The following is a 508087-nucleotide window of genomic DNA, read 5'->3' on the forward strand; positions in this document are numbered from 1 at the left end:
TAGTTAAATCGCTTTAGGACCTCTTTAGGATTATAAGGTACTATCCCAGTCGCGTGAAAGCCGCTCTGAGCGTTCTAAATAGTAAAGACCTTATCGCGAGCTTCAGGATAGGCCTTTAGGAAGTCATGTTTGTTGATATAGTAGAAGCCTAGGCGCATCTTCGCTTCAATTAGGCCTCTATAAGCTCGCTTTAATGGCCCGAAGCAACCAACATCTAGCGGTTAAAGCAGGTGCGATGAATGTGAAGGCATATAAATATAGATAATCCTATTTTCTCTACAAAGCTTGTTAAATTAAGGGGTTAAATAACTCCCATGGCCATCTAGAATAAGTAGTTAATGACTTCCAATTATGCACTTAGTTATATAAGGAATAAAGTAGTTCCAAAGCCACTAGAAAGTTATCTAATTAGTAGTCCATCCATTCACGCTTAATTTAATCCTCTAGTTACCTAGGAGACCTAGTTCTTTAAACTATCCTTTAATATAGACCTTCCCTTTAAAGATTATAATTAGTAGAATAATATATCCCTTTAAACCAACATATTTAATTATGGTGACCCATTCGTGCTGGCCTAGCTAAATAAGGTAAGGCTTCCTAAGTATCTTAGCCCTTATAACCACCCATGAGGTTGTAATTAGGCCTATAGTAAAGCTAGTTTCATTAAAGTTATAGATATCTTTATCCTATATACTATTCTCCTTGCGCAAGGCCTCTAAGGTCTTAAACCACTACTTTAAGACCTTAGGATCCTTATAGAGGGCGTGCTAGTAGTTATACTTATACATGAATCAACTTTTAATACTTTCATGGCGTTAAATAAACTTAGTGACCTAGTTTTTTCCCAGCAGCTTTAGGGGGGTTATTAAATCTACTTAGAAGAGAAGATATACCATTTCCTATACATACGAGACCCTAGGAGCGACTCCTTATTAATCTCTAGATAATATCTATTCAACTAGTGCCTCTTCCTAAGTTTTAGAGAGTTAGAATACGCGGTTATAATATTCTACTTGAAATTCATGTCCCTTAATACGATCGCGGAGTGTTATATAAGGCATATTAAAAACCTCTATAGCTTGATAAATACTTAGAATTTCACCTTTTTCTAAAGTATTAATTATAAGTTAAATCCTCCCCTCTTACTCAGCTAAATTTTAATAAGATTAACACGGTTTCCATGGCATGGTTAATAGTTAAATAACTACATATTAAACGGTGATAATTTTTTGGTAGGTAATTAGACTAGCTAGGGTGATTAGACCACTAGTGAATTATATTATAATTAGTATATTACTAGAGGACTAATAGGCTTTTAAGTAAAGAAGTTTACTTATAAAGACTAGAGCTAGCCTAGTAATAGAAGTAGAAATAAATAAAAAGATAAAAAAAGAAAATAAAGATTTATTATAGCTATTAATATACTAATAAAGATATAAAAGGAAGCTAATTATAATTTATATTTTATACTTATTAAGCTATTACTTTTTTACTAGCTATAATATTTATATTATACTAAAGAATTTCTTTTAGCTATTTTAAAAGGATTAGCTTATAATCTAATAAACTATTACTAATATTTTAATAATATAATAGTACAAGGGTACTCTTTATATAAAAGAAAACATAATAGTAATAGTATTAATAAAGGTTTTATAACTATAAAATAAAGTTTTCTTTAAAAAAATAACTATTAAGCTATTACTATTAGATGAAAAGTATTATTTTTTATAGTTAAACTTTATTATTATTATTTTAAAGTCTTTATTAATACTATATATACTCTTACTATTCTTATTATTCTATTATTATTATACTTTAAATAGTCTTCTTTTTTATAATACTTCTATTTTAGGATTAGTATAATCTAGAATAGATTATTATTATAAAAAATAGCTATAGTAAATACCTTAAATAGCTTTAATAAAGTGTTATATAACTACTACTTAAAGTCTCACTTAATTAGGCCTAACCCCTTTAAACTAAATCCTAAATAACTCTTTTAGTATTATTATATATAAAAGATCTTTAGAAATTACTAGTCTCCCTAATCCCTAGTAATTTATTTTTAAATTAATTAGTATATATCTTCTCCTTCTACTTTTATATATCCTTTATAGCTTAACATCTTATTACTTACTAGGTAGGATATTACTATAGGTGAAGACTAACTAGCCTAGACTACTATAATATAAATAATATTTATTTTATAAGAGAATATCTTTAGGGTCTCTTATATATCTATAAGTTTCTTTTTTAGAATTTCTACAGCTTTATAGGTCTCTAGGATAATAATATTTTTTTATTCTTAATAATATATACTAGTCTACCTTTAGGCTTATAAAGATCTATTAATATTATAATAATACTTATATAGAAGTATATAAACTAGTAGTACTAGTTTATAAATCCTAAGAAAATAATATTAGACTATCTCTAGTATTAACTAGTTATTAATAATAACTACTTATAATAGCTTTATTTTAACTCTTTAAAGTATTACTATATACCCTAGAAAGTTAATCTATTATATTATAGAAGTATATATATTTTACTTATAATAAAGGGCTGCCTCTTATAGCCTTTTTAATATCTTATAGATATAGCCCTAGTATAATCTTATTTTATAAGAATATAATAATATTATTTAAGTAGACTACTATAGTAATATCTAATAAATTATAAAATACCTAGTTTATATATACTTAGAATATTATAAGTATATTAGTAAGTCTAAATAGTATTACTAAGTATTTAAATAGTCTATACTTTATATAGAAGGCTATTTTCTACTTATAACCCTTTATAATATATATTCTATAATAAGTAATATAAAGGTTAAGCTATATAAAGATCTTAGTACTACTTAGATAAGTAATTATCTTATTAATTAAAAAGAGAGGGTAGTAATTCTTAAGAAATATTATATTTAATCTATAATAGTTAATATATATATAGATTCCCTTATCCTTCTTAGATATATATAGTAGAGGTATATTTATAAAGGATTTTAAAGACCTCATCTACTACTTTATAAGTATAATTTAGATATAAATTATAGCTAATTTCTATAGAGAGTAATAATAAAGAGGTCTAAATAAACTCTCTCTAATTTAAGATTAATCTTTGTTTAGTTTTTTATAATAAAAAAAGCTTACTAGTTTCTTTTTTAAAAAAAACTTATAAGATCTTAATACTATATTAATATATTTTTATTTATAATTATCTTTTTTATATTTATTATACTAATCTAGAATACCTAGTTAGGATTTTTATTAATATTATTTAGAAAATTCTTAATAAATATACTTTCTATCCTTAAAGAATCTTTATAAAAGATATACTTTTTTTAATCTAATAAATCTTAAAATTATAAATCTTTAGTTATAATATCCTAAGAATTACTTATAAGATATTTAAAAATATTATTATAAGTATCTTAAACTCCTTTTAAGTATCTTATAAATCTTAAAATTAGAAAATTATCTTTATAATTTCTTTATTATATAACTATTCTTTATTTATAATCTATATAAAGATTTAATAGGTTTTATTTTATTTATTTTATAAGTAAAAAGAGAACTATATTAACTTTACTTCTATTATAAATACTTTATAATCTATAATAGTTTTACTAGGTAGGGTTATTTTTATAGAAAGAAAAAATCTCTCTATAATAAACTACTCTCTATTAGTAAGAGTTAGTTATATAAATAGTTATTATAATTATAAGTATCTTATATTAGTTCTAGTTCTTACTATTATTCTTTATAGGATCTAGGTAATTAGGCTTATAATAACCTAGTTTCCTATAATAGAAATATTTTTATAGAAGATTACTATTATCTTATTATAATAAGTATTTAACTTAGTATTAGCTTTTTTTATAATTAAAGTAATCCCTATTATAATCTTTATAAAATAGAGGTAATCTAGAATATCTTTCTAGTAGTTTTATAGTTAGTTTTAAAATACTTAGTTATAATCTTATAATTAATATAATAAGATCTTTAAGAGTAATTAGAAACTTTAGTTATAACTTTCTACTTATATTCTAGAGAAATAATATAAAGAATATTTATAAAAAAATACTAATTTTCTTTATTTAATTCTAACTACTATTTATATTATTATTATAAGTAGATATAATTATTTTTATTATCTAGGCTCTATATATAAAGGGCCTTACTATATATAATATATAGATATTCTATAAGGTTTCTTAGCTATTTAAGAAAAAAATTTATAAAGATTATTCTAGATTAAGAAGTAGATTATAGATAACTTTATATTCTAGAATTTTTAAAGTATTAAATTAGAGTATAAGACTATAAGATATAGTAGATTATTCTTTATATAACTATTAATATTTCTAAAGGCTTATATCTTTTATATAAATTTTAGGACCTACTAAAATAAGCACCTATTTAGTCAAAATAACCACCCCTAAACCCTTTTTGGCATAGCTGTAGGAGGCAGCCAGGACTATTCCTAAAGTAGTTTAGTAGCCAGGTAGAATCACTCCATAGAGCTCACTACCACCTCACTAAAAATATATAATTAATTAATTAATTACTTAATAAAGTAAATATATATAATTTATTAATTTCTATACTTTAAATAAACTAGTAGCTCCTTCCTATAATAGAATAGTATAATATAGGTAATTAATCTAGTAAAATAAAGAGTATACCTTATAATTCTATTACTAAATAATCTAATTTCTCCCTTACTTCGCGCATAACCTGTTCCTAACCACGTTAACTAAGAAGCTATTTAGTTCGCTTAAAGGTTAAAGGTTCTTAATAATTAGCTATGCCATGAGGCCATTCACGTCCCTATATAACTATAGGATCTAATATAAGTAGGTGGGGGTTAATTACTTTAGGTATAGGCACCACACTAGTTATATCTAGGCGCTATTAGGGGTGGAAGTCTCCTAGGATAAGTAACTACTAGAGGTTATATTTATACTTAATATTATAAATATAGGGTAATCCTAGTAAGATTACTATATAGTTAGTAATTAAGTAAGTCCCTAGGATAGGCTTCTTTTAATAGCTAGTATTCTTAGGTAGATAGGCTTTAAAGATACCTAGGACCTTCTTAAGCACGTAATATAATATCTTACCTTTTATATTAGTAAGGAGGGGGATATTAACTATTTTAGGAAGCTATAAAGTATCCTTAATAGTATCCTACTTAATCTCTACGTGTATATAGGTTAGTATATATTTAATTAACCTTATAATATAAAGAAGGTCTCCCTATAAGGTCTCTAGCTCGCGCTTAAGCTAATAGTAAGCTCCTTCTAAGTAAGAGGTTATAAGCTAGCTAAAATAAATAAAATAATATATATATATATATAAGACCCTCACGAATATACATAGATACTTATAACCCATTATCCTTAGTTAGCCCACGGGCTGACTAAGCCCGCAGGGAACTTCCTCTACTCATAAGGGGCCAGTTCCAACCTCTAGTATTAATCTACTATAAGATCCTTATTCTTGGAATTAATCTATTATAATAAACTATCTACTCTTATTACTACCTTTCATACTACTCACAAACCTCTAAAAGGCCAAGGACCTTTATAATATATATATATAGGAAGTATTCTATAGCTTTAGAAAATACCTACTCTATCTCTATATAGTTAATTAGTAATATAAAAACTAGCTACTTATAGATATCCTTAAAGTAGTACTATTTATAGTAGAATAAAGCTTCTATATAAACCTAGATAACCTAGTACTACTCACCTAATATTATCTTCTAAGTATTATTAATTTTATTATTATATTCTAGATTATTAGGGGTTAGGGTAAGGTATTATATAATTACCTTCTTCACGCGTGTGAGGATGCGTTTATTAATATACTAGATATATAAGAGTCATGATAAGGTAGGGAAGTAGAGGGTAATTAAGTAGATTAAAGCTTTCTCCTTATTAGTTATAGTAGCTAATAGGGCTTTAAAACTAAGTTCTATATAAAGCGCTTTTAAATAGGAGAGAATAAAGGAATATAAAGCTTCTTTTTATTATATATAAAGCTAAAGGTAGTATAGAAGGAGTTATTTATTATAATAACCCTAATAATATATAGAAGTAGCATCTTAAACCTATTTATCTTATATATATAGTCAAGCTTAAGCACGTGAGGATTCTACTTTAGAAAGGACATACTAGTCTTATAGGTCATAAAAATTATACTTACCTAGCCCTTAGTATCCATGTTATATTAAATAATCTAGTCTCCTTCCTCTAGAATATAAGCAAGTAGTACCTAGGTTAGTATATATCCTTATAGGAACTCCTTTTAATTTTTAAGTAGTAGTTATAGATATCCTAAACTATTAATAGATAATTAGAGTTATTAGATCATAGAGTAGTAAGAATATAAGATAGGATAGCTACTTACTTAATACAGCGCTTAATCTTATTAATATAGTAAGCTAGGTAGTTATAATAGTAAGTAGGATAACATAAGATACCTATAGAGGAAGAAATAGAGCTATTAGTAGAGTTTCTAGTAATAAATAAGTAATTTAAACCTAATAAAGATCCATGATTATATTAGCTATTAGAAAGGTAGATTATTTACTATCTAAAGGTTCAACGAAGGTTAAAATGACTTTAAATTAATAGCTAATATATTAAGAATAGCCCTAGTACTCTACCCCTTCTTTATCTACTATAGATTGTACTATAGAATTAGGGATTCAACCCTAGTCATATTCTAGGTACACGTAAGTAGTGTAGGTGCCCTTTTTATTCTTTTAGGACCGCCTGTTAATCATAGTAAAGCTATAATTACTTATAAATACTTATATAAAGTCGCGAGTAGCTTCCTAGCTTAGATACTAACTATTAGTTAGTAGAGGGGGGATATTATTAAGTTCCATAGGGATCTTAATAGCTTTAGAGTTAGAAATCTCTAATTTATATAGGCTTATTAGAGTTAAAAGTAGAGCTATTATTAGCATGGAAATTATTAATAGCTAGGATATTATTAGAAGAAATATCTATATTAATAATAATCCTAGTAGTAGTAGTAGTAAGGTTAGTATTATATTATAATATAATAAGATACGTAATTATTTTAGTGGGGGAACTATAAAGAAAATTTAAAGTAGTAAGAGTTCTCACTAGCTACTAAACTACTTTAGGAATAGTCCCAACTGGTTCCCACAGCTATGCCGAAAAGGGTTTAGGGGCGGTCATTTTGACCAAATGGGCAGTCATTTTAGTAGGTCCCTAAATTAATAATAATTTATATATATATAATAATATAGTACTACTTATTCTTTATAAATAATTATAAAAGTAGAGATCTCTTTAAAGACAAAGTATAAGATAATAACTTTATATAAATATACTTATAAAAAAAAAGTACTATAGTAGTTTATTCTTAAAGAATTATAATATATTCTATATATTATATTTTCTTAACTTAATATTATAATTCTTTAGTAGGCTTATAAGGTCTTTAATTTTATTTTAATTATTCGTATAGGAGATTTATTAACTAGATATCTTAAAAATTACTTCTAAATTAATAGATATAAAAATAGATATTTATAAAGGCTTTAAGTCTTTATTAATTAAGAAGATTATCTCTTTTTAAAAGATATAAATTATATTCTAGATTCTAGAGGGGCCTAGTGTAATTACTATTATAAAATATCTTATTATAAGAGTTCTAGCTATATTATAACTCTACTTATATATTTATTATTATTACTCCTAATAGACGACTTATAATAGTAAGTATTAAAATTATAAAGGTCCTTAGCCTTTCTAAGGTTTATAAGTTGTATAAAAGGTAGCAATAAAGATAAATAACTTATTATAATAGCTTAATCTTAAGAATAAGAATCTAATAGTAAATTAATACTAAAGATTAGAATAAACCTCTTATAAGTAAAGGAAGTTCTCTATAGGCTTAGTTAACCTATAGGCTAACCAAGGACTATAGGTTGCAAGTGTCTAAGTATATTCGTGAGGGCCTTACACTAAATTAAGAGCTACATACTATTATAAAGTTATCTGAGATATAGTATTACTACCTTAAAAAAGTACTAATAATAATTTATATATAAAGTAATTAATTATACGAACCTAATGTACTTTTATTTAAAAAATGATAAAGCTTAATATTAGATAAGTGTACTAGGTCTCTCAGAGCTATTAGTTATATATAACTCTAAGATATCTTAATCTAGTAGATAAGTATTACTATTATACCAATAGAATTATAAAATAGTCTAAGTAAGATATTAAGATATTACATACTCTAAAAAAAGGCTTATAAGTATTTAAAATAGTTAGTAATATTAATAATAATTTATTAAAGATTTTAATAATCTAGATAAAAGATCTAGAGCTTTTAACTTAGAAATAATAGTCTATAAAATACCTACTATAGAAATTATAATAGACCTAATATTATAGCCCCTTTAACATATAATCCTTTATAAGTAATAGAGATCTCAGATGCCTTTATTACTTAATATTATAATAGTAATAAAGGAAAAAAAGTAATAAAATTAGTAATATTAATCCTATAATAGTAATTAAGTAGTAGACTGGTATATATATAATAAAATATTATATTATAAAGATATAGTCTATATACTTACTTATATTATATTAAGATAAGAGATTCTATATATATGTTATAATCCTTAGGCTAGTTATTTTAGTTAAAATAAAATATTTAATTTTATTAATTAGAAGTTTTGTTAGCCCTAAATAAAACTAATATAAAAGAATATATTAAAAACTATTTAATCTATTAAAAAATAAAGATATTTTATTAGCTACTTAACAAAAGCACTAGTAGTACCTTTCCTAGTTCCTAAAGATACTTAGTAGGACCTAGTATATAATAATTTATTACCTATACTTATAACCTATAGGTTAGCCTACTACTAGAGAGGAGGCCTTATAAGGGCTAAACTCTAAATATTATCCTCTCTAGGGATTAAATCTATAACCTTTATATATATAATACTAACTAGATTAGGTAACTATATCCTATAATTTAATTATAAAGGTTCTATACCAGGTCACATGTCCTTCTAAAGTCTTACTAAAAGACTAATATAAATCATGAGATACCTCATGATTCCCCTGGAACCCATTAAGTAGCGCACTAGGACCTTGTAAGCCTGAGATCAACCACTACCACGTGGGATCTTCCAAGGCCTTACACACACGACCTCGCCTTTAACGCTAGTGCCTCAGGCCGCCATGTCAACATCAAGCATTTCCCCTTGATATTAATCTACTATTCTATCCTTATTCTTAGAATTAGACTATTATAACAAGGTCTTTTATCCTATTACTACCTTCCACACTACTTGCAAGCCTCCCAAAGGCCAAGGGCCTTTATACCTTAGTCACTAGCGCGGCAACACTTTTGGTGGTAAGCAGGCTTATCTCACGCTGCCAAAGATGCCCCACTTTCTTGGTATCAGATTAGTCATCGTATAAATTATTTGCGCAAACTTCCAGGCAAGCACGGATCAAAGCTATCAACTCACAACGCCTGGAAAAGAAGAGATGCCGTTGCTCCATAATGCTGGCGATGTTTTCTCGCTACCACTCGCAAAGCGGCAGAAGACCATACTCGACGATGCCAGTCAACGGGAATCAAGGGGTGCTGGGTCAAGGATTTTCTCTCCCTTCCGCGTAAGTGCCTGCTAACAGAAATTGTCCGCCCTCCTTTCTGACCATTGTTGCTAGACAATGGGATTGGTCTCCCCTACGTCTGTCCCATTTACATGCGCTCGACTAGGCAAAGCCACTTTTCAAGTAACGACATCCGTTGGGCGCTGTTTACACACGTACGACGTACGGCAAGGGCTGAAACTGGTTTTCATCAGCCGCCCACAGACGCCGGAAGACATCACTGCGAGCTTTTCATGGCAGGATAAAACATTCGCAGCCTGGGGTGCACCCGGTGCAGGATCACATGGCGGTATCTGGGTATTCAAGCGCGGCAAAAAGCTTGCGCATCTCTCGCAGGGCGTTGGGTCTCCCGAACCAATTGAACGGCTTCTTGTGTTCGGCTCATGGATCGTGGGCTGTTGCGCAAATTCCATCAAGATTTGGAAAAATGGATCCTACGAATATTACACGACACTCACCTCTGCGGGTAGCGCGGTCACCCAAGTCTGCAACATGCCAACCCACCTCAATAAGATCTTCGTTGGCAAGTCCGACGGAATCGTGGAAATTTGGAACGTAAAGACAGGCAGACTTGTTCACACCATTCTTCCGGCATACCCCAATGCCGGCGCTGTGATTGTGCTTCAGCCGAGTCCTGTTCTGTCAGTCATCGCAGTTGCCTACAAAAATGGGACAGTCTCCATTCAAAACGTCGAGACCAGCCAGTCGATCTTTTCATTCACACAAAAGCAAGCTATAACGTCCATAGCTTTCCGGAGTGATGGCCTCGGTGGTGGGGAAGACGGTCGACAGCCGGGCGCGATGGCGACTGCAAGTGTGGATAGTGGTGACATTACACTTTGGGACTTGAATCGCGGTGGCCGGACTGTGGGTGTACTCCGTGGAGCTCACAGAGTTCATCGAGATGATTCTGGATCCGGAATCAACCACATAGAATTCCTCGATGCGCAACCAGTGATCGTATCTAGTGGAAAAGACAACTCGCTTCGCACCTGGATATTTGATGAGACCCCGTTTTCCCCAATCCCCAGACCCCTGCACGCTAGACGAGGTCATGCGGATACCATAACTACTGTTTCGTTTTTGCCCTCGGCCTCTGACGGATCTGAATCTACAGCTAAATGGTTACTCAGTGCAAGCAAGGACTGCAGTCTCTGGGGATTTAGTCTGCGAAAGGATAGCCAAAGTACCGAGATATCCCAATCCTCGGGCAAAAAGAAAGGTGATGCGATGGGGAGCAATCCTTCAGCGAATCTCAAAACACCGGAAGTGACATGTATCGCATGCTCTCTAAACAGGGACGGTGGAATGGGAAGCACGACCTCCGGGCCAATATGGTCGAATCCCAGAGCAACTGACACGAGCACATCGAACAAGACGGGGTGGGAGAGTATAGTGACTGGACATCGTGGAGATAAATATGCTCGGACCTGGTTTTGGGGGAAGAAGAAGGCTGGGCGCTGGGTTTTTGAGACGGGCGATGGCACGGACGTCAAGGTAAGGCTTGCCTCAGAAACTCGCCCCGAAATATCTAACATGGAGCATTTACTAGAGTGTCGCTATTTCACAATGTGGGACTTTTGCCTTAGTTGGGTCGGCGGGGGGTACTATTGGCGTCTTCAACATGCAGTCTGGTCAACATCGACTAAGCCTGCCTTTGCAAAACACAAAGATCAAACCGGGCCGTGGTAGCGAAGCTTTACAAAGAGGTCATAAACATACAAAAGCGGTCACTGGTCTGGCACTTGATGCATTGAATCGGACCGCCGTTAGTTGTGGATTGGATGGTAAAGTCAAGGTGCGATATTGAATGCTTGTGCGATGATATTGGGATTCCAGGCTAATATGATGTGCTGTAGTTTTGGGATTTCCGGACTGGTCTGCTTTCCACAGAGCTTGACTGGCATCCAATGACAGCAATTACAGCACTCCGACACCACAACACTAGCGATCTTGTCGCTTTTAGCTGCGATGATCTTTCGATACGGGTCGTTGATATGGAAACAAAGAAGGTTGTTCGCGAACTATGGGGATGCGCAGGGCAGATCAATGACTTTACTTTTTCCAACGACGGTAGGTGGGTGATTGCTGCTTCAATGGACTCTGTGATTCGAGTCTGGGACTTGCCAACTGGTCATCTCATCGACCTGTTTCGTGTCTCCAGCACATGCACTTCACTTGCAATGTCTCCAACGGGGGATTTTCTCGCCACAGCTCATGCAGATGGCGTGGGCATAGGCCTCTGGTCGAACAAGAGCCTGTTCATTCCGGTGTCGACACGGAACCTGAATATAGAAAATATTCTGGACTCGACTCTCCCAAGCTCTTCTGGCGAGGGGGGTGTTGGAGTTCTCGATGCTGCGTTCACGCAGGACGATGAACACAGCGATAGTGAGGGCCCTATCTTGCCAACCAAGCAGCTCAGCCAAGGTATGTTGACGCTCAGTCTTGTTCCTAAGAACAAGTGGCAGACTCTGGTCCACATGGAACTCATCAAGGTACGAATCACCCTCAAATTGGCAGCTTATCCCGATTCTAACTTTAATATAGGAGCGAAACATGCCAAAGGAGCCACCGAAAGCGCCGGAGAAGGCCCCGTTCTTCCTCCCTACGCCTTCGTCCAACGACGAACATATAAAATCAACGCTCGAAGATAAAACACCTACCGAGTTATCCCGTGTTGGTAAGGTACAGTTTTCCGCGAGTCACATCGCAGGCTCTCGGTTCACAACACTGTTGAACGCAGGTTGCCTGTCTGGAGATTTTGACTCATTCTTTGATGAGGTAAAGCTTATGAACCCATCAAGATTGGAGCTTGAGATTAGGTCTTTGGACCCGAAAGTCCAAGGGGTCCAATCTGAAATGTCAGCGTTTGTTCTGGCGTTATCGAGTCGCCTCGCATCGGGAAGGGATTTTGAGCTTGTCAATGCTTGGATGGCAGTATTTTTACGAATTCACTCCGACGTTGTTTCCGAGTGCTCGGCGTCAAGTCTGGATGCAGACGGCAAGTTGCGAAACTCCCTTTACAGTTGGAGTCGCGTACAGCAGCGGGAGGTACAGCGTCTTGCGAGCCTTGTAGGTTATTGCCGAGGTGTTGTTGGGTTCCTAAGGTCTCCACGCTAGAAATATACAAGGACAATTGTTGCGTTAACTTGCATGCCATGCTCATCGTCGTCTCTGCTGTAGGCTACCTGTTTCATTGCTCATCGAGAATTTCATACATGTTGATTGATAGATTGCGTGGACGGACATTCGCCTTTTGGGTAATAGATCGCTGTGACCCTTGTATAGTCGAGACATGTCGGCTCTCTAACGGATGATGCCGGCTTCTTACCATACTTCCTAGAATGGTAGACAATTCGATGCGTGCACCATGGTCTGCGCATTCACCTCGATGTGAGGACTCTATCATAAGGTGTAGCGGTGGAAGCTGTTCAAGTGTGGCCATCAACTTCAGGGACACATCATCATCAGAGCTGGATAGTTCAAGAAGTTGCTTCAAAACCCGCAAAGAATACAGGATAGCCTGGATCTGCGCAGTGAGATGAATGTCCGCCCACTCAAGCTGCTCACCCATATAGCCAAGTTCAAGAAACTCTTCCAATTTCTGGACATCACGTTGGGTGAGTTTGATATCTAGACCGTACGACTCTAGCAATGCGAATATCTTCCAGAATTCCCGCGGGCTACTACCCGCTCGTTCAAAGCCGGCCCGCAGAGAGTCCACGCGAGCGCAGAGTGACTCCATTTCGGCCGAAACGGAATTGTGGTCCTGAAGTGGTATCCTATCGTCCGTGATCCGCTGGCCGCGCCGGACAAATTCAGTTGTATACCAGTACCTTTCACTGGTGGGCCGGGAAAGGTTCAGGATGGAGTACCCAATACTCCTATATGAGCGGCCCTTGGCCCATGCGCATCGCTTCGTATGGTCCTCCAAGAGGACCGGAAGATAAACTTGCGGGTTATCTCGATCTGCATATTCTCCTCGCATCACATATTGCCAATATAACTCTGAAATCCTGGTATCGAGGACTTTGAAGAGCTGTGGTTGCAAACGGCAAGGATCATTTGTATAGTCTGCAGCGAATTTGTCGTACGTTTCCCCTTCATGGCCGTATTTCGTCCTTTGCAGAAGCTCTACCAATCCAGTATCTGGTTGGTTCTTCAATTCGTATGCTAATGGTAGTAGGTCGGTTATTCCCAGCCGACGCGCAACTCGAGAGGGGTACAGTACGGCGGCCCTTATTTCATATTCCAATGGTTCGATCGAGTCCCACTTGCTTAGTTCGACCGAGTCTAGAAAGATGACAGAACCGGACTCTCCGAGGTTGTGCAGAATAAGATCCGAGTCATTTGTAAGTACGCTGCTGCCCGTAAGGTTTGCTGTATGGGCACAGTAAGTGTCAGCTTCTCCAGGGACCATGGTCGTTATATCTGCCCAGAGAAAGACATCGCTATTGGGCGACAATAACGGCAGGGCTTCACCAAGAGCAGTTGCAATATTTTGGCCACTCCAGCGGCATTTTAGGTCCTCAAATACCGTGGGGACGATAAATGGATTGATAGGAACATTACTACATCTAGAAGGCAAGGGTCGGCTGCATAAAACGGTTTCCGGGCCTATGCTCCGAGGGGAGCTGAAAGATGTGCGTTCGTGAAATCCGTAGTTGGTTGCTGCGCAAAAGATCTCTAGCTTCCGCCTCTGGCCCTCAAGTCGACTGAGGCGGGTCTCGCGCTTACTTGCCGGCAAAGCGCCATCGAAATAAATGGCTTGACTAAGATCTGTCAGCTCAATTGATCTTAGGTCTGTGATTGCCTTGTGCGCGTACATTTCAACACCGAGGATTTTCAGATGCAGCAAATATACCATAACCCCACGACTTACTTCATCACAGGTCGGCAATGCATACAGAGTGCAGGGATTGGAGACTGAAAACCAGGACAATAACCTTGAGTAGATATTGTAGACGAGACTGGGTCCGTCGATTACAACGGAGTGTACGCATTGCAAGCCATCCTCATCATCAGAAACTCGGACTTTCCGAAGTACTATAGTCTCGGAAAAAGGAAGCAGGTGATGTCTCAGCCGTGGAATACCCATTTCGTTGTCGACCCAGGGCTAGGTAACCAAGCTTCTTCTTGCTTATCGTCAACAAAAAAAAAAATGTGACGATCAGGGAGTCCACCAATTGGACTTATATAGAATGAGTGACTGCGAGAGCCAGAATTTTTTTTTAATTTTTTTTTTGGATGAGATTTGTCGGACTTGATCCCGTTGGTCAGTCAGTCAGCCTAAGCTAGGGCGTCGGGTCGGCAGTTATCCGATCGACTGTCTCCGTCGCCCCGAGAGATGATCTAGGTACGATTCTCCTAAACCTGAGAGTACAAAGTTACCTAGGTAAGACCACGTTTGATTCAAGAAATTAACCTAAAGTGACCACAATCAAATACCCTCGAGCTCGTTAAGAAGCTTCTTTACAGCTGACAGCTCATTTTCATCGTACTCGCGAAGATGTGGCTCTTTGGAGTTATTCGTTGAAAGGGTCTGCTCGAGCCTTCTCCTTGCCAGGGCATGCAGATTGCCAAGAGTATCTTTCCCCACAGGGCTCCCCAAGTATGTCAGTTCCAAAGTCCCATTTACAAGAGAAAATGAGGTCGCCTAATTTGTCATATCAGCCAAACTCTCTTCAATCTGAGTGATCAAAGCATATACCAAGGCCAGGCCATAGAAGCCCCTTAAGTAGTCGTCGCAGAGCTCAACACTCCTACAGAAATGGCGGATGGATAGTTGTAATTGCTTGCGCATAGCATCACCTTCTAGTGAACGGGCGTAAGTGTATAGAATCTCGCCTAAGCGAGCATGAACCTGTACCGGATGTCAATAATTTCCCAAAGAGGAGCGAGGGTGCGCGCACGTTCCAAGCATGTGGTACAATCAACAATGCTTCCTCGAGGCTGAAGATTGCTTGTGGGCACATCCCCTGTGATTGATATAATTCTGCGAGCTCGCACCAGGCTTCCACATCTGTAGGTGTCGCGTCAAGGAGCTGTACTAAACTAGATATGGCATCCGAAGTTTTCGATAATGACCGAAGAAGGGCAATGCGGCGCTTAATGATCGGCTACGACAGGCCGGTCAGCTATCGGTCTCCAGTGAAGATATGCGGACGAACCAGGTTGACAGGGTCTTGCGAAAGTATGTCTTCATATCTTTTCAAAGACAGCTCTAGGCCAGCTTGATTTTCCGCAGTCGCCTCGTCGTATAGGCCGCGCAACGCCATAACCCTCTCATTGGATGAGCCAAAGCGTTGTGTCAAGCGCTCGAGACATAGCAAAGCAGACTCGTCGTCGGTGGACTGAATGCATGAGAAGAACAGCTTCTCTAGAGCATCGAAATCATCAGAACCTCCCTGGGATGACGAATGCAGCCGAGCAAGTAATCCGCCAGAGGATTGTTGACCTAATATGACTGGCGCTTGCTGCGAGCGATGAAAAGAGGTCTTGAAATTGGACCTGTGGCTGACACCAGGTTGGCCAATACTGGCAGCCATTGCAAGACCGATAATGTAATTGATGATATGCGACGCTAATCTGAGAGATTATTGGGTAGGTCGACAACAGTACTGGTGATCTTGAAGCAAGCTTCAAATGCGTAACTATTTGAGTTACGGCCCGCGGCACAGTACATAGTTCCCGTGACTTTTGTTTCGTGACTAGCCTGACGTAATCTACCGGGCTGCTTTGACTGCTCCGCAAAACCTCCGAACCCATTGTCCAGAGCAATGAGACCTCGAACCAGCAAATTGCTCCAATATTCTAAGAGTAAGTGCTGAAAGTATCTGTAACCCCAAGCCTGCTTTCTGATGGTGAAACATTATCTAGGCCTCCAATGACCTTTCCCTCAATCATCTGCCGCAAAAGAGGGGTATCGCTCGGCAACTGGGCGATCTGGGACCGATAATGTTCGTTATATACCTGCCAGGACCATTTCGGACAGTGTTTGACCCTAAATAGGTTCGAAAAGTCGTTGTATGACCTTATAAAAGGTCTAAGAAATCACAAAGGTGCTGAGGAGGACTATATCCAAGGCAGTCTTCGAGAATGCAGGACTGAAATCCGATCCCCGGACATGGGTGCGTTAAGATTCTAGACATTCAGACTATTCGGGATATAGCTCTGAACTAATATAATCTAGACAAAAAGGCGACGGCTCTTTTGAAACTGATCTATCTTGAAATGTTCGGCTATGATATGTCCTGGGCATCGTTTCATGTCCTGGAAGTCATGTCGTCGTCCAAATTCCTTCAAAAAAGAGCTGGGTACCTTGCCGCCTTGCAAAGCTTCAGGCCCGAAACAGAGGTTCTCATGCTTGCGACAAACCTACTCAAAAAGGTCGACCAACCCAGAACGATTGGCTGCTATTGTGCTGATACTGTGTATAGGATCTCGTTTGTCCCAATCTACAACTCATTTCTCTTCCTCTGATAACGCTTCCAAACATTATAACGCCTTCTCTGGCCATGTCATTACTTCCGGATGTTTTATCTAGAATCTCCCACTCCAATCCGTCCATTCGGAAAAAGGCTGTGGTCTGCTTATACAGGCTTGCGTTGGTCTACCCCGATGCTTTAAGATTGGCATGGCCCAAGTTGAAAGACCGCTTGATGGATGACGAAGAGGACAGTAGTGTTACTACGGCTGTGCTCAATGTCGTATGCGAGCTTGGGTGGCGGAGGCCCCATGATTTTCTCCCGCTTGCACCGAGGTTCTTTGAGCTCTTAGTGGAAGGTGGTAATAATTGGATGGCGATAAAAATCATAAAGCTTGTGTGTTCAAAATTACTGTTATACTGAAATAGCGGACCTGCTGACCCGTTCTAGTTCGCAACCTTGACCCCCCTGGAGCCACGATTAGTTCGCAAGCTTATCCGACCACTTATTAACATAATCCAGACCACCACCGCCATGTCCCTGCTCTACGAATGCATCAATGGCATAATCCAAGGCGGAATTCTGGATGGAGAAGGGTCGCTTGAGGAAACACATGAGATCGCCGATATCTGTGTTGGGAAGCTACGAGGCATGGTGGTGACAGATTTTGATCCCAACCGTGAGTGTTTGCTCCTCCTTTAACAAGTACAACGCTGATAGGCGACCCAAAAAAATAGTCAAGTACGTGGCGTTGCTCGCATTCAGTAGGATCGCGGTGTTCTATCCCCATCTGGTTTTGATGCACCAGGACGCCATAATGAATTGCCTAGAGGATGCGGATATCTCAATCCGCCTCCAGGCACTTGAGCTTGCGGCGCGGATGGTTACAGAAGACAACTTACAGCTCGTCGTGGATAGGCTCATTGGCCAACTTGAGACACTTGATCACACCAAGGTAGATGTCGAATATGCCATGGAGTCGGGCGAGTATGTGGGACCAAAACAAGCCCGAAATGACAAAGCGTCAATCTCGGTCTCCGAGGAGTATCGCGTCGAGGTTTTGCATCGAATTTTAGATATCTGTTCTTACGACAACTATTCTAGGCTGGATGATTTTGAATGGTATGTCGGCACCTTGATACGACTGGTGAAGCATCTTCCTACGGGTCCCGAAAAGCACACTGCGTACCAGAATGACGGAATGGAGAACGCGGCAAGCAGGATTGGTCTCGAACTGCGAAATATTGCTGTTCGTGTCAGAAATGTTCGAATGGAAGCGACAAGGGCCGCCGAATACTTATTGTTAATCGACAACAGGCACTCGCTATTTGCCCACGCAGACAGCGGTATACTAGGTCCGTTAGCCTGGGCTGTTGGGGAATACGCCGAATATCTGTCTTCTCCAGGCCAAACGCTTCAGTCGTTGATTGATGTGTCCAACACGTCCTCTACCCCAAGGACCCTTTCTCTTTTCATTCAGGCTGCACCGAAAATCTTAACCCGCATCATTCGTGACAACGGCGAAGCTTGGAGCGCGGCGCAGAAAAGTGAAATCTCGCTGTACTTGGCACGAACCGTGGAATTCCTCGAGCATTTGGCTGCCCACCCTGACCTGGACGTGCAGGAAAGGGCAATCGAGTTCTTGGAGATTATGCGGCTGGCCGCAGATGTAGTGCGGACAGGGACACAGGAGGCCCAAATACCCTACTTACTGTCTTCGGTCATTCCGAGCCTATTTTTTGGGCTGGAACTCAACCCAGTAGCACCGAATGCCCAGAAGAAAGTCCCCATACCTGATCAACTGTCTCTGGACATTCCGCTCAACAGCAACGTTCGCGTCTTGTTCGAGTACAGCCAAGAAGGCTCAATCGCTCCGCCCAACGAGTTTTACTACGCCCAGGAATCTCACTCGCCGAGCAAGCATCAGAGCGAAGTTGGCACAAGTGGGATAACCTCGAGTCTTTTATATCAAACACACGACGCCGCGGCCGACACTGCAGGAGCGTCACTGGCGCAGAAAGTGGAATGGAGACAACGCAATAGAGAAGATCCATTTTACATCGGCACGGATGGGCAGGACAATGCGGCTGCCATCCATAGCGGTGGGAATCTAGACCTCGACTCGATACCTATCGTTGATTTGAAAATAAGCAGTCTGGAGAGTAATAATACGCCTTTCACGCTACCCCACAACAGTGATGGCAAGCAGCCTAAGAAATATGAAGTTATTCCCGACGAGGTGATTGGGCTCGAGGAAACATTGAGTGTTACCGAGGAGCCTGTTAGGGCCAAAAGGACCCTCCTGCAGGTTGATTCAAGTGGCCTCAGAGATTTTACATTGGTTGGTGAAAATCAGACCCTCACTGGGTCTGATAAGGTTGAGTCTAAAAGGGTTGAAGACGACATGGAGATGGCCACAGCAATGAAGGAAGTTGAGAGGATACGTTTGGAGATGCAAAGAGCGTCCGAGCGTGTACACCTCGAGGGAACCCCATCCGATGGAACATTGGTCAAGAGAAAGAAAAAGACTAAGAAGAGTGGCCATAAGACTCGAGGAGCTGATTCTGGAAGGCTAGAAGAACAGCAGTCATCTTCAGGCCAGAAAAAGTCTAGGAAAAAAAGACAAGGCACTTGAAGGATTATTTCGAAGAGGCTCGAACTAATTAGTTTTTCTTGGAACATGAATATACACCTTCCCTCCCGTTCAACGGGCGCACTCTTTCCAGTACACATGCCTTGATGCTTCCATCGACCCGACCAGCCAACCTGACTGGTCTTGCTTTAGGCGTAGCAGATAATGGGCGAACATCTTGTGATAGGATATCGTATCATTATAGCCGTTGGTGATGATCGTAGTGGTGGTGCTGGAACAGCTTGGTTTATCGAAGGAAAAGTGGATTGTGAGAAGCTCGAAGGTAAAACGGACCGCTCTATGACAGCAATCGGTTGAAGACGGAGACTATCGCAGACCAAAGTTCGGGGACAACTCTCAATAGCTCAAAGATGAGCCCGCCGCAGACCACGAAGGCGAGAAGAGCTATTGAAAAAGTTTTAGTCGCGCATGTCGCCTCAACTGCTCGACATTGATGTGGACATACCGACCCAGCCCGTTGACAAGGTGGGCTTTGAGCTGTTGTTCTTGCTTGTGGTGGCTTTCGACTTTCCACGCTTCGCAGCTTCGTGCTTTGCGTATTTCTCATTTGCCCTCCTCTGCTGTGGTGTTTGAGCCTAAGCATGAGGGTGAGCAAGCATCCACTGTTACCCGGAGCAGGGCAGGATAAATACCATTATTGTGTGATTTTCAGGAAATATGTAGTTGGGATGAGATAGCGACTAATGCGTTGACGGTTATATATGCGCTCAGATTCTCTGTTCGGCCCGCGTGTTGTGAGGACGTTGGAAATTGGTGGTTGTTGTAATTGGGTTGGAGAGGCCACGTTGTAGCCAAGGGGTAAATGGCTATTTACCACCACTCGAAATGAGGCCGAAGCACAGGCTTCGCTGTGTGTTCAATTCGGAGCTCATTGTAGCAGGTTTTCCGTTGCTCTCAACTGTTCCTACAGACTGCCTTTGCTTTAGCTAACTGTTGTTAAAGGATAATCAACTATTCGCAAGATGACGTATCTCTACTTGAAATATACTACCACCACTACTAGTAGCAGAATCACACATGTACGCAGGCAGCATGTGCTATGCAAGGCTTTCATGCCTTTTACGGTGTGTTGTTATAAGCCTAAGCGACTCTATTAGCTATGAAGCTCTTGGGTTGAAGGGAAAAGCTTCCTCAAGTCTCTGTATAGGAGTGGTGTACATAGATATGTAGCTCTAAGGGAGCTTGTGGTATCTTATCACAGGTGCCCAAAGCTTTCAGTTTGATGCTTATTATTGGATGATGAGCTCACCGCTCACTGTGACGGAGGGGAGATAATCCGCGCACATACACCCACGTGACTGTCCTTTCTTCAACCCTTGAAAATGAGTGGGAAAACCAAGTGAATAATAGACCTTTATACTAGTAATGATGGGAATCTCCTGGAAATTACAGCGCATGGCTAAATCAACTGGCTGCCTTTGAAATAAGTTGCGTTGCAGCCTCAATTTTTTGTTGTTTCCAGTCAAATGATAACTCAGATACCGTTATACCTGATAGTTTCTATTGGGCTATTCTTAATCGCCGCCAGTCGTCATAAATAATGGTTCCAAGCAAGCATACTCTCCTAAGTGTCTGAAAAGTGCCTTACGACGGCCCAGGTATAATCAGATCGAATGACAACAAATAGAATATAAAGAATGCAGCGCATTTCAACCGTAGAATTCCCGAGAAATGTCTCTGGGGCGTCATGAGCGGTGATTGGGCATTGGGCAGCAGATTTAGGTAGTACTTTAGGTACTCTTCTGCATTCTCGACCCTGCCTCCCTTCGGCTGCACAACAATCACAGCGCAAAAAAGGTGGTGGCCAGCGCAGCCTAGCCTGACGATTCCATCACCGTCGCCGATAGGGCTTCCTCCTACTGGTAAGCCCATGCCCAAACCCTGTTCCTAGGCCCAATAGTGAATCATCAGGCCGTCAACTCCCCTCCTTACGTACCCCCCTCCCCCTCATATATTTTTTTTTCGGTGATCCCAGACTTCCTCGTGATTGAATTCTTCTCGTTAGCAAGTTTGTATCTGCTATTACCATCGTTCCGGTGCGCTCGTCGTTTCGCATTAAGGTTTACCGTAAATCTTTGTCCGACTTCGTGGAGGTTTCGACCAAGCACGTTTCCGACTATGAGTCCAGGTTCGAAGACAGAAAAACTTCTGATAACCTAAAAGCCTATATTCGCCTTCACTATATATCACACTTTTGACGCGGTTTATACCTAGAGCAACCAGAACCTCGAATCCTGGAACCGTTCAACATTCGACCAACAACACCGGGTAAAAAACAAAGCAGAGCACAGTCAGCCACCAGGGATACCTAGGTAATATCAATGACGTGCGTCACGATGTACCTCATCAGCATCCGCTTGATACTCACGACTCGGCAGGTTCAACATCACGATTGATCCGAACTCGGACGACTCCTCTTACTCCGACGAGGAGGACTCCTCTGGAGTGCAAGTCTCGCCGCCTTCTGGATCGGAAGGCCATGGGCATTATGAGCTATATGATGAATGGACAAATCTACCTTATCCTGATGAACTGAAGCCGTCTGACTCAGCCTCTCGAAACCGAATATCGTATCGCGCCCGGACTCGCAACCCCGTCCATCCCCCATCCACGTCTACAAGCCGCCGTCGCTCAAGCCGCCACCACTCGGGAAGGCGTCAAATCGAGTCCTCTCGCCGCTCTCGCCGCAATCCCTCACCCGAATCACCCGAGAGTATGGATTCAGCAGACGAGTTTGGGGACGTCTATCGTCATAGGTCTCAAGAGCGGTATTGGCCGTCAGTCGCCCACAATCCGGGCTACGCCCACAGCCCTTCACCAGGACCCTCATATGTTTATCCGCATGGTGCTGCTGCTCATGCCCCGTTTGCTCCTCCCGCTGGCCAACATACCCCATCAGACCAATTGGTCAGAGTAGGTCCTCACAGTCAGGTCGGCCCGCCGAACCCTTACGGCCACCCACTTTACGGGTACAATCAACAATTGCAACAACAACAACAACCCCACCCTCAGTACTACCAAGATCATCTTGGACATCCGGTTCCTGGGGGTGCCCATAGGCCTGACGGACACAACCACCCGCCACAGCATCATCCCTTTCCCGCCCCCGGGCCTTCTCATGCTGCCTTGCCATTTGGTGGGCCCCAAATGAACCCGCACGAACTTGTCCCTTACGGCTCGCAGCCATACTATCCGTTTCGGGAGCCGTACGGAATGGTTCCAGCGGGGATGATGTCGCCTTATTTCGCCCCTTATCCACGCCCACCGTCTCCTCCAAGCCAAGTTGAATCAGCTGGAGCACCGGCCTCACCAGATCCTGCTCCGGCACCTGCGCCCGCGCCCGCGCCCGCGCCCCCACCTGCAGATCCCGCCAAGGATGAAGCAATTGCAAGACTTGAAAAGCTGATCTTGGAGGAAAGAACCGAACGTGAGGCTCGTGAGGCTCGCGAAGCTGCCCGTGAAGCTGCGCTACAAGCAGAGGCTGCTGCTGCTGCCGCCAAAAAAGAGCGCGCTGCCCATGAGAAGAAAATCGTCGAGGAAGCTGCCGCCAAAGCCAAGGAGGAGGCGGAGAAAAAGGCTGCTGATGAAGCTGCCGCAGCGAAGAAGGAGGCGGAAGAAGCCGCGGCGAAAGCTGCCGAAGAGGCAGCAAAGGCTGCTGAAGCCGCCGCAGCGGAAGCTACCGAGAAAGCCAAGGCAGATGTCGAGGAAAAGATCGCAGCAGCTGTAGCGGCCACCAAGCCTCCAGACAAAAAGAAGCCTATCAAATTCAAGGACGCTCTTGGTAGAAAGTTCAGTTTTCCTTTTGATTTATGCTGTACCTGGAAGGTGAGTCTTTGACAACTAGCAGGTGATGATCCTTCTGACTTTTACTAGGGAATGGAGGAGCTTATTAAGCAAGCCTTTCTTCATATCGAGGTCATCGGACCGCATGTTGCCGAAGGACACTATGACCTGATTGGCCCTAATGGGGATATCATACTTCCTCAAGTCTGGGAGACTGTCCTTGAGCCCGATTGGAACATTACGATGCACATGTGGCCGATTCCAGAAAAGCCAAAGGATGAAGCTGCTGCGGCTGCGGCTCCCGAAGCACCTGCTGGCGACGCGGGAGCGCCTCCTGCCGAGCCGCCAAAGAAGCAAAGTGGGTTTCATGCACTCAGTCCAAAATATATCATGGTGCTAATATTACTCATAGACCCTAAAAAACCGCGGAAGAAGGGTGATCCTAGCCCGTTTGCCATGTGGGTTGTGGGAGGCCCAAACAGATTCGGAAACAAGGCTTTAAAAGCGGGAAAAAAGCCTAAAGCAGCCCAGCATGCCGCACTGGCCCGTGTTGTTTAACGGGATGTGGGAGCTCGTACTCCGGTCTGATCCTTGTTGTCCCAGATATCTTGTCTTGATAGGCAAATCGGATCTCTCGGCCTGGAACCGTTGTTCGTAGGGGCGCCATCGCGATTCGCGACTTTTATAGTCTTCGAATGTCACTTCGGAAAGCTCCTCGGCGATTGGTAGCGGACACCGGATTTTGGGCTTACCCTGTGCAGCTCTGCTTTAGTGGGACATGGCTTTTCCTCTCGTATACACGGGATTGGTTTCTCATGTCTCGGGGAGGTTGGTTTTTTTTTCATATTCTGCACCTTTGTGAGCATCAAAAAAAAAAAAAAAACTTTTACTGGAGTTGGAGAGATGTTCTGGGGGTTTCAGATTATGTATCCGACATGTGTCATGACTTGCTGATATACCCATAGAGCTTTGGAAGCGACTTTCTGTTTGGAACTGCATCGATGTATATATATCATGTTCTTTAATTTTATCTATATAATACAAATTGTGTCTTAGCCAGATGACACCAAGCCTCTTCAGTTTCTTCGACTTATCTCGTGGGCATCAGCTCGCTCATGATTACCACGTTCACCAAGTCGTTGCGAGTTTTGTTTTGGTCGTATAAAGGTCTATCGGGTGAGCCAGTCTGGTTGGTCGAGAGGTAGGCTATTATTGAGGAACAAGGGGCTTCCAGCTAATTTCCTCACCGAAACTATCATCGAGCAGGCCTTGAGCAACCGGTCTCATCGGCTGCTTCACCTCATCGTCGTTGAAAGGCAAAGCAAATCCGCGTCGGTCACTGTTTCGCCGCTTTGGTGAAGACGAATGTTCACCCAATACAGAAGAGACTCTCGGGCTCGTTGATAACGAGCCAGGAGAGCCTCTATAAGAGGATATGTCTGGCGTATTTGGATATGTGCGCCTCGCTGAGGGACCCTTGTTCAGACCGAGTGAGCTGGGCTTTGGAGGAACCGGGGGAGCGGGTTTATGCCCGCCAACTTGTTCCGTTTGTGACGCATGGAGTACCAGGCTTTTGAGGGATGGTTTCCCAGAGATGACTGTAGCAGTTTCTTTTTGAATCGCGGCAATGGAGACCCAGCTGGGGCTCTCTCTAGCGGAGAAGGGATTTGATGTACGGTGGACATCCAGCGTGTAATCCTTGGTGGGAGGGCGTATAGATGATTTCACGGGGGCACCTAATCAAATGGTCAGCGAAACGAAAAGCGAAACGATGCGTGGACAGTGTAGGATAAGCTGCAGTATCCCGCATGATCTCAGACAAACGTACCATTATCGAGCCACCATTTACGCTGGTCCGAACTGGGAGGGGGAAGCCCCGTGGCGATTGGTTCAATGGAGATGAGATCCCCGCTTCCATTATTTATACGCACTGGCTGTGTCGATGCCTCGAGAACATGGGCAGCACCCCTTTGTTGAGCATAAAGGTCCTGTCGGAGCGTTTCTTTTTGAATTTCGTCGACAACGCTAATCGTACACTTAAAGCTAGCCCACACTGGGCGGTGGTCTGAAAGCCGCAGGTTTGCAACATTGTAATTGAGCTGTCGAAGGTCTGGTCCTTTCCACAAGATCCTGTCGCACCATGCAGGGATACGCGCTTTTTCTCTTCACAATCATTAGTATTAGTATAGCTCATATGAAAAGATGTAGCAACATACGATGTGTCATAGGTGTCCTTGCCAACGTCATATTTGTACGTCGGTGGAAACACCACGACGCCCTCATTATAAAACTGAAATGCCCTGCCTGCGAGCATTTGAAGGTTGAGCTAGACGGGATATCATTAGGTGTGTAATAGTAGACGGGATGAGAACTGACTGACCTGGTCATTGGCATAAAGCTTTTGATACTTTACTTGTTGCACAAGATCTCTAACAGTCTGGTTGGGAAGGCCGATTCGATAATTGAAATCTCCCATCCATATGATAGCATCATGATCTTCAATGGACCGGTTCCTCTGAAAGCGGAGTCCTCGATAAATTGTCTCATAGTCATTATTCCGTTCATCGTAATTTGCAAACCCGGCAGCCAAATGAGCTGTCACGAAGCATATCCTGGTGTTTGAATATTCGAAACGAATAGCACATCCTCCTTTATTACCGGCAATTCCAGAAAGTCCAGTCTTGCAAATTATTAGCGAGAGCGATATGATAGTTTTGATTGGTGCTCACCTTTTTCACACTACCCTCCACATTCTTGATGTCTTTGAGGGCATCTTCACGCACGTAGATCATTAATGCAGCCCCAACAAGTTGGCCAGACCGCAAAAGGACATATTTTGGAACTGCTCGCGAAGCCGAACGTTTATTCAAACAGTCTAGCACAGCCATCTCCCATGACTTGCGGGTTGTAGGATCTGTGGACATGATTTGTTGAGGGCTTAATGCAACAATCTCTTGAAAACCGACAGCGAAGATGGTTGGTTCGGCGTGTTGCTCACTAGCCTCTGGGAACAGCCAAGGGTCGAGGTCAACGTCAGATCCCTGAATACGGCCGTTTACATTGAATGTCCCAGTCCAGATATTGGTCGTCTTCTTGGAGGTATATTCCGATGCCCTTTGCATCAATTCACTCGAGACCAGGTCATTGATTGGATCATACAGGTGTACCGGCGCTTGATCTGGCAGGCGACCTAATAAGAGATCTATTGTCCTCTGGCGAGCCTTGTCGGAGAAATTGTTGATGTACAGCCTGGCCGCAGTTTTGCGTGCGTCAGCCAACGCGCCAGCCAAGGACATCTTGCCATGCCGTGTATACGAGCTTCTTAGAGCACCAGTACCGGCATAGATCTTGGATAGAGCGTCGCCATTATCGGCCCAGAGAGTAGAATGGCGTAGATGGATGTCTGAGCCCGGCGCCCCATTATTCTGCTGCAGCAAAAACGATTCAAGCGCCATTGAGCTTATGATGGTCTGGACCAGATTGGTACGGTCAAGACAATCCAGGCAATTGGTACGAAAGACACCCTCCTGCTGTAGAATAACAGATGTGCCACGCCTAGAAGGCGCACTTTCAGATAAAAAGTATGCAAAGCCATTGAGTGAGTGCAACAGCTCATGTTTAATTTCACCTCCAGCCCCATACCCCAAGGGACCCCGAGCTTCGGCGTGAAAATCAAACTCTGTCGCCCTTAGCAAAGCATGGTCTGAGTCTGCTTTCTGATTCAAGAGATTCCTTTGTATGTGTTGACGGAACCTCGTAGATATCTCTACTTCACCTGGTCTGAGTTCACTTAGAAGGTTGACCACATGAACGGCGCCATATTCTAGCTCGAGCGACTCGATATGCTTATCGAAGGCATGTTGTGTAGCCTCAATCGAGCGCGTTACATCGATCTTTTGTTGTCCGGGTAGGAATCCAGTGGCTTGCTCCCAGAATATTGGGACAGAGCCACGGACCTGGACATAGGAAAAGGCGATGCCGGGTGGTACCCAGAGGATGGTTTCAGTCTCTACGTAATTCGCCACATTGCCATCATCATCTATGCCACGAGCATTGAATCGCGTGCCTGCGCGTCGAGAAGACAGACGGGAGATCAATGTCAACATGGAAGGCATGTTTGTCCGCACCGAAGATATAATGCTGACGGAGGCAGGAATAGTCAAAGTTCCACAGAAGCCTCGTATAACACACGTCAGAATCTGAGAAGAATCAAGAAGCTGCTTGTCGTGCGGCGATAGGTGGGACCGAAAGACAAGAAGAGGTTCAATCATATATGCGTTCCATAGCACATCCCTATCAAGAGACGTAATGTCAAAGGCCGTAGATTTGTCGGAACTATCGAATCATTAGTTGTTATTATCAACGTTTGCCCTTGAGGTAACTCACCGATCCTGTAGGCGATCCGTCAGGTTGAAATCAAGGCTGTAGTAAAAGCTGCCATCGTTCAAGAGCTTTTTGAGCGCTAGAAAAGGATGGTCTGTTAGCCCTGGCCGACCTTCGAGACCAGAGTCTTCGCTTGCATCCCCATCATAGTAGAGGCTGGATTCATATTCCGAGCGGTTTAGGCAATCTTCTTAGGTTAGATACGGCACGAGATTTCTTAGAAGAAAAAAAAGAGGAGGTCTTACAGAATTCTACGTCTTCAATTCTCAAGACGGTTTCTCCAGGCCTGACACTGGCGGCTTGGACGGACCGTGTGACCACACAAAGAAAGACGTCGTGGTCTAAAGTGACCAAACCAAGGGTGCCGTAGCCAAATCCCAAGGCGCGATAGCCTGTCAGATCTATAGAAGATAGGCCAGCGAATTCAACCAGACATCGTTGTGTATCATTACTGGCGGGTAAAGCACCGGTCCTGGACTCGCCTAAGGTATGTCTGAAGATCATTGCATCTTCGGAAGTGGCCAATATTAGACTGCGGACAGGGTGGTCCCGGCTCAAGACCCGTATACTAGGCATTATTGTTCAGTTGTTCGGATTCGCAGATTGCAGCATCAACCATAGCAAGTGTAGACCGTTTAGTTAATCAGTAACTAGTGGTTGGCACGCCTTGAGTAGTTGTGTGTAGGCAAAACAAATACGTGACGAGCGAGTTATAAAAGTGCAATACGGATAAAGGTGCCGATAGAATAATGCAATGAGTGATTGTTGGGAAACGTATGCTTTGTTGATTATCACCGGTGGCTGTTCGGGATTAGAACGAGGACGCCGCTCGACATCCATGAATGAAGGCAAGTAGGGCAAAAGGGTGGTCGTTTCAGCCCCGCTTGTTTGATCCGTCGTAGAGTCATGTGAAGACATCAACTATCTGCATCGATATTCGAGCTGGACGGGAAAAGAGCCGCAAGTCTCGCATGCGACACAGTATCACAGAAGGCTGATGGAACCCAATTTGTCCTGCTCTGCTGAATGCGGGTACCAGTTTAGAAAACGCTAGCTAGTAGTACTAGGTAGCGAGGTGCTTCGGCCAGCTTGAGTTCCTTGGCTTCATACTTGCGAATAATAGTAAAATAGCAGGCTAAGGCGCTTTTATCGTGTACTTTTGGGAAGATCCAGCGCCGTGATAATCACGTGAGTGGTTATCTTCCCTCAGAAGGCGGTCACCCATATCTACTCTATTTTTTTTTTCTCTGCCTAGAAACATTATTTTGAAGAAGCGGTTCAAGGTTTTCGAGGGTGTCTCATCGTTTCTCTCTTTTTGCTCTCTCTGACTTTCGTTTTATCCGATCGCTCACTGGCGCCCAGCCTTGTACCTTTGTTACTGCGTGATTTTCTCTGGAGATGGGTTTGGCAGCGCCCCGCAAGTGAGTGATTTCTTGCTCATCCTTGATTGAATGCTGACGAGGGCTCTTTTAGGAGGACGAAGATTTCCCATGATCCGAACAATACAAATTGGTCGCGGTCGACAACGGGCTTTGGACACAAGATTCTCAGTTCACAGGGATGGACACCTGGAACATATCTTGGAGCCCGCGATGCTGCGCATGCTGATATGTTCACCGCCGCCAGCGCGTCACATATCAGAGTCATAATGAAAGACGATACCCTCGGCCTCGGTGCACGATCTAAGCGTGACGCTCTTGACGAACCCACTGGACTTGACGCTTTCAAGGGCCTGCTCGGAAGATTGAATGGGAAATCCGACGCCGAACTGCAAGTTGATCAACGAAAGCGGGATGATGTAAAACTTGCCCGATATGCTGCCAACAAGTGGCAAACGGTTCGGTTTATAAGCGCAGGTCTTTTGACCCAAGAGAAGGACGAAGAGTCCCAAAAGCCTCCAGCGGATACGAGGAGCTCATCCCCTCGCACGTCGAAAGAGGACGAAGATCGCAAACAGTCTGCAACCGAGGAGACAGGAACAAGCAACGAAACCGAAGGTTCCGAATCGCGTAAGCGAGGAGACAAGAAGAGCAAAAAGGAGAAGAAGGATAAAAGGGAGAAGAAAGACAAGAAGGAAAAGAGGGAGAAGAGAGATAAAAAGAGAAAGCGCGCGGAGCGGCAAGAAGGCGCCGAGAGCTCGCAAGAGTCGTCATCTACCGAACTCGATATAGGTGCTAATAAGACTGAGCTGGCATTGAAAGTACACACCGCGAGGGAATGCCGGCCGCTCGGGAGACATATGATTCGAGGTCGACACATTGCCCAGAAAAGGAAAGCGTTGATGGATGAAAAGTCTTTGAACGAGGTAAATCCATTCCCTAGGCGCTTTATTTCCGAGCGACTATGACTGACCAAGCCAGATTTTCATGATAAAATCGTAACCTTGGTTTCTGGCACGCTGATGTATACCCTGCCGATTTTGATGCGATTCAGACCGTGTCCATACTAGTACATGTAGATTAGCGAGGCGTTATACTGCATAAATGGGATGATTGATCTAGTAACTGTATGTACTGTACATGCACTTTATGCTGGCAATCAGCTGAGAGTGGGCCTTGCTAGCCGTTGTGCTTCGGAATGCGGAGGTTAGAGGTATGACCTCACTTGTCCTCAACCTCTCTTCCTTGCTCTTCCTTGCACTCGCTCCCATGCCGACTAGAATCTATCTGCCGGCCATACGTTCTCAGTATATGACCAAATCCGTGCTTATTCCATACTCACCCATACAGTTCGCTTTCTGAGCGCTCAGTTTGCGATGGACGCCGCAGCTTCTAACAAGGAGAATGCGGCACAACATATTGCCCCAGAAACAGGCCCCGCACATCAGTCATTGAGTACAAACCATGATATAACCGAGCTCCCACAGCGTGAACATGGAGTGCTCAAGAAAGGCAGTGGGAATGTTGTGAACGGGGTCCGAAGGACCCCAGACCTTGTACACGGGACAGCGAAACAGCGTGGTGATCCTGAGAGATCCTCCAAAGGCTATGAGAAATATGGGTATGTCGCTCCTTGTCATCAGCTGGACGTTCTGACCCTCAAAGCATACACTGGGCGCCGTTGAACATCCGCCTTGAACGACGGTTACAGACTTTTGTGGTCTTGTGTCATACCTTGACAATCGCCATCTGCCTCACGGTCTTCTTTTTCACCTGCGCCATCCCTCTTTCATGGCCTCTCTTGCTACCCTACCTGATATACATTTCGCTATTCTCGAATGTGGCCACATCTGGTTCGTTGAAATATCGAAATGACTTTTTACGTTCGCTCCCTGTCTGGTCGCTCTACGCCTCCTACTTTCCGGCCCGTCTACATCGGTCAGAGCCTCTCCTACCAACTCGGAAATATATATTTGGATATCATCCACACGGCATCATTTCGCTTGGCGCTTTTGCAGCATTCTGTACGGAGGCGCTTGGCTTTTCCAAGCTCTTTCCCGGTATAACCAACACACTACTCACGCTAGACTCTAATTTTCGCATTCCCCTATACCGAGAATATGCACTCTCAATGGGACTTGCTAGTGTCTCACGGGAATCATGTGAAAACCTCCTCACCAAAGGTGGGACGGATGGCGAAGGTATGGGCCGTGCCATAACAATTGTCATAGGTGGTGCGCGCGAGTCCCTCAATGCATCTCCAGGCTCACTACGTCTGGTTCTCAAACGCCGCAAAGGATTTATCAAGCTAGCTATCCGTACGGGAGCCGACCTTGTACCGGTGTTGGCCTTTGGTGAGAACGATCTCTATGAACAAGTCCGCTCGGACAGCCACCCCCTCATCCACAAGTTCCAAATGCTCGTCAAGCGGACACTAGGATTTACCATTCCGCTTTTTCACGCCCGTGGTGTCTTTAATTATGATGTTGGCTTGATGCCATACCGTCGCCCATTGAATATTGTCGTTGGCCGTCCAATACCCGTTGTTCAACAGCAGGACAGAAACAAAATCGGCGACGACTATATCAACCAACTCCACTCTGAATACGTGCAAGAACTCGAAAGATTATGGGAAGAGTACAAAGATATCTATGCCAACAACAAGGTTTCTGATATCGAGGTTGTCGCCTAATGGATATAGTGTATTTTCTTGTCTGATAACCCCACACACATGCACAAATTTCAGCAGTTTCAGCTACCCTTTGTATATCTAGTGCTATGCATATAAAAGGTGCTGGCAATACACAGCCAATAGCACACCGTATCAGAAGTAATGTCAAAGCCTACATGTTTCGACTGAACCTAAGTCATAGCGCCTATAGACGAGACGTAAGTAGCTACATTCAATCCACCTTGGAATACCTGAATAATAGAGCTGGATGGATAACGATAAATATGTGGTCATTGTATTCATATGTATACACTCATCTTCATCTTTCATCACTAGCAAGCTCGCAACATGGAAATGGCCATCAGAAACATAGTAGTATCAGAATAGAAAAAACACCCATCAAAAGCCACTAACCCAAGGAAACAAAGTCAAGACAAGACAATCTGGGTATCTGAGAAGAAAGCGCAAATTTACAAACACAAAGATGAACATTGGACAGGGCCAGAGAAATATTCGTCACGAACCAGGAAACGGCAACTAGGCCATCATCTGGAATCCATAGCCGATTTTACAGGACCAGCGACGTGGAATGGCGGAAAGGGTTTAGACGTCCAGACTCTGACGTGGATGAACCGGAGGAGGAGGGGGAAGAGGATGAGAAGGGGGAGGTGATGCGCATGCCGTTACCGCGCTGAGACCAGGAACGGTTGGATTTGATTCTGACGTTCGTCGGCTTTCTGGCGCTACTCGGACACTTCCGCGTGAGCCCTTGATCAAATGTCCGCTTTCCACTCGATCCTGGATCATCTCGTCGAGAATGCGCGATACCTCGTCCATGCTCCTCCTTTTCACAGTCGTTTCTATCTCTGCAGGGCCAGCAGATACTTTGGGAGCCGCACCCGGGGAAGCATTGCCCGCCGACTGTTGAGTTTGAGCTGGGGTTTGTGTAGGAGGCACCGGAGTTTGGGTAGGTGATGGAGTCTGTGTGTCGATGGAGAGCTGGGCTAGGTCCCGGTGACGAGCAGCAGAACGAAGCGCTGTCAGCATCCGATCCTTGTCGTCAAGCTGAAGCCGAAGTTCGTTAATTTCCATATCCTTTTCTCGTAGCTGGGCCATGAGCTCAGAATTATCCTGGGACCCGCCCGACTTGATGCCCATGGACATGCGCGAGTGGCTGGATCGTCGGGCTTGAAGTAGGCGTCTTTCCAATGTTGCGATATAACGATTTTTGTCATTGAGGTCCGCCTGAAGAGCCGAGATTTGTCTCTGAGCGCTTGCTTTCCCATCTGCAAATTCGCCCATCATATCCTCGTCGTCCTCATTACCAAGAGGTAAATTCATGTCCTGGCTGTTGACGGAGAGGAAGGAAACCGGTCGATGAATGTTGAGCGTGGATTGACTGACCGAAGAACGTAGGGAGCGAGAACCGGGGTCGAGTATGGAAGACATCCTCGATAACCGACCAAGGGCAGAAATAGTGCCTTGAGTATTGACACCTGTGGACTTTGAGCATAAAATAAGGCGATTCAGATGCTCTATACGTTCCTTTAGAGCAGTTCGAGCTAGCTGCATTTCCAGCATCTGCTCTTCGTGTCGTTCGTGAGCTTCCTGCTCGAGCTTTTGCTCTTCTAATTTCATCTCCTTTTCGGCCTGAACCTTTGTTTGACTCTCGAGCTGGCCGCGCAGAGCTTGTATCTCCATCCGATAGCGCTCAAGCAGGACACGGCTGCCCGCGTCACCACCACCTCCGCCAAACGCTTCATCTGCTCGTTTGGCGTGGCTGACAATATTGTTCTTGGCTCGGGCGGCAAACTTTAGGGTATTTAGGGTTTCTCCAGAGTTTGAATTGACCGAACTGCCCAATTGGACAGTACAAAGAATACTGACAAGCGAATTACCGGACAATGCGGGCTGCAGCAATCTCGTGAGCTTGCTGTCACGATAAGGCAAGTGTTTGTCCTTTGTCTCTGAGGGACTGTCCTTTGTCTCCGAGAGTCTGGAGATGATGTTTCCCAAGGTAAGAAGACTCTTGTTGATATGTGCACCTTCGGTGCGTCGCTCCTTGTCATCAGCGGCTCGCTCTGACCCTGCAAGATCGATCAGGCTTAGAGTCGATACTCGGACTCCACCGGGGGCTAGACCGGATCTCCTGTCCTGCGTTGTCCCTGTAGGAACTCGCTCTCGACTCTCGACCACTATTTGAACCACTGCGTGACTTCGGGAGCTGCGAGCGTTGAATTGAGTACTACCCGTCCTCCTCGCATGGTCACCTCTTGCAATAACGCGGAGAAGCTGTGTTGGGCTTTGCACAATTTCTTCCTTTAGAGGGGTTGCGTAAACGCCCCGTTTACTGTCCTCTCGCAGCTTGATTTCCTCTTGCGGGCCATTAGTGGGTCCGATAGACGCCGAAAGAAGGTCGTGAATCTTTTCGTTGTAGATCTCCAGGTAGCTGACGCGAAGTAGGAATTCTCGATGAGGGGTTTCTCTGATAAAGGAGAATATATCGGTAATGGCCAGAGGTATTACTCCGGGAGACGTCGCAGTACCTTGCATAGAAAAGGTTTTGCCAGTTCCCGTCATACCATACGCAAAAACAGTACCATGGTACCCTTCCATTACCCTTCTTACCAGGCGTTTGGCAGCAGAATCATATACCCGGGCATTGTTTTCGTGAGCCGAGAAGAGGTTATCTGCGACGTTAGCTAAATCTTCAATAAAAAAAAAAGGTGTGGTACCGTAATAGTAATCGCCGCCTTCCTTCCCATTATAAGCAAGTAGACCTCGGCGAGCATCTACAACCCACTCGGAATTGGCTGAACCTTCACCATTGACGTTTGGACGTACCCTGACGCTTACGATGACGTTGCCCTTTATCTCTTTGGATTTCGCATTTGATTTCGATCCGGCTGAATCATCGCCATCTTCGAAGGTGGTGGCACTTGTTGAATATGAACCTTCAGCCGAGGAACTTCTGCTTTGGGAGGGCGAACCCTCCAAATCGGCGTGTGAGATCGATTTAGCGTCACCACCAGCACTGAGCAAAGAGTGCGTCTTTGAACTTCTTTGGCTGATGGCCCCCATGCTTGGTCTGGAACCCCTCTTCGACTTGACGCTTCCAGACGACTGTAGACCCGGGCCGTTCATTGAGGACGCGGTACCAGGGCGGCTTCCGGGCCGTGGAGGTTGCGGAAACGCAGCGATGCTGATCGTTCTTCGTAGGGACTTGTCTGGACTACTGGGCACCCTGGCCCCCGACGCTGATCTGGTGGAGCTAATATTGGTGGTAGAGTTGGAGAGCGGTGATTTGAGTGAAGGTCTTGGACTAGAGGGAGTGCGCAACTTGTGTGGAGAGACCGCCCGTGAGGAGTCTGATGAGGCAGGCATACTCTTTCGCGATTTCGGGGCAGGCAATTGGGGAAGCGCCCCGATGGGCGGGCCAGCGGCGGGCCTGGACGGTTGTGGTAGTGTAGACATGGCAGTCGTCTCTCAAACAAAGATCACAGGCTGACTGGAGTGGGCAGTGTGACGGATAGTATGCGTTTGACGACAAAGAAGGGTTGTGGCCAAAGACATGGACCGTGTATTTCACCGCAACAAGCTACAAGAGGCGCAATGTTAGCTGGACGGAGAAGATCAAAAAAGGACAGCTTGTGCCATGTGCCGATACTGTAACTGCATTGGATGCATCTTGCCGATACACTGCGTAATGCAACTGCAATGTATTTTGAAATAGGATGGTAGAAGAGAGTTCAGGGTCCCGACATTTTGTTACACTCACCCAAAAGGCAAACGCGACTGACAAAGTCAACCAAATACACCAAACATGCGCAGCATGTATCCGAATGCAGCCTATTTCAAAACAACGTTGTCGATCGGCTATGCGCTACTGTCGGCAGTCGGTCTCTAGGCTTTTGCGCTGCGGTACTGATGACTCGAGAAAACAAACGAGGGCGGGAAGCGAGGAGAGTGAGGGGTGGGTGCCCGAATAATGTATGATATTGGCGACAGGAGACGATGATGTTTGCTCAAGCAATGAAAGTAGAACTTCTCCTGTGACTGGTAGAAGGAGGTGCGATCTCCTCGTCTCGCGCAATTTCGCGAGTGGGATAAGAGGGCGCCCCTGGCCAAGGGTAGCAGAGCGAAATCTCTAGGGGGATTCGCGTCAAGCTCGCAGGGCAATGGATGAAGAGTTGAAGGGAGAGGAAAACAGAAGCAAGTTGATTGACAAGTCTGCTGGCATCGCTGTGAGATGTCCAGAAAAGAGATGTGCTTGTCACCCCACACTCGATGGGCCGTCGACGAGCTGGAGAGGTCGGCCCCAATGATTTGTTGAATTGAGATTGTTTCCCCTGAAGTCTGTAAGATTTGTTATGCTACGAACTAACTTAATTTTACACGCAGTGCCTATTAGCCTTGTTTAGGTATGGAGCGCGTCCTTTAAATGAGAAGTATTTCTCCATAAATTTGATCGCAGTTCACTACAACTGCGGACAAGCTTCTTTCCCATCACAGGCACGACTTGGTAAGATTTCGGTCATGAAACTCCGGTCGTCGCCCCAGGACAAGCTGCAACTTGATTCTCCATCCCTAGGATCTGTTCGACTCGCCGATGCCGCTCCTTGCTATGTACATATCGCTGATGCCTGAGCAAGATCTCCGACCAGTAATCATTTGATCTTGGTTCCAACTCACAGTAATCTGGTTCGCACATGGGCCTGGGCTCGGTGAACCACTTGAAAGGTTCGAAGTTCATTCGTGTCTCGCTGAACTCTTGAAGTGGAAAGCGGTGGACAATCACACAAACTTTGTGGGTTCGAGTCCGTCTGGTTCCGTTCATCCTGGCGTCTTGGAAGTTGCACGGTGCCTGAACCATTGAGATCATTCATTGTCTTGTCCTGAAGGAGTACTAGTCGTAGCTTTGTTGATCACATTATGTTTTCACAAAGTTTTTCTTCCTGCCCAGGCCAATGGGAGCGTCAATCTGCGGCGATAAGCCCAATTTTACCCCTGGGAAGAGAGAAAAGGGGGCCAATCATTGCGCTCCCCCTGTGAATGAGCCTCCCGCCGAACCCCCCAGGCCCGACAACGCTCGGGGAGCAGTTGCAGCGTAGCACCCGAGAAGCTTGGGCGTCATGATCGGATATGAGATAATTCCCTTTCGCAGAAAACTGCAAGGGTCAGAACTTTGCTGGATTCTAAAGATGGCGGATTCGTTCTGACTCCGGACCACATTCATCTCGTGTTCCGCAGGCGGCGCGAGGGGTCTTGTACAAGTTCATACAAGGATGTTTAGAGTAAGATGACTCTCTCGATCTTCCTTGGGGTGCAACAGCAGATTCACTAGAGGCAGTGATGCTAGCCATTGACGCAACGATTGGTTCTGACGATTATGTGGCGACGCCGGCTTTTCGAGGGAGGTTGCGCCTGAGACACTGCTCTCGAGTCAATATACACATTGCAATCTTATGCCTTCATCGCAGAAAAGTCCAACTGCCGAGCAGCATTCTTGAATTGGTCGTCAAGCTCGCCCCCCCGCCGAGTCAAGTCGTCGCCCATTTTCTTGGTGCCGCCGGCTTTTCGAGGGAGGTCTTGTTTGTTTGTCGGCCTAGGCTCGGTAGTCCACCAACTGTGCCGGAGCGCTTGGTATGCCGTACTTCGTTTTCTTGGATCCAGCGTACACATTGACATTAATAAGTCTGCGCCGACCGGACCAGCAGTTGGAAACTGCCGGAGAAAAAAGTCTCGGCTTTGCACGGGAACGAGATGACTTGCGTCTGCTGGGATGTAATTTGGCAACTTTGATACACCTGGCCAGTTGTCTTCGGTTGGTGTCCCAAAGGCTTCGCAAATTCTGGTAATTTGGTCAAGATCCGAGTTCCCTGCGACAAACGGGACCCGCAGAAGAAGTTCAGCAAACACCATTGCGACAGACCAGATGTCAACGGCACCAGAATACTGGCGCGCACCATAGAGAAGTTCAGGCGGCCGGTACCATCGTGTGATAACCTGATGCGTCATGTTCAGATACGGGTCCGCGAAGGACCTAGCCAGACCGAAATCTGCTAGTTTGACCTCCCCATCGGAGGCAATGAGCAAATTGTTTGGTTTTATATCTCGATGCAAGACAAAGTTCTCATGACAAAACCAGACTCCTCGGATAAGCATGCCCATCCATGCCTTGATGTCGGCCAAACCGTAATGTATATTGCTGTCCTTGATGAGCATTTCTAGATCGCCGCGTGGTAGATACTCGAGAACCAAGTTGAGATTTTGATCCTTGGATGAGAATACATCATGAAGCGCGATGATATTTGGGTGAGAGAGCTCTTGCAAATACTTCACTTCGCGGATAGCGTCCATCGACAGTCCGTCTTTATATTCCGTGTTGACCTTGATTTTCTTGATGGCCACGAACGAGGAAGGATCGGTTCGAAGGTGGCCGAGAAAGACGACAGCATAGGTACCCTCACCTAGTTTCTTAGCTACAGATATGTTAGTCTACTGTCTGCTATCGAGCGGGACTCTGGGTATACCTTTGATGTACTTGTGTCTCACTTCATCATTCAGCTGTTCTGTGATCTCGCGATCCGCACCGCCCTGTAGCTGAGGGAAATACTCGTTCTCCTGCACGGGAGGCGCGGGCCCAGAAGCTATACTCTTTTTCAAAGGAGCTGTTGCTGAAGGTGACGGGGCGGCACCCAGTGGCGAGAATGCCATTGCTCCTCCTGCTCAAATGAGCCAAACTGGCTGTTGACTGTAAAGCTGATTTCACTTTGGAAATGGTAATATGCACAGAAATAATTGCGAGGATGTGATCACAGAGGTCAAAGCACGTAGATGTGGGTGTTGTTGCTCCTGGATGCTGATGCGGAACAGCGTCGGAGTTTTGTTAATCCTGAAAGATCGTGAGCCTCGCCGAAATTTCCCTGCGCATTATGATAGTATTCAGGAACAGCAAAACGGCCCGAGTCCGTCCCTCACCTACTGGCGCTAAGAGCTCTGCCAACATCGCTCGCGCCTTAAATATCTCCGAACCTTGCTTTCACCTTACTCGCCAACCTTGGAGCTGATCAAAGATTTGCCTCTCATCCGCGAGCAGGGAATTCGACAATAGACATCCGTCGTCATGGCGTTTGGAAACCCTTTTTCGATCACACGGGCAATCAAGTCATTCCAATTAACCCGACAATGCCTCCGCACAGTGCATCAAAAGTCCGCTGCGCCCTCTGTCCCATCACCAACGCCCTTCGTCCCGGACGTTGAAACCTTCCTCAAACTCATCGGCCGCGACATGTCAAAGCATGCCAGCAAGCTACCCTCTTGGGAGCAAATGTTCACTCTTAGTTCGCCCGAACTCCGAGATCTGGGCATTGAACCCGCACGTCAACGGCGCTACCTGCTCCGGAAACGAGAGAAATTTAGGCATGGCATCTACGGAGTTGGCGGAGACCTCGAGCACGTCGTGGACGGCGCTGCGCAATTGCGTGTGGCCGAAGTTCCTATTACGACAAAATCAAAATCATCTGCGAACGGTGAAAAGAACTTTTCAGTTAACCTGTCCCCCGGCATGCGACGGGTCATTGTGAACCTCCCGCCCAATGCTACGGAATACACGCACAACCCGTCGAAGCCGCTGAAGAAGTTTGCGCAGATGAAGATTCACCGTGGGATGCTGATTAAGGGGCCATACTTGGAATATATCAAGGGTACGAATGGGAGTGCAGCAATCATCAAGGTTCAGGAGGGGATGTGGGAAGACAAGCTGGGACACAAGGTTGATGGTGGTGAGAGACGACAGGCTGAGGTTCGGGCTAAGAAGAGGGCCGAAGAAAGGAGGAAGCAGGCATAAACTATGCTGTTCCTACGTCAGGCTGTATAGCCGGAGTATCCTTTATCTGTATTATAGCTTTCTGGTGTATTTGGTAGTGCATTAATGTAGATTTTACATTCATCGATTTGTAACTCTGGCGCCACTGGAGCAGTTAAAACACTGTAGCGCATGAATGTCTATAGTAACTACTATAAGGATATGACTCGTAAACATGGCATTAGAAACTATATTCGGCAGAATTAATATGTATAACCTAGAAATGCAGGTAGCATAATTTACACTGAAAGAAGGTTTCTGCCGTTCAAACACGTGAACAAAAGAACCAGCTTCGCCGACTGTTTTATCACAAAGCTTTCTTCAGCCGAGGGCGATAGCATAATCACTCGGTTTCAGAATCCCGCTTTTCATATTTCACGAATGATTTACCGAGAGGCCTGGAGAACAAGGACTGCAAATTCAAGTTAGTCGAGTTGACTCTTGCGCTGTTTTCCAATAAACTTACCGAGTAATCTGTGTCTGGGACAGATGATGCTTCAGAGTCAGTGACGGTGTTGAACTTGAACAATCTCACGAGGCCAGCCGTGATTGTCGCGAGCTGGACATACGCAAACTGCTCGCCGATACACCTATGCCGTCCAGCACCAAACGGCAGATAAGGGCTGTTGGTGCCCTTGCTGACGAGACCGTATCCATAATCAATCTTTTCCTCATCCTCAGCAGACTCAGTATTGGGCACCGCATCTCCATCCCAACGGTGGGGATCCCACTTTAACGGGTCCGGGAAGAATTCCTCGGAGCGAGCGGTAACACCAGGAGATGATAGAACATTGTGGGAAGCGGGAATGACATATGAGGTACCAGGAACGGGCATCGGATTCTTGACGGCACGAATGATCGAATGAATAGGCGCATGAATTCGCAGTGTCTCCTTGATGACCTTGTTGTGAAGGTCGAGCTTTTGCAAATTCTCATACGTTAGATGCATATCAGGGCCGAGAACATCAAGTTGCTCCTGGTATAGCTCCTTGATGATTTCGGGGTTGCGCGCGAGACGAAGGAGAATCCACGAGAGCGTCGAGGAGGATGAGTGCTGGCCAGCCATCAAAAGCGCAATCATCATGTGGGCGATCTCTAGGTCGGGAAGTGGGACGCCGTTCTTGTACACGCATGACATGAGGTTCCAAACCATATCTTCATCCCCAGAAGCCTTTTCTCCACCAGCCTTGCGACGTTCTTGAATGATTTCCAAGTAGGTTTCGGCCATTTTTCTTTGAGCGGCGTCCCGTTTGCGGTTGTGAGGAAGAGGAGCGTGAGGTAGCATAAAGTTGATCGGAGCGAAACCCATATCGAGATCATGGTACAGCTCGGCAAATGTAGAGTCGAATCTCTCGCGAACTTCCTTCCCTTGTAGCGAGCGCGAGGCCGTGTAAATGGTGATTTCGGCAACGGTTTTCGAAACATCGAATACACCTTGTGAGTCCTTGAAAACCGGAGACTTGCGAGCGAAATCTTCTACCTCGGCCGTAATCAAGCGGACATAGGAGCGTAGCGCATCGCTGGTAAGACCGTATTTCACGAACTAGATAGTCAGTATACAACCTGTGCTATACAAGCTAACTGGAGCTTACCTTCTTTTGCTCCATGAGCTTCGCGTTAGGACAGTCATAAACGACATGGCGCCCAAAGACAGGGGTCGTGAGAGGAGAATAAACCTCTTCAGCACAAACGTCCTTGAGTTTCCCATTCAGAATAAAGTCGTTGCCTTTGGTACCAAGGTATACAGTGGTCTTTTTTCCGAGAAGGATAAAGGTAAAGATGTCCCCGTACTGCAACGGAACGTGCAGGTCAGCCTAGAGCCAGCAGGAAGATCAGGAAACAGAACGACATACCTTAGCGCGACAGTTGAAGAAGAACTTGTAAGGATCAATTCCGTAGCTAATGGTGCTACCGACAAAGGGGAACCAGTGGAACACAACAGGGGGCTCATTGGGGTTCTTGAAGAGGATCTGTCGCAGAACATTCCCAACCACAGCGATAACAATTAAGGAGAGTAGACCAATTCCAGCGAGCGCCCCGTTCGACAGGGTCGAGCAACGTTCGCAAACGCTCTCGAGGACGTTCGCGACTAGGCCCATGGCTGGAGGAGGGAGATAACAGGGGCACGGCTGAGAGCAGGTCGGAGACGTGTAGCGGAATGGACAACACTGCAGAGTCTCTCAAAAAGAGGCACCTCGCCTTGCTGGATCCTCGAGACGTGAATGACAATACCAGCAAAGGACGACGTCGGGTAAAGGTAGTTGTTGGCAGAGGGAGCTTCATGTGGGAAAAAAAGTGTCTCCAAGAATGAATGGGTCCGCCGCCACACATGCTCGGGTGCCCCTGGGCCCGGCGGCCGCCGCCTCCTCAATACCAAGGGGCTCGAACCACTTCGCGGAGAGTGTTTTACTAATAAAAATTCCACAGGCACAAACACCTCTATTTACTAGTTATGGACATTACGTTGTATGACATATACCAAGGGTTAGTTAATTAGTATCGTGTTTTGTTACTTTCAAACTCCTTAATCCTTGATAACCCGGGAGATGAGTAGCTGGTCTCCCTGCTTTCCCAATTTACACAAATTCCAGACAATCACCAGTGCTCAAGAAGCACGCGCAAAGTACTACAAACTGTCAAATACAAGTTCTCCAACCTCTAATTGTAGCGGCTTGTCCGGTCTTCTTCAAAGAGCACTGGGTCGCCGCGCTCTCCAAGATTGACAAAGTCTTTCGGACCGCTATTGTCGTTGGGCGAGTTCTCGTGGTTCCGAGTCTTCTTTTTGTTGTGCATGCGCTGACCAGGAGTGTTCTTGTGAAAGACCTTGACTGGAGCTCCACCTCCTGGCTTCTCCTGGCTGTATTGCACATCATTGATACTGCTGAGGAGTGTGCGCTCCCGAGCAAGCTTCCGTTTTGAAAAGTCCAGTCTTCCCAACGCCCCTGTAAGACCGTCTGTGCTATCGGCAACGCTTGGGTATTTTCCTGTGAGCCAAGGGTGTTCTAGGCATTCTTCCACCGTGATGCGCTTATCAAAATCAACTGTAAGCATCCGGTCAATAAGATCCAGAGCTGGATCGCCCACAGAATCCCAATAAGGTGATGGGTAGTCAAAACGACCCATTTTGATTTGTTGTGCCAAGGTATAAGGGTTTTCGGGCGTATAAAGCTCGTCAGAAAACGGCGGGAAGCCGCAAAGACATATGTAGAGGACCACACCAAGCGACCAGATGTCTACAGCTTTGGTATATTTGCGGCGACGGGTCTCCTGCAGTATTTCTGGGGCGACATCTAGGACAATGAGCACAAAAGTCAACGACAAGGAGGGTCTACTTACAACTTGGCGTACCACAACTGTCGCCAGCGATATTTGGTCAGTTACAGCCGGAAATCATGAGGATTGCAACATACAGGGTGGTAGTGAATGAATCTTCGCCAATTATCTTCGCCAGGCCAAAGTCACCAAGCTTTACATTTAGCTTGTTATCAGTGACGAGAATATTCTCAGGCTTGATGTCTCGGTGGACAATTCCACGGTCGTGCTGTAGCATGTTTAGTAGAAAAAAAAGCAAAGTGTGGCTGCGACATACCAAGTACTTGAGGCCTTCGAAGAGTTGGAGGAAAATATGGCGAGTTTCATTTTCTGTGAATTTTTGTTTGCTTATAATCATGTTGAAGAGCTCGCCTTCTGGAGCAAGCTCCAACACAAGATAGACGCCATCGCTTTCATCAAAGGTGTCCTTGAGACACAGCAGATTCCTGTGACTGACACTCATCAAGAGACCAACCTCTTGCATAAGAGATTCATTCTGAGACTTTTGTGAATCACCGAGCCGCTTTTCAAACATCTTCACGGCGTATTGCGTCCCTGTAGCGCGTTCCACGCAGAGATAAACGGTTGCAAAATGGCCTTTTCCAAGCTGCTGCAAAACTCGGTACTGTTGCCGGAATCCATTTATATTCTTCGTTCGAGGATATCTGTAAACGAATCGCGCTTCGTCGAGAATAGTCACCTCGTCACCGTCTTCAAGCTCACGATGTTTGTTTCGGCCAACAATTGCATCATTAACAAAGGTACCATTACTCGACAGATCCTCTAGAATCGCCACGGTGTCACCCCTTTTATTCTCTGGGAACACCAGAAAGTGGCGGTTAGACACGGTGGGAATAGTAAGAACCAGGTCTGACATGTTAGCATATTCACCACATACTGCAAAAATAAAACTTACCACATTCCGGGTGTCGCCCGACTAGATAACCCCCAGGACGCCGGCTACGCTTCACAGAAGCGTCTTGCTGCTTCTGGGAGCCTTTTTTGGTACTGGATTTAGGACCGGATGTGCCATCTTCACAGACACCTCGCTTTCTAAGGACAAGCGTGTCCCGCACCTTATCATCGAGGGGAATGAGATAGCCCCAGACTCCTTCCGCAGATTCATCTTCAACATCGTCGGCAAAGGCTCTAGGTGGGTAAACAAACTGAGAGAAGGCTTGTGTGTCACCGGGAGGGGAAGAGAGCGGTTGGTATATGTCAGAGTTCGAGGGCGAGCGTAGGTGAGCTTGACTTGGAGGGGTGGCCGTTACATCTTTTCGAACATCCGTAGCTGTAGAGTCATGATGCGTGAGCGGAGTGGGCAGATAGTTTTGTATGACAGGCGTTTGTGACTGCTGCTGTGAGCTTATTCTTTGGGACCGGCGAGGCTTCTTCTGGTCTTGCAGATCGTGGTCTGAGGTAACCTGCTTGGATGAAGTTTTGTTAGTAACTCAAAAGACAGATTGGGATTGGAAGATCATACCCTGCTGCGCTTCAAAGAGCTTTGCTCAGTGCGTGGTACCATTGTCCCACTATTCGGATTCTAAGGCTGCTGGAACAGAACAGGTCAGGTTAATCGGCGTAGAGCGGAATTGAATTAGAAATTAGGAAAGACAAGGAGCAAAACAACAAGACAAAAGACGCCGCTGGGAAGATAAAATCAATCCAGAGAAGTGAAAGGAATGAAAACAAATTCCAAACGGGGCAAGAGCCAAAACTCTTGAGGTGCTGGCCAATCTCAAAGGTGCGAGCGGCCGGGGATTTGGACGAAGCGCGCTACCGCGACGAGGCTCAATCTCTCAAGGAACAAGGTTCAAGCCTGGACCCATGGCCTGTTTTTGCTATAGTCGACCGACCAGGAGGATTCGCGAATAGACCACGGAAATAGAAATGATTCTGTTGGAGCTAGCATTATAGACACTAAATCTTGATCCAGCATTTCAACCTCTTCGTAACTTTATTTCATGGTTAGTTATCAATTTCCCTTCCTCAAGTTCCAACTGTGACGTAGTCCGCAGGTTCCTCACAGGGGCGCTGTTCGTTGACCTGCGTTGACGAAAGATCCAAGAGGCGGGAGAATAACAACAACAGCAACGATAATTATGTATAGCCTTTGAGAGATCTTGTCTGTTTAAGATTGAGCTCGATCTCACATGTTCATCTACCACTGAGATGCAACAGGAGTCGGGGCTTGATATCTTATTCTCCTGACCGAGGACCTAGGCCGTGAACGCCCCACGTGGATCTCACACCAGCATATCAGTCTGGAATTCCTCCTCAATCAAACTTTAAGGGGTGCCAAGATACCCAACTTGAACCACTTCATCGATACGGCACCTACATCATGGACGAGTGTGTGATCCAGCTTACATTATTTCATGTTGCTGACCGATAAATAGATTCAGTCCAAGGATTCGGACATCCGCCTTGGAGAAACTCGCGAAGTTGGCTGTAGATGCGCCGGAGAACAATGGCGACTTGGAGATCAATCAGCTTACTCGCCAATGCCAACATCTATCAAAGCAGTCAAATGGCTTGCTCAATGGGGTTTTAAACAATCAGTGTCCGGTGTCCCGGGTGCCTATGGTTCGTCCCTGATTCTCCGCACTAGCAGAGCACGACTGACCTTTTGCAGGATATTCGAGAGCTCAGCGTTCTCGTCGCGCTATGCAAAGCCGCCCCTTCGGTTGCCAAAGTCGAGCATGCATCACGGTTGATTTCGCAATTGTCGCAATACCTCCCGGAATCCCATGGCCAGCTCTTCCGCCCATCGCCGTTCTTGCACGATATCAAACCGTCCCCGTGGGAAGCACTCTCCTATAACCTCACATTTGCTCTTCTGAGCCTGGGGACCAAACACATCTCGTTGCGCGACGACGCTCTCAGTGCGATCAACGAATACCTCTCCAACTGTGTCGAGGCTATAGATATCCTGATATCTACTCACAGAGCTAGCTCGGGAGAGAGCACGCTGGGTACTGCCCACGAGTCGGTCAATATATTGGCTATTGGCGTCTCGATCGTTGGATTTCTCGAGGCAGCGGCGAAATTCAGCTCGTTTTGGTCTGCCAAGGAGAAATTGCGCATGGTTGATAGCCTGCGGCCAATACTTTCAGAGAACTTTATGGTGGCTATTGAGACCGCTTCGTCTACGGTGCGCAGTGCGAGTACCTTGGACGGAACGCTCCGCAATTGGAGGAGGTACGCGCGCCGTTATACCAACGACGGGCGTCCGCTAGGAGCAATGCTTTTACAAGAAGGTTATATGCGTTTCATCAAATCATGCGTCACCTCTCTTATTGGAGCGCAGCACATGTCAGATGACGAACTCTTGGACGACTATGTGGATGGCGTAGGTATCGCAAGAAGCCATGATGAGGCTGAAATTGCCCTTGTTGATCGCTTGACCGGAATCATCGCCGAAGAGATTCAACTTGTCGAGGACGGCTCCGATTACTTGCAAGTTGGCTCACCCTGGCAGCAACGGATTGCCTTTTCAGTCAAGTCTCTAGCCCTAGTAGGCTATCTTAATTGCATTATTCTCAGCCAGGATACAACAAATACCGACGAGTTCCTGTCATGGCTGGAGGACACACTTGTGGACCCAAATCAGATGTCCTCGGTCGAACTTGCGACGGTCACGTTAAAGTGTATAACAATTGTTTCGAGAATGTCCATCAACAGTGCATCCCATGGAACCCGTTCGCTCCTTCGATTCATCGTCGAGGGTGGAATACCTGCAGGAAGCATAGGCTCGGTTGCTGCGCGATGCCTGTCACGGGTTCTCGGTGTTCTCTCCCAGGACTCTATCATCACAACTCTCTATTCCTTGGGAAATGTCCTAAGCCCTGGATCTGGTACCGACAAATCGTACCCAGGGCAGCCCATTGGAGAGCCGACTGCACTTACGTCCACCCCATTTCAACAAGCCAAGGACGATAGCATACCCTCTCTTGCAGTCAGTGAGACGGAGGACAATACGCCATATCGAAGCGTAGTCCATGCTATCGTCACGATTGCAGCGAGTTGTCATGATGAACAGATTAGCGCGCTAGCGCAGTCGATGCTGCTACAAAAAATAGGAAAGCTGAATACTATGGTGGATGCCTGTATAATCAAGGAGGCAGCAGCACTCTCTCTGACTACTGGCCAAGCTGAATTTCACCTGCTGCTCAAGTTCTATGACCGTGTCTTCCGAGACGGCATCGCCAAAGGGTATAGCAATGTTGTGAAAGCAGTCCTGAGCGCCATGGCATTCCTCTCGGTCTCTCTACAAAGGGAATCCCCTCTGTACAGGCTTTACTTGGTCCATCTGTTGGAAAGCATCGTGAACAAAGGAGATGCAACAGACATTGAGTATGAAAGACACAAGGATATTACCTTTGCACCAGAAGATATCAGCCCACTTTTGAAACCGTTGGCATTGTTAGTCTCCTCTGAAGGGGGCTCCAAGACTCTTGGAGATTTACTGTACTATGATCAGGACGTGTCTACTCTTTTCCGCGATGCCTGGTTCAACATTGCAGTCCATGGAATCTCACTCGGCTCAGTCGTTGGACGGAATCACCTGGCAGAGTTGCGCCTGCTTGCCAAATATTCTCCCACCCTTGTTTCCGAAGACCGCATGGATTCGGTCGAGAGCGATGTAGAGCTCAATACGGTTCTCAGACGTGGCTCGGGGCCTCAACGCCTCGTAGAGCAAAAGAGGATTTTGATCAACGAAATACCCCACCGAGAATCTGAGATTAAGCGTTTGAGTTATTGCAAGGTCGTTTTCCTCAACGCTGCGCTACTGGTTGAGAATCTTCGTGCATTCTCAGGAAGCTGCACCAAGTCATTGAGTTACTTTCGAGATCCCGCCCTGGCTGCTAGCGAGATGGCCAGTTGTATGACTGCTATCACGGAAAAGGTCGTTGACTGTTACCTTGCCTTTACTCTCTCTGGAAGGCATGAGAGATTTTCGGTTCCTTATCTATCAGAAGAATTGGCGGGATTCTTCGTGGCCTGCTGCCACCGCATAGAAAGAGTTCAGAAAGTGGCCATCCTCTGCGCGAATCGGATTATACAAGAATGCCCATCAGCTCTCTGCGAGAAACACTCTCTATTCGCTCTGCTTGAACTTTTAACGGTTGTGTGGAATTCTTGTCTCGAAGAAGAGCTCGATGAATTTGAATGGAAACCTTCATTCACTTCTCCTATAGGCATTGTCAAGGTTGATCTGCCCGATAGCTATGGCTTCAGAAGGAAAACTCTAGACTCACTAGCGGAACGAGCAAGGGCTTGGGTGATGGCAGCCATGGAAATTGCTCCTCTCGATATCAAGGGTCTGCTTCAGGTATGCATCTTAAACAGCTTTTTCTGGAGGTATCAGGCTGATTGGAAGTAGACATATCTGTCCGCGTCGAATGATAGCGCCGCAAACGGGGATATCTCAATGGGTCGTTCGTTTGCGCTCGAAATGGGATCTCTTATCCCGCAAAGCGATCACCGACTAGGTAGCCCCAAGGCTTTTCTCCATCATGTCAGAGCACTTCTAACGTCAAAACTTGATTAGGGTCCATTGAAAGCTACGGGGCGCCCAAGATCAATATTGCATCGGACTTTATCGCCCAACATACTACCCGTCAAATTTATCGTCGCGCCGACGATGATCATACATCAGCTCTGTCATTGCATGAATCGAGCAAGAGAGTGGAGAGCCTGCTACTAAACATTGACAAGGCCATCAGATCCGGAACTCATGTCACTCTGCCAGAGGTACGCGATGCCTTGCAGCGCGCTGCGAGTCTACTCTGCAGCAGAAACGCACCCCATACCGCCATCTCTCACCATTTGGTCTCTTTACCCTTTCGAATCTTTACTAGAGAGTCTATCAATATCGGTGTGTCCCTTTGGCTGGGTGTGATCCATGAGAATCCGAAGTTGGAGCCCAGAATCCTATTCGAGGTGGTCGAAGAATGGGAAAGCACAATTCTACGTCGACAGGGGCTATTTAATCCTTCGTTCAAGTAAGTAACTTGCAACCGATCGTTTCTATTCGAAATTGACGAGTGCCAGTCATGTCGACCCAATGTATGCCAAGATCGAGCTTCTACCAACCGACAAGGATCTCATGCTTCAACAACAACGGTCAGCGCAGAATATCCTTGCGCCACACTTGAAGATCATCCAGTTCTTTGAAAGCCATTTCAACGCAGTCAGACTTGGCAACGTTCAAACCCAACGTCTATTTTGCCGTTTTGTTGATCGTACGACGGCCGGCCTTTTGTTCGCTAGCAATCATCCTCTAGCACGAGAACTGCATTTCCGCATTGTTTCGTTCTGTCTGAGAGTCCTCAGGCATTGCACCTCACTTGATAATGTCACGCTGTGGAGGCTCAAGCATCAGATACTATCTGCAGCTCTAAGCTGGTTCAATGAAGCCCCTCGGTGGTCATTTGGAGGCAATCGGCTACAACTGAAAGCCGAAGACAAGATACTAAGCGACGTTATAGCTGCCCTGAACAAAGTATCTCATGTGGGCTGCAACACCCGGTGGCCATACACATCTTTACAGGCGAAACAGGACCTTCTTCAGGTTCTTTTAGAAAACGAGAGATCTCGTCTCAAGGTCTGGCTGTTCCCACTGGAACCCGATCGGAAACACAGTGCATCCCAATCCCCTCTCAGCAAGCATCTCACAGAGGTAAGTTTCGGGAAGTCTTGCTCGACCGAGACGAAGCTCTAACTTTTTTTTTTTTTTTTTGGTAGGAGAATATGCTACGGATCGCTTGGGCAGAGAGTCCAGGGTTAGCTATCCAACTTTCGACTCGGTTCTCGTCTGGAAAGCTTAGCAATGACGTTCGAAAGCTACTCCTCAGCTTTCCTGAAAAGGCCATCAATGAGCCTAGCAGCCTTGAGATTCTGTTTGGCTCTGCGCTGCCGGCCGATGTTTCTTCTCAGTTAAAGGTTGGTTTACGAGTCCACCCGCACTTTTCTGGTCATCGCTAACTGTTTTCTCAAGTATTTGCTCTACTGGGCTCCTGTCAATCCCATTGAAGCATTGACCTATTTCTTGCCCGCATATGGCAACCACCCATTCATTTTGCAATATGCGATGAAGGCTTTGGAAAGCCATTCCCTTGACGTCCGGTTTTATTTTGTTCCACAATTGGTGCAAGCTCTCCGATACGATGCTCTTGGCTACGTCGAGCGGTATATCTTAGAGACTGCAAAACAGTCCCAGCTGTTTTCGCATCAAGTGATATGGAACATGAAGGCTAATTCTTACAAAGACGAGGATTCTCAAGTGGTAAGTAAACACTTTTCCATTTGCGGTTGCACTGGCTGACTTGATATCAGCCGGACCCTCTTAAGCCGACTTTGGATCGCTTCATGGATACCTTGGTTACGAGCTTCAGCGACGACGAGCGCGACTTTTACCAACGGGAATTCTCATTTTTCAACGAAATCACCGGCATTTCGGGGAAGCTCCGCCCATACATCAAAAAGAGCAAGCCGGAAAAGAAGGAAAAGATTGAAGAAGAGCTCCGCAAAATCAAGGTCGAGGTTGGCGTATATCTTCCAAGTAACCCTGACGGTGTCGTGGTTGGGATCGATCGCAAATCTGGAAAGCCTCTACAGAGTCACGCAAAGGCGCCTTACATGGCAACTTTTAGGATCCAAAAGACTCGTACCCGCTACGATGACGATGATGCGACCAATGGCATGAACCATACCCGCTACGATAACGAGCTAATCAAGTCATCGCAAAACCGCCACTCCAACTCGCATCAAGAAACTTACGAGGTCTGGCAGTCGGCCATTTTCAAGGTTGGTGATGACTGCCGCCAAGACATGTTGGCATTGCAGATGATTGCTGCGTTTCGGAGTATTTTCTCCAGCATCGGCCTTGATGTGTGGGTGTTTCCGTACCGGGTGACTTCCACGGCGCCTGGGTGTGGCGTCATTGATGTTCTGCCCAATTCAATTTCCCGGGATATGCTCGGCCGTGAAGCCGTCAATGGACTGTACGATTATTTCGTCAGCAAGTACGGTGGAGAGGATTCAATTCAATACCAGGAAGCCCGGACCAACTTTGTCAAGAGTATGGCGGCGTATTCCGTCATCTCCTACCTGTTGCAGTTCAAGGACCGACATAACGGTAACATCATGCTTGACGATGCTGGCCATATCATTCATATCGACTTTGGATTTTGTTTCGATATCGCACCTGGTGGTGTGCGCTTCGAGCGCGCCCCTTTCAAGCTCACATCGGAGATGGTAGCTGTGATGAGCGGCACCCCGCACTCGCACGGCGGCAACCACGGGAGCTCGAGCGGCGGAATCTTACCCGGAGGGTCTCATAACCCGACTCAGACGCAGGCATATCGCTGGTTTGAGTCACTGGTCGTCAAGGCATTCCTCGCGTCTCGACCGTATTGCACCAAGCTAACCCACATTGTATCCTTGATGCTGGACAGTGGGCTGCCATGCTTCAAGCCGGAGACACTCAAGCACTTCCGTGACCGGTTTGTGCTGGACAAGAATGAGAGGGAGGCGGCAGAGTATATGCGCGAGCTGACTCGCAAGTCCTACATGAGCATGTCTACCAAGGGATACGATCAGTTCCAGCTCTTTACGAACGGCATCCCCTACTAGAAAGAGTGGAAATAGTTTTAGAATCAGAATGGATAAAATTGCCGAGAACGGCATCCCTGGAACTCATTTTGACGTCACGACTTGGACTCGTGCTGCAACAGCCAGTGTACAAACCACAACCACGAATCAACACGAGAGCACACGTATTGGCCTCCGTCATCGCAGGCACACACGCCCGCCTCTTCAAAAATGACATAAATACTTTTTGGTGAAATCTCCTGCTGTGGATTGTAGTTGTAGAAAATAATAACCATCATCGAGAATGAAGCGACTCTCAGCCTATCTCCCTCACAACCGGTTCGATGCGGAGCAAAGCCGCACCAGCCATTCCTCGGATCTAACCGATCGAGAGAAACAGCATGGCTACACCGACTCTCCCGTCCCTTTTGTGACCTGGCGGTCTCTGGCACTGGGAGCCTTTGTCTCTATCGGTGGACTCATCTTTGGTTACGACACTGGCCAGATTTCGGGGTTCCTAGAGATGGAGAACTTTCAGCGGCGGTTTGGCCAGCTTCAGGATGACGGATCGTATAAGTTTAGCAACGTGAGGTCTGGCTTGATCGTTGCTATGGTATGCAAACTGTCTTGGCTATGCATCATTCCGATTCTTATACTGTTATAGTTGTCTATCGGTACTCTTCTGGGAGCCCTAATGGCCGGTCCGTTGGCAGACCGCATTGGCCGCAAATGGTCCATCTCGTTCTGGTGCATTATCCTTCATGTTGGGCTTATAATTCAAATCTCCTCGCCTCATCCCAAATGGTACCAGTTCATGATGGGTCGTTTTGTTACGGGTTTCGGTGTCGGCGCGTGCTCACTCTTGGGTAAGCCCAAAATTCACCACCACAACTGCGTGAGCTAACGTTCAAAAGTGCCATTGTACCAGGGTGAGACGTCCCCAAGGCAGATCCGTGGTGCCATGGTCTGGTGAGTCAAGTCGCAGACGTATTTATTCCCCACCTGACAGCAACCAGTTCATATCAATTATTCGTTACACTTGGTATCTTCGTTGCATACTGCGTTGGTCTATCCTCCCTCTGGCAAGGACATGGCTGATCCTTTTGGTAGATAAACTTCGGAACAGAAAGCATGAGCAGCTCTGCTTCATGGCGTATCACACTCGGAATCACATTCCTCTGGGGTTTGCTCCTCGGTATTGGAATCATATTCTTCCCAGAAAGCCCCCGATACGATTACCGCCATGGGCGTATCGACAAGGCCAAAAGCACCATGGCAAAGCTTTATGGCGTGCCTCAGACACACCGAGTCGTCGTTCAAGAATTGGCGGAGATTAAAGACCAGCTAGAGGCCGAGGGCGCGGCCAAGCGAGGCATCCATGGGCTCATTGAGATGTTCCAGGGGCCTCGCATGCGGTACCGAATCATTCTAGGCGTTACCCTTCAGGCTCTTCAACAGCTGACTGGCGCAAACTACTTCTTTTATTACGGTACGTGTCGCGGAAAGCCCTGAGTCGGATAGATATACTCATAAACATGCCTAGGCACCGTCATTTTCCGCGGGGCCGGAATCAGCAATTCATTTGTCACTCAAATGATTCTTGGTGGCGTTAATTTTGGTACGACATTTGGCGGTCTGTACATCGTCGAGCACTTTGGCCGGCGCAAGTCCCTCATCACAGGCGGAATATGGATGTTTTGCTGTTTCATGGTATTTGCGAGCATTGGACACTTCTCTCTAAATATTGATGATCCCCCTGCTACTCCAGGGGCTGGAAAGGCGATGGTAGTCTTTGCATGCTTGTTCATCACCGGTTCGTCGACCCCTCCCCGGCCCACCACGCCCCAGGAACCAACCCCTCTATACTCCATGAAACCAGAAGCTCACGTATCAAGGATTTGCAACCACATGGGGCCCGATGATATGGGCGCTAATAGCTGAAATTTATCCAAGTTTTTACTCCCTGATCAACATATTTGGTTGGATGCTGACCTTCTTTTCAGCTAGATACCGTGCAAAGGGAATGGCGCTGGCTACAGCCTCGAACTGGCTGTGGAACTTCCTTCTAAGCTTCTTCACCCCCTTTATTACCGGGGCCATTGACTTTGCATATGGCTACGTGTTCGCGGGCTGCCTCTTCGTCGCGGTCCTGGTGGTATACTTCTTCGTGCTCGAAGGCAAAGGCAAAACGCTCGAAGAGATAGACATGATGTACGTCATGCATGTACCGCCCTGGGAAAGCAGCAAATGGGTTCCACCTCCTCCAGAAGAGCGTGTTACAACGGCGAATGTACTGGATCAGAGGGCAGCGAGGAATATGGCGGATGAGGAGGAGCAGGGTAAGCGGGGACAGTATGGGCCGGGACATCAGCATATTGATCAGGATGGAGCTGGCCCGTCAGTATCAGGAACAGTGTAACTGTATGGAGTGTACATTCGTGTGGTTGTTCTGTCTATACCAGTGAGTTTCGCGATGCCTAACCCTAACAAGCTGTCTAGAATGGGCATCTAGGGTTTTCGGGGGCGATTGTCTGCCATCGGCTTTAGAAAGGTCTGATGCTATGCGGATATGTATTATACTTGTATATTTTCTCTTCGATGAATTCATTGTTCTTCTATATCTCGCCTTCATTGTCCTCCCATAGATGGGAATGGCCAGCCGTGAGGATGTCGTGAGGTGGGCCTGAGAACCCGTGCACTGCTGGGTCCTGTCCGATTTAGTCCAAGTCTGACAACACTCAGACTCTCAGCCTTGCTACACCTCACCTTGTCAGCACCTTTCGCTCTTGGGGGCGATCAATATCAGGCATGACTTGCAGCACCCTCACATGATGTCCCGCAATGGCTTTCCTGGCAATTGACAAATGGGGTTTCTCTCGGTGGAAAGAAAAACACTGGGCACATTCGCCCCTGGGGACCCATCCTGAGCCATACCACCCTGCATTTTCGGCTCGGCTATCATTGGTACTGGACCTTGATGAACTCACTTTCTTGGGCACTGCTGAGCGGTACTCGGATATCTTTCTTGCTCGGGGGTTTATGTCACGTACGACTATACCTGCCAATCGATAACATTGATCTCCAGCAAAAACAGTCTGGAGGACGGTTCTCTTTCTTTCCCTTGGATTTCTTGTGTCAACCACAGCTTTTGGAAGGGGTAGCTTCATTTGAGAAAGGCCATCTAATCTCCTGTTCACTTCTTTGCTTCTCTGTCTTTTTCGAAAAATATATCTCTCCAACTTTAGCCCATTGGGCAGTGGGTTTTACCTTCCCTCGCTCTCTCTAACCTACACGCTTATCTTGTCATATCCTGCCTCGCTTAGGCACTCTCTGCCGATATCCGGCTCATCACGCCTTAGAGGCCGCTCTACTTACGAACGACACAAAGATTCTGCTTGGATATAGCAAGATGCGTTGTTTCAGTACTTCAAGTGACGATTGAGCAGCTGTCCCACATGAGCAGCAGGGTGACTGACAAGAAACCAGGCCCGATATACACCATATCTTGCTTATGAATGCGAGTTCTTTGTCCGGTATAGAACTGATGGTTTCGATAGACTTGCCTTCTGCGGAATACAAGCTGATTTGCTCAAGCCTTTGAATTTGCCCATGTAATCAAGGCAACAGATATAATTATGTACACAAGTCCAACCATATCTGGCCTTTTCTTTCAAAATTGGCTAACGCGGCTCCCCCAGCTGAGCAATATACTATGCTTCAGATATAATGGCAGCCCAGATCGATTGTGGGATACCCAAGGACAACGGCCTCTACTAGAAAGTCTGCGAAACCCCTTACATACCACAATCTAATCGTATTTCTCTCACTTGCGCCTCATTATTCCTTCACTCTTACTTGATATTGGCTTCATGATGTTCCCACTTCTCCTCATATTGACCCTTTTCTATCTGCACCTTTGTCCTTATTCTCTCTACTAGTACCACCTGCCGCGTTTCGTTGATGGGCAATCGATAATAATTTAGGACCATGGCGTTCTATGCTAGCAATCCCCAAATTCGGGAGCGCTCCGGTATATACCCCTAATGTTCCAGCATTCCGGGGCTAGGTCACTGCGATGCAATGAGACCCACACATCTACCTCTAAAGTGAATAGCCTATATGCCCCTCTGAAGGAATCGCAGGCTCGCACGCGTTGCGACGGGTTGATGCGCCTCACAGAAGGAAGAGCTGAGACGGGGCCTTCTTAATTGGAATGAGTTAACTATACTGCCTGTCTCTATGAATCTTAGTTCTCTGAAGTCATAAGGATTAAGAAAGGGATGTATGTTAACGAGACTGTATGATTTCTGCGCGTCCGGCTCAGAAACCTAGCCCTAAGGTGTCCACTCATATCACTTCATTAGTAAAGACGCCTAGAAACTCAGTCTACACAACCTGCGCTCGAACATCTATTTAGGGTTTTGTAGTGGCAACAGATATCGTTCGCTCGCAAAGCAATACCATGCAAATATGTATTATGTTCACTTATTTCCAGCTAGCTTTGGCCCATATTGATGAGAACCATATTCATGAAGGAAAAAATACCACAGCAGAACCCATCCCTGACCGATCTGGTTGGCAATTTGGTGGGATGAAAAGCAAGAACCCATTCCATAAACGACCGACATCATCATCATCATCAGCGCCAACCAAGCCCAGTAGATCAATAGATAAAACACAAAGGTGAAGGAAAGCAATATGCCTGTCATGCGTGACTTGTTTCTTCTGTCCAGCAGCAATATTTGTTACAAGTCGGAGATATAGATAGCGAGTAAAATCAAAGTAGAGTCATCACAAAGGGATCGGTGGAAAGAAAAACGCACGCGCTGGGAAAGAAATGGAGTTTCCCAGCTCGAAAAGTCATAAATAGTAAGGCGAACAGTTGAGTTCGCGTCGTACTGCATGATGGCATGGAAAAAGACGCCATCTGCTATGTTTGGGATTCATCGAGGAAAGCAGCGGGCATTCGGTGAACGCGCTTGAATATCATGGCAGGATGACTAATCCATAAAATCACCCCTGAGAATCTTCTCCTGGAAGAAATCGGGCTTATTATCCTGTTTAGGTTGCTTGGGCATCTCCTTGACGGGCGGCTCCATGGACGCAATGGATGCTGCGCGTCGATGGTGCCCCTGGCCCTGGCTCTGGCCCTGACCCTGCAAGGACTGGGCGGAGCCCGGAGAGATAGGACCGCGTTCGGCCCTTGTCCGAAGAGCTTCAGACCAGTTGAAACCCTCGCCTATTGGTCGCCGAGACGTGTCAGATCTATTGTTCTGGGGGAAACCTTTATTTGTACTTGCAGATAAAGATAATGATGGTCCTGAATAGCCAGTATTGGCCAGGAAGCCGGCGGACGATGCAGTCCGGCGCTTCCCTGCCGCTGGCGATGGTGGTGACACGGGAGGAGAAAGGTGATATCTACCATTGCCAATGCTTCCACCGCGCGCGTCTCGCAGAGCCTGCGCGCCAAAGGAGAGACGGCGAGCAAAGGGCGATCGAGGCATGCCGCTGCCGCCGGGAGGGGAATTCTCAAGATCCTCTGCGACGGCTTCCTCGGTGTTGCCTGGGCTGCTGGACCCCACTGAGCTGGAGATGCTGCTCTGCCGGAAGTTGCGGCTGCCAAATGGCAGGGGTTGGGTTGGCGAGCCGGAGAGGCCCAGGGTTGTGATGGAGAGCCGGCGCCTGTGGTTCGATTGAGCATTGGCCATTGCGCTTGCCATGGAGCCGCCGGTCGCAGGGTTATTCAGGCTCTGGCTTCCTGGCTTGTTCTCGGGGAAGGAAAGTCCTGAGGCTATGGATGCTCGACGCTGGCGCGAGGAGGTGGGCGGGACTGAGATGGGAGGGGTTGAACTGTGGTTTGACATGATGACTGAAGGAGAAAGGAGAAATGACTGAATTGCTTGAGTAGACAAAGAGATAGAGATACTGATGCTAGGCCCAGGTCGGTTGGTTCAAGAGGGCATCAAGAATCGACGTCGACCCAGGCAGTGAGTTTTGGGATTCGAGGGGTAGAGAGAAATGGTCGGAATTGAAAGCAGGGAGTTTGTGTGGTGAGGTCAAGAGTAGCTGGGTCAGTGGGCGGCAGTTAGCTGGATTGACTTGGTTAGGTGCGTGGCGTGATGTGACACAGAATGTCAATCAATACAAGGGTAAGGGAGGGGGAATGCAGGAGCGGGGGAGGGTGCTGATCAGAGAACAAAGGGAGTTGAAATGAGACACGACGGGGGAGGCGAATTGAGATAATAGGCTATGGATGAGTGATACTTAGGAAAGTGATTGGCTTACGGTAGCTTCTGTCCCAGGGGATCAGGAGCTCGGGAGCTCCGGACCAGCAGATGAGGAATCAGGATGGATCAAGTTGAATGGAGCGAGCTGAGAGATGAGAATTAGAGAAAAATGGTTTATTGAAGAAGAGAAGAGGACAGACGAGAGCAGCAGCACCAAGAGGGGGTGAGGTAACGTTGAATGAAAGCTAGAGTCACGGACTTTTTACCCCACAAAAGAAGCGTGAAGATCAGAGCTGACCGTGGGCCAGAACGGGGCTAGTCTTGGTTGAGTTGGGCTGGAGCTACCAAAGTACGTCAGGACATGTTCATTTCGTCCACTCGCCGCGCAGACCAAGCATCGACTGCTCCAAGCCGGCAGACCGACATTATGGATTCTTCTATCCGGATCTATACCTCATATGCTGTATATATCTCGTGTGCTATGTACATTTGTTGCGCTGCTGCGCCCGTCTATATTCCCTTTTTTAGGCCGTATTCGTGTTCGTGGTCTTCGTTTTATACCGTTCATTTCTTGTCGTGTTTCAAAGAAAATGCAACGCTGGTAAGTGGTAAATTCGTGTGCGTGTGGTGGAGTGTGGTGTGTTTATGGCGTGTATGTAATATGATGGAACATCATCCCGACGCTTCGGGATGAAAAAGAAGCACCAGCTTCTCTCCAACGGAGAACTCTAGCTCAGTGCCGTCGCGGGCGATTTTGACTTCGCGATTCGCATTCCACGGGTTGCGTAATCCCCGCGTGCGGTGAAAGGGGACCCTTTCGGTGGAGAGCCACCGGATCCGAAACGGCTTCCCGATTAGCTGAAGCTCAGCGGTAGGAGGAGCCTGTTGCCGTTGATCTTCCGGTGCAAGGTATGTGCCCTTTTGCTGCCGCGGGTTTCCTTCCTCGTCCTCCGATGTGTCTGCTTCCCAAAATATTGTCCCTCGCGCGACGTCGTTTATGATGCGCCCATTTGGTGCGGAGGATGACGCGGGTGTCGGTATCACGTCTGGGCTGTCGGCTTCATTGGAGGAATTATGATCCGGGCGTGGCGGCATCTCGAGGGTCAGGCTTTCGTCCTCTTTGATCGTTGACATCATGCGGGCATATCCGTAGTATTCGCCCGACTTATTCGCCGAGAAGATCAGGTAGACGTTGTCTGCGTTCTATAATTATCGACGATTGAGTTAGCTTCCCGACTGCTTTTTCAGCTTTGCTGATACCTTTCCGGACCACTCACCTCGAACGCCCTGTTTAGGTTCTCCTCGTTGTGGGTCTGCGTAGCCCAGATGCCGCTCTGCCGACTGATCCCTAGATCCTCAACCGTTAAGCTTTTTAGAATAAAGTACCGATTGGGCACCCGCGTGGAGTATGACCCTTCCCGCCCCTCGTCCTCTGTGGTGGTTGTTTTGCTCAAATCCTCCGCCTCTCTCATTGACGGCGAGTCCGGCAGCCCCGTAAATTCGCTGTGTACTCCCGGCGACATCAGGCCCCGACGTACTCGACAAACGAGTCGCGCCCCCCGGAGCCTAGTGTCATGAAACCGGGACAGTGCCCTCAGACAAGCTTCTTCTGATTTATAGTTGACGAATGCGCAGTTGCTTCTTGAGATGAGAAAGACGCTCTCCAAGTCCCTTGTGGCATCCTGTGAAAAGTGATCTTTGAGTTCCACAATGTTCGTCCCGGGAGCGAGATTGCCCACCCAAAGAGCGTTGCCAGACTGTTTTGGTTTTCTCGGCGGTCCTTTGGACGTCGTTGACTTTGATGGGCGCGATGCGGAATCTAAAAATCACAGTTTGAATTAGTAAACCCGCTATCATCAACTTAACAGTCCGGGTAGTATGTTTTACACAACTTACCAGCCGAGGGACCCTGGGTTGTACCTGACCTCATATGTGTCGATCCGTCAACTATCGTTAGTCTCTTCGGATTCTCCCATTCACGATCCTCATGCCCTTTGGGCGTGCTCGAGTGCGATTGGCTACGCGGTTGGTGGGGGATGATCGAGGGTCTTGAGTGATGCCCCTGCGCCACGGGGTACATATTTGGGTGAAAGTAACCTTGTCCGTATGCATCAATTTGGTTCGAAGTAGATGCGGGCTGAGTGGGTGAGAATCCAGACCCATCAGGGAGCTGGGACCCCTGTTGCTGCTGTTGTTGTTGTTGCTGCTGTTGTTGTTGCGGCTGTTGCTGCATATATGGCACGTACATATGGGGATACGGAGCGTTGTAAATCATATTTGGGTTCGCCGGTGCCGTGGGAAACGACTGATACGGAGGCACGCCGTACACGAAGCCGGGATTTGCGGGGACTGGTACAAACTGTTGCTGTTGCATAGCTTGGTGGTCGAATCGAGTCGGGTCGGACGGGTAATTGGACAGTGCAGATGCCATATTTCCCATACTCAGGACCGATGGCGACGGTCCATAATTTCTAACGGGCGGCATGTAACTGTGCTCTGGGTAGTGTTGCACATTTTGAGATCGGGATGATGGACGAAAAGACGCCGGCCCTATATCTGCGGTTTAGCACTGCTATGCTATGTTAGCAACAGGAAGAGAGAACATACTGGAGACCCCGAGTGCCCCGCCAGAGTCGTTGACATTCTCTGGCTCCGGCGGTGCCTTGCTTTTCCCCTTGGCCTCTCGAGCTGGTTTTGGTCGGTCTGGGGGAGTACCGCCTTCCATCGATTGAGGCCTATGACTGCTCGAAATCGATAGAACGTGCAGGCGATCTAGATATGATGGTGTGTGTTCCCAACAGCCCCGCCGAAATCCTTTGTGTGTGTAAGCGACAGACAGCAATTGCCCACGAAAGCCTACACACCTTGTCAAAAACTGCCCTTGACAATATCACTCCTTATTGAATGCAATCAAGCCTGACTATAAAGATGGAAGGAAGCTTTTTTAGGCCATGTTAGTCCTGAGTCAATAGAGACGAGAATAAAAAGGTTGTTCAAGCGTGCATGTGGTGGTGTGCGCGTGCCAGAAGGCGGAACATGAACCCGGGGAAAGAGGCAACTCAAATTTGGCCTGGGAATGAAGCTGATGTTGTAGCAACGGCAACTTCTCTCGACAAAGCCTGCTTTGACCTTGATTGCCTCGATATCCTGCGGGAGATGGGAGGGGGGTTGAGGAAGTAAAGGAACAGGGGTTGAGGATATAGAGCACATATTGAAAGACTCGCACAAATTGAAGTGTAAGGTGTGAAAAAGAAGTGGAGAACGAAAAGAAAACACAGGGGGACATCAATGGGCTAGTTGGGTGTGAATTGCTCGCAAGGAGGGGCATGACTGCTGCTGATGTGGCTAGAGAAGCCACGGAACAGAGCCAAGGGAGAAGAGACAGACACGAAATAAGGAAGAAAATCCCCGTGAGTTCGCGGGCCTTCTAGCCATCCACTCTGGGTATAGTATTAGAGTCACATCTGGCAGAACGAGCCGGAGCCTCTGGGACCAGCAACTCGGAACCCGCGAGCTGCTTGGCCCTGTTGGTTCACTTGCTGAAACTTGGCCGTCAATGATGGCTCAGAGAAGCTCCAGAATAGGCACCTGCAGGAGTGGTGCTGTCCGAATATGGAAGACGGGGAAAAGCGCCATAACTGCTTGGGAATAAGAAAGCCCCTATAACCAAGGACAGAGCAAGAGAGTCGGGGGTTGTGTGGGTGCGTGACAAGGATAGAATGAAGGAAAATTTTAGCCAGAAATGGGGAGGGGGAGGGGGAGGGAAAAAGAAAAACAATGTACTCACCTCTGTCTACTAGGAACGAACATGAAAACAAGCAAGCGGATAAACTAAGTAGTAGTAAATCAATCCTCTGCCCTGCGCAGGATTTACCAAGGATCAGTAGTATGCCGTAGTGACTTACAGGACAAGCGGCGTGTGTGGTCTAGTTACAGTTCGACGAGTTCAAGCGGCCAAGAGCTCGAAATCAATCTCATACCGAGCGAGCGTCGCTTCCGAGTAAGTGCAGGAGGGTATGGAGGTTGAAAAGGGCCTGTCGTCGACTCGTCGGACTTTGCAGGCCCAGGCAGCGCGGCGGACTGATTCGTCGAGAGGTCAATGGCTGGCAAAACAAGCCCTGTGCATCCGGAGTGGATAAGGCTGGAGGGACTGCCGCGGATAGTGAAACCCAGAGGACAGTGGTATTAATAACGGACCTTGTTAGGAGGAGGAGGAGCTCTGGAGCTGATGTACCCCAGTGATGGGGCTGGTCCCGTGGTGGCGCACAGAAGACAGCAGATGCGAAGAAACACGCAGATGCCAGACAGAGTCTTCTGATCGGTGTTTGCGATCTCGTTCTCCTTTTTTTTTTGTGGCTGTGACCCGTTCCTGGATGGAGAAGGCTCATCCACACCCGACAGCTTTAAAAGAAGATCGGGGGCCCCGTTTTCAGACAAGGATTCGTCTGCAACGGTCCAACCACTGCTCACATGCAGCGGTAGTCAATGCCCATGAGAGGATCGACAGCGCTGGATCGACGGTGTTACAGAGGATTTGGAGCCTGGTATAGATACCGTATACCTCGCTAGCAACAATCGAAGACGACCGATAATGGTGAAGCGCAACGCAACTATTTGACGGCGAAATAGTCTGCTGCATGGAATATTCCTGAAGAGTTTCGATCACCCCCAAAAAAGTGACGCAGGCGCGAAACACTCAAAACACAGACGGAACGGCCCTGAAGCGCGGCTTTATTATTACGCCTACGTCCGGGTCTGATAGGCGCTCTTGTCCTGAATAATGCAGCGAAAAATTGGCAACATAGATGACTGGATCGTAGGGGCGTGATTGGGTACCACGAAGTGCGCGGTCTGGCCTGGTTCGCTCCACGCGCCATCTTTTGACAGATTATTTAAGAGAGGAGATTTGAGAAGTGGGCCACTAAGGGAAGACAATGGAAGATCGGGACTACCGAGCCATAGGAACAGTACTCGCTGTGGCTCATGAGGGCACACGACGGTGGCAATCTGCGAGCAATGCGTTCGGGAGGACGTGGAGCCATGTTGTACGCAATCAGGAACGGAGATTAGGACTGTGGCGAGTTCGGGTGGCCATCACTTAGGCATCTCTATATTGATACTGTGTCCGATCTGGCCGATGGCAAAGAATGATTTGGTATCTTGAGCGGCGATGCCTGCCCCCTTCGTGTTCCTTTTTACGATATCGGATGTCCAGAGAAGCTGCACGTGTCCATCAGCCTCAATCCTGCTGCAAAACTCAATTTCATAACAGGTGGAATTAATAAAATGAAAAAAATAATTCACTGAAGGGGAAGGCTAACCAAGATTGAAGGGACAAAGCTAACCATGGAGCTCGCCGGGTGGATACTGGATACTGCCACAGAAATCCCCGGTAGTAGTATAAGCAGAACGGAAGCAGAACGATATATGGATGATACGAGCGTCTTCCAGAATCTGTGTCTTATTAGTGCGCATTATTCTCCCTGCCTGCGGAAGCGAACCGAAGAGGAAGTCGAGCAGAACGGTTCCATCTCCCCAGGCGCTCTGAGACGCAGTGCAATCATCCAAGAACGCCATTTCGGGGAATAGAAAGTGGGGTAGCATGATGACGGTCTGGACTCCTGCTTGTTGCACCTCACACCGCCGGCGATGGCCAAACGAGGCATCGCAAGAAGAGGTCCTTTCAGATCATAGCATGTGGCAATCGTCAGAATAGAAATGACCGCAGATGAGGTAGGACAGAGAACGAATGAATGGGTGTGGAAAAAGAGAATCCGATCAAAGATGGACACTGTTGGCGGCAGGGGTCGTCTGCTAGGGCTGGTTGATCTCCATCGATCAATCTGGCCACAGCCTGGCGTGCGACTTGAAGCATCTGATCCTCGTCCACTGCCGCCATTGGTGGGTTGAAGGCGATAAGTCAGTCGTCTGCCGTTGCAGAAAAGTAAATAAGCTCGGAAGATTGGGCACAAAATGGATTGAGGTGATGGAGACCGCTCCGGACTCTGATTTGTGGCCTCGGTATGAGATGCCAGCCAATCAAAGCAGAATTTACCACTTAGGCCTCATCCTGTCCCAATGGGGAAATTCTAGCTCCCCGCTGCCGGCGGTGGCCAATGGCAATACTCCACAAGCCCACTGCTACTGCTGCCGGTGGGCCGTTCTTAGCTGAGGGTGCCGCTGCACTCCATACAGAAGAAACTTTTTCTCCAATGTTTCTCCCCACTGCTATGGGGTTACGTAGTCGTACGGTGAGACAGTTCCCGAGAACACGGCACTGCAGGCACGCCGCACGCAGCGTCATCATTGAGATGAAAATGAGACTGACTTGAACTGAGATTTCCGTTTCCCTTCGTGAGGAGCGCGGGCCAGCTGTAAGCTGCGCCACAAGGTGGGATGTTGCATGCATTTCTGCAAGACTCGAGTCGTGTGTGGATTGTCCTTCAGCCACCGTGGGCAGAGTCGTTTCATCTCCCTCACAGGCGCGGATATACTCCCAGAGAAGAGCAAGGTCTGTACTTTGGGAGTCCACGGTACTTACGGAGGATATGACTCCGTACTACAGGATGGTCTGTGTAACTTGACTTTCCAGCTCCGTCATGCTCAACAATCTGCTGCCCTGTCCCTTCAGTTGTAATGGGTTCTTTATCCGCACCTGGCCTCTGACTTGTCTTACTACTAGAGTTCGGAGTATATTTACAACCCATGCACTTCTCAATCAAAGGTTCCTATTCTATTTCTTCCCCCAATGTATGTCAATTACTCTTCAAATCTTCACTCCATCAGTGATCAGTGGAGCGCGCCATGACTACGGAGTACTCTGGCGTGTGCTCCAGCGGAATTTGCCACACATCTGGGGACTCGAAAGAGGCATCTCATTAATCACACCCCAAGCCACTGAGGTTACTGGCGGACTGGAATGGGTAGGATCATCTCATCCGCGCTGCGCTGGCCACCTGCCACCAGACGCCGCGTCAACAGTTCTCACCAAGATCAGTTGATCATGGCTCATGAAGTGTGCCTCAAAAATGAGCAGTGCCGCAGCGAGCGCCACATCCATTCTTCTCTCTGTTCTTTGGGTATACTCATGACGTCACCACTGAGGCTCTCTCAAACTTCCGAACTTTGGCTGTTGACGTCATCGACTGGCGTTGATATTCCGTCCCCTTCCAGACCTTATTCCTTTACCCTAAAAGCACCTGGAGCAGTCAAGTCGTGATTGGCGGGTTCACCCGCTGTACCTTTGCTAAACCAAAGTCCCCCACCGCTTCCTTTTGCCCCGTCGAGAGCCGAGATGGCGGCAGAGATTTCGCCAAGGGCCTGGGACACTTGCGTCTTAGGGAACATGCAACTGCGAGCGATTGCAAGCGAGGCCGAGATCCCAGGTTATTACCATCAAAATATCAGCCCATTTCTCCTCTTTTTGCGAGTCAGCCTCGAGATCAAAGTAGAGCAGGCATCTAGCCGACGAGACATCCATGGTACCGCTCCTGCGGTAGCCGAATCTGCTGTGCGGGTCCAGCCGGCATGTCTTCCGAGTCGAGGGTTCTTTGACCGCGGCAGTTCATCCCAGACCTGCCCTCCAAAGGATTCTCCAGACCTCCAACGAGCTCCCGGGGGTTCCCGCGTCTCCCGGTGCAAAATAGGACGATATGGCACCGCCATCAGCCGCAGAGTCTCTCGAAAAATATATCCGGCTTGACTCCGCAAGACGACAATGCTGAGAAATCAGGCAGAAAGTCCTTTCTACACCGGATCGCGATACAATATAACTGACAGTGAGAAAACGTGGAACAGAATAAATATGTATGCGCTATATGCAGGTTAAGCAAGCCCAAGCCGTGACCGCCATTCGTTCATTATTATCAACTCGTCAATTGTCTGCACTTGTAAGTTCAAAACGCTTCGCAACCCCTATGAATAACACAGAATAAAGATACGCTGGGGAATCCTTCCTCATTAACAATGATCATGTCCGACCGAATCCTCAATAAGTATAACCAATGTATAGATAGAATGTCAAAAGACCCAATCCGCCAAACCGATACAAAGACAAGGGACGTGAATTATTTCATGAGTGAATATAAGTAACAAGGGGGGGGGAGTGGTGTTAAAAGGAGGGTTGGGATCACCGGTCAATCCCTAACGAGGCAACCTTGCCCGCAAACCTAGCACCAGCGCTTCCTCTCTTGTGCAGCTTCTCGCGCTCCCTGCTGTCCAATGTGCTAGGCGTGTGTTCACTGCTCGCCCCTGGTCCGCGGATAGCCGGCAGAGAACCCAGCGTATCAGGCGGGGACGCAGCAGGAGCAGGAGCACTGAAATTAGACAGTCGCGCGGTTCGCTGGTTGAGATATAACTGAGCAGCTGGTGAAAGAGGAATCGGCGGCGGCTGGGAAGGGATTTCGGCACCGTTCTGGACCAAAAGTTCAGCGACCGGGAACGGAATTGCCTTGACAGAGGTGCTGGGCCGTGAGGAGATACTCGAGGGTGTTGACCCCGGTGCGGCTGGGTCTGCTGCTGCCAGGGCGAGGAAGACGGCGTGTGTGCTGCGTGAGCGATCGGCAATGTTCACGTTGGCGCGGAGGGCTATGCCGTAGAGGACACCCTGGATATCATTCCTCTTGATTGAAGCAAGCAAAGTCTCGTCTGGGGTGGGGAATCGTGACAGAGGAGATGGTAATGACTGGACGAATGCTCGGTCAGCGTATTTGGCCGTGATGAATCTCAATCGTTGTTCTCGAGTTGACGAGGCTATTGGCTTCTGAGACTGATCCAGGGTTGCCTCCCAAACCATGTTGCTGACGCGGTTCCCGACCTGCAGGAGGATCTCGACAATGTCGTTGGAGAAAGAGTGGACATCTAGCGTCAGAGACCGAATCTTGGAAATGTGCGTTCCCAGGGATCGGTGGATGCCACTGCACTCGATACACAGCACGATCCCTAAATTGATAGAGACCCATTCGACCTTTGATGTCGAGTTACAGTCCGCGCACCAGTTGTTGCCTTGATCCGCGTCTCGCACTGCTTGCAGTAGCTTGGACGGGTTATCCTCATAGCCTTGGCTGTCATTTCGAACATAGCTCGGTCGTGCACCAACAGTGGTGCGTCGGGTCACATTGCTTGCGGCAGATGAGTGGGAGTGGTGGGAAACCGAGGAACTCTTCCCGGTAAGGACGGAGCCAATATCACGCCTGATGGATGGAATATCCGCCTCAGACGACGTTGGCGGCGGTGGGTACATGCTAGTACGTCCCTCAACGGCGCTCTGTAACGCGTTGTTAATTGCGCGAATCCAGTTGCCCATGTCGTCCTCCGAGGTGGCTTGATATATGCGCTTGAATTGAGGCGTGATGACCTCGAAGCAGAAGCGTCTTTCGGCGTTGCGGGCTTCGCGTACTGAGGCCATCCGCAGATCGATAGGTTCCATGTGAAGGTCAAGCTTTTGCTTCCAGTTGCTATACTCTGAGAGCTTTCCCTGGTCTAGGACAATCCAGAATCTATAGCGCGTCAGCCACTCTGCAATCCAGGAATCTTGGAGCAAAAACGCACTTGTGCCACGCCTGCTTATTGATGCCCTTGGGATCAATATGAGAGCCGGGCCGTGATAAAGCCCAGAGAAGGCCCTCTTTTCTTTGTTGGCCTGTGGCGGTTAGTTTATTATCACTGGTTTGGAATAGTGCTACATACTACTCGAATTCACGGCCGAGTTGACAGATGTTGGAGCAGGATTCGTCGACGTAGCAACCTGGGTGGATGTGGACGAATTGTTGCTGGTAACACTCCTCAATTGTGATCCCGTACTGTCGGCACGGCCCAGATCTCCCTCTGACTTTTGATTCCCGCCACTACTACTACCAACAAGGGTTGACGCCGCACTCGAAGTAGTCAAAGCGTCAGGCTCGAGGTAGGTATTGCTGCTCTTTTCCAGCGCCCTTCGTTTCTCCTCCCGTTCAGTTCTTTGGAATTGGAATTCTTTGTCTGCCTGGCTAACCTCATGAATGAGGGCGTCCAGCTGTGGGACCATATCATCCACGTTTTTCGCCGCTGCCAGAAAGGTCTTTGCTTGTGTGTCAGCAAATCTTGTGAGATGGGAGAGAACCTCTTGTTCTTTGCGGCCACCATGAAGATCTTGCATAAATGAAGAGTAATCGAACCGTTTCAGTTCAAAGTTGCGTCGTTTCGCCTGATACTTGCTGTCACTCTCGGCTCGTTTCTTCTCCTTGAGAGAGTCCTGTCGCTGTCCTAGGTAGCGACCGACGTAGGCGTAATAATCCCGACTCTCTTCTTCAAACTCCTTCTTCTTTGCCTCGGCTTGTTTGATGTCATTAGTATAGAGCTTGAGCAGTGGCTCAATGACCAGTCTTTGAAGTTGTAGAGCATTTAGCCGTTCATAATTCAGTATCTGCCGTGAAATCTTCTCAAAGTAGTGGTCCAAGGCTGGTTGAATCGCATTCGAGTTTGACGTAGACGCTTCGCCAAGAGCGCAGAGAAAGGCTTCCACAGCCTCATTGCAGACCATTTGGGCCTGGTATGCAGCCTCTGCTTTTTTTAATACTTTTTTGATCTTGGAGCGCATGTTGCCCGTCTTTTGTTCCAGCGCTTTCATCGTGGCACGGAATAACGGGCCATCCTCGACCACACTCATGTCTTCACCCGGCCGCGAATGAGGCAGGTCAACTTTGACGGGTGCCGGGGCAGATACCGTCACAGATGTATCGATAGCCTCCGGCGGCGTTCCTGGAATGACAACTTGGGTGTTTGGTGTCGCATCTGCTTCGCTAGAATGCGATAGCACTGACTGTGAAGAAGGAACGCGGTTGCGAACAGGGATATGAACTTCAAGGTTCGGCGAGGAGATTTGCGGGCTTGGGAGCGAGCGAGCAGTATTTTGCACCCAAAACGCAAAATAAGCGAGCGTGTTTAGTCGATTCGCCCTTTGGTCGTAGTCTAAAAAGCTGCAGCTGTTCCTCCAGCCCCCGCCTTTATCTTCAGGGCCCTTTGGAGGCTTCCACCTCCAGTTCCAATCAAATTGTACCGATGGACTGCCTCCAGTTGAAAAGTCTCCCACCAGCTGAACATTAGAGTTATTTTGCAGGTTCGGGTTTGCGTGAAATTCTCTGGTGACCAGATTATCAAGCTCTTTCGGATTCGGCGCGTGCGCGAATGTGAGTCCGGTCAAAACAGTGTCGGCCAACTCGGGTAAAGATGTCGAAACACCATTGAGTGTGGAATTCGTGACATTGCCGGTTTGCGTTTGTCTGAGGATGAAGGTGAATTTGAAGTTGAGCTCGTCATCGTTTGTCAGGCGCAGGAGGAATGTAGGTGCAGGGGAGGAGGGAGGCGATTCCGGGTCCTGTATGGTCAGCAAACAGCTAAGAAACACTATCCAACATTTGACCTACCTGTATATACTCGATCGGGCTGTCATCGCCGAGATCGCGCTTTGCATTGTAGCGTGTCGCGGGAAAGGCATTGGGAATGAGATTCAAAAGGACGCGGCGAGAATTTGATACCGTCACGGATGCGATCGTTACTGAAACAGTAAGTCAAGTGCGTCAAATCAAATGCCAGAGACTCACGTTTGTTCTGGTCCTTGAAGTACAGGTTCCCCGAGTCATCCAGGCGGCTTCCGACAATCCCCATGGTAGAAATGCTGAAGCTGCCAAACGACTGCTCGAAATATCAAAGCCGGAGAAGGAACCGGGGCAGGTAAAGGTGACCATCGGCGAGCTTGCGCACCTTTGGATCGGGAGGATAGACCGGAATGGCAGTCGACACGGATTGCGAGCAGCTGCCACCCAACTCAGAAATGAGCGAGTGGCCCGTAATGGTCAAAGCAAGGGCAGGTCGCTGCGAATAACGATCGACGGGGATGTGAAAAGGCAGGCGGAGAGGAGGGTCGGTCGAGATAAAACGAACAGAGTGGGGAAGATGGAGCCACACGCCCGGTATTTCAGCGCTTGACCCCCTCGATAAATCGACGACTGGACCTTGGTTCTAGAGACGATCGATTTCAGACTCGGACGAGAGGAGTGAGGTCGAAGAAAGCAGGCGGTTAGGAGGCTGGTCAAGGATCGGAAAGAGGCTCCACGGCCCGGAGAGGAAAGCAGGCAAATTACCGGTTGGTCGGCGAGAAGGCAGTCGGCAGAGCGCGGTGCCTTTGGTGATAGGGAGTGAAAGGTTGTAGGTGGCAAGCAGAGAAGAGGGAGTTGAGATCGACCTGGAGGGGGCTGAGTGATTGAAACTGTCGAACTACCCCTCGATCGAGATACCTGAAGCGGGATAGATTGCTCTCTTAGCGCCATGGATGATTCAGGTATTTTTCCGATGCGATCTCATGATGACAGTCCAATTGGCATGTTACAACTGTATTCTGGATATTACAAACTGGGTACTACCAAGTTATACCAATTCTTTATTGTCGGCTTCCTCGTGACTGCTAAGAGCCTAAGAGCCGCCACAGTCAGCTGGTACAAGAGCGCTGATCAAATGATGCGGTCCGAGCTGTGGACTGCGGATTGCGGAGCCTCGAGTCGCTGCTACCTGCAGGATATATACATATATATATAGATAGCTCGGTGCCCCCTCGGTATTATAGAGACACCGCGTCTGCCTGCTGAGTATTCCGGTCGTTTGCCGCCCGCTAGCGCCCGATGTTTGACGTTTTCATGATGTACCATGCATTCCATTCGAATAAGAACTAATAATAACATTAACATTACTCCACTATAAGGATAACCGTCGACGGTATATAAACATAAAGTCGTGCCAAGCAGTGGTGAAAGTAGGAGTATCAAGTCCGCAAAAGGCGGAACCAGATCGTGGCAAAGCTCCCTGGAGCTACCTAGGTATAAATACCGCAAAAGGGCAATGGCATCAGTGCTGTTCATCACCAGTATGTGCTGTCCTCTCCGTCTGGTCGGGTGGCCGTGTCTGGTCGGTATGCGACGACGAATCCTTCAACTTTGTCCCGTCCGGCGGCAAGTCTTCATCGCCCTGTGCCCATTTCATCACTTGTCCCTTGACGTCACGCATATCGTGCACTCTTTGCGCGAATTCTCCTCTCTTCTTTTGCGCCAAGCCGTTGCGCTCGTTCAGCTCCTCTTCGTCAGAGCTGGATATGGACAACGAAGATGAAGACCTGCTCCGCTGTTGGAGGAAAGCCATTTGGCCTCCAACTCTGCTCTTAAGCTCCCTCTGTTCAGTCTTGAGCTCACCCATTCGCTCTGCATCCGCCTGGCAATCCAGAGTCGTGATATGGAGTTCCGGAAAGTTGGAGGCGAAGAATTGCTTCAGCAAGGGGAGATATTTGGCGTTTGGACGGTAGGTACCGCTATCATTGTCTATGAACAGTTCATACCTGCTGGGATCTGTGGACACCTCCATTTCTTCACCGGCGTGGTCGATAACGTACTCTGTATCTGACCGATTGGAAACCAAGGAATGTGATCGACGATGGTGTTTGCGTCGTCGAATAAAGAATTCCCCAGAGTAAGCAATATAGACCGACACATTGCTATGCATTGTATGCTTGCTTAACATGTCAATCCCGAATTCTTTGCCTGTTTCGGTGAAGCGAAATTGGCCATCAAGAGTGAGTACATAGGTAAATATCCTTCCACCTTGCGCATAATGAACAAACTCGAGGAATTTCTGCGTGAGCTCCACGCACGGTGACTCGAACTGGCCGTTCAAAGTTGCTCTATCAAAGTTGTAGATTCGCTCGTGTTGATGGTGAAGGGCTCTGTTGAGTATGCGGCCCCGGAGAGTATGTGATGTAAACATCCCCGCCACGAATGGCTTAAACTCCACATATCGATGATACAGTTCAGTGGGAACAGGGCCCTGTAATTGTATTTGAATGGCCTGGAAGCTGCATGACTGTTAGAAACGAGAGATAGAAATAGAGATCAACGTACTTGTAGCGATTGACGGTTTTCCTGCCATCTTGGCTTTGGACAGCATCTTTCGTCCCTATCAGCCTGCCGATCAAAGGCGAGAAATGCTTAAACCAATAATTTGGCCCTAGTGTATACACTTGCGCGCCATTAGTGCCTGGAGTTTTACCCATGCATTCCACGCTGATGACTATATGTGAATCAGTGTCTAGCCGCCGCGAAGCCAAGGCGGCAAGGTTCCCAAATAGATAAACTCGCTTGCTTCCCGTATGCTTCTTGAGGCGAAAAGGCTGTTCTCGAAAACCGGGCCAGGATGTGCTCATTGAATCTGCTTGAATGTAAGCATTTCCGAGCTTATCGTCGTGATCCGCTGCATCCTCATCGTAAACGCGGCATTTTAAGCGGAACCCAGACTCGGGGACATTGGCAACAACCCAAGTGCTCTCCCAGACGGGATCTCGGTTTTTGCGCACTGTCGGTGTTCTGAAAGTAGGGAGTGGATCTTGCTTATGGCGCTGGGGAACATCAACGGTGAGTGTGGCATGTATATACGGGTCGGATGAAAATGAGCCAAAGTCTGCGCAGGGGAGGTTGACACCACGATGGAAAGTGAATTTCAAGGTATAGCCGGGCGGCGCTCGGGGAAACGGGGTGCTATCGAACCCCCCCGGAGGCTGGGACGATTCACCCTTTGCGCCAGGCTTCATAGCGACCGCCTGATGGTGTAATTTGTCTGCCTTGCCGACGAGTCTTGGCCCATACTTGTCGCCCAAATGCTGAGGCCGGACTTGCGACAGTGAATCCTCCATTGGCAAGAAGCGGGGGAAGAACTGCCCAAGGGTGTTTTGCTGTTGCCTGGGGAGAGGGAGAGCCAACCAGAGGCCGAACTCTCGGAGGTTGGAAAGGTGAAAGAAAGACGGCGCTGGTAGGGCGAAGAGATAAATACAAGCGAGAGGAAGAAGCGCAACGAGCTCCACGCCTCCTATTTAAGGGTAATCACTCGGCCCCATTGCTGGCCAGATGGCAGGGCCGTCTGGTGAAGGTGGGAAGAGCTGAAATGACGACCCCGTCCACGGAAGGCGAAGTCCCACTCAGCCTTACCAGTCGAATGCTAAGCTTTTGCCAATTCACTCCGGGTAAATCACATGGCAGCGCCCACCAGGCACGAACCAAGAAGTCCTAAAGTTAGAGAGTCGAGACCGAGAGATGTTTGTCTGGAAAATGTAAGCTGATTGGATAGCTACCCCTAGTACATAGATGTATGATATCCTCAAATGCACGCTGACGCCTCGCATAAACCCCTAGGGACGTGCCAATCTCTCCAGCCCTGGACGCCATTTTGTAAAAGTATCCGCTTCCAAGTCCCCACCCATTATCGCTGTTGCCTAAGAACCACAGTGGTTCGAGAGACCGAAAAAAATAATAATCAAAGTACGTACTGACAGCAGAGCTGAGCGAAGTTCGAACCAGACTGTCTAAGAATAGAAAGCGACTCTACGATCCTCGGAATAAGAACTGCATATCCTCCGGCGTGAGTTTTTCCAGTGCCTCTCCCTGGTCCTTGTTGATTGTCCCGTTGATCATGTTTGCTTTCTTCTCCTGGAGCATGACAATCCGAGACTCCACCGAATCTTCGATGCATAGTCGCGTGATAACGCACGGTCGGCGTTGGCCGATTCGATGGCATCGATCGGCGCTCTGCCACTCTGCAGCAGGATTCCACCACCTAAACGTCAGTTAGCAAAAGTTCGCAAGTCCAACAGTATCAGTGACATACGGATCAACGATAAAGACCCTCGAGGCTTCAGTCAAGTTCAGGGCCACTCCACCAGCTTTGAGAGAAACGAGAAAGACCTCGACGTTCACATTGTTCATGAAATAATCAATCGACTTTTGGCGTTGAGCAGGTGTCATGGTACCGTCGAGCATGACCGTATTGAAACCAGCCCGTCGTAGACGCCATTCCACCAGTTGCAACATCGACGTGAACTGCGAGAAAACAATGGATTTCAACGTCTGCTTCTTGCTTCGCAGTTTGTAAAGTTCGTAAACGAGCATCTCGATCTTGGTGGAGGAGGTCCAATCCTCCATTCGGATCCTGTTGACAATCGAGTTCTTCTTGATATGGTCTTCGTGTTGCTCCATATCAGGCTGCTCAAGGTCAATTGAAAGAGGAATGTGGCATCGTGGACAGTCAACGATAGAATCAGCGTCAAACGACCGCATGTAATCCTTGACGCAGCGCCGACAAAAGTCGTGATGGCAGCGGGATCGAATTGCTTCTTCCGCGGGTTCATCGCATATACCGCATACGAGAACATTTTGCCCGCCGTCGGCATGTTTCTTTAGAATCAAATCCGGGTGATTTGAGACTTGTCGCATTTGCATAATAAGCCCGAAGATATTGGCGTAATTGTTTAGCATTACACCGCGGCTTACGTAGGTATCAAACTGTCGAGAAGAGTTTGTCATGATACTCCTGGAGAAATCACGTTCGATTTCGCCAAAAAATTCATTGTGTATGATCACACTGTCTTGTCAGTATCATGCTGCTAGATGGTACGTGTACTAACCGTTTCGGGGGAAGCTCCATCGAAGCTGTATGATCTCGCTTGACTCGCCGTAGCATGATCCTGTCTGTAATCAGGCGGAGCTTAGCCAAAGCTTCCTTTCGCGCCTCAGGGTTGTCTCGCTCCGTGACTATTACGTGTTAGCCGTGAGTTCAGTATTTCGTGGGTACAGCGACTTACTAGGGTTGAGTATCTCCTGATTGAAGACCGAGACGTGACTAAAGCCACTATAGAGCTGTCAATGCCAGATCTTGATAGATAGTCAAGACAGATATACCTGTGTTTGCATTTTGTGCACCGCTTCTCAGCATCCTGTGACCAATGGAGCTCCTGGCACTTGCATTGCTTACAGAAATAGCATGCAAACGGACGGACCTCGAGAAAACGCAACAGAGAGAAGAATTCACCAATCCGGTTTTGAACCGGAGTACCAGAAAGGCACCACTTGTAGGTGGACTGAAGTGCGAAGCAGGCACGCGCAACACTTGTCGTACGTTGCTGCTGAGGTTAGCAAGTACCTTGATAATGTGCGCAAGACATACCTTGATACTGTGCGCTTCATCCAAGATGAGTCTGTGGAAGTGAATTGAATGGATGACGCCTGCAGTGATTAGAAATAATGAAGGTTAACAGTACGGCCAGAACTTACTATCTTCTTTGACAATACCATCGTTGCGGTTCCACCCCTTCCACTCTTTCCGATGCATGGACTCGAGGCCAGAATCTTGACAGCGTTAAACAAGCACATGTGATAGTAGTAGAAGATTTCATACAGGATATCATGATGACATCGTACTTTAAGAGGTCCTTCTTGCGAAGCGTCTTCACCTTGGTATTCGAGTTGTGGTAAACAAGCACCTTGAGTTGTCCACTGGTATATTCCTACGCGATATCAGCATTTACGTATAGAGACAATTGGGACAGTTGCAAACCTTAATCTCCGACTGCCATTGCATCAGAGCAACTGGAGGTACCACAACCAATGACGGCTTTCCTACGGGATAGTCGGACATAAGGAGGGACACTGCTTGAATGGTCTTGCCCATGCCCATCTCATCGCCCAAAAGGCCACCCTTGTACTGTGTCTGCTCTTGTCGCGTCATCCAGTTCAGACCTTCAAGCTGAAACGGCTTCAATGTTCTGGAGATGCCTGGAGGCTGCGTTGCTGGCACAGGTAAGATGGGAGGATCATTTTTCAGGTCTTCCCACATGGATAAAATGCTCGGATGCTGCTTCTCAAGTTTCTGGCGCTCTTTGACGGCCTGGATAAGTCAATACGTAGATAAAAGTGAAAAAAAAGGTTATAGCTTACACGGTAGCTCATCCCCGAAGCAAGCGCCCTGGCGGCAGCGGAGCCGCTCCGTTGTCTTCGGGACTGTGATCCTCGATTATTCACCACGTTCTGGACCCCTGTGGCACTCTGCACAACTGGTGGCTCTTCCTCACTCAACGACGAAGCTGAAGCGCTTGAATCAGAAGCATCTTGGTAAACGTCATCTTCCGCAGAATCGTCCATCATGTCGTCACTGTCAAGAACGACGCGACTTTTAGTTGAGCGTAATGAGACTCTGGCCTTTCTTTGAGGGGCCGGCTGGTTGAATAGTTCCCGATGAATTTCGTCATCATTCAAGTCAGACAAGTCGTCGTCATCCGTGAAGCTTGCGATATCCATATCATTCAGAGTCTTTTGGCGCTTGGAACGAGTCTCTCCGTATTCTTGCATCTGTAGGCTCCTAGCCAAAGCTGCATCTGCGCTCTCTGTTGTAAAGAATTCATCGGCATCCGTGGCCAAAGGCCGCTTCACCCCCCTTCGAGCACCAAGAGACATCGTGCTTGAGCGCAAATCCCGAGCCCGGGCAGATGCACTGACTCTCTTTTTGGGTCCACCGACATCCGACTCGGCGGGCGTGACGGCGACACTGGTTGCGGGAGTATCGTAGCCAGTCATCCCATCAGCAGATGTATCCTCGGTGGCAACGGACGAAGAGGCCGAGCGGCGACTAGTTTTCTTCAACGGTATGGCAACTTCCAGCTTCGAGAGACCGAGCTCCGCACGAGGCATCGGGGTCTTCAAAGACATCATCTCCTCCTCGGTATCAGCAAACTCTTGCTCGTTTTCGATAGGATCGGGTTTTGGGGAGAACGTCTGGGCTAATCTCATCGATTTCCGTCTGGGGAGAGAGAAAGGCAGAGGGTCCGGAGCTAGAATTGAGATACGCTTTAGCAAAGTCCGAGAGCTTGCGTTGATTGGAGTGAAGCTGGGTCACGGTTGATTGTAGCAGCTTACCAGTGAGAGCAGCAGACCCCTGATCAACGACCGATTTCTTTCTTGCCATGATGGAGGATGAATCCCACGAAATGGAGTGAAAGTAGAAGATAGTCGAAGAGGAAGTAAGAGAACCTTTCAAGGAAGGCAAGAGCCCGAAACCTCAAGTCCGATGGGCGATTCGTGGAAAGCTACTTAGTAGGCTCCTTTCCCAACTCGCCAGGCACCTACACCTCGAGTCCGATACGGGAAGGTAAGGTTAATAATCAAGTCACCAAGTTTGGGAATAGGAGAAGAGTTTTCCAGGGATTATTAACAGTGGCCCTGTTGTCGCCGCCAAGGGGACTCGGATTAGCCACCTGGAAGTGATTCGTCGAAAAAGCTTTCTCATTCTTTCACCTCCCTGTTCCTGTGAGGTCCAAAACACGAGGGCGGGTGGCAATCAAGTTTCTCGCGTTAAGTGGAACGCGAAAACGGCACGAGTCCTGTGACTTGAGCTCTCACATTGCCCAACAGACAGACATCTCACCAAGGCGCTATTGTCCTCACTTTTGAAAGTGTCAAGCTCGTCAATATGTATGGAAGAACCTACTGCATGTTGTTATATCGTTACTGATCTCTCTCGCAGGGCAAACCGGAGGCAAACAAGGAACCAGATAAGGGGCCCGTACGTTGCTACCCACGATTATCTCTCAAGGGCGAAACTAACAATCTACCAGGCACTCTGCCCTTACGGACTTTTTGGCTGTAAGTTTCTCCCAGTTTTGCTACAAAGTATCAGTATTCACCATTTCTAGTCCAACAACATCTCCGCTGCTCAAATCCATGACGACCATCAACGTAGATTGAGAGAGGCGGAGCTCCAAGGGAATGAGGAGCAGCAAGAAAATGCTGAGCAAGGAAATGCAGCCGACAACGACGAGTATGAAGACAATGTCGGAGAGAGTCCCGAGGAAAAGAAGAAGCGCAAGCGAAAGGAGGCAGCTACACTCGCGAAAATCAAGCAGAGCAAGGAGTTTGCGCGTCGAAAGGCCCGCCGTATTGGCGAACCTGATGACGATGATGATTTCATTGCGCGGGAGATGATGGAGGAACGCTCCCGGCCTCTGCCTGGCCAGCTGGACAATTGCGAGATTTGCAGCAAGCGCTTCACAGTCACTCCTTACAGCAAAACGGGGCCGAATGGCGGTCTTCTTTGCGCAAAATGTGGCAAGGAGCTCGGTGACAAGGAGAAAAGGTCACAGCCTAAGAAAAGGGGACCGCGAACCGCGCGCCGGCAGAACCAAAGTGACCTTCTTGATGGAATCGCTCAGGAGGGCGCTCTCAGTCTGGTGGAAATGTGTACAAAGGTTTATCTCCTTCTCTGATCGTATCTATCGAGAAGCTAACAACCATTAGAAAGTTGCGGATAATATCAATGATATTGACGAGTTTGGGGACTTGCCGTGGCAACTCCTGCGCCGGTTGAGCCAGATCTTGTCAAAGAGACGAGCCATGACGCCGAGGACATTGAATCTCTTTCTCCGACCTGACCTCGGCTTTATTGACATCTATGATTCGGGGAGTATGTATCCCCAATCATTATGCGTACAAGGGCTGACTTTGTTCAGAACTCGAGACGGACGACTTTCAAAAGATCTTCACCTTTATGCCGGCTCTAACGCACGTCAATCTTCGGTTCGCCGGACAGTTGAAAGATCGGGTCATAGACTACGTGCTCGACCGGGACCTCAAGATCAAGCACTTGCAGCTAGATGCCGCGAACCTCGTGTCAGATCAGCGTTGGCAGCAAGTGTTTCAAAAGCTGGGCAGCCAACTCGAGACTTTGCGGCTCTCGAATATGGATTTTTCCTTGGACGACGAGACTATTGAAGTCATGTCCAAGTCCTGCACAGGTCTTCGGCGGTTGAAATTAGAAGACTGCTGGAAGATGTCTGATCGTTCTCTTCAGGCAATCGCAAACCTTCAGTCACTCGAATATCTATCACTGAACCTCATATCGGAGACCCAAACGGAGAATCTCCTCGAACTCGTGTCCAAGATAGGTTCAAACTTGCGGACACTATCTCTGCGAGAATTTTCACTGGCTGATGACACAGTCCTTGAAATGATTCACGACAAATGCAAGGTCTTGACGAAGCTGAGATTCACCGACAATTCCATTTGCACCGACAAAGGGTTCGTCAAGCTCTTTGACAACTGGTCAAACCCTCCATTGGAGTTTGCCGACTTTTCCTCGACGCGAGACGTGGATAACTCGAATCCTGATGGCCCTACGGATGCAACTGGACTCGCGTCAAATGGCTTCGCTGCCCTTATGCGTCACTCTGGCTCCATGCTACGAAAACTCAATATCTCTTCGTGTCGCCACATCTCTTATGCCGCTTTCGACGACGTGTTTGCGGATGGTAAAAGTTACCCTCATCTAAAGGAGCTGGACGTTTCGTTCCAGACTGTCATGGACGACTACCTTGTGGCCCGTATTTTCCGGTGCTGTCCTGCCATTCAAAAGATTGTTGCATTTGCCTGCTTCAATGTGCGAGACGCTCGAGTTCCCAGGGGAGTAGCGCTGATTGGGGGTTTGCGCGCCCAAGATCCTCTCGCGTAGTGTTAATCAACATCTGCCGCGAGGAGGTCTGGTCTTTAGGCTTAGCCTTGTAGCGGCGGGCTTTTACGATTGACTATGGTTTGCTTGGTTCATTCTGGCGTCAACGGGGCTGGGGTGGTATGTGAATTCATATGGGTAACGTTCATAAGGTAAATTCGGTAGCGTCACAGAGCAGTAGCAGTTTACAAGCCAGTTTCAATCCCTGCTTCTGGAATATGCCTATGTAGTTTTATGCGGTCAGGCATGTGGTTTATGCAGTATCGCTTCTAGTCGCGCACATAGTTCCCTGAAAACCTAGCGCAAACGCCAGCGGCATCTTAGCTGCATCTCGGGCAATCTGTAGTTGTATGTACTCCGTAGAGAGCACTCCCAGCGACTGGGTCGCACTTCTGGACCTAGGCCGCAGCTTGGATATCCCAGCTTTTCATAAATCCCAAATCTCGAAAGATAAACCGTCCGGACAGCCATTTAACCTTCGGAATAGGCTCACCATCAGTAGCTTAATGCATCCAGCATCCCTCCTTGTCAGCGAGTCAAGAAAGCAGGGCGACGATAAGAAGATCTACAAACCAAGTTGGCGTTGGATTCTGGGGAGAATGGACGGAGTGGACCAATGGATGCAACTCTCACATGAGCACCGAGGCAAGGTCCAACTTGGAGCGCTCCGCTGATTAAGAATTTCTTTAAATGGAATGATCAGAGTGACTGACAGAGAGGTATCTTGAAATTTCAAAAAAAAAGTTTTCTTTACACTTTTCATGAAATTTCCATGATATTTTCATTTCAAGTGAAATTTCATGCCAAGAACTATACGGCTTAGTAAACAAACTACCTGGCAGGATCAACCAATTAGAATAGCTTATCTTACTACCGCCTAGTAATTAGCTAATCAGACCTCCATCCAAATTTATTTTTATACTATAGTATGTCAATCTTTGTATACATATGTATAAATCAATAATATAGTTGGTATTTGGTGTGGTTACTTAATCCCGCCTTGGTAAGGGATTCTGCCGCTTTTTACTAAAAGTTGAAGGCGGTAGACTTTCACCAACTTTTCACTCCAATACTTTCTTTTCAGTGAAAGCCAAAAATCACCAAAATTACTGAAAGTTGAAATTTCAATATGGATCCCTGACAGAGTCCTTCGCAGTGGTTTTTTATTTGATGGTGCCACTCAGGTCCATAAAACTAGGGAATTAGCTCGGTGTGCTAAGGCTGACTGAGAATCTGAGCTCGATAACTGTTTTTGTGTCGTTGGGAAAAAAGCAGCAGCAAAAGTTGTGCAAAAATCCAGCAGGAAAAGATACAGAGATTGTGCGACATCTTTTTCCTTTTCGAGAGGGCGAGACGAGAGAGCGAAATGACGAAAGCCCTATCGAAATCTAGAGGCATGATGTCTCAGATGAAGCTGAGCTGTAGCCACATTCTGTACCTTTTTATAGTCGAGACAAATTTAGCTTCGGCTTCCCCTGAGCAGTCTCGTCTTGGGGTTCAAACTCTGGCAATGGTGGCAAAGAGCCAGGGCAGGAATTTTTGGTGATTATTGCAAATAGCAAGCCCAAATCACTCCTCCAGAGAGGATAGATAGCGGATGACCAGTACCATGGTCTCCCCTTTTCCGACCGGTTTTACCTACTGAATTAGCTTTTTCTCGGCGATCCTTCAAGGGCGTCTCGCCGTCGACCATCCGGACATACTTTGGGCCTCTGAATCGTCGATGTTTCGCCGTCAATAATAATAAGAATCAGATCAAGAGACGTTCTTGTTCGTCTCGTTGCGATGACGCTGCTGTAGATACAAGCGGTGGCCTCTGTGGTTTTTGGAGAGATAATTGGATACCCAAGCCAGCGATGTGGAGAAAGTCGTCAAGATTCTTTCTGAAAGGCGTCAAATTTTCGGACCTGAAAACCGGCTGCGCCGAAGCGATAATGGACAGGAATGAAACGCGATGATCACGAAGATCATAAGAGTCCTCGTCTTTGAAGACTTTTATCGTACTAACATTGCCAGGTCAAGTTGGTGGGAAGATTCAGAAGAATGGCAATCCGCACGGCTATCTAACATTGTGAAAGATAGATAGAGTGGCTCTTGGTGCTCCTCCTCTTTGGAGCTAAAGCTGCTAAACTAAGGCCAGGTCCACTGTTCCAGGCTCAGACCCAAGAGGCTCACGGCAGCGCTTGGGCGGTGTTTTCTTATTTCCTGTTCTAGGACCTCAACGATGGCGGGCCTGAGTTGTCACTCTTGGACCTAGAATTATATATGCTTCTCTGAGATTCTTCTCCCAGCTGCGAGTCTGCGACCGCATCTTGTAAAGATTGTTGACTGATTGCTCCTCGGCCCAGGGGCCGCTTTTTCTATATTTGGGACTAGTGCAGCTGCTCCACCAGCAACTGAACAACATCAATCAATCCATCCCATTTCAAGGGTCCGTCCGGCTTGACTCTGTCTTTGCTCGCTCTGCATGGTTTGTTTCTTCCTCAACCCATCTATCCTCCTCTTCACCCTTCGGTAGTACATATTGATTTTACTCTTATTCTTAGTATTGGTTTCTCTGGCTCAGTGTCTTTATTAGGAGTATTGTTTATATCATTCCGCAGTCGCTGGACCTTTGCTCTTCTAATTTTCTCTCTCCTCTCCTGCCATCCATCGCCGGCCCCCTCTCCTCCTCGTGAACCGCCTCGCCTCTTCCTCCCTCTCGGCCGCGTTGCTTCGTCGCTTTCTTTCTCAAGACTTTCGCCTTGTTTTCATTCGCAGCGACGAAACTTTCCCATTACAGCAATTCTTAATCCCGCGAGGCACCGCTACCCGGGTGGTATGTGATCGCTCTGAGCAGCCGACGCTCGACAGAATTGCTCGGTACAGCAGAGTTGTCCTCCTGACCACTTTGTCGATAGCATTCTCGTGAAATACCCCCCTTTATTTATTGAATCGCCACGCCTTCCAGCACGACGAGACGTACAGAGCAGAGTCCATTCTTCACCGTCATCCAAACACAAGCCCCACCGCGTCGAAATTCGAGCGATCTGAAACATCCAGCTTTGGGCCAGAATCATACACGGAATTACCCTTCATCTCGGCTGAGAGATATCGTTTATGGGAAGGAACTAGTGCAAGTGGGGAATTATATTGGCACTATTGCAGCCACAAGGGAGCTGGTAAAGCCGGCTATTTTCCATCGTCGAAAGTCGCCCCAGCGTTGTGAACCGCTGCCGTACGCCCAGTACAGATGCCGATCAAGCTGCCCAAAGGTTTCGCCCGACGAAAGTCGTCCGGTAATGCTCTCGAGGAGTTGGAAAACCCACCTCAATCATCATTTCGGGTCTTTGAACGCCCCTCCACCGAAAGAAGCTCCTTTAGCGATGGAAACCTAATGACTCAAAAAGCAGGGGATGGGCGGCCTTCATATTCTCCTCCAGAGGAGGACGACAATATCTTTGCGAGGTCTGATGGTCCTGCCGTGAGAAATCTGTAAGAGCTTTGCTGGCGCTGCCATCGACAAATTGTGCTAATAGTGTGGCTTTAGTACTGGCGGAAATACCTTGGAAGGTCCTTCAACTCGGTTCAGTTCCTCAGGACGCCGTTCGACAGACCTACAGACCCAATTCGATTCGCATTCCCCGCACTCTCGAAATCTGCACGATATTCCTGCTCCGCCCTTCTCGAGTGCACTACGTGCTGCTGGCAGGACATTCTCTTTTGGTGGGAGATTCGCGAAAACGCCTGCCCATGCGCCTCGTCCCTCGTCCCCGGATACAACCAGGAGCAGAGCAACCACTAACAGCACGACAAGCACGGCTACACCACCCAAACTTCTGGAGAGCGAATTCCAAATTGGTCGAATGGACGACTTCGGAAACATGTTTGATGATATTGGCAAACAGGAAAGACAGGACACGACCGTACAGGTAGGTTTGCTTTTTTTTTCTCTCTTAGCATATTTTTGCTAAAAAAAGTTCATTCTTAGAAACCTATCCCGCCGCCACACAAAACCGCCACCTATCCGAGAGAGGAGGAGAAAGCACGGCGTCCTGCGCCTATAAGCACGGATCGATCGAAAGACATTGAGCCCTCTCCATACTCGTGGGGCAGCAGACACTCCGAGGAAGGTCTTTTAACTGGTGTAGATTCGCCGCAGGAAGATACTCCTGCTCTGCGGGATGTTTCAAGTTCGACACCAATGCCCGCTCCTCTAAGCTCTCGGCGAAGATCGATACCAATTTCCAGCGCGGTTCCGGCCAATACGACCACACATCGCTCTCTTGAGAAACCGAATATGGCGACTGACAAGGGCCTACGCCGGAGCATCCTGTACAGCACGAAACGCGACACCGTCGCCATAGACGACGAAGATGCAAAGATGGTCATGGCCTCTTTGAATTACAACAAGAGGATTTCACAAGCTGTCTCGTCCAACTCCGAAGCAGACGATGACGTTCCTTTGTTCGCCCATAAACCCGCCGTTCCTCAACAACAGCCTGTGCCAGCACAAAACGATGACAGTCTGGAAAATTCCATCGCAGCTAATGCACGACTAGCTGCAGAGTACGAAAGCAAGCCCATTCCTGCGTCTTCTTCGAACAAGGTCATGACACCATCCCAATTCGAACACTACCGACAGCAGCAAGAGTTGAAACGAGCAAACAGTGATGCGTCGGACAGTGAAGAATCCGCAGTAAGCGACTTTGATGAAGAGGATGAGGCGGAGAAGAATCGCGAGACGGAGAGGCAACGGCGGAAGCAAGAGGCTCACATGTCGGTCTATCGGCAACAGATGATGAAGGTGACGGGACAACAAGCTCCTTCGCCGTCTCTTCGTCCAGAAACGGATAGGGCCAGTAGCAGCACCCCGAATTTGGCTACTCTATCGCTGCACCCCGGTAGTAAACCCGCCGCCGGAAGTGGCAAAAGCAGCGAGGGCGACGATGACGAGGAGATTCCACTTGGGATTCTGGCGGCCCACGGATTTCCTAACAAAAACCGTCCTCCGAGCCGCTTGATGTCTTCCAACTCTATGCAGAATCTACGCGCGTCATACCAGCAGCCGCCGCACCTGGGATCCGCGGGATCGGATTTTGGCGGTAATCGGAGCAGTTTGCCCGTCTTTGCCAGGAATCTCCCACGAGATCCCTATTTTGGAGCAAGCTTAGTCACGCCATCGAACAGAGAGTCCCTCGCGCTTGGAGGAGGAGGAGGAGGCGGCTCTGTATATGGTGGCCCGTCGCCTGCTGTGGTAGGACCATCTCCTGCTCTTCCACCCGGAGGGTTGGTAAGTGTTATTGCCACCGAAGAACGGGCCAGAGCTATGCGGCGAGGAAGCCCAAACACGCAGGCCATGTATGACCATCAACCTACTCTTCAAGGCCCAGCTGGCAACATGGGTGGTATTCCAAGGCCCTACACCATGCTCAACATGAACCAGCTAAGTGGACCACCACCAATGTCTGCCACGGAGCAAGCTCAAATACAGTTGTCTCAGCAAATGGGCCATATGATGGAGATGCAGATGCAGTGGATGCAGCAAATGATTCAACTACAGGGCGGCGGACAGGCTCCTCCACCGCAGCTCCCGCCTCTTGGGAACCCCCAGCTTTCCTTCGCAGTAAATCCTTCGAGACCGTCATCGATGCCGGTTCCCAATGGAGCATTGGGAAATGCTCCTCCAGGATACGGGGGAAGCCAGAGAACTATGAGCATGCTCGACCCCAACGTTTCGTCTCGATTGAACAGTCCGGCCATGCCACCCTTTGCCTCCGGTGCGAACAGACCAGGTACGCCAGGAGGGGGAGGCTACGCTCACTCTCTTGCTCCTTCGGAACGGAGCAATGTCGGATTGGCGCCTCGCTATAGACCTGTGTCTACCGTGCCAGTCGAAGCCGAATCCACAAACTTCCTCCCTCTAAACAAACCCTGGAACGATGAAAACCGGAGAATGTCCACTTTACCTCCTCCAAGCAACACGAACCCGCCAAACTCAACCATTCGGCCGGTGTCGAGCTACAGTAGAACCCTCACAGCTCCGTCAAAATTAGGAAGCCATGTCCAAGTCGAAGAAGAAGACGACGACGAAGGATGGGCCGAAATGATGAAGAAACGCGAGAAGAAACGAAGCAACTGGAAAGTCAAGAAGGAGACGTCAAGCTTTGGAGACTTGTTGAACGCGGTACATTAACGAGTGCAAGTAAATATCCATTTTTTTCCCTCTTGTCTCTTTTTTTTCGGGCGTTATCTCGAGACGTTCATTGTTCGCTGCTTTGTTTTTCATGCATACACACGCACACACATACGTTGTTTTATAATACCTAAAGACATCTTTTCATGGCCCTTCATTTGGGGTCTGGCGCATATGAAGAGCTGGTTCTGTATACAAGACTCCTTTTCCTCGGTTCCTTGGACACTATATGTTAATCAAAGCTAATGTGCACACACCTCATGTACACTCTGACACTTCTACCTTTGCATAGATACGGCGTCTTGTCTGGTATGCTACACATGTAGTACTTCAATGGAGTAGATCATCTCTCGAGTTTCTTTTATTATACTGAAGTAGCCTTCAGTATATACTTGCGTATTGGCATTAATCCTTCAAACGCCGTATAATGTCCTGCGCCTCTTGGATAACATTCGCTATAATTTCAGCAGCTCGAAGCGTTTCATTCACAAGGCCGACTCCAGTGCCAGCATACGTCGTTAGCCTAGCATCAGGCCCCCATCCCAAGTCGCCTTTCTTCAGCTCTTCCTCGTAGAGTGCTTTGTTTTCTTCATCGCTCATACCGTTCATGGCATCAATATAGCTCTTGTTTATGATTCCTCGCCCGCCATATCGGGTCGGCCAGCTCAGTATGCCCCGTATGCGGTCGTACACGGTCGACCGGACACTGCTAGTACCGCCGTCGGACGCCCGAAGGACTTCATCCTGATACCCTCGAGCGATCTTTGCCTCAGACGATGCTAGAAATCGAGTCCCCATCACCGCTCCCGAAGCCCCTAGAGCAAGAGAGGCGGCCATTCCTCGCCCGTCAGCGATCCCTCCGGCGGCGAGAAGGGGTATATTGGTCTTGATCTGTCGCTTGGCAAGGGCGTCCTTGACCTCTGGCACCAGTGTGATAATCGACGCCGATTGAGCCAGGCCATGGCCACCGGCATCTGACCCCTGCACGACCAATACATCCGGGGAAAGGGCTTCTGCGACGGCGATCGCTTCGTCTACTGTGCCTATCTGCACCCAGATCTTGGTCTTGCCGTCGGTCACGGTGCGCACTCTCTCAGCCCAGGGTCGAAGGTCATCCGGGATAGACTTTGGTCCGAAAAACCAGGCGGCGCACGGTTGGTATTTCTCAATCGCGGCTATGGACTTGGTGAGGTCGGCGCCCCAGTTTAGGAAGCCTACTCCGATTGGGAGGATGCCGGTGCCGGCGTAAAATTGCTCTAACTCAGTTGACTGTTTGACGAGCTGGACCGCTTCTTCAAGGTTACTCTCCAAAAGCGAGACATCAAATCCACCGGCGAGGAAACCCAAGCCACCAGCCTCCGATACTGCGACAGAGAGGGGCGCCGTAGCGACGTTCAGCATTGGCGCTGATGCTACTAGAGGTGTCTTGATCCATGGATAATCCGCTTGTAAATTTGAGCCTTGAAACATGCTGTCCTGTCAATTTCGCTCTTGAAGCGCACCGATCTGTTTTTTTAGAGGCGGCCTTTAGAGTGATCGGCTGATCGGAAGCTGGGATTCCTCGGATATATTTATATCTCGAAGCTCAGTTATACCCGAGAACGAGCAGCGCGATATAACATCATCCATATCCGAGGTCCAAGGCTCACGGAGAATTAGTGAAGACATCTAAAGGCTTGTGCATAGGGAAGGAGAGAAAGAGTGGCTAATCTTAGAAAGGTCCTTCACCCACCAAGAGGCAGGGACCTGTCACGTGCTTTATTGTCACGGGAGGCGGAAGATCTTCCACCACTCTTTAGTAGTCTCGACTTTGATATAGCCAGCCTCTTCACTCTTGAGCCGCTCTCATCCCATCTTTTGATACTTGAAAACCAGACCATTAGCTGGGCGAGAGCCGTCTCAGTTATACATACGCTCTCTACTTGAACCCAGTATCCTTATCTCAGTCTTTTCTCACCCGATCGGCTGCAGTCACGTCTTCGAGGTCCTGGGGCAATTTCTAGCCACCGTTGTGTTTCGGACAGTGTTCTTTCGTCGAGCATTTTTGAATCCTCGTCGACCAGTGTTGCATTGAGGATAGTGAAGAAGAGCCCATATCGTTCTTGGATATTCTATCAAACACCGACACAGCGCATCCGCCAGTCTGATATTGGCTCGATTTCTGGTCTTTTGGATTATTCGAAATAAGGCCTAAGCCGACAACCATCTTGCGTCAAAATGAACGCACCAGATAGGTAAGAATATGCCTTTCAGACAGCAAGCCCGCAGCTGCACCTTCCGCTTGTATCTTTGCTTTGAAGCGTTTGCAACTTTTTTCTTTCTTTTTTCAGTATGCTTCTAGTGATAAGGGTTACAGGCTCTGGCGCCTTCTGTATTTGGATGGGAGGATTGCGTATATTCTCTCTTTTCATACTCAACTGTTGCTGAGTCGCCATACTGTTGTTTGGTGATGGCGACTCAGCAACAGTTTCCCACTGAACTTTCCCTCATTTTGCATCTCTCTTTCCCCGGTCTACCCCTCCACCTCTATTTCATGTTACTACGCCTCCTTCCTCCATTTCTCTCTGCCTGCCTGTTAGTTTTGCCCCCAGCATTCTATCTATCAGAATGGTTCCTCGCAAGGAGCACGTCGAGCACATCTTTCCAATGGAGATCCTGTACGCCAGGAACATCAATTCAAACTCAACCCGTCACGGCTGCCAATCACGCGTCCAAGTTTCCCATGACCAGCAGCCTAGGTTCGCATGTATTCGTTTTCCCATTTTGCTCTTTGATGAGTCATTACGACATCGCTGTCGCATCTTACTGACCTGACCTGGAATGCAGATATGAATCTTTCGTCCTTGCGAATGGCGAAAGCAAGGTTGAAATGGAAATTGATACCCGTGAGTTCCCTGAATCATTATCATCGCATCGTCGTCTCTGATTTTTGTAGGCATTCCCTCGTCCGCCATCTTCACCTTCAACAAGGAGGACCACACTCTTGGAAACCTGATCCGCTCCCGCCTCATGCAGAGCTCTCATGTCCTCTTTGCTGCATACAAGGTAACTGACCCTTGCTGATGGTCTGGCCGGAAAGACGGTTAACGGTCCTAGGTTCCTCATCCGCTTGTCCCCAAATTCGAACTCCGTGTTCAGACCGACGGTGACATCACTCCCAAGGACGCTGTTATTACTGCATGCCATGAGCTAGTTCGCGACCTGGGCATTCTGTCTCGCGAGTTCACCAAGGAATATGAGCTGCGTAAGATGGTTGGAGCCACGCAGCAGCAGCAGAACGGTGCCTCGGATGGTATCTAGCTTACGCTTTTTAAAAGTTGACTGGGCGGTTCTTTCTCGGATTAGGTGTACGCAGCTGGCTCTGTGTCCTTTACGTGCTTGCTTGTCCTTCGGTCCATCCATTTTCTCGTGATCGAGTGCGGCCGCTGATTTCCCGTTGTTATCTAGCTGGATGCTCATGGCTGAAATGGTATGAATGATAGGCCGATGGTTTAATGATAATATCTTTTTCTGATACCTGATGCATGGCGTTCTTTCGAGGATAAAAAATAGCAAAGTACTACCAGCTATTCTGGAGTTAACTAACTAGTTAACATAAACTCGTCAGCGTCTGGGTCCGCTGACTCAGCACTATTATTGGCTAGCGCGGGTGCGTGTCCCTGATTCCACTCCCACACGAGGAGCCCGCCGGCGTCACCAGAAGCTCCTGAGCAGCCGTCGTTGCCTGCCCCCCATCCCCTCTCCACAACTCTCCTTTCCGTCTGGCATTGCTCTGTTTCTTGAGCTTTTCGTGTGGCTTACTTACCACTCTGATGCGTCTGAAATTCTTCTAATGTACTCATCCTCCAATAACTTCCTGGGCGGCGCAAACAGCGCCCGTCCGGGACAGGTGCCATACTCGCAATTCCCAGGGAGCCAACAACAACCCCAGCCCCAACAGACGGGATTCGCTCCTCAGCCGACCGGCTATGGACCTCAATTATCTGCGTTTGGAGGACCCCAGTTGCAACCACAGGCAACGGGGTTCCCCACGGGACAGCTTCAAGCTCAATATACCGGATTCCCCGGTGCATCAGCGCAGCAGCAAGCGCCTCCGCAACAATCGCAGCCCACCGGCTTTCTCGCCGCGCCTCAGCAATCCCAATATGGCGGTTTCCCATCTCAAAGCCAGGCCCCGCAGATACAAATTTCGCAGAGCCCTAGCCTTCCCCTTCGAACCGGTGCGCAGACATCGTCTGAGATAGCCAATTCGTTCCAGGTTGGATCTGGCGCCGCCCCGACGCCGCCACCGAAATCCTCTGGGGGCAGGATTCCCAACATCCGCCTTTCGTTCATTACAGCGCAGGATCAAGCAAAGTTTGAACAGCTCTTCAAGTCTGCTGTCGGGGATAGTCAGGCCATGTCTGGTTAGTGAGCAAACAAACATGGGCTTTACACACACAGTTGGTTTTGCTGACACAATAATAGGAGACAAAGCAAAAGAACTCTTGCTCCGATCGAAGCTTTCAGGAAGCGATCTGTCACGGATTTGGTAAGCGGATAACCCGAGAACAAACCTGATGAAGCTTACACTTAATAGGGTGTTATGTGACACTACAAAGTCCGGACAGCTATTGTTTCCCGAATTTGCTCTAGCCATGTACCTCTGCAATGTCAGAATCACGGGCAAAGAGATACCGAGTGCTCTCCCAGAAACGGTCAAGAACGAAGTTTCGAGTATGGTGGACATTATATCGTTCCAGGTACCCGACACACAACCAGCCGCAGCAGCAACCCCTAGAACGAATGTTCCTAGTTTCGATGCGCCTCTACTCGAGAACAAATCAGCTCCGCCAGCACCCCAGCAGCCTCAACCGCAACAGCCTACCAACTCACAACTCCTCTCTCAGCTCACGGCGCAGCCTACCGGATTTCCATCTTTCCCCGGCCAAAACCAGGGTCTGGCCCCACAGGCGACTGGATTCCCCGGACAACAACAGCAACAAAACCTTCAACCTCCTCAACTGGGACTCATGAACAATCCCCAAGCCACGGGCTATGCCGGCCCTCGTCCCCCAATGCCACCAATGCCTACTGGCTTCGGATCAAATCTCAGTCCCTCACAGACTGGTGGGTTGGTTGCCCAGCCTACCGGAATTCCTGGCCAATGGGGCTTTGTCAATGCTCCCTCATCGGGTTTGCCAAACATCGATGCCTTGAAACAGCAGCTGATGCCCCAGCCGGGTCGTGAAGGTGGATTCTCCACGGTCGGTCTCTCCGGTAATGCACATATTCCATGGGCTATTACAAAGGAGGAGAAACGGATCTACGACGAGCTCTTCCGGGCATGGGATGGTCTGCGTAAAGGATTCATTGGTGGCGATACTGCCATTGAGATCATGGGTCAAAGTGGTCTAGAGAGAAAGGATTTGGAGGCTGTTTGGACGCTAGCGGATCCCCACAACCGCGGACGTCTTAATATGGATGAGTTTGCGGTTGCTATGCACTTGATATATAGAAAGCTCAACGGCTATCCCGTTCCCAGCCGACTGCCGCCGGAGCTCATCCCTCCATCCACGAGAAACCTGAATGACTCGATCGGCACCATCAAGTCAATGCTCTCTCAAGATGCTGAGCACCGCAAAGCGACGGGTGCATTCCTGCAGCCGCAAAAGACGGGCGTGAGTTATCTCAAGGACCATTCTTTCCGTGGCGGGGCAACATCACCTGGATTCGGCCGCAAGGATGCTACACTTTTCAAGAACAATGATGACGCTTCTGCTGGTTATCGCTCCAGCGCACGTCGTCGCGTTGGGAACAACGGGCGTACCCCCTCACCTGCTGCTTCACAGTCTTCTGAGGAGGAGCTGTCGGTTGAACAGCTAAAGAAGAAGATCCGTGAAACACAAATCATGCTAGATGCAGTTGACTTTGAAGATGAGAATCGCGCGGAGGAAGAGGATGCCTTGGATAGGCGTGATCGTCGGGAAGCGGAAAGCCTCATGGACAGGATTCGACGTGTGCAGGATGACATTGATACCCATCCACATGCATCACTTCGGAACCTTGACACTGGGGCCGAGAGGAGAACTCTGCGCCGCCAACTTCAGGCTTATGAAGATCAGGTGCCCCAGGTGGCGTCGGAAGTGAGGCGTGTGGAGCGGGAGATCGCCGAAGCTAGACTGGAGTTGTTCCGCCTGCAAGACGCCAAGGCCCACCCGAACAGTGCTTTGAACATCGTCGGCACTGGGCCTGGTGGTGCCGTTACAGAGGCCGATAGGATCAAGGCACGTGCTCGTGCGAGAATGCAAGCCCGCGCTGCCGAACTTGCTGGAAGGCCGGCGCCTTCCACACAGAATGACGAGGAGGCTGCTACCCGCCGCCTAGAGGGAGAGAACGCCAAGGTCAAGGCGGAGAGAGAAAAGAACGATTCCATGACACAGGATGTCGAAGAAAGTGTAAAGGATTTTGCTCGAAGCCTAGAGGACAGCCTCAAAGAAGGAGGCGAAACATCTGCTCGTGAACACGAAAGGCGCCGCTGGGAAGACGCTCTGGGCGTCGAAGACGTCATTCGTGACTTTATCTATGACTTGAATCGCGGACGACGAACAGCGTATGCTCGGAAGGAGGAGTAAGCGCTCCCGCCATTCCGCTCATTGACATGCTTATAAACTTGCTAATGATTTTAGGGCCTCAAGAGCATCTCCACTCGACCAGCGCAAAGAGTCCCCGGCCTCTAGCTCAACCGCCGCACGTCCGCCTCCGCCGCAGTCTGCTGGCTCGTCAAACCCCGTGTCTGGCAACACTCACGAAGACCGTGTTGCTGCTGCAAAGGAGCGCGCCCAGCGGAGGATTGCTGAGCGAATGGCGGCCGCCGGCCTTAAGCCTCAAAGTGACGCTACCGAGAGCCTTCTCCAGCGCCAGGAGAGAGAAAAGCGAGAGCGCGAGGAACGGCTGAAGCGGGCAGAGGAAGAAGATGCCAAGCGCGAGCAAGAAAGACAACGTCGCATTGCCGAGGAACAACGTCCAGCTCCCATGCAAGCAGAAAAGCCCGCCGGCAAGAAACCACCGCCGCTGCCACCTACGCGCAAGGGTCGGACGGACAGTGCTGGCCAGGCCGATGCCAAGAGAGCCGCTGAAGAAGCCGCAAAGGCGGAACAGGCGGCGCGTGGGCAAGCCATCAAGGAGGAGCAACAAGCCCAGGAAGAAGAGACAAGACGTCTAGAGTACGTAACCCATCTTAGGCATGTAGAATATCTACTTACACTTTTACAGAGTCGAGGCTCAACAGCATGAAGACGAATTTGAGAAAGAACAGAAGGCGCAAGAAGCACGTCTTCGTGCACTTGAGGAGCAGGTCCGGCAAGGGAAGATCAAGAAGCAGGAGGAGAAACGCAGGAGAGAAGAGGCAAAGAGAGCGGCACAGGAACAGGAGGCTAGACTTGCTCGTCAACGAGCAGAACTGGAAGCCGCCAAGGAACGAGAGCGGCAGCTTCAACGAGAGCTTGAAGGTCTAGATGAGAGCTCTTCGGATGATGAGGGTCCAGTAGACATCTCTACGCCGCAGCACAGCACTCCTACGCAGAGCCAGGTTCTATCCGCGGCAACCGCTCAGGCTCCTCAAGCTCCTGCTAGCCCTGTTGCTGCACCACCCCCGCCCCCCCCACCAGCTTCTGAACCCGAGCGCACTAGTACCCCCAGCTCTCCGGCGAGCAGTCGAGCGGTGCCGCCCAGTCTGAGCCCGGAAACTGAATCCAAGAACCCATATTTCAGGAAAAACCTGTCACAATCCTCAGACTATCCGGCTGCAACCACCCTAGAGGCTCCTCAGGCTGCTCCCGCTGCTGCGACTCCCAAGACCGAGTCTACCAATCCTTTCCACCGTCTGGCCCAGCAGCAGCAGCAGCAACAGCAACAGCAGGAACCACTCAGACCAGCATTCACCGGTTCCGTGCCCCTGCCTCCCAGAACCCGCGCTCGCCCAGAGGCCGACGATGACTGGTCCGCAGCTGGGTCTGACTTCGAGTCTTCCGATGACGAGGACGATGACCGTGCTGGCGGCGGAAGTGCCAAGCAACTCGCAAGCATTCTCTTTGGAACCATGGCTCCTCCAAGGCCTTTGAGCGCTATGGACAATCAGTCTCCGTCCAAGTCTGCTACTCCAGTTCAGGTTAGTCCTGTGGCTCCTCCGGTTCCCGCTATTCCGGCCGAGTTTGAGCCCGCCGTCCCTGGCGGAGCGCCACCACCGCCTCCACCACCACCTCCTCCGCCTGCAGCAGCAGCTCCCCCAGCTCCCAGCTTTGAGGCGCCGGCCGGTGCACCCCCTCCCCCTCCTCCGCCCCCTATGGGAGCTCCTCCTGCTCCACCACCACCTGCTCCTGGCCCGGCTGCCACACCCGCTGGAGCTGGTGATAGGAGTGCATTGCTGGCCTCGATCCAGGCAGGCAAGGGGCTTAGAAAGGTCCAGACCAATGATCGGAGCACCAGTTCTTTCGCTGGTCAAGTGTTGGACTGAGCATTTGAGCGTTTTTTTGGAAACTTTGCATTTCGTATAAACCATTCTGCCAATCGCCAAGTCATGGAATCTTGATCCACAATGTGTACAGCTTTTGTTAGCTCTTAGTCTCCATTATATTCAGTATCAGTCAGTTGCTAACGGATGTTTATTTCAGTACATGGGTATAACTACAGGCGACGACCCTTTTGTACAAGTATGAAGTATCGTGTGCGAGTGTCCCTCGAGTTGTAACAAGGTGTCGTAACAAGAACCTACGTCAGGAAATATGTACGAAAAGGCAGAATACCCTGCTTCTAGTAAGAACCAAAAAGGGGAAGGCTGAAAGTGCAAAAGGCAAATAGGTATCTTGTCCAAGAATCCAGAAAAGAAAATGCGAAGCCGCCATAAGCCAAAAAAAAAAAAAGAACCGTAAACAAGGAGACGAGGATAGAGCTCTTCGTTCAGGAGACGATTTCTGCAATGACGTTACCCAAAGTACTCACACACCAGAGGACGATAAGACCGCATCCAATTTTGCGGTCCATGCGCCAATTATTCCAGGGAATCACGATCAACAACCCGACTAGAGTCACTAGAAGGGTAGCGCCGCTAATGATGAGGACTTTGGAGACGGCAATGTCATAAGTAATGTCAGCTGCGGCCATTGATTGCGACTTTTTCGAATGCAGTGTCATGTATAGCCCTCCGAGGCCGATACCAAGGAGGATATTGAGCATGGGCCCGCCGAAGCAGGCGCTCAGAGCCATGACTGGGTAGCCCAGGCGGGCGACGGTAATGTTGGCGACGAGGTCGCCGAGGGAGTTGCCGACAGCAAAGACGGTGAGACCGAGGAGGGAGTCGCTAATGTTGAGAATGACACCAAGGGTCTTTAGAAGGCTAACCACTTCCGTGGCAATCGTTGCAATCCAGAAGATGGCGACAACAAAGCCTAAGAAGGCTAGGATTGGGCGCCATGATTTGGGAGGTTGTCGAAGGGAGCTGCGAGCTTGGCGGATGCTGACGAGTAGGGCTCCGAGGCAAATCAGCGAAAAGAGGAGGCCACAAAGCGAGAGGAATAGAAAGGTGCGTCCCGTCAGGTCATCGTCTACGGCAGACCATGCGATTAAGGCAACGAATTGAGGTCCTGCAAAGAGTTGAAGATAGACTAGCCAGAGACTCCACTCTCTGGTTGCTTGAGCAGTTGATTCGATGGGCTCTTGTACCGCAGGGAGCTCCGAGTCGTAGCGCTGCCTGTTCTGATCCGACAGAAGTTTGTTACTGTTGCGAGCCGGTGTTACTGAACTCGCATTTCGAGGCTGGAGAAGTGGGCTCTCCTCTGGCAGGCGCACAATGGGCGTAGGGGAGATTGAATCATCGGCAGAAGTCACTATGACGGGTACTGCGTCGGGCTCAGGCGGTGATGGATCAACAACAGGCAAAGTGATCGTTAGGAGAAACACGCTAGGAGCTGCAACGACACCTAGGAGCTTCTCCCAAATGGTCTTGCTCTTCCATCCGTCCAGAGTGGGAAAGAGTGTCGCGATGATTGGCTCCAGTACGGATTGAGACCGAGGCCAGCAGTCCGTCGGTGTAGAACGTCGGCTGTTTCGGTCAAAAATAGCTTCCTGGAAGTGTAGAGACTCTGTTGGGCTCGATGGCTCGGGCAAGCGTATACTCGGCGGGCGGGGGGACGGTGACCTAACCCCATCATGAAAGGGAGGAAAAGGACTGGTGGGGCTATTTAAGCTATCCGGACCCCCTGCTGGATACTTGGTACCTCGAGGAGATACCTGTTGCGGGGAGTGCGGATGTGCAGCCCCATCCAAGTAGTTGGGAGAATGAAAAGCACCTGGGGGGGCAAGCAACGCGGAATTTTGTAGGCTAGAGTCTGGTCTTCGACTTGGGCTCGGACTGCGTGAAGAATAAGTACTTGACATGGGCGATTGCGTCAAATCAGTACCATAGTGGGCCTCCATTGTCGTGCTAGATCCCTCATCGATGGATGGTCTGCTAAAGGTTAATTGTGGTTGCGCTGTACCATCAGGGGAGAAAAGATTCGTATCCAGCTTCAACCCCATAGCATCGTTTGCAGACACCGCTCGAGTGCGATTAGTTCCGTATTCTGGTGATAGGAGATTGTTGGCACGGGAACGGCCGCTTTGAGGATGCGATGCAATGGAAATATTGTCCGGCTGTGAACGATGATCTCGTGGGGCGTCCGAATACCTCTCAAGGCTTATCGAATGATTGCGGTGGTGGCTTCTCGAGCGCTGTAGGGAAGAAAGAACGGATTGAAACTCCAAAGCACCTACCAAGCTTGGTCTGATAGGGTTGAACGTGTTTCGTCTCCGTGCAGAAGGTCGGTATATGCGCATGTTGTCCCGAATCTCCGCGAGATGCCGGTTGCGGGTTTCATCGTCTTCATCGGCGTCTTTCCAGGCCGGAACATCGGCGCTTTCTAAGGCGTTGAAATCTTCAATAGTCGCACCACGCAAGAGACTAGTAGACTCGGAAGCGACTCCGGGATCATCATCTTCCACCTCCTCAATGTCTAATTCCTGATTGTCCGGGATATGAAAATGAGCCCGAGCGGCCATATTCCTCTCCTGAACGCGCCGCCGTCGCACAATATACCAGTGCCACGTCACAACAAGTACAACGTAGAAGCAATACAGCGCAACCATGGTGGCTGCCTCCCAGACGTGAAGGTGCCCGTCGGCCAGAAGAAACATGCTGAAGCTGATTGCGATGACAAAGTAGCCAACATCACGAACAAAGCTTCTGCGAGCGACCTTGAAAGGACGTACAAGGGCCATTGACCCAGCGACCACAGAGGTAATAAAGCCCGCAGCCCCGATAAGCTCTCCGATGGCCAAGCTTCCGCTGTTGGACCTCATGGCAGCAAAGGTTGAAAATACGTCGGGGCTGCCATTGCCAAAGGCGAGAAATGTCACCCCGGTCAAACTCTCACTCAGCCCGAGGAAGCTGGCCAACATGCTCAAGTCAATGCATAGAAAGTCACTTGCCGCGATTCCGATAGTACTAAAAAGTAGGGATAACCAGAGTACGATGACCGTGAAAGCCAGCGGTTTCGCATCTGCAAGGGAGCAGTAGTAGAATTGAAGGTAGGAGAAGAAGCCATCTTCGTGATCGAGGCAATTCGCGCGGACAAAGGCACATTTATCGTCTGCATTCCGAACTAGGCGACACTTGGATACATCAGCATTTGCAAGGAGGGGGTTCTCCGAAGGACTGATACCTCTGGTGGGTTGTCCCGCTTCACGAGCAGAGCAGGACCGGCCGCCATACCATTGTTCCATTGTCCCAGCACCCAGCTGAGAGTCGCAAGGATGCTGAAGATGGCCAGAGACCAGTAAAACGGCCTGACGGAGTACGGAGGCCGTCGCCGAACCGAGACTCGGGGAAATATGGCCGTCAGTTCTTCGAACATGATAAAGGATGTGCTGGGAGCATCGTGGATGCTAAAAAACGGATTCAAGAACAAAAAGGAACAATGGCCGGCGATACAGAGAATAAAGTCGAGTCTAACAGGCAGCAAAGCAGAGCTGCTGTGGGACAAAGGTCCAACAACAGTGCAGAAGTGGCTTTTGCAGCGCCCTGTGATGTCAGTATTCTGATCAGAGGAGGCTGTGCAGCTTATCTGACCATACCGTACGTATCGCGTATGGTAAGATATAGCCTGTGGCTGCGCAGTCATGTGATATTTGCGCCTGAGGTTGCTGTGGACGGCAGAACCACACTTTCTTGTTTGTTGACGGTGTTCCTGTTTGTTCGCAACACGAGATCTCGACCAACAACCACGCCGCGGCATCCAACAAGACCATGGTTGCTTCTACGCATCATCTTTAAGAGTCGCTTGTATTGTTGTTACTTGTCAACCTTTAGTACCTTGTTGCGACTTCATCTGCGTCGCGACGACTGCGTGTGTCCCTTCTGATACGTCCCTCTTGCTCTTGCCGTCACTACGAAGCGCCATCCGTCATGCCCCGCGTCTCAAAACATCGCCGCTCAAATGGCGCCGCCACTCCCCAAAAGAACTCACCCCTCAAGTATGCCCTTTTCTAGTGTGCGCTTTGGAGCGGCGCTGATAATTGGTTAGGATACCTCTGAACGATGATATCGGGGAAAAGGCGGCTCGTATGGAGGCCAGACAGGCTCGACATGACCGCCAGATGGACCAAATCAAGGCCGCCGTAAAGACGCCAATGCCGCCGCGCAGATATACCACCTATGATCGTTCGAGCATGAGTCCTTCCACACCTCAGGGATCCGGCCATCGCAATCGAGATAGTGATGCTCACGGGCGCCGAGGGGTGACTCCCATGAAGCGCGTACCGATCCTTGCGAACTTCGAAGAATGGATGAAAATGGCGACCGATAACAAGATCAATGCCACCAACTCTTGGAACTTCGCCTTGATTGATTATTTTCATGACATGTCACTTCTAAAGGAAGGTGATAGTGTGAATTTCCAAAAGGCTAGCTGTACATTGGATGGCTGCGTCAAAATTTATACTAGCAGAGTCGACAGTGTAGCCACAGAGACTGGGAAGCTTCTGAGCGGTCTGGCTGATAGTAGGGACAAAAAGGCCCGCGAGACCGAGGCGGAAGGCGAAGGTGCCGAAGATGACGAGGAAGATGGTGAAGAGGGCGGTACTAGGAGGTCACGACGCAAGGTATGTATTCGCCAGACCTCAGATGTCGCATAGCTAACAGTGTCGCCTGATGTATAGCGCGCCCACGAGGCTACCCTGGCTCCTTCGTTTTCCTCCCTCCAACTCAAAAAATTTGAACTCGAGTTCTCGGTTGATCCGCTATTCAAAAAGGCGTCTGCGGATTTTGACGAAGGTGGTGCCAAGGGTCTACTTCTCAACCATTTGTCCATCGATGGACATGGTCGGATCGTGTTTGATAGTAGCGATGACGCCGCGGAAGCTTCAAAAGATACAGAGGATACTCGAGCAGAGTCCGAAGCCCCTGAGCAGGCCGAGTCTACTCAGCCCGCGGAACAGGCCCGTGACGACTCCTTCGACGCAGGCGTGGAAATCGATATTGCCCCATTGGCCAGCAGGTTCTTTCCAAATCTAGATCTTCTTGAGTCGCAAGACATTTGTCCTTCTTTGAAAAATTTTGATCTAGGTGACCCAAGTGGCTCGCTTGATATTCCACTTTTGAAAGCACCTGAAGAATGGCGCCATGACAAGGGACATGAGGAGGGGCACCCGTCAAACGAAGCATCCGGAATCATGCTAGATGATGATAATGCTGTTGGGTTCGATGACGATGACGCCAGTCTGGCTGGTTTTGATCTCGGCGGTGACGCTGGGTTCGGCGATGGTGGCGAGGCTTGGGCTCGTGAGGCCGCCCTCGAGCCTATGCTAAAGGTGCACCGCATGGATATTGAAGGCGAAGACGCTCATGATGGTGGGGATGTCGATAACGACGATGCCTATGCTATCTCTCTTCGCCATCAGCCTGATAGCCGGGATCACGAGAACATTCTCAGCTATTTCGACAATGCCTTGCAGAAGAACTGGGCTGGTCCCGAACATTGGAAGATTCGCCGAATCAAGGAGACTACCGCTGCGAATTCAAACACAGTACCCAAGCAACGAAAAGAAAAGGAGCCATTTGAGATTGACTTTTCCGCGCCACTTGATCCAACTATCGCCGAGCTGATCTACACACCAGCCAGCTCCAACTCCACCATCTCCCTTCCCAAGACTCAATGGAAGACCAAAGGCCGTAACCTACTCCCGGATGACAAGCACTTTAACTCACGGCAGCTGCTGCGTCTTTTCCTCAAACCAAAGGCAAAGATGGGTTCAAGGAAGCTGACAGGCCCACGTAACTTCAACCAGCGTCGCCAGGAACAAACTGCTGGCAATGGAGATATGGATGAAGCATTCTGGGCAAACCACAAGACTGAAGATAATGCCGGCGAAGAGGAGGCAGCTCCTGGGGCGTACGATGCCAACTTTTTCGCAGATGATGATGGACTTGCATTTCCAAATGGCATTGGACTGGGTGATGATGACGATGACAACCTTCCCTTTGCTGACGCGAGAGAAATGTTGTCCCCTGCGCCCGATGCAGGTACAGCAGCCGGGGAGGCTGGTGGGGCCACGGGCCTTGCCGCTTTATTGAATATGGTCGGCGCGACTCCTGGAGGTCCAAATCAAGGCTTTGGCTCACAGTTAGTTACGCAAGGTGGCCGTAGAGCACGACCTGACTACGTCGCATACGCGCGAGTCGCGAAGAAGGTCGATGTTCGCAGGCTCAAAACAGAAATGTGGAAGGGTATGGGCAATCGTTTGATATCCGAGATGGAATCCCCACCCCAGTCCGTTCCCAATCCACCTGAAGAATCCCATGATACGGATGACGATGGCCCGCCGACGCCTACGCCAAAACGCCCCAGACTATCTTCGGACCTGGAGGATCCTAAGGATAACGGAACGTTACGATTCACTGACATCATGAACTCACTCAAATCGGTCTATGCCCCAGAGACGCTGCGTGATATCAGTACATCATACGGATTCATCTGTCTCCTTCATCTCGCCAACGAACAGGGCCTCGTCTTACACAATGATGACGCGTCTAATGGTCTCGGGTCAGGCCGGCTTGAAGAGATTTTCGTCAGGAAGGATGAAAATGCCATAATTGACGAATCAGGTGCATAAGTTAGAACAGCTGCGCTTTGGCCCTTTCATGCGTGTACAGTGAACATTCTGATATCCCTAACTTTCAGTATTGGGTGTTACGAGAGGCTATATGAGTCAAGTCGTCTAGATCTTAAGTTATGCGCTTGGATTCATCTCGCAGGAGTTTGGTTGGTGGCTTGGTACGTTCTTATGGTAGCTCTAGGTTGTTTATTTTGGGGCCAAACCCCTTCTACTTCCAGTAAAGATTCAACTTGACTTGCCTCTTTGCGTTGATCTGCTGCGTAGTGAGCTACAAACAGTTGAGGCATAGTTAATAGCTGGTCCCATAGACTAACTCCTGCGATAACATTGGGAGTCTGTAATCTAACTGACCCTTCCGGCACCCTTCACGATTCTGAAAAGCCCGACTCTGAAGGTTAGCGGAAGGGTCAGTTAGAGCTACGCAGACTACGTTAAGGACAACTTGACCTATGACAGTTCATATTTCATGGTTAGAACATAGACCTCGTCGTAATCGATGTAAACGAGCGGAAGCTCCCCAACGAAATGAAACCAGGTAAATACTTCCTGACATTGACTTGAAACTCGACTCGCTCAGTGGTATGATATAATTTGGTATATAGACATAGACATAAAGAACGTAAAGAGGGAGGATTGGAATCGTTAGTCTTCGATATCGACATGTAACGGCACCCAAAACAAAAAGAGAAGTAAAAAGGGAATATTAGATAAGCGTAGCATATCGGTCGTCCAGATCCAGTCAGGCTTCTTCCTTTGGCTTCGTTCGGTAACAGCAATGAGAGAAAGGATATATATGCGCCGCCATTGAACTCCAGAATATACAAAGCCTTTGGGCCCAATCTGCTAGGGTCTTGTCCGGCCGACTCCACCTGCATTTTTAAAAGATCGCTGGTAGTTTTCGCATCAAAAGGTGGTGACCTTTCAACCTACTAACTTACTGGCGGACCCCTTGAGGAAAGCTAGGTGTCATCGGGCTGGCATAAGCCCCTGGAATTGGGACAGCCTCGTATGTTCGCTCGCCTGGTGCAGCGGCCATGTGTTCCTGGGGAGGAGTCGGGGTCGGAGAGGGAGCGGAGAACTCCCCTTGCTCCGTCTTGGGGGTAGCATGCTGCACACGGATGGGAGGCGGCTGGAGTTGGAAGGTGGGCTGGGGTCTCGTTGGCGAAATGGGAGTCGCAAATTGCGTGGGCGTTGCTTCTCCCTTTTCTGCTGCGGAGTACGGGTCCTTCATTGTTGTTGACACCCACGGTGACTTGGGGGTGTATGGGAAACCCGGGGTATTGGGGGCGGATTGAAGTCGAAGCTGGGCGAGATACAAGTCTGATCGAGCCTTGTCTCGCCGATCCATGGACTTGGCGAGACGCCGCTTAGACCAGAATCGGTAAAAGACAACAGCGTAGATGAGAATGATCAACACCTCGATAACGACTTCAATGACTGCGCATACCAACCCCCAGTCCTGTGATTGTTAGCATACTTGCTTGAGTGCGGAATGATGGGTTGCCTACCTGTAGACGACACAGTAGTGGGTAGTCAACATCGTTGGCATATACCACCGATCTTTGATTGCCCGTCTTGCATGACCAACCCCACAAGTCTTGACCGTTTCCGTTGGATTTCGAGTGTTGGTATATTGCTCCTACCACGACCCATAGGATGAGTGTGAAGCCAAAGAAACCGACAGAAAAGATGGAGTAGTACACAGCAACCTTTTCCGCGCGTTTGTGGCCACGTTTCTTCCAGGTCCAAAAGACAACCAAACAGGAAAGCACCCCCAGGGCAGCAGTCGCTAGAAGTAGGTACTGTGGCCAAGGGTTCGTGCCAACAGCCCACGGCGTGGTGCCGCTTCTCGAAGGCAGATTTCGGGTTGCATGGAAGACGGCGAGTGTCGTGCCCAGAATGGCAAGGATAATTATGCTACAACCGAAGCTGACGAACCGGAGGAAGATCTTGGCGACTCTGACACGTACTTTGATGGCCTAGAGGGGTTAGCTTGGTATACAAAGGAATGTTGAGAGGAGGCTAACCAGATCCTTTGCGTTTGCTTTCTCGGCCTGTCTCTCTTGCTTCTCTACGGCAAACTCCTCCCTGAAGGTCGGGCTCAGTGGGTTCAGGGTACGTGCTGGCGTCCCTGGTACCCGCAAAGCGCTCTTCAAAGGCGAATTGGGCATTGCGTGATGGGGGATGTGTTGAGCAGGGTCTTGCGCATTCACGTATCCGAACCCAACGTCGGAGACAGCATGAGTGTTTTGAGACTGGTTTGGTGGATCCGCAAAAGGAGACCTGCTACTCTCCGCCGCAGTAGGTGAATGGATGGTAGTGGCTTCCGCGAATCGAGCTGACCGGGGGCTTTTCATCGGTGCGATCACTGTTTCGGGAACTTTCTCGTCACCGATAATAGTATGCTGCGTTGACGATGCCATTGATCTTCGATTGTTGCCACCAACAAATTCCCTAGGAGACGTTGGCTCGTAAGTTTGAGGCGAATTGTTTGGGCTGTCACTGGAAGTGGACATTGGATCTAGGGTTGACGAGGCGGAACAGCTGCGGAATAACAATTGCGATGAGAGCCAGCTCTCAGTCTTATCTCCCGTTATCGTTCGGTGAAAGCTGCGCTGAGCGAGGCGAGTAAATCCGAATCAGGCGAAGGGCATCGAGCGACGATGTGGCCTGGTTGTGTCGGTTCGGCCCTAAATCTGTCAACCTTGGCCCATGCAATGGAAAGCCGTTGGGCTCGACGCACTGTAGAAACCAAGTTGTAGTTGATCTTGACGGACTATACAGTAGTTCCGTCAGCTGCATTCGCCTGATGAAAGTCCTAGGAAGCAAACCTTGCTCGAGTAAATCCTCTAATAACCTGCTTTTTCGTTCTTATAACTGGCCTGTGTATATGGACTCTTGAAGACGGAGCGGCGAACCCTGCGCTGCTTGTAACAAGAGGCAAACCAGTGGTCAAACCCAGAAATGAATGTTGCGTTAAAAGCAAGAGGAGAGACGGAGGAAAAGCGACAAGATGGTTTGGAGCGGCGTGACAGCAACGATTATCTATGCCGGGCGGCAGTCACGGTTTCGCAGCGAGTGGGGAGGGGAGCCATGCTCGAACAACATCCCATCCGGCCGTGCGAAATGGCAGTAAGCGCCCAGCAATATGCAGAGCAACGAAGAGTGTGACGTTGATTGGGCAGAGTCAAAGTCAATAGTTGGCCAGAAACATGGGCAGCCGGTCAAACTCGCAGGGAGGTATGGGCAAGCAGCGCTGTGACTGGATAGCCCGCTCATTACTGGAGCAGCTGCCCTGGTCTATCACAGTGGAGATTGCCGGGAGTCACCCAGACTCCAGACGGCACCAAGCCCTTTAACCTCTCGGTCCTCACGCTTTCGATGCAGGTCTGTCACCCCAAGAGCGAATGAGCGTGGCGGAACGGGTTGTTTGGTGCTTCAACTTAGCGCCGGGGTTGATCGCCTCCTAGGCCAGCCAATGAGGCGTATACTAGAACCGCTGGCATCGAAGAAGGTGGTTTCCTCGGCTTGGTGAGGCCGTTTGGGAGAGCAGCTTCGGGGTCCTGACACGGAACCGATCTAAAGATAGAATTGAAGTCTTATTATTAACGAAGCAAGAACGTGAATCCGAAGAGCCGAGTCGAGATGAGAGATGTGGAGGAGTCGAAGTCGAGAATCAAGGCAGGCGGTGGTGCCTTAGGCCCGTTCCGGCCAGCCAACTGCATAGTTCTCACACTTCTTCTTTGTTCAAGCGTGTTTGCCTGCAGCTAGCCTCCTGGAACTGAGTTGTCAATTTATCTCTAGATAGGCAGATTGTCCAACACACCGTCCATGTCACTAGTCAGCAATTGTCTTCAGTTGGCGATGCAAACCACTCCGACGACGAGACTACTACTAGAAAGCCAGCACATCCCCCGGCTCAAGCCTCACAACAAGTCTTTTCTGCAGCAAGATGAGTCGAGACTTGAGACTCAAAAACTTCCGACGATTTGTAGTTTGAATGCATTACCTTTGAAGATTGCTTTAGGAGCAGAGTGCCCTGTGTTATCACCTAAGAAGCTTTCGCCCCAGGTTGGTCAATACGAATCGAGTATTGGAATCAAGACTATCAAGGCTTATTATGAGCCAGAGAATATGATGCGACTCGAGTCGGTTCAGTGAAAGAGCGCGCCACTCCAATAGTCAAGATGAAGGGTTCATGAGGCTTCAATCTGTCGATGATCCCTCTCCCCTTGGAGAAACTGACAAGGGAGCTGTCAATCGTCCCACGTCTATACGAGCGATCCCTGTGCCCCATAGTAGTATTTAGTATTCAAGAGATCTCATTTCTCAAGATCGAGTGAAAGCTCAGACTGGGCTCTTGGTTGAACTCTGCAGGGCATGGAGGAGCCCAAAATCCAACAGATGGTGGCACAGCCTTCAGGTCGAGGTCGCCTCGCTCAGCCACTCGCTGCGCCTGAGACTCGCCGTAGCCATGCAAGGAACTCCGTATGGTGGATGATCATTGGCGACAGCTTCGTACGATTGAATCCCCCGCCACAATTCAGGTTTCAGCATCTAACACCGCCTCGCTGTGCTTCCCTGATCTTCACCGTTCAAACGATGCTTCGCTGACGGTCTGTCATACAGTGCCTCTCCGTGCCACCTGAGGAAGGACTCAATACGATAGGTCGTATTAACCAATGAGAGCCTGTGTGGGAGTATGTGAATCTGTGATCAAGCACGATTATATTATTTGCCCGGGCCTGAGAAACAGTCTGAGAGTCTGAGCGAAGCGGCTCTGAAGAAGCAAGATCCCTGGTTCGGGATCTTTTGTTCTTGCCACAAGTTCCACATTTCTAAATCGACGCCTGATGGCATAAGCAATATCAGAGCCTAGTCATGTGGCTAGTGACGCCGTAATTGCTGGTGTCTGATAGCCTGGAGCCTAGGGGTCTGAAGCGAGGTTGCATTATTTGACATGGTAAAGGATGGAATAAACTTGGAGCGATTTCAGGAGGAGATTTCGAAGAAACATCAAGCTCCCCGGTGCGTAGAAAGGGCCTATATCTTGATTTTGAATTCAGGCGCTCATCAACATTGCACCTTCCTTGTTCCTGGGTTTGAATGTGGCAGTGGCTGGGCAACCGGTAATTTATAAATTACGTCCGGGGTGACCTCCTGCCAGGGCCGAAGGATGAAGAGCCGCGTGTAATGAGGTCACGGACGGTATTTGAAATTTGACAAATTGACGACTTGCTTTCCTCGTGTTAAGCTGTCCCCATCATGCTCCAGTCCAGTTGTTCCAGCTCTCTTCTCTTTTCGCTCTCCTCAAGAGCTTGATTCGTGGCTCCTGGCTATCGATCTCGCACGCCTATACCACTCGGATTTGCTTTTGTTTCTTTTTCTCTTTCTCCACCATTTCCCCCAGCTCCATTTGCGCTGTCCACCACTGCCATTTATCTGCAAATTACCCGACGAAGACCCATCAACCGAAACAGTCCGTCTCGTCCTTGACCTTGCGACCAGCCGCCGAGCTGCTGCTCCGATTACTCCTGCATCAATCCGGTCACCAATCCATGCCTCCCAACCCACTACCAGCTCGAACGATTGTCCATCCTCTTGCGTCTCTTTGTTGCTACTGCATACTGTAAATATTCCCTTGATCTTCCATCGCCAGAATCCCACACATCATTTGTTGTTCCCAGGAGCTTCCTGGCCCTTCTCATATTCTATCGCCTCATCAGTCGTGCTATTTTGGTTCAATACCTTCAGCAGCAGCCTTCAGGCTCATCGCTTACCAATTAAGCGCGTCCCAGTGACGGAGAATTGCATGTTCATCCCCTTGACTACCGTTTGTCGCGGCTCCTTTCTTGCTCTGCAGCCTAGTTGAGCATCCCGATCCCACCGCGCACCCGCCACGATCTCAGAAGACCTTCCGCCAGATGGGTTGAACCCACAACACGCTCTCATCGAGTGGATAGAAAGGCATTCCAACCCTGTTTGCAAGGCTAATCGCTATTTTTACCCGCAAGGCCCATTTTCCTCGGGCCCAAGTGTCTGACTGGACATTGCAAAGGCTGAACATCCCCGTCAGCTTGCGCCACACTCGGGTTTTGGTGAGCGCCCCACGCGACAGTGCCTCTCATACATCTCCTCCACTGTCCCCCTCTCCCCCCCGACCTCATCATATCATCCTACTTGACTTTTTTGTCCCTTTCGTTCTTCGTCCTTTAGTAATTGTTCCGCCCTCACTGCTTGTCCAGCCAATGGTCATCCAATATACGATCATCCTGTTACCCTCAGCCAAGAGACCTTCCATCCAGCTGACATGATTTCCGTACACGCAGCTACTGCATATTCTCATCAACCATTCCACGGTAGCGCGAAGCATCCAGGACCCATGGCCGCGTTGATGCAGTCGAATAACGATCCCGTCGCTATCTCTAACCCTTTGCCTGCGCCTTCGAACCCCTCGGATTCCGTTGCTTTCCTGAAACAATCCAAGCCCGACTCGAGCCTCACCTCGATTGCTAGCGCTGGATTAAACGTCACCCGCTCGAAGGAGTCGTTGCCTACCATGTCGACGATGGCGACAAATGGCTCTCAGCAGTCTGAACCTCAGAGAGAACAGCAGCAGAATAGCTCGCAGGTAGCGCGAGAAGCTCTTGAGCAACCATCTGTCCCGATCAGCGACCCGCTACCTTCAGACCAGATGCAAGTGGATGCTCATTCAGTCGCAGGGGACGCGCATGAACCGGTCTTCAATACCGCAGATAACGGCACATCTCTAATGAACACCTCGACTGTAGCAAGTCCCGGCCCTATAGAAGATTCGATCTCACAAGACGGTGACCGTCCCCGCCATCGCCATGACAGCGAGTTACATCAAGACAATAGTAACAAAGCCTTCTCATACCCAATGCCTACAGGGGGCTTTAACGATCCAAGACGTGGGCTCAGTTTGCCAAGCTCAGGCTTGAACAAGGCTGGCCAGCGGTCTCCATCTGCCAAGAAGCACCGCTGCCCATACTGCGCTACCGAATTCACAAGGCATCATAATCTCAAGAGCCACCTACTCACGCATAGCCAAGAGAAGCCTTTCGTCTGCCAAACCTGCCAATCCCGCTTCCGAAGACTCCATGATCTCAAACGACACACAAAGCTTCATACAGGCGAGAGACCGCATATCTGCCCAAAATGTGGTCGCAGGTTCGCCCGTGGCGACGCTCTAGCCCGTCACAACAAGGGCCAGGGGGGATGCGCTGGGCGCAGGGCAAGCATGGGGAGTTATGCGCCTGAAGATGAATACGGCGACGGCGGTGCAGCAGGCGCCGAGGATGCCATGGACGGCCTCATGTATGCCGAACCGGAACGCATGGACGAGGATGAAGAACGGCGATATAATATGCCGAGCATCAAGAAACACGACCTACCCACGGATTCCATTGCCCGTTCCAACAGCGCAAGCAGCTACCAACCGCGTCAGACAAACACATATCCTCCCATCGCTGCTAGCAGACCGTCCCCTGGCGGACTCTTTCCTCCTCCTACGAGCCATGGCGGCTCGAGTGGCTCGCCGTCTCCCATTTCACAGGCGTTTCCTTCCACGAATCCACCAACCGGCTTTGCGCCTCCAAACGTGACGGAGAGTCCAAGACCACTGTCGCCGAATGCTCTGTCTTCACATCAATTGGGCCACGGATCGGAAAGCAATGTACAACTTCACCACCGTCCTCACTCACCCGGTATCACACACTCGTTTTCGCAATACAGTCGGGCAGGTCCCTCTCAGCCCGCGCCAAGTTTGGGTCTTCCTCCTCCTCAACCCGGCGCCCCTCAGCTACCTCCACCACCTGGTCTGGGATCTTCCGAGCCTCGCTTCTCCCTTCATGCACAGAGTTCAGTGCAACCGCCCCCGACTACTGCCAAACATACTCCGTCACATAGTCACTCGAGCAACCATCCTCCGCCGGAAACAATCATTAACCACGCTTCTCACGATCCGGGTCTCTTTGAACAGCAGCGCGATCAGGTGGAAAAACTGTGGACGTATATACGATCAGTTCAAGATGAAGTGACCGGGCTTAGGGCAGAGTTGGCAACTCTGAAAGCGCAGATGGCATCTACCAGTGGGAATGCCTTGGCTACACCTAGTTCAGGTGTTGTACAACCCCAGGCCGAGGGGACGACAAGTGCCGTGCAACGGTAAGTTAGTGCACTTTTGTCATGTAAAGCAACATCCCTCGACAGAGGCTACATGTTAATAGGGGCATTTGTCCTGACATAATACGCTTCCAAACGGCCATTACCTTCCCATATGTGTTCTTATTTTGATGCCATTATGACACGACTTTACTGTCAAGGCAGGGTACTATCGTTGTTCTATACCATGGTTTTTTATTTCTATTATCTTCATCTTCTTCGGTAACTATGGTGTATGGGAGTTTGTGTTTGATACTTCATCCGAGGGGCAGTCTTTTCCCCATGCTTTGTATACTTATTTCCAGGCCAATGGAATAGGAGTTTAGCCAAAATCTGTTCTTTCAAAGGGATAATTTCTGCGATTTTATTCTCTATTGTATCAACAAACAAAAAGAGTTCAGAAATTGTCTTTTCACTAGTCTTACCTAGTAGATGTTTCTGAAAATACTTGGAAGATTGGGTGTTGCAGGGAAATTTCAAGGTCAGGCAAGGATGTGGAGCGGGGCCCAAGAAATGGCATCGGATTCGGGCCTCTAGTCAAATATGTGGGCATATTATTATTCCGGTAGCGTGCTCTGTAATGTTCTGGATGCCTCTCGAAAAACAGACCTCGAAAAGCGATTGACGGAATCCATACCGAGCTGTTGGCCTTGTCGGTCCTGTTCCTTGGTCGAGCTTGGCTGGGTCCAGCGACAAATAGACGATTGAATGACGTATCCATGAGCCTTGACATTTCTTCACCTCAGTCGCTGCTTATTTTTTCCTTCCTTTCGGAGTGTACATCAATTTGCACTTCATGAGTAGTTCCGAGCCCTCTGATTCCTCCTCCATCATTTATTCCCTCATATAAGGGCCTCCTAATTTTTCCCCTAATATTCACCTCTACAGCTGGTCTATCCTTAGACACAACCACTTCAGGATGACCGTTTACATCGCTTCATTGTACTAGCCTCCCCACCATTCCAACGCAATTTTGTTCTATATCTGCTAACTCCCCTAGATTCCTTCCTTATACGGTCAGCTTCAGCTCGCCAGAGTCTCCTCGAGAGACCACATCAGCGAATCTGCCAGAGAAGCAAACGCAGCCTGAGCCCGTGGCCACAACACCTAATCCTGCAGTTAGCTTGTTTGAGAAGCGCAACGAGACGTCTAATGTTGGTCTCACTCCAGGCGCAACTACAGATCATGAACGCATTTTCACTGCCGACCTCAAAAAGGCTGACGCGCACCAGTCCGAGTACCCATTTCCGGAGCCTAGCACTTACAATAAGCATGATTTAACTGAAAGCGAAGCCCATTCCCCCGCATGGGGTGTCAGGACTACATTAAACCAGCCCAAGCCACAGTCGGCATTTGCAGCGTCCCCTTCTATTTTAAAACACCAGCAACTGGCACCTCCTTCAGAGACGGCTTCGGTAAAGGAAACCGGGCCAACATCGCAGCCCCCGGTCAGGCATGCGAGAAAGCTTTCTCGTACGCATCATACCAGGAAACCGTCTTTCTCAGAGACAGAGTGGAAGATTACGACAGCAGAGCAGGGCAACGGAGGCTTGCGCAACGCCGTGCGGTCCGCCGCTGAGAGTGGACAGCTTGAGGACAAAGTGTGGGTGGGCACGCTGGGCATGCCGACCGACGCATTGACCGAGTCGACAAAGGCGGCCATTTCCGAGAAACTTGAAGGCGAGTACGACAGCTTGACAGTTGAAGTCAACGATAGCGATTTTGACGGTCACTATACGCATTTTTGCAAGACGATCCTTTGGCCCGTGTTTCACTATCAGATCCCCGACAATCCGAAGAGCAAAGCTTACGAGGATCACTCGTGGGTCTACTATGTCAAGCTCAACCAAGCCTTTGCAGACCGCATCGCCCGTAACTGGAGACGAGGAGATACCATCTGGGTTCAAGATTACCATCTACTCTTGGTTCCGGCGATGCTGCGGAAGCTACTTCCCGACGCACAAATAGGTTTTTTCCTTCACGTTGCCTTCCCGTCGTCAGAGGTGTTCCGATGCCTCGCGCCTCGCAAAGAGCTTCTTGAGGGTATGCTTGGCGCAAACTTGGTGGGTTTCCAGACGGAGGAGTACTGTCGGCATTTCCTTCAGACGTGCAGTCGCATTCTAAGCGTCGAAGCGACCAACGATGGTCTGCAGCTGGAAGATCGCTTTGTGAACGTAAACAAGTTCCCAATCGGTATCGACCCACTCTCATGGGACAAGAGGAGAAAGGCAGCAGATGTTGAGCAGTGGATAAAGACGATCTCCGACCGTTACGCAGGCAAGCGGCTCATTGTGGCTCGGGACAAGATCGACTCTGTACGTGGCATCCGGCAGAAGTTGTTGAGCTATGAGCTCTTCCTCAACACGCATCCGGAGTGGCGAGAAAAGGTGGTTTTGGTCCAGGTGGCTACCAGCACAACGGAGCAGCCAGAGCTGGAGGCCATGATCTCTGACATTGTCATGCGCATAAACTCGACACACTCTACGCTTGCACACCAGCCCTTGGTCTTTTTGAAACAAGATCTTGCTTTCCCACAATATCTTGCTTTGATCTCGGTCGCTGATGCGATGATGATTACCAGTCTGCGTGAGGGTATGAATCTGACGAGCCACGAGTTTGTTTATTGCCAGGACGGAAAGTATGGCGCCCAGAAGTATGGGTCCCTAATTCTTAGCGAGTTTACTGGCAGTGCGTCTGTATTTGGCAACCACGCACTGCTTGTTAATCCCTGGGATTATCACCAATGCGCAGATGCAATCAACACAGCCCTCTCGCGCAGCGAAGACGAGCGCCAGCGCGTGTGGACACAATGTCACCAGGCTGTCCTGCAAAACTCAACCTCGAACTGGGTCAAATCATTCAGCGAAACGTTAGCCAGGGTTTGGCACGAGCAATCGTCGCGGGAGATCATGGCAGTCCCGCGGCTTCCGATGAATAAGCTCGAAGAACGGTACCGACAGGCGAAGCGACGGCTCATCATTCTAGATTATGAGGGCACCTTGGCGTCCTGGGGTTCTCCAAAGAGTATCATCGTTACGACGCCGCAGCGGGCCATCACGACCCTAGCTGACTTGACCGAGGACCCAAAGAATGTGGTGTACGTGATGAGTGCGCGGATGCCCGAGGAACTGGAGCGGCTCTTCCGCCTAGTTTCTGGGTTAGGTTTGATAGCGGAGAACGGATGCTTTATCCGCGAGCCTTATTCAGAGACGTGGTCAAAATTGACGAATCAAGTGCAAACCGATGCATGGAAGACAGCGGTCGAGCATATCCTAAAGTACTACAAAGACCGTGCAGAGGGTAGCTGGATCGAACAGCGCCACTGCTCGCTCGTCTTCCATTACGAAGCAGCAGAAGATCGCCCAGCAGCCAGTCGCCTAGCCTCCGAGTGCGCAGACCACATCAACGACGCGTGCGCCAACCAAGGAGTACACGCTATCCTGGTCGACGGAGTCCTTGTCGTCGAAGCAACAAGCACAAACAAAGCGTCTGCCGCAGAACTCGCCTGGCGATCCTGCCTCAAGGAAGCAGACGGCAGAGGTAGACCAGACCTGCTCCTAGCCATCGGAGACAGTCGTGACGACGAGCCAGTCTTCCGGTGGGCGAATAAGCTAGAGTGCGCCCACGCGGTCAGTTATGCAATGACGGTTACACTTGGGTCAAGGAGCACTGAGGCGCGGGCGACCTTGACCCAAGGAGTTGCAGGTACGCTCTATCTTTTCTTTTCCTCTTAACTATTTGAATCATATGTTAACGTGCTACAGGAGTCCTTACCTGCCTAGAGAGGCTTGCAAAGACGTCGGCTAGGGGTTCGGCATAGTCAGAAGAACACGGTGTTGATGCTGCCAGGTTTGTAGGTAGATGTTAATGAGTACGACGAATCATACACGGTACATTTCTACTACATATCATCATTACTATAGCATCAAGAGCTATAATCAACAAACTTCTAAGCAAGTAATCCAGGTCGGTTGTAGGGGTTCCAGCCTGGCCACACAGACACCCCTGGAGACCGTAGGGAAGTGATTTCCGGTGTTTAGAATTGTTGTATTGAGTAAGGATAAGGACGGACGGGGAGTGTTAGGGCTTTATCTCCTGGACATGATTGCCGGTCCTGGACGTTCTGGAGCTAGTCGTTTCTTCATACTAGAGCCTTCCGCTACTGAATGATGCATTTTGGTTCGCAAGCATTTGCTCGAAAGATGGAGAGTAGTAATGTACTTTCTCTTTGCAATGGGTTAGGTTGATATATATAGTTCGGGTGGTCAACCCAATGAAATTGTGTTCATGTGTAGAGAACTTTGACAAATGAAGAGATCTCTGGCCTGACTGTTAGGCATAAGGTATGCAGCAAGAGATATACTCAGCTAAGCTGGCAAATCGACTGTTTATTACCTGCATACAAGTTCTCCCATCAAACATGGGGTAACCGAGTGACCCAAAGCTCGGCAGCGCATGAGCCGAGGTATTTACTCCTTAAAAGATTGCGGAGTTGAACACCACCCGTTGTTCAACTTCCCTTGTGTTTCTCTTTAGATTTTCTTCACAGTCGCTCGACGGCATACGATCGGCAAAGATGCCTGAACCTGCGCATGGCGCCTTCTTCGAGGATGCCGTTACTGTTAAGCCCCTCGGCGACAATCGCTACTCCGCATTTCTCCAAGATGCTTTCTGCATCGGAACAGGTCCGCCATACGTCCCTAAACACTTTACTTTGGATTATTGTTGTTAACAGTATAGTCCCCCATGGTGGCTACACAAGCTCCATTCTCTACCGCCTCGCCCTAGTCCATTTCGCCTCCGCGCATCCATCGCTATACGAGTCCGAACCCGCAACCCCGATATCAATGCACCTGACATTCCTGCGGCGCACGGCCGCCGGCCCCGCAACACTAAGAGTCACCGATATGAAACTGGGCAAGAGGACGAGCAGCATACACGTTGAACTCCTGCAGAATAAAGACGCTTCTTCTGCAGTGGGGAAAAGCGGGGAAGATGCAATGGAAGTCAAGGTAGCCGGTTATATCACGGTGAGCCCCGCAAGCGCAGAGGTGGGCGTTTCCTCAAGCACGGAATGGGAGCTGCACCCCGCGCCTGTTCCCGGAAGTGCGAGCGATGGGAGCGTGGATTTGCGCCGGCTAGGCGAGACAGGGGCTGATGCGTCGTGGGCTCGACTCGATGCGCCATTCAGTGAATTCCGACGCGCGACGACGCAGGTCGAGCTATTCGGCGTCGACCCAAACAAGACGAAGCGCAAGAACGGGATCGTGGATCAGTGGGCGCGCCTGAAGCCTAATGGGCACGTTCAGCGGTGGAGCAACGAGGGTGTTGTCTTCCTTACGGATATGTTCCCCATGGCGCTGGATGGAATCGATACAATGGCATCGGGGACCACTGCGTCGGAGAACGGGGCGGGACCGACGGCGAAGTACTGGTTTCCAACGGTGACGCTGAGCATTGATCTCAAGAAGAGGCTGCCATTGGATGGCAAGGAGTGGCTGTATAGTCGGGTGGTGACAAGACAGCTCCAAGACGGGAGAACAGACTTGGATGTTACTGTACTGGACCAAAAGGGAGAAATCATAGCGTTATCTACCCAGATTGGCCTTGTTGTTAGCGCAAGTCGCAATATCGGGAAGAGGGGAAAGTCAAAGATTTAGATGTAGATATATACACTTATTTACCGTATCTATCAACTCTATATATACGAAGACAACTCTACGGAGCATACCACATTACAAAACACTCTTCGCAGCCGGTGCTGGAGCAACCAACAACCAAAAAGCAACAGCATCAACCATAATCTCCCCGCCCTGAACAGCTTGCGCCTTCACCCACACTTTTTTCCCGTGCTTAGCCAAAACGCTCACCCGAACCTCCAAGTGCCCCGGAACAGCGACAGGCCTCTTATACCGCATATCCAATTGTGCCGTAAACATTTTCGACCGAATGCGGCCCGACTTCCCCGCTTCCCCAGCCTCCGGCGCATACAGCGTAACGCCCAATGACATGGCCTCATCGATAATCGTGGCCAGCACGCCTCCATGCGCCGTATCCGGATGGCCGCAGACTCCCGGTTTCGCAAGCGTAAGATGCATCAGCAGATCGGCGCCGGGGACAGCGATTGGAACTGGTGGGGTGGTTGCGGAGGGCCATGAGGGTGGCTGGGAGGGGAGGCTGGGTTGGAGACTCGTCAGGCGAAAGGTCCGGACACTTGGGATTGTGACGGCGGATGCAAGCGTCTGGCTGAAGAAACCATCTTCGCCTGTTTCTGATTTGAATTTGCGGGAGTAGGTCGGGATTTCGATGTAGTCTGTGCTGTACAGATGGGTGTCACTGGATGGCATTTTTGATGTGTTTTTGCCCTTTTAATTTCTTTTCCCCCTCTTCAATTATCCGCTGAGTTCAATCAACTTCAATGGGTTGTAAAAGACCAAGTCAAGCTGTCAACGTCCGAGAATTATTGGTTTAAAGGTCAACTACAGGACGAGAGGAACGGTGGAGAACCTCGGCTATAGTACGTAGTGTGCTGAACTGATACAGAAGTACGGAGTAATATCTCCAAAATTCAAATTATACTCTTATCAACAAGAAATTTGGCTGCATAGAGTTGAGATTAAACAAGGACAATAAACTATTTTAGCCTGTTTTTGAATTCCGCGCCTTCCTTGAATTGCAGCAACAACGCTGGCAGTGCCGGACAACGGACTATTTATTGGTGTTTACCCCTTTCATTCCCCAATTCTTCTCCTCTTGAGTCTTCGCCTCCATTACGCGTCAATTCTCCAATTTCTGCAGGCAGAACTCCGCTACGAAGCACGATTACAATCTATTGTTGTTTGTGATTTTCATCTTGACCGGTCAAAATGATCTACACTACGCTTCTCCTCTCGCTGGCCGCCCCCATCCTCGCCTCCAACTACACCTTTCCTACTGGCTTTAACCTTGGCCTCGTCACCCAACAGGATAGGTGTACGTTCTCTCCTTTTATAATTGGCGAAGAGTATTAATAACAAAATCAGCTGCTTGGTGTCTTGGACAGACCAATGCCTGCCCTCAGATTTGCGGCGGTGCTGCCAGCGCCAATCGCTGTGACCGCGTACGTTTTCCTGTGGTAGAAAAAAAAAACTTTCAGGAACCGATTGTTGATATCTTCTCCACAGACCACTCTTGACTTCAGCTGCACCTGCGCCAACGGTACAGACGCCAATGTAGAGCCCTACATGAACACCATCCCCTACTATGTTTGCCAGGCCAACTACGGCCAGTGCATCAATCTCTCAACCACCCAGGACGGTGATGATCTTTGCACAGAGGGTCTGAACTCGTGCGGCACTTTGAACGCCTCTGCGCCTACCACCACTTCGTCCTCGACCACCAGTAGTACTACCTCGGAGCCAACCGAGACCAGCACTTCCACCAACGAGGATGAGGCTACTAGCACGCCCACCACTACGGACTCGGCTGACAGCCCCGACGAGACCGATGGGGCAATGAGCTTGATGCAGAACTTTGGGTTGGCTGGATTTGCGACCGTGGTGGTTGTCGCTTTCGGCATGTTGTAAGAGTTGCATTCGCTATGGGCGAAAGTTGAGGAAGGAAGAAGCCTGAACATGATTACGATAACGAATGTTTAATATATTCCTTAATCAGATTACGTTGAAGTATGGACTCTGGCTGTGTTGTTGTAGCAGTAAAATGCAAGGCAAGGCGAGTGCCAAGACTTGATCCCACAGAAATTTCTCCACCGCCAAAATCAAAGAATCTCAAACTCGATTCAGGCTTCACTTCAACCTCCTCTCTCCGATCACTCATTCGCCATGCCAGCTCCTTCAACCACCCTCTTGATTGAGGGCTCTTTCTCAGAACTCTCCGAGGAGTTCGCTGCCTACCTCGACGCCCTCAACAAGTCGGAGGACTCGCCCATCCAGACAGAGCTCGCCCCGCTGCTGCAACCCCTCCGCGAGCAGGAACAGAATGATACCCAGATCGACCAGAGCAAGCGCGATGAGGTCTTGAAGAAGTTGGTTGGCTCGGCTGCCGTGCTCAGCACAGCGCCGGAGAAGGGTGCGCCTTTTTTCACACCTGGGGATAGGATATTCAGTAACTGACTTCGACGCTCGACAGAGATCACACCTGCTTATAACCTCCTCATCCACCTCGTGCAGCAGGCTTCCGACCCTGACATGTTCCTCTCCCGCATCTGCTCCTACCTCGCCAAACCCGTCACATCCTCTCCTCAGTTCGGTGCCTCCCTGTCCATCGCCATTCTGTCCACAATCTTCAACACCCTCGCCCCCTCCGACTCGAGCCGATTCCACGTCCTTTTGGCCGTTGTCGCCGTTATCCGCCAGTCTGGCTCATCCGCCGCCTTTGATGCCCTCAAGCCCCAGTTGACCGCACAGCTGCCCAACTGGCGCTCCGCCTGGGAACTCGACGACGAGGAGGCCCGCCGCCTGCACCTGGCCATTGCCGACGCCGCCCAGGCCGCCGGTGACCTTGACTGGGCCCAGTCTCACATTGTCGAGGCCCTGCAGACCATCCCTCCCGCCGAGGCTTCATCCAAGGCCGCCCGGGATCTGGCCGTGCGTGCGCTGACCGCGGCTCTCACCCACCCCGCCGTCTTCGACTTCACCACGTTGACCGCCGCCGACGCCGTCCAGGCCCTTCGCTCCAGCGATGCAGCCCTCTTCGAGCTCCTCGAGATCTTCACCGCCGACACCGTCGACGCCTACGAGGACTTCATCTCCACCACCCCCGTTGCCAACATCCTCCCCGACAACGCCCTGGCCCCGCACGCCGACGCCCTGCAGACCAAGATCCGTCTCTTGACCCTCGCCTCGTTAGCCGCCGCTGCAACCACCACAACCGGGCCCAACGCTCGCTCTCTTTCATACGAGACCATCGCGTCGTCGCTCCGCGTGCCCCAGGAGGAAGTCGAAAAGTGGGTTATTGACACTATCCGCGCAGGACTCGTCGAGGGCAAGCTCTCGCAGCTGCGAGGCGAGTTCCTCGTGCACCGCGCCACCTACCGTGTCTTTGGCGAGAAGCAGTGGGCTGAAGTGCAGGGTCGTCTGATGGTGTGGCGACGAAGCTTAGAGAATGTCCTTGGAGTTATTCGCAGCGAGCGGGAGAGGTTTGCCCGGGAGGCTGCTGCTGCTGCTGCCGCGGCAAACACAGAGGAGAAGAGCGACAAGAATAAGACAGAGCGCCGACGTCCCCAGGAGGTGGCTGCGGCTGAGTAATGGAATGCCGTACCAAAATCATGAAATAAAATGTAATGACTATTCAAGTTCATTGGTTCTAGAGTACTGAATAACAACAACTTAACATTCCACAGAACTCCACACGCAGTGCAGTACAGTATCAGCTCTTCGTATGCACAAGTCTAACTAAGATATATATATATATATACTCAACAGTCTCCCAAAGTCATGAACCTAGCAAGGGGAATTAGAAAGAAGCAGGCCTAAGACCCCTCGCCTCAAACCCAGCCTGGATTCTCGCATAAACCTCCTCAATAGTACCCGTAGCCTCAACCTTGATGACCTTGCCCTGCGCTTCAAACGCATCAACAACAGGCATGCTAGTTTCAACAAACGTCCGGAACCGCTTCCGAATGGACTCCGCATTATCATCATCCCGCCCACTCGTTTCCCCCCTCTTCAACAACCTCTTCTCCATAACCTCCTCAGAGGTATCAAGGAACAGCGTAAACTCTGAAACACAAACCGTCTCCTCAAAGAACACCGCCTGATCTAGCTTGCGCGGGAACCCATCGATGAGGAAGCGAGCCTTGCCGCCGGTGCTTGCAGCAGAGGAATTGCTCTTCTCGTTCTCGGCCAGTTTCTCCGCCATTGCGTTCGAGAGCAGCGCGACGGTGATCTCCATCGGCACGATCTGGCCCTCGCGGATATACGACTTGATGAGCTCGCCGTATTGGGATTCGGGGCGGACTTGTTCGGCGCGGAGGAGGTCGCCGGCGGATAGGTGCGTGAAGTCGTAGTCGCGGACGAGGTTTGTGGATTGCGTGCCCTTGCCTGAGCCTGGGCCGCCGAGGAGGAAGACGACCGTTGTGGTTTCCGGGGAGAAGCGAGACATTTTGATGATATTATTTTTTGGTTACCAAAGTTCTTTGTAGAGTTTTGGATGGTTAAGTTTTTGAGGGTGAATTGAGTTGAATTGAAACGAAAGGAAGGTTCAAGTGAGTTGTGGGATGGTGGTAAAACGTGGCGGGGTTATGCGATTTTATTGTTGGGATCGGGGAGCTGCAGATCGGCCGCCGGCGCGGGACTTTGCGAGGAAGATGTAAGAAGCGGTGCCGATGGCGATGATTGTAATGAAGGGCAGGATCTTAAAGTTTGAGCGACTGTATTGAGACGATTGAGGAGGTTTGTTCGTCGGTGGAGAGGTGGAATAGGGGCGGCGCTGGTGGTGGATCGACATTGACAGACTGAAATGACTGGTGAGGGAAAAGAGATGGTGTGAGGGTGAGCTTGCTCTGAGCTGTGACTTGTGATGAGGTGAAACTGAGGCAAGCCGCACCCGGCAGGCAGGAGCTATTTTGAGTGCTTGGTGGCCTGGTGTTGGTAAGGGCTGTATTTGTGTTACGAATATTACATATCTATAGACCCCCTCTTAACACAACTCTCACAAGACAACTTCTCTCCCACAACATACAACATCCTATCTATTTCTCACATTGTACTATTAAAATATCATAAGCATCGCTCGAGATGGAGCTCCCACCCGAGATTCGAAACCAGATATACAGCTATCTTTTCCTGCCTCTGCGCCTCGAAATTATCCGAGCCAAAGAACCCCAGAGTCGCTACTACCGTCTCTACCACCACCAGTTGCGTACACGAGACCCCGAGACTGGGTACATTATGAGCTGCTGTCGATACTCTGCCCCGCAAGACTCGTTCTCAACTGCAAGACTGTCACTGCCGGAGAAGCCAAGGACAAAGGGAAGGGGAAAGGGAAAGCCCCAAGCGAAGGCAAACACTACGAACAAAAAGCCCAGGAGATGGCCCCCTCAGCTCGCTCTCCTCTTCGTCTCAAGGCAATCCGCAGTGGATACAGTCGGTCTGCTATACTCCTGCACGCAGTTCGTCTTTGATTCAACAAAGGCCATCTCCAGATTCCTTGACTCCGTCTCACCTATTGCGAAAAGCGCAATCAAGCACGTCGAACTGCTTCACAGAATGTACAACGAGCCTCGCCTCTCACAGTACCGCCCCATCAAGCTACGGAGTGATCAAAACTGGTTTGTGGTGTGTGAGAGAATGGCCGACGCCTTGACGAACCTGAATGTGTTACATGTTCACATGGCCATTTTTGATGCGCCTATCAATCTCGAAGTCGGGGAGGATTGGTCGTTAGCGCTGTTGGCCTTCAGCGGAAAGGGCGGAAAGAGAGGAGATGGTGGAGGGTTGCGGTTTGTGAAGGTGAACCTGGGGTATCCCCATGCCTCGGAGGAAAAGATTCGCAACGTAGAGGCGGAACTTGAAGCGAGGCTTATGGATCCGGTTGCGCTGCAGGTGCGCGAGGACGAGAAATTGGCAAGGGAGATGGCTGGGCATATCAAGGCATCGAAGGTGCTTAGGTTGTTTTTTAACTGAGTTGACGAAGCTTTCTGGAGCAAAAAAGGTGCCAAGAGGCATTTGAAGGTCGCTCTAGAAGTAGCAATGGGTACGTAACTCATAATACAAGAAGTGAAGTTTTACAGCACGAATATGGGTATCATGAAGGGGCCATAGGCTCGTGCTCGGCCTCGTCCGATGGAACTTCGTAGTATGCGCGCGAACGGCGTCGTTGAAGGTAACAGTAGACGCCGGCCAGGAGCCCGGCCAAGGAGCAAGTGACCAGGATGAAGATCAAAAGCCCACCCACGCCGCGTACCATCTCAAACGCCTTTTCGACCGCCCTGGCTGCTTCCTGGGGATCAAGATGTGGTTCTGTATCGCCCATATCCATGTCGTCCATACCATGCTCATGCCCTTCCTCATGCTCTTCGTCGGCCGAGCGCAGAGCCCCTGGGTCGTTCGGCTCGGGCGTGCTTCCGCTGTGAAATCCGGCATGTTGCCAGTTGCTCGGAGCTGTGGTTCTATGTACCTCTGATTTGCCTAGGTGGTTGCCGTCCCTGTCAACTGCTTCAACGGATACCCAGTCTAGGTATCCTTCGGCAATGTACATCGTCTCGAAATCCGTCTTGGTTGTCTCTCCTACCAACACCGGGGAACCACCTTCAGAAGACCGTGCGTAGAATCTCCAAGACGCGACATCAGTGGCACCGTTCCAGCTAACGTAGAAAACAGTTGTCATATCCATCTCGCTCGTGCCGTATACCGAAGAAACAACATCAGGCGGAGAACTAGGCCGTCCCGTAAAGGGGTATTTATACGAACGGTACGATGAGAATCGGGGTGATGCAAACTTGGCCTCCATGAGGAGTTTACCATCCGCGGCATGTTCGCTCTGGTGGCCGCGCTCACTCCACCCGACGAACGTATTGCCATTAGGCAGCGCCTGTACGTTACCGCGTAGACGGGTGAGGCCTTTGTCGGGCCGAATAATGCGCCTAATTACTCTCGCTGTCATGGGGGAGGCGGTGGTGTCAAGCTGGACGTAGAGGGCTGATGAGAAGTCCTCTTCATTTTCACCCTCATCCGAGGCATTGTTCAGGAACGAGACGAGATGGTGCGTCCCGTTAGATTCCAGAAATCGCGCATGGTGCTGCTTGGAAAAGGTGAAATCCATGTCAAAATCAGAGTACTTCCCACCCAGCCGCCAGACAATCTTGCCTTCTTTCGAGATATAATAGAGCGTGCTCGTGAATCGGCCCGACAGAAGATAGTCACCCAGTGCGTTTTTGTCAGCTGAATTGACGTGGATATAATCCCATCCCGGACGGTTACCACCCGGCGAATCACTGTGAACCTTGACAGACTCGTCAACCAGGACATTGTTGAAGGAGCTCCATTCAAACAAGACCTCTCCGGTCTTGGTGTCTAATTCGACCAGGCCACCGGTGAGGATCCAGCCATGATCCTCAGGGCGGCTGAGAGCAGACAGATCCGTGTACTCGGAGCGGTACAAACAGGCCAGTGCCGTCATTCCACCGTCTAGGACATTGAACTCGTGCATATTGAACGCTCCCAGGTTGTTGGTCACGGGGACCTTGTATTCTTCGTTGTAATTCTGGTCCAGGATATAACCATAGCCTTTGTCTGAGCCGTCGTCGTGGTATGCATGTTGTAGGATGAATGAAAGATGAGACTGGCCGTCGATGTTGTTGGCCGCTTTGAAGTCGAAAACATTCCGGTTGTCAAACATGCAAGACCCGGCCCAGATTAGCATTCCATCCGCATCATAGATATATGGCCCTATTTGACAGGGCTGATATCTATTTGTTGGAACCTCTGGGTCGATGACCCCGTACGGCGCAACAAACCAGTAGCCCGGAGCTACAGCGTCCCGGTCTTGGTATGTGATGTCAAACTTGAGCGCTCGTACATTTGGAAGGGTGACAAAAGACATCAAGTCATCGTCATTTTCAGCTTCTGCAAAGGCATCGCCAAAGGCAAGTGACACAAGCATCGAGGCAAATAACATCGTGAGTGAGTGGCTAGGATAGCTCCTCCCTGGAGTCGCAAAATTATGCATAGAACGAGAGATATACTTTCTATGCACAAGACCACCAAGTCATGACCCGCTCGTTCAAAGGGCCTCAAGACCGGGATATTGACAGAAGAGTTCAGTTTAAGACCAGATAATGCTCGAAAAGTTGGGCAAAGCGAAGTCAAAAAGGAGAAACGTCGTCAGACTCCGCAATCTCCGCAAGTAAAAAATAACCACTGACAACGCAAGCGCTGATATGGAAGCTGACGAACGAATGGAGCGGACGCGCTTGGCAACATCCTGAGTGGGGAGACTTGGCCTGATAAGTTCGTTTTCTGACGACTTCAACGGCAGGAACCAGGCTTGAAACGACCACCCGGCGTCCACGGTCCTGCGATGCTGGCTTCAGGCTGTCTCGAACTAAGCCCATCTCTTTTGGGCCGAATGCGTCGTTCTCAGCTTCACGCGTGCTTGCCGAGTCAAGTGCTCCCCCCACCCCAAAATCGTCGAGTATAGTCGATTTCCACCATTGAGGATTGTTTGTGAGGTCTTGGCTAGTCAATTCGGATAAATGACCGAGACTTCTGCCTCTAAATTAATGGGTCCATTTTCAGCGCCTGAGGAGTCGAGGACAAGCATGTGGCTTGGGAGGCCTCGTGGAGGTGTCCACAGAACCAGCGAACCGTCCGTCTCGAGGCTGCCCTCTGGTGAGCAAATAAGAATCGTGCAAAGCGACCGCTCGTGTTCAGTCAACAGATTGACTGGATCTGGAGTTCCGGGCGAAATGACAATCTATTTAAACCATTTATCGACCCACGGAGATGGTTTTGGGGCAAACGAGACGAGGCGTCGTCAGGATTGGAGCGCACTTTCAGTCTGTGAGTCCATCTGAGTCTTTTGGCAGGTTGCCGAAGAAGGATTCGAGGGAACTAGTTATGGATATCGTTTGCCTTGGCGCAAATCTTGAGCATTTTCGAGTTCGCCAGATGCGAGAGGTTGCATGCAAGGTAAAAAAGTCGATCTCACCCACGTAATGCTTTTTTGCTTCTTCCACTCCTAAAGCTTAATCCTAACGTCGAATGCTGTTCAGGACAGGCAACATCGGTTATAAAGTCAGGAAATGAATATCATCCAATCGCGACATTGCAGCCTTATATGACGAAATGATCCACTCTGTGAGCATATCACAGACAAGCTCAACCCTAGCCCGTCCCGATCAGCCTCTATTTACTACTTACCCTTTTATGACAGGTTATTCTCTTGATTTCTCATACTCACCGGCCCTTGAGCCTTGTGGGCAGTGACTTGCCAGCCTTCATTCGAGTATCGCATGCGGGCGCGAGCAAGCATACGCAGTCTGTATTAGCAGGCTTTTTCAAACTTCGGACTCAAGGGATATTTGAATTGAGTGACAAAACAAAGTTCGTTCTTCCCTGTCCGTTAAGACGCCACCAAGCTGCGATGGAGTTGAACCAACACAGCGCTCTCGATGTTGGCGTAAGAGATGTTATCAAGTCGCATGGCGGATCACGTGGACACAAAGCGGGATTGTACTTCGTGCATCCCCAATGCAGATTAAGCATTATGTACTTGCATAACGCAGACCGGTCTGTACCTTTGAGACACCAACCTTTCGAGCATTGAAACTTCGCCCACGCCATCACTGCTCAGAGTATGCACTTGGGATGCATGTTGATCGGATATCTGCTGATCGCGAAGTGACGGCCAATCCGAATCAACCATTACTCAGCAATCCGCCCCGGGACCGGAAACAGACAATGACATTAAACTGTGTCTATATGGAGTTATAGCTGGCGCTTTTCACATTGGTGAGTCTGACCCACGCGTCGACCAACGGACAGTCCGGCCCGTGATCCAGATCATTTCTTCTCGACAACACCTGGTGAAATCAGCATATGGTGCCTGGACTAAGCGCCCTGGCACTAGTTGTGTTATGGGCTTTTTCGCCTTGTTAGTATGCAAAGAAACGAACAACTTGGATTGCTCTTATTGACATACAATGCCCTGTTCGCAAGGCCAATGCTCCATTGATGTATACTCTTGATGGTCTATGAATCCTACTTGGATTGATGACTTGGTCCAGAAAGTGCGAAGCATTGCTGACTCATAGTTTCTGCATCGTCAAGCGACTTGAGAGGCGAGCTTGCATGTCCATCGTTCTTCACGAGCCATTCAATGAGGATTATTGAGGCGCTGCTCGGTTTATTGTGCCCCAATATACCAGACAATCCGATACACCAGCCACGTACGAAGACCATAAAAGATTCACAACCTTCTCGGCTATCTTTCAGATTTCCACGAACCTCACCCTGGAGGTACTGGATATTGAGCTATGAGTCGATTGACGAATAAGCACCTTTCTTGGTCGCTTCAAAACTAGCTCTTGCCCACGGACTTCCATGATAATGTTGGAAAAGAACTGCTGCACGGAATGCCAAACATCTAGCCAAGACGAAATTGAGGTTGGATAAGGGGAAACACTGAACGGAACAAGGCTGACATGATGTGCTTTGGGGTAGTTGATAGGTGGAAAGCACCGCTGACGCCAAACAGCCTACTGAACATCTAATGGTACAGAACTCTGAATGCCCGCTGCATGCACACTCAGCATTGGCTGATAGCATCTATCTACCGAGGTACTACTATAACTGGGCCCAGTGAATCGATGCAGGGGACTGCGCTATCTCATCAATCATGTAGTAATTGAATCTGAATCATGTACCGGTAGGAGACTATGATACAGCCGCCGTACGCTTGACCTCACTCATCCGGCTGTGTCTTCTCCAATGTCCCCGGATTATGCGCGACTCGGTGACCATGTTGATCTTTATAAATAACCTAGGGATCACACACGGTTGGCTTGATTTCTATAGAGAATTCCAGAACGGGCCTGGTCATACCTTTGGAGGATTCTTCACATCTTCCTTCTCTGCTTCTTCTTCGTCGGTGACGATCTTCTCGACCTGTTACCGACCATCAGTCATCACCACGAATTTTACTGGTTTGAACGCAGCAGAGGAGATCCAGAAAGCCTGGAGAACGACAAGTCACTACTACTGCCGGTCGACGCCTTGTTCAAACTAGTCGTACGTGCCAGATGGAATCGTACCTTTCCCTGGTGGGAACCTCCGCGGATTCTCGTGAAGACGTAGTCGCCTTCATGGATTTCTTGGCCGTTCTTGTCCTGGACCTTTGATGCTGGCATTGCGATGGGTGCGTATGTAGAATAGTGCAACTACTTGGCTGTGCCGCAAAAGCTACAATTGGTATATTTACTAGCGGATGTGATGTCATGAGCTCGTCATCTTACCAAGCACAGAAAGGCTCTGCGAGACGCTAATGTGCTGAAACTCAGAAGCATGATAAAAGAGACCCTGCGGAGAAGCTGTACGACCCTGGGTCAGAAATTCGATGAATGTCTTGGTCATTATGGCACACAATGTTTCCAGCGAGAGCACAGCAGACGCCAGAAATCCATCCTGCGCGGAGAAGACAAAACCATACACAAACCACTTCGTGCGAGACACTGTGTGAGCCTGCCAGGCACTATGTGACTCGGCGCAACCCGAAGCCGGATGCTACAGTCACCGGCGGAGGGAGTCGCGTGGCTATATCAGTTCATATCGAATCAGGGCTTGGCAAGGGATCTGGAATGAAGGGGTTAAGCGTCCGACAGGCTCGGTGAGGACCTTGAGGGGTAATTCCAGCTTTCAAGGGGAAGCGAGCCACTAGATAGCATGGACGGCTGGACGGGATGGCGAACAGAATACGTGGAATGAGGAATTGGCTCTCTGGAGTCTTGGATTATATGCGATTCGCAACGGCAAAAATAGAGTGAAGCAATCAGAAAGGCTGGGCGGCGGGGGCCAGTGTAACAGTTCCCGCAATATTCATCCTTAGACCGACTACCACCGTTGCACCGAATGACCTGACCGTCGCAGACACACCAAGACTGAACAGGGACGGTGCGACAGGTGGTTGATCTCGCAGCAAGCTGATTGATCCAAGACATATTGTCTGATAACTCCTCCCTTAGAGTCGTACCTACTTACTTTTTGCGACGCGCTGGATGAGAAACCATGTCAACTCTTATCCGCCCCAAGAAAGCCAAGTTTTCAGTTAATTTCTTCGGCTGAGGCTGACATGGCGAGATCTGCGGAAATATGATTACGGGACAGTCTCGAAACGGTATATTTGCCCCTTCATTGCTGATCGGGGGTGGATGGGTGAACTCCGCGAAACGAACTTGGTAATTACCAATGCAACTCTGATGGTCCATCTCAACAGTGGCCCACTCATTCTTCAATTTTAAGGCTCGAGGATCGCCGCTCATGATGTCGGGGTTTTTGCCTGAGCGGGAGTCTAGGGTACAGAGCACAAACATAAAAGATATTGACCCGAGAAAGCGAAGCCCGCGTGACTGATGAGGATACTCTGCGATAGCTCTGGTTTGAGATACCCGAGTATACTAAGTTGCCTTGCCTTTTCTGGGAAAAGCACAGCAAATCAAGGCAGGCAAGGTAGCAGTCTGTTTTCTCCACAAATCCATTCTCCAGTGAGCGGTAATTACCGTACGTGACTAGACAATAACCTTCCTCTTGAGCAATCAGTGCCACCTCCAGGAAACATGGGAATGGAGGGATGAATTCCTTTCTGATCTGCTTGTCTTCTGTTTCCTTTCCTCTTCAACTTTTTGCGCTTGAAACCGTTTTCAATTACCTTGTGCAGTCACCGGGAATGGAGACGCGTTGATCCATGCCTCCGGTGTCGTCCATGGTCCCATCGCTTGCACTACCACAGAACACTCTTGCTCCTGACTTATCAAACAACACTCCGGGGGTGAGATCGAGCAGTACTACGACTAAATACTAATAATAATACGACGCCTCCCTGCTACGCTCGACCAGGCCCCGAACCACACCCACATCAGCCACTATCAGATCTCGCCTCTCGGCGCTCCAGTCTCCAGCAGCCCAGCTCCACGAGGAGACACTGTTTCAGCTTGACATTTGTATGGTCCATTGCTGCTGTCGGTGTTGTTTTTCCCAGTTCCCACTCAACCTAGTCCCACTGCCGACTGTCTCTGTATCTGGTGGTGTTACCTTGGGCCCCAGGCATACGCTACTACTACTTTACTTCCAGCTTCCGATAAAACCTGTTGATATTTTGTGCATCTTCAACGCCCTTAATATTCCGATACCCGTCCTCATGGCCCTCTAGATTGTTCGGTGTGCGCCTTGATAAGCTTATATCAACTTTGCTTCTCAACCATTGATCAATCCCAACTTGCATTGTCAATCTGATCGCCCTCTTCTTCTTAATTGGGAAGTCGCCCAATCAACGCCTTCCTTCACCATGTCGACTGCTTTAGCCAAGGTCCTGCATAGAATGCAGGCTCTATTCTCGAATATTGTTGCTGCACTCGAGGCAATGCTACTATTCCCCTCTGTATTCCGCGACCCTTCACATATGGCCCGCAAGTCAGCTCGCGCGGCCTTTCGGCGCCGTCAGGCTCTTAGTGCCTTTGCTGATGAGATCGATCGGGCGTTTTCGACACCCTTGACTTTGCAGAACATGCTCACAATGTCTGAGAAGATCCGTGAGCAGTTCAGGACAGGCCTGGAGTCTAGCCCGATCTGTATGCTGCCGTCATATAACCATGCCCTACCATCCGGAAAGGAGGAAGGGACCTTTCTCGCGCTCGACGTTGGCGGCTCAACGATGCGGGTGGCCTTGATTGAGCTTCGTGGGCAGGGGAAGATGGAGATTCTGCGTGTATCCTCCTCACCGATAGACAACGAGGTGAAACTGCTGGAGGGGACCTCCTTCTTCGACTGGATGGCCGAGAAGATCGAATCAATGCTGCGCGAGGTCGGCACGAACTATGGACGTGAAAAGATTCCGCTTTCTATGGGGCTGTCATGGTCATTTCCGATTGAACAGACTTCGGCTAGCAGTGGTCTCGTCATTCATATGGGCAAGGGGTTCTTATGCTCCATGGGTACTGTTGGGCAGGAATTGGGTGCGCTCATCGTTCAATCGTGCAAGAAGCGCGATCTCAATGTACGAGTGGATGCCATAGTGAACGACAGCTCTGCTGCATTGCTCTCTCGAGCATACGTCGACCCAGCTACTCGCATGTCTCTGATTCTCGGGACCGGCACCAATGTGGCCATCCACTTTCCGGTCCATGCAATTGGGCTGAACAAGTTTGGCACGCGACCTGCCGGCTGGTTCGACTACGCCAAGCACGTTATCATTAACAGCGAAATGAGCATGTTTGGTGGTGGGGTTTTACCAATGACTCGATGGGATGACACTCTGAACCGCACTCACCTTAGACCCGGTTACCAGCCGCTGGAGTACATGGCTACCGGCCGGTACCTTGGTGAAATCATTCGACTGATCATCGTCGAGGCTGTTGAAACCGCACACCTCTTTGGTGGGGAACTACCACATTCCATGCGTGACGCTTACTCTTTCGACACCAGTATCGTTGCATTTATTGAGGCCGATAAATCGCCCTTCCTGACTGCATCTGCCGCTCTTCTCCAGAAGGAACACACCTTCTCCAGTGCGCCGTCTCAGGAGGATCTCAAATTCCTTCTCAGAGTGTGTCAGATAGTCTCGAAACGTGCGGCGGGCTATCTTGCTACGGCAATCCACAGCATGTGGTGCCTACGCAACGAAGCTGAATTCCCAGACGTGCCACCCACCCCATCGTCAAGTAAAGGGCCGGTTACAGTGACTGAGAGCGGTGCCAACCCTGAAAGTCTCTCAATCGCATGTGACGGTAGCGTCATCAACAAATACCCCGGTTTCCGCGACCGCTGCCAATCCTACATCAACCAGCTCACCCGAGAGACGAGCTTGGCCAAGGTATCGCAACACTCGAGCGAGGAACCTTGCATCCGTCTGGAGCCCGCGCCTGAGAGTGCCATCCTCGGCGCTGCTGTTGCCGTTGCGGTGGCAGTGGCTGATAAGCAAGCGGAGTCCACCATTCTCTAGGTTCCTCCATATGATCATAACGTTTGCATTGAACGGTGTTTATAAGCCAGGGTGGGAGATTGTTCATGATTCCGTGCTTTTACCTTTTTGCGCATTCTTATGCATTGTTCCTTTTAGTAATGCAAGGTGTGACCTGACCACGCTATTTGCATACACGACTCGAGAACGGGAGCATTCATCTTTTGGCGACAGGATTAGAGGGTAGTACTTGGTGTACATAATGATAATTGAGCATGATTCTGCCATTACTGTGCAAGAGTAATCTAAATGTGAAGACCATTTTAGATGATTGTCTCGTGCTGAATGATGATATATGACAGCCACGCCCAAGTATTCCTTCCCTCACTCCTTGCATAAATCTTGCAATAACTCCATCATCCTCTGTTGAAGAGCCGACAGTTCATCCACGGAGATACGACCCTGGCTATCCCCCGTGATACTTGCATGCCCCTGGCCTAGATCGCCTTTCAGGTCTGCAATCACGCCCACAACAAGACTCTGCTTTATGCAGAAAAACGGTACATGCAGCGTTTTCAGTTCAAGGGTCATAGCATTCGCCATATCCTTCGACGCCTTGTACACCTTGCCGTCGTAGTATTTTATCTCGGCCGCGTCCTCTTCAGCCGTCTATATATAGATTAGTAAACGTACAGCAGAGTAGAACAGAGGTACATTACATACCGAAATATTCTTCTCATCAACCGGCGCACCAACAGAGCGTCTACCTTGCATTAGCATGCTTGCCATATACATAGTGCACTACAAATTCTGAACAATAAATGAATGGTAGGGGGACAAAGCATACAAAACCTCATCCAACTCCCTTTTCTTCTCGGCACGAGACTTTTGCTTCTGAAGCAACGCCTCGCGACCCTTCCACCACTGCCGCTCATGGTCGTGCTGCCGCTGAATAAGGAACCGGATCCGCTGCTGGATGTGCTCGTTTGCCGCGACGGTGCGCATGACTTGCTTTAGGGCCGCGGGCCATGTTGTTATTGTCGCTGCTGGGGAATCCTTTGGCTGTGCTTGCTGCTGTCGTTGGGGTCTTGATGAAGATATAGGTATAGGTGCTGGTGCTGGTGCTGGTGCTGCGGTGGAATTTAGGCGAGAATGATGTGCTGAGGATGAGGATGAGGGTGGATGGGAGTGCTTAGGTAGAGATGGAGTCACAGCGTCCGGTGGTTCGTAGTCATTATCCTCTTCATCTAGATTGATGAGTGATTGATGGGCATTATTGTTCGCTGTTTGACTGGAGAATGCGGACAGAGTTTTGAGGATAGAGGTTAGATCGGCTGAGTTGTAGTCTTGCGACATGACTATTTCGACGAAATCTAATCTAGATTCGGTATGACGACAAGCAAGCAAATACTGCGAGAAATACAGACGCGAAGCAGAATGGTGGTCTTTGTATGTGTATGAGGCGGGTGTCTTGGCGCGGCGGTCATCCCATCGGCCCATCGCCTGGTTGGAAGTTTGGCTGAAAATTTCCCGGAACCTCGAATCCCATAGCTATCGGCATCACCACCACCATCCCCTTGTCCTTCTATGAGCATTGCCAACCGGTAGTATCTAACTGGCTGTACCGGTTCTCTTTTTGGCTCTTCTCTCTTCTCCTTCTTCTTTCTCTCTTCCTTCTCTCCCCTCCTATCCACAGACTCAGACCACCATGTCCCGATCCGCCGCAGACGCAACCCGGTTCACGGCCACAGGGCCGTACGCGAGCGCGAAACCCAGCGCCTCCTCTCCGTACAAACTCCCCGAGTTCCTCGCGAAGTCGGGTTCGAATTCGCAGAACAATGGCAGCGGGAATGGACCCAGCGCCGGCCGGCAGGAGACGCCCAAGGAGAAGGTTGAGCGGCTGCGTGCACAGGCTCGGGCCGCCCGGTTAAAGCAGTCAACTTCGCGGGCGGACCAGGTGATTGATTTCGGGCGGCGGTTTGCGAACAAGGCTCACAAGGGGATGGTTTACACGCTTATCACCGCGTCTGGTATGTCGGTCTCCGTTTGAAGTTACATGTCCTCGGAGTAGCGGGTTGAAGCTATGCACCAGTACAAAAGGCTAACGGATGGCCCTACAGGAATTTGCGGCGCGCTTACTGTCTACTCGATGATCTCCCTAACGCTATATAACCGCCGCCAGCGTGCGCTATGGATTGAAAAGGAGATGCAGACACTCAAGGATGCCCAGACGGCATATGTCAACGGAACTGCGACAACGGAACAATTGGAACTGTTGAAGAAGGAGAAGATTGGCGAAATTTTCAAGCAGAAGAGGGAAGAGGAAAAGGCCAAGCGGCCATGGAACCAATTCAAGGCCTACCTATTCGGTGGTCTGAAGACTGACGTGACACCATTATCCAACGCGACTAGCGTTAACTCCGAAAGCAGCAAGCCTGCAGTTCTCGAGGCCCTCAACACAGCTGAAAACAAGCTGAGCCCAGCGGTTGCTTCTTCGCCACCGGGGCAATTGGATGTGCTTGCTGAGAACGCGGAGACGGCTGCCAAGCAGACGACGCGAAGCTGGAAGAGCTGGCTCACCGGACGATGAATGTTCGAAAATGGAAAGAATATGGTTATACACTAGATCTTTTTGGGCGTCCCACTCTGGGGTTCGCTCTCACTTCCCGCTTTCCGTGACCTGACGAAAAAAGGTCGGTTGTTCCGAGTGACTAGCCGATTCTCTCTTGCATCGCATTCATCCGGTGTCATTATCTTCTATATCCTTGTAGTTTATACTCAGGTTGCGGCGTCATGTGGGTGTCTTTGTTGAAGTCTTTTGAGCCTATGTACTATTACCGGGTCCATTTGTGTGATGTACATATCAACCTGTCTCTCATCTTGGTTATAATTCATCTCTCCCAATCCGCTTGTACATAACGGCCGTAGGGCTGGCGGGGACTCCGGCAACCGGAGCATGCAGAATGTCGTTGCCTGCTGGTATTGGTAGTATCCCATAATCAAGACCTGCTTCAGCCACGTTCCTGGAGATCGATGATGGGCTTCGATGGAAGCGATATCGAAGCTTTCCGAAGACGCGGAAGGACCTGACTAGGCTAGAGATAATAATAGCAGAGCGCACGATGCTTCCATGGTAAGCGACTGTCATTTCGAGCTCGAGATGGTTATGAGAGAGACGCGCGGGCATCTGACTTAGCCACAGTGGCGGTGGCACAGACAATCGGCGTGACCCGCCCACGAGGAAGATGCACTAACGTCATTTCAACTTAACCCGATGAAGATACTCACAGCGCCGCAATCAAAATGATGACGCGAGACGGATCCCCCGTATCTCCTCATCTTTCTGTACGGAATACAGCAGGTTAGAACCTTCTGTAAAATTACCAAATTCGGGACTCAACTCGATGATCGATCTGCTTTCGTTGGCTGGGGAGCGATTTCTCATTGTCTCAGCCCTGCGTGGTGCGGGTCAGAGAGGGGCTTAGAACAACAATCCCCACCGCCCAGTGTGTAAGTGTAAAACGGCAGCCTAGCAGGATTACGGACGAACTGCGCGCTTATTCGAGCGCTCGACTGCTGCTGCGCCCGTATGAAGGAGGTAATCAGCATCGGTAGCGCCGGAAAAGCAATGTCTCGGCACGAGTTTGCTCATTTCTCAGCCTTCCATGTGGTGGGGTTAAACTTACCCCTCCCAGTCGTATAAAAGGCAGGTGCTGACCCAGGTCCAGCTCCTTCCTCCTTCATCCATCCACACTACTCAACCCTAACTCGTCGCATCAAATTCATAACTGATATACCTCACTTCATTTACACTTTAACCTCTCGATACACATATTTATATCGCAGCCATGTCAGGACCGTATGACAACAACCAAGGCTATTATGGAGGCCAACAGCAGGGATATGGCGGATACCCCCAACAAGGAGCCGGATATGACCAGTCTTATAATCCTCAATATGCTCAACAGCACAGTTATGGCCAGCAAGGCTACGACCAGAGCCAGAACCAAGGCTATGGCCAGCAGGGCTACGACCAGAGCCACAACCAAGGTTATGGCCAGCAGCAGGGCTACGGTCAGCAAGGCCAATACGGTGAACCACACCGCGGGGCGAGTGATTATCATGGACAACAACAACAGCATTATGATCAACACCAACAATCCCAGTGAGTCCCTCCGCTATCTTCCAATATGAATTACGGCTAACCAAGACAGGTACGGACAGGAAGGTGCTGCCCCTGGCGGAGCCCAAGAGGGTGAGCGTGGGTAAGCTTCCCCCTCTATCTCGCATAGATCCTCAGCCTCTAGTCCATGACTCCATATTCCTATTCTTTTCCAACGAGACTAACCGATAATATTCAGTCTTGGCGGAGCAGTTGCGGGCGGGTTAGCTGGTGCTTTCGCCGGTCATAAAGTTAATCATGTTAGTTCCCCAACTCTCTTTCCCAGGCCTCTATCCCGACCCTCTATACCGGGGCCTCTATATCCGGGTCTCGACCTATATTTACTCTTATTAACAACCTCCCTAGGGAATCCTAGGCACGATTGGTGGGGCCATTGTGGGTTCTCTTGCTCAGTGCGTACACCTCTTTTTCATTCCGGCGAACGTGTCTAGGCAGGCGAAGTAAACTAACAGAGAAACAGAGATGCACTGAAAAAGAAGGACAAGCACAAGGACGATCCAAACCAAGGTTATTATGACCAGTCCCAGTACGGAGGCTCCCATCACTCCGGCCAGTCAAAGATGGACTCCCTCGGCAGCTTCTTCAAGAAATAAGCGCCTAGCTTCACTTTCCACCGCCGCATGACTCGCTTCTACCTGTGTTATTTGCTTTGTCCTGTCGGGTTTCTGTTGTCTAGGCATTTTAGAATGATTAGGTCGTTTATGGTTTTCCTTTGGGCTGTTCTCATATTCTCCTTATGTGGATATGCGTATTATGATTATTATGACACCGACACTGTTTCAATACAGATTCAGTGAATGCTATCGTTGCAAGATACGAAAGATGTGCTGTTTTGGAATCAGTAAGACTACGTTGTGAAGTGGTGAGAGCGATCCGCTGACATGGATCCGCCCAGCCGTGATTGATGGAGTACTCTAATCAATCGTCTGAGCGTCTCCTGATAATTCTCCAGTGCCGGGTGATGCGGTATGCATTTGTTTTCTGAGGACCAGTCACGGGAGCATGTCACGGGAGGCGGAAACCCAGCCCCTACCTTACACCATGACCGAGTACTAGACGAGTAGTACGGTCTACCGTGGACCAATCTCGACTATCTAACAACATTTCCAGATTATCAGATTTTAAGAAAAGTTGGAAGATGTTGAGATAGAGCGCGGATTCTCTTGGATAAACACGTAAAATCCCTCCTACCCAAAGAAACCTTTCCGACAGGCTCCCAAGCACCTTTTTTTCTGAGTGTAGAAATCTCAAGGTCTATACGAGAAAAATTGGACTTCTAAGCCCTCCTGAGAGTGGTATTTGCTAGCTCAGGCGCAGCCCTAAGTCTCCGTACCTCCGAAGTAACCCTTTAAGAGCCACGCAATGTACGAAGCATAGAACGGGGATCTTGCAAACTACCTTCACATGGAGCATCTAATAAAAGATCTATTAGTACTGGAGTGGTAGGCTAGGATGTACTGTAGTGACTTTCTGGAGGTTCGCTTTGGGGTGAGCTCATGACAACCTACTGAACAGCCTCTTCATCTATTACGGAGCCTCTTTAGTAACAAGTATCATCACTTCCACTATGCATTAGTCTAGCAATAGTTTAATAAAAAGTTATTCCGTCTTGGAACCATTTAAATCCGAAATTCCTCTACAACTTTAGCAATTTTATCTACCGCACACCTTTCGTGGAATATAGGATTCAAATAGTTCCAAGAAGGGATGCTTCTATTAAATTATTGCTGTATTAATGCATAGTAATAAGGATCATACTTGTTAATTAAGAGGTTCCGTAGTAGGTAAAGAGGTTGTTCAGTAGGCTGTCATGAGCTCATGAATTCTTTGGCATTTAGGGTATATTCGGACAAATCGGGCTAAACATGTGCCTCAGGCATAAGCGCCAAGCCCGCATCAAAAGTTCAAGCCGAAGAAACAGTCTCCTGCGAGAAAAGCTGCTGAACATTCAGTCAAGTCAATTTCCACTCCACGACATCATGATTGTGCGACAATTATATGCGCGCCAGGGTAAGAATATATGAACTCGGATGATGGAGTTATGAAACAATCTTGACTAATTCCTTTGCTGCAGGCCGTCAGCTTCTCTCAATCAACCGCCGAGCTTACATCTTGAAAAGGCTTCAGTCGACCGAGACGCAGACACCAACGACGACAGTCGAAACAGCAGTCCAGGACCAAAGTGAAGAACCCGTCATTCCAGTCCCTACCGAATCCGCGCTCGATGCCAGCACAGCCTCCGAGTCAATAAGACTCGCTGCAGTCGAGGCATTCTCGAGGCAGAGGGATCAGGGTAGGCTCTCCTTTTGTCGAAAACACCGGTCACCATATCCAGGACTAACAACCACCTGTAGTAAAGCACTTTAAGAAACTCGGAAGTGTCGTCAGAGACAAGTATTGGCCCGATGCCCTCATCGAAAACCCCCCTTTACCCTCCGAAATCACCCTCGAACTCCTCCTCGCCAACCAAACCCATCTCGGCCACACAACCTCTCGCTGGAACCCATCCAACTCGCAATACATCTTCGGTATCCGTGACGGCATCCATATCATATCCCTCGAATTAACAGCTGCCTACCTCCGACGCGCCGCTAAAGTCGTCGAGGAAGTCGCCGCGCGCGGTGGTCTGATCCTCTTCGTCGGCACCCGAGATGGCCAGAAACACGCCATTGTCCGCGCCGCAGAACTTGCTGGGGGCTACCACGTCTTTGACCGATGGATTCCGGGATCGCTGACCAACGGCGAACAGATCCTGGGCACATGCGCTCGAAAGTTCGTCAACGGGCTGGACGAAGAACTCCCCGGGTTGGCGGAACACCTGGAAAAACGAGGCTCCCTTAAGCCCGATCTCGTCGTTTGCATCAACCCACTAGAGAACGCAGTTCTTCTACACGAGTGCGGATTGAACAACGTACCGACGATCGGAGTTATCGATACGGACGCCGACACCACAAGGGTGACATACCCGATCCCCGCAAACGACGACAGTCTGCGTTCCGTGGGCCTTATCGCGGGTGTCTTGGGCAGAGCTGGCGAGGCTGGTCAGCGGAGACGGGTTGAGTCGGCGAAGCGCGGTGTGTTGGGGTACCGTCCGGTTTCACTTACAGCCGAAGAGCTGAATGATCAAACTGTAACAAGTGATGGAAGTGAGGATTTAGAAACACCTGCGGAAGGTGCAGGATTTTCTTTCAACAGTGTTGGTAAACAGGAAAGGGGGCTGTGAGCAAGCTGCACACTTTTTTTCTTTGGTTTGTTAAGCTTTTTAAACCTGGGATTGTATGTATAGATATTGTATGGTCATTGTATTAACAGAATATATTGTTCTTTTCAATTACAAGAACAGTCGCTTATCTATGAGATATAGCCAGCCTTCGTCTGTCAACTAGAGTTTTTTTTTTTTTTTTTTTTTTTTTTTTTTTTTTTTTTTTTCTACTGTAAACGTCACTAGCAGATAAACTGGCATGTCAATGTCCGCATAACCGACTAGAATGAGGTGCGCCAAAGGTCTAGGATGAACTTTTCCTCGTCATCGTTGAGTAAAGCCCATGTGGATATCAAACAGGAAAGGAAATCATTCTTTATATAAGCCAATGTATCTAACCCAATGCTCTCATGGTAAGTTCCACACTAAAAGGAGTTAGTATGGTTTCAGCTCCAACACAGCAGGACTGCACAATATACAGGGGGTAGAGAAGCTTACACTGCAAATGTCCCTGCGGAAACAGGCATGGCCCTGAGTAGGGTAGGGCCCAGACCCTTCCAAAATCCCAATAACCCCTCGGCGGCATAAGTCTTCTTGAAGCAATCGGTCATGCTCTTGAATTGCTGCTGGGCGCCGAAACCATCGCACTGCATCTTGCTCTTGACGACATCGAACGGATAGCTAGACAGCCAGAGCGCTTCACCCGCTAGACCCCCGTACGCGGCGACTTTGAGGCTGGAGATGTCCTCGCGCTTGATGTTGTTGCGCTTGGCATCTTGATTCATGAGGTACTCAAAGGTCAAAAACCAGACTCCATAGGCTTGAATTTCACGGAGGTATGTGACAGCCTGACCGCGGTAGAGACCTTTGAGAACGCCTCCTTGCGCTGTGAGCTTGCGAATGCAGTCGACGGGCCCGCTGTATAGTCTGTCTGCGCCGTGGGGTTGGGTCTGGAGACGGATACGGACGTGTTCGATGGGGCCGGAGAGGACAGAGTTGGTGATACCCGCGAAGCCGCCGGCGAGGTAGTACTGACCGTAGCTGAGGCTGCTATCGGCATATTTCTTCTTGTTCAGTTCCTCTAGGCGTCGCCGGGCTTCGTGGAAGGCTCCGAATTGAACACTAACCTAGGGAGCGTTAGGGCGGTCGTCGAGAGTTAGTGGCGCGAAACTTACACAGGCGCCAATTCCGATAAGGGGAGTCAGGGTTCCCTTGTAGAAAGCAGAAGGTCCTTCATTCTTCAAAATCTTCGAGGCGCAGTCGAGGGCGCTGGAGTATTGACTGGTCGTTTGTAGGCGCACCTTGACAATATCTGTGGAGGTTAATTGACCATACGGCAACTTAGATGGTTCGAGTACAGACCAAAGGGTTGACCTATTGAGCGGTTAGCAACACTTTTGATACAACATCAGAAGTTGCGGTGACGGTAGCCGAGCATGAGCAACTCTCCGCACCGCATTTCCTATAGAATAGGCTCTTCGTGAAGAAGAGGGTGGGGCTCAGCCGAATCAAAGAAATTACAGCAATCAAGGACAATCAATAATGGTAGCATGGCTTGGTAAACCAAGAGAGATTCACATACCAAGAAGCACCTGTGCAATACCTCCAGCAGCACCCGCAGTCAGATCTTTGACTGTACGCAGGGCTCCTCCGTGCTCCTCCAACAGCTCGGCCTCCATTGCTGTACGGTACTTACTGGTCTGGGAAATTCTGACGCTGTTGGAGAGGGAGTGGCAGCCTGGGAGGAACCAAAGAGACACAAACAAATGATCGAAAAAACGAGGGAATAGAACTTCAAGAAGGGAAAGAACCGAAATGAGCTGCTTATCAGGAATTATCTCCTCATCGCCCGCAAAGAGGAACCAAATGCCGGCCTCCGATTCGCCCGCACGTGAGTTGGAGGCGGGAAACCAATCCTGACGGCGGAGTCTTGGGCCAATTCCCCTGGCGCTTTGCCGGAGGTCTGGAGTTCATCCCGAGGAAAACCACGACACTTTTGGAGACATCATGCACAGGCGGACTATCGTGCAGGTACGCCTCAGTTCCATTTGACCATGAGCCAGACGATTATATTCTATTCCCGCTGACAATTTACGCGCAGCTCTCCCGTCATCATGGTATCGATTGGGCCAGTAAAGCTCGACTTCGAGATACTTTAACACATCCTCCGCCACGGCGCTTCCATTCCTCCCCGAATAGCCTTGACTCTTCCGACCCTTTCTCGACGAAAGATGCAAACACAAACGACAATACCTCCGCTTCCTCGAAGCCGACACCGAAGTTTGGTGGTCGCTGGGAAAGCAAGGCTGCGCAACCCGCGGCCCTAAGTTCCTCGGAACTGGCCATTCGAAACGCCTTGATGGGCCAAACAGTCAGAGCGCACCGAATTCCACGACAGGAGCGGAACCCAGAAAGATCGCAAGGGCGCCAGCGATTCGACAATGCGCAAACACCAAATTCCTTCCCTGATCCTTTTGGGGAACATGATCGCACAGAACATCAAGAGCCGTTTATCGACAAAGGTGAACGCAAGAGAAGACATCCGCCGAACCGTTTTTCCTGGGTCTGTCCCAACTGTGACTTTTACTGTTCCGGCAAGCACTCGGCTTGTCCGCAATGTGGGACTGACAACCCACATGCAAAACCAACGCCTCAGCAGCGCATTCAGGATTGGAATTGTCCCAAATGCCATTATTTTTGCTTTGGTAAACACTTGTCTTGCCCAAAATGCATGACCAAGCGGCCGCCTCCAGAAAAGGTCGAACGAGCACAACGAGCACCAGAAGAAATGCGTTATAGGGATTGGACATGCCCCAGGTGCTTCTATCCTGTTTTTGGCAAATACAAGTCTTGCCCAAAGTGCGGTGCCAGACGAGCGGCTATTGAGATGTCATCTCCCGAGCCTACCTATGCTGAGGGGTCCATCGGAAATAAGATCAACATCCGCAAGCTGGCCAGCTCCGAAGATGTTGGGTTGAATGAAGAGGGGCCTCGAGCTAGAGCGCTCCAGAAGCATATCGCCAAGCAGCAGAGCGACGTCGAGCGTCAGGAACAAAAACTGAATGGAACCAAGGTTCGAACGGATCCGTGGTCATGGGATCCTTCTTCTTTGGATCAGATAAAAATCGATGATGGCGAGATTGTTGACCGAGGTAAGACGCCCAGGCGTCGGGATGGCCGACGAATGCAACAATCCGAAGATCGGGGCGGAGAAACGTTTGATGAAGAAGAGTATCGTCGGCGCCGTGAGGAGCGCAAGCGCTTGAAGCAAGAAAGAAAGGCACAAGAAACCGAGGTTGAACCCGCGTTGAGCCCCTTGTATCTTCCAGAGTTTATTAGCGTGAGCAACTTTGCCGATGTTGTGGGCATGCGGCCGGCCCAGTTCGTTGAGCGGCTAGAAGAAATGGGCTTCGAAGATGTTTCGTACAATCACATTCTCGATGCCGAAACATCTGGCCTGATTGCCGCCGAGTTTGGCTTTGAGCCCTTCTTCGACACCGGCGCCGAGGATGACCTGAGGGCTGCGCCTGAGCCGGAGGACAAATCCATCTGGCCATCGAGGCCCCCAGTGGTTACCATTATGGGTCATGTAGACCATGGCAAGACCACTATCTTGGATTGGTTGCGCAAGTCTTCGGTTGTGGCGTCGGAGCATGGCGGCATCACGCAGCACATTGGTGCCTTTTCGGTCTCTATGCCGTCCGGCAAAACGATAACTTTCCTGGATACGCCAGGCCACGCAGCCTTTTTAGACATGCGTCGTCGCGGCGCCGATGTAACGGATATCGTGGTCCTCGTAGTAGCTGCCGATGATAGCGTCAAGCCACAGACAATTGAAGCCATCAAGCACGCAACAAGTGCCGGGGTCCCTATCATCGTGGCCATCAGCAAAATTGATAAGCCAGGCATCAACCCTGAAAAAGTCAAGCAGGATCTTGCCGTCCACAACATCCACGTGGAAGACTATGGCGGTGATGTACAAGCTATTGGGGTAAGTGGAAAGACGGGAGAGGGAATGTTGGAACTTGAAGAAGCCATCATCACTCTCTCTGAAGTCCTGGATCACAGAGCCGACCGAAACGGCGCCGTCGAAGGTTGGATTGTCGAGGGCACCACTAAGAGCTACGGCCGTGCGGCAACTATGCTCGTCCGACGTGGCACCCTTCGGCAGGGTGATGTAATCGTCGCAGGTACGACATGGGCTCGTGTGCGCACTCTGAGGAACGAAGCTGGCGTTGTCATTCCCGAGGCCACTCCTGGCATGCCTGTCGAGGTTGATGGTTGGAGAGAACAGCCCGAGGCAGGCATGGAATTCCTCCAAGCCGAGGACGAACAGCACGCCAAGGAAGTCATAGAATACCGACAAGAGAGGGCAGATGTACAAAAGCTGGGCGACGACACTACCGCTATCAACGAGGCCCGCCGGGAACTGACTGAAAAGCGGCAAAAGGATGCTTCGGAGGCCGGCGATGAGTCTGGTGTCGGCAAGACATCTTCCGGACCCAAGGCGGTTCATTTCGTGCTCAAAGCGGACGTTGGCGGATCTGCCGAAGCTGTTCTCAACTCGGTCACGGCAGTTGGAAACAACGAGGTGTATGCCAATGTGCTCCGTTCGGAGGTGGGACCGATCAGCGAGTTTGATATCGAGCATGCGGCTGCTGCCGGGGGCCAAGTCATCAACTTCAACATGCCCATAGACCCGAGTATGCGACGATTGGCGGAGGCCAAGGGCGTGACAATCATGGACCACAACATTATCTATAGACTCGTGGACGAAGTCAAAGATACATTGAGCGAGCAGTTGCCTCCTCGCGTAACCCAGCGTGTCACGGGAGAAGCCGAGATTGGCCAGATCTTCGAGATCTCCCTGAAGAAACGAAACAAAACGTCCATTGCTGGTTGCAAAGTACGGAATGGTGTGATCAACCGAACGAAGAAAGTCCGAGTGCTGAGAGGCCAGGAAACCATTTATGACGGTACTGTTCTCAACTCCTTTTTATTAGACTACATGAGATGCTAACAGGATATAGGCTCAATCACTTCCCTAAGAAACGTCAAGAAAGATGTGACCGAAATGCGCAAAGACACCGAGTGTGGTATCGCCTTTGAGAACTGGACAGATTTTGCTGTGGGCGACCAAATTCAGTGCTACGAGGAGATCTTTGAAAAGAGGTCCCTCTAACCTCATCCCTCATCCCTTCTCCGTCTTGTCGACATTTGTCGCTGTATTTTATTGTATCCGACTTCTTTGTACATAAATATATTTGATAGGCGGCGTTGGCTACGAGTATTGTACGATATACGAGCATGGCTGCATAACAGAAACTAAAATAATACATCAGTAGACCAGTGGATATATATCTCTAAAACAGCATGGAGACAAAGAAGCCATCATCTAGCCTTCCAACGAACCCTTCCCACCCATCGCGCCCAATCTCTCACATCTTCCCTTTCTAAAATCCTACCCACCGTATACCACTCCCTGGCCAGTTCTTCATTGCTCGCCATACGATGCACAAAGCTGTGACACGCCCGGCACAACCACGCCACACTATTTAGCATCCACTCATCGTGCCACCCCTTTTTAATCACCTTCTCATGCACTCCCCTCGGTATGAGATGGTGATAGCTCAGCGGAATCCAATCGCGTTCACAAATCTCGCAGGCGGATTTGCGCGTGTTGGCCCAGACGGGTGGCGGGCGCGTTACACCGGGTATATACTCTGTCAGTGCGCGCGCCAGGAGATCTGGAGCTTCAAGGGTGGGTGTATACGTCGTGAGTGTGTCGGCTATGGAGGTTGGGAGTGGATTGGAGAGGGATTCAAGGTGCGATGGCGTCAGTGGTAGGGAGTACGTTTCCGCGAGGGCCGGGGAGTGTTGGATCGCGGAGTATGAGAGAGTTTGAAGGGGCTCTGGAAGGGTGCTGAAGATCTCGGAAGCAATGAACTGTTTTGATTTAGTTGCTGGTAGACTGTGACTGAGCCCGCAGATGGCCATGTATAGATAAGAGGGGATAGTACATCGATAAAATCGGCTAGTTCCTCTGGATTCTCCTCCTCCGCTGCGCTGGAGATAGAATCGGATGATACATCTCTGGATTCCGCATTATCCTTTCGTCTGGCGCTCTTGGCCTTGTATGACCTGCGCTTCGGCGCTTTGTTGGGCTTGTGCTGGCTGCTTCTTCCGACGATGATGCTTGAGATACACTCGCGGAAGACAGCGTAATTCTCCGCAGAGTCACCGGAGGCCATCTTGTACTCCGTAAGAAATTCGCAACTTCTCCCTCAATGGGGAGGAAGGGTAAAATACTCGGAGGTTCCCTTGATTTTATATATAGATAGGTTGATTGACGTGGGTTGAGCATCATGGTATAGCTCGAAGCTATACGCCCCGCAAGCTCGTGTTCATGCCGCCGGCGTCCAAATTCGGAGGCTGCGGGGCGCTGGAGCTGCAGTCACAACACTCATGCGCGTTGGCAGGAGAACTATCCAATTGCTACGGCAGGCTTCTACAGAATTCTACAACTCATTGAAGAGTCAATTGAGGCGCAGCAGCCAAGGCAACGAACACGGTAGAGCGAGTGCGTGGTGTGTACCGCAGAAAATATTTCCAAACGCTCCACGTGGGAGAAGAATTCGGGGTAAGTCAGCGGAGAGTCTCTTCTAACCTTTCATTTCCCCTCCAGAGAATCCATTGAGAAATGTGGACATCAGAGTGAATAGAAAGGATGATCAGTTGAGTAAGAAAAGAAAAAAGAAAATCAAAGGGAAGAAATTTGAGACGGATTATATAGGCCGGATGCCTCACCGCCTTCTTATCGATAAAGCAGAAGTCGTCCGAGCTCCGCATCCTCACAATAGTAACAGCAACAAGCATCATAGCTTTGGTCTGACCAGGCACCAGTTTATCCTCTTTTCTATTCACACACTCTTCGTCTGTACATTGGCCTCGTACTCTATTAGAACGCTGCGTATCATGGCCTGCGATCTTAGCAAAGCTGCTTGGCTGTACCCTTTTCGCGTATGCCCTGCCTCCTCCGGCTGCACTCCGCCTCGGTCGTTATTGAGTACTAATTTATGCTTCATGTAGGGAATATACTACTTCCTATCACATCGCTTCCTCTGGCCCTTGTTCAAGACACGTTTGATACCGATTGTTCTGCTCTCCGCCTTCATCTACACCATCCTCTTTCTCTTCGCCTATTTACCGCAAGTAGCATTCCTTGCCATCTTTCAAGGAGCCGGGGCGTGGATCAGTGGTGCTTTCTTGGTTCTGGGTGAAGGAGCTGCCGTGGTAGCTGCACTTTTCGAGGCGTTCTTTGTTGATGAGACCCTGGTGGATATATTCGATGCCGTGTTGGTTAGCGAAGGCCAAGGGGAGCTGGTCGCCGCATCTCGCGTGTTATACCCCCAGGGCGACGATGTCGTACAACGACTGGGCAAGCCAACCCAGTCTGCTGTCTACTCGCCCTTCTCGCTGAGGCAGATTTTGGAGTTTATCATTCTTCTCCCGCTGAACTTTATTCCTGTGGCGGGCACTCCCATGTTCCTCATTTTGACGGGATATCGCGGTGGGCCTTTTCACCACTGGCGGTACTTTCAGCTGTTGGGTCTCTCCAAGCAGCAGAGGAAGGAGAGGATCCGGAAACGGCAATTGCAGTATACGACGTAAGTAAATGTTGTTTCTTCATTGCATTGGCCAAACTCTAACGTCAATTGGCAGGTTCGGAACGGTGGCCTTGATCCTGCAACTGATTCCTGTGCTCTCCATGTTCTTTCTGATGTCAACAGCAGTTGGGGCTGCTTTGTGGGCCGTGGAGATTGAGAACCGACGTCCTCTTTTAACCTCAGGCAGACGCTCTGACCGAGACGATGCCTACCGTGATACTATCGATCCCATGGCTTGATTTTCCCAGCGTTCTCGTAATATTGTTTGATTACATTTTGTTGATACCAATGTACAATTGACCGGAGTGATTTGGAATACCACGGCTTGGCTGCGCACTCGGCTCGTGGCCCCTTAATCTGACATCTTGCGACAAACTTGTGCACCTTGAAAGTCAATCTGACAGCCGGACAGAAACGAGGCGTTGGTTGCTGACCACAATCTCCACTCTCAAGTTATGCTGGAGCCTTTCTCTCGCACTGTACGTGATGCACTTTCCCCCAGCAACTTGTTTCAGACCCAACGTAGCAACAGGCCATAGACAGCCCGTTAGACTTTTCAAGGATGAATTCCCCGTTTCTCCTGGGTCTGATTCGCTGACATCCCACGATATGTGCATCTCACGTGATCTGGACAGTCACTCTAAAGATGGACACGAAGCGATCAGGATGCAGGGCGCATGTCTCCAATAATAATGGTCGCATCCCTGTGTTCTAGTGTGGTAATGATTCGAGGGGGAAAGGCATTCTCCGGCCTTCAGGCTTCTGGGAGTACCTTTCCGAATCCCGCAAGGCCACAGAGCGCCGCAGTCCGCACTGCCACAAAGGCAACAGGGTATCTCGGACTATTCCCCACATTAATGATGCAGATGTTTTCAATTTGAGTCTCTTGGGTCTGAAAGGCGACGTTGGGTGCCATGTCTTGCGTGACAGGTTTCAACCTCGTGCGGTCCCGCAGAATTTCATAAAATCGGTGCAGTTGTGCTTGTTGATCATCCGTCAAGAGCTGTTCAGGGGACAAAAAACAACGCATTGCAATTTCACAAACCCTTTATGGGGGCAAATCGGTGCCGGAAGCAGCTAGATTGGATCTGCAGCCGCATCGAGATTCCAACAAGCAGCTGCCCGAAACAGAAAGAGTCGAAGCATGCAAATCCTTCGGCGACTTGGAGGCTTCCGTATGCCTGAGAGCTAAGGCTGGAAAACCTTAATAGATGATGCGACCAAACGTTGTTTGAAAGTCGTGAGAGATTTCTCGAAGCCCCGATTCTCCCCATCCCAATTTCCCCTCTTCCTCCTGTTTGTTTCTCTGCAGCCCTCAAACACCTCTCCTCACGATGCAGTAATCGGGTTGTCCTCCAGCTACTTCAAGCTGCCGTCGACCCACCATCATGACTCTCACTTGAACGCCCCCTCAAGCGATGGAAACCGCCTCTCGACAATCAGTGCATTCATGGACCAACGAACCCGGCTACAGAAGGCCTGTGACGCCTGCAGTATCCGCAAAGTAAAGGTACGTTATGCGTTGCTCGAGCTCTCTCCTCTCCCCAAAGCTACCCCGTAGACTGACTCGGTGAGCGTGGGGTAGTGCGATACAACCGGTCCCCCGTGTCGGTCGTGCGCGAGTCTGAACATCCCCTGTACGTATGAGAGGCCAACTCGACGTCGCGGACCACCCAATCGCCATGCCGAGGCCTTCAAGAAACAAAAGCTGGGGGATCCAGCTTTCGCTGCTTCGAATTCGCCGTCCCCCGATTATACTTCCCGACCCTCTCCTTCCCTAACGGGGAGCAGCATTCCGGTCGCCTCCAGCACACTTTCCCTGGAATCCATCGGCGCTTTGCCTACAATTCGACTTCTCATCGATGACTATTTTACATATATTCACCCGCTGGTTCCCGTGCCTCATGAGCCTACATATCGCGCTGCCCTCAACCAGAGGGAAGATCTCAACAGTCCCACCTTCCTGGCCTTGACGGCCGGCATGATCGGATCGCTGGTAGCATCCTTCCCACGAAGGCCTAAACTTCATCTGAAGCCGGAGGAAAGAAAGGCATACCCGCATTCTACTGCGCTGGTCAAGCGGTGTCGTGACATTGCCGTTCAAGCGCGAGGATCCGGATATCTCGACCGTCCGCCCACCGTCTATGACGCGGCCATTAGCTATTTCCTCGGCCTCTGCTCAGGCTATGTTTGGAACGTTCGGGCATGCAGAATGTATTTTGCCGAGTGCATGACCATGATTCACGTTTACCATCTTTGCAGCCTGCCCAGTACGCGACTTCCATCTATGGACCCTACGAGTCCGGCTTCCTCGTCCTCAATGCTATCACACGATACACCAAACGATACCCCTTCTAGTATTATCGAGCTGGAGCTCGGGCGCCGTCTATTCTACACGACCCTGGTCGGCTATCGGACCCTGCAGCAAATGGGCTCTCACGATGCCGCAATTCATGTGCCCCCAGAAACCCCAACGGAACGCTACCCACCACTGCCGATGGAGATCGATGATGAATATATATTTTCTGACCACGTGGTTCAGCAACCCGCTCACACGGTCTCCCGCCTTGTAGGCTTCAACGCCAACGTTAGGGTATACAGTTCATATAATCCGATATCGGCCTGGGAAACCGCCTTCGGCGCAGGTCAGATCTTCGACTGGGAGCGTCAGAGGGTCGTTATATACGAGTGCTTGCAGAAGAGCAAACTGGCACTGGCGAATGTCCCAAAGGAGCTGTCCTTGTGCACAACGGAAGGGGCCAATCTGGATCAGGAGGAGGATGTCAAGATGGCGCTCGACCACTACGACTCGGAAGCTCAGGGGCGTCGTCATGTCCAATATGAAATTCAAAAGGCTAATATATACGCCAGTCAGCTGGCGACTCGATCTTACTTGGTCGAGAAATACTGGAGCCTCTACTCAGCCTGGAAAATGTACCATCCACAACCCCATCTGCCCGCCCCCATCACTTCTCCAACTGGTAACGAGGGCAGCGACTCGGCAGACCATATCAACAATATTATGGTGGATGAGCGACGACTTGTGATTCGCGATCTCTTTGTTCTCCTACAGTCTGTCAATGAGATCAATATGGAGCCCAACGGCGCAAGTGTCGTACGTTGCCTATGCGCCTTGTTCACCCACTCCTCTCATAGCTAACGAAACTCTAGACTTCCAAGATCCGCCTCATCGCATCTACCTTACTCAATCTATCAAATCCTGCCGTTCCAGCTACACCAGTAGCAGGACCTCAGTCTCTTACACGACAAGAAGCTGAAGCATACTTGTACAGATTCATAGAGACTCTCGTACGCCTAGAGGGGTTGGGAACATCGAATCAGAAGACTCCCACTAGTCCTCAAACGCAAGGACGGGCGATGAGCTACCTGAGTGACCATGACCGAGACGAAGAGGAATTACGCCAGTGGGCCAGCCTAAAGGCGTATCAAACTAAATTTGCCGAAGCGGGTGGCTTACTATCCGAGCTCTAGACCGCTTAACCTTCTGCGAGTCATTCCACCTACAAGGATGCGCATTCGAACCAATGAATGCAACAAACTACTAGCCTCTATTGCCGCGGTTTACCAGGGAATCATTCAGAATAATAAGGAGCTCACAGTATTCACTGTGTCAAGGTCTGATGGCTGGGATTCCAGTCAGACTCAGACCTCTTATGATCGGGCGAACGATCACTTCGGATGAAGATCCGCTCACAACATGAGTGGTCCCAGCACTGCGAAGCGCGAATCCTCCTGGCAAATCCTGCCGGCCAGAGGAAAATAATCGGGCATGAGGCCCTAGAGCTCCAAAATCCGGACCTGAAGCTCCCGGGCTGTCAGCCTGTGGCGGAGGGAGCATAATCCAGTGTATCACCTCTATGATAAGGTTTTCAACTTCTATATATATCCAACATGTACCCATTAATCAAACATAGCCCCAGTGTTGCAGTGCTGCTACGTGCCCACATTGCATCAAATTCCCTCATAGATGAACTCCATTGCCTATACCAACGTCGTGTTCATGCATCTGCCCCATTCAGATCACAAGGACCATCGTACTTTTGGACTCTGGGAGTTGTTTGGATGTCAGATGATCCCACCAATTCTCTGTAAGTTCCGAATGCGGACGGACTGTAGGTTTTCTACGGTCTGACTCATGTATGGAGAAGCCGCAGAGACTTATATTCATATCTGCTATTCTTTCTCATTCTTCAATAATAACCGAAGTATCTCTTTCTAGACGCGCTCGCTATGCAACCTAACATACATACATGCACCTCAAAGAGTAAGTGAATAAAAGAAGTACCAGAAGGAAAAAAAGACCATTATTTTGTACTATTCCACCTGACCTCTCCCACCTCCTTTAAAGCCTCTCTCCTAAGCCTTGACTGTGACCGTCACGGCCGGCATTTGTAAGGTTGCAGTTACCGTGACCGTGACCGTAGCCAGTCGAACGGGCACAACGTTCAAACCTCCTCCGATACTGCTAGTGGTAATGGCGGCGGCAGTGACGGTGTTCTGATCTTGGCTTGAAGTATCAGCGACAGTGACGGTAGCTGTCTCCGTGGTAGTAGCCGTCTTCGAAAGTGTCTCAGTCTTAGTAGCGGCGATGGTTATTGTCGGCCGAGATGAAGAGTCTGTTGTTGAATCTTGCTCTGCTGCAGGCTCTGGCTCTTGTTGTGGGGTTTCAGTGGGCTCGGGCTCGGCCTCGAAGCCTAGCGTGGATGTCTGTACAATTGTAACTATCTGAGTTACGGTCGTGGTGGAATGTGTGGATAGCGTGGGGATTGAGATGGAGGTCGTTGTGATGTCTACCGCTGGCTCTGGCTCTGGCTCTGACTCTGATTCGGGAGTCACTGAGGGCTCAGCGTCCAGAGTGGGCGTTACGAGAATAGTCGAGATGACTGTTGTCTTGGCTGTGGAGGTAGGTTCGAGTTCCGGGTTGGGAACGGGGTCTGTGGATGTTTGCGTGTCTGCTGTTGCTGTATCCGTGTCTTGTTCTGGTTCAGTAGTCTGGGTAGGATCCAGAGTAGACGTTTCGACAAGAGTGGAAACCACTGTCAAAGTGGTTGTGGAGGTGGGCTCCAGCTCCGGGTTCGAACGGGGGCTTGTAGATGTTTGTACATCTATTGATGGTGGTACAATGTCCGTGGAATCAGTTTGTATCGTGAATGTTTTCTCTGTCGTGGTGGATGTGGAATCTTCGGCTGAGGAGCTGCTCGTCGTCGAAGTTGGTTGAGAGGTTGTGCTCGGTGTGGACTGTGGCGTAGGCACGTAAGGAGGTATCACAACGGTCGAAGTCGAAGGACTAGAGGTAACGTCACTCTCGGGCCTACCTCCTGGAGCAATGGTTTGACTTGTAGGAAACTCCGAGCCCGCACCCGGTGTTACCACGACGATAATCGGTGTTGAGGCTGGGTATGTACTTGCTGTGCTGCTAGTAGAGATGCTAGTAGCATCCTCTTCGACAGACGTTGTGGTATTGGTAGGAACGGTAGAGGTGTGGGCCTCAGTATCAGCGGTCGGGGTTTCAGTCGTGCTTAGGCTCGTCTCTTCGCTGGCAGAAGATTCAACAGTTGAAGACTGAGTTGCGCTTGGTGATGGCGTACTCTGACTCGTGGTTCTGGTCGTTGTCTCCGTGCCGATGACTGGCGTAGACCCCGGGGCGGAAGTTGAAGATGTCGGCGCCTCCAGGGCATCGCTAGTGTTGCTGTCTGGTTCAGACACAGATGTCTCACTCGACATCATAGGTGCAGGCGAGGACGGAGTATCTGTAGTACTGCTACTGCGGGTCTCGCTGACAGAAAGGGTCTCAACAACGCCTCCTGTTATTGATTCCTCGGCAACAGACTCGGAGGTCGACGTACTAGAACTGGTCGTAGACGTGATCGTGGATGTCAGTAGCTCATCCTCAGTCTGAGTCTCGGCGTCATTCTCAGCGGATGAGGTTGAAGTGGTAGTATCCGTAGAGGGAAAGGCAGTCGGCGTAACTGGCACCACAGTCAAGCCACCATCACTTCTGGGTATGAGAAGGCGCGAAGTAAGTGGAGGATTGGCACTTGCGGCAAGGGTATCGTGCTTGTTGACGGATCTAGGGCTAAAGAAAACAATCGGGCCAGCCGAGCACAAGGACAAGATAATAAAGAAAAGAAAGCGCATCGCAAAGGCTGTTTGAAAAGACCGTAGGAAGCGAACGACAGACTGGACCATGGACGTCATTGCCGTAGCCTTGAAGAGCTGCTTATAGTGGGTTAGAAAGGACGCATCTTGCTCTTGATGCTGCAGAAAAAGAGTGAAGAATAGCAGGCAATTAGGTCCAAAAGACAAAGGAAAGACAACAAAGAAACGCAAGGTCTAGCATAGTAGTTCTGCAGGAAGTGGAGAGCATTTAAGCTGCCGAAATAGTGACCAAAATTAGGTCAGTGATTGTTGATTCTAGCCTTGATTGGCTGTCGATGAAGCTTCAACTGGCGCGCGTCAAGACGGTGATCGAGATACACCACAAGGATTACCCCTGCAGCAACTTAATTGGCTCCCACAGCTGCCAGGCGCCAAGTTTGAAACACGGCAGTTGCAGAAATAGAAATCGTTTGATTGCCTCGCACTCATTGATAGGCAACGAGCAGCAGAGCTCATTAAGCTAAAGTAACTCGTACTCGCACAGAAATAGCGATCATAGCATCATAATCATACTCCATTCTTCTCAGATAACAATCGTAAAAGGCTCATCGACGCCCTCGAATGCTTCAATTCTCCCAGTGACGCCTTTCGCATCGCCGTAATAATGGAATCGGTAGGTTCCTTCCTGCAGCAGGCTAGGGCTACCAGCAAGATAGAAATCGTTCTCGATTTCCCATTCTAGAGTGACATCGCTGTGCCCCAAAATGGTATTAGTCCTAGTCCATCGGTAAACGAGATTCCAATCGCTGTCAGTTCGCACTGTCTCCCAGTCTCCCGTGTCTGGATTTCGTCGCTCGACTGCCGCGTAGGTAGAGTCTGACCGTAGATTGTTTCTCGGATTAGCTCCGATAAATTTCGCAGTCACTATGTCTCCTGGATGATATTCTGCCTTCCCAGCAGATGTGATAACATCACCGTATGATTTGCCTAGTGGACGGCCATCGTACACGACGGAAGGAATAAAACTTAGCGACTTGTCCGTGTTGATTGGCGGTTCGATCCCATTTGGCTCAGGGTAGTCTCCTTGCGCAGACTCGCCAAGATACGAGAGGTAAGTGAGCGTCAAATTGACGTAGGCTGCTAGCGTGTTGGGCCCATACAGAGTCGAAGCTCCCTCGTAGCGTTGTCTCCCATACTCCTCTTCGGTTGTCACGTAATGCGCATAACTGTTGGCTGGGGAGCCTAGGACAACCAGAGGATCAGAGATCGACAGCACATCGCTAGCCGACTTTGCGATTGCTTCTTTCCACCGTCGCCCAGCCATGGTTGTTACCTCGCTTGTCGAAATCACAACCATCAACTGTCCTATACGCAGAAGCTGGATGTCTACCACGTTGGGCGTCCAGGCATACGGTAGGCCAATCTCTCCGACATCTAAAAGGATGTCTTTGGGTTCTTGGCACGTCTTTTGTTCTGGCGTGGGCTGGTGAAGAAAGGCGCGGGCAATATACCACAGCGGATTACGCTCCGCAGGAGTTGTGTCGTTCTGAGTAAAGTCGAAGTAACCAGGCCAATCCGTGGTGCCCGCAGCAAATGAAAATCCAAGTGCCGCCGAGCATGTGGATAAAATGCTAGAATTGAAAGGAGACTGGAAAGTGTAACCGTCGAGGTTCTCAAACAAGTGGAAGGAACTGATTTGAGAGCTACTGCGGATCTGTACGGCGTCGGTGTCCATCTGTCCGTACAACTCCTTGGCTGCGGCGTACTGCCGGCGTCCGATCTCGAAGCAGCTCTTCGCACCTTCGTCTGCTTCCCGGAAAAACGGACCACGCCCATGGCACGGTGAGGCTTGTCCGCCGCAGGTGCTATCAGAATACTGGCATTGTTCGCCAGATCCATCTTCACACCAAGCTCCCAGAACGTTAGGGGAGGTATCGCCAACACTGGACTGGGAGAAGCCCGCCACGAAGTCATCCGTAAATTTGGAGTTACCCCTTGCACTCCTCTCAAAAAGCCAGGCAGCGACACCTTTGTTATCTCCAGTGACAAGCGTGTTATTGCCGTAGAGTGAGGTGCCGTGAACAGGGAAAAATGTCAAGACAGCACTTGTTTTGTTGTCTTTTTCCCGGTCAAACCTTAGGAGAGTCAACTCCGTATCCACATTGGAAGGGTACCGTGCCCTTTCCTCTTCAGGATTTGCATCGTATGAATACGGGCTTCTGTTGATGTTCGCATCTTCGACGTTGATAGTTCCGTATGTAAGTCGTCCTGGCGCAAGGTTCTCATGAGCTCTCCGTATTGAGAGAATGACACCATCCACAATAGCGTTAAAGCTCTGTCTATCGAATCCTTTATTAGGAATTTGAGGAAGGAGGTAGTTGAACCAGGCGCCTGGACCTGAGTGAGAATGGGTTCCGGTGAGGGCGAGATTGCGGTCGCCATATCGTGAGTACTCGCTGCCGAGATTGGCAAGTCCTTGTAGGACCGCGTGACGTACCCCTGTGTCACCTGTAAGAGTGTCCAGGACTATATAGATCCAGGTATCCTCCAGATTGTTAGGATTTGCGACAATAAACGCCCGCGAATAAATCCTTTGACGCAGGCCCGTCCCAACTTGGTCGAGGTCCGCATAGCCACCAAACCCTATCTCCACAACAGGTCTACAAGAGTAATTAGCGATTTTCAAAGCATCTCAAACAGCAAATATCAACTAACCCGGTGATGTCCGCTTTACCAGCCCCTAGTAAGTGAATGCTATCATCCCCAACGTAGCCCGACGATCGATCATCCCATTGCGATTTGACTTGGAATACAGGACCTTGATGGGAACCATAGATGATCGAGCTCACTTGCAGCAATACAATAGCCACAACAAAAGTCCCGACAAGGGCCAGGCTGAGCCTGGAGTTTGCCATGTTTACAGTGCGGAAAAGGATGCACTGAGGGCCCTGGAAGAGTTTATGACATCAGATCAGATCTAGAGCGCTATCACTATTTATCTTCTCCAGGGGTTTCGCTAGGGAGGAAAGCCTATCGTCACAGACGACCGAGGGACCGAGTTGATAGTGTTTTGGGACGCTAACACCCCGGATGACTCTGAACTTCCTCGCAGAGAGGGTGGTAGACGAGTGCTATTGGCGGTTAAACAGATGAAGGTAACATTGAGGTCTGAACTTGTCCATGCTCTGGCTTGATTGCGCCGTCTTCCGAAGGACCCTGATTGGGTAGGGTGTGATGCCCCGCGTCGTAAATAGAAGGATTCGTCAAAAATCGAAGTTGGGGGTCATATGCTGATCCTCGATCCCCTGAATGCGGAGAGAACAGAAAGGACTGTGATTGCCTTAGCATGTGCCTATGTCCGTGTGTATCCAGTCCGATGACGAACGCAGGGTATTGGCCAAGGTCACCCGGGCCAATTATAAACGCAAATCAATGGTCAAGAAACACGACAGAGCAATAAAATTACTTCGAGGAAACTGGACAGTAGGGGCACGGAGCTTCAGTCCTGCTGCAAGCTAGAAGAGTGGCGCGGAGAGAAAGAGAGTAATGATGAAGAGAGAGCTGGCATGCATCCCTCGTCATCTCACTTGCGCGTTCATGAGTGCCTCAGGCCGCAACTGCTCGAAGTATTCCGTATGCCAGCCCCCGCACTTTCCGCTTACAGTAAGGCAGGATATGCTATTTGATTACCCATTATGCACGTGATGGACAAATGCCCAGTCTCACGTTAGCGTCCGTCGCCCATGACCAAGCTTCGATTGAAGACTGTTGCTTCAAGGCTGATTCCGAAGCAAATCTGTCCGAACCTACGAATTAATCCTTAGAATCTACCAACGCCTTGTGCGACGTGCAAAATGCCTCTCATCAACGAGTCTCATGATTCCCTCCCATGTAAGACTCTTTCCTCCACCTTGCCGTACCCAATATTCTAACACAGTACAGATATCGACACGGCGCCTTCCGCTCAGGCTCGCGCCAATGCAGAGAAATTGATCGCCGCAGAGCTTCCCTCAGACTACCAGTCTTCCACCCACTCCCTCATCCCAGACTTCCCCGAGCCGAAGTTTTCGCCCATCGTTCAGCAAGAGTTAGAGCGCAAGGCAGCTGGCCTGCCACTAACTGGGGGAATTGATCTTTCGCGTTACGAAGCCCCCGAGCCTCCTGCTCGTTCCGGACCGGACTCCGCTCCCAACCTTGATGAATGGCGTCAAACACTGCGGAAAGCCTACACAGCTAGCTCCCACCTCTCCGCAAGACACGAGAACCTCTCACTTTTAGAAGAATGCGGCAAGAACGCGTGGTTGATTAGTAATTCGCAGCTCGAGGATATTCTGAAGTCTCTTGAGAAGGAATTGGCAGAGACAAAAGAGGCGGCAGAGAATATCAATAAGCAGCGAAAGATCGCTCAAGAGTCGAACCAGGGAGAGCTTGCAGGATTGGAAGAGACATGGAGACGCGGTGTTGGCGCTATTCTCGACGTTGAACTTGCTGCTGAGGATTTGCGAATGCAAATTCTGGAGCAAAGACGCCAATACGCCCAGCAGCACGCGCGGTAGCGAGGCCATCAATTGCGTTATGTGAATCACGAACACTTAAGCAGGGCTCTTGAGCCAGACTCGGGCAGTTCCTGTGGTGGGATTGAGCATCAGAATCTGCCGTGGGCTTTCAAGTTTTCAAAATGCATGATACGCCAGAACTCGGCGGCGTACCCAGGAGACTCGAATCCTCGACGGCGAACGAAAGTTATTGGGCCACAATCATGGAGGCACAAAGGGTTTTTGACTCACCCCTCATGGTGCAGGGCGTCAGACTCATGGCTTCGCTTCATGCAAATCATGGTGACATCCGGATTACCCTCTGGGGATTATGCCAGCCGCGAAAAGATTGCTCATTTTCGCGGCGGGCCAGTGCCGAAGATCCTCCATTTCTTTCTCTAAGTCTTCAACATCTATATACCCCGTTTACGAAAGAGAGCAGTCCATAATATAGAACAATCTCTCCACGTTTCAAACTAGTCGGCAGTCGAGCCTATACACATACTTAGTTGCGGTCGTCTCATATAGCAAGTTACGTAATAGTGATTTCCAATGCAGAGCTACAACCTCTCATAGACGCTTGAACCTAGCTAGTATAAGTCCTCAACCCCTTCCCCACCATGACCGCTGCCCCCTTCTCAGCAGCAAGCCGATTCCAATGCTCAAGCTGCTTACACAACCCCTCCAGACTCGTCAACGGCGGCTCATACCCCAATCCACCCTGCTCTGGCGCCAGCCTCGCCCGCGAGTCATCAATAACAACATGCGGATTCGAGACGGCAAAAAGCGCCGGCTGCAATTGGCTAATCTCATTCGTCGGCCGGGGAAGCCACGGGAGATAAAAGTGCCGTAGGAGGATGTACCACTCGAATATGTGGGATAGCATGAGCATGGGCAGTGGTGGGATGCTGGGAAACCGGATTGGGGTTGTGGCGAGGGTCTCGAGGAGGAGATACATGTCCCCAAATGTTATGGCGGGGTTTGGGTCTGTTACTGTGTAGGCAGAACCTCCGATGTTGGGAATGGAGGATGAGTTTGCCGTGTGTTCGATCAGGCGTTGTTCGTAGAGAAGATGAGCCATGGAGACGTTTTCGGCGTTGACGAAGTTTTGGATTGTTGGGGAGAGCCACCTGTGAAACGGGTGAGTACTTGGATGTTCGCAGATCGCAAATTACATACGTTGGGGCGCCACCCATTCTCAGGTACATGCCACTAATAGAAGTGCTTGCTTCGTCGCCAATACCGTAGATCCCATTTGCAGGCCGAATGCAGCCGGTACGAAATCCCGATTCAAGGTCATCTGCTGCACGTACGAAGCGCTCCGCCTCCAGCTTTGTAACGGGATAGTTGCCGAAAAACTGATCATGTTGCTTGGGCGGTTCAGTCGCATCACTGACAACTTGCACGAAATGCTTTGGTATCCTTTCCCAAGGAGCAATCCAGAACCTGGCACGACGAATGCTAACGGAACCCGACGAGGTCGAGATGAAGCATGTGGCGCCAGCCTGTTTGGCTGCATTAAGTACATTGATAGTCCCGCCGACGTTCACATTGCGGGAAAGTGAAAGAAATGCCTTGTGTCGTTCTGCTGGTCGGATGACAGCAGCACTGTGAAAGACGGTTAACGGCAAGCCTGCCAGTTTGGATGGCCATGGCTGCGAAAACGCGCTCTGGACTGCTGCCTGGTCCGTTATATTTGTCCGTACAAAAGTAATACCAAGATCCAACAATGCGCGACTAGGTGGGTTGATGTCCAATGTTCGAATAGCAGCTGCAGTCTCCCCGCGAGCAATTAGATGTGATATTATCCAGTTACCGAGAAGCCCTGAAAACAGAGTCAGCAATCACTGACCTCCAGAAAACATATCAACACATCGGTCAGTTCCTGATCATTGCCAACGTACCTGACCCTCCAACAACGATGTAGCGTCGGTTCTGCCTTGGAGGAAGACTTTTGGCCACATCAACTGGGGCATGGACAGCCTGTTTGTACGCAGCTTTGATCTCGTCGACGGTCCAGCGATGAGGAGATAACCTTCGAGCCTCTTCAGGCACGATGCACATCGCACGGTTCACATGGTAGAGGTAGAGGATGCCCAACACCGCAACGCACGACAGAAATGTAGCGAGCATTATAAAATGCGCTCAAGCCTGCCTGTGTCAAGTTAGTTTCATGTGATTAGCGCATTTTGCGGGGAATGTCGATGGCTCTTACGGTGGTTATCAACTCACAAGCAGCCTCAATGCTGTCTTGTTGTAAGGAAGAAACGCAGAGGTTTGGATACGCCATCTTTAAAGGCGTCGAATTTACAGATCGCCATATTAAGCGAAGCCATGGAAATAAAGAGACCGCAACGGTTGTGGCTCCAGGTCGTTAACGGTTCGGTTAGAGAGTCGCGTCCCGTTCGCTAAGGAAAAGTGCATGCTTCGTCCAGTCGAAACTCGTAAACTAAGTGGCCACATACGCAGAGCAGCCGAAGCGAGGTTTGACTTGGCCTTTTCATTTGTTTCCCGGTTGGTGGGAGTCGCAGACGGAAGATTGGATAATTTTCCGATGCCCGCTCGTGGTAATCTCCTCGCATTGTGCTTGGGCTCTAAGAATGGGAAAAGTGACTGAGTGGACCTGAGATGTCATACATAAGTCAAGAATTGGTCTGATTGCACGTGCTGCGGAGAAGAAGAAAACAACCCGCAGCAGCGTTGAACCTCATGTTTTGTCCTAGCTTGAACTGCCAACTGAATTTGCTTTCTCCTGCTCAAATTTTAGACTCACAAATTGATGATCGAGTCTCTTCAGTTGGCCATCTCAGAGGCAGCATTTTTGTGAATTCAAGACCGTGATTGTCGCACGTATATTGGCCGCAACGCCAATTTATCAGGATTTGATTGTCATTGTAGGGACCAGGCGAGATCTTTTCCTAGAGGGTCTTTACAGTGATAGCTTTGCTGAAAATGATGGCGTGTTATAGACTCCAGCACCATCCGCATATCTATGTAGCTCCAGGCGATTGGTGCACCCCGGACTTCAAGCCGAGTTTCAGGACGCATTCTGGGCTCAAGAACACAATCAGGGATATGATTCCTTGGAAACCGATGGTCGTCTTAACAAGATGCTCCGAACTCGATCTCGCGAATCCTGTTTGGCGGTCTGCACTTAAACCCCGCATGGGTACCCAAGCATGAGCGTCGAAGCAATTATCGAATGTACTTCTCTGCAGCCTGCTTATCAGCTCATTCGCGATCCGAGGCAGACGATGATATCGAAGTTTATCACAAGAAAGTGGAGTGCTTGGCAAGACCTTTTCTTTGCAGCTTCGGGAAACCGGCACGGGCGGTCAGCCGATGCAAGTCTTGGACTCTTGGGCCTCTCAGCCCTCTCAGGACTCGACGAACCCCTCTCAGAGAGAGTCGCCAGTCTTGGGTCTTGGGATTATTTATGTACAAGTTGGCGATAATGCTTTCAGTACGCAATTCATGCTCCTCTAGAGACCCTCATTCTTGAGAAGCGGCTTTGTAAATCAACATTACGCGTTGCCATTCTCCGTTCCCAGCATACAAAATTCCTCGGGGATTCCCCGTGGAGTCGGCTTAGGGCCCTAGGCTTGGTGTCCGGGGCCCGATGCCCATGTCCGGGACTAAAGTGGACCTCTGAATCGTGATGGCGCAGTCAAAGGCTCTGTGCTGAGTCTGCAACCGGTCTGGAATGGGCTGACGATCCCATACTGCGCATCTCACATCATGATACATCAATCCTCATCGTTGCGTACTCGGCATTCTGGCCGAATGAAACAAATAATGCTGTTTGCGTCAACGAACAAGGAATAAATACGTATACGGGATTCTTTTCCCAAAGGTGGGGTTCAGATTACTATAGCCTCGGCCTGCGACTCGGACGAGGTTATATTCAGTTCTTTCCTTCTTCTGGCAACAATTACCTTCATAAATCACGCCAGATTGAGTGACAGGACCGATGAAGGATCAACAGCAACACCATCCTTTACGAAGCTGGGTTAGTTTACGCCCTATGACTGACTGTAGAACCGCAGTATACCTTATCACAACCTGTGGCGTTTTCCGCAATTCCATGTGTGTGTCGAGCTAGTCCCTGTCTTTGCGACTCCTCGAGCAGATGCCCCACTCAACCCAGGACGTCGTTGAACAATTATTAAGGATTTTCGGCCGCTAAACCATTACATGGGAAATTATAATGCAAATCGTCGCCCCCAAGTAAGAGCTTTTTTCATTTTTTTTCCTTTCTTGCCCGATGATCAAGCTTTTGGGCATCTGGAACCAGTCTATTGCCTTTATATACTAGACTCTTAGCAGCTCCCTTTCTGATTTCACCAATACAAGCTACTAGAACTGTCTAGTATTGACTCAGCATCACCAGGCCCCTACCCTACTTTCCGACAGTACAGGAGCGCTAGAATCCAAGTGTGGCGCATTGGATCCCATAACTCTATATCCTCCATTACATGTTTCTACACGAATCACTGCCGACTAAGCGCATTTGCCTTGACTAAGGCCAGCTAAAGGAAGGCTTGTTTCAGAAGATCAACTCAGTCCCAAGCAAGGATGTCAACAGCAACATATGATCACCAAGATCCCTCGAAATGGCCCCGGAAGTCTGAGGGGAGTGCAGGGGGCGATGCGCACTCCGTCGCGGAATCGACCTCTTCGGAGGAGTCCCTTGACCAAATTGATGTGCTAGGGCGTACGATCACTAGTCGTTCTCGAATGTCAGAACCCTCTCTAACAAGAAGAGTAACGTCAATCGGCACAACTGGAACATCAGACCCGAACTATGAAGTCGACTTTGAAGACGAGAAAGACCCGGACAACCCTAAGAACTGGACACTCAAATACAAGGCCATGGCCATTGCAATGCTTTCATGGAACACCCTAGTAATGTGAGTCACCCCGATGCTTCTGAGATCAATCACGAAGCTAATGCAGGTCTGCCCTTTACAGCGTTCTACATTCAACTTCCTACACATCTGGAATTGCAATCATGGGTGATGAGTTTGGGTCTTCAAACACCATTGTCACATTGGGATTGACCTTTTATCTAATTGGTCTCGCTATCGGGTCCATGTTTATGGCTCCACTCAGTGAGGTGTATGGCAGAAAGCCGGTATCCGTTGTGTGCTTGGGCATTTTCACAGTCTTGATTATCCCCTGCGCGTTGGCCAAGTCTATCGAGGCGCTAATTATCGTTCGGTTCATTGGCGCATTCTTCGGTAGCGTCATGATTTCTACTGCGCCAGGGATGGTATCAGACCTGGTAAACGATGAGCAGCGGGCGTTGGCCATCTCTGTCTGGAGTATTGGGCCCATCAATGGTCCAGGTATGTTTTACTTGATAAATTTCTGCGTTCACCACTGACTATCATAGTTCTGGGACCAATCATTGGAGGATTCGTGACTCAGTACCTCGGCTGGAGATGGATGAATTGGATTGCACTGATCCTATCTGGCGTTGCATTCGGCTTTGCATGCCTCATGAAGGAAACATATAGCCCAATCATTCTGCAAAAGAAGGCTGCCCGTTTGCGCAAGGAAACCGACGATGACCGTTGGTGGAGCCGATACGACCAAAAGGCTAGCCTCGTCGAGCTGCTGAAAGTCAACCTGAGCCGTCCATTCGTCATGGCTGTTGCGGAACCCATTTGGTACGCCATCTTTTTACTTTGTTTCTTTTCATACTAACAACTCTTAGTATCTTCTGGAACCTCTATATCGCCATCGTATACGGCATCCTCTACCTCTGCTTCACGGCGTATCCCATCGTCTTCCGTCAAATCCGCGGCTGGTCGCTCGGCCTCTCCGGCCTCGCCTTCTGCGGCATCGGAACCGGCTGTCTCATCATGATCGCCTGCGAACCTTTCATCCGCCGCATGATCAACAGCCACGGGCCCGACTCTGAAACGGGCAAAGTTCCCCCCGAAGCCATGGTTTCGATCGTCTGCATTGCCGCCATTCTCATTCCATCCGGCGAACTCTGGTTTGCTTGGACTTGCTCCCCCGCCTCGATCCCTTGGATCGTCCCCATCCTCGCGGGCGTGTTGTTCGGTTGCGGGAACGCCGGAGTTTTTATCTATGCGTCGAACTATCTTACCGATAGCTATGGTGTGTATGCTGCATCTGCGATGGCAGGCAACTCAGTTATCCGAAGTGTCCTGGGTGGTGTGCTGCCTCTTGTTGGGACCTATCTATACGATGGGCTAGGGCCAAATTGGGCGGGTACGCTACTTGGGCTGCTCGAGGTGGCTATCATTCCGATTCCGTTTGTGTTCTACAAGTACGGACACAAGATTCGGAGAAAGAGTGCGCTTATTAGTCGCATGCAGGAGGATAAGAAGAGGTTGGAGCGGAAGCGAAAGCGCTTGGAGCAGCGGCTTGAAGCGGAAGCGGCTGCGGAGAGAAAGGAGCAGATGGAGGTCTGAGTCGAACTGCCCAAGAAGGTGGGCTCAAGGTGGAGCGTTGGAAGTATATGACATCTCGGGGATAAAAGTCATTCTGCACGGTTGGAGTTCGATACCATTGTTTTCGCTGGCTTTTTGCAGGCATGTTCGCAGGCGCACGATAATTTACTTAGTATAGTCCCAGACTAATAGAATAATACACATATACAGTAATCACCCTATGCGCCTCATCCTCTCCACGTCCTGGGCATCATACAGGATCCGCTCATACTCGCCCAGATCAACCGCACCAGCTGGGAGTATCACGACGGCATCAACAGATACCAAGTCAGGTTCAGATAATGGTGATGCAAGAGCAGACGTTGACATTGACGTAGATCCCCCTTTTCCACCATCCCCTGCAGTAGAAGCAGCGCCGGCAGCAGATGAGCCCCTACGCACATAGCCCAGGACTGTAACCCAGGCACCAACACATAGCTGCTCCCACGTTACCGTTTCGAGAACAGCATTAACGTCGACGGCGATAGACGGGATTTCCCGCTTCTGCTGTGACTGGGACTTTTTTGTCGCCCGCGGATAGTTGTGTTCAAGGATCAGACGGCCTGAAGGGATATGGTAGGTTTTGACGCTGAAAGGGAAAATCCCAGGCGACAAGGTAGAAGGTTAGCTTTCATCTCTTTTCCAAGTTAATTTTCAGCCCGAAGTTTCGTTAACTACGCATGATGCTATTGTTGTTGTATAGATAGTGCTAGGCAGCGATTTTTACGCACCAACCAAGAAAGCGAATCTTCGAGTCAGTTGGGAGAGACGGGATATCGGAGATGAAAGCCCTCGTAGAAGGAAGGGGGCCGTTCATTCTCTGCCGTGTACATAGTAGGCAGATACGTTGAAGATAGATTGAGTGTTCTAGAATCTTTGATGAGATCGAATCGGCTGGATTTTTGTATCTTGGAAGGCGACACGTGACTGATAGGCTGCGATAGGCCTGGTGGCGTATGTCATGAGCGACGGACCCGACGAGGGGAAAACAGGCCCTCATCCGACTTCATCCTCTTCCGCATCCTGAGTTCTTCGCTGTATTCTTACTCTCGATTCCTGTCTCGCCTCTTCGGTAACGTTGCCGCAATATTCTGCGTTTTTCGCCTACTTTGCCAGACGTGCAGCTTTCCGTTCGGTCCGCAGCACGATCTCGCCCTCGCTATCTCTGCCTTCCATCTGCATCCCCACCATCTTCCACCGGTTTCGAAGAACGCCCGCAACAGCCACGAACAAGTCATAAGCCCACGACTGAGAGGTTTAATATTGGTTCACTTCTGAGTTTGGTTTCACAAATTTAGAAAGGCTGCTCTTGCCCTTATCAAGATGTTTTCGTCATGGTTCGGTGGTGCGGCCGCTCAGAAGCGCAAGGATGCGCCTAAGAACGCCATCCTTATGCTTCGGGAGCAACTAACCATGCTGCAAAAGAGGGAGAAACACCTGGAGACTCAGATGCTGGAGCAGGAGGCTGTTGCCAAGAAGAATGTTACTTCAAATAAGAACGGTATGGTACCCCGCTACAGGCCTCCTGATTAGGAGAAGAGGAGGAGGAAGAAACTAAGTTTTGCAGCCGCCCTCGCCGCCCTCCGACGGAAAAAGGTCCACGAGAAGAACCTCGAGCAGACGCAGGCACAGATCGCACAATTAGAGCAGCAGGTCTACTCCATCGAAGCGGCGAATATCAACTATGAAACGCTCAATGCTATGAAGGCGGCCGGCGCAGCCATGGAGAGGATTCACAACGGCATGACTATCGAAAAGGTTGATGAGGCGATGTATGTGCATTTCTATACACGATTTAATGAAGCGCACAGGCTCACAAACTTCAAGGGAAAAACTCCGAGATCAACAAGAACTCAACAACGAGATCGCAGAGGCAATCACACGCCCTGCGCTCGGCGATCAAGTGGACGAAGACGACCTGGAGCAGGAACTCGAGGGTCTGGAGCAGGAGGCTATGGACGAGCGTATGCTCAACACAGGCACGGTACCGGTTGCGGATCAGCTCAACCGCCTACCTGCGACGACGACCGCAGACCGTGAGTTAACCTTTCCTTCTCATCAAAGTTCTATACACAACTAACTGATTACGTCTTAGCCTCGAAAGCGAAACAAACAGAAGAAGAAGACGAGGAAGCCGAATTGGCAAAATTACGCGCGGAAATGGCCATGTGATGGATTCCCGTTTCTCTCTGCCTCTCCCACTACATGCATGTTGAGTCTCTGAACGAACCAACATGCTTTGAAGACTCATCTACAATTAGCCAAGCAGCTGGTCTTTTGTCACTTTGTCTCTGCACCCGGGTGTTATTTCGTCGCCCGTCTACACCTCGTAATCACTTTTTCGTCTCTGATACCACACATAGACCGGCGCAGACTCACGGAGTCGGGCTCATATCGAGGGTGGTGCGGTGGGTAGTGATTGAATTGATACAGTGCCGTTCCTCGTGACACTTGGTCACGTATGCCACAGCTGATCAACGGACTGGCCCCTCACTCACCCTCAGTATCCGATCCTATTCTGTCCTGTCCTGTTTCGTTTCATCGAATCTAAACGGCTTAAATGGAGTTCTCTACTTCTTGTTCTGAGTGTATGCTTATGCTATGCTTTACCATTCTATGTTACGTACTATACCGCTTGTCCTCGTCCCTCGTGAATAAATCGAGTTGATTATTACTTTCTTTTCTTGGTAGCTGTATATGTTGTATATGAGGGTGTATTCTCTATTTCATCGCCGACTCAAACTCCGCGGCCAGTTCTACATAGTGTGTAAATAGCTGGCTTTGTGGGATTTGAATCCGATTATATATAATTTTGCATGATTGGTGTCTGGGGAGTGTAGGGTAGAAACCTCGTGTGTCCACATTATTATATGATTACGTTACATTTGAACCAGTAGTTAGCAAATCGTGGCATTATGTAGCTAGTTTAATCCATACCATCAGATAAATCAGACTCGTACCTGAGTCAAAGGAAGACTTGATTGTAATAGCGAATAACTCCCATTTTCACCTCCTGCACCCATACAGCCGACCCAGACAGAGTAAATAGACCAGAAAGCTAACCCATTGAGACCTTTAAACCCTCGGATTGAAACAACCTAGGTATGCCAGATCAAAGAAACAGAAGAGAAAAGAGAAGAAAAATATCAAGGGAACCAAGCATAGCTCTTCAGCGGGACTGTTCTTGCACCGTCGTCCACTTCGCTGCACCACCTTGATTTCCACTCCCACTCGTGGGAGGCGGCTTCGATAAAAGCTTCCCTACATTCCGAGGGAAGTTCTTCAAGGATTTCAGGGCTCACGAATTCGGGGTGCTTCGGGTTAGCAACACTGATTAGGCCGTTTGAACCGAGATCATGGACGTCGCCGTCGGGACCTGGGACGCCCATGTTGGAATATGGGGGGCTCTCGCAGTGAACGTCAAGAATGGCGAATCGCCGTGATAAGGCAGCCGGGATAGTGGAAAAGATGGACGGTGTTTCTTCATCGGGCTTGTTCTCCTGCTCTTCTATCTCCATTTGAACATCCGTATTCTTGTCTTCCGTTGTACCATTGGACAAGGTAAGCGTTGACATTTCTTTTGTAAGCTTGTTTGCTGTCCGTGGGTCGGGAGGAGGTAGTCGCTCCCAACGAGCGTGGGTTGGTTGCATGATTTTGGGATATTGTATGAGGTTGGTGTGGATGTCGTAGATGCCTCCTAGGTTTTGTTGACGTGTATGTGAGAGCACAGCGTTGAAGTTTCTAGTTTGAGTGTTAGTAGAGCCTATAGAAAAAGAATCACTCAACTTACGCAGCTTCACGGGCATGCTCCAGCATCCAATTGTCCCCAGTGACTGTAACCTTGCGCTTCTTCGAATCAACCACTTTGCCAGTGCCGGGCACAGGGACAGAGGGCGTAGTAGTGTGATAGACGCTGCTAGCTCCGTGCCACGCCACGTACTGGTTCTTGTTGTACGGCTCTCCTGGTGGTGGTAACTTGTCCTCTGGGACAGCGAGTTCACCGTCCACGTCGCCGCGCTCTCTCGCAGCCTGCGTATTATAATCATCAACAACCTTCCTGCCGCCGACAATGATCTTCGCGCCAAACTCTCGGAACACAGACCGAGCAGTCACCACACCAATGGCTCGACCCTTGTACGAATGCGGGATAATGTCACGCTCGATCAAATCGCGTTTCGCATCGTCATCGATGATAATCTTGTAAAGCAGTTTGTGTTTCTGGAAGAACAGGTACGAGTCCCTGAAGCCGATGCATCGCGCTGGTTCCGTAGACAACATGTACTGTCGCTCGCCGCGATTCAGGATGGTAAACGTTCGCACCCTATATTCTCGATCTCCCTTGAGTATACCGTTCTTATCCACCTTCATCTCGCCCTCTGGATCATCCGGAAGAGCAACTTCATCATCAATGACATCCATCATATTACCCTCCTTATCGATAGGCACCTGCGTAACATGAGATGGACCGCGACTCCGGCCCCATCGCCCACCACTCGCAGCAGGACGCCCCCGCCTCCTCTTCACCGGTGTGCTCACATGGATCTGTGGCGCTGACCCATCAGCCGGCGCATCCCAGTCTGGGGGACGGTTCTTAGGAGGACGACCTATGCGCCGTTTGCGCGGAATTGCCGACGGTCGACCAGGTCCGATGTGTGTTGGTGTGTCAGGTCGCGACGGCGGGTTCGAGTCTTGTGCAGGTGCTTCGACCGGCTCTTCTTCCGGGGCTGGGTCTGTCTGTGCTGGGGTAGCAGCGTCCTCATCCTTAGGTGACGTCTCCCGTTCACCTCCTTCCTCATCCTCATCGTCTGCTTCTTCTGGCTCTACGCCGGCTGAAGATTCACGCGACGGAAGGGCTTCGATCATTTCCTCATCCGAGGCATCGAGTGGTGGGGGCACATTTTCTATAGGAAGGACGTTAGCTGGCGCGTTCATGATCACCCATGCCAACGTAATGACTGCAGCTGAACATGGGATGAAGGGAGGAATTGAAAAATAGGAAAAGTAATTATCAACTTACTGATAGATTGCGCAGCTGCTTGCGCGGCTGCTCGCAACTTCCTAGGCATTGTTGGCAACTGGGCTGAGGCTGGAATTGAATGAACAGAATCTCAACGCCGACAAGCCAGTCAGAATAGATTGACGCCCCTGCACTTTCCAGTGTCCGCGCCGGAGCTGTCCCGGTGGAAATACGTTTCCCCGATACGGTCACGTGCAAGCCATGTGCTGTCCGGTCTTAAGAGCTTGCCCTGTGCCCTATGTGGATCTAAAAAGGGCAAAAGCGGTAAGCCGGTGACGTCACGGTACTTGTCTCAAGAGGCGCTGCAGATTGCAATAGAGTTAAAGCTGCAACTCGGGTGAGAACGGCATATCGAGATCCTACTAGATCGAATGAGGTATCTCTTAGCATTAGTTTCGGCTCGGTAATCATTAGCTGCAGCTACGGCCACTCCGTCGCAGAGCTCGAGCGTCCCTTGAGCTTGCCGGTGACGTATTGCAAGAACAGTTCACATGCCAACGCCTCGATGTCGAGGAACCTCTATTCTCGCGATATTTTGAGCATCAAAAGGGAAGCTCAGCATCACCGCTATGCAAGTGGCTCAAAACGCGGGCTAGAATGCGGGCTAGATCCTCAATGGCACGAGGATTGAGAGACAAACCGTGGGATTGAGGAAATAGACTTCTTCCATCGACGTTCTTCATGAAGGTAAGTTTGACAAAAGAACTCAAAACTTTGACTCGACACTGGCGTTGAATGACGTACCTGTCTTTCTTGAACAGTGCAAGGGCATGTGGCTTTCAGGTGCATGACCCTCACTCGACAACCACAGGTGAAAAGAGGAGAACAGCTCAATGGCAACCGAGGGATCATTGTTCCGTCATGGTACACTCCAGGGTACTCCGGTGTAGGGGTAAAAACCATAACCTTGATTAGGAAACGCTGGGTTCTCGAACCAGTTTTTGATGACGCAGAATGTCCGAGAGCGGTGCAACCACCTCGCAGGGACTGCTACTAGCTTGGCAGGCGATATGCAGGAGACAGAGCTGCCAATGGTGCAATGGTGGTGCGGAAACACCTGATTAGGCTGTGTACAAACTATGCGGCTTTACGCCCAGCCTGGTATAACAACTTCCTCCGGATATAGTAGAGCACCGGAGTTAAAAAACACCGGGGTTAGATTCCGCCTAAGGCTGCTCTCGTCTTTAGAGCAATTGTCTCGGAGGTTCGACCCGCCCCGATATATGCACTGCGAAAGACATCAGAGCCTTTGTACTCGGAGTAGAGCACGCCAAAAGAGCGGTAAGGCTGCGCTGCACATCATTTGAAGTAAGCAAGCGCTGAGCCCGCCTCTTCCTGCGCGCGTGCGGTTGGCCTGTAAAGAGTTCCAGCCACTCATGGTTCATATGTGAGTTGGCGTCCCTGAAACAACAGCACAGGACGCAAGCATTAGTGGGCGAAAAAGGCCGCGTTGAAGTGGATAAGGCAACTCTCATGCAGGCTGCATTGCAATCAGGCAGTCGGTTTCAGAAGTGCCCGCGAGATCGAGAGATTAGCTGCACGGAGCGGTCTTCTGCGATGGCAACATCAATGGTATCGGTGGACCATACCCCGCCTTTGCTTGACAGACAGGAAGAGGAGGTGGCGGAAAACTCCCAACATGCGAGATAAGACAGGGCGAATTCAAGCGTCGCATCGAGTCGACGACTCATACTGAGCAACCTCAGCGATCTGTCGGACTCGGCATCACCGAAAGGAACCTTCGAAGGTAACATGACAGGATGCCTGAGCAGGATTGTAGGGAGCACAGAGATGAAGGTACACAAAGGCTCAACCCTTCCCCTCATTCCCTAGAAAATTAGAACAGAATTAGACTTCTCCGAGTCGCCGCGCGTGGCACTGCTGCTTGCTGTTCTGTGCATGGTTCGCGGCCAAGGTCAGGTCTGATCTGGTCACATTCATGCAGCAGATGCTGTCACTTCGCACCGGACCTGCGGCCTTGACACTTATGCTATACTAGAAGCCGTCTTCTGACCTAATATCACTAGGTAATTGTTTCTCCGACTCTTTCTCCTTGTCCTGGGTGTGTTTCTGTACAAGGTGTGTTGAACAATCTGGCTCGGGGTTGGTCTCATCTATGCGATTCTATGGTTCCTTCAAGGCTTCAACCAAGTATTCATTTGCCCAAAACCAAGCGAGTCTCCACTGCTTAGGGTGTTCCATGGCGTAAATCTATCTCATCCGTGGATCCCTTCAAACGTGCCCGCCTCCAATCCCCCTTAGAGGGCGACTGTAGGCGTGAAAGGCGACGGATACAGCCCCTCATCCCAGAGGGGCTGAAGAGACACACAGTATCTGAGTAAGAAGAACCTGAGAGAACAAACCTATAGATGAGACACCAGGCTGAGGCCCGATAGCGTCTAGTATATGGAGTACTACAGCACTACACAGCCCGTTCAAGTTGTTCTTATGATTCGCGGCTTCAGCGGCAGCTTATGTCGACCGCGACTTCAGCTTTGGGTCTTTTAACGCCACCCTCCCCTCGCCTTTTCGAGTCTCTTATTGCTCGTCTGCTCCTCTGTATCTGTCTTCTTGGTTGAATCACCCATTGGATCCTCTGCTGTCGATGGGGCTGGCTTCTTTGTGATTCTCCTGTGTTCCTGTTCCCGGTTTGCCTCCTCCGCTCCGTGCCTTGCGCTTGATTGTGTCTGGGCTTCCTTCCTCGACCTCTCCCGAACAGTCTTTCTTCAGAGTTCACTCGAGTACCTTCTTCAACCTTACGGTGCTTGATTTCTCCAACTCCAAGTAAATTCCTCCCACCCCGATATCTGCCCTTCAAACCCCCACTTTCCCACCACAATGTGTACATTTCAGTTTTCCCCTCTTGTCCGCATGGACCAGAGTTACCAGAGTCATTAACACGAGGCCCAACGGTGCCAGCCCACCAGGTTGTCAACCCCTCCTCTCGCACTTCTCCGAACCCGAACGGATCCATTTCTCCCGCAAACTTCCTTCGCTCCTCATTCTCCGACATTTACTCACGTCCTTCTTTCTTCACTTTACTCTTTTTCTTCGTGGTGACCTCGATTGAAACCCGCGATTTTTGTCGGGTCTCCGCACCATCCATTTTTTTTTCTTTTTGTCTTCTACCCCCCACCTCCGCGAGTCCCCGACAAATCTCGAGTCACACCTCTCACCTCTATCTTGGATCCCGGAGTGACTTTGGTGGACGCACTAGAGTCGGATGGAATCACAATAATGGCTGATGCTCAGAGTGGTTCAGACAATGCGGACTTGTTGAAGCAGCCACTCCCTCAGAAGTGAGTCGTTCAAATATCGCTTTGTGTTCATTCGTCCACCTCGGCAAGCTTTGCAAGGATTGCGGGAAGGAAGATAGGACTGAAAGAGAAGCGAAGAGAATTTGAGAAAGGGTGTGAGATTTGGTGGTCGTGCGATAACGGAGCTGGAGAGTTGCAGTGATTGCTCCGAGTTTGCCGTCGCATTGATTGCCAAAGGCAGCCGCAGCGAATTTTCTCATTTAAAGCTTCTCCATCGTTTTCCTGCTTGCTCTTGACCTTTTTACCCTTGCTTCGACCTTCTCCGACCCCTCCACTTTCCTTCGCACCTGAGCATGTCTGCCGCATATCTGGTCCGCACTCTTTCTTGATTGTTTGGCCATGTCGGCGTCACGCTGCATTCCCTTCCTCCCACCATCAAGTCAGCGAACCGTCACGGATCCTGTGTCGCTAACCCCTCTATCAGCAATGGTTTGCAGGAAGACGATACACAGGATCAAATTGGTTCGAATAGCCCGAGTCCTTCTGGAATTGCCACCCCACAGCCCGACCCGGCCGACAGACGTCTACCTTCCATAATGCACAGTTACTTCCAGGTTGGTAGTTCTTCTGCTGTCATGCTCCGCTCCCTCAAGACACGGTTTTCCCTCTCCGAGCCTTCTTCCTCTTCCGCAGACAATGTGCAATCGCGTGCGCTTTCAGATAGGGCACGCGATGAGCAGTTACTTGGCCATTCATCCTCGTCATCTGGATCCTTTGTTATGATGGAGCATGACGAGGCTCGGATCAGCTCCCCCAATGCTCTACCGGAAAAAAAGCTGGAGGCCCAAGACCCCTCGCTGGAGACTATTCCTCCCACGGCCCTTCCCACCCCTCCATGTTCCTCGGCATGCTCCCTGTTACAGAAAGAGTCGGAAGAATCAGAAACGGGGCTGTCAAGTCCAGACAAGGGAATGGGCTCTATTTTCACCACCTTGAAGAATTACCTCTCCCCCTCCGGAAGCATGTCCTGCTCCGTCCCTCAAACACGTCGTCATACCTCACTTCCCGTGTCGAGCGTCTCTGATGATCCCGTCCTTGCCTCTCATTTCTCCAACCCTTCCCTCTCCCATACTTCGGAAGCATTTTGTTTGGCAGAAGCACCCCTCCTCGACCATGAGAAACCGCATGTTTCCACGTCTTCAGAGAATCTATCGAAGCTAACTGGAAACGTGTCAAATCCTTCGCAATTAAAGAACACGCCCCCCCTTACACCTCGAGCCATGTCCGACGACGGTTCCCAGCCCGACAAGAAGCATCCCGCACCTCCTCCCCGCTCATCGAATCCCACTCAGACGCCGTCCGATGATATGTCAACATCCGCCGACGAGATTGCGGGGAAGCTTAACGAGGTCTTCCCGTCTCCGATGGATACCTCTTCCCAGCCTACAGGACCTTCATTGGCACCTATGAAAGGGAAACTATACGTCAAAATATCAGAAGCCAAGGGACTCCGACCCGGATTCGATCCTTATGTGGTTTGTGTCTTTGAATGGAACGAGTGCATCTCAAAGAGCGTTCAGGACGAGGAGCAAGAGTCCATAAAACGGCAGCAGAAGGAGCAAAATCACCGGGACCAGTTAGATCTTGATGCCGGTCGACCAATGGCTATTCCCATGAAAAGCCGACAGAGCAGCCACAACAGTGCACTTGATCCCCCATCAGAGCACAGAGGGCAAGCACCCGTGACTGATCCGCACTGGAACCACGAGGCTGTCTTGTAAGTCTGATATTTGATAATATTTCAGTGGTGTCAGCAGCTAATTATCTTTAGTGATGTTTTTGGAGATCAGTCCGAAGTCGATGTTTCGGTATACGACCGCAACAACTCCGAGGCTTTCATGGGCCACGTCAGGCTCTGTGTGAATCTCAAAGAAGACAACAGTCGTCTTGAAGGCTGGTTCCCGTTAGCGGCCCGCGCTGCAGGAGATTCCCCGGTCTCTGGAGAGATTCACATGGAGATGCGGTTTGAGAAGACAGATAAGAAACAAGTCGGGCCCAACGATTTCCAAATCCTGAAGCTCATCGGAAAAGGGACATTTGGACAAGTCTATCAGGTGAAGAAGAAGGACACGCGACGCATTTACGCCATGAAGGTCTTGTCTAAGAAAGTGATCATCCAGAAGAAGGAGGTCGCACACACGTTGGGAGAGCGTAATATTCTGGTCCGGACAGCCATGGCAGCCTCGCCGTTCATCGTTGGGCTCAAATTTTCCTTCCAGACTCCCACAGATCTTTACCTGGTTACGGATTACATGTCCGGCGGTGAACTTTTCTGGCATCTTCAGAAAGAAGGACGCTTCCAAGAGCCTCGCGCCAAGTTCTACATTGCAGAGTTGATATTGGCACTGCAGCACCTGCATGACCATGACATTGTGTATCGTGACCTCAAACCGGAGAACATTTTGCTTGATGCCAACGGCCATATTGCGCTTTGCGACTTTGGTTTGTCAAAGGCGAATCTCACTCAGAATGATACGACGAATACTTTCTGCGGAACTACCGAGTATCTTGCTCCAGAGGTCCTGCTTGACGAGCAAGGGTATACTAAGATGGTGGACTTCTGGTCGCTGGGCGTGCTCGTATTTGAGATGTGCTGTGGCTGGAGTCCGTTCTATGCGGAAGATACACAGCAGATGTACAAAAACATCGCTTTTGGCAAAGTTCGGTTCCCTCGTGACGCTCTGAGTACGGAGGGAAGGAACTTTGTCAAAGGCCTGCTCAACCGGAATCCTAAACACCGCCTCGGAGCAAAAGGTGATGCGAAAGAGCTCATGGCGCACCCCTTCTTCCACGATATTGACTGGGAAGCGCTGAGCCGAAAAGAAGTGATTCCACCTTTCAAACCGAAACTCAAGTCCGACACCGACACCTCCAACTTCGACCCGGAGTTTACCAACGCCCTTGACAACAGTAGCTCGTTGAACGATCGGGCTGCCGCCCTTGCCAATGGGTTTATGGCTGCATCAACACCCTTGTCCCCAGGCATGCAGGCCAACTTCAAAGGGTTTACGTTTGTCAATGAGAGCTCGATTGATCACCATTTCAAGAATGATACAGGGGATCATATGGACGAGGATACTGAACCCTGGGGTCGATCCCACCGGCCCGGAAACTCTGTGGATCACCGCATGACCGGTGTTCAGAAGACTGGGGATGGGGGCGAGATCTTTAATGTTGACGACAATTTTGACATGTGATTATGGCTTTGATGCATGATAGTGGAGTTGCGATGTCTGCATATATCGTGTTCTCTTTTTGCTTTGTATATGCTCTTCTCGATGACCGGGACTCAAAGATCATGGGTTTCCATTTTGTCCTCATCTTTAACATACCCCAGAAGATTTATGCTCTATCTTCTTCATCACTATTCATTTCTCTTACAGCAGATGGGAGTAATGGCTTCTTTGTTTCCCCTTGCTTGCTCCCTGCTCTCATCCATATCATGGTATGAATAGAGTTCATACTCTTACCTTCCATCAGTCTCATTTCTAGGCGAATTTTTTTTTGATGATGCATATTGCCTAGTTACCCATTTCTCTGCCTTTTTGCTCTTCTCACACTTTTGACTGTCTGTGATATCCCCACCATTGATTTCTATTCCCTACTGGCTTGTATGCCCTTTTATTCCGCCTGTTCCCTGGTGCTTTTTGACACAGGACCTGATGCGTTTTGATTGAGTCATCATTTCTGGCGCAGAAGGGATTGCATATCTGGATAGGACAAGACAGAAGGTTGTGGCGGCATATGGTCGATGCAGTGGCGTTTGTATGGCAGCACTGGCGCAGGAGGTAGTTTGACCAGCTCTTTTACCTTTGCGTGGTAGGCTACAATACCTAGTGAACTACAGAACTTGCTCTTTCAAACATTTACTTCCTTCAGTATAGACCGTACTTCGTAGAGGCGTCAGCACAGAGCCGAGCCTTCACTCCATGGATCATGGGCAGGGGCAGAAGGGGCGAGCGAAATCGTGGGATGCGTCGTATTCTCTGGCTCAGCCTCTCAGGGCAACAACCAACGTGCGGGCGATGCCGACGCCCTGCGCCACCGAGCAGGGCGTTAACGTGAGGGTGGGTGTTGAGGGACGATCGAGCGTTAGCTCTGGGTTCAAGGGGTTGCCTCGTTGATTTAAATGATGAGCAGCATTAGACGGTTCCAGAAAATGGTCAGTGTACGGAAGATGTACGGAGTACTATCCATCTAGCGTACGCCCCAAGACGCTTGAAGAAGAGTGGACACAGCTGTGAAAATAATACATCAATCTTGACAGCTTAAGTTGTCAAGAGGGCTGGTTCGAAAGAATACCGTCCGCCCGCCAGGCCGTGCCATCAGAACTAGAAGCTCTCAATCTCTTCAAAAATTCTCTGGAACCTGAGTGGTCTGACGTATGCATGTCTGTGAAATGTTTCTCAGTTGCCCCAGTCGAGGTTGACATTTAATTTAACAAACTGGAGCACTTGAGCCAATGGAACTGCGCGATGTCACGAACCGGCGGTTAGACTGGAGCCAAGACTTATCACGATCTTTTTAGGTGAGTTCCATGTTCAAACTGCTCAGGGTTGAAAATTGCTCTCTGTTGTCCTATTGGCTTTGCGAAAAAATTCGATTCTGTTCAACTTCAGCGGCCAGCTTCGGCAGCAAGTCGTCAATTAGCGCCTTGTCAACAAACATTCAGGACGATGACGAAGAGAATGGGCTGAGCGAGGGTTCTGGACAATTTCGATCTCAGCTTTGATGGAAAAAGCAAAAAAGCGCAAACCGAAAAGCAAAAATTCGAGTCAACGCGTCCAAGAAAGGGGTTCTTCTTCGTCTGCTCTGGGCCTCTGGCCAATGTGGCCATCTTCCAAGCGCCCCATCCAAGGGAAGAATGATGACTCAAGACTCGAGCTGGAGACCACCTGCACCAAACCCACCTAGGTCAACTGGAGTTCTTAGGTAGTGCGGGCCACCTACCTGGATAGTACTAACGTCGGTGCCCTGTTTCTTAGGTGTCAATTGTGCATTCCTTTGTTCTCAACCTCTCCCATCGCTTGAACCTCACCATCCCTGCTGGAGTCTCGTGTCCAGCCCGCCCTTAGACTCCACGCTAAGAAGTGATTGGGCCCATGTTTACGAACTTCGTGAAAAGGCTCATCCAGAGCTCTCGGACCTTGCAGCGGTCAGCCTGCAGATGAGATACAGCATGCACTCGCTCTCATCTTTACTTGTTTGGGTTGTTGCCAATCACTTCTCCAGGGAAACTAACTTACACTAACGATTTAGTGTTGATGGCTCTTGAGTCTCCTTTGACAATCATGAAAGTCTATGCAAGTCTTTCGCGTATTCCGCTCTATATCTACCCCTGATCTCGGTTCTCAAGTCCGTCCGCTTGGAACCATCTGGCATCAGCGAAGGGCAACCATGATGTTAATTATTCTCCGGCTTACCTCCCTCCACAGCCCACAGCCCCGGCATCAGTCAAGCACGAGCTGGTTGAGATGTTCCTGCATGCTGCATGGGGGTTGAAAGAAGTCAGAAGTCAAGAGCTCCGCTCCATTCCTTTATGTGGAGACGATCAGCCCTCGGGTGCCGTGCCAATCCATCCTAGCTCCTTCTCCTTTCCTCAATTGAGAGATGGCGAATCTGTAAGAGCCTGATACCTGAGCCCTTCTGGTTAAAAAAGAGCCTTGCTGTTGATTCTCGAGTGTTTATTCGCGAGGCGGCACTCCTCAACTCAAGAAGACAGGAATCGCAGCGCTTAGCCTGCTCCCTTTCCCGTGAAATTTAGTACCCTGGGCATATTTCCTAAAATAGCCCTGTGCTTCTTTTCTGATGGTTATGCTTTAATCTATTTTCATTTTGACTTTTCCTTCTCCTTGCCTTCCGATTGAATTCACGATCTCTCCTTCTCTTGTAGACAGTTCTCAGGATTGTTTTTGTTGCTTCAACTGTCTCTCCTACTCAACCCCCACCATACATCAGCAACTATCGACAGCTTTGGATCTTCAATCGCTTCCGTTTCAGAGTGGATCTTCTTTCGGTGCTCCCAGACATCAAACGCGGCTGCTCCTTCCCCTCCGCCGGTTCTCCCCAAGGGGCCCCTTGCCCGCAGCTCCTCCCCTCGCTCGAACCTACTTGATCATCCAATGCTCAGTCGGAGCTTGCTATGACTGCTGTCGCCAGTAGGCCCGAAAGTGCTTCTGTGCCCTATAAAACGATACCACATCAAACGCAAGCTATGCATGTGTACACGGATTCGGGATACGGAGGCTCAGTGCAGTCGATCCCTTCACGATCATCCTCCCTTTCCTCCTTCAAAACCAACTATAGCGTCTCGACGGTCCCTATCTCCTCCTCCCCTACGTCCTCAGCCTCATATCGCACATGCGACTCCGCCGCCTCATTGGACAAGATCTTGGAATCTGTACTCAAAAGGGTCCCTCAGGAAGTCTATGATAATATCCTTGACCAGCTGCATTATCTGCATACTGGTCCCAACCAATCAGGATGTACGACATGCTTCCAACGCGACCTGCATGCCCTCTCCCTTACATGTCGCCCATGGGAGAAGGCAGTTCGGGCTCAACTGTGAGTGGGATTGCTTTACTTGCTTTATACTTGGGTCACTGCGTATTTGTGCTTGTCAACGAAGTATAGAACACTAGGCTGACCATTGTACCCATCCTCAGTTATAACCATATTCATATAGTTGGAAGTGATTCCCCCGCCCAGTTGAAGAAATACCGACTGAAAAGGGGGAGTCGATTGAAGCTGTTAAGACGAACTCTTCGCGAACGGAAATTGCTGGCGAACCTCGTCCTCGAACTCCGCGTCCCGCAGGTAGATCTACTTTTCACAACGGGTAAACATACTGCTCAATGGCAAGAGTACCGAGATCTAGTCGCATCGGTCGTTATGGTATGCCCAAACCTGGAACGATTACTGGGCCTAACAATCCCTTTCAACCACGAATTCGACCGCCTGACGCATGCATTATCCACCCGGCGGAAGCTAAAGGAACACACATGGATTCTATGCGAAGCAACGGAGACATCCGAAGCTTCCCCACGCAGCACCTCGTGTCCTGGTAGTCTTGGGCCCCTGCAGATGTTTGAGTTCCTGGATTATCATGCTTCATGGACGAACCTGGAAACCTTGATGCTCTATGGCTTCAACCAAAGTGCCCTTGAGCCGAGTATATTCCTGCGCATGATGAATCTTCTGCCATCATTGCGCAACCTGTGTGTTTCGAATTTCGATGCGGATGCCTTTGCCGATAGTGCACTCTTATGCCTTCCGCCTCTGCAGACACTCCGGCTAGAGAACCTCCCGGGTGTCACTGATGTGGGTCTAACACAGTACACTTCGCGCCTGGAATCACATACCCTCGAATCTCTGGTTTTGATCGAACCGAACATTGAATCTCTCCTTGTGATCTCAAAGATCTTGGCATCCCTGCGGAACCTGGAGAGGTTCAAGATTGTCCAAACGACCAAATGCCCGACGCTGAACACGGATGGCATCGTATTTCAACCGCTTCTCGCATCATCTAGTCTTAAATTTATGCACTGGGATGTTGCAAGCCCAAACCCGACCACCGCCCTCACCAGGCTCGACTTTGCACCTTTCATCAGACCTCTCCAACATGTGGAGACGCCCAATTCGCATCTTGCCCAGAGCATTCTTGCTGGTGGTTTCCCACGTCTTGATGCCCTGCGGGCACCATCGGATATTGAACCCCCAGGCGCTCTGCAAGCCGTTTGTCAGCCAATTCCCCGGGGACAAGCATTGTTACAACCGGATCGATACAGTCTTCCCCGAAGCTCGCACGGATCCATTCCAACCAGGCCAATGGCGTTACCTGCAGGGAACAATTTGACTTCGGCACGCATACGGGCACAGACGTTTATTGACATGGCTGCAAGGGACACCGAGAATGGAATGCCAGTTTTGGTCACTGATCACTCGGATTCTTACGTACCAGACAACGCCCTGGAAGGGTCTGACGACGAAGCTGACATGGAAATGGATGAGAGTGGGTTCTGGGAGACACCACTTGACCGACCAAGCAAGAATCCAGTACCGGAGGACCACGAAGGCCCTGTGACTGTTTTCGAGTTCCGAATGCCCTCATACATGGGCCGAATTGGTGCCAAGACTAACGAAAAGGACATTTCGATACCGCGTTTCATACTTCGCCCAGATATCGCCGGACAGGAAGCTGACGGTGGTTTGGTCAGTTGGAACCATGTCTTAACGGCCAATCAGTCTTTGACATTCGCTGCCGGGGTTGGAGTAAATTGCTTCGGCAGCAAGAGTCTTATGAGTCCAACCATTGAAGAGCCACCGTCCCCTGCATCAACGTCAACCCCGCGGTTCGGCTGGGGTAGCATTGGAGGTCGCTCAACTTTGGCCACGAGCCCAACGACACCTAGCACGCCGCTTACACCGATGAGCATGACCATGTCGCCTACCGCAGCACTGCCATGGGATAAGGACGTTTGCACAGGCTCCTGGAATTACAGCCACAAGGCCGGCCGGGACTGGTGGTTTCATATGGAGCGAGAACGTCCTGTGAATTTCGAACTTTACGACGTCAAGAGACTCCTCTAAGCTATTGGCTCTCGTCTGAGATGACTTGCCTATATCATTGCTTTACCATTTCTTGGGTGATGTACACCACACTCGATATGCATGCATGCATGCACGCCGAAACTGCAACGAACTTGACTTATATATTCCTTCTTCTACCCTGCAACTCAGGCTGGATCTGTTATCACTTCCGCCCTATCTCGATGAAATGGGAGTGACTGCTACTTCCAACATCATCTATTATCTTCTTACTTTGAACGTGCAATACCCCCGCATACTTGATACCCTGCATTATATTCTTACCATATCATTCGAGAGAAAGAACATATTGGTCCAACAACATTTTATCCATCCTTACCTGCTTCCTGCTTAATTGTACATCTTCCATTCTCGAAACCTCCTCTTACCTCTTCCCAATTAATTCCTACTATCGCTGCAGTATTCCCACTTCTGTTCTGGCGTCTCGGCGGAATTGCTTTTGGACCATCGGCTTGGCTTGGCTTGGGTATGAGGGGACTACATACATGCTGTGCACACGGGGTATTACATTGGTTGTTCGCATTGTACAGTGAGCAAAAGGGACCTGGGGACGTGCATATATTTTCACATTTCCTCTTCGATCTTTGATTTGGTTACTGTATAATGCATAAGTTATTGAATCCATGGATCATATAAATGACAGTTCTTGATACCAGTTAGTATCACCCTCTGATCTCATGATCCTAGCATAGACTCGTGGTGCCAATCATGGAGCGCTGGCTGGCGTACGCTTTGCCTAGAGGAACGGACTGAAAGACTATGATGGTAGATACCGTTGATACGCTGATTATAATGAGCTATAGGTACGTAGATACATATCTGGGTAAGACCAAGAGGAAGAAATCTAAACTAAAACAAGCGGAGTACCACAGCGAGTTTTAGACATAGATACCCATGTTCGTATCCTTCTTCTTGGCCTGGACTTCAGCAATGGCATCGACGTAGTTTTCGTGTCCGACCTTGCTCATTCCTTTCCGGAGCGCAATCATACCAGCTTCAACGCAGACGGCCTTTAGCTGGGCACCGCCAAACTCGTCCGTGCTGCGCGCCAACTCGGCCCAGTTGACCGAGTCCTCGACGGCCATCTTGCGAGAGTGGATTTGGAGGATGTTGGCTCGGGCTTCTTCGTTGGGGAGGGGGAACTCAATCTTGCGGTCGAGACGTCCGGAACGGAGGAGGGCAGGGTCGAGGACGTCGACACGGTTGGTGGCAGCGAGGACCTTGATGCGGTCGTCGGAGGCGAAACCGTCCAGCTGGTTGAGGAGTTCCAGCATGGTTCGTTGCACTTCACGGTCACCGGACTTTTCGGAATCGAAACGCTTGGTACCCACGGCGTCGAGTTCGTCGATGAAGATGATTGAGGGGGCTTTTTCCTTGGCGAGCGCGAAGCAATCCCGGACAAGCTTGGCTCCGTCACCGATGAACATTTGCACGAGCTGGGGACCAGCGAGCTTCAGGAAGGTAGCGTTTGTCTCTGCCGCACAGGCTCGAGCGAGAAGGGTCTTTCCTGTACCGGGGGGTCCGTACATCAGAGCACCTAGGAACACAAACGGTCAGCCAGAAAGCTCAGAACTAAAGAGACTTCATATTATACCTTTCGGTGCCTTGATGCCGATCTTCTTAAACCTGTCGGCTTCCTTCATCGGCCATACAATAGCTTCGACAATTTCCTCAATCTGCTTATCCAAGCCACCAATGTCTGTGTACTTTTCTGTGGGCTTTTCATCAACCTCCATGGCTTTCACACGGTTGTCATATTCAGCCGGTAGGGTATCGAGGATGAGATATGAGTCCTTGTTAACACCAATGAGATCACCGGGTTTGAGCTTCTCATGGTCTACCAAGCCGATCAGGGGGAGATAGATGGTCTGGCGGGTCGATGTTTTGATGACAGCGGATTTGCCTACTCGCGTAGCATCCAAATCGATGTTGGCGCCCTCCTCAGCAGCTTCGGCTTCGACGTCTAGATCCAATAGCTCGACAACATTCCCGACAAGGTATGGCAGTTGTCTATTAAGTTACAAGTTAGTTTAAGCACACTTGTGAATTCAAATAACAAGCGCGTGTCGGACGGTGAGCTCCAACGCCGCCGGATCGCCATGAGAAGAACTGCAGCACACGAATCAAAAGCTTACCTGTTATTCTCAATCTTCTCCTGATTGTCCTTGACCTTCTCCCTCATCGTATTTTGCTCATGCGTCAACCGCTGGTATTCGCTTTTCATTATACGGAGCTCGTTCTCCAGCATTCGCCGCCGCTTCACAATGTCCGCTGTGCTTGAACTAAGGATCTCTTCATCTAGAAGCTCCTCCTCCTCATCCTTCTTCTTTGCATCGGCATCTTTCATCTCAGCATCGCCGTCGCCGGGCTGCTTGCCGTCGCCGCCATCACCCTGCTGCTTCTTGTCTCTCTCCTCACGCTCGAGGTCGTCGAGATCCTCCAAAGTCGACATGATCGAAGGTAAAGTCTGCGGGCCGGAAGGTATTTAGGTCAATAGAGCGTAGATGTTGTGAGGGAGACTAGATTAGAGGATAAAGACTTGGGGAAGGTGGTGTATGAAGAGAGCTGGGTGGAAGCGTCGATGAATGCTCTGAGCTCCGGCCGGCAGCCAAACAACGTCAGCTGTCCTGCCTACATCACGTGACTATTACAAATCTACTCTAGCTGACTGACTGCCATACAACGTAACAAGAGTCTTTTCTTGGAGTAGCACTTGAGCGTGGATCGAGAACTTGAGTTTTCATTATATACAGGCTATTCAAAATGCATACCGGAAGTTGAATGCATAGGCCAGGCGCATCTATCTCTGTAACATCCAATGAAGCGTATTCCTCACTATAACGGGTCATGTGTCAAACCAGGACCTCCAAGGCCTCACATGAGTGACTGCAGAGCCGCCTCAAATATAAAAAAAGGGATTTGGCGCACTGCGCTTGACATTCCCAAGGTTATTCAAAACGTGTTCTCGCCCAAATTTGAGGAGACGATACCGAGAAAGGAAGTCATCATTATTGACTGCGCAACACTGAATCAGTATAGGCGTCCAGCAAATAAGAAGGCCTTCATAAGCCGTTTCGAAAATGCAATGCAATGCAAGTCGCAGATACAGTAGGGGGTATAACTCACTATAGCCACCGCACATCCTTCTTTTCCCGGTGAATGCGGAACGGCCGTGGAGCATTCTAAAATTGTCGAAGACTAGCATCGATCATCAGCCTAGCACTTTGCAACTTGGAGAATGAAGCAACACACTTAATGCTGTTCCCGGTTCCAGCTGAGTCCAAATTTCCATGTCGGGCCGACGGAGAATTTCGTCAAAGTGCCTTGCTGCGTCGTACCACTCGTACTGTTCGTCAACAGACCAATCCCATTTGATGGACCGATCATAATTGTTCCAGCGAATCTGAAACAGGAGTGGCATGCCGATATGCCTATCAAAGACTGGATAATGTTGCTGAGGCGTTATGCAATGGTCTTCATTGCCACTTGCATGAGCTGGTTGCCTGAGTCTCCTTAGTGTTTTAGCATGACCCGGATTCTCCTCTGCGAGAATCTTGGCTGCCCGAAAGCCATCAACAAGCAGACTAGCACCGCCATCTCCGTTCTCATGTGACAGTAGGTGAAATAACTGTAATCGCGCTGGGTCCGTGAAGTATGTATTATCTGTGTGCGCTCCGAGAAACTCGTTGGTGTATGCGGTATCTTTAAAAGCCAAGTCGGCCGTGAAGTCCCAGAAACCACCTATATGGTGTGTCAGTAGTCGTATCAATCATTCAGAGGCTAAATCCGTTTCTACCATAATGAGTGGTCCTGATGAAAGCTATCCGGTTCAAGAGGGCCTCCGTAGCCTGCGGGTCAACAGGCGTGTCTTTGACAAAACAAAATCCCCATCTGTACTACATGAATGTTAGTGAGTAGAATCATCCAAAGCACAAGAACAGGACTTACAATGTTTTCAAGCCATTCCAGTACTGCTTTATCGTTGGCCATGACTGCAGAGTAGGAAACTGTTGGATACTGTTCTTGTCCCGGTGTGCATGTTTCGAAAGGTCTAATGTCGAGCTCAGTGGTAAATCTGCTACGGGAAGTCTTCCTGTTCGTACCGCCATTGAATATCTCCTAGCTTTGCTGGGTTGCGAGGGGGTATATTCCGCATGCGTCTGTCTAGGAAGGAGAAAGGATAGCAGCTAACATGCCCATCAGACCCTGCGAGAACGTTTAGCTTTCATTGTTAGACCGGATATGAAGTCCTACATTCCACATTGATGGCCTGCTCTTGGTAGACCACGGCATCCACAATGTCGATATCTCGCGGGATCTAGTCATTGAATACAATATTCGTCAGCATCTGGCAAGGCTTAAAGCAGTGTCCAGGAAAAAGTATACCGAAAAAGACTGAACCATTCGTTGTTTTGTATCTGGATGGATACATTTTGAGCATTGGCAATTGTCCCTTCCATGGGTAAACGCGCTCAGTTAGGCATATTCGAGGTTCAAAATACTGGGAGCCGCGTCTCACCTTAGCCACAGTTTACCACTTAGAGAATTAGCCAGCAAGGAAGTATGCGTTGATCGTTTTGAAGAACTTACAAGGCAGGTGATGATTTCCCATCTGGCCTTGGTAGTTGAACAGTCCGACTGTATGCTGTAGCACTGAGCGATGAGCTTTTCCGCAGATATTGAAGGGGAAGTCTCCGACTACGCGAGGTACGAGGCGATCCAGTCTGGACAGACGGGATCGTTAGGCCCTTCTGCCCAAAGGAACTACATTGGTTAGCCGATAGTGAGTATCAAAATAGAGATCAGTTCAAACCTAGCTAGGCTTTGAGACCCGAAGGTCCAGCGCAGAGGTCCCCTAATCATACCAAGAGAAGATTGTTGGAGGGATAAAAGCAATTGCTTGTTGTGGTACGTTGTCTTCCGTGGTGTTGACGATCCTCCGATCCTCAACGAGCCGAGGGATCATTAACGCGGAGAACAACATACTTAGCGCTAGCGACCCCGCACTGTGCAGAAGGACAGCCATCACGTGTTTTCGTTATACTTCTAGTACTATGTAGTGTGCGAAGTAGTACCTAGAGTAGCACTACGTCGTAACACCTATACTAGTATGGGACCACTTTGACTGTATGAGATCATAAGTCACCAATATGAATGGCTTATGTGTATAAATGCATAACGAAGCAGTCCAAAAACATGATGAGAACGTCGGAGGTGGCTAGACTGAGCGTCGACTCGGGGTATCTACCTGACCAAATTCGAGGAGCTGCATAATCGTCTCTTCTGGGAAAATTTTCTCCGTTCACGCCGAACAATGATGCCATTCCCATGCCGTCCAGAAACAACGCCAAGCAAGTAATAACGACAACCCGAAAGAAAGCAGAATCGTGCAAAGAAAAATATCAGCAACAACCCAATATCCAGACCATAAGTACCATCTATGCTATGCTCCCCGCACGTCAATATCCCTTTGGACTGGCATGCTAATACGATTATGTGCCGTGGATGAAATAAGGATCAGAGATTAACACCTGCAGACATTAGTATTCAAACGGACTTGGCTCGTTTCCTGGCTTTCTTACATCCTGTAGTAGCAGCTACCTTCGGCAGTGCGAGTCTGGTCGAGCGTCTCAAGCTTGTATGAAAGGTTGATATCAAGGTCTCGCTTGTTCTTGTCATTCGGCCTGTTGACTAGCACACCAGACACAGTCTCTTCCTCTTCAACGGTCAGGACGTCACGGAGGTAGAACACAGTCTGCTTCCAGTGAGTGTACTTTGCGTGGGGTCCAGTGGAGAAAGTGATGGGTTTGTGGCATGCACCGAACTCAATATCAAACCACGCAATCACTGCATGGATGAAGTCGCTGCGCTTGACAGTGAGCGAGTACGGGACCTCGAAAGCCAGATCTTCCTTGGTCACAGTGTATAGGTCAAAGGTGATAATTGGGCATGGATCAGTAACGAGAGCCTTGAGCTCAACGGTATCAACGAGAGGTTCGGTGAGGGCGATCTCTTTCATGGGACTGTAGTCGAATCCGTACACATTGTCCCAGACTATTGGTAGTTAGAGACGAGATCAGGGCTATCGCTTAGGTAGCGAGCTGGTAGAGTGCTTCTTACATCCAATCTTATCATCCTTGTACTCTCCATCTTCGATCGCGGCCACGTACATGGTAGCCTTGTCGGGGAATATCTTGCCTCCGGGAACAAGATACCGGTCGCGGGCGTAGAGAACAGTGTCCAGCATGCTCTCATAGAGAAGGAAATAGCCCATCCACTCGGAAATGATGATATCAACCTTGGGGAACGGGAGAACTACCTCCTCCATTTTTCCTTGAAGAAGGGTGATCTTGCTCGAAAGTCCATTGGCGGCAACAATCTCACGGGCTTTTTCGATGATCGAGGACATGTCGACTCCAATTACGTGTTTGGCGCCAGCCTTCGCGGCAAACCTTCGGACGCAAAAATGTCAGATGAGGAAAGATGTAGATACCCAAGGGCAAAACATACATGCTGAGAATACCCGTTCCGCAGCCGACATCGAGAACAACCTTATCCTTGAAGATGTGGCGGTTCTGGTAGATAGAATCGCGGTATGAGCGAGTTCGGACATCGTCTTTCTATAATAGCGCAAGGTTAGCTCAAAGACAATTTCGCCGTTGACTCCAAGTTGTACGTACAAGCATCTCCTCATGGATTCCTAGGCGGGGTTGATAATTAGCAATTGGAGCAGCAAACAGGTGATTTCCAAAGACTCTCACCATGATGATCATAACTATAATTATGGTTAACCTCAGAACAATAAATAAAAGGTAAAAGTGTCCAACACATACCTTGTAAAGTAGCGCACTTCAGCATGGTCCATGCCAACCATGCGGTCAGCGCTGCTGGTGATAGCGGCAGAGTTGTCGGTTTCGCTCATTTTGACAAACGGTGCTCTGATATGCGGGGAACGGTTTGTTTAAGTCTCGGAGACAGAGACTGTAAAGAGGCGAGCAGGTCGAAGATGGAATAGATCCCAAGTAAATGAAAGGATACAAGGGCAGGAAAAGGTGAAATTGCCTCCTCGAAAGCAATGTGTTTGGCGTAGTTTTTCAACTCTCCCGAGTCTCTCGCTCTTTTTTTTTTGGGACTTTTCCTGTATTGGGAATTTCTCTCCACCACCTCTAAACTAGTAAGTTATTGGACTAGCGCATCTTATCTCTTATCTTCATGTGACTATAAAAGCCCTAGGCTCTGATTAGGGCTGCCTTTGTAAACAAGTAGTCCAGCCACTTCCAGAGAGAGAATCACCCAGTAGATAATACCTAGGCTCTCTGGACTATAGGAGTAAAGCCTTAAGTAACCATATTATGGTACTTCTCTGGGCTGTCAACACTCAGCAGAAGTGCAGAAGTTCAGAACTGATCTACACTGCCAAGATGTTACTCCGCCAGAGCTCCGAGGGTCCGGCTGACGGTCAGCCCTTAAACTAGCGCGGTTCTCCCTACTTTTGGCTGTCTGCGCGCTTCTGAACACGGGGTATCTGCCCGACAAGATTACACAATGGCCTTGAGACCAGCCGCAAGGAATATTGGGTATTATCTATTTTTCCTTCTCCTCGCAACTTTTGTTCAGAAGTCATCTGCGTCGTTAGGTGACCATCTCCCCGACTTCAAATCATGTGTCAAGGTACATTCAACTCAGCAACGGCGCGCGTGTCCTGAATGAGCTAATGGGAACAGATATGCGAGGCTGAAAATTGCCAGGATGGAGACTCGGCTGTCTGTACGTCTTTATCAACAAGGAGGTGCTAATAGGTGGTGATGGCTGATTTTGAGCACCTCTAGCTTTCCTTCTCCGGCTCATGTTCTGGACGTGTCCTGCCGAATGCGATTACACTTGCCAACATGTTGTGACAGACCGTCGACTCGCTCGTGATCCGCCTATGCTTAGCCCCGTGGTTCAATTCCATGGGAAATGGCCATTTCGCAGAATCCTCGGCATGCAGGAACTCTTCTCGGTCCTTTTCTCTGGCTTCAATTTCCTGGCTCACTGGCACGGAATGACTCGGCTTCGCGACTCGACCCCGTCATGGCATCCACTACAAAAGTATTATACGGCATTTGGATATAGCGGCCTCGCCGCCTGGACTTTCAGCATGCTTTTCCATGCACGGGATTTCCCTCTGACAGAGAAGCTGGATTATTACGGAGCAGGAGCAAGCGTGCTGTATGGACTATACCTTGCTACTATACGCATATTCCGTCTGGACCTAGAGCAGCCGAGATACCGGCCGACTCTGCGACGCCTTTGGACCACTATCTGCATTATCCTCTACACCATGCACGTGTGTTATCTCAGTTTCTGGTCGTGGGACTACACATACAATATGATCGCCAATATTGTCGTCGGGATGATCCAGAACACTCTCTGGATTTGCTTCAGTGTTGTCCGGTACCAAAAGACTGGGAAGACGTGGACCCTTTGGCCTGCAATGATCGTGGTTTGGATCATCCTGGCTATGAGCCTGGAGCTCCTGGACTTTCCTCCGTGGTATGCGCTTATCGATGCGCATAGCCTGTGGCACTTGGGAACGGTTATCCCATGTGCATGGTGGTACCTGTAAGTGATCCTCGTTGCCTTTTGCGACAGGGCTAATATGCCATACAGGTACCTCATCAAGGATATCCAGGATGACGTGGCTGGAGAGAGATTGAAAGCTTAAAACATAGCGAGAGTATGGAGGGTGTCGAGTGCTAACAACGCCACTGTATGGCCCTATCACAACATTCTCAGCCGCTCAGGCCAGTAGTGTAGTCAGCTGTGAATGCTCGCTCACACGAGGGGCCAGATGACCGGAAGCTCGCTTTGGGGCGAAGAAAAAAGACATAAATAACCCCCGCACAGCCACAACATGCATGGCAGATGGAGATAAAACTCTTCATCGCGCATTTGACCAAAATATAGCATTGCCTCATCACCGCCTTTAGCCAGTAGTAAATAAACTCACATTCTCGATTCCTTTTCTGTGATTTGCTCAGATCGGCAAGCCGTTGGGACTGGCCAGCTCACCGCTCGGGGATTGTTTAATGTTTGGGGCTGTCGCACCAGCTCCGCCGCAACAAGCCAAAGCCAAGGAGTCTCACTCTCTCGCGCTCTTTTCTTTTTCTTTCTCGACTTTTCTCCCGTCCCTCGATCTTTGCTCCTCTTCCTTCTCCTCCATTCTACAGAGTGTTCTCGTACATAGAAACCCTTTATTGAGCCAAGCTCGCGCCACAATGGCGTCCCCCGAGATTAAGCAAGCGATCTCAGAAGCCGCTTCACAGTATGCGAAGCCTGAAGGGAAGATCTTCCAGTATGGAACTGCTGGGGTAAGTGATCTTTCAATTGAAGCTCATTATCTCGAGGTTTGAATGCTAACAATTCTTCTTGCTGCGCAGTTTCGCATGAGAGCGTAAGTCGATCGCTCCATCCCTTCCTTCGGGGTTCTGTCACCCCCGCACCGACCATACCCCGCGATTGGGTTGTTTAACACCTCTGACAACCTCTATCTACTAGTGATTTCCTCAACACCGTCGTCTTCGCCGTCGGATTGCTCGCTGGTCTTCGCTCCAAGAAGCTTAGTGGACAATGGGTCGGCGTCATGGTTACTGCCAGCCACAACCCAGCGGAGGATAACGGCGTTAAACTGATTGACCCCATGGTGAGTTCCGTACCACATTAGAGACCTTGTCTTGATATTTACTAACTGGGTTCTATAGGGTGAAATGCTGGAGGTACGATCAATGAAATCCCAACTTATCATCACTTAGAACAATGGTCTCACCATGACAGGCCGAGTGGGAGGCTTATGCGACAAAACTCGCCAATGCATCTATGGAGACTATCGCCGACGTATACGAGGAGCTCATCAAGGAAATCGATGTCAGCATGGAAAACCCAGCGCGCGTGGTCTTTGCGCGAGACACCCGTGCATCTGGTTCTCGTCTGGTTGGGGTACTTGGTGCTGCTCTTACCGCCACGCAGGTCGAGTTTGTTGATTTGAAATTCATGACCACTCCTCAACTCCACTATGTTGTCCGCTGCAAGAACACCCTGGGTACTCAATACGAATACGGCGAGCCTACTGAGCAGGGCTACTATGAGAAACTTGCCGCAGCTTTCAAGAGAGTCATGCGGGGCGTCAAGGTCAATGGAGCTCTGACTGTTGATTGCGCCAATGGTGTCGGCGGTCCAAAACTTAGAGAGCTCATCAAGTACCTGCCCAGCCCTGAGGAAGGTGGCATCGACATCAAAATCGTGAACGATGACGTGATTAATCCCGATAGCTTAAACTTCGAGGTAGGACACCCGACTGGTTCCCTTTGATATCAGTCCTAACAATTGTTAGTGTGGTGCCGATTATGTCAAGACGAAACAGCGCGCTCCTCCTTCATCGAAAGCGGGCGTTCTTGAACGCTGTGCCTCGCTAGATGGTGACGCTGATCGAATCATCTACTATTTCATGGATGAGAGCAACGTTTTCCGGATGCTTGATGGTGACCGCATTGCCACTCTCGCAGCCTCATTTATCGGCGATCTTGCTCGGAGTGCGGGGATCGCGAACAAGCTCAAGATCGGTGTCATTCAAACCGCCTACGCCAACGGTTCCAGTACCGACTACATCGAGAAAGTCCTCAAACTTCCCTCGGACTGCACAAACACCGGCGTCAAGCACCTTCACCACGCCGCTCTGCGGTTCGATGTCGGTGTCTACTTCGAAGCCAACGGACACGGCACGATTACCTTCTCCGAGAACGCCCTCAAGACTATTAAAAACACCGAGCCCCAGTCCCCAGCTCAGCAGCGCTCTCTTGAGAGCCTCGATGCCCTTACCGACCTGATTAACCAGGCTGTCGGTGACGCCCTCAGCGACATGCTCCTTGTTGAGACCATCCTCGCTCACAAGGGCTGGACTCCGAAGGAATGGCTAGCCACCTATACCGATCTCCCGTCCCGCCTTGTTCGCGTGGAGGTCGCTGATCGGTCAATCTTCAAGGCTTACGATGCTGAGCGCAAGCTCTCGTCACCTCCCGGTCTCCAGACTAAGATCGAATCGCTGCAATCCCGATACAACAAGGGCAGGAGTTTTGCACGTGCCAGTGGCACAGAGGACGCCGTGCGTGTTTACGCTGAGGCGGCCAGCCGATCCGAGGCGGACGATCTTGCCACCCGCGTTGCTAATGCGGTTCGCGAGGCCGGGACCAAGGAAGTCATTCAGTAGTCTAGAACTATATTGGCAATGTAGGAGTCCAAAAAGTAACTTGGCTCTCGTCGAAAAAAACTTTAATGATAACTATTGACGATCTGAACATTTTATCATGCCATACATTATAATATAAAGTATTATTGTCAACCATAGTTTGTCATTCGTCATGAAAAACACAGAACCACCAAGAAGTAGCAAATATGGGTATGCAATTTTAACGCTCAACTTTTGCAACATGATAACAGCATCTCAAACAAATAGAAAGCGCTAGCCCTCCTCCTGATCCATATCATCCCTCGAGCGCTTCCCTTTCCCAAACTTGTTCTTCCCCCGACTTCCCCTCTTCTCGTCGAAGCTCTTCATCTCGATAACAGCCTGCCTCTGCGCCTCATTAACCCTCTCCGCCATAACCATAACCTCCTCCTTGTCAACCTCGTATTCCGGCAACTTCTTCCCCAAGGCATACTCAATCCTCATGTACACCTCGAAATCATACTGACTGACAAAACTAACCGCTACACCGCTCTTTCCAGCGCGAGCAGTTCGTCCCACGCGGTGGATGTACGTTTTTGAGTCTGTAGGCAAATCGAAGTTCAAGACGACGTCAACGGAGGGAATATCGAGACCGCGGGCAGCAACGTCCGTGGCGACGAGGATGTCTCTGCTCCCCGATCGGAATTTGTTCAGAGCGCCGAGGCGCGCGGTTTGTGAGAGTTGGCCGTGCAGCGGGATGGCGCCGAAGCCGAGAGTGCGGAGCATGAAGGCGACGCGTTGAGTTTCGTGCACGGTTGTCGTGAAGATTATGACAGATTTTCCGGCGAATTCGTTCAATATATAGACCAGATAAAGATTTTTGTGCTTGTGAGGGAGGAGGAGATAGGATGCTTGGAGGGTTGAGACGGTTTGGTATTTGCTTGAGACGGAGACGCGGACGGGGTTGGAGAGGGATGCGCGTTGAAGGGATTCAACCTGAAATATGGTTAGCTATGCCTCGTGTCAAGGAAGATTCTGGGTAATCACTTTTGACGACATCGTAGCAGAAAAGAGATAGGTCCGACGTTCTCGAGGTAAGACTTTGAGAATCTTGTCGAGCGAGTCACCAAAGTCCATATCCAACAGCCGGTCCGCTTCGTCGATGGCGAGGTATTTCAGGTTCCGAAGAGAGAAACCCTTCGTGTTTTCGAGATGGTCGACTAATCGTCCAGGCGTCGCAACGATAATATGCGGTTTCTTCCCTAAGGCTATACTCTGCGCAACCATATCCATACCTCCAACAATGACGGCGCATCGGACGCCAATCGTAGACCCCAGGGATTCGAAATTTTGAGAAATCTGATAAGCCAGTTCACGTGTAGGAGAAAGAACGAGACCGAAAAGCGTCTGGGGCGATTCCATAAGGGCTGGGGCTGTTAGTAACAAGGCGCACAAAAGAGTAGGTGGTGGTCCTCACCTTGAAGCATAGGAAGCGCAAAAGCCGCGGTCTTTCCACTTCCTGTTTCTGCAAGACCGATCACATCACGACCCGATAGGGCCAGCGGAATGGTTTCCGCTTGAATGGGGGAAGGGGCCTTGTAGCCCATGTTCTCGCAGGCCTCGCATAGCTGGTCAATGATTCCGAGCTCTTTGAAAGTTTTGGTCGTTTGTTCTAGATCTGCGGATGCGGAATTCTCGGCTGATTTTGGGGCGGGGGAGGATTCTGAGTCGGAAGCGCTATCATCTTGCACTTTCTTCGGTCTTGCAGAGACCTTGCGCTTCTTGTTGACGAACGGCATGGTGAAAATTGTAATCTTTTGTGCTTGATCGAGGGAAGCGAAACTCAACTGTTGCTGTTCCTCTGATAAAAATTAATGTGGAGACCCCCGGCAGAACAGTTGATCCGGGGACCCTCTGCGGAGCCGGAGTTTATCTTTTTTTTCCGCCTAGAAAAAAAGTAGTCGGCCAGAACAAGCACAGCTGAAGATTCAGCAACAACATATATTTACTATTCACGGAACCAACTATAAAACATGGCAAGGCATACAAAGAGTCGCACGAAGCCAAAGGTGCCAAGCGGCCCTGCCAATGGCAAAGGCAGCGCGTCCTCAATCGGGAAAACGCCCAAGTCGATGGTTATTCGAATCGGAGGATCGCGAGTCGGGAGCAGTGTTAGCCAGCTGGTCAAGGATGTTCGTCTGATGATGGAGCCGGATACTGCTGTGCGATTAAAGGTATGTTGCATCGATCCAATTGTTTGACTTCGATGATCCTAAAAATTTGTACAGGAACGCAAATCAAACAGATTACGAGACTACACGGTTATGTGTGGCCCTCTCGGCGTCACGCATCTCCTCCTCTTCTCCAAGTCATCTACAGGAAACACAAATATGCGCTTAGCGCTCACGCCGCGCGGCCCAACCCTCAATTTCAAAGTAGAAAGCTACTCTCTTTGCCGAGACGTCGAGAAGGCCCAAAAACGACCACGAGGCGGAGGTCAAGACCACAAGACACCTCCTCTACTTGTTATGAACAACTTCAACACCGCCGACTCAGACGAGAACTCGAAAGTCCCCAAGCGCCTTGAAGGCCTTACGACGACCATCTTCCAGTCCCTCTTTCCCCCAATCAACCCACAAGCCACGCCCCTCTCTTCTATTCGCCGCGTCATGCTGCTCAATCGTGAACCCGCCTCCAAGTCTGACGATGAGGGGTCATATGTGTTGAACTTGAGACATTATGCGATTACGACGAGGAAGACGGGCATTTCGAAGCGGATTCGACGGCTGGATCCGAAGGAGGTCCGGCATAGAGAGAAGCACGGGGCAGCCGTACCTAATCTTGGGAAGTTGGAAGATGCTGCGGATTATCTACTTGATCCTTCGGCTGCTGGGTATACATCTGCCAGTGAGACAGAGGTGGATACGGATGCGGAGGTTGAAGTTACAGGAACAACCACGAGAAAGGTGCTCACGAAACGGGAGCTGCAGCGCATGAAATCGGGAGAAAAGGTCGATAAGAAGACGAGCACGACCGAAGTTGAGAAAAGAGCCGTCAAATTGGTTGAACTCGGTCCCCGGTTACGACTCCGGCTGATCAAGGTCGAGGAGGGACTTTGCGAAGGCAGGGTTATGTGGCACGATTATATTCACAAGTCCGAGAAAGAGGTCGACTCATTGGATAAGAACTGGGACCAGAAGAAGAAGGCCAAGGAAGAGCGCAAGAGGCTTCAAAAGGAGAACGTCGAGCGGAAGAAGCAGGACAAAGCCAAAGCTCGCGCTGAGGGCAAGGAAGTTGAGGATAGCGAGGGTGAGGACGAGGATGTCGACATGGATGATGAGTGGCTAAGCGATGATTTCGATGAAGACGAAGATGTTGAAGCCAAATCAGAGGAGGGGGATGAGTCCATGGAGGAGTAAGTCAGAGTTGACAGGGATACCCTATAGTTCGATCTTGGTTCGATGTCCTAGAAGGTAGGTTGATTGTGGTAATATTACATCTCTCTGCCTTGTCGCCATTGTTGGCTGGAGTAAATTGGCATTCTTTCTACGGAAGCATGTGATGCGAGAGTCTAGGATAATGAAGATCCTACTAATTTCATCGAATGGACGAGTTGCTAAATAAGCTGCGTGAACGATCTTATGATGAAGGGCCGGTAACCCTAATTTCTCCGTTGTGCAATCAAAGTGATCATGCAAATCCCTCTTACCAGCCAGCTATCATACACGTAGCTACATGAATTTGGCGGAAACAATCTCGGCATCGACCAGCACTTACAGTGACTCGTTGAAGTATCTTTGAGCTAACCTGGCTATGTACTAGCAACATCTTCATATCCATGTTTCTATCTACAAATGCTGGCTTGTCATCTTGAGTGCTCTATCTATGATACAACGCCGTCCTTCTTCAACTGAGCAATCTCCTTCACACTGTACTGAAGGACCTCGCCCAGAATCTCATCGGTGTGCTGACCCAGCGTAGGCGGCGGCGTCCGCACACCAGGTGTCGCATGTGAGTATTTAATCGGTGTATTGACCAACTTCATAGGACCGCACGCTGGATGGTCAACATCTACGATCATCCCACGGGCTTTGACTATACGAGAAAGAGGGGTTAGAGAGACTCATGCATTAACCAGATTTAGGTTTCTCACCGTGCTCGTGGTTCAATGTCCCTTGAATATCGTTGACGGCGGCATACGGCATCCCACTACCTTCCATGATCTCTAGCCAATGTTGCGTGGTCTTTTCCTTCACGCGGTCTTCGATCAAACCGTCAATTTCTGCTCGGTGCTTCACACGGTCACTGTTGGTAAGGAAACGGGGGTCTTCTTTCCACTCGGGGTGACCCAGGCGATCACACAACACGCCGAAGAGTCTGTCGTTGCCGCCGCCGAAGAGAATGTCTCCGTCAAGTGTGCTGTAACTTCGGTATGGTACGATTGATGCTTCAAGCAGTCAGTACAGCAGGACCGGCAATATGATGATTAATCTGTGGCATACGATGTTCAGTCCCCCATCGCCCCGAGTCCTTTTTCCCACTAATCAAGGCCGAGCTTGCAATATTGGCCAATGTCGCAACCTGGCAGTCGCTCAGGCACGCATCAATATGCTGGCCCTTTCCAGTCCTCACGCGCGCAAGCAAAGCAGCCATAATCGCGTTCGATGTATACAGCCCCGTTGTCAGATCGGTAACGGCGACACCGACTTTGACCGGATCACCATTTCTACTTCCCGTAATATGCATCAATCCGAATTCAGCCTCTACCATCACGTCGTAACCAGCTCTGTTGCTGTAGGGCCCGGTCTGGCCGTACCCGGTGATACTCGCGTAGATCAGGCTGGGGTTTATTTCTCGTAGTGTCCCATAATCCATGTTGTATTTTTTGAGACTGCCAGGAAGATAGTTCTCCACGAGGACGTCGCATTCTTTGACTAGTTTATGGAGGATCTCGACGCCGGACTTGTGTTGGAAAGAGAGGCCCACGGATTTCTTGTTGCGGTTGACCTGGACGCGAGTCAATTGGGCTCCGACCCTTTCTTATCGACAATGGCCTACCGCTAAGTAGTAAGCGCTCTCTCCGGGGCCTTTTGAATTATCCGTATACTTGGCATGTGGAGGGCCCCATGCACGGGTATCATCTCCTCTTGTCGGATGCTCCACCTTGATCACGTCGGCTCTGTTCCAAGCGAGTTAGGGCCATGTGGCACGGGACAAAGTCGAGTATAGTAGTTGAATTTCAGAGAGGCTCATCACGTACCCTAAGTCTCCCAAAATTTGTGTGCAGTAAGGCTACGTGCATAGTCAGTATATACCCCGCACGAGTGATTCCATACTTTTGGCGATCACACTCACCCCAGCGAGGACCCTCGTCATATCCAACACGCGAATGCCCTGCAAAGGCAGTGTTCCGTCTGCCCCAGCAAGTGGGGTGGAATATGAGCGCCATTGCGTCGCGTGTCTGATTATTATGTTGCTCTTGGTCAATTGTCGGACGTTGGGGCGCTGAGCGATCAACGCCCTCTGTAGCTTAAATGTCACGTTCATTGTGAATATGTGCGACACATAACACCAAGCGGAGAGTAAATAGTCTCGGAACAAAATCGTCAAGAGGGGGAGCTTAAGTATGAACGAAACTCTCCAATTCGGGGCCTAAGCCGAGGTCGACCCGCCCGCCGTTCCGCTGAAGCTTGACCCCAAGACTTCTATCGATCGTTCCCCTCCGCAGCCTTGACTTCATCATACATAACTGACGGAAATCTTGCGGAGGTAATTCGGGTCCTTTACGAAGCGCAGGGATGTCGTCGGTGCGTGCCGCTGACATATAAAACAATGCAGTTCACCTTGTCGTGATACGGACGAGTCTTTTCTCCCTCAACTCTTTTCCCACCCCTCTTCCGCTGCGGATAACATCAACCGAACATCCATCACTTCCGCCATGTTTACCGGACTTGTTGAGACGATGGGGAGTAAGTGTCCCTTCTCCAGGGAATCGCTATTTGGCGTCAGGACTGATCAGGTACTATAGTGGTCTCGGCCCTCGAGCCCCTCGATACCACCGAGAGCGGGGGCGGGGGAACGTCTTTGACCATTACGGACTGCGAGGAGATCCTCACCGATGTGCACCTGGGAGATAGCATCAGTGTCAATGGTACGCCAATTATACCGATAATCCCGGTATATCGCTAAACCCCGATCCATCGGTTATGCGCCTACGCTGGGTATTGCATCATCAATCTAATACCGTTTGCTACAGGAGCCTGCCTAACCGTAACGGCCTTCGAAAAGAACTGGTTCAAAGTCGGCGTTGCCCCCGAGACGCTGCGCCGCACGAATCTCGGCTCCCTGACCGAAACATCAAAGGTCAACCTCGAGCGCGCCGTAAAAGGCGAGACGCGGATGGGTGGGCACATCGTGCAGGGCCACGTCGACACGATCGCAAAGATCCTCGCCGCAACACCCGACGAGAACGCACTTGTCCTCCGTCTACAGCCCCGTGATATTACGATACTGCGGTACATTGTCGAAAAGGGCTTCATTACACTTGATGGGGCCAGTTTGACGGTTACGCAGGTGAAGGATGGGGAGGATGGCTGGTTTGAGATTATGCTCATTGCGTATACGCAGGAGAAGATTGTGACGGCGGCGAAGAAGGTTGGTGATTTTGTCAATGTGGAAATCGATGTTGTGGCGAAGTATGTTGAAAAGGGGATTGAGGCGTATTTTGCGGGGACGGCGGGTGGGAATATGAGCATTCTGGAGAAGATGGTCGGGAGGATTGTGGATGAAAAGTTGAAGCAATAGTTCTAGCCGAGTGGCCTCAAGAAAAATTAGGACACATTGAAGTATAGAGTCTCTATTATCATGTTCCTGTAGTCCCTACAGTGAGGACTAGTTAAGGGACAATGCATCAAGACTGTTTTAGATGGTTGGTTGCTTTTGAAGAGAAACCCAACCATCACGTGACGCTATATAAATCTTGGGTCCGTTCACACGGCTCCTGGCTACAAGATAACGGGTGAAAACCATAATTGACAAGCCGAAACATCCCATATCTTGCAGGACATATATATGACAAATCTGCTCGGGGAATGTCCCAGCAAAATGGAGTTCCCTCCTCCCTCGCTCCCCTAGCAGCGCACCCAACCGACGGAACTGCGATCAGGCCAGTCATCACTCCTAACTCGCGTCCATCAAATTCGTCCGCGTCGGCTTTTCAAAACCTATCTACGGTGTCCACATCATCGAATCGAAGCCGGCCGAGAACAATCATCCCAAAACTCTCGGCAGCCACGACCGAGCTGCTTGCCCGGTTGGCGGGTAATATCAGAAGGTCGCAGCCGCAGCAGCAGCAGACGCTGCTGGGAAATGATAAAACCCCCAGTAGCCGGAACGGGTTTCCTGTTAATACATCGAATCGGAACATACAAGGTGCCAATGCTCGGAGAGCACGCACCATGAGGGTTTCTTCAGTTTTTATTGACTTGTCAACTCCTCCATTCGTCTACCCAACCAGCGTAGATGTGGAGACGCCGGTGGTCACTACTACTCCGACCTCTGTCCCTGCGCCTGCGGAGCCTTCCACGGCGCTGCCCTCCGATGGATCATCTGAAAAGCCGCCTAGTCTGGCCAACATTGCTCCTAAGCCAGTAGCGACCCCGTCAACTCCTGCATATGTTGCTCCCCAGGTGCCGATCCAAGTACAGCCCCCAGCAGAACCTCAGCCGCCATCATTACCACCATTAGCACCGCTGGTGCCAGCTCCCACGGTATCAACGCCTTCAAACTCTTCTGTACCGAGGGCAGTATCAGCAAAGACAGTCAAAGCCACCTCAGCTCCTCGGCAACGAGCTGTTGCCGGGAACAGAAAAAGCCTGTCCAAGAAACGAAAACGTGGCAAGGGCAGTGACGGTGAAGATGTCATACGAGCTGGAGACTCCAGCTCGGACGAGTCAGACTTCACACCTACCGCAACGCAAACAAAGTCCGGCCGTCAAGTGAACAGACCATCATTATATGTCCCTGAACCTGTTATTCCTGCTCTTCCCAAGGAGAACATCAATCCACTCGGGCCTCCAGAGAAGGCTCAGGATGCAGCAAAGAAGCGCAGACGTGTCTCTCGAAAAGGCAAAACCACGAATACAACGTGCAGACATTGTCAGCGTGGCCACAGTGCACCCAGGAACGTCATTGTATTCTGCGACGGCTGCAATCGTGCGTGGCATCAGCACTGCCACGATCCGCCCATTGAGAGGGATGTCATCACAGTGAAGGAGAAGGAGTGGTACTGTCAGGAATGCAACCCTGTTGAGATAAACATTATTCACCCCACAGTCGTCAGAAGCAACCCAAGTCTAACTTGGAATCCTCCTATCTTTGTCCCGATACCTCCGCCCAAGGCTGAAGTCGGGGGCGAACGATTTCCTACGCTTGATCGACGCCAATTTCTCTCAGGGCTATCGCACGCTACCCTCGTCGAGCTGCTTCTTAGCATATCAGACAAAAATCCGACAGTGCCCATGTTTCCTGAGAATATGGCTTCATTGCCTGTATCAAAGTTCCCATCTTCACAGGCCACAAACCATTCATCTGGTATAGAACCTGCTCCTACACTTCCGGTTGCAACGAACAACTCCACCTCAGCCAATCCTACAGGCTTCGCTGCAGGAAACGGTATAGCCACACCCAACCCAGATGCGCCTCAACAGCGCCCTCGCGGGAGATATCAAGAAGAATCATCCGACGAAGAGTCCGAGTACGAGTTCCAAGAGCACCGTCTATACCCACGAGCCGGTAATGGAGTGCGTCTCTCGGCTTTGGCGGAGGATCTCGATATTCTGGCGGAAGACCCGGCTTGTCCTACGTTCAGTTATACTTTGCACGGACCTATGCAGGCTAGCATTGCTGGGAGGGTCTCCGCTTAATGCATCTTATGACCTTTTATGTCGAATAGTTTCGTCTTTTGTTCCATGGGTTCTTGCGGGTTGTTGGTGCATATGGAAGGATTTTTATAGAGCATGGCGTACATTTACCATTACTCGAGTAATTTCTTGAGTATCATATTAGGAAACAAGACAAAGTCAACTTCCATGAACATCAATTTTGGTTAAGGCTATAGCCCCTTTACGGGCTTCGACACCTACATCTAGCTATGATCTCTACTAAACATTGCAACCTGCCAGCTACTCTACGGACGGAAACCCCCAGTCAGAGCCCCTCAACAGCGCTCCCGTTTTCACGCGGCCTCGACTTACAACCGTCCTTGTCGCTTTCGATGGCGGGTCCCAAACAACCTCAGCCACAGTCCTCCTTGACCGAGCCTGACTCTGACCCTCACTCTGGCCCTCACTTTTACTCTCACTATTACACTGGTCAAAACACCCAGTTTCATCTACATCATACACCAGTAGGATATCCGCGCAATCCCCGCATCTCAAACGCACACCGGAATCTGACCTAGACATATCCAAATCCGAAGCGGATGACGGGGATGGAGATTCGGATAACCCAATCGCAGCACGCGCACGCGTAGATACGCATTCATAGAGTAACTCTGCATCAGCGACTGTGCCGGCTTGGTAGATTCCCACGCCTAGGCAGGCTAGGCTTAGGGGATCTGCAGAGCCCCAGGGGGTAAATGCGTTTCCGACGTTATTTACGCCGAGCACGGCGTCGAGGGCGTACTTTTTTATCAGGTCGGGGATAGGAAGTGTCCCTCTTGGGTTGATTTTGGTTCCGCCGCCTGATGGCAAGGGCGCAGCGGCCATGTAGAGATCGCTCGTGGGGAGGCCCACGAAACTCACCGGGAGGTCGCCGTCGTGGATCTCTCTTGCAAGACGAGTCCAGTCTTCTTCTTTGAAGAGCGAAAGACGCGTACAGTGGCCTAGCATGACCCGCCTGCTTGTAGATCGAGACGTCCACCCTTTCTCACGGAGGGTGTCCAGGACATACCAGACAAGTGGCTCGGGCTGCTCCTCCGGCGGCGAAAGGTTATAGTCGAGATGGAAATCCAGATGTCGACGCGTCTCCATCGCCAGTTCAACCGCCCATCCTATATTCCGCTTCGCTGCCCCGATACTCGTCTCAACATACGGCGTCGTCCCCAGGACGCCAACCTGCCCTGGCGAATACTGACGAATAGCCTCTTCGACCAAGGACCTATTCTGCTCCCCAAATTCCGTCGAAAAGACCGGATCCTGCGCGAAGCAAACAAGTTGAATCTCGCACGAGTCTTTCCACTTTTCCTTTAGCGACAGCCCGGCCTCAAGGCATGTATGCTGGACGGTATGATCAACTTCGACAAAGGCGCGCATGGCTGTGACGCCTGCGGCGACAGACTCGGCGAGAAGCCATTCCCCACGCCTGAGGAGGTCGGGCCTTGTGAATTGGGCCTTGGCCTGGGTTGTTGAGGATAGAGCTTCTTGGAATGAGCCTGTTCTTGGGAGGAGGGAGCTGTATGCGGGGGTGTTGTGGATGTAGGGTTTGTCGAGGTGGATATGCGGATGGACGAGAGAGGGGAGGGCGAAGGGAGGAGAGGGAGCGGTGTTATTGGTGTTATTGTTGGGTTTGATAGAAGATATTACTCCCTTTGGTGAGTTTGAGGGATATTCTAACGTGATGTCCCAGGTGGATTTTGGGTCGGTTTTACCTCCGAGTCGGACCCCTTGGATGGTTTGTACAGGAGGTGTAAGTTTGGGAGGCATAATTAACGATGAAGTTCGGGGACGTGGATATGTTCTCGTCGATTGTTATCAGGGGGCAGACTGAATTTACCTTACCTGCTTTATCGTGGTCTGACTGATTACTCCGTACTGTTCAGCGAGTTGGGGTAAAGTTGCAAATGAGGGGAACCAACCGAGGGACGTCATGCAAACAAATATATATGCAAGGCTGTGGTGGGATACATAACGAAATCAACAACAATTCAGTTAAACCGACTGTCTAATGACCTCTACAACCTCAATTTACAACATGAATAATACCTGCATCTTGACCATCAGCCAACTGAACGATTGTGACATCTGATTCTAGGCGCCGGGGATTCTACGCTAATCAACCACCACAGCCAACCCACACTCGAGGCTCGGTTTCTCTCCATCCTGCAACCGAAACATTGTGAATCTGGTCAACATGTCCTGACAATATTTCTCGCGACTTTCCACACACACTCTCTTCCTACATCGCCTATTTCTCAACTATAACCTCGACGACTAGACGGATACGATGGCAGACCCCGCACCATCACAACCACCACCAACACCCCGAATCCTTACGACCTCAGTTTCCTCAACATCCTCTCTTCCCCCTGAAAAATGGCACTCCCACATAACATTCGACCTGATTATAACCGTCCTCAACCGCTCAATTTTTCACCCCTTCATCGCCTGGATCGTTGTCCTCTGCCTCCGCGCCCAAGCAACCCCCTACAGCCACCCGGCCTTCGTAGTCGCAGCCGGGTACGCGACGTTCCTCACTATCATTGACATAGCGTTTATGATCAGTGATAGGATTGCGTTCGGGGCGCCGAGGGAGGTTGATCTTAGCGAGGAGGTTATTGTCATTACAGGCGGCGCGAGTGGGTTGGGGAGGCTGATTGCGCAGATTTATGGGTTGCGTGGGGTGAGCGTTGCTGTTTTGGACATCGCGGCGGAGGAAGATGTGAAGGGGTGGGAAGAGGTCTCGGGGGTGGAGTACTATCAGTGTAATGTTGGAATTAGGGAGGAGGTTGAGAGGGCTAGAGAGAGGATACTGAAGGATGTATGTTTCGGTCTCCCTTTTTCTATTTCTACTGGATGACGAACGCGAATGCGCTTGTCGCGGAGCCTGAAATTGATAATACATTTGCTTGCATTGCTGACTACGTTGAAGTTGGGCGCGCCAACAGTCCTCGTGAACTGCGCAGCCACTAGGATCAATGCACAACCGATTTTGTCCATCTCTGCTGAAGCCTTCCAGAGGACCATCCAGACGAATCTCATCGCTATCTTCCATACATGCCAGGTGTTCGTCCCGCACATGCTATCCGCCGAGAACGGAGGTACCATCGTGAATGTAAGTTCGGTTCTTGGGCATCTGTGCCCTGCTGGCCTCGCGGACTACTCGGCAAGCAAGGCCGGTCTTAGCGCCTTCCATCGCACTTTGGAGACAGAGCTCCGGATGTCAGGGAATAGAGATAAAGTGAAGACGGTGCTGGTAGAACCGGGCCAAATAGCAACGCCTCTATTCGACTTCATCAAAACGCCAAGCGCCTTTTTTGCGCCGGTGCTGGAACCAAATCGTGTCGCGCAGGATATTGTCTCCATTATAGACAGGGGGGATAGCGGTATCATTCGACTGCCAACATTCGCTAAGCTCGCCATCTTTTTTGCCGTGCTACCAGTTGGTGTCCAGCGGATTGGTCGATACCTGAGTGGCATTGACAGTGCTGTACCACAGGAACCAACTCAAAGGAAACCCGGGGTGAAAAAGGAGTAGAGCCAAGTCTGGCGCCCTGGCCGTGCCAAGTTTGACCATGTATAGATGTGAAATGACCTCACGGATATGTTGGAAACTCAAACAGAAATCCCTGCTTAATCATGTGCAATGTCGTGCCTGGGCGCGATACCCCGGGCTAGAAGCATAGTGTAGAACTATTGCTCCTGGGTCAGGATCATCTTCTCACGCTCGTTCTGTCTTGGCGGCAAAGTACTCTTCTTGCTATGCTTGCGAATATTTTCCTGGCGCCTCTTAATAGCCGCGAGCTCTTCGTTTTTGATCTCGCGAGCCTTCTTGATAGGCCGTGGCACATGGCGTTGACGTTTAATACGCTTAATCTCTGGCATGTGCGAATATCTTTGAACCAAGGCTTGGTCGTACTCCATCTTCGTCCTCTGGCGGGCGCTCTTGATCCCACTGCGGTCCGAAGCATTGGCGCGCCACAATCGGATGTTTCCGTCGTCAGAACCAGAGAGGACGTATTTGTTGTCGGGAGTGAATTTGGCAGAAAAGACACTTTTATCAGATTAGCTCATGTTCCGAAGTAGAGAGAGAGGGGAATACATACCGTTGCATTCTCGTGGTGTGATAGATGTCACGGGAGTATCCAGTTGCCCTATTCCACAAACGAATTGTCCTGTCGTACGACGCAGTGACAAGCTCCTCACCCGTAGGGCTGAAGTCAACATCCATGACCGCAGCAACGTGGTCCTTGAGGATGTTCAAAGCGCGGTCCATCTTTCTCATGTCGAACATGTATACGTTGTGGTCCTCATTCGCGACTGCAAAGTTGAAAGCCTCCATCGGGTTCCATGAGATAGCGTTGGATGCGAGTCTGAGAACGAGCCTTGATAGAGGCGAGGAAGTGCGAAGGTCATAAAGGATGATGGAGCGGTCAAGTGCGGTCGAAGCAAGAACCGAAGTCTCTGTCTGGTTGAAGGCGACGGATGTGATTGTGTCAACGCTTGTGGGCCAGTGTAGTGTCTGGGAAGGTGTTGAGGAAGGTCGGGAAAGATCGTAAATCGAGATCTGCGAAGAAGAAGCGGCAAAGTACGGCTGGTTTCGGTGGTGGGTAAGACTGTTAAAGGATCCTTGACCGAGATATGTTGTGAGAGGAGGAGCCTCAGATGAAGAGTTGTATGGCTCAAACAGTTTTATAGTCTTATCGGCGGCACATGAGAGCAATTTCCGATCGGGCGTCCAGCATACACTTTTCACAATGTTTTCATGTGCCGTAGTGTTCCAGACCTCGCCTCGAGTTGTCAGGTCCCAGACCTTGACCACACCATCACCACTGCCACTAGCAAATCGTTCCAGAGAACCGGGGTCCTTGGCCATAGAATACACACCGTCAACATGGCCTTCACCCATCTGACCTAGGAAGGGTGCCGCAAAGAGGCGTTCCAATTTAACAGCATTCAAAGCTCTCGTGTATTCACGCGCACGCTCAAAAGGGTGCTGAGAAGGATCTAGATTTCGAGGTTGCCGAACCACAGCAGTTCCCGGCGCCTGCTGCGAGGCACTGCTTCGCGAAAGTGCTTTGATTTTCTACGCGGCGTAAGTAAATTGCTCGGTAAGATGATGAGATACGGAGGGGACCTACCATGGCTTCTCTTTTTCACAATGGTCTAGCCGGAGGAAGACAAATGAAGAAATCAAAATTCTTGAAGCTTGAGAAAGTTCAAGGCGGACCAGATAATTTTCGTCCCATACATTTTTTCGACCGACGAAATCGAGACCGCCGGAGTGTGGGCGGTGTGAGCTTTAAGCCTCAGGCAGAAAGGCTATGACTTAGTAAGGTGAAGCTCCAGCAACCAAGTGATGATATCCGTCCATTCATCAGCGAACCTCCTTTATTATATCCTTTGCTTTACCTCATAAACTTCAATCTAGACTATATTCCCTCTCCGGACACCCTTCTTGCTCGAACAGCAGTTTTTTTTTCTCCATATCCCTCTCACAACACATCGGCTTGAACCATGGCGCCCACCTCTCAGGCCGCCCAGCGGATAGAGGAAGCTCGAGCTCTCGCAAAGAAAGATGCTTCCAAGGCCGAAACAATTTACAAGGACATTCTCGCTCAGGGTCCTGGATCCTCTGAAAGCTCGTCGCGCGATTATGAAAATGCTTTGATCGGATTAGGAGAGCTCTACAGGGACGAGAAGAAGCCGCAGGAGATCGCAGAACTGATCAAAACAAGTCGGGATTCGTTCTCTTCATTTGCTAAAGCCAAGACAGCGAAGCTGGGTAAGCTTGATTGAACCTAAGAAATAGAGACTAGGGCCGGATAAGGAAGCTAACAAGCGATAATGCAGTCCGCCAGCTGTTGGACCTTTTCAGTGAGATTCCAAACACCCTCGACATTCAGATTGCCGTCATCAAGTCATGCATCGAATGGGCTGTCGCCGAACGACGGTCATTCCTCCGACAGAACCTCGAGACCCGACTTGTGGCGATATATATGCAGAAGCAAAGCTACTACGACGCTCTCAACCTGATCAATTCCCTTCTCCGAGAGCTAAAACGGCTGGATGACAAGCTTATGCTGGTTGAAGTGCAGTTGCTGGAGTCGCGGGTATATCATGCTCTTGGAAACCAGGCCAAGGCCCGCGCTGCTTTGACTGCTGCTCGAACCTCGGCTGCATCCGTCTACACCCCTCCGAATCTGCAGGCTGGTCTGGATATGCAAAGTGGCATGCTGCATGCGGAGGATAAGGATTTCAATACTTCATTTTCCTACTTTATTGAGGCTCTAGAAGGATACAGTTCCTTGGATGAGGGAGAGAAGGCGACGGCAGCGCTTCAGTACATGCTGCTCTGCAAGATCATGCTGAACCTGGTGGATGACGTGACGACACTATTGGGCTCGAAGCAGGCACAGAAATACGCCAGCCCGCGACTCGAGGCGATGAAGGCAGTAGCACGTGCTCATGCCAACCGCTCGCTCGAGGAGTACGAGAAGGCGCTCTCTGATTACCGGTTCGAACTAGGCAGTGACGCCTTTATTCGTAACCACCTTCGCAGGCTCTACGATGCTATGTTGGAGCAAAACCTTATCAAGGTTATTGAACCGTTCAGCCGTGTTGAGTTGGATCACATTGCCAAGATGGTTGGATTGGACACACAGCAGGTGGAAAGGAAGCTTTCGCAGATGATTCTGGACAAGGTGATCATCGGTGTCCTAGACCAGGGCGCTGGGTGTTTGATTGTCTATGATGAGACCGAACGTGATCAAGGATACGACGCTGCTCTAGAAACCATCGCCAAACTGAGTAATGTTGTGGAGGAGCTGTACACTAACCAGGCATCGCAACTGGAGTAAGCTTCTCTGGTTGCCTGGTGGACATTTGTTTCTATACTTTAGAAATGATATAACATCAGAGGCATACATCCGGCGCCTCGGACATACCCTCTTATTCAGAGACTATTCTCAGTTCCGGTAGATCTCATACCATGGTTTCGTAGTGCACCAAAACGATGTATATTACTTGGAGGGAGTGAAGGCGGGTTGTCCGAAACGGGTAAAGCGCGATCGCGAGCAGAGCGAAGTTTGGAAATCCATCGCGATGAATGAGACTCCCATCCAGCGACTTTCGTTCCATCTCCTCGCGCCTTCACTCTCAACAGTCCCAGTTTCTTTACTAGCAATCTTCACCCCCTCGGTAACCTTTTGGATTGCCCACCATGCAAGCTCCAATGCCGCCTGGCTACGGACGTGGCTATCCCCAAGGCGCCCAACGGTCTCCTGCCACGCCTCGGCGCGGACCTCAAGCTCCTGGTTCGTACCCTTCATCATGCTTGGACCTGTCATCAAACGCTTACTCTACGATGACTTCTAACACGCGACTCTTAGGCCCCGCAATAGCGGTTCCAATGCCCCAACACGCCGTGCCCCCACAGTACATGACACCCCAGCGCAACCTCGCGCACCAGAACGACGCCGCCCTCCGCCGAAGCCGTAAGCCCACAGACAAGAATATCCCCGATGGTGTCGAAGAAGTAGTCATCGGAGAGGGCGTCCAGCAATACAAGAGCTTGCGCGACCTGGAGAAGCGCCTAGACGCCGCCGTCGTCCGTAAGAGGCTGGATATTCAAGACTCTATCAGCAAAACAGTCAAGAAATACCGCACAATGCGCATCTGGGTTTCGAACACGGTGGAAGGCCAACCCTGGCAGAACTCTTCTGGTCAGAACGGCGTTCCAGCCAGCACCCCTGGCTCCGGCCGATACAAGGTTCGGATCGAGGGTCGGCTGCTGGATGATGTTAACGACCTCGAGGCATCGGCTAGCGATGACGAAGGTGATGCCCAGGAAAATGGTGATACGATGGAGGAGGATGGTGCCGATGCCAAAAAGCCAGCCTCTAAACGGTCGAAGCAGCGCTTCTCCCAATTCTTCAAGTCTATCACGGTTGACTTTGACAAATCATCTGCGACGAGTCCGGACGAGATGAAGACGATAAACTGGACCAAGCCGCAATTGCCACCGAATGCTGCCAGCTTGCCCCCTACCGCCGATTTCGATTCCGTACAGTTTTCACGGGCGTCGCAGGAGAACCTGAACGTTACGATCAGCCTTGTTAGGGATGAGACTCCCGAGCGTTATAAGCTGAGCAAGGAGCTGGCAGAGGTTCTTGACGTTGAGGAAGAGACCAGGAGCGGGATTGTCTTGGGTATCTGGGATTACATTCGGGCCATGGGACTTCAAGAAGACGAAGAAAAGCGCCTCGTACGCTGCGACGATCGTCTACGAGCGGTAGGTCTACCCCATTCTTTCTCTCACTTCGGTACATCTAACAAAGTATATAGATTTTCGGCCGAGACCAGATGTTCTTCCCCCAGATTCCCGAAAGCGTCGGTCCACACACTAGCCCACTCGACCCCATCAAGCTTCCTTACACTATCCGCGTCGATGAAGACTTCCACAAAGACCCCACCCCCACCATCTATGATATCCAAGTTGCCGTCGAAGATCCTCTCCGCTCAAAGATGCTAGCCCTCACTCAAAACCCGCAATACACAGCTGGAATGCGCCAAATCTCTCAGCTTGACGACCAGGTCGCCATTATCATCCAGGCCCTTACTCACTCACGCGCAAAGCACTCTTTCTTCACAGCGCTAAGCAAAGACCCCGCTACGTTCGTCCGCCGCTGGATAAACTCGCAGCGCAGGGATCTCGAGACTATTCTCGGCGAAGCAACCCGCGGAGGCGGCGAAGATGCCAGTGGACCAGAGTTCCGGCGCGGTGGTTCAGATAGCGTCTGGGATACGACGGTGGCTCGCGAGGCTGTTCGCTATATGCTTGCCAAACCGGAGGCTACTATGGGTCGATGATTCGTAGAATGCTTTATGGTTTACAGTAACTTGACATAGTGTTATCATTGTTCATGTTTCACCCAATGGGGTAAGATGGTTGGTTGGTTAGGACCTCGAATTTGTAGGCGCTTCTGTGGTGTTTTGCTGGCTTGTCTCATTTTTCTTCCGCACTTTATCCTCGTTACATGATATAATACAAGAGCGAACTTATCGTCGAAGTGGCAATACGAGCTTGTCGTAAGGTTGAGAGAGCAAACGGTGCTTGACGAGAAGTGGGCAATGACGAACTATTCTAGACCTTTCTCCAGAAAAGATGATGAACGATTGATATTCGAGAAACAAAACTCCAACCTTGCATAAGGATATCTTCACCTACGGTGTGTTCCTCAGAACGGGTAGTACACGACCAGGCTAGGCAACGCCCTCACTCCGCTACCTGTATTGCCATCCAAACTTTCTCAGTCTTGTTATGTCCAACTTAGCGTCTATACCAAATCTAAGCCCTTCTGTTGCGCAGCTCCTCCGTGAGGCGGGAGTCCACACCCGTAGCTGCTGATTGGGCAACTGAAGCGTTATCACCCAAGTACAAGCTTCCTTCCTCTTCTCCTAGCTTTGCGGCGGCATCAAGGACAGCCTTTTGGGCGAGGTCCTCTACCGAATTTTCCTTATTTTCTTCCCGCGGGTTGCGTTTCTCCTTGGCGGAACCAGCGGCGGGTCCCCGGAAACGTTTCATGACAGTCTCAATCATCTTGGAAAACCAGTAGTAGTTGAGGCCATTAAGTATTAGGTTGGAGGTGACGTAGGTGAGCACAAGCCAGGTTGGGACACCGCCAGCGGTGTAATGGGAGTATTTGGAGATCTCAGCATTAGCCCTGACGCAGGCCTCGTTGATGCAGAGGGAGCCGTCATTGCGAGCCTGGAAGACCTGAGCTGTAACGTCGACGGGAGTGAATGCGGACGCGGAAGGCGAGGCGGACCAGGTTTGCTTGAGGGCGTTGAACATGTCCATGTAGACATATACGGACTGCCAGGTGCCCCAGATGAGACGGCAGGAGAAGAATACGAAGAGGAGGAGCATGCCGTTGTACCATTGGAAAGAGCTGCCGGTCATGTTGACCTTGTCCAAGAACCAGTGAATATTGAGGAAGGGGCTGGAGAGCTCGTAGAGAATAAAAGTTGGGGCGTAAAAGTTGACAAAGGGCCTCTACACAGCAGATTAGTCTTCTGGTATCCCAGCCCTATATTCTCAGGAGGACTTACGTATCCGAAGCTGAATACCCAAAGAGCAGAGATAGCATGGAAGAGCATGCCAATGCCAAATAACTTGACGTACACGGTGCTGACGATAAGGTCGTAGATAAAATATCCCACGGCAAGAGAACTAATAAGAACACACGACCCAGTGTATCCATAAACCCGTTCCCCTGAGTTCATGGACTTCCTCTCCTCATCTGTGAAGAGCACCCAGAGAGCGACAGCACAGATGAATGTGCTCTGCACGAGCGAGACAACGTGTACGTCCCAGTTGAGCTTGGTACGTTTGTTGAGAGTAGGGTAATGACGGGGAAACAACTTTGGCGACAGCCATGGCGAGAGGACGTAGTGGATTAGCAGGTAACCGACGAAGGTAACGATAACCTCATGAGAGTGATCGGCGAGAGCAGGGAGGTGCAGACGCAGGGCCAAAGGCTCGACAGCCTGCCGTAGCCACTCCGGAGGAGGTGGAATAGGGTCCAGCATGCTGGAGTTGACCACCAAGCTGGTGGGTTACTGATGTGATGTGTAGATATACAGAGTAGAGAAGGGAGCAAGGACGGAAAAGAGGGGATCGTCCGCGGCAAGACCCCGATATAAGGCTGACTCTGAAACTGTGACGAAGCGCTAGGGGAAGCGAACAGGGCGGGGTTTTTGGAGAGGCTAGAGACTGTCCATCTTGGGGGGGAAACGATGATGCCTGCAGAAGGAATGAGGTGAGCTGAGATTCCCACGTTTATCAACTCTCGATAAAGATGATATAGGGCGGAATAATTACCGGAGAGGGAGGCCAGTTGGCCGGGGAAAGGATAAGGGGAGGGATTGTCAAGGTCGCGAGTGACCCGTCTGAAGTGCAGCGGATGCTCCTGAGCTTCATTATCCCATGATTCAATGATTCAACAAAAGGTGATCGCGTGCCGCTGGATGCCTGGTTTGTCAGGCTGAGATAACTCGTTGGGGAAGGCACATGACTCGATCGTGGCACTCACTTCCGGTTGGGGAAAGTACCTTTGGCGCTGGGCAGGGGCGACCTCGGACCATGTTGTACTCCGTACTAGGGCTACAAGTGTGGGGAAGTGGCACAAGGCGATTTGGAAGAATGGCTTGTTCATTTACATCTAATAACTAATCATAAAACAACATGTACGTTCATCCGAGATCAAAACAACTCGGGATGCAGGAAAACTTTCGTAAATATGTAACAAAGGAAAATACAAAGAAAAGAAACCTTGCTTCGCCAAATCCAAACTACGAGGCAGACCGAAGATTCAGCTATAAACAGAGCGGCGCGAGTGGTGTATCGTGAGAGTCATTTTCAATCGGCATGCGGTCGCTAAAAAAAGTCATAAACGGGGGATGGTCAGGTCGTCATCAGCCCACTGTGCTCGTGATCTCGGTGCCGAGTCCGCTGTCGCTGGTTGGTGCATACAGCACCATCTTTGATGACTCTTCGTCCAAGAGCGCTTCAAGCGATTTCGGATCGTCGACAAGGTCGGCTGTCTTCGCTTCTTGAGCCTCTTCAGCCTCCAAGGGCTCGTTCTCGGCCTTCTCCTCTGCTTCGCCCTCCTTGTCGACATCATTCACCACGGATTCTTGGACAAGCCCACTCGTGGTGCTGGCAGCGCTGGCGTTACTCACTTGCCGGTTCGTGGAGATGACGCTCCCTGGGCCGTAAGTCATGCTGTCCGCGTAGGTTCCTGTGTAGCTAGTCCTTCGCTCCGTACCAGTGTCGCTCTCTTCTCCACTCTGGTTCTCCTCTTCCTCCGCAAACACTTCGTTTTCCTTGTTGGCCACTGAACTTCTGCCTCCCCATGACGCCTTGCGGTAGGAGAAGTTGGACTTGACTGATTGACTTCGCTTCAGGTTCGTGAGACCGCCGGTTGCGCCTGATTGCCTGTCGGCGAGTCCACGGTTCCCTGTAACGTGACTAAGGCTGAGGATTCTCCTTTCCTTGCTCGCTGCTGGTGCGTTGGTGGAACCAGCTTGCGAGGCACGCTTCTTCAGTGCCAGGCCAACGCTGCTGCCCAGGATGCTTCGAGTGTCTTTGGCTGTACTTGTGCCTGCAGTACTCGAAGCGCTCATGTTGCGGGCACGGGGGTTGCGAACCCTCTTCATGGCCAGGCCTTGGGCACTGTTGGGGCGGTTGAGAAGAACGGTGCGAGCATGGTCAAGTACCCCTTCCAAGATTCGTTTCTCCAGGGAATCGGCGCGCTCTTCCATGACCTGCATCTCCTCGTGCCGCAATTCGAGGGCCATCTCCAGACCAGAGACTTCCTTGTTGAGCTTGGCGTTCTGGGCCGCAAGCTCATCCTTTTCAGACTTGAGTCTCTGAATCATTGACAGCAGCGAGTCCTTTTCGTCCTTGAGGTTAAGAATCTCTGCCTCGATCTGCTCTCTTTGGGCAGTTCGTCGTTCAAGAGCCACGGCAGCTTCTTCCGCCTCCTTGCGCCTGCGTTCATTCTCGTCCGCCACAAGGGCGGATTGAGCCACGAGCATCTCGTTCATCTTGCGGGACGTCTCCATGATATCCTTGTGCATTTCATCGAGCTTCATCATCTGGTTAACAGAGTTCTCTGTGTTCGTAGCATGATCAATGAGAGTGTCGAGTTTCTCGTGTATGGGGCCCTGGGAGCTCGTGGCTTGGTCGAGTAGCTCATTCAGCTTCTCGTACACCTGTCCATTGGTGCTTGAAGTCTGGCTGAGCAGCTGATCGAGCTTTTCATGCACTTGGTCATTGGTAACCCGCTCGATGAGAACATTGAGCGCATCCTGCACTTGAGTACCTTTGGTATGTTCCAAGAGATTGTTGAGTTTTTCGTGGACCTGGCTGTCGTCATATTTCTCCGGTTCTGGGGCTGGGAGTGCCAGCATCTTTTCAGTGGCACTAGGAAGCACGGCAAGATCCATCTTGATGTCTTGCGCGGTTTGCTGGGAGTGGTTGTAGTGCTGGCCGACGATGGAGAGGATTTCTTGGATGGACTCCAAGACCTGAGGGTGGAATTCATGCAGCCTGGCTTCGACACGTTCAGTGGTAGCGGCAGCTCGCTCAACATCAGACCGAGCCAGCTCCTGCTGTGATTTGACTTCGTTGTGCATTTCCTCCATTTTGTTGTAAGAAACGTCGACTTTCTCGAAGAAAGTCTTTGCATCAGCGCTCATCTTCTCGCATGTTTCGTTGACAGTGTCGCCCATGGAGCCAATGACGAGCTTGATGTCTTCAGCCAGGGCTCTCGTACTCGTCACTGCCTCTAGATTCTCGCTCCCTCGCTCCGCTGCTTCAGAGAACTTGGACTCCATCACCGACTGGGCCTCGTCATATTTGGCCATGACTTCACCCACCTTCTCATCGATCTTTGCACCAAGCTCAACGAGAATAGCTGCCTTGGTCTCATCGTGCTTGACAAGAACAGCAGCGTCTCGCTCCTCTTTCTCAAGTTTGGTCGCATCCTGCTCACCGCGTGCACGCTCAAACTCGCGATTGATGAGCTCAGTAAGCTCATTGACATTTTCGACGGTGGTGAAGCTCTCCGCAGAGGTTGCGAGGCCCTCCAACAGCTGTTTGAGCTCTGATAGTCCTTCATGGCTTCCATCGAGTTTGCTCTTGAGCTCATCGCCGAGTCCTTCCACGACGCTCCTAGCTTCGTCAATCTTTTCGGCCAAGCCGGCGTGTTCGATCTTTCGTGCTTCGAACCCTTGACCAGTCAGCTCGTGGTCAGCTTCGACCTTCTCCTTGAACTCGGTCATAAGAGCAGCGATGTCCTGAATTTCAGTTTTCGTGGGAAGAGTTTCGACATCGGGAAGTTTTAGCTCGTCAATCTGAGTTTTGACCTCGAAAATCATAGCTTCGACTGTCTGCAAGTCTGACTTGACCAGTTTCTCAGTATCGGTCTCGCCTTCTTCCTTGGCTTCTTTGCCTTTGGACTCATCGAGGGCGATCCACATATCCTTCATGAGCGTTTCCAGGGTGCCGATATCAGCCTTGGTCGGGCATTCTGCATCCATGCGGCCGTAAAGCTCAGTCACAACATCCTTTGTCTCTTTGACAATCTCCTCGAGACTTCCCAATTGCTCTGCTCGAGCAATCTCATCCGGGGCGGGGAAGACCATCTCGTCAAGCTGCGACTTTGTGTTTCTGAGCAATGTTTCGATGGCATCGGTGTCCTCCTTCTTGGCCGTTGGTGACGTTTCCTCCGCAGGGTTCTCGCGGGCGACGATCCCGGCTACAGAGGTCTGAAGGTCGCTCAGTCCGAGGAGAATCTCATCCATGTGCTCCTTCTTGAGGAGATCCTCAGGGAGGTCCGGGGCGCGTGGAGCAGATTCGATAGCATCGACTTTGACCTGAATCTGTGAAATGAGAGTTTTGAGGTTCTCAAGATCGGTATTCGTGGTGGTCGACTCATTGGCAAGCATCAACTCCTGTCCTCGAGAAGTGGAGCTTTCCTCCGACTCATTCTGAGATTGTCGTAGCAATTCCACTTCTGTCTTCAAGCTGCCAAGCCCCTCTTTGAGCGTTTCGAGAAGTTCAGAAGCGTCAAATCCAGCAGGAGCAGGTCGCTCCAAGAGCTTTGCAATGTCTTCCCTTACGATACCAATGCCATCATGGAATGTATCTGTGAACTCTGATGTGGAGAAGCAGTTTTCTCCACAGTCCTTTGACCGGTTGTTCTCCTCGTAGAAGGCTTCCAGCGCTGCTTGAACGGCAGCGATAATGTCTTCTTTGCTGATCTCTTCCTTCTTGGTGTCTTCTTGCTCGGCCTTCGGCTCTGAAGGCACGATGCTCATAGTGAGAGATTCCCGGTGGTTTTCAAACTCCTGTTGGATGATCTTGGCGATACTTTCGCTATCAATTGTCGGCGTATGGTTCGCTGACATGTCACGGATAGCATCGATGATTTCCTCCTTTTCTGACGACGCATTGCTCCGAATGAGTAATGAGCTCATGGTTTGACGCAAATGTTCGAATTCCCTTTCCATGGCATCGAGGAGCTCGGGCGTGTCTGGGTTGCCTCCAGAGCGATGGGCAATGGCAGTCTCAGTAATTGTTCGCTCCAGATCGGCCTGAAGGAGACGGAATCCTTCCTTGACGGTATCCAAGATTTCATGCTTCCCGGATGCCTCTGACGCAGTCGCGGCAAGCCCTTCCACGTCTTGGCGCACAAAGGCTATACTGTCCTTGATAGTGTTGAGGATTTGCTCAGTGTCGGTTTCCTTTTCGGAAGGTGGCTGCTTCAGCTCCTCCCTCAGCCCATCGAGCTGGTCTTGGAGTCGCTGGAGGATCTGGTCTCCTAGGCCCTGGTTCGCATTGGCTGTTACTTCGCCGAGGCCAGCAGTAATGGCTTCCATCAGGTCGTCCTTGTTGAGTTCGATCTCTCGAGGCATAGAGTTTGAACTCTCAAGTCCTTCGGCGATAGCGGCAAGAATGTCGTCGCGAGAAATAGTTGGTGGCTGAACATTGGTAGTAAGAGCCGATTGTTGAGAGAGAAATGCTTCATTGATCACGTTGGCGATGTCGTCTTTTGTGATTTGTGGATTCTCGAGCTCCTTGGCCGCGAGCATGTGCGCTTCAATTCCATCAGACACCGCACTCAAGATCTCGTCCCGCCCAAGGCCCGAGTCAAAGCTATCCCTGGTCAAGGCACTTTGAGAAGTCATGGATTCGGTGACTGCATGGAGAATCTCGTCCCGGACGGCAGCCAGCTGGTCCTGGTCAAAGGATCGAGGTTGGGAAGCTTCGAAAGACTGACTAACTGCCTGGATAATCTCATCCCGGACAGCAGCCAACTGCTCTTGGTCGATTGATCGCGGCTGAGCTTCGAGGGACTGCGTGATTGCGTGAACAATATCGTCCCTGACGGCAGCTAGCTGCTCCCCATCGAGGGTTCGAGGCTCAGAAGCCTCAAGAGACCTCGTCACCCCATCAACGATTTCGTCTCGAACCGCAGCAAGCTGCTCCCCGTCGAGGGTCCGAGGCTCAGAAGCTTCAAAAGATTTCGTGACTGCGTCAACGATTTCGTCCCGCACAGCAGCAAGCTGCTCGCCATCAAACGACCGAGGCTGAGATGCCTCAAGACATTCCTGTATAGTGTGGACGATCTCATTTTTCGTGATCGATGGAGGAAGCTCAAACTGTTGAATTCCGGCCTGAATGGCTGCCAGAACTTGGTCGTAGGTAGCAGCCTGTTCGTGCTGTGGCTGATAGGCTTTCAAGCCCTCCGTCAGACATTCGAGAATCTCATCGCGCTCCAGTCCAAAGTTCTGCAGCTCGATCTCGGGTTTATAGGTCTCCCAGGCTTCTCTCACTGCTTCTAGGATATCATCCTTTTGCATTCGAGCGCCATCCGGTTGAGACATACCATAATGATCTAGTGCCTTCTTCACGATGGAGTAGAGCTCGGCGCTACCCATTGCAGCCCTAAATTCGGTGAGCGCAGAGGAGTGTTGCTTATTGTCGTTCATTATCGCGGTCAGTTGACCACGGAGTTCCTGAAGGCTGTCGTCAATGATATGGGCGATCTCTTCTGTCCCAGGCGCTTTTGGCGTATGCTCGATAGCGCGAGTAAGCTCCACGTCTTCTAGTTTTCGAGCCAGGTTTCTGCCCATTCCCAAGACCTCACCACGGAGCTCCCGTACCAAAGCCTTCACCTCGTTTGTCATGCCACCACCTTCAATGACGCTGCTCCTCACTCGCTTCAGGATGTCCAGCATCTCTTCGGTAATGCGTAGGTCTTTCTGCCCTGCAGAACGCTCGACGGCGCGAGCTTGGGTTGAGTGGAGTACGTCCATATCGGGAGCATACACTTGTTCAGGGTCGAGGGACCTGGTGGAGGCGACGTTTATATCCGGGTTCGCTGTCGAGCGAACCAGAGCCTTGTTACTCGAGTCCTGTTTCACGATATTCAGGATCTCTTCGAGCATTTTCGTCATCGTGGTGTCAATGTGTTTGCTGGAATCGTCAGACGTCGGTCGAGCCTTGAGTTCGTTCACAAGCTCCAGCAACTTCTCCTGTCCTTCCTTTGTGGCCATCTCACGCAGAACCTTCTCTAGCAAGGCGATACTGGCGGATCCGTCAGAAATGGGGCCGGGCGAAGCGCAAAACTCGCGCTCCATGGCAGCAATAAAAGGACTGGGGCTCTGCATTCTTGGGACAGAGTAACTCTTCTTCGAGTTCGGAGAACTATCCGATTCCGTCTGGTTAATACCACTTTCAGAACCCAGGAGAGCACTGATATCCCACCTTGTGGCAGCCTCACCGTCCAAGAACTTGGACGCTAAGTTCGAGGATAGGTCACGAAGGCTTTTTCGGATATCTTCATCTCGCGCATTAGTGGCGGCTTTCAGGCTGACCAGGTCGGTGGCGTTATCTTTGCTTCTTCGACTCAGCTGTGCCATCTCTCGTTGCAGGCCGCTGGCAATGTCTGTAAGACTGAGGATCTGACTAGACAGCGCCTCGAGGCTAAACGAATGAGAGCGTTTCGACTCTAAAGAGGGCTCGGGCTCCGTCGCTCGTGTTTGCGGCTCATTCTCAGGCGGCAATTGCATGTTCTGCAGAGCCAGCATCGTGGCAGAGGGAGGGGTACTTTCACCGAAGATCGGCCTGGAGAGGTAGCGGTTAGAGATAAGAAAATTTGGAGTCTCGTGCTCCTGGTTCTCATGGTCTGCCGGGGGGCTTCCAGCCTTTACGACAGCCTTTTCGGGCTGCCTTGAGCTGTGGTCCGAGAATGATACGCGCGAAGCTCGCTCGGGTGATCTGCTTTCGAGGTAGTTGAGGAACTCTGAGCGGGTGTCTGTGTTTTGCAGAGACTGCATGCGCTTGTGGAATTGGCCCTTGATGAGGGACTTTTCTGGTGACTTGGGCGTCATAGGGTTTGTGGTGTAGGGACTCGGCGAGTTTTCGCGCAACTTCTCTGTAAAGTTCGCAGCCACTGCTTGGATGCCGGGCGAGACATTTGATTTCGTGAGAGGGCTCGTGGAGCCAGGGTTCAATGGCAGCGGTGGTGGTGCTCGCTCTGGGTCAGAACTGTCCCACCTTTGTTTTAACGATTTGAGAGTCAGTTTCATCGGCGCCATGCTTTGTATAAGGGATGCCGAAAACATACATGGGGACGGTTTGATGCCTGTGGAGGACTAGCTCCCGATCGCGGGAGGCCTCTCGATTATGCGAAGACATAGTGAAATCTGAATGTTCCTAGATCGACTTACAGATGCCTTTGCAAACACTTCACACAGTGAGGATTGGCCAAAGGCAATTGGGCTGGAATGTAGAGGGGAATGAGGAATGATTGTCGAGGATAAGGTCGTAAAGGCGTATCAATCGTCAAAACAATGAACAATAACAAGTGCACCCCAGACAAAATCAAAGGGTATAGGACTGGGGGAAACAAGAAACAATTGCAAGATAAAACAGGTGCGCTTGCTATGAGAAACAATAATCAGGAGGAGGAGGAGGAGGATGGCAGAGCGGAATGCGACGGTACGACCGAAGACCGGGGTGGAAAGAGCAGGTTCTGGGTCTGGAGACGAGTTCCTCGTGAATTAAGTAGGAGTTAGCAGGTGCTCAACAGCCGCTGGTCGATCGGGACAACAGGCTCAGTGGAGTTGGAACACAGCCAGATATTGGTAGCTCATGGGGCATCAATCACAGACCGGCCCAATCTGCGGCGACCACATCTGAGCTGCCTCCATAGCAACGGGAGGTGCTGCCGTTGTCATGTAAACAGTCCGCGACCGATGACGAGAAGTCTCACCGCCCGCGACCGACCAGCGGATAGATAACGCAGGTTTTTCCGGACGCCGAGCAGCCCACTGCACTAGTCCTCTTGGAGAAATTGCCCGTCTCTGGATTAGCTCCCAGTCATCGGTAAGTTGCCCAATGGACGTGTGGCACACAAACGAATTTTGCCCTGAACCCTCTTTCAAGCGAAAAAAGAACGTTGGCGCGGAGAACCTCAATCTTCGACCGCAGCATATCGACAACAACCCCATCGACCTGCCGCTCACCGGACTCGCACAATGAAGTGTTAGTTGCTCACCCTCGCGAATGAATCATTGTCTTCGATCCCAGCTGATAGGAATGTCGCGATAGTCATGAAAGTGGGCCGTGTGGCCATCATCACCCGTGGCCGTTACGCCGGTAAGAAGGTACGACAAGACACCCGTCCATCGTTTTTGCGGAGGGAAATGCGCTGGAGAGGAGAGGGATACTGGAGAATCGATCGACGACTCAAGAGGCCTGAACGCTGGGAGGACTGCGAGCGAATGAAAGAATCGAGAGACTTGGGAAATGCGCTTGGCCATTGCGTGTGGGATATGCTGACGAGGATTGTTTGCGAATCTACAGGTCGTCATTGTCCAGCCTCAGGACACTGGCTCCAAGGCTCACCCCTTCTCCTACGCCATCGTCGCCGGTATCGAGCGCTACCCCCTCAAGGTCACCCGCCGCATGGGTAAGAAGACCGTCGAGAAGCGCAGCCGCATCAAGCCCTTCATCAAGGTCGTCAACTACAACCACCTGATGCCCACCCGTTACACTCTCGAGCTCGAGGGTCTCAAGGGTGTTGTCTCCGCCGATACCTTCAAGGAAGTTTCCCAGCGCGAGGATGCCAAGAAGACCGTCAAGAAGGCTCTCGAGGACCGATACACCAGCGGCAAGAACCGGTGGTTCTTCACTCCTCTGCGTATGTTGCACGACGATATATGGGTTAGGCGTGTGCTGACAGTGTGATAGGTTTCTAAACGGGGCAATTCTGGGGCGTTATGTCGTTTGAGCGCGCACGGTTCTTAGATGAGGCAATTGGAAAAAGCATCGAGTACGTCCGGTTCATGAGCATGGGATTTGAAGGAAATATACCATAGCTGGAGGAAGAATTGGGATGTATCGGTGTGCAAGTCAAGGACTTGAGCATTTATATGCAGGATGCCACCCAGACCCGGCGTCCGTAATGAATGGAAAAACGAACAATTTCTTCTTCTAAGCGTCCTTTCGCTTTTCTTGCATCGTCATCTTGTCTTGATCTCCGAAAAAGTCATCTAATCTACCGGCAACACCACGTGACGACCTCCCCCTCCTGAACACAGGTTTAAGTCGACGGGTTTGAAATGCGGAAATGCACTCACATACCACTGCCTCCGTAGATGCTTCCCTACACTGGCCATTTCTCGCATACCCCAGATCAACAAAACTGATTATGAATCGCAACTGACATCTAACCATCCCAGCAACCTAAGGCTACTGTTCCCCACGTCTCTCCCGCTCAAGTTGTTCGCCCACATCCGGCACCATCGCATACTCCTACATGTTTTGCCTTAGTCAACTCTCGCAATACGAATAATTCTGATATTCGAGGCACTCACCAACTCCGGCTCCCCCAATATTCTCCTCGCAAGAAACAGCAACGGCTTCTCAAAGTTGTACAAAGACTTGACCGAGAAGTCATAATACTGCAATCCCTTCTCCCGGTGGTACGTGATCTGCGGCGGCTTGACTTTTCGCTCAATATAGTCGACCTTGTTCCCGCAGATCACCACAGGGATTGGGAGTCTGTCTTTGCAGCTGAAGACGGGGAGCATGTTGGCTTTGGGAGGTCGCGTGTTAGTTGTACCACCGGATTCTATCTAGCGTGTGAGGTAGGGCTGTTAGTAGGATACGTACTGTAATATCGAGGAATACTTTCATAAGTGCTCGGTCTCTGGAGGTCAAACATAAGGATTGCCCCATCGCTGTCGCGAGTGAGGTCGTCGCTGGGGATGCCAGGTGGTATGTCCCATATGTCGAATGTGACGAGGGCGTTGTTCTGTTGACTTTGAGTGATGCGGTCATTGCTCATGGACAGGGGCATCTCACGAATTCGATGGCTATCGTGTAGAATTTTGGTTGATGGAATGGGCTATATTCAGCTAAGAACTCACGACGTGCATATCTCTGCAAAAAAGCTGACTATCCATGATGTCGTCTGTTAGTAATCCTCGATGTCTGAGGACGGGGTATGCTCACTTTGCCGACGCGATCATCACCAAACATGACAATCTTCAGCCTTCGCGGAGAGTTCGACATGGCGAGTGTGTGGATGTGATGTTTGCCGCACTGAAACTGGGTAACAGTAAGAAACTTGATGATTTATAGCACTGGTCGATGATCATCGCCATTAGCGGCTGGGATACGAGCACACTATGGAGTAAACAAGAACCAAGCTGCTCGAATCATCTTCATTGAGCAACTCAAGGCAGAAATACTACCTAGTCAAAGATACTGTCTGTTGTTTCTTCGGTTTTTCTCTCAAATCGACCCAGGACTTTGTGGTCTTTGTATCCTGATTCATCCCCCAACTTTACAAAAGATCTGCGATAACTAGGTAAGTTATCCCCGAGGTGTACACCTTGTAAGCCATGAACAACCTGTCTCCTGTGGGCGAATTGCCGGATGTCATCGGAAGAATATCTCTCAAATACAGTTCTCTCAATAACTGAGAAATGAGAAATGAGGGATCGTCTTGTGACGGCTCTTTAAATATACATGGATTGTATGAGGTTTATTATTGACTCGCGAAACTATCATGATGGAGCAACATGAGTTGAAGGACGGCCCACCCCCGATTACAAACCCTTCCAGGAGTCGTTCGAACTGATCATGTCGTCAGTGAACGAATATATAATGCGCGGTTCAGTCTCTGAAATTGAGGACGCATTCACATTCTCATTCTTATCCAGAGACAATCCGAGCGCTATACAAGAGCTTCTTCCATCGGCAAGAAAAACACAAATCATGCCTCCCCAACCATCGTCATTATTGGTGCTACCGTTGCCCAGGTTTGTCGTCAGCTTCAAGTCCTCTCATATCAACCCATACACTAACAAACATAGGGTGGTGCCGTCGTCCGCGAACCCCTCCAGTACCCCAATGCCTACCGATCCGAGCCCTAACTCGCAACCCAAGCAAACCCGCCACTCAATCCGTCATCGCAATGGGCCTCGACAAGCCGACCTAAATGATGGCCAGGAGAAGCTCGCAGCCGCATTCAAAGGCGCACATTATTTATGCACTGGCCGACTTCTAGCAGAAGCAGTCAGCCACTGATGAGCTCGCTTAGGGAAAGGCAATCGTCGAAGCTGCGGCGCAAATCGAATCTCCGGAGCACTTTATCTGGAGCACTCTCCCCGATCCCGTGAAGCTCTCCGGTGGCCGGTTCATGAACGTGCATCACTGGAAGAGTAAGAGTCTAGTAACGGAGTATATCCAGCATGAGCACCTGGATTTGTGGGCGAAGACGGCGGCGATCCTGTTTCCGAATCATTTCGAGAACTGTGTGGATCTTCCAGGGATGTATTTTTCTACATGGGTAAGCCTTTAGCTGCGCCTCTTAACTCAGTCTATGGTTGATTGACACAACGCTTGATTCAGGACGCATTGAGAACCTACACTCTTGCATTCCCGCATAGTCCAGCGACAGTGATGCCAAACGTATCCATTGCCAATACGGGTGTCCTTGTGCGTGCAATCCTTGAGGCGGGGTCAACCTACTTTACCAAAACGATCGCATTCTACTCGCAGGCTCTGTCCGAAGCAGAGAAGCTCTCTGCCATAAAGAAACGTACATACCGTGACCTTATCCATTTTTCCCGAATCAAAAACTAAACCGTGCTCTAGAGTATAACATACCCACCCAATACCGCAAAACTAGCGCGGAAGAATTCAAGAAGCTCCTCGAGTCCTGTTATAACATGGCGTCCGATGTGGCCTTGGACTTTACGGAGCAGCTCATGATTTTTGAAGAGCGGGGAAACGTCTATGCAAGGAGTGAATGTGTGCAAGCTAATGAAGTAAGTGTACCCGCCAATAAAGATACAAAGTCTACCAAAACGCGGTATGGTCTAGATCCCTGGCTTGTCTTTACAGACTTGGTCTGATTTCCTCGATCAAAACGATCTTCTCTCTAAAATCGTCGACAATCACTGACTACATAATTGCTCTGTGTTTAGGGACGGCTTCCCCAGGGTGTGGGCATAATGTGCATGAGGTACACTTGTTGGAGTACATGCGAATACGATGCCATTCGCCTCTTGTTGGTAGATTCAAGTGCCCATCTTGGATGGCTGTATACAATGCTTGTTATCAATGTTCGTACCAAAGAAATTTCAGTCTACTGGACAGATGAAGAATGGGCTTTGCTCATACCAGCTTAAACTCTTGACCGTGGGGATCAAAATCAGCCTGTGTTTCGATGTTGAAACCCTCAACAGCTTACCCAGGTTGATAGACTGCATTGAGTTGAACTTCTCTAAGCACATTCAAATTGACCGCGAAGTTGAATCTCGAAGGAAAAGACGCACTGTCTGACTACCAGCTGAAAACAACAGCTTTTCCATCGCTCTCGTCATTGCCGTTGTTGTAGTTGAACTCCTGGCTATTATTAGGACCAGCAAACCAGGAACCACCGTCAACACCATTCTTCACCATTCACTGTCGGTAGGACCAGCGGACCAGAAGCCACCACCGGTACCCTCATCACCATTCTCCTGGCTATCCATGGGACCAGCGGACCAAGGGCCAGCGGCCAAATCAGCTCCGCTGGTCGTCTCGCTGGTTTCCGGACCTATTGTTGCGTTAGTTTGGTTCTCATAGCACGTAGAGCGTTTGGTACTTACAACTGGCACGTAGCACAATCCCATTTTTCGCCGCGAACTGCATCAGAGCACAAAGATAAGGCGCTTTCCTTTCGATACGGTCTCCATATGCGGAATACCTAACGCCTTCGGCCTCGCTTTTGGCACCGAATCCAACCGCCTCTGGTAGGATGACAACCAGGGCTTGACGCATGCGCGTCATGGCGACATTCCCCCGGTTTTGGTCAGCAGTGAATCCAATGTCTTTCCATGAGTCGGCGGCTGAGATGACACAGTCGAAGATTATGAGCTCGTTCTCCTTCCCCTGCATTGAATCAACTGTAGCCACTTTGGGCAGCTGGGAGGCAGGGAGGAGGCCATCACGGGAGGCCTGGAAGAGATCCTGCCGCATTCGAACAACTTGTGCCCTGTACGGAGCGATGATTGTAACGTCGGAGCCCCTATACCCGCCATGCTTGGAGTTTTCGACCAGCAGCTGCATGATGAATTGACGGTGCTGATCGTTGTACCGAGACATGGTACCTGGCTCGATCTTACAAACCGCATTCTCAACGCTAATAACCACGTTTCCAAAATCTAGTCTAGTGTCCGATCTATAAATTCCGGTAACTACTCTCATTGCGCTGAGGAATCCCGAATTGACTGGGATGCTCCGAGTAGACGTGTGACTGGACAGTAATCCATCGTATGTTTGATGGTTGAGCCAGGGAACAAACACCTCCCGATATTTGAATTGCTCAGTGAGCTTTATCGAGGGATGGTTCATTTTGAGCATTCGGGAAACAAAAGACATGCGGAGTTGCTGTTCGAACTCGTTGTAACCGACGGGACCTTGGTTTGATACGACAGTGGGAGTGAGCTGCTTCGGATCACCAGCCGCAATGATTCCTGTGATCCTGGCGCTTGCTGCGAGCTTCGTAACTGGAACCCAGCAATTAGGTTCTAGCTCTTTTGGATCCTCGTCGCGGATGATGAGGATCCCCTGTGCACATGAGCCAAAGCTCGTCGCAACTAGTGGATCACCGGAGGTATTGTTTGTACAAACAACAACACGGCTATCTCGGATTACTTTTCTGCACGCCCGCTTGAAAGCAAGCAGCGCGCGGGAGGCTAGCTCTTGGTCGATCGGTCTCGAATTTCCCTCCTCCAGCTTTCGTGCGTATTCTCTGAGAACTTCAAGCATATCGACTTCGGGCCCCTCCGGAATGAGGTCTCCGGTTTCGACAGCATCTACCCAGAACTTTTTTGGCGAATCTTCTATCTGGTCATCCGTGGGGAAGCGGCCCGTAAGAGTCTCCCCCTTTTTGAACGCAAGCCTGAACACGTTGGCTTCAAGACTGTGGTCTGGCATGCGATATCCCTTGGCAGAGTTTTCCTTCTTGATCTCCTTAAGGAAACCACTCATCGCGCGCTGGTCTTCCAATGAGATCGCCATGGGGACCAAATCGTCATCATCGGGATGATAGCCAGTGTTGGACTGTGCGATGGCCTCAGACGGGCGGGCCTCCAAATTGGATACTGGGCATTCGACGCCATCAGAGGCCTGCACGGGAGGCTGTGCGGCAGCTTGCATGGCAGCTTGTGCGGGAGGATCATTGAAAGCTTCATAAGTCTTTGCGATGGCAAGTTGACCGTCTTCAGCATGCTGGTCAAAAGCTTCGAGAGCCCGGTTGAGAGCATCTTCTTCAGGTCTTTCGTGTTCATTCCCGACAAGCTGCACAGGATATTGAACAGGTGTTTCCTCTAGACTCCCTTCGAGGTCATCTGCTTCGAGATCCTCTTGTTCTTCAGGAGCCAAGTCATTGGACTGAGAGGAATAGGCCAAGTCGAAAGCACTTCGGCAACCCTGGAGAAAGTTGGAGAAAGATGCACTGAGTAGCCTTGCAAAGGACTTGGCTCCCGAAGATTGTTTCTCTTCAACCGGTTTGTCGTCTTCATCTTCATCAGAGACTGTCCTGTGACGGCGAAAAGCCTTCGTCTCGGAGACCATACGGTAGACGCGGACGAACTCGATCTTGTTCTTGTTCTTAGAGATCGCGTTCCATTTCGCAATGGTCTCGCAAATGGCATCGGCGGCGTCGTGGGTTGGCGCTGTGAACAAAACGTGCCCTCCACAGGCGACATAGATTGACGCCATTGCCACAATCGTGGAGGTTTTCCCGGTACCAGGATATCCTTCCACAATTAGATGCATTCCTGGGAAGTTATCAATGGCAGCGATGCATTGTTTCTGCGAATCGGACCAATTGCGAATGGCAAGAGTCTGTTTTATTGTGCGTTGCACGAAATCTTTGGGAACTCCCAGACGAGCGGTTGGGTCATTGACCGAATAATGCTGGTACTTCTGATTCAGGAAGTCTCCGACAAAGCGACCCATTACAGGTAAACTCAAACGGTTTATGGCATCAACTTCTCTCTGGGCGCCAGTGCGAGGGACGTTGATGATGACATTTGCCCTGATATATCTGGGCCGTTCGCCTGCTTTGACCGCGTACTGCGCACACTGCTCCGAATTGGCTTTCGGAAGATAAAAAAGCGAGCAATCCGAATATGGAAGATTGTAGGTGTTGGCAGTACAGTACGCGGTACGAACGATCTCCTTGGTAGACATTCCGCCGGGTGGAAGGAAGCGAAGTTTCACCGGAGTGTTCTCCCTAGGAGCCCAATACTTGATTCCAGCATTGGCTGGAATTGAAAACTTGACCAGAACCAGGACTCGGTCATCCACAATGACGAAGGCGATGTGATGTCTAGCAGACGAAATTGCTCTTGCTATCTCGTCCTCGCCTTTATACTCTAGATACGATCCATACACGAAGGTAATCTGTCCATGCACGATGGAAGAAAAAGAGATCTTCGCTGGAAACGCGACTAGTCCTCCGCTACGCGCCGCAACGACATCTCGATCGACGAGCTGACCCCATTGCAACTGCGGGTTGCCTTGCTCGGTGCAGTATGGCCACAGAATAGGCCTGGGGTCTTTATCCAACTGGAAGACCAGCCTGTAGAAGCTGTCGTCGTTTGCATTGGCTCGGCGGCCCTGACTGGTCTCGTTGCCGTAGAGCACATGGTTGGCGTTTATACGGATAACGACTGTCCGAAGATCCTCGGATTGCCCAGGCAAGGTCGGACGAAAGTTCCGGGAAAGCAGCCTTCCGTACCAGAAAACCTTTTGATCATCGGCCGTGAGGTCGGCAACATCATAGTCAAGACCACGACCGACACCTCCCGCAGTGCGGAATCGTAATACAGCATAGCTGTTGGGGTTCACCTGGTCTTCTTCATCCACCTGCCTCTGATTCTTGTTGCGGCCACGTCTAACGTTCTTTTTGATGTTGTCATGAGGGTTGTATGACTGCATATCCAGAGCGACATCAAACTCGAGATAGGCTTGGTGGACCGGTTTGTGGTCACGAAACACAGTAAACTCAAGAACTAGCATCCTTGCGGCAGTGCCACCCTGAATTCGGGCCCGCAAGCTGACGCCATCTTCTCTGACGGACCAGGAAACTGGTAGGAAATCTCTGGTTTGATTCTTCCTAAACAGACAAAATTGCGCGTTTCTCCATTGAGTCCCGCGGAAGTCCTTCGCCGTGTCGGATTTCTCACCAAGCAGCGGGATCAAGGTAGGGACAAAGAGCTCTGGAGCGGCCTCGAATTGACCCGGTGCCTAGATGAGTAACATTAGCATATCAGAAAGGAAGCAGAGCAGATTCAAGTAACTTACGAACTGCAAGACGTCTTGGACGTTCTCGAACTCCGATCCGTCGAAGTTGTAGCCGTCGGGGAAAAGCTCGAGCTCGGAAATTAGCTGGAGATCTGCTTTCCTCTGATCATAATTGTTCGAAGGGTCGATGATACTGTCGGTGCCTTCGTGGGTATCGATGGCCTCAGACGAGCTGGCCTCCGAATCGGAGACCTGCCATTCGTCGCCATTATTGGTGGGCTCGATAGAGGGGTCAGCGGACGTGTGAACCTCCTCCATTGTACCCTAGTCGGAAAGAAAGATTAGCTTTACTGAATATTCGATGAGGTCCACCACAACGCCGCAACAGAGAGGATCATGGAACCTTGGGGAAGGGTTGTCACTTACGAAGGCTCTTGATGCAAGGGTCTGGAAATGGGGGTGGTGATGGCTGGAAATCTGAAAGGGTCAAGCGATCAGAGTCGGAGAGAGTAAGAGGCGGACTGGTACATGGGACAGGGTAGGACTCAGTTCCGAGATAGAAGGAAAATATGGGAAACAGGATAGGCTTTGCTGTTAGATGACTCGAATGATCAGAGTCGGGGACAGAAAAGAGGGAAAATATAGGACAGGGTGGGCATCAGTGTTACTCGAAGTCGGGAATGGGAGATGAGAGAGTTGAGAGAGAAGCGAGATGTGGTGGGAAAAGACGCAGATATTGTGTTCCCACTGGCAAATAAAAAGGGAAGGAAAAATTCTCAGAAGCTTCGCTCCAAGTAATCGACCAAGTTCTATTGTTTCAAGTGAACGGCCACAATATGCCATTGTTGTTTGCTGCGTGACTGATGAAATCCTAATCAGGAAATAGTACTAGTACAATTTAGACGTCATTCACAACTTAGGTTGCTAGCAAAGCACACATGCAATTCCTAATTGGTGGAGGATATCTATTCAATGAGTTACAGAAAGCTGTTTACTTCCAGGAAAGACCAAGAGAAAATAGCCATTCACAGACACATAGCTCTGCCGCAGATCTTCTCTAACCAGATCCTCTAGTAACCTGCGGGTCGTGTTTACCAGGCTAACAGAATTATGAGCGAAGTGAAGCGGCGCTGCCTGGCCAGCAGCAAGCAGTTGAACTAATTGGGGATAACGGCAGCAGGAGTCATAGGCGAAGAATAACAAGGACCATTCTTTAGATGTGAGGGCGTCCCCGGAATACTGGGACAAACCATGAAGGAAAGCATCTTGACCTCACCGTAGAGGACTTCTTCATTCTGTAGAATGAGCTTGAACAATATGTTTATTAGCAGCCTCTGTAAGTAGATGGTGTAGATAGGATAGCATCCCGAGCATTCCGCCAAACTCTCGTCCTGATATATTATAGGAACCTCCAACATCCACAGCCCTACTTCATGCGGACCACTAGGAATCACAGACGCTCTTTGAGTTCCCCAGGCGCTATGAACTTCATAGGAAGCTATCAACATCTACGAAGCGCCCACTGATTTGACTTCAGATCCGAAGGACTCGTCGAAAGAGTAGCCGTTGTTTTGATCTGAGGTTGGTTATTCCTCCAGATTATCGCCGCTCGGCGCGCCCAAAACTTCCCTGCTCCCCGTTACCGAACAAGCAATCTCAAGTTCTTCACTCAATAGCTTCTCTCGTTCAGCTCAGATTACGCTCTGAGACTTGGATTACTACGCATTTGAATCTCTCCCTGCTTCACCAGCACCTCTCTATTTTCCTGCTTCTCCTCATCTCGGCTTGCGCGGCTTTTCGCGGTCAAACTCGTTAACACGTCTCCCACACTGCGGTCAGTACTTATGAGCTCTCCTTTTAAGCCGTACCAATGCTTTTTTATCATCATCATTACGCTAACCGTTCAGCTGAACGACAGTCTTCGAGCGACGCGAAACGGTATGCGCGGAACAATCCGGGCCACGACCGCGATCCTGAGAGCCTTGTCGAGATCAGGATCAGCCGAGATTGGGCTCGGACTTTCGTGTTGCTCCTCGCCGACACGTTGCTCGCGATACCGCAAACCTGAAGACAAAAGTGGGCCACCGAGCTCGGCCAGCCCAGCGTCACGTCGTCGGCTTACCGCAAAGTCCATCCCGACGACTTTAGCCCTAAATAACAGGGATGATCGACAAGCACCCGTCTCGTAGCGGTGGTAGCCAGCCCAGCAAAATCTTACGCTATCATGGGCAAGAAGAGAATAATAGATGCCAGGTTATTTGACTGCAACGACTTGCGCTCTGATGTTTCGAGCTCCAATTACGACCCCGTCGAAAGAAGACCCCTTTTGACTCCATTCGCCCACGCTCGGGCTTTCGAATTATACAATCTACGCCGGACACGCACACACACACACTCTCTCTCTCTCTCTCTCTGGCCATGGACATAAATAAAATGTAGAAATGCAAATGACTTGTTCTGTATGGTTTTTTCCATGCTACCTAAGGCTGGATGCTCTTGATTCTTCACGATCTCTCGCGGTCCTTCTCATGGCATTGCCGTCATGGCACCTTCCTCATTTGGGTACATGGTGAGAACCTGCCCAGATTCCTCCCAACTCGAGAACGTCCCATCGTTTCTCTCTCCCCACTGCTCACCACGTTTACCTCGACCAAATCTATCGTTCTGGAGAACTCTCGTTATCGTGATCAGTGTCGTTCTTTGCAATTGCTCAGTTTCCTAAATCCTACAGTCATTAACCCGACTTTCTCTTACCGAGTCACAGAAGCCTTCCAGTCAGTCCGCAAGCAGAGAACCGCAAAGATATGGCCTCAATTCCTTGGGCAGGAGGAGTTCATTCTCGACAACTTGCACAAGTATACGCCAGACAACGGTCGCCAGCTGCTTGACCGAGAAGATCCTCCTACTTTTCAGGATCTGGTGGACTTGGAGTGGAATAATACTACCAGGATCGGAGTGTATAGCAAGACTATCTTTGGGAAGGGTGCTCCTGGAAATCCCCGTCTTGACAAGAACCACTTTCACTACGTCGGCTCTGCGACCCAGAGAAACGGAGATTGATTCCCGCGAGTACACCCATAACCATCCTTCTGATCAAGCACTCAATCCTTCAATATTCACCTTATTCATGGCGAGGTGAAGCGGGCTACGAGCTTCGGCGTCTTGTTTAGCATGCCAACCCATGGGCTAAGCGAAAAGGATTTCGTGGAAGCTCGACAGCTGTACCTGGTCGCTGAGGCTGTGTACGCACAGGTGCTAGGCGCGTACTATCAGTATCTCAAGGATCCTAATCTCCATGAATCAGCATATGGTGATTCGAGGGACGTCTTTTCGTGGTACAGCGCATGTAGTCACTTGTGTCTAGAGGGGATTCGCGGGCTCAAGCCAAAAGATCTTGGCAACCAGACTTAAATTCTAGCGACCTTTGGGCGGCTCCTATCGGGAGCGGATGCAACGAGGTCCCAGGGCAACAGGATATAAATCCCCGCGAACTTCGCGCCCTTTCCCAGCCACAGCAGTAACAACGATACGGGCCTTGCTAACATCGTTGACGCCTCTTCGCACTCGACTTTGGCTGCTTTACCGGAATTTTGTGGTCCTGCGAACGTCGTCAATACCTTCCCACATTCAGCCTCAATCACTCTACCGGTCCTTGTGACCCTGTCAGCGTCGTTGATGACTCTGGCAACACCGACGAGGTTGAGGTGATCAACGAAGTCGACGAGATTGAGATTCGAACGCTACCTCAAAGAAAGCGGAAGAGGTGCACAGGCCACGAAACTCCAGAAGCACGCAAGCGTCGTCTGGAATACCATGTGCAATACAATCGTGCGAGGAAAGCGGCAATGACAGAGGAAGAACTCAAGGCTGATCGCATCGCGGGTTCTTCATGATGCATCTGAAACTATAGGTGTGGGTCCTGTCGGCCTCCTGCAGGGATTCGGAGGTAGCTGAGCATTTCGTTTGAACGGGTGCTCTACCGGCGGGTAAGGTCAATTGCGAGAAGGCTCTACAAACGGTTGAATTTACTAAGTAGCGGTGAACCGATGAGCTTAAATATCCTGTATATAGCAGATATCTTGTTCTTCATCAATGACAAGTGACTTTCGATGTGGTATTTGATACCTAACGTACGAAGTAGCTCATAAGGTAGGTCCCGCACCAAGGCCTTAAAAAGAGTTGATGCTTGTTGATTGGCTCAAAAAAACAAGCTCTCCGATGAGTAATCGGGGTGGATCCCTTGATCTGGGGGGATTCTGCTGCAGATCGAAAGGAGTCCTTCGCCTGATTCTTCAGAATTTTACGGATATTATTGATATGTCACGGTCTCCATTGCGCCGACGATTACTTATCATAGCCAGCGCTACCAGTTTAGTGCGGGAGCTTTATCACCCAACAATGCCTCCCACGCGCAAGACCGGCCAGCCAGTGCTGAAGCCGCAGCCCAGCAAGAAACAGCGACGCAGGGCTTGCGATATATGCTTCAAAAGAAAGGTATGGAACTCAAGTGCTTTGACTCTTGCCGTTCCTACCTTCCGATTATACTAACTCTGATTTTTTTTCAGATACAATGTGATGCTGAGTTCCCACAATGTAATTGGTGCAAGCATCAAAGTCTCGCCTGCACCTATAACAGGCTTGCTGCCTCGAAAGACGCCGGCATATATCTTCCTGAAGATGTGACAGGGCATAGTATACGCTCCCAACGTGCATATACTCAATCCTTTCCCAGCGGACATAATTCTGTCAACCGTGCAAAGTCTATCTTAAGCGGTATGGCCTATTTCAACGGAGCACATATGTTCTCCAGCAGGGAGTGGATCGAAGCGCGTACCGGAGAGTCCATCAGCTTTGAGAATATATACACAATGGAGCTTCCATGGGCGAACACAAGCCGCATACACGACAGTTCCGGTACACGCTCGGAGTTCAAACTCCCCAGCCGCTCGATCGTGGAGGGCTACGCCAGGCTTTGGTGTACATCTTTTGAAGGCCTCGTCTTCCCCGTAATCAGCAAGTGGCTCTTCACCGAGACCCTTGATCTCACCTATGGACCGGGGCAAGTATTTGGCTGGGGCAGTGCGAGAGCCTGTGTCTATTCCTTTCTCGCGCTTGTGACACTTTTCGAGCTTGGCGACAACTTGCACGGGGTTATGGATTGCGGGTCTTATGCTTTGGCTGCTCAGAATTTGATGCCGCAAATTACGCAGGAGATGACGCCCAGTGGCTTGGAAGCTCTGGTGATGCTCGTGAGTTATCTTCCTTGAATTCGCCCTTGGACTGTTTTGACATGCCATCAGATTCAACTCCAGTACTTTCTGGGCGACTTCCAGGCGGCGTCAATTTCCGTCTCCATCGCTATACGTCTGCTATACAAGTTCGAAGCTCACACATCGCCTGACGTGAGCTCACTCGACCGTCCCCATCCTTATGACAAAAGTATCCTGGAATGCCACCTACGCGACCTCTTCTGGCTCTGCTACTCCTGGGACAAAGACCTCTGTCTCAGGACGGGCCAGCCGCCCTCCATACTCGATTGCTCATGCGACTTATCCCTCCCTTCAAACTACGCTCAAATGCAAGACACCAACATCCAACAGCCGGCAATGCCCATCGACGACCGCACCGTCCCGCTCTACCCATTCGACCTCCGCCTCTCCATGATAAAATCCGAAGTATACCAATCGCTGTACTCTGCAAGTGCGCGCAGGAAATCAGATACAGAGATCCTATCGACTATTCGAAATCTAGATCAGGTGCTGGAGCAGTGGCGCGTCTCGCTACATCCTGATTTCCGGCCCACGCTATGGTTCACACAGGAGATGCGCGTGAATGCGAACTTGAATACGCAGGCCGCTATGCTTCGGCTTGCGTACCATCATTGTTTTACGATAATTCATCAGGCGAGCGAGCGATGCACGCTGTCCGGGTATGGACACGAGAGTCAACTCGAGGGTATAAGCTCGAGTATAAGTCTTACGATCCACGCGAGCTGGTCGACGCTCTCATACCTGCAAGTCGCAATCCCTGCACTAAAGCCCCACGTATTCTGGTACGTCTACTCATCCAACCGCGCCCCTAAATCCCTGATATTTCCGGCAACTAAAAGGACAAGGGTCGTGATATTCTACGCCATAACTGGCGTCCTTACTCTTTTCCACAATATCCTCAAGGACCCCCTGCGCCCCGACGCCTCTACTCATGTACGCATCCTGCAAGACTTTCCGAGTCTAATTCGTAGTATACCCATCAGCACGCTTACGCTGGGTGAAGTCATCCACATGCGGTTTCTGGATGGGTTCACAGCCGAGCTTGCGAGGTTGGGTCAATGTGCGATCTTGAAAGCGCAGCAGGATCAGCCTGTGCAGCATACACAGCACTAAGTGCTAGAACGGCGTTATCCCCTGTATACTATAGCATAGACTTGGCCTGTCGAATCTCAACTCCTCATGCGAGGCGCCAATGGGTCCTCCTTAGATTGAAGGTGCGATGAAAAAGGCATGCCCAAGCCATGCTTCGAGGGATTGGCTCTCATTCTTCATTTACGGGGAGGGTCCGGAACCATAAATTTGTCGAGAGCAACCCGAATCCGGGCCCACAGGCCAGAACATCATCGGGCGATCCGTACTTGCACGAATTCTCGCGTCGGGTCCTGAGAGCTCAAGGTCGGTGTTCAGGCCTCGTACTTTCGCGGTGAGAAAGCTTCCGTTCCGGAGATCTCCCCTCCGTCGCTAATCTTCGCCATTGGAAGGCGTGATCGGAGGCCTCGCTAGAGTTGACGCTGGCGAAGCGGGTGTTTCTCTAAGCGCTAGTCGATAGCTTGCTGAATACTATGTTGTCGATACCTTCGCATGATATGACTCTGAAGTAGGAATCCCATGCTAATGCAGGAAGCGACCAATTGCTGCTGCGAATGGCCATTGATGTGCGCGATCTGCAGTTTCTACCAACCATCCTACGGCGGCAGCCGTTGAATTCGTAAAGACACTGGTGCCCGTTATGTGTCTTAACTAACCGGCATGCATGCAGCAGTCATCAGAGATGGCCTGATAAGTGATAACGTCGAGATATCATCATCTCCACAAGCTACTCCACCTTTTTGCATGTACATACTTGTATAGACCGCATCGACATACCAAGACTATCGCTCAATTGCAATATGTTTACATAAAAAAATGTGTTGACGTCTCTCACTCGAGGAGAGCGACGGGTATAGACTAAGCCTGCCTGCGAATGTGTTGTTCGCGACGATGAATCACCACATGTCCTCAGTGGCAGAGAGGCGTAGAGCCACCGCAAGCGATTGCAGCGTAACATTCCGGTTTGGTGCAGCATTATGCAAGGCAAAAGTACGCTGCGAGTGATACTTTGTAGATGAGTACCTCCCTAGACTTTTAAGTCAGCCTCGACAATGAAAATCCCGATCGCCGACAAGCACATCGAGGATGGCCAGAATAAGAGCAACCGTTGGCTCTACAGAAAGCGCTTAAGTCAACCGGTGGACCCTGCTCAGAAAACGAGAATCTAGAAGGGTGCAAGGTGGCGTTTCAGATGCATTGTGAAGATGGCAAGAGGCCAAGGCGCAACATGCTCGGGATGCTGAGGGGCAGAAGTATTTTTCTTAAATAACGGCACCGTAATTCGGAAGACAGCTCTGCCAGAATGTTTGTTGGAATGTCGGCGCATAGCTTGTCACTGCTAGTTATACGGAGCTGATTACTACTCCGTGGTAGTGAACAATATCAGATTCGGGCAGAACAGGAGACACCAAGGTCGAGGTGACATCTTCATATGAAACAACAGGGTTCTTTTCGCTTTGTACCCCTGGTAGCGGTCGCAAGGAGTCAAGGACTATATCGGGTATCCCGGGCATAATCCCAGCAGCGGCTTGATATGACGGAAGGAAACGCAACCAAGACTCGGGAGGCTTAGGGACCCGCATTCACATGCTGGCGTCTTAGCAAACGCTCTAGACTGTGGCCGAGACGAGTTTAGTCTGGAAGCTAGTATCAAGAATCATCGACTGTCAAGATCAAAGGCATGAAAAGTCACCTCGAAACTCAATCGAGTCAGTCCTTTCCCTGGTTCCATCCTGTCATATCACACCTTGCTCGCCACCCGATAACCTAGTATCATGAACAGGGGTGATGACGATGTCTTGACTCGAGATGCGCAACCATTTCCAGCCGATGTACTCTCGTACCTTCTTGATAGATCCACGCGGTGTTCAGTCCCCTCGCCTTCGCTATTCCATTCCTCAATTCCGCCATGTTTGCCCCCTTGTCGATTTAGCTGCATGGAATGCGCCCGGGATGAGACGACTTCCTTGTTTCGTCTCGACCCGATAAGGCGAGATTGATAGTAGTGAGGGAGGTGGAGGGGAAGGGAAGAGAAAACGTGCTTGCAGAGTGAGCAGTAACGGGCGCGACCCGCAATCACATGCTGCCAACACCAGCTTCAAGACCCAAAAAAAGCATACGATTCCGCTATCCACAGGCTTGATAGGTGCTGTACTGGACCTCGTAAGACCTGTTAAGTTTTGCGTTCGCTCGAGGCAATTCGTCAGTCAGCTATTTATCGGCTGGAACCCTCTTTTTTGAGTTTCGTCGAGCTGCTCTCGCCTACGGTTCATCTATCAGCTACCTTCCCCCTCCGGATCCGTCCACCTCCTCCTGCCCTATCTTTAGGTAGCATCTTCCCATCACTTTCATCACCTCTGTCTGAAGTTGACGAGAGAGCTTCTAAAAGGTACGTGATCGGCTCCCTATTTCCCTCGCTGCCCATCTTCTTAAGCTACTTCCCTCGCCCACTTTCTTGGTATCACTTCCATTGTTATCACTACTTATCAGTACATCTTGAAACACCTGCGCTAACTTTGATAAGCAATCTATGCCTCATTTTGAGAACGGCACAATGGGCGAAAACGCAGTCAACGGCGACCGGGCTCAGTCCCAATTCCTCGAGGTAAGTCATCGCCCGCTTCAGTATTCCTGCGTGACTTGTACTTACTGTATTATGCTGGCTGTGTAGCACCTGACATCGTATCCTGTCGTCTCGGACTCGATCACCGTCTTCAGAACCAACAAGTACGGCGCCAAATCCTTAGAGTTCGCCGACCAGGGCTACGACATCGCCAAACCCTACCTCCCATACCTCTCCAAGCCCTACGGCTACGTTGCGCCTTATATCGCTCGTGCAGATACTCTTGGTGATAAGGGACTGCAGAGGGTGGATGCAACCTTTCCCTTCATCAAGGAAGACACTGGTACTCTCAAGAACACAATCTACGAAACCGCGTCTGTCCCGCTACGATTTGCTGGAGACATCAAGAGCAAGGTCTTTAGCACCTATGAAGATGAGTACAAAAAGTGCGGCGGAGATGGATACGTTGCCAGCGGCAAGGCCCTCGTTACCACCGGGCTTGTACTCTCCCAAGAGTCATTGGCTTTCCTCAGCTCTTTGCTGCAGCAGAAGAAGGCACAGGTCAAAGACATTGTCAACGACCAGGTTGCGAACTAAAACCGATCATCGTAATCGTCTTTTTCATGTGCGGTGGGGAGTTACAATTAGACGTTACTCTTAGCGTTTTTCATTCCTTTATTACAGGGTCCTGGGAAGTTCATTGTCTGTTTTCTATTTTTTGCAGGCTGCGGTTGGATACTATATACACTTCGCTCCATTCTTACCTTTCTTTGTTGTCCAACAGACCTTTCAATGGCGTTCATCCGCGGTTTCTCAAGCAGACAGGCTGCCAGATTGAATATCGAACCATCTCCCTTGCCACTTCAAAAGTTTTACCCTGAAAATTATCGTGGACTTTTTTTTTTATAGGGCTAGCATGTGAAAACAGCCGCCGCTGCATGTGATTACCCGATTTGGATAAATCATCTAGACCCACAATCGATCTTATCGTCGCGTCAACGCGTTCCTATCGTCGCCAAAATTTCCAGGCCAGCACCATCATCATCATCATCATCCTCCTCATCCTCCTCCTCCTCGTCAATCGCCCCATTAAACCAGCAAGATGCCTCTAATTCGCAAGCGACGCGCAGTATGTTGTCTCGCTGCCGCTTTTCTTCTGCAACTCAAACTAAACTCCTGAGCATCACTAGCCCCCCGCCGAGGAACCCGAATCAAGCGAAGACGAAGCCAGTTCCTCCGCAGGACCTTCCACACCAGAAAACACCCAACGCCAGCGCCGCCGGACAGAAGCCGCCTCCGTGGATGAAAGCGAGTATGACAGCGACGCCGAAGTCCGCGCGCCGACCAGCACAGACGTCATGGTGAAGAAGCTGGTGCGGCTAGCGCTCTCGAGCGAATATTCGCGGCAGCCAATCCGCCGGTCTGATATTAGCAATAAAGTTATGGGAGAGTCGCGGCAGTTTAAGCTGGTGTTTGACCAGGCGCAGAAGGTTCTCATGGAGACGTTTGGGATGATGATGACGGAGTTGCCGGTCAGGGAGAAGGTTACGATTCAGCAGCGGAGAGGTGAGTTTACCTTTCTCCCTTGAGCGTGGATGGAGTGAGAAATAGAAATTTGGATCTGACATGTGTGATTTTGCCATACTTTAGCCGCCCAGAAAGTCGAAAGGCCGTCGTCAACGAACAGGTCGTGGATCCTTACGAGTACACTCCCACCCGCATACCGAAAACAAGATATACTCTCCCCGGCAAAAGCGCCGATGGAAGGCGCATACACGGGTCTATACACTTTTATCATCGGCGTGATCCTACTAAACGGCGGAGTCCTGCAAGAGCAAAAACTCGACCGTTACCTCAGCCGCATGAACGCCGACACATATACGCCCATCGACCGCACAGACAAATTCCTCCAACGCCTCTGCAGAGAAGGGTACCTGGTGAAAAACCGTGAGATGGATGGCGGCGACGAGATTATAGAGTACATGGTTGGACCACGTGGGAAGGTCGAAGTCGGGGCGAGGGGCGTAGCGGGCCTTGTTCGAGAGGTCTACGGTCGTCAGACTATGGTTGAGGGTGATGACATCACGCCTGCGGAGCAGGCAAAGATGGAAGAGTTTGAGTTTCGGCTGTCGAGGAGCCTGGGCCTGAAGAGGCCGGAGGGTCAAGCGGCTACGCAGGACCAGGATGATGATGCGCAAGAGGAAGGACAGACAAGGCGGCCGCGGCGCGGCGCGGAGTCTGGATCTGAGTCTGAGTCTGAGAGTGATTAAGGATGTTGCTTGTTTCATGCGGTTGCTAGCCTAGCCCTTTTTTGATACCTCGGGATATTCTTTCGAATTTAGTTCATAAGTTTCAACCTAGTCGAGAACGTCTGCCAAATCCTGCCGCTGAGGTGGTAGATACTGTGCTGAAACTCAGAATAGCCGGGTTTAGCTACGTGTGTACGGTCGGTTGTGATATCGGAAATTGGAACGTGCTGAACGCTGATGGGCCAAATTTATATTTCCGCTACCTATACACTCGGAGACAGCACAACCCACTTTTAACAGATTGTGTACATCAAGATGGTAAAAATATTTCCAATCGTCAATAATACGAATATGTATATCTATGTATAACAGTAGAACCATAAAACACCCAGATTTATCTCCACCCGCTCGCTACTCGCTATCACTAGCACTCCCCGCGTCATCCGCATCGGCAACATCATCATCCCTCAGCCCTTCTGAGAGCACATACTCCGCCTTTGCCAGCACCGCCTTGATCTCCTGGTTGTTATAGACAAGGTCCGCCGGTTTTTGGTTATGCTTGTTGCGCACTCGGGGGTCGCACCCGGCTTCGCACATCATCTCGATCATCTCCTTTCCTAGCTCAGCGTCCTTTTCGTTCGCGAATCGGACTGCCACGTGCAAGGGTGTGTCATTGTCTAGCCGGGTGAGCGGATCGCATTCGAAGAATTGGATGTCGAAGAGGTGGTCCATTGTTTCGTCTAGAGGGATCAACCAGGTGTATCAGATATCATTGCGTATAATTACGGAGGCAGAAAAGGGAGGAAGGTAAGACGTACAGCTTCCGTACTGAGCGCAAATGTGAAGGGCATGGTTTCCCATAGAGTCCGTGACTCCGTTGAAGAACTCGGCGACCTCCTCGTTTGACTTTCCTTCCAGGGAGTTGAGGACTTGCTCTATCAGGTGGGGTTGGTCGCGGCGACAGGCTTCGACGATGAGTTCACGGGGGGAGGCACCCTGTTTGCACGAGCGTCAGGGCTTCGTTTCGGTCATTGTATAGGTGTAAGCATACCTCGTCTGACATTCTGGCTGGTTGAGAGGAGAAGAGAATCTAAGCGGACGGTTGGAGAAGGGCAATAGGGAGTCCTTTTAGGAGCCGGGGGGTGACTATGGAGCGGAAGCGCAGGACGTATGTTCAGAAGAGCTGTTTAGCCGCCGAGACCGGGGTAGCACTAGTTGAGGGAGGGTCAGGTTGGACAAAGAAAACAAGAGAAGAGGTAGAATTGAAGTGGCCTGAGTATTATCTAAGTGAGAGGGCGAGCAGATGGACGTACCGAGAAATCTCTTAGGAGTGCTGTAGCGGTTGAGGTTGAATAATGCTGGAGATCTAGTAAGCCTCCTGATTGTTTGGCTGCCCCGCTGGCATGGCGCCGTGATGCCTCCCGCCGCGGAATAGGCAGCCGGATTAGTTGTTATACCGCTCCGTGTAGAATTCCCCGCGCCCAATCGGCGAACGTCATTTAGGCAGATCTATAGATAGATTGAAGCCTGAGGCATGAAACAGCGGAACAGTCACTGGCCAAGGCGGTGTATAACAATTTTTCTCCCCGCTGGCTGATAAGCTCTGTGATATCGCCCTTGCTGCGGGACGTTGCGGCCAGTACAGGGGACAGTCTCAATCAACAGCCTGCGCCAACTGGTTAAACGTGCACTGCACACTGCCCGAGTCTCTCTGGTTTCTACAAAGCCAATCGCAATTACTTCAAGATGCCTTTGACATGTATGTACCCCCGCCCCAAGCCATTGACAGTGTGACTGACGGTCCCTTTTTCATATAACAGTCTGCCCTAACTGCAGCAATGCGCTTACGATTTCTCGCGCTGATGCCACACCGAAATATCCCATCGGAGTTAATCGATTCGAATGCCGCGCTTGCCCATACCAGTACGTGCTAGAACAAGCCTGGTTCGAGAAAACACCCATGAAGCAAAAGGAAGTGGAGGCGGTATTTGGAGGAAAAACCGAATTCGAGAACGCGGACAGCATGGCCAGTACGTTGCGCCAGCTACTATACTATCTTGGTTTTAGGAAGTGGAAGCTGACCTGGATCTTCTGCAGCACAATGCCCCGCGGAAGGCTGCAACGGCGACCGTGCGTACTTCTTCCAACTGCAGATTCGAAGTGCAGACGAGCCGATGACTACATTCTTGAAGGTGGGTGGCTCACGCGGATGCCTTGCATATTGCTTGGTTGATACTGACTGAGCTTGATAGTGTACGACGTGCGGTGCTCGGTGGAGAGAAAACTGATATACTTGCGTCGCTTGTATGGATTTTCTGGTGATTTTTATTGCTTCATGGATTTCATTGTCGAGCGCAGGAGATCAGGCGAACCTGGAAACAACTGCTGGTGTTGATTGTGATATGCTGTTCTAGCGACTGTTTTATGGAGTGCATCGAAGATACCCCTCACTCCTAGCAATTTACTTATTTGAAACTACGGCTGATCCTTCGTGCAGCACCCCTCGTCGAGCTCCAAAAAAAAAAAAGGAAAATGCAAAATCTAGCAATGGGGAAATTCGTCCTGTCGAGGTGGGCTTCCCGTGGTCGATGGCTCGGCATCTCTGCCAGACAATGAATTTAGACTTTTCCGAGTCAAGCCTTATTGTGACTTTTGATGCTCAAGGTTCTCAATGGGTCAAACTCGGGAAAAAGCAAAGACGCGGCGGCTGGAAGAGGAATGAGGGGCAGTTGACTCGGTCATCCCACTTAGGCTCCTAGGCAACGCAGCCTGGAGGGGCAAAAAAGGAAAATTTTTCACACAGTTTAGTGTTCTATTTTTCGTCACTCAAATATCTATCTTGCGGTCTGTCCTTTTGCCATGTTGATCTCCTTATTGTTGTGGACCACTGGGCAAGCAGCGCCACTCGGTCGCTGGATCATGGTCTGGTCACCGGCAAATGAGCGTGCGCAGAATTTGTACAGCCGCGGGGTTGTGCTAGGGCATGGATAGAAAGGTCCAACACCAATAAAGCCGCCATCCCAACATCAACTGCGTTGATGCCCAGGATTTCAGTCCTAAAATCCACTCCGGCGGCAAAAGGACAAGTAGAGCGTAGCAAAACAAAAATTTTTTCATCGTCCAGACGTCGAATTCGACGGGCGGGGTGGAGCCGTATGGTTCTCCGAGCGCGAGAACCAAGGAACCCAACGCAGCTGGGCTGGCTTTCTGGTAGCAACGCGCCCAAAGGAGCACTGGAGCATTGAAGATTTTTGCACCGGTAGTGGGGCAGAATTACCCCTCCATGTCCAATAACAAGACCAGCCAGCCAAGGGTTTGAGCCCGCCCGCTTAGTCGTCGTCTCGCTTGCCCCTCCATATAAGGATTTCCCCTCCCCCTCCCACAGAATTTTCTTTCCCTTCCTTTGCTTGTCCGCTTCAGTACGTATATCTTCCCCTCCCTCGCTGCTCATCCTCTTCCTTCTTTCATCCTCTTGCTAACTTCTTCTGCTCAGCACCTCTACGCATTCGAGCCGTAGTATCTGAGCATCCTTTTTCCTCTTTCATAAATCAACACACTTCACATCCGCCAAAATGGGGTAAGTCGAGCAACACCAGGTCATCTCGTGGTCAAACATGTTCGCTAACCATCCTCTTCTATCAACAGTAAGGAGGACAAGACTCACATCAACATCGTCGTTATCGGCCACGTCGATTCCGGCAAGTCGACCACCACTGGTAAGCCGGCCTCCAACCTACCCGTGCTCGTCCGTCACTTACACAACCCTAGGTCACCTGATCTACAAGTGCGGTGGTATCGACCAGCGTACCATTGAGAAGTTCGAGAAGGAGGCCGCCGAACTCGGAAAGGGTTCCTTCAAGTACGCTTGGGTTCTTGACAAGCTCAAGTCCGAGCGTGAGCGTGGTATCACCATCGATATTGCCCTCTGGAAGTTCCAGACCCCTAAGTATGAGGTCACCGTCATTGGTATGTTCCATCCACCTTGCCCTGTGTTACCCCTCTAACAGGTGAAATAGACGCCCCCGGTCACCGTGACTTCATCAAGAACATGATCACTGGTACCTCCCAGGCCGATTGCGCTATCCTCATCATTGCTTCCGGTACTGGTGAATTCGAGGCTGGTATCTCCAAGGATGGCCAGACCCGTGAGCACGCTCTGCTCGCTTTCACCCTCGGTGTCCGTCAGCTCATTGTTGCCCTCAACAAGATGGACACTTGCCAGTGGTCCGAGGCCCGTTACAACGAAATCGTCAAGGAGACTTCCGGTTTCATCAAGAAGGTCGGCTACAACCCCAAGTCCGTCGCCTTCGTCCCCATCTCCGGTTTCAACGGTGACAACATGCTTGAGCCCTCCCCCGCCTGCCCCTGGTACAAGGGTTGGGAGAAGGAGACCAAGGCCGGCAAGGTCACTGGTAAGACCCTCCTCGAGGCCATCGACGCCATCGAGGCTCCCGTCCGTCCCTCCAACAAGCCCCTCCGTCTTCCCCTCCAGGATGTCTACAAGATCTCCGGTATTGGCACGGTGCCCGTCGGCCGTGTCGAGACTGGTGTTATCACCCCCGGCATGGTCGTTGTCTTCGCCCCCGCCAACGTCACCACTGAAGTCAAGTCCGTCGAAATGCACCACCAGCAGCTCAAGGAGGGTGTTCCCGGTGACAACGTTGGTTTCAACGTGAAGAACGTTTCCGTCAAGGAAATCCGCCGTGGTAACGTCGCTGGTGACTCCAAGAACGACCCCCCTGCCGGTGCCGCCTCTTTCACCGCTCAGGTCATCGTCCTCAACCACCCCGGTCAGGTCGGCGCTGGTTACGCCCCCGTCCTCGACTGCCACACCGCCCACATTGCCTGCAAGTTCGCTGAGCTCCAGGAGAAGATTGACCGCCGTACCGGAAAGTCGGTCGAATCCAGCCCCAAGTTCATCAAGTCTGGTGATGCCGCCATCGTCAAGATGATTCCCTCCAAGCCCATGTGTGTCGAGTCTTTCACCGACTACCCTCCCCTCGGTCGTTTCGCCGTCCGTGACATGCGTCGTAAGTTCATCCCCTTTTTTTTCTTCTGCCTTCCTCGACCGCCCACTTGCGGTCCTTGACCGTCTCCTTCTTTCTGCCGTGACTCTGCCATACCGAATATCAAGTTCGGCCTCACGCAGATCAACCCCAACTGCCACTATCCATGCCCCATCATCATCCCATCTCATCTAGATCTCATTGCTAACGCTTTCCAAGAAACTGTCGCTGTCGGTGTCGTGAAGTCCGTCGAGAAGGCTGTTGCTGGCTCCGGAAAGGTTACCAAGGCTGCCCAGAAGGCAGGCAAGAAATAGATGACGAAGTCACCTGTTTGAAATGCCGTGATGATCTTCCAAAAGCCTTTATGACGAAAGAAATGGGATTAGACTTGTTATGTAGTTGACTCTACATCGGAAACGAAATTCCTGAACTTAATGCCTTTGCCTGCTTGTAGACTTGTAGCCCATGAGTTCGTAGTCCTGACTGAAGCCTGGGATGTTAAAATCCTACGTTGGCATGGTCTTTTCGTCGATGTATCTGCTCTATGTGGACTGTTGTCGAACTTGCAGCTATCCGCAGCTTAGGGCACCATCATCACGTGACAACGCTTCACCTTGACCAAGCTCCTCAATGGCTTGCCTCCATTGCTTATCGCTTGAGATAAGTTTCTGTGAATGACTGATTGGGATGAATGGGGGACAAGAGCGAGCGAAACTCACCTTCTGGGCAGCCTTGGTGACCTTCTCGGAGCAGCGACGGCTGTTTCTGCTGTGATGCGCGTTGGACGAGAGATCTATTATCCAGACTTGAACCAGAAAAGACCTGGTGACCATTTGCTTCGGCCTCTGCTGCATCCTGGTCCTCGCTGGCCACCCTTCTTTTCAATCCTTTTGCGCCCCCTTCCGAATTCCCACGTTTCTTCCAAGTCTCTGACCGATTCAGTGGCTCGCAGACTTAAGGCCTCTTCCTGGACGTACAAAGTGAAACCACCTTCGAGCCAGGAGTTTCTTCTGACAACCGGCAAAGCCAAATTGGGTGTCTGAACATATATAAATGATCTTGTCAGCCTCGTCGAAATGTGCCATAGGCTCTGATAGAGTATATCGAATACTCCTCATGACTTACCTCAACGAGGATACTTTCCAAGGTGCTTAGGTTATGCTGGCTCAAGGTAAGAAAACTTCACGCTAACTTCAATCGAACGGCTAGCTACCTTCTGCACAGGTTACGAGGAAGGGGTATATTGGGCCGAGGACAGACGGACAAACTTTCCAACTTTGCAAGCCATACCCTTACGATACTTGCCACGATGGCCATGCTCAGACGGTTGCACATTCTTGTGCCAATGGTGCATCCAAAAGGGAGAAACGCAAAGCGTCCGCCTATATTCTAAGCAGATCAGGACGCTTAATACTACCCTGCTGAGCTTCTTGAATGTCTTATTCGGGAAGGCATTTCGCTAACAATCTCGACTGCCGCGATCTCCAAGGGGTGTCAAATACACCATCCTCTCCCAGGTTATTCCATTTTTCTCATTGATAAGACTATAGCCGGACAAGGCTACACGGCTCAACACACCCGACCTCACGTGCAAATCGAAGGTGTTGCGCTTGTCTGGCAGTCCGAGCAAGGGTTAGCAAGTTCAAGAATCTCATTTCTTATGTAGAGTCAACTACATAACAAGTCTAATCCCATTTCTTTCGTCATAAAGGCGTTTGTAGGCTTATCACGGCATTCCACATCCGTCTGGCTTAACCTTGCCTGGGGCAGAAACCCAGATATCCTCCGTAGGATATCCCTGAACATGACGAGTCTCTCGGTTGGCATGAAGACCGAGGGCATGATGTCGACTTCTACTCTAAGGTCATACTGTTACTGGGGCCAACGGCTCTGAAAGCCAGGAACCAGCTATGGACATGTAACTAATTCAGCACGCATATCGGCATTCCATCTATAGTCTAGCAGTGCTCCAGCAAGTGAGTACACGCTAATCTTGATCATACAACGGGCCCTTGAGGGCATGGATGGAGAAATGTGAACTACGGTCATGTGGATAGGGCAAAGCGCGCATTATCACAGCCTAACCCTAATTCTGAAAGGAAGAGAGCCCTCAAGTATGGCGGGAACACGCCCTGGCGCTCAAGGCAACTTAAGAGAGTTACATGAAGACTAATGAGAGTAATATAAAGAATAATAAGAATAATATCAAGCATAAGTGTCTATTCAAGTGGATCTATAGATGATGGTTCACGACCAGCCTTCCTGCAGCTTCTCGCGGTATTGAGCAAGCATCTCTGCAGTGATATTGCTCCCACCGCAAACGATGACAACGACCCGGGTCTCAGGCGTAAGCTCAGGAACAAACTCCTTAAGCCTCGCCGCCGACGATCCAACTTCAACACTGATACCGCAGGCCAACTCGGCCTGCAACCGCAGGGCATCCGCAAGGCGAATCGACCCACGAGCAGCCTCTGCATCTGACCCGACAACGCTCGAGACTTCTACCCCAGCAGGTGGCGACTGCGCATTCTTCAGTGTCTGCGGTGCAACCTGCAGCGCTCCCAAAGAGGTCGCGAGAGACGTGATAGCGGGAAGCGACTTCAGACCCCCGCTTTTGATGGCAAGAGCAAGCGAGTCCGCTCCCTTTGTCTCAACAGCCAGAACACGGACTTTCTCTCCATCCTGTCGAGACTGCATATGCCGACCCAATCCCTCAACAACACCATTGAAAAGTCCCCCTCCACCGACACTGCAAACAACAACATCCGCGGGGAACCCACCTTCCTCTCGAGCCGGCATCTGTCTCTCGATCTCATCAACCATCGTCGCAGCCCCCTGCCAGATATCCGGATGATCAAACGGCGGGACATAGACACTCCTCGTCGCCGCCCGGTCATCCTGGTTCTCGATAAATGTCTTCCGAAGATACGTATCGGCCTGGAACCAGCTGTCGCCGTGCTGGATTACATCTGTTGCGCCAGCATCACGCAGCTTTTGAATCATCATTGGCTTCGTCGAATGCGGGACAATCACTGAACAGGGACAGTCAAGGTCCCTAGCCGCGTAAACTGCTGCTAGACCGGCATTTCCGCCGGAGGAGCTATAGCAATGCAGCTGTTTTCCTGCATTGGCTGGATCTTGTAGAGCGTTGCGGATGAGGTTGCCAATTCCTCTGTGAAAGGTTAGTTATGCTCGAAACAAATAAGAGGAGAAATTGAGGAAGTATACCGAGATTTGAAGGAGCCAGACGGCTGCAGGAGCTCCAGCTTGAGAAATACTCTGCTAATTGAAGTTTAGTAAGTGTTGCCACAACCTGGGCGATGCTGCTTACCATCCTGCTGTTTTCGAAAGAGTGGCCGACTCGATCAATGGAGTCTCGATCCAGGGCTTTTTCTCTGTGTGAGCCATTTTATTCTATATTGTTGGTGAAGCAGGAGGCAGTTTTATGTGTATGAACACAACAAAACAGTTGTTTTTTTGGGGATGGGAATTGGTTCCTTTTAAGGTGGTATTTCCACACGTTGAAGTGGAGAGCGAGCGATACTCGCGCCCTGCGACATTGACATACATGCTAAGGTCAACATACTTAGCAGAGAGGCTATTCTGTTCTCTTTTACGAGTCCACAATCTATATAGTAATTTATTTGATGATATCTGAACGGTAAAAGGGTAAATTGCCAACCACTGTAGCGGATATTTGGGCGAAGGGAAAGTTTCTCATGTTGCGAACAGGGAACAAGGCCAGTGCCTCTATAGAATCAGTATCTGTACCCAGGGCCACTCGCAAGAATATCGCAAACCTCCAGGCTATGACTTTCCATAATGTATCTGCAAAACGACACTTAATTTTTCCTGCGGAAGAAAAGTCTAGTCACGTGAGACCCCAGATCTGTTCCTAGCTGCCCGTGACATCAGACCATACATACACGCTGTTTTTGCAGTTGGCACAAAAGCACAGCCCTCTACACAATTTCCATTGCCCGCAACAATGGCGATGAAAACCCCCCTCTCGGTCCAGCGCACTTGTGGCCAATGCATCCGCCAAAGATACCTCCATCCGAACCGAACAACAGCAACCCGATACCTCTCCACGAGTAATCTGCTCCGCTCCGCCCCGAAAGCGAACCCCCTACGCACAACCGGGAACGCGCGAGCTGCGCGCCCGAATGAACAGGATGTTGCGAAATACCGCCGGTCGATGATCATCTCCGCGAGCGGGATCGCGGCGTGTGCGGTGGCCATGTACGGTGTGATTACGCTCGATGCGTTTGGGTTAGAGGCTACGCAGGCCAAGGAGACGGATGGGAAGGATGAGGTGAAGGATAATGCCCCATCGGGGATCAAGCTGGAGGGGCCGGAGGGATTCCCGCATAGTCCGTCTGTGATTCGGATACAGGGACAGGACGGTGCGGAGGAGGTCGCGACTGGGACGAGCACGATCCCGACTTTTCCGTCGACGATTCGGTTACCGAGATACCAGCAATCATCTGCTACGCTTGCGCCTGGTGATGAGATCCCCGTCGCGACCGGCGCCGAGGATGAGGACGAGTATCAGCTCCTGGGACTCGGTGTGCGCACGGTCTCGTTTTTGAAGATTCAGGTCTACGTCGTTGGACTGTACGTGGCCAAGTCTGATATCTCGGAGCTGCAGCGGCGTCTCATTGAGACGGCTGTTCATCCGCCCACCGATGATCAGGTCATTGCGAACCCCGTTGGAGCTACATCTGCTACATCACTTGTCTCTACCGAACGCCAGCTACTAAAGCAGCTCCTCCTCGACGAGGAAAAGGGCGAAGATGCCTGGAACGCAATCATCAAGGATAACGGCCTTCGCACCGCCTTCCGAATCGTCCCAACCCGCAACACAGACTTCATCCACCTCCGCGACGGCTGGGTACGCGGTATAACCGCGCGTGCGCAAAAGGCCAATGCCAAGGCTAAGGTCAATGCTGAAGGCCAGCCAGTGTCCACTCCCGGAGAATTCGAGGACGAATCCTTCGGCGCCGCAATGAGCGACTTCAAGAAGCTCTTTGGCGGCGGTCAGCGCAAGAACGTCCCCAAGGGCCAGACACTGCTTCTGCTGCGGAACGAGCGCGGCGAGCTCGATGTGCTGTTCGGGGCCGACCCTGAAAAGCCGTGGCGGTTCATGGGCCGTGTCTCGGATGAGCGGGTTAGTCGGCTGGTTTGGTTGAATTACCTTGCCGGAAAGAATGTTTCGAGTGAGGATGCACGGAAGAGTGTTGTGGATGGGGTTATGGGTGTTGTTGAGCGGCCTGTTGGGACGCTTGTTCAGAAGGTCTTGTAGTTTATGTACTTACAGCCAATCTCCCCTACAATGTATATCAATCCAGTGTATAACTCGGGAGGTCTCGACTCTCGAGAAGTGCCAAGCAATTCAAAAGACGTCGCCGCGTTGAATCCTACAGCAGCAGAAGGACATTGTATAGTAGACGAACTATGTATTCAAGGTTCAAAGTTGAAACATTCTCCTAACACGTACAGACCACGATAAGTTCTATAAATCACCGCTTAGAGAGCACCAGCCTCCTTCAACAACTGAGGAAGTTCAGCCTTCTTTGCCTGCAAGTCCGAGTTTCCGCCAATGTGCTTGTGGTTGATGTAAATGTTCGGCACGGTGCGTTGGCCAGAGATTTCCTGGAGAGCGTCTTGGAGGGCAGCGCCATCGTCTATTTCATAGAAGGGTTGTCAGTATGCGTTTCTTATCGTATCGGAGCAAAATAGCGTCATATCTGCTGTTTGAGGTGGTGGGGCGCATACCGATCTGATCGAGCTCGAGGACCTTGAAATTTGCGCCTAGCTCGCTGAGAAGGCTCTTGCTGGCCTTGCAGTACGGACAGTAGCTCTTGCTGAAAACCACGGCGCCATTTTCATCAATAATAGTCTGGGCTTTAACCTTTGCAGAGGCCATTGTGGTTGGAGAGATGGGGCTAAAGGAGCCGAAAAGTCGTCGGAATATGGAAGCCAACTTAAAAAGCGGGAAGACTGGGTCGGGAATGCGCCCAGGTATTTGTAGCAAAGAAGGCAAGGAACGAACTTAAAATGAGACGTATGATGAGGGGTAATTATGGAGGGCTGAGTGAGAATGACGAAAGAGGGGTTACTAATGTACTCCGTAGCCCAGGAGCACGCAATAAGTTGGATGGTGGATGATTCCAGAGCGAAAGCGGAGGGGAGCCGGCTAGCGAGCGGGCAAAAATAAATGGGCTGCAACCGCCGCCACTTCCGCCGAGGCTAGCCTTGATTACCGATCAGGGTCAGTGCTGCTTCAGCCTATGTCTCCCATCCAGTGGCGCCAGGGCCGCTTAGTATACCACTCCATACGAGTGCAAACAACGACAATTTTCAAATAATTGTAAGCAGCGCGAGAGCTGCAAGAATATTCCTAGAAAATTGATTTGTAGATATTTAAAGTACCCGGATGCATCGTAAGTCAATGCTCACTCACCCCGGGATTTTGCCACGGGGTCCAGAGAAGAAACTGCTACATTTTTGTAGTCGAGTAGCGCAAAGGTATCGAATGCAGAAAATCGCACAAAGAATGAGCTGACATGGCTGAAATACCGTCGGTGAAAGATGTAGGAGATAGCAAAAGAGGGCGGAATATGACGAAGTAGGAAATATCTAGGAGAAAGAAGCAAGCTGTCGAAAAAAGCAAAACACCGGCCTTCCCTAAACGCTGAATGAACAAGTGAAAGAGTTGTAATAAGGCAAAAGGTATCTTCCGAGAAATGCTACATCACAATACAGCAGCCGCAGCCCTTGGGTTCTTTTTCTTGTGGAGGTGGCCCCTGTGCAGTAACAACAGTCTGAGAATTGAACCTCGGGGTCAGCCCGGTGGGCGGCGTGTCTTGCAGCTTCGGCATTGGACTGTATCCTGTGCTTGTACCAGGCCGAGTTCCTGGTTCTGGGCTCTTGGGCAAGGAGTGCAGGCCTAACCCCTCTGGCTTCGGCGGCTCGGGTTCCTGTGGCTTTTCCGTCTCCTTCTCAACCTTGTTCTGGACAGGGAGTGGGTCGGAAGCGATTGCAAGCGGCGCAAATTCACGATCGTATGTTGTAGGCGTCTTGCCCTCCTTGGCCCATTGCTCTTGTTGCATCCTCCGCGCATGGGTGGGAAGGATTTGCTGGTCCGGGGGAAGTCGCGGGTCGGGCTTGTACATGGTAGCCAGCCATGGAGGATCGCCTTCTGGACGGTTGACCGCTGTAGGCGGGCGGATTTCACCTGACCTTGTGGTGGGACGCTGAGTGTTGTGACTGGACGGTGCTCGGCTTCGGGGTGTCGTAGTCTTTTTGGGAAGGGGAGCAGACGCCTTTCTGTTTGTTGGGCTAGCCTTAGCAGGGTTCTTCTTGTTCGCATTCTGAGAAGTCTGTACGCCTCGGCTACCGGGCCGGCTGTCGCTGGGCGGGCTGGAAGTCGAGGCAGAGTCTACTGTAATTGGCTCACTAGCTCTACGAGGCATCGCAATTGAGGGGGATTCCTCCTCTTCATTTGTCGGTGCCCGTGAACGTGGCAAGAAAAATTCACGGTCGATCTGATCTGGAGACAGGGGAGCCGGGCTTGCGGTTGGTATCGGAATTCGAGACGAACTCTTCCGCAGCCCAGGGTTGCGGTACATATATGATGCACTATATTCCAATTCCGCCGCAATTTCTTCGGGCCGGCGAAGGTCCCAGTGTTGCCGTTCTTCATCTCGAGTATCGTCACCGTTGTCATTATCAAGGACCGGAGAAGTAGTGCGGGTCTCTTGCTTCTCCTGCTTTTGCTGGATTTGCTGGTCCTCCTGAAAATCCGGCCACGGTTCCAGCGGTTCGGTTGGCGCGGGCGTGGTTGCAGTAGTTCCGCTGATACTGCCCTTCTGCTGGTCTCGGCTTCTACCACGTCCAGCCCTAGTACTCCCAGTCCCAGGTCGGCGTTGGAACAAAATTGCAGCTTGCTGGAGCTCCTCGCTCTCGATGCGCGCGAGTTTATCCCGATGAATCCAATTCTCGTCGTTTAGATCGCCCGGCTTGATGCCGATACCATCCTTCACGTCACCTTTCTTAGCACTTCCGTTGATGTGTGTACTGCCTCCGTCCTGCGCCCCCTTGGTCTCGACTTCCTCGCGACTAATACTTGCATCGGGTCGTCCTCGGGTGGCATAATGGGATCGGTCGTAGGCGTGTCTAGACATGGAGGAACTGCGAGAACCTTTGGAGCCGCGATCTCTCGATTTTGCATCACGGGATGTTCGGGATTTGGAGCGCTGTCTGCTATTATTGTTGCTGCTATTGCCCTTTTGAGGTGTCAGCTAAATGCCAATGTCGTCCGTTGAATGCGCCAGAAGACCTTTTGGTCCAACACTTGACTTACATCGTGATTGACCGGGACAGAAAACTCCCATGGTTGCTGGCCGCCATCTACACTGCTAGCCGATGTCCAAACATCTGCTGAATACGTAGCAGTAGCTGTGCCCGCCATTCCGGCAGCTGGCAAACGAATATAGATTCAATGAAGGAAAGCCAGGCCAGCTGGCTAGATTGGAAGGATTAGTGCGTGTGAAGTCGACAAGTGATAAAGCGAGTGCCCCTGGGTCCCGTTTACCCTATCATGCCATCCTATTGAACAACGCAGTGCTGGTGAAGGTCGCGCTCACCTCGCCGACCCGAGATAACGAGGTTATGTATGCAGTATGCGAGGGCGGGGAGGAGGCTGTACAGGTCCTCTCCGACGAGAGTTTCCGGGGAGAATGTGCGGTTGAATGAGGAGGCGGAGGGCCGAAAACAAAGTCGCCAGAAAAAGGAATTTGTAAATAGGAGGAAAAGTGGAGATTTCACGTTTCTTTGGTACTGCTCAAACTGCGGCGCGGTTTGGTCAGGATTTGAGGGACCGCGGGTCGTACCGTGGAAATGACTCGGGCGAAGGAAGGTTATAGGTGGACAAGGGCCGCTCGGTAAATGATAAATAATAATGGGCTAAAGAAGTTGAAGAATGGAATCGCAACGAGAGAAATGGGCCAGAGAGAAGAAGAGAAGATGCAGTCGGGCGAGGCGGAGAGAAGAAGAGGGGAGTCTGGAAAAGAGGACGCGGAAAAGGAGTGAGGGAGAGAAGCTGAAGGCGGGACGGGACTGGCTGGAGCGTTGCCCTGCGAAAAGCCGCGTGAAATCAAAGAAATTCAAAGAGTGACGGAGAAGAGGTCATTGAAAGTGGAGCAGAGTCCAGACGCAACTGCCAGCAAGATTAGAATATTATACGGCAATCGATGAGGTTCACGACGCCGCAGCGAAGGAGGAAGGAGGCGAAGAGATGGAAAAGCAGGCAGGGAAATCGCTGCAGCACCGGCGCAAGAATCACTCACCTAGTTTCGACGAGACTATCACGAACTAACTGGCCACCCTATACTGAACTCAGTCTAGCGGACAGCTAGTCTCAACAACCTCCCTTCCCCGGCCGCAACAGCCTAGAACTTCGACTGTTCAGGGAGCCAATTACAGCGTCGGATGGAGAAAGGCGCAACGCAGATCGCACTCCCGTCAGCCTGGGTCCATCTGAACAACCATGTGCGGCCAAATATTGGTCGTCTGGGCGAGTGATGTCTCACAAATCAATGCTACCGCAAGAAAAAGGAAGACTTTGGGGTCGGGCTCCGAGCAATATGACAGGTCGTCGCTGCAATGGCCGTCAGTTGGGCAATTGGAACAGTTTCCAACCAGACCGACCGTTATCAACGAATGATGATCTGCAAGCGCAATCATCCTTCTTTATTTAACTTCACGCATTCCAGGGGCCTGAATCGCCGCAGAAGCAGACCCTCAGAATTGACATCAGATAAATATGTGTAAACAAAGTCGCCCAAATATCTGCCAGAGCACTCATCAGTCAAGCACTTCCGAACTCCGCAGAAGCTTCTTTCAGCCTCTTTCTGTTGACTAGGAGGGGTCTTCCACGCCCGGTGACCGGTTGTCTTGATTCACCATTTTCCCCAATTCGAGATCCACCTGTTGAGTGGCTTCAAACTCTATGGCATGATCTACAGACGTCAACGGTCAAGGATCCTGGCACCTGCCCTTATGTGTGTGCTTGAAACTACAGACCCTGGCTCAGGGTCCTCCTGATGACCAGCTTCATCCCATTCCTCAATCTCAGGGCCCCATGTCATCAAACATTCCAGCTTTCAGCCTCTCAAGCTGCGATTCCATCGGACGCGTTATTGGAGTGCCATTTGCCATGGGCCCTGACGTCAGGACGAGAAGAAGCTTACAGAGCGCGAAGATGCAGCTGCAGGGCTCTGCAAGAGAACCAATTCTGGAAAGTGCAAACGCGCAAGCCAATGGTTGTCTCATGTCTTTGAACTGACGGAGATTACTGCCTCCTAGTGGAAGATAACAGGAAAACTTGGCCGCTGTTCTCACCCAACTGTCTTGAGAAAAAGGCTGGCCTGTGTTGCCGCCTCTCGATGGGTTCCAGGTTCGACCAAGTCCAGACATGCGCGAATGACCTCTGGCCGGCTTTATAAAAGTCAGTGATTCTATCCCTATTCTCAGACGTCCGATGCCTTTTCCCCAGATAAATGGCATTAATGGATTAACATAAATTATAGCAGACCCTATTCCACCAACGCTGGATAACATCCACACAACCGGGTATATACACAAGAGCGGATCGAGTCAGGAAACATGGCAGGTTCAGGTCACGGACGGAAAATCCATTCCTCGCTATCACTCCTACCAGCCGGGTTCTGTGGCCTATCCCATCTTTCGTCGGCAGACTTTTTTACCACAGAGAGCTCTACATCCTTCCTCACGTGTATCGAATGTAGATCCTGGAATTCATTCCCCGACCTTAAGCCGGAACTGATCTGTACGTGGCTAATTTTCCCCCGGCCAGAGTTGAAAGTTGAGCTCGTCAAGCCGGGGAAGATCTTGGACATTAGCGGTCTGACACCTGGTAGACAGCCACAGACAACGCCCAGGTTGCACTCAACAGCGACGATAATGAAGATGATGGCGCCATTGTCTGCTTTGAAATCAGCTTTCAGAAAGAAAAGTTTAAGGCAGAGAGCGTACAGGTCTGATCCCAGGAATTGGCGAACTTGGTTTGCCAGGTAATACGGATAATTCCTGCGATACAAATCCTTGAGATTGTCAGCACGGCCGGTGTTCAACCAGGAGAATGTTCACTTACAAGACTCCGACGCCAAAGCAGACGATCAACCCAATTCTCTTGGGCAGACTAAGCTTTACCTTCCAGAGGTAGTGTATCGGCCAGAGGTAAACCATGAAATCCGTTATACTATTCATGGCGGCGACGGCAATGAAGAACTTCTTGGAATCGATGCATTGCTTTTCACTATATGGCTTGAAAACCGCCCAGATATCCGAAAGAGGTCTGGATCACGTTAATGAGGGCTTCTTTGAGGTACCATATTCTCGAACTTACATGCACTGAACCAGCATTCCAACCGTCGTCGAAATCCCAAAACCAGTGAGGATGGCTATTGAGATATAGTTGAACCACTTGTTCGTCCTCGAAGGGAAGAGGCGCAAGTAGGTCAGACATATTGAGATCTTTGTGATTGCAGAGCATGGCGCAAAAAGAGCTTGAACCGCCACAGTCAACTTGACAATGTCAGTGATGAACCCCTATAATTGATAAAGTGCTAACCTTTCCAAGATGAGGATACCACTCCTGTCGGACGTCGTAAAGATGGCGTCCAATGCCATACTTGGGCTCTACCAGCTGGCATGCTGACATTGCCATTGCCAAGACCTTTCGACAGGATTAGCACAAGCTTGTTATCCACATGCTCCAGTACGTACATAAGCTATCAGCATTGTCCAGTCATCGGCCCCAAGTGCGTTGCGCACTAGATATGTGCGCGAGAGGAACCTCCCCCCAACGAAAGCCGTCATCAGAACCATCAACGGAATGTTGACTCCGTAGATCACGGGGTCCAATGGCTCGTGAGGATTGTCATAATTGGGTTCGGGCCAGCTCAACATATCCTTGAGGGTAGGGGTCGCCATTCTGGCGGTGATGCTCGTGGGACAAGCAGTACAGGAGCAGGACGTGGCAAAGGACGTGGGATTGCGTCCTCCGATCCTGGGGAAATGCCTCCACTAAGTAATCCTGTCTTTCTATGGAGGATGGGATCAGTTTCTAGAGTTGCGGGGAACGAACAGCCATCATGCACGTCAAATCTCGCCAGAGCCATTTAGGTTCAGGCGGACCTAGTCGGAGGTTGCTCGGTAGGTCGGTTCCAGGAACGCAACGCCCATGCAAGAAAATCCTGTGCCTCCATCCTGAAAAGAGGTAACTTCGACCGAAGCAAGCCAGGGATGGAGTGTGGTCTCTGTTGTGGTGAAGGGTCTCGAGGCGAAGGACAGACTCCACACATTAGCGTGCGCTTATCCATTACATTATCGATACATGTTCTCTGTCCTCCACATACATCGAACATTCTGAGTGCATGTCATATCCTCCATACATGTTGTGTGAAAGGATTCCAGGCTAACTATGCAGCATCGATGGCCGACATGAAGTTGAAAACAATAGAGCGATTGCCACTTCTCTCGGGCCCCTAGCGCCAAATTGAATGAATGAGGACCAAGACAATAGATACGATTGCTGGAGTTGTCTGTATGAAGACTGTAAACGAGGCCGAGGATGATCATTTTGGACCTCGACTAACCGCATCCGGCCGACCTGACTCAGGCCTCATGACAACTACCTCTCTGATTCAAGCTATCCTCCACATCAATCCTGCGGGATCATGCATCTCGGCCTTCAGGCCAAGGTAGCGTGGCGAATGTCAAGCGGAATGCACGCGAGAGTCAGATTATCGGACACAATCTCGGAGAAATATCCCCAAAAGCCATCTTCCGCGAAGCATCAGTGTCTGCGCCGCAGAACTATAGCAGTCGACGTCGTACGAGACCGCGTCAATGGCATTCCTTTCTAGATATCAGAGCAGTCGTGAGCTGCGGGGAAAGGATTCGAGTCAAGCACAAAGACTGATATGGAATCAAAGCTCAAGCAAGGAACAACGGCCATCCGGAGGCTTCTCAACCCCTCCCATCCTCTAGTCCTCCAGGCCTTCGCTCCATGTCACTCAGATAACGCCGCAGATCTGACTCGCTTAGAAGTCAGAGTTAATAATGAGGTTGAGAATCAAGAATGAATGGCTTTGTCGTGGAAATGAGCAACCATCCAGCCCGGCCTAGTGTCAGGCACCGGCAAAATAGAACAGCCACCCGAGTCAGATGCAACTTCCTCGTGTCAAAAAATGCATTCACTGAATATGAGTGGCTCGGCTCGAGGTACCTGGGCTATAAACGCTGGAGATAGTCTCCGCTGACAGATCGACTATGATGTGCTAGGAATAGCCTTCACGCCAGTCGGGCAGTGCCCCCGGTTTGGAAAAGAGAATTATTCCATTCGGTGCTGGGGAGTGGGAGTCCGAGTCGCTCGCGAGCTTGGACGGCCGCGGAGGAGAAAGATACCGATATAGTGACCTCAGAATGAAGATGGCCGGCTTGTCTAGCGAGATTCCCAGGGGCACTGCGCCGCAGCCTGCGAGATACCTATAACAATGAGCCCTGCCTTCCTTTTTCTTCCGTTTCTCCCTTCCTTCACGCATTGCCTCTCTTCCGACACTCGTTTCTGCTGTTTTGGGTTTCGTTCTTATTTCCACATTTTGTTTCATGAAAGAGGATTGATCAAGCCTGCCACTCCTTTGAGTCTATTCTCGTCCCTCGCTTAACACCCTGTTTATTTCAGCAAATATAGCTCAATTGGGCTGTCATCTTTAATCATGACATTCTCAAAGAGCGTTCTTCTGTCTCTTGCTTACCTTGCAACACCCTCTCTTGGCCTGTTCAACATCGGTGTGCCAGGGATCAGTTGGTCCTATGACTATGTCGTTGTAGGTGGTGGCACTTCTGGCCTGGCTATCGCCGCCCGCCTGGCTGAGAATTCGAAAGTGACCGTGGCTGTGGTCGAAGCTGGTGGACACTATGAGATTGAAGGGGGAATGATGAGCATTATTCCTGGATTTGCTGCTGCAGCAAACACCGGCACAGACCCTTCTGACGATTCTATGCTGATCGACTGGAACTTTGACGCAGAGCCTCTGACGGTAAGATCGTATTAAAAAGATCCAAGATAGTTGCTAACATCACGGCAGGCCGCGAATAATCGAGTTCTCCGTTATGCTAGGGGAAAGACCCTTGGAGGTACCTCGGCTCGCAACTATATGGTCTACCATCGGTATGTTTAGGGTTTGAGGTCCTCGATGACGGCTGGTACTAACATTAACAGCGGTACCAAAGAGACGTACGATCAGTGGGCAGATATCACCGGTGATGACTCTTGGGGTTGGGACTCAGTGCTACCGTATTTCAAGAAGAGTTGTACCGTCACTCCCCCTGACATGACAAAGCGTGATGCAAATGCAAGTGTGATCTACAGTGCAGACGCCTTTGACAACAGCCTAAAGGGGCCTCTGCAAGTTACCTGGCCCAACTTTGGGTCCCCATTCAACACCTATGTTGAGACTGGCTTGGAGTCAATTGGTATCGTTCCAGGACAAGATCTGAACTCCGGAAGTCTTAATGGTTCGGCCTGGGCTGCTACGACTATTGATCCCAAAGACCAATCGCGGAGCTCCTCCAAAACAAGCTTTCTTGGGCAAATGCTCCTGAAGCTCAACTTCAAGGTCTATGCGCATACCCTGGCAAAGAAGATCAACTTCAGTGGGACCAAGGCCAAGAGTGTCAAGGTCGAAACTTTGGGGATTTCGTATACTCTGACCGCGAAGAAGGAGATTATTATCTCTGCTGGCGCCTTCCAATCACCACAGTTGCTCATGGTATCAGGCGTTGGGCCAAAGTCGACACTGCAGAAGCTTGGAATCAGCGTCGTGAAGGATCTCCCAGGGGTTGGGCAGAACCTCTGGGATCACGCTCTGTTCGGTGTTGTCAACCGGGTGAACGTTGTCACAGCAAGCAGACTGGTCAACGACATGGCCGCTGCCGCCGAGGCTCTTGTCCAGTACTCCCTGAAAAAGGGACCCCTAACTGCCCCTGGATTTGGGGTCTTGGGATGGGAGAAGATTCCCCAAACCCTCCGCACGCACTTTACTAACAGCACCCGCGCTGCCCTCGACACCTTCCCCTCCGACTGGCCCGAAGTCGAGTATCTCGGCCTCGATGGTATCCTCGATGGCTGGCATAGCGCCGATGACCAGAACCTGGGAGATGGCTTCAACTACGGCACCATTGGCGCTGCGCTCGTTGCTCCTCTCTCCCGTGGATCAGTCACCATCTCAAGCTCCGATACAGCAGATGGCCCCGTTATTGACCTCGGCTACCTCACCCACCCAGCCGACCAGGAAGTGGCCGTTGCCGCCGTAAAACGTGCCCGAGCAGCCTTTGCTGGCACCGGCATCACCATCGGCGAAGAGCACCGCCCCGGCCCCGACGTCCAGACCGACAAAGAAATCCTCGAGTTCGTCCGCTCCACAATTGTACCCGTCTGGCACGCCTCGGGGACATGTGCAATGGGCTCCTCCAGCGATCCCAACGCAGTTGTCGACTCCAATGCCAAAATCATCGGCCTCCAGAACATCCGCGTTGTCGACGCAAGTATCTTCCCCACGCTCCCACCGGGCCACCCACAGAGCACGTGCTACATGATCGCCGAGAAGATTGCGGCTGCGATTAAGAATGGGAACTAGATGCTGCTCCCCTCTCTCCCTTTCAACTCTCGGGTTAGGTTATATATCAATCCGTTCTCCGCTCATGACACCGCCTCGGACTACTGCGTGAATGTTTTCGATTATAGATAGATCAGATCATGTAATAGCTAATAGTGCGAAACCTATGTATATATAATGGCAGCGAATTGACAGATACCACCTTCGTTTGGATTTGATGTAGGATGTCTTGGACGAGGAGGCGACTCTATAAACCATGGCGAGTAGGTTTGGGCCTGCATTGTCTTCCATATCTAAAACATCCTAAGGCTCGATGACGTCGGTTTCAATGGTGAACGGACGGCGGGAGTAGCCTGATCCTTCCGAGCCAGAAGATGGCTACGAAGAACTACATCTAGAAGTTCCTCACGTCATCGCAGGAGTCTACTTGCTGTACGTGGATCATCTGTCGGCGCGAGCATCGTGGTATGATATAGCGTAGCAAAGTATGAGATTGAGCTGAGGTCTAGAAGCCGGAAAAAGGCAAATCTATCTTCCTTCCCACGCTAATCAAGAGAAACAGAAACACCCGAGAGGATCATAACCTTCCCTCCAAGTCTCAATTAGTCGAGTACCCACATAAGTGAACGCACTCCAAGAAAATAGAATCATGTCCATCGAAGTTAGGTAGGTAGCAAGAAAAATGAATAGAAGGGTATGGTAGCCAGGTAGCCAATGAAAAGATCAGATGAGGCAAAAATGTCTCAATTTGTCAAGAAGTAAATTTACTTATTCACCGCGTCCAGGCTATTCAATGCGGCCTGTGCTTCTTTGATGAGGGCCTTGCGTGCGTTTCGACTTTCGTCAGTGTCTACCTCAATTCCGTCTGCTTTGAGGATGACCTGGGCCAGAATAGTCTCGCCGAGTTTCTTGTGCTCAAAGTCGCGGGCTTTCTTGTCCGCTGGCGGGTCCGTAATGTATCGATTGCATAGCGGGGCGAGTTCTTTGTGGAAGTATGAGGCGAGGGCGAAAACTTGGTCGAGGGGCGTGGGGAAGGATTTGAGGTTTGGCGCTGGGGGTGGTAATGAGGAGCGGCTGCCGGAGGAGGAGGTAGGTCGGGGCGGTTGAGGAGGGGGCTTGAGCTCTGTTGGCGTGGAAGCTTCGCCGTCGTCATCTGAGTTGGCGGCAGGCTTCTTCTTTTTCCCTTTGCTCTTCTTCTTGCGCTTGGATCTCTGATCTGGTTTTGGTGAGATCTCGGTGAGGTTTGTTGGTGGGCGGATTACGTCTTCACTTGTTCGTTCCGCGTCGGAGACGTCGCTGGGTGTTCTGGCTCCAGCCTCGGATACGACGCAGAGAATCTCGGAGTTTTGCTTTAGCCCTTCCGATCGGCAAGGCAGTGTGTCATCGTCTAACAGCTTGCCCTTGTATAGTAGTTTGATGCGATTCGGGTTAGCGGTATGTGTGACCTCGGCGGCGCGTTGTCTCAACTGGCCGATGGTCAAGGCACCATCGTTGATCGAGTACGGTGGGAAGTGGAGCTCGTATGTGACTCTGCGGTGATTGAGGATGAGCTTGTCCGGCTCGAGGTCATCGTCCTGTCTCCTCCCATGTCCGGACGGAGGATCGACGATATCGTCCGGTGTCAGATAACCATATCGGTCAGTGTTGCTGTAGGGGGGCGAGCCGCGGCGCCAGAAGCTGCGCCAAGACATGACGACGAGCGCAATCGCACAGACAACGAGGGTTAGGAAGGCAGGTACTTGATTTTCTTTGTCGGTGTAGAGAGCGGCCCAGTCGAGCGGAGAAGCGAGGGCGCGCAGCAGAGGGGATGCAGATGAGGGGCGTGAGATGAGGGGCGTGACGAATTTATGGTGGAGAGAGTGTAACGATGAGGGCAGGCCGGTGGTGATGTAATCCAGGTAGAAGGCGCACGTCTCACCCAGAGAGCTCTGGGAAACGTGTGGAAGCTGCTGGTTCATGGATCGAGGGCGGGCATGGAAACGTGGAGTATTTGTATTCCAAAACGAAGACAGCCTCAGCCTTGTGGAAGGGTGGCCTCAGTTTTCAACAGACTGTCATTTCCGCAACTGTTTTAGAGCCAGTCACTGCTTAGCCACAGTTCAGCCACGCCTGAGCCACAGTGGTGACACTCCTCTTGATGCAAACACACCTGACAAACACGTTTGAGACGTGACAAAGAATTAACAATCGATCAAATTGCAAACCAATACCCTTACATATGCAAAGGGTCCAATATGGGCTGATGTTGCGGTCTGATATCTAGAAGCTGAGAGAATGATCGTATTGCGGAGTATCTACCACGATATATTTTTGTACCTAACAACCCTGGTGGTCTTACAGCTGATACAAATCACCACCCAAATGTTGAAAAACACACTGACGGATTCCTGCATTTACAGTCTCGTGATAATAGCCACGTTTGAGTCCTTTCTTTTTCCACCCCCTGTTCATGATCCTGGCTCCAAAAAGACCAAATACAGCGGTGCTGCCGAGAAGTTTGGGAGACCAGTAAGCCTGACAGAGGACGGTTGAGGGTGTTGGCACACTAATGAGAAAGACAGTGATGGCCGTTATTATACAGTATATTAAAAATTATCATACAGTGAACCATGTCTAAAACGCCTCTGTAATGCACCGGACACACAAATCCAGGTCATATTTGTACTCTGCCATTGGCAGGACGGCCGCCGAACCATCGCCCGAGGCCGCTGTTTCCGTCGCTGCTGCCATCGTTGCTCATCCACCGGGGCAGTTGGAACGGATCGCCTTGAAGCCACTGTGGCCGGCTGGCCGTCTCGATTGTATTCCTCACACGGTGCGCAAAGGACTGAAAAAAGTTCTCCTCCTCATCCTCTTCTACAGATGAAGAGGTGGCAACAGCACCTCGTGTAGACCGCGACGGCCGTGTGGCCTCGACCAAGGGCGTGCGTGAGGTTGAGAATGCTTGCGTATCTCCGTCAACATTCGTCGGCTGTCGAGATGACCGCGCATTGCGCGCAGAAAGTCCCAGCGAGCCAAGGCCGTTGAGCTCTCGCTCAATCAGCTCTCGACCTTCTCGCCAACCACCGATTCCGTAACCACTAGGGTTATTTTCAAGGTCCTCATCATCTTCTTCCAAAAGACCAAACCCGCAGATGTTTTTTACACGACCGTAGAGGTTGAAAAGGGTGGCCCCAATGGGGATCAAAATGAAAACTGGAAATAAGTAATCAAATCCCTGACCGAGTGGGGTGAGGACGATCCATTGGCCAAGGAATCGGTAGAACGTAGTACTTTTCTGCACATCCTTCGGCAGGAATGTCAGAAAGTTGTATGCGATGGGTACGGTAAGCCTCGCAACTAGGCCCGCATACCAGCATGCGCTTTCCCCATACGTATTGCGACGGACTAGTGCTCGATTGCCCCAGACCTTGGCATCATTGACACCAACCAATGCAGCAAAGCACATATACAACAGCCACATGGAGGCAATGACTTGCCTCCCAAACCCAATGGGCGTAATGCCATCATGGTATGAAACGATAGACAGTGCTACCACCGATAGCCGAGGCGCAATGGATTTGATCAACTCGGACCAGACAACACAAATAGAAGCAGCCGCAAAGAGCGCCCCGAGAACCAGACGTAAGTTTGGATAGACATTCACATACAATTGATAGCGCATGTAAGGTGTAAGAATCTTTGGGAGCGGGGAGGTCGATCGCTGGGAGTAATGACCAAACTCGAGCTTTTTCGATGCGGATGAGTTCATGATCGCTTGGAGATCGGCAGCAGTCAGGATTAACCGATCCCACTCATCCACGAAGCGGGCCTTCCGGTGCCTCGCTCGTTGAAGGCGTCTTGTCAGATCTGCTAGGTAGCGTTCAGTGATTACAGCTGGAATAGTGCCAGAAATGCTGGAGGGCTCAAGAAGTCCAGTCCGAAGCTCTGGTGGAGTCGAAGTCTCGGCAAGTTCTTCTATCCAGTCCTGGAAATCGCGTGCGGTACCTGTTTTGCGATGCTGTAGCTGTGCTACCTGAGCCTCGAGGCTCTCCAGATCGTTGATGGCGTCCATCAGGCGGTCATGCAGCAGTGGCGCGTGTGCCTGAAGCCTCCTTAGCCTGCCACTCGCACTGGCATTGCGGAACAAGGTACGCGGGATCGAGACCAGCCCGTGGCCCATTAGGTAAATCGCAAGGACGAGACCCCAGACATATGCGAGAGCCATGACAAGAGCTTTGATGGTGGAGAACTCGAACCCATTTTGGATGGAAATATAGATCAGCCCGACTGTCGCACAGCCGAGCACAATCATCTGGTACCGCGCATTGGAACGGACGGAATATTGGATGCGGCTTCTAGCATCGCGATATCCGGAGTCGATATATTCACCAAGTAAGGGTAGGATAGCCCTGAACGTGAGCCCGAAAGTTAGCTTCGTATCGGGGACGGAGGCTCAAAAGCATAGTCAGGGCATACCATGTGAGGACAAAGATCAGCCAGTAGGCGATGCGCCAGGACACCAGGAGGAGGCGTTCAGGAAGCCAAATTGCTCTGGGACCGCCGCCATCACGCGAGCTGGAGGCTAGGTCAATCGGAACTAGAAGGACTACACTGGCGGGGAGAGCGAGTGCCAGGAAAACAGGAATGGACAAATATGCCGGGGTAGCTCGCAGTGTAAGAAAGCGTCGGAGGACGAGCAGCACAAGCACGGAAATGGTGAGCAGGGCCAAAATAAAGAATATATTGGAGCCCACCGAGATGGCAGCTATCGAGAACATGGTGCTTGGTGTGACGAAAGTAGATGAGACATATATTGGAACAAAGAAGGGGCCAAGGCTTGATTCGATCAATCAACAATGATTGACCATGTCGAGGCCAGCCCAGCAGATTAAGGGGACAGACTATCGATCAGGAACCAGGCAGCTTGACAAGAACGGTCGACAGGGGATCGGGAGCGGATGACGAAAAGAGCGAGCGCTGGGGGAGAAAGGAGCAAGGGAGGAGAGAATAAAATTGGAAGCCTAAAAGGTCCTGTATCTTTCCAGAGAAGAGATCCAGACTCCCAAGTCACTCGCCTGAAGCTGACGACGCCAGGAAATGGAACTTGAGAGTGCCAATCATAATATAACCTGGGCCAGTGACGACAGCAGCTCCCCGCCGGTCACGTTAAGTCACGTGATACTCTGCTTCCGGCAAAACCAAGTCGGTCCTGATTGGCCTAGGCTATTTATACACTTAGCCCTGGAGCTGTTCGAAGCATTTCGAAATGGGAGATGGAATCAGTGGTGGTACAATCGATGGCGCCTTGAGCCATCAGGTACCTTGGTTGTGATTGGATTTACTAATAACGGTATTGCGATGCCGACTGGGTCTGTTGCAGGCTTGCAAAGATTATGATACCTGTACTACCGCCTAGTAGACATAGGCTGGATCGAGGTCACTGGGACTGGGTGCCTGATAAGGCGGGCTCGTCCAAGAGTCGGACTCGGGCTCGGGAGAGCCACTCCATGTTGTATGAGGATCCCGCCTCCAATCCTTCAACGGGCACTGCAGGAGACCGATGCCTTAAGCGTCACTGAAATAATGGAAGATTCAAGGCAGTAAAGGCCGCTATTAAACTCACTGCCGTCCTAGTAACGACTTTTGCTACACAAGGCTTGGCTCGTCAGACCTTGCGTCTCTAGAGCCAGTCATCGGCCAAATATCGTCCAAATGACTTGGTGGACAGGTGCTGAGCATCCGATCTCCAGTCCCAGGCTTCTGGCTTCTGGCTAATATTGCTAGTGTTAAGGTACCAGAGGAACCACAGGATGGCCCGCCATTTGGTCTCCATTCCTTTGCTGTCAATTGAGGAACCAAAGCCACTAACCTTTTCCCTAACTTTGACCCAAAGGCAGATCAAAAAAGTGGTTCTGGACGTTGAGCTCTTGTTCGTCCCGCACTCCTCCTCGTCACCACCATCCTCCATCTCTTGTTTCTCTCTTCTGCTCCCCATCTTCCATCTTTTGCTCCCTTGTTGCCCAATTAACGGGCTCTTCTGCCTTGCGCTTTTTCTTTTGTTCTTCTTCAACCCTTTTGGCTTTTACCCTCTTTCTTCGCGAGTCTGTCACCCTCCCAGCTGACCCTTCAACCCGCCACACCATTCACTGGGCAGCAACTTGCCCGTTTCTCCTCCTCTCGAACCCTCGAGGTAAGACTTATCTTTCCCCTCTGGGTGCTACTCCGTAACCTGCCTTTCCACCGCCACAACACTCCGACCGGCTTTTCTACCTGCTAGTAGTAGTTGCAGCTCCCGTCGTGTCTTTTCTGTTTTCGAATTCCACCGTTCTCCCGCCCAACTCGTTTCAAACCTTCCGCTACCCCATATTACGATCATCCTGACATTTACTTCCCAGCTTGACCTTTAGGACCTTTTCTTTTTCGGTCTTTACGTTTTCTTCCTTTTTCCGCTCTCCTGAAACTCGCCTCGATATTCCCACTCGATCGAAAAATCCCCGTCGTTCGCGAGCCTTTAGCTCGATCCGAATCGTTCTGCAGCCACTGGATCCCGTGTAACTGCAAACATCCCTGCCAGTGAACCAACCCTCGCCGGTGCAATCCTACGAGCGTCTCTCTCTCCCCCAAAGCCACTCGCCCGCATCTCCCAGCGAACTCGCCTTGACTGAACGCTGGTGCCCGAACGCCTTGTTTTCGCTTTCTACGCCGCTTTCCTCGCCTTCCTTGCGCACCTCTCTCTCTCTCTCTATCTCCTGCTCCATTTACTCTATTCCACACCCATCTGGCAGACCACTGTTGCCAACCTTTCCATACCGCCATACACCACCGTGTCCCCCGTTCGAGTCGCGAGCCTCCGTGTCTTAACTCTCCTTCCGGAATCTTATTCTCAGCGCTGACCTTGGTCCCGCCCCATTCTCTACGCCTCTGACCTTTCCACTTTCCTCCCTCGACCAAGTACAACTTCAAGTGTGCTGCTACTTCGCCGGCGAATGCTGATTTTACCGGAGAGCTTGCGCGGACTTCTCGATCCCCGTTGAGGGGGTTGTTGTCATGAACCCCGCAAACTTCCCCAACGTCAATGGGGTAATGAACGCTGGAGCGAAGCCCCCGGGTCAAATGCAAGGCCATAATAAGAATGACAACATGCAGTACATACTCGCAAATGTTGCTCATTCTTTACAAGCGCAGGGTCCTTTCAGTGGGTGGAGAGCAGAAGTCTCAGTGAGGGACCGAACTTATAAAGTACATCAGATGTGAGTTTAATCTTGTCCCTGATGCCTTTTTTCCCTTTGCGAAGCTAATACACCATCGTTCAGGATCACTTCTCTTCGCTTAATTCAACCTCAGATCGAGCTTCGCAACGCTGCTCATGCAGCTATGACTTTTGAAGGGAAAGCCTTTAGGGAAGCTGCCTCAAAGGTCAGACCGCCTTTGCTAAAGTTGTTCTGGGCTGTCAAATCTAAACATTTTTTTTTGCCCCCTAGGCCGATTATGACAGAGAGTTTAACGATAAACTCGTACATATCCGAGATACCCGTGTGAGACAAGCACAAGCGATGCAGGGGAATATGATGCAACAAGGACCGGCAGCAGGCATGCCTGGTGTAGGCCAGTCTCCATTTCCGCAGCAGATGAACCGACAGATGCAGGCCTCGCCGATGCCCGGACAACAGCAAATGCAGATGGGAATGAATGACCTGAACCAACAAGCAATGCAACAGCGCCAGCAACAGCAGCAACAGCAACAACAACAGCAGCAGCAGCAGCAGCAGCAGCAACAACCACAAGCTATGCTACAGCAACAACAGCGCTCGCAGCCACGGCCTGGTGGAGCTGCTGCATTGAATGACGAGCTCAACTCCCTGTCGCCTGCAGAGTATGAGAATGTCTGTCGCGTGGCGACCCAGATACTACAAAAGACCTCGCCTGATGATATGAGCAAGATCAAAGTGAATCTACAGAATATGAGTCCTGAGCAAAAGGTTTATCTCTCCAAAAAAGGCATGGACCCTATTACATACTTCTTCCGGGTTCAAGCTCTGAACCAACTTCGGCGGTTCAAACGCTCCCGGATGGAAATGGCCCGTAACTCTCAGACCAATGGAATTGACCCCGCTAATGCTATGATGGGTGATCCCATGATGAACCAGCAACGTCAACAAATGTTCCAAAATATGGTCAACATGCAACAGCGAAATTCTCCATTCCCCATGGCAGGCCAACAAGGCATCGATCCGTCGTCGTTTATTGGGAATGTCGAGAATATACAAGGACAGCAGGCGGATGGTTTGCGCTCCCAGGAAGCCGGTCAGCTTGTGGTTCCCGCCAGCTCTCAGATGAATCAACAGTTCAACCCTCAAAACATGTTAGTTGGTCAGCAAATGGGCCAGGTCAACATAAACAATGCTGGAATAAGCCCTCAGTTCCTCGCTCAGCAGCATTTGCCTAATGCTCAACCTGGTGTTCCGGATCGATCTCAACAAGCTGCACAGTTGCAGTCACAGTCCCAACCGCAGGCGCAAACACAGGCTCAACGTGTTCAGGCAGCCCAGAAAGCGCAGATGGCCATGTCACAGACCGGACAGGCGCCTTCTCACATGCAGCAGCAGCTTTCCCAGAGCCCCGCTATGCCTATGCTCAATCGTCCGATGGCTGCCCCAGGACAGATGTCTCCTGCCCAGGCCGCTGCTCAAGTACAACCGCCTTCTCGTCAGGCGGGCATGGGACAGCTTCCGGCAAATGTGCAGTCCATGGGAACTCAGCTCGGAATGCAAGGTCGCCCCAATATTCCCACAAATCTACCAGCTCATGTCCAAGAGCAGCTTGCCCAAATGTCTAATGAGCAACTCACCGCGTTTTTCATGAACCAGCGGCGCATGATGGCGAACAATCAGGCTCTGGCTAGAGCGAATCCCGCACAGCATAATATGGCGTTGCAGCAGAATCTTTCGCAAGGCAACCAAGGTCAACAGATGGCTAATGGCCAGATGGGTAATGCTCAAAACATGCGGGCATCAATGGGCTCCTTGGGCCTGCAGCAGCAGCTCGCGGCAATGGCTGGCGCCCAGCAGGCGAACCAGATGATCCCTGGGCAACAAATGTCCGCTCAGCAGCGCCAACAATTACACCAGCAGCAGCAGCTACATCGACTGCAACTTCTTCGCCAGAGTGGGGGGCCGGGCATGGAGATGACACCCGAACAGATTAGGGAAATGGACCGTGTGCCTTTCCCCCCTCAAATCTTCGCTAATAACCCAAACGCGGCTTCCATCCCCAAGAACGTCAAAACTTGGGGTCTTTTGAAGGAGCTTGCTACCACGAACCCGCAGCTTCTTGGTGGAACCGACCTTCAGAAATTGGTGACTCTGCAGAAATATCACCTTGCCCAGATTCTCAAGGAAACTAGCAATCGGAATTTGGAGCAGAACGGTCAGATGCCTTTCATGCCTGCAAATTTCCAACGTCAGCAACAACCCTTCATGAACCCGCAGCAGTTCCAACCTGGTCAGCAACACGCACAATTCGTTATGCCGCAGATCCGCCAGATTACACCTCAGGATCTTCAAGTAGCTCGCCAACGCTTGGGCGCCCAAGTACAGAATCTTACCGATGATCAGCTGCGCGATGCACTCCGGCAGAGACAGATGCATGCGGCTCAAGCACGTGCGGCACAGGCCCTTGCCAGCCAACAGAACCAACAGTCGCAAGCGCAAGCCCAACCCCCTGTTTCGGCGGAGGCCGCTCCCATTGTGAAGACCGAGCCGGTGCCTCAGCCACCGGCACAAAATCAGGCATCGAAACCTCAGGCTGCTACACCTGCAAAAGCCACCAAGGCACCGGCACCAAAACAAACGCCACCAGCGTCCAAACGCAAAGTACAGAATGAAGAAGCCGCGACCAATCAAACTTCTCCTGTCCAGGGCTCAACCCAGCCTGCGGCGTCTCATGGCTTACCCCCAGCGCCGACGACGAAGCCAGCCCTAAATCTTTCGAATCTGTCCCGGGAACAGTTGGCTGCAATGACTCCTCAGCAACGCGCACAAATAGAGGCACATATTCGACGACAGCAGGGCCAGGCTCGGGGTACAGTTAGCAGAGCTGCTGCAGAGGAGGCATGGAATAATCTCCCGGAGAGAATTCGACAGCAATACAACGAACTTGCAAAGAATGCCCCACCTGAACAGCCAGTTGCCGTTACCCCAGAGCAAAGGACTGCAATGAACCAACAGCTCCGTGATTGTACAGATTATCTGGGCAGGATGGACACACTTGTCCAATTTATCTCAAAGATCCCTAACCACGACAAGAACGTCCGGAGCTTGCTTGGGATGGTATGTGCCCTAGCTTTATTCTTGATTTTCTCTTGGTTACTGACCCAAAAACCAGCGTATTCAACTCATGCGGCAGTTCAAGGCTGGGCCTGATTGGACATTGAATGATCAAGTTACGATAACTCCCGAGTACTTGACGGGGACTACCAGCTACATCAGGAAACTGTTCCACCACATGATTGCTCGTGTCAATCAACAACAAAGCCAAGGTCCCGGTCAGCGGCCGGGCGCGACTCAGGCACCCAACGCGCAACAGGCCAGCCAGAACATGGCGCCCCTTAACGCAAGCAACCTTCAACAGCTCCAGCAGCAGGAGGAAGCTCTGCAGCGGGCCCGCAGAGCATCCAGTCAGACCGCTGCCTCAGGAGCCTCCGCTATCCCTCCAGCGCCATTCGGGGCTCCGTCGCCTCACGGTGTTCCGCATGCCTATGGGCCGGGCAGTATACCACCTCCTGAGCTCAAGCTGCCTCCCCCAAAGAAAAGGAAGCAGTCCCACCCGAGCACCACCCCTGTTTCAGGACCATCTGGACCTAAGGTACAAGCGAAAGCCGCTGTTGACACGAAGCCAATCGTCGGCGCTTTCAAGTGTGCAGTCCCCGAATGTCAATATCATTACCAGGGATTCGTCTCTCAGAATGATCTTGATAAGCACGTTGAGGAGAACCACAAGGCCGAGGAACCTATTGAGGACGCTCTCGAGTTTGCGCTACAGAGCTTCGGCACTCTTATCAAAGATGAAGACAAGGCAGATGCTCAAGGACTTACAAAGGGATTCAGCTTTACCGCCGACCTGCCTACAATGGTCTCGAATAAGTCTAATGCTAGCACGCTACTTGCGAAGTCCGATTTGAAAACCGAGGGAGTGACCCCTGCTTCTGGGACAACACCTATGGGGCGGGTCTCAAGCCAAATGGCCGCTAAGCCCGCCTCTCCTGCGTCCAGCCAGCAGTCGACCAAGGCTTCTGGCTCGTCCCTCAAGGTGACACATGATGGTAAAAAAGATGAAAACAAGCTGAACTCGATGACTACGGCAGCGAAGGATCCCTGGGCCGACAGTGCGATTTCCCTTGAGGCTATCCGCGACACTTTCATGGACCTTACGGATGACAGCGGACTGGGTTTTGGTCCGATGGACGAATTTCTCAACGCTGAAATGTTTACTGGCACTCAGGATACACCGGACTCAGTTGAGACTGGCGTTGCCACACAGACGCCCAAAGACACCGATATGCCCAAGAATGATGAAGAGGGCGGCAAAGGTGTCAATTCAATGGAAGACTCCTGGATTCCCATGGATTGGTTCTGTCTTCCGGGTCGATTTGAAGACGGCCTCTTGATGAACGAATCCTGCGAGGACATTGACTGGGAGATGGTTGATTTCATGCCTGTTGAAGACAACGGTATGGCCATCGCTGCCATGTGAGTTGAAGTCCCAATGCTTTGGGCTGGCGAACGGCATGGTCTAATGATTCCCCCTTCCATATTAATTTCTTGTTCATCATTTTGGCATAAATATGGACGAATCATGTATGATAAAAGCTGGAGGGGGCTTTCTTTGTTTTCTGCAATTTTTGAGTTTTGTTTCCTGAGGATCTATTAGCCAAGGCGTTGACGGCAGAGTGAGTGAAAAATGGTCTTGATGAATATCCTGAAGTTATTGACAGTATGGAGCATCTGGGATTTGGCAGCCGCATGAGATCGATAATGATTCCAATATAACAAATCTATTAATCATTAATTCATTCGACTTTGATTCAAGTTTTCGAGTTGCCCTCCACCTTCACCAATAGTTAGTGATGTTAATACGCAGACTCGACATGACTAACACTGCCACGGGAAGCTCCACCAGCGATAAGACAAAAGGCTCCCTCCCGCCTCTAGATCTCCAACTCCATCTCCACCCAGCATCATCGTCATCGTCACTACTTAAGATGCACTCTCAATAGGACATCTCAGCTTTGAACTCGGAATTTATCTTTATCTTGATCTTGCTCCGAGCAGGGTACAGTGACCACGATATATCGGTAGCTCATCGGTCAACAAGGTCCTCGCGGCGGCCTGCCTGTCATTCAAACAGAGGCGTATCTCTGTCTCCTCACCTCTTCCACGCCGCTTCTTCCAGCACGCCACTCCTCTATCATCAGTCAAAATGGCGACGAAAGCGGCTATTCCGTTTCTGGTCACAATGATGCTTGTGACCGGGGTGTGCAATACGATTCTCAACAAGTATCAGGTGAGAGCGCGCCGTCAATTATCCTATCCCCGCTCGACGGATGTTACTCATGCAATGAGATTTCAAGGACATGCAATGTGTAAGAAACTGTGACTCTCCGAATCCGAAGGATCATCGTCTATTCGAACAGCCAGTTATTCAGACGTAAGTTCGAGATAGAGACCTCACACGTCGTTTTCCTCATGCTTACTCGCTTTCAATTCCAATAGTATCCAGATGTTCATCGGCGAAATGGGCTGCTGGCTCGTTGTTCTTCTCTCTCATGTCTACCAACGCTATCTATCTCCCCGTCTTTCAGGAAACCAGTCGCCTCTCCTCGCCGGTGGCTACCGCCCTGTGAATACTGCGGATGGAGACGAGGATGAGGAGGATCAAACAATTGACGGGCCCAATGAGGCTGAAGATCCTTCAAAGCCTTTGCGTCTATCCGACGGACGTATCCCATTACGAGGCGTCAGGACATTCCTTCTTGCAGCGCCGGCATGCTGTGACATCGCGGGGACTACTCTGATGAATGTTGGTCTGCTATTCGTCGCGGCCAGTATCTATCAGATGACCCGTGGTGCACTGGTCCTTTTTGTCGGACTCTTTAGTGTTATATTCCTTCACCGCAAACTTTATCTCTACCAGTGGTTCGCTCTCTTTGTCGTGGTCCTTGGTGTTGCGTTGGTCGGTCTTGCAGGTGCGCTCTTCGGCAGCAACCAAGGCCACGATATTACTCAAGAAAGTATCGTGGCGGCCGTCGGCTCCGCAACTGTGGAGATTCGGACCGTCGCTCAGACCCCGGAAGCTCTCAGAGCTGTTGTTGGTGTGCTTCTTATTGCTGCGGCTCAAATCTTCACTGCCTCACAATTTGTTCTCGAAGAATGGATCCTGGAGAATTATGCCATGGAGCCACTCCAGGTCGTCGGATGGGAAGGTATCTTTGGATTCAGTGTGACTGTTATTGCGTCAATTATCCTGTACTTCGGCGTGGGCCGCACAGAAGCAGGCCGCTACGGTTATTTTGATGCAAAGGAAGGTTGGCACCAGGTCTTGACTCACAGGGCCGTCGCTGTCTCAAGCGTCATGATCATGATTAGCATCGGGTATGCAATGTTCTTTTCCACCTATGATATCGAAGCTAATTTCAATTCTGCAGTGGTTTCAACTTTTTCGGGCTCTCGGTTACGCGAACCGTCTCCGCAACAAGTCGATCGACGATTGATACCTGCCGCACCCTGTTCATCTGGCTTGTCTCACTTGGCCTAGGCTGGGAGACATTCAAATGGCTCCAAGTCGTCGGATTTGCCCTGCTCGTGTACGGGACCTTCCTCTTCAACGACATCATCCGCCCCCCGCTCAAAGCCTGTCTCCCGAGCGAACATAGGGATCGTGTGCTCTTACCTGAAGAGCCCATTGAACACAACTAAATCCGATGATACCTTTTGCGTAACGCCGGGTGTTTTGGATACTTTCCATTGGACATGCGATGACGTCTATTTTGGTTTACTAGCCTGTGGCTAATACAACTACATCTACATGTTGGCGTTTTGGATAGGCGAGTGCGTTTTTGACTTTTCGTTTGATTGAAGACGGCGTTGATTGTCTATTGCATGTTCCTTCTGTGTACTTTTGGAGTAAGCGTTCGACGATTGGCTACCTTAGCTTTATACGCGCTCTTCAGAATGCTGCTCCCTAAGACGTGGTCTAAGACTGGGATACAATTACTTATAAAGAAACTTGTATTATAAGCTAAGATTCCCGGATATGCTCCTTAACTCTAGAATCCATGTAAGCAGCCTCGAACAAAGCAACTGACAAGGGGTAATGATGCAGGTTCAATAACAATGTAATGCAGGGCGGGTATATTGCGAGTGAGAGTTCAAGGTTCAATGAAGGAATGCGAGTGGTATACTGGGTATGAGGGGAGAAGTTCAGCTTGCCGACAGGCTGGCTACGCACGGTTCTAGGTTGGCAACCAGGACGTAACTTTAGACAAGAACGTACAAAGTGCACATCTAAAAAGATACGTTAGTGATCGAGTATCCTAGAAAGGAATGGTGAGAGAGGTCGTACCAGAGAGAGACCGAAGATCATCGAGAGCCAGAAGAAGACGTTCTGAATAGGAAACATGGTTAGCGCAACTACCGTAGAGCAATATAAAGGCGTGACTTACATTCAGAGTCGTCTTGTCACGGAAGTACTTGGACTTCTGAATAGCAATGATAGGGAGCTGTAGCATCATAGCTAGGAACCCGTACCCGCGGAGCTTCTTCGTGATGCAGCTCATGACCAGCTCATGGAAGATAGAACTGACAAGGAAAGTGATGAACATAGCGACAGGTTGAGAAAAGTGTGAGAGGGAAGAATGGTAGACGTGTCTGCGGAGGAAGTGGTGGACGGGGATATTCCACTCGCGCGAGAACTCGAGCCAGTCGCACGAGTTCCACCAGTCCGAGTAGAAGTGGCGATCGGCGAAGCAGGTGAGTTCTGCGAATGCGCCGAGGAGGTATTCAAAGATCACTAGGAAGACGAGAAGGAAGGTGATCATGAAGGGGAATAGGAGCATGCTGATTGCTTCTGCCATGACGAGGGCTGCTTCTGCGAGGCTGCTCGTGGCGTGCAGGCGGACTCCTGCCTCGGTAAGGACTGGGAGGATGAACTCTTCGCTGGTGAGCGTTAATAGGAAGATGCAGCCAAAGACGGCTATGGTTTTCAGGCCGACTTCCATCCAGGAGCGTTCCTTGTTCCGGGGGTATTCTAGCTCGTAGCAGAGAGTAGGGCAGAAAATGAAGTCGATATAGTTGGGGAGAGTGAGGTTTTGTGGATACGTCACATTTCCCATGGGAGATGTCAACTCGGTAGCTAAGTCGTCGCGCAGTTGCGTCACAGAGCTCGAAGCTCCATGAGTACTAGGTCTGCGCAGCGGCTGCTTAGGGGACGAGACTTCGGGATACCGGACGGCCGCGTCCATCGACGCTGATCCGGGCTTGTCAAGAGCGGAAAGTCGGCGTTCTGTTGCGCTGAGATGGCCGTTATAGAAGGCATAAGAGTGAATCTTCATGAGAATCGTCAGGGTGTGGAGGGTAAAGAAGACCTGAGCGGTCCATGTCCATTGCAGCATGAATGGCCACCTGTAGCTGTCAGCTCATGGCCACTACTTGGAATGTACATTTAACTCACTTGATCCACACGCTCAGCCAGATTGCCTCAAAGATGCTCTGTAGAACAATGCCCCCCCGCTCCCATCGAAACCAACCTTTGGTCCGAGAAAGGTATTGGAGTGGAATCACGAATCCACTGCTACTTACCATAGCGAGATCGCTGAAGCCCAGCGACCATACGTTGGCGCTCAGAAGCGCCCAGACTCTGACTCGCAGGGGATACCCGGTGTCTTTGATGTTGCGCAAAACTGTCGTCACAACCATGATAAACAATCCGATCCAGAACAGGGTAAAGAAGCCGCGAAAATTATGGTAGTCGCTTCGCGGGTCAAAGTGCGACACTCGCGGGACATAATTGATTGTGTAGAAGAGCCGATTTCGAGCTCTAGCCTGTTTCCTGGCCGTGGATATCGAATGCGCAGACGGAGGGGCATCTTCAGGGATAGGGGTCGAGCGGCCGCTAAGGACACATGGGTCAGTGACGGGGCTTCTGCGCCTTGAATTCGCGAACTACATACCTTGACTCGTTATCCAGCTTCTCTATCTGAGAGGAGAGCAGAGCGTCGTCGTCCTTCCTTGCGTCAGGAACCGCACGTGGCCGTAAGCCTGCGGAACCATTCTGGTGTGCCACGGCGGATGACATCCTGGGAAACGTTCGGGGTTTGTAGGACAGTAGCAATGAAGATCAAGAATAAGATTCACATCGATTCGGGAGATTGGTCGCAAGCTGACAATTTAAAGAAGCTTCCCGATGTTAATAAATGCCTAAGGTGGATAAGCACGGCAGGCCTGGGAAAGAGTCCGACTGTCCGAAGGGCCGTAATGCTTATATGTGGGGTTCAGATTCCGAGAGCAAAACACCGTCATCATCGTCAGGGCTGACCGAGACAGGAGGCAACTGGGGTCCACTGAGCAAGAAATAGCCTACCGGAAGTCCCAGGAAGTCTCAGGATCGACCATGCGCCATGCAAACAACAACGAACCGGAACTGAACTGCCGTCTGGCGCGTTGTAGACTCCGAAGGCAAGGAACTTCCGGAGGCCGCGGTTCGTCCGACTAACCACTGCGCCTTGCACATGCCCTGCATTATTTTATACGATACGCCCAATAGAGTAATCATTACGTAGCTGCCCCGTCGTTCTCGTTCTGGTGACCTTATGAGATGGTGCCTTGCTCGTAAGGCAGGGTCTGGCAAGTCTTGGCCCGCTGACATCAGCTCAGAGTCATGTGATTTAAATTAAGGGCACAAGATACGCTAGGCCGAAATCGGGGGATAGTGCCAAGAGGGACAAGTCGCAAGCAATCGGAGAGCCAGAGAGCCAGACGGGCGAGGCTCACCCGCACCGGAGACGAGACATCAACATCAACCACCATTGCTTCCAGATACTTCGCGGGATTGCGTTGACTGGCTTCTTCGCATCCCTTTCAGTCTTCGACCCCTCTCTGCTTTCATACTCCCTCTCCCTTTCTCCTCTAACCCGCCCCGCCGGGGGTCCTTGTGGCCGCCATGGCTTCCCGTGAGTTTCTGCCCATTGCTTAATCCCCCACACTCCTATTCCGTGAAGCTCAATATGGCTAACCACCACGCCCGGGTTTAAATACAGTCAAGCAATTCATCCGAAATGTTCGATCAGCCAAGACAATCGCCGATGAGCGAGCTGTTATTCAGAAAGAAAGTGCCGCCATTCGTGCTTCGTTTAGGGAAGAGAGCCATGATTCGGGCGTCCGGTTAGCATTGCCTGCAGCTGTCCTCTATATCGCGTGAACCACCATCTCATTTACCTCGGCAGGAGAAACAATGTGGCCAAGTTGCTCTATCTATTTACACTCGGAGAGCGAACGCACTTTGGTCAGATCGAATGTCTCAAGTTATTAGCGTCTCATCGGTTTGCCGACAAGCGGTTGGGCTATCTGGGCACAATGCTTTTGCTGGACGAGAACCAAGAAGTATTGACTTTGGTGACGAATTCATTGCAGAAGTAAGCGTCTCTGACAAGCTTATTTACCCTCAACTAATTGGAATTCGCCCCTAGTGATCTCAAACACTCCAACCAGTATATCGTCGGTCTCGCCCTCTGCGCTCTAGGCAACATTGCGTCCGTCGAGATGTCTCGAGACTTGTTCACCGACGTCGAAGCTCTCCTTTCTACTGCCAACCCTTATATACGGAGAAAAGCAGCTCTCTGCGCCATGCGCATCTCCCGCAAGGTCCCCGATCTCCAGGAGCACTTTTTGGAGAAAGCAAAGAACTTGCTGTCAGATAGGAATCACGGAGTTCTCCTGTGCGGCCTTACATTGGCAGTCGATATGTGCGAAGCGGAAGAGGCAGAGGAAGGACAGGAGGGTGTGATTGAGATGTTCCGGCCTCTTGCTGGTGGGCTCGTGCGCGCTCTTAAGGGCCTGACCACATCTGGATACGCGCCTGAACATGATGTCTCCGGGATAACGGACCCTTTCTTGCAAGTAAAGATCCTACGTTTGCTCAGAGTCCTAGCGCGCGGCGACACTGCCACCAGTGAGCTGATCAACGACATTCTCGCCCAAGTGGCCACCAACACCGATTCCTCGAAGAATGTTGGCAACTCAATCCTTTACGAGGCGGTCCTTACTATCCTCGACATCGAAGCCGACTCCGGTCTCAGGGTTCTAGGTGTCAACATCCTCGGAAAGTTCCTCACAAACAAGGACAACAACATTCGCTATGTCGCCCTCAATACGTTGAACAAGGTTGTTGCCATTGAGCCGAATGCAGTTCAGAGACACCGCAACACGATTTTGGAGTGTCTCCGTGACCCCGATATCAGTATTCGGAGACGAGCTCTTGACCTCAGCTTCATGCTGATCAACGAAAGTAACGTCCGAGTGCTTGTACGAGAGCTGTTGGCCTTCTTGGAAGTTGCCGATAACGAATTCAAGCCGACGATGACGACCCAGATTGGTATTGCTGCTGATAGGTACGCGCCCAACAAGCGCTGGCACGTTGACACGATCCTGCGGGTCCTTAAGCTGGCCGGTGCCTACGTGAAAGAGCAAATCCTGTCCTCCTTTGTGCGCCTCATTGCAACGACTCCCGAACTACAGACTTACTCCGTACAAAAACTCTACACGTCATTGAAGGAAGATATCTCCCAAGAAGGTCTGACTCTGGCCGCTACCTGGCTCATCGGTGAATATGGCGACAACCTTCTCCAAGGGGGACAGTACGAGGAGGAAGAACTCGTCAAAGAGGTCAAGGAAAGCGATATTGTTGGTCTTTTTGACAATATCCTCAACAGCACATATGCAACACAAACTGTCGTTGAGTACATCATCACTGCTTCAATGAAGCTTACTGTGCGAATGAACGACGCGGCACAGGTTGAGCGACTCCGCCGCCTTCTCAACGGCCGGACCGCCGATCTGAGCGTCGAAATTCAACAGCGTGCTGTCGAATACGGCAACCTGTTTGGCTATGACCAGATCCGTCGGGGTGTGTTGGAGCGGATGCCTCCGCCTGAGATCCGCGAGGAACAGCGAGTCTTGGGCCCCTCGACGAAGAAGCGGACAAGCAAGATCCTCAAGGACAAGTCGAGGAAGCCCGTCAAGCAGGCCGAGCAGGATATGCTCCTCGACCTCATGGGCGGCTCCGATGTTCCAGCAACCAGTCCTACGACGAACGGATCACAAAACACCGCGGACTTACTGGCGGATATTCTCGGAGATTCAGGCCTATCATCACCTGCTCCTCAACCTTCTCAGCAACCTACTTCCATGAACACGAGCGCCATTATGGATCTTTTTGGCTCAAACGGAGGCACTCCATCTCCTCAACCCGCCACTGCATCCGCATCTCTTGACCTCTTAGCAGGCGCTGGCGCTCCAGTCTCGACCCCATCACCTTCCGCACCCGCTGCTTACACAGCATTCAACAAGAACGACCTAGTGCTTTCTCTGCAGGTTCAGCGAGGCAACAACACGGCGCAGATTCAAGCTCGGTTCCGAAACGACTCGAGTTTCAGCCATTTCTCGAACGTTGGGTTGCAAGCCGCTGTACCCAAGAGCCAGCGTCTCCAGCTAAGCGCAATTAACAAAGCCGAACTTGATGCCGGAGAAGAAGGTGTTCAAATGCTCAAAGTGACAGCTCTCACCGGGGTAAGCCGTCATTTCTACCCTTCTCAGGTCATTTTAGTATGCTAATGAATCGAAATATAGTCCCTTCCACCCAAACTCCGCCTCCGCCTCCGCGTCACATACGCAAAGGACGGGTCGGACACAACAACGGACCAAGTGGATTGGTCCGAGTCGTAGAAGACGACGATGACATCCGCCTGCTTCTAGCTTATCCATTCCATGTCTTAGAGAGTGCCAAAAGGGGATAAATCGGTCGCATAGGTGGTTGGTTCTATGGAGAAAAATGCCCTTCCAATTCCTTCTGCCTACTCCCCACCTATCACGTCACATAGTCTTTATAATACCATACATACATACTTCAATGATCTTCGCGTTTTCTATTCTTTTTGTGTTTTGTTTTTTGTCTTCTTCCTTGACTCTTTTCCTCTTTGATGACACGAAGAATGAGCCTATAGAGATGCAGTCTAAGCAATTCAAACCGTCCTCTTCCTTTTTTATATGCTCACCGTGTATATTCACGAAGCAGTCCTCTGTCCCAGATTAAACCAATTTAGAACAGCCAACCAAGGCTTACCTTGACCTTAGTACCTACTGCTTACTTACCACCAAGGTGCCTGACATCCTGAGCAGTGTTGGCACCATACGAAGCACAAATCTCTACTCACATTTAGTGCTTTTGAGTATCGGGGATTTCTCTAGAAACTTTTCGATCCATCACTCATTGCCTTGAGCAGTGCGTCGCTACTGGAAGAAATGAGCGAGATTCATACGACTACGACTACCGGTTCAAGTCGCCAGGATATGCATAGGAGTAGGGAATGGGAGAAAACGGTTCTGGACAAACTTACCCAGTATAGTAGTCTTTATTGTTATAGTATAGGTGGAGAGTGAGGCAGGGGTGCACGTATCAAGAGGCAAGGAAAGAGAATATTTCACTGAATGTGTACTATTGATAAAAGGATGGAATATTCATGATAAAATTCTGTAGATTCATTTCAAATCAGTCTCTGTCATCAGGTCGTTAATAGTTCATAGACAAGTCATAATGTAGATAGATACTCCGTTCCCTTATCTCAAAGGCACCATAAGCCATCACCCACCCCAAGAACGATCCGAAAACGCAAAAGCCATGTATGTGTGTCTGTGAGTGTATTAAAAAGATAAACCGATGCGCCGACATGTGTAAAATGCAAGGTAAAGTGGACGGAACAAAATTGGTAGATCTCTATCCCACGGAGCATCTAGAATGATAATGAAGAGAAAGATGTATGGGTTTGATGGGTAGCTGTTCCGACCCATGCGATGCAAGATGAACATGGAAACGATAAAATAATAACGGAGATTCGATCAAAAACCGTGAAAGTCGATAATAACAGGGTACAGTGCGTCCTGAGTCTCGTGTAGTCATGGACCATGCATTCCATTAGTCTAAAAAGCGGAAGCGGATTCGCGTCTTCTCATGTGTTGACTGTAGTCGTCACGGTACGAAGCGGAGTGAGGGGCACGAATATATTCCACTGGCACTTTCGGTTCCCGGACCTCCCGAATTTCCCGTGCATGCCTCAGCTCTTCTTTGAGATGTGAATCTTTGCTAGAAACTTCTCGGAAGAGCTGGCGAGTGGAAGGCTGGTAAGTATAACTCCGAACAGGCGTTCGTCGCTCTTGTCGAGGTGGCGAGTATGTTTTCGAGTGTCTCAAGGGTGGCGGTTGGGCGCTGTGTGCGCTGTGCGGGCTGTGTGGGACACTGGGGTCAAGTATGATCGGCTTGTGGCGCGAAGACTTGGGGGAAGCCTCAGTAGCTTCAGGGGTACTTGAGCTTGCGTAACCCGAATCGGGTTTCTCGGCCCTGAGCTTTGTCGTGCGCGACGAGGCATCTGGGTAGATATGAGCCGTCTCTGGTCGACGAGAACCTTCTCGGTTAGACCGCGACGAGGAGCGTACATTCGTTGAAGATCTTGAAGGTGGGTGCGAAGGTCGAGGAGACGAAGGCGCTTTTGCGCCGGGGTACGTGCCGTGAGTTGGCATTGACGGTACCTTCTCGTGCATGCGAGGGCCAAGATGTTCGCGTGAGCCGTGGCGAGAAGAGGAAGGTCTGACAGTGTCGCGGCTGGAGCGTTTTGGGCGAGAGTGTCGGGACGAGACTTCTGGTTCCTCCGAGTCGTAGCGAAGAGGGGAACGGGAAGACCGGTGTCGCCGATCCTCAGTGACAGTTTCCTTTGAGCGGCGAATGTAGCTTTGGGCGGTAGAATAGAGATTGTCATGTTTGTGGTCCCGTTCGTCAGAGAACTCATCTTCGGATAAATCGCGGCGTCGAGCCTCAGACCGGCGACCTGACTCGGTTGGTCTAGCCTTAGAATCACGATGCCGTGCTGATGAGGGCATCTTAAGTGGAACGTAGTAGGTCCTGTCCGGCCCCACAGAATCATCAGAGTCGTAGGAATCAGAGTTATCTGCATAGAATTTATCATAGGCTTGCCGTCTCCGTTCCTTGGTTCGGATCCGGTCCTGATCCGCTCGGCTGGCTCTAGTGCTTTCGCGAGCTTCCCTTGCAGCACGGGTAGAACTAGACGGGACGCCTCGTGAAGACCGCTTCTTCTCCTCTGTAGCTCTGGATCGCGGGCGCGCCCCGTAGTCGTCGTGCTTTCGCGATGTGGGTCGTGGGGATGCGGTATACCGGCCCTCGTCTTCAAAGAAGGCTTCGGTGGACGATCGAGCGTCGGCTGGGGCCCTCTCCTCGTAGTAGCGTCCGTCTCGGTATTCACGGGGGGTTGTCGGTTTTGAGTAAGCGCCGCGCGCCATCATCTCGCGCTTTAGCTCCGCCAATTTGACCTTGTTGTCATACTTTTCCCTGGCCTTATCGTCGGAGAGGAGTTCATAAGCTTGCTGGACTTTCTGGAATTGATCCTGGGCCTGACTGCGGAGAGATTCGTCCTTGATCTTGTCGGGATGGCATTTTAGCGCAAGTTTCCGATGTGAAGATTTGATATCAGCCAAGGTCGCATCCTTTGCAACACCTAATGTCTCGTATGGGTCGAAATCTGATTGCGATGTCATGGTATCGGGGAGGGTTTGTCGGCGGTTGACAAACCATATAAAACAGGTGAATTGTACTTGGGTAGAAAAATTGGGAGGTCAAGAGGCGAATCGGTCCAGACAATGGAGTATTTATCCTGAGTCAAGGGCGGCAAACGCACGGGTAGCAAGACACGGGGATCGGTATGGAGCGACGCGGGATGTGGCAATCAGATGCGCATACGATAGCAAGCCTTTCCAGATCAAGGAGTAAGGCGGCTGGAACGGCGCAGAATGGGGAGGAAGGCGGAATAGAACGTAGCGAACATTAACAGGCAGTATTAATAAGGGGAGAGTAATAATCGGTCGAATATGATGCAACAGTGCAACTCCGGGCTTTTCCCCTGCCAGGCACAAGGAAAGCAGGCTGATGGGCTGGAGGGAGACAACGGACCCGGAGGAACTTGAACTCTGGGTGTGAGGGGTACAGCCGGCTCTGTTACAGAACCGTACCGGTAAGGAAGGAGGGTGCAGGGGCAGCCAATAAGCGTGGGGTACAGCTCGTCTTGGCGCGGTAATTCTGGCAGGAACTGGTCTCGCTAGTACGAGGACTGCTGACCGAGGGGCAAACCGGAGAACAACGCAAGCGCACTGCGCCACACTGCTCTTGACGGGAATAGAAAGAGAGAGAAACAAAGGCCGAAAGAATCAGACGGAGCCAATGGACCAAGAGAGCGAAAGAAGCGAATTGAAGTCAAAAGATGGTGAGATGGTCGGCGGAGTGGTACCACGTCAGAACGAGTCGAAATGGGTCGAATGATGATCAAGGCAGTGGGCGACAGTAGAAGCCTGACTTATCACTGCGCTGGAATCCGGATTGCACTGCTGGAAGCTGCTTGATGATGCCACTCTATGGAGCGGCCTGCGGTGGCTTTGCAGAGTCAATGCTATCGAGTGGTGTAGTAAAAGAAGGAATTCGTCTCCCAATCCACAGAAACACAGGGTCCGAGGCTTTGCATGGTCTCAGTTCAGTTGGTCCCAAGAGATGCTCATTCCCAAACAAGACACTCGTACCTGAAGACGCAAAGCGGCGGTGAAACCAGCCTGAACTGGGGACAGAGGGGGAAGTCAGCGCTGGCAGCTGGTGAAGGAGCGGTCAATCATGAATGGGCTCTTATCGGCAGAGTTGAGAAGAGTCAAGGCGAGAAGGGGGTGCGGAGAGGGCAGGTGGATGTGATACAGATATAACAACAATCCCAAGTTGAGGACAAGAATAAGCGGATCCTGCTCCATACTGTTTTTGGGGATACGTAGACCAAAGTCCATAGCGGAGCCTATCCTTCGACGCCGACTGGAAACGTACAGCAGCGACTCAGCGAGCCCATCACCCTAGCATCGTCTTTCCCCATCTGCCCCCTCATTCTCGGGCTCTTACTTGTCATCACGTTGCCAGCCCATGCTTAGGTTCGCCCTGAACCTACCCAGTCGTGTGTACACTGCCTGGTCATCCAGCTCCTGTGGCAGATGAGCAACCATGGCAACCACCACCTGTCACCGCGAGGGACGCCTGCTCTGTTTGGCTGCTTTCCAGTTGATAGATCTGTTCGTTAATTTCCATCTTTCCTGCTCGAAAGTTTCAGAAGCTTCCAAGCTTCAAGGCTCTGGAGCTCCAGCGCCCTCTCAGAGCCAGCCAAAAAAGCAACCCCGCAGACTCTCCCAGTTGTGACTACAACTGCGTTCTGCAGGCCAATTTGGGGCCGAGACAGGGACTCCTATAGGCTGAGGGTGTTTCAGCACCATGCCATTTTCTGCGAGAGGGGGGCGAACTTGCTTGTCCAATCATGCAGCGCATGCTCAGCGTCTTGTTCGTCTCGCCTCACCGAAGATGCGTTGGACTCTACAGCCTCGAATTGGCTCAGACCCTTTACCTTCTTCCCCTTCCCCTCCTTGAGCCTCGGCCAATCATATTTCGCCCTTTAAGCGCTGTGGAAGGGCCTTTTTTCTCCCATACGATCACCAGTTTCACCACCTGGCCTGTTTCCTTAGTCCAATGCATGGAGTGCCGCCACCTTCTCCAAAGTCAGCGAAGATCCGTGTCGTACCTGGCCTTCTGAGTCTCCGGACTCCTGAAACCCCATTTACGGGTACAGCCATCATCGATCCTATCCTGGCCTCGTGTGTGAGACCGTCCCATGGATGAGCCCGGGAGCTTCCGTGCGTGAGAACCATGGATGCCTTTCCACAGCTCAACTCTTACCCACTTGTCTTCAACTGAGACAAGCGCAAGAGATAGCGAGGAAATCAGCTCGCCGAGTCGCCGTATCCTTTCTCAGCTCAGACAATGACAGGCTACGAGCTGGATTAGCCCTTGAGGCGAGCTGGGGCTAGAAAGTCAGTGGAACAGCCTATTCAGGCAAGTCGAGCACGGTGCCATTGCGAATCTGTAGAGGCTGACGTGCGTGGATCAATAATGGGGTGGCTTTATGCGAAGTATTTCGGCGGCTAACTTGTCACAAGGTGCTTGATCACATCGCGGGGTAGCCTTTCCGGGCTCTCACCCAAGTCACCCCCCATGGTCTATCTTCCTTCCAGCCAACAGCAAAACCTCTTGCTCAAAAGCAAAATCAAGTAAAACATCAAGGAGGGGAGCCATGCGCATTTATTCAACGACAAACTCCGATCGTCCTTCTCACCATCGACCAATGTCACGACGTAAAACCTGTGGATGTCGGGTCACCTCGTCCTGTCCCACCAGCGATTTGCTAGTCAAGGATCCGGCCAGACTACTGTGTGCACTGTGAGCATGACAGGACTCCTAAGACTGCTTCTCGTGGAACAAACCTGATCATTTCTCGAATGCGTGGCTACTGGTCCGAGTCATCTGCACGCGGGGTTGAGCATCAGGTACGTATCTCTACCCTTGACCATCCCAGCCAACCGAGATTGCTCCTTCCAGAGTTTCCATGCAATGCAATGATTGTCCTGGCATTAAGCTAGTAGTAGATTGATGCCGAGCTTGACTTTATGGACTCACACCGTCCAATTATAGCCCCATGATAGCTGGGCAACCCCCCTTCTCCCGATTTTGGGAATAGTTTCCCTCCACGAGATGGGAGTCTAGATGGCTCCGACACATTCACGTCCCTCATGATCAGAAACGAAGAGAGAGGCTCTTCATACCTACCCTCCATGTTGAGGATGCATCCTCCACGGGTTAACCTAAATTCGACCTATTTTCTAGCCGATGGTAGCATGAGGCAACTGTCGTCACAACGAACTACTATCTTGATCGCGCCTGTATAGATCAGAGACACTGTCTCTCTCATTTACGCAAAATAATGCCGATAGCAAAAAAAAAGCCCATCCCATGCAAATGCAATGCGCATGGAACGTCCCAAGGCGCTCACAACCAAAAATAATCTTGTGTAAGAGCGCAATGCATCTCTATCAGATTCAGATCGTCTTTGCTGTAGACAGCCTTACCTCTCTCTCCTTGATCGTTCGCATGGGTTCCATGCATCTCACCCATGCTGAAAGAAGGCAAGGGCAAGGGCGATTGCGAAAGGCTGGGGGCTGGGGTGGAGGCAAGCATTTACCCATCACCCACATACATGTGATATGTACCTCCAAGCCCAAAGACGGGGTGAAGCGCACAGTGCTTATGAGAAGGGCTAACTTTATTACTCTTTGTATCCAACTTATTGGCTGCCTCGCTCGCTACACTGCATACCCTGAACTTTAGGCAAGTGATGGGTTCGTGATAACCTGTCTTTGGCGGGTAATGTAAATCGCTACTGCGAATATGTTGAGATCTTGCGCGAGTGGGTAGTAGAGCAAAAAGGCTATGCTGGGAAGCCTCGGTAGTAGATACCGTACTGGGCGCATGGTGGAATTGACAATGATCACCAATCCTAATACGGAGTACAAATAGGGTACATGCTACAGCTGAGGAAACCGATCGAAGCGCGGAAAATTGCTTTATACATGCTTAGCGCGCCAACCTCACTGCCTCACGGACTTAACCTTCTTACTCTACTTACAAATCAACGAACCTCTAACCAGAAAAAATGGGTACCTACTATTCCCACGCTTGCTGGAGTTCCTGAAAGGGAATTTTCTAGAATGACAAGGAGAATCAATTAGTTGCGAGTCATTGTACGACACGGAGACCTCGGTCACCATATAGTTGTGGACCCAAGGCCGAGTCATATTCTCGTAATCTGTTCCCAATTGAATAGTATCTCCGGACCCATCCAAATTTCCATGTAGCAGACTCACAATCATAATCGCTCATCGTCCCCAGAAACCAATGCCAAACACCGAGCAGCACGCGCGTCCTCTTCTCGCATCTCTGCCTTCGAGGTTCCGGATCTCCGAGTCAATATCTAAATCCGATTTCTAGTCTCAGCTCCGTGTCCTCCGTCTCATCAGCTTACGGTGTACTCCGTGCGGACCACGGTAAGCACCATGGAACCGTGGGCTGACGATCAGACTGTGGCTGGCAATGCGGATACACTAACGGCCGATGTTTCAGTAATCGTAGCCGTATGCTGTATGAGGATTGCGGATCCGTAATGCTTGACCTGGAAGAGTATCTCTGTGCGCTGGGGTCCTGTAGTACAATGATCGTCTAGTCAGACAGAGACAGGGCCGTTTGCTGTATAGGGTTAAAATTAGTGCTGCAGGTGCTGTGCGCCTAATAACCGTCTCTCGCAACCTCGCAACTTCACGACTTGGAGGGAGCTACACTCGTAACCTCATCGTCGGACGAGCGAATTTCTTCAGTTTAGGCGCCAGCTTACTTACAACGGGTCAATTTGTAGCTCAGAACAACGCGGGTCTCACACTGAGCTCCAGTCCTCAGAGACCTTACGCCCGTATCCAGAGGGGATGGATGTTCTTGCGCATGCTCAGCCCCATAGTTAGTACTCAGCTGAGCTCGCATGTCAGCCCCCACTTCCAGGTTGGGTCGGGAACGGCCCATGAAAGACTATTTGGCCGACTACGAGAATGGAATGATCTGCCAACTCAAATTCTCATAGAATTCGGGTCATTTGATGGGTTCAAGGTTCAGGGTGGCACCTGCAGTCGGTAAACTTGAGCGTTGGCTTGCGGGGCATACTATGATGTCATAATTTGTCCCGTCCCTTGCGGATGGTTTGATTGTATACAGGAAGGATTTGGTAAACATTATATCATGATCATCTAGGAACTGGTGCAACTGATCAGACAATATCGAGATGTTCGAGATGTTGTACGATTTCAAGCAGGTTTTGAACGAGCAATACGTCAAAGTCTAGGTCAAAGCGCAAAGTCCCGTGGCAATCGTGTTGAATGAGATGTGAATCGATATCAAGGTTTGTGTCGATTTCAACCTCGACCTTGATGAGCGACACTGTTCTCTGTCCAAACAGGAAGCTCCAAGTCAACAATTATTGGGCCAGGGTAGAATCTTCTGCCTCCCCGGTGCGGCCAGCCGCTCCTCATGATCGCGGCGTTGACGATACACGTCTCCTGCCTTTGCGCTCGAAGCCGCTCAGCCTCTGTACCTTGAGCTTCCGTCGGGCGTGGTTGTGAAGAGAACCCTGCTGCCTGTTCTTCTGTGTGGCTTTGCGGCGGAAGCACCAAAAACCTCCCGGACGGCGGGAAAGGCGTCGAGGGCGACGTGCTCGTGTTCCCAGCAAGTCCCTCATTTTGAAGGCGAGGGGTATTTTTGCCTGTGAGATCAACAAGGCTTTGCTTTTTGCTTCCAAGAGGAGGCAAAATTCCCTTGATCACTTTATCCTCGAGGCTCTCGGCCTCAGTCGTTTCCGACAGCGAGGGCACTGGGCGCCATCGAACCCGCTCAAAGCCTCGGGACTCATGGATATGGCCACATACTTCAAGCAGCGGTCTAACTCTATTTAGGTTTCGATGCAGGGCACGACATCCCATCGGCTCGCCGGAGATTTTATCGCAGTGACCATGAGGCGGCATGTGTGTGACGACAATGTCGGTGTCCAATGGGATTTGGCGCCAAAGCTTCTCAGCCTCGCCAGACTCGTATAGGAACGCCCAGTTCCCATGGCATTGAGAATACGGGGATCCGAAGACCTTGAAAACGGTGTTTGGCCCGTTTGCCTTGTTTAATCGAACTAGTGCTGACTGATGTTTGAGGAAAACGATCGAGGGCGATGCGCTGGTCATAATATCCATGCATTCCTGGGAGTCTTCTGGGTGTTTGTTGTGGAAGCGCTCCTTGTTCTCTGCATAGAAGGCCTCGTCCAGGGTGATGTCGTGGTTTCCTATCCGTGTCACGGTTCAGCGCTTCGCATACACAAGCAAAAGAGGGCAATTGCCTTTTCCACCCGAGGGGCGCCTCGTCAAAGGTTACACGACGAGGGAAACTAACCACAGATCACAATCTTAACTTCATAATCTGCAGCCGCAATCCAGTTTATGGTTTTTCGCAGTTCTGACTTGCTCCCCTGATTTGTCAGGTCTCCTGCGTGTATCAAGACATCTCCAGGGGGAAGTCTGAATCCCGCCTCAGAGGGCGTATAGCCGTGCGTGTCCGAGACACAAACAAAGCGTGTCTTTTGGCGTAACATTGTTTGTCGTGGAGGTTAATTTCCAAGCTCCTCGCATGGAGGTCCATCAGTGCGTTCATAAATGCTTTTAAGGTGAGTCATTCAGCCCCGTATTTAGAAGGATAATAATGACTCATTGATGTTGGCAAGCCTCTCTGACTGAGTACCAGTATAGGCCTTTGAGTCAAACGAAGAGATGGCGCGGAGCTGCCGAAAAGTTCTCGAATTTGAGAACTGTTTGTCCTCTTTTTCATCATGTGACCTCTCCAGCTCAATGACACTTTCCTACCTAGGTAATTCGTATGCCAAGCCAAAAGTAGTGAATCTAGCCAATGATGTTTGAGCTTCAATCCAAAATTCCATTGAGTCCAGGTAAAGAACCAATTGCCGATGTAAGGCTATGGTGGATACAGCGGGGCCCAGTATCACTTTCCCAATGTGTTCAACATAGGAGGATCCAATTGAACCTGAGAAGGGGCGGTACAGCCATGACCGACGGCGCACTGTCTGCGTCTACGAGCATCTTTTTCATAGCAGCGCAAAGCCATTCTCATACCTAACTAGGGAATTCGCTATTCATCCTTGTTGCCTGTCTACGCCAATCCGTGCCGTTCTTCTACAATGCCTCCATGGAGACGCAAAGAGAAACCGCGTCCCGACAAAGACCCTCCGCTTGCCCAGCAAGAGAGTCCCCAACGCTGTTTGAAAGCCCAGGCCTCGGCCATGGTATGTCTCCGCGCAGTGACGAGAGGTACCAGCGACCCGTCAAAAGCAACAGCAGCGCCGTCCGATCCGACTACGAGTGGTGATCCGGCCGAGAAGCTAGAGAAACAGCACGCCGAGTTCGGACCACTTGGCGATCCATCTCACCTCTACACGAGCTGTCTCGCGGGCAGTGCGATGCCAGATCCAATGGTCGACGACCCTCCTCACCGGATCATCTTGACGACATATATCAGTTTCCTTGTCGTGATATTCCTTGGTCATATTCAGGACTTTTTCGCCCAGTGGTTTTACCCAAGCACATATCAGCATCTTAGGCCTCAAAATGGATACGCTTCGCTATATGATGACTTTGAGAGCTTCTATACCAGGCGGATGAAGCAGAGAATCAACGACTGTTTTGAACGGCCTACGACGGGTGTGGCTGGGAGACATATCGTCTTGCTCGACCGGACCACAGAAGATAATGTCAGGTTTCAACTTGTCGATACGGCAACAAGCACGCTGATTCTGAGTTCATACAATTACCTTGGTTTCGCCCAGTCGGAGGGCCCTTGTGCAGACGCGGTGGAGGAGGCCATCTGCCGAGACGGGATAAGCATGGCCGGGCCATATCAAGTGTCAACAAAGCTCCATGTTGAAGTGGAAGATCAGATTGCGCGGTTCTTGGGCAAAGAGGCTGCAATGGTCTTTTCGATTGGATTTGCCGCAAACTCCACGCTCTTCCCATCCCTGGTGGAAAACGGATGTTTGATCCTGTCGGACGAGCTTAACCACGCCTCCATCCGATTTGGTGCTAGGCTATCAGGAGCGGGCACTGAGGTCTTTGCGCATAATAACATGGCCAGTCTGGAGAACAAGCTTCGGGAAGCTATATCGCAAGGGCAGCCCCGAACGCATCGTCCATGGCAGAAAATTCTAGTAACGGTTGAGGGACTGTTCTCAATGGAGGGAACAATGTGCAACCTCCCTCGAATCCTGGAGCTGAAGAAGAAATACAAGTTCCACCTCTTCATAGACGAGGCACACTCTATTGGAGCGATAGGTAGCCAGGGACGTGGAATCTGCGATTATTTCAAGGCAGACCCAGCCGAGGTCGACATCTTGATGGGCACCTTCACCAAGTCCTTTGGGGCAAATGGTGGTTATGTGGCGGCCAGCAAGGAGATCATCGATAAGCTGCGTTGCACCAACGCAGGGCAAGTACATGGTGAAGCGCCGGCGCTCCCAATCCTCGCACAGGTTTCTTGCTCACTTCGGCTGGTAGCAGACGAAGACACTCAGCATCCGGGCAAAGGGAAAGAACGTTTGCAGCGTCTCACATTCAACTCGAGGTATCTCAGGTTGGGTCTGAAACGGCTTGGCTTTATCGTGTATGGCCACGATGACTCTACAATAGTGCCTTTTGATGCTCTACCATCCAGCCAAGATGCCTGCATTTTCCAGGGAGATGCTGCGGCGCAAGATCTCAGTCATTGTCGTGACATATCCCGCCACACCCTTGGAGCTTTCCCGCGCACGACTGTGTGTGTCGGCTGCGCATACTAAGGACGATCTTGATCGAGTGCTGAAAGCCTGCGATGAAGTTGGAGAAGCGCTGCGATTGAAGTTCTCTTCGGGAATGGCAGGCGGGCTGAGAGAGCCCAAGACGAGCGGCTCAATGGCTGCGGGCAGAAATGGAAATGAGGCTCCGCGCTGGACCTTGACGGAGGTAATCGAGAGAGGAACCAAGGATGCGAAATCGACTTTGTACTGAAGTGAATCTCTGGCAATAGGTTTCGGCCCAATTGTACTGGTGTCTTTGGAACAGCAACTCCATCAATAATACTGTAGATATACTACTAGGGTTTATCTCTTCGATTGCCTTGACGAATGAAAATGTTTTCCAAGTTGCCACCATCAACTCGAATGGCTCAATATCCATGGAAAGTCTGTATGGTCTCACGTGACGCTCAGCCACTGGATTGGTGGTTAGGGCTGTGACCCTCTGTCGATTTCCCGCACAAAAGTAACGCCGCTCTCGCTTAGCCGACCGCCAACCTGCGAACCACATCCGACTCCGTTGTGTGCGTTGAACCTGCCCACAACGACAACAACCGCCGACAACATACATCCCCAGGGAGTATCCTAGAGCAGTGCTCTTCCTTTCGCTGGATATTTTCCTTTTGAACCGGTGACAGCGCAGGATGTCCTCTACCGATCCAGTGGTGCGTATTACCACCTTTCCGATGACTCGACCGCCGTTATATTTGTGCACCAGGGCGAAGAACGGCCTTTCTATATCATGCAGTGGCTGACTTGTGCTGGGTTATTTTTGCAGGTCGTCATCGACGGCAAGGGACACCTCCTTGGTCGCCTGGCCAGCACTGTTGCCAAGCAGCTGCTCAATGGCCAGAAGATCGTCGTCGTGAGATGTGAAGCCCTCAACATCTCTGGCGAGTTCTTCCGCGCGAAGCGTACGTTCATACCCGACCCTCTCGCATTGTGATTATGGAATTTATTGGTTGTTTGTGAACTTGGATGGAATGGCTGGGGAAATCATATCGGACGGCGACGGAGTTTCGACATGGGGGGAAATGGATGGTGGATTCGGTGGCGCTCAGGTTTTCGCATACGTTCTGGAATTACAAACGGCTGACCTGGGATTTTCGCAACAATAGTCAAGTACCACGCCTACCTTCGCAAGATCACCCGTTTCAACCCCACTCGCGGAGGTGAGACTCTCCCGATACCAGAATACGACGAGATCGTTTGCATGGACCACCCATACTGAACTTTGCAGGTCCCTTCCACTTCCGTGCTCCTTCCCGCATCTTCTATAAGGCCGTCCGCGGAATGATGCCCCACAAGACCGCCCGTGGTGCTGCTGCTCTCGAGCGCCTCAAGGTTTTCGAGGGTATCCCTCCCCCTTACGACAAGAAGAAGCGTGTGGTTGTTCCTCAGGCTCTCCGCGTCCTCCGTCTCCGCCCCGGCCGCAAGTACTGCACCGTCGGCAGACTCAGCCACGAGGTCGGCTGGAAATACCAGGACGTTGTTGCCAGGTGCGTACTCGATGATTCCCACATTAGATGGGTACCCGATTTCTTGGAATCGGTGGCTAACACCTCTCTTTCCACAGACTTGAGGAGAGGAGAAAGGTTAAGAGCAGTGCATACTACGAGCGCAAGAAGGCTGCCCGCCGCCAACTTGCTCACGCACAAAAGTCGGCGGCTGTCAACGAGACCACCAAGAGCCAGCTCGCCGAGTACGGATTCTAGATTATACCTGGTTGCGCGGCTGGTTTTTGTGTCTTTGATGGGATGGGTCGAGATCGCGAGCGGTTTTAACTTTCAGCGAAGTTTGAAAGGGAAGCTGATCGACGGCCTTTTTTCTCGCTGTTCCTACCTTTTCATGAATTCCCACAATGCTATCTGTTGTGATGCCCATGGATGGGGGTGGAGAGACCGGTGTCGTATTCAAAACAAAAGTACAATACAGGAGTCGCATGGGGTGAAAAAAGGTTGTTCAAGTTAGCTGACCCGTTATTTCGCGCCGTGGCGGTTTAATCCAAGACATTTCAAGAGTTCATGACCTGCACTTTGCCTTATTGTACGTTTCAACTATTCATATTATAAGCTATCCTTCAGTCTCTATCCACCTTGCAGACTAAATACTTGGAGTAGGCGGTGATCATCTTGGAGGATTAAGCTGAGTGGAGTACATATACCCTCGGTAACTTGACGGCTAGATGCTCGTCTCAACCGGGTAAACTATGAAGTCATACTAACTCGGTGCCTGGATGCGATAAGCGACGCGACATCCGACCACTCTTAAACCAATCCGAGATCGAATTGATCGAACTGTCAGCTCCCCGATGCTGTATTCTCGCCCAAGATCTGCCATTGATGTGGCGCCGAGTTCTTCCTACTCGTACTTGGTGGTCGGATTGGCCTGATGAGCGGATCCGAGGTCATCGGAACCGACGATACCCCGGTCTGGAATCGTTTGTCTGTAGATTTGATGCCCTGCTTCTTACTATCAAAAGACTGGGAACTGATTTGCAATACATCTGGGTTGCGGAAAGTGTAGCGGAAGACGAGCGGAATTGTTCACTCTCGGTAGGTTCAAGGTTATGCTCTGTCTGGCATTCTCTCCGACATTGATGCATAAGCTCAGTACCTGGAACCGACTCGACAATTCGAGATAAGGGCTACAATCTTTCCTCGTATCGAGCAAATCGTAGTATATATCAGTTGCGCCGCATGAAAGCCGCGGAGCAAGACAGGTACTCCGAGTCAAGCACCTCCCAGACCGGGGTGATCATTGATATTCCGGTTCTCCGCAGTCTCATTAATTTCCCCCGCACTCCACTTGAACCCGCTTCGCCCTCCCGGGCCCCCGGCGCCCCCGGTTTGTCACTCGGCTCGCCCTCCGCTATATTATCTTCTTCTCGATCCCTCGAGCTCTAGAGAACAACTGCCCTCTCATCCATTAGTTCTTCCTTATGAGCGCCATTATTTATATTGCATAGTCTACAATGTCCGTCGCAAAGACCCGCCTTTCCAGCTTGTTGGGCCACTTCAAGCAACCCCTTGACGCCAATGGCACAGCGGCTCCCGCGCCAGTAAACACACCCAAGCACGGTGTCAACTTCCACACTCTATCGCCGACTTTCTTCTTGCCGCGAGCTGCGGCAATTGAGCCGGATGTAAGTAGTGCTTTCCTAGCACCCGGGCAAATATATATCTTTGAAAGACTAAATCTCTCGACTCAAAAACCCAGGCTGAGGCTATCTACCACATTACTGCGAATAATCAGATCCTACGCCGAACGTACTTGGAGACTGCGGACCGCGCGAGAGGGCTTGCATATTATCTCAAGAAACATGGATACAGGAGAGTTGGAATTCTCTGCCCGAATACACCGGCCTTTTTGGAGAGTATATTTGGTATTGCAGCTGCGGGAGGTGTCAATGTTGGTAAGACCTCAATACGGTCCGAAGCTACCCAGGAGTTTCAACCTTTCAATTACTGCGTGAGTACTAATTGAACGTGATAGCTGTGAACTACCGCCTTAAAGAGGACGATATCGCTTACATATTCACCCACTCCGAAGTCGAGGTCATTATCGTCGACCAGGAGTTCTTACCTCTATTGAACGCATTCAAATCCGCGAAACCAAACATCCCCTTCATTGTGGATACAGATACAGATGCGATAGAAGGGCAGCTAGCAGGACCCTTTGACCTGGCTGTTCTTGAGGGCCTGAACCATGACCGGGACACAGGAGCCTCGGGTTGGACTCGGCTTGAAAGCCAGGCTGCTTCGGAGGATGATACCGTGGCCCTTGCGTACACCAGTGGAACAACAGCGCGCCCAAAGGGCGTTGAGTACACCCACAGAGGGTGTTATCTTGCGACGATGGGGAATATCATTGAGTCAGGGCTGAATCCGTTTGGAGGTCGTTGTGGCTATTTGTGGATTCTGCCGATGTTTCATGCTATGGGTGAGTCTGTCTTGGTTGACTATAAGAGACTTGTTCGGCTAATGCTGAATATGTAGGCTGGACATTCCCTTGGGCAGTAACTGCTGTTCGTGGGACTCACTACTGCCTGCGAAAGGTCGATTATCCGCTGATATGGAAGCTCCTCAAGGAGGAGAACATTACCCATTTCAATGCCGCTCCAACCGTCAACACGATTCTTTGCAATTCTCCCGAAGCCGAGCGACTTCAAAAACCGGTTCATGTTACAGTTGCAGCGAGCCCGCCGACGCCTCACCTATTCGAACAGATGACTGGCCTAAATCTGCATCCGGTGCATGTTTACGGAATGACGGAGACGTACGGGCCCATCACCAAAGGCTATCATATGCCAGCCTGGGAGAAGCTTCCCCGCAAGGAGAAGTTTGGCCGAATGGCGCGGCAGGGCCATGGATTCGTGACAAGTCTTCCCGCGCGAGTGGTCAAGACTGATGTGCCCGAGGGGACCATCGTTGATGTCGTGCGAGACGGAAAGGAGATCGGAGAGATTGTTTTCATTGGAAATATCTGTGCTCGGGGTTATTATAAGGACCCCGAAGCCACGCGGAAACTGTTCGCAGGTGGTGTCTTGCACTCCGGGGATTTGGCGGTTTGGCATCCTGATGGAGCGATCCAGATCCTTGATAGGGCCAAGGATATTATTATCAGCGGTAAGGCATTCCCTGAACATCCTCTTCTCCTTCATGTCCTTACTGATCTGTTATAGGAGGGGAGAACATCTCGTCTGTTGCGCTCGAGTCAATGTTGGTGACTCACCCGGACATTCTCGAGGCTGGTGTCGTCGCTGTGCCCGATAGCCACTGGGGAGAGCGACCTAAGGCGTTTGTGACCGTCAAGACCGGTAGGCAGCTGGAGGGCAAAGATGTCGTCGACTGGGCCAGGAACAGCAGCGCAATCAGCAAGTTCATGGTCCCACGCGAGGTGGAAGTTGTCGCGGAGCTTCCCAAAACTAGTACAGGCAAAGTAAGGAAGAACGTTCTGCGGGACTGGGCGAAGGGTGCGAATCGGACGTGATGACTCTTGAGTTAGATATATAACAATTGGGTCCATGTGCCATGTTTCACTAGACTTTGAAAATGGGGACCCTGATGGTCCCCAGATGAACATGTTAGTGTCAGACAATCAAGCCTCATAAAGACTCCCAAATGCTTATAAACCATCAGTGGTCAGCACATAGCCTCCATTGTCCAGTTGACGGGGGTTGCCCCTTTGCCACAACCAATCAAGGCTGAAGCTGCATCAAAGGATTGATCATCCGCTTCGGGACTTGTGATTTATGAACTCAGTGGTACCTTAGTATCCGTCATTATAACCTTGCGATCCCCCCATCTTAACCTTCCCCGATACAACTTTCCCCTCTCAACCACAATCTTACTGTGATCTGGATTGTAATCGAACAACTCCGGTAAATACCCCTCGTCGTAAGGTACCTAACCCTACTCGGAGAAGATGTGGTGGTGGTCTCCTTGTTCCCCTCCAACGAAAGTGGCTCCCGCCTTGAATCGCAGCCGCCGCCGCCTTCCCCAACCTGTCGCTTGTCGTCGTCACAATCACATTCCATTACCTTAGCTTGGGCTAATAATAACCGCTTTCGACCCCTCCTAGATCGATTATCTCGAGCTCCTTGCAAACCCGACTGCAATACCTTCCCCCAAGAGTTCCTGTCCTCTCCCTTGCACTGACCGACGTCGCCGTCCCTTCGACATCCCCCTCGAGCCTCCCTGCCATCGCCATATTATTGTGGATTCGCTGCAGGCACGCCCAACGCGCGCATCCCCTTCGAAAGCCTAAAGCCTTTCGCCCTTCGGCCGCATCCGTTTCTTCCCAACCATCCACGCGAATCGACATTTCCAACCGCCGTTAATCCGGTCAACGGAGACCGATCGTCAGAAGAAGAATTACAAAAGTGAGAAAGATCGTCTGTGCAGTTCCTGAGTGACGTAAATATAACCTCTTTTCCATGTCTACGGGGCTTTCATCGCTTGCAAGGTTGAGATAAGTGGACGAGACGGACAGCTAAAACAGACTACAACCCACTTCAACCCATCCCAGCATGGCTCGCTCTCGACAACCGACGCGGTTCTCGAGCGAAGCCCCCTCTGCGTCCTCTACCTCGACATCGCCGGAACGTGCTGCCGACGATGATACCGACTCCTTCACACACCAGGCCAACGACTCGCAGTCGTCGATAGGCGCCGGAAACTCGCGTGATTCGACCATGCAGGCTGGCCGCGAGGCCACACTGCCCCCGATCGCATACCTTCCGCCGGAGATTCTTATTTCCATCTTCTCAAAGCTGAACTCGACAAAAGACCTGTTGAGCTGTTTGCTAGTGTGTCGGATATGGGCTGTGAACTGCGTTGGGCTGCTTTGGCATCGGCCATCCTGCAACAACTGGGAGAATCTGAAGAAAATCACGGCGGCTGTGGGGCAGGAGGACAGTTTCTTTCTATATTCAGGGCTCGTCAAGCGGCTGAACCTTTCCGCTCTCACTGCAGATGTTAGCGATGGCACAGTTGTCCCGTTCTCACAGTGCAACCGGATCGAGCGTCTAACGTTGACCAACTGTCGCAAACTTACCGACAACGGAGTGTCTGATCTGGTTGAGGGTAGCCGGCACTTGCAAGCCTTGGACGTCTCTGATTTGGAGTCTCTTACCGATCATACTCTTTTCAAGGTCGCCGAGAATTGCCCGAGGCTCCAGGGCCTCAACGTTACTGGATGTACAAAAGTGACAGATGATTCGCTGATCGCCGTCTCGCAGAAGTGCAGGTTCCTTAAAAGAGTGAGTCTTCCGTGCTAGTTAAACCTCACAGTCTGTCACTAACCAATCCCAGTTAAAACTCAACGGTGTTGCACAAGTCACGGATAAAGCCATTATGTCATTCGCTCAGAACTGCTCAGCTATACTCGAGATCGATCTACAAGAATGCAAGCTAGTCACGAATGCGTCAGTGACGAATCTCATGGCCACGCTCCAGAACTTACGTGAACTGCGGCTCGCTCATTGCACGGAGATTGACGATTCAGCTTTCCTGGACTTGCCCAGACATATCTCAATGGGTAGTCTTCGTATCCTGGATCTGACTGCGTGCGAGAACATTAGAGATGATGCCGTAGAACGCATTGTGAGTGCGGCTCCGCGCTTACGGAACCTTGTTCTTGCCAAGTGCAAATTTATCACGGACCGGGCCGTCTACGCTATCTGCAAGCTGGGGAAGAATCTGCATTATGTTCATCTCGGCCACTGTTCTAACATTACCGATGCTGCGGTTATGCAGCTGGTCAAGTCCTGCAACCGAATCAGATACATCGACGTGGCATGTTGCGGCCGTTTAACGGATCGCAGCGTCAAGCAACTGGCTACGTTACCTAAACTCAGAAGGGTCGGTTTGGTGAAATGCCAACTGATTACAGACGAGAGCATCTTAGCACTTGCACGACCCCAGAGCTCAGAACACTCAACTGGGTTCAGCAGCCTGGAGCGAGTACATTTGAGTTACTGCGTCAATCTCACTCTGAGGGTAGGTTTTGCGCTCAATTTCTGCACTTCTTGTGTTGTGACGGCTGACTGATTCTTCTTTAGGGAATTCGCGCCTTGCTCAACAGCTGTCCTCGGTTAACACATCTGAGTCTCACGGGTATTGCATCCTTCTTGCGAGAGGAGCTGACCGTATTCTGCCGCGAACCCCCGCCAGAGTTCACCCGTCAGCAGCGCGAGGTATTCTGTGTCTTCAGCGGAGAAGGTGTACACCTCCTTCGCGAGCATATCAACCAAGAAGCTGTCCCACAACGGGATATGAACGAGGCCACCATGTACGACGACGATGAGGAACTAGACGAGGATGAGGGCCAAGTGACTGGCCTCATGCACGCCGCTGCAATTAACGACGACGACTACATTGACATCACCCCTCCTCATGCCTGATACCCCTGTCTTCTGCTTGAGCGTGTTTATTTTTCTCCGGATTTCCACCCGTTTCCTTCTCTCTAGCCTGAGTTATCTTTCCCGAGCTTATTCAGCATGTCTTACTATCGTGGAAGTTATCGCTATGTCTTATCAGTTTTGGGCCAAGGAGCACAGTACAGCATCGCGCTCCAAAGTAGGGCTATCATGTTCATTTATCTGGGAGTTGCATCGGTGGCGGTTCTATGGGAAGCTGCTGCCAAGGTATATTTTTGTCGGTTGCAGGTATATTGTTGAGGTTGGGCACATACGAGAATCTCTATATGGATCAAAGCTGCTGGCCGTTAGGAGCGGTAGCAAGTAGATATCCGAAGAACGGACGTCAATTCACAGCTACTGGTGCCGGTGTTTTCTTGCCTGGGCGGTGATATATAGACCTATATAAGTATGGCGTTTTGAAGCTGCCATTGCTATTGTGGTGGGTTAAATAAAGGTCAGAATGGGATCGCCTTTCTCTTTCAAAGCAAAATTTCTCGTTGCTAACTATAAAGGACTTTGGTAGACGACCTCATGAGGCAATTTGTTACCAGAATGCGTATTGATACTGTCAGCCCAGGTCCCCGCCGCAGCTTCCCGTCTCGTACCAGTTCCAACTCCTCATTTATCTCCGCTTCTCCTCTTTTCAAGCTCCTCCTCAGTTTTAACTTGCAAACTCACTCTTGTTTCCCACGGTTTCAATCTCCTTTTCAAGGAGTCGATATCCGATGGATTCCTCCAAAGCACCTCGAGGCAATCCTCTGGCGTTCACTCCTTGGCCAGTTACCCTCATCACAGCCGCTGTGTACCTAGCCTTTGCGATTCCTCTTCTGGTCGTCCACCATGTCGTACCCTCCGCTCCCAGTTCGGACCCTGTCGGCTTGAACCTCACCGAAGCCTGGAGCGACCTGCAAACCCTGACGTCCGGATACCGCCCGTATAACTCACGCCAAAACGACAAAATTCACGAATGGCTCTTGCAGCGAGTCAACGAGATTATAGACGCAGCGCCTTCCGCGACAGCCGAGGAGGAGAAAATCCCTGACATTTTTGTCTTCGACGATACGCGCTCTAATTTGACGTTCTCCCGCGATAACCTTGCCGTCTATTTCGAGGGAACAAACATTCTGGTCTATATCCGGGGCGAGGAAGATGGTTTGGATAAGTGGTGGGAGACCCCGAATGGCCGGCCAAAGAGCAAGGGAGGCGTATTGGTGAACGCACATTATGACAGTGTCTCGACGGGATTCGGCGCGACAGACGATGGGGTCGGTGTGGTCACTTGCTTACAGCTCATCAAGTACTTCACGACGCCCGGGCATGCGCCTCGGAGAGGCTTGGTGGTGCTGTTCAACAATGGCGAGGAGGACTTTTTGAACGGCGCGCGCGTGTACAGCCAACATCCGCTGTCCAAGTTCCCGCATACGTTCCTCAATCTGGAGGGCGCAGGAGCTGGCGGGCGTGCGATCCTCTTCCGCAGCTCAGATGCGGAGGTTACAGGGCCTTACATGCGGTCGCAGCACCCTTTTGGGTCTGTCCTTGGCGCGGATGGGTTCCAGACAGGCCTAATCCGAAGCCAGACGGATTATGTTGTCTTCGAGGGTGACCTAGGACTTCGTGGGCTTGATGTCGCCTTCATGGAGCCGCGTGCTCGGTACCACACAGATCAGGACGACACGAGACACACTAGCAAGAATTCTTTGTGGCACATGTTATCGACGGCAGTTGCGACTACAGAGGGCCTTGTATCCGACTCGAGCAATGACTTTGAAGGCCCGGCACGCGACGATGGCAAGGTAGCCAGCGGCACGGGGACCAAGGCTGTCTGGTTTGACCTGTTCGGGAGAACATTTGTGCTCTTTCGTCTGCACACCTTGTTTGCGCTTTCAGTCACTCTTCTAGTGGTGGCGCCGCTGGTCCTGCTCATCACGAGTATCATCCTCACGAAGGTTGATAAGATGTACCTTTTCAGAACATCGATACGGCCAGAGGGTAGCCTGGAGGTACTTCACCTATACGGCGATAGGGGTTTAATCCGGTTTCCTTTCCTTTTCGGAATTCCTACTGCTGTCTCCATTGGCTTGGCGTACTTGCTGACGAAGGTCAACCCGTATATTGTCCACAGCAGTCAATATGCTGTTTGGAGTATGATGGTGTCTGCCTGGACGTTCTTCGCCTGGTTCGTTTCCCGAGTGGCTGACTTTGCTCGACCGTCTGCCTTCCATCGCATATACACACTGACCTGGACTTTTGTGCTCATGTGGGTCCTTCTGGTTATTTCTACGGTTTACGAAGACCGCTGGGGTCTTGGGGGCACCTATTTCATATTCTTCGGTTTCTCGGGGACCTTCCTCGCGACGTGGATCTCATATCTTGAGCTTTTCGCTTTGCCACGAAAGTCCGAATACGCCAATCACTTGCGGCCGGTATCGAGACGTGCCAGCAGCTATGGTAGTCGACTTGGGGCGTCTGACGAGGACGAAGAAGACGACGGTGACGAAAGCGAGGAACCGACGGAGTCGACGTCCTTGCTTGGTGCCAGTGGGCAACGGACTTCATTCGCTAATTACGTTCGCGTGAATGCGGAGACTGCAGTGCACTCTGATAACGAGGAAGTTGACCACGACGTCAATGTGTATGGTTTTGAGCAGCGATGGAGTGCCTCTTTGCCGAAATGGCTATGGGTGTTGCAGTTCCTTCTAGTCGCTCCCATTGTCCTTATTCTGGTCGGTTCTCTATCTTTGCTCCTCACCAGTGCCCTGCACCAAACGGGACAGGACGGAAGCTCGACATTGTTCATCTACATTGCTATTGTTGCGTTCACAACTATCATGCTGACTCCTGTTCTGCCTTTTATCCACCGGTACACCTACCATATTCCGGTCTTCCTATTTGCCGTCTTTGTCGGTACCCTGATTTATAACCTGGTTGCCTTCCCCTTCTCCGATTCCAACCGATTGAAGCTATTCTTTATTCAAGAGGTCGATCTTGGGACGGGTTACAATACCGCTTCGCTGATAGGTGCTCAACCCTTCGTTCATGACGTCGCCGTTAGTCTGCCTAGTGCTGCCGGGCAGGACGTCACTTGTGATGCCTTTGGAGACCGGGTAAAATGCTCGTGGGCTGGAATCCCACCGCATGTTGTCGCAGGCGACAAGCCCTTTGAAGACTGGGTTTCAGTCGAGATTTCCAAGCCTACCGGAAAGCCTCGTCAGGCTCGGCTCAAGATATCTGGTCAGGATACTCGCGCGTGTAAGCTACTCTTTGACACACCAGTTAAGAACTTCCATGTCGCCGATTCCGCCTATGACTCTCGGTTCCCGCACACTTCCTCCAAAGGGACTAAGGAAATCCGACTCTGGAGTCGTACATGGGACAACACCTGGACGGTCGACGTTGAATGGTCAGCCTCTGAAGGCTCGGACCACGAGAAAACTGTCGATACTCTTACAGGCCAAGTTGTCTGTCTATGGAGCGATTATAACGAGGCGGACGCCATTCCCGCTCTTGACGAAGTACGACAGTACGGTCCCTCTTGGATCGGCGTGAGTAAAGCAGCCGACGGGCTTGTAGAGGGCCGCAAGGCATTTGAGATCGCCTAATAAAGTATCACGAGAAATGTTGGAAGAGTGTAGTCTTCTAATAATACTTCCACTTTCCGGCGTACGGCTTATGAGATATGATTCGTTTTTTTACTCGCTTGGCTCGGCTCTTTTCTGCATGTTGCATCCGTCACATTGTCATCAGTACCATGTTACTAGTAAATGTACCGGTCATCTAGTTACTATCTTGGTACTGTTGCTTCCTAATATTAGCGGAAAAGTTGTTCCTCAGTGATTTCACCCGTCAGGTGCCTTTTCAAAGGTTACTCATAAGTTGGCGGAGCTCTATATATATATATAGAAAGCAACGCGGAGTTACGCCGGCAAGAAATATCCACAGTGAAAGAGCCGAACTACAACCTCTAAGTTTCAAGGCACCTTATCCTACGTAGGCCTTTCGTCTAAACAGGACGTTTCAATTTCACTCTGTATTGTTTGATTTGTTTGTTTTATCTATACGATACCCTAGTCTGCAAGGTCGATGATGTAGCATAGCGTAGCAAACGACTACTACGAGTATCACTAAATCCTCGGGGAATTGTCATAATGACAACAACTGTGATGTACACATTTCTGTTCCCCCTGTCCTTGGTCCTTCCCGCTTTGCCCTGCCGCAAGCGATAGGTACCGAAGCCCTGCCGATGTCTTTCGCATCGGTAAGATATACATCGATAATGTATGCGTTCGCAATCGCAAGTGAACAAACCAAGTAACACTTGGATCTGGACTGTATCCTGCCTTGTTTTCCTGCTTTGCAGATTGTTCTGGGATTGATTTGCGCACGGTACGGCGGGGGTTATAGTCGGTTGAACTGAGCTGTCGCATGCCTTTTTTTTTGTGTGTTGGATGGACTCCTCCTCGTACCGCTAGCCTCTTGCCATCTGCGCATCGGAGGTTGTGCTCAGCGCGTTGGTGTGGAAGAGGAAGAAGAGGAACAAGAAGAGCCAGTCTCCGTACCGTACCGATGTACAAACATATTCCTTCCGCAGGCAGTTCAAATGGATCAATTCCTTTATCCGAAACGGCACTGTCGTTCCTGGGTGACGAATCGAATCCGAGTTTCGAGCATCTCGACTGTCTTCTTAGGTTCTCAAGACCGATGAAGTAAAAACCGGGTATATTTCTGTTTGTGTTCTGACCGTGATCTCGTCATTCATTATTCGTCTTTTCTTTTTTCTGCCGTGAAACACGAGAAGATAGAGGAATAGAGAGGGTGATTTCGATGTAGAAGTGGACCTGTTGATAGATCGAGATGGTTGGTGGTCGAGATAATAGATGGATCCGTAGATCGTAGACATTCGAGTATGGTGAAGCAGATAGGAAGGAGATCCGCCAAACCAGGTCATTGGTTTCACGCGCCGCACCCAGAATCCTTAAGTTGCAACGGCGGAAGTCGATGCGGCGAGTCCGTAAAGTCCCTCTCCGAACAAGGCGGGTTATTCGTCTGCGTCTCGCCGCTCAGCGCACGCGAGATATCCGAGTGACCGGTCTCCGAACCCCTAGGCAAACCCGAGTGCTCGAACATGGCAATCCCCACATCATCCGAGTCCATCCACGGATGCGAGCGCTGGCGCACCGTTGGCGTCGCATGCGTAAGATCCGACGTAACACGGGTCGCATCGACAAAGTCCGGGAAATCGGTTGTGGGCCCTCCGTTGGCGGATTCCTGCTTCCAGATGTGCGAGCGGACGATGTAGACAAGTTTACCGAGAACGGCGAACTCGAGCTTGAGCTTGACGCTGTAGACGACGCCCTTGATCATCGTTTCCATGATGTAATAGTCCATGTATTCGACGACGAGGAGGCCGATGTCCATGAGGATGATGATCAGGTTGATTGCGACGAGCTGGTACATGATTTTGCGCTTGCCCTTGTCTGGGTCGAGGCGAAGCATGCGGGTTGTTTCCCAGATGTAGAGCGCGGAGAGGACGAATTCTTGAATGCAGAAGCCTGTCATTTGTATCTTCTCCATCACGTTGTATCCGTTGATGTAACCGGTTCGTCCACTTGCCAGGTTGGAGCCGTAGGTGAGGACGGTGGTGGGGAAGTGGAGGATAACAACATTGATGATGATCATTGCCAGGACGCGGCGTAAAATTTTAGGGTTCGGGAGAACGAGGTGGAGTCGCGAGTAGAGGACAATTGATTGCCCGGTGACCATGCAATACCAGCCGATGGTGATGAAGGTGACGGAGAGCCACGTTGCGGAGGTGAGATTGAAGAATTTGAGCAGGAAACCGAGCGAGTAAGGTATGAGTCCCACCGACGAGGAAACTAGTAAGCTCCAAAAGTATAGACCCCGATATTGGCTAAAGGTGACAAACACAAGGGCGATAAGCTCGATGGCGTTGTACCAAGTGATGCCGGCGAGCGTCGCAATCGTGATCTGGATCCCTAGGCTGTTGCCCGAATAACCCCCGGTGATGCCATTGCCAGGCGCACTGCTGTCAGTGACCATGACGTTAGTTCTAGGAAAGTTGCTCCTGGTTGTGGAGTGAGATAATAGGAGGCATGGTGTGCATGCGAGAGATGCGGGGTGACGGAGCGGAGAGAGTCGAATCCGGGGAAAGAGGAGAGCCGAGAGAGAGAAGAGATCGATAAGGAGAGGAAGAAGATAAAAACAAAAGAAGAACCCTGGAGAGATCAACACAGAGAAGGGCGAGAGAGAGTCAGGTGAGAGGCAGATGGAATCGAGGAAATACCCCAGATCGTGACAACTGCGCTTGCAAGACAGCCAATCTCCAGATACGGAGTACCCCCAACGGCCTCGAGTCAGAAAAGTCAAGTGGCCCAGAGACGCCGACTCTTGGAACCGCCCGCGATGAGATCACTACGATGAACGCTAATCAGCCCTCAAACAAGGTACAGCACAACTGTCACCAAAGCCCGGTGCCCGAGGCCCGCGATCCTGACAAGCAGTCAAGCACACAAGAGGAAATGAATCACAGCCCCAAGATCGGATCTAAAACAAAGTGAGTAAGTGAGGAACAGACCAGGGCAACGACAAGTCTCGGCGATGATGACAGACAAAAAAAGATGGACGATGATGATATGCTCGAGTCTGTCTCAACTGCTGCAGCCTCCACGAGAGAATCTGTTTGGATCAGTCAGACTTCAGTTCAGGCCTTCGTGCACCCCTTTCTTTTTATCCCCAAGTGCTTCCTTCATGTGTGACGGAATTGGCTCTTTCATCCAAAAATCAGCCGTTACGTTACCCAGCCAAGCGCCATTTGCTCACCTGGTCCGTGATCATTTCCCCAGGTCTTTCTCCTTGTGCCTCCCTCCCTCTCCCTTGCGGTCAATGGTTCGGTCAATTAGATTCGCCCATTGCCCTGCCGAACCGGAATTGAATCATTGGATCATTGGTGGAGCCCCATCAGAGCCCCAGATCCAATAGTGGGATTCTCCTCGTCGCAGGAATATGATCCTCGCCAGCGACTTGGGTTACTGGGACACTTGGCGTTGTTGGCGCTTTTGCGGGCGCAGTCCGAGTCTGACCAACACCAAGCGCTTCTCTGCGTTCAGAGCAACAAAGAGATATTCTAGGAACTCATTCCCGCAGCTCGGGAAAGGGTAGCAGAGACGGGGAAGGTTGGTACGGTTTGTGGCATGAGAAACTTTGGCGTGGCGTGGCCCGTTCGTGATGCAGTGACTCCAAGTTGATCCGTCCTCGTCCTATTGCTCCGAGTTACGGCGCATGTCCGACACTGGATGGCTCTCTTCCACATTCCTGTTTCGCCTCTTGAGTTGAAAGTTAAGTCTTGTTCAACGCTGTCCCTCCGTTTTTACTGCCGATGCCCCAGAGCACTGCTGACAAGCTCTCATTATTCTTTCTGTCGCGGTCAATGTTGCGTTGGGCAAAAGTGCCCGTGCCCGTGCGCCCTCCCAGGACTTCACATGCACGTTTGACCAGGATCAATAATAATCAACCCGCCAGATCGAAGCTAGCTCGAAAACGGTCAAAATGCTGTCCCATGGAGAAAAAAGCGCCGCCTTCGCTCGCAAAGACCTCAACGCTAATCAGCTAGCAAAGAAAAACCCAAACAACGGCAACTTCCCAAGGAAAATCGGATAAAACGGCTGGCGCAACAAAAAAAAAAAGAGCAGCAGCCTGACATTCACATTGCCACTGCCACACTCACCAGTGAGGTGACAGTTCTGAGTTGTGAGGTATTCTTGTCATTATTGTGCGGGGATTCTCCTCCTCACCCCAATCATGATTTGTCTTCCCCGACGAATCAGAAAGACCCTTCATTTCTCGAGGCACCAATTGGCACTTGCAGGCTGCAGCATCCGCTGTGGGGACGACGATGGACGACCTCTCTCCAACTTTGGTTCTCGCTCCTGGGAGTCTGGGTCCTGGACTCATGGCTGGGACCTGACTCCTGAGACCCAAGTCGCTCGACGTTGGCGCATGCTTTGCGATTCGATGAAGCTGCGATTACATCACCCAGCGTACACTGTCTGACTGGCAGTTGACCTTAATTTTCCCAACCTCTTCTGCTCGGCAGCTCAACAGAGTTTCCCGTTCTTTACGAGTATCCGTAGTACGTTCTTGGCAATTGGTTGCCTTTGTGAGCTCGAAAGCTTGAGGAGTACGAAGGAGAAAGAAAGTGACGGTTCATATTTCCGGGGACCCGCCGGAAACTCGTTGACCTGCCGCAGAGTCGATATCTCACATTCTAGGGCTCAAGAATAAGATCCCCGTTTTCAGTACGGACCGAGTCGATTGATCTCCCATTATCTACTCTGTATTGTCGGCAGGAGCAATCTCGAACTCTAAACATAGACATTGTTCAAACTTTAGTGGACGCGGTACATATACTTTTGTACTTTTGTCAATGGAGTCAGTGTGGAGGCCTTGTACTCTTTGAGTGTACATTGTACGTCCTGAGGGACCTCCTCTATACAACTCTGCGAATCTCACAGCATAATATTATTATCCCGTGACTCCTGGGATTATTCCCGCCAGTCTGCAACAAAAGCCACAAATTCCACCTGCTGACCACCAAAATAACAATAAACCCTGACTCAGGAGATCCGAATCCAAACTCGCTTGACAGGCGGTGAACCTGAGACTGAAGCATGCATGCATCCCAGCCTGCTGCCACCAGCTAATCCCTGGTATCTGGGCCCACCGGATCTGCAGCTACCGTAGCTGGAAATTTGGAAAGTTGGGTTTAGCCTCGAAAAGCACGGGTTACCCCTGCTGTGGCTGGCACGTTTTCCTTCAGAACACTGCTGCTCCTGGTCGGGTGTTTCTTCACACCAGCCTCCGGTGTACATGTATCTATGGAGTACAAGCGCCAGACAGGTCGCCAGGCACCGTTGTAAGGGGTCAACAATAGCAACGGGAGCGGACAGGTCACAGCGGAGGCTAGCTCCACTCGTAGTACAGCGAGGAACGCGTCACTTCTGATAGTACTGTAGTTCCTAGGTACGAGGAAGCTTTCGCGGGCTTGAAGCCGAACTCCGCAGTAACGGCTCCCGTTCTTCAACGTCACGCGACCATCAATAGTGGTCTATATGGCAACTCCTGTATGACTGTATGACTGTGCGACGCATTGCCGTAGATTATCGTTACTAGTGGAGTAACGACATGCTATGACAGTCTCGGCCGAGTCTTCACCTGACCTCGATGGCAAAGAGCATTGCATTGGGGCAAAGAGCTGCAGTTGTTCATCGAGAGCAGCTGGTTCCGTCTGGAAGACATGGGCCATCGAATGCCGTCGTCGTGTGTCAAAGGAATGTACTCTGTGCTGGGACAGACATTGCATACCGTTTGTCTACCGGAACCAGGGCCCACGATGGTCTTTGGTTGGCGAGTTGACTGCGTGAACCGTCATTCGTCCCTGTCGCGTGCATACACCCCTGAAATAGCCATTGGAGCATCTATAACTCTTCGACTTTGTTACTCCCTCATGCAGTCCAGGGGCGACATCGAACTTATGGGCTTAGTTATGGAAGCCTATAGAACCCAGCTCTGATCGAGTGAGCCTTTGTTTCGGTGCAAGATGATTGATTCGCAATGTACCCTGGTCAGATAGCCACAAAGAGTGCGCATTCTCGAATTCTTTGTTGTATTTTGACAAGCCGACACTCCAATCAGGGCTTCGATTGAGCTACGCGTGATATCACCGGTCGATATCCAGTTTGCCACGACAGCAAGAGAGTTGGATATCAAGGATATCATGGTCTATGGCAACCCCTAGCAGAAAGGACTGCTTTCATTTTGAGTATCTGCTGATTGCACCAACACCTACTCTGCTCAAAATGGAATCGCAACATTATCTTCAGAAGTAGGCCATCAAAGAAGCATATCCGGGCATGACAACGGTTTCTGCCTTAGCACCGGAGACTTCTCTCGTGATATTCGAGGTTTTCCAATAATGAAGACATAACAAGTCTATTCTCAAACCATTAGCATATAGTGAATGAAGCAAGGCGCCCATCTTGTTCGGTGAGAGCCCTGAGCTACATGACGCTGGCTTGACTGCTTAGTACGTTGGAAGCATGTCCGCATGGAACATAACATAGAGCATTGCATCAGCCGTCCATGTGCATATAGCCCCGCTCACGCGGTTCGCCTTGTCCAGTCGTGCAAGCCGAGAGAGTCTGACGATAATGTAGATGAAACTGGCCAGCAAGCAAGATTTTGAGATAGACTTGGTGGCAAAGGTGTGTAGCGATGAGGAACCTGCATAGACATTCTGACATAGACGTCGTGACAAAGATTGGACCAAAACTAAGAGATCTTGTTGTGACGGCTGTTTGAAGCTTGCCAAAAAGGAACCTTGAGTCTCAAGAAGCACAGCATGCCGGCAAGGTCACGGAACAGCAAAGACGTTAAATCCGTCGTGGTTTTTTTGAGATTGAAAGCTGCGAGCAGCCACGATCTGCGAAGGTGAGGAGACTTTGAATATGTCACTAGCCACAATTCAGCCAGGATCCGAAGGCTCTAGCCGATGAACCGCGATCCACCGGAGCATAGGCGCGGTTTGGCGAGGTCGATCTAATGTCGCGGTCCGAGAAATCAATTCCGAGACTAGAAGCGTTGGCCAGTCAAAGTTCTTGTCTTTCTTCGATGAGCAACTATGCAAGTGCTGCCCCCAACAGGTTGGACACACCATACATGACGAGATCCGGGAATGTTGTCGGACACAACTGATGCCGGATAGGTTCGGGTGACAAACCCTTGATCCAATGAAAGTGAGAGAGGCAGACGACTAGTTAAGATCTTGCCCGTTAGATGCAACTTCAAGGCAGTTTGCCGTCAAGATGAAAACCGCAAACAGAGTGACATATAGGACTAGGCCACTACCGTTAGGGCGAAGGCAGATTTCATCTTTCATAGACAATTCGAAGCAGGTGAATTCCAATCTCCGTTGCTGTTCCCCGAGTCCAAGATGTGGGTCAAGGTGCATAGTGAGAAATGCAACCAGTGTTGCTCGCACATGCGGGCACGAGTCACACTGGGTTCCCCGAAAACTTTGTTATCATTCCAGATCACAGTGAGCGGACCCTCGAAACTGGGAGCTTCCATGGACAAGTCTTGATACTTTCCTCGCTAAGCGCTACGAGCCCTCGACCCCAAGTCTTTAATCCCCACGTTTCTGAGGCGTCAAAAAATGGGTGGGACGGTTTTCCTTCATTAGAAAAACAAAAATAAGCCGAAGGCAGGCGTCGTAGCCAGTAAACTTTAAGCTCTTCGAAAGTGTCCATGTTTGAGGAAATTGGTGGCATATTAACGAAGGGATTGTGCAGCCCTGCAGCGCGAAACGCGGGCTGAAATCCAATGAACAGGAGAATCTTGCCAACCAAGGGATCATAGGACCAGAGTCTAGATGAGCGATCGTCTCCTCAACTATAGACGGGGAATATGGAAAACGAAAAATAGCCAAACTTTCCTTGGATCAACGGCGGATTATCTGGATTCGGGAGGCTTCGCTCGCTCAGTTGTCAAAACGATGAACATTGTGGATTGTTTGTCACCACGCAGAGAAGATGTACCCTACTGCATATGCCAGATTTTGAGAATTTCAAATCAGGGAATCTGGTTTCATGAAACATCTCGTCTGGATGCTTGCTTCAATATCGCTCACGGACGAATAGATTTCACTCCTTGCAAGTCACCGAAGCCATTACGGCCAGATGCTGCTGCTAGCGAGTGAAGGTTGAGAACCGGAGTTGTACGGGATTCATCGTCCATCCAGTGCTGCAAGTTGTGCTGCAAGTTTGACGGAATCACTATCGTCAGTCGTTAATTTCAATGTGCGTCTGAAATTCCTCCACTCCTTTGTTGTAAGAGATACCGAAGTCAATCGTGTGCCCTTGAGCCAGTTATAAAAAGCGCATGAACTGCTCTAAGACGGAGTATCCTAGCAGCGAACTGAGAATCGCATTTCTTCTGACTCGTTATCATTAGCATTGCCAATCGATCATGGCGCCAGCAGCTGTTAGCGTTAACTTCCCCCCTACAACTGAGTTCAGTGTAGCCCCCGAAGCCTACTATTCGTCTGGCTTGCGTGCGCGCTTCCTCATTGATGCGGACCGGACCGCGGTGGCTAATAGTCCAGCAACCTATGCCAAAATTGGGTACGAAGTGGACGAAATAGCCTATAGGAAGCGTGTCCAGGCTAGCCTCGCCGCGGGAAACTTACCTACCAAAGTCCCTGCGGGTTGGCCCACTCAATTGTCTGGGCCTCTCGTCTGGAAAACAGGGGATTTTCCAGACGAAAATGAGTATGTATATCACTTGACAGACGAGAACAAGCTTGAGATCTCCAGAGCTTTGGAAATATTCAAAGGTTCGCACCCCCCCCTTTCTCGATCGCTGACATCCTTACCAAAAGTGCTAGTCAAGTGAGCAAGAAAGCTGACACACTCGAGCAGGCCATGGTCTCGGTGGCCATGAAGTCTCACAGGCGACGTTTCCTCTCCCCTCACTCGGAAAAGAACTCGTGAAGGTCCGCAACGATGTGTACGAAGGCCGTGGGTTTGGTATTGTGCGCGGTTTGGATCCAGACGCGTACCCGCTGGAAGACCTCACAGTGGTGTACTTGGGCATTTCCAGTTACATCGGCGAGCGGCGAGGAAAGCAGGATCAGCGTGGTTCAATGTTGAGTACGATGCCCGCCCTCAAAATGGATCACATACAAGCCCCAGACTGATCCGGTCCTGTTTCCCTATAGTGCATGTCATCAAACGTGGCGATCAAGAACGAGACATCCAATACAGCGAAGACAAGGTAAGAGAGGACATGTGAGGGAGTCTGGTGTCTTTTACTCCTGCCGTACCCTCTCCTAGGCATTATCGCTAACGAGCGCGTGCCTAGCCATTCCACACCGACACCGTCACCGACTGTTTGTGCTTGTTCACCCGAAGCCTGTCCGAAAAGGGTGGGCGCAGTATTCTTGCGTCGGCATGGACCGTGTACAATGAGATTGCAGCAACTCGACCGGATGTTATCCATGTTTTGGCACAGCCTAACTGGCCGTTTGACACGTAAGTTTCCGTGCTTCGTCCTACATCGCAGTAACTGCGGCCGGTGCCAAAGGCCAGGCGCATGCGGATTCCCTGCCACAGGTAGCTGACTGGTAAATAGGTTCGGTCGTACGCCGCCATATTATACCCGTCCGGTGCTATTTTATCACCACAATAAGCTCATCACGTCCTTCTCGCGCCGGTTGCTGGTGGGACATGTGCCATTCGACAAGCGGACTCCGGGAATCCCTGGACTCACAGAAGCCCAGGCCGAGGCCCTGGATATGGTTCATTTTGTGGCACGGAAACATGAAATTAACCCTCGGATTGAGCGTGGGGATCTGCGTTTCATCAACAACATGGCCGTGTTGCACCGACGCGAGGCCTTCGAGAACAGCGCAGGAAACGCCCGGCATCTCATCCGGATCTGGCTGAATAACGAAGAAATGTGCTGGAAGCTACCGCGAGCTTTGCAGCTTTCATGGGCTCGGATCTTTGACGACAACGAGCGCAGGGAGCACTGGGACATCGAGCCTCCACGGAAAGATGGCAAAATCCTGAGAGTTGCCGGGTCATGTGATTGAGTGTCCCTAAGCAGAGGACGGGCGTCGTTGAGAGGTAAGGGCGAGGCGAAAGAGGACGAGATGAGGAAGGGGAGAGCTTCGAGGGCTTGGAACTGGGGGTTGGAGAGTCGCGGGTTGTGGATCGGGAAAGACCGAAAAAAGTTGACATGACTTTGCGACGAATTTTCAGCCGAACCGGCATGTTTAATTAGCTCACTGGCTTCTCCAAAAGTTATCACTTTTCTACTAAAAGAGGGTTTCTTAGTTATTGTCTTGTCATGATCATTATCAGTCATAAATCCTCTATCTATTTAAACCTGGTACAGCCTCCTTTCCATAAGAAGCAGGTCGCGATTATACTATAATTGCCGAGCTCTAAGCAGTCGACCCGGGCGTCCAGTCAGAATCATACAATTGCGAAATCCAATACAGATCAGCGCCAAAGTTAACAGTGGAACGAATTTCGGCCATGTGCGCGCCTGTTGTCGAGGTCAGCTCAAGTTGTTGGGAGGGTTAGATGACTGCTACTGCCAGGGACATCACTCACGTCGAGCACGGTCGTTGACATAGAAAGATGTTTGTTTGACGAAGTTGAGCTCATCACTATTCAAATCCGCCATCGCTCTCAAGTTGTTTAATGACTCCTCGTCATAAGTCATATGGAAGGGCAGGACGCCTTTGTTCAGGTAGTGGAAGTGCGCCAACATCGTGCGCATACCGGTCTGCATTCCTTGTATGCTCACCAGGTTGGCATATTCCTCCTATGTGATTGTGTGCTGGGTCAGTGTTATCCGTTCATATCAGAAGGAGTGAAACAAACCTGCAGGCCAAACTCGCGGGCTGTCTCCCAATCGCGCCTTGTGAGCAGCGCGCAACTGTGGAGCAATATGAACAGGGTCAAGTAGATGGTCAACCAATGTTCGCGCTTGTTCTCCATGATCAGATCCTTCAGTGCCGAGAGTACTTTGTTGCTAAGCGGACGGAGTACTCTGGTGTACATGATGCACTCCATCTGAGGAATCATGATCGAGGGCATCGGTACAACCCCATGGAAAGGGCTGCTTGGATCATCCACCGGCATACTTCCAAGCGTTTCATACGAGCAAATGCGCTCTGGGTTGCTGATCTTACGACAACCGACCCAGAACTTCAGGCAGTCCACGATCAGGGCTTTTTCTCGGGCAGTCTGCCTCGAGTAATGAGTAAAGGTTACACATCGCCAAGGGTGACAAGAAGCCTACCTTGGCTTTTGTTTGATACTGAAAGGCAAAGAAGTAGGTGGTCCAGATCAGGAGGTCCAGATTCCCAATCGTTTGCACGATGTACTTGCCCACATATTTCTGTGTCAACCATTTCAGCGTTGACGCGGCACTTTCCATGCTGACAAGCGCGTACATTGGCATCCTGTGGCGTTTGACGAACGGCCCTGATAACCATGTCGACTCCAGCATATCACCTTCCATCGGCACAAACTCTCTCACCTGCACATCATAGGGAGCGTCGACACAGATTTGCGACAGTGTTATGGTCTTGATTTCCGATGATGCCCATTCTGTGATGTCGATTAGGTCCATACTCTGCCAACGCCTGCTGAAGAGCTGACACGGCATGTCTTGTTCTCGGTATAGCGATACGTCGGTGATGATCCATCGGAGACACGGTAATTTTCGTATACTAGGAGCCTTTGAGTGATGCGAGCGTTGGCAGGTGAGACAGTCACCACCGAGGTTCTCTGTATCTGGATCACACTGCAGGCGCGCGGTATCAGCAAAGTATCCAGGGAAACAAAGGAAAATAGATAAAGCGACAGTTACAAACCCTGATACGCATCATGCGACACCGGATACAGCCCTTCAGGATCCTTGTAAGGGCTGTGTTGCGGCGCTTTCCATCATCTTTAAACGGGCCACGGCGGCGGGTGCCGCCGGATTTGCGATGCTTTCTCTTCGATGAATCTTCAACTGTAGATTTTCGCTTTCGTCGAGTTCTCTGGTAAGACAGGCATTGCGGGTTAGATAGCGATGGCCTTCGTTTGCAGAGAGACGCGACGTACCGGTGGAAGAGACCAGGTCTTACTACAGGGTCCGCGCGGGGGCGCATTTACGACATTCGAGATTTGGTCTTCCAGTTCAGCCGCCATATCGTCCTGCTCTTCATCTGAGGCGACCGACGAATCACTCTCGGATCCTGTCATCGACATGACCCAGGATGAGGATGCGCTGGATGAGGACCTGGTAGGGCGGCCGTACTCCAACCGCATCGCGACCGAGTCGCCCGGCTCGCTCGACAACGAGCCAGGGGAGAGATCGTACGAGTTTGGTATCCGGCTGCTGTGTTGGCTATTGAAGGCGCTTTGGGCGCCGAGCAGAGGGGCATTCCATGAAATCGGGTATTGGGTACAAGAGAGCGACATTGCCCCGTGGGTTTGCAGGTCAAAGTCTGGCAATACAAGCATCTGATCTCCCACGACTTCCTTCGCATCACTCACTGCATCGAACGTCGGGGCTAGTCCATGCAAACCAGTCGTCACTGCAGCAGGACGAGGTCTGGAGTCCGACCAGTGTCGTCCAACGTCCATGTTAATCATCCGGCTGGGTAGTGGGGGTGGCGGGTTCAGCGCGTCTACAGCAGCCGGATTATTCCTTGCATCCCTGCTCGCTTTAGTTGGCAACAATATTGCGGTCATTGGGCGCATGCAACAGTCGCAGGTCAGAGGCCAGGTCAGCAAGCAGTGCTGGCGGGAAAGGCGCAAATAAACCAGCAGAGGGGTTTGTCTCCTGCTCGAGCCGTGACGGTCGGAGGATCCAGAGAGGCCTGGGAGTCAACGTTCAAAAGGGAAAGAAAATTATTTGGCGGGTTGGGGCCTTGCAAGACACCATACCATGTTGATCCGTGGGTGCAGCAGGGATTGGCCGCGCTGGCGTTAAGGGAAGATGACAGACGCAATTAAATCCTTCCTTTTCAGAGCGCTGGGCAAGCCTTTATCGCTTAGGAGCCTGGGCGACGTTATCGAAAGTCTTTCTTCCGCAAGTCCCAACAGCCAGAAAATGGACCTGTCAATTTGCGGTGCTGGAGGACATCGTGGCTGCGGAAATGCGCAGCCGGTGTTGATGCCATCGTAGCCTGCGCGATCCGGCCCTTTCCCAATCTCTCGCAAACACGGCTTTCGCTTTTCCCTTTTCTTTTTTTCTGCTCGCTTTCCCCATTGTTGCCTGGTTTGAGCTTATTCATGATTTCGTCCTATTTCATGCATGAGGGGTAGCCTCAGGGCTTACGAGTCCGAGTCCCTCCCTCGGACCTCCCTATTTCTCCCTCTCTTATTGCGCCATTTCGCCCCATCTTATCAGCCTCGCCTCTTGACGCCTCCCTCCCGATTTTAGCATTCCTCGCTCGTTATCTTCATTTCATTCGCTCCTCACAAGCCGTGTTGGCTTGGCTAGGCGTTCCTGGCGTTTCTGGTGCTGCCGGTAACCCACTTCCTTACATACGGTCTGCTGATAAACGGACAAGACGATCAATGGAGCTCAGTCATCTTATCGTCGACGCCGTCTGGCGTCCGAGCTTTGTCTTGAAGTACCACGAGCTCCAGAATCACCTGCATCCCTCCTCCAGCCGAATCGGACCTCCATCGTGGCATCGCTCCTTCCTCAACCCTCGAAACCGAGTCGACAGTCTCGACACCACCTCTTCTCGCTGGCGAGTTGACGGAGCGACAATTTGTGGCAATTGCATCTATGCCATCCCGTTGAACCTGCTTCCAGATCTGCCACCGTTGCGGATCTTCTTATATGTCGCAGACCAGACCGAATACCCTATCGCACTGCGCGAAGGCCTTGATGCATGCGCCGGCGTGCCATTGCGAGACGGAAAGGCTATTTCTGAGCTAGGCCTAGCAAAACACCTCTGCCGTGCATTGGATCATCACTGCGCTCGTGATCCGAATTTCCTGCAGCAGTATCGGCAACTGCCGTTTGGCTCGCGGCTGGTCTTCGAGGATATAACTCCTGATGTTGCGGACATGAGACTGGATATCGAGCGGGACTATGATATTGAGTTGAATATGGAGACATTCCAGTCTCTCCAGCAGTCGTGGCCTGATGTTTCCTCGGATGCCTGGCCGCCGACTGTGGACATTTATGATTTGCGCCTCATCCAACAACTCAACGAAGCTATAAGCCTGGTGGAAGCACCTAGCCATCAATCCGTCATTTTCAAGGCTGCGACCAAGTCGTTGCACCATATGTATCATGAGCTTCATTTTTTGCTTACATGCCCGCCGCACCCTCACGTCATGCCTCGACCATTGGCGGTTGTGACTAAGAAGAGTGCCTTTGGGGGAAAGGTTGGAGTGGTTGGCTTTTTACTCCATCATTTCAAGGCTGGTTCACTGCGTGATATTTTGCCTGCCCGACAACGTGCGGGGACTCTGCCGAACTCTCTCAAGCTCCGGTGGGGTCGCCAAGTGGCTTCCGCACTGGTTCACCTCAACCGGGCGGGGACCTTCTATTCCGACTTGCGGCCCGACAATGTGCTTCTGGACTCCGAAGACAACGCTATACTGTGCGACTTCGAACAACGCGGAAACTGGTATGAGTGGTGCGCACCAGAGATTTTATACCGGCAATACGCTGAGAATATCCGGTCTCGCCTCCCGGAGAGGGTTATCAGTTCGCCTTTTGACCGCATGTTGAAGGGATACACGAATCCACACACGTTAGCTACGTCCACGTGCTACACATCCGCCGAGACCCCGATTGAAGCGAGAAACCGAGCTTGGTTTGCCTTGCCAACGATTGCACAAGAGAAAGCCTCTGTATACTCTCTGGGGCTTCTCTTGTACACGATCTTTGAGGGGTTGAGCAATGTCCAGCGCAATGTGGCGAATCAATTCCCAATCGAACCAGATTTGGAGTTTCCAACCATACGCCGGACACCAGACGCCGTCGAAAAAATCATCAAGCAATGTACCAGTGATGTCCCGGATTGGCAAGCTATAGGTTTACAGTCCGAATCGTCCCGAGTAGTCCGAGTGGGTAGCTTGCTATATCCTGATGCCCAGACTGATCTTCCTCGTGACACGAGAGAAACCTTCGACACTATCATGACTTCATTTCTTAATTTTTGGCGTATAGAGCTGGCGCGAGCGGAAAAGTTTCTCGAAAGCCCAGAATGGGAAACGGGTGATTTTGGGACAAACCGGCCACGGCTATACGAAGTTTTGGAGGCCCTTGAAAACCTATCGGACGTGGACTAACAAGTATCTCACTTCATGAGTGCAGGAGAGCGCGCAGGCTTCAAAAGGTAGAACTTGGCCGATAAACCACGAATCTTAGGATTCTACTAGCAGTACATTTCATTAGTGTGCTTTTTGTTACCCCTTGAAATCGGAATCTGCCGGACTCTGCTGATGTCACTCGCCAAATTCCGCTCTGTAGTCGGTCAATGCTTCGACTACCAGCTGAGCTAGGGAAAGCAGCCTTTCTTCGTCCAGTCTGCGCCCGACAAGTTGCACAGCGGCTGGAGCGCCATGGTATATTTCGGGATCGTCTGTTGTACGTCAGAACGAGGTTTTCAGGCCTGGGAGGGGGATCAGACATTCATTCATATTCAGGCCATCCTCATCGCTCAATGCTTTGAAATTTGGACTGACGACATCTATATCTTTGTTCGCAAACGTGACCGGAATGACGACCGAGGCGTAATCCAGTACGTTGACGGAGCTGCTATATGCTGGAGCCCTCAGTCAGACCATAGGTACAGCCGAGGAGAAGGTGCAACTTACTTGATGGGTAAAATTTGCCCGGCAGTACGCCTGCGTATGGTGTTACCGGGGATATAACAGCCTCGACAGGACGATCTACTCTGGCGATGAGCGCCTCTTTTGTATTTCTGAGAAGAAGGACTTACCGCCAGTTCGCTCAGCTGTCGATGTCCAATAATCAAGGTATCGTTGCCGGTAGACTTTCATACGACTGATGACCTGTTGGTACTCAGGGAGGGGTAAAGGTGCTCGCGGCTTGCCGTTGGGGAAGAGGTTTGTGATTTCTGGAACAAACGGTTCTCCGGAAAGCTGAACCGCGTCATAAACATCCGGACAGCCATCGCCTCGAGCAATCAAACTCTGATGCATCTGTTACAAAAATGCTAGAGGAGCTTATGACTGAGATGGTAGGCTTACATGGATTTCGAGGGTGTCTCTGTGGTGAGGCCAGTCCCATTCAATCAACTGGCATGGTTAGCAAACCTCGACACCATCACGAGAGTGACAAACCTGATGTCCTTTATTTGCCAATGCCTCTTTTACTATCTCCATAGCACGCGAAACAGGAGGATGGGGGGTAAGCACACCGTCATTGGCCAAGTACCCGAAAGCGGGCTTGTATCCCAGCTCATTCCGCGGATTATATTCCTTTTCAGATCTCCATGGAATCGGAAGAGCGTAAGGGTCGTGAAGCCACGGTTCTGAAGAGAGAAGCGACTTTATGATCATTTGGAGTGCATCGACTGAGTGGCCCATGATCCCAACCACGGTTGGCATTACTTCCTGTCCTTCTCCCTTTGGAGGCAAATGTTAGCACAGCTGGTCTCTCGAGGAATAGGTAGTTTTGCCATACAGTGTTTGCTGTATCCTTGAAGGATATCCGCCCTGCTGAGGGCTTGATGCTGAAAAGGCCCTGGAACGAAGCCGGCATTGATACGGATCCGCCAATATCAGTTCCAAAGCCAAATGCGCTTCCCCTCAATGCTTGCATAGCGCCCTCGCCTAGGAAGCATCAGTTCCGCGGAGCTTACGCCGAACATGAGTGAGGAGGAAAAGAAAAGAAAAGAAAAGAGTGTCTGCCAGACCTCCTGATGAGCCGCCCGTCGAGAGGTTTCGATTGTAGGGATTGAATGCATATCCGAGAATGTTGTTATTCGTCTCAGGGGCCTTTTCACCGGTCAGTTGATTCTGAAAAATGTGCGATGCGCATCAACTCACCCAGAGACTCTGCATTAATGTCGTCTAATGCTCCGTACTTTTTTTCAGCTGTTGTTTGACAGGTGAGTGGCGAATGCGTTTGTGCGACTTACCTTTCCAATGGGAATAGCGCCAAGTATGTTGAGCTCTCGTATAAGCTCGCTCTCGACATTTCGTTCTTTCCCCGTACCTTTTTCTCCTTCAAAAGTACCGATCCAGCCAATGAACCCCATGGTTGTATCGAGTCCCTTGATGTGAAACTGGTCCTTGAGGGTAACGGGAATGCCATGCAGCGGGCCAAGAAGGCGCTTATGCTTTTCGAAGTAGGCGTCGAGCTCCTGGGCTCGCTTGATGGCTTCATCGAATCTAATTTCAAGCAGAAGATTGCTCTGGAACAGGGAGACCACGGTTTTAGGAGATGCTAGCCTTCTCTCAATCTAAACAGACATGGAGCCAACTCACTAATTGATGAGCATAGGCAGCCCTCTTGCAGAATGCCGTCACCACGTCCACCGCGGTGAGAAGTCCGTCCTTCATCCTAGCTACAAGCTCAGGAACATCCATCTCAGTGATGTATCGGGCTTTATCGTCCAGCAGATTCTCTATGTAATCACCAACAATGCTGAGGCGAGTCCTTCCGTCTTCCAATAATTGAGGCTCTAAAATCCATTCCGGCGGGATTTTGGCCAGGTCTGCTTGCCTCTTTTCGCTTGCGATCAGCTGCCAGCTGGCCTGGCGGCGGGAAAAGATTTCCGAGAGCTTCCACATATCAGACGTGCCATCCACGAGTGTCAAGAAGGCTGACACGAGGATGACGACGGCAATAAGAAAATGGAACACGGATTTTGCTGCCATGACGGGCGCTCTTTATACTTCCTGAACTCTTTTATGGAGACGCATTTTTTTTTTCTTTGATCACTCGCGCTGCCTCTTTATAGCGCCGCATTTCTTGAGTGCCTGCCGTGCTGAAATGCGCTGTGGATCAGGGCAAAGAGTGATTGAGCAGCGAATAGGGGACTCGGATCCCAGAACCTAAGCAAGCGAACCTTTCTCTGGAAGTTTGGAAACGGTCTGTATAGCGACTTTATGCCCGGGGAAATTTTGGGCCAATGACCAGCGATTTTTAAAGTTGGACCGATGAAGAGACTCCTTTGATTAGGAGGCTAGCCAATCAGCGGTCGGTCTTACGATATGCTCACATCGACTCGCACGAGGCACTCGAAGTTGCGGCCGTTCTGGAAGATCACGATAGACAGTCGGCTCCAAGGCAGCTGCTGGACGCTGAAAGGATGTGGAGCCCGTCCATGTCAGGTGGCTGGGAGAATGCCTCGTATCATTCTCCCGGTACATCCTGGGTCCCGGTAAGTGAATTGCGGTGTGGAATAATCATCATTCCCACCGTTCAGTTCGATCAGAGGACAGCTGTTGCAGGATCCGGCGGGCGTCGCGAGACAGCTTTGGATCCGCAGAGCACAAAAGTCTTGGTTCTGTCGACGGATGCACGGCCACACATCCGTTTTGAAACGCACCAGTCCTCTTGCTGCATCGTACTTTGGTGCCTGTAGATCAACAGGTTCGCTACGATATCCCTTTGGTCTGCGTCCAAATCGCTCAGCAGCGAAGCCTCGCAGGCAGATTTTCTAGACCTCGTAGACTATGCACATAAGCACCTTATCAGCAGGGGTTTACTGTATAAGACCGAGTCTCAGCAATCAGCAAAGCACAAAGCAACTCCTGTCACACGTCGGCAAACAACAAACAGCCCAACGAGACGACAGGCCCATCTTTCGAGTCTGCATGTTCAAAACACAAGAGACGGTGAGATCCCAGCTGGCACATGCATGCATGCATGGCAAAATGCATGCTTACATCACCCGCACGACTCGTTACGACCTCCGAGCCCTCAGCCCTCAGCCATCGCATAGGGGGATCCAATTGAACTCGCCGACTTCAGAACCCAGGGGATGCCCGGACCCGGAATGGAAATTCAAGCTAGGCAAGGCCCTAATGCCGAGTTCCCGGCAAACATGTTTTAGTCGACTTGAATTCTGGGTAGACTCAGAGACGCCCGTCAGGACGGAGGACTAGAGTCGCAAACTTGCAGATGATAGATATAGTCTCCGGAGCCAGAGCCACAGGGGCGGCGGGCCTGTGCAGGCTACCCGTCCGGCGTCGGGGCGCCGCTAGATACTCCGTACTCAGCCTACCACCGCGAGTCCCCCTAAACCCCCCGAGAGCACTAAAGGCTGCTGATCTGGAGAAGTCTCTCTCGAATAAATCACTCCCCGAGTCTGAGAATCCTTGATCCTTCATGACTCCGGCCCCGGTCCGAGACGCCAGAACCGCGCGAAAATTGTCGACATAGTAGATAGATATCCACTTTCTCGCTCCGGTCAGGTGAGCAGTTGCCCAAAGGAGTCCGACTCAGGAGTGCCCAGTGCACAAACCTCGTGACCATGTCCGTTGAAACCTTCCCTCGGCTCGGGGGAACCGGAGAGCTGAATGCGCTGAATAGACTTCAGACTCCGCAATGAAGAATAACAATATACATCCATGGCCCCAGTTCCAGAAACTCCTTTCGAGAACACCTTTCTCCCCTTTGTTCCTTCTTGCCTTCCCCGTCACTATCAAACCATCACCAGTTCCATCCAAAACCAATCTCACCCTCACCTCTGATCTTCCCTCTCCCCCCCCGTAGCCCTAATAACCCTCTCAACCTCCCCCCTAACCTCGGGCATAGCCCCCCTCATCTCACGCGCAAGCACATCCCGAAAACTCGCAAAGGCTTCCTTCTTCCCTTTGAGATCCTGATTCCCGCGCTGCACGAGCTCCACGAATTCACGCGTGTAGATGTCCGGGTTGCGCGCCGCGTCCACGTAGTCGATTATCTCCGGCGGGAGCGCAATGGATGTTATCGGTGGGTCGGAGGGGTTGATGTTGGCGTTGGCATTGTTTGTAGGGGTGGAATGAGGGTTTGAGGGGTCTGCTGAGGAGGGATCGTCGCGTGTGTGGATTGAGAGGGTGTGGAGGGATGTTGTGAGGTTTTTGCTGTAGATTGGTTTCTCGTGTTAGGTATGGAACTCGCTGCAAAGAGAGACGGAAGGGGAATAAGAAGGGCGAGATACATTTTCCGTACGAGCTCCTGCTGTGTCTCGGGGCCTAGGTAGCCATGGACGGCCGATTGGATCTCGAAGAGGTGCTGGATTATATCCTTTATCTCGTCTGTGGGGGTGAGTGTTAACCAGAGGGCCATTGAGCGTAGCAAGACGGTCAAGGGACGCAGGAACTGACTGTCAACTGTGCTTAGTGTTATTGGCACCATGATTACTTTGAGAGTAAGTGGGATTGTGAGGAGCTTGCGGAGTGGAATGTGAAACTGCGGACGATAAGGTTTGGTGATGTTGCCCGTATCGTTGGTCTAACCACTTTAGGTAATCTACCTTATTAAGGTTTGAGGGAGTTGAGGGCCTGAGGCCGAATGCCTGCCGCCCATTTTGGGGGCTCGATTATTGAAGGTTTGTCTGTTTTGAATTTATCTGGTTTAATCCATGACATATGATCCGATTAATCTGTATATATATGTGGCTGGTAAGATACAATGTATAGTATACCGCACGGACATCAAGAAGCCAGTCTATCAGACACTGCGACGCAATCGCAAATGCAACCCCGCTCCGAGCACCAAATGAGTGTTCCAAATGACGATGACGAAGACAAGGACAAAGCACAAAGCAATACAGAGTATATGGCTGAAATTGAATATGCAGTGGAGAGAGAGAAGAAGTAAAGTTACACTTCTTTAGTCCGTACAGCGGGGAACTTGGGTATCTCGATTTCCGTCTCGACCATCTCCAGCCCCGAGAGACTGGGAAAACGCCGGCTGAAGTTGGCCTCCCAGTCTTCGTTGGGACTCGTGGGGGCTGCTTCGTGGGTGGTCTGACTCCGGCTTTGTGGACGGTCAAAGCTGCTTGTCGGGCCTGGGGCTGGGTCCGTGCCCGTGGTCCCGGCTCGAAGGCTCTGTGGCTTGGGAGGCGCCGTTGGTCGGGGTCCCGTGCGCTGCGTCGCTGCGTAGGCTGCTGATGAGGTTTCCTGCTTTGGAAGTGGTGCCGGTGGGGCTCCGCCCCTCGTGCTTGGTCGCGAGGAAGAAGTAGTGGGTTGTACGTCCGGTTGCTTTGCCTGCAAAGCGGGATCGGAACTCTCAGTGAACCTCCCATATCCTGTGGCGGTCTTTGGTACGGGCGCCTTGTTGGACTCGCCGAGTAGCGTTTGCACCCTGTTCAGGATCGCAGGGCCTCCCTGCCGGCCTCCCTCCCCTTTCTCGGCGACTCGGCGACGGTATTCGGCGGCGGCGTTGGCAACGCGTTTCTCTTCCTGCGAGAGGCGCCGGCGTTCGAGCTCGCGACGCATCTCGGGTGAGATGTCGTCATCCTCGTTGTCTGAATTCCCGACAGTTTCCCCTGCTGATTCGGATCCCGGAACAGGCGACAAAAACGGCCTGGGTAAGTCTTCTTGGGCGGGGGATTGGGCCTTGCCCTCCTGGTTCGCTTCGAATCGGCGGAAAGCATCGCCGAATCGACCAGCTAGCAGAGTCTTGGTGCCGGAAAGGGACAATGCCGAGAGACTGGAGCGTTTGGTATGTTTCGAGGAGCTCCCGCTGTAGCGCTTTTCACGCTTCCGATTCGATTCCTCCTCCTTGGCCCGTAGATAATCAACATCCGAGGAGATGTTCGCGCGGTCATACTGGTCAGCTTCGGTACGTGCATGCTGCAGAGGTTCTCCAACGTCATATGGAGACCTTGGAAGATCGAGTGACGACCGAGCGCTCTCAGCACTTCGTGGCGGTAGCTCAAGCTTAGTGCCTGCGTGGACAGACACCGGTCGAGACCTGCCGTTAGCGGACTTTGACCGGTGCGAGAGGTCATCAACTTCCAAGTGGGACGGCCGAAGCGCCTCCAGAGATGGCCGTGAGGATGCTGAAAGATTAGAGAGGCGGTCGGATGAGATCCTTGGGTCGACCTCTAGCTTGTGAGAAGCGGTTGGCGATATGCCTTGTTTCGATTTCCTCCTCTCACTGTCCACGGATTTCGGCTGTTGCTCTGAAGACGGGAATCTATACATTGGCCGGCTGGACGGTTTCATTTCCGACAATCCAGGACTTGCAGGCGGTGATGTCATTGTGCCAGTAGAGATCATGATGGGCCTCTTGGGTGCTGGTTGGTACAAAGGCGCCTGTGACCGGGAAGGCTCGTCGCGATACTGATTATATTCCACAGGCGAAGTTTTGGCCGGAGCTGGTGCAGCTGGTTGCGAGCGTCTGCTTGGGATAGGCTCGGAAGCTGGCTCTTCAGGTGGCGATGGGCGCTTGGCAAAGGCCTCGTCGGCCAGAGCATTGGTGAGCCTCTGCGCAAGGGCGTCGTCCTCTTTCTTATCCGCGAAGCTAGGTTCAAAGTCAAACTTGCCACGTTTTTCGTGCAAAATATTGAACTGATCGAGAGACGGGAACCTGTCCGAGAACTCTTCTCCAGCATCTGGCGACTTTTGCCCGTCCAGCGCAGCAAAAGGGTCTGTAGATGCACCGCGGAAAGGCGACGGGCTTGGCCGTGCGGAGTTATGTTGCGAGGCATCTGGCCTTGTAGGGCGTCCACGGCGCATCGGAGCTATCTCAGGAATATTGATCTGAGTCTCCTGGATCGGTGGAGAGAACACAGCGCCGACTTGTGGTGTCTCCGTAGGGGACGGGGGAAGTTCTTGGTATCGGCGGGCTTCGGATGTAGATCGATGGGCATAAATCTATTGATGTCAGCCTTGGTTCGCGCCCCATATATAGTATAGTCATACATCTTGAATGGGAACCTCTCTTCCTTGCATTTGACAGACTTCGCTCAGAACTTGATAGATATTCGGGCGTTTCTGCGGGCTTTCTTTGAGCATCGATGCTGCAAGTCGTCAGTATCCACGTCGTTCGCCATGCGACAGTATACTCACAAATAAACATCTTCAGACGACTCGAAAAGGGTGGATAGGCGGGAAACTTGTAGGAAGCATTGAGAATGGCCATTTGCCCCACTTCCTCAAAGGGCGTTGTGTAGTAGCAGAGCTTGTAAAGGAGAACTCCCAGCGCCCAAATATCACTTTTCTCATCAATCGGCTGCTTCCGGTATACGTCAATCATCTCCGGGCTTCGATATTGTAACGTTGTGTGTCGTTGTACGTCGTCCTCAATCAAACGCCCCTCCGCAGCCGATGTTGCGGCGGGACGCGGAGGCGCAGCTGATCCAAAATCACAGAGCTTGTAAAGAACAGAACTTCCCTGGCGAGATATCAAAACGTTCTCCACTTTGAGATCCCGGTGCAATAAAGGAGGCTTGAGATAGTGCATGCAAGCGACACCTTCGGCGACATCGGAGAAGATCTTGATGACCTCCGGCTCCGTCAACCTGTTCTGCAACCGGGTATTCATGAAATCTATCAATCCTCCACCCGCGCAGTATTCCATAACAAGAAACACTTCGTATCCGCCGCCCTTGAGCTGCGAGGCATGGGAATCGATGTACTTGACGATGTGGCGGTGGCCCTTGAGCTTCTTCATAGTCTCAACCTCGGTCCGCATGTTTGCGAGCGCAGACTTGTCGGGAACTGCTACACGCTTCAGAACAGCTTTGTCGGAGCCATCGACAGGCTGTGAGAGTCGCACGACATAGACGTGCGCGAACCCGCCTTCGGAGAGGTACTTCTCGACAACGACTCGATGGCTACCGACCTGGACTTTGGTACCCGGTAGGAAGGTACCCGCGGGCGCATTTAATGCAGCTACCGGGTTGTATGAAGGAACTGGCCGATGTGACGCCGCATGGCTTTGGTAGGATTGGGGGTTGGCTTGATAGGAGGAGGCCATGGTGGGGAAGGGGGGAAGTCGGTGAACCCCGTGGGCAGGGCGAGAGGGATGTTCTTGAGCGCAAGTCGACTACCGTTGCGGCATAGAGGAGAAAGAATGCGATACTCCAGATAAAAAGTATTTGGATGCAATCCGAGGCAGGATTATGCACGAGAAGGCCAGTTGTCGGCGGGGAATGGTCGGCTCAACAAGATGAGGCGGTGACGTTGGAGGCGGTGCCTGACAACCCCAAGGGATCGGTCAATGGGGTTGCGCAGGAAAAGCAGAAAGGAAAGCACGAAAAAAAGACACGGAAATAATGCCACCTGGAGAACAGTAGAGGAGATGGAATCTGTCCAGCAGAAGCGGTGGTGCTCAGCCTCCGATTATGGGTGCCTCAGGTACGGATACGAAGCACGCAGCACTCAAGGTACGGCCTAACCTTAGCTTACCCCAGGCATCACCAGACGAGACGGTAACAATACAGCCGGACGCCCAGCATCTGCTCGAACTATCCCTTCTTTCCCTCTCGTACTGATACAGTCCGATACCGCCGTACTAAACTGCCCTCCGCAGTCATGGGATGCCTGTGAAATGATGTCACAATCACAAGTCCGAGTCATTCGATTTCTCCAAGAGGTCATAGACTGATGAATAGTACCCGTGATGGAATGACATGAGCATGAGCTAGCCTTTGTTCCATATGTTGAAGGTATTCCGGGCCAAGTCTCGATTTGAAGCCTGCCTGAGGCAGCAGCTGGGAGCCTCCAGGGCTAACTGTTTTTGGGCAGTGCAAAGTTCATTAGATAAGCGCAGCTGAGCCAATCATGGATTACTACGCTAGACTAAAACCAGCAAAACAAAAACAACAACACAGGGGGAGGTTGGTTCTGTGGGGCATTGCATCGCTGGTGATGAGGCCAATGTACTGTTGCTTGAGTGTGTACCTCTTCTAAGAGCGAGAACTCAACCAAGCAGCTTGAGTAGGATCATCGCGTTGTTGATTAGTTGTGTTAAGGTTAGTTGGTAAACCGCCGGGAATGCGGCATTGCAACGAGCTGGAATGCCTCATGGACCTCAAGACTCATCAGATCGATAAGATACGGGAATTTGATCCAGCTGGACAGAAATGTCTCTAAAAGCGAACCGATTCAGCGGTGCTCCATCTCTCGAGGACAAAGGGCTTGGAGGGGAACAATGTTGACTGTTTATATTTGTTGCTGTCGACCACCTGCAGCTCTCCGAGTCGGAAAAAAAGAAAACATGGCAGAAAATTAGGGAACTTTCTGCCTTTGCATCCTTTTACGAAAGGATTTGAGGCCTTCTGTTGGCTGCTGTTGGCGAGTTAGCGCTGATCCTGGGAGACGCAAGCAGCGCATCGTCTGGTCTCGCAGCTCGGGTTGCCGCTTGCCCACTCCCTTTGCCTTCCTCGCGCCATCCCACTTCCTCCGTCTTCTTGTTTGCTTCGTCCGGCTCTCTCCCCTTCCTCACCTCACCCACATCGACCATTTCCCCTTCATTTTTACGGCTATTACTATCATACTGTTATCGGTGTCGCTCACACCGCTGCTTCTCTCCGCGCTGACCTGTCAGACAAGCGCTGAGACACGACTCAGCGCCCACCCTATGCCGCGGCGATCATGATCTATCCCCTATCCGTTACGCTTCAGATCCTGTCTATCTCGAAATAGTCGTGGGCGAAGTCAGCCAGAGGTTGGAATAACCAAACCGCATCGCAACAAGAAGGCGGATAAAGTGGTTACTACTAGAATTTTGGTTGGCCTCATACACCACTTGTTAAACCATGGACGAGGGTCCCCCGCCTCCTCCACCTCCTCATGGCGAGAAGCCAAACACCACACATGGCGAATACCGCAAGTCGTCAGACCTACCACAAGGGAACTACGATATTTTCGTGATCCCGCCGCATTCGTCTGGAGCTGGATTTCTATATCTTCCGTCGCTACAATGTCAGCGGAATAGCTTTCTAGCTGGGTCTGCGTGCACACTCGTGGCAGTCTACCTGTGGATGACTTTGTCCCCCATCATAAGGCTGTGGTATGCGACAACAATAACCAATGGTGGGGGAACAGGAATCGCAATGCTCGCCGTCGGTATTGTGGGGGTTGCGGGATGGGCCTTTGGAAATTATCAGGCAGGTAGTGGTGGAGCATCACAAGGGCGTGGTGGTGGACCTGGTTTTGGACCCAACTGGTTTGGGTCTGGCGGTTCAGGCTCGGCCGGTGCAAATGGTCCAGGTGGTGCCGGCGCGAATCATTCGAGAGGAGGGAGTTACGGGAGTCACGCCGGAGGGCCTCATCAACAGGGCAACTACGGCGGAAACTTCGCTGGTGGGCCCCCACCAGGAAACCAGTATTCAGGAAACCAATATAGGACTAACAATGACCCGCCCCCGCAGACAACTCCTGGTCCTAATCCGACTCCAGGCCCTGACCCGGGTCCATTCCCTGGTCCACCCCCCGGCCCGAACCCCGGTGCTGGCCCCAGCGCCAAACCGGCAAGTTCTGGCCCTCAAAGCGACAGTAAGCCACAGACCGCGGAAGATTGGGAGAAAGCCCGTGAGGAAACAAGGCGGAAGGAGGAGCTGAGGCGGAAGATGGAGGAGTTCAAACGGAAACGAGAAGCGGAAGCCAGAGAAAAAGAAAGACAGCGGGAGGCAGAAGCCAGAGAAAGGGAAAGGCAGCGGGAGGCAGAAGCTCGAGAAAGAGAAAGAGAGCGCGAACGGGAGAAGATGGAAAAAGAGTTGCGTGAACGCAGGGAACAACTCGAGAGGGAAATGGCGGCTGCGAGAGAAGCAGCCGCTAGGGAAGCGCGCTTGCAGGCCGAAAAGGAGGCGGCAGAACATCGCGCGCGATTAGAGCGCGAAGCAGCGGAGGCTAAAGCTAGGGCTGAGCGATTAGCGGAGCTCGCTCGAAAGAGAGAGGCAGAGGCTCGAGCGCGCGCTGAGCGAGAGGCGGCGGAGGCCCGAGCCAAGGCCGAGAAAGAAGCAGCGGAAGCAAAAGCCAAGGCAGAGAAAGAGGCTGCAGAGAAGGAAGCAGCTGCAAAGGCCGCTGCAAAGAAGGAAGCCGATGCTAAGTTCGCGGCATTGAAGGAGGCGGCCGCGAAGAAGTATGCAGAGAAAAAGGCACGAGATGCAGAGCAAGCAGCAGCAGCAAAAGAGGCGGCCGCAAAGGAGGCTGCAGCAACAGCCTCGAAGGTATCAAGTGCATCGGCACCACCCCCTCGGACACCATCACCGAAAAAACCAGCGGCGCCACCGTCAAAGGCCAGCGCACCGACGGTGGAGGACGATGCATACTCGTTTCGGCCCTACGACCGCCCCAGGCGACCATACGGAGGAGCTTCTCAAGCCTCGGTATACTCCGAATCCTCATACGCACCATCACAGTCAACAGCACGGACAACACCGCCGCCGTCTCATCGTGGGGCTTATGAAACCAAGGATCCTGACAAGATCGTCATCAAGGGAGTCTACCAATTCAACAACGCCTTCCTTCGTACACCAGTGGCCCAGCTGGTGTCAGGTCAGGGCATGGTAACAGACGGTCTGGTGCTCCGCATTACAACTGAAGGCCTCTTTATCGATGATGACGTCCGCGGGGTTCCCCAGCGGGAATGGGATGTCAAGGCTTGGACCATGAAACTAGTCGAGGTCTGGTGCCATCGAGTTGGCCCGCCAAAGCCAAACGCTCCAAAGGCCAACCAAGCATTCTTTCGACGGAGCAACGAGAACCCAACCCCAGAAGAGTCAGATGCATATCTTGCGAACTTCCTCAAGGTCTGCAAGAACACCTGCCGCCTCGCCTCCCCAGCCTTCCTCAGCCGAAGCAGCACCGACAGTAAGGACACCCGACCACATGACGGCCTCCACGTCCTCCGCGCTACCATCCGCGACCAAGAGGGTCGCCGGTACGTCTTTGTGGTCCAAGAAACAGAGGGCTGGAAGGTCGCACTGGGTCTCCAGCGTCTGCGAAAGGGTTCGCAAGTGCGAGCCCTGGGTGTCTGCGGTATGGCCCTCGCAGAAACACGAACAATACTTTCGGGTCTTGGATATTGATTGATTTATTTACATTTGATGCTTCCCTCATATCATTTTTCTATTAGCTATCATATGAGATGTTTATGTTGACGACCTTACCCATCATTCCCATTCCCATTGTTTTTGGCTTCTGGTGCATTTTCTTTGGATATGATGAGCATGTATATATCCCCTCCTGTATCTATCTATCCTATCTATAATTGAATATATCCCCTCGTGCGTTGTCATTGTCGGAAGCTGAGTAATAATATATATAGAATCGGGAATTGACTGGTCTCGAAGTAATGGCCAACACAATATAATGACCTTATCTCACCCTCACTATATAACTATTAAGTCCTTATAGCAAAGCCAAACCAGCCGAAATACCGATGATAGTACTTGTCCATTCACTCGACCAGATGACATGTGCAGTAGGTAGGTAATTAATTGATCAATCATCATGATATTCATCCCAACCTATGATGTTCTGTATAGCGTACTAATGTAGTAGGACGTACTATGACAGCGAGGAGCAAAACGCAAAAAGACCAAGTAAAAAAAAACCCAGGTATATAGCAAACGCCGAACAAAAAAGTGATTCTTCCCCGAACAAAACGAAGCCGAGTGTCTTCTTTCCTCTTGCCGTCCTCCATTCCAATCAATTAATCAGGGTGACCGAAAAAAAAAATGGAACGGAAAGAGGTAGAGAAATAGGAGAAGATAAGAAAAAAATGAAATAAGACAGATCAGATGAAATGAAATGAAATGAAACAACGAAAAAAAGGTCTATCTGGATCATGCAGGCGATGGCAACCAAGCAGGCCAAAGAGCAAAGTTAGCGCTGGGGATAAAGCATGTCATAGCATGGCATAGCATAGCATAATAGAGACAGAGGATGATGATGATGATGAGAACCTCCGTATGAGTACGGAGGCCGTGTAAGGTACGTGAACAACATGACTGAACATGAATAAGAGGGCGACACCGTGCAATGCAAACCGAAAAGCAGATGCTGTATGGGACATGATGATGTAGGAGGGAGGATTTGAGTAAATCAGTAGGTAGGCGGAGATGGTTGAGAATGTATGGTATGCATGCGTGCTTTTCTTTTCGACTTTTGGGATTGAGACATGGTGACCCTTTTGGTTCGTTTTCGTTTTCCGTTTTCTCGGTTTTCGTCGCATCGTTGCGTTGCGAGATACATAGCATGGTACGTACGTCGTGGGCGTACGCAGTTGTGTGGCTCGGTGGAACCTCGATGACCAATGTGGCGACTGGCGAGAGGGTAACGGCGCGCTTAGAACGGGAATCCGCCAGGGAACCCGCGGGACTGACCACCTCCGCCGAAGGGGTTGCCGCCGCCGGCGTGGGCGAAGCCGCCACCGCCGCCGTTCATCATGTTGAAGAGAACACTCGGGTCGATGTTGATGTGCGTGCCGCCCATTCCACCCATACCTCCCATTCCTCCCATACCGCCCATGCCTCCCATGCCGCCAAAGCCGCCGCGGGAGAACATGTCGGCTGGGTCGATGAGGTCGTCGCCGTTATCGTAGGAAGCGCGTTTCCTGTGGTCGATTGTTAGTTTCATGTGTACAATGGTCGACGAAGATATGAAAGGGGGACATACTGAGGATCAATCAGAGTCTCGTAGGCTTCACCAATTTCCTTAAACTTCTCATCGCCTGCTGCGCCGTCGCGGTTCTTGTCGGGGTGGTACTGGATAGCCAGCTTGCGGTAGGCCTTCTTGAGCTCTGTCTCCGTGGCGTCCTTGCTGACGCCTAGGATCTTGTAATAGTCTTTGCGCTGCGCCTTCTTGAGCTCAAACTCTGCGCGGCGAATGTCCTCCGCGATACCCTTCTCAGCGGGGTTCGCCTCAGCAACAGCCTTGTAGTCCTGCACGGCCTCTTCCCAGTTACCGGCGCCACCGTGGGCCTTGGCGCGCATCTTCTGGGCCTTGGAGTATGTAGGGTCAAGCCGGAGGGCTTCCGTGCAGTCGTTGATGGCATCGTCGTACTCCTTTAGGTTGATGTAGGCCTGAGCACGGTTCTGCAGAATCTTGGCGTTCATGTCCTTGTTGGCGGGGTCCACGCTGAGGGCTTCGGTGTACAGCTCAATCGCCTTGCGGTAGTCCTTGGCCTTGAAGGCGGTGTTGCCCTCTTCCTTTGTCCGGACGAGCTTCTGAACCATTCGCAGAAGTTTGATAGCCGACTTCATATCGGGATCCAGCCCGAGGCAGAGCTTGAGAGACTTGAGCGCCTGGTCCGTCTCACCGAGGCCGTAGTAGGCCCGTGCGCGGATGAGAAGCGCATCGGGATCCTGGTTGTTTTCTCGGAGCAAGTTGATGGCAATATCCTGGGCCTTGCCGAAAGAGTTACCCGTGGCCATCTTCAACTGCGCCTCGGCCGCCATCAGCGTCCACGCACGGGGCTCCTTCACGCCGGGCCCAAGATACTGTCGCGCCTGTTCGATGCAGAACACCACCATGGACACGCCGCGGTCTTCTGCCAGAGTCTCCTTTGCCTGGTTGAGGAAGCGCAGCATCTTTTCCGGGTTCTGTCGGTCTGCCGCGGATGCGGGTGGTTGGATGCGGTCAAGGACTTCGAGGGCTTCGGCGGGGCGACCCAGCCCCGTCAGGATGCGGGCCAGCCTGTGCAGAATCTTGGGATTGCCGGGATCCAGCTCGTTTGCGCGTTCTGCGTCCTCAAGGGCATCGTAGTATCGGTGGGCGGCCAGGTTCGCCGCAGCGCGGTTTGATCGGTAGATTGATGAGTTGGGGTTTAGATCGATGGCTTTCTCTACGTCAATCACAGATTCAAAAAAAAGAAAAGGAATCAAACAGAAAGCAAACCTTTGGTGAACTCCTCAATAGCGCGGTTGTAGTTTCCGTCCTTGAATAGCTTGTTTCCGGCCAGCTTGAAATTGTCGGCTTCATCCGAGGTACCATTGGACCGATGAGGTGGCGGGGTCGGACTCTTCTGGTGAGGCTGTTCGGGGGCGGCCTGGGCCGGAGAGGAAGGAGTGTCGAGGTCCATGGACCTGCGGGGGTCAGCAGCAGCGGCGGCGGCCATGGCTGACAGGCGACGGAGCTCGTCGGGCGGGAGATTGAGCGGGTGCGAGTTGGGATCGTGAGAGCGGCGATGCGGGTAGCGGGGACGGGATGAAGGCGAGTTGGTGGAGGGGTTGGAGGAGGAGCGAGAGTGGGATTTGGAGGGGGAGGAAGAAGAAGAGGAGGGCTTCTTGTGCGAAGAAGACTTTGTAGGAGATTTCGGGGATTGAGGCGACGCAGACTGAGATTTGGAGCGAGAGAAGAAGAAATGGGCCATTTTCAATCGGGGGGAGCTCAGCCGCTGATTGGCGGGGCCGATCGAAGAAGAACGAAGGCGGTGGAATTATTTTTTTATTCGTTCCAAAGAGTTCAAGGACCAAAGGGCAAACGGTTCAACAAGGAAGCAGAAACATCACAAAGAGAGGGAAAGGAAAGAAAACAAAGACTCGAGTCGAGTCTTCTTCAACAATACCGCTGAGCTGTCAAAAGAATCTCATCGAACTCCGATAGTCGCCCCGGCCGGCGTTGAGAGGACGAGAATTCGAGAGGCTGGCGCTTAGCGTGTGCTCTTCCTGCTCACCAGCAGGCCTCGTCTGCCTCGTCTGCCGCTCCTATAGGTAAATCCTACGCGTGCCTATCATCCTGGGCACCTGCAGATATGTGATCTCCCGACGAATCGTCGTCTTGCCTCATCGGCTGTCTTGAATTTGTGGGCATATCCGAGTCCAAGTCGGCGCTGAAGAGTCTCTGCCCCCACGCTCTGGGAGTTCAGATTGGCAGCACCCCAGCAGTTCGTGTGTGGAGATATTTTTTTTTCAGTGTCAATGCGTCCCGTCATGACTCTTTCTGACATCAGGGTCCAACGGGGAGGCCAATTTCCTGCTTATGCTAGCTTGTATCGGACGCCGTGTTGGGCACTCAAACAATGTATCACAACACCGGCTGGCTTACTCTGGACCCAGTCGGAACTAACCCAACCTTACAGGACATACAGGCAAGCAATCATGACTCACTTCCTAGACAATTAGAATGCTTTAAGATTCATTGAGGTATCTTGAGCTAAATAATGCACCGGAGTAATAAGGTCTGCCGAACGCTAATCAGTCAGTCTGATATATATACAAAAACGAATATAGTAGATGCCCCAGGCATCCAATGAACCTGCCATCAATACCCAACGCCTTAGATGCGAGCGAATGTATTATTCCCATCGTCAATTATAGCAATTCAAGCAGCATTTTTCGCCACTTGCCTCGTGGTGCGAGTCTCAGTATAGCTCGAGTAGGCTATACTCTCAAATTGCACCTCGGAACCCACCATTATGTAACCCTCCTCCCAACCGCTGACCACCTCGACTCCCGGATTTGTTGTACTTCCTCACGCGGCACCCTGCGCACAGCCGGCAGAATCGGTCCTAGCGGCCGATCAAAGATATGCTGCTCATACGGCGGCGGCAGATCTTCGGGATCGTTGATATCACCCCAGAACTCCGTTATCGACGTTGAAGAACTCAGTTCCATTGACCGTGAATGCGACAATGTACTCGGCACGCCTGTTCTAGTCGCAAAACTTGGATTCGGAACTGGGGCTAATGAGGGATGGGAGCGGTAATGCGGGTGAAGGTGGTGAGGTGGCGTTAATGTTGAAGGAGGTGTTGTGCGTGTTGTAAGGATCCAGATCTGCTCGCTTTCAACCCAGACGAGTTGGTGGGGGGTGGATAGGCTGCTTGAATGGGGCCGAGTGATGGATCGCGTTGGTTGTGGTGAGGATATGGCTGTTGAAAGACCGGCGCTGGTGTTGGTGTGTGTATTCAGATTGCTCGCCGTTGATGGTCTATATGAAGCTGCATGACTAGACGGTTCAGCCGGATGTGATCTCGGCGCGGTTGTTATATGGTTGCTGGCGCTGCTAGAGTCCGGATGCATACTTTGCCAGAAGCCATTGGACGAAATGTTTGGGTACTTGCTGCGGGGAGGGATTGCGCTCGTGGAGGCGGGCCGAGGCGGAAGATCCCAACTGTTCGAGTCTAGCGGGCTCACTGGGCTTGTGACATCCTCAAGGCGAATGTGAGGGACGCTGTGTGTGCTTAAGGCTGGACTGGAGAACCTGCTATCGAGCATTGGCGGGCCTTCGAGGGAGGAGAGATCCATCTGGACGGTGATTGCGAGCATCAACTGTAGTACCAGGCAGTGGAGAGAAGAGCCAAGAGGAACGACTGTAGCAGCAAGGGTTTCTCCAGCGATATATAGAGGAGGGGACCGAGGAGTGGCGCGAGTACGAGGTGAACCGACAATCGACGATACCCAGTACCAAAAATAAGGTGCGAATACGATCGAAAGTGGATCGCCACACGAGATAAGTCGATCACTCGTGGGAAGGTTCAAGGGAGAGTGTACAGTGGATAGCAAAGACGGGGAAGAGCGATGGCATGGCATGGCCATGCCAGGGGTTTCAGGTAATATTTATCAATGGTTCAATAGCAAAATGGGCTGCCCGAGGCGGTGCTTTGCATCCTTTGACCCTGACGACAAAGGGAGCAACTTCTCCATAAAGGACCCGTCACGCAACAGGGCTAACCAATACTGCGCCGACTTATGGAGTACCTGTTAGGGGAAGTGCACCGATCGAATGCCAAATCGTCGTATGAATGTACCTATGGGGTTTTTGGAGTCTGGCGACGTTGATACATAAGCCGGGTCTCAGCGAAACGGGTCAAGAATGGAGAGGTTAAGGGAAAAGGCAAAGTGAAATGGTGATTTTGCCCCGCCGAAGCAAGACCAAATGACTAGAGCCAACACTTGGCCCCAAATCCTTTCAGGCCCATAAGAAAGGTTGCCTGAAGGAGATGAGCATGGGAGACTTCCACATGGCAGTGTGATTGATGTGGAAGATAGTTATTCTTTCATCTTTGTTCTCCCCATGTCACGCGTAAGAGCGGAAGAAGAACACGAGGAACAGCTTCGGCTATCTCGCAAGACCCAATGGCGGAGTCGCAAGCAGCATGGTCGAGAGTCTGCAGCGGGAGAACCCAAGCGCTGGGGGCGAAATGGGTTCCTGACTTGGCAATTGGGGCCAATCCATTGTTTGCGCGGTTGGGAATCGGACGAGGTTGATGTTGTTGGAAACAAAGAGGAGTCGCAAAAGCGCAGCAAACACTGCCACGCCTTGGCTCTATATTTGTTTAGCGCAACCGCGCCATCGCCCTGTTTCGGGTTATCTGTTCATAATGGTGAGATACAAAATGGACTCAAAGTTCTTATGACACCTGTCTTGTTCTATTCCGGACTTTGTTATTGTCGTTGTTGTGCTCCCCGTGTCAGGATAAAAATATCTAGGTCGGAGTTACGAGCTTCCCGATGCAGTAGTCAATTGCGAGCCCAGGGACCATACATACCATATATTCAGCCCTAAACCCTGCATGATGTAATAATAGAACATGGAGAACAGTTACAGAACGCCGTATCCTCGCTCACTCATCTGCTCAGCAATTGATGATCGGCCTTCGAAGACGAATACGCTCAGGTTACCCCAGCAAGCAAATGACGGGAACGCTAAAAGAAATCACAGGATGCACCCCAGGTATGTCACTATGTATGTGGACGGGAAGGATGGCTTTCCTGTCGTACCATTCCAGACAGAGCCTACTTGAGTGTTCAGATACAGTTTGCAAAAATTGATCTTCAGTTTCAGTGATTAAGATTAGATACTAGTAGATATTACTTCGAAGAAATTGACCAGGATGTGAAGGGCGTTCATGGTTTACATTAAATCGTATCCAGCCACCAAGACTGAGCTTCACAAGAACTCCGAAGCAATAAGCCGGCAAGCCAAAAACATGTATCAAGAAAGCGAGAAAATGAAGGATCAATAATATATGACTGAAGAATCAGAATCGGATTACTTCTCTCCCCGAACCACAACTAAACTCTGAACTGCAACACCCATGAATCCCCCCGTTTCATCATCATATACCCACGGTAGACAATCCGTCCATCGCGAACGCTGAGAATCACGAGTGATCCAGGGCTATACTATTGACATGAAGTGAAAAAAATCTATGCCAGGAAGATAGCAGCGACGGCGGCGGCGCCAGCGAAGCCAAAGGAGTTGGTGATAGCGTTGGCGGCACCGGTGAAAGCGGGAGGAGAAGGAGAAGGACTGGTACTGTTAGAACTCGAACTGAAGCTTGCATCTGATATTGACAACTTACGTAGCGCTGCCGGTAGGAGCAACGGAGGTAGGGACCACCGGGATGACGGGCTTGGAGGTGGCAGGAGCGGTGGGGGTAATGGTGATGGTAGAGTAGGTGACGGTGGGGATGCAGGTGGTCACAGGGATGACGGAGATGCTCTCGGAGGGGACCTCAGGCTCAGGGGCGGGGACCTCAGGAACGCTGGGGGTCTCGACCGGGGGGGCCGGAGCGCTGGTGGGAATGACGGGGCTGCTCTCGGTAGGGATAGCAGTGGGCGCGGTGGTGCTGCTGCCGGGGCAGTCAGTCACGGTGGGAGCGCAGGAGGTGATGGTGACCTCCTCGGTCTGGTAGATGGTCTCGATGTCACCACCAGGGAGAGCAACGGCAAGGCCGGCGAAGAGAGCAACAGCAGCAGCGGAGAAACGCATTTTGATTGATGTGTTGGTGCGAAGAAAAAACCGTCAAGGTAGTTTGTTGTGGAGGGTGGAACACGTAAAGTGTTGTTGTAAAGAGTGTGGTTAGTTGGTAAAAGACTGGACGACCGAAGTCAAGTTGTGTGAATGCTTCAAGCAGGAACGAAGTCTGGGCTTAGAGAAGAAGAAAACAGAGGGAGAGGACGGGGGCGACTGGGGCCTTTGTATCGTGTGGGAGATTAGTTGGGAGATCGCTTCAGGGACGCAATCGGGAAAGGAGACAAGCGAGTGGGGGGGAGGGGGCGTCGCAGCGGTGTATTCAGCATGGAAGTTGCGCGCTGCTCAACCCCTGAATAAACCCAAATAACGGTGCAATCGTCTCGTGCGCTCAATGCCGCTCACTGTGGTTGGTGGAGCTGGGATTGTCGCGGCACAACTACTGGACTGCTAGCGACTAGTCCAGCTATTAGCTGGCCACTCCAACGATTGTTTTTCTGTTTCCTGTTCCTCCGAACCAGAGTCTGGATGTTGATCTTTGGCCAAATAGATTGGCCTTGCGCTCTGACTGGCTGTTTGGAGCGGGTATTGGCACCGCGTCTTCTCGCCTGAGCGGCTTGACTTCTTCCTCGCTGATCGGACTGCGCCGGCCTCGACGAGCCTGCGCAGGACAGGGCGGCAAGAAACGCCTCTCAGCAGTGGACTCGACGCAATGACACAATGTCACAGTGCCAGCCGATATTGTGAGTGGCTCTGGTATCCTCCGATCCTGATCCTCTTATTTTCAGGGGAAAACAAACGTTGTGCATGGAAGTCTTGGCGCCTGTTTCATCCTGCTGTTTGGGCAAATCAGCGGCATCTCAGTGGAGACTGCAGCTCCGTTCCTGACGCCATTCATCGGCCTGTCTCCACTGGTAGCCCACTCTTGGTTTTGCCATCCTCCCGGTTGACCAACCATGCTGTGACAGACACCAGCGGTCCACTTTACCCCTGGCTTGCTCGCCTGCCATTTTTATCATGGATAAACTGGGGCGCTAAACACAACAATTGTAAGGTGTGAATCCAAGTCAGCTTGAGCGCAAACGCGGTTATTATAAAAAAAATAGACCGAGAAGAAACCGGAAACAGCGCCGACAAACCGTCATTTCCACACGGGGGAGGGATTATATGGGGCGGGGGATAATGCGGACTGAGCCCGCTTTTATCCCGATTCCATCCAACCCCTCGTTTCTTCCCATGGAACTCCAAGTTGAAGGCTGAAGTCACAAGTCATGCCTTAAGTGAGGACTTCGAAACAGTCAGCCTTGAGCTCCTGCAGAGGTATATGCGCGGCGGAAACGCGGCCCTCGGCTCGGAAGGAAATTCGCTCAAATCTGAGGCAGAAGGAGCGGTAGGGAGATGGACGCCATCAGAGTTTCATGCATATTAGTACGCCGGCTGCCATGATAGAATCACAGCCTTGGCGATTGGCCAGACAGGTCTTGATGCGCCATCCTTCCGTATAGATTGCTTAATTAAAGCTTAGTGGGAAACCTGGGCCTTCTCTTCGTTTCCCGTTTTGCAACGCCCGAGACAAAGATAAGAAAGTCGGCAACACCCGCCTTTCTTTTGCTCCAGAATTATTCAGAATTCCTGGCTCGCAGCTGAGCGCGTTGTGAGTGTGAGATTTGAAGCAGGTGGTATACATCGGTGTAATCTAGCGGCCGACCGGCCATGGCGTTTGCCTCGGAGACGCTCCAAACAGGATCGGCTATTCTCGCTGAGAGCGCCATGGAACCAAGAGAGTTGTCCACGTTCAGTTTGGCTTTTTCCGTCCTCAATTAATGCTGAGCGATCACTCTTGGCGGAAGTATTTCCCCGATGAGCGGCTACCGACCACGGTTCTAGACGGGGTTCTACTCCAGAGTCAGGGGCAATGAACTGTCGATGAACTGTTTCCAAATGATCGTTAAATCGTTCTCACGCCGCGCCAGTTCGTTGTTAACTCGAAGCGGTAGCCGACTAGAGCAACATGTGGCGGTGATTTGGGCGAAGGAAAGATAAGCAAGGTCCACCGATTCTCAGGGGAAGGGTTCGGTTTTTGGTCTAAGAGTTCTGCAATATGGTACCAACTCCCGATCCCACGGCGGGTTAAGACCCAAGTCCACTTCCTTCTCAAGAAGGAACTTGGAGGTCCGGATAGTGGTGGACAGTGGACACCAGTTCTCGAGGTCCGTTATTCTTAGAAACCGGCAACTCATCGTCGACAATTAATGTCGTCGTCGAGTCCAGACTTTGAACTTGAGGACTGACGATGTGTCGCTCAATCAGGGGAAGGAGATCTCTGATGAGGGCGCTCGGTAAAGGAGAAGGGCTGGCCGAGACCATCACCTCTGCAGTTTTCTCTGACCAGCGCTCTCTCCTGAGCCCGAAACCTTCATCCTCCAACTGCAAGTTGAATCATATTTCCCATCGCATGTCGCTGTCTTGGATCTATTCTGGGCGCCGAGTCTGGCATCAAGGAACAGGCGAAATGATCGGAGAGTGTGGGGATCGCACAAGATGATCGGCCACCGCCGCGCGTCTATGCCCACTCTTCGCCTTCTCGATAGATAGTCAGCAGAGCGATGGATTGTATACAAGAAAGGAGTTGCCGTCTCACCGACAACAAAGCATCGGAGTTTTTATCTGAGCAAATCGATTCGAATTCACCTTAAACGGAAGGCATCTGAAGCTGCAGTGGGAGTCGCAAGGAACGACACCGCGGCCACGCGACTCAAGAAGGACGAGCAGTTTGGATCAGGAACCGATGGATTCGGATGAAATCAGATTGTCAGAGGTCACTCTGGATTGTTCCATTTCTCGAACAGAATCACATCATCGTTGCGATTGATCTTGTTCGCGATGTGGTCAGTACGGAGTACTAGTGATCGCGAGCATCCGCTAGCGACCCTCGGCAGGAATCGATGCTGCGTCAGCTGGAGTCCCGGATTGCAGGTGCTTGGCCTGGCAAGGCTGACTCCGGGTCTGCCATGTCATGCTCAGCGCGGTCCAAGCGCTTGTTCAACTTCTGTTTCACTGTTTGTGGCATACTTTGTCTCTTAACACGCGCTTCGCTATCGCTGCACTCTGGTACCTGAGTATAGCTCTTCTGTACAACCCCGTAGACCACAGCAGACCGTCTTTGATAATTATAGAAAGTGGTGCTCGAGAATGAGGCGCAGGCGAGTGGGGGTGGATGTCAAGCCACACTTGCGAGACTTCCCAAGTGAAACTCGCTCAGCTTGGGCTTGGTGTCTCAGAATGAAGGCTTGAATATGGAGACAGCCCAGAGTGATTCTGCTCGAGATGAAATCATCGAAAGAGTTTGATGGATGCCTAGCGATGCCTTAGCGAGCCGGGTGCTGGCCTCAAAGAGTCAAGAGCTCCAACATTCCAGCACTCTGCAATCCACAAGTTAAGCGCCGACTGTCTGGTAACCGTTGAACCTCATTTGTAGTCCAGCTTGGTCTTCTTGCATGAGACTAGCCAACGACGAAATAAGCCCATTCCAGAAGGTTTGCAGGGCATCGCCGGCTTAACCGCCTGACTGAACGGCCCCCGACGCTGGTTCTCGCCTCATCTCTGGCTTTCCCTCTCGCTCTCTCTCTTTCCTCTCTCCTCAGCTCTTGCTCCTTCCTTTCGTCTACATCGCCCTTCGGTCGTTTATTCATCGATCGCTTCGACGTTTATTCGTCGTTGCCGTCGCCATCGCCAATTTTACAGGTCACTCGCTACCCTGGGGATTGCTCTTCGTTACGCTTCTTGATCCCTCTTTCACTGGCCACGCTTGTCGTTTCTTCTTTTGATTCCCCTCTTCGCCCCCTCACCTTATCTTCGCTGTCCTTCAATTCCGTTTCCGTGCACACCAGACCTTCCTTCTGCCTCTCTCCGCCCTTGGTCGACCCCTCCCTGCCACCTGCAGCAGACGCCGCCTGCCTCGCCCCACGTCTGTCTTTGTTCCGATTACCGCCCCCAACGCTCCTCTCCTCTACCCTCTTCTCTCGATCGAATCGAAGACAACCGTCATTGTGGCTACAATCACGGATCCAAACGAGTTGTTTTTGCCCGGTGACAGGCAGGACAATCTCGCAATGTCTTCCTCGCCCGTTCCCCTCCTCAAGGCCCCGGTGCCAGGCAATCGCGGCAATTCGAATAGTCCCCGAGCGCCCAAACTGACCTTGGGGATTCCTCCGTCTGCGACAAGTCGCCCCGTCACCAGTAACGGCGTTTCCATCGCTTCAGACGCACCTCAACCCCAGCTTCAGCCTCAGCCCCAACCCCAGCGACTTGCCCATCGTCCACCTCCTCCCCAGCTGCGACTCGCAACACCAAAGGGTAGCACCCAAGACGTTCCGCAGATCAACACGCGGCCTGCCCCGCCACCTTTAGCGACAACCGTATTGAACGACGCAAATGGACACTCGCGATCGGGGAGTTTCACCCACCTGGATGGGAAGGGCAGTGGCCCGGCGTCCGCCTCGTCATCAAACTATTCAACCCTTTCGTTCGCCATGGGGCTCCGACAACCTCATGGGGGTACGCCAGATCCGTCATCAGCAATCAGCTCTGTATATTCGGACCGCGAGGGTGGTGCGCAGATGGAACGAGATAATAGTGTCAATGGTCTAATTCCTGACTTGGACAAGCTCAGCTTGGAAAAAGGTCGACCACTGGATGTGGAGGACTTGGACGACCAAGGCTGGCTGGCTGCTAGTGAGCAGAAGAAAATCGTCGAGTTGGGGAGCCTAGGCGAAGGTGCCGGAGGCGCAGTTACGCGCTGCAAGCTTAAGGATGGCAAGACTGTATTTGCATTGAAGGTGAGATTTACAAGATACACTATTGCTTCTCGAGCTAACGAGATGCTGTCTAGATCATTACCACCGATCCCAACCCCGACGTCAAGAAGCAGATTATTCGCGAACTCAATTTCAATAAGGATTGCGCATCGGAACACATTTGCCGCTACTACGGTGCATTCATGGATAAGTCGACTGGAACAATATCAATTGCGATGGAATTTTGCGAAGGAGGCAGTTTGGACAGTATATACAAAGAAGTCAAGAAGCTCGGCGGACGGACAGGGGAGAAGGTGCTTGGAAAAGTCGCAGAAGGCGTCTTGAACGGACTGACTTATCTTCATGGAAGAAAGATTATTCATCGAGGTACGCTCTTATGAGAGGGGGTTTTTTTTACACTATGCTGACTGGTGTATAGATATCAAACCGTCGAACATCCTTCTTTGCCGCAACGGACAGGTGAAACTATGCGACTTTGGAGTCAGTGGAGAATTCGGCACGAAGGGCGACGCGAATACGTTCATCGGCACTTCGTATTACATGGCCCCCGAACGAATCACAGGACAATCATATACCATTACCTCCGATGTCTGGTCACTCGGTGTAACGCTACTGGAAGTTGCGCAACACCGCTTCCCCTTCCCCGCAGACGGAACCGAGATGCAACCTCGTGCTGGGCTTATCGACTTGCTAACGTACATTGTGCGGCAGCCAATTCCCAAGCTCAAGGACGAACCAGATAGTGGCATCCGATGGTCCAACAACTTCAAATACTTTATTGAATGCTGGTATGTTATGCCCTTGAAAATGTTGTCTCGGATAATGCTGACCAGAACAGCCTCGAGAAAGAACCCCCACGAAGAGCGACTCCATGGCGGATGCTGGATCATCCGTGGATGCTGGACATGAAGAACAAAAAAGTGAACATGGCGAACTTCGTGAAGCAGGTCTGGGACTGGAGCGATTAGACGACCGCCGCCTGACCAATTCTACCTCTATAATCTATCTACCCATATAACGGTCTTTTGACGCAACGGTCTTTGACGCTTACAAGTGGCTGGCCCTTGATTGACCCGGATGTCAAAAAAGCATACGATTTTGTCTGAGATTACGACGCTCCTTTTTGTTGTACCTACCAACCCATCGCCCGCATGCCTTGATCTTCTTTCTCGGATCTTACGGAGTCGGAACCCATCATTTGCAGCATGACCATACCATTACTGCGTGTCTTGTCTTTCCTTGATATCATCATCGCATCAGCGTTCCATTGTGTCCGACTCCATTCATCTCGGTTTTTCACTTCCTTTTTCAGCCTTTGTTCACTGCCAGCAACTGCCACCGTTTGCAGACTGGTTGCTTTGTCAGATCTATCAGTGCTTGATTGACCTCCGCCATGCTCGACTACTCCATCGAGAAGATTGGTTTTCCATCTATGTTTTCTTTTTTGTTGTGTCTATGATGACTATATTGTTGTGCCTGCGCAAATATATACATCTGCATATAGGCCTGTTGATTAAATTGTTTTACCCTCGCAGAGAGGGTGGATGAGAGAAGAGACCTATGGACTGACTATACAAATCAGTATCTACCTTTTCCTTGTCTTTTTTCACGTTGTACTTTTCTATCAGAGCCTCAGCAAGATATCCTGGCCAGATACCGAGCTAATCAATACATGAAAACTGGTTCTCAATTGAAGCGCATATATTATGTATGTATGCATCTCGACTACCATGCAGCTCGAACAAAACCTGAGTCAATTCTATCTCATGATTTCATAACCTCATGTCTTCGCCAGCGTGGCCGCCATGCAGAAGCCGGACCAAGCACCAACACTCTGAAAATACCTAAGTACGGTTCCTTACAGCTGCCTATTTATTATTCATATTAACCGGCTGCGCCCCGAGCACCCACCCAATCCCACTCGCCAACCCACCCGTAACCATATTACTAACGACATCGCGCTTGCGCACACGCTCGCCCTCCTGTCCACTAGGATTCTCACCATCCCCATCCCAGCTCCCACCCTCGCTGTCTAGTCTCGAGATCGACGATGAAAGTGACGACGCGGAGGGTATAGGCAGAGCCTTGCTAAGCGGGAAAGACGAGTTGACGTTCTTGTGTAGTGCCCGTGCAGCGCCGCGCGCAACCTCGAATAGACCCATGGGTGCCTCCTCGGAGTCGAGCCGGTTATGCTGCGCGGCACGGGCGGCGCGGCGAGCATGGTGCTGGCGCGTTTCGTGGGCGTCTGCTTCCGTATCGAATTGGGACGTGTTGAAGCCGCCGGGAAGGATGCGGGATGTTGCTGCGTTGTCGCCCTTTGTATCCCAGAGGTCTTCTTCTTCGTTCTCGCGCGTGCGGAGGAGCGAGAGTTCCTCGTCTGCGCGGCGCCAGGCGCCGAGGATTTCGGGGAGCGGGTCGGGTGTTGGAGCGAGGATTAGGGAGAGGGAGAGGAGTTCCATGCGCTGGGTCAGGTTTGTGATTTGGGAGGAGAGGGTTGGTGGGGTTGAGGGGGCGGTTGGGGGGCGGTAGCGGCCGGCGTTGTAGACGGCGCGCCAGGTGATGTCGTCTTTTAGGGAGGACGGGGCTGGGGCAGAGGTAGTTTGTGGCGTGAGGCGGGTGAGGATGTAGGAGTAGGCGGTGCCGAAGTCGTTGGAGGACAGGGCGGAGGAGATGGCAAGGGACATGATACGGCGCTCGGCGGTGATGAGGGCTTCATCCTGGGTGAGAACGGGAGCCCGCGTGTAATGTGAATGTGAGGTGTTCTCGTCGACTGGGCGCGGGGTGAACCCGGCTAGTACGAGGTTCCGCCCGATGCTGAGGAGGTCGTCGAGCTTGGTGTAGCTCTTGGAGTTTTGATCGAGAACCTTTTCGATGAGGGAGAGGGGATCGGGATGCACGCGGAGACTGACGGGTTGAAATGGAACGCCGTGCTGGAGGGTTAGGGAGTAGAAGGATAGGGCGTGTGTTGCGGAGATGAGGGCCTGGGCCTGTTTGAAGGAGATCGACTCGGGGAAATGTGGTTCGAAGGCTTGTAGGCTATACTTCGTTAGTGGTGGGTGATCTTGATATTGCCCTCATTGACTTACATTTCGTGTGCCCGTTGCATCTTGCCTCGTGTCCTGTTGCCGTTGCTCGCATTGTCGTAGGCTTCGAATACGGATTCCTTGACTGCATTCTCTACTTGAGCTGGGTCTAGTGCAGAGGCTGACTTGACGTAAATTTCGATAGCAAGGTCATACTCTGGAGACCGTTAGAGCAGTCAGAATCTGGGGAACGGCGAGTCTCACCTCTGACTTGGAGTAGAACTTTCAGGATCTCCGCCTCAAGAACATCTTGCGGAGCCCGCCAAAAGAGGCCGTGAAAGTCTGGATTGCGTTGCGACCGGTCCGTCTCTGATCTCCAGTCCCGCAGCCATAGAAGCTGCTGACGAATAGCTCTCCAATCTCGGCCGGACTTTGCCTGCTGGCCGATAGATGCCATCATACTCCGCAGCTCAAACAACTGCATGTCCTCATTGCTATGTAGGCAGATGTTGGTTGCCGTTCTGCATGGGATGGAATGTCCGAGCTCTTCGAGCGTCCGCAGAGATAGAAGCAAGCCGCTGAGGAACGAAACAGACGAGGGTGAAGGATATGTTAATGGATTTGTGGGCAGCAGTAGGGCGTTTTGGAAGAGAGTTGCTCTTGAAGCCGATCGGATTTGGCTCGCATCAAAATCCACGGAAGGGAAAGATGAATTACGGGAAGTATATAAAGCCTCCTCGAGCCCCAAAAGGCTGCTGACTCGGTCGAGAATGCGGATGGAACTATCCAGGGAAACCTCTGGACTTTGGTAGATCACAGCGAGCCCTGTTTGGCCAAAGCGGTTGCGGAGTTCCTGTAATCGATCGGCGAATGGCCGCTCATGCTCGTCGACATAGCCTCCGAGGTCTACATCTTCAGGACCATCCCAGTTCACGAATGCGCCTACCACTGCGTCTGGGTCCACCAAGCTTCGGGACAACAACCACTCATTGACGTATTCCCAACCGGAGTTTTCATCGCTTTGTACATTTCCCTGGAGAGGAATCGAGTTCCGGCGTGCTGCCTCGCTGAATCTCTGTCTTTTGGGCCGGTTGCTGCCGTACATCCAAGGGCCAACAAGTCCACGTAGGTTCTTGATCAAGTCCGTGTCATTCTTCGGCGTTCCAGAAATCGAGAGAAGGATATTCGTAGCGGTCTGACTGTCCAAAGATTCCAGCGTCTCCACGGAACACGATTTATCTTGACTGGGGTAGTATTCGTAGTTGAATCGGAGGAGCGGCAAGAGACATGAGACGAGCCATGTTCGCAGGGTCGAAGATCGCTGGTAGAACGGGAGGAGTAGATCGAGGATGAGCGGTTGAAGAGAGGTTTCGGAATCAATTCGGTGGGCACGATGGATTATAAACTGCGTGAGTAGGTCTGTCGGATCCTGACTGTCCTCGTCTTCAGGATGCCTCAGTGGTAACAGTCGGATCTTGCGTACACGTTTCCTTGCCGCATCCTCGGAGAGGTCCTTGACCGGAGAGATGTCGACTTCTTGACTTTCGGAGACCGGTAAACCGTCGACCAGGCTCTGGACCACTGATACATAGTCTTCAGGCCCAGTACTTTCAGGAAGAAAAGTTAGAATAATGCGCAGCAGCCGTTCTGTCGTCAGGGTGGCGGAAGATCGAGCTTGTAATTGCGGGAGAGGAGACGCATCTCCCCTGGCGCAGAAATAGATCGCTAGGAGAATGGCGTGTGCCCCAGAGAGCCGTGCAGGATCAGCCATTGCATCGCAGTTGAAAGCCCGACGATGAGGAAGAGGTGGTCGCAGTATTGTCTCCGTCGACGTATTGGTGATGGGTACCGCGTGCACGTGCCACCCGGGCGGAAAGCAGTCGGACTGAATGCGAAGAACCTCATCGCATCCGCTCCTCGCTCTCCCCCATTCGATTCCCCGCTCCTTCTCCCCATCAAACACACAATGGCGTCCGGTTTCGGTCTTAACGGCGGTATGTTATCCTATGCTCTATCATGGACCGAATTTTTCCCCCGTCAATGGCTTTGGTGTTGGTGTTTTTGCATGGTTCACCCGCTTCTCCGAGCTCCCGGCTAACATTGGTGCTCCTCCGCAGGACCTTCCCGCTGCTACACCTTCTGGCAAGAGCTCCTAGGCTGCTATGTTGTGAACTCTGGAGATGGTCAGGAGGGCAAGAGAAAGTGCGCTCCCGCGCTTGAGGATTACTATGAGTGCCTGCACCACAGGAAAGAGGTATGCGTCAGGCTTGACCGGATAACTCGGCTGGATTATCTCGCAGTCTATGGCTTAGATTTATTTGAACTACCTTGACTGATTCTCTAACGATTTGACAGGCCCTGCGAACGATGAAGATGCAGGCTGCCTACCGCAAGGCAGAAGCCGCACACCCCCGCGAAGTTGCGGCACAACCAGAACAACTCCGGAGCCTGGGTTTATTGAGATCATAGAAGAGACGGTGCACATTTAAAGTCGATAAGAAGTGAAGAAGGAAGGAGGCAGCAACCTTGGCGAGGAGCCAAGTTGCAGAGGACCGGAAAGAGTGATACACTAGGCGCTTTCTCGTTGATTTGATATCAAACTACTCATGGTTATGTTCGTTTACCTGTTACCTACTGTATAGAATCGAAAAATTCTCTATATATGAAGCATGGGCGCGAAGCTCGAAAGCACAGTGATAAGAAGACCGGCGTAGGATATATAAAGGCTGGATTAAGTTTGGCGCGATGACTCGTCAACGTCACTGAGATGAGCGTTGGATGTCTGTTCCTAATGGTGCTCGGGTGATTGGCCAGCAATGACGGAACTCACATCAGGTACCGGCGGCACAGAGCTATAATTTCTAAACGATGTCTTACAGGAGATTGAATTGGACGGGAGGAAGCGGGGTGATTCGGCTTAGTTTTGAACGACAGGCTCTCGAGCAGCAGCATGCTAAGCTCTTGCCTTTGCTGTGCCCACTCCTGCCTTGACTGCTTGAGGCTTGAGGCCATCTGGCAATTCTTGGCGCTTTACCAGTCACGTGATTACAAGAAAACCTTTCTCACGGGTGGGGCCGGCCAAACCCGACAGAGCCTAGTGCACCAGGCCCAAGCATGGGTAGGCGCGCCCAGCCAAAGATGTCCCCAATGATATAAACAGGCTGCGTGACCTCGACCGACCGCAGACCCAAAACCAACCTTACCTCCGGACGCCGCACTCAAGCTGCGCTGAGCTGTTTACTTTGGCCTCACCTGACTTCCGCCTCGTTCAATACTCTACACGTCGTCTCCGCGCTTTTGTCACCACCAACAGGGGAGTCCCAGGTGATTTTCTTGATCCTGGGTGGGCCATTTCTTTTTCTCATTTCTTTCACTTCTACTTGCGATCTACATCGTTTTCTCGCCTCTATACTGTTCCTGGGTAATTTATTTTACGCCTTATTTTCGCCGTAATTTTCGATATACTCCAGATCCATGTGCTCTTGGAGTTCAACCCTCAGATCGACTCGACCACCACCATCTCCACTTCTCTCGGAGACGCCTTGAGTGTTCTTGGCTATTTGGCCTCAGTTTCATCTCCAGTATCCTCCATGGCTGCGTCGTGCGAGTAACCGACCGGTATACGCTACGATCCCAGCCTCATCCTCTCCTCTCCCACTACTGGTATTTTACGCCATACTAGTAATCTCTAATCTTTGAGGCGCGTCGCGGGAATCCTTGGCTTCTCTTTGACCTTATTCCCTCACCTTCTCTTTAATACCCTTGCTACTACTTATTTGTCATTTTAATCTTTTTCGCTTCTTGAAAATCACGACCGCCATGACTTCCAGGTGAGTTCTCAACCAAATTTTGGTCATTTAAAACATGACGCTAACCTTCGCCCTAGACTAGATCGTCTCGTCACGTGAGTTCTTATCACTTTCGAGGCCGATAATGCGCTAACCAGATCGAAACTTGTAGGTTACTCGAGACCGGAAGCACGCCTCTCATCCGAAACACAGCCGCCCAGCAGCTAGCCGATGTCCAAAAGCAGCATCCGGACGAGCTCTTTAATCTACTGGGGCGTATTCTTCCGTATCTCAAGTCAAAATCATGGGATACGCGGACGGCTGCCGCCAAGGCCATGGGCCTTATTGTCACAAATGCAGACACCTTTGACCCCAACGAGGATGACGGTGAGGGTGTAAAGAAGGACGAAGACGACGAGGAACTTGATATCAAGATCAAGTCAGAAGATGAGCCGACACCGTCCCCTGATGATCAGATGCTACGCCTCGAAACTCTTGACCTACCCGCTATTCTAAAGCATGGAAGGCGATTGTTAGGAAGTGGAGGAAAGGAGCATGAATACGCCTTGGCAGCCATGGATCCTGCTGCTCGGCTACAGCACCAAAAGAAGACGCTAAGAGCGCGACTGGGCCTCGAGGGTGAATATCTCGGCGATGATCTCTCCGATGATATTGACTTAGCACCAAAGACGCCCGGTGCGAAGGATCATCCGCCGAGTTTCCTTTCATCAAAGGAGAACAACCGTCTTCATTCCGGCGTGCAGCCCCCGCCACCTCCCAGCGAGCCTGCCAATGGCGAGGAATCTGGGCTAAGCAGACGACAGCTCAATCAGCTGAAGCGGAAAAGCAAACAACACGCAAAGCTGGGGGCGAACAAAGTGCGTGTGGTCGACTTGTCAGCGCGGCGACCATCCGAGAATGTCACTACCCCTTCGATCAATACTCCTGCAATCCCTACTCCCCATCCGGTGAAAACAGAGAATGGCCATGCCCAGAATGGCGACACGAAGCCCGACTATTTCTCCCTTGATAGACCAGCGGATGAAGATGACGAGTCAAAAATTGTGTCGGAGTTCAAGGGAGCAATCGCCCCGGAGAAGCCCTTTATCCAACCCGTACTTGAGGATGATAGCGCCAACGTCTCTTGGCCTTATGAGCGCATGTGCGAGTTTCTCAAGGTGGATATTCTAGATCCCAATTGGGAGGTTCGGCATGGTGCGGCAATGGCCCTGCGAGAAGTTGTTCGTGTTCAAGGCGCTGGAGCGGGCCGTTCACATGGGAAAACCAGAGCAGAGAATAATGCACTGAATCGTAAATGGCTAGACGACCTTGCTTGTCGTTTACTTTGCGTTTTGATGCTGGATCGATTCGGAGACTACATCTCCGACAATGTTGTTGCTCCTATCCGGGAGACTGTGGGTCAGACATTGGGTGCCCTTCTGTCACATCTCCCTTCGCGGTCCGTGATTGCTGTGTACAAGTGTCTTTATCGGATCATCATGCAATCAGATCTAGGTTTGGAGCGGCCGATTTGGGAGGTGTGCCACGGTGGTATGATCGGGTTGAGGTATCTTGTCGCGGTGCGGAAGGATCTCTTGGTCAAGAACTCTGATCTGATGGATGGTGTTTTGGAGGCTGTTATGCAGGGTCTTGGCAACTACGATGACGATGTGCGTGCTGTTAGTGCTGCAACGCTTGTGCCGATAGCGGAGGAGTTTGTCAACTCTCGGCAGTCGACTTTGGGCACGCTGATGAATATCGTGTGGGACTGCCTTTCCAACCTTCAGGACGACCTGAGTGCCAGTACTGGCTCGGTCATGGACCTTCTAGCGAAGCTATGCACATTCCAGCCTGTTCTGAACGCCATGAAAGAAAATGCGGCTGTCGACTCCGAGTCCTCATTTGGCAACCTTGTTCCTCGCCTGTACCCCTTTCTTCGGCATACCATCACCAGTGTACGTTCTGCGGTTCTCCGCGCCCTCACAACGTTCCTTCAGCTTGAGGGTGACGGCACGAATGATTGGGTAAATGGAAAGGCACTGCGCCTGATCTTCCAGAATCTACTGGTGGAGCGGAACGAAGGAGTCCTCAAACTCTCTCTCCAGGTGTGGTCAGAGCTGCTCAAATCTCTGGACCGTCGCGGGTCATTCAAGACAGATCAGGATTTAACCTCCCACATCCAACCGCTAGTCGCTTTGAGCATGGCGCCCTTTGGTGTTCCGCGTTACCCTATTCCCATGAATGTGTCGCTGTTCATCAAGCCGTCCGGCATTGCCTTCCCGATGAGTGCATCGGTTCCCGCCAAATCCTCACCTTCCAATGCTGTCCCGACAGATGGAACCAAGAAGCGCGGCCGCAGATCCGAGAAGAAGGACGTGGCACCTCCACCATCTGCCCACAATGTCGACGGGCATATGCTGCAAGGCGATATTGATCTAGTCGGGGCTGATACAATGCTACGATCCAAAATCTATGCCGCCAAAGCTCTTGGGCAGCTACTGTCAATCTGGGATAAGAACGGTCTTGACAGTCTATGGGAATCGATACTGAACGGGTTGAGCCAGCCGGCATCATCATCGCAACTGTCGTCCGCCATGATTGTGGAGGAATACGCCAAGATAGCCGGATCGGACAGCAAGTACATGTCTGCTCTGTGTGACAAGCTCCGTCCAATTGTCGAAGGAGACCGTCCGCCATGGTACAGTGATATTGCTTGCTATTTACATGTCGCCCGCGCGCAGTGCCATTCGTTGCTAAATGCCTTCCGAGACCACGCGCATGTTCCTAGCGGTCGACTTCCTACTCTTGCTGTCGTCGTTCAAGGAGACTCCGAGGCTGGACCAAACGCGTTCTCCTTGTCTGACGCCGAAAAGGTGATTGGACCCGACTTTGACAGGCTGAAAAAGAACCTTGCACCTGCGCAGCGCATTACTGCTCTTCAAGTCCTCAACGATACTAAAGCGACGGCGGAGAATGCTGTGAGCGAGGCTAGAGATGCCAGAGAGCTAAGGGATATGCGAGTCAAGGCCGCCGCCGCGGGGGCCTTGGTCGGCTTCAAGGACATTCCAAAGAAGCCGGGTCAGCTCATCAAGGGCATGATGGACAGCGTCAAGAAGGAAGAAAATGCCGAACTTCAGCAACGCTCTGCAACTGCCGTCGCGGCCATGGTCGAGTATTACACTACGGCGGCCAAGCGAGGACCAGTCGACAAGGTTATTGGAAACTTGGTCAAATACTGCTGTGTAGATACTTCTGAAACTCCTGAGTTCCACCACAACGCGAACTTGCAAGAGTCTATTCTATCGCTTCGGAAAGAGGAGGACCGACGCGAGCATCCCGACGCTGCCAAGTTTGAGAAGGAGGCGCGAGACGCGAAAATCATGCGCCGCGGAGCCAAAGACGCGCTCGAGCAGCTGGCTATCAAGTTCGGCGCGCAGCTCACGGAGAAAGTACCTAACCTTGCAACACTGGTTGAGCGACCTCTTACCCAAGCTCTCTCCGGCGATCTTCCCGAAGATATCGTCGATCCCGAGAACGATTTGGGCCAGGAGGTGGTGGACGGGCTGTCTACCCTACGCGCACTGCTTCCCAAGTTCGATCCAGGGCTATATCCATGGGTTGTCAAGCTTATGCCCCTCGTTGTCAAGGCGCTACAATGTCGACTCTCTGTTATTCGGTACGCAGCCGCCAAGTGCTTCGCCACTATCTGCAGCGTTGTCACCGTGGAGGGTATGACCATGTTGGTGGAAAAGGTGTTGCCGACAATTAGCAATGCGCTGGACGTTCATCACCGCCAAGGAGCTGTGGAGTGTATTTATCATCTCATTCATGTCATGGAGGATGGCATCTTGCCGTATGTTATCTTCCTCGTTGTCCCGGTCCTTGGAAGGATGAGTGACTCGGACAATGATGTTCGACTACTTGCTACAACGTCGTTCGCGACTCTGGTCAAACTGGTACCTCTGGAAGCAGGAATTCCAGACCCACCTGGCCTGTCAGAAGAGCTGCTCAAGGGTCGTGATCGGGAGAGGAAGTTCATGTCCCAGATGCTGGATTCCCGAAAAGTCGAAGAGTTCCAGCTGCCAGTTGCGATCAAAGCAGAGCTTCGACCTTACCAGCAAGAGGGTGTCAACTGGCTTGCCTTCCTCAACCGGTACAACCTTCATGGTATTCTTTGTGACGACATGGGTCTTGGTAAGACGCTGCAGACCATCTGTATCGTTGCAAGCGACCATCACATGCGCGCCGAAGAGTTTGCCAAGACTCAGAAGCCAGAGGTCCGAAAAGTCCCGTCTCTCATTGTGTGCCCGCCATCGCTTTCTGGTCATTGGCAGCAGGAGGTCAAACAGTACGCGCCGTTCCTCAATTGCGCTGCCTATGTCGGGCCGCCTGCGGAGCGGTCGCGGCTGCAGGGCTCACTTGCTGAAGCCGATATTGTTGTGACGTCTTATGATATCTGCCGCAATGACAACGACTTTCTCCGGACGATTAGCTGGAACTACTGTGTTCTGGACGAGGGACATCTTATCAAGAATCCCAAAGCCAAGGTTACAATTGCTGTCAAGCGTATTCAGAGTAACCACCGTTTGATCCTGTCCGGAACGCCTATCCAGAACAACGTGCTGGAATTGTGGTCGCTGTTTGACTTCCTCATGCCAGGCTTCCTTGGTACGGAGAAGGTGTTTTTGGACCGGTTCGCCAGGCCCATCGCCGCCAGTCGATTCAGCAAGTCGTCGTCGAAGGAGCAGGAGGCGGGAGCTCTTGCAATCGAGGCTCTGCACAAGCAGGTGCTTCCGTTCCTGCTGCGTCGTCTGAAGGAGGAGGTGCTCAACGATCTGCCGCCCAAGATCATCCAAAACTACTACTGCGATCCTAGTGAGCTGCAAAAGAAACTCTTCGAGGACTTCACCAAGAAGGAGCAAAAGGCTCTGCAGGAGAGGATGGGCAGTTCCGAAAAGTCCGACAAAGAGCACATCTTCCAAGCCCTGCAATACATGCGCCGTCTCTGCAACTCGCCCGCCCTCGTTGTCAAAGAAGGACACAAACAGTACAACGAAGTCCAAGACTTTCTGCAGACGAAGAAGTCCCATATTCGAGACGTGTCGCACGCGCCCAAGCTCAGTGCTCTGCGCGACTTGCTTCTGGACTGCGGCATTGGCGTCGACCCGTCGAGTGAAGGTGACTTGACAACTGGTGGTAACTATGTGAGCCCGCATCGCGCCTTGATCTTCTGCCAGATGAAGGAGATGCTGGATATCGTGCAGTCGGAGGTTCTCCGGAAACTCCTTCCGTCCGTCCAATACCTCCGACTCGACGGAGGTGTCGAGGCGACTAAGCGCCAGGACATTGTCAACCGTTTCAACTCCGATCCCAGTTACGACGTGCTTCTCTTGACGACCAGCGTTGGTGGTCTCGGTCTGAACCTTACTGGTGCAGACACGGTTATCTTCGTTGAGCACGACTGGAACCCGCAGAAGGATATACAAGCCATGGACCGAGCACATCGTATCGGACAGAAGAAGGTCGTCAACGTTTACCGACTGATTACACGTGGAACGCTCGAAGAGAAGATCTTAAAGTGAGCCCACCTGTCCCCTCCTTCCTTTTCTAACAATGATACTAACCGACACAGTCTCCAACGATTCAAGATCGATGTCGCCTCCACAGTAGTCAATCAACAAAACGCCGGACTCAACACAATGGACACGGACCAACTGCTCGACCTCTTCAACCTCGGCGAAACAGCCGAACACGCAGAGAAACCCACAGAAGCCGGGGGCAACGAAGTCGACATGGTCGACATCGACGGCGAGGTCAAAGAAAAGGGCAAGAAGGGCTGGCTCGATGATTTGGACGAGCTATGGGACGAGCGGCAGTACGAGGCCGAATATAACCTGGATTCGTTCTTGACGACGATGAAAGGATAAGTATAGTTTTTGTTTCTTTTTTTTTTAAAAAAAAAAATGGGAAAGGATCGTGTGTTGCCCGCTTATGCTGGGGCAGGCAGGCAGGCTTGTACTTGTGTACTAGGGTGTGGTGTGTGTAGCACGGCGTTTGTGTTGCGGTTTGGCCCTGGCGTTGGCGGTTGCGCTGACATGCTTCGCATTTCATCTCATTTGAATCGTCGCGGCTATATGGTCAAGGCCAAGATAGATGACTTGGTTACTGTATTTTATGTACACTTAGCTTATTATCCTCGATTTTCTAGCGATCTTTCATTCTCTTCCACATTGACGCCCTTATTGGAGGTTCACGAACAACCCGCCATCAACCAACAGCTGCGCTCCGGTCTGTAGCACCAGTTAGTGTATACTCTCGTAAAAGGAAAGAGGAAGAAAACTCACCACATAACCACTCAACCCCTCACACCCCAAAAACACCGCCGGCCCAGCCAAGTCCCTCGGCTGCCCCAGCCTCCCCAACGGAATCCTCCCTTCCATATACGCCCTCTTGACAGGATCACTCATATCCTCATCATTAAGCTGCGTGCGGATCGTCCCGGGGAGCAACGCATTGCATCGGATATTGTACTTGCCCAGCGCGACCGCCGTCGACTGCATGAGAGACAGAACGCCCGCCTTTGTGGGCGTGTAGTGTGTTTGCTGCCCGCCGCCGACGAGCGCGCTGATTGAGCTGATCCCGATTATCGAGCCGCCCTGGGGGGACTGTGAGAAGGCCATTTGGCGGGCGGCGGCTTGTACGGCGTAGAAGGCGCCTGTGAGGTTTGTGGATATTGTGCCGTCGATGAGAGTTGGTGTTACGCTGTCATTTTTATCAGCATTGCTTTCTCCTCTCCCCACCAGAGAGATGCAAAAAACAAAGAAAAGAAACAGGGGAAGGGGAAAGAGGGAAAAACACATACTCCAAAAACTCCTCAAACCGACAAACCCCCGCATTGCTAACAAAGATATCGAGGCGTCCAAACTTGTCCACAACCTTCTTCACAAACTCGATCCCCGTCTCGGGCTTCGAGACGTCGCCAGCGACGGCGATGAATCTTTTTTCGAGTGCCGAATCTTGTTTTGTTTCGGAGAGGAGGGTCGAGATCTCGGATTGCAGTGAGGCGAGGTGTGGTTCGTCGGATGTCCCGCCAAGGTGGTTTACGGCTACGTAGGCGCCGTGGTGGATGTAGTCGAGGGCGATTGCCTATCATCTTTGTTAGAGGGGTATTTCGATCGAGAGGTTGAGGTTGAGGTGGGAATGTGAGGGAGAATACGTACGCGACCGATTCCAGTCAGGCCACCGGTGATGGCGGCGACTTTGCCGGTGAGGAGTTGAGGGAGGGCCATTTTTCTTTCTGTGAGATGGGTGCTGAGAGTGAGAAGGAAAGAAGAGATTCCAATTCGAGGGGAGCAGTCTGGGGAGAAAAGATGGGATATGAGGGGCGCTGGAAGGTGGGGATTCGGTGGTTCGTGGTAATCTTAGCCCGAGGTGGAGGGGTCGCGGCTGCGGGATTCGCCCGAGCTGGTGAACAGATCAGAGACTTGGGATAGTTCGATGGGATAAACAAGATCTGTTCCTTTCATGATAGTTGGACGAGTCGACGATGATCCGGGGTAGAGTCATATCGCCCGGTCATTGCTGACCTTAATTGTGGGGGTGGGTCCAGATATATATATAGATGCAAGTGGACGGTGCAGAGGGATGCTTCCAACGTTCCTTATTCTCAGGTACTTGATTTACTATAGGTGTACATATTAATCCTAGACCGGAGTAGCTAAGAAGCCCTAGCTGAAATACAGCCGGATGATCAACGAATCCGTAAGAAATACCTTTCAGTGTGCATAACTGCGAAACCCGTGCAACTTGGCCTAGGGAACAGATTTTCAGGAGTCACTCGGCCGAGATGACATCTCTTTGCGCCTATAGATACCCAGGATTATGGCTAAAAGCCCGACTGACATGTCTGTACCTGGTCTTGGAGTGCTTTTGGGATTATGCCTCGGGATTTCAAACCAACAGTTTGCATCGCCCACCCATCTCGACAGACCGCCCATCGACAACGCCTAGGAAGAGGATTAGGGCATGCTTGCCTCATTCCCTAAGCCTCCACTCCATCCTCTCCTCAGGACATGAGGCGATAATCCAGTTTCCCGTTTCTCACCCACCGCAGCAACCCACATCTAGGCGCTTAGACGTGTTGGGCAATAATTGGATACGATGCCTCGAAAGAAGCAAAGAGACCATTCTCGCACTTAACTACAGGCTCTGCTAGCGCCTCAATCATTAGGACGCAGAACTACTTTGCACCTGAGATTCTAGGCCTGAACCACCGAACAATGGATAGTTAGACAATTGAATCTTGCTGCACATGTGCAGTCAATATGTGGTCTTGGACGTGACTATCTTCTATATGCTCTGTCACTCTTATCCATTCAAGGATCGAGAACTACTGGCGTACGCCCAGGGCGCACCTTTTCCGTCCGCGGATCTGTCGTTGCATAATGTCATCTAGCACCATTTACTTATTTGGAAGCCTGATGGCTGCCTAAAAGCGGGGGCTGATATGTTGACAAAAGGCCGCGTGAGTCTGGTAGCCTTGCGTTAATCGCCGTTGATAAAATGTCTAGGACCCCCAATCTTATCGATTATTTCACCTCGGTCTTCCCAGATTCAAGCTACCAAGTCGGCTATCAGATTTGGAGACGCGAGGTGTCCGACGGACGTTGGAAGACGTCTCGCGTGCCCAGGGCTACCCAAGGTGCGTTCCTAACCTCTCCAGCCCCGAGCCTTGTTTGACTGACTTCTCACGCTTGAGGCACAATTATAGTTGTCTCCCAGGCGCGCCAAAACCGTCATCATGTCAGATGACTCTTTGGCGAACATACTGATGATAGAAGCTGAGCAGCTGCTCGAAATGTACAATGAAGACCAAAGCCAAGAGAATCTTCTAAACAACGCTATACAGGGCGCAAAAAGAGCAGTGCAGATTACGAGGGCGAACCATGTCACTGGCCTATCTTTACTGGCGACCTGCCTCTACCATCGAATCCAAAAACGCTTCTCACTCGATGACTTTGATCAAGCCCTCGAGGCCGTACAGGAGATGAGCAGCCTAGCTCATGATGGCCCCGAGAGCCAACTCGAGGCGTCGCAGCTTCTGACAAAGCTCTACAAGCAAAGGTTTGATGCCTTGAGGGAACCGAGTGACCTGGATGCAGCAATTGCCTTTGGACAGACCTGTGCGAATTCGACCGCGATTGAACCTTCGCAACAACTGACACATTTGATCAATCTTTCGACACTGCAGAGTGATAGGTTTGACCTTTTACGACGAGCGGATGACGCCGAGTCCGCCGTGGGTTCCGCACGCCAGGCTGAGGAGTTGGCCAATGGAATGGATCCAGCAGAACAAGCTTCAGCGGCTGCGGCTGTGGGTGCTGCGCTGTTGAGGCTGTGCCTGGCAGGCCGGCAATTGGATGGAGTTGATCAGCTCAACCCTGCGATTGAGAAAAATCAATAGTGCAATGCAGCATCACCCACGAGGCCCGGATCTTGCCCGTTGGCATCACAACCTTGCACTTCTCCTTGAAATGCGCTTCGAGCGTACCGGTGACAGGCAAGTCCTCGAGGATGCAATCGTATCTGCTTTGTCGGCCATGGAGGCCACTGCACCCGAGGACAAAAAGAGACCCTTAAGATCAAACTCTCCTTGGAACTTGCTTGAGCACAAGTTTATGTGCACTGGCGAGCCAGAGACCTTGATTCTTCCATCGAGCAGCTTGAATTGGCCAAGGAGCTGTCTTTAAACTACAAGAGCGCCGAGAGAGCTGGTTGGATCCATAACCTGGCCTCTACCTTGGCTACCAGGTTTCACAGGCATGGCAAGATTGAGAACCTGGAAAGGGCTGCTGAAAATTCGAGCCATGCGTGCAAACAAGAAAAGGTTCGTCTAGACTACGCCATGTACCTTGACACCCCCTCTACCAACCTTCGCTTGCTGCGCGAACAGACGGAGAGTCTCAATTTACTGGAGGAAGATCTCCAGAGAGGGAGAGAGGGAGAGAGGCAAGGGAATTAGCAGAAGAGAGCGCAAATCTTGTGATGCTCAATGGGCTCGCTAATTTCAGTATATAACCCCGTATCCTAATCATAGCGATGGAAATCTAGTACTCTCAGGCTGCCGTACCACATCGGATTGAATCCATAAAACCGCCAGGCGTTTCACACCATGGACCTTCCAATAATCCAGGCCGACTCCCAAGCGCGGTTCCTAGAAATCCCAGATACAGCGCCCGAGTGCCTCTAGACACGCGAATATATTAGCATCCCCACACCCGAACGAACACAAAATCCATCAAGGAGTCATACGTACGCGAAGTACATTTACTATCGGTATAATGCCCGTTGACATAGCACCCCAGACTGCTACTCCACTGCCACGACCTAAGCCCGACGACGAGCCTCGTTAGCGAATTCAGAATCCACATCTCTCTCCCCCTCACATCCGTGTCATTGCCTTGCTTCGGCCACCACCCCTCACGCCCATCTCGAATCAAAACACACATCGTCGCAAGTAATTGGAAGGAGTATACATACGCATTGCTGACCCCATCAATCACCACCCTCTCGCCCGTAACAAAGCAGTCAAAGGTGTACGAGGAGCCCCTGCTGAGCTTGCGCTTGACCGACGACCCTGTGCTGAACGAGCTGCGGCAGTTGACCGTCGAGGCGCCCGTGATGGTGCATTTCTTGTCGCGAGCGAAGAGCTCGGTTGCGGTATCCTCGGGTGCAGATGTCGGCGCGGAGAGCGCGCTGAGCGGGAGGAGGAGGAGGGTTGTTAGTAGGGCAGCGGGTTTCATTTTGAGCAAGGGGCTAGTTTGCGCTGTGTTGTGTGGGGGAAGGGCTATGTGAAAGATGGAGTTTGTGGGGATTGGATCCCGAGCCCTTTATATAGCGTGAGAGAAAGCTCTAGAAACTGAACTTAACTATCAGATCATTTGCGGAATGAAAACTAGCAATGCCAAGGACACCGCTGGCCGAGGCTCAGGCTCACTGACGAGAGCGACAGTAGTATCCCGAACACGATGTAGTGCCGAGATACGACGCTTTAGGGGCTATGGGGCGAGATTTCCAGATGAATACGAGGAAAGAGGGCGGGGAGCGGGGGCAATGCACACAAGGTAGGAAAGGAAGGTGCCCTGAATACGATCCCAGGCCGACACTAAGCATTTCTCGCATAGAGAAGCCATGCCATATTCGGTGTCTCTGCCCGTGCCGCTTGCCATATCTAGATTGAGTGTAACCCGCAGGTGTACGGGCACTGCTGCCTATCCTTGGACCAGGGTCGCTGACATGGTTTATGGAGGAGACTCTGATCCGGAGGCTGTTTCTCTGCTAGGTACAGTCTTTCACCGCGCGGGAGGGCAGATGGTGGATCACGATCCAAGGGGGCAAATTGCCACTGGTTTGCTGAAGTTAGGGCTGGTTATGTCCAACAATGGCTATTTCCCAACAGAGCGGGACTTCACGGGCATAAGAGATGATTAGAATGTAAGAACTACATTCGCACCCTGAATACGAATGGCAAGAATTTCTCCAACTCCAGCTAGGCTACGGCAGCGACTGACGTGATTCTTTATAAACTCAATTCTCTCCTTGCGGTAAAGACAGAAATGACGCACCCAACCAGATAAAACAAGATAATAGGTAAAAGGTGAGTTTAGGCCAAGGAAAAAAGCGTACGGCTCTGAAAGAGGCTCTATATTAGTAAACCAGTTTAGCGGGCATCACTCGATCCAGATTCCATCCTAGGGCTGATTTACTTCCTCGCGTTACAAAGCTCACCGGTACGGATAAACTTCCTGCGTAGAAGCAAGCACCCCGGGGCCATGCACCTTGCCATGCCGACTGGTCATCTCCCCCCAGGCAGGGCGGAAGTGAGCTGCAAGGTCCAGGAGCCGCGCCACACGGGCAGCGAGACTCGCACCTAGCGTTGGCTCCATCGTCATAGCCAGAGCGTTGGGGGAGTACTAGAAGTTGGGATATGCTGGAATCTCCGGAACATGTTGGATACTGCCGTGGAGTGTTCTTTGAGAATGCTGAGAAGTGTTGATAAGCGTTAGTTAATTTTGAATATTCGCTGGAGAGGGTTGTGGATATTGGTCGATGCGCATACTCCTACTTGAGGAGATCGAGGCCATGTTTGCACCTACAAGTTCCATGCAACTGAACGCCATCTTTTGCTCTTCCAATGGCGGAATCTTTGAGAGTTTTTTGTTTGCGATATAAAAGACAACGCTCGATTTAACTGGTCTTTCCGGTGCTTTTATCCCTTGATTAAAGACGGTGGTCTACTGTCCATACCCTTCGATAGGTCCTTGAGTGGCCAAGATGCTAAGCCTTGCATGGGGGCCGATCAAGCTCGAGAATTGTGGTCCAAACCCAGGCTTGTTTCATCCTGTTGTGTATACCTCATGTGATTGCCGTATCGAGACAGCACATACGTCAGCATCAATTCGGCGCCTTATAGCTGGAGCCTGTTCCTTCTCCCTTTAGTCTTCCTTCATAGTCGTTCAGCTGACTGATTAAATAATCAAACTGATAGCCATCATGCCGACACCCGAGTACTTCGCTCAAGCCCCGGCATTCCCAACAGACACGAATGTCATTGACCTCCCGCGAATATCTCTCGCACGGTAAATCAAGCCCGAGCCTGGGTGTGCGGTTATGAATATCGGCGATACGCTTGTGGAGTGGACTGGTGGGTTGCTGAGGAGCTCGCTGCATCGTGTCATCAGGGCGCCTGGGGAGCAGGTTTCTGTGCCAAGGAGGAGACTCGGCCGGTGAATGGGTGGGCTGCGTGGAGGTCGAAGGAGGTTATGCTGGGTCACTTGAAGCCGTAGACGAGAGGGGGTGGGGCGGTTTAGGTCTCCACAATTGGTCTTTGCTATTTTCCTCCGGAGATGAAGTCTATCATGTCTCTAGTAGGTAAGCTTAGTTTTAGGTTTTATTGATATCGATACCCTTAAGCCAACCTCGGCTTTGACCTTCTCTCTATGGCATGCTATGACCATATTTGAATGCTTGCCTTGATAGTACAGGTAATATTACCATCTCTCCGTAAGCCCCGAGATCTAGCAGATCTTGGGCATGGACTGTGGCAAAAAGAATACTGAATTGCATTTAGCTCCTGTCTCATCCCGCTGTCGAGAGGCTCCAGAGTTGAGTAGCTGAAAGATGGTACCCGATTTCCTTTTCTTCTTTCTCAGCCTTAACTCTGACCGATCGTGATAAAGCGGGTACTACATTCCAACTCAAGTGGCCCGTCACTTTTGATTTCCGGAGACTGCAGATGTTTGCTATGGCCCCGGTACGTGATACTAATACTGGTCAGCTAGCCACGCGCGAATGATAATATTCTGGTCAGGCGTCAGCTATCTCACCTGCATATAGGCTAGATTCGCTTGGAGATGCATTTCTGTGGAGGTAAGATCGTTCGCAGGGAGAGCATGGCTGGCGTAATGGAAGTGTGATAGCGTTGCATGAAAATCTTGTAGAAGGGGAAGTGATAGTCTAATGATTAGATTTAGGCAATCCACCTTCAGAGATGAGAACTATCTCACTGCTGGCTTATATAGGTACTGACTATTTTTTGTATCACCACTAACATGAATTATCATAAAGGTAATGTGTGTTGGATAAGTGATTACCTGAGTAGGCTCTCTCTGACCTTGATTATTTGTCCCTGGCTTTTACGACCTCCGGGTCATGCTGCCGTGTCACATGGGTCTTTATTTCAAACACAGCTGGTATAGAGTATTCGTGCTTACTTGACACCTCAGCCAGCCACAATGAAGATCTCTATTCTCTGGCCAGAGTACTCGAGCATACACTTTGAAGTAGAGCGGTTACGCGTTAACAGAGGCTTGGTTGAGGCAGTCATAGAAAGCTACTTAAACCCGGCACCCAGCTCGCAAATCCCCAAACAATCACATTTTCCTTCACACTCAAAGCGCCCACCCATTCCCACCCTCCCCCAAAATGGTTAAATATTCAAACCTTTTCGCACTGATCACTGCTGCTTTTGGTGTCACAGCCGCAGCCGCACCCACAACACCACCGTCCACTCCTCAACCCATCGTCCCCCTCTACCGAGCCTTCAACCCCAGCATCCACGACCACTTCTACACAACCAACCTAGCCGAATACACCAACGCCGTGCAGAATCTTGGCTACTCCGCGGAGCAGACGGCATGCCGGATCCACTCCACCGAGCAATGGGCGACCGTGCCACTATACAGACTATACTCCGGATCCCGCACCGACCACTTGTACACGACCTCGGCAGCAGAGCGCGACAGCGCTGTCCAGAACTCGGGATACAGCGACGAGGGGATTACGGGGTACATCTACCCAGCGGAATCGTCGCTCCGGCCGCCCGGCTTGACGCCGCTTTACCGGCTGTATAGCCAGCAGGTCACGGATCATTTCTTTACCATCTCGCAGGCGGAGAGGGATAACACGATTGGGAGGTCGGGATATTATGATGAGGGGATTGCGGGGTATGTGTTTCCGCCAGAGTAGGTGGGTTGGATGGAGTTACGCATTTGCAATGTGATGTGGTTCAGAGGGTCGCTAGCGGACCCTGCGATAGTGTATGTATGTAGCAAGTCTTCAACAACTTGAATAGCTTATAATTCATGGCTCGATTGATTCTTTTTTGCGGACCCGTGATTCCACTATTTAAGCAGAGCCTCTTCGGCGTAGTCACACTGACCAATCTCTCTAATAGACAGACCTGAACTTGAACAACCGACCCAGCCGGCCTATGATAGCCTCGCGCAACGAAAGGGGATGTCACCTAGCTACCTCACATCATCTACTTTCATGCACATCTAACCCCAGTTCGTTGCCCCCAGCGCCGTCCACCAAAGGCAGAGTCGGATAGCCCTGGAAGTAGAACGCGTCTTGGTTAGATACAGGAATGTGCGGATAGAGTGTAGACTGTGAATTGGAGAGTTTGCGTACAGGCATATGCTACTGTCGTTACAACTTGGACCGCGTAAGTTTCCGAGGGGTAGCGGTTGATCTGAGAGACCGAGTACGTCGGATCAGTGGATGCTTTGAGCTACCTATATAGGCTTTAGACCATGTTGTCCCCGCCTGCCAAGGTAAAAGGCTTCAGCGTACTGTTGGAAAGCCGGCTGAGGCGGCGTGGTACAGCTATACGCTCTTTGTTGCGCTCGAGTCATTAGTACCTAGCATCATTGGTGGCTCGTCAGTCACAGAATAGGGACAATCTCACATGTACTTTGCAACAAGGAGTGGCAGATGCCGCGAGGTAAATATCCTCTTCAACCTGGTCTTTGAGAACGGCTCTCTGTCCTTGCAGCCATCGAGTTCATCCTCTGCTGTGCGAGTTCCACTTCCTGGGTATAACCTCTATTTAGCCAGGCGCCATATAACATTTAAGATTAGAAATAATTCTTGGAAATGACAGACCTGCTGACTCGAATACCAAGGCCTTGCAATCTCCGGTACGTCGGGTAGCAAGAAGAAGCCCAGGACTCCAACCGGTATTGAGATGATGCCATCCGTGAGAAACAGCCTATAACACAGACCATAAATACAATTAAGTAGCAAAAACCGGGGAGGCGTCTGTAAAGTATCAATGAGGTTCATAGGAAGACACTTGCCACTGCCACCCCTTAAACCCTCCAACACCTCCCAGGTCATACGCCCCCACTATTAGGCACCGGGAGAGCATGGTTGCGCCTTAGGGCAGCTGCACTGCCACTGCTTGGCCAAAGTGATGTTCTCTGCTAGCACACTCGTCCCGCTTAAGTGCTCAACTAAACCACCTGTCAGGATCAAGTTGAAATCAATCAACCATGGGAAAGAGTGGGAAGCGCGCAGCCACTATATTCAAATATCACATACGTTGTCATGATTGTGGCCAAGTATGGCCTTTTAGTAGCTCACATGGTCTTAAGTGTTCACTCTATGGCTCTGCATGTATAGAGATTATCTATTTTCCCCATGTGCATGTATTGTCAAGAAACGCTCGCAACCAACACGCCCGCGCAGATTGAAGTCCCTCTATAATAATACAAGGTTGGTGCCCTTCTGCAGTAGTATACGCCAAAACATCTCTTTATAATTCTGCATCTTTATAAGCCATTGAGTGCACCTTAAGACCGTCGCACTCCCACTCACTGTGCTCACATCTGTTCCTCCCCTCGACGCCTAATGGCAAACCAATCCCTCCAGGGGCACGTGTTTCTCGCTGCTAGACTATCTCTTGCCTTCCATAAAGTTATGGCGCACGAAAGGGATCTGCAATCCTCTATACTTGGCTGATTTCCCCTCCAGCACCACCAACTCTACGCCCCAGGGCCAGAAGGAGGGAGTGCCGCATTCTCGCGCCATCGCCTCTGGCAAAGTTTTTTTGCAAGGTTGGTAAGGCCAACAATAGTAACCGAGGTAAATTCATAGGAAAATGCTTGGATTTCAGAATAGCGCTGAACCCCCTTGGGTCTCTGCGTCATGGTGTTGGCCTGACGTCTCATGAAAATACAAATTCTCTGTTTTGCCCTACCCGCAGAGCTTTACTATACATGGGGCTTATTGTAGATCTTTTTGCATTATTCTAAATATAGCCACTGGCCTGAACTTCACTAATGTAAAACCATACAAATATAAGGATTTTGACGCGCGGCTAGAGGCAGGTTTTGACTGGACAAACCACAGCCTCCCTTCAACCCCGACCAATTAAAGACAGGCTTCGTTCACTCTCACGCGCGCCTCTGTCTGGCCTATATTCGAGTCTCATTGGCTAGTCTAGCGGAGTCTAAAAATAGACATGCGATGAACAGGGACGCCCTTTTAACCTGGCCTTGGTGGGGTGAACTAGCAATCGAGGGAATCCCCTGTCTTGTGCCTGTTGGTGAGTTGCCCATGCAGTAAATCCACAAGAGACATAATATCTTCGCACCAGCTGCATTGTCTGGACACTGAATGCTCCTTCCTGGCGCAGTCACTGGTCGCTCCCTCAGTTCGCGATATCCCCGCCTTCCACCACCGGACCCGCTCTGCGTGCTCCCAGCGCTACACGCCAAGACACCGTGTTTTATAAATGGCGAATGTAGTCGGGAATAGAGAGCTCAGAATGAGTAGCCCAAGTGATGAACAAAGTGAAGAACCCTCTTCGTTTGAAGAGTTGGGAATGTAAGTGGCCTCGACGCGTGTTTACCGGCAAGATGCTTCGGGACTAAGCGGATCCTCTTTGGATAGACGCCCAGAGATCATAGCCGGCTTGCAATCAATGCATATCATGAAACCTTTCAATTGTCAGACAAGGTTTCTTCGTCATCTTCTCAACAACTCTTCAGAGGATTTGATAGGGATAGCCCATCCCGGCACGGGCAAGACAACGGCATACTGCATTAGTATTCTGCAGCGGCTTGACCTGAGCACCGAGCTCGCGCAAAATACACCGCAGGCGGTGGTTTTGGTTCATACCGCCAGACCTGCACGCCATGTCGCTGATGTGATTCGCACAATAGGTCGATTTCTGCATGGGCTCACTGTATCAATATCTACAGACAGACACGGCCGCAACACCAGGGACCAGGCAGGTTGCTCGGTTATTGTCAGATCACTACTTACAGAGAGCGCATGGGAGTTCTCCAGAGGCGATGCGGTAAGGATGTTTATCATCGATGATGTCCAGCAGGGTAGATTCCAGCAGTGTGAGCGCATTAAGCGGTATGTATTCTCAGCTCAGTCGCAAAGCTATGTATGTTTGCTTGCGCTCGCTAACTCACCAAAGCCAGTTACCAACAAACACCCAAGTCGCTCTTTTCTTTGGGACACCTCTCACGCCTGGATCTACTGCAACTCTCGCGCCGAATGCCAGGGCCATCCAGATTAGCCCTCGGCAGAGTTTCATCGCAACCAAGCACCTGGCCGTCCACATTTCAAAAGACGACAGTAAACTCGACAAACTGCTTAATTTCTTCAACGTACTTTCCATCGGGCCTGTTATTATCTTTGTGCAGGTGCGCCATTATGTGTTGGGTACTACCGCCCCCGAGTTCCTCTCGCTGACGCGTGTGCAGGACCCTGACTGTATGTCAGACATCTTACGGCGCCTGCTCAAAGAAGACTTTCCGGCGGCAATCCTGAGGGGGGCAGACGGTAATAGGGCTCTAGACGACTTTGTATCCGGAAGGATCAAGATTATGATTGCACACCCATCTTCAGCCCATGGCCTGGGTGTTTCCAACGCGTCGCACGTTTTTATATACGCAAGTTCCGTAATAATATCACAAGAAATACCAGCTGCTAACTGGCCCTGCAGGATATTCCTAAATTTGTGTTATATATTCATTGTCTTGGACGAGCGGATTATCGACGATCGTCGCTTACATTCTCCTTTGTTGGGAATCAGGAAGGAAGGGGAATGCTGAAAAGCCTGGAAAACTATTATGAGACTAAGATTCCGTTACTCGAATGGAAAGACTTGGACCAATTGGAATCAGCCATCGAGACCATTATACGGCCTCCAAAAGGGCGCCTGCGCCTACTCGGTGAGGACGAAGCGAGCAGCAATGAGACTTCCTCTTTGATGGAATCAGCCGTCGAAACCATTACCCCGTCCCAAAGAGAACGGCCAGGCCTACTCAAGAATGAGGAAGAGAGAAGGAATGAGACTTCACCTTTGATGGAGTTAGCCGTCGAAAGCAATATCCTGCCTCAAAAAGAACGCCCACCCCTACGCATTAACGACAAGACGAGCAGCAATGAGGCTTCTTCTCTAATGCACAGCATACACAGCAGCATTCCGGAACCTCAAATTGCAGGATATTCGCTAGTCGGGCGGGAGATACCGGGTCTAACCACCCGCCAATCCAGGCGGCCAAAGAGTAAAAGTACACTGGCTGGACAACGGCGAAGGCAAACTACGACGGAAGCATCTGTAGTACCTAGTTGGGGTAGGTGTACACCTATACCTGGTACGCACTTCTGCTAACACGAAGCGTGTCAATGAGCAGCCAAGAGAAGCACAAATTTCACATTCGGGACAAATATTATCGAGGAATCCGATTCAGGGTACAGTGACTGCCTGAACGCTTTATAGGCGGGACACAGACTGACTCTTACCAGGAAGGAGGCTTCATACAAGACATTCCAGTACCTACACGCAACTGTGGATCGGCGGCTGCAGCACAAGGAGCGCGACGAGCGGGTCCGGATCGCCATTCTCGACACCGGGATTGACCTCAGCCACGAGGATTTCGTCAAGCCCCGGACGAAAGACTTCCATGGTAAAACTGGGGGGAACCCTGTAAAGGGGGAACTTGCTCAAATCAACCGGCTAAAAGCGTACAGAAACTTCTGTATTTGCGACGGCAATACGGAGGAAGAGACGAACGTCAACGACCGCAATGGACATGGAACACAGGTGGCCGGTATTATCCTGCGGCTTGCGCCGAATGCAGACCTGTATATAGCCCGCGTCTGTGCAGGCAAGAACCGCGCAGATTCCGTAGCCAGAGACGAGGATCCTTTCCAGGAGCCCCAGCCTTCTGTTGTTGCAAAGGTTGGCCATCCCCGCAGACCTTGAATATGATAGCTAACTAAATTTTATTCAGGCTGTCGAGTGGGCAATCGCACAAAAGGTCCACCTCATAAACCTCTCGCTCGGTTACAGACACAGTGACCCTGTCACCATGGAAAGTCTTCGAGCGAGTTTGGATCGCGCAAGAGCGCACAAAATCGTGGTCTTTGCAGCAGCATCCAACGAGGGCCTACACGAGCCTGTAGCCTGGCCTGCCAGTGACTTGCAGTACGCGATCGGCGTTCACTCATCCACAGACGCTGGCAAGGAATCCGACACGACTGCACTGCCCTTGCGCGGAAGCTATAATTTCATGGTGGTCGGAGAGCGCATCCTGTCGCACTGGCCAACCACCAACGGAGGCGGGTTTCGTCTCTGTACGGGCTCGTCGTTCGCTGCCCCTGTTGCGACGGCAATAGCCGCCCTCATCCTTGCGTTTACGTGGCAGGCTCGATGCAAGAAGGAGCGAGAGAAAGCCGCAAATAAGGTCATACTGGACGACCTGCGAACAAACTCGGGGATGGCAAAGGTGTTGAGTCGGATAAGCAAGACAAGGGGCGATTTCCATTCTATTAGTCCCCAGCTCTTCTGGGAGGATTACCATGACCTGGAAGATCCGATCCAGAACGAAAGTGAAGCCCGGCAGCATGCATGGCAGATAATTGAAGCTGCTCTTAGAGTGTAGATAGACACAACCAAATCAACTTGAAACACGTGAGATTAAGATTCTCATATCCAAGCTCTCTCATGACTAGTCCGCTAGCACGACAAGCCCGCCCTCCGATCCATCCACCGACACATCCTCGTCCTCAAACCATTCAAACTGCGGCACTGCGTCGTCCAAATCATCACTACTGGTAGCCTTCTCTTCGAGACCAAACATGGTCTTCTTGGTCATAAGACCCTTGTCGCGAACTCTGCGGGGGATGCGCGAGTACTCAAACTCGCGCACGCGATAGGCAAAATCACAGTCCTCCGCAGTCTCCTTGGTCACCGTCGACCCGGCCTGACTGCGATGCGACGCCTCGATCCCAAGATCCACAGCCTCAGGCACCGTCGCCTTCGCCGACGCACCCAACCCACTCGTCCCCGCCTGCGTCTCGACAACAGACAACCTGCTCGCCGTCGCCACGCCAACAATGAGATAAATCGATTTCGCAAAAAGCCCGCGGCGCAAGTACTCCACCACGCTCTCATCCGCCAGCGCCTCATCCATATATTCCTTTGTTGGGACGAAGCTCGTCGCGCGCACATTCAGCGCGTCGACCGTCGTGCGCGGGTCGCGGCTCCAGCACCCATCCAGGGCCGCCGCGGCGCTGAGAACGGGGATTGACGACGCGGCCGAGACGAGCAGGCTGCGCGACTGGTGCAGCTCCGACTCGATGCGCAGTTTCACCAGGTCGGCGTCGTCGTATTTGCATTCTGCGGGGACCGCGACGATCCTGCCGAGGTTGAGCGAGGATCCGGGGTTCAGGGCGTCTGTGAGGATGCTTCCCAGGCGCAGGAGCTGGCCGGGTTTGGTCGCGGAGCGGGCGATGAGCCAGGTTTTGGGGCCGGCGAGCTCGCCTGGTGCTGGGGGCATGGTGCGAGTATTTGCGGCTTGAGGGAGGGGTGGTGAGGTGATATGAAGATGGAAATGAAAATCAAGATGAAGATGAAGATGATAGAGGTTGCCCGCTTCAGCTCTTTTGGTGTTGGTCAGTCTGTGGCTTAGAGGTCGGCGCTTAGATGCCGAAATCGTGCTTGTGCGCCATCCAATTGGAGGCGATACGAGGCAGGATGATCCAAGAATAGGATCTAACATGACTACAGCACAAGTCCCCGAACGAGCATAGCATAAGGAAAATCTGTCCGATTTTAAACGTCGCCAGTACATACATGCATACACACCCAAATGCCAGCGACGTACAACAAACGCAGGCTCGTGGCGCTGGCGCAGAAGGGATCTCCTCGGTCGCAGAACAATCCAATCGCATCCGCAAATCTGGCACAAGATTGGCTTTCCGGCCGTGGGAATATCTAATACTTTTCAAGAACAAATTAGACCCGGATTGAGAAGAGAATGTGGTGCGTTGCGAGATGAGCAAAATGCATGGAAATGAAATGGATACGTACGCCATTCGACGACGCGACGCGGTGCCCATGTTATATGGCTTCCCGTCCACATGGCGTGGGTCGCCATACCAGACAATAGCTACAACTGGAGGCATTTCAGCCCATTTCGACATAGTGGTGGTAGGTAGGTCCTAACCGTTCCCAGTCATACTCTAGGGTAGGGCAGGAGTGACGGGCCCCTGGCCAGCTCCGTCGCCTCCACAGAGCGCATCCCCGGTAAACGTGGGCGCCCTAAGAGTATCCTATTATTATTGTATTAGTAGAAGGGCGCCTCTCCACATAGGCAGTCAGTTGCCTCCTAACTGCCTCGGTTCCCACAACAACAAAGGGTGGGTAGGGATTGAGTTGGGCTGCATAGTCAATTGCCTCTTGGGTCGTTCCTTGGTGAGCCTGGACGATACGGTCAGCCAGGGGGCAGAGCTGCCCAGGGTCTGCGGGCTCCTGGCTGCCTGGAGTAACGAGAATATGGATTAGGGCGTATAAGCCTGATAGCTAAGGCTTACAAGCAGTGGGTGTGCCTGCCTGTGGGGGCACAACAACAAGACAGGCACACAAGAGGCCGGTCCCAAATACCCTGATAAATTCGCGACAAAGTATGGGTGCGTTAGAGAGTGAGGATTGGCTTTAAGAACAAGTAAGGATAGGAAATGGATTATGAGCAAACCTCGGGCTGTTATATATGCAACTGGCGGCCCCTTCATTGCCTATCTACCAGACACGTTGGAGTCACAGAGTGTACCGAGGTTAGGGTCTAATCGAAACTAAGGTGGTGTGCTCGTTGAACCTGTGCCCCTGGAGAATTTCAAGAGAGGATGGGTTGCGGCAATCGAGAGGGAAAACATAGGGAAGCTGGAGCCAAGTACCCCTTGCATGATTCCGAAGCACCCCGCGCGGATCTACAAGTGTTCACTCGTGCTCTTGGCTTGTGATTTGTTGTAGCCTGGCGGGTGCGAACGGTCCCTAAAGGCTGGTAATTCCGGTGTGGGGGTTGCCCCGCATTCTCCAGACAGGGTATCTTGCTAACTGCTGTAAAATGGCCATCTATATACTTAATTTTATGCCTGCACTCACCGTCAACAAGAACAATCACACGGTTATGGACTAACCACGAGAAGGGAGAGATGAACTCGTGAGGTCTGGACACTCTGGCGGCGTTGCGGTCGCTGGTAGAGGCGCCTTTGCGGGCTGGGGAAGCGGCGTGCTGTAATCGAGGTACCGAAATTCAGTCTGCGTGTTGGTATGTCTGTATTCCTTTGTATCTCCGTCATTAATTGTCGTCCTAGTGCGTACTTCCATGGTATTTCCGAGCCTGAATTCTGCAATTGGAGCCATTAGCCTGTGCTGTATATGGAAGTCAGTTTCCGAGGCTGTCAGTGATGATGAAAAGTGGGACCAAATTTCCATGCTATTTGTTATTAGAGAAGGCTACGCACTGCACGGACAGTATCTATGCGTGCTCTGCTGATAGGGTCCCTCCCTTGTTAACCTACGCATCCCCGTCCCCAAAGATCACCATTGCCGGTAACAGCGGCCCATCCTTCCAGGCACCGCTTGAGCCAACAAGGGGAAAGCCATCATAGACCCCGGATATTGCCCAGATGACAATAACCAACACCACCACTGCCATGGGCGCTATTCTGGAAAATTATCACCCTTACCAAAATTGCCACAATGCTAACGCTAGAAATGGAGCTTGGAAACGCAGGGCAGCATGAGAGCATGGGCAGTTAGAAGACTTTGTTTATAATAGCTAGAATATCCAGCAAGATGCACCTGGAGCGTGTGATTGGATCTAGGGCAGAGTGCTGCCTGAGAATGCTCCACGCGTAGCATCCCGAACATTGGCCAGAGGGATTCCTGCTTGAAATATCTGGCAAGCTCATAGATCCTCAGATTGTCTTACCCTAGTTACTACATAAATAGGCCCCTACTGCGGAGAGTAGTCGATATTTTTATCGCAATCACCCGCCAGTGTCGCAGGGTTGATTTAATCAGAAGGAATTTTTATATTCCCAGAATGATCTCCATCGCCAGAAAATAGTCCACGTCTTTCTCGAGGTCCCCTACCCAGCCGCGTCCGCATGTATGCGATGGGGTTCGCGAGTGAGAAGATGACCTGAATATTCGGAAACAACAGGGCGACACCGCTCTCGACATCGCGGTTGAGCCTAACAATGGCGAGCACATCCTCGAAGCTGCAGGCGCGGATATGATTGTGGAAAGAACACTGGACCTGACACCAGTCCAGACCGCATAGTATGCCATATGGAACTATATATCGCACTAGCTACTGAGCTGATATCATGACACCTTCCTAGTCTACTAGAAAAGTGTTACATCTCAAGGTGGTTAAAGCCTTTCTCTCGCTCAGTGCATATGTATTATTAAACTGTAAAAAAGAGAGGCCGCTGAGACAGTAGGACAAGGCTATTAGTATTCTGGCTAATACTGGCTCGCCAAACCATCTGAGTTGTGAGATCTGCGGGCAGCGTCTTCCACCCTGACGTCTCGTATGCGGAGAAGAGACGACAGTGGCACATTTTTAAGGGCCAGTCGGTCTCCCGGGCCTTCCTCATGACGCAGCCAGTGCAATGCTCAGGGGGGTGCTAGAGGTTTATGAAAGAAGGATGAATTTCTGGAGTAGGCGAGCCCGCGACAGCAGCACCTTGCCACAAAACGAGCAGATGGTTGCCAAGAGCGGTCCTTTCGTATTTAGTAGGGCTTGATTCGATCTTCCCGAGTCATGAGAACAAGATGTCTCAGTTGGAATCACTCGCAATGACGCAAAAGCCACCCTTGACAACCGCGAACCCAGCCAAGATTGAAGGCTGAGACAAACCCGAGAAAGACACAGTCCCAGAGGACTCTTGACGGCGCAATTTCCCCTGCTAAGCTACCTAGTTCGACCCTGGCGCAGTGCTCGGGCTCCTGGCAAAGTCTATCTCTCGTGATTTGCTCACGCTTCTGGTGGAATACGAGCTCCATGTCTCTCATGAAAAAGGCACCCCCCGCCGAAAACGCCGATCTTTGCATGATATAAGGTCCTGCGCAGACGGGGCTGCAGGATCTATCATTCAATCCCAGGAGTCGTGCGACAATCAAGGCCAGAATGCGAATCTCTACCCTTATTCCGCTCCTCTCCGGAGTCTCCGTCGCCCTCGGCCAGTACTACGAAGCCCGCAAGCTGACCGAGATCCAACCCAGCAACACCCGCTTCACCGACCTCGCCTTCCGCGGCGAGACCGGATACATTCTGCTGACCGCAGTCGGGGGAACGGTCCACCAATTCGACTCTTTCCACCAGCATGGCGGGCCGCAGACAATCGCCAGCGTCGTGCAGCAGGAGCTCGCCGGCATTGTCGAGCTCGACACGGACCGCTATGGCGTCACCGCATGGTCGCAGAACGGAGACGCGCCTACAATGTCGTTGTACGAGCTCGACCTGACGGAACCGGCGACTGCAATGTGGCCCATCGGTTCGCCAAACAGGACACCCGTGAACATCAAGCTCGGTGGGATCGCGGCGATCAACTCCCACATCTCGTTCCAGGTCGATACTGGCGCCGCGCTCCGGGGGATCAACTGGGCCGACGGGACTCTCTTCAAGGATCCCTACTTTGATCAAATCCAGCCCGGCACGATTGGCATTGCATACCGCGCGCCGAACCTGTACGTCACCGACGCCCAGGCCGGAACGTTGAAGCGGGTCAAGGTCAACGAGGTCACCGGGGCTGTCTTTCCGAGCACGTTTGAGACGCTCGTCACATCGTCTTTCCTCAAGGGTTGCGCGGGCATTGCGCTCTCGCACTGGAATGAGGATATCTTCGTGACGAATCCGACACTAGGAGCGATTCTAAGAGTGAATCTGCAGACGAAGACTGTGCGCTTTGTTAGTGTCAATTCAATCGTCAAGCCTGTGGCAGCGGAGTTTGCGCCGTGGGGCGGGCTGTATGTTGCGGCGCAAGGGGATAACAGTGTGGGATCGAGCGTTTGGTCTGTCAAGGTGCCTGATGAGCCAGCACGGTGAAGTAGGTATGCAGGGGCTGTGCAACGGTCTACATTTATTTGAACACACCAGCCTGGTCAGCCTGAACGGGGACAGTGAGAGGGTTCGAGGCACTCTGGAATATCCTTCATGACTCGATCAACACATCTAATCGATCTTCAAAGTCTTTGTGCTCTTTATGAGTTGATGTTAATTAAAATAACCTTCTAGGACTTAATTATTACATTATTACGTCGCAGGGTAAAGCAGGGGTTTTCCCTGCTGCACCATGAACTTTCCGATGTCCTTCGTCAAGATCTACAATCGTCAATTTTTTTTTTTTTTTTTTTTTTTTTTTTGAGAAATCGATGCTTCAGCTGGCCAGAGAAAAGGACAAAGCTCTACAGCTACTTCTATACAGCTCATACTACAATACGGCAAGTAAATAGACAGTGCGAATGTATGGCCATGGTGCAAATATTTTTCTGTAAGTGTAGATATTATTGGATTTAAAGGTGTTGATCACAGGAACTGGTTGAGCAGATGCCAGGCACAGCTCTCATCCATGACGCTGACGCGGTCCATCATCAACTGCTCGACCTGTTCCTCCCACGGGAAAGTATCACTGCATGGTGCGGTTTCGCGCAGAAAGTCTGTTAGACCGCCGGTTACCTCTGCAAGATTGAGACTGGGGCTTTGTTGTTGTTGCTCGGCAGAATTTGGAATAACTCTGACAAAGGAGTATTGTAAGGAGCTGTTCTCTCCGTGATTTGAGCCACACCAACGCCCTCTTCGGTCTGTACTGTCAGAATGCTGCTTGACTTGAGACAAATAACCCTGCGTGAGGCCAGTGTCGGACTTAGGGTTAAGGGGAGGAGGGAGGGGGGGTGGAGTTGGCGCCTTGGCCGGGGCCGGAATGTGATCAGGTTCCCGTTCGGGCGCGGCCACAAGGACCACCCAGCTGCCAGGAAGTATATCTCCGAGCTTGACGTTTGAGTGCTTGTTCTGTCCAAGGTCGTGATTGAAATATCCGACCGGGATGGGGCTGACACCGAGAAGATGAGGTGGTGGTGGTCAGTGACGAGAGGGCTCCCCCGTATGCAAATCGTAAGATGGCTTTCTCGAAACGCGAACCCGAGTTCAAGAACTGGAGAAATGCCAGGAATCGGCCGGCAAACCGCTCAGCGTCCAGTAGGGTACTGTTCATTGCGTAGTGGCCATGGTACCTGCAGCTAGAACTGGTCTCATCTTGTTGGCCTGCGTCCGGGTCTGTGTCTAGAACTTTCTCGAACATGAATATGTGTCTCACAGGAAATACAGAAGAGGCCACAGTGGACGACAATGTCAGAAATTTGCGGCTGCGCAAGGATGTTGAGAAGGCAGAGGTCGGATAGAGACTGAGGGACCCCAGCCCTCCTCCTGATATCCCCTCCCACCGCAGCAGCACCTGCGAGCAGAACGAAGCGGACGCATCGTCGCTATCTCCGTCCGGCCTCTGCACAAGACATAGCTGTATGAGGGCTGTGGATTGTGCCAGGGCCACTACTAGATGGCCAAGCTCGTCTGCTCCCGGCTTGAACTGCTCGACGCAACGGCTAAGTGCAGAGGCGTCCCGAAGCTCATCAGATGCAAGGGCAGCAGCAATCACGCTGGGCGCGAGGTTTCGAAACTTGAGCCGGTTGAGGTGCCTGCATCCAGCATACGCAACACGCAGAATATAAGCCTTGTGACCGCACCGACCTAGGGCTTCTGGTGCCTCTTCAAGCCGTTTTCGAAGTTGCTCGCGGTGGTCGACCAGACGTTCAAGGTCTCTGGCTATAGGACTCTCAAGGGGGCCCCGAGCATGCAGAAGCATATCATCGATAGCACGGTCGATGTGCGCATTCTGCAAATATGCTTGCAGACGGTCGGGACTGCCTGAAAGAGGGGATTGCGAAGATACTTCAGCCTGGCTCTCTTCGGTATCCTGATCAAGCTACGGTGGCCAGATATCTACCATTTCCAAATTAGCGCAGGCATACAGGGACAAGAATCAGACGTACACTCCAGCGCTGCAGCATCCATAAGCGGCCTATCCTCTAATCTGAGGACGCTAGGTTCGTGCTTCTAGCGGTCACCGACGAAGTACTTGCTTAGCCACTGATGAATCGATAATGGCACTCGGTGCCGCGGGCTATCAGGTACAACGTCCGGCTCTGTTAGAGGCGGCGGGTCTTCAATAGGGTCCCAGTTTGATGGCGTGATTCGTGCCAGAACCTCGGCCATGTAATGCATGCGGAATGCAACTATGCCGTACTTCACGCCACTGTCGAGGTCGGATATGTCCAGGACAATGAGGCCGTATTCATTGCAGTCTGCGCGAAACACGGTAGATAGTGGCTGGAGCCGGATGTCTCCGGGCCGCGCGCTATTGCTGTCATCATCACGCAACAAACTTAGTAAGAGACATGTCGTGGTAAAAGGAAACTCGCTGAGCCTGTCATCATGCGATGGCAACTTGGGCCGTGCGGGCACCGGGAAGCTGTAACACGGGTCAGGCTTGACATAAGGAGGCTGCGGCGAGTCCGGAACGCTGGGCCGCTCATTAATAGGGACATCAGCCTTGTTGGCGTAATAGTCCTCTGCGAGCGCCCTCACTGCCTCGAGCAGCGCGCGGTTTCCGGGATCTGAGAGGATGTTAATCAGGGCGAGGGTGTCTGCCACGACTCGGTGGACGCGTTCTGGAGGCCACATTGCGGTGCTACGGTCGCAGCCCTGGCGATAGGCCACGGCGAGGGGGCGGCTGGGCCAACATTGGTAACGACGGCGAAGAGGAAGGAGCGGGGGGTTTTTGAGTAGAGGGTGGTGTATCCGCGCACCATTTTGTCCTCGGGTGTGATTAGCCCGGCTGAGAAGGGGTTGAAGTACCTGCGCCAAGACGAGGGGAAGGCATCCCTGATATATTGGGTTACAGTGGGTGATCACCTGACGATCGGTAGACCAGCTATAGGACTTATTTGCTGCTTAGATCAACCCTTTTTTTGCTGTTGAATTTGGCTCTCTGCGCGGAGATCATTCAATTCCTTTAAGGTTATCGCGGTGTTGTATATCGCCATCTCACAGCCCCTTATAAGCTCATCAAGCGCTTGCTTGAAAGGACAAAAAGAACCTGGCGGAAGACTACCGAAGCCAACTCGGCCCAACGAGCACAGAGATCGAGACACCAATCCTTGACAATTCATCTTCATACAAACGAGCACGCTCTATATTATAATCCAAAGTCTCGAATACTCCATACCGAATCACTGGTACACACGCTGGGGCTCGGGCACCTTGACCTCATCGGCGGAAAACGTACAATGCCCCAGCTGGCCTTCAAGAGGGTTAGCCCCCCACTTAAGCGGCATGAGCTCAATCCCCTCCACAGGATCCAGCCGCTGGTCCTTTTCATCCAGGTTAGGGTCATACCTGGGGTGGCAAGCCGCAGCAATCGCTAGACTACAACTATCAGCAACTTGCATACCGGACGCAGACTTCATGCAGCTCAGCCCGACTAAGCACGCAAACATGAACACCCAGACCGCCATTGAGCTGAAAATCGCCACAGGGGTGTATCCGCATGTGACGAGGTCGCAATCCGGCGCAATCCGGCGCACGGACGAATCGCTGGTCGTAGGCTTCGACCCCCACGAGGAAGAGGCTTTGCGAGATGAGCCAGTGCAAAATTGCAGATGTCGTCATGAGTGGGATAGCGTAGCGGTATGGCAGCGAGAGGAAGTAGTTACTTCGCTGTGCGAACTGTGGATTCCTTGAGACGTGGACGCCGCGGCGGGAAATGGCGTATGTGCTCCACTCAGCGGCGAGAGCCATGGTTGTCATGACACTGTTGGAGATGAAATAGAGCGTCAAGAAGATGAGCTGCGGGATGTTGGCTATAATCGTGTTGGCGATCTTCGAGGTTGGCCAGGTATCGCCCTTAATTAGGGCTTGTGCGTTGATGAAGCCGAACTCGGCATTCCAGATTTCGTGGCCGTATTGGCTCAGCCCTAGTTACAGAGGAAAGGCGCATATGGCGAGGGCTATCGCCCAGCTAATGTAAGTGAAATAGGCAGTTGTCGCCCTAGGGTACTATCAGGGGTGGTTATGGGCCTGCTCACAGTAACACAACCAGCACCCATTTGGCGCGGGACACTGCAGAGTACCACCTCTTTCGATTGTTCTAATAAGCCACGGGCCAATCACGCTGCCCAGGCGCAGTGTATTCCGAGTGTATCTGTCGTATTTCCATTCCAGACATCAAACATCTGCCCAAACGTCAGCTCGCTGATAACCACAAGCAATAAAACTGCCAACGTGAATATTCAGTATAGTATTTTACCTGGGTCTCGAGCTGGAAGTAACCTAGGGGATAGAATTTCCCCCTATATTGATATAGTTATTAATGGCCGTGTTTCCTTGACGAGCTCTCTTAATTACATTTACTTTCAAGTATCCTGACTTGATATTTGTAAACACACTTGAACCCTTCCGTCGAAGCTTCTTGCATCAAAGGCTCTGGTGGAACATCCAGTTTCTCGTCTGCAAGACTGATCAAGCAGGGCAGGAGGCATCCCCAGGCAGCAGCATTCTAGCGCTGGTTTTGTGGCTATGTTTGTGCGCCGGGCAGCATCTGAAAGCAGCCCCGATGGCAGTCCCACCCGATGGGGGATGGATGCCGAACCCCAACAAAACGCATCAGGGGTTGTCAAGGCATTCACGTTCGAAGCATTTGAGCAACTCCCACCAGGCAAGTCAATGCGGGGGGAAGGAAGCGCCTGAGGGACAGAAACAGAGGTGATAATTTGGTCGAAATCGTCGAAGCCCCAAAGCTCACCCGGCCAACGCTCATCTTGAGGGCATCGTTAGGTTGCAGACCAGCCAGCTCAAAAAAAAGTATGTTGCAAAGGCCGCGATGACGAAGCAACACCACAGAGAAGACAGCCTGCACAAGCGATCTCGGTGCGCCAGAGATTGGATCCGTTTAAACAGTCGGCGTACCCGACACCTTCGTGCATGCTCTTCTCCATTCGGTTCGTCTCGACCATCAGCATCACAGACCGATGTAGCTCTTCGTCCCCAACGTCCTTGTCGGCGAGACGCTTGATGACTTTCTCGGCTTCCTGAACCTTGCCCTTGCGAACGAGCCACCAGGGCGACTCGGGTGCCATCCAAACAAGGGGAAGTATGATTGCTGGCCAAATCCATTGCACCCCAAGAGCGGGAAAAAGAAGCGCCACCCGGAAATAGAAGGCTGCGGGCTCCCCACATCCCCGACGTCCCCAACGTCCACCACGTCCCCCGAGATGTCTTTACCGCATTGCCGGAGGATCATTTCAATTCATGCCCTCAGGAAACATAGTGCATTTCTATCCCAGCCGTCGCCGCGCCACTCTGCTGCGGCCCAGCTCTGCAATTTAGCAATCATCCAGCTGCTCTACCATGTCTATCTCTCGTCGACAATTCCTTCAATACATTCAAGCGTTTAACGCGAGAGATTACGCCACGCAGCATTCCTTCTACCACCACGATGTGCGACTCGTAATCCCAGATCCTGAAATCGGGACACTTTACGGGTCAGGAGATATTATGAGCCACTATTCAATCGTCCACGACATGGCAGAGGAGACGGTTGTCCCGATGATCGTCCTGATTGGCGACGACATCGTCTTCTTCATTATGGAAACCTACTTCCGCTACACCAAACCCACCGACCAAGCAGTTCACGGGCACAAGGTTCAGGCAGGGGATGTAATCAGGGTCAAGGTGTGGGCGACATATGATATGAGAGATGGGAAGATGCTCCAGATTACATGCAATGGTCTGAGCGATGAGCTTCTTGGACAGATCGACGTCGACAAGGCAATCGAGGATAGTTGGAATCGTGCAGATGAAAAAGTGAAGGCGGAGTGGAAACCAAAATCTTTTATGTAAACTGGGGGGTTTGTGATATAAGAGACATTCTGCACACAGCTATTTCCACCGCTTGCATAGAATGAAGATATAGCCTATTCTTCTTCATGCCCGTTACAATCATTCATGTCCATGTTAAAGACAGCCTTTCAGAGCAGAAACAGACGCAAAATGGAGCAGGCAGAGGTCAAAACAAAAAAGTCTTTTACTTCTATAAACATGTATGGTAATAAAATGAGAAGAAAAGAAGGTAATACAGCGATCCAACAAAATAAAACCAATTGAAGAAAGAGTGGCGGGCCTTGTTCCCAATAATCCACCTGCCTGTCCATAATGAGAAATGAATTATTCATTGTTCAGCCAGTTATGGAGAAGGCTCTGGTAATAGTAAGGCTTTCGCATGACGCGGATATAGGGGCTTTCACATGAAGTTTGACCTTTCCACTTCACGCCTCTGCATGGTAAAGTTCCGCTTAGCACCTAGTGGCAACCGCCATCATAATGGGGGTAGTCCAAGTTCTCAAGTAGAGCTGCAGATTCAGCGGCGACGGAGGACTGGAACCCCACGTCAGCAGTAGCGGTTGGAATCTGCTCAACAGCCGGGGCAGAGGTAGTGATGGAGATAGAAGTAGAGGAGGCAGTATAATGGGAGGTCGCGCTAACAGTTGACTCCTCAGCTGTACCCTGCCACACTTCATCCGCAATCGGCGTATCGAGAATATCAAGCTCAATAGTTTCCGCAGAGTCAACCCAGAGGTTGAGCCCATTGAAAAGTGTCATGCTGTTGTTGTAGATCCCGGGAATCTGGTATGTCAAGCTAGGAGAGCCGTTGCCACCGCCGGTAACCTTAATCTGGGCACAGCTATAGAAGAACTCGGCTTCATCAACCTGCGCTCCGTGTAGACCAATGTGTTCGGCCCGAACAAGATACTCGCCGGAAGGAGTCGCTTCAGGTATCTGAAACTCGAACTGTGACATTCCGTACGTGCACCAAGCATCTGATGTGAGGTCGCCGCTCTCATCACACAACGTTGATTCCCAGACCTTGAACCATTCACCATCACCTTCGTACTCTTGGACGTTCCCGGTGGGAGCCTTGGACATATCTATTTAGACATAATGCGAAATATGGTCAGGTACTGTGGTGGGAAGGCTGAAAAGTGAAAAGGGGTAGAGGGGCACTTACAAACCTGGCCCGGTCCAGGATGTGCGATATTGCCATCATAGAAGAGCTTCATGGCGATGGTTTCGCCAGCCGCAACCTCTGCAACCTCGGTGTTGGCAGCGTTGCTGAAAGAGCCCAAGTTGCAGCGAAAGTCACTGTCATTGGGGGTGAGATCGTCGTAGGTGGAGGTAAACTTAGTTGGCATGTAGCACTCGCTCCGCGTTGTCTGCCGAATGTACTGCCAGTCCTTGGACACCTCGCCATTGAGAACAAGCTTGCTGAAGATATAATGTGCCATAGTAGGACGCGCCAGCGCGCCTGTAATGGAGACTATCAAGGACAAGTGCTTCATGATCAAAGAGAGGGAAGCAACGGTTGGTTGGTCTAATTGGAGTGGGATCAGAGGCCGAAGTATATAAGGGATTTGAATCAGGAATGAACGACAAAAGAGATCAACTTTATAGCGAAGCTTGGAACAATAACGAGAGCTCATACATAGGGGATATGCTAGGGTTTATATGCATGTTTCTGCTCAAGGCAAATAGAGCAAGGCATCCTGTGAACCTTTACTCATGTCAACCGGCAGTTTGAAATGGATGAAAGTGGAACAAACGACAAATCATACAGTTTGTGCTCTCACCATGGGACGGAGATTTGTTTCGCTTGACCAGATGCATATCACACGCCGGCCGTTTCATTTTGAGTCGAAGCCTGATAGTCAGGTGAAGGATCTATTTTACAGAGTAGCGGACCTGCCAATCCACTACTTACCTGTTATTATTGGATATGAAAGCGTGGTTTGAGTTTATAATGCAACTACTTAGCCTTTCATCCCTCTCAACCAAGAAGAGAGACACAAGTGTGTCATACACTGTATTAGCTAGAGATAGTGCATACTCTCTTGTGCTATGCTTAGCATATGGTATCTACCCAATAACCAAAGCCTAAACCTTGCCCAAAGAGGAAGGCGTCAGAACCTGTGAGAGCACTATGCCGCTGTTGAAACAAAAATGGATCCTTCATGCTACATTCACTATAGCCACAACGCCAAATGTTAAAGTTTGCTGGGGATGCCTACGTAAATACGGGTCAAGGCGCGGAACTTACCTTTGAAACATGCTATTTTCATCCACAGTTACAATTTTATTACCCGTCACAGCAGCTGCCCTAAGGCCCAGGCCCGAAGGCCGCTGCTAAGGCAGCGATGTCGGCGCAGTTCAGTTACCGCAGAAACGCCGACCTGCGGGATCGCTCATCGAACCAATGACCGAGGAAGCCCCTATATTTAGGAAGGTGGTGAACCGGTTGGTGGTGAAAGCTTCTGGCGTTTCATTCTGATCTTGATGCAATTGGCACAATTCGTACAAGCTTGATAGCCGATTGAGTGAGACCATTCTATCATCGCCAGCCCTCCCGAAGCGGTGCTGACGTGGCCCCGATACGGGCGCGCCCCTCCCATCACAATTAATATTATGAAATCACAAAGCTGGCGAATGGGAGCGATCAGGCCACGTTCTCCAGGCCTCCAACCACCCGATTAACGGGCGTAAGTGTTATTGCCGCGCACTTCCATCGGCTTGAGCCGATGGTCATATTGGGCTTGGGAGCTGGCACGTCATATTCTTTTCATGAGAAGTCAGCAGGCTGATCTGGATTCTGGGCGTCCCTAGCAGTTGAATGGGGCCGTGCCTTTCCCCACCTCTGTAGAAACCGGAACGGGAGCCCATATCTTGCAACCTACTGTCGGGGGAAACCCACTTGCCGAACCTCCCCAAACCAGTTGAATGGGGCCGTGCCTTTCCCCACCGCTGTAGTAACCGGAACGGGAGCCCATATCTTGCAACCTACTGTCGGGGGAAACCCACTTGCCGAACCTCCCCAAACCTTTGCAGCCGTATTCCCCGAGATACGTATCGCCGTCGCTGCAGACAACCTAATCCAGATCTGTCATGGAGAGGACTCTATTTATTGATAAAGAAGGATGGAACACCCTTCTTACTGACTGGAGGAAGCAGTGGAAACCTTCTTTTTTTGCTTTTCATTTTCCATTGGTTATCTTCCTCTGCAGAAATGGGATCTACCGACGCTGTTAATGTCGAATTGTTGCTCCAGCGCTTGGAACGCTTGGAGGGAATCCATGAGATTGAAAAAATAATGGCCCACAGAGCCTACCTTCATTCTGCTGGTCGCCACGATCGTGAGTTTGATGAGCTATGGTCCAAGCGGGAGGATATAGTGTTCGAGGCGGAAGACTGGGGCGCCTGGACTACACGCGACTCGGTGTACAAGGCATACGTGATAGGCAACCCGTTCCCGCCCTCCACCCCGGGGTTGATGATAGAACATTCTGTGACAACACCTGTCGTTGAAATTGCGGAGGATGGGGAGACTGCAAAGGGCGTCTTCATCTCGCCCGGCCACGAGACTTTCCCGATCGATGGAGTGTGCCACCCAAACTGGTCTTGGGGTCGCTATGCCGTGGATTTCATCAAGGAGGAAGGAAAATGGAAAATTTGGCATCTCCATGTCCTGACAACATTTCGTACGCCATTTGACCAGAGCTGGGTGACAACCGCGCTCAAGAAACCCGCCTTTCTTCCGGAAGATGGCGAGGTTATCGAGGGCGTCGCCCGACCAGACAGAGGCGTTTCCTTCAATCAGCCCTACCATCCGGAAAAGAATCCCAAATACCAGCCAGTTCCCCCAGAGCCATTCAAGACTTGGACGGATACGTGGAGTGCTACCGACTTTTATGAGCATCCGGCAGAGCGGACAGCGTCGAAATAAACCAGGCAATGTGGCTTGCATCAACTCGCCGGCGACCGGTCAGTGTCTTGTGATAGTTTTTCTCTAGCTAGACGAGAATTCAGAATATTGTCGTGATGAAACTTGGTCTAAAATGCACAATGCTCTTGTAGATGCCAGGTGTGTATATAAGACTCCGTTACCAATTTGCCGGGTTTCATCTGTATCTTTCATTTGGTTTACCAAGGCGGCGAGACCAATGTGACTTGCGATAGTAGGTACACTATTAATGCTTGAGACTTGACAGAGCCATATCAAAACTATTAAGAGAATGTCTCAACATTGCTGAGCAAGTAAACATAATGACCAATTCATGGTTGTTTGTTCTAATCTGCATCGAAAATCTCCCTATTCTGCTCTTCTCTATATCTCGATTCCCCACGTGCTACCTATTCCCTGCGGTCGTATCTTGAACTTGGTCACTTTCGTAGATTGGCTGCAGCGTGCTTTCCAGCGAGCCGACCCATTGTATAGCTGAACGCCTCGATCGCGCCTGCAAAGACAAAAGGGTACGTTCCTCCGTAGATGGAGTTGGCGTCGCGCCCGCTGGCGTAGAGTCCAGATATTGGCTGGCGATCTGCATCGAGAGCCTGGCCATGCTCATTAATGGCTATACCACCTGAGCTACCGTAAGACCCAAGGCAAAACCTCGCTGCGTAGAACGGCCCTTTCTCTCCGATGGCACGCATGTATTTGGTTTCCTTGAAGAACTCCTCGTCGATGCCTCGTCGGCACATCTGATCATATGTAGCAACTGTGGCCTTGAGGGTGTCTATGGGAAGGTTCAGTTGCGCGCCCATCTCCTCGAGCGTCTGGGTGTGGAATAAGTGCGAGTACCCAGATTCAACCGCTTCCCGTACCTGGTCACCGAGGGGCTTCAGTGATTTCGCTGGTTGATATAGTTTGAAAAGTTGGAAGTCCAGGCCCTCGGTGCGAAACTGCTGATCAATGCTCTCGCTAACTAGCATATAGGCGTAGCTTCCAGGCTGCTGGCGGACGGCGTTGGCTGCATCTGAAGGGTTTTTGATGATGGTCTCGTCGACAAACCGCAACCCCAATTGATTGATTAACAAACTTGGCTGACGAAACGCGCTGAGCTCCACAGCGGTACCTCCAGGTCCTCCGTACGGATCGGGGAGGTACATATAGGTCTCTAGCATAGTCGCTGACTTCGCTGCCCCTGCATCCCAGGCCATGAACAGTCCTTCACCTTGATGCTGAGGGTGGGTAAACATTTTGAATGTAAAGAGATCATGACCTTGACGTAGCCCGGTAAATCGTTCAATCAACTCGGGGGAGCCCTGATATCCACCAGTGGTGATGATGGTGTTCGTTGCGAGAAATTTCCCATCTGAGCCTGACTGGTCGATCACCTCACACCCGACAACGCGGCCTTCCACCTTGATGAGACCGCTAGCGCGCGTGTTGGTGAAGAAGAGAACCCCAAGCTCCCTTGCTCGCTGCTCCAACACATCCGCGATGACCGGGCTCTCCGGATTATCTCTGACATGAAAGACCGCTGCACCCCCAGTATAATATGCGAGCACCTGGTGAAAATGAATCCCAAGTTGGTTAAACCAGTCGATGGTTGGAGCTGTATTGCGCAAAAATGTGGAAACGACCCGGCCATCGGTACGCCAGCGCGCATGGTCCATCAAGGTACGATAGGCAACGGCACAAGACACACCGACATGCATCTCGGCTTGCATCCAACTCTCCACAGCAAACATGCCCAGACTGCCGGGATTGATTCGGTTCGGCCCGCCAATCAAGTCAGTTTTCTCAACTACAACCACCTTCGCACCGGACTGAGCTGCACTGAGGGCTGCTGCCAGCCCAGCACCACCGGCGCCAATGACCAACACATCTGAAGACACTTCAACCATTAGGGCGTAGAGACTTGTTGCAAGGATATGGCTGATACGTGTTAGATCAGATACTGTTCTGTTGTTTATATTATAGTCGCTCTGCCCCTGCGCACACGATTCCCGGGCGTGGCCTGGTTCGGATAGATGGTGGGTGTTCCCCGATCTACCCCGTGGGGTAAGTAGGGATAGAAGGAAGTGGAGGAAAATCGACGTGGAGCCGTTTCACGAGGCCATCTCACGGGGCGTATTTTTTTGCCCCACAGGAGGGTCAAAACGTATCCCACACTGTTGGTATCTTCAAATAAGGTTTCGGCAAAAGTTTGGCCTTTCCAATACACGGGAATACATAATTCCCGACCAACGAGGGCTGGCTTCGAAATGCTATAAAGCAGCGGAGAGCCTGAAGACATTCCTGGCATTTGCAAACTCTTCACGTCTGCCTGACAAGTGTTCTCTCTCTTGCCCATTTTAGCCTTGACGCGCGATGGACCAATTACCTGCCAACAATGATGACCTGGATCGCACCGATACCACCTCCAAAGACCAGGCTTCGGTAACCCAGGTTGAGGATGCTGGTCAGCCAGGCTCGCCGCTCCGCATAGACCATCTGCATGGTAAGGTCCTTGTGCTAGCCTTTGCTGGCTGGCTGGTCACGGAGTTTATGGGTGGTATGGTAAAAGATCCTTCTCCTACCGCTTGTAATCCAAGTACTCACGGCTTTCTAGGGGGGAAATATGCTCGCACCAGCGCTACCCGTGATCTCTTCGCAGTTCGATGCCCTCGATAAGCTGGGTTGGGTGAGTGGAGCCTACTACATGACCCAGTGCGGTTCCATGCTATTGTTCGGCCAATTCAGCGAGCTTTTCAACGCCAAATATGCTCTCCTTGGAGCCATTTCAATTTTCATGCTCGGCTCGACCTTGTCCGGAGCAGGACAGAACACAACCGCTCTTATCGCTGGCCGTGCCGTGGCAGGTATCGGCTCCGCTGGCTGTTATATCACCTGCCAGACCTTGGTGGCATATCTTGTGGATCTTGAATACCGCCCTATGATTTTCGGTCTATTTGGGCTCCAAAACGCTATCAGTGGCACGGTTGGCCCGATTATCGCGGGTGCCTTTGCCAATTCCAGTGACTCCAATCTATGGCGCATGTGCTTCTTAATTGTGCTACCACTGGGAGCCATTTCTATCGCTCTTAATATCTTTGTCATGCCAGCCGTCCCAGCGCTACCGCTGGAACAGGATTTGCAAGAAAAGTTGCAAGCTCGTCTACGACTAGTGTCCAACCGAGAATGGAACAATGTCACACCAAACCAGGCAGGTTGGCTGCTTGTTGACTGGTTAGGATTCATCGTTGTGACATCTAGCCTGGTTTGTTTTGTGCTCGCCATGCAGTGGGGTGGCTCAACCTACGCCTGGAATTCCACTACGGTAATTGGGTTGTTCGTTGCCTTCGCCGGCCTCTTCGTTGTTTTCACTTGCACTCAAGGATTCTTCGCCCTGTTCCCTCTCATGCCATTCCGGGTCCTCAGAAATCGAACCGTGGTGGGCGCTTGTATGATGGCATTATTTTGCTTCATGTGCAATCTCTTCATAACAACCTACCTGCCTGTTGTGTACGAAGCTGGACGAGGATCCAGCTCTCTTCAGGCTGGCATTAACATGATCCCCTACTTGCTCTCCATTATTCTCGCGCAACTAGCAGAAGGAATGCTACTCAAATGGACGAAGTACTACTGGTACTGGGGCATTTTGAGTCCCTCACTGATTGCCCTGGGCTCTGGCCTGCTCTGGACTATCGATAGCTCGTCCTCGAGTGCGAAACTGATTGGGTTTCAAATTATCTGCGGCCTTGGGATTGGCCTGACACAGGGTATCCCTATTATTGCAGTACAGGCCGACAACAAGGAGGAAAACGTGTCTGCGGCTCTTTCCATCCTAGCCTTCACCCAATTGTTCGGCGGCATGTGTGGCCCTGTGATCGGCAGTGCAATCCTCAATGATCGCCTGGCAAAGTTTCTGCCGGCCGCTGGTGTCGATCCCGAGGTCATCACCAAGGTCGTGTCGTCGGTCTTTAACATCTGGGACCTTCCAGAAGCGACACGTAATGTTGTTATCGAGGTATATATCCGGTCGCTGCGGTATATCTTTATTGTACCTGCTCCTTTAACGGCTCTGGTTATTACGGGCGGTCTAATCATGAGGAATGTGCCCCTCGGAAATGGAGCACGGCATTAAGAAAAGGGCCCTCAACACCCCCAAACCTCCATCAGGTCAGGACCCGAAGATATATAATGGAGGAAGCACCATTGCGCTTCCCTCTTCCTTGTCCCTCGAAGTTTCTTGTCTTGTGCTGCCACACTCACTTCCCGTTATTTCTCCTAGTATTGCAATCTCCAACCATCCTCTTGATAGCTGTACGAGCTGTGATGCCCCTGCGCACTAGTTTCTCAGAAGAGAAATGGATTATTGCCGAGTAGAGCAAATTAGCTCGTACAGAAAGTTGAATTGTCTATCCTTCTCACCCTAGTCCAAAAGTGAGCTCTATGATTGGATTGATTTCTATAGTTATATTTCATATACAGAATTTGAATGACTATCACCGCAAAGGTCAACTTTCAGAAAATAGATACCTCCAACCAGGAACGTAATTCTCTGTTGAGTTGCCCATCGCGGTCAACCCGCCCACCTATTTTACCATATAAACTGCTATTGATAAAACCGAATATCTTAATCATCTTAAGCTTATAGTTAATACAACTTGGTGCATATATTTTAGATATAGGGCTCTGGTATATAACCAGGTTATGTCTCCTAGAATATTTTAATATAGAGTTATAGGTTGAAAGTCTTCCGGCACCCGCACCCCAACGAGTATATATATGTATATATAACACTTGATATTTTAATAACTACGTATGATAAATTAAGACCTTTGGATTTATATAATTTAAAGCTATTTAATACTTTATATACTAGCTATAAGCTTAATAAATTAATATTATCCTACAAGGTATTAATTAAATTAATTAGACTATTAGTCGCCCATTGTACTTGTTTGTACTAGTTCATACGAGCACCTACGCCCAATGTGACAATTCTCGGGTTGTGGGGGAGCGGGCAGTCATAGCAGCCCAGGATCCACGAAGACTAGAAGGAGGGGCTAGTGGCATGGAAATGGCGAGGCCCCGGTCGAGATCACGACCACCGAAAACATTTCCATCTCGGATAGCTCTTTCCTGCGACGATTCTCCACTTTCCCCGCTTGGCACAACTCGTGTGGAGAGATATTTCTCGGTACAAATTTCGAGCACAAACCCGTTAGAATTTCCCGAGCAAGACGCCTCGTCCTCACCTCCAAGATGAACCCCGAAGAATCAGAGCACCTGGTTGCGGAGCTTCAACTTAGGAAACCTCAGTTCCAATGTGGGCTATGTTTGCAGTCCTTCACCAGGATGGATCATCTCCGTCGCCATGTCTCCTCTCGTGAGTGACAGGGTTTCCATGTCGAGCTTGTACTCTGACTATTAATAATGCAAAGACACGCAGGGAAAGCCATTTCGATGCTCTGTTTGTCACAAGGGTTTCAAATCACGGTGAGGGATATAAGTACCGGTACCTCGCCGGTGGACTGACCGTTCTCCTAGGGACCTGCTCAAACGACACATGGTAGGACATGAGCCTCAGGGAGAGCGCCACCGGAAGCAGCAACGATATCCTACGTACCAAACCCGAACGCAAGAGGCTTGTAGAGCCTGCGCGAGAGCCAAGATCAAATGCAACGACGAGAAACCGTGTCAAAGATGTCGAGATCGTGAGATCGAATGTCAGTATACCACGAAAGATTGGATGGCGGAAAGCGAGCACCAGGCTTCTATTGGGCAGAAAGATGGAACATCTTCGTTATACTCCAACAATATGACTAGGGATCAACCGGCAAGCGAACAATCAGCTCCTCAGTTCAACCTGCATGACTCCCCACCATCCGCCCAAGCAAGCCCCATAAAAGAGGGTACGACCAGTACTCCCTTGGCAGAATCCCAGTTTTACAGTAACAGTAAGTTAGACGGTTTCGCACAGGAGTCTCAACTTGCCGAAATCCACAGAGAACTGAAAGTTCGAACAGATCCAGAAAATGGTGCAACTGCGCTAGGAAGCGAACAGACCGTGGATGGTGAAGATAGCTCGTTAATTTGGCAGCACGATGTCTTTAATTTCACAGATACTACTAGTATCGATCTAGATGACCAAGATCCTGTCTTTCCAGGCCAACTCGGTGGCAGGAGAGCCGCAGATGATGCGACTGATTCCAGCGTCGGGATGGAGATTCTGCAAACCTGCCAGTCAACAGGGGATAAAGAGTCAGCAGCATTGGGAAGGCCTGTGGCACTAGAGGCAGAAGCCTTCCGCCAGCCATTCCTCAGGCGCTGGTTGCCCGTCGCAGGCAAAGATGAACTGACCGAAGAGTTATGCCTATCTGCGACCCTAGATCCCAATGCTCCAGGTCGAAGTTGGTCCACGGTACACCCCCAATGCCCCAGCAAGGCGGTAGATCGTCATACGCGAGATCGAATGCTAGCATCCATATTGAATACTTGTGAGCTAGAAACTGCGCGCCAGATCATCAGCTGTTTCCCGTCATGCCAACTACTGGGTGAACTAGCACAGCAATTTTTTTCCTGGAGCTACCACGAGAAGCATTCATACATGCACGTTGGAACATTTAATCCTAACGAACAACATCCAATTTTGCTTTCGGCTGTCATAGCATGTGGCGCTACGTTGACTGGGAAGAGAAACCTTCAGAAGCTCGCATTAATGATTCATGACGCCCTCCAGTCAACGCTAACGAAGGTTTGTAATGGGTCTAATCAAGTAACGCGGGAGCTATGGCTCCTGCAATGTTTCATGTGCGAACTAGATATCGGTCTCTGGAGTGGGAATCAACGGAAAATGGAGATCACTGAAGGGCTAAGGCAGGTCTTCTACACGGTAAGCTATCGCGCAGAGCCGTGTGTGGTATGAGCTGACTTGAATGAGGTAGATGCTACGACAGGGAGGAAATTTTCATATGCATAGGAATGCAGCTTCTCTGATACCTACAGCCGATGATACCGGAGAAGTGTTGACAGCAAAATGGCACCAGTGGGTCAATCAAGAGTCATATCGGCGCCTAGCGTATCGTGCCTTCATCCACGATGCGCTAGCCTCCATGTCACTCTTTGTGAGTCCACTCGTATCGTATACCGAGCTCACAGTAGCTCTACCTTCGGCTCAGGAACTCTGGTTGGCTCAGGATGCTGACTCGTGGAAATCACTGTGTCTCAAGACAAATAATGAGAGCTGTTCGACTCGAGAGACACATCTATCGTTGCTCAGTTGTTTGCAGGATCCTATGCAGATGGCGAATTTTGGTCTATACCACTATGATATGGACTTTTCAATGTTGATAATCTTGCAGGGAATTTGGGGTTCGATTTGGGAAATCCTAAAGCTTCTAGCAAGCACGAAGACCCGACCCGGGTATTACAACACGTCGCTCATGGTCCGTCATCACGACCTCAGCGAATATCTAAATCAAACTCGAAAAGCCATTTTGTACTCCAACCACGACCATTGCCCCGAAATTCTGCTACTGGTGGACTTGTTGACGATGCACCTCCACATTTCCATAGAAGAGGCCCGGCTGTTCGCAGGTGGAGAAGGTCAGGATGAAGCTTGCCGTGTACTTCCTTTGTTTAAGTGCTGGATTGGCGACCAAACCTCTCGCAAGTGTATTTGGCATGCGGGCCAGGTGATACGGACAGCCAAAAAGTTTCGACCGGGCGCACTCCGCGGGTTCTATGCCTTGGCGATATATCATGCGAGTCTATCTTTATGGACATATGGGGTGTTGGTGAGGTCCGGAATGGCTTGTGAAACAAGAGTCTCTCCCCCTGAAAAGAAGACACCGGACCGCCCCAACAGAGCGGTAGCCGTCTTGAACGGCTTGGATTCGATCGAAGTTCAGCAGTTTTTGGCTACGGACTGGGGTGAAGCGTACATTAGTCTCGGGCAGTCTGGGGTCGGAGACGACGATGGTTCGTCCAGCCTGATCCCCATTACGGACACAGTAGGCGTGGTGAACATGGTTCTGGGCATCCTACGGGATAATTTGACAAGCCAAGCCGTATTTGAAAGACCACCGCCACTGTTGGAGAATCTTATGCAGTTGATAGGTAGTCTAGGGAAAGCCAGTGGCGCGATTGCTCATGACGAGGGACAGTGAAGTGTGAGGCCTACCTGGAACCCCTCAAGAATTTGCCGCGATAAGTTGTAATCTTCTACTCTCCAGTGCAGAGATGCAGGATAACCAGACAAGCAGCCACAATGCAGACTCATGCTATTGCGACAGCCATTCCTTATCTAGGAACGCTAATTCACTTATTTAATATCTCCATCATCACTAGTATCACAACCATTAAACTGGGGTAGTAGTGGCGGTGGTGATGCTTTGCAACTGCGGTACATTGAGGGTAGATAAGCCAATAACCTGGAAATGTCCCTCAAAAGGCTACATACTGGCGGCAAGAGTGGAGATTGCGAGCCATTTTATGTATTGCTGGGACCTCGGGGAGACCTTTTAATAAGGCTAAGCACACCCAGGGTGGAATGATCCGCGGTAGTGTTGATGCAGACGAAAATGAATGTCAGCTTTATTTTCTTTTTACATATTTTATCCCACACTACCTATGCCTTGTTACTCGTATGCTCATTTACCCATCCATAAGGCTTATCTAACACGTCAGATAGGTTGGCGAATGTTGTATCTCCCGTCTCCGGACAAGGTTTATGAGCTGCGCCCCAATTACTGTTGTGAAAAACCCCCAGACCCCTATAAGCCACGAAACCATACTCTACCAGATATGTTTGTCGCCAATATAAACGAGTGTTGTATGACAACTTTTGACCTTGATGTTCGCTTTCCAAACCCAGGTCCAGACGTTAACTATCTCGGGCAGGAGAACGAGCTTTTGCCTAAATCTTGGACGGCCTGCACTGGGTCTTCCGTCTACAGCAGCTGGTCTCGAAAAGAACATCATTGCATTATGCCGTCAGGAGAGGATACAAGGATATTGTCTTGCAGGTTGCGAACCAAGCGAATCTGCATGTAAATGACAGCTTGGCCAGAGCCCCTTGCATATTGCGGCTGAGCGTGGAAATCTGGAATTTTTTTCTCTGTTGCTTGCCCTAGCCCACAATGCCAGCATGGTGGTGCAGTTGCTGGCGGCTAAGGGATACAAATGATAGTCACCGTTGCATTACGCAGCACGTGCAAGCGCTGTCCAGGTTATCCGACTCTTAATTAAAGAAGGAGCGGATGTAAATGCGGAAGATAATAGCGTGTTTACTCCGCTACATATTGCGACCAAGATGGAGTCAAGAGATATCAGCATCTTGCTATTGCAGACTGGAAAGCTAAATATGAATGCGAGGTCCAGGAAAGGATGGACACCATTACACCTTGCAGTTACGGGAGAGCATGCCGTACTCGCTGAGTACCTTGTCACAGAAGGAGCTGACATTCAAGCGCGCGACTGACTAGGCTGGACACCAGTACATTATGCAGCGGAGGCTGGATGCTATCGAACCATGAAACTGCTCCTCCAGCATGATCCTAATATCGATATTCAAGATGAGCATGTTGACTGGACACAATTGCTTTTCACAGCTATTGAGAGACACGGCGATGTCGTCGAATTACTGCTTGACAATGGGGCCAATGTTGATGTCAAGGACAAAGACGGCTGGATGCCTCTGTTATTTGCAGAGCTCCAAAAACACGAAAACACACTCCAAGTCCTTGATTAGGATGGCGCTAACGAAGACTCGAACGATACTGTCAACTGGACACCACTACACGTAACAGCATTGGACACCCAAAAACGCCTGATCAAGATGCTGGTGCCAGAGAGCAGCAAGGCAGACCGCAACAGCGACCAGGACGGTACACCCCTACACTGGACGGCCCAGAAAGGCCAACACAAAGCGGCTAAGCTGCGCTTAGATTGTGGCGAGGGAGGCGATGATTCAGTAATGGGAGACGGAAAAACGCCACTGCACTGCGCGGCTAAAGGCGGGTATGCTGACATTATTGAGCTATTTCTTGCCGCGGGCTGCGAAGCGCAGGCAGTGGATAACTGGCACAAGTCCGCGATACATTTCGCCGTCGAGAGCGGCGATGAGCTCACGGTCCGGCTACTTTTGGACGCAGGTGCCAATCCAAACGACACTGGTCATAAGGAGTCCACCAGGTCGCCATTGCAAATAGCGGCCCGCGATGGGCATCTAAGTATAGCGCAGGCATTTACTCACAGGAGAGCAGAGGTGAATCAGAGAAGTAGTTTTTGGACTCCCCTTGAGATGGCTGCGTCTAAGAGACATCTGGATATGGTCGAGTCCCTTCTGAAAAATGGTGCGGATATCAACCAGTGGCCTACGTTTGAACATACGCCACTACGCTGTGCGGTTGAAACTGGACAAGAAGCTGTAGCTTCCTTTTTAATAGACCACTGCGCAAAAATACACCAGCAGGAGATCTGCACTCCTTTACTACACAAGGCTGTTGAGACAGGTTCCAGCAGTATGGTCCGCATACTCTTGCACTCTATATATAACAGATCTTTACCTTCGTTAGAGGGCAGGGAGTCTCAGGGGAAGAAAAGGGACTATTATTCTATATACGCCCTCCTTCCGCCTTACGCATAGCTGCTGCTTGCTAGCCATGGACTGACCAGTGGTGCGTCGGTCCCACCTGTACCTATCGGGATTGGATAATTTCTTGCTTATTATCAAGTGCGACGGCAGCAGCTCCAAGGTGGCCATCGCGCTCGGAGGCATCTAAGTAGACATTTTTACATTCTATTACAAAAAGAGACTTCTTTCGCCTCTTCTGGACTGCTTGGCGCACAGCTTTTATTATCAAGAAAATATTCAAAGTAATAGAAATCGTCTGGTTTTAGACACCCCGCCCCTTAGTTCTCATGAAGAGATTCAAGAAGAGGTAGAACCAACGCCCTTCCTCCAGTAGTGTTGCTTGCTCTTCTCACTCTGCAATGCAGGCTGAGGACCTCTCCGACCGTCATCACCTCAAATTTACAATTCGTCCAGGGCAGCATTTTTTGTGGCTATGGTAGGCGCTGGTGCCTGAAGTAGTAGCTTAGGTAGCCAATCTTCAATCTTTTCTGTAAGCGAGCGCGTACTAAGGTTTATTGCTAGGTAAGATAGGCAGGTCACACGAAGCGACTAAGGCAAGTGAGCCGGCAGTGAGAATCTGTGGGCGTGACGGCCTGAGGCTACGGATCACGTGCCTGCTTCCTAGATAGCTTCGTCTTCCGCTAGCTAGCACCCACGAATCGACACATCCCATGATGTCTCCTTTCTCCCACGGCTTCCATGCCGATAGAATCTCACCCTGTCTATTGCGCACTCACCCTAATCTCACCCGCGTCTCACCCAAGTCGCGCGACCGTAAAGCAGCCTCACCCTAATCTCACCCAGGCGGCACCCACCTGACTTCTGGCCACGCTTAAGCCACACGCCGGTAGGTTAGTAGTATGGTGGGTGACCACATGCGAATCTCTACTGTTGTATGTTTTTTCCTTTTTGTATCTTATTCTTAATAAAATTATTTTTGTGTACTTAACCAACAAGCCTTTGTTAGTAAGCAGGGAAACCGTCGGGCCGGGGTCCCGCAGGGGTGGAATTTGCGGGGAAGCTGCGCCCGCTTCAATCCCAAGCCAAGTTCCACCTGCATTCCTTCCCAGTCTCCATCGACATGCCCCTCAACCCAGCCGACAGCTACAAACATGTCAGATACACCAAGTCGGATCAGGGGCCAGCGCCTATGCCCATGGTGCTCAAAATCATTCACCAAAGAAGAGCACCTTGCAAGACATGTCCGCACGCATACAAAGGAGAAGCCTTTTGTGTGTCGAGTCTGCAATAAGGCTTTTAGTCGACAGTAGCACTCACCATTTGACTCTACAGCCTTGTCGGGTCTGCTAACTTCTCTCTAGTGACTCGCTTCTACGCCACCGCAGGTCTCATAAATCTGCAGAATCGGCGTCTCCAAGAGTGGTGGAGGTGGCAACTTTCACCTCGGACACGATGAATCTGGATGTGCACAGTCTATCACAAAACACACATAGCAGACGTGTACAGAGTAACTACGAAGCGCGCCCTAGTCTGCCCCAAGAGTTCCCGAATCCGCCGTGTGCGCAAGGGGTACAGGACCTTGCAAGAATGAACCATGTATCGCATCCAACCATGTCAGATGATGGGATCGGCCACCATTCCCTCGCAGGCGATGTGGTACGATCTTATCCGTCACCTTGGCTTGAGAATGTTTCCCTTGGACCCCAATCTACGACGGAGCCGGAAACAGCCGGACCAGGCCATCCCCCTATGACCAACTCAACTCGCAGCAACGACTGGGTCTTTAACTTAATTCCGCAGACGCCTGTGTGGCTTGCCCAGGATGACTTTGACCTGGACGCTCTCAACTCGAACATCATTGCGTCTACGAGTTCTTTCCTACCACCGGAACCCCTCCCTACGATTATTGAGCCGCCGGCTCCCGCTCCCGAGCACAACGTTCCCCCCTCTGTGGAAGATGCTGTGCAGAGAGAATGGTTCACATACACAGCCTCCTCGCAATCAGGGTACATCACGCCGGATATCGGCTCTGAAGAAACGCACGTAGATGATGCATACAGGACAAATCTTGCCGTCAAGCTACAGCACCAAGTTCCTGTCTTTCCCCTCCCATCTACTGATTTCCTGGTAACTTACCACGGTTATTCCCTCTGAGTTTCAAGGGGCCTATCTGACTGTTCCAGAACATGTGCATCCAGACATACTTTTCCAAGTTCCACCCGCTTTTTCCTGTTATTCACGCACCGACCTTTCGGCCTTCGGCGATCAATTCGCTCCTTTTATTGTCCATATGCTCGATTGGGAGTTTATTTGTCGGGCTATCGCACGCACAGTCGCAGGGGGAGAAGATATTCGAGACCTTGAACAAGGCAATTCTCTCTTCAGTAAGTGTTTGACCACCACTATAGATAGGCTCCGCAACTCAAAGAGTCACAGTGGGAAGGTTACATGTCCGAGAGGGGGACAGGAGTGACCCCGATGATCCAGGCGGCGCTCATTGGTCAGACATTTGGTCTATTATCCGGGGTATGGTGTTCGCAAGCTGCCCTTACTATCTGGAACGGACACCATGCTAAAAGAAAATGAGACAGAGACAAAAAGACCTTTTTATAGCACAGACTTTTCACGGGACACTAGTGGCGGTGAGTGCCAGCAAGTGAAAAGAGCTATAAGGAGACTGACCAGTTACAGTGGGCAAGGAGGTTCCGTATGTTTAAACCCAGAAAGGCGTCGGACAGCATCTCCCTCGAGGAAGTGCTGCATCGCCCACAGAACGCCTGGAGAACTTGGGCTCAGACGGAGGAGCGTAATAGGTGCGATTCTACGCCCTGTTTCTCGCCATGTGCGGGCATTCTATCTCACAGCTTGAGAACACTGACATGATACATCCTTTTTATCTAGGATCGCGGCGGCCCTCCACATCCACGACGTCGAAATAGCAGAACTCTTTGTGACGGACCCCTACCTCCGACATAGTCCGCCGAAGCGGCCCGTGCTATGCAACGATGAGCTCTGGAACGCAAGCGCGGCAGAAGCATGGTCCAGGCTGATGGTTGAGCATCTCAGCTCGACGCAAGGGGCCGAAGCCAACACCCGCAGTCATTCACCACCTGGAAGTACACCCCGACTGCATGCATATCTCGAGCTCGAAGCCCTTTCAGCATTCATGATGGAGAGCAAGACACAGACAGTGGCAAATCAACCCGACGATGGAAACAGTCTTGAACAAATCGACTGCGCATTTACCTCTTCGTTGATCACATTCTACACCACACACCTCAAGCCGTATCACCAACGAGAGAGACCAGACCCGCTTTCGCTGCTCGTGCTCTGGCATGGAGTCTTCATTTCCCTATCCGCAGACATTGACTCTCTCGAGCTTGCCATCGGTCGCGAAGGCGCACATCAAGCCAGGTCTCCCCGCATCGCAACATACGTACGCGCATGGGCAAACTCCTCCCGCGGCCAGCGCGCCGCAATCCACGCCGCGCTGGTCCTCCGGCACCTCGAGCAGCTCCCACTATCGATGGAGCCAGCCATCCACGTCCCTCGCGTGGTATTCCGCGCCGCAATTGCCTGGTACTGCTACACAAAGTACCGCGACCTCGACCAGCAAGACTACGCGCACTCAGCAGGAGGGAACACCACGGGATTAGTGCCAGACTTCCCCGAGCTCAAGGAGATGGAAGTCAACTGTCGGCAAGCCCTATTCTCAGCGAGCGGGTGGAAAACTGGGTCTACTCGGAGATCTGCAATGGCCGAGTCGACGACGTTTGGTGGGCTTGTCGATCTGCTGCAGAGGATGGGGCACTGGGGGTTGTCGAAGCGGTTGGCGGGGATATTGAGGCTGCTGTTACCCGGGATCGAGAGGGAGGAGGAGAGGAGAGTGGACGGGTGAAGAAAACCAGGGGCGAAAAATAAAAATAAAACAAAACAAAAACAATCTTTATAAGGAGTGACTGTTGTGTTGGAAAATTTAAGCTTTGTACTTGAATACCTGATACACATATGATAATCTCTTCATTTGAATGCTCAGCACCCACGCACGTACCCCACAACCGCCCTCACAGCCCTCTCGAGCTCCTTGCTGTCCGTGCACGACGCGAAAATAAACCTATCCGGACGAACAATCACAAATCGCATCCCGCTACCTACAGCCTTTGCAAGGTAGAGAGGGTCATACCCCTGCGGAGCCGGCCGCCCCTCGCAAAGCGGCGAGGCCGCAAACTCCTCCGCGCTTGCGAGTTGGTATACCGTTCCTGAAGAGGGCATCCGGGTGGGAGTACCAGGACCAGTGTCTTGCACTAGGTACGTAGGCTCGCCGAGGCAAATGTCTTCATCTTCTATCCCCTCCACTAGTGCGGTCTTGACGTTGGCGATCATCTCCATCGCGCCTTGGAGATGGGAGAGCGTATCCAGAGAGACGAGGAGCTGGAAGAGACCCTTCTTGTGGACGCCAAAGATGACATCATCCGTGAAGAACACACTCCCCTTTCCTCCTCCACCTCCAACAGACTTACAATATACCTGCGGCAAACAAACTCCCCCACCCATCTCGGGCATAAACGGCATCGCTAACCCCCGCTCACTTTCCCTCTCCCTCTCCCTGTACCCCTCCCCCTCCCCCTCCATACCTAGATATACATACCTCCCAAGTCCCTCCCTCCTCCTCCCCAACCTCATCTCCCTCCTCCACCCCGGAACAAGATTCACAACGAACAGATAAACACTCCGCAGTAATATCCGCAGCGGATTCGCCTCGGTGACAAAGCGGCCGTTTTCGATTGTGGATGCGAGGGACGCGGAGAGTTGTTGTTTGCGTTCGGTGCACCAGGCATGGAGGATGTGGGTGTGGTTTTGCTCGTTTTGGGTGTTGTTGGTGGTGGAGGAGGAGGAGGAGGAGGTCTGGTCGGGTCGTAAGCGGCTGAGGAAGGCGAGGCGCCAGGCGAGCGAGGCGGCGTCGCGGAAGCCGGAGGCGATGCCTTGACCACCGACTGGATTTTTACTACATCAGGACATGTGTACTTCAGCGCAAAGCGGGGGCGGGGGGCAGGAGCGTACAGGGAGGAAAGACGTGCGCTGCGTCTCCGCAGAGAATGACGCGGCCGTGAGACCAGCGGTTGCAGACGCGCGCTGCGAAGCGAAAGGGGCGAGAGCGGAGGACGCGGATGCAGTCTTCGGGGTACTGGATGTCCTGTGACAACCTAGACGATGGAAAGGAAACAATTCAGTATCACACACTGCCCTGCTTTGCCAAAGACCCTTTGGGGGAAACGAAACACAGGGTTTGTCATGTCATACCCATATCTTTCCCCCTCATGCGTAATATACGGGAAAATAATCTCCGCCGTCTTCTCGCCCGTCGCCATCATATCGGGATCCTCGCCTGGTCGGACGACAAACTCGAATCGCCACAGCATGTCTGCGGGCAGACCGAAGCGGCCGCAGACCGCCGGTCGCTCTGGATTGCAGATGAAACGGAAGTGAACGGGAAAGAACAGGTTGTATACGTCCTGCGGCGAGTACCCCAGTGACCAGAGGGGGAAGTCGGGGTGTGTTTTCTGAGTTGGGAGGTCGATTTGCCAGTTCAGGGCCACCCAGGTTTCGTCGTAGAAGGCGCTGCGCCAGGGAAAGTATTAGCGGATAGCCCTCGGATTGCCGTGCAAGAAATCCAGGGTTTACTCATGAGCTTGCTCCATCCGAATCCCCAATGGCTCAAGGTAATTCTTCCTCGTGAAGCCGGTTTTTCCATCCGCGCCGACGAAGAATCTCGAGCGGATGGCATGCTCCTCGCCGTGCTCATCACGGTAGCGGCAATATGTCCAGTGGGTGTCCTGCTTGATACCCATCACTGTGCAATTCGACCGGAGTTGACTGAACTCGGAGGCCATAGCCGCGCGCAGATGTCGCTCAAGGACCGGCTGCTTGTGGCAGATGAAACCGACGTGCCCTGTGCCGCCTTCGGTCTGGCGAACTGTCCGTTAACTACATTCTAAACCTAGGGTCTGGGGGGCGTAGAGGGAAATGGAATCCTCACCGTAGCGTAATCCATCTCCAGAAATGCATCCCGGTGCAAGTCCGGCCGTGTCCCACCGATGAACTTGAACAGCTGCATACCTATCCGGTGGAAATGTTAATCCTTATATATTCTCCGCAGAGAAACCAAGTCAAAGAGTCCGAGTGAGGGAATGAGACATACACGTCCCAATCTCGCTATAAACCTGCTTATAGATCCCAACCCCCTGAAGCAGCCGAATCCCGTCTTCATCCAGCGCAATCCCTCGCGGGTCAGTCGTGATCCCGCTCTCTTTTTCAAGGACGATGTGTCTCACGCCCATGCGGCTTAGATAGCCCGAGAGCATTGCGCCCGTGGGTCCGCAGCCGCAGATGACGACGTCTGTTGTCTCGTACTCGATGTCCTTGTTAGTCATTGTGGATGTATGTTTGTATAGATGGGGGTGGCGCGTTGAGCAGCGCAGAAGAGCTAAGGCGGAGATAAAAGAGAATGAAGACGAGCAGAGAAGAGTATAATCCCCGCCTATCGTATTCCAGATAATAGGTGGTTTTTTTTTGAAAGCGGAGGAATTGGATCAGCCCATGTTCTTGTTCCGCCCTCGCGCCTTGGAAGGACTGGTCAAGAGGCGGTCCCGCATTGTGGGAATTGCTTGCGGGACGCGGGGTGGGGAGCTGCAGATGCGGGACACTAAGCATGCGGTGCGCCTTGCGGGGACAAAAACAAGGTAAAGTCATGCCCATGGCAGCAGGTGCGACCGTAGACAGAGACGGATCAGTCAATTTCTTCTCCAATCACTCCTCGACAAGATTCACAGAATGGTTCGTATTGCAGCCGAGAAGACACCAGCAAACAAGGAGCATGGAACCGCGGCTAACACCAAGCCCTAGGCATCTCAAAAACACTTCAATCATGGGGCATCCATCGATGATACCGTCGCCATCGGACCAGACTCGGAGCCGCTGAGCGCCTGGAAGGAGCGCAGCAAGATTGATACAAAAAACCAGATCCGGCTGGTCAAGCTCTCGCACATGCGCTACCAGCATCCGGATCTTGAGGAGATTACCATTTTCCTCCAAGGTTGGTCTAGATATATGATGCGGGGGAAAGCTAAGGATGTAGATAGCTAACTACACTACGAGAGCAGATTTCGGTATGACGGTCGCGAAGCGCACAGGGAGTGAGATTTGGTATAAAGGGTACGGGACAGACCAGTATGTGTACTATGCTCGTAAGGGGCCCAAGGAGTTTCTCGGGGGTGCATTCGAGGTTGAGTCGTACCAGGATCTGGAACGGTAAGTTGGATTCCAGGCAGCTGAAACAAGGTGTCGCTGACTCTGGCAGGGCGACGGCGTTACAGTCGTCTAGCGAGATTACGGGGCTATCCGAGGCGCCCGGGGGTGGCCATATGGTCACTGTCCACGATCCAGAGGGCTTCCCGGTGCATCTGATTTTCGGTCAACAACCCGCACAGCCGAGCAATGTCCCCGAGAAGCTCACGTACAACTACGAAAACGAGAAGCCGCGGATCCGGAAATTCCAGCGTTTCAAGGCCGGGCCAGCCGCTGTTCATAAAGTTCGTTCCTTGTCCACCGTCCGAATAAGCCGCCGCACTAACCCTCTATCCTGTACTACAGCTCGGCCACTACGGCCTCTGCACGACCAACTACGACGCCCTCCTCGAATTCTACACTCAAACCTTTAACCTCGTCCCAACCGACTTCCTCTACATTCAAACCCCCAGCGGCACCCGTAAAAACGTCGCCGTCTTCGCCCACATCGACCGCGGCACCACCCACGTCGACCACCACAGCTTCTTCATGAGCACCAACGCGACCTCCCACGTGCACCACTGCTCATTCGAGGTGCACGACTTTGACACCCAGAAGCTCGGGCACCAGTGGCTCGCCGAAAAGGGGTATACGTCTGTCTGGGGCGTGGGCCGGCATATCCTGGGCTCGCAGATCTTCGACTACTGGTGGGATACGACGGGGAATATGGTGGAGCACTATGCGGATGGGGATTTGGTTAATGAGCTGACGCCTGTTGGGTATGGGCCTGCGGGGGATGAGTCGTTGGCTGTTTGGGGGCCGGAGGTTCCAGCGTGGTTTTTGAAATAACGTAGATAGATCAGGGCAAATGCATGGGCAGCTAGCAAGCAAAAATAACCACAGCTCTCTTCCTTTTACGTTATTTCTCTATCAAAAGAAATTGTTGATTCCAGGAGAAACGTTCGTTGAGAAGAAGCATCGGCAAACCACCTGCTAGCGTCGCAGCGGTGTCCATCTTGTCTTGGTATTCACCTCACTGGTTCCACGTTTATAATTACCTGTCTTCGGCATAGGTTACCCCGGGTAATCCTCGAAATTAAGTCTTGATTCCCGAGTTGTTTAGGTTAACCATCGAGAAAGCCCTGTCAAACCATCGAAGTAGTAGAGAGAGGCATGCTATCACCGCACTGAATATATCCAGGCCATTTAACCCAGTTGATATGGATAGCATGACCATCTACCAAACGTAGGAAGAGGGAAAACGAACCGAGGAAATTAATCAAAACAGGAATTTCTCGTCCATTTTCGTCTAATCATATGTGTGTGTTGCACGCACTAGTCTTCACCGGCACCCTATTTATCTCCCCTCTATCTACCGCGCATCATACCGCACCTTATTAACCAACGTCCCAATCTGGTCAATCTGCACCGAAATCTCATCTCCATCGCGCAGAACCACTCTGGGTTCGCGAAAGTATCCAATACCGGCGGGAGTTCCCGTGAGAATGATCGTGCCCGCTTCGAGCGTCGTGCCCTGAGACAGATAGGAAATCTGCTTCTGGATTGAAAAAATCATATCGCGCGTATGCCCGTCTTGCACAGTTGCGCCGTTGTAGATTGCCTTGATGGAGAGGGTTTGCGGATCGTGGATTATGGAGGGGGAGACGAGGACGGGGCCTGTTTGTTATAATATATTCCATGTTAGACGCCCCACGTCGCGTAAAGGTAAGAGAATGTCTCGGTTGTACGTACCAATCGGACAGCTCCCATCAAGCCCCTTTGAAAACGACCACTGCGCCGTGAGCAGCTGCAGGGTCCTCGCGGAGACGTCGTTCGACGCCGTATACCCGAGCACGTAATCCAGCGCGTCTTCTTCGGGGATATCGCGCCCGGACTTGCCGATTACGAGACAAAGTTCCGCCTCGTAGTCGCTTGTTCCGTCCTGCGCGCAGCGCGGCACGTTTATCGCCGCGGGATAGGGGCCTGCGAGCGCGGTGCGGGGCTTTGTGAAGAGGATGGGGACTTTGGGGAGGGGGAGGTTTGCTTCCTAGATTTCCCCGGGCGTTAGTTGTTGGCTTGCGTACATTCAACCAAGTAGGATGGATGCGTACGTACCTTTGCGTGGTCTGTGTAATTCAGACCCAGACAGCGGATGTAGCTGCATTGGTCGCTTGAGACTGGAGAAAGCAACTACATTCGTCCCGAAACACATGTCAGCCCTCTATCTGATTGGAATTGTCAAAAGGGCATGATTATAATTGTCATATATGTCATGGCACATTGGACGCAAGAGAAACTGACCGACTTGACATGCAAGACCTGCTCGGTGACTCGACCATCGAAGATCGTCCCGTCGATCACATACACAGCAACCTCAACACCGTCTACACTATCGCGTCCGACGTCTCGAGTGGTGTCGACCAGCTGGCCGAGGTGGACTTGATTGTCCTCGACAGCGACGAAGCGAACCAGGTGCGTCCAGGAAGGCATCGTGAAGGATATCGAACAGAGAAAGACGGGAAAGTAGAAGAAATTGAAAGTGAAGGAATGAAGGAACAAATGAGAAAAGATACTGCCGATTGGTCTTGAACCGGGGGTATAGTAGCATTGTTATCGTCGAGTCGTGGGGTGTGGACTGTGGTGGCGGGACGAGGGGCGGAGAAGTTTGGAGGGGAAGTGTGGGACGAAACCCGAACTGAGGGACCGGCAGTAAGCAGTTCTCGATTGTCGAGACTGTAGCTGATTCTTGGTTTCGCAAAGTGGACTCTAGGTTCCATCTGCCGACAATTGATCTGTTACTTTCTTGTGTCTTGGTGAGTACTGCTTAAGTTGGCGCACTAGATTACTCTAATGCGGGTTGTGAATACAAAAGATTGTATAAAGAAGCAGCTCAAGTTCATGTGAGTATTATGCATAGGTCAGAAATCTAAGTATAGGAATTTATGGCGATTGCTAGGATATTAGCTTTATAATGACACCACCAGTTGTATAAATCTAGAGACTTGTATACGCTGTGACCATTATTAAAGTAGTCAAGCAAACACCTCCAAAAAAACTTCCACGATCCATAGACTCTATTCCCAATTCACTGCCCATACGAATGCACCGCCGAATTCCTCGTAACCCTCCTCAACCACCTCCCTCCACCAAAATACATCGGCACCCCCAGCACCATCGGCCCCGCCGTCAACGCCAACTGCACCATCGCAGGCACAACCCACCCCTCCCTCCCCGCAAGTGGGAAAACCCAGTAACTCATCGCAAACCCACAACTATTCTTAATCACCGTCGCGACAACCATAATCTCCCCGGAAATGGGCCGGTAGCAGTCCACCGCGTATGCAACAGCAATCGTCGGCACGGCCGTCACGCACAGGCCCGAGAAGCCGTATCCAATTACGACGACCACAGGCCAACTCCATTTCTCGCTGTATCCAACTCCGCCGATGATGATCCCGGCTACCGAGGTGAAGAAGTAAGGGATTAGAGCGGGAAGACGCATCTCGGCTTCGCGGATGCCGTTGTTCGCGCGTGTGGCGCGCATCGCGATCCAGTCGGAGAAGGGGCCTGCGGTGAGGAGACCCACGACGCCGCCGACGACAAAGGCAAAGTTCGAGTAGCCGACGGCCGAGGGGGTGAAGTTGTATGGATGGGAGCCGAGGATGGCGGACTCTGTGAGGTTCCAGTATAGCAGGACGTTGGCGGGTCCGGCGACGTTGAGACCCGCCCAGAGGATGATGGGCAAGGAGAAGACGGTGATGGAGGAGATGGTGTCGCGAATGAGAAAGCGCTTCCAGTTTGGATCTGGGGACTTCCAGAGTGTGAATTGGGATTTCGATGGGCGGCCTTTGCCTACGATCGCTGGTGCAGGATCACAGTGGTTGACGTTCTCGAGCTGGATCGAGTCGGATTTGGGGGCTTCGGTAGAGGATACTTCGTGTGGAGGGACGGAATCATTGCTGGCAGGCCGGGAATATTTCGTCTCAGGGAAGAAGGCACAAAGCGTAATAAGATTGACGCCGGTCATTGCGAGGGAGAGCCAGAAGAAGCTCCGCCAGCCGAATCTGATGATACATAGCTGTGGTCAGTGTTGTGGCGAAAGCAAGAGAGTGTGAGGAGGAAAACAAGAACAAATACATACGTTTGTGCGATATTTCCTGCAATAATCGGCCCGATGAACAAACCCAGGAAATACCCCATGAAGTAAACACCGGTCCACAACCCACGGTCATGCAGGAAGAACAGGTCGGATACAACTTGAACCAGGATCGTCTCGCTCGTGGCTGTCGCTATACCGTTGATGGCACGGGCAGCCAGCAAACTCGAATACGACGTGGCGAGGGCCTGCCATATGCAGGTTGCTCCACCCAGTGCACAGAGGCTAATGCTTGTGACGCGGCGGCCGAAGATGTTTGAGCAAGGCACGATGAGGAAGTTTGCGAATCCGAGGGCTAGGACACAGGAGCCGGTTAATAAGCCCAATTGAGTCTCATCGAGGCCGAATTCTTCCGCGAAAAAGGGGAACATGGGCCCCATTGACAGAGCGGACTCGACGGAGACGAAGAGGTATAGGAATTGGGTTCCGACCACGAGGTCTAGATTACTCTCGGTAAGCCGCTGTGCGGTTGCGATGCATGAGGAGGAGTAGGGTGGATGAAGGAGCATACATTTCCATGTTTTGGACCAAGTCAAGGGATCACTGGGATTATCGGATGGAGTTGGGACAAGTCTAGTACAGTCAGAATGCTACAGATCCAATGAAGTTCGGCTTCCTACATCGGCCTTGACTCAGAGGATTGGCTAGAAAGGTCTCGCAGAATCTCGGTGCCCGGCAAAAGATCAAACTGATCTGGATCTGCTGGAGGCCCGGAAGGGGAGCCGGAGCCGGTAGAGAGCATATCTAGGGATCGCAAACGCAAGAATCGTATGATCGAGTTGAAACGAGCGGAACTTGCCCAGTTTTCAAGACCCTGCTTCCCCCAGGTCCCGCAATAGGTCCCCGCATCCAGTTTGACCCGCACAACGAAGCGGGCCTCCACTGATGAGGGTGACAGGAGTCTCTTGCGGGGCTTCATTGTCCCGGCTAAACTAAAAGCGTACGGTAGGATACGCCTATCCTGTAATATGTGCAAACCTAGCCACGACCATTCCAGACCCATAGCCCTCATGGGGGATCTGGGTTCCGCACCCCGCGTCCCGCTTTGCCGAAAAGTGTATGTGGGCTCTTCTGATTTCCCACTGTAACGAACCTGGGGTCCTGAGCGGACCGGAGTTCAAGATGGACCTCCATTGTAGTTGCAAGTTCCACGTGAGAGCCCCTTGCTGACCCCCGCCATTTTTGTCGTAACTGATCAGTGAATGTAATAATGTGCTCCCTGTCAAGCGCGCTATTTGCCCATTACAGGGGCCTAGCCAGTATGCAACCCTTTATGGCCGTCGCGGCTAAGAGTAGAATTCACGCGCAGTTCTACAGCAAGTATTCACATGTTATATACAAGTAGGCATATATTGATATATGGTTCATGTAAAATAGAATGGGCGAAGAGTCCCCAAATTTAGCGAGTACCCAGGAAGGTGTATAGAAAGTAAAGGGACTAAACATGTCATAAAGCGAAATGAAACTATCCCTCAACCCAGATATACCGATGCACACGGCAGGCATCCGTGTACGTCCCGGCTTTCGTCCTTGTATCTGCAACCCTTTGGGCTGCAAAGTCGGTCACTGAACGTTGGGGAAGACAGCTTGAGTCACGTCTTGCTTTACTGGAATGAAAATGAAGGGTGGCACTCGGAATTGTAGTACAGATCAGGCGATGGATTGGAGTTGTGGCTGGCGGTATACATACTAGGACCCATTGACCTGCGGATTATAAGATATTGTTGTTTTTCTGGGGCTGTACCGATATCCAGGGCATCATACGGAATGGTTGGAGCAGCAAATATACCGCTAATGTCGAGCGTGGGGGCCAATTCGGTACATCACTCTCCTGATCGGGCCTCGGAGTGTCCATCATACGGAGTACTACGTTGTTCGGAGTAGATAGACCGGGGTTGGTGCCTATCTGAGTTAGCAGTCTAGTTTCCATCTTTGAAAGAAAACCAAGCATCTCTGTGAAAGCTTGTTTCATCCTGTAACCCGTCAACCAAGGCCAGTTGTGTATACTTTGCAATGCAGTTGCTCCATGTCGCAGCCCTCATCCCGGGCACATATGCAGCCCTACAGAATGTCCAGACCGCTTAGACGGTCCTAACATCCCCGCATACCCCAGAATACAGCATCCGCATCCGCCAGCAAAACGACTCCCTCTGCGAAGCTCACTCAGCGCAGTACACGGGCCGGCTCGACATCGGCCCCAAACACCTCTTCTTCTGGTACTTTGAGAGCCAAAATAATCCCGCTACCGACCCCCTAACCCTCTGGCTAACTGGCGGGCCGGGCGACTCGAGCATGATCGGCCTGTTTCAGGAGAATGGGCCCTGTCGGATCAACGAGTTTGGCAACGGGACGGAGTTTAATCCGTGCGGGTGGTCGAGGAATTCGTCCTTGCTTTTTGTCGATCAGCCGGTGGGCACGGGGTTCTCGTATGTTGACGAGGGGTTTGAGGAGGAGATTCCGGGGGACTCGCAGCAGGCCGCGGTTGATATGCATCGGTTTCTGCAGGTGTTTGTTTCAGCAGTTTTTCCAGGGAGGGAGGGGGTTTCTGTGCATCTCTCTGGGGAGTCTTATGCGGTAAGCACAGTGATTCTCATTTTCAGTCTCGGATCTAAAAGTCGATGCTAGGGCCGCTACATCCCCTACCTAGGCGCCCAGATCATCACACAGAACAACCTCTACCCAGACAGACCCCAAATCCGCCTCGAATCCTGCCTGGTAGGCAACGGGTTCATGTCTCCGAAAGACACGACATTCGGATACTGGGAAACCCTCTGCACGACCAATCCGGGACCCCCGGGGTTATTGCCAGAGCCAGTATTCAACAGCACGCGCTGCGACATCATGGCGGCCAATATGCCGCGGTGCATGGAGCTGTACGGTGTCTGCATCGGCCATCCAGATCCTGCGATCTGCCATGCTGCTGCGGATGTTTGCTATGAGGGGGTGCTTGGGTGGTACGAGGATGAAGCTGGGGCTGGGGGGAGGAATAGGTTTGACAGTACGTTCTATCCCATACAATTGCAGATCGCCAGAACCATGCATGTCTACTGTTGGCCTATCAGCTATACTAAACAATATGCAGTCACGGCCCCCTGTGAGATCGACGAAATGTGCTACATTGAAGCCGCGCGCATCGAACGGTACCTAAACACTCCACAGGTCTGGAACGCCATACAACCCCCGAAACAGATCACAGACTACAAATTCGTCTCGCAGCCCGTGATCGACGCGTTTGAAAAGACCGCCGACGGGATGACCTCTACCTCGGATCTAGTCGTGTACCTGTTGGAGAATAATGTGCATTTCCTGGCGTACCAGGGAAACGTTGATCTTGCTTGCAATACGGCGGGGAACCTGCTCTGGGCAAATTCGTTGCCGTGGAAGGGGCAGACGGCGTTCACGGCTCGGTCGTTGGAACCGTGGGGGTTGCTGGATGGGAATGAGAATGAGACTGTGGCTGTGGGAAAGGCAAAGGAGGTACGCATTCATGTCGGCGGTCGGGATCAAGATCCGGTGCGGTTTGCGTTTGTGACGGTGGACAGAGCGGGCCATCTGGTAAGTCTCACCACCTCACTCTACCTAGCAATTGATAAGGCCGGTTGTGGTTTCTAACCTGGGGTTGTGGATAGCTGCCTCAGGATCAGCCGGAAGTGGCGCTTGATATAATGGTTCGATGGATCACAGGCGCGGCATTCGATTGATGAATCTATGAAGTGGAAGATGGTGGGAAACCATATGTCCCGGATTAATATAGAGTGCGTCCCACTCTGGACGTACGGATGGTGGATATTATGCTGGACGGCTTCGCACCACATAGATGAATTACGGGGGTTTCTCCAACACGGATAGTCTGTTATATTTTGTCATGAGCAGTGGCAACCTAGGAATGGAGTAGTTGATACTATATGAACTAGTGAGTTACTTGATCCATTGTTAGCTAGTGTCTTCCGCAGCAGCAACGGATCAGGGCTATTCCTACCTTTTCCCTCCATAGGTATCCATAGATAGCTACCTAGAAATTGGAGCATCTATAGCCTCCGTAGCCCTAACTCAGACCTCCGGGCCCTGCCCAGTTATGATCTCCGCTTAATAACTCGCGACCATCCTTCTATTATCTAACGCCCATCGCACTACCCGCTAACTTTAGATCACTCCCTATCACGACACCTCAACAACCCTCCTCGCCTCCCCAACCGGATCCGACGTCCACGTGTAGCCAAACATACACTCCGGCGAGACCGCCCCAGGGACTAATCGACGGAGCTCACCAAGCATCTCCTCCCGCCGCTCGTCCGCCGTCCGCGACATCATCATGACCGTCACTGCATGCGCATACCGTAGGCGATTGTAGAGGTCCAGTCTCTCTGGGAGCCGGTGTACGGTTGTGGCTTCTGGTAGCACACTTGCGAGGCCAGCCGCGTCTTCGAACGCCTGCGCGGCGCCTTGGCCTTGGTCTGTCCGCGCTTGGATGGTTATATCATGATCATATCATGATCATAGGATACAGCGGTGCATGTTGGGCACCGTACGAGGAAGCATTGGATGCGCCGCATCCCCGATGAGCGCCAGCTTTCCGCGAACAAACGTCGGCGCGGGGTCGCGAGCCGCCAGGCTCCACAGCTTGACGTCTTCTGCCATACGACACATCTCTTGAAGTTCGTCGCTGAAATCCTGGAAGGTATCGAGGAGCTCCTCTACGCTCCCTGCATTATGCCACGAGGCGTCATGGCTCTCGTTCGTGCCAGGATCAGACGGAAAGATCCTAGCGACGTTGAGAAGTTCCACGCCATAATCGGCCCAGACCGAACGAGCATAAGCACGGGCCAAAAATGCTTCCACTTCCTCGTCCCTGTTAGCAAGATGCAAGAGAACGCACTAGCAGCCAATCTCATGACGAAAATCAGCCTTGACGGCGTGCACGTCTTCGCCACGCACGACCGACGCCTCGTGCTGTATCCTTGCCGGGGAGCGGGACTGGCTGCTTTGCTTTATAGGAAGTGGTTTGTATCCAGGGTAGCCTACGTGAATACCGTCGGCGCCTACGATGAGCTCGCCGGTGTACTTGGTACCGTCTTCGAGGAGGACTTCTCCTGCGTCTGCATCCCACGTTCATTCTTCAGCCATTGCTTCAGGTTCAAGGAGCACTGATGCATGGGCGACGTACGACAGACGAGACACGCGCCGCCAATTGAATCCGAATCTTCCGCCCGTCAACCACCCGAGCAGCAGTTGCCCGCAGTGCACTGTGTAAGTCCACCCTGTGGGTAAGAACCCATTCATCGTGTACACCTAAAGCAGTTTGATACTCCTTCGTGACCTACTATCATCAGCAAGGTTACCCAAACCCAGAAGAAATGGAACCTACAATCGGCGTCCGAATCAAATTTCCCCTAGCATCCCAGATCTGCAACTTCTCGCAATGCACCGGCCTCAACCACTCAAGGTCGCATCCCCAGGCCTTGAGGATGCGCGTGGCGTTGGGTGCGACGTGGATTGCTGCGCCGACTTCGTTGAGGAAGCTTGATTTTTCGAGAACCTGTTCGTTTGATGTTAGAAATGTGTTCCGGGAGGAGAGGAGAGGGCTGGTGGGTTGGGCTGAATGATGCTAATCTGTACGTTGTGCCCGGCGCAGTGGAGGGCTATGGCGGCGCCCGGACCACCAAGGCCTGCACCGACGACGATTACGTTTAGTGGCATCTGTAAGAACTGAAAAGGGAGGTTATATAAACAACTGCCAGGAGTAATACACGTGCTTCCCAGGTTAATAGTCGCAAATGCAGGCCTCGCATGTGCTTTTAAAGAATTTGGTTCGATGGGTCCACCGACTAGACTCACATACATCTACTAACCTACGCTATATATTCCAGAAAATTATAATAACCCCTTGAGGTAATCAACGGCAGATCGCCGTGCCGGCACGCGAGAGCCGTGATGAAGCTTGATGATCCTACTCCGTATGGTCACTGGACCACTTCCGCTTACCTCAGCGGAACCTGCGGATCTCCGAGATGGCTGGCAAGGACCGGGCTATATAATCGGGAGAGCAGTTTCTACAGAGCATGTTTGCTCGGAGTTAGGGGATGTCGGCGCCTTCTAGCCCGACCTCCGACTTTAGGAGAACTTTATATGTCCCCCCACCCCTATATAGTACCGTATGATGAGAAGGCCTTTTCGCACATCTCTCTATCATCTTTCCCACCACCTTTTATTTCCTAAAAGGGCTCATTTACACACACCCGACAATGACTGGCTTAAAGCCATTCCTTATAGCCATTACCGGCGCAGCTGTCATGCTGCAGCTGCTCATTCTCGCCAACATGAGCTACCTGTACGGCACAGCCTATCACAACACTTTACGATACAGCGCACTGAAGTTCTTGTTTGTCGACTACGATGGTGGTGAGGTTGGGCAGTCTGTCATGGCAGCCTACAATCAGATGCGAGGGCCCGAGTTTCCAACCCTTCATCAGCACTCCCCAGCAGAATACCCGGCACCGCAAGACGTTCAGGAAGCTGTCTGCAAGGGCGGATACTGGGGTGCTATATATTCCAGCCGGGATGCCTCGTCGAGATTATCCGCTGCACTGGCTTCGTCGGAGGGAGCCCGCGACTATGATAGCTCCCAGGCTCTTGGATACATCTGGAGTAGCGCCAGATACCCCTCAACTGCGCAAGCAGTATCCTCAATGCTCGACGGGCTCGCGCAGGGCGCTGCAGCCGCGTACAGACAGATTAACGGCACCGCTGCCCTTGCCACAATCAACGTCTCTGACCCCTCGATCGCACAAGCAATCCTCTCCCCCATCTCTGCCTCATCAACAGACCTCAACCCCATGCCCCAGGGCACGCGCTTCTACTACAACACCGTCTCAATGGTGATGCCGATAATCATCCAGTTTTTCTTCATCATGGCGCTGAACGGCATCTGGGCCCAGAACAAACCCGCCCTCCCCGCACCAAAAGCAACCCTCCTCCGCTTCGGCATCTCCCTCGTCTATACATGTCTGTCTGCCCTCGTCATGACCGGCTACATCTGGTCCTTCCGCGAATCCTGGCCCGTGACCGGCTCGCAATTCGCCCGATCCTGGATGGCCATCTGGCTCGCAAGCCACATCCACTTTATGCTCATCGACTTTGTGATCGCGATCATCCCGATGCAGTTCGCGCCATTCTTTGTTCTCACCTGGGTGATTCTCAATGTCTCGAGTACGATTTCCCCCTTTGAGCTTTCGCCGGGGGTTTATAGACTGGGGTATGTCATGCCGGCGCACGAGCTTTATGAGGTGTTGCTGCAGATTTGGACGGAGGGTTGTAATCCGCATCTTGGGAGGGCATTGGGGGTTCTTTTTGCCGAGTGGGTGGTTGGTGTGGCGTTGTTTGTTGTTGCGGGGGTTGTGAGGAGGGGCGATGGGAGGGGGTTTCGGAGGGTTTTTAGTAGCAGTAAAGGGGAGAGTAAAGTATAAGGGTCTAGAGGGTGTGGGTATTTTGGTTTAGAGCCTTTCTTTCCCTCCCCCTCATTTTCGTTTCCTTACTACTGTGCATAGAGCCTGGCGTTGTGTTGATATATTAGAGGCGTGAATCGATTTTCTGGTTTCGCATTTTCCAAAGAAAGAGACAGATCTCAATACTTCATTGTTCGGTATACTGGCGGGTATCTCTGACAGAGTAGACAGAGTAGACAGAGTAGCCAAGATCGCCTTTCGAGATGTTGCAAGTTCAAAGAACATTAAGAGCGGGATTTTAGGTCCCTGCTTCTAATAATATACCAGGAAATTGACTCCAAGTATACGACCCCACAACCCTGTCTTGCACGTCCATGTGGCAACCACACCTCAGTAAGCACCGTATCTGGAATCTAGATATTCCAGTCTGCTCTAGAAATAATGAAAGAACCCACTCCGACGATATACATACGTACCTCTGCCGTGGCTGTGTGTGTGGCACCGCAGATCATTCTTGGCCTACGTCCGACGCCAGCTACGTCATCCCCATCGCCAACCGGTTTCTTTCAGGGTCCAGCAGCAGCACCATATGACTTCACTGGGGTATTTAAGCTCGTCGACCGTTGAGAAGAATTCTCCGGTTATCACAAGCAAAATAATCATCTCTACATCCACATTCAAGTCCGAACAAACAAACAACCAACAGACAAACAAGCCAAAATGCCTCTCATGTGGACTAAGCACTGGGGTGGGAAGCGTGCTGGTGAGTATCGATCTCCTACTCCAACTCGAAAATGCCTTGTAGAAATCTTGCAACTCGAACTAACAATTCTTAGGCGGCGGCATCGTCGCCGACAGACATGGCGTGCGCCGCGCCCCGTTCCGGATCTCGTTTGGGCGGTTCAGCTGTTTCCGCTAGATGACAGCGACAGCGACAACGATGAGTTTTGACGATGTTATGACCTGTACTACTATGTATGTCACTGCTAGGCCGATATTATCCCGAGCGAACGAAATGAGAGGTTGCTGACTCATGGCCTCTGTAGTTTCGAGTCTTTACAATCCCTTCATCAGCGATCGAGCGGGCGATGATCGAGACAAGACGGTCCTTCGGGTTTATTTTACAAGGGGTGGATTATTCTACAAAGGCTTTTAATCAATAATATCAATGTCTGATGCGCAAACTTCGATTTCACAATTTCAGTAGTCTTTGCCCTAGATATATACCAGTAACAAATGTCGCCCCAACCTAAAATCCACCTAATTAAGCTTCTGATCTAGAACAACGAAAAGATGGACAAGTTCCAAACCCTTCCTTCCAAAACAGACCCTCATTCAGCAATACGAGCAAAAGACCTGGAGCCAAAGAATACGAAGTGCCCTGTCCTTCGAGTCCAACCCCGACCGAGTCTGGACCCCAACTCAACCAGGAATATACGAGGCAAACCAACCAATAATAACAATGTTCAGAGCCCTTGGCTCTAAAATTAGCGACGGAAAGGTCGCCCCATCAGACCCGAAAAATATCCTGCAGCCTGAGGAAACTTTCACGTATTCGTTTCGACGGTGCGGTGTGATTGGTGTGACTCTCCATTTCAGGGACTTTGGAGAATCCGTTTTCAGGGCGCGTTTTGCGAGCCGCGAGTAAGCTGTAATCTAAGCTCTTATAAAGTACGCACAGCGCCCCAGGCAGCGAGATTCGGCTCGAGAGTTTCTGCTCTTTCTCGATGAGTCCTCCACATCCGCGAATGCATGCCTGGATGCCTTCCTGGCCGCACTGAACCAGCCAGCTGACCTTCCACCGATCGCACAGCTCAACGACCAACGCAATGGGCCTGACAATCAACATCCCCAGCCAAAAAACCTGCTACCTAGGCACGGACCCCGTAACAGGGACGGTGAAGTTCCAAACCTCAACGCCCATCCCCCTCTCAGCCGTAAAAATCACATTCACCGCACGGTCCAAAGCCAAGATCCAAAAAGTAAAGGGCACCGGCGCGCCCGCCGCAACCTACCGAAGCAAATGCATCCTGTTCGAACAGGAGCGCATCCTGCGCCAACACTCCAACGGGGAGAATCTCGCTCCGGGATCCTACGAGTGGCCGTTTGAGTTTAATTTCCCGAACCATGTCCAGCCGACAGCGTCCGCTTCGTCGCGGTGGCCGGAAAAGGTCCCATATCGCAATGACGCGGGCCACATGTGTCCGCCGAGCTTTGCGCTGAGTACGGGGGACGCGAGTCGGAAGTTGGAGTGCTGGATTGATTATCGGCTCGAGGCGACGGTTCTCAAGCCCGCGGGTGGGATCTTCGGGAGCAAGAAGGGGGCGGCGCTGTATACCGAAACAGCGAAGCTGAATTTCCTCCCCGCGCTCGCGAAATCGATCACGCCCAACGATCAAGAGTCCGCGACGTATCGGCACGAGAGGGAGCAGCTTTTCACGATCCGGAGTAAGCTGCTGCACATGGAGAACCGCGGGCGCACGCTAAAAGTCAGCGAGAAGATCTCGAGCTGGCTTTCCCCGGGCCAGTTACCGCGGTTTAGCTTCAAGGCGACGTTCCAGTATCCGACGAGACTTATCCAGGCGGAGCCGTTGACGTGTTCTCTGGATGTCACGCCGTTTATGGAGGATAGTTCGGTCGCGCTTGCGCCGGAGATTCTGTTGCAGAGTTTGAATATCTACGTGGTTAGCGAGACGGGTGCACGGGCGACACCCTCACTCGTCGGATCGATGTCCGCGGAGATCGAAGAGAAGATCGAGGTTCTCTCGCGGACGGCGCTGGGGATGCCGGTGTCCGGGACGATGGATCTCGCGCAGGTTTTTGGATTGCTTGTCCTGAGGCATGAGATTGTCTCCTTTGCAACGTTTAACATCAGTCGGCGGTACAGACTATGCGCGTCGTTTGTTTTCGAGTGCGTGGGGAAGACGAATGAGTTTAGCTGTCCCGATCTCCCGATTGAGATTATCGCTGCTGCGAGCGCTGGTGGTGGTGCGGTTGCAGCTACTCCTCCCACGAGTCCGCAGGAATATGGCAATCTGGACATTGAACGCGGCGACGTGAAGGGCCGGGCACATGTGCAGGCCCGCGGATTTGCGGAGCTGCCTACGAGGACTTATAGCTCCGAGTCCTCTGCCGAGGACCTATCGCCGAACGATTACTCGGGCGACTGTGACTCGGATGCGGCGCCGCCGGCGTATACGCCTGCTTCGTCGTTGCCGTCACCCGTTGATGAGAAGAGGTCAAATTGAGGCGGAGCTGGACCAGAGAGTTATTTTTGTTCTGGTGGTCAGCGCGAAGTCGTGCTGTTGTGCAGGGGCTTACAGGGTGCGAGATACCATGGACTGTCACGGGTATGGGCTGCAACTGCGAGACGAGATTTCGAACTATGCGTTCGGGCAATGGGGTTTGCTTTTGGCGTTTAGCGAGGTGTTTGGGCAATGTTAACAATAGTGAGCGGTGTCAGGGACAACTTATCGTGTCAATGAAGATATTATTATAAAGTCATATCTTCTTATGATTCTGTATTGGAAGTATGTACAAAATGTCCTAATGCATAACCAATTTCGTACACAAAGCGTAGTGCGGCTCAAACCTCATTAATAAAAGGCCCAACAGGTACAGACCTCATCCAACAGTAGTCTGTCCCTTCGAGGGAGAAAGTCAACTTTTCCGGCTCCAAAAGCAACCTTGAAGACCCCATCACCGCTTGCCAATACCCCAGGAACCACTACTATTTAAGAGCCATCCTTCCTTTTGGTGTCAATGATCAAGCCTCTCTCTAGCGCTATGAAACCCCGCGCCTGAGTCGTAGTAGTAGTGGTCGAGCCAACGTCCTATGATCTCATCTATAAATTAGGGCTATCTGATTTGTAATTGCAGCGAGCAGACGAAGTCATTCCTGATAACTGCCTGTTGTGGTTCCTTCCACTTTTCTAGTCCAGACCCAAATTGTCCTGTGATGTCCAGGGTGGCCAAGCCCGGAGCCACCACGCACATATACCAAGAAAGGTCAGAAATTGGATTGGTTTGTTCAGTTAAGTTATATATATCCATTTCCCCGTACAAGGACAAATACTAAATTAAGTGATTACACATTGTTTGTGTACTGCCATTTACTGCGTTGATTAGAGGATATGGCTAATCATAACAGCATGCTAGTGGTTGAGGCTAAGGGCCCTAATAAGGAAATTCCAATGAACAGGTAGGGCACCCGCTGTAACAAGTTAAAATATAAAGTATCTCTGGTAAAATAGTTTCATAGAGGTCCTAGAGGTGACAAGCTGACAGTAAGGCGTTCAAGTTAAACTTTATTTCTCTAATTTCCTCTGGAGACGTTGCTTCCAGTTGTAGCTAACTAGTCCAGTGTAAATTCAAGTAATTTTTAAAATTCCATCCATTTGTTCAATACGTTTTAAAGGAAGTGGCATTGCATCCGTTTTGGCTTATACGACTCGACAAGACCAACTAGGCCAAGCCTTGTTTGAATAGAGGCAGTTTTTGCGGACCACCTCTATACCGAGTCCACAGCGGCAAACAAAACACGACACACTGCCCTAGAGCGAACCCCAGATAAGCGACAATATGCCAATCATCCCACCGCACAACTTCAAACCACCGAGTAGGGGAATAAGAAGCAGCGGCTGCCGCAGCTTACTTGACTGATCCGCTCGATGCGCCACGGCCAGGAGGTACAAAATTTCCAAGACATGGCGATTTGAAGGATAAGGCAAACGTCACTGAAGAGCCCGGTGTATGTAAGTGCAGGGGGATTGTTGGTTCCTCGTAAACGGGCGCCTTGACGAGTTTGGAAGTAGACGGGGAGGATGGCCGCGAGCATTGCCAACAGAATGTTTGCAGACCAGATTGGCATGAAGAACATGTCGATGACCAGGTCACCATGACCCATCTGAGGGGTCTCGGAGATCATCAAGTCGAGTTGGGGGAGGAGGGCGAAGATGGAGAAGATGGTATGGATGATGACTGCCGCTGCCTTAGCCCACTTGCTTCCAGTCGAGTGGTACATGATCATGCGGAGGAAGCTTAAGGGGACCATGGTTCTATGCAGCCGTTTATTACTTTCAGGAGTCATTTTCCGGGGCGGGTCGGAGAGATAGAAAGGGATCTAGCTAACTGCCTGCCATTCAAGGCGAGCAGAGCTGTGCAGAGCTGTACTCACATGGCCAAAAGTGACAGAAATCTAACGGGTCTTTGCAAAAAATTGAGCCAGTCCTCATTGCTGACGGGACTGCGGATGAAAGGTCCATGTTCATCAGGCTTCCGGGTGAAAGTGCGGATGAAGGTGAATAGCCCATCTGTAGTAAGAAGCCCATTCAAAAGGGCGAAGAATGTTGAAAGGCCGACAATGGTTTTCGTCCACCAGAGGTGGCTCAAGTGCGGAATGAGAGAGAGGGCGGTTGCGAGGACCAATATACTGGCAGACGCAGATTAGTGGCGAAGAATTTTTGGAAATGAATGGATGGGGAGAATTAGCGAACAAACATTTTCAGCCCTTCTGGCAGTTCTGCGCCAGCCATCCGGGGTGGTGGTTTGGGCTCTTCTTTTCACGATAAGGAGGGAGCACGCAGGCAAAGGCAGGCAAAGGAAGAGTGGCAGAAAACATAGGGTGTTCACGGCTCTGGTGGGATATTCAGGTGATATTTGGAGCTCGCTCTTCGATAGGGGCTGGACAGCCAAGGAGAGGGAAGTGGAGCCGAGGAATCAAACCCTTGATCACCAATTTCAAATGAACCCCGTCGTTGGTCGTTGAGTTAGGGCTCGATCGGATTGGACGATTATCCACCAGTTGCCAAGCCACGCCGCGAGCCTCTCTGTCAAGTCTCACTGTCGTGGAGTGCGCTTAGACGCAAGAGGGAAGTGTTCCTGCCTATCATGGTCCAATCCTTCATTCACTGACCTGACCTTGTATTTCAACCAACACACTGATCATGATCTGTCTGGGGAGCCCCATTAAACATTGATGTGAAGGGCCCAGTGTCGTCTGTCCAGAGTTTGCTCCTGAACAAACTGGCAGGCTGTCCTCTATGTAGGTGTTTTTTCTAGTCGCTAAGCCCTTACATATTGAAGACTATTTCTGGGTCGTGGAATACTAGCTATCTGCTGCCGACCACGCGTCACAACCAACCCTCTTTCTCTCCGAGACAAGACATTTCGTGGTCCAGTAATGAAAGATGGACGCCAAACCTGTTGCTCTATATATTTGTCGCAGATAATGAATGCACGCAAATCCTAGACCCTACTTGTAATCGCCCAAGACAAAACCACAGCTAACTCACTGGGGACTCTTGAAGTTGAAACATGTTATCTCGAGCGCGGGCAATGGATTACTGGTCGAACTGTTTACAACCAAATCAACGACAACCACGACGACGAAGTCGTTACTAGATAACGATAACGTGGTAAATGACCAGGGTATCATTCGTTCCATTATTGGATGCAAGTTATATAATCTTGCAAGACCCACCACCTGCTAATTCAATTCACCTACTTTTTCTCATCTATGCACTTACCCTGCTATATCTACAGATCTATTTCAACCCCGGGGGGCTTTACGGCGGGAAGCCAGCCAACTGTCAGGTAGAATCAGGGCTATTTCGCGTCTTTGAGGGAATGTCCTCGTTGGCGTGACGGGGGAGGTTGAGGTGCGTACTGCAGTTCCGTTTCTTTGATAATCCTCCTCCTTTCTCCTACTTGGAGCTATTCCGATATTCTGGAGAGTTCTTCGTTATTTCTATTGCGGTTCGAATTGTCGAGTAGACGTACTAATTAAGAGTTTTTACCTTCTCAGGGTGGCTTGTTTCGATTCTATATGCCTGTAAGCAAAATTACGGTGCTGCCAAGGGGGCGTACAACTACGCCAGCTAGATATATATTTCTGGATCGAATTAAATATATAGCTCTGCAAGGCCATCAAGCATAACTACCAAATTCAAGCCGCTCGTGTTGTGACGATATATGGAGGCCAGGCCAAGCCTCGTAGCGCCACAACATGTGATACACCACCTCGTCTCTTCCTTGGCCGCTGTGGCCTAATCCGACCGCATCTCGCCTCGCCACTCAGAGATCTCATCCAGAATTCATTTCCCAACAACAGCAATCTGCCGGAGAGTAATAAACCCCACCCGTTCGAGCCGTATCTCACTGCAGAAGGCTTCCTCGCAGACAGATAGAGATTACCCATCTCACCGCACAATGAAATGCTGCCACCGCAAATTCTGGAACCCCGACCCACGGCAGACCGGCAACTGGCCGGGCCGCATTGAAAACATCGACGATTTCCAGGATGCGTGCGCGTGCTGGACCTGCGTCATTATTCCCTCGGCGCCGATCTTGCTCTGGCAGTGGATTGTCCGACCTTGCCACCGTCCTCGTCCTGTTGACGCGCGGGCCGAAGAGATGCAACGCGAGCGCGAGCGTCTGGCAGCCCTAGCCGAGGCGAGAGCTAAGCACGAACGTGATGCGGCTTTGATTAATCAACAGCCGACGCTGGTGTCGGGTTTGCCGGAGCGGCCTTGGATGAAGGTTGAAGTGAAGGGGTATCCTCATGAGGAGGAGAGGACGAGGAAGTCGGAGAGGGAAGCGATGGGGTAGGTGGATTGATGGAGGAGAATTTGGCTGAGGAGCTTTGCTGGGGTGGAGATGGAGTTGATGCCCTCGAGGTCTCGAATGGGAGGGGACCGCATGCGAATTGCCGTTACATTCAAGACTCACTATGCGTTAGCTCGACTGTAGTACATCTAGAAAGAGTAGGGGAGCTTGATTGACTATACATGTCCTGACTAACCGTCTCTGACCACGCACTCCCATCTCAACCGAGTGATAGAGCCTCGCCACATGTGACTGTAGCCGCCGACCGCCTTCCCAACATTTCCCAACCGGTGTCCCCGCGGTGATAGGTGAGGTTTCGACCAGGGTCTATCGCGTGGGCCATTGATTGGGCTTGCGGCTCAGGTCTGAATGCCCAGCTCCTTAGCTGCGTGTTGGCACCAATACAGCAGATCGCCAAGATGTTGCCCGTATCCCTCGTCGAATCGGCTCTCTGGCCATGAGCGGTATTTGATGATCTATGTCGCCCGATTCCATCCCCCTAGGAAGCTAAACAGTGACTGAATTATCAAGGCTAGTCCTAGATTTAAACATCCTAGTGTCAATCAATGGCGATACCCTCTAGTTTATCGCTGGGCGGGGTGCTGGGCGCGGTTTTAGCAACCAGTGCAGCATCCTCAGTACCATGAACACTAACATCTACACTAACAAAGCTCCAGGAGCTTGCACATATGAAAAAAAAGGGAAAAATTTGGGAAGCAGCACCTTGCTTTCCTCGATCTAATCCAAGGACCCTAAAGAGCGAGAATAAGCTCGTGGATATTCCCAGCATAGGTCTTTCGACATATCTCCTGGACCAGAAGCTGAAAAACAGCTTGACATATTTGTGACTCCAACATTGCGACTTTCACTCGTGATTTATAGGTGATTTTATCAGAAATGAATTCTTCTAGGTGAGTGTCAAAGTAGAGTTCCGAAGGTTACCAAACAGGTCGAGACAGTCAGTGTATGGAACGATGCAAGCCGGAGCCCGGGCACCGGCCTAATTAGGCCAACACATTAAATGCAGCGAAGTAATCATTGCTCTTCCGCTACTGGTATTCCTTCAGAGACAACAAAGCGACTCTTGGCCTTCTAGACTAACTACTAAAATATGAGAGAGCCATATCCACTGCATGAACGGATCTAGTACACTATCCTGCCAGATGACAGACCGAACAGCAGCCTTGTCCGCATTCCAGCTCGATATCACCGTCTGTGATATAAGCTCCCGTAACTTTCTCGCAGGCCACTGCCTACTTTCTTCATCCGCGGACTCTGAAATTGCTCCGAGACTGACAGCCCAGAGCACAGTATCTTTTGGAAGACTGGAGGCCGCTTTATCGGTAATGATGCTCTGGAGCTGTTCTTTCGATTCTGGATAGAGCCCGTGGGCGAAGCGGACAGCGAATACCACGAGAAAGTTAGACAAAAGTAGGCTGACACGCACGGCCTCGTGCTCAAATTGTGAGTAGGTATAGCCCGCTTTAGCTTTGACCTCGTCGAACCACTGGAGGGAGAGGATGGAGCGTTGGATGGAGTTTCGCTGGCCGGCAAAAATAACGTTTGTGGTGCGTCGATGCTAGCAGCGAGATATCAGGCGAGCATTTTCATTGTATTGGTGGATGCGTCTGATTATCCGGATAATATTCGGTGGCATTCGCGCAAAATGCTCATTGCTCGGGATTTTAGGCTGGAGAGAGCTCTTCCTGAAACTGTAGACCAGAGGTACTCATGCAAGATTATGAAATAGTAGATTATGGGTCTTTTTTATTTCCACCTTTAGAGGACCACTGGGGGGCTACGTAGGGTAAGGAAAATTAGTAATATTAAGATATACCAGGGCGTTATTCTTAATAGTATCTAGGAGACAGCAGCGGCTAAGCATCCTATTCTCTAATGATGGAAATGTTTTTTACGTAGGTAATTTTCGACATTTAAACACTGTGGGACTGTCCCATTGCAGATAGTCCTCCCAATGCGATAAAACCGCGAGTGTATGGGTTGCGGTTGGTGGAAAGATATTGGCCGATCTATACCTACTATAGTAGGTTAGGTTTGAATACCCAAACTGGTCCTTTTGTGCGCATTCCTGACATCCCAGTCTGCTGCATAATATTAAAAAGTCACACCATGAAACTTCAGTTGCTCCTGTTATTGCCCAGCCATTGAGAATAGACACTGTATGACTACCATGGCCTTGTCACGCACAGAGAATACCAAAGGTGGCGCAGGCGGGACATCTTGCTCAGCATCGGAACTCGCTGTCGTGATCTCAATGGCATCGGCCGCGAATGAGGTGTCGAAACGCAGCTTCTGGAAGGTTCTCCGTCTGAGACGAGATTTAAGGATGACAAGGACGATCACCGCGCATGAGCAGCAAACACTTACGGTAGAAGTGTGTGGGACAGGCCTGGGGCAGCCTTTGCAAGCATATTCTTCAGCCTATACACCCTCGCCCAACACTCCAGCTTCTCATTATCGGCCTCACCGTTGCGCTCCATCGGCCGTGTCGGCGGTCTTTCAAACAGGTTCTCAAACCCAAACACAAGCGGGGACTCAGTGATGCTAGAGTAACTCTGTCAGCCCTTTGGTTCTTTGAAATTACGATACTCTGCTGCCGCGGGGCATCGCGGTTAGGATGGGAATGTTCTTCCACTTTTCGACTGTGATCCTTGGGCCACTATCATCAATCGCCTCACGCCCAGAACTGTCGGTTACATGTGGCTCTGGCCCCCGAGGGTGCAAGCACGAAAAGGCCCAGAGTCCCAATGTCATATTGTTGGCTGATTGAGTCCGCGGAGGCATTGTTCCAGTGGAGGGAAGCTTGACCTAGCGCGAGGGCTCCAGCCTGGATCGTTAATTGCGTCGAGTGGGAATGGCATACGCATTTGCCGGTCCAGCGCGCCATTGATCATATCTGTGCTCCCGTTGCAAGGGCATCTTCGAATTTCTCGTTCATGGCTGGAACAGTCCCGCAGAGCATTAGAGGAACATAGGACAGTAGATACCCCCCTAAGCCTAGCCTAACCCGAACCCTAGTCTAAACGACAAAGGCTGCCGTTTGTCGCCACGGGGAGGCCTTGATAAATGCCCATGGCGAGCACGGCGGCGTCCGTGCGGGCATTGGGGTTGGTCTGCAACCACAGCTAGATGGGATCACCACAAGACAAGAAACTGCCGGAATGTTCGGAAGCCGGGGAGGCACGTATGCTTCACTGCTTGGCAGTGCAAGCATGGCGCCTCGTCTCCATCGCGGAGACTACAATGTCTGCCGCCAGTAGTCAGCGGTGGCAGGCCGCCTCCCAGTCAAGGGCTGGCGGCGAAGGAGGCTGCTTGGGTGGGCGCCCTGAGGTCTGTTACCCAAAGGCGCAGGCGTAGGAAGAGCAGTCTAAGGCGTCTGTGATCATGATCAGAAAGCGCACGAGCGGACATGTTAAATTGCAAAATAGACGATATGACGAGACAGCCATGGTTCATACCGTTGAAGGAACCTGGGCCACGCACTCTGGGCGGTCAGAGCTGCTATACTCATCGAAGATAGACAATGCTGAGGCCAATCACGTGGCTTTATACTCCAAGTCGCGTTGAGGAAAACAAAGCCGCATGGCCTGTGGAGACGGAGAGTGCCGTGTCGCAGAGCGGAATGAGGTCGTTACGTGAAGACCTGAGTGGAATTACAGACCAACAGCATGGCTGCACCCGTTCTGGGTGCGATGTCCTGCGATGCTGGTTGTCTTAGCGCCGAAGGTAAACATCCTCATGCTACCAAGAGAAGGGGACGGAAACAAATAGTGTTATCAATCTGGAGGATCAGTCCGGGACCCTGGGGTGCCATGGTAGAATACGACGATGGGACAGTATGGCGTGAACGTCGTCCCGTGTGGAATTCAGCTGGATCAGGCAGGGTTGCGGGCTTCAGTCTGCATTGCAAGACTGTGGGCCCCGCCTCACGGGGTGGTCCAAGGGCGCGACTCTGCCTCCATAGCCATTATGTCCCAATGAGATGGAGATCATTCCGCCTTTATTCTTTGTTGTAATTGCGCAGAATAGGCCGGGGTTTCGTTTAGCACTGGCATCATACGCCCGGTAGTCTTTCCTCGGCTGAGTGGCGACGGACATTATCTCGGGCCAATCCTATCGCTTATTGACGGAGCGAGCCTGTGGCAAGACTTGCCAGTGTTTCCTGTGGTTGGGAGATGCGGCAAAGTCCACCTACGCTCCAGGAATGTCCAACCGCCTCAGACCGGCAAACCTCACTAGCTAATGGAACAAGGACAATAGAGACAGGATCCATCTCATCGGGGACAGGAAGTGCCTAATGAAGCCTGGAGCTGTATGCCACACTTCACATTCTGCCTGGTCGCTAACGCCTGGCCCCGCTGCCTTCCTCAACAGTTTCCATCCCCAGCGCATCGCACACGCGTTTGAGTACAAACTCTCTTGGGGTACGAATTTGCCATTTTGCAATGCCAGCGACCAGAAGCCTTTGTCGTATCTCTGATCTTGTTCTGCACCAGAATCCTGTAACTGTTGCGCTCCGTCCGAGCGGGCATGTCGGTGCGCTTTCGCAACATGCCTCGGAGTCCTCTTCGCGTAGTCTGTCTTCACAGGCCTTTATCGCGACATCCTGTCTTTCCTTGCGGGAACAGCAAGCTGCCTATGTTGCTCAGGAGAGGGGTTTAGAGTACTGTATCCCCGATGCCCTCGGTAGGGGCCATGTGCGTACAAAAGCTGATGTAGGAAACCAGATGGCAATTCCAAGGGGGAACGTGAGCCAGTGGTGCTCCATAACGGTTTCGCGCCCGCCAGAGAGAGATAGGTACGCACCGCCTCAAGACCCAAGGATAATCGAGTCTGGAGTATGAGGTGTTAAGTCCTGGTAAAGCGAAGCCATCGGGCACCGTGACATGGGCACACGCAACTTTGATTCTGACGGGTGATCCGCCACTATATGGAGCGATGTTGACAGAGATGGTGGAGTGTGGAGTGGGCTGTTTATCCACGTATTAGCCAATCTACAGATAGACTGCAAGTTGTTATAATACGAACAACTTGAGGCATCTTGAAATGTGAGAGGGCTATATACTATATTAGTTATCATATACAATAAGGTACTTCTTCTTGATTTTACTTACATTCTTGGGTACTTGTTCTTGTAGTCGAAAAAAGAAGGCTTCTTTGCTGTGATGTGCTGGACCGGAAGAGACTAGGTATGGGGAGCGGGAATTCTGCAGAGCGTTTCCGAAAATCCGGATCGTCTTCTTCGAACAGGATAAGGTTCCACCAGGCCAGCCGACAAACAACGAAGTCCTGTTCTTTTGTCTGATCCAGTTACATATAACAGGTTAGGCTGAGTGGTATCTCATCTGCGGCTGAGGCGAGAGGAGCGTCCCAATAAGACTACACGCCACCACGACTCGACCTCGTTATGGAATGGCGTAATAGCCCAGAAATGATTAAGTACTATCAAAAGATAGCATCACGCATCTGCTTACTCGACGTTGGCAAAGGCCACCCAGTCAATTCTGGTACCAACGCAGGAACGCAGCAGAAGACCCTGGGGTGTTGGTGCCTGTCCTCTTATGGCTAGGGCCATTTTGTGAGCTCGTACTCTCATCAGCTCCACGGCCCAACATGAGCACGATAGCAACATCGGGGACATAAATCCCGGTTAGCCGGTCAAGCGTCGCCTTGTAATCACCCAAGGCCAGATTCATCCGTGCTGTCACGCAAACTGCTGCCATTACCTGCCTGGCATTGACCTGGAAGCGACCTTGCACGCTCCCCTTGTCCCCACAGTGCATGGAATTTGTACCGTTTGACAGCATCCAGAAGCTTGCAAGTTGGTTGGGTCAAGGGTGTTCGCTCATTTGCTGTTTTTATAGAAGGATCATCTTCCACAACCCCAAACAGGCTAATAGGGCAAAAGAAATCAGTGAACCAATTAAGAATGGCTAGTAGATAGAGACTGCGCAGTGTAAGTGATTATGTGGCTGGGTAGTTCTGGTGGAACCTCTTTGCGGCCTTAAGTAGCCTATTGGAGTCTGCGGCGGATTTCCGAATCGCAATATACCCCGCCTTGTGCGGCAGATGAACAAAACGTGGGTGTCAATAATCAAACAACTTATAGTTGGCTCCGACACCTGGAACGGAACGGCTTGCCAGGCTCAATTTCCACTGTCTGTGTCCTTCGTGGACTGGGCTCTCCACCCCAGGCCTAGAGCCTGACAACAGTAGTGAAAGAACAGGTACCAAGCTGGGCCACCTTCAAGGCGACCCCCTGAATTTTCGTCGACCAATGTATTTCTGTCTTTGTGCTCATCCACGTAAGGATTTAGGCCCTGCCATTTGATCTCGATAATACGGAACCTATAGTGCCGTGTGCTGCCGAGTGCTGCGGCAGCCAGGTGCCCTCTGTCCCACTGTGATCAAGGAGTGCCTGAGGAATGATCACAGAACGCGGAGAGGGCTGGATATCATGCAACAGCGAGCAACCAAGGCTAGCAGAAGTAATGGTCCAACTACCGTGACTGGTGGAGCAGGCCGACAACCAAGCAACATGATCTGAATCAGCCACCGCACGCGCAGTGGTGGAGAGGGTGGGCATTTCATAAGAAGTGTTGTTAACGTAGTGCATGCGGCGTTTGCAGCAAGAGCCTGGAGCATCAGGGGTCGCACAGTACTAGATAGGCCAGTTACCGGAGCAGATGCACCACTGCAGGCGACAAGGGGAGACCACCTGCAGCTGTTCGTAAAGAAAGCTCGGAGAAGATCGCCGCTAGCTTATCTTGCAGAGGTTTAGTGGGGCTGTATTGACCCTACGGAGTAGAATGACCCCCCGCAGTGCCTTCCAGCGCTGCCCTAGCATCGTGGTGGGAGCCGGTGAGTTGGTGCAGGCGAGCCTGCTGTTGGATCTGGGCGTTGACGCCCAGCCGGTTCCACTCCCAGAACCAGTCAGCAGCGTGGAGGTGGAGAGCATTAAGCTCTTGGTCGTTCAAACTGCTAAACCGGCGGCGGAGGTACTCGGTACAGCGAGGTTGTCCATAATCGTGTTGTTGGAGAGGTCATAATGTAGAACAAATGAGAATAATATAGTCTACAAGTTCAAAGTTTGAATGACTCTCTGATCAGTTGGCATGTGTGAGAAAGAGAACATACCGGCTGATCCCATGTTCCTCCCGAGATTTGCGCTCATGACCATATTCTCGACAGCGGACCATGCTACTCTTGCCATCTCCTTCAGTCGAGGAAGTGTATAACCTAACGTAGGGTGCACTAGTGAATATTGTCATCACGGCCCTGGTGTTCTGCGGATCCTCCTTGTCGACGTGCGCTGGATGACGTACCCGAATCCCATGCAGAGCGTCGGGTTTGCTGGCTGCTTTTTCAGAGGCTGAAGGCGTATTGTGAAATATGACAGCACCAGCTGAAACCAGGGCAGGCGTCATCGCACTGTATGGGCATACGTAGAGAAAGCGGGCCGTATGTGGGCTACTTCCATTTTGTTTCCCCGAGTTAACTTGCGCTAATCAACAGGATACCAGGTGGTTTACTGTATAGTCGTGGCACGAGGCTTGCGACAGTATCTGGACGTGTACCACCAATCTTTCCCGAAGACCGGACACCTTCGACCATGGTCTTTTGCACTGTCACGACTACTACCTTATGCCCGGGGGCAATGACCACATCACTATAAGCATCACAGGAACCACCTGCGGGGCAATCCCGCCCGCCCAAGACCCCCAGAACCATCAGAAGCACGCATTGAAGGGCCAGGACCACCACTTGGAGCACTAGGACTAAGAAGAAAAGACCCCTTTTCGCTTCTTAAGTTATCCGTGCTAAGACTATTAGCATACAAGATGGGGTTTGAACCTTTTACGCTATAACACCTGGAGGGGACCTACCAGGTACTGGTAATCAAATGTACTCGGAGTGCGCAGCGAGGGGAATGCCTTGTTGAGAGCAGGAAGCGATCACGTTGACTCGATAAGCGTGGCCATATGTCCTTGATTGTAAGCAGAGGTAATAAAAGCCTCCTAGGCTTCGCTTGCTTGCGATTCGTCTACTGTCGGGCAGAGATGGTGTTCGATGCAACCTATTCGCATGACATTCAGTTAGCCCCCTCCCTGGACGCGGGAAGTCCTCAAATTGACCCCATGTGTTGTATGGACAAAGCTGGCTAGACGGATGACCTTTGTTCCAGGCAAGCTGGTAGGTACTCAATATGATTGCTTCCTTCCCTTGGGATTACTCCACCGTCCCAGCCCAAGACATCGCTTCAAGGCCGCTTGTTTGCACGAGGGTTAGCTGTCGATGCCCAGTTGTGGTTCCCAATAAAAAGCCGACAACAGCCTGTTGACAGCAGGAGCTCGGAAATCAATCTATCTGTGCTTTCGCTGACCCGTGCGTGCTTCATGGACGGTCCTGACCAAACAGGATCTCATCTGCGCAAAATTCCACGCGGGCGAGATCTCGCATGACCTTTGTACCTGACCCCAGTAAGGCAACCTGCAGTGGCCTGCTGGCAATTTATCGAATCGTCTATGGTCTTGTGGCCATTATAAACAGGGCTGGCGACTGAATAGGCCTGTCCATTAGCTTAGTGCCCGAAATCTGTCCACACCAGTCACGCTACGGTGTCTTCAAATATTGAGGCCAGATCGCGCGGACGTGCAAGTCTGTTGGGAATTGTTTGGGATGCGACTTGCTGGCTGTGATACCTTCAACATAACGGGTGGGTAGTGTTAATAAGATAGGACACCGTATCTGGTTGAGCAAACATCATCCTAATCTAGCTCCTTTCGCATAACGCTCGGGTTGCAGGAGGCAGCGGCCGAACCTGGCCCCGGGTTGTGGATGGAACGTCGGAAGACGCTCTTCCCATGATCTCCCAGAAAAGAGGCCTGGTCGCCAGCACGAATCTGCTTCGAATGGCTTGACCAGGGGCTATGGTGCATTGCCGCCGCGGTACGGATAGGTATGCGGCGCTTCTCGCCACAATATTTCATCCAGCTCGTGCACGGAACTTGGGTACGTGATAAAAGAGGAGACATCTCGCCCACTACAAGAAAGCCCACCGGGAGCCGAGAATTCCAAATTCCCCTGGGCCTTTTCGCCTCTATCATTGCCAGGTCAATCTGGCTTCCTCGTAACTAGTGCCTCCATACCCGATACAGTAATCTGCTCGTCCTGACAACTCGCCACTCACATTTCATCCAGGGAGGCAGCCGCAGACCTATTTGTGGTCCGTTTCATAGTTCAGCTCGGGAGTCTCTGGTTGGAACGTGCCCGCGTCGACCCGTAAAAATGTATACGGCTGTCACGAGTACACGATTTATATGACCAGTCTTTGGATATTCTTCCCTGGGCCGTTGAAGTAACTTCTAGAATCAGGCATGGGTGTATTAATGGCTGCTTCTCAGAGTGGTAGTAGCTGATAGCAGCCTAGGATCTTGGCAAAGTACCCCGGACATTCCTCATAATGGGAGAGGGTGCGACTTCTTGAGAATATATCAGCCAATCAGGACTATTGCTTTTCAGCAATTTTTCCAAGGAGTATATAGGTCGGACACCCTCCAATCGCCGTGGGGAAGACAAAAAACTCGAAAACCCAACCCGTGGCCTAGCGACTCTGTCCATGGTATTTATCTAGGCCAAACATGCTTGGGTTGTGGTCTAGGACTAGAGGAGGAATATCCTTGGCGTAAAAGGCCCAGAAAGTAGTAAACCAGTGCCTTCGCACCTTGACCCAGAGCCCATGCCGAGCAGTTTGTTCATGGTCTTGCGCAGTAGCTCCCCTGCCCTAGCAGGTCTTGCCCATGCGTCGTTCGTCGTTGAAGACAGTGAAGCTTCCAACCCAGGAATCTGACTCTCGAGTCGTGTGAGGGGCAGATCTGGAAAGGTCTGTCCTCTTGAGATCAAATTGCCAAGACGACAACTTGGCCATGGTTGTATGCGCGGACATCGCATATAGCAAGGACATTGGCCATCTGTTCTTGCTTTAGCTGACATGGCTTTGTCGTTGATTGTCGGGTACTCTCGGGTCTCGAGTCTTAGACAATCCGTCTTGTCATGGCTTCCAAGCCGACCAATAATCCTGTCTTTATTCGCTTTGAGCAGCTGGTCTCTGGCTTTACCGAATGCTAGTGAGCCAATCTCCTGGCCCTGGTGAATCGGAATTGATAACGGTTCGCCGACACCGGTATTCTGTCTTTACCGGCCACTGAGGAGTGCACACCTTCACGTTGACCATAGTCGGGCCAGATCTCTTTCCCCGAAGGATGCTCAGGACGCTGTCTTCAGCAGGGACGGATACAGGTCGGGTTCACGATTCGTGTTTATTACCACGCTCACAGCAAGACCAGCGAGTTCCCCCTAAAAGAACGACATCGGCACAAGGTCCTGTCTTGGCAAAAACCCTCATACCGATGTTTTCCCAATTGTTTTGCCCCTGGTTTCGTGCCCGGATTTCCGACCTAGATTGTGTCTCATGTATACCTGCGGGAAGCCATAGCCAGAGAAAACAGCCATGTAGGAGGCATGATGGTTTAGTGGCGGGCAGGCCGCACCTGTATGTTGACTGGGAACTGGCATGCCAATAACCACGACAATGATGAGAGTCCGCGAGTAGCTCGCGAGCGAACCCGCTTTGATCCGACAAGATGCTTTCTCAGCGGGAGCTGGGAAGGGATAATGGTAATTGTAGCATATCTGGCGGGCAGACGCTCTGGCCTTAGCCTGTGTTCCAGAAATTGGTTAGCTACACTGCTCTCACGCGAGGTGCATGACCAGTGCAGTGTATCGACGCATACCTTATGTTCTAAGGCTAGAGGACGGACGTAATTGGCTACCACAGACCATTCCCAAAACAATATTTTCTGCACCCTAGATTCGAACAAGGGCCGGCTTGCCCTCTAGAAAATACAACTAAGCGGGTCACACCCCTGGTGTTGAGGCTCGCCTGCAATGAAACACGCCAATGAGGGTCCTGTCTACCCAGGCTGGCTTCGCGAGCTAATGATCGGCGTGCAGAATGAGGCCACTTAATTGGTCGCCACAGGGAACCCATGATAGAGCTCCTATAACTCTGCGGTTGGCAGTTTTAATCGGGGGACACCGGAGTAAGACTTTGCAGGGTCTTTGGCGCGTCGCTGAACATTGGTTCCAGGGTAGTTGCAGCGAACACAAGTACTCCGTTGCCATGACAAGGGGGCTTAGCCGGGCATGGAGGTAAGAGAGTATTAACACTGTATTTAATCCACAGAGCTCGAATGCTCATAACAATTCATACGAGGAAACAGGAAGCAAGACTCTGCCTAGTGCCGTCTCGGTCAGAGCACCATCATGGTTTGTGCCTTGCCCTCTGTCCGTTCTGGAAACACTCCTTGTGGTGATGCTTATGTCCATTCCATCAATTTCGCACATTCTGCATAGCCGGGAAGGGCCGTGTCGATAATACGCACCCCTCATCGTCACTGTTGGCGACGCGGTTTGCATGGTAGTGCGGTGAAGCTGTAACAATAATCAGCGAACCAACAGGGGCCCAATCCAATAGGACGTGAAGGAAAGGAGAATGCCCCTGCTATTCGCTTGGCTATCTTTATAGTCTGATTCATCATGAACACGCCAGGCTCGTTCGGGAGGCGGGTGCATCTCGGTTTCCTTCTCCACCATAAAATGTCATCTCGTCGGTCTCTAATATGGCATGGTGTTGAGACTGGTATGCCTGTTCACGGGTATCCGGGCGTTATCGCGCTTCAGGTAACCCGGGTCAAGGACAGGTCCCAAAGACCGAATGTTCAGTTGAATGACACAGATGCAACAAAGGTCTGCGAGTGGCTGAGCCAAACCAATGCCGACAGGTTAGTTCTGGCCGCAGCAGCCTGAATCCAATGCCAGAGGTTGCGGTCAAATGGCGATCATTGAATGACCCATCGCCAGGTGAAAAGGGCCTGTCCACTCCGCGTCGATATTGTGCCTGCTTGCTCGACAGTCGTTAGATTCTGTAGAAGTCGTTTTGTAGATAACAGCAGGGAAACGGTATTGCGCATCAGGAATTTAGGTGAAAAGGGGTATTGCCCTCTTGCTGCAGAAGTCGCTCGGAGGCATTACAGAAACCCCACAAGCTTCTTGTCCCTGTCCCGACGCGGTGAAAACTAGCAGTACCACTCGCTTATTATCCCTGATAAACGAGTCGTGAGGGATGCGATGACACTTGGCGGCCACAAAGAATCTTTCCAGCTCTTGGGTTGGCTCCCCAGCACCACATGCCATGTTGTGGCCGCGGCGTTTGACGGAAAGTATCCGGGAAGACAGTCTGCTATAGCTTAGGGTTGCCGCAACCACAAGGAGCGCGGCCTTGGGCCTAGAGCATGACTGCAGGTGGCCGAATGGAGTGCCCATGCAACTTCGGAACTCTCCTCTGGCTTTTCCAAACCTCTTAAAAGGTCTGGTGTCCGTGAAAACAATGGATGGATACGATGTTGCCAAGGCAGATCCTCGGAAACCTTGGTCGTATGCCATGACGTTGATCATCTTGTGAACAACTTGAAGGCTGCAACCAAGCTTCTGCGTCCACCCTGACTTTCTCCTCTGCCTTGAACCACAACGTTATGTAGAAACCCGCGAGTCATTCGCAAGTCAACTTTGGTGGATGCTAGTCGAAAGCGATTAGTAGCCATTGAGATGAGCCCTTCTAAAGCAATTCCCCCAAGGTAGGATACACGCAAAGCTCTTGGCCTTGGGTTTGGCCCGGGGCTTCGGCGCCACAGCCTTCTTGGCCTTGGCCGGCACGGACTGAGGTTTGGTGCAGGTCTGACTGGTCTAGGATGATGCTTAGGGCACCACGACGGCGACAGGGGGCAGAAGGGGTCTTTCAACGGTGGGCTGCGCCGGCAAGGGGCTTGCGGGGCCGGGGGCGAGCTGGGCGAGCTGGGCGTGTTTCAGCTGCACCAACATGACCGCGATCTGTTCATGCAAGCGGCGGATCTCGTCGGCGTGGTCCACCAGCTGGACGCCCAGGGAGAGTGTGCGAGGCGGTGTCTGTCAGGGTCCGGACCCGAATGCAAGTGACTTTGTTACGCCGCCAGGTTTTCCTCCAGTCTCACTTGACGTATCTTGCCATCATTGGTCACAGAGTCTTGAGTCGTGTTGTCAAGCTAATGCCAAAGTATGGTGCTCCAGCCTTGTAGTATAGCGCGGTGTTTTAATTCAGATTTGTCTGGATCTAGGACCCGTACAGCTGGTTGTTGCTAAAAGGGAGAGCGGCCAAAGTATAGTGATTCGCACCCATTTGCAAAGGCATACCGGACGCCTTTCGGCAAAGCAGGATGGTCTTTCACGAGGTAATAGCTAGCTCTTCGACAAATACCCGTCATCACATTGGTGCCTGAACTCACGTAAAGCCGAATGTTGCAATCAGGATCGGCCAGCAACTAAGTCCTCAATGTTGAGGAGTTGCCACCTGGCTCAGGTAGGGTGCTGAGAACAGCTGGCCAAATATCTCAGGTAGACTAAACGCCGCAGACCATCATGGAGCGTTTTCATCAACTTTAGGCAAGATGTGTCGTTCGCTTTTCAGTGTCTCGCAGCAGCAGAATAATTCCTCCCTCCTTTGGCCATGATATTCAGCGGAACGAGGATTCGTTCCAGCCCGTAGCTTGTTTAGCCGGTAGGGCCTTGCAGTAATTCCTTCTGCAAGCGATCTTTGTGCGGCGTGTTTCTCTGACGATTATATCCTCTCACCTGGATATTCTCGTTTACGGGTGATTTTCAATATTCCACGTGTCACATCTATTGGTATGTGTATTGATTACTCCACGGATACCTTGACTAGAAAAGGCATCTTCGACAAAACGCATGCTCAATCCACAACTTTTTGGTGCCCTGATCATGGACTTTGTGGGGCTTGTCACCCTTACAGCCAGAGGGCCATTCGAAGATCATATACTGGGTATGATGCAGCACAGCCAGCCAAACCAAGGTATGGGTCCCTACCCAAGCTCAGTCGGGACATGCCCCTGCCGGAAAGGAGACCTACAGGCGGGGCACAGGCTGTATACGCGGCTGTGCTCACATGCATTAGAGGAGCGCATCTCGGTAAGCGAAAGACTGGATAATCTCTCCCAGGACAAGGGGTTTGGACAGAACGTTGTGGGACGAATCGGCATTGGTCGCTGCAGAAATCGTCTATTAGCAACTAGACGAGTTCGATACAAGGATTCCACAAGGTATCCTTACCGGATCTGTCTGTTGACCGTGGTGGAAATAAGGAGGAGCAGTAGCAGTCTTTGCTGTATCTTCTCCCATAGTGACCCACTGCAGGAGCTTTTGTGTGCTGCCTATATGGATTAGAAACCAGGAAGATAAGCAAGACCAAAACAACAGCCGTGCTTTGCGAGTTAAGTCCCTTGCAGTCTACGACATCTTTCTCCTCGATCTCCCAAGCTTGGCAAGCGTATAAGACAAAGGCTTGCAGACCTGAGAATTCAGAGAACCCCAGCTTCTCAACCCTGCCTTTTTTCGGCAACTCGGGCATAAAATGAGGTGATCGTGATATCAGCAGACTTGTCTCCTCCAAAACATCTAACCAAATGGCTGGTATCTGTTCACGTTGTGTTAAGTAATTATTCAAGGGTGTAGGAAACGGGTACCTCAATACACGATTGACCGGCCGGACGGCTAATACAACGTTGCCCACTGTTATCGCTGAATGCAGAAATTCATTCGCGTCCTTTGCCATCTTGATAGTACCCCGGGTCTTGGCATTAGATGATTTGACAAAGCAAATATCCGTATTCTTTGATATACTTTTGCCGTGTGATTCTGAGAGGGGCAGGCATGCATCGCCTCGCGGGATATATCATAATCACCGTGGCTCCCACCCGAGTATCTGGCTATAAAGCATATCGAGAAAACATACTTCGGATCACGGAATAGTTGGAGAAGGGCAGAAACCTTCGATTTGCCTTTGCGGGAGGGGTTACTTCCAACTATGTCGCCACCAGCACATGCTGGGGTTTTTCCTTCAAAGCCTCACAGCGAGGGCTTGTCGCGCAAAAGATTGTGCAGATGAGGGGCCCGAACAACATCACGTCTGTCTTGGGTGAATGTGGACTTGGCGCAGTGCAGGGATAGTATGGGCTGCGGACCACGACGCAATTGAACATCCCTGTAGCGCTTGTGGCCCCGCATGGTGTCTGATGAGATTGTTGCGGGTTGAATAGCCCTTCCTATAACTGGTTAGCAACTATTCCGAGGCCAGTAGGGGACTACTCCAACTTGCCTTGGGCATGACATTAGAAACCCACCAATATAGACTTTTGTAGGCAGAGACGAGCAGTAAAGTGCCATATCTGCGGCCTCCATCTCGGAGCGGACCCGGCAGCATATGCAACGGTGATAGGATTCCAACCCGGGGGGAACGGCTCCATTGGTATTAAAACAGGCGCCCGAGTTTCCAATGTCCCTCGCAATCTTTTCAGGCACAGCCCCGAATCTTGCTTCGTAACAACTTTCTGTCACCGTTTTCGCCCCAAGAGAAAGCGCACCAGTGCATTTCGCGAGGTGCTTAGTATTCCATTTAACTTTATCAGTTGGCAACGCTTAGGTTTAACAAAACGTGTCTCCAGTGTGCAGCAAACTCAACGCTTGGTTTGACACCGGTGAGAAGATTTACCGCGTCAACCTGCCGTTTCGCACCTTTGATCGTCATCTTGAACACAAAACATAACGCGAGCCTTGTCCCACTTCCGAGATTTCCGGCTACAGATGGGAAACCACTTGAAGCGCTAATTACTACTAGTGCATCCCCCTCGAGAGCAAAATGTGCTGTATGCATCAAGCATACTTCTTCCAGGGGCCATCTCAAGGTGACTCAATTCAGCCGCAGAATGCAGCAGCGGGTGTTCGCTGCCACCCCTCAGGCCCTGCCAGTCACGGAATGGTCGATAATGCTTTAACCGCATGGGGCGTGAGCTGCGTGCAGCAACGATGTCTCGGTCGACAAGCTGCTCCCAGTGGAGCCAATCATTGCCTTTCTCAGTGCAATATGGCCACAGAATCTGTCTGACATTTGCGTCATAGGCTTGTCAGGGAATACTGTAAAGGCGCCAGCAAATCAGGCAATCTTCAGTTCTCGGTCATCTGTGATATTGGGGCTGTTTGGGTTTATGTTGAGGAAGTGTTGGATGCTACGAGAAGAAGCGTAGACTTGGACGCATTCGGCAGCCATGCAGCGATCCTTGCCAGCCTTGTCGTCGCAGTATAATCCACGTAGTTTGCGTTCATACCAACAAAGTATGACTTGCGTCTCCATTTGAACCGGCTCAGGAGTATGGCAACTACTTTGCCCCACCTCTTAAACCATAGAGGGAGGCAATGGCACATTGGACCTGCATCTCGATGACTGGATTCGTCACTCTTTGCTACACCGAGGGGCACCTTTTATCGGTAAAACGCAGTCTGACAAGCAAACCCTTCGTGGATTACGGGGGCTTTACCAAACCACGAGGGCTGGAGGTTGGGCTTGTCTGCTATCACGTACAGGGGTTGGTCACGTCCTGAGCGCGAAACGCGAAGTGTTCGCCTGCAATCGAAAAGCCTCCTCGGGAAGAACGGCTAGGTTCTTGACCTTGTGCCTTTCCCTCTGTGGTGGCTCACGCCGCGCGTTCTCGACAGGGCCATGGGTACGTCATTGCTGTCATCCTATATGGATTGTTCCCTACTCTGGCCTTCAAGCTTCCCGGAGGCAATACATTCTCGCGGCTAGGTGAGCGGAATAATAAGGCTTTTCCGCAATCCCTCGTATCCAGAGCGTTCCCACAGGACTAAGAGGGCAGAGAGATATTCGAGGCCTCTCCCCTCTTTTAGGTTACAGATGGTGGGCCGATTGGCGACACAGGATGCTCGAACTTCCTCAACTGGACTATACCAGATTGGTCAGTGCAAAGGCACATATGGCGTAGATGACCCTTAGATCCTCACTCAAGTAACAGCCCCAGTAAAGTCTCTGGTCTTGTCCTCTAGACTCGGCAAAGGCCGGAGCATACCTGAGACCCCTCTCCATCAATGTACAAAAGCTGCTGCGAGTGCCCATCATTTCGATCTTACAGAGCGACGTCTCTGCATACGGCTGGAGTAGGAACCCAGTTCAGGCCTTGCGTACATGCTGGGTGGCACCCGCCAGCCCCTGCCCCATACGCTCGTCGCATAATCGTCCCAAAACCCTAGAAATCCTAGAATTCCTTTCTTCGCTGCGTGCGATCTTGAACGCGGCATCGCCCAGTATCCATTGGCTGCATCGGCCTTGACGAGCACTTGTCACGTCTGCCGGCTGAGACGTTGCAGTGCCGTGCCAGCGAGGTTTCATTCCTCCAAGGCCGTGTCAAAGTGGTCTCTTCCGCCGGGTCGCACCCCAATCTGGTATGGAGATTGGAGTATAGTTATGCGACCCCATCTAGTGTGGAGATTGGGGTATTGTTATTGAATATCGCGCCGGTAAAAATATAGACCCAATAGTTCGTATGAAACGCGAAAAGAAACGGCATGCGCTTTTGGCAGCATATTTGCTTCCACCGTAAGCTTTGTACATAGCGGAGAAGCTCCTTGAAACGACAAGAAATCCTTACAAGCCATTCGGTGCCGCCAACTGCGATCCCGGTGACCAACAACAACCAGGCCCACCGTAGATGGTATTATTCATGGTGGCATGTGATTTGGCCTATCATGAGCTTTCTCAGGGCGGTCCAATGCACCCGACGGGATAGGGTGAGGGTTTTCGCCGATGCATGCGTTCGAGCACTAAGTATGAACAGGGGGACAATAAAGCCCTCTCCATCATCCTCGCAGAGGTCCATCTCAACGCCGGCCTTTGATGCAGCGTCACTATCTTCATAGATCTCCTTCGAATTATATTTTTGAGCTGAGCGCTACCGCCGAGGCTGCCATACTGGGGCGAAGAGTTTCGTTGAAGAAAGCCTAGCAGCGGGCCTTAGGTCAACAGTAGCCATAGATACAAGCCCTCTCAACCAAATACCCGCCAAGATAAATTGGTTTCCACCAGGCTTCGTCAGGTAATATAGGACAAGTAGCGCCTCACCTCCGTGCCCTGCGTCAACTAAAAAAACATGGACAACCCTCAGACTTCTCACTCACGGAGGATACGTAGGGTAAGGCGCTTCTGGTCATCATATGTTTTGATAACCTCAACGTCGTTTGGCTTAATCCGGCTGGGATGCTGCTCGGTGCCCCGCCGAGCGAGCGAGAGAATCACAACTGATGGTGTCAGGGTCAAACCTTGACAGCCCTGTTTTCGTCTTAGTGCGGAAGCACTGAATGCATTTCCTCCGTGAACGCTTGGGCCGTCTGCTTATCAAACGCAGACCAAGTGTGAGCTTCTCCTGCATTTCCACGACGCCTTGCTGCCATTTGCTCGGCAGACAGGGATATCTTGGATTGATCAACTTCGTAGAGGTAGACAGTGTTCCTCGCTGTTCCGGGCTGCATTCCGGGTTCTGGAAACCAGGGAAGAAGCCAAATGAATGGAAGGAAATGTGGATTCCCAAATGCATCCTTCCAGGGCTCGAACCAAGCAATTGAGCGACTTCCTGGAGCAGCCTGCCCACTACTTGTGAGCCTATTAGCTAACTAGTCGTCATAAACCACGCAACCAGCCAGGACAGGGCTCGTCTCGAATAGGTCTGTGGCTGGTTCCGAGATTCTGGTACACCCGATATACGTTGATGAACCCAGCGATTACCTTTCATTGCCTGCTCCGCCTTCCGTGCATGCCAAGTACGTAGCCCTACTCTCAGCGAGGGGCATCAAACCCACCAGCCTGACGAAGTCGCCTACCCTCTTCGGCTAGACTAAAGATGTCTTCTATTTCCCATTCCCACTGCAATATACCTTGACGAGTCGTTGATAGTACCATAATCGTGCGCATGGCGGTTCGGCAATCTCGTCTAAGACACAGCGCGTCCCAGGTGGTAGCATAGGTAGGATTGATGGTAGCTTGGGGGCCCCCGTCTTCGTGGATGCCTTTACAGATCCATGAATACCCGCGAAACGGCAAGGCTCAAGTCAGATAGGCCACCAACGAGATTTGGTGGTCTGTTCAGAGGCTCCAATACCACATCTCCCGCAGTAGCTTGTGTGATGCAATGCGAAGGCTGCCATAGCGAGCTGGTAGTTGCCCTTCTAGATACCTTCAAGTCCACATGCACGAAGGCCATATGGCGCCTTGTCTTTTATTCCCTAGGAAGTAATCGTAAAGCTGTCTCGAGGTGCACTCGTTGTGCTCACTCGCCTTTGGTCGGAAGCGGAAGATGTTTAGAGCAAGAGCCTAAATGGAATGGCTAAGTTCTCACAGAATCAATACAGGTAGGCTCACTGGCAGTGCAGAGTACTGCTGTTCTCTGGACTTCGGATCAGAGCAAAAGGAAGTTCGTTTCTGGCAATTCAATAGAGGGAAAGGGTCTGCATGCATTGGTTAGTTGCTCAACTGGCTGGGGCAGATGGGAGCTCACGTACTTGTCTGAAGTTGTAGTTGTACTACTACTAGACAAGAACACCCCTGGGACACACCATGGGTGTTCAATAGCGACCTCTGTTCCAGTCCACCTTTTGACATGGCCTATGAGGATTAGATCCTCATTAATCCTGGGTTGTGATCCGCTGATTTCGTACCCGTCTTGGGTAATCTTAGAGTTCGTATACGGACTAATTGTTATCCAAGGTAATAGCTTTGCACCATAAGAGGGATGCTCCTCAACATACTCTGGCTTTCCCTTCCTGCACTTATGGAGGGCCCACCACACCAAGGGTATGCACGTGGCGATCATCGCAACGCTGCTAAGACTGCAGCCGAGCGCTGCGCCGAGACCCTGACCATTGTTGATGCTAGCTCGGCGAGGGCGGGAGGGTCAGGCTGTCTTGATGCAGTGAAGTTGGATGAGAGGGAGCTGGGGTGGTTGGTGGCAGGGATTCGTTTCAAGTGTAAAAGATGGGAGACATGGTAGAAGTAAGTGTTTTTGACCAAAATAGATAAAACGATTGTTTTAATGCTGTTTCTGAACGAGTGGTGGTTGGTTTTGATGATGATGATGGTGATGATGGTTGTGTTGAGAAAAAGGTCTACGTGTCTCAACCGGGGAAAGAAGAAGATTCTGAGCTCCTGCCGAGCTGCCACTCTTTATCAACCTGACTATTGGATGGATTTCCCGAGTGCATTTCAGTTGGAACGGCGATGGCCGGCTCCTGGCTCAGGTTGCGGAGTTGCTCAACAATAGCACTGATACGACGCAGCTCTTTTGGCTTGCGATGTCAAGAAGCCATTGGGGCGGGGTTCGTCTGAACACTTGTTGCGTCTGCCGGCTCTTTCCCCATTACTGTATCAATTGAAAATCGCAATAATCCAATCGATCAGAGTAATATCCGCCAGGACAGGATCATTCTTATCACTGAGATACTTTTGTTACCTGCCCATGAGGCCAGCGGGGCCAACAAGCCCATCGAATCATCGGCCTTCTCAGCATCTCTCCTTGTTTAGTCATGAACTCCGGCGTAGGAAGAAAACACTGCTCTCCTGACCTCTTTATTCCGATCACCCCTGAGGAGCACGCCAGAAGCAAGGTGTGTTGTCATGGCATATTGGGTCCAGCCAAGCAAGGCTTGGTGTTTGTTTTGGCTGCCACATATCGAATTGTAACTATATTTTCCATTTCCACAGATGAACCAAGTTCAGCGGTGTGTTTTGCCAATGGTTGTTCAATAAAGGTATTGAGCGCGCTTCTGAATGATAAAAACTGTACTCGAGGAAGGCGAACCCATTCCGCCCGAAATGGAATGTGTCCAACATCCGGATCAGTGGCTGGACGTGTAGTCTGTGCGTCGACAATACTGTGTTTGGCCTGCTTGCCGTTGAACATGTACTGAATGGGAGTTTCGAGGGCAAACTTTAGTGACTTTCGAGAGGTGGTGGAGTTCATTGAGCCCTCCGCAATCAGAGTTGCCCGTGGAGGTTTCCCGCCGTAAGGCTCCGCGGACATGCTCGCAGTCCCGTCTCTCCAAACAGCTTCCTTAAGAGGCCCCAGAAAGTGAACATTTTGAGGCCCAGTGCCATGGCCGGGTCTCCCCTGTCTGGATGTAATGCCCGCTTTATGTTCCTTGAAGGCTCTTTGGATTCTCGATACCGTCGGAATCCGTTCTAGAACTCATTTAACGGCTGCTAGGCTGAGGACAATCCTCGAAACGTGCACGTACGTGTCGTGAGAGCCCCGTGGCATCTCGAAACTCGACCACGAGCCCTTGAGGCTGTAAGCGCCTCGCAGACTCTGGCGACGTGTGCCTCTCCTCACCCCACGGCGTCGTGCTGTGCTCTACCCTAGTGGAGAATGGAGTCATGCCCAGAGTAACAGCGACTGCAACTCGCACTCAACATGTCGTTTCCCATGTCTGAGTAGAGGGTAACATATCACCAGCTCAGCCCAGGTGTTGGTTTCTGGTCATTTGTGCTGCTCACCAGGTCTTCCGCAGCGCGGGGATGAAACCAAGTAGAAAAAAAAACAGGAGCTTGATCGTGGACCCCATACTGTGCGGCGGGGGTATTATTCCTATTCCCCTTACACGGAGAGCCCATGCGATTTGGTGTAGTATGCGCCAGCGCGATGCCTAACTATAGGCGGCAACAGCCACAGTTCGATGCTGCGTCCATGTTGGGGTTAAACACCAATGGGGTGCGATATATCATGTGTTGGAGCTGACGCAGCTCACCTCATCATCTGGCTCGGTGCTACAGACCCTCCGTGGAAACCCTGGGCTTTGCAGGCACGCAAAAGGGTTGCTGGGTTGACATGGCACGCCGGCGCAGGCAAATGGCATCATCTCCACCGATTGGCACTTATAGTACGCTGGCTCCAAACTCAAAGGAAATGTGACGGATGTACCCGCAATCCATGACCATTTTCCATCCCAGATCTCCAGTTTGAACCGGGAGACAAAGACAAATGCGCCGGTCATCGCGGTATTCACATCCCTCCCATCGGTCCACGTATTCTGGCTGGACTTTTCAGGCCAACGCCCAGCCAGATGATCAATCTCGTAGGACTGCCATGTGTGTCTCGGAAGACGTGGAAACGCATAAGTTAGGGGCGACACGCTCAAATCAGTCACTCATTTGTGGGATCTCCTCTAGGTGCGCTACGAAGATGACGGCGTAGATTCTTGAACCAGAGCAGCGCTTGAAAGGAGGTTAGATCGGTTCAGCAACCGCGCTCTAGAGACGAATGGTGTCTAATCGAATAAGTTGCGAGTCTGTGAAGCGCCGTGATCGGGGTCAACATACCTCTCAACTACTCTGAGCTAGACAGGAAGGCCGAGCAGGAATGAAACTGGCCAAGCACTATTGATCCCACAATCATCGATCTTGGGACCATGACTCTACCCGGTTGCCCATCTTAGAACCCGGGACCAGGCCCGGGCATATAGGCCAATTCGAAAGCTCTTCGACGAGGCCGCGCTCTAAGGACAAACTGCCCATATAAGCTGCTATTTTGTATATGCGAAGCTCAGGGCTAGCATACCTTTATCCTCAACGAGAGGGGAAGGCCTACCGGCATGGTGACTTTCGTGGAATCGTCCATTCCAGGTTCATTAACTCCAGGGCCAGTCCATGATTGACATCCCTATCCAAAACCTAAACGGAACGGGGGCACATATCTTCTCGGAGTCGAACAAGCGGGACCGCATCCTAAAGACAGAACCAGACCAAGTTTAGCTGCTATGCTGCGCATACGCTAAACTCAGGACCGACATACGACGATGATGAGCACGACAGGAAGACCAACCGGATCGTCGGCCCGGATTTCATTTTTCCCACGGCCATGGTATACGAGACGAGGCTTTGTCTGGTTCACTGGCTCACGTTGTTTCGTTTGGGAGGGACGTGTCTGATTCCTTCGATTTCTTCGATTCCTCCGTGGTGGTGAGGGGGCCGTCGTAGAAATGGTCTACGTATACAACTCGATGGGTAGTCGTCGGTCTCGGATTCCTCGTTTCCAGGACCACGCTATACGAGATCATTCGTTGTGTTGCTCACTGGCTGATGGGGCTTTCTATCGAGGGACGCCTTGGGCTGCTTCGTGGTGTTCGCGATGATGAGGGGACCGTCGACTGAGTCGCCTACGTATGTATCTTCGTAGGCGTTCGTCTCCTGGGTACGGCACTATATAAGCTCTTCTCCTGAAGAAGATATAGCATGGGCAGATGGGCAATTCAGGTATTGGGCAAGTCGTCACGACAGTCGCAGAAGAAAAATAGGGAAATCGGGAAATAGGGAATTCAGGAGATGTGGGACAGAAGGAAGAAGACTGAAAGCCAGGGGGGCGACGGGCCCTTTTATAGGGCAATGGATCGCTTCTAGAAGGGTGAAGAAAGGGCCCGGGGTTGTCTTGTAGTGAAGGAGGGTAAAGGACAACCGCGTTTGTGCCGTCTGCTCTGCTTGTCATTGCCTGCCGTGGGTGGTTGATTCACTGGGTCCCCAGCAAAGTCTCTTGTTCTATTCACGGTTGCCCTGCTAGTTAGTTTCCACTCTGGCATCTGCAGTCACAACGCTGTTGAGCAGGGCTATTCGGAGGAAAGGGCCGTTTTGCCGTGGATGGCTGGATGGAGCAATGGTAGTTAGGGCTACGCTCGGCCTATGGTACACTTGTATAGTACCACGCGTTTCCATTGCATTCCCCCTCGGCTCTGTAGGCAAAGTAATTGGGCTTCTAACTATGTAGGACCCCGTTCTGAAGACACACCAAGTTCGAAAAGATCGGGCTCCATGCCCGCAAAGGTATTCCGCCGGGTTGTACAGGAGCTGATAGCAAATGTCGCCCACATCATCAGTGGCAGCAAGCGACGAGCACCCGTTTGCAGGTAGGGTTCCTCCCCACTTCCTACTCTCCCCACACCACACTCTCCACGATACTGTAGCTGTGGCTTAGTGTATGCCCTGCCCCTCCCCTGCTCTCATCCACTCTCCTCTCCCCTCCTCGGTGGTACAGCGCACGCAACACGTACATCCCGGGCGCACGACAGGCTTCATCTCAGGCCGGAGCTGCCCAAATTAAACGATTCCAAGCAGAATACCAAGATACCTATCCAATACAAGTCACTCACGTTAGGCAGCCGCTTTTCGTACCTTGAATGGCAATTCAAGCCACCGGGCTATCAGGGCGAGATAGGCGGCAAGGTCTCCATCTGCCTGAGCATTCAATTCGACCTGAGCCTGAGCATCTACTGTAGCAGGCCAAGCGTGGCGTGTGAATCCAAGAGGCTCGGGAATCGTGGAGATCGGAGTCACCCACGTTTTTGCACAGGTACGGGATATCCGAGTAGCGTGGGCGTGGGGTGGGAGTGGGTGGAGGAGCTTGGTTGCGGGGCGGTTTGTGGAGCTGTGGCGTGTAGATGGATTCCGAGTCGGAAATACAGTAGATCATTTGAAATCGATCGAGAAGAAAAATGCAAGATACACGCAATGCAATATGTACAACCACTTGAGCAAGTCTATACACAAACACCCCACAACTCCCCACCCACATACATAGCCCCTCGTCTCAGTTCCATTCCACTACCACACAATCTCCGTCCCCTCGACCCCCTCCACAGGCGGAATCCTCCCGCGCAGCGCCACGCCATAATCCCCCGCATTCGGCGTCCTGAGCAGCGTATGAACATGGAACTTCCTCGGCTCCTCGTTATTCAAGAAAACCCCCGAATGGTGGTCAAACTCGACCAGGACAACGGGGTTCTGAATGCGGAAGTAGAACGGGTCGTCGTTGCCATACCCGCCGATCCACGAGAAGTACGTCTCGTCTTCGAATTGTTTGATATGCGCGAGTTTGAGTTCGCGGGCGCGGGTGGGGAGGTACAGGAGGTATTGCGAGAGGATGGCGTAGAGGATGTCTTTTTGCGAGGGGGAGAGCTGGGTGGCGCGGATTCCTTCGTTGGGGACGATGCGGTTGTCGCGGTATGCGCCGCAGAGATGCCGCTGGTCGTCGCGGTTCCAGCGGCCCGGTGGCATGGCGGCGTCGTGCATTTCCTTGTATACCTGGGCTTTTGCCTGCAATTCGGGAGAGAGGGACTGCATGAGCTCCAGTCCCAACCTCTCCTCCACATGCAGAATCCTCGTCCCCTTCCACGGCCCCGCATCAATCTCATTCGGCTCCGCGCCTGTAAACCACGGACTCGCGACAATCTGGCCCTTGTACAGAAAAATATTCAGACACAGATGATGTCCGTAGAAACTCCACCCCCACGGCCTCGTCGTCGAGGGTCTCCCAAAGAGGACGAAATTATACGAGAACTCGTTCATCACCCGCGGAGACTCGACGAGTTCGCCGAGGTAGTGGTTAATTCGCATTGCGCTGATCGCCTTTTCGTAGCCCTCAGGGGAGAGCGTTGCCTCGAGAATGGCGAGGATGGCTGTGCGGATTGTCGGGGAGACTTCGTCGAGGCGCAGGCCTTTGTCGGAGAGGAGGAATTCGGGGTTCGACCAGGTGCGCCATTCGGGGGAGTCGATGTGGTAGCATAACGTCTCTTGCTGGGTGGGGGTTAGGAGGGAGAGGAGGTGTGTGGCTGTTTCGGTGATGCGCGTGATGGGGATTTGTTCGTCTTGGAGGTCGAAGAGGTTTGGGCGGACGTTGCCTGTTCCATATCAGCTCTGCTCACTCGTTTTATCCTGCTTGGAGGAAGAATTAAACTGGGGATGCTATGGTACCATCAAACGTAACCCCCTTGAACGGCTCCTGCAACAGCTCTCTCCAGTGCATATACAGCGCATGCAACCAGGGCGGGATCTTGCCCGTCTTAAAGGCCTCGGCGTACTCGTGCGCATCCTGCGTGCGCATCACCTGGAAGCGCGGGGTGTTGAGGTCGGGGAGGTACTCGCGGAAGGACATTTTGGTCGCGCAGAGGAGGGCAGCAATTGTTGAAAGAGAGTGAGGGGAGTAGGGGAGCGTCCGAGTGGGAAATCCGAGGGCGTTTGGTTCTTATACTCCGGTTTCCCCACGATCCCCACTGTGGGGGCGGGTGACGGATTATCCGAGTTGGGGAAGGGGAGGGGAATTGTGAATTGATCAGGCCATGAGATTCGGCTTGATCTGTGAGGCCAGGAATGTAAAGAGGATGCTGAGGTGGCTAAGATATCTTGCGGTGGGGTTCAGTGGTCATCGTTCTATGCGGCGATGGATGTATGCGCTGGCCGGCCAGCAACAGCAGCCTGAACACTGTGCAGCTCACATCACGCAACCACTACGGATCAAAACAGCTCGGCAGCAGCACCTCATAGATAGTAATATAAATACCCTACTGACTCTCCCGACTGCTAAGAATGCTTCCGCACCTCCCCCTCCGTCCACTCCCAAAGCGCCCTCGCCATCTCCACATCCTCCTCAAACCGACACACCCCCTTCGCCGCAATCGGAACATAGTACCCGCCATTGACCAGCTTCCCCCTCGGCGCACTGGCCGCCCAGATCTGCGTCAGCGCTCCGGTCTGCACACTCCGCCACAGCAGCGAGACGACCGCGATGCCTAACCCGCCTAGAAACCCAGAGTTCTTTGTATGCTGGTATAAATCGCTGCCAACTGTGCCGGGGTGCACGGAGACGGAGAGGATCTCGGGGTATCGGCGGGCGAGTTCCGCTGCGAAGAGGACGTTTGCTGCTTTCGATGCGCCGTAGCGGGTTACCCAGCCGTGGGTCATGAGTGTTTCCGTCGAGGTCATGATATCGAGGGACGGCGCCGCCTGGTTCGCGAGCGAGGTAAGCGTAACAATCCGAACATCCGAGCCGGGCGCTTCAGCGGTCCGCCGGAGAGCAGGGAGAAGCAGCTCCGTAAGCAGAAAATGCCCCACATGATTCGTGCCCATATGAATCTCAAACCCTTCCTCCGTCAGCGACGGCGGATTCCCCATCGTCCCCGCATTGAGTATCAGCGTATCGAGCCGGTCGCATTCGGCGTGGAAGCGCTTCGCGGCGGCGCGGATGGACGCGAACGAGGTGAGGTCGAGGGGGATGTGGCGGATGTCCGCTGGGGTAGGGAGCTCTTTCTGGATCGAGGCGATGGCATCGTGTGCTTTTGAGGCTGTTCGTGCCGCGAGGTAGATTCGTGAGGGGCCGTGTTTGGCGAGTTGGAGGATGGTTTCTTTTCCAAGGCCGGTGTTGCCTGGTCGGGCGGAGCAGCGGTTAGGCGCGACGGACGCGACACGATACGGAATGTGGGGTTAGTGCTTACCTCCAGTGACGAAGATCGTCTTCCCTGATAAACTAGGAATGTCGCGCTCTGGATTGAACTGCGAGCCCAGGATTCCCGCCGTAAGCTCGTTCAGAGAGGGGCCGGTGCTGGCGTGAAAGTCCAGTGGGTGCCGGATCGCGTGGGAGATCATCCCCCCGAGGCCGGCGACATCTTGGAAGGACTGCACAGGAATAGACATTATGATTATATGATTAGGATTAGAATTAGAATTAGGGGGTATTAAGAATAATTGGAAGGATGAAAGAGTGTCGCCCGTGCTAGGGGGGATGGAAATGCTCCAAGGTCAAGGTCCATGGCGAAGCGAAGCTAAAGCAAAGGTGCAGGTGAAGACAAGCTTGAAAGTGGTGCGGAGAAGCTTGGTTGAAGCCGCCGTTCCTCGGTTGCAACGTCGCACCACAAGTTGCGTTTTCAGCCTATGATCAACGAAACTTCTACTCTATTAACTATGGTAATCCGATGCATCAAGCCTAGTAAACGATTATATAAATCTTAGGCTGATGGCAATGGTGCCTTAACTATAGAGCCAAGATATATCTTTGCGGGGTATTCACGAGTGTGAAAAGACGTAAAAGATCCTTGTGTCCAAACTACTCAACAGCTTGGAGTAAAAGCAACACTACCTCATCTTCTAGGCAGACCGCTTTAACAAAGAACTTGTGGCCAGATGGTGGGTAAACACGATCGACTGAACCCAAGCGATGGATTCGAGTGACAAGTTTGCGGCTTCCTATGGCTATGGGATCTTCAACAGGAATGAGATGGAAGATTGGCATATCTCGAGTCTCGCAAAGGGCCCATTCGCTAAATTTGATATCGTATATGGTCTTGGGAAAAGCAGGTAACTGTGATATTTTCCCAGCAAAATGTAGGTAGGTGCTCTTAGGCATGTACTCCGCATTGCGCCAAAAGCACGCGCCTCTTAGGGCTAGGAGTATACGACCGAGACAGATAAGCCTCACACAGTCCAACAGCGAAACCAGCAGCTCAAAACTTATTATTGATTAAAGGCCGGTCTTGAACCTCTGGTTTAGATCACTGGTGGTCCCCTCCATCCGATGCTTCCGAGAACGAACTGGTTGTGGTCATGACGCCATAGAGACGTGTCGGTTCATATGAGCACTATATAACGGACTCGCAATGTCTAACTCTCAACAATAATGAATGCTCCGTAAATCAAATAAACAACCATGGCCACTGCAATCGTAACCGGCGCCACAGGTACATTTACCCACCCCTCTGACTATAACCCAGCTAACAGCCCATCCCAGGTATAACCGGCGGCGCAATCGTCCGCCACCTCTCCAAGGACCCCTCGTACAAAAAGGTCTACGCCCTCTCACGACACGACCCCGGCTACTCCGACCCCAAGATCCAACATGCAACCATCGACCTACAAGGTTCCGCCTCCGACATGGCGAGCAACCTCTCCGGCCTCTCCGCGGACTACGTCTACTTTTGCGCATACATGGCACACGAGGATCCGAACGAACTATGCAGAATAAACGGGACGATGCTGTCGAATTTCATCCAAGGACTGGAAAAGACAGGTGCCGTCAAGACGCTGAAGCGCTTCATCCTCACCTGCGGCTTCAAGCAGTACGGCGTGCATCTCGGAAACGCGAAGCAGCCCATGTTTGAAGACGATCCGTTGCTAGAGGGTACCTTTGGCGGCGTCGAGTGGCCGCCCAACTTCTACTACGTGCAGCAGCGCATCCTCTCCGAGGCCGCGGAGCGGAATCAGGGTCGCTGGGACTGGGTCGTCACGCTCCCGGAGGACGTGCTGGGGTTTGCCAAGGGGAATTTCATGAACGAGGCTACAGCGCTGGGCCTGTATGCGTGTGTCTCGAAACTGCTTCCTGGGTCTGAGCTTCCGTTCCCGGGGTGCAAGGCGGGGTATTTTGCCTTCAACACGTGGACGTCGTCGAATCTGCACGCGAGGTTTTGTCTCTGGGCTGCGACGGCGCCCGGGGCCGGGAATAACATCTTCAACGTCACGAACGGGGACACGGAGTCGTGGCAGAATCTGTGGCCACGGATTGCAGAGCGGTTTGGATGCAGAGTTCCTGAACCCATGTTCCCGCATGGTGGGACGGCGGATACACAGGGTTATAAGCACTACGAGAGCAACACGGTCCGGATGCCCAGTACGCATCCGCTAAAGGCTCGCGCGGGGGATATCGGTGTCGCGCAGAACCCGTCAACTGAAGAGACGCCGACGCTGTTTTTGCAGATTGACCCGGAGAAGTGGGCAAAGCGGAAGGAGGTGAATGAGGCGTGGGCTACGCTGAGGGATAAGTATAAGCTTGACCAGAGGGCGTGGGAAAAGGCTACCTGGGACTTTATATCGTTTGTGTTGGGGAGGGACTGGAGCTGTGTGGGGAGTATGAGTAAGGCGAGGCGATTTGGGTGGACGGGTTATGCGGATACGTGGAGTGAGTTGGAGGATGTTTTTGAGACGTTGGAAAAGGAGGGGATTTTGCCGCCTGCGAAGAAGTTGAAGAGTGATTTTAAATGATCCTGAAGAAGTAGTTATGCGTGTGCATGGTTGGAACATATATCAGTTGGCCTGTATTGTAATGTTTCATAGTTCACCTATAAGAAACTCTTATCCACTAAAGCGTAGATAGATACATTAACAACAAAATACCCAAACAAGCAATCTCCTAGCTAGACCTGATTCAAGTTATGCCTTGAAATTCATGAACCACAGTCGCTCTCTGCTCTGCCAGTTCGATCTATACCCGCCAACTGACCAATCAGACCGCAGCAGAATGGATTAGCAAACCCAATCACTGCCTCTGCAAACAAGCCAAACATCCCCGCCCAAAATTCCAATTCACCTCCAGCCAGCTCCTCGTCCGCCAATGCCACACTGTCTCCATTTCCTCACTCACCTCAATCAAACCCAATTGCAATCGCATGCTCCGTCGCATTTTCAGAATGGCCGAAGAATCCGTCTCCAAGAAGCCTAGAATCGGCGGTCCCCAGATCGGGACACACAAGTGCGTACCTCCCCCACACCACAACAGTGCTTTCCAGCTCTTGCTGGGCGGACCCAAAAGGTACAAAGATGCTAATTTCAGTTTCCATTGAAGTGGCCACTTCCACGCCGACGAAGCCCTCGCCGTCTACCTCCTCCGCCTCCTCCCAACATACTCGCAATCGCCCCTAATCCGCACGCGCGACCCCGCCCTCCTCGCAACCTGCCACACCGTCGTCGACGTCGGCGGCGAGTACGACGCCGCGACAAACCGCTACGACCACCACCAGCGCACCTTCTCCACCACATTCCCGGGCTACAACACGAAGCTGTCCTCCGCGGGTCTCGTCTACATGCACTTTGGCCGCGACATCATTGCTCAACACACCAAGCTCCCCGCCGACCACGACAACGTCAACCTGCTGTACAAGAAGCTGTACACGGACTTTGTCGAGGCCGTCGATGCAAACGATAACGGTGTCTCAGTCTACGATTCCGAGGCCGTCAAGAGCGCCGGACTCGAGAAGCGCTTCCGCGACGGCGGAGTCACGATTGCTAGCATCGTCAACGACATGAACAACGGCGTCATGCCCGGCGAGGATTCGCTAAGCGAGGACGCCCTCTTTGAGAACGCAAGCACCTTCATCGGCTCCGTCTTCCACCGCAAACTCATCCTCGCCGCGGGCTCGTGGCTGCCCGCCCGCGAAACCGTCAAGGCCGCCTACGAGAACCGCAAGAACGTCCACGCCTCTGGCCGCATCCTCGTTATCGAGGCTGGTGGCGGCGTCCCGTGGAAGGAGCACCTGTATAACTTTGAGAAGGAAGCTGCAGCTGCGGGCGCCGGCGAGGACGCTGAGGTGTACTACGTGCTGTACCCCGAGAGCGCGACGGAGGGAGCCAAATGGCGCATTCAGGCTGTCTCTGTGAATGAGGGGAGCTTTGTCTCGCGGCGGCCGTTGCCGGAGAGCTGGAGGGGTGTCCGCGACCAGGATCTGGATGGGGTGTTGAAGGCTCAGGGCGCTGGCGTTCCCGAGGGCGCGATCTTTGTTCATGCGAGTGGGTTTATCGGTGGGCATAAGACGAAAGAGGGCGCGTTTGCTATGGCCCTCAAGGCGTTGGAGTAGACTGTTGAGAAGGAAAAGTTCGTTATTTAGTTATGATATAGACGGCTACAGTACCCAATTCAGTACCCGACCACCTTCCCATCTTTCTACACTTCTATATACCTTGATCTATATTCAAGCGGAGTGAAGGAACTCATTAACCACCCCCGCAAACGCCTCGGGCTGCTCAACCATCGGCAAATGCCCGGCCTTGGGCACAATCTTCAACTGCGCCTCCGGCGCCCCCTGCACCTTAAGATCCGCCGCCATCTGCTTCATCGTCTTCGGGAGCACACCATCCCCCTCGCCCGCAACAAACAACCCCCTAACCTTGGCGTTCGCCATCCGCTCCCGCACATCATACGCGCAAAGCGCCTGCATCGCCGTCTTGAACCCCACGAGACTATTATTCCGCACGACCTCCTTGACTCTAGCAGGAACATCGGGCTGCGTCTCATACGACTCAGGCACAAACCACCGCCGCGTTGTAACCTCGGCCAACTCCTCGCCGATAATCGGCTCTCCCGTCTCAGGGTGCGTCGTCCCTTCAGCTTCGGCAATTGCCGCACGGTCATTCCATGCCTTGCGGTTCGTCTCAGGCGCCGAACTGTTCGTGTCGCAGGATACGAATGTCGTTACCCGATCGGGGTACAGGAGCGAAGTATTCAGGACCGTCACGCCGCCGAGCGAGACGCCGATGAGGGTCGCCGTCGGAATCCGTAGCGCATCGAGGAGGGCGATGATGTCGCCCGCGAGTACATCGACTGTGACGGGCGTGTTGCCTGCGGCGGCGGACCGGCCGCGCGTGTTATACCGCAGGATGCGGAACTGCGCGTTGCGCGGGTCCTGAAGGAAGGTGTCCACGAAGGAGTCCCAGATGGTATAGTCGACGAGGATACTATTGCTCAGAACGATCACGGGCGCGAGGGGGTTCGTGCTCCCCTCGAGGCGGTAGGGGAGGTCTACGCCGTCCGGAGTCGTGATGAACGATTCGACGGCTGGGCGCGAGGGGTGCGGGATCGTGCGCGTGCGCTTGTCGTTCGAGTTCCACGGGCCGATTGTATCGGGCGAGGTGAGCGAGTGGAGTTCCCTCGGCGCGGGGCCAAATGTATATGCCCAATTGTAGACGCGGCGAGTGTTCGAGGTCACGTACTCGGAGACGCGCGTGCGCCAGGGCGTGTCCATGGCGGCCTTGTGTTCGGCACCGCCGAGGCCATTCTGCGGGGTGAATTCGTGGATGGCGACGAATTCGCGGGGCGCCTTGGGATCGATTGATGCAGTACGGTAGAGCCGGCTCCGGCGCCACCCGGGGACGCGCGCGACCATGGGGATGTGTTCGTCGCTGTACCAGCGCTGCAGGTCCTCTTCCTTGGCGGGGTCGTCGGCGGGGAGAGTCGAGGTATTTGAGAGGAGGACGTGGCCCGCGGCCTCGGCGTCGGGAGTATCTTCTAGCGGGACAAAGTCCTCCGCCTTTTTATCCTGTAGCAGATCATAGAGTTTCCTCCCGACGTCAATCTGAGCCATTGTTGCCTTTTCGCGCGGGGTCTTGATCCCGTCGCCGCGGAGGGCGAGGTACGTCTCGCGGGTGAGCTCGGCCATGTCGGTGATGTCGTAGATGGCGACCCATTCCGGGTCGACGCCGTCGACGGCGCGGTAGCGGAAGCCGTTGGTGACAAAGGGGAGGCGCAGGCGTAGAGGGCCGTGTTCCGAGTTGTACCAGTCGTGGAACTGGGCGGCCGGGAGGGAGGGACGCGGCTGCATCGTCACGTACAGGAGGCCGGGGGTTGCCATTTTGCCGTTATGTGATGGGTTCGTTTAGGTTGAGTGTAGAAAGATGTCTGGTGAGATTGTGCTCCATGCTGGGTGTTATATTCAAGTGATCGGGAGTGGTTGTGGCGACGACTGCCGACTTCGCAGCCGATGCGATTCCCGGATAAACGCTTACTAGAGTGGGGGATGCGGGGCACTACTAATCAATGATGTGCGGGCAAAGCCGCAACGATATTGATTTCAAACATGGAAATATATACATCGCTAATGGTATAACTACACTTAGTCCACTCGGTCCAATTTCTGCACAACCACTGCAGTGGCAGCGCCACCTCCGTTGCAAATAGCAGCAACACCATACTCGCCGGCCTTCAATTGATGCAGCAATGTAACCAGGATACGAGAGCCGGAGCTACCTAGCGCATGGCCGAGGGAAATGGCTCCTCCTAGAGGGTTGACACGGGCGTTTTCGAGTCCGAGAATCTGCTCACGTTAGCACTAACTCATGGAATATATCTCGGGGGACTAACCTTCTTGTTGGCTTCAATAACCGCAGCGAATGCCTCGTTGAACTCCCAAATGGCAACCTGGTCCTTGGTAATGCCTGCACGCTCCAGAGCGATGGGAACAGCCTTGGCCGGGGCAACTGGGAAATCTACTGGGTCAACGGCAGCATCGGCAGAAGCCACAATGCGTGCCAGAGCGGGCTTGCCTGCACCAAACTCGCGCGCAAGCTCCTTGTTGGTGATAACCAGAGCAGAGGCACCGTCGTTCATGCTCGAGGCATTTGCTGCAGTCACAGTACCAGTGCCGTCCCTCAAGAAAGCCGGCTTGAGTGTCCTGAGCTTATCTTCACGGAGGTTCTCGAAACCCTCATCACGCTCCACCACGATGTCGCCCTTCTTGCCCTTGACGGTCACAGGCGCAATCTCCTCGGCAAACTTGTTCTCCTTCCACGCTGCCTGCGCCTTTTGGTACGAGCTGATCGCATACGCGTCCTGCGCTTCACGAGAGATGTTGTGCTTCTTAGCCGTCGTCTCGGCGCAGATACCCATGTGAAACTGGTTGTAGACATCCCACAGACCGTCCTTGATCAGACCATCCTCCAACTTGATCTCACCAAACGGCGGGAGCTGGCTCGAGCGGGGCAGATAGTAGGGGACGCGTGACATGTTTTCCATTCCACCGGCGATCTGAGCCTCTGCAAGACCGAGCTGGATGTTCTGGGCGGCAAGCACGACGGCTTTGAGACCGGACGCGCACACCTTGTTGACCGTCATCGACTCGACTTCGGGTGAGAGGCCTGCAAAGATCGAGGCTTGACGAGCCGGGGCCTGCCCGACTGAGCCTTGTAGTACATTTCCCATGTAGACATCTGTGATCTTCTCGACCGGAATGCTGGACTTTTCAATGGCGGACTTGATGGCGACGGCGCCGAGTTGGGGTGCGGAGACGGAGGTGAATGAACCGTTGAACTAAATCCTTAGCAAAGCTGCAGTCACAGAACGTGGCTCTTAGATAGTACCTTTGTAGTCGGCGTCCGGGCACCGCTCAGAATGTAAGCATCCTGGATCTCCTTCAGCGCCGGACGAGCGGCACTGAATTGCCTCCTCCACTGGGAAGCGGGGAAGGCGGAACGTCTGAACATGCGGGCAGATAGCCCGGCTGAGGATTGAATGGCCATCGTAAGTGCTAGAAAGTGTCTGGATCAGATATGAGCCGTGAAGAGAGTCCGGGTCCAGGCGGAATCGTGGGGAAGAGAGGAGGGCGTTGCTTAAGATCCCTCCCCCGGAAATGGCGCCGCAGATAACCGCCTCCGCATTGTCTTGCCGAGGCTGTTGTCACCTGACTAGATTACATAATTAAAGTCACATGATCCAAACCGGGCCGTTTTTCTCTCAGGAACAAACACTATCGAGCATAAAGGAATGGTGAATCTGCTAGAGTACAATTTTGCAAAATGTACGTCGCAAGTGTTCTTGGCACACTGACAGCTTATCGCTTGCTTCCGATAAGATCTTTGAGCCTCTTATCGATCTCGTGACCGGATGCCCGGCACTGCTGCGGAACACCTCCGAAGGTCATCGGACATCCGAAAGATCCACACCAGCAAGCAATCGCCACTGGAATCAACAAATTCGATGTCTCGACCACAGATCCAGTCCGTCCACGTCACCCAATGGCCTGTGTTCTCGCAGTAGCTAAGACTCGACCGCCAATAATGGGCCCTGTGTCAGAAATTGGAGCTTCTGTCGGCCTATACTCCGACGGCCATATCTTTTCAGATAAAGCAGGAAATTTTCAGGCACAATGTCATATTAATAGGTGTCGCCCTGGCAGCTGGCCCGAGTCTTGGATCGCATTTCCGAAGGTTTTAAAATACACAGCGCATCCGATAATTTGAAACTGCGAATCTCTGGCTCGACATGGCAATCAATCGACAAGCGGCTGCCGAAAAGGCACTACATGACCAGACCAACATCCTCCCACGAGGTCGACTGCTGATCGTATTTGCCGGCCTCGCTATATCGCTCTTCATATCCTTCGTCGATCAGAACGGTATCAGCGTCACGCTGCCGACAATCGCAGAGGATCTCAATGGGAAAAACACAATCTCCTGGGCGGGCACTTCCTCGCTGATAGCCAACACCATGTTCAGCGTGCTTTACGGGCGTCTGTCAGACATATTCGGTCGAAAGATTGTGTATCTGTCTGCATTGGCATTGCTATGTATTGCCGATCTACTGTGCAGTTTATCCCAAAATGCAGCAATGTTTTATGTTTTCCGTGGTCTGGCGGGTGTTGCAGGTGGTGGAATCGGCTCGCTGGCTATGATCATCGTCTCGGATGTGGTTACGCTCCAGCAGAGAGGAAAGTATCAGGGAATTTTGGGAGCGTCTCTTGGAGTTGCAAACGTGGTTGGCCCCTTTATTGCAGCTGCGTTTATCCTGAGAGCCACATGGCGTGGCTTCTTCTGGATGCTATCGCCGCTTGCTGCGTGTTCAATCGTTGTGGGTTATTTTCTTATCCCTGATAGTGCGCGCAAGGATAGTTTCCGGGCGAATCTGAAGCGGATTGATTACTTTGGCATCGTTACATCTTCCATTGGGATTATTTTCTTGTTGATTCCGATTTCAGGCGGTGGCTCGTACTTTGAGTGGAACTCGCCCATGGTCATTAGTATGTTGGTAATCGGAGGACTCTCACTTATTGCCTTCTTCTTCATTGAATGGAAGGTTGCCATGTTGCCAATGTTGCCCAGTACGTTCCCCTGATGGCTATGGCTAGCTAAGCCTGTTATTTCTCTAAACTCGATGGGTCTTTGCTAAGAGTCGCAGTGGAGTTCTTTAAGAACAGAGTCATTGTTGCGCTGTTCGTGCAAAGCTTCCTCCTCGGCGCAGTCTATCAAGCATATCTGTACTACCTGCCGCTGTACTACCAAAACGCGCGCGGCTGGTCCCCAATCGTGTCCGCTGCGCTAACTGCCCCCATGGTCGCGTGCCAATCCATATCGTCCGTCCTCTCAGGGCAGTACATCTCGCGCTTCAAGCGTTACGGCGAGGTGATCTGGCTTGGATTCGGTATCTGGACACTGTATGTAGCACCCACAGACTGTTGGTTTTGTCCTAAATCACAAAAATACTAACTACAAATAATATCAGCGGCGCTGGCCTAACCCTCCTTTTCAACAAAACAACGCACCCCGCCGTAATCGCCGTCATCGTCGCAATAACCGGCCTCGGCATCGGCTGCACCTTCCAACCAACCCTCGTCGCCTTCCAAGCGCACTGCACAAAGCGCCAACGCGCTGTCGTCATCTCTGACCGCAACTTCTTCCGCTGCCTCGGCGGCGCCTGCGGGCTTGCAATCTCCGGCGCCGTCCTGCAGGCGACACTACGCTCCCATCTACCAAGTGGCTACGCGCACCTCTCAGACTCGACGTACACTTTACCAGCACGGGAGAGTGTCTCGCCCGAACTGTGGAAGGGGATCGTGGACGCGTATACGCAGGCGTCTAAGGCGGTTTTTATCCTGCAGGTGCCGCTTATTGGGGTTGCGTTTTTGGCGTGTCTTTTGATTAAGGATCATGGGCTGGAGAGGCCGAAGGATGCGGACGAGATTGCGCAGGAGGAGGAGCAAACCAAGGGCCAGGATAAGGATCAAGAGGGACAGTTGAGTGGGGATGTATCTGAGATGGCGAGTCAGATTCTGACGCCGACGAGGGGGTCGACGGAGCGGGCGAATGAGAAGGAAACCGTTTGATGGTTTGGTTGCTCTGAGCATGGGTGTGCATTTTTGGTGTTTAGCTTTCGGTTGCATTGCTCTTTGACTGCGCATATAGATATGCCATACATTATGTTTTGCATCTACAATACCTATATTTCTTATCTCTTCATATTCCAATGTATTCAACTAAGTATCCAAGTTATCCCTCCAGGTAGACTTATAGCAAGACCCTAAACTTCCAGTCTACTTCTCCATCAAGCCCAGACGGGTCCTCCATAACAGTCCTTTGCTCAGATCTCTCAACACAGCCCATTTTCGTCTATAGCTTACCACGGATGACGCTATGCCACGTTAGAATATCTCGCCAACAGCCCAATCCTGATAGGTGATAGCTGCCAAAGGATGTGACTCACCCTCCCATCCCAGCAACAAAACGTCCCACTATCCTCCGCCCCCTTCTCCGCAATAACCCTCAGCATCCCCGCCACACTCTCCTTTGGCTGAATGACACCCTCGACTTCCCAGTCAAGCGGGATATTAGCCATATCACTATATGATCATATATATCAGTTAACCCCGTAACATAATGCCTGCCCATTGCCGAAGGAAAAGAAAGAGAAAAAAGGGACAGGGAAAACGCACGTCTCAACCTCCCCCGGATGCATCGCAAGCACAACACTCTCCCCCCCGCCCCCTTTTTCGCCTGATTTCTTCAGCCATATGTCTGAGCATTTGATTCAGGGCGGCTTTGCTCGCCGCGTACGCGGCGAATCCGCCCCCGTGGCCGCGGAAAGCGCTTGCGGAGCCGGAGTCGGAGGATATGAAGACTAGTTTTCTGGTGGCGGCGACTGCGTTAGGGAGAGGGACAGGAGGTTCTGGGCTGTCAGGATCGGGCCGGTGGTGTTTGTTGTTAGGAGGTGGATATCCGGATCTATCTATATTTTGTTTGGTTGACCGGACGATCTGGGATTACCAGACGAACCAGGAATTACGTTATCTCCATCATCTGCTCTGATCCCTGAATCTGCAGTCTATGGGGACCGTGTATCTCGCATCGTGAATGACGCCTCCAAACGACGGCGATAATTCGGCGACTCCTCCTCCGCACAGGGTTGGAGTGCAAAGCCAACTAGACGACCATGCTACCAGTCCTTGCGATTTTCTACCATCAAAGAACCTTGGGTAAAGATTTGCTAAAATAAATGTATTAGTAGAAGTAGTAAAAAGGAAAATCTAAGTCAAGTGATGTCTCCAGTCTAAACAACAATATTGGCGGGTTCAAACTTTTCCGGCCTATGGAACGAATGAACTTCTGTGTTTGTGGTGTCTCGTGTCCGCAATTTTCGTCTTGCGATTCCAAAGCCTTCACTCTTGCTGGGCTACATACCTCGTCTACTCCTTCTTCACTTTCCTGGCTTTAGGAACCCTTGCAAGCCAGTACAAGACCAAAGCCATGGCGAGGTTAAAAATGCAAAACACCAACATAAATCCAAAGTCCCTCCATCTATGGTCGTAACTGACACTGACAGAGGCCAAGAACTGGTTAGACTCGGACATGGCACAGTATTCGCAATCGGTCGCTTCTGGGTCTGCAAGGTAGCCACCTGATTGGGATAAATACTCGGAGGCGTACTCGGCGCACGTTGAGCCGTTTGGGGCTGTGAATCGGACGAACTCGTTGGGCGCGCAGTACATTGGGGCATTGCCGAGGGAGGTGCCGAGAAAGCCCTCAATGATGTACGTGAAGGGGTTGATGCGGTACATGAAGATCCAGAAGCCCGGGAGTGCCTTTGGTCCGACAAGGACACTAGCCAGAGACGTTAGTCGTCATGCGCGGTCTATCCGGTCTTCAGGAAGAGCTTACCCGCAGAAAGTGAACATCATGATCAAGAGGAGATTCGACACACCCCCAGCGATATCGGCGGTTGGGAGTCCTGCGATCATCATATGCGCAAACGTGCTGGCATACATGAAAAAGACCCACAGGTGCAAGAACATGGTGAAGCCTCGCGAATTGACCGCATCAGTCCACTCAGCATTTTTATACAGACCGATTGGGTAATAAAAGCAGATGTAGGAGAAAAGTGACACGATCTGCTCAAGGTTAGCTTCATCCACCGGGGTTGACAAAGTATACTTACTGAATTCCAAGCCAGCTCAACGAGAATATTTGCAGCCATAAACGGCTTCCAAGAGTAAGTCTTGGAGGGACGCTCTCGGGCTTCGTACATGACACGCTGTGAGGCGAAAACTGGCATAATCTGGTTTACCAGATTGGGGAACAGACTCAGGAACATAAAGACTCCAAACATCTGGTTGGTAAAGCCGCGCTGCGTGTTGTCACCGTTCAAGAACGACAGGCCGGTGAAGAGGGACTATACCGGGTTAGTATGTGTTTGATCTCGAGTTGCAGTGGTAGAGCCCTTACCGAGCCAAGTGACAGAAGGACTTTCGCGTAAATGTATCCGGGGCTTCGCCAGTATTGCTCAAAGACTCGTTTCGTCACCTGTATATATTGGTCTAGAGGAGATGCAGCAAATTCCTTGTAGGCCGAAGGGTCGTCGTGCGTGGGCTCGGAGCTGGCCAAGGCCGCAAGCCGCTCAAGTTCTGTTTGAACCTGCCGATACTCCGGGCTGTCTCTCCAAACTGCGGGCCAGTCGATGTTAGTTGTTGAGCCAGGGGCCACACCGATGACGTCAAGCATATACTCCGCTGGGTTGGCTCCAGCGGGAAGATTATGGGCTCCATTGCGTGTGAAATAATCGACCAGGGTACGGGAACCCTTGCCGATGTCGCCGAAATAGATTGTTTTACCCCTTGATAAAAGCAACAGACGGTCGAACCTTTCGAATAGCATCGCGGAAGGTTGATGGATGGTGCAGAGGATTGCTTGCCCATTCTTGGTCAACTTCTCCATCAGGTTGCAAATAGACCAGGAAGTTTGACTATCCAAGCCAGAGGTAGGCTCGTCAAAGAAAAGAAGTAGCTGAGGACGCGCTGCAAGCTCCACGCCAATGGTCAGTCGTTTACGCTGCTCAACATTAAGGCCTTCTCCTGGAACGCCAACAATAGCATTAGCATAGTCCTCCATGCTAAGCAACGAAATGACTGTATCCACATAGGCAATCTTCTCCTGCCGACTATACTGCGATGGCTGTCGCAGCAAGGCACTAAAAGTAAGAGCCTCGCGGACAGTAGAGGTAGGAAGATGGAGATCCTGCTGCTGAACATAGCCTGTCTTTCGCTGGAAGGACTCATCGCGTGGCTTCCCGTTGACAAGCATGTCACCTGAAACCACACCCATGGTCACACGACTAGCCAGTACGTCGAGAAGCGTAGTCTTTCCAGCTCCAGAAGAACCCTATACATATTTATTAGCCACGGATCACCAGAAAATCATGGTGTAGAATCTTTTACCATCAGTGCTGTCAAAGTACCTGGCTTGACCCAACCATCAACATGATCCAGAATGCGACGATCATCTCCCTTGATCTTGACGTCATAACATGCATTTCTCCAGTGAAATACAGAGGATTGTTTCTCAACTTGAACCCCTGACATACTGCCATCTTCCATCTGGTGGCTGGCTGGAGTCGCAAGGCCGCTCTCTATATCGCTTGGCGCCTTCTTGAGATGCTTCATAGCTGTACGAAGGTATACCAGCACTTCACCCTTGGATCGTTCAGAGGCGACATATTCAGTGGCAACAAGGTGCAGCGTGAGATACAGCACCGCGAACGCGATCATGACGCCCCAGTTCCGCCAACGATGCGACAGCTCATACCCATAGGCAATGTTCAGGTACGCCGTACCGCTAACAAAATCTTGTCCAGGGACTGAGGCCTGCGAGGCGCATGCTCTGCCACTTGGTAAGACATTGTCATAACCAGCGCTAGATGGGACGTAGCTGGAGCATCTGAAGTCCCTACCAGCAAACTCATTGAGCATGATGGACTCGAGGCCGTAGTAGATTGGGTTCGCCCAGCGACACCAGCTAATCCAGCTGCGCATGTACTGCACGGGAATTGTAAAACCCGTGTACAGTACTAAGCCGAGCAGGATAATAGCAGACGGTGCCATGGCTTGAGCGATGGATTTCGTGACAGACGCAATCAGCCGGAAAAGCATTGACATGGTCATGGTAGTAGTGAAAATCACGAGAAGGAAAAAGAAGAACGGCCCTGGTTCCCGACGGAGGTTCCCCATGAAGTACATAGTGATATTAGTGATAACAGCGTTAACAACTTTATATGGCAGGTCAACCACCATTGAAGAGAGGGCCTCAGCGCTCGGGTGATAGAGCGCATACCTGGCGTGCTTCTCAATGATCCTCCGCTTGGCATATAAAGATATAATCTCCAAGATACTGCTGAACGCATTCATAAGGATAATGAAAAACAGCAGGACGGCTCGTGTTTGGAGAGATTCGGTGGTCTCGGACAGATTGTAGAAGATGCTGCTGACAATAATGGCCTGAAGGAAGTTGGTCACTAGCATGGTGATGGTCAAGCTGGGGTCTGACTTGAGCATTACAATGCTTCTCCATAGCGTGAGGTTCATCTGCTGGAAATAGGAAAGAGTAAATGGAGACATAGCACGCTGAGCTGAAGATTGGTCCATGCGTCGCGACGAAAGAAATCTATCATAGTGCTCGCCGCGGAAGGGGTGTTGTTCAATATAACCCTCGATTTCTTCCAGTAGCAGTGCACGATCGCGGCTCGCCTGCCATGCTTGGGCGAAGTCCTCGGGGGTCCGAGGCGTCTTGTCCTCCCACCCGGGGCGAATGATGCGTTCCTGGGGGCTTGTCATGGAAGTCAAGAAATCTGCCATGGTTTGTTGTGCTGGGCGGACAAATCCAAGTTCTTCGAAATATCCTAGGGCCCTGGAGGTTTTGCCAAAGAAGATTTGCCGACCTTTGTACAAGACAATAACCTTGTCAAAAAGCTGTTCAGAAGTTAGAGCGCTGGTTGGTAAAAGAGAAAAGTATTCCATCTACTCACGTCATAGGCATCCTGGGGTGCTTGATAGATCGCGACGAGAGAAGTGCAACCCATAACGTCAGCCTGAGTCCGCAAGGTCCGACAGAATTCGACCGCATTCGCGCTATCAAGGCCCCGAGTACTATTATCCCAGCATTGCAAGGGTGAATAACTTAGGGAAGCCTCGGCAATTGTGACACGCTTCCTCTCACCACCACTAACACCTCGGACAAAGTCGTCACCAACACGGGTGTTTTTCGTGTGTGAGATACCCAACATTGCCATGGTCACATCACGAAGATGTTCAGCATACTCCTTGCGAGTGATTCCATTGGGGATATTTCTTGGGCACCGGGCGGCCGCTGCGAAATAAAGGGTGTCGCCAACAGTGAGTTGAGGAAAGTGGTGATCAACTTCAGCTGTATATATCGCTTCACCCCTGAATGCAGTCCTCATTTGGTCCGGGTGGATGCCTTGATAGTTGAGTCTAGACGATTCTTCGACATGGAAGCCGTGGGTATCGCCAGCAACTGTTTTGAGGAACGTCGAACAACCAGAGCCTGGGGGACCAAGCACACAAAGCATCTCACCACTATTGATGACACCTTCCAGGTTGTGCAGTATATCAACGCGCTCCTGTTTCCTATTGAGCACCTTCGCGGGCAAGGCAACGGCGTCTAGAAAGATGTTTCCCACGCTCTTCTGAAAATCAGTATCCGTACCAAAGCCATAAACGTTGAGGTCGCGGAAGGCGACGCCTGTGGTTTTGGGAGGATTTCCGTCGAGGGAGTCCTTTCTAATGTTGTAAAAAGCCTTTGCCCATTGCTTCGCGTTGAACTGGTCACTGTTCGGATCCAGAACCCCCTCTGCAGGGAGAGGAAAGAGGGACGCTGGGGCACCCGTGCCCTGGGATCGGGTCGTCAACTTCCTAGCAAGTTGGAGCAGTTCATCATGGACCCGCTCTTCCATCCTGCTGGGCCCATCTTTTGTACTGCCACTGTCGGCCGTCAAAGTAGCGAATGAGTTTCGAGATGATGCTTCCTTCTCTGTCTTAGGAGACTGTTTCTCTTCTTCATGGGGCATGGTGAAGCGTCCGCGGAATTTAGCAGGAATAAAAAAGAAAGAAAGAAGAAGACAGACTGAAGGAATATCGCAACAATGGGAAGCTGTGACGGAAAGGATATAAATACACCAGCTTCGCCTCGCAGCTGATCGTTGAATATCAGATAGCGGCCGAGAACAAAGACGTATGTCCTTCTAGAGTCAGACGGGGGTCTTCGGACATCCTTTAATAACATCATCCTCGGCGCCCCTATTGTAGGGCAAATCTTACCTCCGGGCGCTGTACGGATTCTGTGTCGTCCGACGGCCATCCGGCCTCAAACAATTGCGACAATGGGTGCCTCTTCGGGCCCCACTCTCATAGCTGCCAACGCCGGGTCAGGTCCAGCCAGCCCTTACTGTAGCCTCAACCCGAAGGGTGATCCCAGATTACAAAGCATGCTGTCAATTTGTTACACCCATGTGTCTGATAGCCACCTCCAGACAAGCTAGACGTACCAGCGCCGGACAAGAGGTTCACTCCATCCTTGTCGGGCAACGGATCCCTACACTGTCCGATCAGCCGACGACCGGGAGTCCGCCGTCCGGAAGCTGGATTCTGAGTACATAAGCGGCTTCCGAACTGTCCGTAGACCAACTAGTTCTTGTCGAGGTCCAAGATCATTGAAGAAACTTATTAATCAGAAGCAACGAGATTCACCACCCTTTCTGTGATTGGGGTTTGAGTCATAGGAACCGGCCCCCCCTTAGCCGTTGTTGAAAACCACGCCTAGGCACTCCTCCGATTCTATTGTCCTGCGTAGATTCATCTCCGCATCCTGGGGCGGGTCTTTACAAGTTGGCAGTAAGGGTGACGAAAGAGGTTCCCCTTGCTCGCACTTGCACCCACAAAACCCCTCGGATCTAGGCCTAGTGTCTGTTGGTATTCCGACAAATGCATTCAGCAGTGTCTTACCCGCAAGAGGTGCAGGGTTCCACTCACTGGCGCTTTCCAGGAAACGGCAAGTCCCAAAGTCTGCTTGAAAACGCCCCAAGGTCGATATGACCGTGTCAGCCGTGCCTGTTACTGATGCTTCGCTCAACATCAGCCCTGCGTATATTTCCAAAGAAACGCGAAAAAGGGCTAATATAACTACTGCCCGACTCAAACGGGCGTAAGTGTGTTATACATAGTAGCTACCGCAACTCGCCTATTGCTTCCTGGACTAATACATCTTAGCAGGCTGACGGCGTTCTACCGGATATCTTCAGGTCGAGAAACAATTTTCGCAGCTCATAACGGCTTCAGACAGATAGAACCCCAAGCGAATTAAGAATGCGTGCCTGCGGTGGCCTTGCAAACCACTCGAGTTCCAACATCAAGCTCTACAATCAATACGCTGCTGAGCCTCTAAATTCGCACCCATGTCTCAAACCCACTCTTAGGGAAGTTTCTCCTCAGACGCGAAAGGCTCGACAAGCAGACTGCAAGGAAGGACTATCGTGTGTTGACAGTAAGGTGTTTCCTTTCAACTTTTGACTTGGCGTTGACATGCTTCATGAATTTTTGCAAGTACTATCTTGTTAACATGTTCCTAAACTTCAAGTTACGGCATGTCATGCAGGCTATCAGCAAGATATATCGACTTCCTGCTTCGTCGGGATTCACAGCGATTCAGCCACTCTTACAGCTTTTGGCTGGTAAGGTTCCTCGACATACTTTTCTTCCTCGGTAGACAATGCCTTTCCTCGCACTGCAATAGCCTGTTCCAACCTTTCGATGCTGCTGAATCCGATGATTGGGCTCGTGACGCGCTTGTTAATCCATGCTAGTGCAACGTGAGCGATCGACCAACCACGCTTTTCCGCAATTTCCTCGACTCGTTTTACGATGACCAGATCAACTTCCGACAAACGAGGTTCCGAGGCATTCTTGGCCAGTAATTCGCTTCGAAGTGTAGTTCCAAGTTCAGATAGTGGTCTAGCCAAGTCGCCTTGAGCAAGCGGAGCCCACGGTATGAGACCAACACCAGTATCGTTGCAGAACCGAATCATCTCCCGCTCCTCTTCGCGATATAGTAGGTTGTACTGGTTCTGCATGCTAATAAACTTCGTCCAGCCATTAAGTTCAGCCGCAAACTGCAGGCGCGCAAACTGGGTTGCCCACATGCTGCTTGCACCAATATAACGGACTTTTCCTGACTGGACAAGGTCATGTAGGGCCTTCATTGTTTCTTCAACTGGAGTTGTCGAGTCAAAGCGGTGAATCTGCAGCAAGTCGATGTAGCTTGTATCAAGTCGCTTGAGTGACGCCTCAACCTGGTTAAAGATTGCAGTACGAGACAGTCCGAACTGGTTTTGATAATCCTTAGATTTTTCAAAGGGTTCGCGATTGCTCCAGTGGATGTTTTCTATAAATACTATCAGTATATGTACCATCAGTACAGCGTGCGGAGGAATAATACCTGGCTCTTCACCAACACCCCAGAAACACTTGGTCATGATCACAACTCTCTCTCGAGGAATAGCATATTGTTTGAGGGCTTTACCCACAATCACCTCCGAAGCTCCGTTACTGTAGGCATTGGCAGTATCCCAAGTATTCAGACCTCTATCGTACGCAGCTTTGAGAAGCGGGAGCGCCTAGCATTGCTAATGTAAGACCAATGCAAGATACCACGTTACGGGGCCCTTACTTGTTCTTCGCCGATTGCCCATGGTATAGAGTTTGGATCACCAAAGCTCATACAGCCAAAGATAGGTACTGAAACCCTCAACCCACTCTTGCCGAGACGTCGATATTCACATTTGGAATTCTCGAGCGATTCTTTCAAACGAGGTGGAATGTTTGAAGGCATCCTTCGTACTTGTCTTGACAGTGCCCCAAGATTCCCAAGGTGGCGCGCTCTCTTCAAGTATCCAGGGCGATGAAAATGAAGATAAGGAGAGCACGAATGGGGGGAATCTAAGTACACCTGAACGGTCACACGTCCCGAATCTTATATGTCTGATTCCCCTAGGCGGATAGGCAGGACTTATCCTTTACGTGTTAGCGAAGCGGATGGTCCTGCAGTCGGCTTACACGCGCCTGTCATGGTTTACTCCACACATTCACATCCAACAGGATTTGGCTTCCACCGTCGGTTGCTTGCAGAAAAAGTTGGTGGTGCCAGTGGGGGTTGTTCTTGCGTGTGACGGATTGCGAATTCCATGCAGTCATGCCGACTGCCTGCTTATGTTGAACCACGACCAGATTCTTTCACTGAGTGGTTATCCAAGGGAGGAAATCCCTGCGGCCGAATCGCCTTCCGTTTCTGGAAGTGACTCCCGTGGACGCAATGATTCGTTGGAGCCAAGTAAATGGTTCCGCTAGTGCCCTAAACTTGGTGCAGTCTTGGCAGCTACGGCACGGCAACGCGAATAATGCAGGGTGCAAGGTGGGTGTAGAGTGTGTGGTGCCAGTGATCTGGCGCCTCGCCGACAAATCAAATCGTGGGTGAGCTTGGAGTAAGCAGCCTTAATGATCAGAAAATCGATCATGGTGGTAGTGGGTTCTATTATATCTAAGCAAACAATTTTAGTACATTCTATCTACGCTACTGCAGCCTGCTTACATGGCCAGACGGCATCCTTCATAATTCAGAGACCACCTTCCTTATTCGAACAATGTTACCACCCAGCCATCGTCCCTATTCCAAAGACAACTCCTCGCGACTTGAAGAGATATTCCTGACATCGGGACCTTTGCTCTGCTGGGCCAGCTTCTCTCACATGTTATGTAGGCTCATATAGACAATCCGCCTCTGTCCAGCCCAGCCAAGGCTGCGAGTATAAAAGCTCCCATACGAAATTGTTATCCGCCATTTGCCCTGTTGGCTGACCAGACAAAACCTGATCTTGGAAGGCACCTACATCTGCTTGTCCAAGACCGGTGTCGGAAATACCACCATCACCGGCCTGGGCTTGGCTGACGGTCGCATAATAGGAAGAATTCCCTGGAACTGTGGGAGGCTGCCGAACAGTACCCTGGCGATGTGGAACAAGACCGTCGCACAATGCTAAAAATGTAGAAAACAATTTATGTAGCTTCCCGATGGACGCATTCGATTCCGCGAAGCGGGAAAGCCCACTGGTAACCGCAGTCATCAACGAGTAATCTGCAGCGTCTGAGGTGTAAACCACATGGCAGAAAAGGACGAAGAATGGACTTAGAGGAAACAGTAGCATTGTCCTGCATGTTCAGATAAATATTACTATATCTTACCATCACAGAAGGTTGAAACTTACCAGGTCAGATAGTACGGGTACTCATCAAGGAAATCAGCAGTGACAGTGTCTTGCATTCTCCGAAGTGACGTGAGTGATCTTCGAGCAGATGCCACACTTTCCTGACGCGCGACAGGGGCCCTGGCAAGTCTTTGATTCAGGAGCAATATATTGCTTAAAATGGCATAATAGCTGAAGTCAATAGCGGTCCATTCGTATTCCACTACGCTAAAATCTGGTCGAGACCGTTGCTATGAGGACGTTGTTCGTTAGCCCACACCAATTGGCTGATGTATACTCATTTGAGATATCTGCACTCACTTCATCCAGTTGTTCACGGAGGCTATACATCTTCTGGATAAGCACTTCGATCGTAGCTGATTGATGCCTCTCATCTGAGGCTCCGGATTCGAACAGTATATCAAGAACTACTTCCTGTATCTGTGCAAACTCAACCATGGCCTTGAATATTGCGCTCAGAGGGATATGTGGATCCAAGGCAACAAGGTCCGTTGGTTTAGCTTTCAACCTCGGCAGGGAAGGGGGTCGAAGGAGGAGCACACTGAGAATCTTGTCAAGGTAGTAACATGATAAGACAGCGGCGCAAATTTCCTTTTCTGTTTCGGTACCTTGCGAGGCGCTACTTATTGTATGATGCAAGTTCAAGGCGACCAAAGTCCTCGACGCAATTGCAATTAGCGTCCAAGCGCGGAACATGTCGCCTCGAAGTTGCATTATCAAAGCCTATGAGTCCAATATATTTTGGTTAATAACTCGATATCAAAAATCAAACTCTGAGTGGGAAAACACATTCTAAACTTACCCCTGACAAAAGTGCTTGTAATAGAGATAAAGACGGCGGAGCAGTCAAGATCTGAATTTTACTCAAGGATGTGAGTATAATAGCTTCATACTGTTTCTTGGAGTCCTGAAGATGGCGGCGAAACCGTTCACTGTACTGAGCCGCAGGTAATCGAGAGACAAAAAGAATCGCCTTTGCGTATACACAAACGCGATAGTGATGCAATGTTTGTTCATCAAGGTTGTTTTCCACCAGCAAGAGGCACATATGCTCGAATGTCGTGGCAGAAATATGGTCGGGCCAATAGAACCGGCTTGAGGGGCTGGATTCAGAACCTGGGCATTTCAAGGTTAGCTCTTCTCAATATGACATCTGAGTTCCTCTCCAGCTGCTAACCAATTGTCACCAAGTACAGAAGCTCTTTTGGCAAGTTCGTAGATATCAAGCTATCATCAACTTCAGGGGCATTCTGATAATCCGCTCCACGGGGCATATTTGCAGTATTCGAAATTTGATCGACTAAAGTCGCCGCTGCCTTGAGAACTGCACTTCTATCGTCTGCAAGCATTTCACCGGCTTCGATCTCTTGCTGCAGAAATGTCCTCGCGTAAGAGGTCTGCTGGGTCAGCCCATCGGGAGTGCAGAATTTCAACGCGATTCCTCCATCTGGAACAGTGTTGAAATTAACGCATGGCATGATATCGGTATGTCCCACTGTGCAAGGTGAGCCGTCACGGCCAGATGGTTGAGACGACCACTTGGCCCGCGATAATACGGTAGCGGATTGCTCTAGCTTTGCTACTTTGTCTTCCAGCGATAAGATGCTGGTGATTATTAGCTGGAAGCTGTAGAACCAATGTTGTCGGTGTGATTCATTAGGACTTACCGAGAGCTGCTGTAACGTTTCTGGCGTGTTGGTTTGGCCCTTTTCCGCTGGCACCTTATCCGGCCCTGTACGCAATTTTCGCATTGCTCTCTTCGATCGCACTTGATCTAGTTAAGAGTCTCTGGGTTAGCAATGCAACCAGCAACAGACTTCATGTATCCGGTTGAACGACAACAAACCTTCTTCTTGTAACATGCGTCACACTGTATCTCTGTAAGCACGTGAGCTCTCCAACGATGCTCACTGGGGTATCAGGGCGGCAGATATAGAAGCCAAAGATGCACGTACCGCTGCCCTCTCAATTTCATCAGTACTTGTAGACATATTCGAAAGGCTAAGCACAATAGAATGGTTGAAGCTCAAAGAATCGATGAATTGCTTGTTTTCTTTCCAGCCGGGCCACGCAAGAGGCTGGGTCGGCCGAATTACAAAGCTGACCGAAGTAGAGTCAGGGTTCCGGCGACTCCGGATACACAGTTGGAAAAGATTGGCACTGGATACCAGAAGTTTCTTTTTGTGTTGGACCATGGCCCAATACTAACTGTTTCCGGGCCACGGGACATCCAGAAGAGCACAAAGAGTGGATTAAGGGTCTAAGGTCTAAGTGGCAACTTTTACCTTAGTTCTCCGTTTCTGGCACTCAAGTGGAGGCTGTGCTTGACTTCAATCTGCGAGATTGTAGGAAACGCTCCGTTCGAAAACGTATGCGACAGGGAACAGATGCAATGGTTCTCTGGGGCTGTTGGAAGACATGGCCGGAAGCTTTGAGGATTCAAAAGCAAGCTTCTAGGCTGACATTCAACTCCCTCAGATATTATAAATAGCCAGGTAGTGTGTGCAGAATCCAGTGCTAACTAGTGAACAAGCCTGCCGCTAGACGGATATGGTTTCTGAAGGGGGTCGGGGAATGTTATATGCCTGGAATTGGACTTTATCGTGGAAAGCAGGTAAGCTGTATAGGGGCAATATGTAGTAATAAGGAAAAATGTCAAGCATTTGCCCCTCCATCTACCGCCCAAGTTGCTCCTGTCACGTATCGAGACTCGTCACTTAGTAGAAAAGCGACGACATTGGCAACTTCTGATGCCTCCCCCAGTCGTCCTAGAGGTACAGGAGGAGCAGTACCCTCAGCACCGCTCTCCTCATTAGCACGCAACATTGGCGTGTCTATGGGGCCCCTAAGTATGCCAGGTTAGTTAAGGTAATAAGCACTTCTAGGGCGAAAATGAATGACAATTAACGTACGGCGTGATAGCATTGACCCGGATACCCCGTTTCCCTGCTTCAATCGCAGCGCTCTTGACCAAGCCAATACCTGCATGCTTGCTGCTGCTATAGACCGAGCCCTTTGCAAATCCGCGGTCTGCAAACATGCTCGCTGCATGCACAAAGCTGCCCGACTCTTGTAGTACACTGGGATGGAGCGCTTCGCTCAGCAGGTTGAAAACCCCCTTGACATTAACGTCCATGATGAACTGGTACTCCTTTTCGTCAATTTGCCATATTTCCTCGTGGCCAAGTCTGTGACCTGCAGTACCTGCAAGGTTCGCAATGCCATCAATCCTGCCGAATATATCCTTGGCCAACTGGAGGAATGACCTGACGGCTGCCCGGTCTGTGATATCCACCCTGCGTGTAACAACCCTCTTCTGTTGCTCTAGATCGAGTCCCTCGACGAAAGCAGCAAGACCCTTCTCATTCACATCGCACACAAGCAAGTGTGCGCCCCGGGCAATGAGTAGGGTCGCAGTGGCAAAGCCCATTCCGGACCCGCCCCCGGTGATAATGAAGACTTTGCCAGACACCGAGGAAGCCATCGGAGCAATAGCTGGGAATATAGTATGAGACAAAAGAGCTTCCGAGTGATTTACCTCTTCTCGGTGTCGAATGCTGTCATATATATGGTGATGTGGGCCCTGACGTACAGGTGGTCCTCTCGAGTCACCAGCAGGCGGTGGCACCTTGCTCTTCGCCGGGTCTATGGCTCGCCACGACTGGGAACATCCACTTCCTAATAAGGTGCAGAAAAATGCTAGCTGCTTAGGCAGTGAAATTCGCTTCTCATTTCTAACCCCACCTTCTTTGCAAAAGGATATCTTTCATTATTGATACCATGAAAGCTTTATATTTTAGGTTTAAAAGTTAGACACCAGTGGAACTATTCTATATTCAACATATACATCATACTAGAAATTAGAAAACAAGGGTGTAACAAATAATATTTGCTGTGCGCGCAAAATTGCCATGGAAGGGAACACGATTGCCCCGACTTTTGAATCCGGTCTATTCAGAGCAGATCCACTCCAGTTGGTGCTAATGCAGGTCGATTATGTTTCGGGGTCCCACATGGTCTATTTTCCGCCCCCTCCCCCGTGAACTTAGACCTATGGTGCCAGTGGCTTCACTTGCCATCGCAGTCGCCAGTGTTTCTCCTACAAGTACATATGCACAGCTTAGTCTCTCATCTTCGAGAAACACCCAGGCAGCCATACTCCCCGTGAAAATCGCCGTAATGTCGCCCCTGCCAACAGGCGCTAAATTATGGGTAAGTGAACGCCGTACCTAGTCTACATCGCTATTACCTGCCACACAACAAGAATTAACTGTCGTATCTCTAGCTCCTGAATCTCGGAATCTTGGACCTTGACGCAGCAAACGTGCTGGCGGGAGTAAATCAATTCCCAGCCCACTTACCACCGCAGCCGCATGAGCGACGCGACTTGATCATGATTGCAGCCTTGATACTCCATCCCGAGATTGGTCTGATTCTCTTTGACACTGGATCTTGCGAGAATATAATCAAGAGCTGGGGCGTGAAGGCCATGGAGTGTGCACCGAGAATCTGGAACAAGTCAATCCATGGTCTGCCCGAGGCGATCAAAGCCACCGGAGCTGGGGAGATTGGTGATGTGAAAGCAGTGGTCCTGAGTCATCTTCACTGTGACCATGCAGGGGGACTGGAGCACTTCTTTGGTACAGGTGAGCTCTTTGCGTGAATGAATTAGTTTGACAGTAGTTTGTTTTAACCCGGAGCATAGACATACCCGTTTGGTGCCACGAGGAAGAGTTTAAGAATGCGTTCTGGACCTTTGCTACTGGAATCGAGCGTGGCACATACTTAAGCGACTATCTCGATGTGTCACGGCTAAATTGGAAGACATTTTCCGGGCAGTCCTTTGAGCTCTTCAACGGGATTACTATGCATCACTGTGCAGGGCATACACCTGGCTCAGCTGCATTAGAGCTGAACCTCGAAAACACAGGTACTGTAGTCCTAACAGGCGACATGTTCCATGTCTGGGAAAACTACGAGCAGGGAATACCACCAGGAACTTTGACAAGGGACTTCAACGCATGGCATCGCAGTCGGGAGTATATTCGGAATCTGGTCTTACGAAAGAACGCAAAGGTGGTCCTTGGGCACGAGTTGCGCTACTTTGAGGCATTTGGGCCGGGGCCAGTCTCCTAATTATGACAAGCTGACATGCGTTCAATATGCATACAAGACGTCAGCGGGCAGCGGTTTTGGCCTTTGTTGATACTAGCTCGTCTCAATCATAATTTAACTTTTCCGTGTGGAGGCAGTCCACACAAGCCGAGGATGGGATAGACTGACTGGGCTGGAGTCCATGAACCGTTTCAATAATGGACCTGGTTCCTGCGTCCACAATAGGCTGATTTCCATCGGATAGTGGAAGTCTGTTAAGAGCGTAGAAGGATACCTACGGCCTTAACTATCCGATTACGCTATTTTAGCTGAAGGGAATTGCCGAAGATATACCATGCCGCGACCTGAAGAAAGCAAGCATTATCATTGCAATGCCAGGGATAGGGTGGCTTGTGTCTTGTCAAATGCAGCCATCTCCGCTATTGGCCGGGTCCCGGTCACGCAATTTCTCTCCGAGTCATATGTCATACGCTGCAGTAGTTCTAGCCTTGATCTCCTTAGTAGACAGTGAGTATACCCGTGGATACTGAAGAGGCGAGATTCAACAACCAGGGCAGAGAACGCTTTGCTGCCATGTGACGCATATGGTGCGCGCTCACAGAAAGTCTTTCGGCCGGGATAATTCCCGAAGACAGCTAGACCGGGATTGTGACGAAAGGACCCTTAGTCATAAGCTCTCAACCAACCAACCAACTAACTAACTTGAACTCTTCAAGATTGTGCACCATGCACGTGGATGGCCACTTTTGCAATCAAATTCTGCTCAAAGTACCTTTGGTTTGTTTCCACGGGCTTGTGCGCCATGGCGTCTGGGAATGAGCAAGGTGGCTCCCTAGCAAAGGTCCTGGACCATAGTGCATCCCCCCCGTCGAATGCGTCACCTTTTCTGCGTCTTCACCTTAACCGCCCAAGGTTGGCGCGGAACCGCGACGTGCAGTCTTGTGAGCAATGCCGATCTAGGAAAATAAAATGCGATCGAGCGAAGCCCCATTGTCGATGCTGCAACACGTATGGTCGGTCCTGCATTTACCGACCGAAGGCTGTGGAGCGGAAGCAACAAAAGAAAGCCATGGGCAGTGTGACTACTCCCGAAGAAAAGTGTGTTTCAGCGGGTTTCCCGAACCAACACTCGAGTGGAAGCCCAGACGAGAAGCAAACGATCCCATTCAATCAAGCAGGCCATCTCAAAGCGTCGGACGACGGTCGGCTACGGTATTACTCGAGCTCATCCTGGGTAGCTGGGGTTGAGGAGTCGAATACGTCTCCCTGCGATCGTCACGACACTCCTTTGCCGGCTTCAAATGGGAGAGATATTTTACCCGAGTCATTACCCCGAACATCGAAGGACTTCATCTATCTTGTGGATGTGGACCAGCTCATTGCATGGTATGCAAAATATTGCCACTTCTGGTTTCCATTTGTAGACTGCAACAAAGTTACTGCTGCGGTGCATGAGCAGCGGAGCCATGGATGCTCAGAGCCCGGTGCAGTCACACTAATTGCAGCTATATGCTATACTGCTACCCGATCTATCAAGGCGTCAGGGAGCACCAATTCATGGTGCTCCTTTCCCTCCTCGTTCTGGAAAGAAGTTACAACTCAACTCCTGGCCGAATCCGGGTACCCGAGTCGTCCCAATTTAAATACGGTCCGAGCAGCTTTCTTTCTTGCTATACCCAGCATGGCGGAACGGCACTCCCACCCTGATCCCAGCTCTGTTTCTATCCTCGTAAGGTCTGCTCAATCTCTCGGCCTTCACCGGGAGCCACTGTACTTTCAGCTATCTGCCCACGACGCTGAGGTCAGTCGAATTATATGGTGGTCGGTCCGCGGCTTGGACATCACATACGCTATCTCGCATGGCCTTCCACCCCTGATCCACCCTACAACTACGGATGTTCGATCTGTTGATTGTGGGTATGTTTCGGAGCGCAAGCTTCTTGGTGCTGTAGCACAGACGACCGAATTAATCTCCAAGGCTCTGCACTGTATCTACAGCGTGAGTCAGCCGACTCTTCGCGATATCAAGCAGTTGGGTGAGGAGGCTGAAAAGATTTATGCTAAAGAGATATCTGAGAATCACAATTCCCACATGGACCCACTGCAAAGCTTCGTTGCCCTAAGTCGAATGATGTGTTGCTGCAAGATGATGATGATTCTACATCAGCCTTATCTGCGAACATCACAGTGGCCTCGAGAATCCAGACTAAAGGCTTTAATTTCCTGCCAGGATTATGTTAGTGGCTTTGTAACTGGAGCCACAGACGAATCACTGGCGCCCTACAGATGGGTCTTGGATCATTTCGACGTGATTCACGCCTGCGCTATTATACTGCAGGATCTGATTCAAAATCGTCACTCCCCGGAATCAAGCAGTCTTCGAAGTGTGGTTGATGTCTGCTTCTCGACCTTTTCAAAAGGGTACCATCCAGTTTGGACACAGCTTGAGTCGCTCCGGTTTAAGGCTTGGGCGGCGAATGGATGGCCTGTGAATAGTCTGGGCCGTGGGATATCAGTATCAGACACCAGCTTGGCAGATTACGACCCGCTTTTTGCGTCTTTCCCCTGGGAGGGTTTAGCCATATAACACGGAGAAATAAACAAACTAGGTCTCTAGTTCCAAACCGTCGCCAATGATAGGATTTATGAAGATGGCCTTGGTATACTCGGAAAGCTGTGAGGTTAGAGCATCCTGTACATGCAACTTGCGGCACAGAAAGGTCCACGACGGCCATTACTGATATTCAAGGGCAGTTATGGTAATGCAATTCGGAACATGCGTAGTTATAGAATATTTGTGTAGACACTATCAGCAACAGCAGAAACTCCGGCCTGGAATCTCCAAACTTATCCTTGGTAATATTTACTTTTTTCGCAGTTGACAAGGCTATTGATGCTATTCAGCCCCATCGCCATTCAACAAGCATCCTGGTCAAAGACCCGTATCCAATGACGGGAAACTGAATTACCCTTGGTAGTATCGGGCAGTATACTAGGGAAGCCAACATATAAGAAATATAATGATCTCTAAAGATATTACATATCTCCAATGGTCTGTACCCTTGGACGTATGTCCACACACATCTGTTCTCACGACCAGACGCAGTAGTTGCATACTAACTTGTGGGATATATCCATCCATGTAGGAGATATGGAGTGCCCTACACTATGTACAAAGCGAGGCCACCGTGTTCTGAACATATCTCCAGGGATATAAAAAATCTACTATAGATAGGTTATACTTTGTACTTGTAAGGCGAGGTCAGGCACAATATTGTCGGTGGATAAAGACAAGATATCGGAGGGCAATACTTGATGTAATTATATTCTATTCTTGAGACGCCAATCTATCTTTTAAAGTCTAAACGCAAAGCCATGGTTAAAATCTAGCTGATTCCCTATCAAGCTCCCTCCCCTCTCAGGACGCCTGATTGACTTTCCGGCATTTACCACACCATGGCTACCAGGGTCGAATACAGATCCAAGGTGACCTAGCCATCAGGTCGCTGCCCCATTGACTTTGACAACCTGTCCTGAAATCCAGGAGCTCTCTGGACGCCACAACAAGCTTACCGCGGCCGCCACCTCGTCTGGCTTCCCAAGCCGCTTGAACGGACTGAGCTCCGCCAATACCCGAGTGCTGTCGTCAGTGTTGGACTTGAAGAAAGAATCGGTTTCTGTAGGACCTGGCGAGACAGCGTTGACGCGGATGCCACGCTTTGCGAGCGTCTGGGCAATCGACCGCACCATTAGGTTCAGTGCTCCCTTGGTCGAAATGTAGAGGAAAAGTTGTGGCGGCAGCGTACTGAAGTCGGTCAAGTCTGAGGAGATGAATATAATCGTACTTCCGCTCCTCAAGTAGGGAAGAGACTTCTGTAGTGCATATATTAGCGCTGCGGGAGGGTTGATTCCCAAAGAAGGAGTAGCAAACTGATATCATACCTGCACAAGAGACCACGGTCCTTTAACATTCACGCCAAATGCCATATCAAACTGGTCTTCGGTAGCCGCCTCAACGTCGGCCAATGGCACATACGCCGCGTTCGCGATCACCACATCAATCCTGCCAAACCGTGCAACGGATGCCTCGATCAGTCGGTCGATATCGGCGGGCTTGGAGATGTCTGCCTGGACGGCCAGCGCACGGCTGGCCCCAATCTCTGCAACGACCTCGTCGGCCCCGTGGGCATCGGAGTTGTAGTTGACAATCACACATGCACCTTCTTTCCCGGCCTGTAGAGCGATGGCCTTGCCGATGCCCTTGGAGGCACCGGCCACAAGAACTACAAAGTCGAGTATCGACATTTGGTATTCTGGAAAATAGTTTTTGCAATCGTGCAGCTGAGGAAATCGGAGCAGTTCACGCATAATATATAGGTTTGACGAGCGCGCGAGTTTCGTCTGTCATGGTTAGAAAAAAAACGATGACTCCACCTTTGTCTCCTCTTTTACGTTGATAAGGGGTGAAACTGGTGGAGAACGAGAAGTTGCATCCGGTATATCGACGCGACGATTATACCTTCAACAGAAACACGCGTGCAGCACATATCCATGGTGAGCCGCGAGTTCTACTTCCGTTTCCTACTTCTGTCAACCCCACGATGTTTGCATTGAAGGCAATTGAGCAATTGACAGACATCAAGGCAACTTGCATGCATGGGCGAGCGACAGGAGTATTCAGCAGCACTCAGCAGGGAACTCGGCAAGGTAATTCAACGCTCCGCATAATCCATATATGCCCTCCACCCCTCAAATGCTGAGATCGGGATGGGGTGAATAATCACGGATGGCCTAGACCTGATTATGCCACTCCCGGCCGAGTGAATTTCCATTTCGGGTAATAGGGCGAGGGTCCCGTCATCAGCGACGTTGACAGCACCCCCGAAACCGTTCTCCGATTGTGTATTCACCTACGAGCATTCGCCACATTCAAGAAAGATGAAGTCGGCGATACCGGACAGGTTCGATCCAGGCTATTCCGATAATCGGATGCTTACTCTAACTACTGTTCCAGCCCTGTTGATGCTCTTCCACGCCTATAATACAGGCTTGGGTTAGCATTATTATTAATGGCAACTTCGGCCGTTTCATCTTCTATGTACGTTAGCCCGGCAATGAGTGAGTGGCAGACGCTTTGTAGCTGTAAGATAGCAGGTTATCAATCAGCACGACTATGCCTACCGCCAAATCCACCATCCTTCAAATTCTTCAAGTTAACGGAACAACACGATTGATATGGGTTTGGACGTGCAAGCTTTCTCGGACAACACGTAGGTATTCCATGAACATTACCGAAGACAGTTATATTTATCCGGGAGGGACTCGTTATTTCCAAATTGTCTGGTATCGCGGACACTCCTAGCTCATTCATTTAATCCCTTCGCTTTCGGTATATCACTGAGAAATGGCACCCTGCTGGCCTCGCCTACCTACTAACTATGTTCTACAATGTCAGCGCGGCTCGGCAATTGAGGGGCAAGCTCTTCAGTAAATCAGTGCGTGGTCGTGCCTTTCAGTTACTGCGCTGGTCCCGCAGCATGATGGGCGAAGAATATGGTAAAGTCCTCGGATGGGCCGAGCATTCGTCCTGTATGTTTTAACTTGCCAGTAGGCCCTACCTGAGCCGTTGACAGAGGGAACGAGTTCGGCATCAGTCCATGTGAGTATGCTGGGTCCTCCGAGTCAGAATTGGAGCCTCTTCTAGTGCGGTCTGCTTCTCATCACAAGTTAACGTCCGGTTCTCTACCGAGTTGGTGATCGTGTAGAAGTTATGCCGCAATAGTGCGCTTAACATCACCAACAGTACCTTCCAGGTGTGCGCCCAGTATCTGTTCGGTGCAAAGGGGGTGAGAAGCCAGGTAACACGGCTGTTGGACTTCAAGTACATCACCAAGCCGAGCGGTGGCAAGGCTTGCAATATTTTGATTCGCGCGCACCTGGCAGGTCATATGCATGAGGACCGCCGCGCTGCTCTTCACTGGATCTTAAAGCCCGATCGTGCTTGATTCCTCGGTCTCATCGCGCATCTGCGTATGGCACATCCCTAGACTCATTGGGTGCTAGTCCGCTTTGGTCCAAATGGTAGTGACCCTGTTCGAGGGGTTGACGCCTCAAAGCCCCGAGCCAATCCGTTGTATACGGGATATTATTGGAGAAGAATCTGTTGGCCGGAACCCCTGGCTCCGGACCCCGCGCAAGCATTCCTCTCACCATTCCATCGAACATTCCTCTCAGGACTCACGAAATACAGTGATTGGAGTAGTAATATTAGATAGCCCCTATTTCCTTATTTAGTTTAGTCGATCCCTGTGCTTAAATAGTGCCGTTTCCCTAGTTATTTAGAATGCCAGACCTCTCAACTTTTCTAGATCCTCCACCTAGATCGACAGCTCAATTAATAGTTATGAGCCCAGGTTACTAGGAATATCCTTCTTTTATTACCTATAACCCATCTCTAGACCTTTATTACTTAAATAGGCTTACGTGAAGCTATTCTAACCTTGCTAATTACGCGCGAAACTTTCCCTAAACTAGTGTAGTTCCGGTCCATTAATATGGAGGATATTTTACTTTATAGCCAAGCTGTTAAGGTCTTAGTTGTCTTGAATAGTAAGGATGACTGGTAGTTATGGTATAAAGCCATACAGACATCTGCGATCCTTGTAGGAATATGGGAATATATTAATCCTAATATCGTACTAAAACCCATGGTACCTTAATAACCTTCTATCCTAGAGGCACTAGGTCCAGATGAATCATCCTAGTAGTATAATCATCAAGTGATGATATTTAATATAGAGAATAGTTAATATATCTTTTTCTAGAAAGGACGAGCCATTATATATAACCAGATTATGTTATTAATTAGTCGTTTACTTAAGGATTCACATAGCTTATATTCTTTAACTAACCTATATAACCTGTTAAAGAAGCTTAAGGATGACTTTACTTCATCACTAGAAGAATAGAAGATTAGCGCGTTAATCTAATATAACACTATGAAGGATAGTAAGGTTGATACTAGACCTATTAATAATTAGATCACCAAGTTCAAAGTAGCTATAGGTTTAATAATAAAGCTTTATAGGGACCACTAGGATATCTAGCAAGCAGAGAAAGACTTTCTAGATAGAATAAAGCACTAATTTTCTAGCTTTGCAGACTATTATCTTAAAGATATAATGAATGTTAGACATAGGGCTAACCTCTTCAAGCTTATAATAGGATTTCAATGATATTTAACCACGCAGAACACTCCAGAAGCTCATAACGCTGTATATGGAACCTTTAAAGGTCAACCTGACGGATGACAACCTTCTAGAGGTCAACCAAATGGTTAAAACTCTCACTGGAAACCTCTAAAATGCTAAAGGTCGCCTAGTAGACCACTAACCAGATCCTAAAGTCATTAGTCGTGTAATAAAGGAAATAAAGGTGAATAGCTTTAAAGGATGAATTTTAAAGCGTTACCTTAGTATGAAGGATAACCAGCCGTCTAACGACTTCGCGAGCAATAATAATAAGGTCACGTTTAGTGTTCTTACTAATATAGTAATGTCGACCTCTATATTAGATATATAAAAAGAAGACTCCTAGATTATTAATATAGGTGGTTAAATAAGCGTGTGTAACAACCTTGAATGGTTTAACAGCTATAGGCCCCATGAGGAATACATCAAGTTAGGGAATACTAGCGCGGATGTCTAAGGCATTAGAATAGTAACAATCCAACCTAACTAAAACGGGAAGGAGATATTAATTAATAATGTCTACTATATCCCTAGTTTCTATACTAATATCATCTCCGCTGGTGTAATATAGAAGGTAGGCATGTTCCTAGACCTTAAGTATAACGTTGTATATTGACGTGGAGGTGAGATATTCTGTAACCTTTAATATGCTGACTACCTCTAGTATATTGAAACTAACTGCCCACGCGACCTTGCCATCTTCCTAGTCTAGTCATCCTCAAAACCAGTTATTTTAAAAGGGGATATGAAGTGGTGGCATGACTACTATGGACATATAAGCTTTAAAGCTTTAGAGAAGCTCCTTATAGTGGTTTAAGGCATTAAAATAATAGACATTTCAACGTGAGTATTATTCAAAGAGGCTAGCTATCATACATATCGTACAGCTAAAGCAGATCAATAGATATCTTAATAAGATGCGCGCAGGGCTATAGAGCTGTTTAGAAGGGTCTATTTTAACCTTATTAATATTAACCCTAGCTGAATAGTCATCAATACATCACCTATCTAGATAACAAAGTCACTAGCATGCACTTTGTATATACACATCACTAGAAGAATGAATATGTAGTAAAGATTAAAGATTTCATCTAGCTACTTAAACGCTAGTAGGAATGAAAAGTCAAGACTATTTTCTCTAATAATAAGGTATCCCTAGGGAGGGACTTTAAGACCTTTAGAGTAGGTAAAGGGATTATATACTAGATAAGCATGCTAGGCACGCTAGAGTAGAATGGATTTATAGAATGATCTAGAGGTGTAATTATCACGAGAACCTAAAGAATCTAGATTACTACTTAATTACCGCACGAACTATAGCCATGGCTGGTCAAAGTAGTAGTATACTAACTAAATAGGACCCCTACAAAGCATTTAGGTTAGAAGACGCCGTATGAAGTACTTATAGGTTAGAAGCCTAACATCTTAAACTACTATATAGTTAGATCCACCGCGTATATCCGCGATAATGTTAAGTGCTTAATGAAGTTCGAACCACGCGCTAAGCTAGGCTATCTAGTGGCTTATAACGCGTTGAATATATAGGACATTTAGTTACTAGCTTAGAAGAAGGTTGTATAGGCTAGAGATGTGGTATTTTAGGAAGAATCCTATTATAATCCCCTATAACCTTTACTAACTGATTTCTCTAAAACTATGCTATCTTACATGGCCGTAGAAGTTGCCCTATTATTTACTGTTCACGATGCTTGGAATAAGCTACCTATGGCTAATCTAGGTGCTATATTAACGTTGTATAGAAAGGTTGAAGCTAAGGGGGTGTCATAGGGCACTAGTAGGAGGTTAATTAATATTAAAAATAAGGTTAATGGAAGTAGGGAATAATATTTTTCTATATAAGAATAACCTTTAACCCCCCCCCCTCCTTCCTAGTCTGGAAGTAACGCTGACTCTAATATAGAATATTCTAATATAATGAATTACGCCTAGAGCGTTCCCAGATGATGACCCTATACTAGAGACATCACCTATAGGGTCTCACGCCCCTGTATAGCTGCTGGCACAGCTCTGCTTAGATATCTCGTTGTCACCAGCCCCACTAGCGCTAGATCCTCCATTACCAAGCTAGGCACTTTAGGAATTACTCTAGCAAGCTGCTACTAAGCCTATACGATGATCCACACGTCTGAATCCCCTCGCTGCGGATACTGGTTCAGGGGGTGAAGAGGATATAATAGATGCACTATAGTGGCCTGGCTCAAATATTTCACAGAGTAATATTATTATAGGTAGTCGAACTAGAACCTATAGAAATAACTAGAATCTTCAAACTTAGTACGTTAAAGCTAAAGATAATGATTACTTCTAACTACCATACATCGACAATCCACAGATAAATGCTATTGAAACGATTAAATAATTCCACTAAACCTAGATGCCTCCAGAGCCACGTAATTGGTCAGAAGTATAGAAGTATCTACTTGGTTAAGACTTTCTAGTAGCTATATAGAGCGAACTAGTAGAGATTAAGTAGAAGAAGTCTTATATTATTATAGATAAAGCAGAGGCGTAGAACCACTAGATCCTTCTACTTATATGGGTCTTCACGTATAAATTTAATGAAGATAGATACTATATTAAAGCTAAAGTATGCCTAGTAGTTCACGGAGACTAGTAACCACATAGTAAAGAGGAGAATCATGCTATAACTACATCTATAAGAGTTCTTTGAATGATTATGGTTCTAATAGTAATATATGACCTAGATTTAAAGTAATGAGATGCCATTAATGCCTTCCTTAACGCCGTACTATACGAACCTGTTTATATAAGAATACCACTAGGGCATGGTATTATAGGGAAGATCTAGAAGCTTCTTAGAGCTTTATATGGCCTATGGAAATCGCCATGACTCTAGTAGGAAGATCTATCTATAATAATTAAAGTATATAGCTTATAACCTATTCTAGATAAAGAATGCCTCTTTACTAATGAATTTATACTAGTGCTTATATATGTTAATAATATCCTAATTATTAACCTTCTAATATACGAAGGTCGTGCTGCTATAGCTCGTTTCACTATAGTACTTAAAGAGAAATATAAACTAAAGGATATAGGAGAATTAAAATGGTTCCTTAAGATGCGTGTTATCTATGACTAATCTTAGAAAAAGATCTGGCTCTCCTAGGATTCATATATTGACACTATCACCGTGAGATATCATTTAAATGACCTAGTATGGTAGCTAATAACACCTCTTCCTTTACAGAAGCTACGTCCTAATGAGGAAATAGTATCTCCCAGTCAAATATATGAATATTAGTCAAAAGTTAGCTTAATTAGCTATGCTGTAACCTATACCTGACTAGATATAGCTTATATACATGGCGTACTATCCTAGTTCCTTGTCAATCCATCTACTACATATATTAGTGCTGCTAATTAGGTTATTACTTACCTCTATAACACGCGATTCCTTGCTTTGGAATATAGAGGAAGCTTAATATAAGCTAGTAAGGTGTTTCTTACTACTATAGATGCTACATTTGCTAACGCCCACGACTAAAAGAGTACTAGAGGGTTCCTCTACTTACTATACGGAGGACTAATTGACTAGAGATCCTAGAAATAATATATTATATCTCTATTAACCACTAAAGTAGAATATATATCCTTAATTAAAGCCACTAAGTCCTTGTATTAGTGGAAGAGGATTTTTAGAGATATTAGTTTCAACCTAGAGGAGGACCTTGAAATATATTATAATAATAGCTTAATAGTCAACTTACTAAGTAAGGAGACCATGATGATACATACTAAACTATAACACGTTGACGTACATCGCGCCTAGCTATGTTAAGAGGTTTAACACTATTACTTACAAGTCACCTAGGTTCCTTTATAATCTATGCCTATAGACAGACTCACTAAGGCTCTCCCAAAACCACTATACTAAGAATTTGTTAAGATGCTGAATATGGTTAATATCTTAAGCCTCATTGCAACCTAATTAGGAACCTCTAACCACTAAGGGGGTGTGTTGGCTAGAACCCCTGGCTCCAGACCCCGCGCAAGTATTCCTCTCACCATTCCATCGAACATTCCTCTCAGGACTCATGAAATACAGCAATTGGAGTAGTAATATTAGATAGCCCCTATTTCCTTATTTAGTTTAGTCGATCCCTGTGCTTAAATAGTGCCGTTTCCCCAGTTATTCAGAATGCCAGACCTCTCAACTTTTCCAGATCCTCCACCTAGATCGACGGCTCAATCGACAGAATCTGTCGATATCGATATTCTGCGTATGTATGGACCACTGGACTGTGAGTGAAAGTATCGCTGTGACTTAGTCCATTGACGATACTAATATTTTCGTCCTTGGTGATGCCGCACATCACCATCCGACAGCATTCGGCGTGGCAAGCAACACTTGTGTCGAAGACGCATATAATCTCGCGTGGGAAGTTGCTTACGTGCCCACAGGATTTGCAGGCTGTCCGCTGCTGGATTCATACAGCAATGAGCGCCAGCCTGTCGGTGCTATGCTTGTTCAGCAGGCTAATAGCGGCCTTCGCACGCAAATCGGCGTCTGGCAATCAGTGGGCATGTTTGCTGCTACGCCGGAGGAGGGAGCAGAGGAACTTGCCAAGCTGTCTCAGGCGCGGCATGTCGCGAGAAGGTCCATAATACCATGAAGGGTATAGAGATTGAGCTTCACAGTTTTGGGGTGCCGCTTACAATCAGTGGTACGAATCAACTGCCGTCTACCTCGCGAACAAAAATCATGGCAGACCAGAATTAAAGGGCAATGCAATCTTCTAAGATCAAGTCACAACCCAGCCCGGCAGCTGACTGCCTCACGCTTGGCTGGATATCCCTACCCGTCGCAAAAAAATCTCAACGCATGGCCTAGCTGGCAAAGGCGCCTTTTGTCTGTTCACCGGGATCGGTAGTGACCGGTGGAAGGCACAGCCAAAAGACATCGCCAAATCAACGGGAATCCCCATCAATGTGTATGGTATTGGCTTCGGCCTTAACTACAGTGACGTGCATTGGGATTGGTATGATAAAGGTGGTGTGGAAAAACGGTTGCGTTCTTGTTAGGCTGGACATATTTATTGCCTAGAGATCTAAGAATTAGTCCCTAGCTATCAAGCCAAGCTCATCCATGTCTTTGACTCGATTCTCTCCAGAAAGCAGGTCGGAGCTGTGTGGCCCGGCCATTTTTGCTACTCAAATTCCATACAAGGTTATCGTAAACGATATGGGGTTCAACTTTTGAAGTGATGAATATGTTGTTGAATGCATGGATACACATTAGTGTTTCTTCAGTCATTTAATGTCTAATATCCGCCACTTAAGACAAGACTTGCTGTGAATATCTTTTTATTTTTGCAATTATCAGACCTTTCCAAGTTTGTTCACTTGTTCGTAGGCTAGGATAAAACTAGAATTGACTTACTAGATAGTGCCATGGTTCTAAGCTCCTAATTCATAGCAACCCCACACACAAGGATCCTCTGCACTAGGATTTACTCCACAAAAGGTGGAAGTCTAACGGGGGTTAGATTACTCGTTGCATTGATTAATTAAACGCTCGGGGACAGGGACGGGTTTAATAAACTCTAGAAGTGCACACAGGAGCGCAAAAGGACAGTTAACTAAATAGGTGCTTGCACCTTTTTGGCAAGGCTATTTAGTTAATAGTGCATGGGGATCAACATCCCCGCTTATCTTGAGGGATTGCAATCCAGAGACCTTCAAGTGATGTAAGATTACACTGCATGTAAGCATGCAAAACAAGCTAACACTAGCCACATTTCTCCAACGCTACTGCAGCCTGCTTATATTCTCAGCAAGTGGGGAATCTCATTGAAATGCTTATACATCATTAACGGTGGCAAGTCAACAGCCTGCAGTTATATATTGATGCCATACCACTTACTAAAAGCTGTTATCTAGTCATAATCAATATCTCGGAGAGAACTTCCCAAATTTCTTTGCTCTGCATTCAATCCTAACCAAGCACAATGTCTCTTTTTGACGCTCCTCCCAAGCCAGACACACCGCTGGGCTGGCATCGAGTGCTGTCACCAACAGCAGCTGTTAAGGTATCCCCCATCTGTCTAGGTGGTATAAGCATTGGCAATGCATGGAATGAGCTATTTGGGCGAAGGGAGGACCACTTCGCTATTCTCGATAGCTTCTTCGCACTGGGTGGCAACTTCATTGATACTGCCAACCAGTATAACTACGAGGAATCTGAAAAGCTGATTGGCGAGTGGATGGAGACACGAGGAACTCGCGATCAAATGGTTATTGCAACCAAGTACTCAGCCCCATATCGTGCTTACAACCGTGCTGCCGAGCCGATACAGAGCAATTTTGCGGGAAACTCAGCCAAGAGCATGCACATCTCCATACGAGACAGTCTGAAGAAACTCAGGACCACCTACATTGACATACTCTTTGTCCACTGGTTAGTTCTTTGTTTGCTCTGGCGACATGCGTGCCAACGATCTAACCATTGTTTAGGTGGGAGCTTGCCGCCTCGGTCGAAGAGGTGATGACCCATTTGCATGCATATGTCATGGCCCGGCAGGTTCTATACCTCGGAGTCTCTGATACCCCAGCCTATGTGGTTGCGAAGGCCAATGCCTGTACGTCTTTCGGCTCCTGTCTACTGTATTATTAATGCCTTCTGACTAACTCCATGCCATAGTTGCTCGGCAAAATGGACTTACGCCCTTTTCCGTATATCAAGGCCGATGGTGTGCCTCACGCAGAGACGTGGAATCAGAGATTATTCCCATGTGCGAAGATCAAGGCATGGCATTTATGTCATGGGGATCGCTTGGAGGCGGCCTGCTTGCAACCGCAGCAGAGCGGGAAAAAATAGAATCAGATCCAGACGCCCCAAAGGCTCCTTATGGATTCGAAAAACGCGATGCGGCGGTGTGTGACATTTTGGAGCAGCTGGCCACAGCTAAGAACACCAGCTTGCAAGCCATAGTATGTTCTACCCCTACTTCCAAAAACAAGGTCACTTGGCATGTTGACATAGACAAAAGGCATTGGCATATCTCTTCCATCAAAGTACCTATGTCTTCCCAATTGTGGGTGTGCAGACTGTAGAGCATGTTAAAGCGCTGCCAGATGCATTGCGCGTGAGTCTCTCTACAGACGAAATCGACGCCATCCAGAATGCCGCATATTTTGATCCGCTCTTCCCGAACAATTATTACTTCCCCTACGAGAATGGGAGAGGATATAGTCTCCGTCTGACTGTAGCAGATCAGAAAAACTATCGATCAGGTGCATGGATTGATGCTCCTCCGAAACAGCCAGTAAGCCAACTTTAAGCCTTTCAATTCAGAACCTCCATCCACTAACAGATTAAAGCATTATGCGTCCCGCCATTGAACCAGGCACCAAACTGTTGACTTTGTCACACAGCAATTGTTCTCCGTGGCTACAAGGGTCTGCATGAGGAAAGCTCATGACATTGCTTCTATCAAAGTTATTCTCTACGCTTTCAAAGCTTTTACTCATAGTCTGGGAATGCACTGATTGATATGGAATTAAATGTGTCAAGCCATCCCAGAGATAAAATGAATTTATTGGTTCTGAACTATGTACGGCTGCCCGCAAGATCATCAACTTCAACCTTGCGTAGATATCGGCTAGAAGCCTTCTGTCGCCATTTGCATGTCATACCACGTCTAGCCAAAAGCAACCCTGGCTTTAGCATCTTACGACGGGGGCTTGTGTAGGGGCTGTAGGGGCTCATTGACGAGTCCTAAGCCCAGGGGGTATATCCAATTATATTTCAAAGGCACCCATCGGATATGCGTGATGATTGATATGATTTGTCTGCAGATTAATGGCATCCTAATATTTATTATTACATGCTTAGTATTTAGGTTGGAATTAGCGTTCCTGTCTTGTTTGCAGCAGAATTCCTTCGACTAATTCTCATGCCTAAAGGCGAAGGCGTTTTTCACCTTAAGAAATGGCACTATTGCTTCCTAATTACAAGGATCAGATGGCTTGTCCTTTAAGCCAGCACCCTCCATACTATTTCCCGCCCCCCCCCATTCCACTAGGTTGGCCTACAACTATTGATGTGATCTGAGGGCGGATTAAATGTGGAAAAAATGTCCAAAGAAACAAACTACAGAGAAGAATGCAGGCGGCTTATATGATGCTTAGTTTGCGGAGGTTATTCTGAACGGGTCCTCTGTTGACTCAGTTTTGTGTCATTGGGCGACTCAGTGGGTAGTTACCTTTTGGGCGCTTATGCAGCTGGATTATATTCTTTATTGCCAAGCACCAATCAAAGTAGGTACTTTTAGGCAATCAAAGATCACTAGACCATCTAGGAGTAATGAACTACTGGCCAAACTGGATCATGAGAAGGCTGACGATATGGTTCTACATGGCTTGGCTGTGCTCACACAGCGACTCGGCTGATAATGCTTTCCGATTCTGAAATGCTATAGTGGTTTTGGTTGAATGTACTGTTGAATTTGAATATTTATAGCTTACTTTTAAATCCGTTATCTCACTCTAATTGACGTCTATGTATATACAAGTTAACGAAACTTTCCAGATGGGCAGCACTGCGATATTGGACGCAGAAGATAGAATTTCTACCTAAAATAGCTCTGGGGCAGCAAAAGACTACCTCGGAGCAAAAAAATACCCTGAACCATGTACTGCAGGACCAGTACGATTGCCCCAGTATTACCAACCAATCAAGTAATTAGAAGGCAATAGCTGTCTTCGTACCTTGTGCGATGAACAGCCAGGCTGCAGCAAAGGGCCCAATCAGAAGAAGTAAATGAGTGACGTGAGTTTCCATTCAATTTGCAATGAGATGCACTGTTCTAACGGAGGCTCGCCCGGAAGAATCGGGTGAGCTTATCGAAAGGAATCAGGCCCACACGATCATAGAGGTCGACGTGACCGGCACCCGGCACCCAGAACAGCTCCTTTGGTTCCTTTGCAAGTGCATAGGCGCGCTCGCTGAACTCACGCGAGTGTGCCTGGTCGCCTGAAATGAATAGAAGAGGGCGGGGCGAAATCGAATCGATATCATTGAATGGGTAGAAGTTCATGAATTTCGGGTTGCTTGTAGTTGTCCGCTGGGTCTCCAGCTCCCGCCTGGTGCCTTCGGGAATGAACTCGCCACGCGGCGTAAAGTAGAAGTCGTGGAACTCGCGGTCAACAGCGCTTGTGTTTGCCGTTATCTGACTTGGGACACCGCCGGAGTACTGGATTTCACCCCCATTCGCCTCGACCCAGCGTTGCTCGGCGGCCGCGGAGATGATCGCTTTGCGCTGCTCAAGGGTCTGTGACTTTCGTAGCCCATCGCGGTTGACAGCGCCCATATCGTACATGCTTGCCGTTGCGATAGCCTTCAGGCGCGGGTCAATCTTCGCCGCACTAATCGCGAAACCGCCGCTTCCACAAATACCAAGAATGCCAATCCGCTCACGATCAACAAAGTCCTGCGTGCCAAGATAGTCGACTGCGGCACTGTATGCCTCTGCATAGATATCCGGGGATACCCCATTGCGTGGCTCTCCGCCGCTGGCACCCCAGAAAGGAAGGTCCAACGAGACGGTGACAAAGCCTTGCTCGGCCAACTTCGTCGCGTAGAGATTGGCGCTCTGCTCCTTCACCGCACTCATTGGGTGGCCAACAATAATAGCAGGGGAGTTGATGCTGTGACTTAAATTGTTGCGGGTAAAAAGATTTCCCTGGATTGTCGTGCGGTATTGATCCTGGAAGGTAATGGGTGTAACCGTCACGATATCGCTGCGGTAGAAATTATTCGCTCCATATGACAGATTCTGTGCGCATGCTGACATCTGATGAAAGGGAAGCATCATGCCAAGGGCCGCGATAGTGTTCCTGAACAACCTCATGGTGCCTGCGGTCGATGGCGAAGGGCTAGGTAAGTATGGTGATTGGAAAAGGAAGAATGAAGAATGAAGAGCCGATAAGTCACGCAGCGTGTCGTGAACTTATAGCTGATAATTCCAATTCTGCTGCCTGTATCACTGCTAATGTTGAGCTACATCTATTGATGCTTCCATGTTTTGCAACCATATCAGGGCCGCGTGGCGCCAATGCTCTTCGCCGAGGCACTGCCGTCATGCCAAGACGTGTGATTCGCAAGAGATGAATCCATTTAGGTACAGTATGTTCCCCTGATCAACGTGAAGCATTCCTGGTTCGAACTGGTGCTGGCGTGGGTGAGCGTCGGCGAGATGAGCACTGGCCCCACGCGACTTGCAGCCTGCAGAAGCGGAAGCGTTGATCATCGCATTGTCCCGAGTACCATGGCTCCACGGCTGCAACGGGCTTATAAGTCTCTGGAACAGGAAAGGATCATCACACAGCAGTTGTAACGCCACTTCCTGAAAGGGAAGGTTTCTCGGCCGCATTGGAATTACACGTTGAAAGTATCTGGTTCAGTTTCAACATAACCTCAGGATTGCCACTCCCCAAAATCATGGACAAGTGACCAAGTCCGATCGGCCAAATTTAGTTTGTAAGCAGGTCGCATGAGCTGCTCCTGAAGGTTCCGTCATTCTCTTTATGCGACTGATCCTCGAAATGTGAGTGTTCATGTGAATCGATTAATTTGTCAGCCCTTTTCTTAAACTTCCTCTCCTTAACTTACTACGACTTGATACACTAATCAAGTCCGGAGTCATCGCTGCTGACGATTTGTAATTGCGCGAAGTTGCGCGCCTGTCATAATATAGGAAGATGCTCGATCAGAACGGATTGCTCGAAAACAAGAGGAAAGAAATCATAGCAAACATGGCAAAGAGTGTTGCAGTCACAGAAGGAACCGGGGTTTTAGGTCATACAATTGTTGACGCACTTGTCACGGCTGGCCACCACGAGGTTCTCGTGCTCAGTCGAATGGTACTACGAAAAAGTCTCTCCCTACTGATAACCTTGCGACGGTGCTAATGCCGTAGACAGGAAGGTCTGTCACAATGCAAGACAGGGCCGTCTAGCTGTCGTACCATCGCGTTGGACTACAATAATATAGACCACATCAAGCAAGTCTAATAATCTCGTGGAAAGATGAGCTCCGCATTACCGCGGTCTTAATAATCCTTAACTGGGGTGCCAATCTACTCCACAAGAATCTGAGCTGTGATACACCATTGGGAGAGGCGGTCCTCCCTTTCACTCCCTTGCTCCCGTGCCTAGAAGTATATTCTCGGATGATACATAGGAAGGCTGTTGGCTCGACTTCGCTTCCGTTCCCCCCCACTGGCTTACTTCCATCCCTGTTGACAATAAGTGGCTCTGGTATATAAATCTATGTAGCACAACTTGCAACAAGGGCGTTCCCTTTGAATTCCGCTCGAATGTCGATTTGTCATCTTAAATCCAGCGCTGGTTTTGATGGACTAGGGCTCGCAAGGCACAGATCGACCTGCCAAATCTTTACATACTTCTGAATCCATGCGGGTAATGCATCAAAGGGAGCTTGAAGATAAAGAAAGGGCAGGAGACTGGGCTCTATCGCTTCCCAACGATAACATTATACAAGCCTTCTTAAAAACGTTATGGCTTTCACTCTAGAGAGAGCACGATAATTACTAAACGTTAATATCTTGAGACACCCCTAGTATAATAGCAAGTGGCTACTCCTGCATTATACTTTAGCTGTAGTAATAAGGCGTTAGATTAGAAGAGATATGATGGAGATAGACAGAGATATCAAACAAGAGGAGCGTGAGGAAGGTAAGTACATGGTTAGTATTATCCTAAAGGTTAAAGAACAAGATATTTACTAATGTATCAGCTCTAATACACAACCTAAAAAACAACTGCATCAGTGGCGGATATAAAGTAATCCGCTCTATCATTATGTCCCTGGCCTTGGGGGCTGGTAGATGAAGATGAGGAAGCAGGGGAACGCAATACTGCCGACAATATCATGAAGCTCATCGAAGACAACTGGTGATAGTGTTAAGTATGAGATTGGGTGGGTGTCTGTGGGAGTAATAGCGACAGCGGGCGGCGACGGTTCCCCTCAGCTCCGTGTATCTTTGCCCGGAAGAGGCAAGCTGGGCGTTGAACTCTGGACTCGGGTTGAAGTAGTTGGAGTAGCAAGGTTCACTTCCAGTAGTTGCAGTAGGACACCCACCTAGTAAACACTACTGGAGATCGGGCTGATAAGGCCATCTGGGCCATCTAGGTGTGTAAAAAATGTGCTCGAATAAGCTCGTTAGGGCTCGAATAAATGGAACAGGTATGTTGTTACCACATAGTATCGGTACCATGTTCACCTCCAGCCGCCTGAGAGGAAGCGGCAAGGCTCCCGTCTGCCTTTAAAGCCCTCAGAGGAAATAAGTATAGACATGTTTGAGATTCGCTACCTTCTCAGAGGGTTAGAATCAGTGTACCACTTATGGTGTACGATATGATACGACCCTGCCCTACTCAACCCGAACGAGACACTGTATAAGCTCCACGGTCCCAATAAATATCTATTGCCTCTGTGAAGACCTCAAACCATGCCCTCCTCACTCCACCCATCTCGAGGAAATCACACAAGCGACGCATGTCCAAACCGCTCCGCCAAAAGCTGCGAAGACGCCGCAACGGCCGCATTACACCCGCTCGAAATCGCCCCAGCTACAGCCTTGTACTGCGTGACACAGTCCCCCGCCGCAAAGACTCCACGGACACTCGTCTGGTACATTGGAAAGTTGGCCACGACGTCGCCAGTCGCGGTGCCGGGACGCGGACTCGGTCCCGTTTCAACGCCGAGTTGCGCAGCGAATGGGCCCTTTGTTTTCGTGAATGGGTTATGCACGAGGAAGGTCTCGAGGGAGGTGCTGCCGTCCGCGAAAGATATTTCAATCCCCGTCGGGGTACCGGCTGTCTCGATGACGCGGAGGCACGAAATGGGCCGCGAATCGACCGTGAAGACGTTCGTGTTCGAGTCTTGAGCACCGCGGCCCTCACCCAGCGAAGAACGGATCTGGGCGGCGAGCTCTGTCGCACCGTGCGTGTAGATCGTCACGGCAGAGCTCAGGCCCGCGGCGGTTTCGGCGAGATGGATCGCCATTGGGGCGATTGATGCTGCTTGGATGGCGAGGACGCCGGAGCGGGTGGCGTGCCGGTCTTCGTAGCCTTTGCAGTAGAGGCAGTGGTAGCTGGATACATGTCAGAAATCTTACCCCTAGCAAAGGTACATAGAAGGAAAGAACAGAGGGGAGATGGGGCATAAGAGTAATTAATGTACATACATTCTCTTCACCCACCCCTCTTTATACCCGGGTATATCAGGGAAAACATCCTCAGACCCCGTCGCAAGGATAACCTTCCTCCCCCGCCAGATCCTCCCGCTCGCATCCGCAACTTCGAACAGCGAGTCATTGATTTTGCGAGCGCTGGTGAGCGTGACATCAACGATTTCGACGGTATCGTAATGCTCCTGGATCTCGGCTCTCGCTTTCGCCCGGAATTCAGCTGGATTCTTGTGGTCCCACGTTGGGATCATGTGCATGTGCTCGGCGGCCCCGTTGCGGTAACTGCCCGAGTCGAACAGGGCTGCTGTGTGCTGCTGGCGGACGAGGGTTAGAGCTGCGGTTAGGCCTGCGGGGCCGCCGCCGATGATTAGGACGTCGACGGGGGAGGACATGGTTGTAGTTGTCGATGTCGAGGATCAATGATGCAGCAATTGACGGAAGAGTGGGAGAGAAATACAAACAAAAGGCGGGTAACTAGCGGACTGGGGGATAACTGGGGGCGCAGTCTGCCAGCTTTAAGCCTGTTGGATCTCACTGTTTGCACCCCTAGACGCCTTACATCTGACTCGTTGGGCTGGCGCTGATCGAGGACGGAGGACGGTGTCTGGGCGCCCAGAAACTACCTACGCTACTAATACGCGTTCACCATTAGGAGGGCTTACAAGGTAGCCTCCACGTTGGGTATACGTACTGCAAGTCTGGGGCTCCACCCCTGCAAACGCCAACGCCAAGCTACCCTTCCCTCCCCTCAGGTAGGCTGATGTCAGAACTTGGAAGCAGGAACACAGTCGCTGCCGAATCCCCATCAGCCATCAGCCATCAAACAAACGAGATGCTCGACCAACCAAGCCCATCATCCGAACCCTATTCATCACCATACACCGTGTATAGCAAGGATCCATTCAGAAACTCTCACTCACAGCCATAATATACCAGCAAAAACGGCCCAACACATGCACCTTATCTATTACTCCCGACTACCCTCTGATATAACCGATCAGACTTTGGTCGGCATTGGTGAGCTCCAAGGTTGGTTAATCAAGTGATCGCTATCGTACGTACTTTAGCTTCAGCCGCCACGCCATCGATAAAGGCGCTCATTCGTCCTTCGGTAACGTGTGCAGTCATTCCTCGGGTCTCCTGGTATCAAGCTTTGTGGATCCAAGTCTCCCTAGGGCTCACGCAGTGAGATCCAGAGCAGCGGAAGTAAATGGCTTGGCTTTGACCGCTGACGTCGACTCTTCCGGAGGAGCGGCACTGAAGGTTGCTTTATAGTTCCAGTCGGAGACTTTGTTCGTTGGGGAGATGCGCGTCATTAGGTCAGGCGAAAGCTTAAGCGGATGGGATTTCCGCAGAGAAATTCTCCTGTGTCTACCAAGGTTTCTTCCTCTGTGACACTGCATCGTCTTAAGAAAGAGAAGCGCTAGTTCAGCATCAGCTATGGCGGGCTGTATCACCAGGGCATTTCGCTATGTGGGAAACCGACTCTTCGACCGGCGAGTGGAAGCATGGGACAAGGGTCTAGCTATCGACAAGGCCACAAAGGACACTGAGCGTCTCTCTAAAGACAATGGTCCCACAGACAACGAGCATCCATCTGCAGACGAGGGCCCCGAAGCCCCCGACAGCCGCAGCCACCTCTACTCTCGGCTCGAAGAGTTGCCGCTCGATATCTTCGTCCTCATCACCCCAAACCTCCCCGTCGTGACCAAAGCGTGTCTCGCTCTTTCCTGCAAGGCGTTTTACGGACTCCTCCGCTCTGCCCTCGACGACAAGAGCCTATCCTGGCCCCGACTTCTAGCAAGTCCGTCCCCCTGCCGCGAAGCATTCTTCGGCAGCGCACTATACCTCCCTCGGAATCAGCTCCTGCTCAAGCTCGAGGACGACCGCTGGCTATACTGCTCTAGTTGCCTTAAGCTCCATCCACACGGCCACTTTCCAAGGGGGGCATCAAGGATCCCGCCGTCTGAGCGGTCTTGTATCAAAGTTCCTTTTGGCGGTATTGTTGATCTGTGCGCTTGCCTGGCTCTGACTCATTCACATGGCGCCCGGCTGGCAGAGTGGATAGAGACAGGAAGACCAGGGGATGGCCTGCATCAAAAAGTCCAGCGGGAATTCGAGTTGAAAGTGCTCAACGATAACCGGCGAGTGTTGGTTCATGAATGTTCGGTAACCTGTCAACCTGCCGCCTTCGTTGCACTCACCGCGATGGTGACCGTCAATGCCAACAGCCATCTCGTGGTCAAAACGCGATATGGCGTATCCTGGTCAAAGCCGTGCAAGGATATCGAACACGATCGAGTCTTCTACTTCCGGCCCTATCAAGCGCCCCGCAATACCGCGCCCGTAGCTCTCTGCCCGCACACCAAGGCCTTCTTTTGGTCTTACGGGCGTTACTATCCCTACCTGCCCGACCAATCGCGCAGAGATACGTGTGGCGTGTGTGATACAAAGATCCGCTTGCTTGGCATCACAGATGATGGCCTCCACTCTGTCATCCAGAGCGAACGCGACTTGGGCCTTATGCAAAATGACCGAAGTGAGGACTTCTGGGAGTGGGACAATTATGAGCGCTGGCATCGGGCTTCTCGGTTCCCAGGAAATGATTTGGAGAACTGACAGGAGGTGGAAGGAACCCGAGAGAAAGCTCAGGCATGGGAACGACATCCTGGGCATGATGCGTCAATTTCTGTTGGATCTACATCAGGAATCAGCAATGAAGACCATCAAACTCGTATTCTGTGCTCATCATACGTAAAACTATCCAAGGCACCTACAGCTGTCGTACAAAGCATGAGCCCCAACGAACAAACCACGTCTAGCTCGCACGTCACCCTGTCTTTAGATCAAACCCCGTTAGACCAATAATAGCCAACCAGGTTATGCCGCACATATACACGGTTGTCAAGGTGTGAGATGTTTCGAGGTCATGGGGGGCAGGTGCGGCATTTCGGCAAAATCGGGAGAGGTGATGTCTGCACAATCTAGGCAAACGCTTTTGAGGGTCTTGATCTTCTGAGAAGTGGTGAGATGCGAAGTGCAACGAATGCGGAAGAATGGCTCCAGTGATTATCAAGCCCCTCACAGGAGCCAGTCCATCCCAAAGAGGAATAAAGCGACGAAGAAAGTCAAGCTGTTCCAAGCAAGTTCGGCAATTCTTAGAGTCATGGTGATTTTGGGTTATACTTACCTTTGGACTGGAAGTACTACGTGATCGAACGAGATCGATCTTGAGGAGAAGAAGAGGGAGATGGAGGGGCCGGAGACGCAACAGATCATGAGTGCATCTCCGACTCAACGGGAAGGAACGATCGCGGCTCTGGGCAACGATAGCAACAATAGCAACAATCCTCAAGTAGCAGGCCCGTCTTATCTCGACTGAACAGGAAGGGGCAAGGCAAAGCTCGAAACCGCAGTACATACTATTTCTGGGCATGATTAGTCGCACCGCGGACACCTCAGTCGTTGCTGCAAAATGACAGGAAGGCGCTCAACTTTGTATATCATGGATGCTGCTAGAGCGCTGCTTCGCGAATAGTGGACCATTGTTAGGATTGAGATAATAAAAGGACGCAATGGCCAAATTCAGAATGATCTGGCCGTCAAATCACAAGCTATATATTGAGCGCCAGATCTGTAGACACCAAGTAACCAAGAAGACACAAGATGCTAGTACATGGATGCGAATAGAGAAGGATTCACACAAAGAGCCTAATCCAAGTCATATTTAATACCAATCTTCAGAAGGATACCATCTCGTCAACATTGCATTGTATGGTATCCGAGATTTTCTAAACCACCGATCGAATCCACCTAGATTCCGTACCCCTTGCACGACCCAGTAGAGACCATCACCGGTACAACCAAGTAGATATGGGACCGTGCCACAACTGAAGCAGCAATCCCACGACTCAATAAAGTGCCTGTATACCCAACCGAGGGCGTGAAGATGTGGACAGAGCATTACGGGCGAGGCATTGTAGGATGCCCGCTCGTCGTTCTGGTGGATCACCATGGAGGTCTCTTCGATCGGAAGTCTGTGCGGTGTCGCCCAGCGGACATGGTATCTGGTGGTCACTACCAAGCTATCGAACCGGTCGAGCGTCACCTCCATCACGAGACCGATGAATGCGTCCGAGTGTCCGGTGACTGAGCATGTGTGCAGGAGCAGTCGTCTGCCGTGGTAATCTTGAATTCGAAAGCACTCGCGGATGCTTCGGTGGAGAGTTGGACAGGCTCCAGTCTGTAGCCATTTGACTAGCCGACTGCCATCCGCAGCGGTCAGAGCGAGACAGGCGCATAGGTCGACAATGCCCCAGGGTTTCGTGCCGCAGTATCGGAGTATTGGACGCGTGGATTTGGAGTGGGGGAGGAAGCGGGTCGTTGGGTGAAGCTTGAGACACGAGGAGCAGTACAGCCAATGACCGTCCTCAAGTTGAATCAGGAGCTCGTTTCTTGGATGGTCTGGCTGGGGTTCAAGCAAGCTTGTATCGCGTGCTTGTGGAGCTAGTAGTCGAGGCCAGGCGAGAGACTCTTTGTCAAGGACGGAAGAGAACAGTCTGTAGAAAGACTTGCAGGTAATTGCAAGACAGGCCTTGGAGGCAAGAGGTAGCTGTGCGTATATTATCACCAGGATGTCGACTGGAAGATCTAGTAGGGGGGGCCAAGATGATTCGTCGTCAGCAGATAGACGCTGGTAGCCCTCTCCCACGCTCGATACCGCGTTCTCTTTCTGTGAGTCCATCTCGACAACGAGGGGGTTGGAGTACGAAGCGGTCCAATGCGCAGAGGTGGTCTGGGAAGTTTGTGGGGAAGTTATAAAAGAATCTCCAGAACCCATTTTGTCAGTGCAAGAGTCAAAGCCCTTTTTGCCAGGTTTGTGATCTTTCGCACTTGCAGTAAGATGAGACAATAAAAGATCCAAGTTTAGGAAATGCAGAGGGGTTCATAAACTTTTTTTACGTCCCACTATAACTCGCCAAATTGTGTGGCCTGATGACGGTGGTACAAACCTTGAGCGGTTCTGAAACTTGGTATGGTTTTTATTTTTTCCAAGCCTTTAATGTGCACCTCCTCGCTTGAGTGATAGAGCCAAGGGTTTGGAAGTAATGCATGATAATGCGAGATATCCCTTGTTGCGCCCAAGCCGTTATTAATCTCATGGGGTTGACTAATTTGTATGCATCTAGGTTCACACCCAGGCCTACTCTTCAACCTTCTGCAACGGAAAGCTGTGCCAGGCATGCCTCCATCCAGACAAATGCTCATTCAAAGGCCAGAGACTCGCAAAGGCCTTAGCAAAGTCAAACAGCTCCGTGCTGGATTCCCCTTCCTCTCTGCGCTTCCGTCTCTCGACGTTTAGTTCCTTGACGACGACCCCAAGCTCATCTGCATTACGCGGGACGATGAGGCACTTCCACTGACGCTTCATATACCGAGCGACATCGCCTAGTATACCTGTCACGTTGATTCCGATATCCAAAGACACAGTCTCAATACGGCCCTCCGAGGCGATCAGACGAGCTATTTCCTCTGCGAGTTTCTCATCAATGGCCATGTTGATGAATATCTGGCGGACGTGCTCGCTGTCTCGTTCGAGTGACCGCTCGGGAAGTCCCACCTTGACCGGATTGTAGATGTCGAGTTGCAGCGACACGTGCCTAACTTTCGGGAGCGCACCGATGGCCCGGTATATTTCCTGCTCTTCCTTATCGCCGCTGCTGCGTTTGACTTGAAGTCTGACATCGCGCAGGTTAGGGCAGTATTTGCCTATTGCTTGGATGTTGTTTGGTGTGATGAGGAACTGGTGGAGGCGGCGGTTCTCTGAAGGATACAGGGATAGCGTACGTAAGGATCGCCCATAGTGCTTTAGGACCGCCGCGAATGTCTCCGCAGACCACGGCCCAGTGAGATGCAGGGATTCAAGGCGAGGAAGACTTTTGAGAAAGGTGGCGACTGCCCGATCTACCGGCGAGGCGTCAATGGAATGCCGGTCATTGAACACATCTAGCGCAAGAACTTTTAATGAACTCAAGTCGCATAGCCGAGCTCTCGCGAGGGTACCTCTGCGCGCGCGCCAGAGCTGAAGGTTGCGAAGGCGCGAGAAGTCAATAGCTTTCTCCCAGGATTCCAGGCGCTCTTCATTGACGGGATCGAGACTCAGGCTCTCCAGTTCGCCGGGGCCGATCTCGTCGTTGAGCTCATCTCCGAGGATATGTTGGCGGCTTGAGACTCTAGTCATTGTTCGGTATGCAAATCCAGGCCCGCTGTCGATTATGTGGACATGCTTTAGGCTCGGCGTTAGCGCTCGCACCATCCACTGGACGGCATCCTCGTTGGACTCGCGATGAGGGTCGTCATAGGCGACGGGCACAACAACGCTGGTCAGACACGGCGAAGTCGCTAGCCTGTATTCATTTTCGTCGACGCAGCCTTCCTTCAGTGCATCACATGATTGCAGGCCAGTATCCCCCTCGGAATCATGCCCTGGTTCGTCGTCCTCGTCCTCGTCCTCGCCCTCGTCCTCATCGTGATCAGATTCAGCACTGCTTAGCCGCGGCGGATCAAATGCCTTGATATGCAACTGGCACCCCGGATTCCCATGCAAAACATCCAACAAGGGTTGTGGAAACCATCTCTCACATGCCCACACAACCTCCTTCAACCCAGTCAATTTCCTGAGCAATGCCGCGACCTCCTTCCAAGGATCATCGCTTAGCTCTTCCTCAACCCCAAGGTGATAGAACCGTCCACGGAGAATATCGTCATAGACCTCCCCACGGCGCGTGAGTTCATCTTCCCCTTGATCGTGCTCAACGATCACCTTCGGTAGCGGATTCCCGCCATCCCCTTGTTCTTCTGCTTCATCAGCAGGCGTAGCAAGGCGCCCAGCGATGGTCAATTCCCGGACAAACCCGAACGCTGAATTCCGTTCAAGGATGGCATTCCACGACTCAATCTCGGCTTCCAGGTTTTTGAGGGATGAAACGCGCACTGTGATCGCGCGGAACCGGTTCTTTGATGCTGCATTGCAGCGCTTGCTCGTTTGCGAGAAAGCGTAAAGACTCTGTTTAAAGTCGGCGAGGTCGGATGCGATGATTTCGAGGGTTTCCAGTGGAAGGGATGTAAGAGTGACCATTATGCGGGGTGTTGATCAGTCGGTACGCGTAATGCTATTCGAGGTCGCCCCGCCAAAGAACGAACATGGCCATTTCGGGCGGCAATTCTGGATCAGCAATCTCAATCTCTAAGGATGTTGATGCTAGAGCCGCGAAGTGCTTGAGGTTGATCGCGACCGTTCTCCGTGGACCAGATTGACCGATGGTAAACAGTGAGGGGACTTGGAAGGTGAAGATCTGGTCCCGACGGAGATACTGAGCCGGTTAAGTCCGTAGAACGCCTCAGGCAGCAAAATGCTTATCTAATCTTCCTTTATAGAACTCTCTGTTGTGTTCCTCGACAACCTTTCAACAAGGCCTCGGTGTACGTTGCAGTTGCAGAAAAGAATGGTGCGTTATGTCAGACTCCGGCGTACCTTTTGCCCTGTCTATCTGTCTTTCAATCACATTGGCTCACAATCCCTTTGAGGCTTCTTCAGAATCACCGATTCGGTTCTTCCCAGCGGCGAAGCTCCACCAAGACCCAGATTCGTCTGCGCATCAATTGAGTCGAAGAGTATCAAGTGTATAAGAGTTGCTGGAAAATGTCGAGAAACATGAGCCTGGAGTTTATCATCCTGCTATGATCGAACATACTGCACGAGCAGTACGACATTATTGCAAGCTTGGATATGGAGGCTTTTCGACTGTCTGGCTTGGCTATGATTCTAGAGCGAGACGCGCTGTTGCACTCGAGACGAACATCAACAAACCAAGTTCACGCTACATCAAAGCACTTAGGACCCTCTCCTGGCCATTTGTCCAACCTGGTGTGGCCACAATTCCTGCTTTCCTGTCTGAGTTTGAGATGCGGACAGTGCTCCCTTAGCCGCCTGTTTCCCAGCTCCAGAAATTCTGGTGCAACATATACTCATTCAAAGAAATCTATTTATGGAATGTTGGAATTATGGCCGTCTGTATGTTTGGTACATCCCGCGTCGCCGTCCTACAGGCTGCCCGGGCTGACAACATGTATTCTATCAGATAGTCATTTTTACAATATTATAACAATAGCCCCCAGAAGACCTGATGAGCGCGTGACCAAAGAGATTCACAAAGAATAGCTAACCTAGGTAAGCCACAAATTCGACAATGGGATTGAGAACCTCAACTAATCATTTGTACTGATACAATCCTCTGTCGTTTTCTTTCTCTTCGGCAAAGCACGCTGAAACGTTTCACATTCAGAAGCTCACCTGTCCTGAGAGGGTCTGACGACGCCCTTTCCGCTTCAGAACTCTGACTCGGCGAAGACATCCTCAGCACGCGTTCCAGAATCAGTTTATTACCTCAATCGAGCCTTTAATTGTTTGACGCTGAATGTCTGGAGGCTCACCATCGCGATCTAAGAGTCGTGGAAATGAATGATCTCTTATCGCTGAGTACGTACTTGAGGAACAAACACAAGCGCAGCAAATCGATTTTGAAGTGATGGACAAGTCAAGACGCATGGCCACACCGGATTTTGAGGTGATGCATACTCGAGACACATGCTTAACCATATATTGTATATTATGGGTTTGCCAATAGGCTTACTTCTTAATAAAATGTTTCCATGGACTCTGCTACTCGCTTTCTCCTCCAAAACCGGTGACCTGCACAGCAATTTGAGCTGATCGTACGCGCCGCTGCGGGCGACTTCTCCCTGAGGTCCAAGGGCTCCTTCTCCTATACCTCTGCAGCCTCCATCGCACCTGCCGCAATAGCGATCAGAGAACCACCGGTGTAAACACTGCGATCAGTTCTTGTCGAGGTCTTGTTTTCCTTTCCTCACCAACCTACTTACTGGTAAGTAACTCCCATCCTTATCATGGTAGCTCCATTGCTAATTTCAATCGCCCAGTTGGTGACATCCAACATACATAGTATGTTTCCTGTCAAGGAGTGGAACAAGCACCTGTGGCCTTCCCTGTGGCCGCAGGGACCCGAGTGCCTTGATTCCACTCCAGACTTTCTGTGTCCAGTTCAGAGGGAGATAGAGGACGAAATCAACGACTATTTCCTCTGGATGGAGGAGGGTTTGTTGCCTGCTCCTCTGAACTGGACACGGGAGGCGCAGGACGCGGTGACCGAGTGATCGGTCATCGTGGGATGTCGCCGACTGGCCCCCATCTGTTTGGACTTGGACCGGAGCGGCCACTCTGGTCTGGGGAGGATGCGGGCACCAGCGCCGGGCTCGCACTTCTACGCAGTGCTGGTGACTAGTAGCCTTCGGGTGAAGCTAAGACGAGCCCACCAAGGTAGGTCAACGGTAAGTACTATTGTCCAACAAGATTCTCATTTTGCATTCGGTCTCTGGGATAAAGCTCACGTCTCGGCGTCTAGTATCAAGTCAAACTTATCTTCTGCCGCCGCATTTTCCTCTTCCTCCATTCACTCGTCCTCGACCCTATAATCACCATGCTCTATGCGGCAGTGTCTCGCCCACACATTGTCTGCAGGCCAATTCACCTTCCCGAGCGGCCGATAGAAGTTGACAACCACGTATTCATCACCAGAATCTCCCCGATTGAAGTTCGGTGCATGAATTCTCGCGCCACATGGCATAAGCACCATCTCCCGTCGAGCCCGGACATGCTCCAATAGCTCGAGATTGGGCCACGGAAATAGCTTTAAAGACTTATCACAATCAGATACATTACCCTGTATGACATATCTCCCTATCATCGCCACCGACTCCCCTGCGACGAGCCTTTGCCTCTCACATCCCTTGCCGCTCGTAAGCAGCCCCATAGTGAAGTCCACAATGATACCCGGCTTGTCGAGCACACGGCACTGATGCCAGATTCCCGTATCCCCATTCTTGTCAATACTTATCTGAAATGTCTCGGTCGGAGGTCGAGGCTCACGCCGAGAGCCACGTAGACCGCCCCTCAGATCTAATCCTTGCAAATTGGGCTCATATTTTGCAGCTACCTTGCGTAGATACTCCGCGATCTTATTCCGGTCCCGAAACGTCAGGGAAAAGCAGGGACATAGGTCAATGATTCCGGCGTTTGGCATGCAGCGCCGCTCAAGTGGTGGCTTGCCACGCTCGAACCAGGAGAATTCGCGTTTCGGATGGAGGTGGAGACATGCAGCACAGTATTTCCAGCGATTATCTTCGAGGCGGATGAGGAGGGTTGTTCGTGATGAAGTTTCTATGGTTGTTGTTGTTGCGTTGGCCGGGTCACTTCCCCGAGGCTGGGGATCGGCATGAGGACGAGACTTCAGACGAGGAAAGGCGAACTCGCGGCGGTTGAGGACGCCTGTGGAGACGAATGTGTTATGGAACTTCTTACAGGCGAGGAGGAGGCAAACTTGGTCGATCGGCGATGGGACCGAGTTGAAGATTTTGTGGAGGATGGCCTCTGGAAGACTCAGGATCGCGGGGTCTCGCTGATAATCCGCAAATGGATTCACCGTGACTTCTCTAAGGAACGCACATACACATTCATAGAGAGAGGTAGCTTCTGGCTTCGTCGGTGTCTTGGACATGGTGTATGAACGCAACTGCTGTGGAACGGCCAAGGGTACGAGGCAGAGGTATGTCGAAAGAGATCCAGGACATGAAGGAGAGCTTGACTGACATGATGACACGTCAAAAGGTCAAATTGATGCGAAGCTTAACCTTAATCAAGGTCATTGGGACGTGACTTCCTAATTCCACGGCTACGGAAGGCTCCCTGGTGGTGCCAGCCCCATTTCTCTATTTCAACCAACTAGAAGAGCACTTCATGGCAGAGAAGACATGCCTACGTTGCCTAGATAGAACTTGGTCGAGGTGATTGGGTTTCTTTACTCGGTTTCCAAGTCAGATAATCCTACCCTACCCGTCAATCCGCGGAATTTCCTGATTCATTGCATTCTCGCAGTATCATGAGAGGACCACTTGTCTGCTAAATCACTAAAGACTCAACATACACCCCCTCCCGCGCACAGAAAGTATACGTGATATCCGCCCTACCTCCTCCACCAGCTTCAACAACAAAAGACAAAGCCTGTACCCTCCGCCCCGCAGGAATATCCGCTGCACTCTGTACCAACTCCGCCTGCCCTTGCCCCTTTTCCTCTCCGTTCCCACCCTCTTCAATTTTAATAACCCGCTCAACAACCCTCGCAGTCACGACGCTATCCCAGATCGCCTCGCGGATGCGGTGCCGTCGCAGGATGTTCAAGGCGTCGCGGCGGACGACGGGATGTCGGCATTTGACGCCGATGATGTAGAGGACCGGGACGATTCCGATTTCTGGCGTAAATGCTGGGGTTGCGGTTGCGGTCGCAGTTGCAGTTGCAGTTGGGGCTGCCTTACGGCTAGGGTTGTTGATCAACGACGACGAGCCCGAGTACGAAGACGAAGACGCCGCCACGGCACCCGCTAGAGCGACGCATTGCTCGAACTGCGGCGTGTACTTGTCGTACTCTATTTCCCTGCCTGGTCCGGCGGTGCTCACAAGAATACGTGCGATGGTATGTTGCAGGCGCAAGAGTGATACGAACGAAGAGCGGCTTTCCGATTCCATCATTCTATCGAGGTTACCCCCTTGTGCGAGTAGCATGTTCTCGAAGAGGGCGGACCACGTTTCCAACTCCGTGAGAACTACATCCCCAAGTGAAGACGGTAGCGGCGGCATCTTACCCAGTGGAGACACCTGCTGTCCCGTATTGCACAGCCTCACTACGCGCGCGACGAGAATCTGGAGCGTGTCGGCGGCGTGGTCAAGAGAGCAAAAGGCACTGCTGTCATTGCTATTATCGCAGAGTAGCGGGAGCTGCTGAGAAGACATGAATATCTCTTCTTCTTCTTCTTCTTCTTCTTCTTCTCGGATATCAGCCGGCGTCCAATCAACCATAAACGTGACGGCCTGCATGTCGAGACGGCGGATCTGTCTTGCGACTTGGCAGATCAGGGATCGAGTTTTTGAGGGCTGGACAAAGTCGTCATGGCCATGGCCATAGTGCAGTGTGTCCTTGTTGATCGTGCGCGCCAGCTCCATACCCCCGCGCAGGTGCTTGACTGCTTGTACGTCGTTGCCCGCCAGATGATCGAAGCAGATAAAAAGGTAGCAGACCAGAAGAGTGATAGCCGTCGCGTGGATGCCGTCGCCAACTTCCTGAGTTAGAAGAAGCTCAATGGCCCGGTTATAGTAGAACAAGGGCGCTTTATCCGGCGATCCATCTTCCAGTTTGGAGTCTGAGCATTGAGGCCGACCATTACAATCCAGATACTTCCGCTGGATTAGTGCGAGAGCAACAGCGGCAGAACGCACTGCTGGCACGGTCTGGGAGAAGAACATGAGTGTCTCCCGCCAGGATTGGCACGGGTTGTATTCGTTCAGACGCTTGATGGAATGGTACTCGAAGAAACGCACTGCTTCTGCGTGTCCTGGCTCGGTCATTGGTAGGACCATGAAGGGTTCGAGGTTCTGCGGGATGAGGCCATGGCCTGGTTTTGGTCTTGGTTGAGACGTTCGGGTGATGGTGCATGAGTGGCAAGTTTTGTCGCAGCTCTCCACTGTGTCGGCCTTTCGGTTGCAATGACGACCTGAGGTCTTGGTGTTTTCGATCTTGAGAGCGTGGGGCATTTCATTGTACCCGTCACACGTCCGACCGGTAGAACTGCATCTCAAACATGAAGGCCGAGATAAGTCGCATTTTATCCTTCTTATTCTGAGGTTGAGCGTCAGTCTCGGGGGTCCTCGAACAATCAACGGGACAATATCGATACTGACTTGCACGTCCTACAGCCGAGTCTTGATTTTGGAGCGGACCTGCGCGGCTTTTTTCTCCAGGCGTGATTGGCCATCTTGGTGTTCTTGTCCATCATGTTGGCGTTAACTGAGCGCAATTGAAGACGATGGTGGGAACGGTATGGAATTGAGATTGCTCGCAAAGAAGACCGATAGATGGAAATACCATGCATGCATTATAACTTCTCATTTAGACGACTGCCTAAATCCATAAACTGTGATTGGCTGGTTCGTATAAGCGGGTCAACCCCCGCTAAGCCACACTCTTAGGTGGAGATGCCCCAATATACATCGTGGATATCTACTCAGGGCTAGATCCTTCCATGCAGGTTACAAGATCGACTTTTTGATGCTGGCACATACCATCGGAATAATCATTGGATAGTTCGTACAACCGGAGAGTCGAGGCTTCTCAGTGATAAGAGAAATCAACCTAGGCTACCCCGTTTGAATCCAGCTGCAATATAAATAGTTCCATATGACCACTATTCTGGCTATAGGGATCAATATCACTCTTCTCTCACACGACAGCAAGCAGAAAGCTGAATCTGAAGCCTTATAGTAATCATTATGCACCGACTTTCTACTGTGCTCATCCTCCTTCTGAGCGTGGGATGTACTGCCAATACAGTACACGATCAGAACATGGTCTACGGATTCGACACCGTGAGTCTCGGAACTTCCAAGCCTTTGACATTTTTCTGATTGTCCATCCAGATCGAACCATCGGCCAACCTCACCTGGACACCATGTTTCGACGACTTTACGTGCTCGAAACTGGAAGTCCCTTTGGACTACGCAAACAGAGGTCTAGGAACAACGTCAATTGCCTTTATGAAACTCGCTGGCAAGAATGCTACCGCCGAGTCCCCGAGCATTGT

At 50.8% G+C, this 508087-nt stretch overlaps 169 protein-coding genes across 169 annotated transcripts in view; 84 read left to right on the top strand and 85 right to left on the bottom strand.

Moving 5' to 3' along the window:
• Positions 1–9530: 9530 nt before the first annotated feature.
• Positions 9531–12860, top strand: BJX68DRAFT_19637 (rRNA-processing protein UTP21). The gene is made up of 5 exons (XM_071037487.1): positions 9531–9700; positions 9755–11197; positions 11253–11498; positions 11560–12198; positions 12251–12860. Exons 1-5 carry the CDS (start codon positions 9572–9574, stop codon positions 12821–12823), a joined length of 3030 nt encoding a protein of 1009 aa, XP_070901673.1. The 5' UTR covers positions 9531–9571; the 3' UTR covers positions 12824–12860.
• On the bottom strand, positions 12616–15130 carry BJX68DRAFT_19644 (XPG domain containing-domain-containing protein). The gene has a single exon (XM_071037488.1). The coding sequence runs from the start codon at positions 14799–14801 to the stop codon at positions 12897–12899; it is 1905 nt and encodes a 634-aa protein (XP_070901674.1). The 5' UTR covers positions 14802–15130; the 3' UTR covers positions 12616–12896.
• BJX68DRAFT_231205 (uncharacterized protein) lies at positions 14921–16365 on the bottom strand. Its single transcript, XM_071039316.1, has 4 exons — positions 15874–16365; positions 15616–15822; positions 15414–15566; positions 14921–15359 (listed from the first exon to the last, which is right to left on the bottom strand). Exons 1-4 carry the CDS (start codon positions 16249–16251, stop codon positions 15144–15146), a joined length of 954 nt encoding a protein of 317 aa, XP_070901675.1. The 5' UTR covers positions 16252–16365; the 3' UTR covers positions 14921–15143.
• A 101-nt stretch (positions 16366–16466) lies between these two features.
• BJX68DRAFT_19675 (putative AP-3 complex subunit delta) lies at positions 16467–19913 on the top strand. Its single transcript, XM_071037490.1, has 6 exons — positions 16467–16522; positions 16583–16833; positions 16896–17092; positions 17143–17526; positions 17581–17809; positions 17868–19913. Exons 2-6 carry the CDS (start codon positions 16830–16832, stop codon positions 19763–19765), a joined length of 2712 nt encoding a protein of 903 aa, XP_070901676.1. The 5' UTR covers positions 16467–16522; positions 16583–16829; the 3' UTR covers positions 19766–19913.
• Positions 19914–21551: 1638 nt separating this feature from the next.
• Positions 21552–24449, top strand: BJX68DRAFT_231238 (uncharacterized protein; the record flags this gene model as incomplete). Its single annotated transcript, XM_071039317.1, has 5 exons — positions 21552–21645; positions 21789–22109; positions 22162–23608; positions 23657–23924; positions 23979–24449. Coding segments are annotated over exons 2-5 (1829 nt in total), but the record flags the coding sequence as incomplete, so codon positions are not given.
• Positions 24450–24603: 154 nt separating this feature from the next.
• On the bottom strand, positions 24604–28757 carry BJX68DRAFT_19722 (SacI domain and endonuclease/exonuclease/phosphatase family protein). The gene is made up of 7 exons (XM_071037497.1): positions 28195–28757; positions 27953–28136; positions 26296–27901; positions 25947–26246; positions 25783–25892; positions 25395–25729; positions 24604–25302 (listed from the first exon to the last, which is right to left on the bottom strand). The coding sequence occupies exons 1-7, from the start codon at positions 28523–28525 to the stop codon at positions 24776–24778; spliced, it is 3393 nt and encodes a 1130-aa protein (XP_070901678.1). The 5' UTR covers positions 28526–28757; the 3' UTR covers positions 24604–24775.
• A 430-nt stretch (positions 28758–29187) lies between these two features.
• On the top strand, positions 29188–30527 carry pxr1 (telomerase inhibitor/ribosome biogenesis protein PXR1). Its single transcript, XM_071039318.1, has 3 exons — positions 29188–29370; positions 29423–30254; positions 30310–30527. The coding sequence occupies exons 1-3, from the start codon at positions 29348–29350 to the stop codon at positions 30328–30330; spliced, it is 876 nt and encodes a 291-aa protein (XP_070901679.1). The 5' UTR covers positions 29188–29347; the 3' UTR covers positions 30331–30527.
• A 12-nt stretch (positions 30528–30539) lies between these two features.
• On the top strand, positions 30540–32185 carry BJX68DRAFT_231247 (diacylglycerol acyltransferase type 2A). The gene is made up of 2 exons (XM_071039319.1): positions 30540–30949; positions 30994–32185. The coding sequence occupies exons 1-2, from the start codon at positions 30705–30707 to the stop codon at positions 32018–32020; spliced, it is 1272 nt and encodes a 423-aa protein (XP_070901680.1). The 5' UTR covers positions 30540–30704; the 3' UTR covers positions 32021–32185.
• A 322-nt stretch (positions 32186–32507) lies between these two features.
• Positions 32508–35814, bottom strand: BJX68DRAFT_19784 (putative kinesin family protein (KipA)). The gene is made up of 3 exons (XM_071037512.1): positions 35762–35814; positions 34735–35597; positions 32508–34689 (listed from the first exon to the last, which is right to left on the bottom strand). Exons 2-3 carry the CDS (start codon positions 35471–35473, stop codon positions 32603–32605), a joined length of 2826 nt encoding a protein of 941 aa, XP_070901681.1. The 5' UTR covers positions 35474–35597; positions 35762–35814; the 3' UTR covers positions 32508–32602.
• A 1357-nt stretch (positions 35815–37171) lies between these two features.
• On the bottom strand, positions 37172–38869 carry kin28 (TFIIH complex serine/threonine-protein kinase subunit KIN28). The gene is made up of 2 exons (XM_071037515.1): positions 38533–38869; positions 37172–38481 (listed from the first exon to the last, which is right to left on the bottom strand). Exons 1-2 carry the CDS (start codon positions 38714–38716, stop codon positions 37463–37465), a joined length of 1203 nt encoding a protein of 400 aa, XP_070901682.1. The 5' UTR covers positions 38717–38869; the 3' UTR covers positions 37172–37462.
• BJX68DRAFT_231262 (mitochondrial 37S ribosomal protein mS41) lies at positions 38854–40378 on the top strand. The gene is made up of 2 exons (XM_071039320.1): positions 38854–40290; positions 40356–40378. Exon 1 carries the CDS (start codon positions 39126–39128, stop codon positions 39846–39848), a length of 723 nt encoding a protein of 240 aa, XP_070901683.1. The 5' UTR covers positions 38854–39125; the 3' UTR covers positions 39849–40290; positions 40356–40378.
• On the bottom strand, positions 40210–44703 carry BJX68DRAFT_253687 (cytochrome P450; the record flags this gene model as incomplete). The annotated part of the gene is made up of 9 exons (XM_071042754.1): positions 40210–40278; positions 40333–41409; positions 41459–41656; positions 41720–41995; positions 42564–43156; positions 43248–43407; positions 43456–44048; positions 44095–44602; positions 44662–44703. 9 exons carry the CDS (start codon positions 44701–44703, stop codon positions 40210–40212), a joined length of 3516 nt encoding a protein of 1171 aa, XP_070901684.1.
• An 819-nt stretch (positions 44704–45522) lies between these two features.
• Positions 45523–51954, top strand: stt4 (1-phosphatidylinositol 4-kinase STT4; the record flags this gene model as incomplete). The annotated part of the gene is made up of 10 exons (XM_071047583.1): positions 45523–45530; positions 45578–45764; positions 45814–46695; positions 46729–48513; positions 48565–48673; positions 48733–49186; positions 49236–49863; positions 49929–50126; positions 50182–50469; positions 50520–51954. 10 exons carry the CDS (start codon positions 45523–45525, stop codon positions 51816–51818), a joined length of 5838 nt encoding a protein of 1945 aa, XP_070901685.1. The 3' UTR covers positions 51819–51954.
• Position 51955: 1 nt separating this feature from the next.
• Positions 51956–54195, top strand: BJX68DRAFT_274063 (sugar porter family MFS transporter; the record flags this gene model as incomplete). The annotated part of the gene is made up of 7 exons (XM_071047584.1): positions 51956–52389; positions 52441–52642; positions 52691–52745; positions 52793–52838; positions 52887–53265; positions 53320–53593; positions 53730–54195. The coding sequence occupies exons 1-7, from the start codon at positions 52081–52083 to the stop codon at positions 54193–54195; spliced, it is 1731 nt and encodes a 576-aa protein (XP_070901686.1). The 5' UTR covers positions 51956–52080.
• Positions 54196–56107: 1912 nt separating this feature from the next.
• Positions 56108–58237, bottom strand: BJX68DRAFT_231273 (uncharacterized protein). The gene has a single exon (XM_071039321.1). The coding sequence runs from the start codon at positions 57638–57640 to the stop codon at positions 56777–56779; it is 864 nt and encodes a 287-aa protein (XP_070901687.1). The 5' UTR covers positions 57641–58237; the 3' UTR covers positions 56108–56776.
• A 438-nt stretch (positions 58238–58675) lies between these two features.
• On the bottom strand, positions 58676–60728 carry BJX68DRAFT_253690 (putative YT521-B-like splicing factor; the record flags this gene model as incomplete). The annotated part of the gene is made up of 4 exons (XM_071042755.1): positions 58676–59199; positions 59274–59822; positions 59900–60553; positions 60611–60728. The coding sequence occupies 4 exons, from the start codon at positions 60726–60728 to the stop codon at positions 58676–58678; spliced, it is 1845 nt and encodes a 614-aa protein (XP_070901688.1).
• A 69-nt stretch (positions 60729–60797) lies between these two features.
• On the bottom strand, positions 60798–61931 carry BJX68DRAFT_231286 (uncharacterized protein). The gene is made up of 2 exons (XM_071039322.1): positions 61909–61931; positions 60798–61834 (listed from the first exon to the last, which is right to left on the bottom strand). The coding sequence occupies exon 2, from the start codon at positions 61329–61331 to the stop codon at positions 60969–60971; it is 363 nt and encodes a 120-aa protein (XP_070901689.1). The 5' UTR covers positions 61332–61834; positions 61909–61931; the 3' UTR covers positions 60798–60968.
• Positions 61932–63989: 2058 nt separating this feature from the next.
• On the bottom strand, positions 63990–64507 carry BJX68DRAFT_20064 (uncharacterized protein). Its single transcript, XM_071037553.1, has one exon. The coding sequence runs from the start codon at positions 64410–64412 to the stop codon at positions 64062–64064; it is 351 nt and encodes a 116-aa protein (XP_070901690.1). The 5' UTR covers positions 64413–64507; the 3' UTR covers positions 63990–64061.
• A 1411-nt stretch (positions 64508–65918) lies between these two features.
• On the bottom strand, positions 65919–69740 carry BJX68DRAFT_20074 (putative ARF GTPase activator (Csx2)). Its single transcript, XM_071037555.1, has 5 exons — positions 69583–69740; positions 69406–69536; positions 67691–69356; positions 67553–67643; positions 65919–67500 (listed from the first exon to the last, which is right to left on the bottom strand). The coding sequence occupies exons 1-5, from the start codon at positions 69644–69646 to the stop codon at positions 66132–66134; spliced, it is 3321 nt and encodes a 1106-aa protein (XP_070901691.1). The 5' UTR covers positions 69647–69740; the 3' UTR covers positions 65919–66131.
• A 788-nt stretch (positions 69741–70528) lies between these two features.
• On the bottom strand, positions 70529–73115 carry BJX68DRAFT_231294 (C2 domain protein). Its single transcript, XM_071039323.1, has 2 exons — positions 71923–73115; positions 70529–71876 (listed from the first exon to the last, which is right to left on the bottom strand). Exons 1-2 carry the CDS (start codon positions 72708–72710, stop codon positions 70880–70882), a joined length of 1785 nt encoding a protein of 594 aa, XP_070901692.1. The 5' UTR covers positions 72711–73115; the 3' UTR covers positions 70529–70879.
• On the bottom strand, positions 73116–77479 carry BJX68DRAFT_231302 (DNA repair protein RAD16). Its single transcript, XM_071039324.1, has 11 exons — positions 76759–77479; positions 75784–76673; positions 75404–75733; positions 75245–75353; positions 75121–75195; positions 75014–75072; positions 74749–74969; positions 74652–74698; positions 74475–74601; positions 73679–74431; positions 73116–73627 (listed from the first exon to the last, which is right to left on the bottom strand). Exons 1-11 carry the CDS (start codon positions 76805–76807, stop codon positions 73396–73398), a joined length of 2892 nt encoding a protein of 963 aa, XP_070901693.1. The 5' UTR covers positions 76808–77479; the 3' UTR covers positions 73116–73395.
• On the top strand, positions 77316–79345 carry rad7 (DNA repair protein Rad7, protein; the record flags this gene model as incomplete). The annotated part of the gene is made up of 5 exons (XM_071044912.1): positions 77316–77404; positions 77457–77484; positions 77535–78086; positions 78136–78301; positions 78348–79345. The coding sequence occupies 5 exons, from the start codon at positions 77316–77318 to the stop codon at positions 79343–79345; spliced, it is 1833 nt and encodes a 610-aa protein (XP_070901694.1).
• Positions 79346–82194: 2849 nt separating this feature from the next.
• Positions 82195–85720, top strand: BJX68DRAFT_20523 (uncharacterized protein). The gene is made up of 3 exons (XM_071037633.1): positions 82195–82816; positions 82872–83253; positions 83313–85720. The coding sequence occupies exons 1-3, from the start codon at positions 82575–82577 to the stop codon at positions 85515–85517; spliced, it is 2829 nt and encodes a 942-aa protein (XP_070901695.1). The 5' UTR covers positions 82195–82574; the 3' UTR covers positions 85518–85720.
• A 148-nt stretch (positions 85721–85868) lies between these two features.
• BJX68DRAFT_231338 (nitronate monooxygenase) lies at positions 85869–87198 on the bottom strand. The gene has a single exon (XM_071039325.1). The coding sequence runs from the start codon at positions 86985–86987 to the stop codon at positions 85923–85925; it is 1065 nt and encodes a 354-aa protein (XP_070901696.1). The 5' UTR covers positions 86988–87198; the 3' UTR covers positions 85869–85922.
• A 1-nt stretch (position 87199) lies between these two features.
• BJX68DRAFT_231341 (DNA-directed RNA polymerase II core subunit RPB11) lies at positions 87200–89086 on the top strand. The gene is made up of 4 exons (XM_071039326.1): positions 87200–87751; positions 88344–88402; positions 88453–88562; positions 88614–89086. Exons 1-4 carry the CDS (start codon positions 87735–87737, stop codon positions 88815–88817), a joined length of 390 nt encoding a protein of 129 aa, XP_070901697.1. The 5' UTR covers positions 87200–87734; the 3' UTR covers positions 88818–89086.
• A 121-nt stretch (positions 89087–89207) lies between these two features.
• Positions 89208–94182, top strand: pan1 (actin cytoskeleton-regulatory complex protein PAN1). The gene is made up of 5 exons (XM_071039327.1): positions 89208–89923; positions 89985–90048; positions 90097–92127; positions 92186–92722; positions 92772–94182. The coding sequence occupies exons 1-5, from the start codon at positions 89350–89352 to the stop codon at positions 94009–94011; spliced, it is 4446 nt and encodes a 1481-aa protein (XP_070901698.1). The 5' UTR covers positions 89208–89349; the 3' UTR covers positions 94012–94182.
• On the bottom strand, positions 94183–97616 carry BJX68DRAFT_231348 (sodium/calcium exchanger protein). Its single transcript, XM_071039328.1, has 2 exons — positions 97253–97616; positions 94183–97202 (listed from the first exon to the last, which is right to left on the bottom strand). The coding sequence occupies exons 1-2, from the start codon at positions 97442–97444 to the stop codon at positions 94455–94457; spliced, it is 2940 nt and encodes a 979-aa protein (XP_070901699.1). The 5' UTR covers positions 97445–97616; the 3' UTR covers positions 94183–94454.
• Positions 97617–97774: 158 nt separating this feature from the next.
• BJX68DRAFT_231349 (condensin subunit BRN1) lies at positions 97775–101157 on the top strand. The gene is made up of 3 exons (XM_071039329.1): positions 97775–98063; positions 98114–98690; positions 98748–101157. Exons 1-3 carry the CDS (start codon positions 97996–97998, stop codon positions 100698–100700), a joined length of 2598 nt encoding a protein of 865 aa, XP_070901700.1. The 5' UTR covers positions 97775–97995; the 3' UTR covers positions 100701–101157.
• Positions 101083–103456, bottom strand: BJX68DRAFT_20698 (uncharacterized protein). The gene is made up of 3 exons (XM_071037656.1): positions 102731–103456; positions 102212–102682; positions 101083–102162 (listed from the first exon to the last, which is right to left on the bottom strand). Exons 1-3 carry the CDS (start codon positions 103217–103219, stop codon positions 101638–101640), a joined length of 1485 nt encoding a protein of 494 aa, XP_070901701.1. The 5' UTR covers positions 103220–103456; the 3' UTR covers positions 101083–101637.
• A 3557-nt stretch (positions 103457–107013) lies between these two features.
• Positions 107014–108894, top strand: BJX68DRAFT_253701 (C2H2 zinc finger protein; the record flags this gene model as incomplete). Its single annotated transcript, XM_071042757.1, has 1 exon — positions 107014–108894. The coding sequence occupies one exon, from the start codon at positions 107014–107016 to the stop codon at positions 108892–108894; it is 1881 nt and encodes a 626-aa protein (XP_070901702.1).
• An 819-nt stretch (positions 108895–109713) lies between these two features.
• BJX68DRAFT_20712 (putative alpha,alpha-trehalose phosphate synthase subunit TPS3) lies at positions 109714–112795 on the top strand. The gene is made up of 3 exons (XM_071037660.1): positions 109714–109829; positions 109888–112592; positions 112652–112795. Exons 1-3 carry the CDS (start codon positions 109807–109809, stop codon positions 112705–112707), a joined length of 2784 nt encoding a protein of 927 aa, XP_070901703.1. The 5' UTR covers positions 109714–109806; the 3' UTR covers positions 112708–112795.
• A 586-nt stretch (positions 112796–113381) lies between these two features.
• On the top strand, positions 113382–114585 carry BJX68DRAFT_20830 (thioesterase family protein). Its single transcript, XM_071037692.1, has 2 exons — positions 113382–113572; positions 113628–114585. The coding sequence occupies exons 1-2, from the start codon at positions 113464–113466 to the stop codon at positions 114545–114547; spliced, it is 1029 nt and encodes a 342-aa protein (XP_070901704.1). The 5' UTR covers positions 113382–113463; the 3' UTR covers positions 114548–114585.
• On the bottom strand, positions 114586–115408 carry BJX68DRAFT_20831 (PaaI family thioesterase). The gene has a single exon (XM_071037693.1). The coding sequence runs from the start codon at positions 115232–115234 to the stop codon at positions 114623–114625; it is 612 nt and encodes a 203-aa protein (XP_070901705.1). The 5' UTR covers positions 115235–115408; the 3' UTR covers positions 114586–114622.
• A 59-nt stretch (positions 115409–115467) lies between these two features.
• On the top strand, positions 115468–116595 carry BJX68DRAFT_231361 (uncharacterized protein). The gene is made up of 3 exons (XM_071039330.1): positions 115468–115859; positions 115910–115986; positions 116051–116595. Exons 1-3 carry the CDS (start codon positions 115754–115756, stop codon positions 116450–116452), a joined length of 585 nt encoding a protein of 194 aa, XP_070901706.1. The 5' UTR covers positions 115468–115753; the 3' UTR covers positions 116453–116595.
• Positions 116596–118212, top strand: BJX68DRAFT_231363 (PCI domain protein). The gene is made up of 2 exons (XM_071039331.1): positions 116596–116954; positions 117015–118212. The coding sequence occupies exons 1-2, from the start codon at positions 116708–116710 to the stop codon at positions 118130–118132; spliced, it is 1365 nt and encodes a 454-aa protein (XP_070901707.1). The 5' UTR covers positions 116596–116707; the 3' UTR covers positions 118133–118212.
• Positions 118213–119403, bottom strand: ura6 (uridylate kinase ura6). The gene has a single exon (XM_071039332.1). It carries the CDS (start codon positions 118986–118988, stop codon positions 118341–118343), a length of 648 nt encoding a protein of 215 aa, XP_070901708.1. The 5' UTR covers positions 118989–119403; the 3' UTR covers positions 118213–118340.
• A 162-nt stretch (positions 119404–119565) lies between these two features.
• Positions 119566–120572, top strand: BJX68DRAFT_20935 (uncharacterized protein). The gene has a single exon (XM_071037708.1). The coding sequence runs from the start codon at positions 119624–119626 to the stop codon at positions 120509–120511; it is 888 nt and encodes a 295-aa protein (XP_070901709.1). The 5' UTR covers positions 119566–119623; the 3' UTR covers positions 120512–120572.
• A 60-nt stretch (positions 120573–120632) lies between these two features.
• Positions 120633–122504, bottom strand: BJX68DRAFT_253705 (uncharacterized protein; the record flags this gene model as incomplete). Its single annotated transcript, XM_071042758.1, has 1 exon — positions 120633–122504. The coding sequence occupies one exon, from the start codon at positions 122502–122504 to the stop codon at positions 120633–120635; it is 1872 nt and encodes a 623-aa protein (XP_070901710.1).
• Positions 122505–125291: 2787 nt separating this feature from the next.
• BJX68DRAFT_264204 (DUF2945 domain-containing protein) lies at positions 125292–125736 on the bottom strand (the record flags this gene model as incomplete). Its single annotated transcript, XM_071044913.1, has 3 exons — positions 125292–125369; positions 125432–125494; positions 125641–125736. The coding sequence occupies 3 exons, from the start codon at positions 125734–125736 to the stop codon at positions 125292–125294; spliced, it is 237 nt and encodes a 78-aa protein (XP_070901711.1).
• Positions 125639–126354, top strand: BJX68DRAFT_231376 (uncharacterized protein). Its single transcript, XM_071039333.1, has 2 exons — positions 125639–125774; positions 125842–126354. The coding sequence occupies exon 2, from the start codon at positions 125947–125949 to the stop codon at positions 126214–126216; it is 270 nt and encodes an 89-aa protein (XP_070901712.1). The 5' UTR covers positions 125639–125774; positions 125842–125946; the 3' UTR covers positions 126217–126354.
• A 1532-nt stretch (positions 126355–127886) lies between these two features.
• Positions 127887–129539, top strand: BJX68DRAFT_264205 (putative hexokinase; the record flags this gene model as incomplete). Its single annotated transcript, XM_071044914.1, has 1 exon — positions 127887–129539. One exon carries the CDS (start codon positions 127887–127889, stop codon positions 129537–129539), a length of 1653 nt encoding a protein of 550 aa, XP_070901713.1.
• A 246-nt stretch (positions 129540–129785) lies between these two features.
• BJX68DRAFT_231379 (uncharacterized protein) lies at positions 129786–130944 on the bottom strand. The gene is made up of 3 exons (XM_071039334.1): positions 130345–130944; positions 130221–130260; positions 129786–130166 (listed from the first exon to the last, which is right to left on the bottom strand). Exons 1-3 carry the CDS (start codon positions 130851–130853, stop codon positions 129882–129884), a joined length of 834 nt encoding a protein of 277 aa, XP_070901714.1. The 5' UTR covers positions 130854–130944; the 3' UTR covers positions 129786–129881.
• A 17-nt stretch (positions 130945–130961) lies between these two features.
• On the top strand, positions 130962–132626 carry BJX68DRAFT_231380 (cytochrome c oxidase assembly protein COX14). The gene is made up of 2 exons (XM_071039335.1): positions 130962–131527; positions 131618–132626. The coding sequence occupies exons 1-2, from the start codon at positions 131206–131208 to the stop codon at positions 132085–132087; spliced, it is 792 nt and encodes a 263-aa protein (XP_070901715.1). The 5' UTR covers positions 130962–131205; the 3' UTR covers positions 132088–132626.
• Positions 132627–133345: 719 nt separating this feature from the next.
• On the top strand, positions 133346–134273 carry hel10 (putative high expression lethality protein Hel10; the record flags this gene model as incomplete). Its single annotated transcript, XM_071044915.1, has 5 exons — positions 133346–133662; positions 133712–133762; positions 133859–133919; positions 134026–134072; positions 134141–134273. 5 exons carry the CDS (start codon positions 133346–133348, stop codon positions 134271–134273), a joined length of 609 nt encoding a protein of 202 aa, XP_070901716.1.
• A 1275-nt stretch (positions 134274–135548) lies between these two features.
• On the top strand, positions 135549–137109 carry BJX68DRAFT_231384 (mitochondrial 37S ribosomal protein uS2m). The gene is made up of 3 exons (XM_071039336.1): positions 135549–135690; positions 135755–135973; positions 136035–137109. Exons 1-3 carry the CDS (start codon positions 135660–135662, stop codon positions 136901–136903), a joined length of 1119 nt encoding a protein of 372 aa, XP_070901717.1. The 5' UTR covers positions 135549–135659; the 3' UTR covers positions 136904–137109.
• Positions 137110–137112: 3 nt separating this feature from the next.
• BJX68DRAFT_231386 (putative mitochondrial carrier protein (Ymc1)) lies at positions 137113–138763 on the bottom strand. The gene is made up of 5 exons (XM_071039337.1): positions 138465–138763; positions 138245–138256; positions 138058–138194; positions 137381–138009; positions 137113–137307 (listed from the first exon to the last, which is right to left on the bottom strand). The coding sequence occupies exons 1-5, from the start codon at positions 138559–138561 to the stop codon at positions 137277–137279; spliced, it is 906 nt and encodes a 301-aa protein (XP_070901718.1). The 5' UTR covers positions 138562–138763; the 3' UTR covers positions 137113–137276.
• A 73-nt stretch (positions 138764–138836) lies between these two features.
• Positions 138837–142213, top strand: BJX68DRAFT_231389 (translation initiation factor 2). The gene is made up of 3 exons (XM_071039338.1): positions 138837–138913; positions 138984–141858; positions 141913–142213. The coding sequence occupies exons 1-3, from the start codon at positions 138890–138892 to the stop codon at positions 142062–142064; spliced, it is 3051 nt and encodes a 1016-aa protein (XP_070901719.1). The 5' UTR covers positions 138837–138889; the 3' UTR covers positions 142065–142213.
• A 60-nt stretch (positions 142214–142273) lies between these two features.
• BJX68DRAFT_264212 (HNH endonuclease) lies at positions 142274–143133 on the bottom strand (the record flags this gene model as incomplete). The annotated part of the gene is made up of 2 exons (XM_071044916.1): positions 142274–142828; positions 142903–143133. 2 exons carry the CDS (start codon positions 143131–143133, stop codon positions 142274–142276), a joined length of 786 nt encoding a protein of 261 aa, XP_070901720.1.
• Positions 143134–143756: 623 nt separating this feature from the next.
• Positions 143757–144912, top strand: BJX68DRAFT_21329 (EI24 domain-containing protein). Its single transcript, XM_071037754.1, has 3 exons — positions 143757–143902; positions 143972–144549; positions 144605–144912. Exons 1-3 carry the CDS (start codon positions 143858–143860, stop codon positions 144786–144788), a joined length of 807 nt encoding a protein of 268 aa, XP_070901721.1. The 5' UTR covers positions 143757–143857; the 3' UTR covers positions 144789–144912.
• An 881-nt stretch (positions 144913–145793) lies between these two features.
• BJX68DRAFT_21338 (uncharacterized protein) lies at positions 145794–148111 on the top strand. The gene is made up of 3 exons (XM_071037760.1): positions 145794–146059; positions 146135–147664; positions 147721–148111. Exons 1-3 carry the CDS (start codon positions 146000–146002, stop codon positions 148039–148041), a joined length of 1911 nt encoding a protein of 636 aa, XP_070901722.1. The 5' UTR covers positions 145794–145999; the 3' UTR covers positions 148042–148111.
• Positions 148112–148926: 815 nt separating this feature from the next.
• On the bottom strand, positions 148927–150768 carry BJX68DRAFT_264214 (uncharacterized protein; the record flags this gene model as incomplete). Its single annotated transcript, XM_071044917.1, has 1 exon — positions 148927–150768. The coding sequence occupies one exon, from the start codon at positions 150766–150768 to the stop codon at positions 148927–148929; it is 1842 nt and encodes a 613-aa protein (XP_070901723.1).
• A 369-nt stretch (positions 150769–151137) lies between these two features.
• On the bottom strand, positions 151138–154284 carry BJX68DRAFT_231394 (neutral/alkaline ceramidase). The gene is made up of 2 exons (XM_071039339.1): positions 153385–154284; positions 151138–153329 (listed from the first exon to the last, which is right to left on the bottom strand). The coding sequence occupies exons 1-2, from the start codon at positions 153582–153584 to the stop codon at positions 151253–151255; spliced, it is 2277 nt and encodes a 758-aa protein (XP_070901724.1). The 5' UTR covers positions 153585–154284; the 3' UTR covers positions 151138–151252.
• A 239-nt stretch (positions 154285–154523) lies between these two features.
• BJX68DRAFT_264216 (pre-mRNA-splicing factor SPF27 family protein) lies at positions 154524–155225 on the top strand (the record flags this gene model as incomplete). The annotated part of the gene is made up of 2 exons (XM_071044918.1): positions 154524–154560; positions 154612–155225. The coding sequence occupies 2 exons, from the start codon at positions 154524–154526 to the stop codon at positions 155223–155225; spliced, it is 651 nt and encodes a 216-aa protein (XP_070901725.1).
• A 477-nt stretch (positions 155226–155702) lies between these two features.
• Positions 155703–157504, bottom strand: BJX68DRAFT_21550 (putative 3-beta hydroxysteroid dehydrogenase/isomerase family protein). Its single transcript, XM_071037802.1, has 4 exons — positions 157420–157504; positions 157109–157359; positions 156384–157029; positions 155703–156334 (listed from the first exon to the last, which is right to left on the bottom strand). Exons 2-4 carry the CDS (start codon positions 157335–157337, stop codon positions 155791–155793), a joined length of 1419 nt encoding a protein of 472 aa, XP_070901726.1. The 5' UTR covers positions 157338–157359; positions 157420–157504; the 3' UTR covers positions 155703–155790.
• Positions 157505–159779: 2275 nt separating this feature from the next.
• On the top strand, positions 159780–161650 carry BJX68DRAFT_264218 (MFS transporter; the record flags this gene model as incomplete). Its single annotated transcript, XM_071044919.1, has 4 exons — positions 159780–160114; positions 160176–160552; positions 160600–160876; positions 160924–161650. The coding sequence occupies 4 exons, from the start codon at positions 159780–159782 to the stop codon at positions 161648–161650; spliced, it is 1716 nt and encodes a 571-aa protein (XP_070901727.1).
• A 192-nt stretch (positions 161651–161842) lies between these two features.
• BJX68DRAFT_264219 (nuclear telomere cap complex subunit Ten1) lies at positions 161843–162485 on the bottom strand (the record flags this gene model as incomplete). The annotated part of the gene is made up of 2 exons (XM_071044920.1): positions 161843–162257; positions 162400–162485. The coding sequence occupies 2 exons, from the start codon at positions 162483–162485 to the stop codon at positions 161843–161845; spliced, it is 501 nt and encodes a 166-aa protein (XP_070901728.1).
• A 24-nt stretch (positions 162486–162509) lies between these two features.
• On the top strand, positions 162510–164342 carry BJX68DRAFT_231409 (ESCRT-III subunit protein SNF7). Its single transcript, XM_071039340.1, has 4 exons — positions 162510–163169; positions 163236–163440; positions 163496–163704; positions 163764–164342. Exons 1-4 carry the CDS (start codon positions 162992–162994, stop codon positions 163838–163840), a joined length of 669 nt encoding a protein of 222 aa, XP_070901729.1. The 5' UTR covers positions 162510–162991; the 3' UTR covers positions 163841–164342.
• Positions 164343–164520: 178 nt separating this feature from the next.
• BJX68DRAFT_231414 (chromatin remodelling complex Rsc7/Swp82 subunit-domain-containing protein) lies at positions 164521–166847 on the bottom strand. Its single transcript, XM_071039341.1, has 3 exons — positions 166686–166847; positions 165459–166569; positions 164521–165409 (listed from the first exon to the last, which is right to left on the bottom strand). Exons 1-3 carry the CDS (start codon positions 166732–166734, stop codon positions 164815–164817), a joined length of 1755 nt encoding a protein of 584 aa, XP_070901730.1. The 5' UTR covers positions 166735–166847; the 3' UTR covers positions 164521–164814.
• Positions 166848–169085: 2238 nt separating this feature from the next.
• Positions 169086–169854, bottom strand: BJX68DRAFT_21615 (uncharacterized protein). Its single transcript, XM_071037813.1, has one exon. The coding sequence runs from the start codon at positions 169696–169698 to the stop codon at positions 169147–169149; it is 552 nt and encodes a 183-aa protein (XP_070901731.1). The 5' UTR covers positions 169699–169854; the 3' UTR covers positions 169086–169146.
• Positions 169855–170423: 569 nt separating this feature from the next.
• On the top strand, positions 170424–173272 carry schA (serine/threonine protein kinase SCH9). The gene is made up of 2 exons (XM_071037823.1): positions 170424–171719; positions 171774–173272. The coding sequence occupies exons 1-2, from the start codon at positions 170539–170541 to the stop codon at positions 173197–173199; spliced, it is 2607 nt and encodes an 868-aa protein (XP_070901732.1). The 5' UTR covers positions 170424–170538; the 3' UTR covers positions 173200–173272.
• A 2552-nt stretch (positions 173273–175824) lies between these two features.
• On the top strand, positions 175825–178794 carry BJX68DRAFT_21646 (uncharacterized protein). The gene is made up of 2 exons (XM_071037827.1): positions 175825–176566; positions 176668–178794. Exons 1-2 carry the CDS (start codon positions 176145–176147, stop codon positions 178589–178591), a joined length of 2346 nt encoding a protein of 781 aa, XP_070901733.1. The 5' UTR covers positions 175825–176144; the 3' UTR covers positions 178592–178794.
• A 693-nt stretch (positions 178795–179487) lies between these two features.
• Positions 179488–182765, bottom strand: BJX68DRAFT_253718 (P-loop containing nucleoside triphosphate hydrolase protein; the record flags this gene model as incomplete). Its single annotated transcript, XM_071042759.1, has 9 exons — positions 179488–180146; positions 180204–180619; positions 180745–181076; positions 181548–181624; positions 181736–181807; positions 181862–182350; positions 182406–182505; positions 182558–182660; positions 182713–182765. 9 exons carry the CDS (start codon positions 182763–182765, stop codon positions 179488–179490), a joined length of 2301 nt encoding a protein of 766 aa, XP_070901734.1.
• Positions 182766–183606: 841 nt separating this feature from the next.
• On the bottom strand, positions 183607–185723 carry rmtA (protein-arginine omega-N methyltransferase HMT1). Its single transcript, XM_071039342.1, has 7 exons — positions 185443–185723; positions 185371–185384; positions 185290–185309; positions 185120–185229; positions 184730–185061; positions 184192–184663; positions 183607–184140 (listed from the first exon to the last, which is right to left on the bottom strand). Exons 1-7 carry the CDS (start codon positions 185529–185531, stop codon positions 184134–184136), a joined length of 1044 nt encoding a protein of 347 aa, XP_070901735.1. The 5' UTR covers positions 185532–185723; the 3' UTR covers positions 183607–184133.
• Positions 185724–186120: 397 nt separating this feature from the next.
• On the top strand, positions 186121–187583 carry BJX68DRAFT_231467 (PGAP3/PER1 family protein). Its single transcript, XM_071039343.1, has 4 exons — positions 186121–186280; positions 186334–186376; positions 186439–187213; positions 187262–187583. Exons 1-4 carry the CDS (start codon positions 186155–186157, stop codon positions 187314–187316), a joined length of 999 nt encoding a protein of 332 aa, XP_070901736.1. The 5' UTR covers positions 186121–186154; the 3' UTR covers positions 187317–187583.
• agm1 (phosphoacetylglucosamine mutase PCM1) lies at positions 187584–189988 on the top strand. Its single transcript, XM_071039344.1, has 6 exons — positions 187584–187962; positions 188032–188045; positions 188150–188294; positions 188353–188367; positions 188426–188932; positions 188982–189988. The coding sequence occupies exons 1-6, from the start codon at positions 187681–187683 to the stop codon at positions 189852–189854; spliced, it is 1836 nt and encodes a 611-aa protein (XP_070901737.1). The 5' UTR covers positions 187584–187680; the 3' UTR covers positions 189855–189988.
• Positions 189982–191696, bottom strand: rrp3 (RNA-dependent ATPase RRP3). The gene is made up of 3 exons (XM_071039345.1): positions 191290–191696; positions 190860–191239; positions 189982–190808 (listed from the first exon to the last, which is right to left on the bottom strand). The coding sequence occupies exons 1-3, from the start codon at positions 191609–191611 to the stop codon at positions 190107–190109; spliced, it is 1404 nt and encodes a 467-aa protein (XP_070901738.1). The 5' UTR covers positions 191612–191696; the 3' UTR covers positions 189982–190106.
• An 89-nt stretch (positions 191697–191785) lies between these two features.
• Positions 191786–193553, top strand: BJX68DRAFT_22024 (Brix domain-containing protein). Its single transcript, XM_071037900.1, has 2 exons — positions 191786–192046; positions 192101–193553. Exons 1-2 carry the CDS (start codon positions 191846–191848, stop codon positions 193229–193231), a joined length of 1332 nt encoding a protein of 443 aa, XP_070901739.1. The 5' UTR covers positions 191786–191845; the 3' UTR covers positions 193232–193553.
• Positions 193554–193594: 41 nt separating this feature from the next.
• Positions 193595–195486, bottom strand: BJX68DRAFT_231477 (CaiB/BaiF CoA transferase family protein). Its single transcript, XM_071039346.1, has 6 exons — positions 195168–195486; positions 195073–195104; positions 194871–194991; positions 194315–194819; positions 193966–194259; positions 193595–193907 (listed from the first exon to the last, which is right to left on the bottom strand). Exons 1-6 carry the CDS (start codon positions 195357–195359, stop codon positions 193696–193698), a joined length of 1356 nt encoding a protein of 451 aa, XP_070901740.1. The 5' UTR covers positions 195360–195486; the 3' UTR covers positions 193595–193695.
• An 18-nt stretch (positions 195487–195504) lies between these two features.
• On the top strand, positions 195505–196779 carry BJX68DRAFT_231479 (riboflavin synthase). Its single transcript, XM_071039347.1, has 3 exons — positions 195505–195781; positions 195841–195963; positions 196069–196779. Exons 1-3 carry the CDS (start codon positions 195751–195753, stop codon positions 196614–196616), a joined length of 702 nt encoding a protein of 233 aa, XP_070901741.1. The 5' UTR covers positions 195505–195750; the 3' UTR covers positions 196617–196779.
• Positions 196765–198906, top strand: BJX68DRAFT_231481 (uncharacterized protein). The gene has a single exon (XM_071039348.1). The coding sequence runs from the start codon at positions 196904–196906 to the stop codon at positions 198734–198736; it is 1833 nt and encodes a 610-aa protein (XP_070901742.1). The 5' UTR covers positions 196765–196903; the 3' UTR covers positions 198737–198906.
• Positions 198907–198917: 11 nt separating this feature from the next.
• Positions 198918–200775, bottom strand: BJX68DRAFT_22031 (putative zinc metallopeptidase). The gene has a single exon (XM_071037901.1). It carries the CDS (start codon positions 200513–200515, stop codon positions 198995–198997), a length of 1521 nt encoding a protein of 506 aa, XP_070901743.1. The 5' UTR covers positions 200516–200775; the 3' UTR covers positions 198918–198994.
• A 260-nt stretch (positions 200776–201035) lies between these two features.
• Positions 201036–202286, top strand: BJX68DRAFT_264235 (uncharacterized protein; the record flags this gene model as incomplete). The annotated part of the gene is made up of 2 exons (XM_071044921.1): positions 201036–201569; positions 201681–202286. 2 exons carry the CDS (start codon positions 201036–201038, stop codon positions 202284–202286), a joined length of 1140 nt encoding a protein of 379 aa, XP_070901744.1.
• A 77-nt stretch (positions 202287–202363) lies between these two features.
• On the bottom strand, positions 202364–203973 carry BJX68DRAFT_22051 (rRNA-processing protein SOF1). Its single transcript, XM_071037904.1, has 3 exons — positions 203890–203973; positions 202855–203834; positions 202364–202802 (listed from the first exon to the last, which is right to left on the bottom strand). Exons 1-3 carry the CDS (start codon positions 203890–203892, stop codon positions 202442–202444), a joined length of 1344 nt encoding a protein of 447 aa, XP_070901745.1. The 5' UTR covers positions 203893–203973; the 3' UTR covers positions 202364–202441.
• A 292-nt stretch (positions 203974–204265) lies between these two features.
• On the top strand, positions 204266–207619 carry BJX68DRAFT_253726 (uncharacterized protein; the record flags this gene model as incomplete). The annotated part of the gene is made up of 6 exons (XM_071042760.1): positions 204266–204533; positions 204602–205604; positions 205668–205765; positions 205978–206064; positions 206140–207041; positions 207095–207619. 6 exons carry the CDS (start codon positions 204266–204268, stop codon positions 207617–207619), a joined length of 2883 nt encoding a protein of 960 aa, XP_070901746.1.
• A 70-nt stretch (positions 207620–207689) lies between these two features.
• On the bottom strand, positions 207690–209546 carry BJX68DRAFT_22065 (TLC domain-containing protein). Its single transcript, XM_071037905.1, has 2 exons — positions 208862–209546; positions 207690–208805 (listed from the first exon to the last, which is right to left on the bottom strand). Exons 1-2 carry the CDS (start codon positions 209339–209341, stop codon positions 208098–208100), a joined length of 1188 nt encoding a protein of 395 aa, XP_070901747.1. The 5' UTR covers positions 209342–209546; the 3' UTR covers positions 207690–208097.
• A 377-nt stretch (positions 209547–209923) lies between these two features.
• On the bottom strand, positions 209924–217412 carry BJX68DRAFT_231491 (uncharacterized protein). Its single transcript, XM_071039349.1, has one exon. It carries the CDS (start codon positions 216947–216949, stop codon positions 210227–210229), a length of 6723 nt encoding a protein of 2240 aa, XP_070901748.1. The 5' UTR covers positions 216950–217412; the 3' UTR covers positions 209924–210226.
• Positions 217413–217864: 452 nt separating this feature from the next.
• BJX68DRAFT_253728 (60S ribosomal eL27 domain-containing protein) lies at positions 217865–218576 on the top strand (the record flags this gene model as incomplete). The annotated part of the gene is made up of 3 exons (XM_071042761.1): positions 217865–217871; positions 217938–217993; positions 218193–218576. The coding sequence occupies 3 exons, from the start codon at positions 217865–217867 to the stop codon at positions 218574–218576; spliced, it is 447 nt and encodes a 148-aa protein (XP_070901749.1).
• Positions 218577–218918: 342 nt separating this feature from the next.
• Positions 218919–220010, bottom strand: BJX68DRAFT_22142 (P-loop containing nucleoside triphosphate hydrolase protein). Its single transcript, XM_071037923.1, has 5 exons — positions 219846–220010; positions 219696–219788; positions 219504–219645; positions 219206–219426; positions 218919–219143 (listed from the first exon to the last, which is right to left on the bottom strand). Exons 1-5 carry the CDS (start codon positions 219903–219905, stop codon positions 219081–219083), a joined length of 579 nt encoding a protein of 192 aa, XP_070901750.1. The 5' UTR covers positions 219906–220010; the 3' UTR covers positions 218919–219080.
• Positions 220011–220613: 603 nt separating this feature from the next.
• BJX68DRAFT_264243 (uncharacterized protein) lies at positions 220614–221755 on the top strand (the record flags this gene model as incomplete). The annotated part of the gene is made up of 5 exons (XM_071044922.1): positions 220614–220657; positions 220712–220913; positions 220939–221187; positions 221250–221439; positions 221496–221755. The coding sequence occupies 5 exons, from the start codon at positions 220614–220616 to the stop codon at positions 221753–221755; spliced, it is 945 nt and encodes a 314-aa protein (XP_070901751.1).
• Positions 221756–222298: 543 nt separating this feature from the next.
• Positions 222299–226457, bottom strand: BJX68DRAFT_264244 (P-loop containing nucleoside triphosphate hydrolase protein; the record flags this gene model as incomplete). Its single annotated transcript, XM_071044923.1, has 3 exons — positions 222299–222441; positions 222494–226142; positions 226200–226457. 3 exons carry the CDS (start codon positions 226455–226457, stop codon positions 222299–222301), a joined length of 4050 nt encoding a protein of 1349 aa, XP_070901752.1.
• Positions 226458–230537: 4080 nt separating this feature from the next.
• On the top strand, positions 230538–232522 carry BJX68DRAFT_253729 (Zn(II)2Cys6 transcription factor; the record flags this gene model as incomplete). The annotated part of the gene is made up of 4 exons (XM_071042762.1): positions 230538–230633; positions 230705–231388; positions 231440–232191; positions 232255–232522. 4 exons carry the CDS (start codon positions 230538–230540, stop codon positions 232520–232522), a joined length of 1800 nt encoding a protein of 599 aa, XP_070901753.1.
• Positions 232523–235052: 2530 nt separating this feature from the next.
• BJX68DRAFT_264246 (putative pathogenesis associated protein Cap20) lies at positions 235053–235658 on the top strand (the record flags this gene model as incomplete). The annotated part of the gene is made up of 2 exons (XM_071044924.1): positions 235053–235103; positions 235170–235658. 2 exons carry the CDS (start codon positions 235053–235055, stop codon positions 235656–235658), a joined length of 540 nt encoding a protein of 179 aa, XP_070901754.1.
• A 285-nt stretch (positions 235659–235943) lies between these two features.
• Positions 235944–237526, top strand: BJX68DRAFT_22218 (MAGE domain-containing protein). The gene is made up of 3 exons (XM_071037946.1): positions 235944–236190; positions 236252–236627; positions 236712–237526. The coding sequence occupies exons 1-3, from the start codon at positions 236164–236166 to the stop codon at positions 237329–237331; spliced, it is 1023 nt and encodes a 340-aa protein (XP_070901755.1). The 5' UTR covers positions 235944–236163; the 3' UTR covers positions 237332–237526.
• Positions 237527–237538: 12 nt separating this feature from the next.
• BJX68DRAFT_231510 (ankyrin repeat-containing protein ANK1) lies at positions 237539–238646 on the bottom strand. The gene is made up of 3 exons (XM_071039350.1): positions 238362–238646; positions 238129–238306; positions 237539–238050 (listed from the first exon to the last, which is right to left on the bottom strand). Exons 1-3 carry the CDS (start codon positions 238371–238373, stop codon positions 237722–237724), a joined length of 519 nt encoding a protein of 172 aa, XP_070901756.1. The 5' UTR covers positions 238374–238646; the 3' UTR covers positions 237539–237721.
• A 157-nt stretch (positions 238647–238803) lies between these two features.
• BJX68DRAFT_231515 (DNA-directed RNA polymerase III core subunit RPC11) lies at positions 238804–239843 on the top strand. The gene is made up of 4 exons (XM_071039351.1): positions 238804–239069; positions 239131–239340; positions 239408–239502; positions 239563–239843. The coding sequence occupies exons 1-4, from the start codon at positions 239057–239059 to the stop codon at positions 239596–239598; spliced, it is 354 nt and encodes a 117-aa protein (XP_070901757.1). The 5' UTR covers positions 238804–239056; the 3' UTR covers positions 239599–239843.
• An 885-nt stretch (positions 239844–240728) lies between these two features.
• Positions 240729–242751, top strand: BJX68DRAFT_231520 (translation elongation factor EF-1 alpha). The gene is made up of 5 exons (XM_071039352.1): positions 240729–240887; positions 240956–241026; positions 241079–241276; positions 241327–242340; positions 242536–242751. The coding sequence occupies exons 1-5, from the start codon at positions 240883–240885 to the stop codon at positions 242628–242630; spliced, it is 1383 nt and encodes a 460-aa protein (XP_070901758.1). The 5' UTR covers positions 240729–240882; the 3' UTR covers positions 242631–242751.
• Positions 242752–244519: 1768 nt separating this feature from the next.
• On the bottom strand, positions 244520–245796 carry BJX68DRAFT_231524 (putative L-serine dehydratase). Its single transcript, XM_071039353.1, has 3 exons — positions 245648–245796; positions 245545–245598; positions 244520–245488 (listed from the first exon to the last, which is right to left on the bottom strand). The coding sequence occupies exons 1-3, from the start codon at positions 245722–245724 to the stop codon at positions 244564–244566; spliced, it is 1056 nt and encodes a 351-aa protein (XP_070901759.1). The 5' UTR covers positions 245725–245796; the 3' UTR covers positions 244520–244563.
• A 452-nt stretch (positions 245797–246248) lies between these two features.
• On the top strand, positions 246249–247755 carry BJX68DRAFT_231526 (chalcone isomerase domain-containing protein). The gene has a single exon (XM_071039354.1). The coding sequence runs from the start codon at positions 246305–246307 to the stop codon at positions 247619–247621; it is 1317 nt and encodes a 438-aa protein (XP_070901760.1). The 5' UTR covers positions 246249–246304; the 3' UTR covers positions 247622–247755.
• Positions 247756–248615, bottom strand: BJX68DRAFT_231528 (glutaredoxin). The gene is made up of 2 exons (XM_071039355.1): positions 248095–248615; positions 247756–248003 (listed from the first exon to the last, which is right to left on the bottom strand). Exons 1-2 carry the CDS (start codon positions 248243–248245, stop codon positions 247846–247848), a joined length of 309 nt encoding a protein of 102 aa, XP_070901761.1. The 5' UTR covers positions 248246–248615; the 3' UTR covers positions 247756–247845.
• A 453-nt stretch (positions 248616–249068) lies between these two features.
• Positions 249069–250792, bottom strand: BJX68DRAFT_264254 (uncharacterized protein; the record flags this gene model as incomplete). The annotated part of the gene is made up of 2 exons (XM_071044925.1): positions 249069–250607; positions 250685–250792. 2 exons carry the CDS (start codon positions 250790–250792, stop codon positions 249069–249071), a joined length of 1647 nt encoding a protein of 548 aa, XP_070901762.1.
• A 2209-nt stretch (positions 250793–253001) lies between these two features.
• BJX68DRAFT_264255 (uncharacterized protein) lies at positions 253002–254337 on the bottom strand (the record flags this gene model as incomplete). Its single annotated transcript, XM_071044926.1, has 6 exons — positions 253002–253327; positions 253378–253445; positions 253496–253699; positions 253751–253929; positions 253976–254080; positions 254131–254337. The coding sequence occupies 6 exons, from the start codon at positions 254335–254337 to the stop codon at positions 253002–253004; spliced, it is 1089 nt and encodes a 362-aa protein (XP_070901763.1).
• A 1361-nt stretch (positions 254338–255698) lies between these two features.
• BJX68DRAFT_22531 (GMC family oxidoreductase) lies at positions 255699–258215 on the top strand. The gene is made up of 3 exons (XM_071038366.1): positions 255699–256448; positions 256497–256579; positions 256631–258215. Exons 1-3 carry the CDS (start codon positions 256125–256127, stop codon positions 258045–258047), a joined length of 1824 nt encoding a protein of 607 aa, XP_070901764.1. The 5' UTR covers positions 255699–256124; the 3' UTR covers positions 258048–258215.
• A 202-nt stretch (positions 258216–258417) lies between these two features.
• Positions 258418–260176, bottom strand: BJX68DRAFT_231533 (BAG family molecular chaperone regulator; the record flags this gene model as incomplete). Its single annotated transcript, XM_071039356.1, has 1 exon — positions 258418–260176. A coding segment is annotated over exon 1 (1190 nt), but the record flags the coding sequence as incomplete, so codon positions are not given.
• A 35-nt stretch (positions 260177–260211) lies between these two features.
• BJX68DRAFT_231534 (uncharacterized protein) lies at positions 260212–260571 on the top strand. The gene has a single exon (XM_071039357.1). The coding sequence runs from the start codon at positions 260301–260303 to the stop codon at positions 260556–260558; it is 258 nt and encodes an 85-aa protein (XP_070901766.1). The 5' UTR covers positions 260212–260300; the 3' UTR covers positions 260559–260571.
• A 20-nt stretch (positions 260572–260591) lies between these two features.
• On the bottom strand, positions 260592–262756 carry BJX68DRAFT_231535 (LMBR1 domain-containing protein). Its single transcript, XM_071039358.1, has one exon. It carries the CDS (start codon positions 262318–262320, stop codon positions 260680–260682), a length of 1641 nt encoding a protein of 546 aa, XP_070901767.1. The 5' UTR covers positions 262321–262756; the 3' UTR covers positions 260592–260679.
• Positions 262757–264911: 2155 nt separating this feature from the next.
• On the top strand, positions 264912–269809 carry BJX68DRAFT_22581 (uncharacterized protein). Its single transcript, XM_071038427.1, has 4 exons — positions 264912–265258; positions 265322–265424; positions 265490–268336; positions 268392–269809. The coding sequence occupies exons 1-4, from the start codon at positions 265056–265058 to the stop codon at positions 269757–269759; spliced, it is 4521 nt and encodes a 1506-aa protein (XP_070901768.1). The 5' UTR covers positions 264912–265055; the 3' UTR covers positions 269760–269809.
• Positions 269810–270236: 427 nt separating this feature from the next.
• On the top strand, positions 270237–272295 carry BJX68DRAFT_231542 (putative nucleotide-sugar transporter). The gene is made up of 4 exons (XM_071039359.1): positions 270237–270569; positions 270637–270713; positions 270779–271657; positions 271711–272295. Exons 1-4 carry the CDS (start codon positions 270486–270488, stop codon positions 271979–271981), a joined length of 1311 nt encoding a protein of 436 aa, XP_070901769.1. The 5' UTR covers positions 270237–270485; the 3' UTR covers positions 271982–272295.
• BJX68DRAFT_231547 (putative sterol o-acyltransferase (APE2)) lies at positions 272296–274588 on the bottom strand. Its single transcript, XM_071039360.1, has 5 exons — positions 274234–274588; positions 273735–274175; positions 272728–273685; positions 272628–272669; positions 272296–272569 (listed from the first exon to the last, which is right to left on the bottom strand). The coding sequence occupies exons 1-5, from the start codon at positions 274356–274358 to the stop codon at positions 272543–272545; spliced, it is 1593 nt and encodes a 530-aa protein (XP_070901770.1). The 5' UTR covers positions 274359–274588; the 3' UTR covers positions 272296–272542.
• Positions 274589–275046: 458 nt separating this feature from the next.
• BJX68DRAFT_231552 (AP-1 complex subunit gamma) lies at positions 275047–278310 on the top strand. The gene is made up of 5 exons (XM_071039361.1): positions 275047–275232; positions 275320–275443; positions 275506–275694; positions 275749–277846; positions 277907–278310. The coding sequence occupies exons 1-5, from the start codon at positions 275223–275225 to the stop codon at positions 278000–278002; spliced, it is 2517 nt and encodes an 838-aa protein (XP_070901771.1). The 5' UTR covers positions 275047–275222; the 3' UTR covers positions 278003–278310.
• Positions 278311–279151: 841 nt separating this feature from the next.
• BJX68DRAFT_22693 (uncharacterized protein) lies at positions 279152–281390 on the bottom strand. Its single transcript, XM_071038578.1, has one exon. The coding sequence runs from the start codon at positions 280877–280879 to the stop codon at positions 279254–279256; it is 1626 nt and encodes a 541-aa protein (XP_070901772.1). The 5' UTR covers positions 280880–281390; the 3' UTR covers positions 279152–279253.
• A 4624-nt stretch (positions 281391–286014) lies between these two features.
• BJX68DRAFT_22733 (metallophosphatase domain-containing protein) lies at positions 286015–287898 on the bottom strand. The gene is made up of 2 exons (XM_071038648.1): positions 287229–287898; positions 286015–287121 (listed from the first exon to the last, which is right to left on the bottom strand). Exons 1-2 carry the CDS (start codon positions 287425–287427, stop codon positions 286208–286210), a joined length of 1113 nt encoding a protein of 370 aa, XP_070901773.1. The 5' UTR covers positions 287428–287898; the 3' UTR covers positions 286015–286207.
• Positions 287583–289885, top strand: BJX68DRAFT_274105 (putative serine palmitoyltransferase 1; the record flags this gene model as incomplete). Its single annotated transcript, XM_071047585.1, has 3 exons — positions 287583–288106; positions 288179–289527; positions 289559–289885. Exons 1-3 carry the CDS (start codon positions 288028–288030, stop codon positions 289883–289885), a joined length of 1755 nt encoding a protein of 584 aa, XP_070901774.1. The 5' UTR covers positions 287583–288027.
• Positions 289886–290315: 430 nt separating this feature from the next.
• On the top strand, positions 290316–294663 carry BJX68DRAFT_253739 (putative AMP-binding domain protein; the record flags this gene model as incomplete). The annotated part of the gene is made up of 10 exons (XM_071042763.1): positions 290316–290336; positions 290450–290585; positions 290790–290843; positions 290912–291170; positions 291248–291373; positions 292390–292393; positions 292891–293086; positions 293167–293613; positions 293670–294299; positions 294356–294663. The coding sequence occupies 10 exons, from the start codon at positions 290316–290318 to the stop codon at positions 294661–294663; spliced, it is 2181 nt and encodes a 726-aa protein (XP_070901775.1).
• Positions 294664–295702: 1039 nt separating this feature from the next.
• BJX68DRAFT_253740 (uncharacterized protein) lies at positions 295703–301194 on the top strand (the record flags this gene model as incomplete). The annotated part of the gene is made up of 5 exons (XM_071042764.1): positions 295703–296434; positions 296487–297173; positions 297236–297505; positions 298147–298151; positions 298308–301194. 5 exons carry the CDS (start codon positions 295703–295705, stop codon positions 301192–301194), a joined length of 4581 nt encoding a protein of 1526 aa, XP_070901776.1.
• Positions 301195–302282: 1088 nt separating this feature from the next.
• Positions 302283–303931, bottom strand: BJX68DRAFT_22912 (uncharacterized protein). Its single transcript, XM_071038963.1, has one exon. It carries the CDS (start codon positions 303650–303652, stop codon positions 302546–302548), a length of 1107 nt encoding a protein of 368 aa, XP_070901777.1. The 5' UTR covers positions 303653–303931; the 3' UTR covers positions 302283–302545.
• A 5569-nt stretch (positions 303932–309500) lies between these two features.
• Positions 309501–311523, top strand: BJX68DRAFT_23111 (TauD/TfdA family dioxygenase). The gene is made up of 5 exons (XM_071039300.1): positions 309501–310001; positions 310087–310317; positions 310386–310441; positions 310529–310698; positions 310799–311523. Exons 1-5 carry the CDS (start codon positions 309635–309637, stop codon positions 311259–311261), a joined length of 1287 nt encoding a protein of 428 aa, XP_070901778.1. The 5' UTR covers positions 309501–309634; the 3' UTR covers positions 311262–311523.
• Position 311524: 1 nt separating this feature from the next.
• BJX68DRAFT_274111 (uncharacterized protein) lies at positions 311525–313926 on the bottom strand (the record flags this gene model as incomplete). Its single annotated transcript, XM_071047586.1, has 6 exons — positions 311525–311719; positions 311788–312001; positions 312061–312426; positions 312482–312988; positions 313059–313229; positions 313294–313926. 6 exons carry the CDS (start codon positions 313924–313926, stop codon positions 311616–311618), a joined length of 1995 nt encoding a protein of 664 aa, XP_070901779.1. The 3' UTR covers positions 311525–311615.
• A 662-nt stretch (positions 313927–314588) lies between these two features.
• Positions 314589–316631, top strand: BJX68DRAFT_23116 (kinase-like domain-containing protein). Its single transcript, XM_071039311.1, has 2 exons — positions 314589–314698; positions 314751–316631. The coding sequence occupies exon 2, from the start codon at positions 314758–314760 to the stop codon at positions 316492–316494; it is 1737 nt and encodes a 578-aa protein (XP_070901780.1). The 5' UTR covers positions 314589–314698; positions 314751–314757; the 3' UTR covers positions 316495–316631.
• A 19-nt stretch (positions 316632–316650) lies between these two features.
• BJX68DRAFT_274113 (amidase signature domain-containing protein) lies at positions 316651–319701 on the bottom strand (the record flags this gene model as incomplete). Its single annotated transcript, XM_071047587.1, has 10 exons — positions 318661–319701; positions 318312–318587; positions 318087–318168; positions 317855–318003; positions 317512–317796; positions 317419–317466; positions 317148–317370; positions 317023–317097; positions 316836–316970; positions 316651–316787 (listed from the first exon to the last, which is right to left on the bottom strand). Exons 1-10 carry the CDS (start codon positions 319051–319053, stop codon positions 316651–316653), a joined length of 1803 nt encoding a protein of 600 aa, XP_070901781.1. The 5' UTR covers positions 319054–319701.
• A 1059-nt stretch (positions 319702–320760) lies between these two features.
• nut2 (mediator complex subunit NUT2) lies at positions 320761–321730 on the bottom strand. The gene is made up of 3 exons (XM_071039094.1): positions 321490–321730; positions 321324–321420; positions 320761–321246 (listed from the first exon to the last, which is right to left on the bottom strand). Exons 1-3 carry the CDS (start codon positions 321518–321520, stop codon positions 320865–320867), a joined length of 510 nt encoding a protein of 169 aa, XP_070901782.1. The 5' UTR covers positions 321521–321730; the 3' UTR covers positions 320761–320864.
• Positions 321731–321987: 257 nt separating this feature from the next.
• Positions 321988–325093, bottom strand: BJX68DRAFT_253746 (putative serine/threonine protein kinase; the record flags this gene model as incomplete). The annotated part of the gene is made up of 3 exons (XM_071042765.1): positions 321988–323988; positions 324037–324134; positions 324184–325093. The coding sequence occupies 3 exons, from the start codon at positions 325091–325093 to the stop codon at positions 321988–321990; spliced, it is 3009 nt and encodes a 1002-aa protein (XP_070901783.1).
• A 1635-nt stretch (positions 325094–326728) lies between these two features.
• BJX68DRAFT_23247 (uncharacterized protein) lies at positions 326729–329370 on the top strand. Its single transcript, XM_071039484.1, has one exon. The coding sequence runs from the start codon at positions 326877–326879 to the stop codon at positions 329148–329150; it is 2274 nt and encodes a 757-aa protein (XP_070901784.1). The 5' UTR covers positions 326729–326876; the 3' UTR covers positions 329151–329370.
• A 719-nt stretch (positions 329371–330089) lies between these two features.
• Positions 330090–332617, bottom strand: BJX68DRAFT_23245 (DnaJ and TPR domain protein). Its single transcript, XM_071039479.1, has 3 exons — positions 331963–332617; positions 330742–331903; positions 330090–330679 (listed from the first exon to the last, which is right to left on the bottom strand). Exons 1-3 carry the CDS (start codon positions 332435–332437, stop codon positions 330412–330414), a joined length of 1905 nt encoding a protein of 634 aa, XP_070901785.1. The 5' UTR covers positions 332438–332617; the 3' UTR covers positions 330090–330411.
• Positions 332618–333202: 585 nt separating this feature from the next.
• Positions 333203–335280, bottom strand: BJX68DRAFT_231627 (uncharacterized protein). Its single transcript, XM_071039362.1, has one exon. It carries the CDS (start codon positions 334599–334601, stop codon positions 333480–333482), a length of 1122 nt encoding a protein of 373 aa, XP_070901786.1. The 5' UTR covers positions 334602–335280; the 3' UTR covers positions 333203–333479.
• A 935-nt stretch (positions 335281–336215) lies between these two features.
• Positions 336216–336780, bottom strand: BJX68DRAFT_264278 (GPI anchored serine-rich protein; the record flags this gene model as incomplete). Its single annotated transcript, XM_071044927.1, has 2 exons — positions 336216–336318; positions 336371–336780. 2 exons carry the CDS (start codon positions 336778–336780, stop codon positions 336216–336218), a joined length of 513 nt encoding a protein of 170 aa, XP_070901787.1.
• Positions 336781–340664: 3884 nt separating this feature from the next.
• Positions 340665–343280, top strand: BJX68DRAFT_23321 (dual-specificity mitogen-activated protein kinase kinase). Its single transcript, XM_071039601.1, has 4 exons — positions 340665–341600; positions 341654–341945; positions 341998–342367; positions 342418–343280. The coding sequence occupies exons 1-4, from the start codon at positions 340875–340877 to the stop codon at positions 342545–342547; spliced, it is 1518 nt and encodes a 505-aa protein (XP_070901788.1). The 5' UTR covers positions 340665–340874; the 3' UTR covers positions 342548–343280.
• A 1-nt stretch (position 343281) lies between these two features.
• Positions 343282–346399, bottom strand: BJX68DRAFT_23262 (secretory pathway Sec39 family protein). The gene is made up of 3 exons (XM_071039513.1): positions 344867–346399; positions 344666–344819; positions 343282–344615 (listed from the first exon to the last, which is right to left on the bottom strand). The coding sequence occupies exons 1-3, from the start codon at positions 346371–346373 to the stop codon at positions 343448–343450; spliced, it is 2829 nt and encodes a 942-aa protein (XP_070901789.1). The 5' UTR covers positions 346374–346399; the 3' UTR covers positions 343282–343447.
• A 115-nt stretch (positions 346400–346514) lies between these two features.
• On the top strand, positions 346515–347290 carry BJX68DRAFT_231637 (uncharacterized protein). Its single transcript, XM_071039363.1, has 3 exons — positions 346515–346596; positions 346720–346856; positions 346958–347290. The coding sequence occupies exons 1-3, from the start codon at positions 346569–346571 to the stop codon at positions 347069–347071; spliced, it is 279 nt and encodes a 92-aa protein (XP_070901790.1). The 5' UTR covers positions 346515–346568; the 3' UTR covers positions 347072–347290.
• An 859-nt stretch (positions 347291–348149) lies between these two features.
• BJX68DRAFT_23343 (DNA-binding ATPase) lies at positions 348150–354681 on the top strand. The gene is made up of 4 exons (XM_071039622.1): positions 348150–348432; positions 348489–348506; positions 348563–353968; positions 354023–354681. Exons 1-4 carry the CDS (start codon positions 348422–348424, stop codon positions 354315–354317), a joined length of 5730 nt encoding a protein of 1909 aa, XP_070901791.1. The 5' UTR covers positions 348150–348421; the 3' UTR covers positions 354318–354681.
• BJX68DRAFT_23345 (SDR family NAD(P)-dependent oxidoreductase) lies at positions 354301–355772 on the bottom strand. Its single transcript, XM_071039623.1, has 4 exons — positions 355611–355772; positions 355253–355536; positions 354735–355152; positions 354301–354680 (listed from the first exon to the last, which is right to left on the bottom strand). The coding sequence occupies exons 1-4, from the start codon at positions 355677–355679 to the stop codon at positions 354630–354632; spliced, it is 822 nt and encodes a 273-aa protein (XP_070901792.1). The 5' UTR covers positions 355680–355772; the 3' UTR covers positions 354301–354629.
• A 1418-nt stretch (positions 355773–357190) lies between these two features.
• On the top strand, positions 357191–357853 carry BJX68DRAFT_264284 (uncharacterized protein; the record flags this gene model as incomplete). The annotated part of the gene is made up of 1 exon (XM_071044928.1): positions 357191–357853. The coding sequence occupies one exon, from the start codon at positions 357191–357193 to the stop codon at positions 357851–357853; it is 663 nt and encodes a 220-aa protein (XP_070901793.1).
• Positions 357854–358603: 750 nt separating this feature from the next.
• Positions 358604–359192, bottom strand: BJX68DRAFT_264285 (uncharacterized protein; the record flags this gene model as incomplete). Its single annotated transcript, XM_071044929.1, has 2 exons — positions 358604–358635; positions 358706–359192. 2 exons carry the CDS (start codon positions 359190–359192, stop codon positions 358604–358606), a joined length of 519 nt encoding a protein of 172 aa, XP_070901794.1.
• A 3159-nt stretch (positions 359193–362351) lies between these two features.
• On the top strand, positions 362352–362928 carry BJX68DRAFT_231642 (uncharacterized protein). Its single transcript, XM_071039364.1, has one exon. The coding sequence runs from the start codon at positions 362374–362376 to the stop codon at positions 362914–362916; it is 543 nt and encodes a 180-aa protein (XP_070901795.1). The 5' UTR covers positions 362352–362373; the 3' UTR covers positions 362917–362928.
• A 2323-nt stretch (positions 362929–365251) lies between these two features.
• On the top strand, positions 365252–368672 carry BJX68DRAFT_23369 (uncharacterized protein). The gene is made up of 8 exons (XM_071039651.1): positions 365252–365559; positions 365626–366099; positions 366164–366392; positions 366453–366641; positions 366695–367328; positions 367389–367446; positions 367501–367936; positions 367989–368672. The coding sequence occupies exons 1-8, from the start codon at positions 365468–365470 to the stop codon at positions 368637–368639; spliced, it is 2763 nt and encodes a 920-aa protein (XP_070901796.1). The 5' UTR covers positions 365252–365467; the 3' UTR covers positions 368640–368672.
• On the bottom strand, positions 368673–369634 carry BJX68DRAFT_23370 (uncharacterized protein). The gene has a single exon (XM_071039652.1). It carries the CDS (start codon positions 369534–369536, stop codon positions 368706–368708), a length of 831 nt encoding a protein of 276 aa, XP_070901797.1. The 5' UTR covers positions 369537–369634; the 3' UTR covers positions 368673–368705.
• Positions 369635–373178: 3544 nt separating this feature from the next.
• Positions 373179–374096, top strand: BJX68DRAFT_264289 (YncE family protein; the record flags this gene model as incomplete). The annotated part of the gene is made up of 1 exon (XM_071044930.1): positions 373179–374096. The coding sequence occupies one exon, from the start codon at positions 373179–373181 to the stop codon at positions 374094–374096; it is 918 nt and encodes a 305-aa protein (XP_070901798.1).
• A 480-nt stretch (positions 374097–374576) lies between these two features.
• BJX68DRAFT_274117 (uncharacterized protein) lies at positions 374577–376915 on the bottom strand (the record flags this gene model as incomplete). The annotated part of the gene is made up of 5 exons (XM_071047588.1): positions 374577–374867; positions 375009–375099; positions 375137–376029; positions 376176–376808; positions 376847–376915. 5 exons carry the CDS (start codon positions 376913–376915, stop codon positions 374577–374579), a joined length of 1977 nt encoding a protein of 658 aa, XP_070901799.1.
• A 1716-nt stretch (positions 376916–378631) lies between these two features.
• BJX68DRAFT_231651 (uncharacterized protein) lies at positions 378632–379290 on the bottom strand. Its single transcript, XM_071039365.1, has one exon. It carries the CDS (start codon positions 379238–379240, stop codon positions 378956–378958), a length of 285 nt encoding a protein of 94 aa, XP_070901800.1. The 5' UTR covers positions 379241–379290; the 3' UTR covers positions 378632–378955.
• BJX68DRAFT_231652 (nuclear transport factor 2 family protein) lies at positions 379290–380225 on the top strand. Its single transcript, XM_071039366.1, has one exon. It carries the CDS (start codon positions 379512–379514, stop codon positions 380001–380003), a length of 492 nt encoding a protein of 163 aa, XP_070901801.1. The 5' UTR covers positions 379290–379511; the 3' UTR covers positions 380004–380225.
• A 5-nt stretch (positions 380226–380230) lies between these two features.
• Positions 380231–381604, bottom strand: BJX68DRAFT_231653 (lytic polysaccharide monooxygenase auxiliary activity family 9 protein). The gene is made up of 2 exons (XM_071039367.1): positions 381169–381604; positions 380231–381088 (listed from the first exon to the last, which is right to left on the bottom strand). The coding sequence occupies exons 1-2, from the start codon at positions 381497–381499 to the stop codon at positions 380463–380465; spliced, it is 957 nt and encodes a 318-aa protein (XP_070901802.1). The 5' UTR covers positions 381500–381604; the 3' UTR covers positions 380231–380462.
• Positions 381605–383011: 1407 nt separating this feature from the next.
• Positions 383012–384046, top strand: BJX68DRAFT_231654 (SnoaL-like domain-containing protein). The gene has a single exon (XM_071039368.1). The coding sequence runs from the start codon at positions 383218–383220 to the stop codon at positions 383932–383934; it is 717 nt and encodes a 238-aa protein (XP_070901803.1). The 5' UTR covers positions 383012–383217; the 3' UTR covers positions 383935–384046.
• A 325-nt stretch (positions 384047–384371) lies between these two features.
• On the bottom strand, positions 384372–385838 carry BJX68DRAFT_264295 (FAD-dependent oxidoreductase; the record flags this gene model as incomplete). Its single annotated transcript, XM_071044931.1, has 1 exon — positions 384372–385838. The coding sequence occupies one exon, from the start codon at positions 385836–385838 to the stop codon at positions 384372–384374; it is 1467 nt and encodes a 488-aa protein (XP_070901804.1).
• A 466-nt stretch (positions 385839–386304) lies between these two features.
• Positions 386305–388060, top strand: BJX68DRAFT_264296 (major facilitator superfamily domain-containing protein; the record flags this gene model as incomplete). Its single annotated transcript, XM_071044932.1, has 2 exons — positions 386305–386493; positions 386546–388060. The coding sequence occupies 2 exons, from the start codon at positions 386305–386307 to the stop codon at positions 388058–388060; spliced, it is 1704 nt and encodes a 567-aa protein (XP_070901805.1).
• A 1031-nt stretch (positions 388061–389091) lies between these two features.
• On the top strand, positions 389092–389999 carry BJX68DRAFT_231656 (uncharacterized protein). The gene is made up of 3 exons (XM_071039369.1): positions 389092–389308; positions 389372–389418; positions 389470–389999. Exons 1-3 carry the CDS (start codon positions 389185–389187, stop codon positions 389500–389502), a joined length of 204 nt encoding a protein of 67 aa, XP_070901806.1. The 5' UTR covers positions 389092–389184; the 3' UTR covers positions 389503–389999.
• On the top strand, positions 389741–392090 carry BJX68DRAFT_264297 (uncharacterized protein; the record flags this gene model as incomplete). The annotated part of the gene is made up of 3 exons (XM_071044933.1): positions 389741–389834; positions 389889–390332; positions 390928–392090. 3 exons carry the CDS (start codon positions 389741–389743, stop codon positions 392088–392090), a joined length of 1701 nt encoding a protein of 566 aa, XP_070901807.1.
• Positions 392091–397577: 5487 nt separating this feature from the next.
• Positions 397578–398393, top strand: BJX68DRAFT_231661 (uncharacterized protein; the record flags this gene model as incomplete). The annotated part of the gene is made up of 1 exon (XM_071039370.1): positions 397578–398393. A coding segment is annotated over exon 1 (679 nt), but the record flags the coding sequence as incomplete, so codon positions are not given.
• A 158-nt stretch (positions 398394–398551) lies between these two features.
• BJX68DRAFT_253754 (putative monooxygenase) lies at positions 398552–400950 on the bottom strand (the record flags this gene model as incomplete). Its single annotated transcript, XM_071042766.1, has 6 exons — positions 398552–399513; positions 399581–399723; positions 399821–400138; positions 400202–400485; positions 400557–400636; positions 400719–400950. 6 exons carry the CDS (start codon positions 400948–400950, stop codon positions 398552–398554), a joined length of 2019 nt encoding a protein of 672 aa, XP_070901809.1.
• Positions 400951–401267: 317 nt separating this feature from the next.
• Positions 401268–402652, top strand: BJX68DRAFT_274121 (trihydroxytoluene oxygenase; the record flags this gene model as incomplete). The annotated part of the gene is made up of 5 exons (XM_071047589.1): positions 401268–401283; positions 401484–401612; positions 401680–401827; positions 401877–402108; positions 402170–402652. 5 exons carry the CDS (start codon positions 401268–401270, stop codon positions 402650–402652), a joined length of 1008 nt encoding a protein of 335 aa, XP_070901810.1.
• Positions 402653–403175: 523 nt separating this feature from the next.
• BJX68DRAFT_264301 (fumarylacetoacetate hydrolase family protein) lies at positions 403176–404293 on the bottom strand (the record flags this gene model as incomplete). Its single annotated transcript, XM_071044934.1, has 4 exons — positions 403176–403480; positions 403556–403850; positions 403919–403993; positions 404105–404293. The coding sequence occupies 4 exons, from the start codon at positions 404291–404293 to the stop codon at positions 403176–403178; spliced, it is 864 nt and encodes a 287-aa protein (XP_070901811.1).
• A 595-nt stretch (positions 404294–404888) lies between these two features.
• BJX68DRAFT_274125 (major facilitator superfamily domain-containing protein) lies at positions 404889–407139 on the bottom strand (the record flags this gene model as incomplete). The annotated part of the gene is made up of 6 exons (XM_071047590.1): positions 404889–405607; positions 405680–405867; positions 405945–406398; positions 406471–406532; positions 406580–406652; positions 407088–407139. 6 exons carry the CDS (start codon positions 407137–407139, stop codon positions 404889–404891), a joined length of 1548 nt encoding a protein of 515 aa, XP_070901812.1.
• A 279-nt stretch (positions 407140–407418) lies between these two features.
• Positions 407419–409660, top strand: cp8 (putative carboxypeptidase Y; the record flags this gene model as incomplete). Its single annotated transcript, XM_071042767.1, has 5 exons — positions 407419–407469; positions 408045–408533; positions 408585–408957; positions 409042–409514; positions 409589–409660. 5 exons carry the CDS (start codon positions 407419–407421, stop codon positions 409658–409660), a joined length of 1458 nt encoding a protein of 485 aa, XP_070901813.1.
• Positions 409661–410117: 457 nt separating this feature from the next.
• On the bottom strand, positions 410118–411656 carry BJX68DRAFT_264304 (uncharacterized protein; the record flags this gene model as incomplete). Its single annotated transcript, XM_071044935.1, has 6 exons — positions 410118–410422; positions 410489–410797; positions 410855–411055; positions 411105–411276; positions 411325–411495; positions 411576–411656. 6 exons carry the CDS (start codon positions 411654–411656, stop codon positions 410118–410120), a joined length of 1239 nt encoding a protein of 412 aa, XP_070901814.1.
• Positions 411657–412135: 479 nt separating this feature from the next.
• Positions 412136–413632, top strand: BJX68DRAFT_231662 (SNG1 family protein). Its single transcript, XM_071039371.1, has one exon. The coding sequence runs from the start codon at positions 412202–412204 to the stop codon at positions 413420–413422; it is 1221 nt and encodes a 406-aa protein (XP_070901815.1). The 5' UTR covers positions 412136–412201; the 3' UTR covers positions 413423–413632.
• Positions 413633–415426: 1794 nt separating this feature from the next.
• Positions 415427–416970, top strand: BJX68DRAFT_231666 (uncharacterized protein). The gene has a single exon (XM_071039372.1). It carries the CDS (start codon positions 415600–415602, stop codon positions 416647–416649), a length of 1050 nt encoding a protein of 349 aa, XP_070901816.1. The 5' UTR covers positions 415427–415599; the 3' UTR covers positions 416650–416970.
• Positions 416971–417917: 947 nt separating this feature from the next.
• BJX68DRAFT_231667 (uncharacterized protein) lies at positions 417918–419044 on the bottom strand. Its single transcript, XM_071039373.1, has 3 exons — positions 418901–419044; positions 418578–418832; positions 417918–418458 (listed from the first exon to the last, which is right to left on the bottom strand). Exons 1-3 carry the CDS (start codon positions 418933–418935, stop codon positions 418008–418010), a joined length of 741 nt encoding a protein of 246 aa, XP_070901817.1. The 5' UTR covers positions 418936–419044; the 3' UTR covers positions 417918–418007.
• Positions 419045–421448: 2404 nt separating this feature from the next.
• On the bottom strand, positions 421449–421817 carry BJX68DRAFT_231670 (uncharacterized protein; the record flags this gene model as incomplete). The annotated part of the gene is made up of 1 exon (XM_071039374.1): positions 421449–421817. A coding segment is annotated over exon 1 (227 nt), but the record flags the coding sequence as incomplete, so codon positions are not given.
• A 1793-nt stretch (positions 421818–423610) lies between these two features.
• BJX68DRAFT_231671 (uncharacterized protein) lies at positions 423611–424017 on the bottom strand. Its single transcript, XM_071039375.1, has one exon. It carries the CDS (start codon positions 423912–423914, stop codon positions 423702–423704), a length of 213 nt encoding a protein of 70 aa, XP_070901819.1. The 5' UTR covers positions 423915–424017; the 3' UTR covers positions 423611–423701.
• A 21605-nt stretch (positions 424018–445622) lies between these two features.
• On the bottom strand, positions 445623–448487 carry BJX68DRAFT_253760 (uncharacterized protein; the record flags this gene model as incomplete). Its single annotated transcript, XM_071042768.1, has 4 exons — positions 445623–446698; positions 446772–446937; positions 447438–448219; positions 448289–448487. The coding sequence occupies 4 exons, from the start codon at positions 448485–448487 to the stop codon at positions 445623–445625; spliced, it is 2223 nt and encodes a 740-aa protein (XP_070901820.1).
• A 1009-nt stretch (positions 448488–449496) lies between these two features.
• BJX68DRAFT_264314 (SDR family oxidoreductase) lies at positions 449497–450824 on the top strand (the record flags this gene model as incomplete). Its single annotated transcript, XM_071044936.1, has 2 exons — positions 449497–449527; positions 449578–450824. The coding sequence occupies 2 exons, from the start codon at positions 449497–449499 to the stop codon at positions 450822–450824; spliced, it is 1278 nt and encodes a 425-aa protein (XP_070901821.1).
• Positions 450825–451178: 354 nt separating this feature from the next.
• Positions 451179–452470, top strand: BJX68DRAFT_23492 (MYG1 family protein). Its single transcript, XM_071039813.1, has 2 exons — positions 451179–451311; positions 451405–452470. Exons 1-2 carry the CDS (start codon positions 451229–451231, stop codon positions 452411–452413), a joined length of 1092 nt encoding a protein of 363 aa, XP_070901822.1. The 5' UTR covers positions 451179–451228; the 3' UTR covers positions 452414–452470.
• Positions 452471–452527: 57 nt separating this feature from the next.
• On the bottom strand, positions 452528–455846 carry BJX68DRAFT_253763 (putative alpha/beta hydrolase; the record flags this gene model as incomplete). The annotated part of the gene is made up of 4 exons (XM_071042769.1): positions 452528–454147; positions 454517–454645; positions 454693–455637; positions 455688–455846. 4 exons carry the CDS (start codon positions 455844–455846, stop codon positions 452528–452530), a joined length of 2853 nt encoding a protein of 950 aa, XP_070901823.1.
• A 283-nt stretch (positions 455847–456129) lies between these two features.
• BJX68DRAFT_231677 (major facilitator superfamily-domain-containing protein) lies at positions 456130–458511 on the top strand. Its single transcript, XM_071039376.1, has 3 exons — positions 456130–457423; positions 457501–457756; positions 457825–458511. The coding sequence occupies exons 1-3, from the start codon at positions 456589–456591 to the stop codon at positions 458423–458425; spliced, it is 1692 nt and encodes a 563-aa protein (XP_070901824.1). The 5' UTR covers positions 456130–456588; the 3' UTR covers positions 458426–458511.
• Positions 458512–459781: 1270 nt separating this feature from the next.
• Positions 459782–464451, bottom strand: BJX68DRAFT_264320 (ABC-2 type transporter-domain-containing protein; the record flags this gene model as incomplete). The annotated part of the gene is made up of 6 exons (XM_071044937.1): positions 459782–460196; positions 460254–460483; positions 460531–460764; positions 460818–461750; positions 461807–463333; positions 463390–464451. The coding sequence occupies 6 exons, from the start codon at positions 464449–464451 to the stop codon at positions 459782–459784; spliced, it is 4401 nt and encodes a 1466-aa protein (XP_070901825.1).
• A 1623-nt stretch (positions 464452–466074) lies between these two features.
• On the bottom strand, positions 466075–467267 carry BJX68DRAFT_253767 (aldo/keto reductase; the record flags this gene model as incomplete). Its single annotated transcript, XM_071042770.1, has 3 exons — positions 466075–466820; positions 466875–467052; positions 467106–467267. The coding sequence occupies 3 exons, from the start codon at positions 467265–467267 to the stop codon at positions 466075–466077; spliced, it is 1086 nt and encodes a 361-aa protein (XP_070901826.1).
• Positions 467268–468054: 787 nt separating this feature from the next.
• BJX68DRAFT_231678 (fungal specific transcription factor domain-containing protein) lies at positions 468055–469523 on the bottom strand. Its single transcript, XM_071039377.1, has 4 exons — positions 469499–469523; positions 468997–469419; positions 468697–468926; positions 468055–468640 (listed from the first exon to the last, which is right to left on the bottom strand). The coding sequence occupies exons 2-4, from the start codon at positions 469408–469410 to the stop codon at positions 468184–468186; spliced, it is 1101 nt and encodes a 366-aa protein (XP_070901827.1). The 5' UTR covers positions 469411–469419; positions 469499–469523; the 3' UTR covers positions 468055–468183.
• A 1547-nt stretch (positions 469524–471070) lies between these two features.
• On the bottom strand, positions 471071–472185 carry BJX68DRAFT_23510 (SDR family NAD(P)-dependent oxidoreductase). Its single transcript, XM_071039836.1, has 2 exons — positions 471609–472185; positions 471071–471541 (listed from the first exon to the last, which is right to left on the bottom strand). Exons 1-2 carry the CDS (start codon positions 472178–472180, stop codon positions 471352–471354), a joined length of 762 nt encoding a protein of 253 aa, XP_070901828.1. The 5' UTR covers positions 472181–472185; the 3' UTR covers positions 471071–471351.
• A 690-nt stretch (positions 472186–472875) lies between these two features.
• BJX68DRAFT_274130 (N-acyl homoserine lactonase family protein) lies at positions 472876–473903 on the top strand (the record flags this gene model as incomplete). The annotated part of the gene is made up of 3 exons (XM_071047591.1): positions 472876–472908; positions 472982–473342; positions 473402–473903. 3 exons carry the CDS (start codon positions 472876–472878, stop codon positions 473830–473832), a joined length of 825 nt encoding a protein of 274 aa, XP_070901829.1. The 3' UTR covers positions 473833–473903.
• A 710-nt stretch (positions 473904–474613) lies between these two features.
• Positions 474614–476398, top strand: BJX68DRAFT_253770 (uncharacterized protein; the record flags this gene model as incomplete). The annotated part of the gene is made up of 1 exon (XM_071042771.1): positions 474614–476398. The coding sequence occupies one exon, from the start codon at positions 474614–474616 to the stop codon at positions 476396–476398; it is 1785 nt and encodes a 594-aa protein (XP_070901830.1).
• A 911-nt stretch (positions 476399–477309) lies between these two features.
• BJX68DRAFT_253771 (putative oxidoreductase) lies at positions 477310–478116 on the bottom strand (the record flags this gene model as incomplete). The annotated part of the gene is made up of 2 exons (XM_071042772.1): positions 477310–477684; positions 477754–478116. The coding sequence occupies 2 exons, from the start codon at positions 478114–478116 to the stop codon at positions 477310–477312; spliced, it is 738 nt and encodes a 245-aa protein (XP_070901831.1).
• An 8938-nt stretch (positions 478117–487054) lies between these two features.
• On the top strand, positions 487055–488447 carry BJX68DRAFT_264325 (NADP-dependent oxidoreductase domain-containing protein; the record flags this gene model as incomplete). The annotated part of the gene is made up of 5 exons (XM_071044938.1): positions 487055–487503; positions 487560–487684; positions 487747–488036; positions 488096–488371; positions 488427–488447. The coding sequence occupies 5 exons, from the start codon at positions 487055–487057 to the stop codon at positions 488445–488447; spliced, it is 1161 nt and encodes a 386-aa protein (XP_070901832.1).
• A 1424-nt stretch (positions 488448–489871) lies between these two features.
• BJX68DRAFT_274139 (alpha/beta hydrolase) lies at positions 489872–491078 on the bottom strand. The gene has a single exon (XM_071047592.1). The coding sequence runs from the start codon at positions 490955–490957 to the stop codon at positions 489914–489916; it is 1044 nt and encodes a 347-aa protein (XP_070901833.1). The 5' UTR covers positions 490958–491078; the 3' UTR covers positions 489872–489913.
• Positions 491079–491847: 769 nt separating this feature from the next.
• BJX68DRAFT_231685 (uncharacterized protein) lies at positions 491848–492065 on the top strand. The gene has a single exon (XM_071039378.1). It carries the CDS (start codon positions 491862–491864, stop codon positions 492015–492017), a length of 156 nt encoding a protein of 51 aa, XP_070901834.1. The 5' UTR covers positions 491848–491861; the 3' UTR covers positions 492018–492065.
• Positions 492066–493611: 1546 nt separating this feature from the next.
• BJX68DRAFT_264327 (NAD(P)/FAD-dependent oxidoreductase) lies at positions 493612–494712 on the bottom strand (the record flags this gene model as incomplete). The annotated part of the gene is made up of 2 exons (XM_071044939.1): positions 493612–494224; positions 494318–494712. The coding sequence occupies 2 exons, from the start codon at positions 494710–494712 to the stop codon at positions 493612–493614; spliced, it is 1008 nt and encodes a 335-aa protein (XP_070901835.1).
• Positions 494713–495760: 1048 nt separating this feature from the next.
• On the top strand, positions 495761–496939 carry BJX68DRAFT_264328 (uncharacterized protein; the record flags this gene model as incomplete). Its single annotated transcript, XM_071044940.1, has 1 exon — positions 495761–496939. One exon carries the CDS (start codon positions 495761–495763, stop codon positions 496937–496939), a length of 1179 nt encoding a protein of 392 aa, XP_070901836.1.
• Positions 496940–498047: 1108 nt separating this feature from the next.
• Positions 498048–499160, bottom strand: BJX68DRAFT_264329 (F-box protein; the record flags this gene model as incomplete). Its single annotated transcript, XM_071044941.1, has 1 exon — positions 498048–499160. One exon carries the CDS (start codon positions 499158–499160, stop codon positions 498048–498050), a length of 1113 nt encoding a protein of 370 aa, XP_070901837.1.
• Positions 499161–499323: 163 nt separating this feature from the next.
• On the bottom strand, positions 499324–501624 carry BJX68DRAFT_231687 (uncharacterized protein). Its single transcript, XM_071039379.1, has one exon. The coding sequence runs from the start codon at positions 501456–501458 to the stop codon at positions 499524–499526; it is 1935 nt and encodes a 644-aa protein (XP_070901838.1). The 5' UTR covers positions 501459–501624; the 3' UTR covers positions 499324–499523.
• Positions 501625–503850: 2226 nt separating this feature from the next.
• Positions 503851–504954, bottom strand: BJX68DRAFT_264331 (uncharacterized protein; the record flags this gene model as incomplete). Its single annotated transcript, XM_071044942.1, has 1 exon — positions 503851–504954. The coding sequence occupies one exon, from the start codon at positions 504952–504954 to the stop codon at positions 503851–503853; it is 1104 nt and encodes a 367-aa protein (XP_070901839.1).
• A 401-nt stretch (positions 504955–505355) lies between these two features.
• Positions 505356–507339, bottom strand: BJX68DRAFT_274141 (Zn(II)2Cys6 transcription factor domain-containing protein; the record flags this gene model as incomplete). The annotated part of the gene is made up of 2 exons (XM_071047593.1): positions 507189–507339; positions 505356–507126 (listed from the first exon to the last, which is right to left on the bottom strand). Exons 1-2 carry the CDS (start codon positions 507281–507283, stop codon positions 505356–505358), a joined length of 1866 nt encoding a protein of 621 aa, XP_070901840.1. The 5' UTR covers positions 507284–507339.
• Positions 507340–507740: 401 nt separating this feature from the next.
• The window catches only part of BJX68DRAFT_274145 (Alpha/Beta hydrolase protein), a 2242-nt gene continuing 1895 nt past the window's right edge, over positions 507741–508087 (top strand). The window contains exons 1-2 of the mRNA XM_071047594.1: positions 507741–507872; positions 507924–508087. The exon at positions 507924–508087 is cut by the window's right edge and continues 11 nt beyond it. Of these exons, the coding sequence (XP_070901841.1) occupies positions 507777–507872; positions 507924–508087 (260 nt within the window). The 5' untranslated portion in view covers positions 507741–507776. The remainder of the gene's footprint in view (positions 507873–507923) is intronic.

Source organism: Aspergillus pseudodeflectus (genome assembly GCF_044049435.1).
Source record: "Aspergillus pseudodeflectus strain CBS 756.74 chromosome Unknown BJX68scaffold_10, whole genome shotgun sequence".
Lineage (NCBI taxonomy): Eukaryota > Fungi > Ascomycota > Eurotiomycetes > Eurotiales > Aspergillaceae > Aspergillus > Aspergillus pseudodeflectus.

Excerpts from the sequence above, each read along its gene's own strand:
- BJX68DRAFT_231524 (XM_071039353.1), bottom strand. The coding sequence starts at position 245,724 with ATGGCTCACACAGAGAAAAAGCCCTGGATCGAGACTCCATTGATCGAG. Across the intron at positions 245,599-245,647 it reads CTTTCGAAAACAGCAGGATG|CAGAGTATTTCTCAAGCTGG; the intron begins GTAAGCAGCATC and ends AACTTCAATTAG. Across the intron at positions 245,489-245,544 it reads TCTGGCTCCTTCAAATCTCG|AGGAATTGGCAACCTCATCC; the intron begins GTATACTTCCTC and ends AACCTTTCACAG.
- BJX68DRAFT_20074 (XM_071037555.1), bottom strand. The coding sequence starts at position 69,646 with ATGGGGATTGTCGGAAGCCGCCTGGATGACTCGGGGAACCTGTACTTC. Across the intron at positions 69,537-69,582 it reads CTTCAAGGACCAGAACAAAC|TAACGATCGCATCCGTGACG; the intron begins GTGAGTCTCTGG and ends TTACTGTTTCAG. Across the intron at positions 67,501-67,552 it reads AATAAGCAGGCGTGGCACAA|ATTCTGGATTGTCCTAGACC; the intron begins GTGCGTTTTTGC and ends GACGCGCTATAG.
- BJX68DRAFT_22218 (XM_071037946.1), top strand. The coding sequence starts at position 236,164 with ATGCCTCTAATTCGCAAGCGACGCGCA. Across the intron at positions 236,191-236,251 it reads TAATTCGCAAGCGACGCGCA|CCCCCCGCCGAGGAACCCGA; the intron begins GTATGTTGTCTC and ends GAGCATCACTAG. Across the intron at positions 236,628-236,711 it reads TACGATTCAGCAGCGGAGAG|CCGCCCAGAAAGTCGAAAGG; the intron begins GTGAGTTTACCT and ends GCCATACTTTAG.
- BJX68DRAFT_231552 (XM_071039361.1), top strand. Across the intron at positions 275,444-275,505 it reads AGCCATGATTCGGGCGTCCG|GAGAAACAATGTGGCCAAGT; the intron begins GTTAGCATTGCC and ends TTACCTCGGCAG. Across the intron at positions 275,695-275,748 it reads GTGACGAATTCATTGCAGAA|TGATCTCAAACACTCCAACC; the intron begins GTAAGCGTCTCT and ends ATTCGCCCCTAG.
- agm1 (XM_071039344.1), top strand. The coding sequence starts at position 187,681 with ATGTTTGGGGCTGTCGCACCAGCTCCGCCGCAACAAGCCAAAGCCAAG. Across the intron at positions 188,933-188,981 it reads CCGATAGCTTAAACTTCGAG|TGTGGTGCCGATTATGTCAA; the intron begins GTAGGACACCCG and ends AACAATTGTTAG.
- BJX68DRAFT_231652 (XM_071039366.1), top strand. The coding sequence starts at position 379,512 with ATGTCTATCTCTCGTCGACAATTCCTTCAATACATTCAAGCGTTTAAC.
- BJX68DRAFT_231526 (XM_071039354.1), top strand. The coding sequence starts at position 246,305 with ATGGCGATGAAAACCCCCCTCTCGGTCCAGCGCACTTGTGGCCAATGC.
- BJX68DRAFT_19722 (XM_071037497.1), bottom strand. The coding sequence starts at position 28,525 with ATGCCTAGTATACGGGTCTTGAGCCGGGACCACCCTGTCCGCAGTCTA. Across the intron at positions 27,902-27,952 it reads ACGGATCGCCTACAGGATCG|TTCCGACAAATCTACGGCCT; the intron begins GTGAGTTACCTC and ends ATGATTCGATAG. Across the intron at positions 26,247-26,295 it reads TGGAGGGTAGTGTGAAAAAG|ACTGGACTTTCTGGAATTGC; the intron begins GTGAGCACCAAT and ends ATAATTTGCAAG.
- BJX68DRAFT_20712 (XM_071037660.1), top strand. The coding sequence starts at position 109,807 with ATGACCGTTTACATCGCTTCATT. Across the intron at positions 109,830-109,887 it reads ACCGTTTACATCGCTTCATT|ATTCCTTCCTTATACGGTCA; the intron begins GTACTAGCCTCC and ends TAACTCCCCTAG. Across the intron at positions 112,593-112,651 it reads CTTGACCCAAGGAGTTGCAG|GAGTCCTTACCTGCCTAGAG; the intron begins GTACGCTCTATC and ends AACGTGCTACAG.
- BJX68DRAFT_19644 (XM_071037488.1), bottom strand. The coding sequence starts at position 14,801 with ATGGGTATTCCACGGCTGAGACATCACCTGCTTCCTTTTTCCGAGACT.
- BJX68DRAFT_231547 (XM_071039360.1), bottom strand. The coding sequence starts at position 274,358 with ATGTCATCCGCCGTGGCACACCAGAATGGTTCCGCAGGCTTACGGCCA. Across the intron at positions 274,176-274,233 it reads AAGCTGGATAACGAGTCAAG|CGGCCGCTCGACCCCTATCC; the intron begins GTATGTAGTTCG and ends ATGTGTCCTTAG. Across the intron at positions 272,570-272,627 it reads TGATCTTCGGTCTCTCTCTG|ATGTGCACTTTGTACGTTCT; the intron begins GTACGACCTCTC and ends GTATCTTTTTAG.
- BJX68DRAFT_20698 (XM_071037656.1), bottom strand. The coding sequence starts at position 103,219 with ATGTCCACTTCCAGTGACAGCCCAAACAATTCGCCTCAAACTTACGAG. Across the intron at positions 102,683-102,730 it reads AAGCAAACGCAAAGGATCTG|GCCATCAAAGTACGTGTCAG; the intron begins GTTAGCCTCCTC and ends TAACCCCTCTAG. Across the intron at positions 102,163-102,211 it reads CACTACTGTGTCGTCTACAG|GACTGGGGGTTGGTATGCGC; the intron begins GTAGGCAACCCA and ends TAACAATCACAG.
- pxr1 (XM_071039318.1), top strand. The coding sequence starts at position 29,348 with ATGGGTTTGGCAGCGCCCCGCAA. Across the intron at positions 29,371-29,422 it reads GGTTTGGCAGCGCCCCGCAA|GAGGACGAAGATTTCCCATG; the intron begins GTGAGTGATTTC and ends GGGCTCTTTTAG. Across the intron at positions 30,255-30,309 it reads ATGAAAAGTCTTTGAACGAG|ATTTTCATGATAAAATCGTA; the intron begins GTAAATCCATTC and ends TGACCAAGCCAG.
- BJX68DRAFT_23321 (XM_071039601.1), top strand. The coding sequence starts at position 340,875 with ATGTCTTCCTCGCCCGTTCCCCTCCTCAAGGCCCCGGTGCCAGGCAAT. Across the intron at positions 341,601-341,653 it reads AGACTGTATTTGCATTGAAG|ATCATTACCACCGATCCCAA; the intron begins GTGAGATTTACA and ends GATGCTGTCTAG. Across the intron at positions 342,368-342,417 it reads AAATACTTTATTGAATGCTG|CCTCGAGAAAGAACCCCCAC; the intron begins GTATGTTATGCC and ends TGACCAGAACAG.
- BJX68DRAFT_231384 (XM_071039336.1), top strand. The coding sequence starts at position 135,660 with ATGATTGTGCGACAATTATATGCGCGCCAGG. Across the intron at positions 135,691-135,754 it reads ACAATTATATGCGCGCCAGG|GCCGTCAGCTTCTCTCAATC; the intron begins GTAAGAATATAT and ends CCTTTGCTGCAG. Across the intron at positions 135,974-136,034 it reads CTCGAGGCAGAGGGATCAGG|TAAAGCACTTTAAGAAACTC; the intron begins GTAGGCTCTCCT and ends AACCACCTGTAG.
- BJX68DRAFT_23116 (XM_071039311.1), top strand. The coding sequence starts at position 314,758 with ATGGAGCTCAGTCATCTTATCGTCGACGCCGTCTGGCGTCCGAGCTTT.
- kin28 (XM_071037515.1), bottom strand. The coding sequence starts at position 38,716 with ATGGCATTCTCGCCACTGGGTGCCGCCCCGTCACCTTCAGCAACAGCT. Across the intron at positions 38,482-38,532 it reads GAGACACAAGTACATCAAAG|CTAAGAAACTAGGTGAGGGT; the intron begins GTATACCCAGAG and ends ACATATCTGTAG.
- BJX68DRAFT_231409 (XM_071039340.1), top strand. The coding sequence starts at position 162,992 with ATGTTTTCGTCATGGTTCGGTGGTGCGGCCGCTCAGAAGCGCAAGGAT. Across the intron at positions 163,170-163,235 it reads TGTTACTTCAAATAAGAACG|CCGCCCTCGCCGCCCTCCGA; the intron begins GTATGGTACCCC and ends TAAGTTTTGCAG. Across the intron at positions 163,441-163,495 it reads GAAAAGGTTGATGAGGCGAT|GGAAAAACTCCGAGATCAAC; the intron begins GTATGTGCATTT and ends ACAAACTTCAAG.
- rrp3 (XM_071039345.1), bottom strand. The coding sequence starts at position 191,611 with ATGCCGTTCGTCAACAAGAAGCGCAAGGTCTCTGCAAGACCGAAGAAA. Across the intron at positions 191,240-191,289 it reads TGCGCTTCCTATGCTTCAAG|CCCTTATGGAATCGCCCCAG; the intron begins GTGAGGACCACC and ends TAACAGCCCCAG. Across the intron at positions 190,809-190,859 it reads CTGCTACGATGTCGTCAAAA|GTTGAATCCCTTCAACGCGC; the intron begins GTGATTACCCAG and ends ACCATATTTCAG.
- BJX68DRAFT_231651 (XM_071039365.1), bottom strand. The coding sequence starts at position 379,240 with ATGGCACCCGAGTCGCCCTGGTGGCTCGTTCGCAAGGGCAAGGTTCAG.
- BJX68DRAFT_231662 (XM_071039371.1), top strand. The coding sequence starts at position 412,202 with ATGACTGGCTTAAAGCCATTCCTTATAGCCATTACCGGCGCAGCTGTC.
- BJX68DRAFT_22581 (XM_071038427.1), top strand. The coding sequence starts at position 265,056 with ATGAACCCCGCAAACTTCCCCAACGTCAATGGGGTAATGAACGCTGGA. Across the intron at positions 265,259-265,321 it reads ACTTATAAAGTACATCAGAT|GATCACTTCTCTTCGCTTAA; the intron begins GTGAGTTTAATC and ends ACCATCGTTCAG. Across the intron at positions 265,425-265,489 it reads TTAGGGAAGCTGCCTCAAAG|GCCGATTATGACAGAGAGTT; the intron begins GTCAGACCGCCT and ends TTTGCCCCCTAG.
- BJX68DRAFT_23262 (XM_071039513.1), bottom strand. The coding sequence starts at position 346,373 with ATGGCTGATCCTGCACGGCTCTCTGGGGCACACGCCATTCTCCTAGCG. Across the intron at positions 344,820-344,866 it reads AGTTCTACTCCAAGTCAGAG|AGTATGACCTTGCTATCGAA; the intron begins GTGAGACTCGCC and ends AACGGTCTCCAG. Across the intron at positions 344,616-344,665 it reads ATGCAACGGGCACACGAAAT|CCTACAAGCCTTCGAACCAC; the intron begins GTAAGTCAATGA and ends AACGAAGTATAG.
- BJX68DRAFT_19784 (XM_071037512.1), bottom strand. The coding sequence starts at position 35,473 with ATGTCTACACTACCACAACCGTCCAGGCCCGCCGCTGGCCCGCCCATC. Across the intron at positions 34,690-34,734 it reads AGGCGGCGATTACTATTACG|ATAACCTCTTCTCGGCTCAC; the intron begins GTACCACACCTT and ends CTAACGTCGCAG.
- BJX68DRAFT_231654 (XM_071039368.1), top strand. The coding sequence starts at position 383,218 with ATGGGATCTACCGACGCTGTTAATGTCGAATTGTTGCTCCAGCGCTTG.
- BJX68DRAFT_231338 (XM_071039325.1), bottom strand. The coding sequence starts at position 86,987 with ATGTTTCAAGGCTCAAATTTACAAGCGGATTATCCATGGATCAAGACA.
- BJX68DRAFT_231481 (XM_071039348.1), top strand. The coding sequence starts at position 196,904 with ATGTCCCAGCAAAATGGAGTTCCCTCCTCCCTCGCTCCCCTAGCAGCG.
- BJX68DRAFT_20830 (XM_071037692.1), top strand. The coding sequence starts at position 113,464 with ATGCCTGAACCTGCGCATGGCGCCTTCTTCGAGGATGCCGTTACTGTT. Across the intron at positions 113,573-113,627 it reads TGCTTTCTGCATCGGAACAG|TCCCCCATGGTGGCTACACA; the intron begins GTCCGCCATACG and ends TTAACAGTATAG.
- BJX68DRAFT_19637 (XM_071037487.1), top strand. The coding sequence starts at position 9,572 with ATGCCGTTGCTCCATAATGCTGGCGATGTTTTCTCGCTACCACTCGCA. Across the intron at positions 9,701-9,754 it reads GGATTTTCTCTCCCTTCCGC|ACAATGGGATTGGTCTCCCC; the intron begins GTAAGTGCCTGC and ends CATTGTTGCTAG. Across the intron at positions 11,198-11,252 it reads GCGATGGCACGGACGTCAAG|AGTGTCGCTATTTCACAATG; the intron begins GTAAGGCTTGCC and ends AGCATTTACTAG.
- BJX68DRAFT_231666 (XM_071039372.1), top strand. The coding sequence starts at position 415,600 with ATGTGTCCGCCGAGCTTTGCGCTGAGTACGGGGGACGCGAGTCGGAAG.
- BJX68DRAFT_23245 (XM_071039479.1), bottom strand. The coding sequence starts at position 332,437 with ATGGCCCATTTCTTCTTCTCTCGCTCCAAATCTCAGTCTGCGTCGCCT. Across the intron at positions 331,904-331,962 it reads TATTGAGGAGTTCACCAAAG|CCATCGATCTAAACCCCAAC; the intron begins GTTTGCTTTCTG and ends ACGTAGAGAAAG. Across the intron at positions 330,680-330,741 it reads GAGACTCTGATTGATCCTCA|GAAACGCGCTTCCTACGATA; the intron begins GTATGTCCCCCT and ends AATCGACCACAG.
- BJX68DRAFT_231542 (XM_071039359.1), top strand. The coding sequence starts at position 270,486 with ATGGCGACGAAAGCGGCTATTCCGTTTCTGGTCACAATGATGCTTGTG. Across the intron at positions 270,714-270,778 it reads GAACAGCCAGTTATTCAGAC|TATCCAGATGTTCATCGGCG; the intron begins GTAAGTTCGAGA and ends CAATTCCAATAG. Across the intron at positions 271,658-271,710 it reads ATGATCATGATTAGCATCGG|TGGTTTCAACTTTTTCGGGC; the intron begins GTATGCAATGTT and ends TCAATTCTGCAG.
- BJX68DRAFT_231491 (XM_071039349.1), bottom strand. The coding sequence starts at position 216,949 with ATGTTTTCGGCATCCCTTATACAAAGCATGGCGCCGATGAAACTGACT.
- BJX68DRAFT_231528 (XM_071039355.1), bottom strand. The coding sequence starts at position 248,245 with ATGGCCTCTGCAAAGGTTAAAGCCCAGACTATTATTGATGAAAATGGC. Across the intron at positions 248,004-248,094 it reads CCTCGAGCTCGATCAGATCG|ACGATGGCGCTGCCCTCCAA; the intron begins GTATGCGCCCCA and ends TCTATGAAATAG.
- BJX68DRAFT_23111 (XM_071039300.1), top strand. The coding sequence starts at position 309,635 with ATGGCGCCAGCAGCTGTTAGCGTTAACTTCCCCCCTACAACTGAGTTC. Across the intron at positions 310,002-310,086 it reads AGCTTTGGAAATATTCAAAG|GCCATGGTCTCGGTGGCCAT; the intron begins GTTCGCACCCCC and ends ACACTCGAGCAG. Across the intron at positions 310,442-310,528 it reads TCCAATACAGCGAAGACAAG|CCATTCCACACCGACACCGT; the intron begins GTAAGAGAGGAC and ends GCGCGTGCCTAG.
- BJX68DRAFT_231685 (XM_071039378.1), top strand. The coding sequence starts at position 491,862 with ATGGCAAAGAGTGTTGCAGTCACAGAAGGAACCGGGGTTTTAGGTCAT.
- BJX68DRAFT_22065 (XM_071037905.1), bottom strand. The coding sequence starts at position 209,341 with ATGCTGGACCCTATTCCACCTCCTCCGGAGTGGCTACGGCAGGCTGTC. Across the intron at positions 208,806-208,861 it reads GGGTATTCAGCTTCGGATAC|AGGCCCTTTGTCAACTTTTA; the intron begins GTAAGTCCTCCT and ends TCTGCTGTGTAG.
- BJX68DRAFT_231247 (XM_071039319.1), top strand. The coding sequence starts at position 30,705 with ATGGACGCCGCAGCTTCTAACAAGGAGAATGCGGCACAACATATTGCC. Across the intron at positions 30,950-30,993 it reads AAAGGCTATGAGAAATATGG|CATACACTGGGCGCCGTTGA; the intron begins GTATGTCGCTCC and ends TGACCCTCAAAG.
- BJX68DRAFT_23345 (XM_071039623.1), bottom strand. The coding sequence starts at position 355,679 with ATGGCCCTCCCTCAACTCCTCACCGGCAAAGTCGCCGCCATCACCGGT. Across the intron at positions 355,537-355,610 it reads GCCTGACTGGAATCGGTCGC|GCAATCGCCCTCGACTACAT; the intron begins GTACGTATTCTC and ends CAAAGATGATAG. Across the intron at positions 355,153-355,252 it reads CGGTTTGAGGAGTTTTTGGA|CGTAACACCAACTCTCATCG; the intron begins GTATGTGTTTTT and ends TAAAAATGACAG.
- BJX68DRAFT_231394 (XM_071039339.1), bottom strand. The coding sequence starts at position 153,584 with ATGGCAAACTCCAGGCTCAGCCTGGCCCTTGTCGGGACTTTTGTTGTG. Across the intron at positions 153,330-153,384 it reads GGTAAAGCGGACATCACCGG|ACCTGTTGTGGAGATAGGGT; the intron begins GTTAGTTGATAT and ends TTACTCTTGTAG.
- BJX68DRAFT_22031 (XM_071037901.1), bottom strand. The coding sequence starts at position 200,515 with ATGCCTCCCAAACTTACACCTCCTGTACAAACCATCCAAGGGGTCCGA.
- BJX68DRAFT_23343 (XM_071039622.1), top strand. Across the intron at positions 353,969-354,022 it reads CTCGAAGAGAAGATCTTAAA|TCTCCAACGATTCAAGATCG; the intron begins GTGAGCCCACCT and ends TAACCGACACAG.
- BJX68DRAFT_231653 (XM_071039367.1), bottom strand. The coding sequence starts at position 381,499 with ATGAAGCACTTGTCCTTGATAGTCTCCATTACAGGCGCGCTGGCGCGT. Across the intron at positions 381,089-381,168 it reads TCCTGGACCGGGCCAGGTTT|ATATGTCCAAGGCTCCCACC; the intron begins GTAAGTGCCCCT and ends ATGTCTAAATAG.
- BJX68DRAFT_231386 (XM_071039337.1), bottom strand. The coding sequence starts at position 138,561 with ATGGAGGCCGAGCTGTTGGAGGAGCACGGAGGAGCCCTGCGTACAGTC. Across the intron at positions 138,010-138,057 it reads TTATCGGAATTGGCGCCTGT|GTTAGTGTTCAATTCGGAGC; the intron begins GTAAGTTTCGCG and ends AACGCTCCCTAG. Across the intron at positions 137,308-137,380 it reads TCCGCAGGGACATTTGCAGT|TGTGGAACTTACCATGAGAG; the intron begins GTAAGCTTCTCT and ends AACTCCTTTTAG.
- BJX68DRAFT_19675 (XM_071037490.1), top strand. Across the intron at positions 17,093-17,142 it reads CGACAAACCTACTCAAAAAG|GATCTCGTTTGTCCCAATCT; the intron begins GTCGACCAACCC and ends TACTGTGTATAG. Across the intron at positions 17,810-17,867 it reads GACAGATTTTGATCCCAACC|TCAAGTACGTGGCGTTGCTC; the intron begins GTGAGTGTTTGC and ends CCAAAAAAATAG.
- BJX68DRAFT_231414 (XM_071039341.1), bottom strand. The coding sequence starts at position 166,734 with ATGCCTAGGAAGTTGCGAGCAGCCGCGCAAGCAGCTGCGCAATCTATC. Across the intron at positions 166,570-166,685 it reads AGCAGCTGCGCAATCTATCA|AAAATGTGCCCCCACCACTC; the intron begins GTAAGTTGATAA and ends TCCTTCCTATAG. Across the intron at positions 165,410-165,458 it reads GAGCATGCCCGTGAAGCTGC|AAACTTCAACGCTGTGCTCT; the intron begins GTAAGTTGAGTG and ends CACTCAAACTAG.
- BJX68DRAFT_231510 (XM_071039350.1), bottom strand. Across the intron at positions 238,051-238,128 it reads TTGCGCTCAGTACGGAAGCT|ACGAAACAATGGACCACCTC; the intron begins GTACGTCTTACC and ends TGATCCCTCTAG.
- BJX68DRAFT_231687 (XM_071039379.1), bottom strand. The coding sequence starts at position 501,458 with ATGGTCACTCTTACATCCCTTCCACTGGAAACCCTCGAAATCATCGCA.
- BJX68DRAFT_231678 (XM_071039377.1), bottom strand. The coding sequence starts at position 469,410 with ATGCAACTTCGAGGCGACATGTTCCGCGCTTGGACGCTAATTGCAATT. Across the intron at positions 468,927-468,996 it reads TCCGTGAACAACTGGATGAA|CAACGGTCTCGACCAGATTT; the intron begins GTGAGTGCAGAT and ends ACGTCCTCATAG. Across the intron at positions 468,641-468,696 it reads TACCCGTACTATCTGACCTG|GACAATGCTACTGTTTCCTC; the intron begins GTAAGTTTCAAC and ends CTGAACATGCAG.
- BJX68DRAFT_231273 (XM_071039321.1), bottom strand. The coding sequence starts at position 57,640 with ATGTCAAACCACAGTTCAACCCCTCCCATCTCAGTCCCGCCCACCTCC.
- BJX68DRAFT_23370 (XM_071039652.1), bottom strand. The coding sequence starts at position 369,536 with ATGCCCCCAGCACCAGGCGAGCTCGCCGGCCCCAAAACCTGGCTCATC.
- BJX68DRAFT_23369 (XM_071039651.1), top strand. The coding sequence starts at position 365,468 with ATGGCGAATGTAGTCGGGAATAGAGAGCTCAGAATGAGTAGCCCAAGT. Across the intron at positions 366,393-366,452 it reads CTGTTATTATCTTTGTGCAG|GACCCTGACTGTATGTCAGA; the intron begins GTGCGCCATTAT and ends ACGCGTGTGCAG. Across the intron at positions 367,447-367,500 it reads ATCGAGGAATCCGATTCAGG|GAAGGAGGCTTCATACAAGA; the intron begins GTACAGTGACTG and ends GACTCTTACCAG.
- BJX68DRAFT_20831 (XM_071037693.1), bottom strand. The coding sequence starts at position 115,234 with ATGCCATCCAGTGACACCCATCTGTACAGCACAGACTACATCGAAATC.
- BJX68DRAFT_231656 (XM_071039369.1), top strand. The coding sequence starts at position 389,185 with ATGAACCCCGAAGAATCAGAGCACCTGGTTGCGGAGCTTCAACTTAGG. Across the intron at positions 389,309-389,371 it reads CCGTCGCCATGTCTCCTCTC|GGAAAGCCATTTCGATGCTC; the intron begins GTGAGTGACAGG and ends AAAGACACGCAG. Across the intron at positions 389,419-389,469 it reads CACAAGGGTTTCAAATCACG|GGACCTGCTCAAACGACACA; the intron begins GTGAGGGATATA and ends CCGTTCTCCTAG.
- schA (XM_071037823.1), top strand. The coding sequence starts at position 170,539 with ATGCACAGTTACTTCCAGGTTGGTAGTTCTTCTGCTGTCATGCTCCGC. Across the intron at positions 171,720-171,773 it reads TGGAACCACGAGGCTGTCTT|TGATGTTTTTGGAGATCAGT; the intron begins GTAAGTCTGATA and ends AATTATCTTTAG.
- BJX68DRAFT_231627 (XM_071039362.1), bottom strand. The coding sequence starts at position 334,601 with ATGGCCATGCCATGCCATCGCTCTTCCCCGTCTTTGCTATCCACTGTA.
- BJX68DRAFT_231363 (XM_071039331.1), top strand. The coding sequence starts at position 116,708 with ATGCCAGCTCCTTCAACCACCCTCTTGATTGAGGGCTCTTTCTCAGAA. Across the intron at positions 116,955-117,014 it reads CAGCACAGCGCCGGAGAAGG|AGATCACACCTGCTTATAAC; the intron begins GTGCGCCTTTTT and ends GACGCTCGACAG.
- BJX68DRAFT_231349 (XM_071039329.1), top strand. The coding sequence starts at position 97,996 with ATGCCCCGCGTCTCAAAACATCGCCGCTCAAATGGCGCCGCCACTCCC. Across the intron at positions 98,064-98,113 it reads CAAAAGAACTCACCCCTCAA|GATACCTCTGAACGATGATA; the intron begins GTATGCCCTTTT and ends ATAATTGGTTAG. Across the intron at positions 98,691-98,747 it reads CTAGGAGGTCACGACGCAAG|CGCGCCCACGAGGCTACCCT; the intron begins GTATGTATTCGC and ends CCTGATGTATAG.
- BJX68DRAFT_231520 (XM_071039352.1), top strand. Across the intron at positions 241,277-241,326 it reads GTATGAGGTCACCGTCATTG|ACGCCCCCGGTCACCGTGAC; the intron begins GTATGTTCCATC and ends CAGGTGAAATAG. Across the intron at positions 242,341-242,535 it reads CGCCGTCCGTGACATGCGTC|AAACTGTCGCTGTCGGTGTC; the intron begins GTAAGTTCATCC and ends ACGCTTTCCAAG.
- BJX68DRAFT_231515 (XM_071039351.1), top strand. Across the intron at positions 239,341-239,407 it reads GAACGCGGACAGCATGGCCA|CACAATGCCCCGCGGAAGGC; the intron begins GTACGTTGCGCC and ends GATCTTCTGCAG. Across the intron at positions 239,503-239,562 it reads CGATGACTACATTCTTGAAG|TGTACGACGTGCGGTGCTCG; the intron begins GTGGGTGGCTCA and ends TGAGCTTGATAG.
- BJX68DRAFT_231205 (XM_071039316.1), bottom strand. The coding sequence starts at position 16,251 with ATGGCTGCCAGTATTGGCCAACCTGGTGTCAGCCACAGGTCCAATTTC. Across the intron at positions 15,823-15,873 it reads CGCAAGACCCTGTCAACCTG|CCGATCATTAAGCGCCGCAT; the intron begins GTTCGTCCGCAT and ends GGCCTGTCGTAG. Across the intron at positions 15,360-15,413 it reads GCTTCTATGGCCTGGCCTTG|GCGACCTCATTTTCTCTTGT; the intron begins GTATATGCTTTG and ends ATGACAAATTAG.
- BJX68DRAFT_231376 (XM_071039333.1), top strand. The coding sequence starts at position 125,947 with ATGTCTTGGTCATTATGGCACACAATGTTTCCAGCGAGAGCACAGCAG.
- BJX68DRAFT_231302 (XM_071039324.1), bottom strand. The coding sequence starts at position 76,807 with ATGGCAAGAAAGAAATCGGTCGTTGATCAGGGGTCTGCTGCTCTCACT. Across the intron at positions 76,674-76,758 it reads GGGGTCTGCTGCTCTCACTG|CTCCGGACCCTCTGCCTTTC; the intron begins GTAAGCTGCTAC and ends TCTCAATTCTAG. Across the intron at positions 75,196-75,244 it reads CGATGTCATCATGATATCCT|ATTCTGGCCTCGAGTCCATG; the intron begins GTATGAAATCTT and ends AACGCTGTCAAG.
- BJX68DRAFT_231467 (XM_071039343.1), top strand. The coding sequence starts at position 186,155 with ATGGCCTTGAGACCAGCCGCAAGGAATATTGGGTATTATCTATTTTTC. Across the intron at positions 186,281-186,333 it reads ACTTCAAATCATGTGTCAAG|ATATGCGAGGCTGAAAATTG; the intron begins GTACATTCAACT and ends TAATGGGAACAG. Across the intron at positions 187,214-187,261 it reads CCATGTGCATGGTGGTACCT|GTACCTCATCAAGGATATCC; the intron begins GTAAGTGATCCT and ends TATGCCATACAG.
- BJX68DRAFT_231262 (XM_071039320.1), top strand. The coding sequence starts at position 39,126 with ATGGCGTTTGGAAACCCTTTTTCGATCACACGGGCAATCAAGTCATTC.
- BJX68DRAFT_22024 (XM_071037900.1), top strand. The coding sequence starts at position 191,846 with ATGGCAAGGCATACAAAGAGTCGCACGAAGCCAAAGGTGCCAAGCGGC. Across the intron at positions 192,047-192,100 it reads ATACTGCTGTGCGATTAAAG|GAACGCAAATCAAACAGATT; the intron begins GTATGTTGCATC and ends AAATTTGTACAG.
- BJX68DRAFT_20935 (XM_071037708.1), top strand. The coding sequence starts at position 119,624 with ATGGAGCTCCCACCCGAGATTCGAAACCAGATATACAGCTATCTTTTC.
- BJX68DRAFT_231477 (XM_071039346.1), bottom strand. The coding sequence starts at position 195,359 with ATGAACGTGACATTTAAGCTACAGAGGGCGTTGATCGCTCAGCGCCCC. Across the intron at positions 194,992-195,072 it reads CAAATTTTGGGAGACTTAGG|AGCCGACGTGATCAAGGTGG; the intron begins GTACGTGATGAG and ends CGCTTGGAACAG. Across the intron at positions 193,908-193,965 it reads GACATTGAACCACGAGCACG|TCAAAGCCCGTGGGATGATC; the intron begins GTGAGAAACCTA and ends TTTCTCGTATAG.
- BJX68DRAFT_23247 (XM_071039484.1), top strand. The coding sequence starts at position 326,877 with ATGGACGAGGGTCCCCCGCCTCCTCCACCTCCTCATGGCGAGAAGCCA.
- ura6 (XM_071039332.1), bottom strand. The coding sequence starts at position 118,988 with ATGTCTCGCTTCTCCCCGGAAACCACAACGGTCGTCTTCCTCCTCGGC.
- BJX68DRAFT_231380 (XM_071039335.1), top strand. The coding sequence starts at position 131,206 with ATGTCCCGATCCGCCGCAGACGCAACCCGGTTCACGGCCACAGGGCCG. Across the intron at positions 131,528-131,617 it reads CACGCTTATCACCGCGTCTG|GAATTTGCGGCGCGCTTACT; the intron begins GTATGTCGGTCT and ends ATGGCCCTACAG.
- BJX68DRAFT_231341 (XM_071039326.1), top strand. Across the intron at positions 88,403-88,452 it reads TGAAATGGAAATTGATACCC|GCATTCCCTCGTCCGCCATC; the intron begins GTGAGTTCCCTG and ends TGATTTTTGTAG. Across the intron at positions 88,563-88,613 it reads TCCTCTTTGCTGCATACAAG|GTTCCTCATCCGCTTGTCCC; the intron begins GTAACTGACCCT and ends TAACGGTCCTAG.
- pan1 (XM_071039327.1), top strand. The coding sequence starts at position 89,350 with ATGTACTCATCCTCCAATAACTTCCTGGGCGGCGCAAACAGCGCCCGT. Across the intron at positions 92,128-92,185 it reads GCGTATGCTCGGAAGGAGGA|GGCCTCAAGAGCATCTCCAC; the intron begins GTAAGCGCTCCC and ends TAATGATTTTAG. Across the intron at positions 92,723-92,771 it reads GAAGAGACAAGACGTCTAGA|AGTCGAGGCTCAACAGCATG; the intron begins GTACGTAACCCA and ends ACACTTTTACAG.
- BJX68DRAFT_21646 (XM_071037827.1), top strand. The coding sequence starts at position 176,145 with ATGACTGCTGTCGCCAGTAGGCCCGAAAGTGCTTCTGTGCCCTATAAA. Across the intron at positions 176,567-176,667 it reads AAGGCAGTTCGGGCTCAACT|TTATAACCATATTCATATAG; the intron begins GTGAGTGGGATT and ends ACCCATCCTCAG.
- BJX68DRAFT_231389 (XM_071039338.1), top strand. The coding sequence starts at position 138,890 with ATGCACAGGCGGACTATCGTGCAG. Across the intron at positions 138,914-138,983 it reads ACAGGCGGACTATCGTGCAG|CTCTCCCGTCATCATGGTAT; the intron begins GTACGCCTCAGT and ends ATTTACGCGCAG. Across the intron at positions 141,859-141,912 it reads CCAGGAAACCATTTATGACG|GCTCAATCACTTCCCTAAGA; the intron begins GTACTGTTCTCA and ends AACAGGATATAG.
- BJX68DRAFT_22531 (XM_071038366.1), top strand. The coding sequence starts at position 256,125 with ATGACATTCTCAAAGAGCGTTCTTCTGTCTCTTGCTTACCTTGCAACA. Across the intron at positions 256,449-256,496 it reads TTGACGCAGAGCCTCTGACG|GCCGCGAATAATCGAGTTCT; the intron begins GTAAGATCGTAT and ends ACATCACGGCAG. Across the intron at positions 256,580-256,630 it reads AACTATATGGTCTACCATCG|CGGTACCAAAGAGACGTACG; the intron begins GTATGTTTAGGG and ends TAACATTAACAG.
- BJX68DRAFT_231637 (XM_071039363.1), top strand. The coding sequence starts at position 346,569 with ATGGCGTCCGGTTTCGGTCTTAACGGCG. Across the intron at positions 346,597-346,719 it reads CGGTTTCGGTCTTAACGGCG|GACCTTCCCGCTGCTACACC; the intron begins GTATGTTATCCT and ends GCTCCTCCGCAG. Across the intron at positions 346,857-346,957 it reads GCCTGCACCACAGGAAAGAG|GCCCTGCGAACGATGAAGAT; the intron begins GTATGCGTCAGG and ends ACGATTTGACAG.
- BJX68DRAFT_231642 (XM_071039364.1), top strand. The coding sequence starts at position 362,374 with ATGGTTAAATATTCAAACCTTTTCGCACTGATCACTGCTGCTTTTGGT.
- rmtA (XM_071039342.1), bottom strand. The coding sequence starts at position 185,531 with ATGAGCGAAACCGACAACTCTGCCGCTATCACCAGCAGCGCTGACCGC. Across the intron at positions 185,230-185,289 it reads GAATCCATGAGGAGATGCTT|AAAGACGATGTCCGAACTCG; the intron begins GTACGTACAACT and ends GCGCTATTATAG. Across the intron at positions 185,062-185,119 it reads GGAACGGGTATTCTCAGCAT|GTTTGCCGCGAAGGCTGGCG; the intron begins GTATGTTTTGCC and ends TTGCGTCCGAAG.
- BJX68DRAFT_274139 (XM_071047592.1), bottom strand. The coding sequence starts at position 490,957 with ATGAGGTTGTTCAGGAACACTATCGCGGCCCTTGGCATGATGCTTCCC.
- BJX68DRAFT_231667 (XM_071039373.1), bottom strand. The coding sequence starts at position 418,935 with ATGGCTGGCGCAGAACTGCCAGAAGGGCTGAAAAT. Across the intron at positions 418,833-418,900 it reads CTGCCAGAAGGGCTGAAAAT|TATATTGGTCCTCGCAACCG; the intron begins GTTTGTTCGCTA and ends TGCGTCTGCCAG. Across the intron at positions 418,459-418,577 it reads TTTCTGTCACTTTTGGCCAT|AACCATGGTCCCCTTAAGCT; the intron begins GTGAGTACAGCT and ends ACGGCTGCATAG.
- BJX68DRAFT_231535 (XM_071039358.1), bottom strand. The coding sequence starts at position 262,320 with ATGATTGTGCTCGGCTGTGCGACAGTCGGGCTGATCTATATTTCCATC.
- BJX68DRAFT_231294 (XM_071039323.1), bottom strand. The coding sequence starts at position 72,710 with ATGGAGGATTCACTGTCGCAAGTCCGGCCTCAGCATTTGGGCGACAAG. Across the intron at positions 71,877-71,922 it reads AAAACCGTCAATCGCTACAA|CTTCCAGGCCATTCAAATAC; the intron begins GTACGTTGATCT and ends ACAGTCATGCAG.
- BJX68DRAFT_21550 (XM_071037802.1), bottom strand. The coding sequence starts at position 157,337 with ATGCTCGCTACATTTCTGTCGTGCGTTGCGGTGTTGGGCATCCTCTAC. Across the intron at positions 157,030-157,108 it reads CATCGTTGTTGGAGGGTCAG|GGCTTCTCGGTAACTGGATA; the intron begins GTACGTTGGCAA and ends CTCTGTTTTCAG. Across the intron at positions 156,335-156,383 it reads AGAATGGGTGGCGCCCCAAC|GTGGCTCTCCCCAACAATCC; the intron begins GTATGTAATTTG and ends CCCGTTTCACAG.
- BJX68DRAFT_22733 (XM_071038648.1), bottom strand. The coding sequence starts at position 287,427 with ATGTTACGCCAAAAGACACGCTTTGTTTGTGTCTCGGACACGCACGGC. Across the intron at positions 287,122-287,228 it reads AGTTAAGATTGTGATCTGTG|GAAACCACGACATCACCCTG; the intron begins GTTAGTTTCCCT and ends TGACACGGATAG.
- BJX68DRAFT_20523 (XM_071037633.1), top strand. The coding sequence starts at position 82,575 with ATGCCGATCAAGCTGCCCAAAGGTTTCGCCCGACGAAAGTCGTCCGGT. Across the intron at positions 82,817-82,871 it reads GGTCCTGCCGTGAGAAATCT|TACTGGCGGAAATACCTTGG; the intron begins GTAAGAGCTTTG and ends GTGTGGCTTTAG. Across the intron at positions 83,254-83,312 it reads GACAGGACACGACCGTACAG|AAACCTATCCCGCCGCCACA; the intron begins GTAGGTTTGCTT and ends GTTCATTCTTAG.
- BJX68DRAFT_22142 (XM_071037923.1), bottom strand. The coding sequence starts at position 219,905 with ATGTCGAACTCTCCGCGAAGGCTGAAGATTGTCATGTTTGGTGATGAT. Across the intron at positions 219,789-219,845 it reads GTGATGATCGCGTCGGCAAA|TCAGCTTTTTTGCAGAGATA; the intron begins GTGAGCATACCC and ends CATCATGGATAG. Across the intron at positions 219,646-219,695 it reads ACACGATAGCCATCGAATTC|AACAACGCCCTCGTCACATT; the intron begins GTGAGATGCCCC and ends CAAAGTCAACAG.
- BJX68DRAFT_231479 (XM_071039347.1), top strand. The coding sequence starts at position 195,751 with ATGTTTACCGGACTTGTTGAGACGATGGGGA. Across the intron at positions 195,782-195,840 it reads ACTTGTTGAGACGATGGGGA|TGGTCTCGGCCCTCGAGCCC; the intron begins GTAAGTGTCCCT and ends CAGGTACTATAG. Across the intron at positions 195,964-196,068 it reads AGATAGCATCAGTGTCAATG|GAGCCTGCCTAACCGTAACG; the intron begins GTACGCCAATTA and ends CGTTTGCTACAG.
- BJX68DRAFT_20064 (XM_071037553.1), bottom strand. The coding sequence starts at position 64,412 with ATGCATGCAACATCCCACCTTGTGGCGCAGCTTACAGCTGGCCCGCGC.
- BJX68DRAFT_231534 (XM_071039357.1), top strand. The coding sequence starts at position 260,301 with ATGATCGTATTGCGGAGTATCTACCACGATATATTTTTGTACCTAACA.
- BJX68DRAFT_23492 (XM_071039813.1), top strand. The coding sequence starts at position 451,229 with ATGCTCCGTCGCATTTTCAGAATGGCCGAAGAATCCGTCTCCAAGAAG. Across the intron at positions 451,312-451,404 it reads CCCCAGATCGGGACACACAA|TGGCCACTTCCACGCCGACG; the intron begins GTGCGTACCTCC and ends TTTCCATTGAAG.
- BJX68DRAFT_231286 (XM_071039322.1), bottom strand. The coding sequence starts at position 61,331 with ATGCCCCTCCTTGCGAGCAATTCACACCCAACTAGCCCATTGATGTCC.
- BJX68DRAFT_231677 (XM_071039376.1), top strand. The coding sequence starts at position 456,589 with ATGGCAATCAATCGACAAGCGGCTGCCGAAAAGGCACTACATGACCAG. Across the intron at positions 457,424-457,500 it reads CATGTTGCCAATGTTGCCCA|TGGAGTTCTTTAAGAACAGA; the intron begins GTACGTTCCCCT and ends TAAGAGTCGCAG. Across the intron at positions 457,757-457,824 it reads GGATTCGGTATCTGGACACT|CGGCGCTGGCCTAACCCTCC; the intron begins GTATGTAGCACC and ends AAATAATATCAG.
- BJX68DRAFT_21329 (XM_071037754.1), top strand. The coding sequence starts at position 143,858 with ATGGCCTGCGATCTTAGCAAAGCTGCTTGGCTGTACCCTTTTCGC. Across the intron at positions 143,903-143,971 it reads CTTGGCTGTACCCTTTTCGC|GGAATATACTACTTCCTATC; the intron begins GTATGCCCTGCC and ends TGCTTCATGTAG. Across the intron at positions 144,550-144,604 it reads CGGCAATTGCAGTATACGAC|GTTCGGAACGGTGGCCTTGA; the intron begins GTAAGTAAATGT and ends GTCAATTGGCAG.
- BJX68DRAFT_231348 (XM_071039328.1), bottom strand. The coding sequence starts at position 97,444 with ATGTTCGAAGAACTGACGGCCATATTTCCCCGAGTCTCGGTTCGGCGA. Across the intron at positions 97,203-97,252 it reads AGCGGGACAACCCACCAGAG|TGTCGCCTAGTTCGGAATGC; the intron begins GTATCAGTCCTT and ends GATGTATCCAAG.
- BJX68DRAFT_231671 (XM_071039375.1), bottom strand. The coding sequence starts at position 423,914 with ATGGCGCGCTGGACCGGCAAATGCGTATGCCATTCCCACTCGACGCAA.
- BJX68DRAFT_22693 (XM_071038578.1), bottom strand. The coding sequence starts at position 280,879 with ATGACATCGCAATCAGATTTCGACCCATACGAGACATTAGGTGTTGCA.
- BJX68DRAFT_231379 (XM_071039334.1), bottom strand. The coding sequence starts at position 130,853 with ATGTCGCAAGACTACAACTCAGCCGATCTAACCTCTATCCTCAAAACT. Across the intron at positions 130,261-130,344 it reads AGGGAGTTGGATGAGGTTTT|ACGCTCTGTTGGTGCGCCGG; the intron begins GTATGCTTTGTC and ends AATGCAAGGTAG. Across the intron at positions 130,167-130,220 it reads TTGATGAGAAGAATATTTCG|ACGGCTGAAGAGGACGCGGC; the intron begins GTATGTAATGTA and ends ATCTATATATAG.
- BJX68DRAFT_22912 (XM_071038963.1), bottom strand. The coding sequence starts at position 303,652 with ATGGTCACTGACAGCAGTGCGCCTGGCAATGGCATCACCGGGGGTTAT.
- BJX68DRAFT_22051 (XM_071037904.1), bottom strand. Across the intron at positions 202,803-202,854 it reads CACACCACGAGAATGCAACG|TGTCTTTTCTGCCAAATTCA; the intron begins GTATGTATTCCC and ends ATCTGATAAAAG.
- BJX68DRAFT_21338 (XM_071037760.1), top strand. The coding sequence starts at position 146,000 with ATGGACCAACGAACCCGGCTACAGAAGGCCTGTGACGCCTGCAGTATC. Across the intron at positions 146,060-146,134 it reads GCAGTATCCGCAAAGTAAAG|TGCGATACAACCGGTCCCCC; the intron begins GTACGTTATGCG and ends AGCGTGGGGTAG. Across the intron at positions 147,665-147,720 it reads AGCCCAACGGCGCAAGTGTC|ACTTCCAAGATCCGCCTCAT; the intron begins GTACGTTGCCTA and ends ACGAAACTCTAG.
- BJX68DRAFT_231361 (XM_071039330.1), top strand. The coding sequence starts at position 115,754 with ATGATCTACACTACGCTTCTCCTCTCGCTGGCCGCCCCCATCCTCGCC. Across the intron at positions 115,860-115,909 it reads CGTCACCCAACAGGATAGGT|CTGCTTGGTGTCTTGGACAG; the intron begins GTACGTTCTCTC and ends TAACAAAATCAG. Across the intron at positions 115,987-116,050 it reads GCGCCAATCGCTGTGACCGC|ACCACTCTTGACTTCAGCTG; the intron begins GTACGTTTTCCT and ends TCTTCTCCACAG.
- BJX68DRAFT_23510 (XM_071039836.1), bottom strand. The coding sequence starts at position 472,180 with ATGGCTTCCTCGGTGTCTGGCAAAGTCTTCATTATCACCGGGGGCGGG. Across the intron at positions 471,542-471,608 it reads CGGGTCAATGCTATCACGCC|GGGCCCCATAGACACGCCAA; the intron begins GTACGTTAATTG and ends TGGCATACTTAG.
- nut2 (XM_071039094.1), bottom strand. The coding sequence starts at position 321,520 with ATGGTGCCAATAACACTAAGCACAGTTGACA. Across the intron at positions 321,421-321,489 it reads AACACTAAGCACAGTTGACA|ACGAGATAAAGGATATAATC; the intron begins GTCAGTTCCTGC and ends TCACCCCCACAG. Across the intron at positions 321,247-321,323 it reads CAGGAGCTCGTACGGAAAAT|CAAAAACCTCACAACATCCC; the intron begins GTATCTCGCCCT and ends ACCAATCTACAG.
- BJX68DRAFT_21615 (XM_071037813.1), bottom strand. The coding sequence starts at position 169,698 with ATGTCGGAGAATGAGGAGCGAAGGAAGTTTGCGGGAGAAATGGATCCG.